At 41.5% G+C, this 419,835-nt stretch overlaps 26 protein-coding genes and 1 long non-coding RNA gene across 51 annotated transcripts; 16 read left to right on the top strand and 11 right to left on the bottom strand.

Annotated features, from left to right (window-relative positions):
* The first annotated feature begins 5,550 nt into the window (after positions 1–5,550).
* On the top strand, positions 5,551–118,127 carry LOC122972517. 2 transcript variants are annotated; one of them, XM_044339687.1, is made up of 15 exons: positions 5,551–5,744; positions 9,225–9,275; positions 12,869–12,932; positions 14,988–15,105; positions 34,839–34,965; positions 35,250–35,424; positions 44,188–44,249; positions 69,966–70,020; positions 82,286–82,340; positions 101,846–101,922; positions 103,935–104,039; positions 104,152–104,474; positions 116,961–117,358; positions 117,450–117,528; positions 117,636–118,127. In XM_044339687.1, the coding sequence occupies exons 5-12, from the start codon at positions 34,916–34,918 to the stop codon at positions 104,221–104,223; spliced, it is 651 nt and encodes a 216-aa protein (XP_044195622.1). In that variant the 5' UTR covers positions 5,551–5,744; positions 9,225–9,275; positions 12,869–12,932; positions 14,988–15,105; positions 34,839–34,915; the 3' UTR covers positions 104,224–104,474; positions 116,961–117,358; positions 117,450–117,528; positions 117,636–118,127. The 2 variants fall into 2 exon arrangements, with proteins under 2 accessions (XP_044195622.1, XP_044195623.1); XM_044339688.1 differs by lacking the exons at positions 82,286–82,340; positions 101,846–101,922; positions 103,935–104,039; ... (2 more) ...; positions 117,450–117,528; positions 117,636–118,127 and adding an exon at positions 72,362–72,559.
* Positions 52,905–56,009, bottom strand: bhlhe22 (basic helix-loop-helix family, member e22). Its single transcript, XM_044339683.1, has one exon. It carries the CDS (start codon positions 54,714–54,716, stop codon positions 53,910–53,912), a length of 807 nt encoding a protein of 268 aa, XP_044195618.1. The 5' UTR covers positions 54,717–56,009; the 3' UTR covers positions 52,905–53,909.
* On the bottom strand, positions 60,972–64,241 carry LOC122972535. Its single transcript, XR_006399773.1, has 2 exons — positions 63,938–64,241; positions 60,972–61,805 (listed from the first exon to the last, which is right to left on the bottom strand). It is a non-coding gene; the product is annotated as an uncharacterized LOC122972535 (long non-coding RNA).
* Positions 118,128–122,548: 4,421 nt separating the features above from the next.
* On the bottom strand, positions 122,549–130,636 carry ythdf3 (YTH N(6)-methyladenosine RNA binding protein 3). Of its 2 annotated transcripts, XM_044339654.1 has the most exons (6): positions 130,038–130,636; positions 129,703–129,935; positions 129,221–129,245; positions 128,834–128,913; positions 126,886–128,550; positions 122,549–123,590 (listed from the first exon to the last, which is right to left on the bottom strand). In XM_044339654.1, the coding sequence occupies exons 2-6, from the start codon at positions 129,724–129,726 to the stop codon at positions 123,567–123,569; spliced, it is 1,818 nt and encodes a 605-aa protein (XP_044195589.1). In that variant the 5' UTR covers positions 129,727–129,935; positions 130,038–130,636; the 3' UTR covers positions 122,549–123,566. The 2 variants fall into 2 exon arrangements, with proteins under 2 accessions (XP_044195589.1, XP_044195588.1); XM_044339653.1 differs by having other exon boundaries at positions 129,703–130,636.
* A 2,475-nt stretch (positions 130,637–133,111) lies between these two features.
* abhd10b (abhydrolase domain containing 10, depalmitoylase b) lies at positions 133,112–137,702 on the top strand. 2 transcript variants are annotated; one of them, XM_044339679.1, is made up of 5 exons: positions 133,112–133,242; positions 133,724–133,910; positions 135,057–135,168; positions 136,671–136,808; positions 136,932–137,702. In XM_044339679.1, the coding sequence occupies exons 1-5, from the start codon at positions 133,149–133,151 to the stop codon at positions 137,271–137,273; spliced, it is 873 nt and encodes a 290-aa protein (XP_044195614.1). In that variant the 5' UTR covers positions 133,112–133,148; the 3' UTR covers positions 137,274–137,702. The 2 variants fall into 2 exon arrangements, with proteins under 2 accessions (XP_044195614.1, XP_044195615.1); XM_044339680.1 differs by having other exon boundaries at positions 133,117–133,242; positions 133,727–133,910.
* Positions 137,703–139,362: 1,660 nt separating this feature from the next.
* On the top strand, positions 139,363–143,210 carry tagln3b (transgelin 3b). 2 transcript variants are annotated; one of them, XM_044339689.1, is made up of 5 exons: positions 139,363–139,524; positions 140,442–140,659; positions 141,581–141,755; positions 141,922–142,024; positions 142,136–143,210. In XM_044339689.1, exons 2-5 carry the CDS (start codon positions 140,480–140,482, stop codon positions 142,275–142,277), a joined length of 600 nt encoding a protein of 199 aa, XP_044195624.1. In that variant the 5' UTR covers positions 139,363–139,524; positions 140,442–140,479; the 3' UTR covers positions 142,278–143,210. The 2 variants fall into 2 exon arrangements, with proteins under 2 accessions (XP_044195624.1, XP_044195625.1); XM_044339690.1 differs by lacking the exon at positions 139,363–139,524 and adding an exon at positions 140,078–140,151.
* Positions 143,211–144,178: 968 nt separating this feature from the next.
* On the top strand, positions 144,179–145,984 carry c1qtnf9 (C1q and TNF related 9). Its single transcript, XM_044339675.1, has 3 exons — positions 144,179–144,590; positions 144,693–144,755; positions 144,929–145,984. Exons 1-3 carry the CDS (start codon positions 144,404–144,406, stop codon positions 145,696–145,698), a joined length of 1,020 nt encoding a protein of 339 aa, XP_044195610.1. The 5' UTR covers positions 144,179–144,403; the 3' UTR covers positions 145,699–145,984.
* A 372-nt stretch (positions 145,985–146,356) lies between these two features.
* spata13 (spermatogenesis associated 13) lies at positions 146,357–161,284 on the top strand. 5 transcript variants are annotated; one of them, XM_044339609.1, is made up of 13 exons: positions 146,357–146,878; positions 152,284–153,870; positions 155,915–156,409; positions 156,552–156,696; positions 156,912–157,039; positions 157,339–157,518; positions 158,095–158,274; positions 158,474–158,653; positions 158,745–158,977; positions 159,607–159,736; positions 159,874–160,249; positions 160,393–160,467; positions 160,583–161,284. In XM_044339609.1, exons 1-13 carry the CDS (start codon positions 146,870–146,872, stop codon positions 160,759–160,761), a joined length of 3,897 nt encoding a protein of 1,298 aa, XP_044195544.1. In that variant the 5' UTR covers positions 146,357–146,869; the 3' UTR covers positions 160,762–161,284. The 5 variants fall into 5 exon arrangements, with proteins under 5 accessions (XP_044195544.1, XP_044195545.1, XP_044195547.1 ...); XM_044339610.1 differs by lacking the exons at positions 146,357–146,878; positions 152,284–153,870 and adding an exon at positions 155,054–155,412; XM_044339612.1 differs by lacking the exons at positions 146,357–146,878; positions 152,284–153,870; positions 155,915–156,409; positions 156,552–156,696; positions 156,912–157,039 and adding an exon at positions 157,042–157,103.
* Positions 161,285–163,143: 1,859 nt separating this feature from the next.
* Positions 163,144–170,548, top strand: tmprss7 (transmembrane serine protease 7). The gene is made up of 16 exons (XM_044339704.1): positions 163,144–163,274; positions 163,370–163,437; positions 163,524–163,717; positions 163,807–163,842; positions 163,931–164,159; positions 164,362–164,486; positions 164,859–164,971; positions 165,104–165,210; positions 165,430–165,566; positions 165,968–166,075; positions 166,181–166,288; positions 166,377–166,493; positions 167,642–167,837; positions 168,664–168,932; positions 170,044–170,180; positions 170,306–170,548. The coding sequence occupies exons 1-16, from the start codon at positions 163,182–163,184 to the stop codon at positions 170,465–170,467; spliced, it is 2,199 nt and encodes a 732-aa protein (XP_044195639.1). The 5' UTR covers positions 163,144–163,181; the 3' UTR covers positions 170,468–170,548.
* A 232-nt stretch (positions 170,549–170,780) lies between these two features.
* On the top strand, positions 170,781–182,411 carry LOC122972487 (suppressor of tumorigenicity 14 protein homolog). 2 transcript variants are annotated; one of them, XM_044339637.1, is made up of 19 exons: positions 170,781–171,244; positions 171,834–172,020; positions 172,153–172,277; positions 173,327–173,394; positions 174,155–174,348; positions 174,472–174,561; positions 175,115–175,334; positions 175,499–175,641; positions 175,806–175,903; positions 176,056–176,165; positions 176,377–176,510; positions 176,669–176,773; positions 177,274–177,384; positions 177,472–177,585; positions 177,688–177,807; positions 177,917–178,100; positions 178,180–178,451; positions 178,637–178,773; positions 179,260–182,265. In XM_044339637.1, exons 1-19 carry the CDS (start codon positions 171,164–171,166, stop codon positions 179,425–179,427), a joined length of 2,661 nt encoding a protein of 886 aa, XP_044195572.1. In that variant the 5' UTR covers positions 170,781–171,163; the 3' UTR covers positions 179,428–182,265. The 2 variants fall into 2 exon arrangements, with proteins under 2 accessions (XP_044195572.1, XP_044195573.1); XM_044339638.1 differs by lacking the exons at positions 170,781–171,244; positions 171,834–172,020 and having other exon boundaries at positions 172,192–173,085; positions 179,260–182,411.
* On the top strand, positions 182,329–217,102 carry flt1 (fms related receptor tyrosine kinase 1). Of its 2 annotated transcripts, XM_044339614.1 has the most exons (30): positions 182,329–182,411; positions 185,030–185,126; positions 185,747–185,952; positions 188,876–189,000; positions 192,763–192,928; positions 193,047–193,183; positions 194,181–194,352; positions 194,573–194,690; positions 194,955–195,124; positions 195,277–195,424; positions 201,132–201,255; positions 201,676–201,784; positions 203,825–204,130; positions 207,292–207,438; positions 207,517–207,648; positions 208,801–208,907; positions 209,841–209,976; positions 210,439–210,543; positions 210,648–210,761; positions 210,858–210,946; positions 211,293–211,380; positions 211,475–211,572; positions 211,662–211,784; positions 212,483–212,594; positions 212,780–212,879; positions 213,081–213,186; positions 213,311–213,408; positions 213,710–213,779; positions 213,933–214,024; positions 214,367–217,102. In XM_044339614.1, the coding sequence occupies exons 1-30, from the start codon at positions 182,357–182,359 to the stop codon at positions 214,533–214,535; spliced, it is 3,819 nt and encodes a 1,272-aa protein (XP_044195549.1). In that variant the 5' UTR covers positions 182,329–182,356; the 3' UTR covers positions 214,536–217,102. The 2 variants fall into 2 exon arrangements, with proteins under 2 accessions (XP_044195549.1, XP_044195550.1); XM_044339615.1 differs by lacking the exons at positions 201,132–201,255; positions 201,676–201,784; positions 203,825–204,130; ... (15 more) ...; positions 213,933–214,024; positions 214,367–217,102 and adding an exon at positions 197,554–199,274.
* On the bottom strand, positions 217,060–235,161 carry pan3 (poly(A) specific ribonuclease subunit PAN3). 3 transcript variants are annotated; one of them, XM_044339639.1, is made up of 19 exons: positions 235,020–235,159; positions 234,515–234,879; positions 233,491–233,612; positions 233,138–233,210; positions 232,966–233,036; positions 232,607–232,751; positions 232,105–232,322; positions 231,191–231,295; positions 231,039–231,096; positions 230,387–230,548; positions 229,760–229,876; positions 229,181–229,282; positions 228,030–228,195; positions 227,645–227,732; positions 227,379–227,518; positions 224,061–224,190; positions 220,871–220,935; positions 220,643–220,781; positions 217,060–219,649 (listed from the first exon to the last, which is right to left on the bottom strand). In XM_044339639.1, the coding sequence occupies exons 1-19, from the start codon at positions 235,037–235,039 to the stop codon at positions 219,509–219,511; spliced, it is 2,427 nt and encodes an 808-aa protein (XP_044195574.1). In that variant the 5' UTR covers positions 235,040–235,159; the 3' UTR covers positions 217,060–219,508. The 3 variants fall into 3 exon arrangements, 2 of the variants coding, with proteins under 2 accessions (XP_044195574.1, XP_044195575.1); XM_044339640.1 differs by having other exon boundaries at positions 234,515–234,876; XR_006399759.1 differs by lacking the exon at positions 217,060–219,649 and adding an exon at positions 221,692–221,778 and having other exon boundaries at positions 220,760–220,781; positions 235,020–235,161.
* Positions 235,162–235,725: 564 nt separating this feature from the next.
* On the top strand, positions 235,726–244,996 carry flt3 (fms related receptor tyrosine kinase 3). The gene is made up of 24 exons (XM_044339627.1): positions 235,726–235,919; positions 237,025–237,107; positions 238,446–238,597; positions 238,691–238,815; positions 238,965–239,076; positions 239,230–239,369; positions 239,573–239,745; positions 239,887–240,025; positions 240,145–240,322; positions 240,445–240,545; positions 240,648–240,753; positions 240,859–241,037; positions 241,140–241,252; positions 241,337–241,469; positions 241,595–241,699; positions 241,788–241,898; positions 242,104–242,260; positions 242,348–242,460; positions 242,587–242,708; positions 242,953–243,075; positions 243,177–243,288; positions 243,386–243,485; positions 243,798–243,903; positions 244,088–244,996. Exons 1-24 carry the CDS (start codon positions 235,910–235,912, stop codon positions 244,301–244,303), a joined length of 3,009 nt encoding a protein of 1,002 aa, XP_044195562.1. The 5' UTR covers positions 235,726–235,909; the 3' UTR covers positions 244,304–244,996.
* An 81-nt stretch (positions 244,997–245,077) lies between these two features.
* On the top strand, positions 245,078–246,877 carry urad (ureidoimidazoline (2-oxo-4-hydroxy-4-carboxy-5-) decarboxylase). Its single transcript, XM_044339691.1, has 2 exons — positions 245,078–245,725; positions 245,850–246,877. Exons 1-2 carry the CDS (start codon positions 245,545–245,547, stop codon positions 246,197–246,199), a joined length of 531 nt encoding a protein of 176 aa, XP_044195626.1. The 5' UTR covers positions 245,078–245,544; the 3' UTR covers positions 246,200–246,877.
* Positions 246,878–246,880: 3 nt separating this feature from the next.
* Positions 246,881–251,702, bottom strand: pdx1 (pancreatic and duodenal homeobox 1). The gene is made up of 2 exons (XM_044339684.1): positions 249,580–251,702; positions 246,881–247,248 (listed from the first exon to the last, which is right to left on the bottom strand). The coding sequence occupies exons 1-2, from the start codon at positions 249,956–249,958 to the stop codon at positions 246,881–246,883; spliced, it is 747 nt and encodes a 248-aa protein (XP_044195619.1). The 5' UTR covers positions 249,959–251,702.
* Positions 251,703–251,929: 227 nt separating this feature from the next.
* On the bottom strand, positions 251,930–255,642 carry si:ch211-140b10.6 (protein POLR1D-like). The gene is made up of 3 exons (XM_044339696.1): positions 255,478–255,642; positions 254,514–254,588; positions 251,930–252,646 (listed from the first exon to the last, which is right to left on the bottom strand). The coding sequence occupies exons 1-3, from the start codon at positions 255,501–255,503 to the stop codon at positions 252,304–252,306; spliced, it is 444 nt and encodes a 147-aa protein (XP_044195631.1). The 5' UTR covers positions 255,504–255,642; the 3' UTR covers positions 251,930–252,303.
* A 1,126-nt stretch (positions 255,643–256,768) lies between these two features.
* On the top strand, positions 256,769–272,400 carry lnx2a (ligand of numb-protein X 2a). The gene is made up of 11 exons (XM_044339644.1): positions 256,769–256,967; positions 260,053–260,611; positions 265,219–265,454; positions 265,599–265,736; positions 265,951–266,150; positions 266,993–267,406; positions 267,535–267,708; positions 268,853–269,030; positions 269,124–269,349; positions 270,142–270,300; positions 271,600–272,400. The coding sequence occupies exons 2-11, from the start codon at positions 260,208–260,210 to the stop codon at positions 271,733–271,735; spliced, it is 2,265 nt and encodes a 754-aa protein (XP_044195579.1). The 5' UTR covers positions 256,769–256,967; positions 260,053–260,207; the 3' UTR covers positions 271,736–272,400.
* Positions 272,401–272,517: 117 nt separating this feature from the next.
* Positions 272,518–274,892, bottom strand: gtf3ab (general transcription factor IIIA, b). The gene is made up of 9 exons (XM_044339678.1): positions 274,670–274,892; positions 274,448–274,542; positions 274,265–274,361; positions 274,101–274,189; positions 273,936–274,009; positions 273,763–273,843; positions 273,448–273,680; positions 272,870–272,923; positions 272,518–272,771 (listed from the first exon to the last, which is right to left on the bottom strand). The coding sequence occupies exons 1-9, from the start codon at positions 274,781–274,783 to the stop codon at positions 272,637–272,639; spliced, it is 972 nt and encodes a 323-aa protein (XP_044195613.1). The 5' UTR covers positions 274,784–274,892; the 3' UTR covers positions 272,518–272,636.
* Positions 274,893–282,221: 7,329 nt separating this feature from the next.
* Positions 282,222–285,349, bottom strand: rpl21 (ribosomal protein L21). Its single transcript, XM_044339694.1, has 6 exons — positions 285,262–285,349; positions 284,299–284,377; positions 284,133–284,194; positions 283,530–283,642; positions 282,798–282,948; positions 282,222–282,344 (listed from the first exon to the last, which is right to left on the bottom strand). Exons 2-6 carry the CDS (start codon positions 284,363–284,365, stop codon positions 282,255–282,257), a joined length of 483 nt encoding a protein of 160 aa, XP_044195629.1. The 5' UTR covers positions 284,366–284,377; positions 285,262–285,349; the 3' UTR covers positions 282,222–282,254.
* Positions 285,350–285,451: 102 nt separating this feature from the next.
* usp12a (ubiquitin specific peptidase 12a) lies at positions 285,452–292,237 on the top strand. Its single transcript, XM_044339671.1, has 9 exons — positions 285,452–286,074; positions 287,164–287,244; positions 287,339–287,552; positions 287,697–287,932; positions 288,308–288,384; positions 289,157–289,240; positions 289,348–289,545; positions 291,211–291,289; positions 291,395–292,237. Exons 1-9 carry the CDS (start codon positions 286,027–286,029, stop codon positions 291,494–291,496), a joined length of 1,119 nt encoding a protein of 372 aa, XP_044195606.1. The 5' UTR covers positions 285,452–286,026; the 3' UTR covers positions 291,497–292,237.
* Positions 292,238–293,042: 805 nt separating this feature from the next.
* gpr12 (G protein-coupled receptor 12) lies at positions 293,043–296,033 on the top strand. Its single transcript, XM_044339686.1, has 2 exons — positions 293,043–293,338; positions 294,256–296,033. Exon 2 carries the CDS (start codon positions 294,268–294,270, stop codon positions 295,294–295,296), a length of 1,029 nt encoding a protein of 342 aa, XP_044195621.1. The 5' UTR covers positions 293,043–293,338; positions 294,256–294,267; the 3' UTR covers positions 295,297–296,033.
* A 5,418-nt stretch (positions 296,034–301,451) lies between these two features.
* Positions 301,452–314,028, bottom strand: wasf3b (WASP family member 3b). Its single transcript, XM_044339663.1, has 9 exons — positions 313,906–314,028; positions 308,686–308,842; positions 306,344–306,478; positions 305,933–306,086; positions 304,566–304,683; positions 304,238–304,419; positions 303,762–304,034; positions 302,833–303,146; positions 301,452–302,146 (listed from the first exon to the last, which is right to left on the bottom strand). The coding sequence occupies exons 2-9, from the start codon at positions 308,816–308,818 to the stop codon at positions 301,989–301,991; spliced, it is 1,467 nt and encodes a 488-aa protein (XP_044195598.1). The 5' UTR covers positions 308,819–308,842; positions 313,906–314,028; the 3' UTR covers positions 301,452–301,988.
* Positions 314,029–316,142: 2,114 nt separating this feature from the next.
* On the bottom strand, positions 316,143–325,085 carry cdk8 (cyclin-dependent kinase 8). The gene is made up of 13 exons (XM_044339664.1): positions 324,600–325,085; positions 322,835–322,910; positions 321,961–322,071; positions 321,119–321,259; positions 320,345–320,402; positions 320,134–320,265; positions 319,890–320,033; positions 319,012–319,081; positions 318,747–318,819; positions 318,464–318,561; positions 318,249–318,327; positions 317,922–318,080; positions 316,143–317,241 (listed from the first exon to the last, which is right to left on the bottom strand). The coding sequence occupies exons 1-13, from the start codon at positions 324,725–324,727 to the stop codon at positions 317,116–317,118; spliced, it is 1,395 nt and encodes a 464-aa protein (XP_044195599.1). The 5' UTR covers positions 324,728–325,085; the 3' UTR covers positions 316,143–317,115.
* A 1,621-nt stretch (positions 325,086–326,706) lies between these two features.
* On the top strand, positions 326,707–332,640 carry rnf6 (ring finger protein (C3H2C3 type) 6). 2 transcript variants are annotated; one of them, XM_044339645.1, is made up of 4 exons: positions 326,707–326,804; positions 327,871–328,026; positions 328,197–328,361; positions 328,888–332,640. In XM_044339645.1, the coding sequence occupies exons 2-4, from the start codon at positions 327,885–327,887 to the stop codon at positions 330,729–330,731; spliced, it is 2,151 nt and encodes a 716-aa protein (XP_044195580.1). In that variant the 5' UTR covers positions 326,707–326,804; positions 327,871–327,884; the 3' UTR covers positions 330,732–332,640. The 2 variants fall into 2 exon arrangements, with proteins under 2 accessions (XP_044195580.1, XP_044195581.1); XM_044339646.1 differs by lacking the exon at positions 326,707–326,804 and adding an exon at positions 327,179–327,481.
* Positions 332,641–333,942: 1,302 nt separating this feature from the next.
* Positions 333,943–384,989, top strand: atp8a2 (ATPase phospholipid transporting 8A2). 11 transcript variants are annotated; one of them, XM_044339622.1, is made up of 37 exons: positions 333,943–334,095; positions 335,512–335,789; positions 343,104–343,281; positions 346,471–346,570; positions 348,439–348,537; positions 348,642–348,687; positions 348,940–348,980; positions 350,912–350,985; positions 351,293–351,362; positions 351,782–351,909; positions 352,392–352,503; positions 352,955–353,123; positions 353,287–353,414; positions 353,519–353,596; positions 353,731–353,819; positions 354,123–354,167; positions 354,419–354,494; positions 354,604–354,792; positions 354,874–354,923; positions 355,011–355,080; positions 355,198–355,282; positions 355,845–355,984; positions 357,271–357,409; positions 358,169–358,233; positions 366,265–366,437; positions 371,477–371,660; positions 372,787–372,897; positions 374,493–374,567; positions 375,046–375,168; positions 375,627–375,705; positions 375,804–375,865; positions 376,387–376,443; positions 378,111–378,218; positions 380,062–380,150; positions 380,348–380,452; positions 383,312–383,403; positions 383,977–384,989. In XM_044339622.1, the coding sequence occupies exons 2-37, from the start codon at positions 335,747–335,749 to the stop codon at positions 384,069–384,071; spliced, it is 3,567 nt and encodes a 1,188-aa protein (XP_044195557.1). In that variant the 5' UTR covers positions 333,943–334,095; positions 335,512–335,746; the 3' UTR covers positions 384,072–384,989. The 11 variants fall into 11 exon arrangements, 10 of the variants coding, with proteins under 10 accessions (XP_044195557.1, XP_044195556.1, XP_044195558.1 ...); XM_044339621.1 differs by having other exon boundaries at positions 335,459–335,789; XR_006399757.1 differs by lacking the exons at positions 333,943–334,095; positions 335,512–335,789; positions 383,977–384,989 and adding exons at positions 337,223–338,400; positions 380,790–380,844; positions 381,062–381,092 and having other exon boundaries at positions 343,137–343,281; positions 383,312–383,386.
* Positions 384,990–387,132: 2,143 nt separating this feature from the next.
* Positions 387,133–393,868, bottom strand: LOC122972512 (protein shisa-2). The gene is made up of 2 exons (XM_044339681.1): positions 392,953–393,868; positions 387,133–388,542 (listed from the first exon to the last, which is right to left on the bottom strand). The coding sequence occupies exons 1-2, from the start codon at positions 393,254–393,256 to the stop codon at positions 387,974–387,976; spliced, it is 873 nt and encodes a 290-aa protein (XP_044195616.1). The 5' UTR covers positions 393,257–393,868; the 3' UTR covers positions 387,133–387,973.
* A 2,128-nt stretch (positions 393,869–395,996) lies between these two features.
* On the top strand, positions 395,997–403,285 carry spice1 (spindle and centriole associated protein 1). 2 transcript variants are annotated; one of them, XM_044339641.1, is made up of 18 exons: positions 395,997–396,195; positions 396,425–396,520; positions 397,816–397,863; positions 398,112–398,252; positions 398,388–398,490; positions 398,739–398,857; positions 399,033–399,121; positions 399,295–399,437; positions 399,567–399,692; positions 399,804–400,078; positions 400,356–400,487; positions 400,610–400,736; positions 400,883–400,984; positions 401,092–401,534; positions 402,335–402,539; positions 402,623–402,701; positions 402,917–402,983; positions 403,093–403,285. In XM_044339641.1, the coding sequence occupies exons 2-18, from the start codon at positions 396,425–396,427 to the stop codon at positions 403,147–403,149; spliced, it is 2,352 nt and encodes a 783-aa protein (XP_044195576.1). In that variant the 5' UTR covers positions 395,997–396,195; the 3' UTR covers positions 403,150–403,285. The 2 variants fall into 2 exon arrangements, with proteins under 2 accessions (XP_044195576.1, XP_044195577.1); XM_044339642.1 differs by lacking the exons at positions 395,997–396,195; positions 396,425–396,520; positions 397,816–397,863 and having other exon boundaries at positions 398,172–398,254; positions 398,389–398,490.
* Positions 403,286–419,835: the final 16,550 nt, after the last annotated feature.

Genomic DNA, 419,835 nt, shown 5'->3' with positions numbered 1-419,835 from the left:
AGCATAGCCTCTTCAATTATATGGAAGTTTGGCCACCAAATCCCCTTTAAAACAGATGCGTTGTGAGGAATGTGAATTTTATTATTTTCACATAGAATGGATCTTATTCATCTTAAAATTAGTTGTTTCATGTCAGATTTTTCACCTCAGCACGGCCTGGAAGCTAGAAATGCTGCACCATAACTGCAAGCTGACTTCTGTGTCCACAGCACTACAGCTCAAGTATGTGACTGTGCTTAATACTGCAATTTAGAAGTCATTAGAATACTTATCAGTCCATACTCAATCTGCTTTAAATACATAAGGCTGCAGGACGCTGCTATGTGGCTCTCCAAAGCAAAGCAATGTAATCAGTTCTGTGTAACACTCACCAAATGTTTATCCATCCTTCACCACTGTGTTCTAATATCATCCCAGCGTTGTTTCACCAGGACTTCAGTGGGCCAGGCAGAAATTGAAAGGGGCTCGGTTGGACTGTGCTGGCATGCTGCAGGCTGTATTTGGTTGGAGCCCACCGAGGTTAATTTAACTGCTGTTTTCTGGGTGACACCTTCAGTCTGTGACAGGCCTGCGAGGAGCTAGGCGCTTATGGCACTTTCCATGATACCCCACCGATCTGCAGTTGGGTCCAGTTCAGGTGCTGCTCAGTATAGTACACCCCCTAAAGGCTCCACTGACCTTCTTTCATGAGTGATTATTTTCATGTTTAGTATGGTGACATCACAGTGCTGTGTGGTCAAATAGCAAGTCAGATACTGTCTCTGTGATGGACTTTACTCATTTTTTACATGAAACTGCAGCAGATCACTGAGATAGATTAAAGCATAATACTTATTCTACAGACAAAAGCTCTAGGATGACAAACACATTTTACTGTAGGTTAAACACTGTTTTTTTTTTTTTTTTTTTAAAAGATAAGATATTAAGATGTATTTACAGTATCTTCTCAGGTTGCCGTGGCTGAGTTTGACCAAAGTGATGCCGCAGTCTGTGGCCATGCAGTGTTTCCGCTTTGCCCTGAGCTGAAATGTGACCACAGGCTGGCGTACAGTATGTCAGTTTGTGCACTGTGCTGGAGACTGACGAGGGGGCTCACCCTCGCAGATAGCCGGCTGTTGTCCTAAAAGTGCAGCACATTGCTGTATTGCCCCAGGACAGAGAATCAGGGACAGCAAAGGACAATAGAGTACGTACTGTGTGTTGTATTGACATCAACACATTCCTTTGACAAACAGGCAGTGATTTACTTGGTTTCTAGCCCTCATACAAAGGAATTATGTTGTTTTTTTTCAGCTGATATGCTACAGTGAAGAGAGATTATTTATGCAAGGGAGTGTTTCTTCACTCATTAGGTCAGCTATGCGCATGAATAGTGCATCTTTGCTGAGGGAATCCAAACATTAGATTAGATGTAATTGAGAGAAATGAAGCCATGCTTCGAGCAGTTAAGCCTTTTGCATTAAAGCATGCTCTGAAATGCTCTTTGTTAATCTCTGATCAAGTGGGATATTACCTCTCATGAAGAGCTTAGTAAATGCTCATTAAGGCATTACACCGTAAATGCCTGAATAATTATGAATTCCATTTCAGCTCCCTATAAAATCGCACAGGCATTAAAGTGAATGAACTTTAGGATTCTAAAGGAGCATGACAAATGTGTGGTGACGTTACACATGTCAGTTTTTAATCCTGAACATACTCTTCACCCTCCTGGTCATGCAGTACATATGTCAAGGATAGGGACAACAGCCTCCTGCCAATGTCTCATACCAAGCTGAATCTGTTTGAATCAGCCTTATGCATGATTGGACATTTGTGCACACAGACTCTGTTGCACAGCATTGTGCTTTGATGATTTTATTATGACAATCTCCAGGCACACACACACACACACACACTGATGTCTCTTTAAAAGCATTTATAAGTGTTGATCAATTGGCCGATGTGGACACATAGCCTTTGCCATGATCCTGCAGGATACTGTCAACAAATTATATAAAGGTGTGACATTGACAATGTACTGTGTGTCAGTAATCCTAGATGTCACATATCAAATCACAATGTCTATTACATGACAGCGTGTTACCAAGACCACAAATGTCACCGACACCCATCCCCACCTAACATTTTGCCACATGCCATATTTTCCCATTATTCAGGATTAGAAACAGGTGTTAGTGTGTGTATATCTGTGTGTGTATGCAGATGTATTAACACAACCATCACATGCCCTGAGTAGATCTGTGTTTGTTTTTTTGACAAGTGGTCCTGTGTGCTATGCGTGTGTGTCCGTGTGTGTGTGTGTGTGTGTGTGTGTGTGTGTGCTGTCGTAGGCCAGTGACAGCTGAAGAAGAGGACTGTATTTGTGGAGGAACAGCATGGCTGCAGAGAGGAGTGGAGATCCTGAGGGAGGCCTAATGGTTCCACTCCTTCCTGCACAGAGATAAAGACTCATAATAAGCGTGTATGCTCACCATCTGGCCCTGTGCATGTGGCCCTTATGGAGGCGAAAGCAGCGCAATCTGTAAACGATCAGGAGCCATGGCGCTCCCCCTAGAGAGGCCGCCATGCAATCAAGGTGACAGATGGCAGCACCACTGCTGTGGCCTCATGGAGGAGATCAAAATCACCTTCAATAAACTCTGACTGGAATGGGCACAAGCCCCTCAAAAAGTCAGTTTGTCAGTCAAACTGTGGCAGCTTGCTGAAACAGGGGGAACACACAGCGGTCCGTCCGTCCACCGCCTGATTTCCATATTTTCCGTCTGACTGAGCCTGAACTGTGATCTTTCTCCAGTTGTCCTCTCGACTCGTGCCGGTGTGGGCGAGCTGGCTGCCAGGACTAGCAATGCTACTGGGGGAAAATTGAGAACATGATGCTGCTAATGTGGGGCAATAGGAGCGGATGGTGGTACAGACATTAAATATGTGACTGGTACTCTATTTTTGACATGACAGGACCCCCATGATTTGCCTCTTTTTTATTTAATTACACATTTACACACACACACACACACACACACACACACCAACCGAGATTATTATACAGTATATAATACAACCCATCACTATAAAATAGCAGTACATTCAATGGAGAGCTCGTACTGAATTCCTGGTCCTTGCTAATTTTTTGTTTTAACATCTGATGGAGCAGCATGGTCCGGCCTCCGCACCGTGTCTGTATCTGAGTGTTTGTGTCCTGAGCATGGAGACAGAAATGCTTGGGAATGCTATTTCACACATCCCCTTCATCTGATGCACAGCTTCTGTCAGTGATGTGAGAAAAACAGCCTGACTCTCCAAGCTTTTTTTTCTTTTTTTTTGCACCAGTGCAAAAGTTCAAAATTGAAACGCCATCTGTTCAATAAAACTAATCTAAGCAGGGAGAGCTGCTTCCAAGGCTGTCCTGATTGGATGTGTTTCTTGTTTTTTGAACACCCTGCCACAAGGTTCAGCATCAACCCAGGATAATGTCATTTGCAGGAGAAGCCACATTTATGTCTAGGTTGGACTAAAACAAACCCAATCAGTCTTTTCACAAGAGTTGTCAATAATTATATTTGTATATTGCCTATGCTTTATAAAGTGTGCTTTAGTTCATATTGAACATTCCTCTGTGTCCATACTTCCTTTATGTTATTAATTCAGCTGTAGGCACTTTTATTGTACATTTTATATCTGGATTCCTGCTCACTCTTTAGTTCTAATGAAATGAGAGGCCGTAAGTACTTTCAGAGAAAATCAATTGTCCTCTCTTCCGCTGCACCCCTTCAGCACTCACTTAGTTAATTGCCACACTTATTTGATTAATTGGACGAGTTCCATTGTAGTCTCTCTTTACCTCCCATGTTTTATAGAGGTGTCTCAGAGTGTCCTTAATCATCCACTTTTAAACATTTTTACAAATGTTAAATATGTGCACTTTAACTAATAATTAGATCAATTACACTAATTAGTATCATAAGTAGAACTGAAAACAGTAAAGTGGCTTTTAGGTTTCATAACTGTGCTGTCTGTTTGACTCCAGTCTTAAATCTGTGACCAGTGGCTGCTGAGATGTACTGCAAGGACATCAAGGCTGTGGTCATTCCACTTAAGGTTAAAATAATAGTACTTAAAAAAATCCCCCAAATTGAATTGGTTATATTTGGGCAATATATTAGCTGTGAGAGCAGAGATCACTGCACTGGAGCTGATTTTTTTTAACCATTTGTTAAGCTTTTAACGCACTACTTCATATTCAGACCGTTACACATTGTACTTTGGGTCTACCCAGTTCAACCACAATGTGATTTCTGCTGGTTTCAGAGAAAACAGAAGAAGAAGAAGAAGAAGAAGAAGAACTGAGAGGGTTGCACTTTGGACAAAGGCATCTGCAAACACATGTAATGTAAATGAAGGAAAAAAGATTATTTCTTTACCATTTTGAGAGTTTTGTGAACAAAGAAAATAAGGTTGTTTTTATCATAATTCTTATTATTAATCAAATATTGTTACTGATAATGTGCATTTGTCTTTGCCGATTTAACCTTCTAACTGCTGGGCCACAACTAAAACTTTTGTTTGTTTACAGTAAATTTTGATCTTTTGGATGGATTATAGCTACCTTTCCATCTTTGAATACATATTGTAGACAAAATTATCACAAAGTCATGTAAATATTTAAATATTTAAGCAATACATAACATTCTACAGTTAAACTGCAGTCTTACACATTTATTGGATCTAACATATGAACTGCAGTCCTATTTGGTTGCCTTCTGAGTGAGGTCTTGCAAAGAACAAACATCTAGTTTTCCCAAATATTATCTTCAGTATTATGAGATTGAGTGGTAGACATGTAGCCTAACTTGCTATGACTTCCCTTTTCTATTTTGACTGACTGACACTTATTCTCAGGATACAGTAGGATACAGGACTCAATCTTCACTTCATAAAATAGGTTAAATTGTGGATCATGCATCCTCTGTAATCACCCTGAATCTGTTCAACATGTGTCACTGGAATGTCGGCCTGGTGTCTATGAGGAGGAAAGAAGGAAACTGGTATTGTCATTAGTCACTCAACAAATGTGCTTCTTTTGCCTATTTTTTGATCAACAAAACAAATGCGCACACAGAAAACCTCAATAAAATATTCTCAAAAGCCAGGATCACAACCGGATCATATACAAAAAAATAACTAATTATCTTTAGGAAATTGCATTTCAGTCCCCCAAATCTGTGCAACAGCAAGCAGTAACTGGGACTCTTTGAAGGATGCAGCCCCTTAAATAAGTTGTAGACTCAAGAGGTCCATATTGGTATTGGAATTAGGGAATTAATCATCTAATTAAATACTTAAAAGGAACAGGTTTAGTGGAGAATTTAATAGTTTTTTTTTTTTTTAACGTTTTGTTTTTTTTTTGTCTGCCAATCTACTGCTCTACACTCCAGACCAGTAGATGGTGGTAATGCTTTAAGCTGGTTTGCCAACCGCCAATAAATTCAAAAGAAGAAGAAGACTGACTGCCAGTGGGCGGGGTTTATCAATTAACTCAGGTGAGCGACATACTGATGCGTCGTAGTTTCGGCGGACATTTTGAACTGTTGTTTGGATTGAAATTCGGAGCCTGTATCCTAAATGTATGTATGTTGAAATATTAGTCTTCCTGTGCAGTGAAGCTGTGTTGGTGGCATCTGAAACACAGACTTGCGGTGGATGCACACTGGACATCAGAGTAGGAGCAGTGTTGAAGGGAATAGGTAAGCATTTTTAGGTCTAACTGAGCAGTGTTGGAGGGAGTTTGGTGTTAAACAAACCCAAACTCACTTAGCCTTAGAGAGTTTGTGACCCTTTCTAAATACCGTAGAACTATATTGTTGTGGCAGTATAGCTGAAATTCCTGTTTGGGTCACAGAATTTGGTGTAACACTGACCCTCCAACCTGGCAATGGTACATTTATCCGGTAAGAAGAATGCTAATGCTAACAGACACACTACAGAAAAAGGCCCTGTCTGGTGTGTCACATGCTATATGTTGTTCTGGGGAATGCAGCTTTTTCAGTTTGCCTATCACTCCTGTAACAGTAAATTATTGCAGTAAATTCAGCTAGTTCATGCAGTCACCAGTGGGATTAAGTCAATGATATGACAAACAATAACAATAGAGTGACATGCACATCTTTTACAAGTCAAACATGATACCGATACAAACAAGGTTCTTGGGAAGGATGACGAGATTGTGGTTTCTTTGGCCTTGCTGAAATTCTGGTGGGTCACACAAACATGACAGCAGGCTTGAACCCGGTTGAACCTCAGAACCAAATGTTCCCTTTAAGACTTAATGAAGGAAATGTGAAGAAGGGCAAATGGGTTGATCCTGCGTAGAAAGTTTGGCTTTGGGGTCTTATATGATTGGATTAAATCACACTGATTCATGAGTGAGCTCACACAGTTCCCATTGCTTTGTCAGATGAGGATTTTAATTTGAGCCTCACCTGATGGATGCCAGTAATTTATGCTGATTAGAAATAAAGCATCATATTTTCCTTTATCTCCCCCACCCATCTGAACAGAAGAAGATTTTTTTTTTTTCCAAGAAGGGTATAAGGAGAGCGGTTGATTAGTTGTAATGTGACTGCAGTACCCCACGGGCTGAAATTTATGTCCTCCATTTGAACTGTGGCTGTGTGTGCTGTATACATCAGGTTTGTTAATGAAATTTGTCGCCAGGAGGGAGCTGGTGGCTGCGGTCTTTCAGCGCCTTGACACATAATTGTGTGAAATCTAACCTTTCAAACTTCAACTCAGCACTACTTTAATTGTAATATTATTATTCCCCCAAATCAGAACATAATCCATCGATTTGCTTTAAGGACTATTGCTTTAATACTGTTGATCAACCATTAGAAATAATGAAATTGCCAGAGTTTTATGTAATAATTGTTGATGTTGTCTCCTCTGTTGCTGTAAATGTTCGGTCATATCAGCAGTGTCACCGTGTAACAGCACGACTGTACCTGCTGCGTATGTATGAGAAAGAGAAAGAGTTTCAAAGGGAGTTCGGTGCTGTGCTGCACTAACATGTGGAGATGTGTATGCTGCTGTCCTCTCCATCCTGTCAGTGTGTGTATGACTGACAGCAGGCTTGTCATGGCTTCCCAGGGCTTGATGTGGGTGAGATGTGGGGTGGAGGGTGGGGGGCAGTGAGAGGTGGAGGCTGTAGAGGAGAGGGACGACGAGAGGGAGTCTGTCATTTCATTCAGGCTGTTCTCTTTCTGACACGCATCCTCACCCCCGTATTGTCTATCAGCATCAGCAGATGACTGACAAAGGAACTGCTCTGCTACAGACAGGTCCACATCGGGACTGTGTGTGTATGTATGTGTGTGTGTGTGTGTGTGTGTGCGTGTGTGTGTGTGTGTCGTTGTACACTATGTACTTGAGTGGCTCATGCAAGTGTAAATACAGTGCGAGCCATTAAACTAATGCTATGCCGCTGCCTTGCGAGATCAGCATATCCTCACAGTGATGATCAGACTTTCATTCCAGACCTTGCAGCGTTAGCGCACAATACAACACAGTATGATGGAGCCTGCTGCCTCTTGACCGCCCTCTCCCCTTTACACTCACTGACTGACTTGACTCTGGCCATCAAAATGCTGACTGCTTTCCAAAAACTTGATTTCACAAATGGAAAAACAGCATCTGCTTTCCTACAGCTTCACATATGGTGGCCATAGCCGCTCATATGAACTGAAGCAGGTAAGCAGGGTAGGGGGTTTGCCCCCGGGGACCCCGAACAGAGGGCCTGGCTCTGGGGACTCTGTTGGGCCTCTCTGCAGTGAGGGCCACGCTGTCCCAAGCCAGATGAACCTGCATATGAAATGAGGACACAGAGCCTAAAGAGCAGGCGATCACAAGCATGAAGGAAAGCAGACGATGTGTCTGTTTTGTGATGGTTAGAAAAGGAAAACATTTGTTGGACGTTGGTGGATTTTTGTGCCACTGCGAAGAGTTATACTCGAGATTATGCATTTTATCATAAATTATAAGCAGTGCATATTGGTTCACATTGCCAGACCTATATTTATCTCATTGTGATTGTGCTGTAGTGCAGGAGATGGATCTGATTAGAATAACTATTATTCTGGTATAAAAAGTGATGGTTACTTGAATTTCTTAAGCTCTACGATCTGCAAGCAGGAAGAGATGGATATTAATTCGTATTACCTGTATATTGTTTCGGTCCTGATTGTTTGTCTGCTAGCAGAATATCTGAAAATGTTGTTGAATCTTCTTTGATGTCGTGTTACATTTGGCTGAGGGACAGTCAGCTTTTTTTTTTTTTTTTTTTTTTAAGAGATGTGCACTGTAATTTAATTAGGTAATAATTAGGCTGACAGTTTAAAGAATTTACCGAAGAATACTTACTGAACCTGCAGCTTCACCCACTTAGTCAGTTGATGATCTCTAATGTCGCAATTGGTTCAAGCTCTAACCACAAGTATGGTATAAGCTAGCTGCTTGTTTTGGTAGTTGCTTTGGATCTCACTCCCTGAGGTGAAACTCCTGCTGTTTTAGGTGTAGTTATGTTACCTTTTTTCTTTTTTCCTTTTTTGTGGGACCCCCCCCATCCTCCTTCCCTCCCTCTGGTCTCGCTCTCCTGGCGGTGTTATCAGTGATCACAGCGTGACAGACTGTCCTTGGGGAGCCAGGAGCACCGTTTACAGCTCTTTTGGTGTCAATGCCTCCTGTCTGCTCCAATTTCCACCTCATGGCTGTACCTCCCACACTTGCCCCGCACTTGTCCCTACTCAGGACGTGCACATCTATTATACACCACTATCATACTATCATACAGTGGAGGAGATGGGTCAGAGTTAATGTTTGCAGAAAAATACACTGGTGGTCCTGGATTTTAACTTCTGTGTGTATTTCTCTCTTTTTAAAAACATACAGATGCACACATGCACATCTGAGAAATTAGATATCAGTTGGTTAAAATCATTACCAATACCCGCCTGTAGGCAACCCAGAGTAGAAATGTGTAATGATTGCTAATTGCCTTGTTAGTATGAAAACAAAGCAGGGTTTTTTTTTTCATGTGCTGAAGGGCTAAATTACCAGGAAACAAACAAGTGGAGGGGAACATGTGAATAAGGATGTTTTTACATGAGCATCTGTGGATACAGCTGCCGCTCGCTCTGACCATCCTGCCTTCTCCTCTCTGTTTCTCTCAGGCTCAAACAAACAAAGCCAAACAAGACAGCAGCCTCATGTGCCTGTTTTGGGTAAGTGTTCAAATCTAAAGGTCCAATTGTTTATGATACCAGTTCATGTCTTTTTTTTTTTTTAAGTCCACGTGAGCAGAAGAGAGTCACATCCATCCATCTCTTATGAAGTCTCTGCTGTTTAAAAGTTTATTTTTATGTGTTAAGCACTGAAATAGTGAAGCAGAATCACCTACATATGTACATCAGTGTGGTAGATTAACATTAGCTCTAGCATTTCTACTGGTAATTATGGTGACAAATGGGCGTTTGTTCCTTCCACAGTTGAGCACAAGTTTTTGAGCAGCTTTCACACTGCTTCCATTGTCTGTCTGGTACTCCATCTCTGCTCCCCCCGCCCTCCAGAGAAATGTGTTTACCTCAACAGTCACCTGCCACCGCGGGAGCCAGAATGAGATTCAGGGGCCTTTTGTCCCAATCAGCTTTTCCTATCAGGCTAAATGCTCTCTGGAGACGGGGCTTATTACATGACACGATCCTCAGAGTGGATAAATGGCCATCCATGTCATGAGATGGACCCCGCTCGTTGGTGGGGGGGGGGGGTAGGTGGGGGCGAGGAGACAGACAGCTTGGGGCCCAAGAGATGAAAGGAGCCCATAGCCTTATTGACGTTTTAATCAAAAACAGTTAGCGCTGAATCGGTCTGTTTGCAGGCAGGAATGCTGGGAGGCTTTTCATTGTTGCCTATTGAAAATATGCAAGGATTGAAATGCAGACCGCACTGACATATAATTTACCTGCTGTCAGTCTGTATAGGCCTGTTTTATCATGAGTGCTTGTTGTGATGCCCCCACTCACTCCCGACACACACACACACACACACACAATATCTGCACCCTTCCCCTCACATCTTCTGCCACCTGTTTCAGCCTCAACTACATATTGGAAAGCGATGTGAATTTGTGACCACGAATTATATTTACAAACTGTCTTTGGTTAGTTTGAGGTCAGTTCTTCTGCTTTGTTTGTGAGGACAGGGGATGAACGAGCAAGCACTTGGAGAGCATCGCATCGCTCTCGTGTTGTGAACATGAGTATTATTTTTAATGCCCTGCACACTTACACAGGTGTTTTCAGAGCTATTTTTCATGATAGACATTTTGACATCACAGCAGGAAAAGCACAGATGTAAATAATACAATTAATAGTTGCTTAACTATTTAGCTGCTACTCTTATTGTGCATGCTGGCTGATTATCATTGCTTACTGGGACAGTTGAATGGGATGGAGCCATTGTTTATGTTGTTTGTGATACCTGAGCCTTTTCTGCTATGACCAGTCAGAATGTCTGCTGTGAAAAAGGCCTAATGTAGTTGGTTACTATACAAGAAATTAGCATACTTTAAAAGGAATCAACATTTTTCACCTGATGTTGATTCAAACACGCTAAAATGAACACTCAGCAGTTAATAGTTTTGGTTTAATTTAAATTCCAATTAGTGGAGTACCAGCACAACAACAAATGTGTCACTGTCCACATGTTTTCGGACTGCTCTCTACTTCATAACAACATGTAGCAACATTACATGTTTGGATTTTAATAAGGGACATGACCGACATAGAGCGACTGAGTGCAACAAGTGAAGACATCCTTTCATAGAGTCATTTAATCACATTCTGGGAAATGGAGAAATTATTCGCTGCAGTAGACGAGGCGGGTTGAGAGGAAATTAGCGCACCAAAGATTTAAATTTCTACACTCTATGTGATATTCCTGAAATGAACAATCACTGATTACTGATGTATAACTGTCAGTGTGTCTCATATCTTCCTTTTTTTTTCTCTTTTCCAATGTCCTCATAAGATGAAATATTTACCGACTATAGGATGTTTAAAGTGAAGTAATTTAGTATGCAGGATTAAAGCAATTCAAGACATTGTTTGCAATGTTTCTTTTTAGGATGATGGGAATGTGTGTATAATTCATATCCTGTATGTATATTTTTACCTTCCATGCGACATCATAGTATGAAATATGTATCATAACATCTTAATGTTGACTGAGCAAAGTCCTCCTCTGTGGCAGCTTGTGAAGGTTATCTCAGTTTACCTCTGTCGCATCCTATTTCTCCCTCAGGATTAGAATGTTTAGAGAATGTTATACACTGGCAATCTCAAACATTAGCATTTCTGTTAAATAATTCATTTTGCATGCTTTAATCTGAGTCAGAGAATGCGGCGAACAAATTTTCCACACTCAGACCTACACAACTAATTGTTAAACACACTCCACTGGGTTTTAAAGATGTTGTCACAGACTTTTCATCACACATTAACGCGTGGTACCAGTGATTTCATGCAGTCGCTCTTAACATTTCGCTTTTAATGGCGCTCTGAGAGGAGAAAAAAAAAAAAAAAGGATTAAAACTAATCATAAATTACAAAATGATAATGGGAGAGTGAGAAAGGCTCTGCTCCCCGACCGGTCATAAGTTGATCATCTTAAGCTCCGAGCTGCAGGTAGGCGGTGACAGCTGCTTAATTTGGTTTTGTCACCGGGGTGACTTAATCCTGTAACGGGCCCCAGTGACAGCGGCCTCACAGACGGCTGAGAGACAGAACGGCACTCTGGTTGCCCGTTTACAGATGCAGCAATAGAAACCAAGGTCACTTTAATTAACTGCCAAATTACAATTTAAACGATAATACTAATCACTCACTTTTGCGGTAGCAAGAAGCTACTGGCTGTCATGTTAATTTAAGGCTGTGGGAGGAAATGGACATTTCCACCTCTGCCTCACAGTGGGATCTGTGTCTGTGCTGCTGTGTATTTATTTGCTCTGTGAGCTGTTACTTTCCCCGATCAAGAACAGGATGAGCTGAGTTTTCCTCTCTTTAGTCTCCATCCCATCATCACCTTCTCTGTCCGTCTGTGTCAGGTTATTCTCTCTCCTCCTCTCCCTCTTCACTCTCTGAAGGATTTCAATTAGATGACACTGATGCCTTCGCCTGTGTGTATTCCCTAGTTGGGCTGGAGAGACAAAAGGGCCTCATTGCTGCCGCCTTTCTCCGTTAAGTGTCTGGAATTTGAGTCAATGGCACATTCAAATCCATGAGGACTTTGCAACTTAATATCCAAAATCCTTTGTTTATGGTTTTGAAACATTTTTCACACATGAAACTACAGGAAATTGGTAGGAATAATCACTCGTGCCTATGAGGTGTCGCTTAAGTTTGTGATTATGAAGGCAGACATGGTTTAGATTTTAGAGCAAAAGTGATGTTTCACTGTAACATGCAGTACCTTTTATAATACACAGACTTGGTACAGCACAGATTGCAAGAATCTCTGCAGTCTCTGCAAATAACAATTATTTTCATCATTTATAATTTTGCTGACCATTTTCAAATTTGAATTGCTTGTTTTTGTCCAAACAACAGTCCAAAATCTTGAAATCAGAAAACCAGCAAATAATCACATTTGAGAAGCTGGAACCAATTAACTTTTAAATTTTTCCTTAAAAGTATACTTGCTTAAAAATTACAAATGGCTACAACTAGCGATTAATCAATATTCAGACTTGTTGCAGATGAGTTTTCTATTAATTGACTAATTGATTAATTGGCTCTGCTCTCCATGACTTTGATTCCAGGAGTCTTAACCTTTCTTTGTGGTGGACTCGGTCATGGAGCCTAGTTGGATGCTGTAGAGACGAGGTAAGTTCCAGACCATGGGATATTTATTCAAGCCAACCTCCACCCCATTACAGTTACTGCCCATCTGCCACTGCTGCCACTTGGAGCCCTCCTAAAGGTTACTCATTTACATATTTGGGGTGGGGGGGTTCGGGGGGTCCACTGATAACAGAGCTTCAATCAATCAATGCTTCATGATTAGTCCCATGTAAAAACCTCTGTATTTGCCTAAAACTCTGCCTGATTGCCTGATTCAAATGAGGTCCTGGAATGCCACAACTGCTAACTAGAAACAACTGAATGGGAAAATTCATAATTTCTCAGATAAATTATGACTGGGTGCCTGAAATTGATTTATTGTTGTGATCGTTAGCCATATGGCACAGAGTGCTTCCCTCCTCCTAACATTCAAAAATCTGCGATTACAGGGCTAGGTCAGTGCAACCTTTACCATTGCACAAATGAATCTCAGCCTAATCAGGAGGGGAGAACAACAAAGGAATTAACTTGTAATTTTTAAAGCTGGATTTACAACACAACAATGGAAGACATGAGTGTGACTCTCTCTGCAAAGTCCTGATGAATATTTAGACGGAGAGGACATACTTTTGTTTTTTTTTCTGATTATTAAATGAAACTTAAATAAAAATAGTTGAAAGAAAGAAGCCTTTAACAAACTGCTCATAGCCTGATAGACCCACAACGAAAACATCTGCCAATTAGTTGACACAGCAAACTCATGAGGTCCATTTGTGAAATCGGAGGTGGGACATTTTGATCATATCACCTGATGTTCCTCATAAGATGACATTTGCGCAATTGTAACAGAATTGCAAATGTTCAATCTTCAAGGACTTCTCGTCCCCGTTGGCTTAAAACTAGAGGTTCAAAGATCATTCTTGACCTCGGAAACAGCAGTTGACAAAATAATCTAACCTTGAAGTTCATTTTAGTAGCTGTTCTGGAGGTTTTGATCATACGACATGATCTTCCTCACCACATGAAGAATGCTTTCTTGTCATGGCATTGATGATGTTCAAATCCCCATTTTGTCTGAGCATTTTGAGAACTTCTCAATTAGATTTTATTTATCAAGACAGTTTGTTGTTGTCCCTAAGAAGCCTTAGTTTAACAAACTGTTCATGACCTGACAGACCCCATAACCAAAACACAAGAAAATAATGAAGTGACATATTTATTTAATACTTGTGTCATGTGATACCAAACTAAACAAAGTCCATGACAACTGAGCAGCTTCGTCTGCTGAGCAAGGCGACAAGATATAGCTGAAGGAAACACAAATAAATGGATCTTGTGTTTAGATTTTTTTGCCAAAATGGGAAAATTAGACTGTTATATTCATGTTCCCTTTCTCACTAAAGGGAGCGATGGACAACTTTACATGATACTTTACTAATTGAATCCTATTTTAGCCTTGTTCTAGACTCTTGAGACCTCACCCCTCCTTCATTTTGCACAAGCAATTACACCAAAAGTTAAAGCTTTAGGAAGAAATATCCCATTTGTAATTATTTGCATGTGGCCTGCCAACATTTACATTATCATCTCTGTCTCATAATAATTGCCTGGTCCTCCCAGTGGCTCAGGGCAATGTTGTATTAGATTGTAATCTCCAACACTGTTTCCTGACACAAACTTGATGTGTCACTGTGATTGGTGTGGAGGAGATGACATGACAGAGCTGGTTTTGGGGGGACTGACAGATAGTTGGCAGGTTAAGGCTCCCCTGTTGGGTTCCGCGCTGCCTCAGGACAGTCACCTGTCAACTCAGGTGAAGGCTCGTCATAGCTGATGACTGGGAGCAGCAGAGTGGATATAATGGGATGAGCAGACTGACACAGACGTAGTGCAGGACTCCCTTTGTCTGTGGGCGAAGGAGTAGACCTTGCTTCAGTCAAGTGTGCCACCATGCTGAATAAAGAGTATAAAGAGTTTTAGCACTGAGGGTGATGTGTTGGCATTTATGTCTCATGCACACAATTGATCCAAGTTATGGTCTTATGGTGTCAAACTGTATGAATAACCAGTATATCGTCATTCTGCTTTCTTTGTCAGATATCATCCAAACGATCCAGTTTCATCACAAGTTTTAAAGGCGAAGACACTCCGTAGTGCACCCGTCTTTCCAGAGCTCATCACGACAACATGAATAACATCAATCGGCGAAATAAAGGTTTGTGCTTGTGTGTTTGAGCATATAAGTGCATGTCTGTGTGTTTTTCGCAAGTCGAGGTCTGGGGGGCATCGGGTTGTGTCGACCCAATCCCTGTTGCCGTTTTTGTCGAGTTTCCTCAAAAGAACGTCCTGCCAAGCACAGAGGGAGCATGTGTCCATCAAAGTCAGGCTGATATGAGGCGTGAGGGCTGAGGCCTGCTCCAGAGATGGAAGGGTGGGACTGACTCACAGAAAAGCTCGGGAATCAGCATGTCACTCTCAGCACAGCGCACTGCCACAGCGCATCAACACATACCGGCTTCATGGAAGAAACTTCAAGCAACTTGATCACATTTAGATACAACATGGGGCAGTATTGATTGATGAGCAGGAAAATGCAAATCTAGAGCAAAAAACAAGACGTAGTGTTGCTGTTTAGTTTGCATATCAAGGGAAACCTTACCTGTACATTTTTGATAAGCCTATTGAGATGCAAAGTCACAGTAAAGTAGCATTTTAAGAGCATGTTAATTCTGTAATTTGTTGTATTTAATGGGATATTGGTGTGAGAAGTAAAGACAAGATCATTCAAAAGGGTAAAAAATGAGGTATCTTTTATTTAATGCCATACAATATACTGTACTTGTCTAATTACTCAACTCAGCACAGCATCCAAACATTTAAGTCAAACTACATAAAAATGATACTACAGAGACATTAGAATACACCTAAATAATCACACAAAAGTCAAAAGTAGCCTCTTTGATTCAGTTAAAAGGAAAGTAAAAGGAATCTCTCCTTTGGTCTGCTGGAAAGAAGGAAAGTATTTCTTGTTTGCAAAACAGGATGGCTTCATGGATTTAAATCTTCAGGAATACACCAAGATTATCATTTTTTCTGGAGGAAAAGACTTTAAAATTTGTTCAATTTTGACAGGCTGAAACTGTGGAGAGAACTTTTTTTCATTCCAGTGTAACTGAAACAGATGTTCAATGTATGGATTTTCAGTTAATTCTTGATGATAATCATCGTAGGAACTTTGCCTCGCTGATATTTTTTCCATACATACACATCTTCTGGACACACACACACACTCAACAGCTGGTGCTCACCTGTCCACTGTCCAGCTATTCTGTAGTAGCAGGTCTCTAGATCTCCCTGTCAAATCATCCACTCAGTCTCCGGGGCCCCCCGAGCGTCCATCAGTAAGGCCTGTCAGTTATGAGGTCCGATCTGTATTCATAACTTCTGTCAAAGCAGCGCCATCCAATCTGTCCTCCCAGCCTCTGTGAAGAGCAGCAGCAGCAGCAGAGCTCAGTAACCTGGATATAATCTTTATAACCTGTTCAGATTATGCACCTTCCTGGCCAAATAGAGTGATATAGCGATTAAATGTTGCTGCTTGACCTAACTACTGTCAAAGCAAACGTTGTGAGTCACGCTACCCCTGAAGCTTTAGACTTAACCTCGCACCCTTCCTCATCTGATTCATTCAATTTATGAATTATGGATTGTTTTACTCTTGAGTGGTGGAGCTCGCGAGGGTGTAATGCTGGTAGCGGAAACAGTGGATGACAACATGATGAGTGTTGTGCCACTTTTTTGAATTGCGAATACAGGTGCTGCCATCAAGCAATGATTAACGTCAACTAAAACAATTTTTGAATTCATTTTTTACCAGTTCTGCCACTCAGAAAGTGCTCAAGGAGTTTGGCCCAAGAGCTCAAAACAATAATATATGCAGCAGTATCTACATACAGCAGTAATCAAAGGTAATTGTGTGATAATTACTGCACTGTCCCTGGATGAATTTGCGAGAAGCTTGTTTTCATCTCGTCTCTATCATCCCACACTGCTGCAGGTGATTTTCCGGTTTCACTCTCCTCAGGGGCGAACTTCAAATGGAACATCTGCATTGTAAATATTGAGATATGCATCGTCTTTATCAGGAGATTAGTGTTTTTCTAACATTAGCAGCACGCCCTCGGTGCATTCGGTTAAACCTCGCCACCGGAAGGTTGGTTCCCACTGGCAAAGTGCACATGAAGGTGCTGCCCACATTTTACCTTTCCCTCTGAGGGGAGGATTTAATCAGTGTGCAGTCAAGAAAACCTTGTTAATTAATGAGACCTCCATGAGAGATCAGCATTAAACAGAACTTCCGAACAAAGTAGTTTGTAGGAGACAGGCCGGCAGTGGTCGCCTCAAGGCTGTGTTGAGTATTCATTTGCTGTTTTATTTGGCATGTTGTTTTTTTTTCTTTTTTTTTTCCTACTGATCGCAGACCCAACTGGGGACATCTTAATTCTCTAAATGACTTTTTAAGTAGTGCCTCTGCTCCACATGACCCCGCTGAGTGACAGGCTATTCTAATCCTTTTTCACGAGGGGAAACAGCCTTTATTGCAGCCTCTGGTCAGTTTGTTTTGCCCCAGCTCACAACATACGGCATTTAACACTCTCATAATTAAGTAGCTGAAGCCAAAGTGCTCTGCCCAATCTCTGGCCATGAGCTGGCGCTGATTGACAGATGAGCAGACAGACAGTTGGAGTCCTGTTAACATTATAAATTGGCTTTTTAATATACACATAAAATTTATGATCACAGCTGTGAGCAGACTTGAAACGGCGGAGAATTTGGGATAAATAGAAATGACTCTGAATAAGCAGGTATTTCAGGGTATATCTGAGTATTATAGTATTTGTTGTGCTTTCATCAAACAGTAAAATTCATGTATTTGAGGAAGATAAGCACTCTGACACAAAATTACATGCAATATTAGGGAGTCTTGACAGTGTCCCTGCTTGCCGTTTATTCTGGTCTTTTCTAGCCAACTGGGTGAAGGATACTCTGCCTGTTTCCCCACCCAAACTCTAGGTCCCATCTGCTCACAGAAAGGCACAACATTTGTCAAAGTAGACTGGATAATGGCTTTGGCATCCTTATTATAATCTCAGCATAATCTTCATTTGTCCACTTTTGGCATCGGGACACTTCTGGGTTTGGGAAATCGGTCAGGACTCTTAAGTGTCCTTGTTTCATTTTCATTAGCTCAAATCTAGGCATGAAAGCTCATTTAATTCCAATTTAAAACATGATGGTTCTGTGTTTTTTAGAGGCACACACAGAGAGCTGAGGTTGTTTTTCCATCCTACTGTGATTAGCCTAACAAAATTTCCCCAAATTAAAACGGTCACAGGAACAAAGCCTTATTAATCTGTGAGTCTGATTATATTTAATATTTGGGGGTTATGTGTTCACACCAAGGCTCCCTCGGACACATTTTAGGCATAGAACAACATCATGAGTGAGCGATTTAGACTCAAATCTTCCACCCTACATCACTACAGAAAAATATTACAACAATCGCTACTCATAGCGAGCGCAGCATCAGAGATTGATCTGTCTAATATCTGTGCAATCACATTTTATGCATGTATAGACAATAGAGAGACAAACTTCATATCATGTCTCTCCATTCTCCATTAAGGTTGTGGCTCTCAGTTGACTACTGCTCCCCCTGTATGTGGGTCACACACACCGTTCCCAGCTGTGCAGCCCAGTCAGCTGTGCCTTTTGCCATGCCCGCCAACATCTGCTCCACAAAAACAATATCCAGCTTTTAGCACTCAAATGGAGGTTACACCATATGCCAGCAAGCCACTTAGTTTCTGCCAGGGGAGCTGGGACCTGGCCGCATTCAGTGAGGTAACAATGAAGGAGAGCGGCGCTGGGATGTGAAGGAGAGCTCATCTTTCTCTCTCTTCTTTTTTTTTTTCTCTTTCAGTCTTTTGGTAGCTCTCATGTTCCTTCCTCACCTCAATCTTTGATTTTATCTTCTTTCTCTCCATTATTTATTTTTTTGTGTCAACCTCTCTCTTGTACTGTTTCCTCTCCACTGCTGCTGCTGCTGCTGCTGCGGCTCCTCGCTTAGGCCATCAATGTGTGCCAGTGTGCATCTGCTCAAGGTGCTTTGGCAGCATCACCTTTTGAATATTAATGCTCCACCTAAACAACAGTTTGTCTGCAAGGTCTGCCACAAGGTCTGGTAAAGTGCATGTGCATACACTCGTATGTCTGAGAATTATATGTTTTAACACTGATTTTAGTTTACACCTTTCCAGATGTGGGAGACTACTTTTTTAACAAGAATCTAAACTACTTGCAGCACTTTCTTAACTTCTCCTTTTTAGAGAGCTGTAAGACTGATTACACGAAGAGCGTTTAAGCCATTTAAAACTAATTAAGAGTGCAGATCCGGATAGTATGGGCTGAAGTGCTGCTCACTATGCTGAGAGGTGATAATGGATTTTTAATTAAATATGGGAACCAAAGGTCCCAAAATGGAGCTTACAGCTAACCAAGCAGTAGCCATTTGGTGACTGTACAGACAAGGTCCATTATTGTCTCCCTGGCCTTGAGTCTCTTCACTTTCTGCTTCTCTCTGCGGTCCTGCCGCTGACCGATCGCTCCTGGCGACCACAACAGCTTCTTGTAAATGTAAAAGGATAAATGATGTAAATGGGGAAATAAGTATCATCATACCATGATGTACAGTATATAAGTTAAGCGGAACAACATATGTTTTTAAACACAAACCTACACTTGAAGGTATAATGCCAGTGATGATCTTTATCGCCTGATGCAGTATTTTTAAGGCTGATATTGATATTTGAGAGTTTAAAAATACAATAATATGTTCTTTTTACACAACCCTTGACATACATTTTTTGATGAAGTTCCCCTAATTTATTTTTTAACAATTGCAACCAAAAACATGTACTGGGCAGGAAGGTTTACTGGTTAAAAAATAAACTTGTCACTACTCTCTGTTTGGCAAACTATAGAACAGTCACACTGTTTCAAAACACATCTTTGACATTTCTGTACTTCAATTTCTTGTCATTTATCGGCAGACATATACACCAATTAGCCAATATACATTTCGGCCAGGACGCTTCATCGGTTGGGTTCAAGTTATTTTATTTATCTTGCGCTGCTCTTGTCCTTGTTCAGTCTTGAGCAGGGAGAGCGGGGGGCAGACAGACAGCGCCACACGCTCGGAGGGGTGGATCCACTGAGAAGCTCTGGGACGGCAGGTCGGGGCTGCCTTCTGCAGGTCATGGTTTCACTTGTGGGTATTAATTTGGGAGGGACCAGCACACAACAGCTGTGTGTTTGTGTGTGTGTGTGTGTGTGTGTTGGCCATGGTGAGAGCTGTTGGAGGAGCTGGTGAGCAGTGAGAAATCACCTTGACAGGGCCTGTACTGTAGATCATACCAGGAGCTGATGCCACTCATGAATGCTGATTAGAGTCTACCGGGAGTTTAATTACTTTTTGCGAAGATGCTGCCGCTGTTTGTGGTTTGAATCTCACAGGAGCAGTTTGTTTTTCCAGAGTTAGCTGTACAGTTTTTAAAAAAGATAGAAAAATGGTCTTCTTTTGGCTAAAGAACAACTTTTAGTATCATCTAGTTACCAGCTGGTTGAGCTTAAAATTACAACACCACCACTAAAAATCTAACCAAAAGGGTCTGCTGGCAACACCAATATAAGATAATTTTGTTTTTTTTCGCAGCAACATACTGTGACTTATTTTCCAAGTTGTTTATACCCACCTCTAGCTTGTATTTATTCAATCCGATTGCTATTTTTTGTCCAAATTCACACCTTTGTCACATTTATTTGATCAAATCACATCCGTTTCAGAGTCACTGCTTGTGTCGTACAAATGCCAGCACTTTTGGCAACGGCAGCAGATTTCTGTCAGCGTCTATCTTTGAACAACTCCCACATCATGTTCTGAGGAAGTGATTCCTTCCGCCTGCCAAAGGGGTGCAGTCCAACAACAAATGGCACTGGATAGGGGGCTGGAGCCTGGATGGGGAGGGGTCTCTCATCCACTGAATGTGCACTCTAGATAAAAAAAATAAAACTAATCTTGAAGTTATTGTCGCCTTTGGAGAGTATAGGGATTTGGAGCAGTCATGAGAAGTAGTTGTTGCCTTATGTGTGAGTGTATGCACTTCCTTGGACAGTCAGAGGAGGGCAGTGCTTAAGTGGAAACAAAGCAGAAGCTGTCAGAGTACAATCAGCTTCATATTATATGTGTGTGTAAAGCTCTGTGTTTGTGTGTATGTGTGTCTGCGTGTGCTAAGGTGTCGTGTGTGTCCTTGTTTATATTCTGTGAGCCGTGTGGGTCTCTCACAGGTCAATAAGAATGTGTGGTTTGCTATTATCCGCTGTGTGTAACATGCTGTTGGGTGTCTCTATTGTGCTATACATTACAGTAAGTAACACGGACAAACTAGCACAGAAATTATGCTAATGATGACAATGATTATGTTAATTTGACTTTACCAGTCCAGTGCAATGACGCTGAGCAACATGATTATTAATAGGATCACAACATGTTAGATCACATAATGGTTAAGATATGCTTACGGTCTTTAAGGGGAATCATCTGTGACAATACCCCTTTCATTCACATGCATTTAAAATAACTCTTTAAACACTACGCACCAAAATCAAATACTACTTTTAACATTTTATAAGGTTAATTTTTCAGTCTGACTTTGTTTCACACATTTCTGTTTAAAATCACAAATATATTGAAATGAACAACAATCTCCCTTCAGTTTTTGTACAAATATTGCTGCTAGCTTATACTTAAAATCTTTCTTTAGATATTATTAGATTTGATCTTTTCTTCTGATAAAATTAGAGAGGTTAGTTCAACATAAGCTTGACACGATGTCTCCGTCAGATATTAAGACATAAAAGGCTCTTATCTCTGCTCCAGCTGTGACTTCTCTCAGAGACAACTTTTAAGGCCGTTGCATGACTGCTCCGAACGAGAGTGAGACCTCAACAAATGCGTTCAGTCAGCGACCACATCTGGGTGTGATGCATCATGAAGACCTGTCAAAAAACTTTGATCCTGATCACTGTGAAAAGTGTAGACAAGGATGTAATATTGAATGTCCAGATGGTTTCCAAGCAGAGACAGACGTGCGGTGGCTTGGCGTTATCTTTAATTCATATCTGCTCAGCCGTTCTCACTGCATTGTTCGGGCCTTGTCTCTGGGCACTTGGAGATGTGCAACTAATTTAATACCGGGGAACAAACAAACTTAGTTTAGTCAGTGTCACTTTGGCTGGCACTCCAGCTAATTTGTGTGAACAGTATTGTGTATGATATAGTGCAACATGGTGAATGCTTTCTGTTACAATTGGAAATGACTTTTTGGGGTGTGTTGCCAAGAGCTTGATGATGATGCTCAGAAGCCCAGTATGGTTCACGCCTCACTGCTTCAAAGCAACCGCTAAGCTCCTTTTAATGATGTGACATAAACCATTATTGTGGTTGACTTAGTCTCATATACCTGTATATGTCTTATTTAATTGCTTTTTTTTTTTTGCGTATTCATACATTAACAAAGAATAAAGTTGTTAAAACACCAAATATTAAACATTTTAATATGTGATATTTTGATTTATCTTGTCTGAATTTTATAGACTGTCTGTGTGGCCTGATTGTGTGTCAACTGCTGTTGTCACTTTGTGCATTTTATAACTTAAACAGAGGTTCATGAACCCAGGAAAGACAAGTGCCTCTTTTCCCTGGGCCATGCAGAGGTGATGAATGATTCAGAGGGTTAGACACGCTCCTCTGCTATTGATTATGCTGCACATGTGCCTGTATGTGATTGGCAGGAGGTGAGAAAGTCCTGACAATAGTAGAGCGGCGTTTGACAGCGTCAGACGTATGAACAAATGCTTCCGCAGAGTTTCAGTCACTGGCAGCATGTATGTGGTTTGTCTTTAATCTGTGTCTTTATTTAATTAATTTTCAGTTAGGTATACAATTTCAATGCCAATATTGATCAGCTGTTGAGATGATGAACTTTTTTTTTTTTTCCCAAGGAGAATAGTTGGCTTCCAAAGTTCAATGCATCTGCTTTTCAGAAACAACTGACAAATGTATGTTAATGTGTTGGCAGGATTTAAAAAGTGAAATGAGGCAGACCATCTTTTCAGATCAGTCATGTGTCACAAAGCCAGAGCCTCAGCTCTTTCCTCTCTTCTCCATGGGGCCGGGATGACCTCAATAATTAAGGGACAATTTTAAAATGCATTTCTAATTTTCTACTAGACTGAAAAGCTTTATTATGGAATAGCTGACAAAAACCCTCCCCTTGAATGGGGGTGACTCCTGGGCTTCCACTAAACTGGTCATGAATGCACAAACCATCTGTTTTTCTGGCCGTTTGTCAGTGTGAGCGTGGCGGAGGCAGCTGTCGGAGTGGCCCCGGTTTGAATGATGGAGCACACAACCTTTGTTTCGCTCGGCAGTGGCTTTGTGAGCTCTGGCTCGTCCCACTCATGCTGCCCTGCGCCGGAATAAGGCAGGAGACGGTTTCTGTTGTCGGCCCACCAGTCACCACCAAGTTGCCAGGAAATACAGAGTCAGAGAAGCAGAAGATAGACTTGGAGAGAGCTTGAGGAAATTAAATGGGGGGACGAGAATGAATGAGAGGGAAAGAAAAATGAGGAAATGGACAGAAGGGATGTGGTAGGAGAGAGTTAAAGAGAAGGCAAGGTGTACGGCCGGTGAGTGCATTGTGTTGGTGAATGAGGATCTGGGGCATTGTGTGCCGGCCAATCTGTAGCTCAGTGGGTGAGGTTGTCAGGAGCCAGAGCCAGGGATGAGGGCCAGAGGGCCAGGAGAGAGAGGTGAGAGCAGCCAGCAGGGCTGAGGTACTGCAGGAGAGTGGAAGCATGGAAAAAAAAAAAAGACTGTTAGGAGAGGGAGGATAGAGGGGTATAGAGAGGAAACATTGGCTGGTAGAGTTAAATCTATGTTTTTCTATTTCTTATTTTGGTTTTATGGTGATGACGCATGTTCTGGAGAAACTCTAGAGCCAGATGACGTTTCGACAGTAAGAAAATAAACTGTGAAAAATAAAGCAATGTAGGTTTTTAAGGAGGTATGTGCCTTCATTTAGGGTTGTATGGGTGTGTGTGTGTGTGTGAAGGGGGGCCTCCAGAATATTACACACTTGAAACATAATTTCCTGGCCACATTATGCCTTTATATTTCTAAATTAAAGGTTGGCAGCACACTGGAGGATAATTCAATTCTTAGCATGCACAGTGCGTGCTCCTGCTCTCAGTTTATTTATCTGTTGTCTTGTTTATTAAGGTGATTCCCTCAGACAATTTTCCCTACCTCTTCCCTAATAAGGATTTACTTTTTATTTAATATTGACAATGACTGTTATCACCCGTTTGGGTCACACTGGCCAGCATGACCTAATTGCATATATTTGCCTGGCTGATGCACTTGACCGGAACAGAGAGGCTGTGATTTTTAGGATACGGGGTCAACCCGTGTGTGTGGGGGGGGGGTAGACAGTGTGCAGTGTGTGTGTCTTATACTACCCGACACTAGACCAACATATGTCAGCAATAAAATACCATTATCATAAAGATTCTGTGTAGAGATACAGGTTGGTATCACAATCATTTAGCTCAGTTGTTGTGTTGGGTATATTTTTTTTGTCCGACACAACTTCTTTTTTTATGATATTCTGCAAAACTTGTGAAACTTCTGTCACTGACTTTGTCAGCAACTGTGGCCAAAAGCTGCATAAAGGCTCCAAAGAACATTTTGGCCAGCTCCTCTCATGTGTGTTTGTAATTCACCACAGCTGAATGGACGAGGAGCTGATAAGGTCTGTTCTTTGTGTCACAACGCAAAGCTTTTCTCACATGATTTGCTGTTTAGTCACAGTCTTATTGTGACTGTCTGCTAAGAAAGTGTCTTTTTTGCTGTGAATGGTTTAATGAAGTGGCATGCATTATCCTCTGCAGTTTATTATTGTTGTTTGAAGAATGTGATGAGAGCTGTGAAAGCAGATGTTTTTTGTTGTATGGCAAAGAATTCAAGTTTGTGTTTTTTTTTTTTTTCATTTCACAGCCTTCATATGTCACACATTTGGCAAATGATATGCTGGTAGGAAAGAAATCCCAAAATATTGAAATAATTTCTCACTGTTTAGCCGTATGTTACATTTCAGTTGGTTGTCTAATACCAAATATAATTAAAAAACACTTGCTTTATTGCTCTCATTGTATCCCACTCCCCTGTAATGGCACAGCGATGTGGGCTGTGGGCTGGTAGAGCTTATGGTGGTAAAGCAGAGCTTAGCAGAAAGCAGTTGTGTTCTCTCACACGGCAGTCTGAGCATGGCGTTTTTCTGTAGCCCCGGGGCAGGCAGGCACCCAGCGCTAGCACTGCCCGTGCCCAGCCCCTCCCCATCTGTGTGTCACGAGTCAGATCTCGTTAGGGATGACTGCTCTCTGATGTGGACAAATTGTCACTAAGGGGGGACCTGGAGAGTGAGAGACACAGCTTTGGCTACTTCGAGGGGAGAAAGTGCAGGGGAAATGCGTGTTCAGAGGAGGGCCCCTGGAGATGGTAGAGGGGTAATGCTGTAGCCTGCTCCTTGCTGTGAGGTATGAGTATCCCTGGGGTTTCATCCAGCTCCTCTGTGGTCTCATGTGTATCTGACTGCCTGTCTGGGTACTAAGAGTGGCCAGGAAGTCTGGTTAGGTAGTTAGCTGCACTTTGTGTAGGAAAGACACCATATGAAAATCCCATATGCGCAACATGATGTCTCTTTTCTTTGCTGAGATGTTGAAGATCAGTGTGCCAATAGCTTGAAAGTGAACAATACCCCTTTTTATTTAATGAGGCCACTCCAACAAACAAAGTCACCCCCTTTTCTCTTTGAAAATAGATGCTTGAATTGCATCAGGTGCACATTCTCATTTCAATTGTGTTGATGGAAACCTCCAATAGACTGCCAAGCACTCATTCATGATCTCACACTTTTGTCTCTTAACCTCGGAGGCCCACAATAGGCCGTGCGGTGACAGAATGGCCCCTCTTTTAATGGTTAACGGGCCAAGAGAGGCCAAGCATCAACACCAGGCTTTGAGAGTAGGCTGGAGAAGCATATGGAGCTCTAAATAAAATTCAGATCAAGCACAATGATAGCTGAAGTCTGCTTTTGTGTGAGGACAGCCTGGTGAAAAAAAGGGGGTGGAGTGGAAAGTTAGATCCCCATAATAAGATCGTGAAGCATGAGCAAATGAATGTATGGCTCTGTAATGCGGCATGCTTTTGAGACTAGAGGAAAATTGCTGCAGCAGTGGCATTGTCGGCGACAAACTCTTCAAACTCTTTTAGCCCTTTATTACTTCAACGGCCCGGCTTCAATGAAGCCTCATCATCCGCCCAGAGTCCTGCTTCTAATCAATGACTCTGACAGTTGACAGATTTTCCAGTCTTGCGGTCTTTGTTAGAGGCTGATGACCTGAAAGGGCTTGGGTGGTAGGGCAATGAATAAGATGTTTAAAACTAATAAATAAAACCTCCAAAAGCTGCTGTGTGAATTGTGTGTGTGTGTGTGACTATTGCAGTAGTAGGGGTGTGGGGGGTGCGGGTGAGTGGGGGTGGGGGTGGGGGGGGGATTTTTCTCTTTTCCTTTTTTCCTCCCTCTTTTTTCACACTTGCAGAATCTGCGGCCTTTGAAGGACTTGTGAAGCCGAAGGCGTCCCGTTGCTCAATCAAACAGATTAAGTCAGTCAGACAAGCAGCGATCTGTCCCATTCAATAAAGTTACTTTTGTCATGCTGGATCTCAGAGGGCCTCATATATGCATAACACCAGGCTTGGACATGTCACTGTTTTATCACACTGTGAGCAGGCTTTGGCTAGATTTTAGTTTGCTGTTTTTTATATGGCTTTTGGATTGCAAAACTTTCTGTGCTTATGTCATTATTTAAAAAAAAAAAAATCATGTTTCTCAGATGAACAATATAGATTTTTCCCACTGATATACCTACTTAGACAGTTTACTCGAAAATGGAAAAAAGATCGCTCATTAAAGTTTCTGAGAAAGGTGAGCACATTGTATTTTTAAAGCACGGGCGACCCAGTAATGAGGACATCTGTTTTCATATGGTCCTTGACACATAGCACCAGAAATTTGATGTCATCCTGTCCAAACTGGTACATGGCTGGCAGACAGCATGGCATCCTGTGATTGGTTCTGACAAGCCAGTGACAGCTCTGGAGGTGAGGAGGGTGCATGACAAAGGGCAAGCAGAGGATGAGGGGAACGGCGTCAGGCTATAGGTCTGCCAGTCTTTACTGCCTCTTCTACCCATAACCCCCCTCATAACCTCCATCACCCCCCCCCCATAGCATTCTGCCATCAACACCCACCCTCAGACCAATCAGAGCCTTAGTAGATGACTTCCATAGTCTTAACATTTTACAGCAATACGGCGCATGTTTATGCTCATATTATATATCTTTGCTACTTATGCTAGGTTTAGTTATTATTTTGACTGTAAGGGAGCGCCATATTTTTAGAGAAAAAATCCTGTTTTGCATTATCATCTGCACCAGGCATCTTACTACATGTGCAACCCTGTCACCTAGAAATGTAATTTATATACTACTAGTTTGTTTTCCGTAATGTGTTTAATGGGACACAGAAGGTCTACCAACCCTAATGTGTTTCTAATCATGGTTTTGTTTAAATCACAGAAAATGTCCATCACAAGCTCCCGGAGCCCATTGTGATGTCTTAAAATGTTGAAAACCCAAAGATGGATTTCTAACTATATTATATTGAAACTATATACTTCCTATCTCAAGCTTCAAGACAGTGTTTTTTATTATTTAACCAAGATCATGATCTTTATCTAACCTTAACCAAGTGCTTGAGTGCCTAAACATAACTATAAGAATATGAATTATGCAGATATTGTAGGGAAAACAAATGGAATACATTGAGTCAACTTTTTGCAGATGGGTTCGATATGAACATTTTGATATTTTGCGGATACTTTCCTTAAAAGCGTTTCCTCATTATGTTGAAAAACAATATTTGAGCAGCTTTATGTTTCTCTCAGTGTGTATTTGCTGTTGCAGACTAGAAGTCTATAAATGTAATTAGGAGGTTGAAATGTAGCAGCCACTGTGGTTTATGGCTAGTATTGTATGTAGATCTGATTTAAAGATGGCCACCTGCCATTATGAAAATCAGAGGCTGCCATGCTTTTACACACAGCTGAGCACTGTGGGAGCCAACGGAGCCTCCTTGACATTGAGCGTACAACAGATTTTTGGCAGTGATATCCCCTCATCATTTTCTCCTCTCCCGGACATAAAAGGGAATCCTCTATTTTATCGAAGCGCCATTTATTAGAGCCGCTAATGAAAAGAGGGGGCTCTGTTTAACACACTGACATTTTATTGTAGGGCATTCTGACTACATCAGTAGATTGTGTCTGTGTTGGACTCACAAGGCAAATTGGCTGGCTGTTTTCTCCTCATGTGGCCAGTCTCCAGTGTGACCTTGCATTAGTGCATATGCTCACAGCAGGGTCACTGGTTGAGGGCATGATCTGCCAGCCTTTGTTTATGAAAGGCAGACAGCACAAGCCTGTAAGATAACATATTTCATGCAATTAGTGGTCTGCCGTACTGCATTACAATGTCTATACAGCCACAGTAAACAACATACAGTAGATTAAAGTCTAATTGTAGGTTTTTTTCAGCTGTATGCATTCATAAACAATACTTTTTTAATGTAATGGTACAAGAAAGTGTATTCTTTAAAGAATTTACACAACTACAGTCTAAACACAAAATGCTCACACATTTTATATATTTTCTCTATTAATTGATTAATTACTTGACCTATAGAATGTCAGTAAATCATAGAAAATACCACAAGCTCCTAGAGCCCATTGTGATGTCTTAAAATGTCTTGTTTTGTCTGCCCAACAATCCAAAACTCAAAGATATTCAGTTTACTATTATAAGAGATGTTGAAAGCTCGCAGATATTCACATTTGAGAAACTGGATCTTGCCATTTTTGCTTTAAAAATTACTTCCAATGAGTCAATTTTAAAATCTATCTCTTCTGATGAAGATGTGAGCAGGATAGCTCTGTATACATCTCGGGCGATCTTGCTGTTCACATGATTGAGATGGTTTCGATATGATAGAGATAGGTTGACAGAGTCTGTCAGTGTGAAGTCGGCAGCAGCTCTGACGGCAGGCGCCCTCTGACAGTTGCTCTATAAGGCTTGGTAACCAGCCTTTTTCCTGGGAGGTGTTTACTGTCACTGTGTGTTGTGGGTGCCTGGCAGCAGTATTTCTCCAGGCTGTCAATCTCCACAGACACTAACCTGCCATGTTAGATTTGACCTCCACAGGGGAGATTACTGTCTTCAAGCTTTGGAGGCATCCTTCATTTTTCCTCTGCTCTGTAGGGATACCTGCGAGAGGGAAGACGGGCATGCACGCAATATTCACAACATTCAGATTAGGCCTGAATATTCATATGTCATGAAAATGATCTCATCTCTAAACATCTGCTACTACAGTTTTATTACAGTGAGCAAGGATGCTTTTTAAATACAGTAAAATCTCATTTCCATGAATTGCAGTACTACTATTTCTATATTCCTAATGGATTTTATTTCAATATCCAAAACTACATTTCTACAATATGCAGTATGTGTTAATATTAGGAGGTTGGTTTGTATAGTTGCACTGCATATCCTTGTTTCTGTAGAGAGATGAGTTTTGGAGAAGGACACTGGCTGTGAGTTTTAATGCAGTATGTGTGTGGGAGGTCTCTGAAATGCCTGTTAATTAATGGTGTTACATGATTACTCTCAACACAACCAGTATAGGTTCCAGACTGAACTGTAGTATTTTGGGATGTGATTTTTTTTTTTCTGTGTGTGTGTAAAGCCCTTTTTATGTATTGTGTGTATGTTTGTGGGTTGTAGGGGAAGTTTTCAGTTATGGTGGGTGGATTTTAAAATTCAGCTACAAAAAACCCACCCAAAAAAACAAAATAAGACTGGTGATATAATTTCCTGAACTCAATCTGCTCTGTTATAAGAACTGTAACTGAGTATTATCATCCAACATTGTGATTTGACTCCTGACCAACAGGTTTGCGCTTCTTAACTTTGGCTACAGATTGGGGATGCTCCAATCTGTTGGATTGTTATCGGGACCATTATTGACTTTATTCATTGAGGTTTTTTTGTAAATGTCATTATAAAATCCCGCTATCGGTTACATTTGTTAAGTCACAGTTGGCCACCAACTCAGTTTTTAGCACCACATTAATCTCTTACCCAATGTTATCTGATATAAAAATAATCCCATTTAGTGTTGGTATACAGATTTTGAACATGAGGAAAAAGAGAGCTCTAATTCCTGGTAGATACTTGGAGTAATAGTTAGACACTTTGGAAAATTATTTGCTTTGCCTATTTGCTTTCTTGCCAAGAGTTAGATCAATACCACTGATATATGTCTGGTAAACATGAAGCTACAGCCAGTATAAAGCCTGGAAATACCCTGCAGCCATCCGAAGGTAACAGAATCTGAGTACCAACACCTCTAAAGCTCACTAATTATCATGTTGAGTTTGTTGTAATCCATGCAAAAATCGAAGTTCAAAAACAACAAGTTGTGGTTTTACAGGGATTATGCACAGGACTAGTTCTTGGCAGGTTCCTGAAGTCTTATCATCACCGTGAGGTTACCCGGCAACCAGAAGTATTTTTGGACAGAAAAAATTTTATTTCTCAAAATGTCAAACTATTGCTTCAAGGTACTGAAAGTGGTATCAGAAGAGAAAATGTTGGATCAGAGCATCACGACTAAAGATCCAGTGGAGATCTTACCTGTTTAAGGTCGATACTGTTAAAGTCTAGTCCAGACACGCAGAACAAACTGCTGGCTGTTTATCTCAGACACAAAAGTGAGTCAAATACTGTGGCATAGAGACTGTCTGTCCCTGTTGTAACACCCCCCCCCCTCTTCTGTAAATGACTAAATGACATTCAAGCACATTGAGATACTAGCCAGTGATTCATACAGTATGTATTACAGCATGTTCATATAAGTTCTGTGTTCAGTTATTACTGTTAATTTGAATAATTTAGTTCTTGTTTGGCCATTTTTTTTTTACATGGATGCCTTTTTTTTCATACACTCTGCAGTAAAATTTCATTCTTTTTATATTTTAATCTTTTTTACAAATAATTATTGCGTAGAATTTTGTGATTGTCCTGTTGAATATGGATACACTGCTGCCCTATCGGAGGCTGGTTCGACCCGTAATGATGTTGTTTGAGATGGGCCATCGCACATAAATTTACAGCTCTTTCCATTCTTATCATAAATTGACTGGTGCGCTAAGAACGGGCGGTTATACAGTCGCATAAAACCTCCAGTTATGGCCTGTGTTCTGTTTAGCCCTTGATAGAAACGTGGTGTTGCTTCCTGGTGTATTTTTGACCATGAAAATTATAATGGAACAAAGATTAGAATGAAATTATCGTGGCCGGGAGGCATTTACCCGCCGTGCTGAGGCGCACTACACAGGGTTAGGGGAGGGGGAGAAAAAACCCTGGTCCTCAAGAATAATGATAATACATTAGGCTGTGAGCGTGCTGGTATTATTGCTGTACATTATGTATGTTCCATTTATACTACCTCACACAGCCCAACCACTGCTGACGGATAGGTCATTACTCCCCGCACCGATGAACACTTATCAGGCCCCACTGCTGTTTATGGCCAGAATGAAGAGCACTTGTCAGTCAAGGTCACTGCTTTGTGTGTCCTCTTTAATAGTTCCTTCTTCACAGTTGTTGAACTTTGTATGCTAGCTCGGGCCCCCCTCTAAGCGGCGAGGGAGATAGGCCGGCTGCTTTAACAGGAAGATTCAGTCTTTTATGTTGTGTAGAGGGACGTCCTTGCTGCCAGTGTTAACAGCCACTGTGTGTTTGACTGGTGGAGATTCTGGAGAGCTTTCACTGGTCTGAACAGTGTTGAATTATGTTTCCTGTGTGTGTGACCAACAGAGTGCATCTGTGTTTGTTTCTTTCCCTGTCTGAAGCACGGACACAGTGAAGGAGCTTTATGTATCGCATAAAGGTCTGCGCATACTCGCTGCAGCAAACAAGCTGCTTTTTCCATGTTTGTGTGTGTGTGTATGTGTGTGTGTGTGTGTGTGTGTGCTGTGAGAGTATATGATAAGTTCGGGTGACAGGATCCTAAGAGCCTGCTCTAACTGGAGGGCCAATGCTAATGCATGGCTGGTTGCGTTACACCAGCTAGTGCTGAAATCAGAAGTGGCCCACAGTGCAGTGCAGGGTTTGGCCCTGGGACAAAAACAGATTTTGGTTGCCTTGGATTCTTTTAGCCTCAAGCCCCTTATATTTGTCATCGCTGCACAAGTCGTATCTCTGTATCTTGTAGCACTGTAGGCCTGTACGAGCAAAGACACACACACTTGTTTATCCAGACTGCTTAGGTAAAAAGGCTTGCCCCATGGTGACTGTCGGTGTTGCTTTATGTTACGTTCTGATCATATTTTTGCTTGTTATATTTGTTTTATTCACTAGTAAAATAGTCATCAGTAGATTTTAGTTTTAATTTCAGTCATTCATAAACTGTTGCGTATTTTTAATTAATGCACGTTTGCAGTACTTTCTGCTCATGTGGGATTTTTATTGACGGATACATCCAAAGTAAAGACTCAGATTAGCATTTTTACCAGTGTTGTCTGCACTTAGTAGAAAAAAAAAAAAACAACAACAAAAAAAAACAAAAAGCAAATGATGTATCAGGTTTCCTCACAAGGCGTAAGATGAAATCACAGGTGTTACCGTGTGTTGCACCATGCAGACAACACACTAACAGCACACTCACAGTGTCACACAGACGTTTTTGCCTCCGACACCAGGAAGCTCCATCTCTGAAAATCACTCTTATCTTTGTCTCAAGTCTCCCTTCAACTTAACCCTCCGTCACAGCCTTATTTTGACTCTGCTGTCATAAATCCAAATGGGCAATGGTTGACAAGGTGCTTTTCATTGTCATCATTTTTCCTTTAAGTCACCTAAAATGATTTACGGTGCTCACCTTCCCGGCCTGTTTCCCCCCCTAGAAAACCCCCTCCACAGTCCAACTCTGAGCTGTAAAAATGAACAGTTCCTGTTTCTCCGCTTTGATGCAATGCTGACAGGAGTCACTTTGATATACTTGGGAGGATGAAATTTCGATCCGTCCAGTTTTTTTTTTTTTTTTTTTTCCTCCTCGTCCCGAGGCTTCATCTTTGCAGACATGGGGAGCTGTCATTTCGCAACACCCTGTGACGTGGGTGACACTCAGCCGTTATGACAGGTGCTGGACAGCAGACGCACTCTTAGGCGAACTGGCAATATTTCTTCAGGTAAAGCTGAAATGTGTAAACAAATTATCTATAAATTCATCACAGCAGATTTTTCCTATACTTTAAAAAAAAAAAAAAAAATCAAGCATTCACTCCACTACTGGATGTGCAGGAATTCTCTGAGATAAAAAAAAAAACAAAACAAGTAACTTGTCACGTCATTTCATCTCAGGTTCTGAATTTTGCAGTTTAATCTTTGCAGTTCGGTTACTGTTTGGTAATACTGGCATATTAATTAATAAATAAAACTTGTGCATGGCTTTAGGTTTAGCTAAATGCTCCGAAATCCCACCCTTACCACACATACTTGTGCAGAGATACACAAATCATTCGGTCTCTGATACAGCCTTAAAGAAGTCTTGAAAGAAATTGCTTTGTATCAGAAGATTTTAAATGATTTTTATAATTAAGATTCATTAGGATTCACTGAATAACAGCAAACCTGGCTTGTTAAGATGAAAGATTTGTTGCAGTGTGTTCTGGGTTTGTAGGCTATGCAGTTTACTGTGGGAGCCCACAGGGTGTGTGTTCACAGTGTTTCCTGGATTAGACACCTTGGTGTGGCCTGTGGAGAGATGTTCATAGTCCGTTGTTCACACAATCTGCCTGCTACAGCTGAGCTGCCCTTTGCCAACAGGCCTGGAGACAGGATGGACAGATTTAGATCCACATGTCGCAGTTCTGTTTTGGTGGAGCTCATCATTTATTGTTTTCTTGTTTTGTGCTATACAGTTGAGGATAATTCTTCTGAGGAAAAAATAAGGATATTCTAGCATGTTTATTTGCCCATTAATGTGTCTTGATGGGTGTTTTAGCTCATGTGTGTGTACCAAAGTCTTTGACAAAAAGCTTGAGCCGAGAGGTGTATGTGTGTTACCATGTCTAATCATTATGTCGGCGGATCGGTTACTAGATAACCTGGCAGTTTGGTTCATAATTGCACAATTCACACAGCTTACAAGGCCTATTGTTTTACCACACACACGTACACACACAAACATGTTGACATGCTCATCTGTCACTAGGAAAACTGCCACAGGCTGTGGCCTTGGCACAAAGACATTCTCTGAGCTGAGTGAAGATGCTTGGAGCCAAGATGCACCCAGTCAAAATGTTGAGAATTTCAGATGCCAGAATAGACAGGCACAGGCGTTGATTTGAGGAGAAATGATGTTGAAGCAAGTGCAACACAGTAGATATGTATTACAAAGATGTTTTCTCTGCTGGTTGGTTTTTACAGCTTTGAAAGGGGGACGGAAAAATACTCAGGCTATAAAACATATTAGAGCAGTGATTGTTGCATATAAAGCTCTAACTGTACATAACACTGTTGCAGTACAAAGTTTTTAAAACATTTTTTTTTTCAAACTATTGTGTTTTTTTTCCATCCGACAGTCCGTGCCAAAAACCCTTCTTGCCTCTAAAATTAACTCTTCAAAAGAGCTACAGCAACGCAGAGCTAATGAGACACCATGTGTGCAGGGTGTGGTCAAGATGGATTGTTTACTTCTAAGCAGGAGCTGTAAGTAGGCATTATTATCATTATTTTGCATCTGCATTCGTTCAAGAAACAGCTGTTGAATTTTGAGCGAGATTTAAAGTGGCAGGGCCTGGAGTTGTTCTTGTTCATTCAGCTAACTTAGCTTTGACATGATGGCTTCTGGCAGAGTTTTGTGCTGAACTCAACATCTGTGACACAACCGTCAGCACCACTGACCAGTCCTCCCTCCCCTCCCTCCCTTTCTCTTTCTCTTCTGTGTTTACATATTTCTCTTCGGCCGTCCTCCATCTTTCCCTGCCTTCCAGGATTGCCCAGTTTTGGGGGCTAAAGACCAACACAGAAAAAGTGGGGAAAACGGGAACCTCTGATGCCACGAGATCACTTTCTTCTGCCAGTAACCATCTCCATCACTGCCACATCAGCTGGTCCCAAGGTTGTGAGGTCAACCAAACATCTGGCCCCTCCACCATGTTCTCTAAGGTCAGTGGGTAGCATCTGTTTATAGACCCCGCCACCTTCAATGTCTCTGACAACGAGGATCATGCTGAGAAAACCAGACAAAATGCTTTGATTAGTCATAAGTGTTGACAGGCAGTAGATCTGATGTAAGTAAACCTGCCACAGTCGGTGCCAAACCTCTACACATTGTATGGAAGTCTTTTTTTCCAAATGATACACATATAGTGAGTAATCACAGATTTGATGCAAACTTCAAAACAAATTTCCCTCGACCAGGTAAATAGGGTATAGAAAAACAGGCAGGCGATATTCTATATTTTAATTGTCAACAAAGGTAAAGGCCAAAACTAACCATGAACTGATCCTACTAACAAGTACTGTCTGTGTAGCCAAAGTTTGATATACAGCAGCTTATTCCTTGGTACCATATACCTCCATTGTTTTCTGAAAATGATTAAAACGCATCAATGCTAAACACATCATGTCAGTACTGGCTGACAGTTTCCTTCATAACCATAACCACGGCCACTTTACTGTAGTTTATTTTGAGTCAATCCTATGAACACAGTTCTATATACTCACTAGAGCATCAAATGTGTATAAATCTGTCCCTAACAAATATAATGTTTATTCCTGTTTGAGTAACATTTCATGGTATTTGTTAGCAATAATGAAAATATAGAATAACCATCTAACCTTATTCTTTAACATTTAAAAAGACATAGTGATTATGCATACATGTGTGATGTCATTATTTCCTCATCAACATATAAAATGACTTTAAAAAAACCCACAAAATAAATACAACTGCATTTGAAGGTCATGTTGCCTCTCTTGAGCTCGTGCTGTTTTATTAAAAACTTGGATGTCAAAGAGCTAATTGCCAAAGCTCTTATAGCTGTTAAATTCAGCTAATTAGCAGACAACATGTTGACATAACTGTAACTAACCTCAGAGATTAGCTTCCTTTTAAGAGTATTACTTTGTCCACCCTCTGTACCTACACAAAGACAAGTTGCTGTAAATATGCTGTAAATATAACATGCTGCTGTTGACTACTCTTGATCTCTATAATGTATTTTTGGAACAAAACAGAGGAGCCGGTCATCCTACAGCTGAAGATATGACAATCAACAAAACCGCACAGTTTTCACTTAAAAGCGATGATACAATGTCCCTTTAATTCTTGTATTACAAGGAAGTCTCTATCTACATTTCTACATCTACATATCAGCTGTTTGGATGAAGACAGAATGTAGAAATGTGAGTTCACTTGACTTATCTGAACACTACAAAACCACTGATGTAGGTGATGCAGGGTTGTGAGCCAGATGATTTGGTAGCAGGCACCTGTCCCTTTGTGTCTGGTCCCGGTGAAGTTTGAGCAGCAGCCGGTGCTGTGATGTCAGGGGCTCTTAGGGGTCAGGACAGGAATTATTGAACAGAGGGTGGCTGACAGAGGGAGCTGGCACTGGGAGCAAACAGATGTTGCAATCATAAAGAAATACACAACCTCTGAATTAAATATGAAGAGCGGGGGCAGAAAGAATGGAGGATGGTTTGACTATGTCTCCGCTTCTTGGGCCAATCGCGACGGTTTGTTGCGAGTTTGAGCGCCGCTGGTTGGTCGGTCGTTGTTGTGACGGGAACCAGGTGAATTATCTCGAATTATGCTGGTTTCTTAAAAAGGACTTGAGAGATGTGACCAAAGGCCTTGAAAATAACTTCTTTCAAGAAGACAGCTGTTTGGAACATACTGTAGATTCATTATTCAGAAGCGCAGGGTCTCAGGACACAGCATGTTATGTCAAAGTGTTTTAAAGCATTTACGCCACAGCAGCTCAGTGATGAAATCTGTAAAAAACAGAGGAATCTGACAGAATGTCCTCAGAACATTGTTTTACCACAAGTGTTTTGTTTCCTAGTCATTTTTACAGGGCATCTCCCTCACAAGGAATTACAAGTCTGTCTGAATATTTGATGGCAGGAGAGGCCTGTGAGACACTTCAAGGTCTCCTCCTTTTAGATAAATCATGTTATTTGTACCTTGTTGACAACTCTTGATTAAAGTGAGATTGTGAAGTGGATCTGCATTTTAAGTAAACTAAGTAAACTTTTAAACCGTAAAATATTATAAAATTTTGTTTAGCATGAAATCATTTCAATAATCATTGCAATAATAATAATAGAAACGTAATTCGGTTTCCACTTTGTCGTCTGTGCTGCAAATTGAATTAGGAGTGTGCAATATGAATAAAATCCTCTATCACAATATATTTCATATATATTTTATATCATGATATTAGTATATTGTGATATCTGGAAAATCAATTAAGAAACAGTTCATTAATGATAATAACCAGACAGGGAATGTGTGTGTTGCTGACAAATCCTTCAAAAACGTTACCACACTGATACAAAAAAATAAAATATTAAAATCCAACATTGCCCACAATGACCAAGTATGCCCAGAAATTTTAAATGATAGCTGCCATGTTAAAAACTGTCCAAAATGGCAGAACATCTAGTGTTACATTTATGAAGGTGTCTCTTTGTTGTAGTTTGTAAGCTGTTATAGCAGCGGCTTTCTCAACTGGACCCGACACCCAACGATTTCTCCCTGGAAGAGTATCCCAACTAGATAAATGCAATTTTTAAACCAATTCATTAACTAAAACATTTTGAGCTTTAAATAAAGGGACGCATATCTCTGTGCATGTATCTCCATAAAGCAAATGGCCTTCTGCCAGTTAGGCCTGGCTCCGAGCGCCGCAGTGTCAACACTGAAGAGCGAGGGCCAGAGGGGTGATGTAAGTATTGATACACTCCTTGAAATCACTCTGTCACCACCAGAGATACCGAGCTGCTGGAGGAACACAATAGGAGGAAGATGATTGTGAATTCTTGGCAGAGGGTCGAGGGATGCCATTAAAAAGGCAAATGCGATTAATTTTTAGTGAGAACGCCCTCGTCTTGGCGATTGTCAGCGGGGTCGGGCTAAAGGGATGTGACACAGAAATTACTCTTCCTCCTGGCGTCTAATGTGACTCGTCACTCTGAGGAAATATCTGGGGGACGGGGAGACTGACAAAAACGCTCTCATCTAATAGACTATTTGTCCAGGGCTAATGCGGCAGAGATCTGGCTTACTAGTGCTAAGTGATCTATCGCTTAAACACCACAGATCGCTTGTGATTCAACACAAACAAGAGCGTTTTATCTCAAATAGTCGCTGAGGGTTTCGTGTGGATGAGGGACAAAAGCAATTTAAGACAAGGGAAGCATAAAGTAAAGATTACAATACATTCTCGCTGTTATGGTCCTCATATTTTGTCCGTGAATTACTTCCTGTTATGTTTCAGTGTTGTCAGGGCTTTCTTTAAACTGGTTTGAACAGAGACAACCTCCCCTGTGGAGTGACATTTTCCAGGCGACACAATAGTGCAGGACACACTTTATCCCGACCTCTTCATAAACACGGCAGGGCTGCAGCACTTCCACCGCTGCCTCTCTCTCTTCCTGTGGAAGCGCTAACGACAAAAGACAGCACACAGGTCAGCACTAAAGGTTATGTCTTTATCCATTTCATACAGTTTTAGACGAATTATTGGTATATGTTGGCTACAACTAATTGGAACAGCAGCAATCTCACCAGTCAGGCATTACCAAAGGGATCCTTTTTACCTTATGCAACCAAAGAGGGATAAACTCATGCATTTGTATGGGTCTAGATGTAGATCTGCTCAAAAGTACAGAAATATACAATAGGTTTTAACTTCTCCAAGAACAGATGAATGGTATGATAAATGCTAACAGTGCTAACATTTAAATTAACATATTTATACAGCTACAACTCAGAGACTATATGAAGTCCACTTCTAAAATCCATGAACTGCACACAGACATAAAAATTACTCTTTGTTTGATATTTGGGAAGAAGAAATAATTGTAAAATACTTTTAAAATACTAAAACTGAGCTCTCCATTAAAGTTGCTCCATGAAAACTAACAATCTTCTAAGTGCTCAATTGACTATAAAAGTCATATTCAGTGATTACAATTGCTTACTCCCTCCATGCTTGTAATCTTGGGTTAGTCCTTGGTTTATATCTCCTCCTCAGGAAGTAAGTATCCCACTGCTACAGGCTGTCAGGACAGCACAAGGATACTGCACACAAAGCTGTAGTTAACTTAGTGAGAAAACCGCTCACGTTCTTGTATCCCATTACCATGACCACCTTGAGATAAATGGCTCTTTCTTCCCTCTGCCATAAGGTTTTATATCAAACGACATGTGTTGAGTATCTGACTGCAGGTTATATTGTTTCTGCGGAAATAAAACAATCACTTCAGGAGCTATTGCAGGTCGCCTGTCTGCGGTGCATAACTGCCGGCCAACCTATACGCTGTGTTTATAGATGTAAGGAAGAGGACAGTGGCAGGTGACAGGTTAACTCTGCTGTGTAAATTCCTGGGCCGTGTATGATGTAGCCCGTGATCCTGCGGTCCTTGATTAGATCTGAGCTAGTAAATATCCTGTGATTAATCAAAAGGGCTTGTTCTGCATGTAGCGTCCCTGTGTCACCTTCACAGCTGGGGAGCAGGGCTACCTTGTTTACCGCACTCCCCCCACCGTCTCCTCAGACCCCGTCCTTATTTCAGCTCAGCTCACAGAGGGCCAGTATATATAAGGTTCCTGCAAAACCCAATACTATAGACATGATTGACATTGTAAACCAGCGGTAAACCGGAGAGATTTTTGTCATATATTGTGCAAAATAATTGGCTATTATCTCAGTTTTGGTAGTGTGTCAACACTTAATTTGCATCTGGGACATGCAATATTTGGTAAAGTGCTTTTGTGATTGTAGTGCTCCTCTGTGCCATACAGTAGACCTCCCATATTGTCATAAAAACACATCACTGAGTCACACTGTTGCACTGGCTGACATGTTCCTTCATGGTGATGAACACGGGCAGTGTATCTTATTTTGAGTAGAACACATATGCACCGTTCTGCTACAGTAAAGTATCACGTGTATTAATCCACACATAAAAATAGTGTATCTTTGCTGTAGAGCTGCAATGATTAGTCAGTTAATCGATTAGTCGATTTACAGAAAATTAATCTGCAACTATTTTGATAATTGAATAACTGTTTTAGTCATTTTTTTAAAGCAAAAATGCCAAATGTTTGGTGGTTGCTGCAGGATTTTAAGCTTTTCTGTGTCTTACATGATGGTAAACTGAATTTCTTTGGATTTTGGACTGTTGATCAGACTGAACAAGGCATTTAAAGACATCACTGTGGGCTCTAAGAAATAAAATCAGGCATTTTTCGCAATTTTCTGACATTATATAGACAAAACAATTCATCGAGAAAAAGTTGCTGCCCTAGTTCGCTAAAGACTACAGTATCCAGCTGTGTTTAAAAACAAAAAAAACATGATACTATATGTGACCTGTTTTCAAGATTTATATTGTCATTATGAACAAATGCTCGGTGCTGAGCGACACAGAAGGGGTAGAGAAGTCAGAAAGTATTGAGAGAGTGTCTAATGCCCTGTTGGTTTTGGTTTTCTTATGGGATTTGTTGACAGTAAGAAACATAGAATAATTCCAGCCTCGTCCTTTTTAATTACAAAATTATTAGCACTCAAACAGAGAATATCCCTGGAAACAGATTTGTTACATGCTCGTTACATCCATGAAACATGTTAAGATGAAGGCCAACATGATAATGGGTGATTATAGTAATTAATAGACTGAACTAATTACTTTCGCCAGTAGAGATTCATTTAAAGCAGAACGTGGTGCGTCTTTTGAGCAGAGCTTGTCCAACTGAAACTTGTTTCTAATTAACCATCCCGGTCTGCTGCCTTTACAGTAGCCATCACTGATAACTGATGTCATTTCAGTTACTTCCTTCCTGTTCAAAAAAAAACATCCTGTGTGGTCTTTACGCTTGTTTTTCATCCCCAGAACAGTTCACTTGGAAAATGCTTTCCGATGTCCTGACTTGTCAACACAGTCTTGTGCGAAGAGCGTGATTTCACTGATTGCTGTCCCCCTTTTCCATGATGACCCTTTGATTGTCATGCGAAGACGGTGTATGGGACACGCATGTCATGTTAATAAAGACATTAAACCGCATGTATCTCTCCACCGTAGAACAAAGTCCGGACCTGTCTGGGAATATAGATCTCTAATTGCTTTTGCGTGGTGGTGCAGCAGAATTGTGCTTCCCAGATGTCACCTCTGCCAAACCCCAGTGCACGTCACTGTCAATAGGCCTGGGAAATCTTCCTAACAAGCTTGCGATTACATAAATCTATAGCCGGACTAGCGCGAAAGAGACTGAGCAACTTTCAAGGCGACTTCATGTTTGATGCTCTGGGGGTTGATTGCATTTTGAAAAAAAAGGGAAACCCACTATATTGGAAATGTGTCCAAACAGTCTAGGTTTGCTAATTTTGTCATAGTCAATTTCATAGCTCGGCCGTGAGAACAGGCGGCGATGGAATGAAGTTCCTGAGTGCTTTGCAGAGGGGCGTGAGTGGGTTTGACAGGCCCAGTGAAATATGCTCCACTCTACCTTTTTTCATTACAGGAGCAGGGACCAAAAATGCAAATCTGGGGTCCTCTCTCAAGAGGTCATTAGAAATGTGACATATCAAACAACCGGCTCCAAGTGGCAGACAAAATCTTACATCATTGCAACATAAATGTTTTCATATTTTAATTTTGCTATGATATTATGTCTTTTCAAACTCACATTTTCGATAAAGCGCTGTTTTGTTTCGAGCAGCTCTCTAAGGTAACTCTTTTGACGGCCTCAGCGTTCACTTTCAGTGTTTTAATCTGGCAGAAATCCTTGATCATAAGAATAGTAACTACATCCTAAAGAGGGCGACTGATAGACTGGATCTGTCTCATGGCCTTCTCTGAAGAGGTGATGAATTGGCTTAATGGTGAGTAGACCAGAGAGCCACGCTGAGGGGGAGGAGGGGAGGGGAAGGGGGGGGGGGAAGCGGGGACATTAAATGACATGGTTTTATAGCCTATCAGCATTGTCATACCCACGCTGTAATTTTAGCCTCTTTTTTTCTGCACCATAAGGCGGGTTGTATGTGAGGCCTTAAGCTCGGTTAAACACACAACTCTCTCATACCTGCTACCTCATGATGCTATGTGTCATCGCGAGTAAAGCAAGTTGACGTACTGATCGAAGCTCTTAACCATGTGCGCTATTTGTCAAAATTTAGACCTCAAGAATACTTTTATATATGCCGTACTGATTAAGATAAGAAAGCCAAATAGGAAATAAAGTCTTGGGATTTGTCCAGAGCGGTTTTGAAGATGCATATAATAAGATCACGCTTATTTGAACCCAGTCCAACATGCACACTAGGAGCCATAAACGGCGAGATCCATTAGGGTGATATTCTCCTTGAGTATTTACCAGCCTGTTTTCAACACAACTCATTATTTGTGATAAATTAGCAGGCTGATTATAGTGATATGCTCTAATTTGTAAATGAGTGGGGTGCACCTGTCAGTAAGACTCATTTGCTAATAACGACCATCCACTGAATAAGTAACGACCTTTCTAATTTCAGTTGACTCCTTAACCGTCTGGTTTGTATTATTCTGCCATTTCATTTTGCTGCAGACAGATTCCTTCTTTCAGTCCTTGCTTATTGGCATTTCTCCCTCTGTATTTAGTTTAATAGTTAGGCGATTAGAACTGAAACGATTAATCAATCGATTAGTTTGATGGACAGTTTAATCAGCAGCTATTTTGATAATCCCTTAATTGTTTCATTGTGTCGTTTTTCAAGCAAGAAATGCCAAACATTTGCAAGTTAGTCTCTCAAATGTCAGATTTGATGCTTTTCTTTGTCATATGTGATACTAAACTGAATGTCTGTTGAATCCGTGATCACCACAAGCTCCTGGAACTTTTCCTGACATTTTATAGACAAAAAGATGAATCACTAATGAAAATAATCATTAGTTGCAGCACTACAGTCGACATCGATGAAAGTACTTTTTTCATGCTGAGATTATTTTCCACAATACCTTAATGCAACTCAAATATTTGCCATCTAAAATCTGATAAGAATGGTGAAAACATACTGTATGCCTAAGAATTATTTGACCAAAATTTTACTGTCTTTTAATACTGAACATGGAAAGCGTAGAAATCATAAAACCTGAGGGAACATCGAGAGAGAAGGAGCAGCAGGGAGGGATAACTGGTTTCCCATTAAAAGATACAACCCCGTTACTTTACGAAGGCCTCACTGTAATACAAGACATGGGGGGTATGTGACCTTCAGCCATTAAAAATCCTGTTAATTGTCTAATAATAAAATGTTTTTATTGTGCAAAAACCCTTTAGTATAATTGAATTCCACTCTGCTTTCGCTCATCTTTTTTTTTTTTTTTTCCTTTTTTTATTTCTCTACTTTCTGCTGAGGCTGTGAATCCTCACCATTACTGGTCATAATGATGATACGGGAATGGTTTTTCCAGGATTGTTGCTCCATCCTCACATCCTTGCAGCCACCACCCCACTCTTCTCCCGGCAAACTTTACATTTAAACCACTCTCATTACAGCGCAGATTACAGAGGCCTATTGGTCCTCATTAGCGCCCACTGATCCTTGGCTGGGCCCATGTCCTAACATCTTTTAATTAGCATTCTGGAAATCTAATCAATGTAATAACTCAGATTAATCTCCCCTTTTGCACTTATTTTCTCCCACTCTTTTATTTCAGGATGTTCTTGGCTCGAAGGCTCAAAGGCTGATTGAACGTGGGCTGTTTTTTGAGCCTGCCAGGTACGTGACATGAGGGGTGTGGAGACCTTGATGTGCTCGCAGTTGAAGGGCAAACTGGATCACTGAATGGATTTGATTGCAGTCATTTAACTCTTAATAAAACAAATTATACTCCAAAGCACAAAAAAAGATACTTCCTAACATCTAATTTATACTGTAAGGGTGCAGTCTGTGAAAATGTTAGTATGTTAGTGACAGATGTAGACAGAGGGTAGAGAGTTTTTCTCTAAATGCCCTGTAAAGCCTTCAGTCCCCAGCCAGGCCCTGTGGTGTGATATGAAGTGAAAGCCAAGGCGGGGTTTGGCACTGGACGGCCATTTTGTGTCTGGTCTGATGCATGGGTTCACTGGGTGTCACTTTGGCTACATATCAGAGTCAGTGGTGGCGGCAAGCGAAGCTGCAGGTCTCATTAAAGCATGTTTACTGCAACAGTTGCAGGGTGAGCAGAGAAACCGGGAGCCAATGTGACTTTTAAAGACACATTTACAGAAGGGGGGATGGCTTCAAAATTCAAATTCCAGATTATTAAATCATATTGTTCCCATGATGGGTGTAATATCTTGAAAACACAGATACCAACGTTCATTTCATCTGCTCGTAATAAAGTAGGGAAGGACACGTGCTATTAGACAAATGTGACTTGCATCCATGTGAGAGGAGGCCAGTCTCTGCCAGCCCTAGTATTCGTACACCTTTGTGTACAGTAAAGTGCTGTTTCTATGCCAGGTATCCAGGGCAGACATTTTGGCGCAGCTTTGGCAGTACAGACAAAGACGCTAGGGTGTGATGGGACACCAGACCTGCCATTTCCCAGCAGCACTGGCATGCCTCTCACTGTAGTATGATGAATGGTTACACATGCACGCCACACATATGACGCATACGTACACACTCGCTCGCTTAAACGCACACATGCAAAAAAAAAAAACACATACAAGCAACCCCACCTCGTCAGGTCAACCAGGCTTTGGCATTGCATGGCATCACACACACAAACACACAATAACACAAAGACAGGCAGGTGTCCTTACTGTAGCGCTGCAATATTCAGAGCCAGGTGTTGGAGGAAGGGGGGAATAAGGTTGTGTTTATTAGCTGCTCCCTTGGTGTTCTCTAAATTGCCTTGTTTGCTCGGCACAAGCACACAAACAGATGCTGTCCTCTCTGCTCTGGGTAATTCTCGGGGTCTCTGGGTATTTAGTGAAAGGCCTACCACACCACACACGCAGACTCATTTGTGCTCGTGAATACGGTCTAGGCATACAAACGCACACATCAAAACCAGGCAACTTGGAAAAACACATTGGCGCGCTTAATTTTGCGCTGACATTCTGCAGCGACAGACAACCTCGCAGAAGTACAGTCTGATTTATGCAAAGAATAAGACATTGTCTCTTCACATGAGTAACTGGAGTACCCCATATAGCAAACCTCACAGTCCCTAACCTTCTCAGCGACACAATTTCACTCTTATTAAGAAAATCTGCATTTAGGAGGTACCAATGCTATCAGTCGAAATTAATCTGCTTTGACTGATCCCTAATGTGACCACAGTCATCGAGTAATTATTGTCTGGATGGCTGTGCACCAGCCTCATAACCACTGTCCTCCGCCTCCCACCCCCCCCCTTCCCCTCCCCTCCCCTCCCCTTGTCTTGGTGTGTGAATCCCTCTGCAACTGGCTGGTTACAGTGGGTACGGCAGGCATGTCATTTAGCGCTTGATCAGTGAGTCGTGATTAGCCTGCCCTGTATTATTGTGATTAACGTCCACTCAGCGGACGACTGTCCTGTTGTCACCAGTGATGCCATGTGAGATCTTGAGACTCCGGGACGAAGGCCAGCGGAGGAACCTGGTAGTATGGCGACAGAAAACTGCTCACTCCGATGATGGCTGCTTCTCTAAAAAATGCATGCACACACACAAACACAGACACACACACACGCGCACTTCCACTGCCTCATGCTTCTTTCTTAACTGTCAGTCAGAAAATCTAATGCATGTAACGAGTGCAGCGCTCTTTGCCCGTGCAGCTATGTTTTGTCTGTGTGTCCGCTCGGATTAGTTAACCCGCTGCAGCTTGCGTGTTGTATAGTATTTCCATCAGGCTGTGTACTGAAAGCCAAAATCTCTTCTTTCCACAATGGTCCGTTTCCCTCTTTCAGCTCACACCTCCTCGACCAACAAAGTCGATTTGACCGCGGCTGATTATAGTAACGAAGGCAGTCCAAGAGAATATGCACGTTCTCACTGTACGTCACATTAGATCACAGCAAAGGGGGGGGGGGGGGGGGGATGCGGCGAGCTGACCCCCGTCTCTTCTCCTCAGACAATTGGTCGCTTACACACAGGGAAGCTTCTGAAAACAGGCCTGTGGACCAAACTGTGGCTGAGTAGTGCAGCTCAGAGAGAGAGGACAAAGAAAGATGACCAGGGGAATTTAGGGGCTCAGTTTAAACACTTAAAAACTATGTAAAAATATGTAAATGTGGAAAAATAAACTTGTTTTTTACTTTAAAATATTTGCAATGCTGAATTTATGTATTCCTCAGGACTGCAGATCAAAGTATCTTGATTTATGTTTTTCCAAAAATGCTGATTATTTTTATTAAGGCATCTTTTTGTGCATGAGCCTCTGTATGTGTGTTTCATTGCATTGTAATTACTCGCCTAAACTCCGATCCCCTTCTCATGGCTCTTGTGCATCCGCCGGTGGAAAAGAGTCAGTTTTGATTACAAAGTAAACGCTGCAGCATCAGACAAGGTGGTGGGGGGGGGGGGGGGGGGTTACATGCTGATATGCATTCTATCAGGATGATTTATGCAAATTATGCACATTATTCCCGCAGGAATCTCTCTTCTGAAAGTGCCAGGATAAATTGCCGGAAATTAGCCATAAAATTCACTGTGCAGGGAGTGTGAGGTGAAGGCCGCCGAGGAGCCAAGGACATTGGGCCGCCGTGGTTACGCTTGGCCTGGCCTGCCTCCCCCATGCTTGGCATTCATGGCTGTTAAAGACCTCTGCTCAGACAGATACACTGAAGCCTCGAGTAGCACTCAGCACATCAGGAAGATCAGCCAAGCAAGTGTTACACTAACGGCCGGGGCTTCATGCTCTAGTAACATGACAGATTTTCAACAGAGGGAAGCAGATAGTTATTTTTTTTTCTTTTACATATCTACATATTGGATTGAAATACATTTTAGAAATCCTTCAAATTTCTTTGAAAGGATGCCGTTGATGTCATTCAGTGAATAACCTCAAATCCAGTTAGTGTTTAGATTGTTTTTATGTATTTTTATGCCTTTGTTTACAATGTAGTTGACCTTGTTCATAGTACATCTTAATCTTCAGATTACATTGTAATCAGAAACCTGTCCAGCAATCAGGTAATGAATAGTTGTTTGAACAACACGTAAACAAGTAGCTGTCAGTATCACAACACACAATTCAAGCTGTATTAGACGCTGTCTGCTTTATAGCTTTACCCACAACTGTGTCCTCTCTGTTGGTCAGACCTTTCATTTGTCTCATGAGCTCTCTGTGTGTGTGTGTGTGTGTGTGTGTGTGGGAGGGAAACAAAGGGAAAGAGAGAGAGAGAGAGAGAGAGTGTGTGTGTGTGTGTGTGTGTGTGTGAAATGAGCAGTGAGTGATTCACACTGTTATTGTGTCATCTTCATGTCTTTATTTCAATGTGGAAGCCAGAGTTAATGAATATCAGAGACTGGAGATGAAATCCACCTCGCTTTGGTATTAATGAACCCTGAGAGGGTCAGGATCTGCATATTGATCAGGCTAAGTGATCCCCATGTCTCTCTCACTCACATACACACACACACACACACACACACACTACATGCTCATGTAAACATACACAGAGCACATTTACAGAGCAAATCCAGGTTAGAGATTTATATTTTAAATTTGGCCAAAATCATTTTTTCTTTTCTTTTAGTTGCAGTGTTGTAAATGTATGTGAGTACAGCAGAGTGTTGTGCTGGTTTTTTTTGCCTGTTCACATGATGCAGGGAGGCTGCTGGGTCACTGTGAGCTCTACATCCACTCTAATCAAACAGTAGCACATTATCTGAATGTTAAGGTCATAGAAATGGAAAGTTCACAGCTGTCCGGGTAGCCTTGAATAGCCCGTGTACAGACTAAAATAGTTATTTTGGTGGTGCTGTTACATTAAAATCATCACAAGGCCTGTTTAATTTAATTATCTGATGTGAAAATTAGATAATTTTGTAATAACACTTATGAATTGTATAGATATTTTCATCAATTTGTGGACAATTTAAGCAATTTCTGAACATGCAAACTTCTAAGTTGAGCTAGCGGATGAAAAACAAATCAAATTTTATCACTACAGCGTTCATAATTTGATTTATTTGGTACAAATATTTGTTCAAGGAAAGCACTCTACTCCATTGCAGCGGTTTTTGTTTGCTCAATCCAGAGTGAATTGTTGTTGCCAAGTAAACAACCTGTACAGCGACAGTGCCCACTCTGTCCACAACAACACCACAAATTACTACGCTCTGGCATGAAACGTTTTAATCCCCCGAGGAATAAAAGAACATCAGATTACGGCACAAAGACAGAGCCATCGGTAAACAGGGATTAGGGGATTGGGACTTTAATCTGATTAATATGGAGGCAGTTGGAATATTAGAGATGTTACTCAACAATTGTATTTGGGATGAGAGGATAATCACACATTGCTACGTCATTTATTCTACCCTGTTAGAGCTTTCAGAGCTAAACACGCCACCATATGTTTACCTGACCTCAAGGCTGCCTCACAGAAAAAAAAACATTCCCACTATAATGAATTAGGAGCTCATTAGGCAAACTGAAGTACATACAGTTAGAAATGTACAGGTAATTTCACTGAGCGTTGTTATTGCTCCAAGACAATTGGCCTGAATGGAGGATTAAACGTTTATGTACTGTAGATATGTTGTTAAACTTGAATAAAATGAAGTTAAAGTCAGATTTTTCTAAGTTAAACACTGAGAACTGTTAACTGGTTTTTGAACTTACCAAACAAAAACATAACCGTACACAGACAGACAAAGAAGAAACAGATATGACTGTACAAAAACAAATAAAGAAGGAGGGCTTTAAAGATCAACATAGGTATTACAATGAGATGTGTTTACAGATAATGATAAAGATGATCGTAACATTGTCATCTTCAATGGACGAGTCAGAGCTTAGTGTTTGCATAACTCAGAAAGTCAACCATATTTTCTTGAATTTTTCAAGGGATCCTCTAATTTAAGGTGCTGCATTACTTCCCTCGACCACAGAATGACAAGTAGGTTGTGTCCAGTTCATTAAAACCTAATAATGTTACAAAGGTTGTAACTATATATTTGGCTCCAGCTAAGTGGCTTCTCTTGCTCTAGATCCCAAATATTCCAATCAGAGGATCCAGCAGTCCAAAAGTATCTGACAGAGTTTGAAAATAGAGCAGCAAAAATAGATAATGTAAGACTAATTACAAGAAACCTTTTAGACAGTTAAACTTTGGACAAATACAATTAACAATGCACCTTGAAACTGCATCAGGCCATGTCTAACACAAGTTGAAGCTCTTCCTGTCTAATTCCCATACAGGTTTGAAAATATCTAATGAGGGATTCTGAAAGTTGGACTGTTGATCATAAATAGAAGATATTGCTGTGCTGGCTGAAGGGTCTGGTAAAAACAAATAAATTCCATTTTAAAAAAATTAGGTGATGATAATTTATATTTAACAAAACCACCGACCTGAAGAAAGAATCAAGTACGCTCAAATATGGGGAAAGGGTGACTCAAAACTTGTTATGGTAAACTGGTAATGAAGATTAGTAAATGGGTTTATACTTAACATAACCAGAATTGACCTCTGTTGTTTTACAGTTTTATTAGCCAGCACTGTGTGTGTGTGTGTTCACAACACAAAGACAACATTATGCATTGCTATCAGTGGCCTGACAAAAGTGAATTACCACCCAGCAGTTGATTTGGTGCCTCATCCAGTGCAGCACATATATCTTTATACACTGTGTATGACACAGCATGGATGAATCCATTGCCAGAGTTTCCCCTGTTACTGATATGAAGAGGACATTTCAATTCAATGCGCTTATGTATATTTTGACTTTCGTGTTTATCATCCTTAGCATACATCACATCCGTGTTATGAATAGACACCCTGCTGGCCCTTGATATGGTAAATTGGACATTTTATGGTTTTTGAAAAGGGGTGTTTTTTATCTTCCACTTTTATTCATGAGCCCTGAATCTCGCTGTAAATGCCTTTAAGACAGATTCAGCTTTATTAGACTCATGAATAAAAACGATGTTGCCTAGTATGACTACTGACTGTAGTCGGTGGCCACTGATGAAAGCTTGAGCCTCTTGGTTTTTCTTTTCCATGACACTTCTGAGCGTTGTATCATCTCCCAGTCCAACCCACCGACATTACGTTTCTCTTGTGTGTACATGACATTTCACCAGCTTGGAACGATGGCAGAAATACCATCAGTTCCCTCATCAAGAGGAATATGATGGCTTTCGATATTCGACGTCCCACTTAAATCATGTGATACTTCACCTAAATGTTGTCATCCCCGTGGTCCTCTTTAAAATCCCCTCTGCTCTCTCTTGTTTAAACAGATATTTGTGCGATGGTCTGTTTTCCTTTGGATGCTGTGTTCTGTTTTCCACACACATATGGCTCTGTCTCACCCCTGGGGAATTTCCTCTTCTGGGCTAATGTGAATATTAGTATGGGTTAAATGCTCCAGTCATTTGTGCATTAATGCATATTTCATAATTAATGTTTTTTGTGAAGTGTCAATTTCCAGCAGCAGTGGAAGGGGAAAAAATGACATTTGTGTGTGAAAACTAAAAATATCTGAGCGAAGTCCTGAAAAAGCGATGATACCCAACAGGAGTTGCTGACAGGATTTTTATGCCAGAGCCATTTTGATGTCTCCTGATTATTTTCCATTCTTGATTAAGGGCTGTTCTGTGAAGATTCAAAGCATTCAGGAGTGTGATGGGATTAAATGGGACACTGTAATGGCCCTGTTGTCGGAATGGCTCATCATACAGACACAAAGCTGAGATCGGAGACTGGAGAATACCAAACCACTGTTGTAAACTGGAAACACAATGTCATTACTGTTCACTTTTGAGGCAAGAAAGACAGGAATTTGCTTTGTTAAAATTATTTGGAGGAAACATTCAGCAATCAATTCATTTTAAAAAATGGTATTTTTCATGTACAGTTGTGTCAGTTTAAAGTCTGTTTTGAAGAAGTGAAAATTATTGTCATTACTAAACTCCATCAAATTTATCGAGTGTTATATCTGACTAAAACTTTTCACATTTTCACTGTTGAGGAAAGGAAGAGGTTGTTAAAGAAATATATCTGTGATGTTAGCTGTTAATCCTTTAAAAAATGACCAGTGTATTGAATTGAGTTCAATTGTTTTCAAAGAGATGTGAATCTGCATGTCAGTCTTACAGTATCATCAAAGCTGTTAGTCTCACAGGAAATACTTAATGATTCAAAATTCTCAAAAATACATAAATAAAGAAAGACTCAATACATTAATTCATTTTTGAAAATATTAAATTCCCATATATATGCCTTTAAATTCTGTTGCCTCTGTCCAAGGTGCTGAAATCCTCAGAACTTACACTGACTTTACTTTTTATGTGCAAAAGTATCAATAATTGATATATTATATTGCAAAGATAATTTGGTAATACAATTATTACTTAAATATGTGACTTTAATCCGTTTTAGACCAAGCCTTCCTGCGTAACTGAAAATACAGCATCTCCAGTCTTTTTAAAGTCTCTACATCTGATGCAAAATGTCCAATTTCACTTCCCCTCTAAATTTTGCAGAGTGAGCTCCATGTGGTTGGAGGTTGTTTAGGATTGAAATTATGCAACAAAAAAAAAAAATATTTGAGGGATAATTTTCTGACTTTTACTGTTTTGGATCTCGTCAGTTGTTTTTGTGGTGTGGACAGCAGACTGAGGGGGACAAAGGGCGAGTCGATGGGAGTGCAGCTGATGGCTGCGTTGTGATTAAAGACACCAAATTACGGCAATGAGCAGTGTCGTAATTACTTTCCTTAATCACATTCTGGAGGTCTAATTGCCTTAACGATGTGTTTCATTATGTGAAGCCAGGTATTACAGTCGACAGTTTCTGTTGTTTTCGTATTCAAATATTATTTCACACCGTCATGGAAATTGTTTTAATAATCACAATAAAGTCGCCAGTGTATTTTTTTTTAATTTTATCGAGGAGCACAAACATTATCTTACTGTCTTGGGGCAATATTCGCCCACCACGTCTGGCCTTCGCTCCCAGGACTTGGCCCAAGAAAAGAAAAGTTACCAGTTTTGATGGAGCGGAAAATTATTGACCAATTCTGTCTGTATAGTCGACACCTGGCGAGATTCCGAGACTGACAAGTAAGAGTTCCCTATGTTTGTTTTTTTTACGATTTAACCATGATGAAAATGTCAAGTTCAATTCTAAATTTTCAGTGAGTGTTTTCATCAAATACAAAAGGCTCTGTGGCACTCTGGTTCCACTTTCCACTACACTTCACATCAGATGAATAGACAGAAGTATTTCTGTTGTTCAAAATATTTTAATAAAGCTTTTCAACACTGAAATACATACAAATGGCCCCTCTGCTCATATAATAACTAAGGTATCTACAGTAATCCACAGCTCGACCTGACAACGCGATTGATCTGATCATCTTGTGTGAGGAGAGAAACGAAAAAATAGAGCAACTAAGAAAAAAAAAAGACCACAATGTGCAATGCAAGCAAAATATCCATTATAAATATCCCAATTAATTAATTACAAAAGACACATCGAAACACCTCATAAACCTTGGTTCAGGTTTTCTAAATTTTTCTGAATTTTTATTATATCACAGTGCCCCCCCCAAAAAAGAATTGTAATAGGCGTGCGCAACGATTAACAAGTGTCTGGATTAGCACGTAAATATCTGACTGATTAAACCACTTAACTCGTCTATTTCATTTAACTTTTTCCTTGTCCATGACATTCCACGTGCTCAACAGAAAAAGTTCATGAAAACAGGCCTTGAACCAGTAAGTAAACAAGCAAAATGTCTCTGAGGTGAATCAAATATAACAAACCGCAAATAAAACGGGTGGGGGGGTGGAAGCAGCAGAAAGTGAGGTTGGACTAACGCTCCAGGAAGGTGTCCATCTATTCAAGTGAAAAAAAAAAGTCGCACGTTGTCAGGTCAACCACATCACCAAAAGGGTCCATACTGTAACCGAGCAAGTGATCAACAACTCACTCAAACACTTGCAGCCACTCTTACAGGCCTAACTGTAGCTCTGTTTGGTCTTCACTGCCATTCATACCAGCACTTTAAGGATGATTTATGTACACAATCAAGTATTGTTTGAACAAAAAAGCGCGTTTTGAATGCATTTAGTAAATATTATAAAAGTATTCATCGGCATTACTTCTTTGTCTCTAAGCCTACTGACTTCAACAACAGTCTCACAGGTTTTTTCCTCCCCCAAAAGTGTTCTCAAAAGTGGTGTCTGTTCTCGCATGTGCTTCTCTTGAGTCCGTGTCAGGCGCAGTTAAGGCTTGTCAGTGCACTGTTTGCAGAGGCTGGAGGTGGCGTTGTTGAATAGGGCACATTTATCGGGGCAGGAGGACGCAGCCACCCCGGTGGGGAAGGGATATCCAGGCGGCTGCTCGTACGCGCCCAAGCCGGGAGCTGCGAGGGCAGTGGTGGCCGGTATCGAAGCAGCAGAGATGGCTTGGCCCTGGTTGAGATACGCCACTAGCCTCCTCATCTCCTCCAGTGCCTGTGCCTGCATGAGGATGTAGTTTTTGGCGAGCAGCAAAGTGGCAATTTTGGAGAGTTTCCGCACTGAGGGGCTGTGTGCGTAGGGGATGACCCCCCTGAGCTCATCCAGCGCGTCGTTCAGATCGTGCATCCGTCGTCTTTCTCTGGCATTGATGTTTAGCCTCAGTATTTTCTGCTCTTTGGTTTTCTTACCTCCTTCGGCTTTGCCCGCGCTCACCGTCCGCCCATCGGTCAGAAGGACCATCTCACACCTGCCGTCACTGTCATCGTCGGGGCTCTGCTCTCCGCCGCTGCTCTCCGCAGCCGAGGTCCTGTTGGCGCTCTCCCCGAAATTGACGCACAAAGATCCGGTCGGCAGACCCAGTGGTCCTCCTCTACCTCCCGCCAGTCCTCCCGGCTGAATCGGGTCTGGGTCGGTTTGGTCAAAGCAGCTGATCGGTGACTGGCGGTCTCTGGCTGGTAGTTCAATGCCGGCAGACGGTCTGAAAGCATCCATTTTTTTAGTGGACACGGCGCTGAGAGTTTTGTGAAAAATGTCCGCAGAGCCGCCGTTCAAGTTCATCCTCCTGTCCATAGCCTAGTGGGATTGGCGTTGTGGCGAGCTGCGGTCGCTTCTGCAAACTCTTGACACGTCTTTGTGAGTTTCTTCCTCTGTTTGTCCTTTACGAGTTTTGCTCTGTGTCAGTGGTGAAGTTGCAGGCTTGCTTGACTTGTCAGCTGAGGTGTGGAGACGAGGAGGAGATTCGTGTAATAAGTGCTGCTCTCTCTCTCTCTCTCTTTCTCTCTCTCTCTCTCTCTCTCTGTCTCTCTCTCTCTCCCTCTCTCTCTCTCCCTCTCTCTCTCTGTTTGATTCACCTTCACCGGATGATCCTCGTTACGCACAAGACGCCTGAGTCTTTTTACATCATTATCTCGAGGCGGGTTATTAAAAGGGATTCGCCTATTGGGACAGAGACACCCTCTCCCCCTCTCACTCTCCACCCAATCAGGTTAACGTTTTAATTAATGGCATTTAAACGATGACAAACAATACCGCGTGCGCTGTAGCTCTCTCTATGTGTGTGTGTGATCGAGGCTCTTTATATATCGAGGCTCATTTTTAGAAAAGCCTTGCGATCATAAAATAAGCTGCTTCAGTGATTTAGTCGTGTGACTTTCACTGGTGTCTGTATAGAGAAAAGTTGCACATCAAAGTAGCTTTTAGTCATCCTCGTTTGATGTAGAGCGACAGAAATGAATGTTTCTGTCAACCCATTTCAAAACTCACAGTTTACAGTTGTGTGCTTGTGAATTTTCGTTCTTTTGCCACTAGTTTGTCAGCTCCTCTTGTGCACCAAAGCTTCGGGTGAATTCAGAGAATCGACCTTATTGTTATCACAGCTTGACAAGAGGTTCTGCTACAGAGTTGTATTGGTTATACGTTATCTTTGAAATTCACAGTCAACATACAACTTTTCTTTTATTCGGACTTATGGTTGTTAAAAACATACATATATATATATTGAACCCATAAATTAACACAAAATTCCCATCTCCACTGTTGAACTTTCCCCATGACAGAGCTTGCGCTCTTACCAAGATTTACTCGTGCTCATACTGCCATCTACTGGGTTATATAGTGGAGTACAACCACAATGAAGAGACAAATGCCATCGGATGAATTAATAATCTCACTTTGCAGGCCGACAATTCAATTCTACCAAGCTTTCTTCATTTCACGTCATCTTTGGCATGTGCATCAGTACCAAACGCACGAATGATGAAAAAAATTACATCATTTCCTAATTTTAAAATTCTAATTAACATCTTTAAAGTCCCCCCTCCACTCAAAAATGTATTTTTCTTCTTGTTCCTGAGCTTCATTGTGCAGAATTATGTATATGCAGAGTTTGACACTTGAAGGCTGTTTTCACATTCATCTGCTGAAAGTGGAAAGTTTCTTTGTGCTCATTGAAAATCTTGAGTTTAAGGGGCGTGATTTGTAATATCACAACTAGTTTTGAAGCCAGTATGCAACTTACATAAGTGTGACGTGGAAACCTGAAGCCTCTAAGAGACACCTTTCATCCAACAGTTAAACTGATGAACATGATGAACAATATTTGCATATTCATAGATTCTTGGACTTTTAATGACGGAGAAGGAGTAGATGCCATTTTAGGGATTTTAATGAGGGGAAGTACACATTTTTTGTGGGGAAAAAACATATCAGACACACATTGTTGTTCCAAGCAGAGTATTTTTATATGTATTAATACATATATGGAGGGGATCTTTAAGTTTACAGTATTGAATATGTGAAGCGCAATCATAGGGGAAAATGTATAGAATTAAGCACAAGACCTAAATCTCCCAGTTCAAGCAATGAAACCATAAATAATTGTGGATTTGAACATTTTGTTTAATATATAAGCATGAAAAAGCTACTGCACATGCAGAATGTATGTGATGTTGAACAGTGTGGGGAAAAAAATGTATTCTCTAACTTTGCAGCTTCATAAAGGCACAGTCCACTGACTTTTACTTACCACAAGGAGTACTTCTCAGCCTGTGAAACTGTTGCATAATGTCTTTATACCTGATGATGTCATCATGGATTGGGCTTTAGACATCACATTTATAACAGAAGGCCTGTGTTACAGACTTGGGGGCAGTGAAGTTTAGAAGACATGGGCATTTACGAGGCAGTATCATGGAAATGTTAGCGTTTTTGAGCTTGATCCATACAATTGATTAAAAGTAATTTCATCCTCTGCTGCTTTGATTTTAACCTTTCTTTCTTTCTGTCTGTCTTTCTTTCTTTTTTAAATGGGTTCTCCCAAGTCCTCCAACATTCAGAAAGTGCACCTTAAAATCTGAAATACTCCTTTAAAAGGATCATAAATATTTTGAGGATTAATTGGCTCATGAGAGAAAAACAGCCACTGCAGAGCAGATGTGGGCAGCAGAGCTGTCCGTGGTGCTGAACAGGCCATTGGCTCCACAGGTTTACACCTGAGCTACTTTCTTTTCCAAAGGGCTCATACCTAAACTCTACAGGTATCTCTCAAGTACACCGTTGCCCGGGGAACCCCACAGTGCACAAAGATTCAGTAAGAGCAGCCCTGTAACTGCTTGCACAGGGAACACATTCTTCTTCACCTCGGAAATTTCAGGCTTACACAAAAAGCCATTTTAGTAATTACACTCCCCTAGAAGCCATTTGTAGACACTGGCTGCAGTGCATTAAGGAACAAAATCTCCCTCCACTTCCTCTGATGTTACCATGGCAAGTTACCATGGTATGTGTGCTGCCCACATTAAAGGAACCTTTAGCAGTGATTACAATTGACCCCTGCCAATTGAAACCACAGTGAGTTTGGCGTGGATTTTTGCAGCCTCTGAGGTGGTACCTTGGCAGCTTCGTATTGTGCAGTTGGAATGAAGCTTTGTAGAAAAGTCTGCGCCGACTCCTCCAATGTATCACCCACTGAACAAGACAAAGTCTGCCAAAGAGTTGTTTTGTTCAGAATCCATGTATGTCCTTTAATCACATGCAGGGACATGGAGTCTGAGAAAAAATTGAGAGGTATCTTTAACAACTCACTTAATCAATGTAGACATGTTGGTCAATTTTAGCTTACATGTGCTTGTACTCACGACTTCAAATTAAGTGAAGATAATTGTAAGAACAGCATTTACTTGACTGATCGTGTGATGACAGTCTGTTCAGTTATACAGTGTTTTTTGACTAATTAGCTTTAATTTGACTCAAGTCTTTAGAGACAGATGAGCTAAATTCTGCTAAAAATGTAAATATCAGTAACCATAACAAAAAGTAGTATGTTAATTAAACTCCTACTCCCACTGATAGTGATTTCTATAAACGATACTGGTATAGTTTTCATTCTCTGTCACACAGCAGGTAATGTCTGTCACTTTTTTTTACATTAATGCTAGCCACCTGCCTCTCTGCATCAGCATAATAATAGTGTGAAAGTGAAAGAACTGATACTAAAAACTCCTTTCTAGTGGAAGAAATAACTCACTGAAATAATTTTACATAGTTTATCAAATAACTGTGACCACATGGGCTGTTTTTACTACATTTAAAATGAAAGTATGACAGAAACCTGTGTATTTTTTGCTTCTTTTCTTTGCAGCTGCAACACAAACACCACTGGCCAACACTTGTTCAACACATTCAAGGTCAATGTTTTATCCCTTTTTCCAGCATATTTCAATTAGCGTATGTTCAGTCTCTGTGCTCAGGCTCCGTGAGAGGCCATCAGGGGCAAAATACTTGAGGAGGTTATGATCTAACGAGTGGCAGAGACAGCCGCTTTATCCTGAGACAGCAAGAGAACACCTTCATGGCCAATCAGGTCCGCCTAATGAGACAAGATGGGCCAGGACGGTGCCACAGCCATTACAGCCACAGTCCGTCAGCACTCTGGTAATGAAAAGGACCGTCGAAGGCAGGATTGTGTAGGAAAAGTATAAAGCATCGCTTTAGATTGGGTTAAAAGAGAGATATAGACATATATGTTTTAACCTTAAATGAAACACCCAAACACACAGTGGATTTAAAGTATGCACACTTAAAGGTTGTCAGACTGAACTATATGCACATAGCCCAGCAAAAACTTAAATAAACAGTCATTTCAGATCCACTTTGGCTGAACTGGATTTAGTTGCATGTTGATTCATCTTTCCAGCCATGAAAAAAGGACACACAACTTCCAAAATTAATTGGGTTCTACTGATGATGAAGCATTTCTAATTGAAAGTATTAAAAATGTGAAATTTAGCTGACTTCAACTGTCCATTTCGCTTTTTTGATTATAATTAGTCCGTTTTTTTAATGTGCCAATTTAAGACGAGTCTCTTGTGTGTCCAAATAGTTTTGGCAGTATTTTCTGTCATTACCACAAGAGGGCAGACGAGGCCTGCTAATGGGAGGGAAACCAGTTGAAGCTGGAGGAGCTGAGGGGCAAAGCAGGAGCGTGATGAACGTGCTTTATTGCAGCCTTGTGGATTTCATTCAACTTTGAAGGTTTTGGTTATCAGTGGAAGCCAGACTCTCGGGCTGTAGAGGCCTGATATGAAATTTCAATTTTGTCATGTGGTGCCCTACATCGAGCAGGGCGAGTCGTATTCATGATATGGCATGTAGGCTGCACTGTTTCTCTTCTGTAGGCGACCAAGTTGCAGCTTCATTAGTAAAAAAAAAAAGAAAAAAAAAAAAGGTCAGCTCCGGCATTTACCTGGATGGGAGGGTGAATTCTCAAATAGTTGTGACTGTAAATCTGTGTTCATTCGTGTCATCTTTAAGGCGGCAGTACATGAACATACCTCTCCGTGAAGATCCATGGCTGTAGTTTTTGCAGCCTTTGTATTCAGGACTCTTAATTAGCACCGAGTCTCACTTCATTTAATTATTTTCGAATCTAGCTGAGCTCTGGCATTTTTCTCTCATCGTGTTTGCCGTATCGTTCATTGTTTTCACTACTCATTGCTTATTTGTAGCATTTAAGGAAATAAACATTAATGAGTTGGAGAAATGATTGGATAAAACTCCCCCCATCCCCCATAAGCACCTTCTCCCATCCATCATCACTGCTCCCGCCATCCTCGGCGATGATTTGCGGAGACCCATGTCGTTAATCAAGATCGGATTATTGTCTGCTGTCAAAGTGTGCAAAATGGAACCACTGTGTTTCTCCAAGTGGCGCATAAAAAGGTGCAATCTGAAGCAATAATCTGTAAAATATAACAAAGCTTACGTAGAGTTATAGCTCCGGAAATCTTATCACAATGTCTGCTGTACGTCAAATTCTCAACTCTGAAAGAAACATTTAGCCTCCATCATGTCTTAATATGACTGCGGCGCCCCTGAACGCCACTAGGCGACAGACTAAGATAGGAGGATGTTTTTTCATCCGGCGCAAATGCCATAAGACTCTTTGAGCTGCTGCTCTGTATTCAGTTTTTGTTTGGTCGAAATGTTTGTTAGGCAATATTTTCAAACCTTTTAATATCCAATCAGACATGTGGATGTGTTTCTGCATAGAGGTCCTCAGCCCACCTCCTCATTTACATTCCATACTGGGTGCGTGTTCATGGAAATTAATATGCAGATCAAATAAATCATAGTTTAATATCGTTGTCATGCAAGGCCTCTTTAAGGTTATTGCAGGGAGGCGAAAATTAGACCGTCTTTACTGCAAACATGTCAATTTCCCTCTGAGCAAGTGGAGAAAAATGTTTCCGCTGGAACAAGATGTTCAGTGCTGATCAGCTCAACAATTATCTCGAATCAAACAAGAATAATTTTCTTTCTATCGTTATTAATCCTCTTATTCAAAGGTATTATTACTTCATTGTAGAGAAAAAACCCCAGCTAAAACAAGCCCAGAGCAGTCGTATTACTTCGCTTCGTTTGTAAAATTTCCTCACTTGATTTAAGAAAAATAAGGTTTTAGGACGATGTTTTCTCATATCTTCTGATCCCCTGGCTTGTGTCTGTGTGTGTGTGTGTGTGTGTATATGTGTGTGTGTGTGTGTGTGTACAGTTTATATGCTGCGGAGTTCTGCATTCCTGTACTACAGTGAAACAGCCATTTCCGCTTCTGCACCGGCAGGCGAGTGAAACAAAAGGCTGATCGGTGGTGCGCAGATTTCAGCACCACAGAAGGTGGACAGCTCTCTCGGGCAGCCTGTGTGTGCGTGTGTGTGTGGATGGACAGCTCCCACCGACACACACACACACACACACACACACACACACACACACACTCACAGGAGCCATCACATGTATGTTCACAGGAAAAACCAGAGCTTTAAAAAGTCGTTGTGTGGACTTATTTTATTATTGAAGGAAAGGGGGGAGGGGAGATACAACAGTACATGAATAATGCGTTACAGTTTGATAAAACAAGCGAACCTCCAACTGAGAGCGACACCAATGCTTTTAAAACGGTAAATAGTGAAAAGACATGATGTATATTTCTCTGGTCTGCAGACATCTGAAGACTGGAGGATCATCTCTTGGCATTCACCGCGTGCCTTAATTGTAAGACATTAAATCAAGGTCCGCTGTGAACACGGAGAGACACAACCCGCTCGTCTGTGTGTGTGTATGTGTGTGTGTGTATGTGTGTGTGTGTGTGTGTGTGTGTGTGTGTGTGTGTGTGTGTGTGTGTGTGTGTGTCCGTCCACCAGCTGCATTCACTCTACTGTGGGAAACGGGCAAACACCTCGACCCGTTCCGATGAGAGCTGTTATTATAAATGTGATCAAATTATTTTGCAGCCTTGGAGGCCTGTGCTCTGTGACTAAAAACGGTTTGGGATGTTGGCCAAAAAATACAAATAAAAAAAAAATCCAAAGCATCCCGCACGTATCCAAAGAGATCAAATCCTCTCAGGTTGATGTGCAGGCCTACCTTATATTGTAAAAAAAAAAAAAAAAAAAAAACATTCAATAGGGGAAAAGGAGGTTATGTTACAGGACTGACTTAAACGCAAAATAGACAGCAGGTAGACTAGCTCTGCGGGCAAAATGATTATACGTCCCAGGCCGCTTTTGGAGGCGAAAAAGGACTCCGTTTGATCTTTCTCCGTCGACTGCTTGGTCCAAAATTGCAGAAAGCATAAAAGTCCTCCATTATCCCATAATGCACCTACAAAAGAAGGGAAAACACAAAATGCGTCATGAACTTCATATAGAATTGAAGATGACAAAATCTCATATTCCCCTTTGACCTGTTTTTTAATACAGTTGACGTCCATAAAACAGAAAAAAAAGTCACTGTCCACGTCCAAAATATTGATTTTCCTTGTCACATACGCATTTTCCTCCAACACACACATACATATACACACACACACAAGCCTGCAGCCTCTACTTGCGGGTCACACGTTAAAAACTGCCGCAAATTGCAAACGGGGCAGTTGAAGAGCCTCGGTAAGTGCGGATGTCCTGAACACAGCGTATATGCGTCCATGCACGCGTTTCTCCCCAACAGCAGACTGACCGGGACACCGAGTCCAGCACCGACACCGCTTGAATGGGACTGATCTCTCTCCGTCCGGTCTTCTCCTCTGACTTTAGGATTAATGGTGCTACAGCCAAACAAATGAGGCATCTGCCTTCAGCACAAGAGGATTGGGATGAGGGGGGGTTGGGAGGGGGGAAGGGGGGGGGGGGTGTTTACGTCACCGGGCAAACAGATGTTCCTCTATATTACCCAGCGTCCTCCTCATCATTACCCTGTGTCCTTGAAACTAGGAGGGAAATTGACGACTTCCCATTCGGAGTATTAACGTTTATCGTCGAAATGTATTAATAGTTCTGCAGTTGGTTGGTGAAGTGTGTGCGTGCGTGTGTGTGTGTGCGTGTGCGCGCGCGGGCCGGCAGAGGAAATGCCAACAATGGCCCCGCAAATTGTGAAGCCCTAAATCTGGTATTGGCTGTGAACGGTTATGCAACATTGCACTATTCAACAAAAAAAAGAGAGAGAGAGGAACACACGTGTACACACTCACACAAATACAGACTAACACTCATGCACGAGCATGCACACACGCACTCTCTCTCTCTCCCCTCACACACACACAGGGTTGAGGGAGGGATGCTCGTGTCATCCTGAGCCTGCTGTTTGATGTGAGCATATACTGTATTTTACTCGGTGTGACGACCTGCAACTCGTTTTTAATCTGAGGTATTGAAATAAACTTTAAAAGCAATGACTGTGTATCTGTCATGTATGGGTTATATAACGTACAAACTACGTCTGATGGAGAAGTGAAGTACATTCAACGCTTGGAGATGCGTGTTTTAGGAAAAATTACTCTCATACTAATCATGTTATTGTATGAGGAGGCTGACACAGACCCGACATCTATGCAATTATGAACCTGTATAATCTGCAGTGATGCAGACTTCTAGCTGCGACCCTATTGATTTACATACCTTCTAATGCAGGCTAAAAACTGCTTAAATTCAAATAAAGTCAGGTCTGTCTAATCATAATTAGGAGCCGCATACCTGACCACCAACCTGAGCTTGACGGAGCCACTCAGCTCATCATTGTGGAGGACCTATTCTGCATTTGACAGCCCATGTTTTGCCATTAAAGAGCAAAAAAAAAAAAAAAAAAAACGGCGTGAAAAGCAGTGTAGGCAAAATGAGGAGGCGCAAGCTCGTAGATATGGTAATTGCAATGCATTACCCACTCGCTGGAATGGAGAGGAGAGGGATGCAGAAACAAAGGGAATCGCCATTTTAGACGGAAACGTCCCCATCCCCTGAAAAACCGGGCGACTCTCTCATTTGGAGCTTCATCACTTGCCTGTCAGCACATCCCCATATTTCGGGTCCCTGTGTCTATCCGACCATCGACACGAACACGACCCCTATTGTCCTTAAGCACCGCGCAGTGAACAAACGATAGTGGCTCCGAAATCCACCGTCCTCTTTATCCTTCTTATTGATTATGCAACCGTCGACATAAAGCGATGCGCGCGCGGGTTTGGTGATGATTTCCTATCGCCCCCTTTTTTTTTTTTTTTTTTTTTTTGTTCGCTCTCCTCTCTGAGTGGTTTATTCCCTAAAGCCCGCAATAACAATGGCAAGTGCAACGTGCATGGAGACGCGCACAGGACCATTATCTTTGTATAGGTTATTTAAAAAGAGATCTTTATTCTTCCATAAACTACTAAAATACATATTTTACAACCAGTCGAAGCAAAAATACACGATAACGTTACCAATAAATGATCAAAGGGATCGAGCATAAAGCAAGATACTCACCATGATATGGTCCACGCCATATGGTGGATCCCAGCGCACTGTGGTCTGCTAATAATTTATCCGTGCTCTGCTGCTTTTCACTTCATTTTAGCATTATTACTTGACTGCAGATCTCTACACCGTGGAGGGAGGCTTGTATTCCCGGTTTCCCTTTTGGCGTATAGGCGGCGGACAAGCAAAGACTCCGTTTGGCGAGAAGCTGATACTACCAATGAGAGCGATGCTGTAGCCTCTGCAAAGCATGGCTGCGCTTTCTCGCTTTTTTTTCAAAAGAGGGCAGGTCGTTCTGTGCATTACAATGAGTAAAAATCTCTCTCTCTCTCTCTCTCTCTCTCTCTCTCTCTCTCTCTCTCTCTCTCTCTCTCTCTCTCTCTCTCTCTCTCTCTCTCTCTCTCTCTCTCTCTCTCTCTCTCCCTCCTCTCTCTCCTCACATGCACACGCGCGCGCACACACACACACACACACGCTTTTATACTTACTAATGCGCGCTCGCTCACCCTGACACGCAAATATATCCTATGCGCGCTCTGGATAAATCCCTATATATGTCTAGTGTTTTTTTATATATATTATTATGATTATTTTATTGTTTTCGTGCACGTTGCGGCACTTTCACTGTGCATTTTTTTTAGCACACAGGCCTGTTATATTTTATATGTTCAGTTTGCAGCAATAACTATTCTATAATCTAGCAATGCTCTATATTAGGAGTGCCGGATCTTCGCCTTGCCGGCCACAATTAATCATGTTTAATGCCGTTTGTCTTGAGAGGTCCATTAGTGCGTTGCAGTTTCACGCATCAGGCCGCCGGATTGCAACTCAATTTCTATAGGCTGGTCCTGTTAGTCCAACTATAAGCCAACCCAAATAAACTCAACGGTATTTTACAGCAAGATTTAGGGGATGAAATGCGGTGTTATAGGACTAATAACACCAAAGCTTAACCATTCTTCTATTCATTGGTCAATAAAGGAATAGATTAAACATTGTTTATTTTATTTTTGTGCACATTAATGTCTCTGTGTGCCACTACAGACCTGCTTACAAAGCTCTTTCTGCACCACACATTTCAACGTACAAAAGGAACAGAGACTGTGCAGTTTAGGGAGTCTTGTGTTGGGCATTCAGCACTGAAGCAGTAATTGATTGAAGCAAGTGGCAGTCCTGCACTGCTCGTTTGTATCCCCTTCACTTCCTGTCGTGATTGACTCCCAGGCAAAGATCCAATCGAAACCAGGGCCCCATGGATGATGTCATTTGAGTAACCTCACTAACCCTATAGCCAAGGCGGAACACACAGGCCTGCTAATGCCTACTTACACCTATTAATATAGATCTGATTCCAGCGTTAGAAATAGCCTGTAGGTGTTATTCACGGTCTATTTCTTCGAGTTCTCCCCCTTCTGTCATCTCATCCTTGCCGTTTCTCCCTTTCACAGTTTCACTCTGTTACTGTTTTATTGTTTCACTCGGTTACAGTGTTGGCCTTTGACGGCTGCAAGAATCCAGTCGGTGCAATGATGCAACGTTGGCGTGTGATGCAACGCCGGGCGAACATACCACTAAACAGTGGTAGGATAAGATATATAACAGCGTTGACAACATTTTTATTCCTTCCATTTAAAGTGTTAGAGGGAAAAGTCTGCCGGGGCTTGCATCAGGCTACATATAGAGGGAAGTTTGAAAGCTGCTTTTTCTCCGGCAGAGAGGGGGGTAAAGCTATTGTTCCCGCTGAAACAATGGGAGCTGCGGGGCGACATGCAGCGGTGCGCACATGAATGGCAGGGCTCTGGGATGTGTGTGGGTCAGTGGCCCGGGGTCTCCGTCCCAAAGCCCCTTTCCCAGCGCCTCACAATGAACCTGCACAAGGTCGGGGCTCCTAGGGGTCACAGGCCACCCCCCTTTTGTCCCGCACTTCAAAACACATAAACATTTATTAATCAAGAGCCAGTCACTGGGCCCCCTTGTCTAAAAAAAAAAAAAAAAAAAAAAAAAAGGGGGGGGGTGAGAGGGGTGGCGTGAGGTGGGGGAGAAGAACTGGGGGTGAAAGAAAGAAATAACTACTGCCTGCAGATGCAAATTCCATCATTTGACCAGAGGTGGAAGTTTGTAAAAGTTGGAAAAGCAGCCTAATAGTGGAAGTTGGGGGCTCTGTGCAGGAGGCAGCCGGCGGATGGAAACACACGGCCGAGTAAGACTGGATTTGGACTTATTAAAGTGTACCCGTCCATCTGTTTCTCTCTTCTGTTGGATATGCTTTCAACATGTCTGGAATGGGATTTCTGTCGCACAGTGACACGCTGTTCTCCACACCTGAGGACTCAAAGGACAAAAAATAAGGAGGGTATAACCGCCTGCACAGCACTGAACCGTTCTGACATAAAATAATACAGTCAGTGGCAGCGCATTATCATAGTGAATACAGTTCGTTTACATCCAAACACACGGAGGCTGCAGCATCGAAACGCCCTTCATAATGCACACGGAGTCTATGTAAACAAGTGCAAAAACTCCCAACTAAGGCGACATCGAAATACTGCTTCTGTGTGCATTTTCGATCGAGGCTGTTGTGTTATTTGTTGACAAGGCCTCTCCGAGCAGCTTAGCCACATGAAACGTACCTGTTTGAGATTTTTTTTTTTTTTTTTTTGAGAAAAAAAAAGAGGGGATCAAGTTAATTCTAGTCAAGATCAAATAACACTTAGCACCGGGCAAAATAAGCTGCATTCATGTCAAATAAAAATGTATTTATGGGTGTTAAAGCTCGCCAATAAGCATCGTTGTTTTTGGGAAAGCTGTGTAACGAATGGGGAAGCAAATCGAAACGAAAATGTGTCTGTCTGTAGGAAAATGTGTCCAGGCTGCTGCAGGCTTTGTGCTCTGCAGCAAGTAAACGTTAGTTGCATCAGTTTCAGCAACGACATGCCTTAATAACCGCAGTCTTTTCTATCAGCCCCCCCCCTTTTTTTTTTGCATCATGCATTAGGCCTCCCCCACCTCCCCCCCAAAACACATCCTAAACGATGTTGCTCTTTGTACTATAATATCCTCCATAAAATGTACAAAGCTGGTTTCATTGGTTGATGTATTTTGTCTTTTTTAACATGTGAGTAAATGGTAAAAAAAAATGTTATTGTAATACAGTAGTATGAAGTAGTCATATATGTGTGTTTTTGATTTAGATTTTATTTTTTATAAATTGTGATTAGTCATAAATTGATTATAATGACGAATAACAAGTTATTGTGAGCTGAATTAAGCTTTTGATGAGCTTTCATATGTATGAAAACGTGTTGCAGATAGCTGCAAGGCAACCACTTAAAAATAATCTTAGTATTATTGTTTTAATAAATTCTCATGCATTTTTAAATTGTTTTTGAATTTTCCCAAACTCATACTCTGTTTGGTAAAAAAAACAAAACAAAAAAACAAAAAACAGTCACTACAGTCCTGAATATTCATGTTAAGAATGTGGAAAAAGTGATTTAGTTTTAGGTTTCCTGACTGAAATCAAAATAATCTCTTTCTAATGTCACACTTGCAACACAGACAGGTAGACATACCTGCAGTACCATGTGAGAAACAGGGGGCATAGTGTGTATTTCCACAGTTTGAATGGAAATATTTGGAATATTAAGTCATGGAATATTTGGTGAACATGCTGTTTAAATAATGATAATTTCTCTCACTGTTATGTTTAAATTTAAGAACCTTGTGCATGTATTAACTACCGCCTACTCACTATTTGTATTGATATTCATTCTTAAAAATGATTAAATTCATTTAGAAATGCATTTTATAGATTCTACTATTTTGTCACTGAGTGAAAATAGCTTTTGGAGTGAAAATTCTATTTCAAATGTACATCAGTTTGTAAATATTATTATAAAAACACAATATTGTAAAATGTAATAATATGTTTCACTCCAAGGAGTAGACACAATTTTTCAATATGACAAAACACATGGGTTGTTCTTATGGGAACCTTGCCCAGATACTACAGTATCAATAACACTGTCATCAATAGCTTATTAGTTTTTGTATATGAAAGTAGTTGTAAATTCCTTGTTTTACTAGCCCATAGATACACACACACATATTTTCTGACATCTCTACATGATCGAGCATCTTCAATTTTACCAGTTTTCAGGCGCTCAGTATCAAAGTGACATCTTGTGTAATCCTAGTTTATTTTAAAGAAATGTTATGATGTTATATGTGCCAGCAGTCCTGACCTGCAATGAATAGACTTCAGAATTAGAGAATAACCCAGTAGATTCTGCTTTGTTTCAGGACATGACCTCATTGCAAATCTTTTTTTTTTTTTTTTTCAAACATATCCTGATGGTAACGTGTGCCTTGCTTAGCCCGAGAAGGGACAGTACGCTCCCCGAGCTAACATCAAACACCAAACAGCAGTTGTTATTTCATGGTTGCGTGCAAGCAGAACCAGGTCATCTGCACTGGGTTACAGGCCTGCTGGCTGTGTTTGTAGTGTCCTCCAATGTGTGCATCTTCCCCTCATGCTACACACATTGTGCTTTTCCGCTCGGTATGTAAAAGCCATTCATAGCTTTGCCTTGATTGCTGTTAAATTCACACATTCAACAATATCTGTAATTTGAGAGGAGAACAAATCAGAGAGGAGGTGCACTTTTTAGAAATGGTGCATAAAAAGGAATCTAGCCGCTTAAGATGAAATTCTGCGTAGGCTGTTTGTAATTTGACTTTGCTTAGGAAAATTTAAAAGAAATTAGGGGAGTTTCCTTACAGAGGGGAACACAAAGCCTTATTTGCACAATAGTGATCCTTTAATTTACTGTAGTTGCCTTAACTTGAACTCCAGTCCATTACAGAAGATGTGTGTTAACTAGAGTTATGATATCTTGAATGAAATGCACCTCCCGCCATATAAACATCTGTATCAGGAAGCTGAATCCTGTCTGTAATTACTGGGAAGGGATACTTTGTACTGTGCGCCCTTGCTGTGTTTTGTGTGAGTGAAGCGAGGATGAGTGTGTGGGACCTTCCCCCTCTGACATTAGCAGGGGGTCAAATGTGCATGTATAGGGCACCTGGCTCTCCACCTCCCATCTCTCTGTGATGTTAAATGTCAACCAGCAGCATCCAGAGAAAGCTTCCATTCTAATGCTTATGCCAGGAGATCATCACGTCTGACTCTCCAAGCCATGTTTCTCTTGTGTAGGGCAATTAAAGCAGAGTGGGAGAGAGGAAATTTACAGAATCATTAACCTAAGGTTTTGGTTTTAGTCGAGTAGATGGTCTATGGGTTGAAAGAAAATCCCCCTGCCTTTCGTGTCAATTTAAGATGAGCTGCTTAATCTTGATTGGTTTCAGAAAGATGTGTGTTGTGTGAAATAAACAAATGAATGAATTTATTCTGGACACAGGTGCTCACGCTCGTGAAAATCATTTTGCTCCAATAACTTGTATTCAGGTGCTGCCGCCTCGCATTGCTCAGTGACAGTTGTTTTTTTTTTTTTGTTTTTTTTTTAAATAGATGCAGCAGGAGTGATATGATCAGATCAGAGATTTTACAAGGCACCGTGTGGATTAATGTATAGCGCAATAACTGCATTGCACGCTTATCCAATTGTTTCTTTGATTTGAGATACAGTTTAGCGTTGGCATCTCACCCGAGGTGCAGGAGGGGTTAGATGTAAATCTGCGCTATCAGTTGTAGAAACGTCCTCGCTCAGAAATGGCAGCAGTCAGGACCTTCCGCTGCACTTGCACTGTTCCCTAATAGAAAGCCCATTGAGGCCCAATCAGCAGGTCTGTTCCAGGCTTGTAAGTGGATTTCTCCCATACCCCCAAGGTTTGTGAAATGGGGGTCAATGGGTCTCTTATTGTTTTTCTCTGCCTCTTTATCCCCACATAGCTGTGTGATGTCAACAGTGAAGTGACTGAGAAAGCTGGGCCCTGTGAAAAAAAAAAAAAAAAAAAAAAAAAATCCAGAGAGGAAATAACTGCTATTATGATCTCTGTGCGTGTCTACTCTCAACAGGGTTGCAATTGTTCCAGTGGGCATGGATGTGTACCCATATGAAGAATGGAAAGAGGTAAATATCACTTATCCCCCCCAACAGGTCGAAATAAAACGGCAACAGCAGCTTACAGAGAGCTACTGAAAATATTGAGTTTAGTCTGATATTTACCACTAAATATTTCCCTTACTGTCTCTCAAACGGTTTACAGTTCATTGTGCAATAAGGTTCCTCATAAAAAGATTTAATATGTAAACAACATTGTCAAATGAGCTGTTTTTATATGCTACTTATACATTTCACAGCAGGGACACTTTTGTCTTACCTATCAGAAAAACACTCAGTAATGCAGGATGTACACAGCTTTTCACATAATTTCCTTTTCAGCTTGAAACAAATGTCTATCCTCTAAAGTGACTCTAAATAGAGACGTTTTTATAACTGATATGTTTTTGTCAGAGGCACAATGGCATTGTTTCCATTGTGTTATAGCCCGGTGCCATTTATTAAATGAAAGTGGGGATCTGTTATGAGGTGGAATTTTATGCCTCTGCCTGCAATGTGATCATTGCACCAAAGCACAGCCATAAATTTCTTTTGATATAATTGTATTAATGCAGCGAGTAATGGATGAGCATATGTTTCACACTGATTACTATCCCTCTCTGACTGTGTGTCCTAGTTGCCTTCCCATCGCCTGACTATCGGAATGAGAATATGTGCCTTGAGTTAATGCTGATTGCAGCAGCTGCCAACACATGAATCTCCATGGCAACAATAATGGTTGCCAGGCAACCATGCTCTTTTAGGGACACTGAAAGAAGCCCAAAGGCTTACTAAAAATATATATGGGTATAGTACTTCTTCAACGCCTCAGCCGTATGCACGTTATGCACGGAACAACAAACAGTTAAATGCTTTTAGACCTCACGTGTGATTTCTGCTTTTCAGCTGCAGTGTGTTACCCTGATGCTACCCTACTTTGACATGAGCGCTCACTCCTAAATGGCAGCCGCAAACACTGATACCGTTCATGACATTAGTGCACAGAGCCATGACAGAGGAATGAATGCTTCTTCTTTGCACTGTATTTGGTGTTGCTGGACAGCCTGGTTCAAGGAGATAGTGATGGGTTTTTTTTTTCACTCTTGAAAAATGGGGCAACTGTCAGCCATCTTGGCTCCTGCATTGAGCTTCCCCTTCGCAGCTCGCACAGACCCAGGTGGCATGCGCACACGCTTTGGAACAAAGCATTCCATCAGCGCAAGTGACATCACTGCAGTCAGCTCAGCTGTTTCTGCCTGCGCTATAAATAGTGTGGCGGAAAGAGCGGATTGCCTATGCAGAAAATATTTAACTCCTGACCCCAAGCCTTGAGAGAAATAGATTTTTTTTTTTCTTGCGTGGAAGTGGGGAACTGGATCTTTGCCAGTGCATCAATCATGAAATATGGGTGTTTGTTCATGCTCGCCTTATGGTTCTATGTCTAAGTCCCTGCACAGTATTTTGTGAAAGTGTGATGCATTGTTTTGAGCTCTGTGTTAAATTTATGATCAGTGACTAAGCTTTGAAACAGGGAGACAGTAATACTTAGACAAACAAAAAAAAAAAAAGTGACGTGATGAAAATTGGAGTGATCTTTAATATTTGAGATTCAGAACCTGAAGTATATTTTATGCATGATGGTGTTGATTTTATAGTTTTTTTAATTTATTGTGCACAAGACATAATTTTATACAGTTTTATTATTGTGTATAAGAGTTTTTCCACAATATGCAATATGTACTGTATATTGTAAGGAACTTACTGTATACAATGTACGGTATATTCCTTACAATTTACAAATTATTCAGTGCATTTATTTCTGGTCACAATCGTGTTTTCTCGTCAAAACAGACATTGCAGCCTCTAGTTGTGAAGCATGAAATTGCACAGAGCAGTGACATTTGAATACCTTACAATGGCTCTTATTAAATAGGTCAGACCTGCACCTTGGCTCATAAAGCAGCATGTAAGCGCAGACAGGAATCATCCTCGTGTTGTGGCCACCCACAGTAACTGCACTTCATTCATTGTGTCATACTAATTGGATACTTGTGGTCTGGGCAGCGATTGTGCTTTTAATATGATTGGTGAATGTATTCTAGATGTAGCCTTGTTAGCTGCGAGTTGTTTGAACAAGGAGGTTCTCTCGGAAAGTGAAGAATGTTGAGCCGAAGCCGTGGCGAGTGATGGTGGCAAATGTAAAGATAAAGCGAGGAGGAAGGCGGAGGGAAGAGCTTAGTCACACACATCTCTAAGAGGGAAACCAATTGCAGTCATTGATAATGTAGCATGTCTTCTGGCTTCCTGCAGTGTTTTTTTTTTTTTGCACATGCCCTGTTCTGAAGTCTTCCTTCTCTCCAACACTTACTAGCGCTGCAGCAGTCTGCTAGTCCAGCCAGCCAGGCTGAGGGTCGTGGTGTGGCTGGCCAGGCGCCAGGACGTGTGCAGGGGGCTATGCCATGGCGTTGGCCCTCGCAGGCTGGCAGCATTGAGGAGCGTAAAGGCATTCAGTAGCGTGAATGTCCCTTTGTCTCAGAGCAGCGTGCCAGGCTAGCTCTAATGAGGCAGCTCTTTGTGGCAGGCCTCTCAACATCAAGTGGGCTGGTGGACTCATTAACCTGACTACTGCAAATAAAGCAGGCAGGCACAAGAGACGCCTATGATAGCACACTTAAGGCCCCGCTGAATCCCTCCCCCCCCACCACCACCACCGCTATCATCCCTCCACCTCCTCCCTTTCCTCTTTTCCCTTCAGTCTCCCAGGCTTCCCAGGGCTCCTCTCATAGGAGGAAATCAGCCTCTGGCCTATTTCAGGTGTCCCAAATAAGGGATGGGGGGTGATTTCCAACTTCCTTATTCTGTCTCCTTCATACCTTGAGCTTTAATCAGTTTTTGGCTCTGTACTGTAACCTGTTTTTTTTTTTTTTTTCCGCTGAAAAATGAATGAACTGGGTTTGCTTGCTCCTGTGTAATAAATGGAGTCAGTTGGTGCAAGTGGCTGCGTATAAAGTGTGTCAGCAAATGTGATGCCAGTTCATACAGTGTGTTTATTCACTGCAATATTTATTTCTGTAAATATATGTCAATGAACTGGTTGCGGATTTCTTTGTTGTAGTAAAGAAGAGATACTTTCAATCGGCTCATAAATATAATGTGCAATCTGTAAATAGGTTTTTATAATGGGTACAGTTGGTGTGCAGATCTTGTTGTGCTGATGTTGTGCTAAAAAGCATTAAATCAAGTGCTTTGGGCATTTAAACATAGGTCAATATGCATTTGTATTTTAGTGGCATTGTGCTCCCAACAATCTATTATTCATTGTTGTTCTGGGTCAGCATTTAATTGCAGTTCAGTTGGTTTTATCTGTAAGAACTCAACAGAACCACAGCCAGACTCACTATCATTTTTTTTCTTTTAGTTCATTCAAAAGTGGCAAAGAAAAAGGGAGATGCTAGAATAGTGTGATGAGATATATGGTGGGAAATATGTCAGTCATCTTTTCCACCATGTCCAATTTAATATTTGCATTTCATCTCTTTGATTTGATGTGTTCTTGAGCTGAAATCTCACTTACAAACACATTAAGACTGTCAAGGTACTCCCTTGTTATATTACTTTGTATATTAGTTGAACTGCTGTCAGTCTGATTTTAGTTTCATGGTTAATGAGTCAAATCCTTTTATACCATCTTGAATCTTTTAAACTTATCAACTTGAGCAAAGTGTTGATCAACTTGACTTAATTAGGTCGGCGAAGCCTTTATGAGTCATTCTACCAACTAATGAAGCAGTTGTAATGTCGGAACGAGGGATTGTAAGCGAGTCCGCAGAAATAGACTCGCTAACTTGTTTTGATGAATACTTTTATAGTGGTGTGGAAGTCGTATAGCTCGCCCCTGAATTATGTATCCATGTGAAATTGGGTCGTGAGCAGCTGTTCCCTGCGCACTGACAAGGACAGGTCAGATGCTCATCTCACATTATGATGGTGTGTTGTTTTATATTTCTCCTTATTATTTATCTCTCATATCACTGCTGGTTATTAACGTTCAGCGTTATTGCTTATGGGTGTGGACCTCCCAGATATTGATTCGATGTTAATGTCATGTACTGTTTGATATATGGCCTTTGAAATTGCTCAAGCATTTGATCAGGTTGCTTGTATGTAGATTAGATTCATTAGATATTCCCCCCGCTATTTTTCATGATGTTTCCCCACATTCATTTTGCGGCCTCTCATTGTCCTCCCTGCACAGTAAATGCTTTTAATCTGGTGATTGTGTGTACTCTTGATAAGCCCTGCGCAAATTCACGCTGCAGCGCAGAAGGTAGGGAAAGGCTAACCCCACAATGAGCACTAATCGTGCGAGTGCCTCATTTTCTAAAAAGGAATATTCATACAAACATCAAAGGGGTTCACACTCCTGACACTGACAAATTGCAGATGAGGTTTCATTAATTAAGTAGGCCACTAATGTTTATTTAAATGAAATTTACGGTTGCATTATTGATTTGCCACCACAAAATTATCTGACACGATGCACATGGATTATGAGCAGTGGCTCTCTGCAGGCTCAGACAGACAGCGGGGGTGTGGAGGATATTTGGAGGGGGTCTTGCCATGTTTCATGCCTAGAGGTTGGAGTGGAAACACAGACAGGGGAAGAGGGTTAAGAATCAGTATGGCTGCCAGCGTGAAGATGCCCTTGCTTGTGTATCCTGAGGATAAAGTCAGAGCTTGTGGAGGGGAAAAGGGGGTATTTTTGTTTGCATTTAAACTGCAGACAATTTGAATGGTAGGTATAAGGATGGAGAGATATATCTGCCATAATCATTTCTGCTTTTATAGGACATGTGGCAAATGAAAGTAGCAATAATTGACTGAAAGTACATGTCCATTTCACTTGACTTCATTCAGGGTAGATAATACTCAGAGCAGAGGCACATATCTCCTCCCAGCATTTACCACACATCAGCATTACCTTTTGCCTTCTAGTTTCCTGCCTCTCTTATAACTGGTGACTGTCAATTTCAGGTTTCCTATCACTGCTTTTGTCATTATCATTTTATATTCTTTAAGCAGTATATTTAAAAAAAAAAATGACAATACACATTTTAAATACGTTACATTTGTGTTTGAATTTATGGTTCAAATTCTCCTTTGAATGTCACCGTGAACCTAAAATGATTTCATACGTTTTTCTCTCTCTATTGTTCCCAAGGGCAGGATGAAGGAGACAAGTCTAACCACACACACGCACATATTTGTGAGCTGCACATACACGCTCGGCGCTTTTTGCTTTTTTTTTTTGTAGACGAATTGCTATTGACAAGTATACACAATACACCAAGGGCTACTGAGAAGACTCAATAAAATTGAAGGATAGGCTTGTTGAGATCCAAGGCCTTTCTAATTCCCTGTAATAGACTCCTCTATGCTTTGAAATGTGATTTAGGCCAGAGTAGTGGGTTTTGGTAGTCTGTTAGCCACTCCATCCATCGCTCCTCCCTGTAATGGAGAGCATCAGAGTCAGAGGCAGGTTTTACCAGGCAGAGACGTACACCGCAGCATTCGTGCAACAACCACAGCCTCTTGTCTGTCCCACAGTAAAACATTTGACTGAACAAAAATCAATCGTAATTAGATCGGATGAAATGAATCCAGGTGTCAGAGTTCAAGTTGATACCAATAAACCAAACTGTCTGCTCCCTGGATTTGTACCATGATTAATCTGCGACAGTAAATAAAACAATACTCCGGCTCCTCCTGCGTGTAAACAATGCTGCCTTGGTGTTAGTAGTCAAATGTAGGAGTTTCTCGTTCTTCATCTCTATCAGAACTGGTTTATTTTACAGACTGTAAAAGCTGGTGCTGTGCAGCCAGTGTTCAGATTCTTTGATGTATTTATACAAATGCATCTTCTGTAGTGGTTTCCATTCTATTTATGCAGTGACTTAACACAGACAAGAATGCACACACATGCTGGTGTCAGGGTCCATACGGCGTGCCTTTATTATAAAAACTAATTGTAGGTCTCTCTCTCTCTCTCTCTTTCTTTCTGTGTGTGTGTGTGTGTGTGTGTGTGTGTGTGTGCGTGTGTGTAGAGCAGATGAAACTGTTTCTGTTCTTCTCTTCCTCTCGGGCAGCGCTCTGATGGCAGGTCCAACGGGATGACTGCCTGCCATCTGTCCAGGTATCCTGCTCCGCACGCCTTCGCCCTACAGCTCTGTGGAAGTGTCTGAATCTGAGCACGTGCTTCTGTGTGTGTGTGTGTTTGTCTATAAATTGCCCTCTGTTCTGAGAAACATAAGACACTAACACTCTCTTAGAAGGTCTTCTCTTGATTATTATTGTGTATCTTTACATACACACACAGTGACACTTGTTGAGCACGTATAAATCTGTCACACAGCCACTCTGTAGTGTGCACAAGCCCTCCCGCTACCAAGGGATATACCCATATGTGTGTATGTATGTGTGTGTTTGTGGAGAGACAGAGATGTGTAGAGGTGGAGCTGAAGGCAGAGAGAGCACTGTGCTCTATACTGTGTGTGTTTGTGCGTGTGTGTGTGTGGCAGGTGGTAAATGACATTGCGCGTGAGGCCGAGGTCAACCTCACTGGGCATAAGCCCAAGCTATATTATCAACTGGTTAGCTGGCAGCTTGCTCTGCTGTACTGACGCACAGCCCACACCCACTGCTATCCACACCTAGACAATCACATGCACACACACACACACACACACACACACACACACACACACACACACACACACACACACACACAGACAACTTGCTAAAATATTGATTTCTAAACAGCATGGAATTGTAAAGAAACGTAGCTGTTTTATTGCTGGTAGCAGCAGCATTGTATTCCAGTTGAAGCGCCAATTTAAACACTAAAATTTGCTTTGAAAAATGTCCTCACCATTTGAGTTATATATTCAGAAATAAAAGCTAGGAGATGCAGTATTTATTTTAATAGTGCCATTTTAAATTATCTGTAGCATTTTTATTATGCAAAAGCAACAGCCATCTTTATGTCCTCCCTGCATGTTTCCTTTGGAGTTTATGCTAAATAAGATACATTGTTTATTTATGTTTTTGCATCAATATCTGATCAAAAATGACTGTCACACAATGCAGTGTAAGATTGAACCGGGGACATTTTCAGTGTTAAAAATAGATCAAGTGCCTTCGCTTGATAGCGCAGCGAGTCTCTGGCATCGCGTTGCCCTATCTACATCATCCTTTCAAAGTGAAAGAAAAATCTTCTGACGTGCTCCCATTTTTTTTTTTTTTTTTTGTTGCGGCAAGTCATGCTTCATCAGAGCTGCGTGCTGTTTGACCCACTTTACTTCAACATTTCATCCGCCGTTGTCTCAAAGAAAACCAAATACCACGGTGCATTTACAGTAGTTGAGAAAGGACGGTGTGTTTTTCTCTGTAACATGCTCCAAATGCTTGTACAGTAAATACCACAGTTACTTCACATATGTATAATGACATATATACAGATTGTTATCTTTTTTTTTAATAATATGTGCTTCTTACTCAGATCAGACAGTGAACATGAACTTCTATATGTGCTTGCATGTGATAAAAATATTTCCAGCAGGTGTTGTTTATCTGCCTCCATATCAGAAGTGTGTATAAAGAAGGAGGGAGGTCACAAAATGTGACAGCAACATTTTGTGATTTTCTTTTTTTTCCCCCCGCTGAGCTCTCCTCTGTATGTGCCAGTGGCTCGTTGGCCGTAGGAAAGAACCCAAATTTACGTCTGAGGTTAGGAGGCAGGGATGGATAGAGAGATGCTGAGGAGAGAGGGGGGATGGGATGGAAAGAGAAAGAGAGAAGTGGAGGGGAGGGAGGAGAGGAGGAGGAGGAGGGGGGGGCCACAGCAGCTGGCTTATTTTTTCCTGTCATTATCCCTGGCCGCTGTTTCAGTCAGCCCCATTTGATGAAAGTCAAATAGTACACTAGCCCTGATTATGTGACAACTGGAATTCACCTACTTAGTTAATCCTGCATCGGGGTTTAGATTTCAATTAATTTCTCTCTGGTTGCTCCATCCTCCCAGGGGGTGGTGAGAGCGAGGGTGGGGGAGGGGAGCCTGCTGTGTGGGTGAGGAGGATACAGTATGATGATGGAGAGGGTGGGGGGAGGGGAAGCCATACATAGAGAGCAGAGATGGCGAAAATGCCTGCACAGCACATTCACATATACCATGCAGGTCAGGGAGATTGTACCTGTCTGGTTTTCTTATTTTTAACGGCGCAGTCAGGGAGCAATAAGCTGAATATTTTTTTTATAGCTGTTCTTGGCTTTTGCAAAGAGATTCATGGCGTGTGTATGACTGCGGCATGTGCATTTATGTCTTTGTGCCACCCTGCACGGTGTTGAGCGAGCTGCCTGATATCATATCTACATGCTTTACCGTGTGTGTGTGTGTGTGCTCTGAATGCTTTTTTGTTCATGTGTAAATCTGAGCGCACGCCACACACATTTCAGAGCATGTATTTATGTCTGTGTTTCACATAAAAAAGCTGCATATTAATCAAGTCTCAGAGGCCCTTTAGAGGATCAAACCCCTCAGGTTGTGATTTTCCGCCATTAGTCTTACGAGGCTGAGGGGACTGGGACTGTTTAGGCCAGCTGAGCCTGCTGCGCTGAGGGAACAATGCTACTGTATCTCCCGTCTCCCTCCCTCTCCTCCTCGCGTCTCCGTCTCCCCTCTCTCTATCTGACATTCCTTGACATTCTGATGAAGGTTTGAGTTAGAGCCTCCTGGCCGTGTCGCCATGGTAAATCTTTTGCCATATGGCGTCCGGTCACACTGGGCATCTGTGACGGGGGGGGGGGGGAGGGAAGGCGGAGTGCCTGGTGTGATGCTGCTGCACATCCATTTTAGAAATGAGCAGGTATATTTCTGTATGAGTTGAATCTCACACCTTAAATTTCTGCACATATTTGGATTTTTTTGCGGTTTAATGCAAAAGAAAAGAAAAACTCCAGATCTTCTATAACATTAATCTTATTTTTATTTACTCCATGAATTGATTTAATATAATCTATATTCTTTTCTTATGAATTACTGTCTTATTATCTGTGACTGTAAGAGCCAATTTTAAATCATTTCACATGTACAAGTAATTCAAGAGTGAAAAGCCTGCGTCATGATAATGAGCAAATCTTCCTCACTATCATGACATTTTGCATTGAGCATGTGGAATGTTGTTAGTTTGCCCTTTTAGTTTTGACATTATTCACAATGCTCTTTAGGAAAAGGCTATATGTGAATAATTTAAATCAAGTCAGCTTAAAGAACAAGGTCTTTATTTTTCATGCATTTATGTTTTGACAATAATTACACACAACAAAAGGCAGCGCACGTAGTAAAGTTTTATTCCAGACTAGACTCCTAGAATGCTATTAAAGTGCACTGTTTACAGTGGTTGTGGAAAAGAAAGCCCGACCCTTTTAAATGTTGAAATACGTTCAATATTCAGTGTCATCATCCTGCTAATGCATACTACAGCAGCTTTTAGCCATGAATTATAATCTTTTAAGGCAATTATGTCTTTCACAACTTTGAAACATTTGCTTTGTGTATCATCGACTGCTGTGCTTCACAAACATAGTTCTTTTCATACGACTACATTGATTCCATCAAACGATTAATCTCATCTGTAGCGTAAAAAAGGAACTTTCTTGCGTTTAACTCCTTTCATGCAGCCTCATACAGAGAGCGTCCAAGCACTTATCGTGGACCCTCTACTAATGTGGAAGCTAATGAGAAAGCTAATGCGAGGAGGTGATGGTAGCAACAGATAATGCCATGTAGGGCTCCTGCAGGGAGTCCTTGCTCTCCATCAGGTCTCATTAATAGAGATGGTGCTGTGGTGTGAAACGAGGCTGACCCTTAATACACTGCCAAACCACGCTTTTACCAGTACAGCCTGACAGCATAGCTGCCTCTTCTTACCTTACCCCAGCCGGGGGTAAGGTAAGGAAAGTGCTCTGCTGTCCCCTCACTTGCCAAGGTGAAGCCCTCAGAGCACAGGATGCTGGGACACTAATGGAGCTTGGCATCCCAGCTCACTACAGCGTCTCCAGACAAGGGAGGATACAAATGTGAAGAGTAGAAATACTAGTGACACACAATACTGATGCAGAATGAGGCAGTGAACAAAATACTTTTTAACTTTTTTGTAAAACTTTTGACAGGACACCTAAAACTGAAAACAACATAAATAACGACCCTTTACATTATGACATTTTAACCCATGAAGGTTTTTATATTCCTAAATCTTTCCCAAAAAAGCTCCTTTGTGTTTTGTTTTGTGTTTTTAAATACAACATGGAAGCAAACCAAGAAGCAACTCTCATGGCATACGTGCCTTGCGTGCAAGTTTTTATTTGAGTGTGTGCCATCTTGAAGTTGGACATCCAGGTCTGATAATATACTCATCCAGGCCTGATAATATACTCATCCAGGCCTGATAATATACTCATCCAGCACTTTAATAGGAACACCTGTGCAATCTAATACAATACAACAGCTCCACCACATTAACATACATGTTAATTTTTACACTTTTTAATATAATGTACTCCAGTACACCACCACCCACCCACTATAACCTCAATAATAAACTTAAAGTCCAGATGAAACGGCATTTCGAGAGTATCTAACTTCCGTATTGTGACATATTTCCAAGTGAAACAGGATAGACAGGCGGGACATAACACTTGGAGGAATTTGATTTGATTATTGAAAAGTGGGCGTGTCATAATGAATCTCAGCTCTGTGCTGCTAATTCTATCTATCTATCTATCTATCTATCTATCTATCTATCTATCTATCTATCTATCTATCTATCTATCTATCTATCTATCTATCTATCTATCTATCTATCTATCTATCTATCTATCTATCTATCTATCTATCTATCTATCTATCTATCTATCTATCTATCTATCTTTAAATAGGTGCATAATATGACCAGGGATGTGATCTAAAAGGGCATTTTTCATTAAATCTCTACTTTAAAGTAGAATTATCACCCTTCTGACAATGTCAACAAAAACTGAAAATATTAAAGCTTCGTAAAAAGTAAAATTTTTGGCAGAGCTGTTGTATTAGATTTCACAGGTGGTCCTAATAAAGTGCTCAGTGAGTCCAGCACATAAACCATAAATTTTTACACTTTTATATGCATGGATTATACAATTGAGATATAACATGTTTATTAGGGAGATTTAGAGGTGCTGGTAGGTGGATTTGTATACCTTCGGACAGAGCCAGGCTAGCTGTTTCCCTCAGCTTCCAGTCTTAATGCTAAGCTGACCATCACCTAGCTGAAGCGTCATATTTAACAGACAAACAGTAGAGTGGTATCAATATTCTCCTCTAACCCTTAGCAAGAAAGCAAATGAGTGCATTCCCTAAAATGTCAAACTCTTCCTTTAATGTGTTTGGATGTATGTGATAGAAAGGAAGAAGCTAAGAGACGGACCAACAAACACTGTATGAGAGAATAACGGTGCTAACCTGAGTCAGAGAGGAGGAGTATGTGTGTGTGTGTGTGTGTGTGTGTGTGCGCGTGATGGAGAGAGACTTGTACAGAGAGTTTTCCTCACTCTGTAATGGCTGCCATCCTCCTCTCTTCCACACCCTCCTCCTCTCACGGCTGCGGCTCTGTGGATCCACTGCGCCCAGGCATGCTGTACTGAACATGCATGGCAGCGTGTCTCCTCCTGTAGCAAGCTACCTCCTGCACCACTCCTCCCGCTATTTCAAGGAAAGTGCAACCTTTGCCTTGGGCCTTAATTATGTTCAATTTGCCAAGCTGGGCCTGAAACCATTGGGGGGTGGAAAAGCTCTCTGACCTATTTATCAATGCAGCTTTTTCCTTCCACTGACTGAGACCGAACCAAAAAGATAGAGAGAGAGTGAGAGAGAGAGATAGACTTTACTCTGTTTTAACAGAGGATGAGTGTTGCTACAGGATAAGATGAGTGGGAGAAAAAAGGGTGTAACGATGGTATATATATATATAACGTATTCGCATTGGTGTGTGCTGATCGTTACCACTATGGGTGTGTCCCTTGTTCTCCGTCCTTCATTAACAGTCCGGTTAGTTTTTTTGCGAGCTTTTGTTTTTCTATCAAACCAAATCTTTTATTATGTTGCAGCTATGGGATCTCAAAACTCTGACAGCTCAGAGAAAATGAAATGGCATTAGTTTTTGTTTCACCTGTGGCTAACAATGCCGTGTTATCTCCCACACAGACCTCGGCTGCTTCAATAGAGACTGAAGAAGCTTCTTCAGACCACATGATTGGAGGTAAACACTGAGGAGGCCATTGACCTTTCATTATAGCTTCTGATAAGGCCAACTATCTCCCCTCTCTACACTGTGCCCTAAATGTCAAGTTACTGTATGTGTTATAATTACCCTGAGTTGGTATTTTCCTCCTCTTTACGTTTCAATGCATGGAGCAAATCCCACTAGATGAGGTTGGTTGAGGACATGTCATACTACATTAGACGTGTGTGGTTAATTTAGCTGTTCACAGGATAATAAATTTCCCTTTTTTTTTTAACGTAGCATTTTCCAAAGATGGAAGGCATTCTCAACGCTGAGAATTTACCTCCCCAGAGTAATAACTCCTAATAATAAAATAAACTCCTAATTATTTTCTCACAGCAAATTCAGGGATTTTGAATATTCATGTTTGACCAAAAAGTAGTGCAATTATTTTTTTTTCCTTGGCCTGGGTGTTGCCGAGCACACTATTTTTGAGAAAGCCTCTTTTTATAACTACTTGACAGTCAGAAATTTATTTCAAGAACAAAGACGGAACTCTTGAAGTCAAGAGTCGGGTGTATGTTTTACAAAGAAGATTAAATTTGAGTGATTGTTGGAAGAATATTTTGATTACACTACTAAAGAAAGAATGGTTCTAAAATTATCATACTTTGCTTTTCTGCAAATTTATGTCTAATGGTGGTTGATTAATCTTTTTTTTTTTCTCCCTACAAGCAATTTGCAGTTTTTTTGCCTGCAGCTGAAGCTCATACATAGTTGTCGATTTTATTTTGTTGTGAAAGATAATGTCAAAGTCCTGCAGTATTTCCCTATAAAAGAGGAACGCCCTCCAAACATTGACTCAATACAATGCGCCATATTCCAGCTCTATTGTGTCTTTTTTTTTTTTTTGCCTATGAAAACATTGTGCATCACTAATGCAATTTGACTTGTCGGTGCAATTGTGTGGAAGAAGGTAGGCCCATTTCCCTGAGTGTCAAGGAAGGCTTTTAAACTGTCACCTCACTCTCTCTCTCCTTCATACAGAAACCTTTTAGGGGGCCTTTTCGCTGGGTTGGACAATGGAGTGTGAACCCTGTTTCCCTATTCTGATTTTTGCTGTTGAGTTATTCGGTAGCCTAATGACTGATCAGGTCTGTTTTCAAGTATATACTGTTTGTGTGCATGTGTGTGAGCAGAGTGAGTCTTGACATGGTAAACATAAAGGCTTTGGCTCATTCAGACATACCACATCAGGAGTCCAAGTCTAGTTTGCATGTCGACAAACTGCCATAATTCAAGATGGCACCTGTCTCACTGATGTCTTTACCGCTGCTGCTCCGAGTCTTCTGCAGCTTAGTGACAACCGGAGTCCTCGCTGACATGAAAACCCGGTGAGAACCGGAGGCAGAATCTGAGATTAGGAGTGTTGTTGTAAGCATTAAGAAGCATGAATCTCTCCGTTAAGGACAGGGCTCTATATTAGTCGTTAGATTAAAAACTGTGGGGTGCTAAAGACGTTAGTCAGACTCGTTCCATGCAGTGATTTGCTGTGTGCCTTTAACAAGTGCAGCCATCACTTGCACATGGCAGAAAATGAAGTGAGGAGAAAATGAAATTATGATTTGCGATGACAAAACTGAGATGTGTGCGTGCTACCACAAAAACAGCAACAACTCATGAATAATGCATGGCTGCCGTGGGCTATAGATTAAGTGTGAATATTCATTAATTTGCTTGCCCTTTGGGAGGTGATGCAAATTCATACAAAGGCATGCTGGCAACTGGGTTATCCACCGCTCATATGAGTAAATAAGGGTAACTATGGATGGCACTGGTTACTTCTTCATAAATGCCCCAGCTGTCTGCGAAACTGAAGGACAGCATCACAGCTCTGCTTGTGGGTAAGAAGTTTTAACAGGGTTTTCCTGAAGCGGTGACCCCCCTAGCTCTTAAGTGCTAAGTCACTAGAGCAGGGAAAGCACATTAGCGCAAAGAAGGTGGGGGAAGGCAAGAGTTTGAGTGATTAGGCTGATTGGATATAGCAGCACTAGGTTGCTCAGGTCAGGACTAATCAGCTTCAGAAAAAGAAGGAAGGTCCCTAACAAGTAAAAGAGAGAAAGATGAGATGCCGTCCAGTGTAAACGGGCATCATGTCACACACACTCACAAACAATAACACACTCATATAGCCCCAGGCAAGCACAGTGCAGTTACTGAGTCAGCATGGAGACGGATGATCCACCACTGAGAATAAAAAAACAACAGCAAACATTTGATTGTTCTCTTTAGTCTCACCGGTTTGTGCTTTCGGACAAGGCCAGTGCTTTAGGCCCAAATCTTCTGAAAATCAGAGAGGAGGAAATTGGGGAACCATGCGCTGTGATCGGCTGTGAGTTTTCATCCCCACTGAAGTCTACACCAGGCAATTTCACTGATAACACGACTTCAAACGGAGCAGAGGAACTGCTCGTTGAAATCGCCTCGTGTAGTTTTTGCTCGGAATGACAACCTGCAGACTCTTGTACTTTAATGGCACATGGTTGCACATCGCTGACTTATTTTGACAGTATTTTGGCTCCGTTACAACGCACTTTACCTGCACCAGCACTTGGCTGTGGCTCCCCTTTCCACACTCACTGTCTCCATTTCCTCGACCGTGCAAAAATCGACCGTGCAGGATAAATTGATTTAGTTTAGGGGATCATTTGCACATTTATCCACACTATATGGAAGACCCCGCCATGTGTATGCCCCGGCAGCACAGCACTGGCAGGGGAAGAGCCGGGATTGGACGGAGATAAACGACTCATTAACCCCAAATTGATCATGAGCTGCACACTTGTGAGGACATTTCATCATTAATATTTCAACTTAATTATTTGTCCGCGTGTTGACTCCAAGGTCCTAATTTACACGCCACCGTGTGATGTATGAATTATTGTAATGAACAATATTTGAGCAGTTATTTCTTCCCCCTGCCACCATTTTTCTTTTCCCTCCCTCTTTTTTTTTGTCTCCCACCTCTCTCTCCTGATATTTCTCTGTGCGCAGAAATAATTTGGCCTCATGATAAACTCGTGGTGGGGGTTTAAAAATCCCGAAGACTGTCACTTATAAATCAAACTGTGCTGCTTCTTTTTCGGCAGAGGGAATCGTGCGACATACAGATGTATCCTACTGAACTGAAGTTTAATATTTTTACTTTGTTCCAGTAGCTCAGGAGCATTTTCCGATATCGAAACACACTTTTGAGAAATGCTGTCAGCAAAGATTGAATTTCTTATGAGTGGCAAAGAGATCTGCAAAACATTTTCATGAAATTTCGTGTTCGTCTCGCCTGAGCTGTTTCCTGTGTTGTCCCTGCTTTTATTCTGTGTGACATGTAGTAGGTATCAGCATGGTGATTTGCCATCCCGTAGAGGTGGAGTGTCTGCTTTGCTTTGTTTACCTCCCTCCCTGATTCCCCCGTCAATTGTGCTCAGTCAGATAGCAGCGACAGAGAGAAACTTTCATTTCCGCTAACCCATTGCCTTCAGTGCGCGGACAATTCAGAGCATCCACAAGCCACAAATCATTCTATACACTTGTGCTATAACATCAAACAGCTAGAAAACATCTAAAACCAGACAGCAGGTGTGCTCCGAATTGTTCAGACCAATATGCCAAGACCTTTAACAAGACATCTCATTTCAGGCACCGACACTGTTGCCACTGCTCCGACTTTAATGGAGTCCTCTGGGTGAGGTTTGAGGTTCAGAGCAGAGAACCAGATTGAGAGGTTCGACGGGGGGGTTGGAGGTGAGTGCAAACCTGTGCATCAGCATGTCTTAATCCCAAAGAGCCATAATCTGGGATTAGTGATCCTCTCCTCACTGGATCCAGATTAGAGCATCCGCTCATGCAGCAGGCTCTGCACCAACGGCGGGCACCTCCTCCCCAACCCCATGGGAGGAGTTTAGAGAGGCTGTGGTGCTCCCTGATTGGAGGACGCTCCGGATAAACTATGTGGTGACAGGGGTTGCCAAGGCGATCACACTGGCTTTGCGATGATTGGTTGTGTCAGAGCTCAGGATGGCTGCCTGTCCTCAGACCCACATTAGATCACCCACTAGAGAGGTACTTGTGTTAACGCATCTACACACACAAACACACACACACACACACACACACTGTTGAACATGCATGTAAACTGATTGATTGAAAGCTTTTCAATCAGCACTTCATACCAACAAATTTAACAACATACTCATTAGAAAAGAGAGACATTGATTTATGGATCTGAAAGTGAGCAGTGTGAGCAGTATTTCATCTGTGTGTGTTGGTAGGTGGAGCTTTTGCTGTCAGATATCTGTAATATACACACACACACACAGCAGCAGCAGCCCACATAGGTCAATCTCATCACCCTGCTCACTGGCACATGGTGGAACCGTAATCCTAAGGGTCAGAGGTCAGCTTCATGCTGCTTGCCTGGCTGAAAGGGCAGATGGGACACACACACACATGCGCACACACACACACACACACACACACAGGTCAGCCTCATGCTGCTGGGTTGGTTTGAAGGGCAGATGGGTACATTGTGTCATTATGGCGGCCAGGCTACGGCTTGTGGGGGTGGCCATATTGTCATTGAGAGGACACTCACTGGGTCAGGTGTAGAGAGGCGGACTCTGTGTATAATGTAGAGGCCTTCATTTCGAGTGTGTGTTCAATTCTGCTAGTTATATCCACGACTTCTCTCTGGTTGTCTCATCACCAAAATCATTTGCAAGTCATGTAAACACCAGTTAAATTATTTTCAGTTTTCCGTCTCTTACACGGCTGGTTTAGTGGGTCATTGTGAATGAGGAGGGGTTTTTTTTCCCTCAAAATCCATTAATGCAAAAAGTGATTTAGACTACATGCAAGAAGGCTGTAAGGCAGAAACTCAGCCGAATTGTTCTTTCTACCCACTTCCATGTTCCCATTTGGTGGTAATTCACTTGAGGGTTTTTCATGAGATGGAGAAAACTGTAAGCAAGAAACGACTGTGGAAATGGCAAAGTGATATTCTATTGATTTAGTAAAGTAACATAAGTAAAGTTGGAAAACCTTTTTGTTGTTTCGTGCTACTATTTGGGTCACAGTGCACAATCACAGTGTACAATCAATTGCGCGCACATAGCACATGTCAGCACTCCTCGCAATTACTAACTTTTTTTTTTGCGTGGGTGTATTTTCTTCTTCTTACTTTCTTACAAACATAGATCATCATCAGTGCAACAATATCTTTTTGAGAACATCATTTTCATTTACATGGTTCATTTTGCTCGCATGTCAAGCGCTACAGAGACACAGTTTGGGGAGGTTTATATTTTCTAATCTGCTTCCATTGCATTTGCACTGCAAATGTGGTATTAAAAATACTGCAATTTTAAGGAATTTAATACATGTATAATCTGCTTTTGCTGGATTAGGCTCCCACATTAGAACAAATCAGGAAGACACAAAGGGCAGGGACTGGGGGTCTAAATATACTCCCTTTATCCGTCACTGGATCAGCCCCATTTTTTGGGAGATGCACTTCTGGTGATGAGCGCCGGTACTTTGTTTTTACTAGAGAAGCATTAGAGTGTCTCTAAAATAGGCAGTGCTGTCATTTCAGTCTATTTCCACAAAACCTTCTAGTGCCCTGATATAGTACAGGACCTTGTTGAGATAATAGATATTTAAAATAGATGTATCAAGGCTTTTTCAGCTGCAGATAAAATTAAAGTCAGTATAACACACAGGGCATCATGAGCATGCCTTTCATCTTGTCAGGTGCATCTTTGATTATATATCCAACACATATATTGCGTATTTGTCAGCGTAGTGTAAATTTTGATCCGCAGGAAAACCTGCAGACAGAAGCCGATCTAATGCTTGTGTTTAGTACAGTATATGTGTGCATGTGAGTAAGAACACAAGCTAGAAATGGGTGTTGTATGCTATGAGATATGTGTGCTGAGGGTGACAGCCCTCAGTTAGGTCTGTCAGACCTGGGACTCTGCAGGCTGTCAGTCCCAGGATAGCAGACAGAAAATGGAATGTACTTTATCCCTGCTCTCCTGCAGGTCAACTGTGACAGGGTTGCCCCTCAATTACTGAGTATCAGCACCTCTTCTCTCCTCCCCTCTCCCCCTTTTCTTCTCCTCTCTTCCTCTCACTCGCTGCAGTGTGTCTGTGTGTGCTCTGCAAGAAGCGTGCAGAGAAGAAAAATAGAGAGGAGAGTGGGGGCAGGGTGGCAAGTACCTACAATAGGCTGCCTGGAGATTCCATAGAGCACAACGAATTTCCAGAGGCGTTTATACCACGGTTTATTGTTTGAATATATCTCCTCACCTACATCAAGGATTTGTTTGCTATCACCCCGTATAACGACAGACTGTATGTTTTATTGATTGCGCTATGAATACTGAGCATCTCTTTAGATATCGCAGCTATATTCACCGTTGACTATCATCCCTTTAAGTGAATCGCATATATCTAATGATCCTAAACTTCATGTTTTATGTATCCACCTTAACTAATAAGGTCAACTAGCAGTGAAATGGCTGACAGGAATCTATGCATTTTAATGCTGCTGCAGAACAATGGACACGCGCCAAACACAATAGGGTGGATGTGGAATCAGTCAATGAGGAGGTAGTGTGACCAGCTGGAGCCCTCTACCCCCTGACCCCGAGGTCACCAACCGCTACCCTTCTCTTTTATCCACCTCTCCTGGCCGGCTCATGAAAATGTATAAAATAGGAAAGTTGCTTTGTCATACAGATAACCCCGACGCGTGGAGGTCTGATAGGGCACCATTATGAAATCACTTCCCTTTATTTGGAGGGGGAGTGATTGCTTAGACGCCCCTTGACGTGTCATTTTCTCCGTGTTTGTGATGGAAAGCGAGGTCAGACCTGAAGCAGATGGACTGGGTTGTGTCTGGAAGTTGAGCAGTATAACTGGACACCCTAGCTTAACCTTGACCCTGTATAAACCCAGACAGCGCTGCCTTAAGGTCACTTGGGTTTTAATTTCTTTAGAGTAAGCATTAGAAACTCGGGGCTGACTCCCATTAGGCAGTCCAGTATTACAGCAGCTACACTCCTTTCTTTATTCCAGGCTTATGAAAAGCTTCAGGCCAAACAGAATAGAACTCTAACTGGCTTCTGTGTCCCCAGTTCCTTTCAGTGCAGTGACTCATGCTTTGTGTTTGGAGACTAAAGAGCCCCGTCCTGCTCCTCTGTCCTCTTCAGAGGCATGGCGAACAGTCCGCGCCGCCTCCAGCTCTCAGCTTGCACACCGCTGAGGCTTACAGTCCCATCTTGAAACCAAACAGTGAAACAATCCAACCTGCAGTGCAACTGATCTGTAGCCCTTTTCCCTCTGTGCTTTAATGGTCATGTGACCCATTAGCAGGAGATGGGCCTGTCACAGAGACTGGGCCTTGAAGCTTTTGAGCGCCGTGGCACACTGTCAGGCTGGAAATGGAGAGAGTTTGTGCACAGCAGAGCCAAAGGCCTGCATCTCCTTTTACATTCCACTTAAAGGCCGATCCTGACAGGTATATGAGGCCTCTCCACTCTTGAATTTGTTTATTTATGTTTCAAGGGTTTGATATGAAAGCATTTTAAATGGTAAGTTAAACCATCAGTTGCAAAAGCTAAGTTAGTGTAGATTTTGTTTGCTTTGTGTTTGATTGTACTGGAATCAGTGGATACAATAGAAATATTGATTTTTTTTTTCCCAGTGCTGGATTCAAGGTCTGTCTTTTCAATCTAGTATCATGTCTGTAAAGCTCAGCCTCTGTGTTAGCCGAGTATTGTTAGACAATTGAGAGAGCATTGGTTTGCTCACGCTCCCAGGAAGGAGGCAGAGACAAGGGAGAGGAGCAGATAACCAGCCCAAACATCCATGGATATCTCTGTGCCCGACTTCCCTGGTCTTATATTTCCAGGGATAAAAATCAATAGGGCTACTGCTGATGAAATTTGCCGCATGAGTGCGCGTCGAAGTCTGCAAAGTAGACCTGGACCAGGGCATTTCTCTTCACCCACCCTTATTCATTTTTGTTCCATTCTGTTTTTAAATGCAAAGGGGATTTCATTTCATTCTGCTTTTACCATTTTACTTCTGTTTTTTTTTTTTTTTTTTTGCTCTAAATCCAGCTTTTGGAAGGCCCAGGGGCTGAGTAAATGTGATCGATTTCTAGAGAGTGTGTCATCTAGGCCGCCCTTTTAGGAATGGTTTTGTAACAGAGGCACAAAGGCGCGTGGAGCCATCATTCAGCCGGCTCTTCCATTGTTCACTTAATTCATGCTGAAGGATCCAGGTCAGGCCAGCGAGCACCCTTCACAGGTTAGAAGTCAGGACTCTTCTCCCATAAACCACCGGCAAGAACAAAACCACTTAAGTCCAGAGGCGTGATGTATTATTATCCACTAGAAATATATTTCCACAGCTGTTTCTTTTCTATTTGTAATATGACTGTGAAACTAATGAGAACAGAATGTCTCTGAAATTATATTTGCTCAACAGGGTTTGCAGAACAGGGAGATGATATAAGATGGGATGAGAACATCAAGCGTGGTTATTAGTTGGAATGTGTTCACTGGAGGAGCAGGTTGGAGATGATTTTGAATCTACACTGGGCTATTTTGTCTAACACGGTCGTCTTTTGTGGGATGAGGATAATACCAGCTTGAGTCGGTTTGAATTAACCATAGCAACATGCTATTATTGTATAGTAGATATGGATATAGCTAGTTTATTTAGCTTTTATCTCGTTCACAAAGTAGCCTATCCTCCAGTCCGGCTAAGTCTTTAACAATGAGCTCCTCTCCTCTTTGAATTTCCCCAAAGAAGCTATCTTCTCCCCGTCACTGAGGGAAGAATGCACACGGCAGCCATGCAGCCGGGCTCTCCTGTGAAGGAGAATTAATCTGCTCCAAACAACCTTTTATTTTCTCTACACAACTACTTGTCAGCCTCCACTAAAAGCAATTTGTTTTTGGCCCGCTTCTTCAGGCTCATGTAGCAGGACTGAGAGAGCAGTGTGGCATGTTGTTTCAAAAAGGAGAAGAGGGGGGAAAAACAGTGCTTTAATCTGATTAGACCTGGCTAAAATCCCAAACCGGGGCTGAAGTGCAGTGCTTGTGGTTTCTGAACGGCTTACGCTAAGTCTGTACCATGGAAATAATCTACTCTTAAAACCCAGGAAACAAATCAACTATGGTAAGGACATAAGTCGCTGTCATTACGGAGTCATTAGGAGAAACATTTCCATACAGCATGCAGGCCGGCCCTGCTGGCAGAAGGGGGCAGTGTGTATGTATGTGTGTGTGTGTCTATGTGTGTCTGTGCTGGTGTGTGTGTGTGTGTGTGTGTGTGTGTGTGTGTGTGTGTGTGTGTGTGTGTGTATATGCTTTTATCATGTATTTATATTCAACTATGTTGTTCATGTTTTAAACGTACAGTAGAAGCATGGACATCTTTTTATTCATATTTGTGTGGATTTCTGCATTTTACACGTTTACAAGATCTGTGTTTGTACTTTCTGTGTATGTGTGCGTCTGTTCGGTCTATAAGCGTATGCGTGTTTCTCTGTGCTGCTGTGGGATTGCAGGACGACTTCGCGGGTGCTGAATAATGAATCAAAGCATGGGAGAGGAGCAAAGTCACACTGCAGCAGCTCGTCTCTCTCTGCACTGCTTTTACTTTAGCTGAGCTAGATGACTGGAGCCTCAAAGAAGCTCTCTCTAATAGGGCCAAGACCCTGCTATCACCTCCACAACCACACAGCAGTAAACCACAAAATTCCCTTTGATATGTGGTTAAATAAGCCAGACCACTGAGTAAAACTACAGATCAGCGAGGAATATTTATAATAGGAATATTAGCATTTATTGTATAAGTAGCCTACTGTTTGTCGATCGGAAATAGCTACATTCAGTAAGACAAGAGGAAGAGGCCATTTAAGAAGATCAATAGGAAACCCTCATAAACATGCACTCCAACAGATGAGTTTCGTCATCAATAAAACGTAGAAAAGAAAACAAGTTGATGATCAATATTCAATCAATATTGGAAAATGTCTAAAAGGAGCAGAGGAAGCACAGAGGAGGGAGGGAAATATAAGCTTTCACTGCCACCTTGTTGGCTTGGAGCAATAACACGATGCAAGATCTTCCTAATGACACTATTAAGCTGTTTTACCACAGTATACCATGTTGTCAGCCACAGTGTTTCATTGTCTCATTAATAGCCTCCCAACACAGTGCAGATTTCAATATCAGTTTGCTCTCATTATCTCTCTTCTCTGATACCGTTTCATTTTGCGCGGGCTAAATTAAATGTAAAAACCATAATACAATTTTGCTGGAGGAGAACATGGCGGCTAATTGCATTAGGCTGAACTGTCGGTGGCGTCTGCAGAGGCTAGGCCCCCATCACTCTCCCGCAATTAGCGCTGGCTACTCCCCTCAGCAGCAGGTGTTGTTCTGCCCATGCCAGCACTCCAGCTGATTACCTAAGCCGAGCGCTGCGAGCTGCTCTCCATCCATCTAGGTTACCGCACCACCACCACTACTGCACACATACTCTGAAAGCCGCAATTACATTACTGTACAGCCCACAGATACAGATGGCGGGGCCATATACACCACTGTCACACTGAAAGCAGGGAAGGCTGACGAGTTGCGGAAAGGACTGGTATGGTGCTTGTCATGTTGCAGGCAGAGGGGGGACTGGCTAGCTTGCAACCTTGGGCTTGAAGGTTGTGGTGTATTGATGTGAGAAGCCAGGAGGATGAGGAAGAGTGAGCGTTAGAGGCTCAGAGCGGTAGTAACAGCAATGAACTCACATACACACACGCGCACACACACACAGCATGAGGTTGGCAGCATTCCAACAGACTCTGAGAGCATTTGGGCTAACCAAATTATAAATTTACAAGGACTAAATTACATAGCTAGTGTACACACATACTGTCACATCAGAGACACAGCCACAGGCACACACACTCCCACCTTCTCTGGCTGTCTCTCCACTCACTCTTATACATAGACACACGCACACACACACACACACTAGGGACACCGAGACAGCTAACATCAAACAACTGAACTTGAACTTTGGACAGGTAGAGGAGGCTCTGTGCATGATATGAATAAAAAAAAGCTCAGGCCCAAAGAAAGCTCAAAGTCCACAGCTTTTTGATGCCACTTATTCAATGGTGATGCTTCCCTCCTTCCTCCCATGTCAGGATTTCCATGTACCTGAAAGGCAACACAATGAAAAACAAACTGAAATTTGAATTTGAGATCTGGCTATATGAGAGAAGAGCCTTGACCAGATAAGGCTAAATGTTGCTGAACTTGATTTCAGCTTGTTAGGGGGGGTTTCTCTGAGTCTTGCTGGTGATTGACACCAAACCACCAAAGCTGGATTTATACTTTACACAAGGGTCCGCCATAGATACCTACAGTGTAGACTTTGATAAATAGTTCAGCAGTATTCTGTGCGGTCGCTGAATTATATATGCTCTTTTGTTCACTGTGATAGAAAACAGTGATCACGGCGTTTGCAAGTGGAGATGCTTTTGTTCGATGTGTGTTACTGGAGGAAAAAAAAAAGAAGATTGCTGTAGCTTTTTTAAACTAGCTTCATGTTGTCTTCGCTTCACAACAAATCACCAAAAGCACAAGCTGACCAAGCACAGTTCTTGTGGTCGCCACGTGGTATAGCCGTAGGCGCCGTAGCGCCGACACATAGCTACACTTTTGAAGAGGCTCATGTTGACCTTAAGGCTTCTGAGGTGGCAGATAGTTGTATCGTCGGCTAAAATGAAGAACGACGACTGAGCCTTTTTTTTTTTTAACGTTCTTCATGTTATCTTCACTCTCAACACTCTCTACATGCATCAGAAACTGTGTAGTTTTTGAGAAGGCGCATGTCAGCTGTGGCTTAACCCCCTAACACACAATAATAAATCAATGCTTCAGTTTATACTGTATGAATATTTAATGTATATGCTTTTGTTTTTGTGTTGATTTAATCTTTTGCTATTTAGTCTAATTAAAACCCACAATGAAAAACAAATGGCATGCACAAGTGTATTTTTTGGGTGTAACCCTCATCACTCGCCATCCAGAAAGGTGTTAGTGTTTTATTGACTGGTGCGGTGGTCCTGCTGTGCCATTGCTCTCAGCCTCCAGGATTAAAAAGACACTGCTCTCTAGACATGACTCACTCATTGAATTCCCCCACTCACATGGCCTCACTGCAGGTCCAATCCACCAGAGACGTTACGTAAGTTCAAGGCAACTTAACTTAGTCAATCTATTAGAGGAAAAAATAAAATGAACAGCATTTTTTAATCACTGTCAATTTTCCTTTGCTCCCAATAAAGACCAGAGCTTTTATACATATGCTGGGGTTTTTTTGTTTTGTTTTTTTTTGAGGATGAAATGGTTCCCTAGATGTCTGCCTGTATCCCTCCAAAGCGATAATAGGGAACAACATTTAGGGACAGTTCAAGACCGGTCCTGCCAGGCCTGCCGCCAATTACCCCAAGAACAAGAACAGGAAAGTAAACACTGTGTACACATCCCGCATTTGTGTGCACACTCGCACTAATGTGCACACACCTTCTTTATTTCCCACTCTTTCTTTCTCTCTTTTTCTATGTGGTCTTAGCAGTTAGCACAAAGACTCAATTGACTCCCTCAAGTCCCATTAAGTCCGCAGCCTATTTGTAAACATCACAGGCTTTGAGTTGGATGAGCCACAAATAATTTGAAGCCCCGAACATGTCAATGCTGAATGGGATACTCACAAACATTACAATAGCATATGCTTGTGCCTCTTGTAATTTGGCGGACATACAGTAATTTTAGCAGTCTGCAGAACTGTTGTTTTAACAGTTATTGCTAAAGCACGCAAAATATTACATGTTTTTAAATGAGAGTCACTTGTAAAGTCACATGTAAACATGCTGGAGATGCAAACTATTTGGCTATTTTAATTTTAATTCAAAAAGGTAGCTTTATATGCTTTTTTTTAAAAAAAAAAAAAAAACACCAAAAAAACCAACTTAAAGTCCACAGTAGTCAGTCTGGACTTGCCCTGGTCAAGGTTTTTGGTGTTTTGTTGATAATGTTGTGGTCGGCAGAGCAGATTGAGCCTACATCCATGGAGACAATGCACACTTGGCTGTCCCATGATTAATTGCTGTTCATGTTACTCCAAGTGAGCGCCCCCCCTCCCTCCCCTACATCAACCCTCAGCCAATTTACATCTTATTATGTCTATCTGTGCTGAGACCTAGTATCTCAAATAGAGAGAAAATTACTCTCCATTTCTGGGGAAAATAGTGACTCGTTCTAGTCACCCCAACATTGATGCATTCTGTCACTGTGTCAGAGGTGCTCGTGAGGATATTGTATAAATTCTGGCCATGCAGTATGGGGCATTGTTCCATATTCTCACTCCATTATTAAAACCCTAATGTCATTATTAACTGCACAAATAAATGGCTAGTTTGCAAAAAATAGCTGAAGGATGCAGGCTGAGCACTTCCTGTATTTTGCAGGGGGATGTTTGTCCAGTGCAAACATAACAGTAAACTCATCTGTTAAAAACCTACTGGATTCATACAGTTGTTGAACCTATTTTTTCATTCTCTTTTATTATAAAGCAAGCAAATTAAAATGTACTCACATGCATAATGTCAAATAATTATCTCTTTTCTTATGTACACATCTTGCTGTGTTTGCATTTTAAGTCATGTTTAAAAAAAAAAAACGGCTTTAAATTAAAACTGCTAGGAAGCAGTCGCAGATATTTCATCCTTTTATAGCGAGTGTTTGTTTAAAGTACAATAATTCCTATACAACATATGAACATCCGCCTCATTGATAGTTACACGATCATTCTTAAGTTAGGCAGGGATCTTGTCAAACATTTAAGGATTTCATGTTACAAAGCCAGAATCCTAAGTGATTGCTACTTGTCTGTTAGGTATCTGTTCATTAGTTAGATCTAGCAAGGCTTGATCTTTAAGAAACACTATTGTGATGAGGAGCTATATTAATAAACTTGACTCGGAGGGGAAAAGCCCTCTGATAGGACAATTATTTTTGTTTTATAAGCAGCGTGCATGTGGGAGGACAGCCTCGCTCTCTAGGTTTCCTCTTACCAGCAGTGAGTGACAAAGCCTATCTATTAAGGCAGCTAGAACTTTTACCAGTGTTCACAATCGATCCTCAAGCCCTGCGCGGCCTATAAAATGATGCATCGTAATGAGGGGGGGGGGCTTTGATGAATGACAGAAAACACTATCTAAGTGACACCCCAAAGTTGTTGGCTGCTTCCATTTTATTCTCAATTTCAGTCGAACGACGAGCCGTTCTGTTTTAATTCAATTTCCATCACACTCCAGAGTACTGTCAGTGACATCCCAATCAGTGTTTTAATGCTGATGTTATTCCAGATGAACATCATAAAAACAAGCTAGGGTGTTGAAGACGCTGTAATTGTTTCTGACACCTCGATCAAATCATAAACATTAAAGCACATAATGGGCGGATGCATGATAGTAAAATATAAACGCAGATGAAGAATTTTGACATTTTGAAGGTTGTAATGGCATGAAAAGATGTCATCAGGCCAGTAATTTTGATCTGTTAATCATATTTACTGATTAATATACAAATATCTACACTAAACCCATAAACTTTTATGTACTAGTGTCTTTGTTTTTCATTAATATGCTCTTATCTCAGCTGCGAACTGCCTATTTTTGTTTTTGTGAAAATATATGTGAAAAAATGCTGTCACTTTATTGACTTTATTGGCACCCCGTTAGATTCCATGTATACACTCTGTGTCTCTCTCATCTACATGTTCACACACACAGTGGTGGTGAGATGGGATCCTCTGATTCAGCAAATCAAAGGCCTCTCCTCCTGTCCATATTATCGATGCTGCTGGAGGGCCGTAGAGGATGCCGGGGCACAAGGCAGGGTGGGGGTGGGAAGAGCTGGCGGATCTGTGGGGGGCAGGGCAGGCAGGGCTGGAGCTGCAGATTATTCTGGAAATTGCCAGCTGCAGTGTCTGCAATCAGGATCAAACCGGTTCCGGGTGGGGGGAGGAGGAAGTCACTGTCGATTTTTGTCAAGCCAGCCTGTGCCTGTGTGTCTCCCGGCTGAGTGGGATGACATTCGCGAGGGCGACGGTGGAAATGTCCCACCACCTCATCCTCTCCTTAATAATTCATCCGCCTGCCTGGGCTCTCTGCAGGTCTGTGGCTGTGGCCGTGCTTGCCCGCCTTTTAATGGAGCCTGTGATTACCAACACTGACATCTTAACATTTAAATAATACACAGACACCGGGCCGGAGCAAAATCAATAGCTCATAGTGAGAGCGTAATGAAGAGCACAGCACATCCAGCAGCCATCTTGCCTACTACAGGATATACAGAGCATGTAGATGCAGAAACACATCCAGCACTCCTCGCTCTGCACGCTACCTCCCCCACCCTTTTCCCAATGATACTATGGGGTCTTCGTTTTCTTTTCTCTCTCTCTCTCTCTCTCTCTTCCTCATCCTCTCCTCCTCCCTGTATCGCCTGTCATTCCTCTTTTCTTGTTTCTTCCTCTCCCTCTATCTCTGCCTCTCCTGCTCTCTGAGGATTGCAGGGTTCCTGAGGCGAGCAGCAGAGCCCTGGGACAGACCCTGATTAAAACTGCCTGTTAATGACAAAGGCCCCAACGCTGCAGCTCACGCTCTAATCCTAATCTGTATGCATCCGCAGCAGCACATATTTCCTCCCTGCTCAGTCCTCTGACACCAGACAAACGGAAACACAGAAGCAGCCATTTTGGAACAGCTGCATGGAGCTTCGTGTAATGGAGGAGCTCTGCCCAGGACACCAACGGGGACAAAACTGCTGCAACAAATCCACTTGTACTCGTCTGTGACCACGTTATGCTTTCCTCATCCCTCCAAGTCTATATGTGTCAAATTTGTTGCCACACAAAGAAGAAGAAAGGGAACACACTACAACTGCAAGGTGCATGATGTGACCCTATAGCTTTTAACTTAAAAAAAATCATCTCTCCGTTGTTTTAGCACGATGCTCAACTTAAGCATGAACCACCATTTTCATTTGCACTGATTTTAAATAACCCACAAAGGAAGCTTGAGAGCGCAGGAGAAACAGCCCCGTTCACCTGAAAGCGAGACTGATGGGCTAACAATACAGAGGGAAGGTGAGGAGTTTATTTTAGCAGCGAGGGGGGGGGTGCTGCATGTCTCCAGTGATGCGGGGGTGATTTCTTTCGGCAGGCCTGCGAGTGCCCCGAGGCGAGAGGGATAAGGGCCGTGGAGGAGAGAGGGGAAGAGAAAGAATCTGGCCTGGAGAGACTTTGCAACATGAGTGCACTGGAGCCATTAAAAATATAACAAGAGATGAGTGTAACAGTGTATATTTAGCAGCGGAGAAAGAGGCTGCTACACTGTGTTGTGTGTGTGTGTGTGTGTGTGTGTGTGTGTGTGTTACGCCGGTCGTTCGTAGGGTTTGGTCACTGCATGAGCTCGATTCAAAGCCCAAAAAACGGTGAGCGATGGGGGAAAAAAACAGCAACAAAACGAACTGAGGTGTTTGTTGCAAACACTTTCAGCGCGATAAGAAACAATGGAGTTTTAAAATGAACAGGGGGATTGGTTCGGTGCTTAGAATTATGGATGCTGGGAAAGGATCTTGGGTGTGGGAAAGAAGAGAGAGGATTATGAATTTCAGCAAATCAGGGAAAAGCATGTGGAGAAATCTCAGAATCGCTTTATGTTTTTCTCTCTCCATCCCACCCTCCTTTTTCAGTCTTTAATTTTCTCCCCCCTCTTCCAACCTCTCTTTTGTCTCTATCTTCAGCTCCTTCTCTCTCTCTTTGATAAAGTGGGTTTTTACACGAGTTTCTCAATTGACATCTGCCTACATTTCAGCTGTCCACTGCACCCATAATTGTGGAGCTGATATATTTATTCAAACCTCTTAATTCTCATTAAAAAGAGAGACTGCTTTCATTCTCTCTTGTATCATCGGCCTTAATTGAGTGACTTTTCATAACAAATAGCTAAACCTCAATTCAATTTTTTTTAAATGTCCTTCAAACACTCATGTTGGAAAATCCATGAAACTTGTCTGATTTTGTTATGATTATGCCAAGAGTAATTGCATAAAAGAATAGAATAAAATAGAATATCTTTCCAAGAGTTACATGAGTAGACAAATACCTGTCTCATATCAATCCCTTAAAGCGTAGCATGAAAACAGGAAACAGGAGGTAACAGCTTACTTAGCTCTGTAGAAAGGTAAAAGAAAATCTGTACAACAATCTAAGTGTAAAAATGATCATTTGTGCTGTTTTCCTGACAACCTCGTAGTGACGACAATACTCCAAGAGGTCACTACACGTGGCCAAGAAAGATGAGTAGAGCAGAATAATCCCCCGTAAAACCACAACTAGTCATATTTACACTTCAGTGTTTGTATGAATTGAACAACAAGATATAATTTGTTTATTAGGGAGTTTTTGAGGTGCTGATCGGTGGATTTATTTATCTTTGGACAGACCCAGACTAGTTTTTTACTTCTTTTTCCAGCCTTTCTTCTAAATAAGTTAACTGTCAGCTAATCTGACAGACAGAAATATCAGAGTTATATCAATCTTCTCCTCTTGGCACAAAATCGAATATGCTTATTTCCCCAAAATGTCAAACAAGTGAATTGAAATGGAAATTAAATATTTTTTTTATTTACTTCAGGACAACAACTACGTTTTCCTCCGCTGTTCTTTTTTATTGGCATTTAATTGGGAGAGAAATCAGCACACGACTTACAATTATGCCATCTACCAGCACATAGAAGTCCATCATATTCACAGGCATTTTCTGTCCACTGATGAATAGAAGATGGTGCTTGTAATTACAGGGTGCTTTGCGGAGTGTGATTGCAGCGCACTGAGGGTCACCTAGAGCAAGCTTCTTGATATTTCCCAGAGAAATAAATATAACCAAGAGGTGTGCCCGGGCTCCTGCAGATCACTAAGCTGAGGTCCCCTCTGTGTAGCCACCTTTGACTCTAGAGAGTGAAGGAAATGATTTAGTGATCTGAGAAGGCTCTGGGGTGCTTGTAAGGAAGTGACAATCATAGAGAAATTAAAGGGTAGAGCTTCTTTAATCCAGGCCGTCGGCTACCTCTGTATGACAAAGTGTTTGGAGAATTGAGCAGATTGGTTTGGTGCTAAAAAGCGTGTTGCTGTCTCAGCCCGATAAATGCTTTCTCTCATCGCTGATGAAGAGGCTCAGTAGGTGAGAAAAGGTTTTCCTCTGAACCAGATAGCTGGATATCATATGTGTGGAGCACGACATGTACTACGCTAAAAGGAAGACTTCTTGCTCAGAGAGCTACATTAGTCTCTCAACTTAAATGAAGCTAATGGCTGTTCTTGTAAAATTCTCCCTTCTCATCATTGAAATGACTTGCCTGTTAGCACCGAGTCTCCACAGATAATACAGGCGAGTTTGGTGCATACTGGAATCTCCATTTTATAACAAAGCACAAGTGGATCTCATATCCTCCTCTTAACAGCAATAGTGGAAACATCAAATATTGAACTTGATAATTTGATGTTTAAATTGCATGAACTTCTAGATGGAGACAGAAGACAAGCCCTCATCCTACCTCTTCACATGTGTAATTTAAATCAGTGGTCACCATTCTCTAACTCTCAATCTGCAATCAAGGCTGAGGGTTGTGAAATATTTTCGGCTCAAACCTGTCCATTTGAATATGAATACACAAGGTAGAGTGCATTATGATAATAGCCTTCAATTACACAAGATATCTGCATATCTATCTCCTTTACTTCTTCAATGCTGTGAAGAGCGGTATTAGACTTCTGAGGACACTCTGTGCATTAGAGCAGCTTGAATGTTGGATCGTTGTTTCTCTCCTGCCTCTTCATAGTCCGCTTGCTTAGTATCAGCATTCACCGCCTGCTTCAATCAATATCAATTAATTATCATGGGCACTCCAAAATGATAAATGCTTTTTATCTATCACTTGACAAATCAATGGCTTTACTGTTACCGTGCTAACATTTCCCTCATCAACTGGCTCAATCAATTGAAAACTCGCAGCGGACAATTTACATTGACAACGTATCATGAAGGAGAATCAATATTATTAGCAGTGAGAGTGAAGGGGAGTGTGATATCTGTGATGAAGAATTTTTTTTTTGTATTACAGTAGATCAAAAACAGAATGACCTGCATTGATGATGACAGACAGAGTCCTTGTATGTCTTCTGCACAGTTATATATAACCGCTACTGTAACTCTTAGACTTTGCTCAGGTGCAACATTTGACAGGATGTGAAGCCGGAGGTTAATCTTTACACAGCGGCCGTGTTTTCCTGTCATGCGGCGATTGTAGCTCATGTCTCGTATGGCGTCCCCTCAGACCCGCGCGACCATGTGACCAAGAACCCAGTGACCTGCTGTGGATGGTGTCTGACCCCAGAGGTCAGGGTTTACAGGGTGAGTGTGACAGGCGACGCCTCTGCTTGACACTATACCGCTGACCTTTGACTGTTTTTTTGAAAGCGTGGCTTTTAGAGTAGCTGCATAAATCTTTAGAAGAGATGCAAACGTTCACGCTTTCATACAGCACAAGGCTTTTGTATTGATTTGATATAAAGGCGTAATCTCAGCTATTTGAATCATTCAAACTGAACTGACCTGATTGACCGCTGTAAATTTGTCTTGAAATGTCACCCACATTAGCTGTGTGGTGCACTTTAGTGTGTTTCTATTCAATTTTACAGGTAATAAATAAATAATTGTCAACAGCTAACTTCACATTGTTCAATGTCACACTGATCACTTTGCTGATCTGTGCTTTTTTCAGCTGTACAATTTGCAATTTACAATTCACAAGTCAACTAGAGTTTCCTGCTGACAAAAATTAATAGAGGAACAAAGAATGAGACACCGATATATATCAAACATTGCCGTGTGAGCATGCAAATGTAAGAAATGTTTATTATAATTACCCCTTCTACTGTATTTTTCTCTCCTACTTTAGGATCCTTAGAGATGGAGAGAGCTCCATCCTTATGTTCTAATAAATGTCATTATGCCTGAAGGGGTCAAAAGTTTTTCTTTTAGCTTTTAATGTCAAGAATACCCGTTTCTACATGTTCTCGATAGAGTGCGTTTAGGTCCCTATGCATATTTACTTAATTTGGACAGAATAGATTGTTCACAATGGTCTAATTACCATAATTATACATGTTTCTATGGAAACCCACGAGTCCAGGTTTGATTCATTATGTTTTACCTCCCAGACAATTTTAATTGTTGTGATGCGAGATAAGAAATGGCTGTTGGCATTTTCAAAACTACACCACAATTGGCTTTTAACAGCTGCCTTGGAATTTCACATTGTTTCGGCCACAGCCTTGTTCACTATACGCTTTAACACCCACACACCTGGCGAGGAAGCAGTCGCTTATTATTCCAGCAGCAGGGAGAAATATAAACTTTACTAGATGTAATGTAATTTTGTAATGTAATTCAAAGCAGCCTCATGCAGACAGTACATCACACATACTGTTGCTTATCTAATAATAGGTAAACGTATATGTTCGCCATTGCACAAATTAAATTAAAAAATGAAGTGAGCGTTTATGCATTATAAATTGTATATACATTATTTGATAGAGCCTTTGATGTCCATAGTTAAGTATCCCTTTTTTAGTTATGCCAGTTTAGCCTTGACAATAAAGTCACCAAACCTTAATGTCCTCTGAAATAATTAAACTTCAGTAGAATGAACTATGTTTCCAATTACAGCAGTTTTTATTGAAATAGCAAAAAGTCATTTAAATGGTCAAATTGAAAATATATCTCACATTCTACATTATAATTGCTTGTGTTCCTCAACTTTCTGCAAAAGTAATCACACCATGCGTTTCCCAGGCGAGCGGTTTTCCTTTACAGAGCTTTGTGTCCACTGATTCTGCCCCCTCGGTCCACAGAGGACCGGACTCCGATCCACACATCTAAGACAACAGATCTCAATCAGTCATGGTGGCTGGAGTTCGGGTCTGGACACATCCCTCGCTATTACAGAGCTATTGATTGTTTAATTACACAATGTGGGTCAAATTTCCCATGACAGATGACACTGTGGGAAAAGAAATATTGGGAACAACAAAGGAGTGAGACAAAAAAAAAAAAAGAAAAGGAGATGACAGGAGAAAGTTTGTGTGGAAGTGGAGTGTAGAGACAAGTAACTTGTCAATCTTAAAGGGATTACAGCATGTGTTTTATATGATACACAAGCCGATCATATTTACTAAGACATGTAAAAAGCATCGATATACAGGGACATAGAGACACACACTATGTTAGGACATTCAAAGTAATAATTGCCTCAAGTGAACATTGATATGACAAATAATTTTACGTAACCGAGTGTAATATTGCTCTGTTACTCATGAAAATCTTACATAAGCTACATACATAAACTCCTCTCTGCTTTTTAGGCCGAGCTAAAACGTGCTTCAAATCTCTCATCCGACGAACCACTGGTTGAAAAGCTTTCAGGCAACACAAATCTGTGGCTACTTGTCAAAATATTTGAAGCAAAGGTGAGTGAGTATGAGGAGAATAGTGAAATCTTAGCCCTGTTATTTATGTGCTCTGTCTCTCCCTGTCTCTCTGTCTCCCTCAGCTGTGCTATTTTCTGCTCTCCCTCTGCAGCGCGGCCCTCGCTCAGGCAGGCTCGGGCTCCCAGCTCTAATTCTGCAGCACTCGCCGACGTCCTTCATTTGACCTTGGCGCACCACGGTGCCCTCTGTCGCCATGCTGCTAGTCGCACTGTGCCCCCTGTGGCTCACCAACGCATCATTACAGATACACACTCAAACACACACACACACACATATTGCCATCCAGATAATCAATAGTGCATCGGGCTCCAGGTCAACAGAGGGAATTAACTGAGCGTGCCCAATCACATGGAGGGGGCCTCTGGGAAAAATCATTGGCTTTGCACCGCTATGACTGAACACACATGTACAGAGGTGTGTATGTACTGTATGACTGAATGTGGTTATATTTGCATGCTTGTGTCAGTAATTTTCAGGGTGCAAAGGCTAAAAGCCATATTTAAATGACCTGTTGTTTGCTGCACAGGTTTGTTTGTGAGTGTGTATGATTTACTGTGTGTGTGTGTGTTAGCATCATGTAGGCTTCTAAACCTCCCCTGTAGAGGTTGCACTTGTTTCATCCAGTCCTCCCCCTCCACCTCGCTGTGCCCTGCTGTTGAAAAGGGGCACTTAACTCCCATGTGTATGTTTCTACCTACCTTTACAGCAGAAACAAAAAAAAACAGCTTTTTCTTACTGTGACTCAAAGTGTTGGGCAGCTGCTTGCAACAGTGCAAGAATTAGATGCAGCATGTGCTTCTGCTCTGGCATTTTTGGGGCTGAAATAAGCAGAATTATTATTTTATAGGCCACCAGTGCACTTCACTCGCTTGTTTGATTGCAGAAAGTAGCCATACTTCATATGTGCATGGGTGCACCATGTTTGCAGATCTTTAAAAATGCCAGATATTAATAAAGGAGCACATGAGTCTACATTTTAACAGCACTCATTCTAGACCTGCATCTGTATAAAAGGCTGACCAGTGAGATAGAAAAGAGTGCGTGGCATTCTACTCTATCTCTACCGCTCCATTCCACTCATCTGTCCCCAGGGCCAGAGTCAAAGCGGCGGGATCAAAAGTAAAATCAGAGCGGAGAGCTGTATCCAATCGTGTCAGTCGGAGAGGTCTCTCCCTCTACTGTAGTCTGGCAACGTCCAGGGCTGAGGGCACTGATCTCTATCAACGAGGATAAATTCAGTCAAGCCTCTAAAATGTGTGGCGGTGGACCTCAAGTGATTTAAATCATTAAAATGAGGCCAGCTGCATCATGCAGTCAGAGCACGCGGTGGGGGCATCCAGCAGCCTGGTACAGAGAGAAGAGTGCCATCATCTGGCCCCCACTGATACATCCATCCCACTGCAGAGTGCAAGTGTGTGGAGAGATGCAACAGCAGATCTGTGTAGGCTCGAGTGTAGGTATTTGAATGTGTATGGGCATAAAATAATAACTCCAGTAAGACATTAGTGGCAAACCCATATTAAAGGTACAGCAGATCTGTGCCTTTAAGTAGAAGTATTTCTACATATGTAACGGATATGTGTGCCGTTTGACAAAGAATATACCTCCAGCGTCGAAGCGTTTGCTCTTGCATGTCGGCCCATTCCAGGTAATCTGTATAATAACACGATTATCAGCGCAGATTAAATGTGCAACTTGTGTGTTCAGGAGAAAAGGCACACTAGCCTGACAGCATCTTAAGGAGGAACCAGCAGCTTTTACCAGAGACTGACAACAATCACACATCAAGCGTTCCATTTCGCAAATAATAGAGCAGTGCCTCCTGCAATCATTATATAGGCCTGCGAGAGGGAGAGTGCGTATGCCTTGTATAATTGTAGGGTTACAGGCATATGTTTGTATTCATTCTGCTCATTGTAAAAGGTTGCGAGGTGTTGATTTACCTTTCAGCATGTAATTGAAAAAGAAAATCACCATAAGTCACTTGCACTTGCTGTCTTCGAGAAAAAAGTGCTTTTGGGGAGTGAAATGAACAGACTTCCGTCAGTGCTTGACTCAGCTTTCGGGGGCTTTTCTGCTGGCAGTCAACAAAATGTCTACATCACACAACTCAACGATTCAAACTTTTATAAAGTGAATAATGATTGTGTATCTTTTTATACATAATTGCCTCTTTTTTTGTCTCCCTCTCACAAATGCGCATTAAAAAGATATTCTTCAGTAGATAGATAGCACACTTCAAAAAAGCCATCTTTGGGCTCCGTGAAATCTCTGCTAAACTTGATTGTCCTGCTAACAACAAGAACAAAACAAACAGGTGGAATTATCGGTGACACAAAAACACACAGGAGAACCTAAGTCAATCAGCAATCATGCCTTTCCCGAGCATAAACACACCTATTATACATGCCAAGCGGTGTCAGTGTAAACAATGCAGAACAATACACTCTGCATTTCTAGCTGCAGCAGCTCCTCTGATTGGCTGGATCGATCGTCGGAGGCATTTGATGTTATAGGAGGAGAGGCAAGGCATATTGATTGGAGGATAATCTCTGGTCCTCTTCAATAATTCAAAGGAAGGATTTGGGGTGAGATTCCCTTAGATCGGAGGTGTGATGTACATTTCATAGCCTGAGAGCTGGGGAGCTGCACAGAAACGGGGAGGGGAGTGTGTGTGTGTGTGTGTATGTGTGTGTGTGTGTGTGTGAGAGTGTGTGAGTGAGAGAGAGAGAAAGAGAGAGAGTGGGTTGGGGGGAAGGAGGGGTGGTGGATGGAGGTCACATGGGCTCAAACATGAGACACCTTTTAAACCAATCGGACCATAAGTAACAGTGACCTAATGTTGTTCCCCATCTGTTACAAATATGAAAACTATAGTGAGGAAAAATACTACTAATAATTTGTATGTTATGTCATGTACATGCATACATTCATGTGTGTGTGTGTTTTCATGGATTTAATGCACATGTTTCCCTCTTTGGAGGCTTTTTGCAACATTCCTGAGGCAGAATGTATAGCAAACTGTGTTTACCTCACCCAGAGGACCTTACACTGCAATCCAACCATTGATTTTCCTCTAACACCTTCAGCTCTGTATGTGTGACTAAGCCAGTTTTACCGGCCATGACATTGCTGTGAAAAACACAACAAGCATAAACATTTGACCGTCTGCGTTAAACTCAGTATCAACACACTGCCTTTTGAACTTGAATTACATTCTTGTCGAACTTGTTGCTACATGAGTTTGCATCAGATCAATGAGCACGTTAAGTAAAATGAACTTTTGTCACTTGGATGTGGAGTTGGTGGGTTAGATTAGTATGATGTTTTGAGATTATACTGTACAGTATATTAACTCTGCTCTGAGTGTGTATTTTTTTGTTGATCAGTTAAAACCCTGTTTTCTTGCCTTAAATGATGTATTTCTGCGTACCAGATAACATAAAAACCAGTTTCTAAACAAGTGCAGATTTTAGAAAAAAATGTATTCTCATGTGCATGAAATGTCATCAGTGCATTTTCATACAACACAAAAAAATGTTTCAAAGCTTTTCTCTGGACAGTAACATACCTTGTGTGTGATATACTGTACAAGCATAGTTAATGAATGACTGAGTGAAGTTTTTATAATGGTGTCATACAAACAAATGTGCCCAGCTCACATGGGTTTAGAGACACCAAAAATGAATACAAGATCCAAAATGCTGCCCTGTTGCATCCAAAAGTAATCAATAACAATTAAAATAATTCTTACAGTCCGACCTTCATGTCTCCAGCAAAATTCATAAATCACTAGCAAAATCTGTATTGTACATTCATAATAATGGAGAATAAATTTTTAAAAAAGCTGCAATGATGAGTCATTGAATCAATTGGTCAATCGACAGAAAACTAACCACCAACTATATTTATAATCCACTGATCGTTTTGAGTCATTTTTTAAGATAAAAATGCTAAAATTCTCGGGTTCCAGCTTCTTAAATGTCAATATTTTGTGGTTTCTTTAGTCCTCTATGATAGTAAACTGAATATCTTTGGGTTGATTGGGACAAAACAAGATATTTTAGGTTACATCATGGGCTTTGGGAAACATCGATCGACATTTCACCATTTTAGTGAACAAAGGACTAATCGATAATGAAAATAATTGTTAGTTGCAGCCCTAAATACTAATTAAATAGTCCACCTTTCGCATATAACGTTAGCAAGCTTAAACACATCTGAATGAAATAACTACTCACTGTTTAATTAAATGTCAAATGTACTACAACTAAGTCTTAGCACACCTGACTTAATTATCATCACATTATAAACATGGGGCATGACAACAGTGTGCCTCAATATAAAACACTATCACATAATTTAAAAAAGCATTAAGATATATTGTACATACCTTTTATTTATTTACATAACTAGAAAAGTCTGTGTAAAATAAAGCAGACATTGTGTGAATTAATTTGTACAAACTGAGGATTGTGGGAGTTGTGTGAAAAATCCCAGCCAAGAGGCTCTATAAAGATCACACATGATTTATGTAAAATAATTTTACTGAAGGTTTAGAAGTTGTGAACCACACTCTACTGTGATTCTTGAAAATATTTGGCGCGTGACTATTGTACTGTGGTGAAAATATCACAGTTTTAGACTGTTGCTTGGCTTTCAAAACACCCTTTGAAAGCCAAGCTCAAGGTGCTTTTTGTGGTGTTGGCTTGCAGGGGGGATTATGTGCCTCCATATTTTATACCACCGTGACCTGCACTGTGGATCTATGTGGCGCTAGTCATACGTGTCTGGAATCCCACTGCAGCGCCGGCTCTGCAGCCTGGCAAAAGGTCACACGGGGGGCTTCCTCCATAACGCGGGGTTTTCTCCCGGCGCTTATCTCCTAATCACTGCAATTACTGCGGCAACACTTGTCTGTTTGTTTGCTGGAATGGTGCATTAGTGTGTTTGCATCCCGCTGACCGGTGCAGACGTGTCAGGCAGGCGTCTGGGGAGGGACACTGCGGTTAGAGGGTATGCTGACTGCAGATGTGGGATCTAGATAGCTAGAGGAGCCGCCACCATCATCATCTTAAACATCATCATCTTGATTATGTCTCTCTCTCTCTCTCTCTCTCTCTGTGTTTCTCTGACTGTCTCTGCCTTTCTTGCTCTCTCAAAGTAAAACACACACCGCTGGGGAATTGCTGCATCAGGTCATCTGTCAGTGTCTCTATACTGCACCACACCCTATACACCAAAGATGCTCCCTTAAGTGTATTGAGCTCTTGAGGTTATGCCCTCATATTTACATCTGTGCTGGCATATCCAGTCTTTAAATTTAGTCCATGAATTTCTTTTTTTTTTTTTGTTCACATCTATTTTTTTGATCTGCTCTGGAGTCTTTGTATGTCTTGTTCTTCCCCCGCCACCCTTGTCTTGTTCAGTCTCCGACACCAGCCCTAGTCCCCTCTCTATTTGAGCGTGTAGACAAACGTCCTCGCCCGTGCTCTCTGTCACCTCTTACCTGGAATCACATCTCCATACACACTCTAATTGTCCCCATTTGATGAGAAACGGGGCTCCTACACACCGCCTGAGCTGTCTCCAAGCCCTAGCAGGTAGATGCAGGGCTTCTCTCCCACTCATCATTACTGCAGGAGATACCTGGCTAATTATAGCCCTGTGCCGCTGTAATAGAGACAGACCTGGATGTCAGGGTGACTGGGAGGCGCAGACATTGCTGGATAAGAAGGATATGGACTTATCAGATCTGCACCGTCTGGAGGGAAAAAAATATCTTTTTATTGTCATTTTTAAGACATACACACATTTTGGTTTTATTTCAATTTTGAGATTTTTTTATTTAACATTTTGCACTGAAATATTTCAGTTTTCACAATAGTTTTTTTTGTTATTGTTTTAACCAATATTTTTTTTAAAAAATTAATGTAAAATATAAAATATGGTCAGTCCCTGCATTCTCATTACACAATGTGTGAAGAAAAATGTTTGAAGTAGCATCCAGAGCTCATTATGTTTTTTTGGATAGAAGAGGTGGTGCCAATGTTAGCTTTAGCATTTCTCTGTTCCAGCCTACACAGAGCAAAGCATCTCTGTTTAATACAGCTTGACCTTGACAGGAAAACTGTAGGTGAGCTACATGGCAGGTTCAACACACACACACACACACACACACACACACACAGAGAGAAAGAGAGTGCACCGCGTGTGCCTACGCGATTGTGTGCGTGTGTACATCCTCTCTGACCCAGCATGTCCTCTTTCCATCATCTCCACTCTTTTTTTTTTTTTTTTTTTTTTTTTTTTTGCTCCCATCATCGTAATGGTTCTCTGTGCTGCCTCTCTGGGTTTATGCAGCATCATTCACAAACATCATCCAATCCTCCTCGCCCTTCCTCTCACTCACTCTCTTGTCCTCTCATTCTTTTGAAGTCCTTGATTCACGTATATTCTCCTGAAGAGCTCCTATATGTCAGCCGACCAGCCAGAGAGACAAAGGCAGGCCTGAGTTAATTACCTATCATTTAGAGCAGATGGCTGCAGATGATATGTAAATGGGTGTGTGTGTGTGTGTGTGTGTGTGTGTTCCTGTGTATGTGATTGTGATTGTAGTGTGCATATGTACACTACATCCCTACATCTTTTCTCATATTTTTTCTTGTGCATATCCAAAATATTCACAGAAACACACACACACACACAGATAAAAGCATTAAGACGCTTTTTATTTCTCGCAAAGGGGTTTGCAATTTAAATTGTGATATGGATTGTTTTATTCCACCCAGATAGAGTGTTAATGACTGAGAACATAATTATGGGTTGCAATTTTTGTGCAATTACTCACAGCCTCCTTTAGGCTGCCTGCATATTCATTCAAATGTATGTCCCCCTTTCTTCATCTTGAAATTAAAACACTGTGTTGTACATTTGCTTTTAATTATTGGAGGTCCGTATTATGCGCGCTGATCTTTTTAAACATAACAGATAAAAGATAATGCACAAGTATTTTTATGAGAGCATTTTCTCTCACTTTTCGCTCAGAGGCAGCAGAGCACAGAGTTGAATCTAGGCCACAGTAAGTCAATTGAGACATTTGTTTTTTAGGTTGTTTTTGTTTGACGGCTTCTCAAGAGTATCCTCTCAAAGTCTATGGTTGTTGTTTTTTTGTTGGTTTTTTTTTTTTTTTTTTTTTTGGGGGGGAAAAGCAAACTCGCTTGACACCAAACATAAGCTGCTGTGTTCTGTTTCTTAGCATGAAGCAAGAGGCATGGTAAATCAATGACGAATGTACAATGAATCTGAGATATATGTTACAGTGCACTCCATGACACAGGAAGAAATGTAACCACAGAGGGAGGGCGAGAGAGCGAGAGCGAGGGGGTGGGGGGGGGGGGGTGGAGCAGTCAGATCAATAGTACTGCTAGAAAGACCTGTCCGTTTTTTGACTTCGCACTGTAAATTAAGCCTTCTCTGTGCCAACATTTTCTCAGCAGTGTGTGCACAAATTACTGTGTACATGCAAGCTACAGTATAATGCAGCTTTTGTGCATTGTGCTGTAAAGTGTGCGAAATAATGTCTTGTCTGTATGTTTATTCTCCACCAACACACCCAGCAGGAGTCTGTGAATATAGCCAGCATGTGCGACTGTAAGTTTGCAATGCCACAGATGGAGACCCACTAATTTACTCATTATGGAGATTTAATATGAGAGAATGCTGCTGCAGTGATCAGATGTAACTAATACGGAGCATTCAGTGTGTGTTCAGTTTGTCATTCAATTTGAGTTTGATTCATATTCAGATCCATCTGCTCTCTGCTACATTTCACTTATTTTATCCAGTCCTAAATGCCAAAAAGAAATGAAAAAAATCTTTTTTTTATTTGTACAGATTTATTTTTTTTGTGCTCAGGCATGACACGATCAGTGTAGTAGCAGCAAATGGAGCCCATTCATATGATGGTTAGTCCCATATTGGCTCCCTGGTGAGCAAACCTCTTTCACAGCTCTGAGAAGTTAACGCTGCTTCAGGCCTTTTATGGCATGATGGCAAAAAGAGCAGTTTGGCTTCATACAAATAAAGAGTCATGTACTAATTCAGCTAGTCTTCAGTCAGTGTACTCTACTGTTCCATCATGTTATTATATTAAATCGAATTATATTTTAAATAATACAAAAAAATATTACAGTAAGAACAGCACAAATATGTTAATTGTCACTCATTCAATCAGAGGAAAACATAATTCTTACAGTTGCTAGTTGGTCCTACAGGAATTATCTAGTGATATTTATGTTCTGTGTGTTCAAATATATGATTTTAACAACCAAGCAGAATTATTAGACAAATATGTATAATGTGAATATCCTGTATCACCTTTATTTAAACAAATTCAGAGGTATTGAATCAGCATTGTCTCTGCTCAGGAATCGAATCAGTGTATGGCTGCAAGAAAATGGAAGCGACCATCTCTGAGCTTTATGTTATAACAACGAGGCCCTCTAATGGCAACAAGGTTCTCTGCAGCAACATGCTAAAACAAGACAAGGAAAAGATAACCAATGTCCCTTGTAATTCTTTTTAGTGTTATTCCTTAAGGGTTTAATAGCTGGGGTTCGTTATCCGTTTCTGTTTCAGCCTCAGATATGGTAACACAGACTGCGGTGGAAAAGCTTTGGTGTGACAGGAAACATTTTTGTTGTGGTGACCCCCCACTGCTGAATGAATGCAGAGGAAACACTGGGATACACCCAGGACACTCCTGCAATTAGCGGCATCATGTGTGGTTCAGTCTAAATATATCTGCTCGGAAATAAAATGTCCTATTGTGTTAAAATTATAGTGACCTCATTAAGACAATAATAGCGCCACAAAATGAGACAAAAGAGGATTCTGATTAACCTTTGGCTCTAACTTTGAGTGTTAACCACCAGGCTATTAGTTAAATGGTTCTGTGTGGTTGTCTGCTATTCCATTTTAGACTGACTGCACGTGCTAAGTCATTTTCGCACACGTTTTCTCTTTCTGTGAAATGCACAACCCACTTGTTCGCCTGCACAAACACACAGTATCTCTCTCATCCCCCTGCAGTGAAAGTGTGCGCACCTTTGATCTGGTTTCGCTCGTGGTCTATATCTCTCCTGAAGCAGAAAACCATTACATACACTTTGTGTCCAGATACACTTGTCATGCAATGGTGAGCTCAGATCCTAGGGAATCAAAGGTATGGGTGATGCCTCCAGAACCTGTATTAATATGCATGAGAGCAGGAGCTGCCCTATGATGTAATTGCGGTAGCGGCGAAGGTCAGTGCCTTTGCCCAGTCTGTGCACAATATCAAAGCCCAGATGTACACACACCACTTAGGTTTCTTTATGGTAATCTCGCATGCTTTTTTTTTTTAAGAGGGAGGATGACTCTGCTGATAGGGATGTGTAAATAGATGAAAATCTGCTTTTAATTGTGTTATCGCCAGACTTTTATGCTCTCAGGGGTCTGACTCTCACATTACAATGTTGCACTCTCATGTTCTCTCCTTGGACACACATCACAGTGAGCCTTTCATCCAGGGAGCAAAGCTGTTTACAAGCCCCACACCCACCCATGTGGTCCTATTCTCAAGGCTCTGCTGGTTCTGAATATAATGGACCTTCCTTTTTATTCATGTTCCAGCTCTGGCCCTGATCTGGCCCTGAGGATTTTACTGTATATCAAAGCATCCAAATGTTTAATAAGAATCACTGAAGAAAAAAAAAACATTTTCTTGAATATAGATCCCTTGCTACATTATGAAATGTATAATTCCTTATAAGTGAAATGCAGCATGTTTGCCTTTGTAGTGATTCATCCTGTGGCAGCTTGATGTGGCTTCAGTTATTCTCTCTGTTTTTGTTTCCTGGTTGTTTTGAGTCCTGTGAATCCCTCACTGGTAAAGCTGATTGATAGAACCAGGACACAGAACAACTCCTATCACACAGCTATGAGCTATCAGACCCAGTTCTGTCACCGCACATGACTATACTTTTAAAAAATGACAATATTTGTTACAGTATTTAACATGGAATCAACCTTGTCCATGAAGTACAGTACCAGTCAAAAGTTTAGATACGCTTTGTCATTCAAGTGAATAGGAAGGTGTGTCCAAACTTTTGACTGGTGTTGTATTCAGAGAGTTTTCAGTCTTTAGTCAGGAACGCAGTTGAATTGTCAGTCAAATAATCCCCATCATGTATGACCATCATGTAAAACTCAACTAGTAAAGCTGCAGTTCTGGACTGAAAGTTTTGTACAACTTAACCCTGTATATGATTTCAAATTGGTGCCAGATGGCTTTAAGATAATACGTTTTTGAGAGGCAATAGGTTGCCGTTCTGTGGGAATCCTTGAATTAGCAGCATAGTGGGGTACTTCCTGTACAGTAGAAGCTAAGAAGATTTCCGTGAGCTTCTGTCAATGCTAATAACCACAGTGGTCTCACAGAGAGCTCCCCCAGGGCTGTTTGACCGTGCAAGCAATGGGAGGGGGTGATGTTCACAGGGGGTGGGGGTCGGCAGGGTTTGAGCTGATGCCTCTCAGACTGTCTCAACTCATTTAGCTCTTTGGGGCACGGCCAATCCATCTCTCTCATGGAGAAATAAGGTTCATCATAACCCTGCTGTGTGTGCAGATGACTGGAGATGGTGAGAGCACAGGAGCGAGGAATGGGTAGTTGCGCGAGCGGACAGCAAGGCCGAAAGACAAAAATACAGACAGACACGCAAGCAGATATTCAGAGGCTTGCCAAGGGGGGCTCGGGCCTTCTGGGCATGCCTCTGTGCTGACATCAGCAGAGGCAGTCGCAACCCCCACAGAGCACCATGAACCACGAAGGGTGGGCGAGAGGAAGAAGAGAAGGGAGGGGCGAGGAAGAGAGAAGATGGAGGGGGAGGGGATAAGGATGGGGGTACAACACTTGTAATCGGATCATTGGCTACAGTGGGTTAAGTCAATGTGATCAATAGAAACTGCACATGCAGCAGAGAGCCTTTAATGGCCCTTAATCTCCATCAGGCCTGAACAGGAGGGTGGAAGAGGAAGTCACAGGAGCAAAGGCAGCCTGCATCACATTACACACTCAACCTGTGCTCACACAATGCCATGCACTTAGATTCTCTCTCTCTCTCTCACACACACACACACACACACACACATATAGAGCTGAGTATAGAGTCCCGACCGGTGACTCCAGGCCTCTGCAGTCAGCATGTCATATTTCATTTCGAGGCACCTTTTCATTTCATTTCAAATGCATTACATTTCAGACCTTTCCATTCTGTGCTACCCCCTGCGATGCAAAACCTCGGCTTGAACACACTGTCCCAGCGCAGGACACATTCCAAGCTTTGAATTCAATAAGCAGCCTGACCACGGCTAGTGTGTCTCCAGTCATCATCTCCACAGTGCAAGAGGGGCTGCAGTCCAGTTATGAAGTATAGATGCGGTACCAAACCTTTAGGTGCAGCAATTTCTCTAACTCTTTCAGTTCATATATTTTACTCATCTGCTCCATAGTTAAAGATTCATATTTATGAGGCCGTGCGCTGGGTGTAGCCATGTGTTCCAAAAGGACAGCACCACATAATAAACATACAGATAGAAATTAGTCAGTAAAAAAACACAGCTTCGCTCTGCTGTGTGATGTTCTTTCTTTCATTCTTTCACTTTTTTCCTTCATGCCTTTCACACTTATTCATGAATTAAAGAGTGGATTGACAATGACCCTAAACCTCAGGGCAGAAACAGGACTGTGTATGACCTACTGTCAGATGAATAACGATGGCCCAGATATGCTCAGATGATCTTAGATAAGAGACCTCTGGAATCTGCACCAAGTATGGTTCTTATGTTGCCCGCTCTTGTGCCTTTTATCTCCGTCAGCCACATGATGCACTCACTCTCCCGTGAAATATAAATCACCATAAAGCGGCATCGAGGAAGCTGTCTCTTTCATGTATGCGTCTTGTGTATAAGTTTCAGATCTCTGAAGAACAACGGGAAACAAAAGTATCTTCGCTGAAGCCAAATACACAGACACTTTGCTCAAAACAGACCCAGACAGACACAACTCCACCGATATTAATGATACGCAGGGAAAATATTTTTCTTACCCAAGGAGTTGCACCAACATTGATTTGATAGGTACCTCTTGTTGCCAGGAAACATTTGAACAGATTAATGACCCTGGGCCTTGAATTATTCCCTTTTGCTTTGAACACTGTCTGTATGTATTACATAGACGTTTTATTTATCCAACAAATATGGAGTTGTGAAGAGTGCTCTTAGAGATTGCAAACCCACTGCATTAGTTACTCCTACTGTTAGAATAGCTTCATAAATCAATTAACACAAAGTACTTAAAAAGTGAACAGTTGCCTTGTACTCACAGCATCTGTTGAAATTGTGATAATTGTTGTCCTTAACCACATTCACAGCAAGTTCTGTCAAACTGTTTACCCATGCTCGCTGTTTTCCACAGATTCACATTATGTTGCAGGCTGTGTAGCAGACGAGGTCATACATTCATACTCCAGAGAAGCTATATTATTAGCGAGACACAGACTTGTTCAAAAGAAAGAAAATCAATTAGGATGTTGCTACATGAGCTCAGTTTGAACTTTTCTTTAAAGGGCATGAAGTTCAGTTTACTTGTCTCAGGGAGTACTGCTTCTGTGGGAAAAAAAACAAACAAATTGAAAACAGTAAAATGTCTTGGAGGGGATTGAACGCAATGATGGGAAGGAAACACAAAGCAGCCCCTCAATGTGATGACCCCTGTTAGCCTTTAAAATGATCTGAGCATGTTCTATTCTAAATTTGATAAACATGACTTCAGTGATGAATGTGACTCTGTCTGTGCAGGAATGACACCTGCCCCTGTGTTATTAAAGGAAAAGGAAGTCATTTCGATTCTCCGGCGAGTCAACCCTAGCAAAGCTCCTGGGGCCACATGGGCTCAAGGGAACTGTCTTGAAAGAATGTGCCATCCAACTGGGACCCATCTTCACCCAGCTGTTCCTCAACACTGGTTTTGTCCCCCGGGCCTGGAAAATGGCAACCATTATCCAGTGCCTAAAACAGCACACACAAAATCACTCACTGATTTTTAGACCCATTGCCTTCACACCTCTATTAGGCAAATGCATTGAGCATCTATTGAGCAAGGAACTCATATCACAAACAGCTAAGCTCATGGACCCCATGCAGTTTGCCTACCGAGCCAGCCGAGGTGTGGAGGACGCCATTCTCTCCTGGACAAAGTACATGGTCATTTAGGCAAGGCCAACACATATGTCCATTTGATTGGGTTTTTTTTTTACAGATTTCTCCTCTGCTTTTAATATTGTCCAGCCTCATCTTCTCCTGAGATGCCTGTGTGACCTGAGCGTCAGCTGCAGCCTTGTCCTGTGTCCACCGGTGTTCCACAGGGGTGCGTTTTATCTCCCTTCCTGTTCTCCATATATACAAATGAGGTAAAATACAACAGCAAAGACCTCTCACTCATAAATGATACTGCCCACGGTTGTCTGCCTGCAGTATGTCAACAGCCCTTCCTACTCTTAGCACATCAACCACCTTGCCATCTGGTTTGACGGCAGCTTCCTTGACCTTGATTTCAATAAGACCAAGGAGCTGTGTCTGGGAGGTAGGATGGCTGCAGGCAGCACAGGGCCCACCTTCAAGCCTGCTATCATGAGGTGGTAGGAAGTGGAGCAGGTCACTCATTTTAAGTAGCTGAGAACAATCATTGACAATAAACTCACTTTTCAGACCAATGCAGACTACATTTACAAAAAAGCAAGGCAGTGGCTCTGTCTCCTCAGGAAATTGAGGAGCTTCAATGCCAGCAAACTCACCCTGACCATGGTCTACAGGCCCCCACAGTCCATGAGCACTGCTGCTGCTGCTGAAAATGTTTTTTTGTATTTTAGCTGTTCTCTACTGTCTGTTTTACACTGTGTTGCCAGAATGCCAAAAGCAAATTTCCATTTCATGTAATGTAATGGACAATAAAGTTTCCTTATCTTATCTTATGTGTCCTGTGGGTGTCAGCTTTCCAAAATTTGAAAAAACGACCCTGATCATCAGGGTTATCTTGGGCTTGAGACTTAAAATTTAGCCTGAGTTACAAACTCAGTGTGGGGTTTGAAAGAAGTGGACAAAGCAGTGTGGATCTAATTAAAGATCCTTTTTAGTTTCATCATGTAGGATCCAGACATTTGGAAGTTGACCAATACTTGGGACTAAAAGTCAGAATATCTCTGCTGCTGCTACAATTTTGAGCGGTCTTGTTTTTTGTTTTTTTTAAATCTGTCTCTTGTGAGTCCCCCAACTTTATGGAAGTTCAATACTAAATTGCTGGCGTGCCCCTTTCATTTAAAATGTGTTTGCCATATGGTGTGAGATAAATGTCAAAGGGAAAATTCAATAGTTTTGGATAGCTTACTACTCAAAGCCTAAAGATAAGATAGATCGGTTTGACAATATCTGAATGTTAGGAGGAAAACATAAAATATTAACAACTTTGTAGAACAATTCATATACTATTAAGTATCCCATTAAGATTAAGTCTGTTCCCTTTTTATGGATGGTGCCTCCCTGTGGGCATTAAAGACAACAGCATCTCTGCCACCAAAATGAGCTTCATAACTACTCTTTGAACCATTATTCTTTTCTGTAAATACAGACACAATTCTAACAAAAACGTATAAAATCTGACATAAATACAACCATACAGATCCATTCGAATCCAAATGTAATCTTGATAATTATTTGCCCTGTTCAACACCTGCATTAACAGAATTACAAAAAATATTGAGAAAATATTAGATTACAAGTCTCACATTCTCTTTCATTGTATGCACAACAATGAAGTCTTTCTAGCTCAGATCTACATCCTATCATTGTGTTCGGCAAAATGCTCAGCCTCTACTTTCAGTTCACAGATAATGATATAACCATGGCAACAGAGACACCTTGCAAAAGGGCAGGAAGAAAACTTAGACATTACTGTCAGTCAAAACCCAATTTTTTCAAATAAAAAAAAAAAGTATGCTGATTATTTCACCTGACTTGCTGAGTAACATCTTGAGACTTCAATATAGCTTTGAATGTAGGATTCAGAGCGTAGACCTATTATTTATAACCGTTGATACACTCACATTTCTGTTATTTTTTCCTCACTCACCCAACCTTTCACTGGCACCATCAAACGCTGCTAATCAGAAAAACAGACACATAACAATTCAGAGTAATGTCATGTTCCCCTGATCAACTGAGTGTCAGTTAACATAGTCATCAATAGGACTAATGTTCTGAGAGGACACTTACTGAGTGACATGCCATGGCCCAGAGTGCGAAAACCTTCAAAACATTGAGGAAGTGCCAACCCTGAGACTTGCCCTAACCTTGCCTTGAGCCATGTGATGATGAGTCTTCAGTGTGACTGAAACTTCAAAGGCATTTCAGCTCACTAAGCAGAGGATGCTCCTTCTGTCTCATCTTCTCTCGACTGAATCCCTTTTCCAAAAGGACATTTTGATGGATTTGAAAAAAAAGTTTGCTTGGCACTTTATTGGAATGGCTTTGACCACTGCGGGGTAGGGAGGAAATTAACTGCTGGTAACATTAAAGTCATTAACCAGTTAGTTTGATCCTTAAAGGTAAAAACAGCATGATAAGCCATTGAAATGAAATGAGAGAAGGGAGTCGGTTTATATTTCCTGTTTCATTTCAATGTGTAAAAGCTAAAGCAGTGTGCACTATTCATGACATGGTAAGAGACTTCAGAGTAAATGTTATCACGCTTTTCATCAATTCAATGAAACTGCATCACATCAGGGGTCTCTAATGATATCAGTTTTTTTTTTTGCATATTTGAGGATTTTGTACATCTCAGGACCATTACACACAACTAGTAATTGTAAGGACATTGTTAGGCGAATAAATAGCAAGTTCCCTGCTTAGTTTGTCTGCTGTGTTCACAGACAAATGGAGGCAGGAAGAGTGTGGTCTTTTCAAAGGCTGCCTGCGAAAAACCTGATGGATGCACAAATTAACACACAGAGGAGAGAAGTCGCAATCCAAAGCCTCCAATGTTATAATTACAGCTCTTTCTTCCTCCTTGACAAACATAAAGGGGGATTTTTCTCTCTCCCGCTCACATCCTCTTTCTCCCTCTCTTCTCCACCTCTCACTGCACAGCTTGGCGAGCTGGCGTTAATTGCTCCAAAAAAGCTGTGGAAGCACAACAAGTGCTTCTCATCCTGGTATAATTGTGTCTGTAGGAGTTGGAGGGCTTGAGAAGAAAGAGGGCTTTTGCTGCTTACAGGAAAGGCTTTGTTGTAAGTCTTGGGAACTGAGAACATCTGAGAGAACATGATATGATGGCGCTCTCTGGTGGACAGACAGTGAAAGAGAATTTCTTCATTACAGGATGAAATAAATGTGTAAATAGATTATGAATAGCAAGCAAATTCATGCATATAATAGTGTCCTCTACATTTTCTATGACAACTCCCATTATCCTAAGTGCATAATAGTGCATAATCAGTGTATGGCATTCTTTGTAGAGCAGCATGTGGATGTACTAATGTCACCTAATTTATCTTGTGAATAATCCTGTGAATTAAGAAAACATAATATAATACAAACCATTTACAATACATTGCCACATATCAGATCTTATGAATGCAACCCTAATGTGTATAATGTCATGAGGGGATTATCAGAAAATTACCAGTTATGAGTTCCTTTCCTGACCATGAAGTCAGTCTGTAAAACCAGCAATTTAAGTGAATTTTAGACATTTTCGTTCATTTAATTGTGAATTAATGTGTTTTGTCATTATTTTTTCTTCTATAGATGCAATATATCTCAGAGTTTTTCTTCCCACTACATACTGTAACATATCCATCTGCCATAAGAAGCAGCAAAACTTACTAAACAACCTCTGTAGTTTGGAGTGTTAGTATCACACAGTCTAATTGTAGCTTCAGTGGCCTTTCCACCCAAACCAAAGCCTAATTCTGAGCAAAAACCCCTTCTAATCTTTTGACATTAATGGTTGATACTTAAAATTCCTTCTATTTGGTCTCTGCCTGGTTAGAGAGGAGAGAGTATGTGATTAAAAGCAGCAAACAGGAAATACCACACATGCTGTCACCACATCATATTTCAAGATAATGACAGACAGATTCCTTGTGTGGAAAAAAAAAAAACCAAAACAAAACAAAAACTTTTAGTTGTATGTTTTGGAACATTTTTAAATATAAGTCATAATATGGGTAATGAATGAACACATTTATAAAAATATAAATCCCGGTTAAGTGGCATGCAGCATTGCCTTTAAAAACAGCTGCTGCTCGTTAAGGCACTTAATGAGGGACCTGTAAATTCCTGGTGTTAAAAGGTCCAACCTGTATTTACAAATATATTCACATTCTGTATGTAATTGAATAGGTTGACTTAAATGGTTACAATGTAAACTATATATATAAATACAGTATGTTTTATAGTGAATTAACAATTACTGATGTAAACAAACCAATTGCAACAAAAAACGGCGTGTTTATGAGTGTGGATGTAAAGGAAAGTGAATTTTGGTGTTCTGGCTACTCTTCTGTTTAGATTTAGATCATGTTTTGTGTATTAAAAGCTGACCATACAAACATCAACCGCACGGGTTTAATGGCTGGATGCTCTTCACACAGGACGCTGTCTGAGTCATTCCAGAGATGCAAAAAAGAAGTGATATCAGGGTTGTAGCAGCCAGGTCAATGACATCATTTCATCTGAGTATTTCTCCAAATTTTGAACTCTGACTGGATGCGTTATCTTGCTGAAAGTCCTGATCTGCTCTGGTATCAAGGTGCCACACTGAGGCTATCATTGTGATGCTGTAGTTGAACCTGAGCTTAATCCTGTCATCGATGGTCCAGTGCTCATGTGTCCTTACTCACAGCAAAGGTTTACCGTGGACAGAAGAGATAACCTAAATATTCCAGTTTTTACCCTCATGCAGGTAAGAATGTACGCTCCAATATTTGTTGTCATGCCATACAGTTATATTGTGATGTTAAATAACTCTCTTACAACTGCAAAGAATGGCTTCCACAAGCAAATTTTGACACGGTGTCTTCTTACTGTACACCTTTCAGATTTTAAGGCAACTCTATCGTCTCGGGACAGTTCAAACCTCCCTCCTAGCATCAATGATCAGGCCCTCTTTTCACACACACTTTAACGCCCATTCTCATAATAAATGTCCACATACAAAGCAAGTGGGGAGATGGAGTTTCAGCTATATACGCTAGTTTATTTAGAGACACATATGCAAATTGCAGAAGGAGTGTTTAATTGCTGATCACTGAGTGCATGTGGTATGGTGCCTAGAAATAACATAAAAAGGGTGAACACATTCTGTGTTAAAAAAAAACACAAAAACAAGGTTTGCGCTAAACATGGGTAATTTTTATTTAGCTAGTGAGTTACCTAGAGGAGAAAACTGTCACATCCTTGCAGTTGATGTCTTGCCGTTTTGGGGGAATCCCAAGTCAAGCCAAGCAAGCAGGACGATGTGGGGATTCTCCCAAAAGTGCTAAGAGTTGTTGAGGACAGACAGTCTGATTGAGCCTGAGGTACGGTAGAGTACATCAACATCAGAGCAAAGACAGTCACCCACAGGGCCCAAGGAGGCCACCGCTAGTTCTACCAGAGCAGCAGGTTTCTCCTCAGACAAATGCACTTCAGAATGACAGAATCACAAGAGAGAGAAAAGAAAAAAAAAAACAAAGATGTGCACTGGCCGGCACTCGCCAGCCTGCTGCATAATTGTAATCTTTTGGTACACGGAAACAGATGCAGAAAGGAAGGGAACAGGTAGAGGGAGGATACATCCTGTGATTGGCATGATTGTGGCTGTTTCCCAATTAATTCGTCCCACCTGTCAATCATCCAACAGCCTCTGTCTGAGAAGGATCAGATGGCTGAATACAGATTCAAGTAAAAGATTAATTTATACATATCATCTTTAATTCTCTTCAAGCGCCATGGAGCTCACCAATATCCCAAACATTTGAGGCTTTAAAAAAAAAAAAAAAAAATTACAAATAAGCCCGGTGAAATCTTCTGACTACTCTGGTTAGTCAGTTAGTTGCTCACAAACAAAATTAAAGAAGAAGAAACACAGAGTTAGAGAGTTAAGGGTATTGGTAGACTGAAAGTGCTTTCAAGACAGAGTTTTCAAAGTGGGTTATGTTCGTTTTCTCGTGAGACAGGAACACAGGATTTTGATGCACCAGTCAACGGATACAGATGAGTCCATCTATTGTCATGTTCAAGTGTTCAGATACATTGTTGTCTTCAGCGGAAAGATTGTGAGAGCCTTTCCTCCTTGTGGTTAGGCAAATTTTATTTAAGGTCCTATGTCATTAGTGTTGCAGTTCTAGCAGAGAGCTTGCTTGAAGGTTACTGTTTATTTCTATTGCGCTCCTGGCAAGAGAGAGGAGACAAAAAAAGAGAAAATCAGTGGATGTTGTCAGAACAAAAGCAACAAGGGACAGAGACAAAACATAAAAAAAACAGCTTAAAAAGCTGAATGTCAGAGCTGCACCTCTGGTCTTCACTAAAGCTACACACTGAGTGCTTGACAGCTTATAGAGAGGACATCCAAGTTGAAGATTTGTACCTTTTTTAGGCTTTTGCTGATAGTTCATATAGTGTCAACAGATCACGATGCATTTAATGTCTAAGGTGATTTTGGGAGACCTGAAGGTACCGATCTACTACAAGATCAAGTGATGATCAAGACCCATTTATGAAGGCAATCAATATTGACATATCAAATGAATCCATGTATTGTGCTGATCTCCGTCCATACTTTGTCATCCTTACTCTGAATTTACTGAATGTATCCATTTTCAGAGCATTTACATGTGTTCTTTGAATTATACATAATAAAAAATATTCTTTTTAAGAACCAAGACTAGTAATCAACTGACAACATCAGTCAATTTGGGATTGATGTTGCAGTTAAAGGGGATAAAGCAGTTTCAGTTGATTTAGAGATTCAGTTGGTTTCAACCATTTTATCAGTCTGTACTATTTGTGCAAGGAATCTAATGGGTGTCTCAGAGGAGGCTGAGGCAATTTAACATCATAATGTGCTGTTGAAAGTAAACTCAATATGTAAGTTTGTCTGTCAATTTTGGCTATTTGAGATCCCAAAGCAAGCAGCTGTTCAGAGGACTAAAAACCAAATGCATTCTTCAGGTCATGTGTTGTTCCATTTTTAATACGCCACTGTAAAAAAAACCGATACTGCACAGTTTGACTTCCTATTTCCTATTCCCTGTGGAAAATATTGGTTTCCATACACAGTTTCAGTGACAAACACTTGAAACTCTGATCACAGTGAAACCAAATTCGTTTATGTCACAAAATCAACCAGTATATCGTCTGAAACACTGTATTCCACTAATAGTACATTTTAGTTTGCTTTGCTTAAAGACCTCATTAAACCTTTCCTCTCAATCTGGGCCCTTCAGATTAAAAAACATCTAAGATGAGAACCAAATATCTTATTCCAGTAATACTGATTTACTACACTGCCATGAAAACGAATCAATAGCTAAAGTCAGGATACTCTGTTTAGAGTTAAATGATAAGTGAGAGATGGAGCAAGAGAGTATGCACTGTAAGAAAAACAGGGATGAGTTTAGTAGACCTAAGGTATGCACTTGCCAAACTATTCGGCTGTGTTTACACTTGAGGCATCGAGTCTGCAGCCACTACATTCAGCTTGTATTAATAAGACTCACTTTCCCGCAGATAAACACAAAACCAGCACCATGCATGCTCAACAAAACAAGAGTAATCACAACACACCACAAAAATATCAAATATTCACAGGTGTGTCGTGGATCAGAAAAAAGAAACAATGCTGTTCAACAGTCTGTTTTATCGTTAACGATATGACACGTAGAGTAAAATCCTAAAAAACAAAACAAAACATGGAAGTCAAAATAACCCAAGGATCTTCATAATTTGATCTGATGTCACTGACTAGACTTTCAGGCTAACTATTTTCCATTATTCAAGTGGGACAGTGTCCTCTTTGAGGACTGAGTGTCTGTGTCAGTGGAAAAGCCCTGTGAGACCCTGGCCCCCAGTGTAACTCTATCCTCAGCTGTGGGGACAGAATCTCTCCACAACATTCAGTATACAAGAAGACCCTTTGACTCAGCACAGTTGGTGGTCATAGGACTTTAAATCATTAGATTAAAATATAAACTGACAGCGCAATTCACTTTAATGATGACAGAAATATATCAATTATTTTATTCATGAAATTCTGCCTGAATTGATATCTACTCTGATTTTCAACTACATCTTTACTGGTGGGATACAGCTGTAACCATTACAGCAGATTCTCCCTAATACGCCACGAGTTTCCTAGTTACAGTATATCCAGAGGGGAGGGGCCGAGGGGGCTTGTTTCTATTTATTAATTGCCAAATTAGTGATGCTAATAAAATCCTGCAACAACATTAAGATCCAAAGTTATCTTAGGGATGCTGTTAGAGCGCAGGTAACTGTGCTGGTTTGACACCTCTCAAAGTTCGGGAAGGACAGGCCAAACAATAGAGAACAATTAACCTTGTCAGGCGAAGGAGGGTGAGGCCTCAGCTGGGCCGATCCTGTCATGTAGGAGGTCAGGGCTACAAAAGCAGCACAGCGCAACGCCTGCACGACGCAGGATGAAACAGGCTTTCTACTGACAGGTTGTTTTCAGAAGCCTGAAAACATTGACTTGAAATATTTATGAGAAAGTAACCCAGCGCATATTAACAAGGTCAGCAGCGAGGAGTCAATACAACATCAATGGAGCACCACCAGTGGGGGAGTGGGAGAAAAGGAGGGAGCGGGTCATGGGAGTTTTCTAAACGCAATTAGATTAGCATACTGGTGAATCTAAGAATGGATGCAGCAGAATGCTAGCAATGATAACATGTTATTCACTCCCTGGCTGCTGTTTTTCCACAGCAGCAGCATCCCACAGAGCTTTTACTACTTAGACTAAACATTTGTGGTACACCACTGTTATTATCACTGCAACATATTTTAGTTTCCCCTCTGAGGATGCAGGCTTACACTGTGTGTGCACAGACAAAAGTAATCGTGCATTTTTATTATGTTTTGCTCGGAAACATTTTAGAAATCAACCCTTTAGAACATCTAAGGCAAACTGTACCAACTCTGAAGCACATTGCAGCCAGTCTGCAGGCCGAGGGCTTATGTTGTTAAAGACTAATAAAGCATGAGGAGCCTGTGGAGAGCAGAGAGGCTTGGCGTTCAAAGGGAGATCAGAGCCTACATCTGCCTTTGTCTGAAAGAAGGTATGCCAGGAATGTGGGCTATTTCAGGAAACCTCTATGCATCTAACTCCACTTGGGCAGATCATCGCAATCTCGACAGCACAACATGGCTGATGAGGAATCAGTTTCACCAACCTGCTTATGAGCAATGATGACATGTCAATCTGTTGACATGCCTGTGGGAACTTCCATTTACACCAGACTGTTCATTCAGCTACAGGATGTCATAACCTCTGTCCAAGAGCAGGTGGAACAAGATCAGCTGATTACAGTCTGACTACAGCCTGTAGCAGTGACTCAGTGAAAGTTAACCTCCCTTTGAATTAAAGGGTAGCTAAACTGAACCGTCTCATGCATACAAACAAGCTAGTTACAGAGGACATATCTCTTTGTATGTGTGTTTATCTCACCTTCCTCAGAGCCTCCTCCTCTTCCTGACGTTTCTCATAATGTGCAAAGTCATCAAAGATTGAGGTGGTATGCTTGTAAGTGGCGATAATTTTAAGCACTTGTTTGGCCTTCTCCAGAGGCACTTCCTGAGTGTCCCTGGAGTTGGTCACTGGCTTGTTGTCATTGTTCTCCAGCCGGATGTGTCGCAGCTGGTTGTTGGGCACATCTTTGATGAAAACCCACTTCACCTCAAACTTGCCCTTCCACTTGTCCTGAGACCAGACGCCTGCATAGGCATTGTAGTCCACCGGTGAGCGCATCTCGGCCACGCCACAGAAGTGCCCACTGCCGTTGACGCTGAACAACAGGTACAAGGGCCCCTTGCTGCCCAGTGAGCGGTAGGCACCATCCAGGCGCTTGTTGCCGTGTTCTGTGCTGCACCAGATAGAGTACTTGATTGAGCGGTGGATGTCATCTTCCGAATAGCTCTTGATAATGAAAACACGTCCGTTTTTCAAGTTCCAGTCAAAGTCTTTGGGGTTGTAGTTGTTGAGGGCACGGAGTTTCTCCAGCACAGGATGCACTTCTCCAGAGCAAGGGGAGGCACTCAGTGGGACTCCCCCACCCAGACCGAAGCCCTCACCCCGGTTCCTGGGAGCCACCCAACGGTTGGGAGGTGGGCCAGGCTGCTGGGGTTGCTGCTGATGAAGGGGCTGCGGGGGGCCAGGTTGAGAGGTGAGGTGAAGGTGTGGAGGGCCAGGAGGGAGGGGCTGAGGATGTTGGGGGGACTGGAGAGACTGGAGCTGGAAGGGCTGGTGTTGGTGTTGGTGCTGGTGTTGGTGTTGAGGCTGAGGGGGCAATGGGTTCTGCAGTAAGGCCTGGGGCTGAGCTAGGAGAGGCTGCTGCACCAGAGGCTGCGGGGGCATCATAGTCTGAGCTAATGGGGGCTTGTTCAGAGAGCCCTTATCGTCCCAAGTACCAATGTTCATATTGTGCTTTATGGGGGGTGGGGGAATGGTGACACCTCCCCCCATCCCCATGTTGGCTTTGGGTTTGACCTTGGGCTGTGGCTTGGCCGGCTTCTTGGCAATGGCTGCCCAGGAGGCAGGTTTAGGTGCGGATGAGCTGACAGACGGAGGAAGGTTATTGGCTGCCATGCTGCTCATACCTGCTGTGCCTCCTAAGGGCGAGCCCACGGTTTTGGTGACAGCTGCCACCATGTCCGTACCCAGTTTTAACCCCGCCATACCCTGCTCGATGCTGTTCAGCACTGGGACCTTACTGAGCTGGGTGTCACTTCCAAAACCCGCCTGTCCGTCCGTAATGGCCCGACCCAGCGAGCTGGGAGCGTACCCATAGCTGTTACTGTAGACTGAGCTCTGCGTGGACTGACCCTGAGAGACACTGGTACCCCAAGTGGAAAAGTCTGCATTGCCAGGAAAGAAATTGAAGCCATGCTGGCCGAGGAAGGGGGGAGTGTTCCCCAGGGCGCCTGGCTGGCTGAACACACCATCAGGGATGAAGTGAGGCTCACCATTGCTCATCTGTCCATAGGTAGTTAGGTAGGGCATAGGAGGGTCTCCTGCTGTGGACCAAGCAGCCTCTCCCAGAGAGTAAGGGAAGCCAATGGATGGAGCATAGTAGCTGGGCATGTAGGGATCAGACATTGGTGGATAGTTGTTACTCTGTATGGAATAAAGAGGCAACCGGTTAATGTACATGACAATTTTACATTATGAACAGTGAAAATAAATTGTGTACAGAGACATCTGAGCTCAATAGGAACAAACCAGAAAAGCTAAAGCAAAAAGGAATGAAGATAATCATATTTTATATGGCTGACATCTCAAATACGCAACTGATTCGCCCATAGTATGAGGTTATAAGATGAGTACTTGCCACAACATAGTAGTCAGTACTATGTTGTGGTCTGGACAATATGGACATACCATTGTTTAGTATACATACCTGATTTGTCTGGCTGCTTAGGTAAGGCTCAAAATCATCATCATTCACACCATCCTTTTGATGCATTGATCCGTTTTGCACTATGAGTGGAAAGAGAAAACATTAGAGCATCATATGTACTGTATGTGATCCCCAAATATGTCAACCTCAGATATCAGCTGGTAATATTTTTTGTTTTTGTCAAATGTATGTAGAAGTGAAAGCCAAAACATGACAAGATCTCAGTGTAGGGTAACATTAACAAAACAAAGGCAAATGAATTAGGTGACAATAATGCTAACATATTGTAAATAAGCTGCAGTTTATCACTAAGTATCCTGATAACAGCCTGCACTGCTACACTGAAATTACCATTTTACATTTACATATCACTCTTAAAAACCTTACCTTTATTTCCTTGTCCTTTAGGTCTCTGAAATAATGTGCAGGAAAAAAAGAGATGATACTAGTCAGATCACGACAGAAAAACAAGAAACACACACACACACATACACATACACACACACACGCACATATACAAACACAGAGCAGGCTGTAACCTATACATGGATAAATATAACAGTCGCCTAACCTCAGGCTGCAGCCATCAGCCCGGATGTTAACATTTACAGGTTGCTTGGTGTTATTGACCGGATGTCAAACGCTTTGGCATCCAGTAAACGGTGCCGCATTGGCAACCGGCTACAACCAGAGTTGGTTGGCAATACAGCCGGCCTACATTACAGCTAATAGCTATCACATATCAAAGACTTTTTTAGCCTGTTTGATCATCTGGCATGCCAACCGGGATCAAACTGTTGTCGGCAAAGTTTCATTTCGCCGCACGGCCGGCTAATTTATAGCACCGTTCAAATTGTCAATACACGAACCTGATCGACTGTGGTCGCAGACATCCTCCAGGAGCCGAAACTGATCGCTGTTTAGTGAGACTGTCCACGGCTTCCCCCTGCCTCTCTCTCTCTGTGCACTTCGGTGCTTTCCTGGCTCGTCTCTCGGGTTGTCCAATCACTCGGTGAACGCTACGAGGCGGCGCTTTGCTCCCCGGGCTCAGACCTGACGACGATCGGCTGCTTCTGGCTGTTACAAACGGCGACTTTGTGTTCTGTGGAGAAGGCGTCAATTTAATGTGTCCGATCCGCTCCCACAGATGGTGTTTTATCAGTCAATCTGTAACGGACTAGTGTCTTACTGGAATATGCCTTACCATACTCCACAATGGCGGATAGGCTTTTTTACTCCCGCTTCCGTTCCGTCCTGCTGCTCCGTGACCTTCCGCCTGTGACGCTCTGAGTCATGTTACAAACTGACACTTCACATGACAGTCAGACGCACAGCAAGCTCCCCGCTGCTCTCACTTCACTGTGGAAATAGATATGTTTGATGTAATGTTATATTTTAGTCATGATAAGATCGAAAATAGCATGCTGTATATCATTCCACTATTTCTTAATTTTGGAAAATTCCATGTTCATATGAAAAAAATGGTCGGTCAACTTTCCTGCACTTTATTAATGAATTTAAACAATATAGCACAATTTTATCTAATGTTAAAAACCCAAAAAAAGCTATTAAGGCCTTTAAGTTATTAAGCGAATATAATATGCTGCATATAACACAAAATCTGACATTGTAAAATGTCAAAAATGTATTCCTTTTTTGTTTGTTTTCGTCTTCTTTTTTGTTTCTTGTTTTCTATGTATCAGTTTGTACCACTGTATATGAAAGTGAGACATAATATTTACTTCTTCCACACCAATGATTTTTCTACCTTTTGTGCAATAACCACAGTCTAGCTATAATAACTTTCTAAAGGCTTTATTCACTGATTCTGTCTTTTATGCTTTTTACATTTTGTTATTATATTTTATATGTATTATTTTATATATTTATTTACTCTTTTTATTGTAATGAATGGAGCCTCCCAGTCACAGTATTTCACATGCTTGTATTTGTATAACCGGAGTGACAATAAACATTTTGAATCTTGTATTTGGGTGCCTCTGTTAACAGCCACTATACTTTTCAGACCCAGCAGACTAATAGACCCCACTGTTTTCATGTGGGTAAAATAATATAAAACAATACAAAATAAAATGTATACAAAGAGGAAAAGAATAACTATAAGCAGTAATGGACAATAACAAAGTGCATTTACTCAAATACTCAAAGACCCCCTCCAGTCATGTTTTAAGACATATAGAAATACTTTGCTTTGAATAATAATTTGTGTCTGATATGGTTTTTCCACAAAAAAGATCAATTATGTTGTTAAAATCTCATTAAAAATGCGGACTCTAATAATATGTAAATATATTTCATTTTAAAAAGTTTAACTGCTGGACACATATCGTATACCTCACTGTAATGTCCATTCTCAGTTTATATGCACTGGAGGCTTCAAGTTTCCACAATTGAATTTTTCCTAAATTGAATATTGGACCAGGATTGGCTTCCAAACTACTAAGAATCCTGCTCATAGGCCTGCCCCTTAAAATCTGATTTGCAATGAGCAAAGAGAAGCTTTCCACTTTCAGCAGATAAATGTGAAAACAGTCTTTTAGTGTCCAACTGCACATACATCATTCTGCACAGAGATGCTCAAACATCCAACTGTAGGAACATTAGGAAAAACACATTTTTGGGTAAAGGGGGACTTTAAAGATCCCCTTCAGGCATGTTTTAAGACATATAAACATACCTTCCTTTGAATAATAATTTGTGTCTGAAATGTTTTTCCACAAAAAAGTTCAATTACCTAGTTAGAAATTCTTAAAAACATCTCCTCCTTCTCCCTCATTAAAAATCCAGAAGCTATGAATATGTAAATATTTTAATTTTCAAAAGTGCTGAACACAAGATGTCTCCCACTTCACTGTAAAGTCCATTCTCAGTGTTTGTGCACTGGAGGTTTCATGTTTCCACATTACATTTGTGTAAGATGCATCCTGGACCAGGATGTGTTTCCAAAAATAGTTGTAATGTCACAAATCATGCTTGTAGGTCCATGTCTTTAACTCAGACTCTCAATGAGCACAGAGAAACTTCTCACTTTCAGCAGATGAATGTGAAAACAAACTCTGCACATACGTCATTCTGCACACTGAAGCTCAAACATCTAACTGTAGGAACAAGAGGAAAAACATTTTTGAGTGGAGAAGGACTTTAAGCACAATTTTTATGTACTTGTGCTTTATTTGAGTATTTACATTTTCTGCTACTTTCTACTTTATATTTCGCTACATTTCAGGAAATACTGTTCCACAGATTAACATTTTCTAATCCAAAAAACATATGATGAATTGAAATAATATGATGCATTCTTACATACACTAGCCTTCCTAGATCAAATTAACTCCATCTCAAACATCTACAACATTAAAATGCTATTTATACATTAATGCATCAATATTAGCAATCCAATATGTGTCATATGACACTAACAGGAGCTGTTTTTCTGCACAATGAGTATTTTTATTTTTGATACTTTGAGTACACTTTGCTCCTCATACATATGTACTTTAATTTAAGTAAAATTTTGACTACATGCTTTCACTTAATGTTCACAGTTGGCTGCTGCATAAGACTGAAGTGCAGAAATTCAGTACAATTTATTGATATCGAAATTAGTAAGAATAACATAGAGCAAATTATGTTTTACAAAGTCATGACAATTGTATTATATGATTGCCGAGAGCAAGAAGAAGCAACTTCACAGCAGTGGTGGAAATGAAATAAGTAGCCACATTTACTCAAGTAGCCTACTGCACTTTGGTACAGTTTTGAGGTATTTGTTCTTTAGTTATTTCCATTTTATGGCACTTCCCACTTTTACTTCACTACATTTATTTGACAGCTGTAGTAACTAGTTTCCTTGATAAATTAAGATTTTAAACACAAAACATGATCAGTTTTTAAAATATTTTTGTTAATCAGCTCCACTTGGCCAGCTACAACATCAAAATTCTGCATGTTAATTTATCCATCAACAATAGTAACCCATTAATGAAATATGTAATAGGCTAATATAACAGTCAGGGGTCATTCTGCTCTATACTGGTCAGCTACATACTCTGTTTTTTTTTCTTTAAGTAACATTTTGCATGCAGGAGTTTCACTTGTAAAGCAATATGTTTACACTGTGGTTTTGCTACTTCTCCATATGGCTTAAAGTAGCAAAACCACAGTGTAAATATACCCTGAAAAACAGTAAACAACTTCAGGAGAATGAACCTCCGCTAGTTTTGCACAGCACTGTGCTGTAGTGAACCGAAGAAATCACTTCTCGCGAGACTTCGTCGGTGGTTCGCGGAACAGTATGGCAGCCGTCGCGCTGAGGTCCTGCCGCAGAGGACTTTCGCAGATTTTAAGTAATGGAGGTCTTGCTGCTTTGTCTACTAAGCCCCTGGCAGGTTTGTTCAAGTCTCAGTTGTTGGCGCACTTCATTTTTAAAACCGTTTGATTCCTTAAGATGGCATTTAAACGCACAGGAGGGGGTGTGGCTCACAGACTGAATCGTCTTAAACATTTAGGGCATCTAAACGGTGCGGCGTTTGCGCTTGACTTGGCTGTTTTTGCGCAGTCCACAGTGAACCTCGTACTATTTTAAAATGTTTAGCCATTATTTAACTTGACTTAGGTCTGTAAATGTGCCTAAATTGTTCATATGTTTGGTCAAACATGTCCATGCCGTTTAACCAGTATGTTAGCCATGTGCTATGCTCTCTAAATCGCGTCAAGATAGATCTATTATCCTATTAAGTGGGGTGTGACATTGTAGTTTTTTCTTGTTTTTTTCCCCCACCATTTCGTTTGAGCTAATGTAATTTACATTTATGAGTCATTTACATAACATGTTTTGCCATATCAGTAATTCTTTGTTCTTTCAACCAGGAGACAGGAGACACAAGTCCACAGTTCAGTATGCTTCACGGCCGGACCTTCCTAAACTGGCCTACAGAAGAGTGAAGGGGAAGTCCCCAGGTGTGGTCTTCCTGCCAGGGTATGGCTCCAACATGAATGGGCAGAAGGCTGAGGCACTGGAGGAGTTTTGCCGGTCACTAGGGCACTCATACCTCAGGTAAACCATCCAAACCCAGAGGATTACATAATGAGACGATGGATGCCATTCTCACATTCTCATACTATATATAATAGATCAGAGCAAACAGACACCTCATGCATACTGGCCCTGGAAGTCTATACTGTTGGTTATGATCATCCTAAAGGATAGTCTGTCTTAAAACAACAGTCCGGTGCCCATATAAACACTGAGAGGTTTTCCTCGCTGTAATCATTCCTCCTGTTCATACTGGCTGTTAAAAGATCCCCTTCAAATGTGCTTTCATTGTAAGTGATGAGGGCCAAAATCCACACAAAATGACTGTGGACATACTGCAGGTTATGTGAAGCTTATATGAGGCTTCAGCAGTCTGAGTTAGTCAAATCAAGTGGATATCTGACACATTTACATTCTTTTTAGCATCAAATTCCCTCTTTGTGTTTCCTTGGACAGTGTGTCCTTTTTGAGCTGCGGTGGAAATATAGTAACAAAAAGAGGGATTTTGGCACTAAAAAGACTAACTTTGAAAGATATTGACTTGATTTGATTAATTTGGATAGCTGAAGCTTCATATTAGCTTCAGATAAACTAGCAAAAATGACCACTGCACTCTGACAGCCTTGACCATAGAACGAGAAGTCAAGCACAAGTAGTCAATAAGTAAAATTATTTTAGTTTTGAAGTTATTTCTTAAAGTTGTTGACTGAGATAATCAATAGACCGAAGGAATTATATTTCTGTGGGCAAATTACTGAGAAGACCTTGTCAGCATTAGAGTAAGTTAAGATTAGTGGCAAATGTGCCGTAAATAAAGAGGAGGAAATGGTGATTATCAAAATATAATCAGTTTAGTTTCTGTTGATCAGGTTTACAATACAACAATGAATCATTGTTTTGAATGCCTCCAAGCATTTCAAACCTTCTTTTGTCCTGTAAAGCATTTGCTCTTGGGGGTGTTGGATATTAAAAGACATGCCTCTGAAATTCTGAATACTTAAAATCTCATGCCTAATCCCATGTTCAGTTGGGTATTTAGCTGGTGCCCTTGTATACATGATATCTAGAAAAAAATTTAATTGACTTTGTCTTCGGTCTTGCATAGCTTACCATTGTTTTACCCTCTGATAGTTATGGCCATGGGCTGTTCTATTTATGTTTTCACAGGTTTGACTACACAGGACATGGGGCCTCAGAGGGGGTGCTGGCAGAAGGAACTATTGGTACCTGGAAAAAAGATGTCCTTTTTGTGCTGGATGAGTTAGCAGAAGGGCCACAGGTAAATATTCCTTATGCCCATTAACAAGTTACTGATGGTTAGTAATCAATGAAGTTATGAACATTTTGCCTAATAGGAATGGTTATTAAGAGTCAGTAAAACAGGTTTTGAATGATCAGATACCTGAGCATTGTTCAGCTGTGACACTATCAGTTCCTGTTATTGATTTCTGTGCATTGCAAACAATGACTTAAAGGTACCCTGTGGAATTTTTGACAACTAGTAGCCCTATGGAGCAATGTTTTTACATGTGGATTCCTATTTTGTTTGAATCATTCATGCATGAACATGTGGGCACACATGCTAATGTGTGAGCACGCTGGCAATGTGATACACACTCTGATCCAGGTTTCAAGCTATTCAACTGATCATCAGTTGGCAGAAGTAACACACAAAGAAACCCAGCAACACGTCAGCAAAGGAAATGAAGAGGACTTACAGCTAGCAAATATGGATATAAACATTTCTTTGCAAATGTTATCTGAGGAAAGAAATGCTTTAAAATTTTTAATCAGGCCTCAAGGATACACACAATGCATTTTGGTGAGAAAAGGTGAATGTTTTTTTTGTTTACAAGAAAAGTATTCAGGCCGCCTTTAACGTCAGAATTCACACTTTTAGGAATTCACATTGTCTGAACCTTTCAAGTGATTCTTGAGCCATGAAAAGAGAACCTCTTCAAAGATCAAAAGGCTAGACTTTGCAAAATGTTGATTTCAGGTAAGGTTTGCACTATGACCAAAATACTTTGTTCTTAATGTTTGCAGTAAATGAGAGCAACGCATTGTTTTTAATTATCCTCGGACAAGTGGTGCATCCACTCACACAGTGCATCAGTGTTACCTGTGGTTAAATCGAAAGCCGCAAACATTGAAATGTAATGACAGTGGACCCACAAAGGCTTCCTCAGGAACCTGTTTTTTTTTCTTGAAAAAGGGAACAAACATACATGTACATGATTAACAAACATAATGCAAATATTCTAATTTGTGACTCTAATGTTGGACTCAGGTACCTCCAGGCCACTAGTTATTGACAACTTTGACTTTTAGGACATTTTTGGCAATATTATTATTTGTAAAAAAAAATATTTATGTACTGTATATTATTTTGATGCAGTTCAGCTTTTTCTGAACAGAAATTAAGCAATAAACATATAATCAATGCAAAAATCCATATTAAACCCTCTATTTGCTCTCAACAAATTATTAAAAAGAGAATAATAAAGTAATCAATAAAAAATATGATCAAAGAGCAGAATCAATAATGAAATTCGAATCAATAAAATCTTTTTACTTTTCAACCCTTGTGTAATGCGTTTGTTGCACAATTTCTCCAGAAGATGGCACTGTGTGACCACACTAGCGGTGGTTTTACCCTTCCGCTGCTGTTATATTGTATGAGACTATTGTTGTTGATGAAATGTTTCTCATTAGGTTTTTGTCTGTTTCCATCAATTAGTTGGTCATTTGAACAGTCTGCTTATGATGTTCTACCTGTAGATAATGGTGGGTTCTAGTATAGGAGGTTGGCTCATGCTGCTGGCAGCCATTGCACGACCAGAGAAGACTGCTGCACTGGTGGGCATCTCTACTGCTGCTGACCACATCGTCACATCGTTCAACTCTCTTCCTCTGGAGGTGGGAACATTAAACATCAGCATATATACACCACATGATTCAGTTACTAAATTTGAAATACTGTAGCCATTTCCCCTTAAAGACCATGTCTTGACTCTGATTTCTCTGTGTTTGAATGTGCAGACACGAAAGGAGTTTGAGGAGAAGGGGGAGTGGACAGTGCCCACCAAACACTCAGAGGAGGGTCTTTACAAGTTTAGCATTGACTTTCTGCGCGAGGCAGAAAATCACTGTGTCCTCCACAGTCCCATCCCCATCACCTGTCCCGTTCGGCTCATTCACGGGCTCAAGGATGAAGACGTCCCCTGGCACATTTCCATGCAGGTCGCAGAACGCGTCCTCAGTCCTGATGTGGATGTCATTCTCCGGCGACATGGCCAGCACCGCATGTCTGAAAAGGACGACATCAAGCTCATGGTCTACACTATTGATGATCTTATAGACAAGCTGACCACTATGGTCTAAGTAAGGGATGGGGGAGGGAGCTTGGGAGGTTGCTGAGTTGAGGAGAGGACTGTGTTTACTGGGAATGCAACCCTCGAGGAAATTACCAAACAATGGCATGTTTCTCTGCCAAATATGACCTTTTATCCATCTGTTATTTTCCCCGTATTTCATCTGTCATTTCTACATGCCGTTACTGTGCAAACTATTAATGAAGGGAGCTCTCATGCTAGTTGGTCCCTTATATCTTCAGGTTGCATTTGTATGTGTTCCAGGTTATTATATTGAGTGTTATGTTGGTCAGCCTTAGGTCTGCCAGTGCTGCTGTCTATGCCGCTGTTCTTACTGTTTGACTTTTTTTCCTCCCTCTTTAATTAGATGCATAGTTTTCCTGTGCCTTTTTTAATCACTTTTCACCCGTTTTGGCCAATAAAACCTCTGCACACTAGAGGGCAGGTCTCAGTTTTTGAAATGAATGCACACACAGGTACCACAACAACCAATCAGCTGAAAATCAACTGTCTTTATTAGAGTTGCAACGATTAATCAATTACTTGCTAACTATGAAATGAATCCTCAACTATTATGATAATCGATTTATCATTTTGATTCATTCTTTAAGAAAAAAATCTAAATTCTGTGATTCCAGCTTCTTAAATGTGAACATTTTCTGGTTTCTTTAGTCTTCTGTGACAGTAAACTGAATATATTTGGGTTGTGGACTGTTGGTCAGGACAAAACAACACACTTGAGTACATCACCTTGGGCTTTGAGAAATACTGATCAACATCTTTCACCATTTTCTGACATTTTACAGATCAAACAACTAATTGGTCAATTGAGAAAATAATCATTAGTTGCAGCCCTAGTCTTGATGAACAAAGGCTTAGTGCAGTTGATATTAAAATGCATTCTATATATGATATTCAATTCGTCTTAAATTCTTATAAGTTTCAAAATCAGGCCCAAAATTATATCACTGATTATTGATCAGATAAATGAGGATTTCAAAATTAGGATGTTTTTTGTAACACAACACCAGATTTTAAACAGCAAAATACTGAAAATAACTCAATTGTCAATGTCAACATAATAAATAATGGCTGTATATAGCATGTCAACACCATCAAAGGTTGTAGGCTCCAGTCATAGTTTATTTTTGTTAGCAGAACATTCTGTTACATGACTCTCCTTACCTGTTGGCCTTTAGCCATAGAGAGGCCTGCTGACTGGAGCTGTTGATTATTAACATGTAATTGGCCACTAGCTGGACTATGCTCAATGGGGCGAAACAAACCACTTAGTCTCTCTCAGGTCCACTTAGACTGCAGTTCTGACCTTTTAACTCATGGCTGTAGACACGCAAGCAGTCATCTTTGTGTCATAACTAAAATAAAAGAGCATTGATTTATGGGAGCATATGATTGTAATGCAAGCTGAAAAGATGGTGTAAAAAGGCATCACATACTGTATGGTGGTGTTTTACTATGTGTTCTTCTGCTATAAATGAGTTTTAGCTTAAAGCAGGTTAAAGAAACACATTTGCTAAATACAAGTCTTTGTTTACCAGCAAGTAATCCCACATTGTAGCTGTTTTGTTGGTTAGCTACATAAAATGAGTCAACATATTGCCCATCTTGAGCCGCAGCACTCTGCAGGCAGCATTTATGTACCGCAAGAACTCTAATTCAATAAAAGAAGAGAAATGTCTTTCATTATTGAAACTAAGAGTCAGATGCTGTAGCAGAAGAATGATGGAAAATGATAAGTCAGGAGGTTGGCCTATTGGTTAAAGCAACCATCCCAAACAGACAAGATAGGCAAAAATAAGCTCTGCTCAGGTGCCATTGAGCAAGTCACTGAATCTACATGATGTGGTAAAAAAGGTGGATTTTAATGTTGTATACCAGGTTTATGTCCAGTATATGGTCAAGCCTTTATTTAAAGCTTTAAATGAATTTGGCATCATCGTGTTGCTTGGCTTGCAGAGGGGTCACATCATGCTGCTTAAAGCTGGTCTTGCACTACAGTGACCACTGTCGGTATCACATCGCATTTTGTATTGGGGGGTCTCTAGGGACCCCTCCTGGACGAGCTGGCATATAAAACGAGTGGCTCGCCCCTACCGGACAAAGTGAGATCCAGCCCGGCCCGACGCGCCTGTCAGTGTGCGCTTCATGGATGCTTCAGCACTTCAGCATCCTCAGCCCTGCCCAACTCAGCGGAATTAACACAGTGACACGGCACGAATCTGACCGCTCTCTCCTCTTCAGTAAGTAGAAACAGCCCTTTTTTTTCTTGGATTTAACTGCTCAAATGCCAGAACACGTTTTTATATTAAGTTAACGCAACCGATGTGTCGCAGCTAGTGCGATGTTTGCGCAGTTGACTTTGTGATTGTGAGATGTTCATGTGTTTACAAGCTGCAGAATGCGCAGCAATGTGGTGTCGTAACATTAGATGGCGGGACTTCATTTGAATTTACTCAATTTAACTTGCAGAATTGCGCCCAAAAAGAGATGCAATGAATCAACATAAGGATTAACATAAGCTTTTTATATGCGGCAAAGAGGAATGACGTAATTAATTTATACAGTATTGCAGACTAAATATAGAACAGTTGTGCACTGTATGAATGAATGTTTTTTTATGGGGGTAACTTTCTGAAAATGCATTTGATTATTTAATTTGTGCCATTACGACTGGTACAGGAGGTTATACTTGCACCATCATTTTACACAGCGCATCACAGCACTCAGCGTGCCGGAAACAGGTTTGATTGTTACCATAGCAATAAGAGGGCTTGTCCCTGCTTGGGACAGCTGCCAGGGACCACACCCTTCCCTGCTACAGCCTCCAGAGATGCGCCTGGTGGACTGTTGAGCTGTAAGGGAGACAGGTGCTGCTAAAGAAACTAAAACCTGGATTCTTGTTTCTCTTCAGATATTGAGATGGTTTAGATAGTGCTCTGATGCTGCTGATGGATGTTGATTTTTTTTGTTAGCAGAGAAGAATTAACTCTTAAAATAACTTTAATTATCCTGTAGTCATTTAAACAGGCTACAATATAGTCAGAATAAACATAGTAATATACTAAAGCAGGTATTTATGATGATATTTTTGTCTGAGCGTTTTTGCTGGATAAGGTCATGCTATTTCAGCTTTATGTTTACCATTTGTTCTCTTCAGGGCTACTATACTCTGTGTAGAGTGTTGGAAGAGCTGCCATGGCGAACAGGGGGCCCAGCTATGGACTGAGCCGGGAGGTGCAGGAGAAGATTGATCAGAAGTACGACCCAGACCTGGAACAGCGGCTGGTGGACTGGATAGTAGCACAGTGTGGAGGAAACATGGAGAAGCCGCAGCCCGGCAAGCAGAACTTCCAGACATGGCTGATGGATGGAACGGTGAGTTTCTGCCGTGCCTTAAAATAGAAGTTACCATTGAATTATTTAAGCTACAACATAGGCTGTCAGATTTACCAGCTCTGTCAAAGGGCCCATGTAGTTAAAATGGTTAAAATATGCAATCAATTTTATGTGCCCATTTACTTTGAAACTTTGATTAAATATTGCACTAAAGGTACGGTAATCAGTCATTTGTTGGCCTTTATTATAATTGTCTGTTTGAATTAATAAACCATTATCATCACTCCCAGACATATGGGGTCCAGCCGATGTAGATGTACATATAATAGAAAAGAGAATTGTGTTTTTCAGACTGAAAAATATCTTTTAATAAACAGTGGATTTTGAATTGCTAACCGTCGTTCCCTGCTTTGCAAATGTAGGATTTTTTCATCCGTGAACCCTTTGAATGAACTCCTATGTCTCTCCACCGAAAGTGCTTATCACAATAAAACCTAATTAACAACCAATTATAAAATACACCCTGCAGAGAGCTGCAAGGTCTTTTTACTTGACATTCTGGCTGACTATAATGTTAAAAAATCATTCAGAGAAATGCATCACAGAAGCTGATGAGACACCATTTTCTGCACCAGCAGTTAACTCAGCAGACAAGAGTTAAATGCTGCCATGAGACATGTTGCATTTTCATTGAGGAAATGACTTGCACTTTTTATCAATTGGAAAAACACTCAGCTCTCACAACTCAATACAAATGCATTTTTGTATCCCTTCTCTAGAGAAATGCTTTAAATTACTGAAAGACGTAGACAGGGAAAATAAAAAAAGCCAATTAATGTAAAATGTTAATTACATTTAATCAAGATGAATTAGAGTGTATTAAGGTGAATTACTCATTTAAAAACCCTCAACTGTCAGTGTGATATAGTCAAGGCAGTTAATTCTCCTCCTTTGTTGCAGATTCTCTGTAGGCTCATCAACAGCCTTTATCCGAGGGGGAAGGAGCCCATCAAGAAGATCCCAGAGACTCAGATGGCTTTCAAACAAATGGAGAAGATCTCTCAGTTCCTGCAAGCTGCAGAAGCTTATGGAGTCACAACAACTGACATATTTCAAACTGTAGACCTCTGGGAAGGTAAAGAGATCTCTCAAACCAAGTTGTCTTTTGCAGTTTTGCTTTTGATCTTCACATTATATGTTCCATCTACTGCGGGGCTGGTATATTTATTCATGCCAGTTTTGCAATGCTTTCAGTTGTCACTAAATGTCAAATCAACATTATCATGATATTTTTGCAACAGGAAAGGACATGGCAGCAGTGCAAAGAACCCTAATGGCTCTGGGGAGTGTTGCTGTCACTAAGGACGATGGTCATTACAAAGGTGACCGAGACTGGTTCCACAGGTAAAAAAAAAAAATCTCAGTGTAACCTCAAAGCTTCATGTTCTTCACAACTGCATGCCCATGTTCCTACATCGTCCTCTTCCTCACCTTTTAACTGTTGTATGTGCGTAGGAAAGCCCAGGGATATCGACGAGATTTCACTGAAGAGCAGCTGCGCCAAGGCCAGAGTTTGATCGGCCTGCAGATGGGCAGCAACCGCGGAGCTTCCCAATCTGGTATGACGGGCTATGGTATGCACCGTCAGATCATGTAGACCACTTACTAGCTAACTTGCTGCCCTGCTTCCAGACCTTATTTTCTACTAATACCACAGATGTTGTAGCCCCAAAACCTTCCTATCCTCTGTAGCACTTGCTATGTTAACCTCAATTTCCCTGGAATTGCTGCTTTCCCACATTCACGGTCTGAAAGAAATGATGTCAAATGCTGTAGATCTCCTTCTTCAAGCTGTCTTCCTCTCTTCCCTTTGGCCACGTGCTGTTCCCATTCTAGCTTTGTAACTTTGTTAAGCTTACCTTCCATGTCCAGATGATTACATAACATGGAGCTCCAAGTCATTCAACATCAATTTAGTCTTCTAGAGAAGTCAAGATTGAAATCTCTATACAACACAAGCCATCAGTATTGTACACATTGTTAAGAATCAGAAATACTGTAAGTCACTGTTACAGCATGTTTTATTCTATGTTTCTTAATATTTTTCTTATTCATGCATACATTTATTACATGTATCATTGTTTTAGGATGATCTGTTACTGTGTGATTGTTTAGCCTTAAACCTAACAGAGTTCAATGACCGGCGATGTCTCTGCTATCTTGTCTGAAGACTTGTTGCAGTATCCTCTGTAACCAAATCAACCTCACGTTGTGCCTGGTTATGGGACTACAGAGACTGGGTCCTGATATATTGGCCTCAAATTATAAATGAATTTCATTCATTCTGAGCCATGCCCTTGTAATTTGTTTCATAGATTACATCTTTGTCCATGATGTGTCCATTTTGTGTCCAAGCAAGTAAATGTGCAGTAGCCAACACATATTACAGTGAAGTTACCTTTTCTGGTGCCAGGTAAAGACATTGCTTGAATGTGCACTTTTATGTATTGTCATGTTTATATTTTTAAATATATTTATATTATGGAGGCTTGTGAGAACAAATATTGAAAAAATAAAGTATGTGAACATATACTGGTGTCGGTCTGTGTTGTACACATGCGTGGTATCTCAATAGCCAAGTCAGGGGTGTGTGCTGTGTACTCGGAGTGTTGTGGGTATATTTTTTTTTCTTATCTTGGTTTAATGTTCCAGCTCCTCCCATGTGCCCATCCCCCCTGTCTCTCCTCACTGTACACAATCTAATAAAGGGGCAGCAGCACAGCATAGTAATTAGGACGACGGCTTCTCAGATAGTCCTGAATCAAGCCTTGGTGCTAGTGAGCTTTTGCCATGCTGAGTGACCTTCAATTCCTGCTCCAGTAATGCTGTTTTTACATTTGGACACTTTTATTCCTTGCAAAAAGAAATTTTGCAGTATCACAAACACTACCATATATATATTTTAAAACTATATTGTACTGTTCTTTAGGAGTAGTTGTATATCTTTTACCATCCTATGGAATGTCAGTGTCCAAATGCCTGCTTTAAACATGGTTAACACATCTAGATAACATCTGAGGGGCGCTATCGTTTAGAGAAGCAGAAATGTTTGTCTAAGGCATTCTGGTGAGGCAGGGTTGGGCTGTAGACCACAAAAAGGTCACATTTTATGTCAATGATCCAGTTTATGGGGTCAATTGTTTCTGACTGTTGGCATTTTAAAGAGCACATATGAGAAAAGCATGCATGAATTAACATTTGTGCTCGCTATTAGCGTGTAGTGACTAAGCACAGCCCATTAAACTGCTGTCCTTTAAATATAATACAAAACCTTAATAGCTAATATTATTCTAAGGCATTCATTGCACACATGGAACTGTTTAGCCTTTAGCATGTCTGTCCCTCACATACACTTTGAGCTTATTATTAGCCTCAACCAGAGAAGCATCCAGAGGGGCACAGGTGATGTGTAACTGACAGGGATAGTCTCAATAAGTAAGCCAAAAACTCAGTCAGCCAATAAAAAAGACAGAGGTCACTCTTGTTCAAAGTTCTCCAGTTAGTGTTTTCTTTGGTTGGAGTCCTGGTTGTCTTTTGTTCCACTGTGCTCCTTCAGATCTGAGTAACCCTGTTAGAAGACGACTTGAAGATTAATCGCTACATGTGTGCATTTGAGTAGACCATGTGGTTATGAGACGAACATGCGCTTGCTTAAACTTCTTTGACTCTGAAAGGTTGTGCATTGTGTGATATTAGTTTTGAGAGACGGACGCATCAGGGACAATGTTGCAGATGAGTTTTAGGGTTGCTCTCTTGCTCCTTCTATTGGCAGTCAGGTGTGTTTCACAGGAAGCATCCCAAAATAAAGGCTGTGTTTGTGGATACCCTGGAATACCTGGGGATCCTGGACACAATGGTGCACCTGGCAGAGATGGTCGAGATGGACTCAGAGGTGATAAAGGTGATCAAGGTAAATTGATAACTTCTCCTCTACAGCATGCTCTATGTACAAAGTTTTTCAACATTTTTTATGCTTCAACTTCACAATAACTTATCAATTATCCATGTAAAGGTATGATTGGTCCAATTGGACCAGCAGGCAAGGATGGCCATATGGGAGAGAAAGGGGAACCCGGTATGTATTTTCAGAATAACCTGCACAAACGTGTAAATCTGTAAAATAACCTACACTTTTTTACAACATTAATCTAAAATTATCAGGCATATCATCCATATTTATATGTACTTTTAACAACATTTCGTAGTATATTTATTGTACTAAATGGTATATATGCTTGTTATTTACAGGTGCAGTTGGCCTAGCAGGACTCAAAGGAAAAAGAGGGGAAAATGGAGAACGGGGGCCTCCAGGGAAAATGGGGCCCCAAGGAGTCCAAGGGCCCATTGGCCTGAAAGGATCTAAGGGAGAGCTTGGGCTACGTGGACTCCAAGGACCTAAAGGGGATTTGGGGCCTCCTGGACCAGAGGGTCAAAAGGGGGAAACTGGCCTTCGAGGAGACAGAGGCATTCAGGGACCACTTGGACCCCCTGGCAGACCAGGGCCTAAAGGGGAAATTGGTGTTCCAGGTCATAAAGGCAATATTGGATATCGTGGGGACAGAGGGACCCGAGGAGAGAGGGGTGATAAAGGTGAGAAGGGAGATGCGCCTGTTATCTCTAAAAGCGCCTTCTCTGTGGGCCTCACTGTACAGTCAAAGCTACCAACGGGTAACACACCAATCCGGTTTGACAAGATTATTTACAACAAGCAGAGTCACTACGATCCACAAACCGGTAGATTCACATGCTTGGCAGCAGGTGCTTACTATTTCACCTATCACATCACAGTCTTCTCCAGAAACGTGAAGGTGGCTCTCATAAAGAATGGAGAGAAGATTATTCATACCACAGATAACTACCAGGGCAGCGAGGACCAGGCAGCAGGGGGTGCTGTGCTGCACCTGGAGGTCGGGGACAAGGTGTGGTTGCAGGTGACTGGAGGAGAGCTGTTTAATGGGCTCTTTGCTGATGAAGATGATGACACTACCTTCTCTGGGTTCTTAATCTTTGGGGCTTAAATTAGGCTATCACTTGAAAATAATATTATATAGATAATAATATTTTATAGATAAGATATCAGCCAGGAGAGATAAGCCTGGCATTCTGAACTTTTGTTGGTTTTATATTACATTACGTATTACATTATCTAGATCTTTAATATGTAATTCTATTGGAGTGCATGGTTATGTCAATATCAGCCTGTAAATTTAGAAAAGGGTTATTAAACAGATTAAAATAAGGTGTCATTTTTGTCACCATCAAAAGTTGCCTCTGCTTTGTGTGGTTCTTCTAGCCTGTTTGTTGTGTTGTAATAAAGACATTCAGCATTCACTAAGTCATCTTCTTTCATGCTCTGGTATTTGGGGATCGGCATGCGTAAGAGAAATACCCGACACATTAATTAGCTTGGTGTGACGCGAGAGAGAAAGTGCAGCACGAACTGGAAGGTCCAGTCTTTTTTTGTCTTCAAGGAGCCGCAGGAAGTGAGGTACCCCATTGTCTTTCTTCTCTTTTCTTCTTTTTTTTTCTTCAATGAAGCGCTCTCCGCCGTGGGCGTGGCTTTGTAGTCATGGTCTCATGTACTGAATTATGATTGGCCATCAGCGAAATGGTCACGCCGCGGTCAACCAGTAACCTTTCTCGTAACCTCGCGAAGCCCCGCCCCTTGCAAACACTGCAACAAGTGCATTAAGATGCTCGCCAGCTCTCTCCTCCAAGAAAGACCTCTTCTAACTGGATTTATCTGCGAAATAAGACGCGTTTCTTGAGCAACTTCGGCAGACACCTTATGATTCAATATTTATTTTTTAATTTCCTTGACTACCAACTGGTTTTGCCGGTTCGAGAAACGAAAATTAAGAGTCGCAGAGCTTACGCAATTTAGAAGTTTATCAGTGAGTCAGTGAGTTAGCTCAAGTTGCTAGCCCGGTGTGTTTAAGAAGTCAGCCAGCCAGCCATTTGTCTCAAGATGTTTCGGTTTTACTAGTCAGCGGAGGTAACGCAGCTATCCTGCTGTTCTTTTTTTTTTTTTTTACACCCGACATGTTTTTGCGAGTGGACAACGAGTGCGAAGCAGCAAACCGTGGGACCCCAAAGAAACCCAAGCTGCTTCATTATGGCTGAACAACAGAAACAGCTGCTCTGTTGATGTGAGAGAAAAAAAAGGTCAGGAGGACAACATCAGCGACTATGAGCAGGGTGAGCTTTTTGGTGTTTTCTTTTAGCTTTATATTTAATTTATAGATACTATAAGTTTTAATTAAACAATCAATACTTTTTTAATTTGTGCTTAAACGGTTCACATTACAGTTGTAGTGATTTCCCCCTCTTGTGTTCTTGTTTGAAATGGGACCAGAGGGGGTTATTGTAGTGCATTACAGCCCTGGTTGTTATAGTGATGTGGGAGATGCCAGGCTGTACAGGGAGTTGGTGAAGGAGGGGCTGGGGGGGCAAGCAACTACAAAGAGCTTTATGGCCGAAGAAAGTTAATTAATGCAGAAATAAATAAGCAGTTTGGCCCCGAGTTCTTTATGAGCTTAGAAAACTTCTCAGTGTAATCCCCTTTTCATAGTTCCTTGTTTTCAGAGTCTGCTTCATTCTTAGCAGGTAGGTACTGACTTGGCTACACTTCTTGATTCTGCAGTGATCACTACAGTTGTATTCATGGCTCCCCAGATAGACTTTTACACTAGAGATAAACTCTATTGTCTATATTTTATCGTTTAATAGTCCTCAGATCAGAATCCTCTGCTTTTATATTGTGCTAAAGATGTGATTTTTTACAACAAGTCTAAACAACTACAATCTGATTTTACACCTGGCTACTTTCGCTTTCATACACAGCTGTATTTCAGTCACATGAGACATGAAATACAACACCTAGAGATTTGTTTCCGTTATTAAATTAAATCTACAGAGCAGCAAAAAGGAAATGTTTGAAAGTTTGACCTGCCATTTTCAGTGCTATCAAAAAAAGGGACATTTGCACTGTCTTCATTATTGAAAAACTACTTTTAAACCAGGAGCACAAACTATTTCCGAGCTCACAAACTGATGGGAAACTTTTTTTTTTTTTTTTAAGAGTCTCAGATTCCAATATCTAGAGAAGTTTTCTGTTTTGACTGTTGAATGTTGATGGAGCAGCCTTTTACTTATTGTTGTATTTCTGTCAGGTTACGCTCTTGACAACGAGGCTCAGTTGTGTTTTGTCCTCTCTAAGCCTCGCACACTGTGTGGTGTTAGATTTCTGGTTGTCTGTCTCTATGACAGTCCACAGCAGATCAGGTGAGTAAGTAGCTGCCTGTGTGAGAGTGGTGACACTCCCTGGTCTGGCCTGTACCTGTACTTCTCACGGTTTATGGAAAGGGGTGTGGTGTCTCCAATTCCTCTCTTTTTCTGCCAGATAAAAAATGAGGAACTAGGTCATGGCTAAATAGGAGACTTCATCCAGGAAACTGAAGCGGTAGAGTGTTTGTGCTCACCTGATTGAGCAGGACAAGTCAATTTCAAAACCATGTAAATCAATGGTGCCATAAAGAAGATTGCTGGTAATTTGTGGTTTTGAATTGACCACAAAAGAAGCAGCACGTTCATTACGCACACTGTCGAGGGAACTTAAGCCTTCATCTCTTAATTTTCACCCTTAAACATTTGAGTGCACACAGGACAAGTTCCCCCTCCTGCAGTCAAGTCCTGGTGGGCTGTTTACAGGCCTTTAGAGTGTCACTCTCAGTCAGTGCTGAATAGCCTGGTTGTCTCCCTGATTAGGCTATCATGTGTAGATGAAACCAGTCCTGCACACAGACTGGTAAAGCTCTGCTAATCTGATTATTACTGGGATGGAAGAGGAATATAGGCTATGCACACACAAACATACACACTCCCATTCCCACACACTGTTCCCTTTTTTTTCAGAGTCTACTAGCTGACACTTTACATCTTGGAAAGAGGCTGTACAGTCAGCTAACAAGCACCCAGGCCAAAAATATTTTAATATGAATTCAAGTGTTTAATTCTGAATATTGTCAAGTGTCGGTTAATCTTGCCAGACGCTTACACAACCTCAAACATGAACTCATCTTCGGGAAATACAGTGAACTTTTTCTAGTACTCAACAGACAGTGTGTTCAGCTTAAGTTTCTCAGAAGCCTTGTTACGCATGCTGACTACAACTACGCTAATCAGCCAATCTGTTCTTTTAAACACTGTGTGGTGTCATCTTAGGACATGATAGAAGTATTTCCTCTTGCAGCTTTCATTCGTCTAGACAAATAGACAACCAATAAAGTAAATTTACAAAAGAATGACAGTGTTGTTTCAGGAGTAGTTGTGTCTGTCTCAGAGTTAAGCCAGAGAATGGAAAATGACAGAAACGCTCATTTTCCCTTGATGCTCTCTGTCTGGTGGTCTTTTAATTTAATGCTCAGTTCATTCTGGCCTAATGAGTTTTATCCTAGCCTCAGGCAGGACATACCGCTGCAGAGGTGAACTATGGGCAGGAGGTCACTTATCACTATGTGTTTTTGACTTCTTACATAACCGCCTGGGTTTTCTAGCCAAACAGGAAGGGAGTCAGTGATTTAAATGCCTTCCTCCCTACTCTGTGCGAGCATGCACATGCACATGGACATGGGACGTGCACTGTGAGAAAGGATGCTCTAACTAATTGCGCATGTGTTTTTGGACTGCATGCTTTTTACCTTTGTATACATGTTTATGTATCAGGGTGCGTGTTCATCCTCCTCCATGGGAGAATAATCTGAGGCTGGCTCCAGCAGGCTCCAGCTGGCTGCCATGTGTGTGTGTGAGGGGGGGGGACTCCTCCCTGAGCTCTTAATTAACTCTGGACCAGGGCCTCAGAGTGCCGCTCCCATCCACCGCTTAGCAGGAGGAAGTCGGAGAGCAGCAGTGATCCTGCTACGCACTACGGCAGAGCAAAGATGATAGAGGAAACTTTAACGTAGTAAAACTGAGCTGCATTCACAGACAGTAGGGCGTATTAACATATACGTAAGTAATATTCTGTCTGGATTTTGCAATTAGTGTGGCTATAGAAATAGCTGTAATAGATTCTTTTTTTTATGTTACGTATTTTATTCGCATAGTTTATTTCTCATTTCAGAACATTTTGACTAAAGAAAACGATGGCAGAGCTTAAACGCTAATGTTTGGGTCTCAACTTTTGAGATACTTAAATAAAATGTAAGATTTTCTCCGCTGTATTCCTTTGAGTATAATGTATTCCTGTACTTTTGTTGTTTTATGTATTCCGGACATTACAGTAATGTAGTACTTTAAGAAAGAAGCAGTACAACATACAGTACATTTATCTATTTCTGAAGGAAAAGGAACAAGTGAGATGTACTATGTACATCAAAACTAGCACTGTTGAGTTTAATACATCTAAGGATGTTAGATTTATTTTATGGTCCACATAAAATTATGATTCTTAAAGGGCACCTAACTAATATACTGGAAAGTTATAAACCATCACATTGCTTGTATGATGTTTAAAGTCACTTTTGTCTGTTTGTGAAATGGTCACCACCTGTGTCAGCTTGGTTCCAACTAACAGCACTGCCAAGTATTAGTGAATGCCAACTGTCACAGGCCAGTTGGCGCCAAATGTGGGAGAAGGCATAAAGGTGTTGAAGGATAGCACAGTTGGTAGAACGCCTGATAGCATGACGTAGGTATTCAAAACAAAAACAAGCTCTCAGAGCTTTAGACATTCTTCTCTTCATCTCTTATCTTTCTGCTTGGAAGAGATGGAATAATTGATCCCATCTATTTTTCCAGTTTCTCCTCAACGGGATTCGTCAGTGGCTGAGGAGGAAAAAGTACAAGAAGACAATTCAGCATAGCTTTGAAAGCAACACATTGTTCACGAGGGGTGTTTACTGTCTGTCAGCAGCGGTGCTTGGCGGCGGTGGCTCTGTGTTTACATAAGTGTTCAGTGTGATGGAGGGAGCTGGTTGAAGTGACAGCAGATTCCACAGAGGGTTTGACTGAGAAAGCCCATCTGTTGCTGAACATGCATGGGGACGGGAGGCATGGGAGCCTTCCAGGATCCCTCTTAACTTCCAGCCTGTCCACACAGCAATCAGTGGAAGCAACACTGCTTTCAAACCTTAAAAAAAAACCTGCTTGTGGCTGAACAATATTTACAGAATTTGTAAGCATTACTAAAAGGATTACAGGATAGTTTTCCTGCAGGAAATGTTGTAAAATGATTACTAGTGATGTGAATATTACAATAAAAGATTGTTCCACTTTACTGTAATTTAGCTTTGAATAATATGACTTGTACATATGTAAGCTATCATATTACTGCAATAACCAAAATCGTAGACAATCTCTAGTCTCATATACATATTATCCAAATCTTGTCTTGACAAATATGACAATGTAAGACAAAGAAAGGGTCATATTCTGTGGACTGTTCTGCCTCTGGAAAAAGGTAAACTAGTTATTGAGATGCTCATTCCTCCTCCTCCCCATGCAGGAACATCTGATAGAGAAGGCATGTGAATGCACAAAATGTTTTTCAAGAGATATTATTCCTTGGAAGGTTAGGTAACGTGCAGAAAATGTTTTTTTTAGAAGGGACAAAGAACTTAAGCAATATCATCCAAGTGTTCATATACACCTATGTTTTATATACTCTATGATCATTTAGGCATGCAGTTCCAGCCTAGTCATTTATAGTTAAATGATTAATGGTGTTGGTTTGCTGGTTACTTATTTGAGTCAGTTTTCAGCTATACAGTGACCAGAATACCAGCAAAAACGGTTTAATCCAGTCATGACAGAGACTTTAAAATAGACAATGTGAAGGAGTCTTAAATAGACAGACAATGGCAAGTTGTGCATGAGTGGACCATTATGAGGGAGTTGAACAGTGCCGTTGATTCGAAGACCACACAGTCCTCCCCATTACAACCACCTCATCATCGACGTAATCTGGAGAAAACTGGGCAATTTATTGCATTAATCACAATGGATTAGCAAGTTTCATTGCTTAGTCACGCTCACAAAGCCTCACTTCAAAGGCTCAGCTGCATTAGCTACTGCCCTGAGTCATACACACACACACACACACACACACACACACACATAAAACTGAACTTAGCACAACATCACCCCAACCTGGGCCTCAGCTCCCCTTGGACGTTGAAATACAGCACCAAGGACAAATGCACGTAGTGTTCTCTGTGAAAGATGTCTTACTCCTCATGGCCCTGTGCACACTGAAGGATAGTCTGCTTTCTGTTTATCTGCGTACCTCCCTTTCTGCTCCCCATTCCTCCTGTTACATACGAGCACAGAGGGACGTGTACTGTAAACACTCAATAATTAATTCTCATGCTCCGAGCCCCTTAAGGGTATGTACAGTACTCTTTGTGCTAATGCTTTCTCAGAAATTTATATCCATAACAATGTGCTGCAGTACTGCTGTAACAATCTTTTGTTTTACTCAGTTAATTTGTTGAAACAAATGTGATGTGAATTTAGCTGATCTGCCGATATCTGATAGGCAAATTTATTAATTTTATATTGAAACATGCAAAGGTCACTGAATTTATCTCTGTTTTGTTTTGCAGGCAGAACAAAAGGACAGAGTCTTGTCCACAAGCGAAGACTCTCTCCCGTGCCTCCACAACTCCAAAGCTGACCCACTGATTCGGAGCCGACCCCTCAGTGATATATATCCATTCCAGAGTCATGCTGAGAGAAGTGCAGTCCCATATCTGCTATCTGGGTGTGGAGCCCAGGTACAACCAATGACTGCAGGTTCTCTCGCTGACGAGAACCGATTGAATGGCATCAACTCCTCTGCCTGGTCCAACCCTGTTATAGCTCAACCTGAAGGAAAACCCCACTCCTCAAGAATTATGAGGCTTTTTTCTAACTCGAGGAAGGGTGCCGTCCCTGCCCACAGTCCAAACACTGACAGTCCCACCTTAACCCACAGCAACGATGGCAGCAGCAACGGCCCCCAGTCCTGGTCTGGACTCCAAGGACTGGGTGTCGTGGACTCCTTCAAAAAGCTACGCTCCTCTGTGCTCCAGGGCATTCAGAGTAAAGGGGCAACCAACCATGACGGAGAGCATGTGCCTATGTCCAATCAGGAAATGGCTAATGGCGCAGTTGTCACCAACAATGACCCTAAGCAAGATGACGCAACAAATCATTTACAGATTGCAGAAGGTGTTGGTGTGTCTAATGGAAATTTTACCGTGCAAAAGTTGGCTATAATGAGTCAGCATGGCTCAGACATCGAGGACTACGATGATGAGGAAAATGATGATGGAGATGGCCTCCAGAGGAATTCACGCTTCTCCAGGAGTATCAGGAGGGCGTACGGGGCAGGACGCATCTCTTTATTTGACATGGGGAATGGGAGACTAGCAGGACGAAGCACAGATGAAGCTGCAGACACTCAGAAACCAGATCAAAGTTGTAAGGTCAATGCCCAAACAGAGAACATGAATGAGAACACAAATGTGAAGGTGCTGAGCAGACTGAGCAAAAGTGCAGAGAACCTTCATATATTTAAGGCACCTTTCAGACGCAAAGCTCCATCTCCAGGTCCTCCTTCACAACAGGAAGACTCCCAGAGGACGAACACATCAAATGGGACGCCAAACATCCAGAGGACAGCCAGCGCCTCCTCAGTGGACCTCCGAGGCCACGCTGGTAGCCGCAGAAAGAGTCCTGTGAAGACGAAGGGACAGATGCTGAAGCTAGTAGGCAGCATGACTGACCTGACTGTCCGGCGCAGACGAAGTCCCTCCCCCAGCCCTACTTCTCCATCTACCATGTCACCCTTGAGCCGTCTCCATGACGACTACTCCCGCCGTGTGCCTTGCCTAACAACCAGTGAGCGACAGCGCCGGCCCTCGCCCATCAGAGCTCGGGTCATGTCTCTTGAACACAACCCAGTGATTCACCCACAGCCTGAATATGATGTCAATTCACAGCAGCACCAGGTCCAGGTCCCAGTTTCTGTAGAGCCCCCAGAGAGAACAGAAGCGACTTCACCTGGTGTCTTTGCTCACTCAGAATCTTTCACTGTAGCTACAAGAAGTGGTTATAAACAGACGGCAGAATGCATTTCATCTACGCACAGCCAAAAGGAGCCATTACAAAGCCAAGAGCAGGCGGAGGTCAACTCACTATCAAATAAGGTAAGGGAGTAATTTGGCAAATCATGCGCATAAAAATGGCAGGTGTCTGTGGTGAAATAATCCAATTTTCTTGGTGTATAGTTGTACGAGGGGGGGCCCCAAAAATACCCAGAGTTGTTAAAAAACCATCATTGTAAATCTTGCAGTAGTACCTTTTCTAATCCCCTGCAAAGTACTCTCCTTAGGATGCAGCACACTTGTCTCAGTGCTTCTCCCATCTCTTGAAACATTTCCTGTAGTCATCTTTTGTCACCATTTCCAGAGCCTCCTGTGTTTGTTGTGGATTCCTTCCACGGGGGCGAATCTACTCCCTTTCAGGCCCAATAAATTTTCTCCTGTGCTATCAATGGCTTCTGGGAATTTGTGGGTCCTCCCTCATTTATGGTTATTTTTTTCTTTTAGCAGTCAATATTGCTCCACCTGATCCTCCCTGCTCATTGCCTCAGTAGATGCAGATAATCTGATATACTACAAGCCAGGACTTGTGTAATACAATAATGATATAAAGCTAGCATGTTATCTTTGTGCAGCTGGCCTGTTTGATGACAGAGCTTTTCACTGTGTGCAGATAGATACTTCAACTGAAAGACAACAAAGTACACTATCACATACTAGTAGAAACTTTTATCATTACATTTGGAAGCAAGGCACTGGGAAATTATTAAGTTACAGGTTAGCTTTCTGTAAAGTTTCAAAGAGGAGGGAAGCAGAGGAAAGATTAAATCTCTTCCTTATCATTTAGAACATCTTCCAATTGAATGGCATTGACCCTTGTCTTAGGAAATGAAAGATCACTCCTAAGCAGTGATCTTTGAATTTGATTCTAACCCTCTGAGATAAGTTCTCATGTCGACGTGATACTTGTCAGAACTCATACCCTGCAACCTGAGCCTATGTGGTCCAAAGTCCCCTTCAACGTTAAAGAAATAACAACATAGACATAACAGTGCTTCACCGTCGTTTTCCTGTGTGTCATATTTGCCCTCTATGTGATATACTGACTTTTGCTGTAGTAGTATCACATGCCGAAGCCAACTGTTCTCCGCTAACAGGCACACTGAAGGAGCAGACACAGTTAATGATTAGGCTTTGTTTATGATTAGTGGCCCTTGCGCAAAACAGCTCAATAGTCCTGTGTGTCCCAGAAGGGTAGGCAGCAGTGAGTGAGCACAAACCCCGCCTCGCTTCTCCCCCTTCCCTCTTGCTTCCCTCCCTCTAGCTGAAGCCCAATGGATCAAAGTCCAGCACCATGGACACTGGGCCCGGGACAGCTAGCAGCACCAGCAGATAGACGAGACCATAATCATACTATTAGAGTGAAATGTTTTTTGGCTTAAGTGTAGGATTTTGCCTTTGAAGATGAACAAAAAAAATCAGATTTGTTTACTTTAGAAGTCAAGCGGCTTTTACTGGCCTCAAAATAATCAGGGACTCGGTATTGGGGACGCAGGCCTGTGTGTGTGTTTCACAATGGTGCTAGTCCACTGTGTGCCTTTCCAGTGTATATGCCGGGGAATGGACCCAGATCGAGAAAACCAAGAGGTGAGGTTTGATATTGCTGGCTGACTAACAGGCTTATAACAACAATTTTCAATGAGTAACCATTAGCCAATATTTGACTGTTGAGCATACAATACATACAGTATGATAACATTTAATTGTGGAATATTTGTGCTATTTCAGCTGCTGGGCTTGTTTGAACGTGATAAGCGTGGGGGTTGATTGTGTTCAATATGTGGAGCCAATCACTGTGTGAACTTGAATACTTTCACGTGATAATCAAGTTTCTCACGAGGATCCTGATAAAGTTCACCAAAACAGTTTTGCCCTGATTCTTTTTCTGCCTCTAGTTCAAACCAAGACAGTTGTTTCTACTTGGAGCTTTTATGACTTGCAGTAACATTTTGCTTTCTTTCTGAATAGAATATGTCCTTTCCAGCAGACATTATGTTCTACATCTCTGTACATTGCAGGTCATTGAACAGAGAGAAGTCAATATAATTGCCCTTTTGGAGTTTTCAGTTTTTTTACCTTTGATCCTTAGGCGACATCAGATGACCAAGGACAAGAAGCACTTCTCCAAACAGAGGAAGTCTCTCCAACAAGCAGCAACAGCACCCCTCCCATCTCCCCAGCAAGCCTCTCAGACTCACCCACATCACCCACGACACCCACATCACCCGCATCACCCACATCACCCGCAGATGCAGCCACCGCTTCCACAGAAACATCCTCCGTCAAGCCCAGACGAAGAGGTGGGCGCCCAAGACCTCGGCCAATCTCGGACTACGGGCAGCTCGTTTCCAGGAAGCACTCCATTCCTGAGGAAGTGGCAGAACTTCATGCTGAGGGAAGGACAGAAAATGCATCACTGCATACAGACTCTAGTGGTAATGACGGGTTTGGGAATGGAGACAGCCCTGACAACTGCAACATGAACGGCGACATTCAGGGCAGAAGGCAGCGGCCCGTCTCAGCAATGGGAGTTGTGGATTTGTTTTCCGCTGATGGAGAGGAGAAGGAGGACTGCCTTCCATCTGTAAGTTTTCACAGGTTAAACCAGTAGAAGTATAAACTATTCAGAAATAATAATAGACTCGTTGACTGTTCCTGTCAGCTCTGTTTGGATTTGAGTGAGCTCTTCCTAAATCCCAGGATGTTTCTTTTTGTCCTTTCTACAGCCCCTGTCACGGCCGCCCATCCCCTCCCACCAGGTGCCCCCCTATAGAGGAGTGTCTGCCAGGTTTCGCCCCTCCACCTTCTCTCAGAGCACCCCCATCGGACTGGACCGCGTTGGACGGCGTAAGCTCCACAGAGTGCTCAGCGGTGAGAACCTGGGTTGTTGATATGTGACAAGCGATTGCAAATTGTAGTCTGTAGGAAAGTTGAGTCTTGGAATGTCAACGTGTTGTCAGTGTGTTGGAGGAAAATGTTGGTATAGCGTCAGGTGTGGGTGTTCCTGCATCTGTGGCTTGTTTTGTGGAATATTTAAATCTTGTCAGAATGTTAATCTTTTGTTAATCACCATGTGTGTGTTGCAGATGGTGTGTCTGAGTGCTCAGCAACACTTGATGACAGCGTGAGTGAGGAGGAGGAGGGCAGCTTTGATGAGCTGACTGATGTCACACCCTACCTCCAGCCAGGGGTGGAGCTCTCTGTGCTCAACGAGGTGAGGCTGAGGAGGGGAACTCACTTGTCACGTTGCAACACTCGCAAACGTCATCTCCAAGAATGTGAATTGAACTTATGATGCAACATTTGTCTTGTTTTATGTGTGCCTTGTGAAAAGCCATGTGAAAACGTTTTCATTTCGTGTGTTTTCAAGATGTTTTGCCCCAGTTCAGCGTAAGAGACAACTACTGCAGCGTCCTTAAGTCTAGATATAATCTTGCATGTTAGACATCGGCTTAGTCTGCATGTAATTGTATCTTTATCTTATCTGGTTGTGTGTGTATATGTGTTACTCAGTGGATAAGCTCTGGCAACACGGTGTATGCTGAGGCTCTCTGGGACCATGTGACCATGGAGGAGCAGGAGCTGGCCTTCAAGGCTGGAGATGTTATCCGTGTCCTGGAAGCCTCACATAAGGACTGGTGGTGGGGTAGGGGGCCTGACAAGGAGGCCTGGTTCCCCTCCAGTTTTGTGCGGGTAAGTGGACTTCCTGACCTGTGTGCCTGACACATGTTTGCTCTCCAGCAGCACAGAAAAGATTTGTAAACTGGCTTAGCTCCAAACAAACCTCACCAGCCCTCTTAACACAGTGTGTGAAAGGGTTCAAACCTCAGAGGTTCAGCTCGTTTCTGTGGTGACCGGTGCTGACTGACAGTTGAGTCTTAATTAGGCAGTCTGTGGTAACCATGGTGAGGTTATTTGATTGGCAGATGGGCGTCTGCTGTGTAATTGCTTGTAGCTGAATCAATGTTACCTAACAGGACCTGGTTAAATTTGCACATGTTGTTACTATAGCGATGTAGAGTAGAATCTTTTGTAGTTTAAGTAGTTATTGTACTTCCTTTTGTAATCGCTAGAAATTTCACTTAATTTCATTAAATCTTAAAAAGACTGATTTGAGTGTTAAGCAGCATATTTGTAATAAAGTTTGAGTATTTTTAACTGGAAGAAAGAAATAATCGGGCTAAATATGTTCCGGAAAAGTAATCCTGACTTCAAGTTAGCAAACTGCCTTGTTAATGTGTCACTGTGTTTGTGGTGGATGTGTTTCAGGTGCGTGTGAACCAGGAGGACTCGAGTGCGGAAAGTGTGGAAAGCGTAGCGGACCAGGAAGATCCAACTCCCAGGGACACACACAGCGCCCAGCACAAAGAGCAGATGAGAACCAATGTGGTTCAGGAAATCATGAATACTGAACGCATCTACATCAAGCACCTGAAGGACATCTGTGAGGTATGGACCAGTTGACATTTAAGTCCGTTCTAATAAATGTCAACACTCTACTATTTTAGAAATGACGTGAAAAAAATCAAAATGCATTCCATACTAAAATATTCAGCTCCACCATTAAGCACCTCCTGTTGGCCAGTATCTGAACTGTTTTCATGAATCATCACAATGTAAAAAATACTGGTTTTCTGTCTCTTCTCAGGGTTACATCCGTCAGTGCCGTAAACACCCGGACATGTTCAGTGAGCTGCAGTTGAAGACCATCTTCAGCAACATAGAGGACATCTACAAGTTTCAGAGGCAGTTCCTTCGAGACCTGGACAAGAAATACAACAAAGAACAACCACATCTCAGTGAAATAGGCTCTTGCTTTCTCTTGCAGGTAATGGCCACAGTCAGTCTAATGACAGACTAATTTATTTACCTGATTGAGAAGATTAAATTTTTCAGTGAATGTCTCTTTTTTTCCAAAGGGGGAGGGCTTTTCAATCTACTCAGAGTACTGCAACACTCATCCAGCAGCCTGTGCGGAGCTGCAGCGCCTCATGAAGTCGGGGCGATATAAGCATTTCTTTGAGGCCTGCCGGCTCCTTCAGCAGATGATTGACATTTCTATAGCTGGTTTCTTGCTCACACCCGTCCAGAAGATCTGTAAATACCCCCTGCAGCTGGGAGAACTGCTCAAGTACACCCCCAAAGACCACAGGTACTCCAAGGCAAATGTATCACTTTTACTTCACTATGTATCACTTGTGCTAGTTGTACATTTTGAGTATCTTACATACAAAAATAGCACTTTTTCTGCACTCCAGCATGCATCATTATCTTCTATCACCCAGCACTAACATATATGAAACTGTATACAGTATATGGGTCATAAGCCATCTAATTCAGTGTTGACACTGTTGCTCACTGCAGGACCAATGATGCTTGTTGCTATGGATACATTCAGCACTACAATAACTACATCTTATGCCAGTTAATCATATATTGTAGCTTGACTCAATGCAGCTGGTGTCCTACTTTTGCTGTACAACGAAAGCTGTAAGCAAGTAACTACAGTGATACTTATTTAAATAGCCTAGCATCAGGTACCATTATCCAGTTCATTAATATCAATGATCCATTCATTCATTCATTCATCACAGGGATCTGCATTATGTTTCAAACTATTTCATCCTAAATAAAGAGCTCATCCTGGTCCCAGTGGTTTTATTTCTTACTTTTTCATGTTTTAGATGGAAGCAGTGTGTCACTGTGAATGGGAGTGTCCTTGTTTTCATTTTATTTCTCCGGTGGCCCCATGCTCAGTGTTCCATGTCTTGTTAATTGCAGTGACTACAGTGGAGTGAGCAAAGCACACGAAGCCATGAAGAATGTGGCCAGTCTGATCAATGAGAGGAAGAGAAGGCTGGAGAGTGTTGACACCATCGCTCACTGGCAGGTTGCCATTCTGCACTGGGAGGTGATAGCTATTGAATAATCCTCTGATTTGAATGCTGGCAATCGATAATATACAGTTAGCCTTAAGTAAATTATATCGATTCGTTTGTATACATCTTTTGACTCTTTGTGAATGTATTTGTAAATGTCTTATTGCAGGGACCTGATGTGCTAGAGCGCAGCTCAGAGCTGATCCACTCTGGTGAGCTGACTCGAATTGTCCGGCAAGGCAAAATGCAACAGCGCAGCTTCTTCCTTTTTGACCACCAGCTGGTCTACTGCAAAAAAGATGTCCTGCGCAGAGACCTGCTCCACTACCGTGGACGGCTGGATATGGACCAGACCGAGGTGGTGGACATGCCTGACGGGCGGGACTCGGACTTGGGCCTGACCCTGAGGAACGCTCTGCGCCTGCGCCACGCCTCCACTCTGGAGTTAATGTGTGTGCTGTGCTGCAGGAAGGCCCAGGACAAGCAGAGGTGGTTACAGGCCTTTGCCAAGGAGAGACACAGAGTCAAGGAGGACCAAGAGATGGGTGAGTGTTGCCGAATTCCTTTCACTTGTGATACAAAACAGCCACTGTGCGTAGATGTCAAATAAAACAGTGTAAAGAGTGTTGAAAGAGGGGGTGGTAGGAAATATTTTGACCTGAAGGTTTATGTTTGTGTCTCTTCTCAGGAATGGAGATCAGTGAAGAACAACGAAAACAGGCCATTGTCAACGCCAGAAGAGGCAAACACGGGAAGATCAAATGTAAGGAAAACGTTTTTCTTCATGCCGTTGAGCCACTGTTTGTTTCATTTATTTTAATTTTTATTTACTCCTCATTCATAATTTTGATTTTCCTTTTGCCTTTTTACCTTTTTAGCTATTGGTTACTCCGGTTCTGTCCCACCACACCAAAACCTTCACCCACTTCACCAGCGTCACGTCACCATTCCAACCAGTGTGCCTCAACAGCAGGTCTTTACACTGGCCGAGCCCCCAAAACGAAAGCCTTATCACCTGTTGTACAGCATCACCCGCAACGCCTTTTTCAGGAAATGAGGCTTTGCCCCCCCTCATCCTTTTTTTTCCCTCTGTCTGTGCATGTTGAGAGCACACCCAAACCGTCCTGACGACTTTATTTTTTTCCTGTATTTTCCTGCCTGTGAATGTACTGTCGTTTTTTTGGTTTTGTGCCTCGTGTGTCTCTTAATCTGTCTGTTTTTGTTTCATGTTGAAGTTCAGTGCCTACAGTTTTAAAGGGGCATGACAAAAGTGTTAAAATACTGACTGTCTGTTTTTGTTATGTGTTGTGTTAAAGATGCTGCTCACTCAAGTTCAAGAGACCCCACCCCTTGTCTTATTAATTCCAGCTGAAAGATTTTTTTTTTTTCTGTTAATTTTGACAATGATGTATATTCTGCTTTTATGCTGACAAACATGGTTTTAGTTAATTTCACAAAGGCTGGACCCTTTTTCTTTTGAGTTATGCTGCAAGTCTGTCACCTCTGAGCACAAAACAATCAGAGGATAAACACTTTGACCTCCCTGTTAACAGTGTAAATAAAACTCTTGTACAAACATACCAAATGTTGTCTCTTTTAAAACAATTTCTTATTTGTTTATGCAACTAGCCATTTGTTTGTTTGTTTTTACTGCAGAGCAAATACTTTTTTGTGGCAGAAGCATGTGGAATGATGTGAATTAGATAAAAGCGAGCAATAGAAGTTAATGAATGAAACATTAACCATAGGACTGGAGGAGGGTCGTTACCATCAGCAAGCTCCCTGTTTCTCCACCGCTCGCCTGTGCTGAAGGATCTGGTTTCACACACCTGCTGGCAGTGCGTCTCAGGCACAGTCTGACTTTACAACGTGTGTGTCTGTGTGTGCTGCTGCCTTTAAACGCCTGTTTTTGTTCTGAAGGGAAAGAATGGATCTTAAAAATCTGAAATCAGGAATTAGATGATAGAGGCCTTGAAGGGATGCCTGTGTCATGGGCGCAGAGCGTGAGGAGAACGAGCAGACGCACGGAGATGATGCATCTCAGCAGGGAGCTGCCAGCGTAAGTAACATACAGTGTGTCCTTGACTTATTTTTCTTCTAGCAGTGACGCATAGTTACATTTTTAATCATTAATTTGCATTTTAATCAGGTATATTGCCGTTTCTGAAGTTTAAACCTCAGAGGAAGTCTGTTTACACATCAAAAGTTTAAAGTAACATCAGTTGTCATGCTGCTTGATAAAATATCTGTAAAATAGATAAAACCATTATTTTCTTTTGGGAGTCTTTACCCTGCTTACTTGTGATGGATTAAGTGCCACTTGCACAGTATGGGATGACACTGAATGAATAATATATGCGCACCGGGTAACTCAATGAGTGCTGAGCGCTGCATCTGATGGAGTTGCTCTTAGGTATTTCCCTTCACAGGATGAAGTCAGATGAAGCATTATTACCAGTAGACACTTTGTACATCATTGTTGGCAGATTAACAGCAAAATGTGACGCTTTTGTTTAACTTTATCACCATTTTTGCTCTTCCTGCGCATACCCTGACATATGAAGACCATTGAAACACTTGCCCACTCAAGTCTGTGTGTTTGGGATTTATTGGCATTTTGTTCCGTCTACTGTAATGTTAATTAGCTGACCTGGATAAGGAGCAGTGATAAGAGAAGAATGGCAACAGCAGGGTTATGCCCTTTTAATGTTTTTCCTGTAATTCAAACCTACTTATGGTCCTCAGAGAGCCATACGCATGCCGGCTGCTATTTTGTTCCAACACTGAATCCTGAGGCCTCTAATATTCTTGAGGCGGGAACTAAGAGTATCAAGAGACACTTGTTTGTTTTCTTCACATCATTTCAACATCATTAACCCCATCCCTATTAGAATCTGCACAGATTGAAGTGACTACTTGAAAGGGCACATGAAATTTACTGCTTCTGTGATGGCACCTTGCATCAGCGTAAGATTGCATGTCCCCCTACCCTCCCTCTACCCTGCCTGTAGATTACAGATGTGTCTGTGGAGGTGGCCACAGTGGACCACACTCTGCAGAAGCTCCGCAGGAAGTACAGGAGGCGCAGACGGAAGCCCGGGGCCCTCAAGGAACTGTGGGCCCGTGTGTTGAATGTGCAGCACCTCGCTCTCATCATCGCGGCGGTGGTGTTTGTGGTGGTGGTGGTGGTGTGGTCGCTGCTGTGGGTCTTCATTTGTAAGTAAACATGATGCAACTTCATGTAAGAATCTTTAGACTTAAAAATCAGTAAATTTATATTTCAATCACCTGCCAGAACTTTTAGATTTTTTTTTCATGCTCAGTTTCTCTGACTTATTTTTAATGTAGAGCTTTATGATCAAATTTATGGTCTCATATCATCATATTGTTATTAGGCTGATGTATGCATGATGTTATATGTACTATTATCACTTGACAGTTCGCCGAGAAAGCAACAGCGGAGCGTATTTTGCTGGGATGTTCCGTGTCGCCAACGTGGAGTTCATCCCAGAGTACCGCCAGGCTGAGTCCCATGAGTTTGTGTCCATGGCGAACAAAATACAACATGTGGTATGCGTTGGTGTCACCCTGTTATTCATATAATGGTTAGTGTTGAACATCAGATCTAAAGGGAGTGTTTACTGTTGATTGCTGGTGCGTTGCAGGTGAGCAGTGTGTTCAAGATGTCCTCTGTGGCCAAGCTGTACAAGCAGGCTGTCATTTCAGACCTCAGGTAGTTATCATGTGGCAAAATCACAACAAATCTTACTGAAGTGCTGTATTAATGGAGGTTTTAATTCAAGCTGTTCCTTTGCTCAGTAACAACAATAAGGGCGGTGTGGTGGTGCATTTCTGGATGGTGTTTGTGGTCCCTCGTCTAAAGAGCCCAGCGGTGTGTGAGGAGTGCATAGGAGTCATTCTCAGAGACTCAGTCCTCACCACCCTAAAGAACAGGTCCTCTGTAGGCTACCTGCTGGGCCTCCCAGTCGATATAGATTCCATCCTCATCAATGGTGGGTCTGTGTGTCTGTCTGTGGATTCCATAGAAGTGTGTTTATCAGCGTGTACTCTTGCACAGATTGACTTTTATGTCCTCTTGCAGCTGTCCAGCGCTCAGATTATACATCAAATGCAGCAGGTAGGCGAAAACACCTCAGTAAGGTGTGGCAAGAGTTACATGTCTCATTGTGTTTGAGATAGTCTGAGTGTTGTTTCTCTCCTCCCAGGCTCACAGTGTGTAGATAAGATGTATGCCAACATTCCTGGGGCAAGGGTTTCTTTAAATGTCTTCTCATCATGGGGTGGTGTGAGTTGCCATGTAAAGCTCACCGTTGTCCCTGGTTCTCTCATCCGTCTGACCGTCACCTCCTTCCTCATTGAGCCCAGCGACTGTGTGAGCGATGCCCTAACTGTGTACGATGCTCTGCTGCCCATGAGAGGGCGCATTCTGCACAGGTGAGTCTGCAGCTGCCACTGGACCGCAGATTTCTCTCTTTATGTGATTACAGAGGGCTCTTCCTTCCAAGAAAATATAAAGTTTTCCCATATATTACAGCTGCAAGCAATGCAACAGGCTGCTTTCCATATGTCAATATGTGTGTTTGAGGTCTCTATAACATGAACCTTGCTTATACTGAAGTGTATCTCTGTGCTGCAGGCTGTGTGAGCCAGTGTCCAGCTCCTTCTCCCTGGTGTCTACCTCCAACGTCATGCTGCTGTCCTTCAGAATGACTAACGGCAACAAGAACTTTAGAGGACACTTTGAAGCCATCGCTGAGAAAAGTATGACACATTAACCTGGCTGTCTTAAATTCGATACATTCCCAACCTTTTGTACATTTGTCTGTAATGGTTTGCATGGCCCCTTGTCAAGGATTTGAAATCTACATGTAGTTATCAATTGAAATAAAAGATCCTAAAGAGGTAAAACTACCCATTATTTCACAACAGAGAGATTACTTAGAGATTCAGAAAAATACAACTATTTTTGTGTAGAAAAAAAGATGTTTTTCCTTCTTTCATATATCTTTTTAATCATCTCACCAAGTCTCAACTCCCAGTTCAGGACCCACTGTAAGCAGCAGTGCTGGTTATCATATGCAGTGCTAACTATTGGCTCTGGTTCTGTCTCTCCGGTCTATCTCTTTCTCCCAGAGTGCGTGTCTGACATTGAAACTGAGTTAGACCCTGACATCACCGGCCAGATCTTCAGCCCCTTCCACCCAAGTCTGCTGCCTCCTCAGTGCTCCTGCACCTGGAGGTTTCAGGTGCACACACACACACACACACACACACACATACATAACTTGTACTACTGTGGGTAAGTTTTTCTGAACTCACTGGTGACTTAAAATAGTTTTTTTTATTATTATGTGTCTTCTGTGTTTTTTTTATTGTAGACACCCAACTCTGCTTTAGGAGTTGCTCTGCAGTTCAAGAACTATGTACTGAAACCAAAGGACATGAAAGGTTGTGACCACGGCTGGTGGAAGGTCAATGAGATCGTGTATGTGGGTACAGCTATATGTGTATAGGCTTGAGGGGACTCCAATATAAAATTTACAGCGTGCTTTACCTATAAAAATATCTACAACCACTGACAATGCCTCGCTAAGATAGAAGAAATCATCTTATTAAATGGTGGCTATATGATTTAAGAATTTAGGAAAAGTTTCTTAAAACCTGCTTGCAAGATGCTCTGATGATGGTTACTTTCGCTTCACAGTTTCTGTGGCAGCTACGTGGGACACCGCACAGTGTTTCGGATCGCTGACACCAGCCCAGAGGTGGAGTTTCGCTGCAGCTCACGTAACTCTGATCACCCTTTTCAGGCATCTTACAGCAGCTACAATATCAGCCAACGTAAGCACTGCAGGGCCAGAGCATGGGTGTCATTATTACAGCCAGGGTGCAGTGTGGGAAATGACAGATTATAGGTGCCTATTTTAATGTGGACTTGAGGTTATCAGTTAAATATACTTTATAGAGATGAAGTGTGGGAAAAACTGCCTTAATATATAAATGGACATTTTTCAACTTAGTATAAAAGACAACAGTAAACAGATAGACTAGGTTGAGATGTAATTTTCATATAGTTTTAAACAGCATCACATTAGAAGCTACTTGCTTTGCCTTTCAGTCACTAAAGTAGATTTAAAGTAGATTAATCATATATTGTTATGCACCTCATTTTTTCCTTCCTCTTACTTTTTCCCGTATCATATGTCAGTCCTAACCGCTAACCCCACCCTTGTGTCCACCAGCCTGTCCAGAGAGCCACTTCCTGTGCTCCACAGGACTGTGTGTGGAGAAAAGTCGACGCTGCGACGGCCTGGACGACTGCCACGATGAGAGCGACGAGGTCTTCTGCTGTAAGTTGTGCTACGAGTTACTGCTTGGTTATTATTATCAGGAAAGCTTACATTTTTATTTTAATCGTTTAATTTGCATTGGAAAAATGTTGCACATCTTCACAGCGAGGCCCACAAAGAACTGTGGTGGCAACAGTCCTCTGCATCCTCTGTTTGTCTGCAACGGAGAGACAGATTGCACCAATGGAATAGATGAGATCAACTGCACTCAAGGTATGAATTTTAGTATTTTCTTTAAAACAAAAATGTGTCGATACCCTCTCATCTGAGAACCACTAATAAATGTGTTTTTTTTTGCCAGAAACTACCTGCTCAGCAATCAGCTATCAGTGCAGCAGTGGCTCCTGCATCCTGAAAAAGAACGCAAAGTGTGATGGTGTTCCTGACTGTCAGGACCACAGTGATGAGGAGGGCTGTGGTGAGCACTCGCATTACCGACCCTGTGAACACATCTTCAAGACACGGTGGCAAGAAAGCAATTATTTCCCAAAAAATATATCACCACAGATTTTTGAACAGTCCCAATTCCACCCTTCTCTTCATATAAATCTAGCAACCTCACATCTTTAAAGTGACTCCAGTGCCAACGTGTTTAGGTGCAACAGTGCAAAAACACTTCCTTTTTGTAAGGTACTATAATTCTAAAAAGATGATATTTATTCATTTTCAAGAATTAAGATTCATCTCAAAATTATACACAAAACATCTTTGACATTTTTAACAATTTTGAAACTTATGCTCAGTATTATCCCACATGTTAAGATCTGGTTTCAGACTGAAAAAAAGTTTAAATTATGGATTTAAGATGTTGTAGAAATGTTGTTACCTTTTGACTTCAACTTAATTATAATCACATTTATTGTCTGTCTCATTAACATCATGTCCCGGCTGAGTTATCTGCTATTAATGAAGCTACTGTTGCACTGCCACCACACTGCTAATTCTCTGCCTTTGTGTGGTTTCATGAGAAAGTTGTTGTTATTTTATAATCCACCGGGCCGTGTGCTCCAAACCTGCTGACCTGCAGCACTGAGGTGATCCTGCTGTAATAGCGTTCTCTGTTTTCTGTTATTTTATCACAACGGGGTCTCAAGGTGATGGGAACAGGCCTGTCTTTGATCACTCACTTATACCGGGCACACATGCATGCGCGCGTGCGTGTGTGCCTGTGTGTATGTGCACGTACTCACACACATGTGCCAAAGCTCTTACTTTTTAATAAGGCGGCAGCAAACTTGTCTGTCATGATGATGACTCAGCATCAGTGTACACACTGTATACTCACACTGATACAGTCACACTGTGGACATTTAAATTCTTTATAAACAGCACATAATAAAAATGTTTCTCTCACTACCAAACACTCCTTCGTTAGAGGCAATAATGTCTTGAATTTTAATGACAATATGATGATATGTAATATACTTTACATGTGTTTATATTTACAGGGGGCTAAAGAAGCAGGGGCATTTTTGCACATCCACACACACAAACTATGTTCCTTTACATACAGCTAATCCATCAAAAATAATCCCAGTACAGAATCCGTTCCTCTGTTCTCTGCAGCCTGTGGTCGTCCCTCCTCAGTGAAGAGAGTGGGTTCATCTACAGGACCCGAGCGCATTGTGGGTGGGGTCAACTCTGTGGACGGGGAGTGGCCTTGGCAGGTCAGCCTCCACTTTGCTGGTAACCTGTACTGTGGCGCCTCTGTCCTTACCGCTAATTGGCTCATCTCAGCTGCCCACTGCTTCAGCAAGGAAAGGTCAGTCACCCTGATGATTAACTGAGTGTTGCTTCATGCTGTATATTCTATGTGTGACAGCCACAGAGTTAATACACTGAACAGGCATACAGTAAATTATCAGGCAATGTTTCCCAACCTTTTTGGCTTATAACCACCTGAAACAAATCAGTGTGTACTTGCGACCAATCACCAAGGTTATCTCTCGTTGGGAGCAGTTTCACTAAAGGGACTGTTTCACTTGAGGGATTTGTAGAGGTCAGAAGATGTAGAAGTATGCAACTTTTCACAAGAAAAAGCAAAAATTAGAAAAACTGCACATATTCTGTATAACAGAAATCAGTTTTATTTGCTTTCTTATCTCTTTAATCATATTCCCCTCAGATTTATCTTTGGCAGTTCGAATTTAACAAATTAAGTACTTGATGATTTCATTACATGTAAAAAATAATAAATGTGATTGCCAGAAGATCATATCATTACATTGTTTCATCATTATTACTACATGAGGTATGTAGCAGTTCAAGTACAAATAAAAGTAGTGAGTAGTTTTATAAGGAAAAATAAGGAAAATACAATAATTACTGGTAAATAATTACTTTTTTAATAGTTAATTATGTAATAATCCGGAAATGTATTTCATTAACAGTTTTCATCACATTTCAACCCATTTATTGCAAATAGCATTGTATTGTGCCAAGTTATTACTTTATCTGGCAATTATTACGTTGCATGACATTATTAAGACTTATGACACTGATTTTATGAACAAATATATCATAAATCAACTCTACAAAAATCGACTCTACAGAATGTCCCTCTGTTTCTTTGACCTCTGACCCTGCAGGCTGTCTGACCCCCGCTACTGGAGCGCCCACCTCGGCATGCTGACACAAGGCAGTGCCAAATATGTGGCGGAGATCCAGCGGATTGTGGTGCACGAGTATTATAACGCGCACATGTTTGACTACGACATCGCCCTGCTGCAGCTGAAGAAGCCCTGGCCTCCCTCCCTCAGTCCGCTGATACAGCCTGTGTGTCTGCCAGCAACCTCCCACACTGTCACCGACACCCACCGCTGCTGGGTCACCGGGTGGGGATACCGTTCTGAGGAGGGTGAGCAATTCTTCAGATAAACTCAGTGTCTTTTACACTTTAAGATAATTATAATATCCTTCAGGGGAATTATCTTGCAGGGCAAGTTATATGCAGTGACCTAAATACATCACAATAATAATACAGTAAAAAAACTTACATATTCAGACAGGGTGATGAGGGTATGGCAGAGGATGCAACCAAACCAATAATACACAATTACACCCACTAACATCTCACTAAAAGTACAAAAAGGTCAAGACTAAGGTCATAAATGATAATAGAAGCAAAAATCAGTATATGAAATATATGCCTCATTTTGGGGAGACAGTGGGTGGATGGTATGTCATCATATTTCATCATTGTAATTTGTTTTTGTCCCACATCTCTTTCCAGCCAAGTGTTCTCTTAATCTCTTCCTATTACCAAATTATCACCCCTGTTTTTCCTGACCATCACCCTTGGCTCACTCTGCTGCTGCAGTTGCTGCACTTTTGTTTCCAGAACAAGTTTGAGATGCATCTGCCTTTGCACCTGGTCTCTAAATGTCTGACTGCGCCTCCTGAAATGTTTTAAATTCCATTTTGCCATTCAAAACCACAAATTAGACACTGCTCAACTGGTTTTCTGACACACGAGCATCTGATTTCTCCACCTGTGTTATATGCATCTCATAAACTCTCAGGAACCACCAAAGCGATTAAAAAAAAAAGACACAAAAATTTCACTTGCCTGTTGGTCATGATGCTTCTGTATGTGTTTGCTGTATGTCTATAACTCTCTTGTGAATCTGCTGCCCTTATTTAAAGTAGTATCACACCAGTGTTGAGCTTTTGCTCAAGTACTCCTCAAGTTGCACCTCATCTGTGAAGCATCTTTTGTGTGATAGTCTCCCTTAAAGAGTGGAGTTGCTCTTTGACTCTGATTATCGTTCATTTTGGAAACAGATCAGTACCATGCTTCTGATCTGTGTCTGCTTAGGCTGTATGCTTGATCTGGGATCAAAGAGAGCATCTTTATCAACTCCTGCACTCTTTATTAACTCATGTTTAATCTGCCATAACCCCCAAAATGTTTAAATGTCTTCCTCCATCAGTTGCAAGATGTATGTCCACATATTTCCCCCCTGCAGATAAGGTGCTGCCCTCAGTGCTGCAGAAAGCAGAGGTGTCCATACTGAGCCAGACTGAGTGTAAGAAGAGCTACGGACCTGTCTCACCGCGCATGCTGTGTGCTGGGGTCACCTCTGGAGAGCGGGACGCCTGTAGGGTGAGCTCCCACCTGACTGAATCTCACATAATGACCTGCATTTTGTGTTTAAAGTTGATGTATACTTTTGAACATTCAGCAGTAACTGTACTCTTTTTCTTTTATGTGTATGAATTGCATCTCAGGGGGACTCAGGGGGTCCTCTGTCCTGTCAGGCGCCAGGCGGGGGTCGCTGGTTCCTGATTGGTATTGTCAGCTGGGGGGCGGGCTGCGGCAGACCAAACCTACCTGGGGTCTACACCAGGGTCAACAAGTTCACCTCCTGGATCTACAGCCATATCAGCTGACATGACGAAACTCTTATTCATCCACTGCCAGCTGATGTTTACATATTCTGTTGCTCACACCAAATAATAAAAGCATTATCAGATATTGGTGTAATGTGTAAATCCTTTTTTATGTTAAGAACAGTATATGCCTTTCACTGATTTTACAAGGTGCTATTAATCTTTGACTCCAAGAGATAGCCTCAATAAAGTTAAAGATTGCAATCCTCTTCAGGCATCTCTGATTCCAATGCTCAGACTGCTTGTTACAGTTTGCCAGATTTGTAATTGCAGGTTCTGTCTTGCTTGGCGCCCCTGTGGAGCATCCAGGGGCACAGCAGCCAAGCTCCGTTTGTAATACCTCGCACACGTTTCCCTCAAACACTCTTTTGTCCCTCCGAGCTTAACTCCCGCATACACAGCGAGGAAGTTTGCCCACAATATCTGTCGCACGGATGGTTGTGCGGATTGTACGCTTTCATAGTGGTCTCATTGTCCCCCGCACTGCATTGTGGGGCTCCGTGTGACACCTGCAGCCCAGGTAAACTGGAGGCGGTGAATGCCCCGCCGCATCCGAGCCGCTCAGGTCGGATTTCTGTGCTTTTTTTTTTTTTTTTTTTTTCAAAGTAAGCGGCAGCGGGGGTTTCCTCTCTCCATCGTTTCTATGCCTGAGGTATTGTTGCATATCGACTCTCCGGAGCTAAACGGGACAGTGCTATGAGGACTCTCCCCAAAAGTAAAACTTGCGAAGTGTACTGCGTCTCCGGGCATGGACACCCAGGCTGCTCCGCTGCACAGGTAAGCCATCACTGCCGGTGTTTTTCATCACGCGTAAAAGTCTGTGCCAATCGGGACATCGCTTATCCAAGAAACTGTTTTCTCACTATATTCTTGCTTTACTCCGAAATCATTGTGTTTATTTAACTTTTGCAAACTTTTTTTTTTTATAATACCAGAAGCATGCATATTAATCAGCACTTATCAAATCCAGTCATCCATGGTTCATCCTTATTATAAAATCCGTCTCTAGGGTTAAGTGGGTCCCTTTCTCATGAATGTCAGGGTGAGACACTTGATTGAGTGCTGACACCGCAGTGCCAGGCCGTGGGAAAGCAGACCCCCCCTCCCCCCCATCACCACGCTTTGTCTGCTCCCCTGGGGAATCCTGCCAACCCCTTAAACGTTTTAGAAGATCCTTTCAGCTCAAAGATGTTCTCAGTAAATCAGCGTCTGCTCAGGCATAAAATCTATGTCTCATTGATTCTTGGCATATAGGCTGCCTTTTCTTTACTGCTCCTCTCCTGTGGTCATAATAACAATTAGAAGCAACTTGAGCACAGACATAAGAAGCTGTATGATATTTGAGTCATGTTCTTCTCTCTGGAAGGGAGAGGGGGAGTTGAAGGAGCCCACCCAGTGTCTGAGCTCCCCCACAAAGCCTGAGGATCCTGCAGAGCAGAGGGCGGAAGGGGGACGAGCTCCGGCCTGTGGCTCCTGGAGGAGATGGATGTTAGTTCTCCTGCCTTTCTTTCCCTTCACTGCAGCCATTGCACTGACCCTCCACTACTTAACATGTGAGTGCAGATCTACTTTGCTCTTCTAGACTTCTCTTAGTCTTCTCCTGTTCCTTGAAATGTGTTTATTTTTTACTTACACCTTCAGTCACACAGTGCACTTGTCTCAGATCTCCTCCTCCTCCTCCTCAGCTCTGCCCTCCTCAGTGTTCTTCCTCGGCGGCAGCGTGGAGTTCTCAAACCTGAACTTCTCTTCAGAGCTGACTGACTCCACCTCCCTGCAGTTCCGCCTGCAGGCTCAGGCTTTGAACCATTATGTAAGTGGGACGGTGGACTTGACCACTGCCTCGCTGACACTTGAGTGCCGCTTCACCTTCTCCGCTTCTGGCTGAAGCTGATTCTCGCTGCTCTAAGCAGGCCACTAGTCTTTTATGTTGCATTTTCAAAACACTGCGGCCCTTTTTCTCCTTTAAATTCTCCTTCCCTGTTGTCCGTCATTGCATTCTTATTCGTTTACTCTCTTTCCATATCGGCTTTGTCCTTCCTTTCTCTCTCTGTTTTTTTTCTGCACACCACTTTTCTCTCTTCTGTCTCTCTTTCTGTCTTTCTCTGGTGGTGTTAAATGTAAAGCTGAAACAGGAGCCGGGCACAGTGTGTGTGTGAGTTCCCGAGACCCCCAGGGACAGGGCCCTTTCTGGGGCTGAGGACAAACCCGGCATTTGTGAGCCCAGCAAGGCCCAGGCAGCAAGAGTGAGAGGAAGAGCAGGCCTTCAATAAAAACATTGTCTGTGTAGCTTTCACACAATCAGCCGCTCTGTGCGCCATAGAGGAGGAGAACCTCAGTTTGACTCTGGAGTTGAGAGGGAGAGACGGGGCAGTAGGGCAAGCTGGGATGACAGAAGGACTTGGGGCTGGACGGGGATATGAGAGGGGGGATTTAGATTTGGAAATTCCCAAAAAGCTGCAGTGACACACTGTAATGTCCCTGTAATCAGCTGTGAGGGTGAGTTAGCAGGCTTGTTAAGTGGTCATACTATCTGTGCCGCCATCTGTTTATTAAAGAACAGGTGAACCAGAGGCTGGGAGCCCATACCACCCAGGGTCCCACCTCTACAAGGCCGGCAGGTAAAGACACAATGGAGCTTTGTGCTGTTCAAAGTCAACATACACACATGCAGAGTCTGATACACACACACACACACACAGGAACAACACTTTTGTTGAACTTGAGCAGGTGTGTTCACATGTGTCGCTTGCACAGGAAAAGTGACCTCATTTGAAACGCTGTGATGTCACACCTACTGTACAATATCTGGTCAACCCTCTTTTTTTTGTGTTTTTCCTTCTTTTTATTTTTTAAAAACAGTTCTCTGAACTCTACGAGTCCTCCCCGTGGAGCTCTTACTACCTGCGCTCAGGAGTTACTGCCTTCAGGTATGCTGCAGTGACATTAACATTAACATCTCTTTATTTTATTCTATTATCAGTAGATTTTCTTTTATTATCGATAGAATAATGGATATCTTGTATTATCCCCACTAACATCTCTTTATTTTATCCTCAGTAGATTAACACTTGAAATTGTACCAATACTAACTAGATTATTTATATTACTTATACATAGATATTATTTTATTTCATTTATTTATTTCATTATGTATTTTATTCTATTAACTAATATTGTCATTCACATTATTTTTGTTAATTTCATTCCTTTACATTGTCTTTAATTGTGTCAAATGTCATGCTAATAAAACCTATTGAACTGAATTGAAAACAAAGCCCACTGATGAACTCTACAGTTTATACATATAAAGAAAATGCATGACAACTATATGCATGGGTGGATTATCAGACAATGGGCCACTGGGAATGGGCCCATAAAAGCCCCACTCCCCCCCCCCCCCCCCCCCCCCCCCGCCCCCAAAGTGAATGTTTAAGCTATTCCTTCAGTTTTTCAGTAGGACTTTTGGGGCTCTGTTACTGACATGAATGACTAAGCGACTATGCAACAAGAAATGCAAAGTTAATAACAGCGACTTCACCCACAGGCTCTGGCTTAGGGGCCCCTGGAGCCATTGGGCCCCCCTGGGCCTGGGACCGGTAGGCCCGTTCGGTAATCCACCCATGACTATATGCTCAGCTGTAAACACACTCCGATGAAAAGCCACATTGTAAACCCTTTGTGTGACAGTGAAGGAGCAGAAGGGCTCAATGTTTTCTACTGGAGTAAATTCTCCGCCCCGGACAATGTCGCCATGGCGATCCGGAGCTCCAGCCCGGATAGGCTTCAGCGAAGGCTTCCTGGCAGCAACAAGGTGCTGCGGGACAGCCGCAACGAGCAGCGCTACTACATGGAGCAAGATGACGACATGCTCCACCTGCTGGGTAGTGACTCTCACTGTTGCACACATACAAGTGCAGAAACACACATTCACGCTTAAGTATTCTGTGTGTGTGTGTGTGTGTGTGTGTGTGTGTGTGTGTGTGTGTGTGTGTGTGTGTGTGTAGGTTTGGACCCTGATGACTCAGAAGAAAAATCAGACAAGATTAAGAATCCAAACAGCATCCAGAGTGGGAAGTGGCAGCTCGGCTTCCAAGGTGAGGAGAGCACTTTTCTGACTCTGCACTACAACGTCTTGAGTTTCTCTTGGATTAAATATAAATGATGACTGAAGAAAGTCCCTGATCCTTTTACTTGATGTCTGGATTGGTGCTTTTGGAGGAACCTTGTAGTGAATTTAGACTGCATTTGTTACGTGCCCTCAATTAAATCAGAGGGCATTTTTAAGTTCTTTGCTTACAGTTTGTATGGTTAATATTAGAGCTGCAACGATTAGTCGATCGAGAGAATGTTTCAGTCATAGTTTAAGATAAAATGCTGGTTTCAGCTTCTAAAATGTGATGATTTAAGGTGTTTCTTCGTCATACATGTAAACTCAAAATATTTGGATTTTGTACTGTAGTTGCATAAAACAAGACATTTGAAGACATCACTTTTGACTCTTGGAAATTATAACAGGCATTTTCAAAAAACGATTAATAGAAAAAAATGATCTGCAAAATTTCCCTGTCACCCATCTGTATGTGCTTTCTGATGCGATTAACAGCCAGTATAACACCAGTAAATATTTCTCTCTCCTCCTCTGTCTAGCGATGTCCTTTGACCTCTATGCCAAATATGGAAACAACCGCACCCTGAGCCTTGTGAGTCCCAAAAAGCCTTACTACCAGTGGCGGCTACGCGTGCCGTCAGGCCATGTGGTTCGCCTGGTGATTCTCACCCTTCACGGCGCCACACCAGGAAGCTGCACCGCTCACAAACTCTCAGCCTACGACTTCCTGCTTCCTTTACAGAATAAGATCATTGCCAGGTAAAAACATTTTATGGTCCAAAGTAATTTTGCAGGGAATTTTTATGGCGTTATTGTTCATGTTATTGTTCATGTGCGTGTCAAAATAGTAGGAACTGTCTAAAACGTGCGCTAAATTTTCTATATTTTCATGTACTAATCCTGGATATTTGTACCTGTCTCAGGTGGTGTGGACTTCCCATTTCGGGCTCATCCCCTGTCATGAAGCTGACATCCTCTGGGAATGTCATGCTGGTCACCTTCTCTTTCAGCAGACAGAGGGATGGAGCAATCTTCAAAGCGTACTTCCAAGCTATTCCAAAAGCAGGTTTGAGTGCTCTCACAAAAACACCAAACCACCCACTGGCTGTCCAATTTCTACAAATCTTATGTCATATGCTCGTAGTCATGTCTTAGATACCCTGATTAGCGAATGTGAAACTGTGTATTTTAGGCACTTAACATTATCTGTGTCACCATCTCCCCCTACAGGATGTGGAGGATCAATTTCTTCCTGGAACGGCTCTCTTTCCTCACCCTACTACCCTTCTTACTACCCTCCAAACATAGACTGCACTTGGACACTACGGGTGAGTCATGTGTGTGTCTGTGAGAAACAGAGAAATAAGAAAGAGAGGGTGGAGGTCAAAAGATGAAAGAGTGAATCATCTTTTTTTGTCATCTGGCCTGTTCACATTCCAGCGTGTGAACCCTTGAGTCATCTTCTTTATCACTTAATCAGGCGCCGTTGCCTGGATACCTAATCTCCATGACAATCGTGACGATGGACATTCAAGAGTCGTCGTCATCGGACGGCTGCGAGAAAGACTGGCTGGACATCGGAGGGGTCAAGTGAGACATGAAGCTGAACTGTGAACAGACAGCTGGTGGTTTGAATTTAGTGAATGTTTAACAGTTGCAACCAAGGAGCCTGTGAGAAAAGCACTTTATCCACAGACTTTAAAATTTTAAGAAAATAATGAATTTCTTATGACATACATGTTTGTTGTGCCTTCATGTGTGAATTCAAGATAAAAATCCTTTTGTGCTCCTCTCTATGCAGACTGTGTAACCCGGTGTCAGACAGCAGCAAAAAGCGAGTCTACACCTCTCCTCTCTCCCTCCACTTCCACTCCGATGAATCCATCACTCACAAGGGTTTCTATTTGCTTTATCGAGCCTTCTCCCCTGAGGGCAGTAAGTCAAAATTTCATGCTTTTTCTCCACTGTACCGATTTTCAAAAAGCACTCAGCTCACACTGTAATCGGCCTTGACAGAGAGGCTCTTTTTGTTTCTTTAAAACAAATATTCAAAGTCAAAGTATAAAATTCATTTACTTCCTGGTTATCTCCAGCCTGTCCTCGTCAGTTTCGCTGTGGAGATGGACGCTGTATCCCTCTGAGGAAAGTGTGTGATGGGGTTAAAGACTGCTCAGATGGACGGGATGAGGCTAAATGCTGTAAGTCTGTTACCTGAAGACACTGTAAGGCACTGTGCATTTGATTTTGGCTAGCTTGACGTGGTTTTTATATGTTTATATGATCAATTTTGAGAGCTGATTAATCATTTAAGTGATTTATTAAGCTGAAAATTTAAGCATTGACTAGTTTCAGCTTCTAAAATGTGAGAATGTGCTGGTTTTCTTTTTATATATTTATAAATTAAATATATTTGAATTTTTGACTGCTGATTGACACAACAAGCAATTTTATCTCTGAAAATGTAGGAGTTTATAGCCTCAGTGATTAATAAAGAGTAATGGAAAAATAATACTGAACAGATAATTTGAAACTGAAATGAAACTCAACTATAGTTTCCTCCCTTTTGTGGTTTTTAGATTTTTCCACTTCTCTTAGTTGGCTGTAAAATGGATGAGACATAGACCTTGTGCTAGACTCAGATTTGTGTATGTTTGTGTGTTTGTGTGTGCATGTTTGCATGTATGTGTAAAACATGTAGCATCCTGCAGGCCGGGGGAGGTGCTGTGTGGGAATGGACAGTGTAAGCCTCAAAGCAGCCAGTGTATGAGCCAGAGCGCCTGTGCAGACAGCAGTGAAGAGGGCACCTGTAGTGAGTAGAGTGTCACCATGGTAACACCTGCGTGTACGTGTGTGTGTGTGTGTTTTAATAATTAAAGCTTACGTGTTTGTTTTTCAGGAGGTAAATGCTATCACGTCTGCCCCAACAAGGTGTGTTTGCCAAAGTCTTCAGTGTGTGATGGTGTCATTGACTGCAAAGACCGCAGTGATGAACTAAACTGTACCAGAGCGTGTGAGTGTTCAAGACATTACTGGCTTCACGAACTGAATATGTTGTATTTTTATCTTTATGTTGAAGTGTGTCTCACTCTGTCTAAGCATTCATTCTCTTTAGACCACAAAGGTTGCTCCTCATCCTCCTACAAATGTGCTAATGGAAAATGTGTGAGCAAGGTCAACCCAGAGTGTGACGGGGTCAAAGACTGCTTTGATGGCTCTGATGAACTGCGCTGTGGTAAGTAAACACATTCATCAAGCTCAACCTCACACCCCTGTACTCTCCTGAACAAAGAAGATTCTTATCTTGTAGTTTTTTTCTTTCTTTATCTCTTCCTCCCTCTCAGGGTGTGGCACCAGGCCCAGGAAGCGTACTAAGATAGTGGGCGGCTCTGATGCTGGAGCAGGATCATGGCCGTGGCAGGTCAGCCTCCAGATGGATCGCTACGGCCACGTCTGTGGTGCCACACTGGTCTCCAACCGCTGGCTCATCTCTGCGGCTCACTGCTTCCAGGACTCAGATGCCATTAAGTGAGAAAGATGCTTGAAAACCTTTTGATAATAGTCTGCCCATGTGTTTCTACTGTGTTCATGCATGTCGTGTCTGCAGATATTCTGACACTCGTGCATGGCGGGCCCACATGGGGATGCGTGTGATGACCACGGGGAACAATGGAGCAGCCACCAGACCGATCCGCCGGATCCTCCTCCACCCGCAGTATGACCAGTTCACCTCGGACTATGACATCGCCCTCCTTGAACTCAGTGCTCCCGTCTTTTTCAACGACTTGGTGCAGCCTGTGTGTGTCCCTGCCTCTTCACACACCTTCACCACTGGGACCAGCTGCTATGTGACAGGCTGGGGGGTCCTCATGGAGGACGGTAAGAGCTGGTCAAGAGTATCTAATGAAACTGAAGAGCTAGCAAAAAGTATGTTTTTAATTTAGCTTTATTGCAAAACAGGATCTTTCTGACATTTGGAAAGTAACGGGGATGCTGGTGAAATAAAGACATACATCAAACCAATACCCCAAAATGTTTCAGCTTTGTTTGTGTTTTAATTATAGGTGAGCTGGCCTCTCGCTTACAGGAGGCCTCAGTGAAAATAATCAACAGGAACACCTGCAACAAGCTGTATGATGACGCTGTCACTCCCAGAATGCTGTGCGCTGGAAACCTGCAGGGAGGGGTGGATGCCTGCCAGGTGTGTGTGTGTGTGTGTGTGTGTGTGTGAATTTAATGGAAAAATACTGGACTCTGTCAACATGTATTTCCCAGAGTTGCTGCGTGATGAATGGCTGTAATTCAGCTTTTACTCATAACCACAGACGATGCTGTAGACGCTGTGTAGATTCTTTAATAAACCTCAACAGATCATGTCTGCATTAATAAATTGAGTGACGCACTTAGTTGTCTCCCACTCATCATGCTTCTACCTAAATTTGAGTTACTCATATTCTCTGTTTCAATAAATTTCTGTAATTTCTGCAATTAAACTTGACTTTAGCTGCTCTGGATATATTTAGACATGACATCATATTGTCTGCATTTGGACAGTTATTCACAGGAATACAATTTAGGGTGTATTCTTTTAGCAAGTATGTGTCCTCTGTATCTATTTCTTCATTTAGGTGTAAGCACGTCCCTTCTCCTTCTTAATGTGTATCACTGTGCATGTCTGTGCCCTCAGGGCGACTCAGGAGGTCCGCTGGTGTGTCTGGAGCGCGGCAGACGGTGGTTCCTGGCGGGAATCGTGAGCTGGGGCGAAGGCTGCGCGAGGCAGAACCGTCCTGGAGTGTACACACAGGTGGTCAAGTTCACTGACTGGATTCATCAGCAGACTAAAGGACAGGTGTGACTGAACACCAGACAGACATGAACAAAAGTGCATACAGACCTAACAAGCAGGATGAAGGTTTCAGACCTGGAGTCCTTGTTCAGAGTAAAGGATGATAACATGGCAACATATTCAGTTTTTTGGGAGTGGACCCATTCGAACAGAACAGCAGGAGCATCATCCCATCTCCGTACCAACCAGCATCCCATCAGTCGCAAAACACTGACACTGGCTTTGTTCACATGTGCAGAAAATTTCGAACTTAAACTGATTATTAAATTTACTTTTTGGTCACTGCCCATAAATTGTGTAATTTGGTTGGAAACCTTAAACAGATTACAATAAATCCAATTATGATGCAAGATTTGTTTGGACATAAAAACACATAAAAACATTCACTTTTGGTTTTTACTGTCTCCACACATCTGGACTGATTTGGCAGTAGGCCTGTATAAGAAGTCAGCAAATACTGCATGTAGGCTAGGTGTTTCCCACTGTTTCCAGACTTTATGCTAAGCTAAGTTAGCCAGCTGCTGGCAGTAGCTTCATATTTTTACTGCACAGGCATGAGAGTATCTTCTCATCTAACTCTTGGCAAGAGAACAAATAAGCGTGTTTCCCCCAAAATATCTAATTATTGCTTTGTCAACATAGTAGAGAACAGTAGATGTTGACATCAAGCGACGCTTAAGATCAAAAGACGGTTGGACGGGTCGGTAACTTAACCACTTAAACCAGTAAATGCCAGGATTTAGAGCGGATTTGGGGTTTGTCACCAGCCAAGTTAGTCTGTGCATGTAAATGTGAACGATTACTTCCTATTCTCTCTGCATCTCCTCACCCTCTTTCACTCAACTGTTTTTTCTATAGCCCGACCAATACTGATTTTTTTGAAGCGGATGCTGATGTTGATATTTGAGAGTTTGAATATATATACATAAATACAATTTGACAAGGATCCCTAAAATTTGGTTATTAAAGAATTGAGTACAATATTTCCAAATTACATCAATCATATCTTTGGCATTTATGTACTGCAATTTCTTGTTACTTATCAGCCGACATGCATTTTCCTACCCCAGCTACATTGTTCACCACAGATATCAGGTGTTGCACTCAAGAAAAGATCAGTTAAATCAACATTTATTGAATGTGGAAACAGTTCTCTCCCCACAAGGATGTGTTTTAGCCCTCGTCTACATTCGTCCATGTACTGTACATGCGTGCTCGTGACTTCTTGATCCATGTGTTTAAGAGTTGTCATTGTACTGTATGTGTGTGTATTTGTATATCATGAGTTTATCTGAGTCGTAGCCCTATGTTAAATATATTCTTTAAATGTAGTGGAGTGAATAATCACTCAATGGGAGGTGGGTAATATATTTTGCATTTCAGATTTACTGTGATGGTTTAATTTATCTTAATGGTGCCTCCTTTGCTCTTTGTATTTGCTGCTCCATGAAGAGTTATCACAGCCCTCTCTAAAACTATGCAAAGGTTGATACCGGAACAGATATGATCATCAACAGACAATCTTTAGTAAGATCTTTTAGTCTCTATATTACTGTTGGAGGTGGTGGTGATGAGACATAAAAGACAGAGCTACTTCTGAGCTCAGAGGGATGACATTTATCTCTTGCATTCCCCTGCTCTCACTCAGCTCACATCACCATCCAGTGGCCAATCTGCACCATTGCCTCATTTATTTCCAGAGGGAATGATGCACCTTACACCCAAAGAATTAAAAAACACTCCCGTTTGCCTCACTGTTAAATAATATAAAATTATTTGCCTTTATATTAAAGACACAATTACCGATGCAGCAAATCCTAGCTTTGTTTTATACACAACAAAATTGTACTCATTGCTATATGTTTATTATCACATTTATATTATTTCTTATTATTATGTCTAACAGTGGCATTTGTCTTTTTCTTTTTTCTTTTTTTTCTTTTTTTAACCTTTTTCTTAACTTAAAGTTTTGGCTGTGAGGTTGCAAATGTTTTTGCGCTTTTGTCCTAAGGAGTATGACACATCTGTACAGAACAGTAATTTGCAGTCTGGGTATCAACCCGTTTATTTCATCTGATTATATAAAGCAGGATTTATTAAGCAAAGGTTTACATATGACCGCAGATATCGTCACATTATGGTGAGATCAGTATAATTCTAGTTGTGGAATTTGTGACATACTCTACCAATCAGCCCAGCTTGTTTATTTGTTCTATGGTGAAACATCAGCAAAATGACACGAGATACCCGACGTTGCGTACGTGAAAACACCACCCGACCGTGCACCGGCTAACCCTAACCCGATGCCTACGTGCTGCTAATCCCGTGTACCAACCCGGAGTACATAAAATTTATGCACAGAGCGGACATGTGCGCATCCTCTCAGATAGTCGGTGATGCAATTCCTGCTACTTCTGAAAATTTGATAGCCTAAGTTGATTGTTATTGGTTGGTTAAAGGCATTTTCATTCATAACATAATATATTATTAAAAGTTATTCAAGAAAAAGAACTCGATCATTTTTAATCAACGCCTCACTGGTCGATAGCTTGACCACTGGGGACAGCTTAAAGGGGACAGCTAAAAGGGGACTGCTGTTACGCGCCTTGGGTGTGTCAATGGACGTCACGGAAGCCCTCTATCCGGTGGCTGCACTGTGGGAACTGTATAAATCCGCGCCACTATCCAAAACGATGGGAAAAAGTTGCACTGGAGTTCAAGCGTGGTGTTCTGTTGCGTGATCTCCCGCAGCTATCCTCAGGAAACCAACCATCTGCGTTCACTGGCCATCAGCGCTGAGCGCCACAGCCAAGAGCGCTGCGCTTTGTGTGTGTGTGTGTAGTCTAACCCTGGAGGGGAGAAAACAACAGCAGGAATAAAACTTTGTGTCACACTTTATCTTTGAAACGCGCTCATTGCACCGGAGTCCGCAAACATCATGAAAACTATTCTCATCTGCCTGCTTTGTGGATTGTATGGTGTTCTTGCGAAAGGTGAGTAACAGGTTCACTTTTGTTGATGCCGTACCGCTGCGGGGTGCTCGGAGCACCTGCTGTAAAGAGTTGGGCTCCTGCTCGTATATTTAATATCTTATTTGGTTATTCAAAGTTCTTATTGAGTTATTTAGGCTACTACACAGCGCAACATTTGCGATGTGAACTAAAGAAGAGACGAGACTAGAAGTTGCAACCTAGAAAAATCCATTTTACGCACGAGTTTTATTGTGGATATTATTTCCCATAAACTAGATGGTTCTGCAGGGTCATAAGGCGTCCTAGTGCTTTTCTAAAAGAGAGTATTCTCCACCACTAAGGCAGGTCATTCACTCTTTTCTCTGCAAGAAAACAAAAGATACATAAATCTGCCTCTCGCCTTTGTGACACGCTGTGGTTCCGCTGCTCTTTTAACGGCCAATTAAGTCACCGGTGCGAACGTGTGTGTGTGAGACTGTTCAGCTTGTAAACCTCTATTAACACCGACTGCAGTGAGGGAGATAAGCGCTATCCTGCGGGACACTTGTTTGGATTATGCGGACCTCTGTGGCCCGGCTCCTTGTGCGCTTGGCCCCGGTTGAATGGACACACGCAGGGCGTTGTTTCCTGAGACTGATGAGTTTGTCAAATGGAAGTTCTGATATAAATGAACGAAAGGTCATGACCAGCTGAGGGAAAATACCCAGTGAGCAGGAACCGAGGTTAATTTGTGCTTATTGCTAAAACAGTCGGCAGGTTGTTTTTATGCGCTTCGCTGATCTCACTCTATTGAAGTTCAGATCTTCACATACCGTACATACAGTGTCTTAATACAGATGAGCTATAAAAATGCTATCATTATATCACTTGACACAGTCTATCTCTTAATAAACGTTTACTCAACTCTAATATTTCTAACATGCATTTTGTACCTATGTTTAATATTTCTAACGTGCATTTTGTACCTATGTTTAATATTTCTAACATGCATTTTGTACCTATGTTTTGGACTTTTTTGTATGAAACTCGAAGCATTTGGTATTTAATACTTGTTTTAAATATTTTAAATCAATAGTTTTTATGTTATGTTATGTTATTTATGTCTGTTTTTTAAGTAAACTACACAAATTATCACAAACCATCTTCTGTTTAGCGAAATCGGCAACTAAGACACAACTAGAAACTTGCTTATTAGTCAAGATTTTAGGGAATTTTGAATTTCTATGTACATTTTATATATGTCATCGTACATTCATATACATTTCACAAACATTCATTTTCCATGAGTATAATTAGAATGAAATTTTAGGTTAAATAACGATGATAGTAACAGAAAACCTTGGATTTTTTTTTTCAGAAAACACATTTAATTGAAAATCATCAAAAAATGACATAAAACATAAATGACATCATTCAGTGACATGTTATTGATAATTACCACTTTTTGTGGCTCATGTGTTGACTGATCACAACAGAATGCAGAAAGTTGAGAATCGTGGATTCTCTGGAAATGATTTTAGAGGCTTTGGGGACAAGATGGAGGGATATGAATCAGTGCAAAAAGACCTTGAGGTGCATGATTATCTTGTATTGAGTATCACTTTTGTATGTGAGTAATAAATCAGTTTCTTCCAACATTCCTAATTATTAGGAAAGTGAGACTTTTAGACACTTTGCAGCTTGTTGAAGAACTTCCAAAATGCCTCCGAGGAGATTTCTAACTTCCCCTCTTTCTTCTTTTACTCTTCCGTGTGTGTGTGTGTGTGTGTGTGTGTGTGTGTGTGTGTGTGTGTGCGCGTGCGCTTGTTTCTTGCCTACTCACACACTGTGAAATCCAAGGAAACTGTATAGGAAGTGCTAGCAGTGTGAGTAATGCTAGATCTGCTCAATGGGGCATCCACTGGGAACAATGATGCTGACAATGAGTGGTAATAATGGACTTTAGTGATAAACTCACTCGCTGCCGTACAAGTGATTTAACTTCTCACACGGCAGTAACGTAACTGTGTTGTGGAGAGTATTTGGAGCCGTGTGTTATACACTCTATAAGGAGCAGTCACATTGAAGGACGGACTTCCCTGAATGATGTTTCCGCTGTTGTTTGGAGGAAGGAAGGGCGGACAGACAGCAGTCTTTATCTCTCATTAATAAACCTCAGCGATGGAGTGGAGAAATGTCTTTATTTGATAAACAAGAGGGACACTGCTTACGCATTTCCACACGAGTTGTCAAGTGGCCTGAGCAAGGAGATGTGAGAAGGGTCACAGATACTTTGTCCTGGATGGGGGACGTGCTGTGGAACTGGGAACTGGGACCAGCAGGGACCAGCAGTCAGTTAAGAGTTTAGTCTGGTGTGACGGAGCTTACAGGAACTGTCCCAACTATTTATTGGTTGTAAAGTGTTTTGTCTTGCAGGATTTCCTTTAAAAATGGTCCCATTTCAGCAAGTGTACACCCTCCTCAAGACTCTTTACAGGCTGACCTTGACCTCTGACCTCACTGCAGAGCACCAATTAATAAAAGAGTTCATATGTGGATCAAGAAAAGCCATCAGACAACTAATCCCATCACTTGCAGTTAATCAGTGATGAGATGTTGCCTCTACACCTGTATTCTCATCCTTTGTCCTACCTCTGCAGATAAAGAGCCAAAGGGGAAGTACAGCGTGCCTATACTGGATGTGAAAACCCGGCAGCTGGTCCTGGATGCCAACCAGACACTACTGCTCAACTGCAGGTGAGTTTCAGGTAGATAGATCTGAGACAGAAAACCCTAATTTGGAACTGAGGTGGGATGAAGACGCACCATGGTTCACACCTTTAAATCACACTTTGGATGAAATTAAATCATTCATTGGGACACTGAGTTGTTGCAGAAACAAGTTGCAGACTTTTTTCTGTAGAGAATGTCATTGTTTTGAGGTTAAACTCAGTACAGTTGAAGGTCTCTGGGAGGAAGAATCTCATTTTAAGATGCTTCCACATCAGAGAAGACGTCTTCAAAAGGCCAATTTTTTTTAATGACAGAACAATGCAGTAAAGTTTCATCAAAACCAGACCAGCAGTGTCTGCAAATCTGAGTTTTCTTTCTCATTTTCCAAAAGGAGAAACCAAAACATAAAGAATGTGACTTTAAAAGATCTTTGTAATGTCAAAAAAAAAGTCGAAAAACCTCTTTATACCATCCTTTTGTCAGGCCAGACAGAGAAATTTAAATCTCTGGAAACATATTTTAATGAGGCTTTATTCCATCGTTCCCTCACCTGCACATATTAAAACAATCATTAGCTGAAAGGTGTTTTGACATTCAAGTGTATTCGAAGTGCAAACTTTCACAACTCTGCACCTGTTGACCAGGGGTCGCTGGGAGCTGACGTGGGCGTTCCCAGCAGGCTTGGACAGAGATCAGGTGCAAATGCAGGAATCTCGCTGTGGGAGGACAAACCAGCATTACTGCAGCCATGTGACAATCAGACGTGCACAGACCCTGCACACTGGCCAGTTCCGCTGCCGTTACCGACACCGAATCCGAAAACAGGCCTCTGTTTATGTATATATCACAGGTAAGACACTGGTCGAAGAGCATCACCCAGATCATTTCTTTATTCCGACTGTGTTTCTTTCTCTCTAGCTGTCCTGCACACTCTCTCACATTCATAGAGAAACCCCTCACTCCTTCAACCCCTGCATGCTTATTGTTTATATCCCCAGGTTAAACAGGATGTGGTGGGTGCTAAATACAGACCAATGCCAGAGAGCCAATTATATCTAAACACAGTTTGTCCCAACAACACATCCTTCTTGATGACTCTGGCACAGTTTCACCCCCCGCCTCTCCTGCCTCTCTTTTCTCAGCCCGTGTCTACCTCCCTGTCGTCTATATATAAATCCTTTTTTACTTTCGTTTACGTGCTACCTCGAGGCCAGGAATAGCCCAGCTGCTGAAAGGCTCAGGCCTGGGCAGAGTTTCCCAGGGCATCAGCCTTATCTGCTTTGCTCAGCCTTGCTTGAAGCATCCTGTGCTCGGGGAAGGAGGGGAAGGGCTTGAAGGGGGTGTGCTGGGAGGGGATGTCGCTGTGTCTCTACAAGGTAGCGGCGGGGAGGTGTGTGTGTGTGTGTGTGTGTGTGTGTGTGTGTGTGTGTGTAGGTGTAGCTGTGAAGGATAAGATGAAGGCCAGTGGCTCAGTAGTATCCAGGGGCAAAGGAGGCACGATGTCTGCCCGGGGCAGCTCCTCCCTGTCCTGGTTGAGGGGGGGGGGGTGTCGCTATCTAAGCACAGAGCTGGGCTGGAGGCCAGGGTCACAGGGCATGCTACTGTTTGGCCAACAGGACCCTCGGGGGCCATCAATCGTTCAGGTCGCCATGTCCATTAAGCATCAGACTTGGCCTGCAGCTCTGCTCAGACGATGCCTCCTCCCCGAGCCCTCTATATGAAATCAAAGCAAGAGAAGGAAACCCTCAGTCCGCTAGTCCTTGGGGTACTTTTGTTCGAATGTTCAGAGATTTGCTTTCCTTGAATAACACCCTACAGTAACAAACAATACACTGAGCAACACCCACACCTTTCAATGGCACAGAAATATTACAGTAGTCAAGCAGGGAGGAGAAAGCTCAGAGAGGCCGTTTGATTGCCTCTAAACAATCTGAGTGTTTATTGTTGACTTGAAGTCATTTGCTCAATGGGTATTCAATGAATGGGTGTGTGTATGTTTAGGAGTGTGTGTATGTTTGTTTTTGTTTGTTGTTGCGATTGATACTTGCAATTGTGTTTGTTTGTGTGTTTGTGGAGCAGCAGGTGATTGTTTTCTTGGTTTCCTATGTGCACATGAATTGAAAGGCTCAGTTTGCTCAAAATTACAAAAAAGGATTATTTTCTCTCTTAAAGAACGGGTTCACAATTTTTCTGTCATAAAGCAACAATCAGGTGCCCAAATTAACATTGACATATGTTTTTCTTGCTGTAATCATTCCTCCTGTTCATACTGGCCATTAAGAGATTATAATGCACTTTCAGTGTAAGTGATGGGGGATAAAATCCACAGTCCTTCTTCTATGCAAAAATGTATTTAAGTTTATTTGAAGCTAATATGAAGCTTCAGTCATCCAAATTAGTCAAATCAAGTCAATATATTTTAAAGTCTTTTTAGTGCCAAAGTCCCTCTTTTGTTCTTCCACCATCACCACCATTGTCAGTTGAGACAAAGAAGGTTGGGGTTTTTTGTTTTTTTTTTACTAAAAAGACTTTAAAAACACCTTTAAATACATTTTTTGTCCCCCATCGCTTACATTTTAAGCATATTTGGAGGGGATCTTCTAATGGTCAGTATGAAGAGGAGAGAATGATTACAGCGAGCAAAACCTGTTTCAATGTTTCAATGCTCATTCGGGCACCTGACTTTTGCTACTTGAATAATTCTGAACCTATCCTTTAACTCTTGTATCTTGCCATGCAAATAGTTTTGGGGCTTATTTGACCATAGATTTGGAGATTACCCCACTACATGAAGTCAAGTCAATTAATTAATTTATTTTGTCCAAAATCATGCATCACAAATTACCCTTAAAGGGCTTTACAATCTGTCCTCAGACTGGTCCCGATATCTCCCAAAAAAACCTTTAACACACAAAACAAAAAGAAGAAACCTGAAGAAGAGCAACAGAGGAGGATGCAGTAGATGTCTTATGTACTGCACAAAGTAGCCAAAATCCACTATGGAGAAACTGCATGACAATATTAGGGGTCCATATTAAAACATATTGAATATAAATCTGGGAAGATGTCAAGTAACTTCCAGGTGCTGCCAAATTGGTAGGACCTGGAAAGAAGACAGATTAAAAACAAGAGGCAAATTGAATTTCATTTGCTGTGCTCACAGCATTAAAAAGTTGAACTATTTAACAGATGCTCCTCTTTGCAAAAATTGTCCCTGTGAAAAGCTTCATCAGAACTACTTTCTACCAAAGAATCAGTTTAAATGTCAATTTTCAATGCTTTGAACATCACAAACATAATTCCACTAACCTCCAGTGTACTGGGGTGGAGGCAGAAATCTCAGAAATATTAGTCGATCGACAGATTTTGATAATCGGTTAATAATTTCAGTCATTTTTCAAGCTTCTTAAATGTGAGGATTTGCTGATAGTCTCTTTTTATACGACTCTAAAATGAATATCTAGTTTTTAAGCTGTTGTTTGGACAAAACAGAGTGATCTGCAGTTCTACTAGTAGCCTTAGAGACAAATATCTTAAAATCCAGACAAGTATCACTGAAACTATCCATGTGGCTCGATACAACTAGAGGTGAGAAACTATATTTTTTGTCATTTGAGTGAACCGACCCTTTAAACTTGACACATGCTTGTATATTCTCATTGTTTTCATATGATATTGGTGTGTAAGAAACAAAAACTCTTTGCTTCTGCATTTATTTCACATGCTTGTTATCTGTACCATATGCGTCCCTGACCGCAGTGTTTGGGTTTCAGACAGCCAGCAGCCATTTGTGGAACATCCGGCTATGAGCCCAGATGTGTTGTACATGAAGGAGAAGCAGCCACTGGTCATCCCCTGCAGGGTCACCCACCCTAACATCACCACCACGCTGGTCAAGGTCAGTGCAGAAAAAAAAGAAATGATCTGTCAAGCATGCTGACACCTTGGATGTGTTTTCTACATGTAGCGAGTGTATCTACACACTTAACGTTACACTCACATTCTCTGCACATCATCACTTGTCCCAGTCAGTTTTTTCCATCAGGGCTCACATATGCGCACAATGCACCATCCCGTTGTTTCTCCTTCTCCGGATCATTCGCAACATTGTTCTTATCTTGGCAGCCATTACTCTGTGGCGAGTGTGTCCGTTTGTTTGTGTCCGTCTGCGGATATGTGTGAAAGTGTGTGCGGATGTGTTTGTGAGTGTTGGTGCTTGAGTGCTGAGTGAGGGGGAGAGCAGACAGTCTTACTAAGTGCAAAGACGAGCGTTTGGAGTGCTCGCTGTCTGCATGTGTTCATGTTGATGTATCAGTTTGCTGGTCTGCAGATGAAACAAAACTGTCTGTCTGCTCGCATCTTCAAGAAAACCAAAGATGCCTCTCTTTTTTACGGGCTTTTTCCAATCTAGCGGCGCCCACGTCATCCTGTTGGCTTTTTTTTTTTTTCTTTCTTACCCCTGGAGACAGGACATGGGGTCTGGAGTGCCCCGTTGGCTCCCGGCCAGCACCACTTCCCACATCTCACCCTCCACCTCTTGTAGTAGCAACCCTGGCTGCCAACTTCCCCCCTGATGCTTTAAACAGCTGGCTTGCCTGGAGGAGGAAGCAGAAGCAGCTACTGTTGGCCTCAGCAGATCAAAGTGCAGTCCAATCTCTTTAATCAGGAGTGCTGATCATTAATATAGTGGTTTGTGCGTCATTGTAGGAAGCTTTTTGTGAATAACTACAGTACAGTATTTGTCATACAGTAGGCTCTGGTGAATAATGCCCACGTTTGTTTTTTGTATGCATGAAAACAATTAAGAAAAAAATGAATTAAAGCAATTTAATACTACACTTTCATAATGTTGGGGTACTTGTGAGAGACAGGTTTTAAAAAGAATAGTCAAAATCAGAAGCAGAGGCTGAGATATCTTTACTTTTAGTTTCTATATGGGTCAAGCTCTAGAAAATCTTAGATCCTACACTTCCCATAATGCAACTCAAGAGCATCTTTTGCCAGACCCTCTCTGTCTGGTAAATGCTCAAGTCTTGCCCCTACTTTATAATGCATGTTTCCTTTTTTTTAAAATGTAGTCCCCAAGCCTAGATGACTCTATTTAACTCACATGAGTAATTTTCTTCAACTTAAACTTCAAAGCTCCTTGACTTAATTTAATTGACTTAAAAAAATCAAGAGGAAAGCTGTAACAAAAGAAAATGTCTAGGATCCAGGAAGTGCAAAAACATTTGGACAAGCCAGACCTTGTTTGTCACATCCTAGTATTTCTCCAAACTTTGAATCAGATCCTAAAACAGACATGGCTACACACACACACACATGTTTTTGTCCTGCTTCCATCTCCTCAAAAAATGCCTGGAACTACTAAGGTAATTATTCTTAAAATAGCTTTCCTCCTCTTCCTTCATCTCCCGCTCGCTCCTCTCACCCCTCTCGACCTCCGCTGGCCAGCTTGAACCAGGAATCTTCTCAATGTCACTGGCCTCTGGAGTGTTTTTTTCCTGGAAGGATTTTGCACTTTGCCTGGATCTTTAATGCGACCATTCTCAGCGGGAACAATACCAAGGAGGCCTGACTCTCTCGCTTCTAGCCGTGAAAGTGACCGAGAGGTCCCGGAGGTCCGGGACGTCGGGGTTGACCTGGGGTTCCAGTCCAAATGTCTATATCCTGTAGTAACAGGATGCAAGGAGATGGACTGGAGTCACGTTTCTCATATCCTGACTCCTCTGGCTCTTTTCACTCCTCCTCTTGTCTCCACCTCTACCACCGCCTCCCCACCTTCGCCTTGCCTCCATGTTTGGTTGGTGGATGAGGGTAAGAGGGGCAGAAAGGGCACTAAGGGCACTTAGATGGGGCGCCAGTGAGTTTTGTAGGTGGGGAGAGTGAGAGGCTACTTTACAGGACCGAGAGGGACAGAGGAGGAGCTTAGCGGCGTCTGAAAGGGTCACCTCACTCTGAGAGGGGGGATATCAGCCAGTTCACACTGGGGGTGCAGGAGGGGGGATGTGTGTATGTGTGTGTGGTGGTGGTGGTGGTGGCGGTGGGGGGGGGTGGTCCACCTGTTCCCTTGAGAGAGGGTGGGAGGCTTCCACTGTGTCACAGAAACTCTAGTAAACATTTCCTTGAGTCTGCCTCGAAGAAAACAACAAGGTTACACAGTTACACAAGAGTCCATGTCAAGGTAGCCAAGAAACCAGATTACAAAACGAACCCTGTGAGAATACAGACAGCTTCATGTGAAGATTTTTTTTTTGACTCATCTGACTCTCTATTGTTGGCATCAGCTGGAGATTTTTGTGTGACCAAAAATAATCCACTGATCCCAAAAAGGACTTGTGACCAAGATAGATCTGTTTCTTAAAAGCAAACAAAGGAGCTGCCAAAAAAGTTTGATTTTAGTTCAAACCCAATTCTACAAATTAGTCACTTAAGTGGATACAGTTTTGTTCAGGTGTTGAAAAAAAAGTGTCTAACGCTGAACCGTTAGCTGATGCTCTGCCTCCAAGTTGAGTCAAGACATTGTAGATTGTGCATCTGATGCCTTCTCAATATCTGGCTCCAATGCTCAGCTGGGACAACTTCTGATCAAAAATTACATTAATCAGCGAAAGAACATTCTCAAGTCCACTTCTGCATTACAGTAAACGTGAACAAGGACATAATCCATCAGAACTGCAGACTTGGACTTGAGTCAGTAACAACAATGAGATCTTGAGACTTGAAGTCTCCAGTTTCAGCCTGGATAAATCTCACAAAAAATTAAACAAGGCAGTGACAGATGCAGCTTTGAATATAATTAGACCTATAGCCAACATTAGAAGGACTTAGCCTCAGGTTTAAAAAAAAAAATGCTATTTTCAAATACAACTTATTATTCATATACTATTGGATAAACTGCCAGGAAATTTTGTACAGTCATGAAGATCAGGATCCCCAAAAGATGAATCCTCCTGATGTGAGTGATTGTCTGACTTTTTTAGCACCACCATGAGGTTTATATTTTCATTTTTTTAGTGAGATTTCTCAACTGTGTCTGGATTGTTATGAAATCAAGTACAAACATTATTGGTCTCCATGAACCTTTGGTGACCCTATAATATTTCAATCTGGCACCATCATCAGCTCAAAATCAAATTGTCCAATAATTTGTTAATCTATCTAATAGCCTTTTCCCCCTTTTTTGCAATGAGTGTTACAGTTTTATAGAGCCTCTGGCATGTTTGTAGACTCTTAGTCTTGTTAATAAATACTTTTCTCTTGGCTTGGAGTTGCCCCTCAGGACTCAAAATTCATCATGGATTTGGCACAAAACACTTTCTCACTCTGGACTCGATACATGTTTCTATTGACGCTGAGAAGCTGAGCCATTTTCCCGTTAAAATCATGTCATTTATTTTCTTTTCTGGCAGTGATGCAAATGACAAATGCTAATGTTTCCTCGGGTGTATTGTTGTTGTTTTTGCAAAGTTCTCACAAGTGAGCCTTTCCACCCTTATTTCCATTTTTTGTGGTTATAGTATCAAAATTCCTCATTGTGATAGTCTTCTGGGGCCTTAATTTCCCCACTTGTACGTGAGGTTTTAGTTGTGCTTGATGTGTGTTCTCATGGTTTTGGTACAGTCAAACATTTGAAGTGTTTTGCCTACTCCTCCCACAGTTCCCCAACCACAGCCTGAGTCCAGATCAGAGGAACATTATTTGGAGCAGCAAGCAAGGCTTCACCATCCGAACTCCCACCTTCTATTACATTGGCCTCTTCTACTGCCAGACCACCACTGACGGCGTAACACACAAGTCACGTATATACTTTGTCCACAGACCAGGTCAGCACGCACTCCGCAGCAGTACATAAATCACACGTAAAAATGCATGTGTCTCCCCTCTAGTCCACTCTGGCCTCTCTATGTATCATTTCCTATATTTTTCTCTCTCTTGTGCCAGTGAGTAACATCATGGAGGTGTATCTGAACAGCAGTCGTCCTGTGCAGGCCCTGAAGGGAGAGAGACTGGTCTTGAACTGCACTGCTAAAGGGGAGTTGAACACCAGAGTCAACATCACCTGGGACTACCCTGGAAAGGTCAGACGTGCATTCATGTCTGCAGAGAGTTTGTATGAACCAGGGAAGAACAGGATTAGACGACAAATGACCTTTGACAGAGACTGACTAGAGGTTTAATAGTCTGTTGCCTTCAAATATTCTTCAGGGAACAGTAAGTCACTTCACTGTGTCTGATCTGAAATAAGATGACAAGCTGACAGACTGTTAAAGTAAAAAACCTGACATGCCGTTCCAGCTCAAGTACACATACTAGTCGCTTTATTGATATTTTAGCTGAGTGGAGTTTTTGATCCTACGTACCTGTCACTAAGATATTATGGTGTACAAGAATTTTTTATAATCTAATTAAAACCTGAGTATAGATAAAAGTTCTTCTTTAAAAGTTTATTTGAGCAAAAGTAGAAGGTTACTATGTATTTATTGTATTCAAAGTATAAGCTGCCATTTTTTAAAAAGTTTTTGAATTTTTTTTTGAAGTTTTACAATTTCAAATAGCAGAATGGACAACATCTTTACTTATAACAAATGTGGATGTAATTGATCTCAACTGCAGTAAAGTACCAGTACACTTTTTAAAAAGGCTTATTTCATTACGGGTGTATAACTAGTTGTATAAATTGTGTTAGTTAATAGATCATTTATTAATGTTTTATAGATTAGTTGGCAGCCATTTGTAACAGCAACTTTTGTGTCGCCAGGTTGTAAGAAATCTCTCTGGACTGTGGGATTTATCAGGAATAGTCACTTTTTAGAAAAGTGCTGCAGAGAATCTAACATTTACAACTAATATTAATTACTTTGTAATGTAATTACAGTATATATTATAAGCATGCATTCTCTCTACCATGCAGATAAAGTATATAAATACATCACTCCAGTTATTTTAACTTCCATGTAAGAAATTCTCCAGCTTTGGGATTCACAACTTGACAAATTTAATTTGAACAACGTGCAGGGACTCTTAGCTGAGCCATCAGCGTTAATTCTCCGGCTTTGTCTCCCTGTCCACCTCCAGAATAACAACACCGGCTCCACCACCAAAAGGCTCCTGAAACACAGAACGCACATGTTATTCTACAGTATTCTGACCATCCCGAAGCTCCAGCGTGCAGACCGAGGCCTCTACACATGCCGAGTCACCAGCGGTGAAAAAACCAAACAACAGAAAGTTAATGTTACTGTGTATGGTGAGTTTTTTCCTTCAGAAACGCCCTTAGATCATTCAACCACGTAAGGATTAATCATACACTATTGCTGCAGCTGCTGCATGAGTATCATTCTGATGTTTTCTTCTGTTTCATTATACTATCACTTCCTTTTTTACAGACTGAATCACTGTTGAGGGTGAGGGATAAATGTCACAATAGTTATGTTCATTCACTTAATCCTGTGTTTCCTAAATTTTAGACCGCCCATTTATCCGTTTGAAGCCAAGACATGGATCTGTGATGGAAGTTCAAGCAGGACAGAAATCTTATCGAATCACTCCCAAACTCAGAGCATTCCCCGTTCCTGAAGTCATCTGGTAAGAGACCACTTGCACTCTTAGATCAGAAACCACACCCTACTGCTTCACTAGAATTCTGAGAAAGTTTCCTCTTTAGTGTATAATTCCCTTTTTTGTGTAATTTCTAAATAAAGTCTACTTTAATTTCCGCCATATTTCCTGAGGAAGATGATGTTGGTTAAGCAACCAGCGATTGACAAAGATTGTGGCTCATATTGTTTTAATAATTGTAAAAGTGCTGTCCTTGAAACTCTTCTTGAAACGTTGCTTTTTTTCTGACAGGTTGAAAGACGGCCAAGTGGCAGCAGAGCAATGCTCGAGATACCACATGGACGAGAATTCGCTGGTGATCCGGGATGTGGCAGAGGAGGATGCTGGGAAGTACACCGTCCTGGTACGAATCCAGGAACATGGACTCTACCAGAATCTCACGCTCACACTCGTGGTCAACGGTGAGAAACACTGATTGAATTCCTCACCCACCAATCAGCCTTAGCTCTGTCTGTCTCTCTTCTCAGAGATTAAACTTTGCTCTTGTATCTGTGTGTGTGTGTGCGTGTGTGTGTGTGTGTGTGTGTGTGTGTGTGGGCTTCTTGGCTGACAGTGAGTCCTCAGATAGGGGAGAAAGCTGTGTCGTTGCAGGACCCGGGCTCTGTGCCACAGGGGAGCAGACAAGCTCTGCACTGCACATCCCATGGTGTCCCTCCTCCGCACATCCAGTGGCTCTGGCACGCCTGCCCATCCAAAGGCCTGTAAGTAGCTCATAAGCACATAAAAAAAAGTCTATAAAATGAAATTTAAAACAGACACCTGAATAGTGTCAGTCTGCATGAACGTTAATTTTTGAAAATTATAAGAATCCTTAGGTCTCTTTACAAAGTTGCAGATTTTTTTTTACAAACAGAACAATGAAAAGCTGTTTGAAATACACATTGAGACCAACCAAAAAAACAAAATATAAGACAGAATATATGAGTTTACAGCAATACTGAGCTCTCTGTGTCTTTTGTTGCTTTCTAATTAATCAATTCAGTAAATTTTAACAAATTAAACTGCACTATGCAAAAAAAGGATGATATATGCTATTTTTATGCTTTAATTTTAATAATAATTTCTCATTGGTTGATATTCAATTAATCTTTACACATCTGTGTGTATTTTGGCTATAAATAATATTAGTGCCGTAATTTTTCAAACATGATAAAGATGTTTTATTTGTTGTCTGTTAATTCGGTGGTGTGTAGTGTGTGTGTGCACGCGTGCACGTGTGCGTGTGTATGTGATTTTTGAAAACGAGACATGTTTTGTCTATTTCAGCATATGTTCAGACAGAGTTTCCTCCTTGTAACCAGAACAGATGCCTTTGGGGGCCTTTCATGTGCAGGAATGTGTGAAAATGTGTGTGCGTGAACTCACATGTGTGTGTGTGTGTCATCATGTCTGTGTTTATATGTTTGTTTGCTTGAGCAACTCTTTTCCCATATGTTTGTTCTCTTACTGTCCATGTGTCCTTTTCCATATGTTTGTTTAAGTGCGTACAAATGTGTTGCGTGTGTGCGCGTATGTGTGTGTCAGTGTGTGTGTGTGTGTGTGCCTGGTACATTCACAGACACAGTACACAGTGTATCTCAGACTTGAAAGGACAGAGAAAAAAAAACACACTTCAATAGAGGCCAGTTCCGTGCTCTCAGTCACGATTTGTTGGTTTCCAAATCAAACGCTATGATTTAATGAATTTCCTGTCCAGGACACAGGGTGAGAGGCCTGTTTATTATTGTGATTGCACACCGCATCCTGTGATGCTTTTTCTTATATCTGACACAGACACTATATATAAAGTTCTCATGAGAAATGGCCCAACCCAAAGATGCAGAGGGACAGTCATTTAGCCAACTTGCACAGTGACAGTACTAACACATACACACACACACACACACACGCACATGCACGTGTACTCAAGCAGGCACTTGCCAAAAACATTGATTGAGTTGTTCTTGGAGGTCAGACACTTATTGTGTTGCTCATGAACAAGTCAGAAAGGTTAAGTATTACCTGAGAGCACCACAGCAGCCGCCCATACTCTATTCCCCATCCGAGACACACTGACATCATCGGCATACTTGACCCTTAACCCCGGCACTCTCACATGGCGCCATGCCGAAGTGCCGCCTGTGTGGTTTCATCTGTCCATCTATGCCAAATGTAATCTACATAATGTACATGAAGATCTTTTAGACCAGATGGCAAAGCTAGAATATCTGATATTCACTGGGTAGAGAGATGTAAGCGCTTCATCCTGAAGAAATGTCGTCATTATTTAGAAGATCTGTTTCATTCTTACATTTAGATCTCAAGGTTATAACTATTTTTGAAATTTTGCTGCAGTTGCACTTCAGAATTGTATTATTGTGCAGACAAACAGCATATTTGAGAGCATGTTTTATCTTTTATCATGATAAAAGTGGTAAGAAAATTATTTTATGATGAATTAGTTTAGTCATCGCTTGATATTTAGATTTAAATTAATTCAGATTGGGTTAATATGCAAGTAAATTCAAAATTTACTTTGGTCTATAAGTAATTACACTAAATATCTGGTATAAAAGAAAAAGAAGCAAAACAAAAACATCCAACAAAAAAGGCAAATACTCCCAACAAACCAGAAAATTAGAAAACAATCCAACATAGCATAAAGATGTCTACAGACTGAGAAGGTCCAGCTGCACAGTAACGTCCCAGCAGATTACATTTGGCCTCTTCATAGGCTGATTACTGGCCCTGTGTAAAGCTCTGTTCTGGTTCTGCTTCAGTGACTGTGTTGAGTGTGTTTCTTTAGACTAGTTTTTGGCTGGATCCTCACTAGGCCCCTTGTTCTTTGCAGCCTGGCTGCACCACGAGCCTGACGCCGCGCTGGAGGAGGCCCAGGGACAGTGGACCAGGCTGGGCCAGGCTGAGGGGGCCTCGCGCCTGGGTCCTGGGTCCACTCCTGGGTCTGGCCCTGGGAACCGCAGTGCTCTTATCTGGCCTGGGCAGGAGGCGCACTGGGCTTCCTGTGCGAAAATCAGAGCGCTTTTCCTCTTGTTGTTTGGCTTCCTCTCCGACGCGAGACGCTTCCCAGCAGCGTGATTGTCCCTTCGTCTTCAAACGTGGCACAGTCCGCTTCCTCAAGAGCTTGATCTATTCTTGAGAGCCCCCCCCCCACCAACACCACCACCACCCCAACTCTGCTGCCCCCCACACATACCTCTGCAACCCCTTCCCTCACCAGCTCTGCCCTCCACCCCAACCCAGCATCCTCCACTTCAACAGAAGAACAACTCCCCACCCTGGAGCTCCCTCCTCCCCCTCCTCCTCCACCACCACCACCACCACCACCACCACCACCTCCACACACTCATCAACGCTTCTCCATCGCAGCCAGAACCTTCAGTGACATTACCAGTGATCCCATGTGATGATCCTGTGCTTGCTAAACTGGTGTGGAAAGTGAGGAAAGTGACTTGGAACACTGCTGAGCAGTGAAGACCAGGAGACACAGGAAACAAGGAGGAAAATAAGCCACATCACTAAGGATTTAAGGACACCTGCTTTACTGATTATTTATTTATTTCCTCCATTGCCCAAGTTTCAGTCCTCCCCTCGCACCCAGCCATCCTGTAGTTGTTTTATGCTTTTTACATTTCACAGACATTTTGAGCCAGAAGAAGTGCAATTCCATCCATCCACCAGCCACATTTCTGGAGCTGCTTTGCTTTTTTATTGTGTCCTAGAGTGGTACTATAATGGGCGCATGAACCGTGCCTGTCCCAAGCCCTGATCTGATTCTGACATCCACAAAAGCTGTGAGTTTCTGTTCCGATTTTTAGCCACCGGTAGAGGGTCAAATGTGCTCACCTGGCGATGGATGGGTGAAACAGGAGAGAGGACAAGCTTTGTGTTGTTCACTATGGGATGCCTACAGTTCTCCATTAAAAGACTAACGGTCAGCAGCAGACGCCTACCATGTAGGAAGTCTCCACAGACCAAGAGACTATGACTGCCCTCTGTCATATTGTGTCATCCTGTGTCGTCCAGTGTCCTCCCATGTCAAAATGTCTAATGTTTGTTTGTCAAATGATGTCAGTATAACAGCCCTCTTGTCTTTGTATTGAAATTAAAAAAAAAACAGCCAAGTGTATGTGTGATACTACAAGCCATTTTAAGAGAGTGAGTGCCGTAAGTGTTTTAGTGCAGTCCATCTGTGTGTGTGTGTGTGTGTGTGTTTGTTTGTTTGTGCGAGTGTGTAAAGCAAGTGTGCGCAGGAACGTCTTTGTGTGCATGTGTGTGTGTGTGTGTGTGTGTGTGTGTGTGTGTGTGTGTGTGTGTGTGTGTGTGTGTGTGTGTGTGTCCCATTCTACGGGTGTCTCCCAATGTGATCCATTCATTGTATACAGATGTTCTATGAGTAATATATGAATCTAATATTTAATAATTTTATACAACTAACTTACATATGATGAAATGACAATATTTGCCAACTTTGTATGAAACTGTTAAGGTGTATTGTTTTTTTGAAGTGTTATATCAGTTGTGTTTTTGCATTAAACTTTGCTTATACTTGTGTATGGTGTATGGTACGGCTCTGTGGTTATTTCGGGGTTGAAACAGGAACATGCAGGACAGGGACAGTGGTCAAAGTGTATTTTAGGCAGTGAAACAGGACAGGAAGAAAAAAAAGCAGGAGATGACACCCACTGATACACAACTTGGAACAGCTCATTCATATTTCCAGACAGCTGCTCACCCTGTTGGCAGGCACACACTGTGTGAATGTGGCTGTGGAGTGATTGTAATTTTGTGTTTCTAACATCCACACATTCATCTAACTAATCATATTTGTGTGTGAGTGAGAGAGCCTTTCCTGGGAAGCGTGGGAGTGTTAGCTGGTGTAATCTGTGCCCGTGTGAGTGTGCGTGTGTGGGAGCGTGTAGCAGGTGTGGGTATGTGCATGCGTGTGTATATGTGTGTGTGTGTCAGACTCGCGGTGTCATGCACAGGGTGGGTCCCATCTAAATGCCAAGAGGAAGAGCAATCAGGGAGAAGAGAGGAACCAACCTCAGGGAGGAGCTCAGGACAGACAGACAAGGATGACGACAAGGATACAGACAGAGACAGGGAGCAAAGAGGGGCAGGGATACATCCATAAACAGGCACAGGATCAATGAACACTGTGGAAATTATAGTTTACACTGAGGGTGGTGAAGCTGGTGAAATAATGAAGCTGCATTCTTTGGTGTATGAGATTGGTCTACATACATAGATAGATAGATAGATAGAATTCACATAATTATCATCATCTTCAAGCCAACTTTTACAATTTGTGTTGCACAAAAACACGTCCATCCCAATCTTTGCAACTTTTAAATGAGTGTTAAGATAAAGACTCAAACACAAACTAAATGTTAAGAAATGTAGAAATATTTTTTGGTGTTTTGCCATTTTGTTCATAAGAATCAATCAGTGCAGCTTTATTTCATTAATATATTTTATTTTTTTTAACAATATTTCTTATGTTGCTGTTTCCTGCTGCACTCATCGCCTTTATTAAATTATTAAAATTAAGTTTTATTCATAACAACATTTACTTATTCTTTGTTGTAGAGAGTATTAGCATATCTACATTACACTACTTGATATTTACAGTTACATTTGATCATAGATATATGAAATAATTATTTGCCAGTGTAGCGGAATAAAGAGAGTATTATTTAAACCCGAATTAGACCAAATATGCATGATTCAGATTTTTTTTTTGATCTAAGTTGAATGTTTCACCACTGCAGCTGTTATGACACATGAAGAAGTAGATGAAGAATACTGTAATTCATCACACATTTCACTATTTTATCGCCTCCTCCTCCTTCCTCATTTCCAAAATTATCATCAGCGTGTTGTAAGGCCTGACATCAACTCCTGTATGATTTCAGTTTTCTTCATCATCAGTCGATGAGCAGAAATAACCACAAAGCTGTTTGCATAAGCTCCAGTTCCCATAGCTTTACTGGTGTGTAATCTATGGATTTAGACTAGAGTCATTGAGAGGGACAGGAACTCTTGTCCTGGAAATGTGGGATGATTTGTTAAGAATGGAAGGAAGCTGATCCACAGGATGACAATACCACCTCTGCATCCTCCATGGATGAACATTCCAGCATTACATAGCACTCCAAAGATTCACTATTGTCAGCCTGCAGGACAGGGTGAGAGGACGTGATGCTATTGATAAAAATGGTAATGATGATGATGGTGATTATGTGAATAATAACATCAAGCAGCGACGATCAAGGCATTTTCATGCTGAGCGCAGCTGAGAAAAACATACACACACACACCTGGAAGCAGCTTAATATGACTTGTGTCAACACAGCTGAGTCCTTCTCCTCCTCCTCCTCCTCCTCCTCCTCCTCCTCCTTCTACAAGGTGTGTGTGTCCGACGTCCTCCTCCCTATGGAGCCCTGTGACAGAGAGAATCCCCGCCACGTCCACACACAACCACATCCTGAGTGTTACGCACAGACAGGAAGTGCTTCAGGGGAAGAAAAAGGTGGGTAACAGGATTTTGGCTGACATTGGCAAGACTGCAATTGAAAAAAAAACACAGAAAGCGTCTTGATATTGCAGATTCTGTGGTGAAAATTGATCTAAAATACGCTAAACTGAAAAGAAGTTGCATCAGGGGATCATCACATGTATTTCACATGCTCTTACTCACACAGAAACACACCTACACCACATTAACTACCAATACTTATCGACAGCTTGCATGTTGAGCTGCCCACTGGGTTGGAAGTGGGCAGGAGGTCTGGCTCAGGGACCCCTATTGTCTGCTTAGCGAGCCCATGGAAAATATGATCCCTGCCATCAGTGGCAGAGGTAACGAGAAATGAACCTTATGAATGTGTGTGTGTGTTTCACAGTGTGCTAAGTGCCGGTTTGCTCATGCGGATGTTTGTGCTTTTCACAGACGGTGGGGGTCCTGACTGTGGCAGAGGCCTTTGTGTCTGGAGTGTATCGTTGTGTTGCCTCCAACTCTGCAGGCACAGACCAGCTAGACATCCACTTCTACATCACAGGTGATACCAGATGAGATGAATCACCTCTTATAGCACATGGGCGTTGTTCTTCTTGTGCAAATCAGGGGATTTTTGTTTTCAAGGCTTAGAGAACTAATTACAGTAGGAAAGATCTAGTTCAAATTCCCTCTCAGCCCTTAAATAACCAGTTTCTGTTTTCTTTTTGTCACCTGATTACTTTTCTCTCTTGACGTCCTCCTCCTACATCGAGAGTAGGCATACTGTACATCAGCTGATCCACTTAATGCCTTGTCATTCTTGGCTTGCAAAATTACTTTCACATCTATATTTTGGGTATTCATCCAGAGTAAGGAATAAAGGTTAAATGTCATGCCAAAGTCTTTTGATCTGTTTGGGTTAGAGTGACCTTAAAAAGGACACCCCAAAATATTATTTCTTCTAATTTGAGGTCTGATATGACGTCAGTTATTGTCAGTTATTCATCAATCATCTGGTGACTTTCTTTAATCATGAACAGACAGTATCTAATAGATTGAACACATTGCCTTCTTTCCTATCTTGTACTCAATATTGCCAAAAGAAAATATAATAGTAGTTCAAATAAACTTTATTTATACAATATGTTTTACACAGTTGAACCAGGATTAAAACAATCCAGGACTCCAATGAGGCAAATAAAATCAGATTTTACAATATAAAATGGAATCAAATGTCCAACAATATTATAAGATAAAAGTAATAATAATAGTAAAACGGATAAGACATTTTGTAGATAAAATAGTGTGTTAACATTGATGAAAGGCTTCTTTCTTTTTTTAAAAAGATTAGTTTTAAGAAGTGATTTAAAAGATGTCAATGATTCTGCAAAATATGTTTGTATAGTGTATTAAATGTGTAGATTTTCATTTCTATGAGAAGTAAAAGAAACACTGTACTCATGCAGTAGAAGACAAAATGTCTTTGATTGACCATTAGTGAAAGGTACAGATAAATAAAATGTAAAGAAATTAAAGCTACAGACAAGAAGAGAGCAGAGAAGATGGGGAAGGGATGGAGAAATTACTTTTTTGAGTTTTCAGAAGAATATATAAAGATTTTACTGCTGTGTTACGTTCATTTCACAGTCAGGGAGACAGGAGGCGCAGTGTGAGAGACATGCAGAGAGATCCTGCAGCTGGGTCAGAGTGCCGCTGACACAGGATATGATGCGGAGTTTAAAACTGCACCACTGTCTGCAACAGCATCCACCAATATGTCACAATGCAACGGTGCTCAGTTATTTTTAAATTGAAGAAATGAAACTTTTCCCTATCAAATAATCTGCCATTTGCTCATTCTTCAAAATAAAAAATGACCCTTCAGTGGGTACAAATTTTAGAACCACATCAGAAAAGGTCAAACCGCCTTATGATGCACAGTGTGTATGTGTCACAGATGAAGTAACACACATTAATGTAGGTTGAAATACTTGGCAGAACAAAGTAGCGTACGTGCATTGTGCTCATACTGTAGTTTTGTGTGTGACATGAGGTTTGATTTGTTACTCGGGATACATGGTAAGGTTTTTGTGCCATGTGTTTTTTAGTGTGTGTATGCGTTGGTGTACAAGACTCTGCCGAGCTGTTAGTGTGTGAGCAAGAGCGAAACAGGAACCTGTGGCTCTTATCGTTCCACTTCCCCGTGCAGCGCACTTCCTTGGACTGGCAGGTCCGCTTTATTTCGGGAGGCCTTGGGGTGTTCGGGAAAGATAAACACTATCTGCCATCAGGAAACTCTCGAGCCGTTTCCACGGGAAGTTTCAAATGGCTAAAGTAAATAAAAAGCCTTTTCACTGTATTCCACTAGCTGCTTTTACCCACAACAGCATTCAACATTGTCTTCAAAGGTTAGCCTACAAAAATGGAGGATAAGTGGAATCAGCTATCAAAAGTATACGTTTCAGGATCCAGACACACATGTCGAGAAACTGAGAGGGCTCATTTATCAAACAGGAGATCAGCGGTTTATATTTTGTTCATGTCCCTCCTCACCTCTCCCTTTTTATCAATCCATCTTTTTGTCTCCCTGTGCTTCCCGTAGACGTCCCAGGAGGCTTCAGTGTAAGCAAGAGGGAGGAACCTAGAGAGGGCGGAGACCTCCATCTCACCTGTATAGCCAATAAGTACCTGTTCACAGCGTTGTCATGGCAACGAGTGAACGACACAGAGGGTGCCCGATCCCGGAGTCCTGCCCTGAGTAGTGAGGTCACATCAGGGGAGTTCTCCCACTCCCTGCTCCTGTTGCTAAGCAACATCACAGCCAGAGACTCTGGGACCTACAGATGCTCCGCCCACCACCTCGTCACAGGACAGGTGACACACCTGGACGCACAGGTGGTGGTCACAAGTAAGTCGTCTCTCCTCTCTGTCCTCAGCATCTATAATCTTATAATCAATAATGTACCGGAAAGGAAAACTTACTTTAAAGAGAAATTAACTGTTTTACTTTGTTGTATGAATTTTTTATAAAAAGCAGTTGATCAAGCAAAGGCCTCATTTATATCAGTATTATAAGATCATGTTTAAGCATGTTTTTTTAGATTATGCAACAAAAAAACACATTAAATCCATGGAAGCAAAGAAAGGCCATAATCATTTCAATTTTGTAAGCAATAGAATACTGAAATACATTTAATGTTGAAATTTGACTACCACTAAATTTATAGCAATAAAATATTTGACACTGGAAACCAATTATCTGAATGCATATATTTGTAATCTGATTTCCCCTCTTTGAATTTTTAAAAGGTGACTTTTTTTTTTTCTTTAAATTTTTTTTTTTTAGGATGCAAATTTTTTTTTTTGCAGGTTCACAATTTCAGATAGAAAATTCAAGTGTCCAGAGGTTTCCAGTCACTGATCTGAACTTCTCTTTCTCACATATGACTGACAAAACGTAACCTGATAGAATAAAAGTCTAATGGAGTTGGACGCAACTCAGACATAGTTCTTTTAAAATATTGGACGCTTGAATTTTCAATCTGAATTTATGAAATCTAAAAAATACGTGAAAACAAAGTTGAAATTATATTTTGCTAATTTATAAGAGGGAAATTCAAAGCACATAAATTCAGAAGGATGGTTTTTAAAGTGCAATATTCCAATGCTATAAATTATCTCAATGATATCAAAAGTTTTTATTTGTATTCATTATTCAATAGTGATTCAGTTTCACAATTACATATTTTATAGCTCATAAGTCTCAAATCTTTTTGGCCCTGTTTTTGTTTCCACGCAACTCATTGTGCAGAGGAACTGAAACAGTTCTCATGAGTTGAATGATTCAGGGGCTGAGCAGGGGCCCGAGAACATACCAGAAATTAGAAATTATTTATTGTCTCAGGGCCTTGAGTGAGTCATGGGCCAAATCTGTTTTCTGAATTTTGATTCTTAATAACTAAATTTCAAAGACAGTTTTAAGTTGAGCTCTGGAAAATTCTCGACTTAAACTCACAACCTCCCCATGTTTTCTGCGTATATATGTACATATGTTGCACATACATGCAAACAAACAAACACCCACTCTCACAGAGATCTAGCTGCTTGGGAATTGGGTCCCCTTGGCTTCCTGGGGCCCCACCCTGCCTTTGCTCTTGCGCTCCAGCTCAGCACCTCTTTCACGTGGGAATGAGCTCTTGTCTGGAGGAAGAGCACACAATGGCACTTCCCACAATGCCACATTTACAGGCCCCTACACAGGGCCGGAGGAACAATCAGCCAATCAGACACTGTCAGGCCCCAGCCCCCGTGGACAATCATCAATTGTTGTCCAGGAGGAAGATAGGGGAAACAACAATCAGTCGCCTTGGTTAAGTGACTTTTCTTCATGTCTTTTACTGCTGTTCTTCATACAATCAGGGCTCAACACGTCAACTTCCTCCCCTGGGACCCCCACAAGGGAATTATTAGAGAGACAGGGTGACCAGAAAGAAAGAGGGGGAGCTAGAAAGGGAGAAAAAGGGGGAGAATAGAGGGACAAAAAACAAAAAAATGGGGCTAAAAAGATCCCAGGAGCAATGAGTCATTTGGTCTAATTTTAGTGTATGTGTATTACAGTGTAATTATAGTGCATGAGAAGGAAACTGAACAACTGTATTCAACTCATTGTGTGTACTAACAGGTCAATAACTGTCCAGATGATGAAATACTACATTGTTGTCGCTTTTTAGAATTGGGTTTGTATTGCAGGGTATTTCAGGGTGAATAAGGGGCCCAGGAGAGCACGAACGTCAGCTGACTCACAGGTTGAAGCCAAGGCCACTCTTTTGCAGAAATGTGTCACTGCGAGTGCCCGATTATTGTCCGAGAGTGGCACTGGTCCAGAAAAAATAGCGCTGGTTTCACTTCATCACAAACGTGTTTTGGTCTAAAAATAACTACAAATGTACTGAGACAAATGTCAACACAGATCTTTTTTTTTTGGCGGCTTTTGTGGCAGAAGAAGTAAAACTAGAGATACCACATTGTAAAATATACTCTCTGCACAAGTAAAAGTCATCTATTCAAAGTTTTACAAAAGTAAAAGTACAAACATTAACAGCAAAATGTCCCTAAAGTGCCTATGATTGATATTTTTATGATAACAATGGATCAAATAACTTTGTGTAATGTGAAAAGGGCTGCTGGTAGTAACAAACCCAGAGAGAATTATCATCTGACTCTGCAGCTTCCTTCAGGTCTATTGAGCTTTTTACAGTCTTTCAGCTCATTGTTTTGGTTTTCTGTCCTTCAACTTTACTGTTTTTGTTCAGCCACACCACTAGCGCAGCACAGTTTTCAGACACAACAGGAAAAAGCTATAAAAATCCACTGAACATTACCTGCCCAGTGCCAAATGGAAGACAAACAACGTTAGCAAGTAGCTGGTGAACACAGTGGAGTTTAATTTAGCAGCTGAAGAGCCAGATATTTCCAAAAGAGACCAAAACAAAGCAAAAAGGAGAGTGAATATTCATCAGGTTCACCAGAAACAAGACTCCACAGTTGTTCTGTGTCTGCTCGATGTATAAATAGCCAACTGTTAGCTACTTAAAGGTAATATTATGTTAGTGCTTTTGTATTTTTTTCTTTTATTTAATTTTCAATTATTTTACATGGGACAAAAAAACACAACAAAACTCCTGTAGCCTAAAATCTTCTCCAGAAGAATAACCCTCTCCCAAAATGTTTTTTACATGACCAGAAAATATGTGAGTGATTGGCATTCATCTGCCTCACTGTATCCAGCATTGCTGCTGGTGTAAACAACATTTTAATGTGGCAATTGGTCAAAGAGGAGATACTTCTAGCTACTTTATATACTGTTGAGTAGTTAATCAATAAAAATGCACTGTATTTTTAAGCAGTTTATATATGTTCATGTAAAACCTTAATATAAGTTAATGTAGCAGGGTAAAAAGTACAATTCCCCTCAGAAATGTTGAAGTTTAAAGTAGCATAAAGCATAAAACTTTCAGACTCTCAGACTTTTGCACTCATACTACACATGGTGTGTGCTTCTCCTTTCAGTTCTGGAGCCTCCAGTGCTGCTTGATAATTTAACAGATTGTACTGTCAACGTGAGCAGTTCGGTGACCCTCAGCTGTCCCTCTGAGGGCATCCCACCCCCGACCATCATATGGTACAAGAATGAACGTGCTCTTTCACAGGGATCAGGTAAAAACAACAATTTACCTTAAATATGCAAACAGAAGCTGTTATCTAGTGTCTAAAAGTTTGCACCACCATCTTCAGGCATCGTCATATCACCAGAAGAGGGAACCCTCCATATTGACCGGATCACAGTGGAGGACCAGGGTTTGTACACATGCCAGGCCACCAATGACAGGGGGTCTGCAGAAAGCTCTGCCTATATATGGGTCAACAGTAAGTATCTGTAGTATCTTTCAAGCATCTCTGCCTTTGATTGGCTTTTTTCATGAGGCTCTTCCATATATGGTTACGTCTAAAGTCCATTGTTCCCAGTTCTCTAAATAGATGTATAGTCTGGATGTACAGACATGCATCACATCACATAGTCTGTCAATTGTACAGGAGGAAGATGGTCAAGATATAAACAGAAGTCTTAATGTATATTTAACAGTTTCTGAGTAAACATTGATCAAAGTGTGTCTTAAGATAATCCCAATGTAGGACACAGTCTTTTGTTCCGTTTTCCTCATTCACACACCCACACACACAGTAGCTTATACGTCCGGTGGCAGACAGTGACAAGACAGACAAGACCCATGTGGCTCTGTTACCCCTCAGTTTGAGCATCGGTCTCCTGGCAGCAGTGGCGGACACGCTTCCCAGCTCGGGTCTGAGAGGAGTGGCTGTGGGTGTGAGGTGTTGTTGTGTTCTGATCAGTCAGGAAGGAAACTGTCTCCCGTTTTTATTTCCTCCGGAAGGGCCCGGCCTGCATCTCAGAGGGGCTCCACGCTGTAGTGAACTGGGCATTTCTACATCTTCCAAAGAAAAAACAAAAAAAATAAATAAACTTGGGATTTAATGAAGAGGTAGTGTAGTGTTTATGGAAGATGGTGGGACAGTGAAAACGCAGTGCCCCCATTTGGAAAGGAGGAGAAAAATGAAAACATCAAGCACCTATGTAAATGTTTTTTATGAAAAGTATCTTTGGTTTCTCTGCAATTTCTCCTTTTTTGATTATCTCTGAGTTTCATTTCAGTACATTTCAAAACTGTATTTTAATCTCAGAGACGCACCAAGGAATAAACTTTCATGGTAAAAAAAAGCCATTCATCAATAGTCAAAACCAAGTTAAAAACTATAAATATCAACAAAAACATCAGGAAATAAATGAATGAAGCTATTTTAAATCAACTGAAGCAACTACAATACACAGAATGAATAATAGAAGTTTCTATTGACTCCAGGCCCACTTGTGTGAAAAATTAAAGCTTATTAAGCACTAATATGTGTTTCTGTGTGTGTGTGTGTGTGTGTGTGTGTGTGTGTGTGTGTGTGTGTGTGTGTGTGTGTGTGTGTGTGTGTGTGTGTGTGTGTGTGTTTATGCAGGTGCCTCAGAAGCCTCATTTCTGGAAATTCCCACTCTCACCTGTACCTGTGTGGTGGCCACTTTCCTCTGGCTTTTGCTCACACTCTTCATACGCAAACTGAGACAGGTGAGAGGAAACAAGAGAAAGTTGTGGCATGATGATGATGATGTAACAAAAACATATAGTCAGGTTTTGTTTATTTTTAAGAATGTTTTTCCGTCTTTCAATTGAATTGAGAATTTAAGTGTGTCTAAATATAATACACAGCAGTTGTTTGACACTTTCTTTAACATAAAATCACTTCTTTTCTTTCCTCCATCTTCCCTCTTGAAACATCAGTACTTTACCAAATTGTTGTTGGATGAATGCATGTAGTTTCCAGGGTTTTTTTCTTAGTAGATGCAAAACATGTGTATACTAAAAGTTTAAATAACCAGTGCTTTTGAATGTTTTAGTCAGTTAAGTACTAAATGTACTACTTTGTACAGGCCTTGTCCTCATTCCATGTTACGCTAATGTCTGTGCCAACTCGCAAGTTGGAGACTTGAAATTTTGTTGAATGCTGAAAAGGGTATATATTAGACTCTATAGTCATATTACTCTGGCCTTTTCTCATAAGTATAAACTGTTTCACATAAATAAGAATACATAAATAGCACACATTCATAATAGGACAATAAATACTTATAATAAATAGACTAATTCAGGCATAACAACAATACATAACTGACATAGATAGTTGCAGTGCATTTAAATTCAGTCATACACAGACACTTATCCACCTGCATCCTACTCATTCTTTAATGCAAGAAGCTGCAAAATTCAGTTGAACCATTTTACTAATTGATTGTCTTCCAGGTTTTATTTTTAAATGAACATAAGTCAAAATAAAACACCAGGAACTACAAATCTACATGTTGATGTTACTATGTGTAGCAATGGTATGCACTGATACATTTATAGAAAAACATCCAGGAACCGTTTTAAATTTTTGTTTCTAAAATTTACTCATTTTGTTTATTCATTTGTCTTACCAAATGCTCTCTTCCCTCTCTAAAGCCCAACAGCTCAAACACCAAACCAGAGTACTTGTCAATCATACTGGACACAGGAGAGGGGCCAATAGAGGAGCAGTGTGAGAGACTGCAATATGACCCCAACCAATGGGAGTTCCCCAGAGAGCGGCTCAAATTAGGTACACTTCTTGACAAAAAAAGTGCAGAAATCAATGTTTTTTGCCTGCTTTTCTTAGCTGTGACAGGAGACTAGATGGCTTTTGGGAATGTAATGCCAACGATGGGAGCGTGGGGATGTATTTAAGATCACATAACAGATACAAGGACTTTCTCATAGGTCTTATCAGATTATTATTGGGAGTGACTCTCATTCCATTAATCAGACTTTGTGTCTGTGTTGTCTGTGGTGAGCTAATTAACTCCAACAAGGGATGTGTAAACTGTGTTTACTGGAACTAATCAGCTCTAATTATCATTGGGGTGGGATTCAGTTAGATGGATTGTTGGTGGGGTATAAAGTCCTTTCTTATCAGCATCTCAAGTCTGGGATAGATGATAATAGTAATTAATAAAGTTGCTCAAATACACACAAAGACACACCTTACTTTTTTTCACTCAAACACTTTGTCTCTCTCTCTTAGGGAAACCTCTGGGCCGTGGAGCCTTTGGTAAGGTGATGCAGGCGTCAGCGTTTGGTATAGAAAACGCCACAAGCTGCAGGACTGTGGCTGTTAAGATGCTCAAAGGTACAAGATCGGCTCCCTGGTGTTATGATAGAAAATAAAATTACAATTCTCTGGGAGAACATATGTGCCACTTTTTTTTTTCTTTTCTGCCTTTTGTCCACTAGAGGGAGCAACAGTCAGCGAGCACAAAGCTCTGATGACTGAGCTGAAGATTCTCAATCACATAGGCCACCATCTGAATGTAGTCAACCTCCTGGGAGCCTGCACCAAGCCAGGAGGTGTGTGTGTGTGTGTCTCCTACAGAATGTGTCATGATTATCATGTGTCATCATAATATAATATGTGTGTGTCTGTGTTTTTTTCTATGTGTGCAGGACCACTCATGGTTATTGTTGAGTACTGTCGCTATGGGAATCTCTCTGCCTTCCTGAAGAGCAAGAGGGAGGTGTTTGTGCACAACAGGGTGAGCTCAGCAGCTTCAACAGTACTGTTGTCCATATACACAATTAAAGATGGTGTCATTATAGCCACATTTCACATAAAACAAGTACATACACTTTGTAGTGCACACACACTAGTAAACCTACTTCTGCAATCTGTTTGAGGCTCAAAGATATTATCTGTTCTTGAGCAGCAGCCAGGTTTACTTCCTTAATTTCTACTCAGAAGTGTTTAAAAACCAAGCAAATATCTCAGAAAGTATGTCAGCCTTTCAGTCCGGCCTTACAAGTGACTGTATGCTATTCTTTCAACATCTGTCACTATCTGCTGTACAGTATTTAATGTTCATTGATTTCATTCCATCTCAGTTGGATGAAAGAAAGGATGGAGAGCCAGGGTGTGTTGGCAGCGTTGGATCTGAGTTTGATGAGAGCGACAACAAAGAGAATGATCTAGGTAAGGACAGGAGATTAGTTAAAAATTCTCCTTTCTTTGTGCACATGCAAACTGCTTGATAACATCGCCATGTCCCTTGTCTTTCTTTCTGCAGATCACAAATCTGCCTCCAATTCTCCTTTATATCTGAAAGATCTCATCTCCTTCAGCTTCCAAGTGGCAAGAGGAATGGAGTTTCTGGCCTCTCGCAAGGTCTCACACTTCTCTGTTCTGTTTGTGCAATGCATGTGAACATGTTTGTTTCCTGTATTTTATATCTGTACTCTGTGTTTCCAAATCAGTGTATTCACAGAGATCTGGCAGCCAGAAATATATTGCTGTCTGATAATAAAGTTGTGAAGATCTGTGACTTCGGCCTGGCCAGAGACATCTACAAAGACCCCGACTATGTCCGCAAGGGAGATGTGAGTTTGCATGAGCAATATGGTTCCACAATGAGAAGTGTTACACTTGCTTTTTGCAAAATCACAGGCATTACAATAAAGCACACCACTGAATGCAAATGAATGCAACTAAAAGCATTTGGAGGGATGTGTTTTTTGCACCGTGTTCTAACATTTACAAAAATTTTAGTCCTAATGGTAACACTTTTAGCAAATTAACAAGGAAAAAAGGTAATTTGAGCTTGATAGGTACATTTTGGAATATTTCATATTTAATTTTTAATTATGATTTAGTATTTTAGAATAAATGTTTTTTCAGATTTTAAAACCGGATGCAAGCATTTACTGCAGAGAAAAAAAAAGCTTTTTCAACAAATCTTTTTGTGAATCTTGAGGGAAAAAAAGTTATGTGGTTAAAACAGAAAATCTGTGCATATTATGCGAATACAATCAACATAACAAGCATGAAAATGTCATAACTGCTTCAGTAAATCCCAATACAAGTCCAGCATTCATGAAACTTTGAGGTATAATACATCCTATATTTGTTCTTATCACATTAGCTTGCTGTCTGTCTTTTGGAAATATTGAGCAATGAACATCATGCAACATTTTTCCTCAAAAAGCATCTGTGACCCAACAACTTCAGCCAAACTTTAGGTTTCCTTACACAAGTGGTCTTTTGTAACTCTGGCCCTGTGCTTTGATTGGCTGAGCAGGCCCGCCTCCCTCTGAAGTGGATGTCTCCAGAGTCCATCTTTGACAAAGTGTTTACTACCCAGAGTGACGTGTGGTCCTTTGGCATTCTGCTGTGGGAGATCTTTTCTTTGGGTAAGAACACATCTGTTCAAGTATACAGAGGCTGGACAAAATAACAGAAATAACACCCAATCCTAAAGCCCTGCAACCTTCCCTCCTAATCCTAAATATTTAAGATGGTATCAGAGAGTTGTTGATTCAACTCTGGTTAAGTCTTCACATAATCATGTATTACCGTGTGTGTATTTGTCCATCAGGAGCTTCCCCATATCCTGGTCTTCACATAGATGAGGAGTTCTGCCACAGGCTGAAGGGGGGAACAAGGATGCGAGCGCCAGAGTACAGCACACCTGAGATGTGGGTTTATGTTTTTTAAAACACTGTAACCTACGGGGAGGAAGAGGTGTAGTGATTACAATGAATCTCTACTTTTATCATTATCCGGAAAGAGATTTACTTTGCAGCCAGATTGCAGAAAAAAAACATACATTAGTGTCTGAAATCTCCCAGAGCAGGACACAGATAATGATATTGATGTGTGTGTTTGTGTGTGTACAGTTACAGCACAATGCTGGCCTGCTGGGAGGCCAGTCCCTCAGACCGACCCACCTTCACTAACCTAGTGGAGACACTGGGAGACCTGCTACAAGCGAGGGTGCAGCAGGTCATGTTTTGCTCAGATTTGTGATTTATATCTTGTATATGATCTACATTAAAAGACGAAGACACAAATATGTCACAAAACGCGGTCTTATAAATCTCACACTTTGGGTCCTTCTCTTCTACAGGACGGGAAGGATTATATTCCTCTGGGATCTTTCATGACTGGAGACACAAATCACAGCAAGACCTTTAAAGAAAACCCCCTTGCTGTCACAAACCTGAGGTAAGAAAGTTTCACTGTTACTGAAAAGAAACACGAGAGACGAAAATGAAAACAGCATGTAGGTTTGATCCAAAGCCTCAAGATATTACAGCTTGTTTTTATGTGTGGTAGAGAAGTTCTGCAATAGGATACAAAAATTTGAAAAAAAAAGAAAGGAAGAAAAGTGACAGGTGTAGATGTGAAAGTGATAGGAAAGGCCAGTGTGATGTAACTGAAACCGCCTTTAGACACAACAGGAAAGAGATTGAGAAAGTTGAAAAATTCACAGTTTATGTTTTGAATCTTAATCCAATCTGTCCAGCTACATGAGGGGTATGGCCACACTTCAGACTTTTGAGGAGTTGCCCTCCAAGGAGCCGGACACCCCTGAGGCAAGAAAACACTTTCACTTCTACTTGCGTGCAAAGACACGCAGAAACAATGAATGCACCACAACTTTGTCAGAATTGCTTTATTACATAGAAGAAAAATAAACCCAATAACCCCCCTGATAAGCTGCTTGTCTGCATCCTTTTTTGCTTCAGGATGAGCAGAGCGACAGTGGCATGGTCCTACCATCGGAGGAGCTGAAGCAGCTTACATGGAATAACGGCACCATGAACAGAAAACTCGGCAGGTTGTGTTCCTTAATCTTTAATCTCTGACCTCTTAACCTTCCTTCTAACTCAGACTCTGTGTGCGTAGCAGGATGCATGGAAACTTTTATCAATTGAATGCAGAGATTACAATCATTGCCTGGTTGCGTTAGAAGAAAAACGGTGCAATGGCAAAATACTACTTTTTTTAATCAACTCTCTGTTGTAGAGGAAAACATTTGTCATACAAACATATTAGAAAAAAGATTAGTTCATGTTTTAAGGGAAATAACACTGAGTCATTCAGAAATAAATTAATGTGCATGCAGTGTGCTCGCTTCAGGCATTATAAATAACATGTTGTTATGTTTTTTTGTATTCAGGCTCTTCACCTTCAGTAAATGCCGGGACAACCAGGTGCCTTTCCTGCGCAATGATATCACAGGTCTCCATGACGATGAGCCGTCCATCCTGCCGTGTGACTGGGAGTCCGATGAAGGGAACTCACCTCCTCCTGACTACAACTCTGCCTTTCTCTACCCGTCCCTCTAGCATCTGCTCTTGTCTACTTCTCTGACAACTTTATACAAGATTTAAGATTTGTATTATCGTGTTCCGTATTTTAATTCACTCGTACATTATTCTGCTTTTCCACTTTGCTGTTTGCATCCTCTACCTCATTATAGTATGCCCCCCCTCCCTCCCTTAAGTCTAAACCTCCCAAATACTTTTCCCATTTTCCTCCTTTAACCAACACTTATAATTGTCTTGATTGGACACAAAACATCTCTTCCCCTTTCTTCTGTTTCCAGAAACCATATGCTGTCGTACAACAAAGCCTCCTCATTATTATCAAGTATTATCTTCCCAAACACAACCCTTTCCAAGAGCAGCTAAGTATTACCTGACAGTACTTATCCTGTGCAGTTATGTGGAATGTATTTACTGACCTACAACTATTATTAGAGCTTATTGTATTGGTACCTCATGCGCTGAGCTTTGTGAAGAGGAACACTGCTGTATGAAATTATTGTTCCTGTTACACAGCCGCTATATATGCTGGAAGACGTTATTATTCATTGACTTATATCATGTGTTAGACAGGATGTACCTGTCGATATTTATTTCAATGCTGTAATCATTTCACAAAAAATTTACTTATTAATCATCTCTGAAATTTGATGTCTGGGTCTGACTTTTTCTGAAAGTAAATTATATTTGATTTTATGTCAAGCATCCTTTGACATAGAGGCCTGTCATTCGGACTCAACAAAAATGAACTCTCATGCTGTTTTTAAGTATGTTTCTAATTTACAGACAATATTGAAGGCATGATGGTTAGTTCAGTTAAGTGTTTTTCCCCTTTGATGTATTTCTTTTCCCCAAAACATTAGTCAATTCACAGAAAATTGGCAAAGATTTTGATGCTCAATTAATCATTTTTTCCAAAATACTAAACAATCTCTGGTTCCAGCTTGCTGCCTTTCATATGACAGTAATTGAAGATTTCTTGATTTTGGACTCTTAGTCAGACAAAACAAGCTATTTGAAGTATCAACTTAGTCTACCAGGCATTTTTCAAAACTTTTTTGACATTTTATAGATCAAACAACTACTCAAAATACTCTACGCAAAAAATATATTTAACACAGATGCATTAGCTAAAAATATGAGCACTCAGCCAATCTTTTAATACCTGCACCCTGAGGCAGACCCCATTTTAACCTGTGACAAAAGCTTCCTAGTAAAAAGCAAGTTCGTTGGTACAGTGTTGACCCTGGTGAAGAAATTCTAAGAAAATTAATGGAATCATGTTTTCTAAGAACTTCCTCTTCCAGTTAAGACGAGATCTGATAAAGATAAAAGTTATTCACGAAGCATCTTAGCCCTTAAGAGAGCTCCTAAGGTGAAAAGCTGTTAGGAGTAGGGAGGAGGACTTTTAAGAGGCTTAAGAGTTTCTTAAGCAGAGGAGAAAATGGCGGAAAGACAAAGAGGCAGGAGAAATATTCTCCAAACGCTGAATGACAGTGAGTTAATGAAACACTACAGATTAGATTGTGCAGGGATAATATTTGTGGTCGATCACACAATAACTCAATAACGCTATAATGCTAGTAATGAAAGTGATGACAACGCCTTAGATATTTGTCAGCTAGAAACAAAAACATTTACATCCTAAGCAACGCTGCTACTTATAGACTTGCCTGCCACCACAGAAGCTGACTCATTTTTCCACAGTAAATATCAAATAAATTATGTACTAAAATTACCACTGTGGTAAATGAACTTAAAATAAATATAACACCTATCAGCATGTAAACAGATTACTGCACAAGTAGGCATGTGTTTGCAGACATTTGTAGGCTACTTTTAAAATGCAGCTAACAATTTATTCAGCACAGATGTTCATTACATAAAAATAGTATTTATAATTTCACCATCTTAATAGAGACTAAATTCTGATTAGGCCAGTTTCACTGCCCACTATATGCCCATTAAAGTGCATTTTTATTTTATTTTATTGATAAACCAATCACACCTTTTAAAAGAATGAGTCATACCTTGCAACAGGGTCAACCAAACCTCCTCAATAAGGGTAAAGTTTCTTTCCTAAATCAATCCTAAACTGGGACTCCTTGCTAGAAGTGTTTTAGGCTAAGTTAGGAGCTCTCTGAGACTATTCTCAAAATGTAAACATGCAATCTGTATCTGGATGACATCTGATCATGGGCCTCTGTGTTTTGCTTTTTCCAGATTTCTAGTTACCAATCAAACGACCAGGCTTAAATGGGGTCCGAGTGTCATTAGTAGACACGAATAGACGAATGATAGACTAATGATACTGTCATTTTAGTTTATAAGTGAGCAAGAACTACAATGCCAATAAAACTTCCACATTTTATATTGTGAGCGCAAACTTCAGGGATTGTGCATAGAGTGCTATTTGCTTGTATTTTTTGTTTTGAAGATTAATCACTGAAGAATGTAACATGTTTTAAAATATTTCAATTATGGAAAAAAAGCTGTAACATTCACAACTGCAAAAAAAAAAAAAGAAGAAGAACCTCATCATGTATCAGTTTTGGTATTCTTTATTAAAATACTGCTGTACACACAAATATTGCAAAATTTGAGACAATGAACACAAGAGGGGCATAAAACATACTAAGATGGTGATTGTAGGTGTGTTGATGTGGGGGAAGGAGAGGAGGTTCATCACTAATATTACTGGAGTGTGTGTGTTATGATGTGGAAGATAGTGACATGAGCACTGACATTGTGTGTAGGCTGAGTCGGGGGGGGCACGTGTGTGTGCATTTGAAGGTGTGTGTGTGTGTGTGTGTGTGTGTGTGTATGTGTGTATGTGTGCGTATCTCCGTGTGTGTCTCGAGGGTTTTCTAAAGCACCACATTCACCAAAATACGTTTTTTGTCTGTTTGTTTTACTAAAACAGAGAAAGTAGTACATGATCTAACAAAACCGGCTCCCTGCAGGTTTGTTGCCCTCAAATACAGACCACTGACATCCACGACTTCAGCCAGGACACGGCCCATGATTACATCTTTTACCTCGACTTGTCTCTTATTTGACAGTGTGGTCAAATACATGTGATGTTGTTTTTCTGCTCACACATTTTTTTGAGAACAAGAAGGAATCAACAATGGTAGTTTGGCACAGTTAGGATTGTTTTTTTTTTTATCTGGGTGAAGCAGATTTGCACCAAATTCATTTGATTTACAAACAGGACAATTGGAGGATCAATTGTGACATGAGATTCAAATGATCATCTGAGTATGGATCTGTGCTTAAGGGCAACATGAAAATCCCTCATGACATGATCTCCACAATGACGTTAACTTCCTAAAACCTCCATCTGAAGACGTCCCGCCCACTCCACTGTAGCTCATCTATCTGACTGGACAGGGGGCGGCCAATGACAGCCAAACACATTCAATCATTGGGCCCCTCCAGCTGTTCGTCATCCTGAGAGAAATCCAAGCCATTCGAGTGAGTGCAACAGCAAGCCCCGCTGCTTTGTCTCCAGCACGTTTGTTTATCATGATCTTAAAAAAGTCAAATAAAACAAAAAAACTGTTGGTGCCCTGGTTCCTATTCTCCTTCGCCCTCCATCCCTTCCCCCTTTCCCTAAACCCCCTCACCCCTGCTGGAATTGGTCCACAGAATAAAGAGTTAAATTGAGGCAAAAATGAATTGCGCTCCCGTATCCCATCATGCATTCCTGCACAACAACTGAGCAAAGAGGAAAACCAGCTAGAAAAATCACAAAAAGCATCACTTTTACTCAAATGTAGAGGGGCCCAGACCCCCTGAGGGTACGTGAGGTTTGGGGTAAAAGGAGGAGGGAGAGCAAGAGAGAGACAGAGGAAGGGGACATTGGGGACGGGCGGGGGACAAAATAAGGACATTCCACAAAGAGGCAGCTGTGGCTCCACCTCAACAGAAGCCCCACCCACGGGCTACACCCAAGTGCTGGACAGCAAAACCAAAAAGACCCATCCTTGAGCAGTTCATGTCACAAAAGTGTCCATTAACCAAAGGTGGTTGCTGCATATGTAACAAACACTTGGTAGACAGCATCGGGAGAAGACACCCCTTCCTCAGTGCCAACAGAAACCACGTTTCATCCCCCAATCCCAAATCCCGGTCCATGCTATCCCAACCCTCCCACACATATGAGCCTGATGTTCCACAACCTCCTGAACCAAAATGTCAGAAATCCATTGATTTTTTTTTTTTTTTTTCCAGTTTTAAGAACTCTTCCCACCCGCCCAAGTGGTTTGTCCTTTCTGAGGGGGAACCAACAACCAAGGCAAAAAGGTGAGCTGGCCCATTTCATAAAACAGGTGCCATCCCGCCCCAATAAAAAGCCTCGAGTGGTGTGTCCCGTCTCCTAGTGCGTCAGAATGAAGGGGTGCATTCTCCAGCCCGAGAGAGATGCAGTCAATACAAAGCTGGATTTTTTTTGTTGTTGTTGTTGTTGTTGCTTTGTTTTAATTCTGAGTCAGCTCTGGTATTTTATGTCCTTGTGTGTGTGACTTTAGCTCTCTCTGTACACCCTGTAGGCCACTCACACATATTCATAAAAATAACAAAAATTAACAAAAAAATTAAAATCTTAGTGCATCCTCCTCAGAAAAATAAACCCCAACTGTAGAAATAAACAATAAAAGCAGGAAAAAAGTTCAAAAACTCATGGTTTGTTTGTCATTTTGTTCCCCAAATCTAAAAAAATGTCATCATACTCATCATCACAGCTTCCGTATCCGTCCTTTTTTTTCCTTTTGTTTTTCGATTTTCAGCTGCGGGGTTTAGGAAAACTAAAAAAAATACACTTTAGAAAAAGCCTTCCTGGTGGACAGGGTCAGTGTATGTGACTGAGGTTCACGAAGCCCTGCCCCGCTGCCTTCGCCATGCTGATGTCATCTCCATGAGCCTGGTTCTCCGCTGTAGTGCAATTGTGTGCTCCAGGTCCGGGCAGTCCCATCCCGGGCCCGAAGAGGGCGCTACAGAGAGCCGGAGGCAGCAGCCTGCAGCTCTTGGAAGGTACTGTCGAAGCAGCGCTTCAGGTCCGAGTAGGTCACAACCAGGACGCTCTTCTCATCCCGAGACACCAGGCTTATCTTCTCAGGAACGCCCGCGTCCAGCTGTGTGTGTGTGTGTGTGTGCGCACAGGTAGATACAGTAAATGTATATTCCATGAACATGAGGTACAGGGGTTTAATATTTTTAAGAAAACAAAAACAGCAAATTGAAAATATGGTTGATTTTGGGAAAAACCTAGAATTAAATATTTGTAAAGATTTTTTTATTATTTATTTATTTAAATAAGAAGTAGGTAGAGAGGAAGGGACTCATTTTCTTACCACTGACTGATCCGTAATCTGCAACTATTTTGATAATGAATCGTTTAAGTAACCTCTTAAGCAAAAATGCCAAACATGTTTAGTAACAGCTTCACAAATAGGATGATTTTATGATTATATTAATTATTTCATGCATCTTAAATTGAGTTTTGGACAATGTCATGTTGAGCTTTAGGAAATTGTAAAAAATTTTAGTTTTTTCTGACATTTTTAGACAATTTATTGAGAAACATGATTGACAGATTAATGGATGATAAAAAATTCCATTAGTTGCCGCCCTAATTCTAAGCAAGTTGGTAAGGGGCGGATATGAGCAAGTAAGGCTTCATGTCTCTAAACTACCGTTTACCCAGATAACGTAATGAATCTGAGATAAGCCTATATATTAACAAAAACATATCCATCACGGACTTATGAAGTGTGAAAGTCAGTTTTAATTAGCTACAGGCTTGATAAGTGAGAGGAGGAACAACAGAGGTGAGAAAAAACAAGTCTACCAGAAATTCAAGTTGGTTGTCAGGTTATTTTTCAATTTTGCTTTTTGACGGAAACAAACTAGTTCAAAAGTGCTGAGAGATCTCATTTTCCCTGCAGCTCCTGCATACGATCAGATACTAACCAAATTCAAAACATGACTAATGGAGATAAGCCAATTATCAGTCTTACTCTTACTCTCTAATGGCAAACGCACGCATGATTGTTTTCGCCAGTGACGCGCAGTATGATGCTTGAAATGAAAAAATGAACATGGAAGGAAATATCAATAGTACTGACTTTGTTGAGGCAGGAGACAATGTGGCTGAGGTCGATCCAGGGCGTCCCAGCTTCTGTCACCTGGTGAAACAGGTGATCCCGGAAAAGCTTCAACAGGTAACGGTCGCCCGTTTCTGACCACGTGGGGTCCTTCTGAAACCTGATTCACAAAAAAACAAAGTTACAAGAGTAATACAAGAACCACACATTACAAGCACAGCAAGGCGTCTTCATACAAGTGCTACTTACTCTGGCCTCTCGTTGATGGTGCCCAGTTTGGCCAATAGGCGGAAGAGACGGCCATTTTGCACCTCCTGCAAATAAACAATGGCTTTAGTCCTCAACCCCACAAATTTTCAGTTTTGGGGGGAAATGGGGTGCAAGTATCCATTAAGCAGAATTGGTATTTTTTGGTGGGAGGAAGTGATGGAACTTAGACCAGTTGAGGTTGAATTGTAGGACTTAAAAAAAGAGAAACAAATCATTTTCTAAACAGATTTAAAATGTCACATACTTGAGGTGACAAACTTTGAAATTGGCACATGTGAGAACATAAATCTTCCATTAGGAGCTGCCAGATGCAGTAAACTTCAGCTTATGCAAATTTAAAAGTATGAAACACATTCACTCCGAGCGGTTAACACTGCCTTCGCAGTAGAGAGAGAGCAATGCTATAGCTTGATACAGCAGGTTGAGTGCTAAATATGAATAAAAGAAAAGAACTGAATAATGAACAAACAATTCTCATAAACGTGCAATGACTTAATTCCCCTTCAAAAATAACAAGACTACGCAAGCCTGCAAGGAACATTGTCAGAAACTGAAACCCACTTGACTTTCAGTCCATACATGGTGCTGGACCGTGGTTTCTAACAGGTTCCAGAGGACACTTCCTCCATACAGAAAGTCAGTCAGAAGAAGTTGAATTTCATCAGAAAACTGAGGACAACTCTCAACACTGCTAAAGCTCCTAAACAGTAAAACCAACTGCAGACTCATCTGTGAGGAAAACACTCACAGGTTATGATGAAAACGTGATATTTTTCACTCCATGTCAGATTATAGCTCACCTTTCATCTCTGCAGATATAATTTACTCCTGCCTCTCCTTTCTCTTCCTGCTGTCTGCCTGTCTCACCCTGTCAATCCTTTTCTGCACTGTTGGACAAAGTGAAAATTATTGAACACCAATCAACCAATCATGTTGGCTTCCTCCAGGAACAGATCCTTCAAACTTTCCTGCCACATTGGTCCCAAACCTCCGATTTGCTCTCCAAAAAGAACAAACTGCTGACAATTATTCGTTCTATCAGTTATGATAAGATTTTCCTCAAAAACCTGATTGCTGAGATATGGAGACATGGCATCACTAGACAAAGCCTGTTAAATTCCAGGCAGATTGAGATAAATCATGTTTTCACACAATATATAAACCACACCTGTTGTTCAGTCTGGTGAGTTTCCCCTCATGGATGGAGAAGGTGACAGCTCATTCAGCTTTGGTATCATCCTCATAAAATAATTTTCATAATTGTCACAAATATACAAATTATAAGAAGTAAAATTAGCTGCTCCAGACTAACTTCTTGTGGAGAAAAGGTTTACCAACACTGGACGTCTAAAGACAATTTATGATTATTTTACTTTTTGGTTTAGATGGTGTCTTTTTGTAACTCTTAAAAGTGCATCTCAAGTCACCTCCACACTGGCTCCGACGCTTGAAGTTTGTTGCATGATAAAATATTTTAAGATTGTTCAAGAGTTAGAGGAGACTAAAGCACGAGTTATTTTTATGTATCAATAAACCTCTTGAATTGCAATTATTTGCATCTGCATGTACTTAATCTTTTTTTTACATTTCAGATAATAGGATGTCCCAAACTGTTCAAATTCATCCATTCTGAAAAATAATAAAAAGTTGTCACGATAATGAGGAATCTTTCTACAAAGGAAGGACTCTGTATGTATATATGTATATATGTATGTATGTATGTCCTCCATGTATCTCTGAAATTGTTCATCCAATCAACTCCACGCTTGGCAGGTATATGGCTGGAGACCCAAAGGAGTGCAGTGTCGAATTTGGTGCAATTTGGACATGAGATGCGTTTAATATTAATAAGCTTTGAATAAATCAGTGAGCCACTCTGCTCTGTGCAGGGGCAGGGCGCAGCTTCAGGGCTCTGCCAACAGACAGAGTCGCGGCGTGACACGAGTCAGAGAAAAGTGCTCTAAAAAGAGAAAAGTAGACAGCGAAAACAGAGCTTTTAATCAATAATGGACACTCTTACCCCGTGTCTAGACAGAGAGCATAGTGTTAGCAGCAGTGAGTGACTACACAGGAGGCGTTCAGGTACATTGTTGAGCGTAGGTCACCTGCGTTTTGGATGCACTCAGAGCCCAGTACACAATGACTGTAGTTACGCACTGATATGTGAAAACGAACTAAATGGGTTTTATGTCTATAAAAAAAGCAAAGCGACAGTGGGCAAGTAATGTAATCTGTGTATCTGCGTAATGCCTTTACAAATTCATCACCAACCACCAAAACCTTAAAAGCAGCACCAAAGCGAGCAGCTTGACACAACAGTGGTGTTGCAATGACGCAGCCACTATGGCACACCATTGCCATTTCATTGCATGTGTAATCCTACCCATGCTACAGCCCTTCAGGTTCAGCTTGGTTTTTGGTTCCTCTAGGTTGCACAAGACATTTTCTGCTTCAGAAACAATGTGTCAGAAACAAGTCAAAACATTTGTCAACAAAAGGCCTGCCAGGTAAACCCACAGCACTGCAACTATTCCCTGCATGCACATTCACATACACATGTAACACATAATGCAGAGACAGGCTGATAAACAGGAAATGCTACCACTCTCCCCACCAGCAGAGACAACAGCTAAGCTACCTATTTTTTAAAAACCCATTTATTATTACAGAGTGGTATTTCCTTGCTGTAATCAGCACTTCTCTCAACTTTCGTCTTCCATTTAAACTGCATTTAAAAAGATAAAGCCACCACTAGGCAAAAAATGAAATCCCCATTTGCAGTTAGAGGTGACAACATCAACCATCTTACTACTCTGTTCTGCGCATGTAAATGGAGTAAAAGGAGTAAAGGGGAAGTTGAGGCATGAACGAGAAGAAAGATGAGGTTACGGTCGCTTGTTTCACACATTCACACTCTTAAAGGTGGGGAAACAAAATTTGAGACGAGACTGAGAAGCGTACAATATACCATACAACATCCTGTGTGTACACAACTTCTGTTAGGAAACGCAACCAATGCCCCATATCTGACCACCACCCAAGAATATCAGCCTGAAAAGACCACAACCAAATAATGCTTTATCACGTGTGCTTTCGGTTTGTCATCCTGTGAAACGTGAACTCCCTTGGTGTGTTTGCGTATATATTTGAACATATATTATTTGAATACCTTGGCCAGGTCCTCCTCAATGACATCATTCCTCATCTGCGATGCATCCAGTTGTGTGTAAAATCGGGCTCCGATCATCGGCATAATGTCATTGACACTGCGCAGGCGAGACTGTTCAGTCAGCAGATACCTGTACATTCACAAAAAAAAAAATCAAGTTTGCCTTCAGATGGGTCAGAAAGATTAGATACACCCACACTCTTCCATTGTCCTAGTCAATGTGACATTTATTTTGATGCTGATACTGAAGGACTCCTTTCATAGGTATTTAAATTCTACTCATGTACAAAAGGCAATAATTAAAACATTGCTAAAATTTGACAGTTTCAGCTGTTATTTTGATAAATCAATTATAGACTAAGGTTGATAGCCAAAATCCTTTCAAAAATAAAGGTTTGCAGCATTTTAAGTGCAAAGCCTTAAACTACATCAATCAAAGTGTGTTTACAGGTCTTGGGGAATACTACTGCAAATGTGGGAAAAAATGTATATGAAGTGTTTTGTGGGTCCAAAGGGAGCTGCATGAAGTCGGATCACTTGAGTCAACATTGGTTGGGGCAGCAGACTACGAGTTTGAAAATGAAAAAAGTCCTGGGGTGCAGCATTACAAAGACGTGAGGTTACCAGACCTCTGCAGCCTCATCTCTGCCTGAGGCTACATCAGCTGCTACTAGAATAAAAACACTCAAACCTCTGACCGAGCTGCCGGTGGTCAAAGTCCATTGTGGGTAATTTAGGTCAGAACAACGATAAAAACATTTGATTTCTGATGTGGTCACAACATGACAGAACCAGTTCTGAGAGAGAAAAATGTAGTTAAAAAGTATTAAAGTTAAGGTAGTGGTTTGATCCCTCTGATTGATATATTATTATATATGACATCATGAGATTATTCATACTGAAGTATCAGTGTGTAAGCAGTATGTTACTGTTGTAGCAGCTGGAGTCGGAGCTAGTTTGAACTACTTTATATACAGTTAGACCATAAATCAGCTGTCAACAGGTGTCCTGACTACTTGCAGGAAACAGAAGGGTTGTTTTCCTTTTCCACTGCAAACTGTTTCAGTAATTGTAATGTGTTATGTTACAGCCAATGAGCCATTGTTGGATGACCAAAATGTTATTTTCTACCTTTTTTTTCTTTTCTGCTGTACGGAAATCATACCAAATTGTGACCCTAAAACCAAGGTACATACTGAACCATTAATTTTGTGTATCGTTACATCCTTTGTATTTAGATGTTTAAGTGTAAGAGCATTCGTCTTGTTCTGACACAAAAGGCCAATTCTCAGCTTTATCTATAGGTGAGAAGTCGAAGCCTACTGGACTGACTGCAAGTACCGCAAGTTTCCGTTGTCATAGCATTTAGCTAACCTATGACTAAGAATGTTATCAGACATATTCTCTGCTCCTCCCAAAACTTCATCAGATCATACAGATATTATATACATTGCACCCACAACATTTCCTTCCACAAACTTTTATTAGCAGCAGATATAAAATCACTGTATAAAAATCAACTGCTGACGCAACTACCATCGTCAGCAGCACCAACTATAACCTACATAAATGGAATGTATGGCCAAATTAGGAAATCAATTCTTGATTTACAAAAACTTGTACATGCTTTTATCTGTACTTAGCTTGATTATTGCAGGTATCAGCCAGGGCTCCTCCACCATCTCCAGTTAGTAAAAAATGCTGCTGCTCGAATTATTACAGGGACAAAGAGGCCTGATCACATCACTGTTAGATTTTGTATTGATTTTAAAAATCATATTGCTCACTTTTAAGACCTTAAATGGCCTTGCACCTACGTGCATCTCTGATTTTTTAACCTGTTATATGCCCTCTTGGCCATTAAGATCCAGGGATGGAGCCCTGCTGGTTACTCCCAGGTCACGGTTGGTGACTAAGGGTGATTGGGCTTTTGCTATTAGAGCCCCCACACTATGGGACTCTACCTACTGAACTCAGACACACAAAGCTGAAACTATACCCTCCACGTCCGTGAGTACGAGAGGGTCCGCTAGGGTCCGCATGACGTAAATTTTGTCATCAGAGGGTATACATGTAGGCTCTGTATGGACGTCCGCATACCTCCAATTTATTGGAAGACAGTGTTGTGACCGCGTGGACAACGATCTACTGCGCATGTGTGGAACGCGTCCTCCAAGCGTACCCCAGAAAGCAGTATAAACAGAGCTACTACGTGTCTGTGGTGTCTGCAGCTGTCCGTGTACGCGTCTGCTCGGGAGTATAAACGAGGCTTCAGTCTCTAGCTTCTTTTAAATCTCTTCTTAAAATTTTTCTCTTTGTGAAAGCTTTTGGAAATGTTTGATATGTGTTTTTATTTATTGGATCTTATTCATTTTATTATCGAAACTTTATCTCTGCTCATGTCCTTTGGCCTTATTCTCATTTTAACTGCCTTGTCTGGTTTTATTTCCTTTTTGTAAAGCACTTTGTAACATTGTTGAGGAAAGTGCTACATAAAGTTCATTATTATATGTCAATTTAAATTCTGGGAAATAGACATTAATCAGATGTGCAGTACTGACTGTTGTAGACATGAAAACTAAAAATATACTAAATATCATGTGTACCCTAAAAATAGGGTACACGATACATATATATAAAATTTTTTAATGAGAGTCCTACTTGAGGACTCACGCTGTTGATTTATATTAAAATTAGTTGTAAAACTGGGGATTTATGGAGCACCTTGGTAGCCGAATTGTTACTGCGATGCCACATAACCACAACTTCCCTGGTTTGATTCTAGCCAGGGACCTTGGTTGCACATCATACCCATTTCTCTCTTCCCATGTTTCCTGTCTACTTCTTCACCGCCCACTATCAAATTAAGGCAAAAATGTGCCTTCATTTCTCACAGATGTCAACTTGTGCCGACATCTGAGAGGCACAGGATAAGTTGTGGCAAAGTTACAGCCTTTGGCACAGTATGACTGTCATGCAAGCATCGGACTGATGTGGTTAGAGGATAAAATAAAATAAAGTTTCTGGTTGCCAGCAGGCGAAGAGAAGATAACAATATGAGAAGATGAGAGACTGACGCAGTTGATCAGCAAAAAGAGGACATGGGGAAGTTAACAGATCATTTCAATAAGCTACAGATATGAGGTGTTTGCCAGAGTTGGCCCCAGCCAGGTCTTAGGTGCTTTTTAGACAAACTGCGTTTCAGGCTGTGTCCAACTTTAAGAGAAGCCTCAATATGAAAAATTTTGATTAAATACAACAGGTCCCAAAGATAGTGTCTGAACACATGCTGTTTGCCGCGCCCCCTCCCTTTCTTACAGAATGAGGTTCTTGAGGTCTGAAGAGTAGTTGATGGACACCAGCTCCATTGCCTTCTGCAGATTCTCCCTTTGAATGCCAGCCAGGGAGTTACATGCCAGCGCCAGTACCACCTTGCCCAGCGACACTAGGTCTGCTTGCTACAAAACAAAAGAAACATATCACCCAAACACTCATATCAAAACTGGCAAGTAGATAAGACATGACATTCTTCCATAACACATTCTGTTATGTACATTAACCACAGTCTACATCATAGAAAATACCTGGTACTGTGGCATGAGGGCAAGATGATTGGTCTGACTGTTGTCAAATGTTAAGACATCGAACACTCCAACACAGTTCACCCGTAACCTACAGAGATAGGAGACCATTATCGTCAATTCTTTGTGCTCATTTCTGTATTGAGTATGCACAACCACATGGTTGTGAAAAAAAGGAAGCCTTGACTGAAAATACTCTTCCGCTTTTAATGCATTTACAGTTAACAGTCATATCTACACTCTCAGAGGTGGAAATTGAAATCCATACTGTTCCTTAACACTACATTGCATATGACAGGCTCTAAAAACAAAATTGATCTACCCAGTGTAGAATAATTAAATGTCTGCTGAGCTATTTGTGTATGTGTGTGTGTGAGTGTGTGTGCACCTGGTCTTGCAAGTAATGAGAATCTTGCTGGGGTCCATGACACGGCAGGCCAGGCCGGCCGTGTGGATGGTGCGCAGGGCGGAGCTGAGCTGGACAATGTAGGCCCAGATCAGAGACTCTGGGAGCAGACCTGCATGCTGCCGTGGCGGGGGAGGTTCATGTTGTCCTGCACACAGAGAGACACAGGCTTTATCACACCAACGCAGCCTGAAGGGCTAGAACTGAACTGAACCTCAAACTGTCATCCACTTCCTTGCCAATCTTATCTTGTCAGTAAGAAACATCATTTCAGTCAATCTAACCTTACTCAGCATGATGAGAGAAACATTTCTGAAATTGCAACAGGCAGCAAAAAGTCATTAGTAAGAATCATAAATATGAAAACTGGAATAAATTGTCTCACTGTGCACCATTAACATATTAACTATTTGTGTAAGGCAACTTTGTCTTACTCGTTATTATCTGCAACTCTGACTACTAACAGTAGTTAGGGTGTGTCAAGCACAAAGCCACACTTTCACACCAAGACTCTAGAGTTGGTGAACGTTTGTTTCCTTACATGCGATCCAGTAGGAAATACAGTTGCACTTGATGATCTGATGATTTGGGTAAAGTATGTTTCCCTGTGCAAAGGCATCACAGAAATTCTTATTTCTTTACAACTCATACAATTGTGTAGACATCAGTGCTTGATTTAACAGACTAGACGAAGCTCAGGATCTGAATGGTTTTGCTTCCTCTGTCTGCATTCCACTACATAGACCCTAGAGCACCTGCCTTAGGATCAGTTTCAGCCACAGTTTCCCCATGTATCTGGCGCACAAACATGTATATCAACTGTCAAACCAGGATACCTTACAGATCCAAACCTGAGCCCTCTTTGAACCCTAACAACATCCACCAGGGTAGTTTCAGTCCTTTTTTTGAGATGCTTGTCAACCGAGTGGTTTTGTATATGTATATACAACCAAGGCGAACTTGAGCACAACCACACCCAATGCAAAATGTGAAAAGGCACACCCATGTACACCTAGGCAGATGACCTCATTAGCAAACATCTAAACAAACTCAAAAACGTGTGAACCAGAGCGGCGTATCTGAGGTGATGCTGGGTCTATTTGTGTGAGGGCATGGACGGAAGACCAACTCACCCCACTTCCTCTTGGTAAAGTACGAATCTGCTGCTGGGTCATTGAAGTGTCTGCTGAACATAGTCTCTGCACCCGCATGGAAGTCATAGGAGAACACCAATGCTGGGGCAAAAAGAGAGGAGAGGACAAGAGTCAAAGACAGCAAACTACACAACCAACAACAGTTTAGTTACACACATTTCTTTTCATTCTTTTATTGTCACTCTGTCCTGCATTGTGAACATTTTTTATTTTCTATCATGAGACAAGCAACTGGAAGTTTGTTGTACTAAAACCTGGTTTCTATTAGGCAAAGGGACATTTTGAAAGCAAAACTTGACTGGAAAAATAGCCACTTTAAATGGAGCTTGAATGCAACAAGTACAGGACAACACCTACAACATTTAATCTTTTAGTACTTTAATATCAAGAATGTTAACTAATTGTAAATACTCTAAAAATATAAAATGAAATTAAGCAACAAAAAAGGGTCTTGCATCTACAGCCACTACTAAAAAGACACATGGACCATATCCAAAGGACACAAACAAGAAATTCACACACGGGTTGTGTACAAAACAACTGCTTATACACACTCACAGTGGTCTCCAAAGGCCTTTGTGGTGAAGACCTCCCTCAGCGTGACAGAGTTTGAGTGCTGAATCTTCTTCCACATGTCCACCAGCATCATGCACTTGGTGTTAACAAGGCGGAAACCTGGACATGTTTTGAAGAAACACAATACAAATATAGGCGATAGGAAATGAATACAGGTGTCTTACAATATTGCTACATCCTGCTCACTGCGTTTGAATATAACCACAGCGAGAGGTCATACTGCTGAACCAATAAGACTTGTTATGAGGCTTGTTTATGGTTGCTGCACAACAGTAACAGATTATTTTCCTTTTAAAAAAAGGTCCAATGTTGATTTCCTGACAGTAGGAAAGGTGAAGACTTGTCTGATTTATGTTAAATGAACAATTCATCCAAAAGGTTCACACAAATGTACTTATCTCCAATGCAGTTACACTTGCTCTGGCTATGTATTTTGGAAATACAGTATGTATCAGTCTGCTGGCAATTCAATACAAATCACTCCACTAGGATCACTAAAATGACATTAGACAAAACTATTAAGTCTGCTTTGGACACATGTAATCATCTCAGCCAACTGGATGTCTTATCACTTATATGATGAGTTCTTCTCATCAATACATCACTTACCGTGTATCCTCCTCAGGCAGTAAGGCAGGTCATCTTTGCTGTTGACCGCCTTGTAGCAGGAGGTGATGTAGCTGAAGTTGCTGGTCTTCTGCATGCGGTTTGGTGGGGGGAGTGGTTCGAGGGGGAACAGGCTGTGGTAGCTGTCCACCTCAGACGGTACATCTGCCAAAGACAGAAGCGGTTTCAGAAGCAAAAAATAAATATGAATACACGCGCTACTGCACAGACAAACTAAAGATCCACCAACTTTAAGTTGGCTTTATGTATGAACAATAAAGTCTGACAAAATAGCACTAAAATCTGGATTTACATTTTCATATAGGATTTGTTTTTACACTTACACAATAATATAAACTGACGTGTTGCATGACAAAAAACCACGTCAGTTACTGGAAGCGAGACCCACAGAGACCACAAAGACAATATATATTTCAACATCCCTCCACACTAACATGAGGAAATAAACTCCTTCCACATTTGTTTAAGCAAGAAATATAGGTTTGTTTACTTGTGAACACAAACAATAGAATAGAAACCCTTCTGTTCGACACAAAGCATGTTTTCTCATTCTGCTGCACACACAGGTGAATAATCAAATCAATAACTTTTTTGATGCGACATGGGTTCAATTACAACAGAGCAGACCCTTTACCTGGGTTCTCTGAGTGGTCGATCTGGGCCATGGTTATCAGATGTCTGTTTATCAACTCCTGGGGGAGAAACAAGAGGACATCAAATCTGACATTACCACCACAGAACAAGACTCTGATGAAGGGACACTGAGTGAAGGAGGAGGGAAAATACCTGTCGGAGTTCGTCGGCCATGAAGAAGGACGGGGCATTGGCTTTCGGCTGCATGTAAGCCACATGGGGCGCAGTGGGGGGATAGATATGGTAGGTAGGAAACACCTGTGATGAAACCAGAAAAACACAGCTTCCTATTTATTAAGAAATGAAAACCAGTGTGATGAAGTACATGTATTATTATTCAACTAAAAATCTCGAAAAACGAAACTCTTAGATCATCACATTGCCATATGAAGCCAAATTATTACCCCCAGTTGGCCACAAAGGCAAATATTTCAGATTGTGTACAGATGCACTGCTCTGCGAAAATGAGAGAAGCTCGCAGGCTGTAGCATAGTGTAGTGTGCAGGCATTATGGACCTAACTCTCTTGCCTCCCAAACAAAAAAGGGGTTCATATAAAGTTTCATGATAATATCAGCATGTAATGCCATAGTATGAGCTACAAAAAGACAGACTTAAATGCAGTATTCTTGTGCACATCATTTTCTGTCAACTATCAAATTAATCGCCAACTCTTTGGATAGTTGGTGTAATCGTTTTGAGTCATTTTTAAGAAGAAAATTTCAAAATTCTCTGATTCCGGCTTTTAAAATGTGAAATTTTCTAACTTCTTTAGACTTTTATGACGACAAACTGAATATCTTCGGGTTGTGGACTATTGGTTGGGACAAAACTAGACATTTGAGGACGTTACCTGGGGCTTTGGGAAACAGTGATCAACATTTTTCACCATTTTCTGACATTTTATCGACCAAACAACTAATCGACTATTCAAGAAAATAATTGTTAGATGCAGCCCTACTGCAAAAGTCAAAGTCAAGTGCGGTGGTGCATCTTTGTGTAGCTGGTTAGGATTTAAATTTTCGAGTGTGTTCCCAAATGAAGTCTGCAGATATTTTCTGAACATACCATCCCAGCCATTGGTGCCGGGGTGTTGTCCGTGTAGAAGTAGGTGGTCCCCCCTACGGTTTCTTTCTGGATAATGTGAGTGCCCGGGTCAGAAGCGGTGGTGGGCACCATGTAGTTGGCAGGGTTTGGGGTGTGGCTGCGCCGACGAGGAGCAGGTGAGGTGTGGGGTGTAATTTTTGGGGAGTGGAGAGGAGAAGATCCAGCAGACAAAGACATGCCTAAAATTGGAGACGAGGGGACATTTTGCTTCAAAATGGGCATGACGCAATCACTAGCTGCTAACAAATAAAATGCATGAAAGCAGCACAGCAGCAAAAGAGTTCTTGCTTTTGTTTCAACAGTAGCACATGTGGTGCTTCACACAAAAGGGAATTCCCAAACTTGCTGAACTATACAATTTCAGGAGCTAAAGATGGAAAACAAAACTGAGCCATGTAGAAAGTAGAACAAAGCAAATATAACGAGGTGATTTCTCCATTCGTAGTGCTCTGGAAACACTCACCTGGGGCCAGCGCAGCAGCTGTGGAGCTGCTGAGGGCTGGATGTGGGAAAATAGGCGAGGGGAAGGCCTGGACAGTGGACTGAGCCATGGTGGCCATTCGTGGAGCTCCCTTAGGGATGAACTCACTTGCTGCCGGATTAGGAGCCTGGTGACACAGAGAGAAACATGCAAGAGTTACATGAAATCTACCACTCCTGTTAGAGACAACAGAGATGAAGATGGCAAATGATAGTTGATGGAAATTATTAAATGAATCCTCGTTGGACTGCAAGTACAGGCTCATACAAAAGCACAGAACTAAACTTTAAAAGCACTTTAACATAATTCAGATGTCTTGAACGTGATGCTTGTGTGCTCACCTTTCTCCTTTGGGAAATGCTAAGAGCACCAAAATCACTGAACAGTGAAGATGTCGGGGAGTTCACTGGATCTGTGAAGGACCACAAAGTGTAAGGAGTCGAGAAGCGATATGTTCAATATTCATTGGACGAGTGCTGACCACTTCTCCACGGAGCAGTGTAGGGGTCTTACCATGAGTGCTGTGGCTGAAGTTCTTGGCACCATCGTTGAGGAGACTGGGAGAGCTGCTGCTGGTAGTCATTCGCTAAAGAGGGGAGCATCAAGAACAGATGTATTGCAAGAAGCTCTTTGATATGCATTTATATGCATCAATAAATTGTCATCCAATATTACATATTATCATTAAACACAAGTATACACAAAAATGCAAATTATAGGTTTTAAACTAACTAAACTTTTAAGTGATTAATGTAGCACTTCAGTTTGCGTGGGAACCAACAACTATAACGAGAACAACATGTGTGAATAACCTCAATTTACAGAGCTGTCGTTGTCACACCACATTTTTAGACAGACTCTTGTACCTGCATCATTGAGTATTTAGACTCTGCTGGGCTTCCAAACCCGTTGACCCCAATAAAGCTGCTGCTGAAGTAAGAGTTGGTGAGATTGGCATCGCTCAGGGTTGCACCCTCCATCCCTGGAACTGTGGATGACAGAGACCAAAGTTTAGCATTTACTAACTGCGGAAATATAATTGAAAAGATCATGTTGTACTTGAGCAGACATCAAAAAGTAAAGTATGCATGCCTGCACAACAGAGTGTTTGCTTAGCCAACCACAGAGCTAATTAGACAGGATGTAAACAGTTCCACATCTGCAGAGAGAGACGATGCAAAAACATGCTGCAGGGCAATATCCACTATCAACACCATTTAATAATTAACTACTTTTTTAAGCGACAATCACTGGTTTGTGAGATTTCCAATTTGCAGCTTAAGTAGGTTGCAATTAACACATGTGATGTAAGTGGATGTTAGCTACTTGCTATTTGTTTACGTTGTGAAAACAAGACAACACGAAGTAAAAACAATGCCCCGTGTAGCCATTAGCTCAGTTAGCACACGTTGTACTAACGTGTAACAACAACGCTACAGTTCACATAAACAACATTTAACTAGAGAGACGCCAAAAGCAACACGATAGCCACTTTCTGAAAGCCACTTTCTGAAAGCAAAACCAGATGCATTAAAGTTAGTTGGCTAGTTTAGCTAGCTCAGTTAGCTTAGCTACACTCTCAGCTGTCATGCAAGCAGCAGGCCTCCACCAACAGCATGGCTGAACTTATGTGTTGATTTCAAACATAACTAACGCTAACCTGAAGAAAAAGCTACCCACATGACAGTGATGGAGGACAATACGTGCTATAGTACCAAGTAGACGGACTTAAATCATGTATGGTTGGTAAATGTGACCCACGTTGTTTTTGGTAGAGAAGAGGCCTCGCTGGATCCTCGGGCTAAATTTTAACAAAGCCCAGCAAGGCCCTAAAAAGTAGAGTGAAGAGTGGTTCACCCCGTGTGAGGCCTTGGTGTAAGTGTAACTCACTGGTTAAAAGCTGCCCCTCCAGAGATGTCCCTGCAGGCCCCAAGGTTTCACTCTTCTTGGACACACCGGTGCCCGCACCGCCCGGGCAGGCCGCCGCGGGGCCGCTGAGAGAGTAGCCCGCAGGCGTCCCGCCACCTCCGGCCATGGACAGCGGGACGGGGCTGCCGCCGCCGCCGTGCAGCGGCATGCTCGCCATGGACGGATCCTCGTGCAGGAACTGACACTCGTCTCCATAAAAGCAGGTTTTGTCTTTCGCATAGTATCGGCAAAACTTCACCTTGACATTGGGTATCCCGGCACCCCCGAGCGGAGCGGCTGAAGCTGGGAGTCCACTGTTCATGGCACCGCTGCTGCCGCCGCCGCTGCTGCCGGAAGACACTCAAACATAGAGAGACGCAGATAGCTGGCGAGCTAGCCAGCTAGCCTGCAAACAGTTTCCCCCTTCAAGGAGCGGATTAATACAACTTCTGCTGGTGAAGAACACTTAAGACGCTACAGTACTCACATTATAAGGCTAAGATACATTTTGGCTTGAGAAAATATCAATTTGCATGCGATGGATCCTGGTCGTCGTTGTCGCTCTCCATGCAGCTGCCAACAGTAGCCTGTTGTTGTTTTTGCTCGCAGCCAGGCTGCCGTGCTGTGCTAGGGACCAGCTAGCATAGCTGTGCATTGTGGGTATAGAGGTTACCTGCTGAAAATGTTCAAGCTGCAAGTTGAAGAAATTTCAGCACAGATCGTATAAACGAATAATGAAGCTGGAGCGGAGGTCTGTTGAGCCAAGTGTGCAGGATCAGTGCTCCTCAGTCTGAGCCAACCCAGCCGCCTGCTGGGTTAAAATAAAGTTTAATTTTATTGCCAAATTAATCTATGTTTGTAGCACCCAAAGCACCTTATTTATGTACAGGGCAAAACATAAACATCCGAGTAAGCAGCTGCGGCAATTAGAAATTAACCAAATTCTCAATTGAAATAATTGGGAGGCCAAATTAAATAAGATTTGATTTGCAAAATTCACGATCATAAGCCTGTATTTTAAGACAAACTTGTTAAAAATCGCACATTTGTTCACACAATCATAAACATTGCCATATATTTCTGCTCTGGAGACTTGAAATGTAACTTTACAACCCCTTAATGTAAAATATTATATATTTTGTTTCTCATAATGTTTCAAAATATTCCTGCACACTTAAATGCATTTTTTCGTAATTGAAAAAGCAAAATCGTATGATGATAAATATTGCTGCCAGTCATTACTGGAAACGTCACGACGAAGTGATACTTCCCCTCTATTAAAAGGTAGTCGTACATATCTTCTGCTTCAAAGTTTCGTGTGATCCGGTAGTGAGTATGTGACACTGGCAGTAAGCATTAATACAGAGGCAGAGAAATATGATCACTGGTGAGTCAAACCCTTTTGCTCTGTGGATGAATGATTGGCACTGCCAGATTCAAAGTGAATTTAAAGACTTTTGTGCCTTTTTAAAAGATGAATTTTAAGGATATTTTGTTTTTGGTGTTGTTTTGTAGCCTAATATATTTTTTTTAAATGATGGTGCGATAATATCAGATTTTGTATATTTTGAGATTATACTGTATAATTGATGTTTCAATCAAATGTTTCACATGTTCCCTGCATGCCAACATTCAGCATGCTGTGCAACAGTGCAATATGAGGAATAGATCAAACGTTCAGTGGGAAACTTGAGAGGCTGAAACGTATGCGTGTCTGAAAAATGATGCCCTGCTGGAGTGAAGAAATATTCAAAAATCACAACAATATTTGTGTGTGTCTTTTAATAACCAACAAAAAAAGAGAACCGATTCGTAAGGACATACGAGTGGTGGTAGAAGTATTCAAATCCTTTACTAAAGCAAAAGTACCAATACAGCAATGTAAAAAATACTCCATCACAAATGAATAACGTGCATAAAAAATCCTACTTAAGTAAAAGTACATAAGTATTAGCAGCAAAATGTAGTAAGAGTATTAAAGTAAAAGTACTCATTTTGTCCCTCTAATATATTACTATATATGACATTAGTAGATTATTAATAGCGATTTAGGCTACTGTTATAATAATACTGAAAGGTTGTAAACCACTGGTTTAATCTTTAACAATGTGTTGTATTTTAAAAGCTTGTTATATTATCCATTGTGTCAAATCTTGTATCAAAGTAACTAAAGAAGAACTAAGAACAGCACTTGAGTAAATGTACTTAGTCACTTTCCACCACTGGGATATACACACAATATAATCAAACACCAAAATATTTAAAACAATGTAAATACATAAACTAAGCTATTACTTTATATTTATAACAATATTGTTATTAAGTATTACTTGTTTTGCATCACACAGGTTCTCATATTTTAATTTCTCACATATTTTTAAAAAATTCTTTAAACTTCAACTTCATTTTTTTAATGACCTAATAAAACACACACAAAAAATTGTAAATAAAGTTAGAATTTGTAATAAATTTATAATTTTCTGTCTTTCAAGCTGTTCTCCTGCTGTGTGCGGTCGGGGTTTACTGCTCTGATGGCAGAGCGGTGCAGAGCCAAGCATGCGTGCCCTCTCCTGAGGTGAGAGCTGGCAAGATGCTTATTGTTATGTCTTCTTAACAATGTCTAGCAAGCTCAAATACATCAGCTACTGTTGTCTATTTCAAAATTGACACAAAGTTAATTAGTTCAGTAATCCAGATGTGTGAATCCGACATGAAAGGAACACAACCAAGCCGTAGTCTAGAGGAGACATGGCTGGACATACTGTACATTTACAGGTCTTGAAAAATCTTAAAAGTGTTGAATTCAATTTCCTAAAAAGTTTTTTTAAAAAGACAAAGGTCTTACCTTTTTTGGTATGTGTTAAATATCTATGATGTACAAGTGAGACTGGTGTGGCCGTGAAGCTTTTTTTGTGGAGTTACTCATCTCTGTCAGACCTACAGTCAATATACAGTAACTAGGAGGCTCATTGACTCATAATAGGCAAGTGTAAACTTTAGCAAGAACTTGAATTGATTAATTATTTTAAATTGGTTAATTCATCAGTTTTCTGCCACTTATTTGGTCCAGTCCTGTTAATGAATTAATTATACAACTAGGAAGTAATTGTTGGCAAGTACAGACAGAAATGTGATATAAATGTCAATTAATCCATGTACTTAATAACTCATTTTAGGCCTCCGTGTCATTACTATAGGGTTTTTTTGGTCATTTTTTATGAATGTCAGTGGCATAGTCCCTCAGGACCATTTCTAGATTCAGCAAAGATACTTTAATTGTCTTTTAGAGTACATAATATGGATTCACTTAGAAACATAAAAACAAAAATGCAGAGCAGTAAGAGGCTGTAAAACACCTGACATCATTTATTGGTCATTCTAGTTTTTAACATTCAGCCACTAAAAAAGCGGATGTAATTCAGTCACAGACAGTGATAACATAACTCTGCTAAGGGTAAAAGCAGACACATTGTTCATTTTGATAGACAACTTGCTTTGTGGAAGGGAGAAAAAATAGAAATAGGCCTTTTTCACGGAAGACATTTTGACACGTCACAGTGAAAAGAAAAGCACAAGTGTAAAATGAACGTTGGCTGAATTCCATTTAGCTGCTTCAGGCTCCTCGTGTTATGCATGCTGGCTGTCATTAATGTTATTAGTAACAATTGTGCAAAAAATGCAAATTTAACAAATATTAAAGTAATTGTGGTGAATAATGGTTAACATCAATGTAAAGAATGTGTGCTAATGAACTAAAACAATCATGGTCAAGTGGAATCAGGATTTACCCATTTTTGATGAAACCATACAGACATCAAATAGTCTTATCAATGTTTTATGTCTTTAATTACTGATAGCAATCTTTCTACCACGTTGAATGCAAAGTACTTAATTATTGAGTCTCATCTTTCAGGTGGAATGTTTTCTGCCAGCTGACCATCTGAATGCATCTGGTCCTGTCAGCGTGGAGGTGAGTTATGGCAAGAAACTCATTATCTCTCTGGAGGGCCTCTATGGATACTCCGACTGCCACTGGATCCAAGGAACAGACACAGTACCAACAGCGTGAGTGAATGTCTGTATGTGTGTTTAAGTCTGTTCCCTCCTTTTTGTAATGTTTAAATGCTTAAACTGAGGCTTTTCCTTAAACCTCACCAGGAATGGGAGTCACTCCATTATCCTACCACCGCTTTATGAGACAGATTCTGGGGAATACACACTGAGCTGTGAAGCTGACAGTGGGACCAGGTTCTCACTGCCTGTGGCTCTGCATGTAGTAATGAGTGAGTAACAGCTCTCTCAGCACACAATACACAGACACCACTCAACACAGCCAACAAACACTTGACTGTTTGCTGCTGACTAATGTTTTAGGAATGCAAAACTAGCCTTAATACTATGATAATAACAATTTACACTATATTTTTTCTAGCACGTCCCACAAAACCACGATTGACGCTGATCAAGACAGAGAGCTCTAGGAGTTCCCCACATTTTAAGTGTGTCTCTGGAGGCTCGCCAACGCCCACACTTAGTTGGACTGGGTAAGATTTTATCCATTACATCTGGATGTACATTGAAGAGTATGTGTAATTCATAACAATGTAGTCTACTGAAACTAACTTTATCAAAAAAAAAACAACATCTTGTCGTAGTATAATTTTCTGAATAATGATGAGTCTCCTCCTTTTGAGCAGAGAGCCTTATGAGAGAAATGTTCCTGGAAAAAGTGGAACTGCAGAGAGCACAAGAAAGACTATAGACTATATTCATAAAGGAGTGATGTGTTGTGCTACTAACCTTGAAGGACAAGAGTGCTCCCAACTGTATGACTACGGTAATTAAATAATAACAAGTTAATTACATCAAACCTGCAAATTATTTATCCAAACCCAGGAAATGATTGCAGAAAGTTATTGATTTTCATCTATGAGACACAAATACACAACATGTGTATGTTGTGTACATTAAATTGATTTTTTTTTTTAAATGACCTGATCAGCTTGTTTGTGTGACCTGAGGCTCTGCTGTATGTTTCAGACATAGACATTGGGTCCATGGAAAATGAGGTTTCTAACGTGACCCTGAGCCCTGGTCAGTCTTTACTACTTCGCTGCCGACAAAAACGTGACATACGAAAACCGTCTGCGTTATGGTGGGAGAAAGGCAGCACAATAAATGCAGTTGCATGCCCTTCTAAAAACAAGGAGGAGGTGCAGTAATCCTACTGATTCACTATTCCTACTGAAAATTTCATGTAAACAAATGTGAATTATTTCTCTTTATGCTTGTCTTAACTTAGCCTAAGACACAAATCCCCATTGAAATTATAACAAATTCTTCTTTTTTCTCAGATCTGCATTAGAGATGATGCACATTTATACAGTCAGATGTCCTACATGTTAATCGAATCAGTCAGTGTGGATCATACTGGCACATATACCTGCAGGAGTAGTAAAAACAAAATGAAGTCTGTTAACATTCATGTCCAGGGTTGGTAGAATTCATCAAATTCACAACAATTATTTCTTTCTTTAATTTCAACTGTCACTAATCAATGGTTCTTGTTCTTTCTAATATTTAGTTCTAATTTCATTCTTGTGTCGCCTCAGCCGAAGGTTTCCTCTCTGTCCAACTGGATGACAGCAAAATCATATCAGCTCAGGAGGAACCCACCCCCTGTTTGCAAGCCAATGTTTTCTACCACCCCATGCTGCAGCGCTGTACCTGGGAGGATCCTGATAAAAAAAGGACTAAATGCATCAGGGATGACCGGGTAACAATGCACAGGTAGCTGCATGCGAGTAATGTTCCTCTGAGCTCAACTGTAGCAGTGAACTCCTAAAGTCCTAAAAATGTTGCAAAAGGCTGATTTCATATCAAAAATATGACACATGACACTGTCTTCTCAGGACTGTGAAGCTATGTGAGAAGCTCAAATCTGGAGAATATAAGTTACACTTGGAGGCTGGAGGACAAAAAGAAACAAAGAATATATCTGTGTGTGTTGTAGGTGAGAGAGATTCATTGCACAGTTTGTATCATTATTACAGCATCTTTTTCAATAATATTTTTATATGGTACAAAGCTTGATTGTCCACTGACTTTGTTTCAGACAAACCTAAGTTCAATTTTGACACGGCTGATAATACCTTTACCATTGAGACCAGGAGTCTTGTGCCAGCAAATTATTCTTGGATGTCTTGTTCTACCAATGACAGGTATGCTTACTGTTAGAGCTGCACAGGTTAGAGGACACTGTAGCCCTCATGTATACACACTCAGATTCAGGTTTCCTAAAGTTCCTGCGCTTTGTTTCATTGCAGCTGTGAAGCAGCCACCAATCAAACAGACACAAGAGTCTCCTGTGACAAGACAATCGAGAGTTCACTTAGCAGACATCTAGTGGATGGACACCAGTTAAAGTTTTGCCTTACTAACTCAGCTGGATCCTGGTGCGAAACATACCCAGTATACGAGTGGCCTTCACCTCAGCTCTCCAGAGGTAGTGAAATTTATTTCATTTAACAAAATTATTAAGTTAAATGGCCTAGTTTTTTTTATGACTGTCTTTACAGACTGTTGCTCACACATTGCTATTTTTCAGTTGTCTCAAATCCTGAGAACGGCAGCTTGATGGTGCTGAAAGTAGGCAGTTGGGTCCTGCTTCTGGCTTTGTGCGTAGTCAGCATTGTGCTCGCGTACTTTGTCAAAAAGAAGGTATATACATACATCTGCACATGTGCACACATACAACACAGACACACATGAAGACATGACACCAACATTTTTTGTTTCCAACAGAAACCCCAGTATCAGCCCCAGCTTCAGGTCATCCAGATGGTTGGGCCCAATGATAATGATTACATCTACATCAACTTCAAGGACTTTCAGTATGACCAGAAATGGGAGTTTCCCAGGGAAAACCTGGAATTAGGTATAAATGCCATTAATACTAGGCATACACCAGAATTTTTATTATTCTTAACAATGTGCAAATGGAGTTACATGTAGTGCCTGCAAGGTCCATTTGAGCAAAGACAGTACCTGTGTCCTCCTCAGGTAACGAACTGGGCTCTGGGGCTTTTGGCATGGTGGTCCAGGCTACAGCTTATGGTATTAACAAGCCCGGAGTCTCACAGCAGGTGGCCGTTAAGATGCTTAAAGGTCAGTATTTCACATATGTAATCTGTGAGTCAAACGTAAAATGTTACGGAGGTCATTTCAATACCTGATCTGGTATTTTACCTTGCAGAGAAACACCAGACTGTGGAGAAAGAGGCTCTGATGTCCGAGCTCAAGATGCTGACCCACATTGGTCACCATGCCAACATTGTTAACCTGCTTGGGGCATGCACAGACACAGGTGCATTTACCACTGCTAATCATGCCTGTATACAACTAACCACCAACTAATCACAGATGAGACATTCAGAGCTAACAATTAAATTATGTGACGCACAGTCTTAAATCAAAATCACTCATTGGATTTTATTTTATCCTAAGTAGGTGGGTCAGTTTTGCTAGATGAGATTTTTTTAATGATAATTTTTACTGTGTTCCCCATATAGGACCCATATATCTGATTTTCCAGTACTGCTGTCACGGAGACCTGCTGAACTACCTAAAGAACAACAGTGAGCGCTACCACAAGTCTGTGACTGACGCTTTCAACAAAGACCGTTTCAGGAGCCTTTACCACAACCTGCAGCCAAGAAAAACTTCTAGGTGGGAACAGAAACAACTATTGTGAAAAGAGGAACAATATTGTTTTGCAGTTACATTACAGTCAAAATCACATCTGTGTTTTTTCAGTGAGCAAGAAACAGCAGTGGACAACTACGTGCCCATGTACAATTCTACCACTAGGGGGCAGGAGGATATCGCTCTCCTCACCATGAACTCCTGTGACATGGACAGCTTTGAAGGTCAGAGAACATGCACATTGCTAAACAGACAAACTACAATATCAACATGTAGAGCTCATTGGAGTGCAAATGGAACCAGTTTGAGCAGAGATGTGTCAATCCTAACTGATCCCAGTTTATCTGCAGATCTGGAGAGCTACGAAAACCCAGATGATCAGACAGACGACCTGCAGGCCCTGACCTTTGATGACCTGCTGAGCTTTGCCTACCAAGTGGCCAAGGGCATGGAGTTCCTCTCCAGCAAAAATGTACGTGACAAAGGGCCACACTGTGGAAATTCTCGCCATTACAACTGTCAACTAATGAATATACATATGTGAATAAACTTGGACTTAGGAAAACGTTTAAAAAGAGCTGGTTTGGTTTAGCAGCATTTTTGAATGAAAAATGTTCAAGCAGAAGTTTCACAGTGCGATCATGGCTTTGCGTTTGAGGATTATGTGTGATGTGATTCAAGTAAATACGTGGTTTATTGGTCCTGTCTGTCTGCAGTGTATCCATCGGGACCTGGCAGCTCGAAACGTGTTAGTAACAAAGGGCAGGCTAGTGAAAATTGGTGACTTCGGACTGGCCCGGGACATCGACAATGACTCCAACTACGTTGTGAGAGGAAACGTATGTCAAATGATCCTGCCACACTTGTTTTACATCATTCTTTTGTTACCATGTCTGTGTTTTTTCATCAATATGACTGACATGACTTTTCTGTCCTTCAGGTGCGTTTGCCAGTGAAGTGGATGGCACCGGAGAGCATCTTCCAGGGGATGTACACCATGAAAAGTGACGTCTGGGCTTACGGCATCCTCCTCTGGGAAATCTTCTCACTAGGTATCCCTCTCTTCATGAGCATTCATTTAAAATTAAAGCACAAAATCAATCCGGCACAACAATTAATACAAACCCTGTTTCTGTAACTGTTGTTTAGGTGTCACTCCGTACCCAGGCATGAAGGTGGATCATCAGTTCTATTCAATGATTGAGAGAGGATTTAAGATGGAGTGTCCATATTACGCCAACGATTCTGTGTAAGTGTCTTCAGTCTGTATGCTACTCATATGTTTCTCTTGTAAATGGTTTTGTGACACTTACCACATTCAGTCATGACAAAGTTGACATTTTAATCACTTGCACAATAATGACAGTGGATGATAACAGCAAAAACACACAGTATGAGACTGCATGAATGATGTGAATCATGGCGGACAGAGCCACCATATAGTTTCCTTTGATTTACAACCTAAAGATATTCTGGATAACTAAAAATCCTTAAAGACATCAAGTCTTTCTAGATACATGAACTTTGCTTCATCATGTTTGTGTATGTCTTTCCTCTCCAGGTACGAGATGATGTGTATGTGTTGGGCCCCGGATCCCTGCGATCGCCCTTCTTTCTCCAAACTGGTGTCTTTTATGTCTGTACAGCTGATAGACAGAGAGGAGAAGGTAGGCCTGTAGAGCACAGTTGACATATTCTGGGTAGAATTTAACCAATTACCTAGAAATAGTCTATTTGAAGAACTTTTCACTTTCATTACTGGACACAGAATTTAAATCTGACTCAGACTAAACATTAGCAGCTTAATTACTCTCATCTCCTCGCCTAATAAGAAGCACCTTTGTCTTTCAGCTCTACCATAACATGCTCAATGAGTCATCCTGCGACTACCAGAATGCACCGGCCATTTTGGACATTTCCTTCTTGACGAAACAGAACGAGAGCAAGATGCAATCAGCCAATGACTACTGTCAAACTCATGCGACTGAGGAAAGCAAAGCAGAAGTGTGTGACTCAGATACTGTGGAAACTGATGAAAAACTTCTGAAGAATTCTGCTACCGAGTGATCACCAATCGCTCATTGCCTGTTGACATTCAAACTATTTTATCAATAAGGCCTATATTATATTTCTCATTAAAATATTCTCAAGAATTACAATAGAATGCACTTGCTTCATATACTATTAAGATATTGTAAGCATTTTCAGAATGACTAAACATATGTAGCATATATTTGACATAATCTGTGAAAGTAAATGACGATAGCTTTTACTTATGTTCATGCAATTCATTCAATTGTGTTCTTACTGTGAAAATGGGTAAATACAGTATTTTTTTCTGAAGTATTTGTACTCAAGGAGGTTATATTGTGCAGCTAAAATTTAAATCAGGTTTCATAAAAAGGATCCTATATATTCTCAGGTCTATACTGTAGACATGTAAGCTATGGCGTAGTAACTTTTTCAACAGTAGAACTTTAGCAACTGATTAACTACTGGTTAAAGATTATATCACTGTTACTATACATATGGAAACAGCCTTTAGCTTTAAGGTATTGTTAGGCAGTAAAATGTAATGACAGTTATTTTGTTGTGGTATCTTATATTATGGCAGCAGCTATAATCTGCAGTCTTTGTGTGTGCACAAAGGCTGTTCACACATATATTAAACCAAGCTTTGCAGATTTGATACAATGTATTTGTATACTGTATTGTCATGTTTAAGCATTATACCTGCAATAAAATGTACTTTATGTTAAACGACGGACTGGTGATCACAAGTTGTTCCCAATGGTCTGGGCTATAAAATGCACCAATCTTCAAAGGTTGTCTATGTCTGAGCTGTTGAACCAAAGAGTGACTTTAGCTTCACATATTGTTTTATTTGGTTAGTTTCTAGTAGCCTGAAGAGGAGTAAAAATTCAATGTTTTACAAAAAAAAAGAAGACGATTGTAGAAATGTCAAGTCTAAAGCTCTAGAGACATGTTTTTTTTGTCTTTCCTTCAGTCGACAGCTGCCAGTTTCTTCATCTAGGCAAGGCCAGAGAGCCCAGTTTGGATGATGGAGGAGCCGGTCTGCATCTAAAATCTGCATCACTGTGTCCTTTAAACTCTTCAGCAAATAACTCTTTTTTTTCAACGTCAGATTATTGGCTGTCGATCTGACAAATAAAATATTAACCATAGCCAGGCGCAGGGGGCTTGTTCTGTGTGTCCACCAGTGCGTTAACCTTGTATCGAGGGGTTTACATTGTCATGTCCGAAGGTCACTACACGCTGCCTGCGCGTCTACTAAACAGCGTCCACGCATGAACATGGAAATCGCAACAGTAAATGCTCTTCCTTACGAGGATTTTGTGAATATTTTCGGCAATGTGGTGGAGAAATGTCCCATCATAACAGCCGCTGTGTGGTCGAGGCGTCCATTTGTGAGTTTGGGTGCTTTTGAGGCTGCCATCAGTGAGTTCATTGATGCTCTGCCAGAATCAGGTGAGCTACAGTGATACGTTTTTATCAACTTATCCTGTTATGTTTTGCGTTTTAGCTGTTTTAGAATGTGCCATTAGGTTCACTCTGCGCGTAATGGCACTAATCAGTCACCATGTGTATGCAGGTAAAGAGGGGATCCTCAGGTGTCACCCGGACCTCGCGGGCAGGGACCTCCAGAGCGGCACTCTGACCCAGGAGTCGCGTGAAGAGCAGACAGGAGCCGGAATGGACGCGCTGGACTCCTCGGAAGCTTCGCGCATGGCTCGGCTAAACGACGAGTACAAAGAGCGCTTTGGATTCCCGTTTGTCATCTGCGCCAGGATGAACGACAAGGCGACCATCTTACGGCAGCTGTCCGAGCGCCTCGGGAACGAGCGCCCGGTGGAGAGGGCGCGCGGCATCGAGGAGGTGAAGAAGATATGCCGCCTGCGTCTCCAAGGTCTGGTGCTCATTGACGCACTGAACAAATTATGATACTGGATGTTGTGCCAGTTTTACCACCTGGATGTAAAGACTGATGCTGTTTGTATGAGTTTATAGGCTGTAATATTTGGTTTATTCCAAATGTATTATGTGAGTTATTCATCCATCATTCTGTACAATGAATCATTCAAACAACACGTGTGGATCAGTTATTCTAATTTAACAATTGAAATGATATATAACATATAGGCTTATATACAAATGAGCATTGATAGCCTAATATTGCAAACATATATTCTCGCATATGTACATTCATCATAAATCTGATTGTACACTACTGACATGTCTGAGAAACAAGGCACTTTGAAACTCATGCAACCACAGTTTGTGCGAGTCCATCTTTACGCCGCCTCTAAAAGGTTGTCTCAGCATGCCATCTGGCGCCTAAAGAATCTCAAAGCATGTAAGGGAGATGAAGAAGTGTCCCTTCAGTCCAGCAAATGACAAGCAATGGTATCCAATAAAAGGTGGCTGCGGTGGTCCTTGAGGGAGTTTAAGGGGGTCCCTGGAAAATGAGAACTATAGTCATCTCACATCCCAATTCTAGGATACCAGTGGTTTCACCCTAAAGCTTCCACTCAGATGGGGTCTATCAGGTCTTGTGGTCGATTTCTGTTGGGTTTCCGTCGTGCAGTATGAGTTTAGTCTTTAGAATAAGCGCCTCCTGTGGGTCTAGGCGGGCTCTCTGGGCCCAGAGGCGGAGAGAGTGTGGCCGTGTAGCGGGGAAACAGGAGGCGTAGTGACATGAGGGACCCCGCTCGCAGCCTCTGCCTGGTCTCCAGAGGTGATGGAGGAGTCCTGGTCCGGGTCGGCGCCCCTCGCCCTCCTCCGGTCCTCCTCCTTCTTCCACTTCATGCGCCGGTTCTGAAACCAGATCTTGATGTGGCGCTCGGTGAGGCTCAGGGTCAAAGCCAGCTCCACGCGGCGCGGCCTAGAGATGTAGCGGTTGAACAGGAACTCCTTCTCGAGCTCCAGCAGCTGGGCGCGCGTGTATGCTGTCCTTGTGCGTTTGTTTTCCTCAGTCTCCATCACATACGGTCCTACAGAGACAGACAGTCAGAGGCTTCAGAAATTTCCTGGATAATGGGATGAAGCTCATATTTTAAAAGCAGTTTAACTATTAATTTATTCATTATCATAAAGTTAGTAATTTATTTTTACTGAAAATTACCAACAGGCGTCAATGGAATGAAAGATAATTATGACCTTTAGTCGTCTGTGTCGGAAACCACAGTTTCATGACATCCAGAAAAAATAAACAATAGCCTACAATTCCCTCTTGTTGCTCAAGGAAGTACTTGAGACTTAAGCAACGATACAAAATTAGCCTACAGGTGTACAAAAACGTTCCAGCGCAGAAAAGCTTCCTCGCAGTTAAAATTTGGAAACAAGAAGTGACACAGACAGCTGCGACATTATCACACGGAAATATGATGTAAGCTAAACCACGAAATCCAGTTTTTGTACCGACAGATTTCTGGAGTAAAGGTTACAGAGTAAAAATAATAATTATTATTATATTAATGCCATTTATGCTCGTACAAATAGTTATGTTCCTACTGTGTGCATATGGTGACCCACATCTAAAATTAATCTCACTGACCAAATATTACAAATAAAAGAAAAAAGTCCTAAAGGCGGAGTTTATAGCATAATTGATAAAATATAGTGGTTTAAGATATCTAAGAGCACAAACAGAAAGTCTTCGTGATGTGGTTTTGTTACGCAAAGGTTTTTTCAGATTTGCACATAAAGTCTTTTATTTTGTTTTTTTGTTTTTTTTTTTACCCCTGAATTGCTGAAGCATGTTTTTAGAGGAGTGAAACAATTGACTTTTTTATACTCTTAACACCAAACTCTTCATCATTTTGTCAGGACCTCCTGTTAGAAACCAAGGGAATCCGCGACCCGATTGGGACCGCTGTAAAACTCCAAAGATCACCATAAACACTGTCAAAATATTTAAAAAGTATAAAGAATAAATGTATTAATATTACGGACAATTGTAGCAATTTTCTTACATAGTAATACCTATATCAGTTACTATAAATATCAATCTAAATTTGGTCTACATTCGTAACATGTACAAACCTAAAATAAACAAGTAAATAAATCACTCAGTTATTTTATTTAATTCAAGTTCAGTTAAGATGCCACATTTGGGAGTTAATATGTAACATAAACACATATTTTCCCATGTCTTTGTGAGGATACAAATTGAAACACGGTCTATGCCCAAATAGGCATAGACAATACATTTTCACTATTTTATAGTGTAAAAGGAGACATTTAATTGACATAATAATAACGTAATAACAAATGATTGATTTGGCTTGTGGCGTCTTTTCTATTTTGAGAGTTTTCCTTATATCGTCTCTTCGGAATGATTAAAACCCATTTTAATGTTGTCTTGAATGTTTCAGAACTTCACGCGACTTGTCTCTAAATCTACCGGAATTTATGCTTGTAAAATAAACCGATTGAAAAATGTCCACAGTGTGCTATTATTATCTTTACAATAATTTACAACAAAAGCTGTACGCAAATATAGGCTATAGATTACAATGTCACGGAAGAGGACTGTAAGCCTATACCGAGTTTTGGGAGTATGGCTCAATAATCAAATGCAATATGTCCAACATCAAATAAGTTGAGTGGAATGAAATGTCTTAAATTTGCTCTGATTTGGGAAAAAAATAGTCAGAGAACTTCATAGATAGGCCTATTTTAGGTGAAGAAAGTGTTTGGTCTGGTGCGTCCTTGAGCAAAGTTAGAAAACTAACTTCTATTTGGTGGGCCTTTTATTGAAGCTTAATCTATTCAAAATGTCCACCCACTGACAGAAAAAATATAAGTTAATTGATTTAATAATTAAATTTAATATGAAGGCTTTGGTTACACGCAAAGACTAACAATCGCTTGATACAAAACATCTACTTTCGTTTCTATGTGGCCAAACCCGGTTTAATAGATTTGGGTGTTTTAAAGGCATAATATGCTATACAGTGTACAGATTATTGATGGATCAAGATATGGGGATTTTTGAAATTGTTAATAGATGAAACCCGCATTTTTGTAACGATAAGACCTGATAAAAGCAAGTCCTGACCTTCCGGGCCTTTTACAAATTGACTGACAGGGTAAACTGAAACACCCTGGATAATATTGTTTTGAGCATGATGTCATTTGGGCCTCAGAAGAAAGAGTCAGCTGAAACTCAGTTGTTACTGCCATGACTACGGAGAAATGTTGTAAACAAAACCCTCCGTATATTTAATTTGACGTTTGGTGAGGACCGTTCAGGTTCAGCTGGCCTCCATTCAGTTATAAGGAAATTATATTTATTGATATGCAGGGGTGTGAAGAATTACCTGCCCACTGTCCCTTCCAGGTGTGTGAGTGGGATTTTGTGGTTTTCATCCAGGGGAAAGGGAGGTGATATCTGTTCTGATCCCCCGTGTCTCCATAACCTGCGGCAGGCGGGAGAGGCTGCTGCTGGAGCCCCTGCGGGTGGTGCAGCTGAGGAACACCTGGATCCTCCCGCATAGGTAGACTGTAAGCGGGGGTAATGTCAGGAAGGCTGGCCGGCTCCAAAGCTCCCATGGACGGCGGCGTGTAGACGGAGTGGACCTGCCTGCTCATGTAGAGGCAGGACGGCGGGCTGTGGCTGTAGTCCTCACCCTGTGATCTCTGGTAGGCACAGGGGTCTTTAAAAACCTGCGAAGGGTAGTAATGATCTTCCCGATTCATGGCTGCCGAGGACCCGAGGCTGTGGGGGCCGTTTGCGCGCACATGTACCGTACCTGCGCCCTGCCTCGGCGTCGCACCTTCTGCTCCACCTGCTTCTGGCGCAACTGCAAGGCCCTTACTGCTCCACGCAGGTGTGTCACTCTGCCACCATGTGACTCTGCAGCGACCAAACCATTGGTTTCACTGTTTGCTCAAAAGGCCAGACCTAGCTATAGCCCTCAGTTTCCAGGATATTCTGCAGCTTGTGGGATTTTTAAGCAAATTTGAACCAGAGCGTCTGTCAGCGTGTAAATCAATGCCACTCTGTAAATACCACAGCGTTTACCTGCATCCACCTGTGTTTACCCAGGTGAATCTGTGGAACCCTACCTCCACACAGATCCGTATTAATCTGATTCAGCCTAAAGCCATCGACAATTTATATGGATATATCTCTTGTCTGCACACCGCGGCTGATAAATCGATAGGTATGGGCGCAGACATTGGTTGACCTGCAAGATAAGAGCCTTTGATGGGGGACACAGTTGTCTTGGAAACTTGGATAAAAAGCTCTAACACCATAGCCTATTTCCTCAGCCCTTTTTTTTCATTTGTCTTGCACCTGGCTCTGACTTGGTGTCTTTTAAAATGTACCCATTACACTTCTGTAAATGCATCATTTAACACCATTTAGTTGGCCCCGTGGGCTTACAGTCCCTGCACGATGGGGCCCTCGGCGATAACAAACACGGAGCCGCTGCTGGTCGCTTCACTCGCTGCACTCTCGGCGTTGTTTGCTGGCCATTAGCTTTCAGCGGGTGTGAGTGTGTGTATTCGCCCCATTAAACAACCGTTCTCGTGGTAAACCAATTAGGTTGGAGTGAGCAACAGAACTCAATTAAACCGGCGTGCGCGTGGTGCGTGTCCCTTACAAGTCGCGAGCTCACCTGCCACGTTTGTGCCACATTTTGAGCCACAATGGGACTGATTTTCTATTTTTCAGGTAAACCTCAGTGTTTTTTTTTAAACCATGATAGTGTGTTTCAACAGGCTATTTGCATTGAGTTCTTCAAACGCGATTACGGCACTTTCCACGGTATCTTAATGGGGCACTCAGCGATGCAATAAAGTTCAAGTAAACCAATTCTATACAAATCACCCCCTGCACTATGGCTTAATGGTGTTTATATTTGATCATTGTTTCAAACAGGAAGGAAACAGTTAAGCGACGTTATTCTCCACTACAGTGGAGACGGACAACGTGATTTATGAAGCATGAGGAGCGTAAAAACGCAATTTCGCCGACTTTCCAACCACGTCATTTTGCATAATGGCTTAAGCGAGGGGTAATGTAGCTCCACTTTGCTGTATGGGTAATCACTTATCACGTGGAGTTACTAACCAAAGAGACTGCCACGTTTATAAACCTCTCTGCAGGTGGAACAATAAAAAAAGAGCGTAAAGCTTAAACACATGGAGACAGACCAAATGGACAAGACGGATATAAACAGCATTACAACACTTTCAAGCTTCAGTAAATGTCCATCTGGTGACCTGAAACTCCTCTGACCCCACTAAAACACTGTATTTAGGTACGGGTTGTATCATATTGTTATTATTATTATTATTGTACTTATAGTTAATAAATTACTGCATGCTGGAGACCACTAATACAAGAGGGTTAGGGCACCTGTAGGAGTGTCAGGAAAACAAGATTTTTTTTTTCTCCTTTGACAAACAAAACCGTTTCTGATAGCCGGTAAACACATGTTTAAAAAAAGTTGGACACGATAAAATGTGCTTACCCAGTGGCGACAGCAGCATGGCTTATGTAAACATTATGAGCAGTGAATAATCACAGAAGAATGGTAATGATATTATAATTGAAATCCAACCTGCTGGACTGTAGGTGAAACAGAATAACACCAAACCACAAGTCTGTGTGAGAAAGGAGGACATAGAGATTCAATAAATAAAAATAGAAAAGAAACCTCAAATTAAAATGGCATTTATCAAAAGTTATCTGGACTATAACGGCCATTTCTTATTTTTTTCACTAACATTTTCTGTGGAAATGTAAGAAAAAAGGCTTGGACTTAACCTCAACACTACAATGTGGTTGTACCCTCAAAAGTGAACTGTTAATAATAATAATAATAAAACATTAGTCCTCCTTCATCTGCAGGGAATAAAATGAGTCTTTTCTGTCTTTTCCCTCCATTTGCAACATGTCAGCCATGTCCTATCAGCCCACTGGCAGGTCTGTGGAGCATGTTGGCTGGTCAGAGGAGTGTCCACCTCTGTGTTTCCTGGACAGGGGAGTGGCCTCTGGAAAAGCAGTGTTCCTGACCTGCACAGAAGTCCTTTCATTTATGAAGTCGGTGTCTGTCTTTGTCTGTGCTCCGACCATCCTTCCCGTGTCTCTGCTCTCTGTTGTCTTTGTGCCTGTGGCTCCTTCCCTTGTCTCTATCCTGCTTCTTATCTTTGTTGCCGCGGCTGCTCCTATGATGTTTATGGTCTGTGTGGCCTCCATTATTCCTGTGATCTCTGGGAGGCGTTCTGCTGCGCACACGGCTTCTGTCCGGGGACTCGCTCCTCAGGCGTCCTCTTTTGGCAGAGCTGGGCTCACCGGTGTGCCGCTGCAGGCCGGTGGAGCGCAGGGTGTTGAGGAGGAAGCGCTTGTTGGTACTCCGCAGTGGACATTTCAACCTGACAGAAGAGTGAAGAACAAAGTTTTCAAAAGAGAGATAAGAAGATTAAATAAGGTGGATTCAAAGGAACACAACAAACAGATGACAATGAAACTAAAATTTAGTGTGTTGATTGAAAATGTGGAATAAATGACTTGTTGTTCAACTATTATTCAACCAAAAACAATTTATATAGATCAAATTATTGGACAATATGATGAAAAAAGCTTCTATGTAACTTCTATATTCTATTAGTACTGTTCTGCTTTCCTTTCCTATTTGGTGGTATATCAATTCATGTATGAAGTAACTGTAACTTGATTGTTAATGGTGAGCAACAGGAATTCATGACGCATCCTGCATTAAATCAACATGACTAATCATGAAGCCTGACTTAAATATAAAATGTTACAGACTGTTCTTCTGTCTGCTCCTTGTCAATTATGGAAATTGTATTATTTTGTTGTATTTTGAGTAAATTTTTGTGTTTCACTTAAATGATTGAAAAACTACACAAAAATAAGTGAATAGAAGCTAGAAATAAAAATAAGGTTTGACATATTTGCTTGAAAACTTACTTAAAGGATAGTTTACAATATTTCATTAAAACAATAGTCAGGTCCTCATACTGACCATCAAATGTGCTTTCAATGTAAGTGATGGGGGACAAAATCCACAGTTCTCCTTCTGTGTAAAAATGTATTTAAAAGTTTATCTGAAGCTACTATGAAGCTTCAGCCACTCAAATGAGTCAAATCCAGTAAATATCTTTCAATGTTACAGTCTTTGTAGTGCCAAAGTCCTTCTTTCTGTTATTATACTTCCACCACAGCTCAACAGGGAAACACTGTCTGAGGAAACATAACGAGGGAATTTGATGCTAAAAAGACTGTAAATATGGCAGATATCCACTTGAAGTGACTAACTCAGACTACTGAAGCCTCACATTAACTTCAGATAAACTTTTAAATATTTGCACAAAACACAGACTGTGGATTTTGTCCTCCATCACTTACATTGTAAGTGCACTATGAAGGGATCTTCTAATGGTCAGTACAAACAGGAGGAGAGATTAAGGCAAGATAAACCTGTATCAATGTTCATTCAGGCACCTGAATATTGTTTTAAGACAGACTTCAAAAATTGTGAATGTATCCTTAAAATGATTAACATTTTTAGATGTACAGTACTGGGCAAATGTTTTAGGTATTTTAGATGTTTAGCTTCTTATCCATCACGTAATCCTCTCAGGGAGGCGTCTGATATGTCCCAAATTTATTCTGCAGCATGACAACAACCACAAACATCCAGCCACAGTCATAAAGAACTATCTTCAGTGACAAGAAGAACAAGGAGTCCTGCAGCCAATGATGTGCCCCCCACAGAGCCCTGATTACATGAAGAGACAGAACCAAGTACCTTGAAAACCTGTGTGCAGGTGTACGAGGAGAACTGGTGCTGTTTTAAAGGAAAACCAAATACTGATTTCACTTGAATTTCTTCTGCACTTTGCATGAAGTTAATTGATAAAGAAAAACTATTCATGCCATTTTTGAAAGCATCCTCACTTTACTTTTAGTGCCTAAAACATTTGCACAGCACTGTAGATGATCAATCAATCAATTAGTTGTTTCAGTTCTTTTCACTCATCTGGAACAATTTAGTAAAAATGAGCCCATTAAACATTCACAGAATGCTGCACAAGAGCTCACATAGTACTGACATTTAATCAGTTGAGAATATGGCATAGAGACATGAGCCTAAACATACCGCGACTACACACTCAAAGAACAAAAATGTGCCTCAGTGCAAACAAGCTGATAAGTAACATCAGAATGAGCATAAATGTCAAATGTGTGCAAGATGATACAGATGACAGTGCTCACCATCCTGCAGGGCCCATGGTCTCCGCTCTCACCCGAGCCCTGTCAGTCTCCTTGAGGAGCTCCTCCACTGCACGCCTGGATGGACAAATAAAGAAATAATATGGCCTTAAAAAATGAGTCAAGTGAAGGGTAGAAAATGGGTAGAAGTTGAGGACAAAGATGGTACAAAACTTCAAGGGGGAGCCAAGCCAAGAGGAGAATAACACTGTGTAACAAATCTTTACTTGTTGTTTGTTCCTGGGTAGTAGATATCATTTCCTAATAGTTTGAGCCTAAAAAGTATGGAAATTTGCCATTATCCCCTTCAAACTTTGCTTTTGTGACCAGGACAGTGATCACTTTTGTACAACTTTAGGATAAATACATGTTAATTTTGATTCATATGCTTTTTTGTCTGACTTTATGTGAATGAAAATGTGCAGATTCGTCTGTTTTCCCATTGAAAATAGGTAAAATTTCAAAATATCATTGTCCAGGTCACAAGAGCAAAGTTTGAATCCATTTTCTATACTTTGTAGGCATAAGATAAATAATACTTACTAACCAGGACAAAAACTGAATTTGTCTTAATTAACTGAGAGAAAACAGAGTAATGCATGTTGTGGAGGAGAAAGTGAATGATTAGTGAGTGAATGAGTGGAAGAGGAATTAGTACTATGTATTATTAACGTTAGTGTCCTGGTTTGAACCCCAGCTGCTGAATCAGCAGAGTGGAGGAAACTCGCTGATCTATCCGACCTTTAACCGCACAGCACAGCAACTACTGATATCTTTAGCTGGAGCTACAGTGGCTGGGTTTTCTCACAAGCACTTAAGTGTCACAACACAACAAGTACAACAGCTGTTAGACCACAAATATCCTGCCTTACATGGAGAGAGGTGTTACGGTTAAAGAGGGAAACGAGCTACAAGTGTGCGCACAGACAGCCGTTAAGAGCCGTTAAACAGCAAAGCGGTTACATACTTCTCCAGTTCACTGTCCTCTGCCATCGCGTTGTGATCAATAACAACTTATAACAAAGTTGATTCGGCTAAAATCGATGACTGTTGGTTAATTAACGAAGCGTCGCTTTTGTTTACTACTCTGCGAGGTCCTTCAACTGAGGACCTCGAGTTTTTTTCTGTCCATGATGATGCCTGATCACAAAAGCTTCTTTCTTTCACTTCCATTTCTGACACAAAACCCCCCTCACAAGTTCCCTGCAAATGTTTTTTTAAGGATCACAAATAAGTTAAATGCTTTAATACTACTTGATATCTTGAATTTTGTTCATTTGCATAGTTTAAAACAAAACAAATGACAAGCAGTGGAATAATACGGAATCCGAAAGTGTTTAATGTTGAGTAAATAAAAAGACGTTTCAAAAGTTTTCATTTCATCGTAATGGTATTCCCCCAGTGATACTTTTGTTTTCTGTCTCTTGTTTCCTAATGAGCACTTTGGAGCTCCGTTGTGTAAGTATTCAAAGTCTTTGTTTACGTCAAGTATCAATACCACACTTCATCACAAGGTAAGTCCTGCATGCAAAATCTTACTTTAGTTTAAAAAAAAAAGACTATTTTCAGAAAAATGTGCTAAAAGTATCAGTATTCAAAGTACTTGTACTTATCATTATCATTATGCATTAATGACGAAGCAGTAATGTTGCAGTTGGTGAAACTGGAGTTAAATGTAATGTACAATATTATTTGGGCAGTTAAATCTTAATCTGTAACATAACTAGTAACTATAACAAAACATTATCAGACAGTTGTGATTAACATTGGGAAGTGCAAGACAGCAGTTTATTATCGTTTTCTTATTAATAATTTATGAATAAAGGGAACAGTTATATCACGTATGGGCTTTTATTAATGACTTGACAATGAACTCACCAACAGGAGAGATTTTTCTGTTTATTAATGACTTACAACTAATCTAAAGGCCATCAATAAAGACATTAGTTACAACTTGAAAAAGTGTCAGTTTCCTGAAACGAAGGAGCGGATGCAATAATTTGAATGGGTTGCAAGTCTAACAAAATATTTGGAAGATGAAAATATTATGAAGGTTTGTAGAAAAAGTAGTTATAACTGTAGTATGAGAGGAAAATGTGAAATCATTTTTTGTCCACAAAAGAGCTACTTTCCAATAGATTTTGTTACTTTTTGCTTTTACTTTGTACTCAAATAATCAAATTACAAACGATAACCTCATAATAAATTTAAAACAGATTATTTTTTGCATTTTTCTGTTCAGGCAGAGGTTCTGCTCTGGATTGACAGCCACTGGCCCCGCCCACACCGGTGACGAACAGCGGTGGGCGTGGCCAGCGCCGCCAGAGGCACGGGGGCGTTTTCGTGCGGGTTTGCGGAACGGTCCTTTGCGGTGAATGCGTGATTGAGGTCCCGCAGCTAATAATCGTCCCCCTTTTTGGGGCCGGAGTGCGCGGCGCGGAGGAGCAGCCGGATCAGGTAATATGACATCTGCATATATATTCTGCCTGCACGTCCGCGGTGTCACTGTGCGGCTGGCTGTGCATTGATATTGCCATTGTCGCTTCATCTTCATCTAGCTTTTTTTTTTCACCGCTTGTGGAGGGTGGGATGGAGTCAGACAGATGGGGGCAATGATTTAAAAAAAATGCTCTTGTCTGGTGTTCAAATGTGTTCAACGGGTAGCAGATCATGACACTGCAGTTAGTGCGTTGCCATGGTAAATTAGGACTATGACAGTGAGGAAAAAATGAATTTCCAATTAAATCAGTGTTTTTGTTGTTATCATTGTGTGACTGACTGTTGTGATAAAAGCAGCCTTTTTGCTACAGACATTACAAAACAGCAGCAGGCCTGTTCTTGCAAGTGGCCAACAGCCTTTCTGGATTTTTTCTTTTTTTGTTAAGATAAGAGACTATTTTTATTTGAATTGTATTTGACAGGGACGATGCAATTTAAAATAGTTCCAATACAGAGCATAAAACACTGATGTGCTGCACAGAGAGTTTATAGCTATTGCTAATTTTTAACTCTTCTCCCTAATTGGGCTACTTACAGCTTTCATTATCATAAAACCACAACACACTACAGATATGAGAGTACAATAAAATACACATAAACATTAAAATAAACAAACAAAAAAAACTTTAGAGTACAATTAGCTAAAATGAGTACAGCTCTGGTTTGCTTTCAGCCAGCCAGCACTTAACCTTTGTTGTAATTGATTTTATATCTGGAATTAATTTGATTTCAGTTGTGCTCCAAAGTTGACAGCCCTTTATGGAGAAAGCTGATTGTCCAAATTTAGTTACTGTCTTGTCTTTGGATACATCTGGAAAGAGGCTCTGGGGCTAGACTGTTGATACATTTGAAAACTAATTTAAGAAAACATAAAATGAATAAAGCTCTCAAAGCAAAGTATCTTTTCAGTATGTGACAGTGATGCCACCAGACAGGCTTTTTGTCCATTATTTTTAGTGGTAAAGATGTGAAGTGTCTGATTGTAGATGGTGATGCTTGAGTCCATACTGTCATACAATATGAAAAAAAATGACGAGAGGGGTTTATAAAAATGTAGGCTAAGCCGACAAGACGTGAGATTTTAAATCTGTGGCCAAAACATCATCTCATCTTATTTGCAAATGTCATTCCTGCATGTGAGGTGTAGTTCATGGTTTGTCCCGGATTGTAAGATTAGATTGTCATCTTTGAAAAAAATGAAAAATGAGCATGAAGACAGGTGCAGGGCCGAGACTGTTATTTATTAATATAGAAAGCAGTGCAATGACAATAACAGCATGGCCTTGGACTCTAGCATACACACACACACACACACATACACATACACACACTGGGATTAAAAGAGAGATATTTCACAAGCATTCACCAATCTTCATATGACTTGTGTTTAGGAATCTGTTGCTACAGAGTCCAGCGATGTTTTAAAATAGATTTAAGTGCTTTTCATGGCAAAGGCTCTAAACTGCTGCCACAGTGAAAAGCTGAAGACTTTACTTATTGATAAAGACTATTTGCAGGATCTGGTACCCAAAAAGCTCTTGCGCATGCTGTGCGTCCTGTGTGTGTGTTTGCCTGTGCTTGTGTAGACTTATACTTGCATGTCTACAAGTCTGTGCGTGTGTATGAATGTGTGTGTGTGTGTGTGTGTGTGTGATGTGGTGATGTCACAGCTTTGTTATAGGAACAGAGAAGCCTTGTGTCCTCATGATTAATTCATGTCCAGCTGCGGGATAGAGACAGAAGCAGCCAGTCACACACAGACAGGAGCACGTACTTAAAGGAGGCTGAAATAAGTAACTACCGGACCGGTAGCCAAGGAGACAGGAGAGACAGGTTGTCACAGAAATGGGTAGCCATGGAGACAAGACGAAAAAAGCAGCAAAAAACGAACCAAGGGGGCTCTCATCATCATCTGCACTGTCTGACAAGCTTTCAGGCTGTACCAGGGAGGAGCAGAGCATCCTGCTGAGAGAAGTGCATCTGTTGTGTGGCTCCTCTGCATCCTTCTCCGGCTACACTCTGAATGTCAAGCCCCACTGAACAGAACAGGCTCCAGGTCGTCATGGAGACAGGAGCAGACCCTCAGTGGAACAGAGGCAGGTAGTCACTGTGGCTTGGCTAGCCTGCTGCGTACTGAGGCACGCCCTCTGCTGTCCGCCGGTAGCATCATGGCCCAGAGGGGCTCAGGCTAATAGAGCGGCTGCAGGTCTAAGTGGCTGTGGATGTGAACCGCTGTGGAAGTGATCAGCTTGTACAGTGCATCAGCTCTGGGGACACTCTCTGCTCGGTGGAGTGCTGTATTTCAAGACTTTGCTTTAGGCATGTTCTCTTTCTGTTGCAGAGGAGACTGAGTGCATCTACTGTACACGGCCTGAACCAAAAGAGAGAATATCAATTCCGCTTTAGGGAATGTTTAAAGAATTCCTGCTATTTTTGTCTTTTATGTTCTTATCTCTTTTGTGAGCTCGGTGCCCTTTCAGAGCTTCACCTATCTCTGCTTCCTCCCATCCCCTCTCTCTTCTTTCTCATTTTCTTCACTTTTTTATCTCTTTTAGATTTTTACATCCCATTAATCTCTTTCACGCCCTTTGCTCCTCTCTCTGTCTAATTCTCCGCACTCTTTCTCTCTCTCTATGCTCCTTTCTACCTCTCGCGGACACTATTTTCCCTTTCTGTTGCTTTCCCAATCCCACTTCCTCTGATCTGTGTCCTCTCTCTCCCTCAATCCCAGATAATTCCCTCTCTGTGGAATTGGAAGATTGCAGCAGGCGAGAGCAAAAGAGAGATTATACTGCCAGATTAGTGGACAGGAGCAGCAATACATAATCTCAGCACACTCACTGACACACACGCACACACACACACACACACACACACACAGTGCCTCTCTCGATCCAATGCAGACTCACACATCCATGCGGACACGTGCGCCCACGTGCACAAAGTATTTGCCACATGAATAAATGCACGAGCACATAATCAGACACTTGTTGTTTTTCTGAAACAGCTGTTTAACCCTCTTGCTTTGCCCTCTGACCTGCAGGGTGATGTGCCATCAGCCACTGGGGGGCATCTGTCCTCTCTGCAACCTGTTCATCCTGTGAAGCTTATGGGATAGGAGTGTGTGTGCCCCTTCCCAACACTGCAGCCCCACTGGAGTCATTTGTGCCAAAGCTGAGTTGTGTTGAAGGAACAGAGATGGGCAGCCCAGGCTGCGAGGTGGGTCTCGCCGGGCCAGTGGAGCCAACCCTGGAGGCTCTGTGTTCTGAGTGTGGCCAGATCCACCGCAGCTGGGAGAACCACCTTTACAACTACCGCCTGGAAGTGGACGACGACCTTGTGTGCCACATCTGCCTGCAGCCGTTGGTGCAGCCACTCGACACACCGTGCGGCCACACCTTCTGCGCCCGCTGCCTGCGTAGCTTCCTCCAGGAGAGGGACTTCTGCCCGTTGGACAGGACGCGGCTGCAGCTGCAGGCGTGCCGCAGATCCAGCATACTGGTTCACAAGCTGCTGGACAAGCTGTCAGTGTCCTGCCCTTTGACCCCAGTCTGCTCCCTTAGCATGCCACGATGTGACTTGGAGGCACACCTCAAACACAGGTAACCACGCTTGCATACAGACGTACTAGATGAGTGTGCAAGCTGTGAACAAACATAATGACATATTAAAGACTATGCATGCATGACAGGCAGGTTTTCAGATTTGATTAATGCACTCTTCACACACTTTTCTGACTCATTCGCCTCACAATGCATCCTATTTGCAGTTGTGTTGGAGTCAATCAGATCATAAGCAAAGACAACAGTCACTTAGTTACAAGTGTAGTAGAAATAACCTTGGAGACAAAACACAATGATCAGAGACAAGTTTTTCAGAGGAATATTTAAGGTCTTTATTGAATTGACAATTGGCAAAGACCTTGAGTTATTCTGCGCAGAGCAACTGAAATGAACAAACAATTCAGTTATACATATACAGTTGACAGGACACATCACCACTCTCGTTCGTTCATCTCATTGGCCCTCTATAATGCTTATAACACCTCCCTAAATATAATTGGCTGGTAATCAGAAAAACAACAGTGTCTGATATTTGTTTACCCTACGTCTGTCTTAAGAAACTATCGATCATGCATAACCTTTAAGAGCGTGATGCCCCTGAAGAGAAAAGAAAGTCCCTAACTTCCCTACCCGAGAACTGTGACAGAGATCACAGAACATCCTGTAGAATATGAGAAGACACTTTATACATGAACATATTTCTGATTTAATAGCAATGCATAAGTATACAGACAAATAAAGGACTATAAGTATGCTTAAAAAGTATATATTGATTACATCATGAATTTTAAAACATAACCTCAAAGTAATTGCATTATACTTATGAATTCTCCACCACACAAGTATGTTACCTTTGTATAATATTTTTCTCAGACATTATTTTAAAAACTAAATTTAAGTGACGTGCATTCAAAACTTCTCCATACTCACGACCGGAAGGAACATTTGGACATATAGGTTGTAGTCTGCAATGGTCAGACTTACCCATCACCTTCAACCTTAAAGGTCTCCGTCCATCCACACGCTTTGGCTTTTGGCCCATTTGGACCAGGTGCTGTGAGACCCTGAGGGGATTATTGGGCTGTAGGTCATGTGACGGGGGATTAGTGGTTCCCTAACAGAGTCATGGGTTGGCTGACCAGAAGCTCCATGTTCTCATTCTGCAATCATGCTGAGCAACTTCAACACCAGAGACCTTTTCAACCATTTCTTCTGCGAGACAGCCAAGGGCAACCCTGGCCTGTGGTGAGTCGAACACAGCGTGATTTGAGGTCAGCGCGACTCGGGATGGCGAAATGGCATCTTTATCTTACCCATTCCTTGTTTCTATTCCGCTACCTGCCTCTGAATTTACTTTCTATCTTGCTGTTTCTTTCCTTTCACCTACCTCTTCTTGCTGTCACTGTTGCCCTGTCTGGCACGCAAATGCAAGTAGTATGTGTGTCTATGCATCGTGTGTTGCCATTGGAGGAACTGGAGGAAGTTGTTGCTGCTGGTTGTTATGGATGAAAGTAGTGTTAATTCAGCATGTGACAGTATATTACAATATAGCACCATTTGGAACATTTACACTGCATAATATAGAGATTTTACTTTGCTTGATACAAATATTTTGGTTATAAATGTGTAAAAACCCACTTACAGCTGAGGGGAACAAGATTATAAACTTCTTTATTGATTAAGGAGTACACTTCTAAAGACTGTCTGTTTTTGCTGCTGTTCTATTGGTGTTTTGACTCTTGCTTATGGACTGGTTATCCGTTGACCACCAAACACCTCTGTTAAGTTGAGGAGATTTTCCTTAACAAGCTCACACTAACAAGCTATGGCTAACAAGCTGTTAAAAGCTTTTCTGAGTCAGCTGTTTTTACAGGAAACTCCTGCCATAGTGTCTCGATTTTATATCTTTACAGCGACACTGTGTGGATTTTGCTGCTGAATTACTGTGTAGCAGTGATCAGGATGGTAAAACGTTACGTAATAGAAGCACGAGTAGAGAGGAGTCATAAAGTTGGCAAGCTGACTCAACAATGCCAGGTACACAGTCATATCTAGATAAGATACTGATCATACCAGACCAAGTACAGACGTAGGAACCAAACCGTAAGGGTGTGTTTTAATACTTATAAAATCAACTTTTCATTTGTGAGAGGACAAATATGTTATTTCATCTTTTAAAAATCACACAGTCTGGCTTTAAGTGTATCCAAGATTGAAAATAGCAGAAAAACAAGCAAAGATGGAAGATATCTGAATTCTTTGGTTTGCTCTTATCCGTAAGATTCAGTATTTTATAGCCTATAAACTATAAACTTTATTGTCAATAATCTCCTTAATCAGTCACATCAACAGACGAGAACAACTCAGTAAAGTTGTGACAAGAAGACAAGGAAAAATCGTTTAAGACAGATCACACAAGTTCACTGTGAGGACTAACGTGACATTCTTTAGTAAAGATTAAACCTCTGGACCACGTGGGCTCGCCGCTCCCCTGCCCTGCAGACTTAGGTCTAAGATAGTAACAGGAGGCCAAGAGTCTGCTGTGGCTGTGTGACTTTGTCAGTCAACATTGTTTATGTTGAAGATTAAGGATCAGACCCTGGACATTAGATTAAAAGATGAGAGTGCCAGGCCACAGTGTTCTTTGGTGGTCAAGGTGGGGTTGCTGATCTTGTTACTGATTGTGTGTATCTGTTAGCAGGTTAAATGTTGGTGGTTCTCTCTGTCTGAGCAGAAAAGCTAAATGACAGGGAGACTGATGTATTCACTGTTTTTGTCTTTGATCAAGACATTTACTGGATCCAAACAGCTTTAATATGTGAATATTTTTCCCCTTTAAACCATTTTTCCTTGGGGTTGATGGATGAGTCAAAGACAGAAACCCATTACATAAGGCAACCGGTTATTCAGTGTTTTATATTTTAAATATTACAAGAGCAAAAAGGTCGTTGGAGAGCAACATCCGTTTTCCTGTTGTAAGAGATGGTCCTGGTTTTCTTAGGGAGTAGGACAGGAAGAACAGAAGCACTTAAATAATTCAACCAGTTTATAGCTGCCACTTATAGTAAATACCTCAGTCCATTAATAGTGAGACTGCATTGATCCCTTGAGTCTGTCTGTCTATTTTTAATTGTTTTCCAGTGAGGAGTATCAATATGTGGGGCAAGATTGATGCGTTCTTTTCTGATTTTGATGGAAATAGAATCAAGGTGGTATTTCTGGCATCTAAACTGTGCCAACACGATTAGTTGAGTAATCCGTGAGAAATTCTTAAACACATTTGATAATTGATTAATCGTCATTTATCAGTCAACAAGATTAAGAGTCTACAGCCATTCGAGCAGCTCTGTGAGGCTGTTCTTAGACACAGCAGTGCTTTGAGCTAAATCTGATGTGCTCACAATGACAATGCTAACATGCTGATGTTAAAGGCCCTGCACAGCTATGACTAACCCACACAGGTGATTCACTTGTTCTGGTAGAAGTCTAATCAGCCAGAATAACTGAAAACACCTGTGGACATGTGCAGAGCCTTTAAGCAGGTATATCTACCACGTTCATCATCTTAGTTTGGCTCGGTTAGCATGCTAATATTTGCTAATTAGCATCAAACACAAAGCACAGCTGAGGCAGACGTGAATGTTATTAGTTTTGCAGTTATTAGGTCATAAATCAAAGTGAAATTTTAATCTGATGATGATGCTGGATGAAAAGTGGTGATAACACTGAATGAATGTGGCATGAATATGTGTATCATGGCAATCCAACAAACAGTTTAGTCCACGAATGTGAATTTCATGATGGAACTAGAGGAAACATCAGGGGATCACCAAAGTTATTAGGATTCATTACTCTGGAGACCATGAATGTCCGTACAAAATTTCATTGTAATCCATCCAATAGTTGTTGAGATATTTCATTCTGGACCAAAATGGAGGATCAACTGACTGACAGGCCGACGTTTCCATCCCCACAGATTTTGCTGGTTCTGGAACCTCTGATGTGATGATTTCTGCTTTTCTATGTTGTATATCATCATAAATGAAATATATTTTTGAGGTTTTTTTTCACTGTTGGTCAGATAAAATTGTCACTATCGGCTCTGCAAAATTGTGATGGGCATTTTTCACTATTTTGCGATATGTTATAGACTGAACAATTAATGGATAAATGGAGAAATAAACGACAGTTGACAGAAAATAAGTCCTTTTCAATCTAAATGTGATCTAAAATATGAGATTTAAAATATGTGAACTTTAAGAGCTGTAATCTTAGATGATGGGATAATCATAGTCGGGCAACATTATGTTAAAAAGTGGAACTATCTGGACAGGAATCTGTAGAAAAATATGCAGCCAGTTATTTGCAATCTACAAAAAAATGTGAGGTCAGTGACAGCTTGATGTGGCTGTATCTTAATTCAGCTGGGACCTTTCCTACAAAAATAACTCTCTGTATCCACTGAATCCCTCTCAGCTACACGTGACCCTGCACTCTGAACTCCCTTGTGGAGGGGGGGGGGCAGCAAAAGAGAGAAACTCCCTGATGTGATCAGTTGAGCGTCACATCAAGTTAACTGATGCGGAACTTGATTTTCTTTACACGTCAGATGGACTAACAAACTGACGCCTGTTGCTTGGTGAAAGGTGCCCCGGGACGCAGTCTCAGCAGACCAGTGTGGACGGCCCGCGATGCGAGAGTGGGGACGAGCGGGCGATGGTGACCAGCCCTCCCAGATCACCCCGCTCCCCGCAGACAGACCTGAGGGACGCCACCCCGTCGCCGCCCTCCGGACCTAACAACGCCTGCAGCAACGGATCCACGTGGACAGACGATGCCGGCCTTGACAACCCCGCCTTTGAGGAAAGCACCGAGGAAGACAGTGAGTCGATCCACTGCAGATTTAGATTGCCAATAAAATCAATAAAGTTTAGATTGACACATTATATAATAACACATTATAAAAGACATTCATCTTCTTGTCCTCGCAGACTTTATTTGTCTCCCTCTTCCTTCTCTGTCGTAGGTGTGGTCGGGTTGGAGTGTGTTGTCCCCAGGGTGAAGCGGCCCCTCAGTAATCCCTGCATCCACCTCCTCCGGTCTGTCAGCTCCACCTCCTCAGGCTGGGACTGCCCTGAGTCCCCGCCTCTCTCCGCTGAAGAGGGTACGACAGCTCTTCCTCCATCCTCCATCCAGTCTTTTTCACTGAATACAAGAGATATGAAATATAAAATATGTGAACTTATCCTCCTTGTGATTGTAGGAGCTGTAATCTTAGACGACTGGATGATCTCATTCAGGCAACATTATGTTAAAAGGTAGAAAGATCTGGACATTAAAATTGTGAAATGCAGCTGTGTAATTTGTGTGTCCATTAGGCTGCGTAAAGTTGCCCTCCCTCCCTGAAGGAGAGATTACCGCCATAGAGGTCCACCGGGCCAACCCGTACGTTGAGCTGGGTATCAGCATCGTCGGTGGAAACGAGACGCCTCTCATTAACATTGTGATTCAGGAAGTCTACCGAGACGGGGTCATTGCACGAGACGGGAGGCTGCTGGCTGGGGATCAGATACTACAGGTGAGAGATTTCAGTTACAATTCTGTTGAACAAGTGCGTTAGTTTATCTCACATTCTGCCCCATTTTCATACAAAAAGGGAGTTTGCAAACGATCACTTTGACCACATTACTTCACTTTTTCAGTCAGTGATTGTTTTGCTCAAGATTAATGTTGATGTACTGTAGATGCTAAGGGCAACAGTATCAGTATATGTTGTACCAGAGTATTAGTTCTCCTTTTTCTAGAGATCTTTTGTGCAGGTTTTGAGTATTATCATCTTACCTCATGTGAATCCTTTCTTGATATTTTAAATTATTCTTTCCAAAGCCTTGCAAAACGTCTTGTCATTGTTCTACCTATTTAAAGCTGCTTTAATCAATATTTTTATATTAACAATGGATCATATTACTACTTGTTATGTAAAAAGGGTTGTTCATTGTGACAAATCCACAGAGAATTATCACCCAACTCGGCTCTTTGGAGCATTTAAGCAACTTTCAGCTCATAGTTTTGATTTTTAGCATTCTTCTCAACCTCATTTCCACCACTTGCCTGGCACAAAACAGCAGACAAAGTTAGCGACTGGCTGGTGAACATAGTGGAACACTAGAGTTTTCTCAGGAATTCATGGAGACCAAAACAGAGCTAAAACAAGTGTAAATTTTAAGGTTATATTCATCAAGTGGCCAGAAACATGACTCCAAATGAATGCTAATATTGCTGGATGTGTAAAAAGGCATTTTAATGAGGTGATAATATGTTAGTGTTGTGTTTACAGCTTGTTGTGCTGCCCCTGAGTAGCCCAAAAATGTACGAATGCAGGTTTTAAACATTAATTTCCTTTGACTTCTCTCTCCCAAGGTGAACAATGTGGACATCAGTAATGTGCCCCACAGTTTTGCCCGCTCTACCCTTGCACGCCCCTGTACCACTCTGCAGCTGACTGTGCTCAGGGAGCGTCGCTGTGCCTCCCGGGCGCCTCCCTCTTCCTCCTCCTCCACCCCGGCCGTGCCACACGCGCCCTGCTCCACCCCTGAGGGCACCCCGTCCAGCCCAGCCACACTGAGAATCACCCTGCATAAGCGGGACTCAACAGAGCAGCTTGGCATCAAGCTGGTGCGGCGAACGGATGAGTCAGGAGTGTTTGTGTTGGACCTGTTGGAGGGAGGCCTGGCAGCGAAGGACGGCAGGCTGCGCAGTAATGACCGCGTTTTGGCTGTCAACGAACAGGACCTTCGCCACGGCACCCCGGAGCAGGCTGCACAGATTATACAGGTGGAGATGCATTCAGGCACACACAAGCCATTCATGCTTTCTTTTGTAAATATCTTAATTTGAGTGAGGAAATAAGCAAAAGAAATCATTCATAGTTGTTCCTAAAAGCAATGACTCTGATTTTCTAGGCCAGCGGAGAGCGAGTCCACCTGATGATTGGCCGACCCAGTAAACCAACTCCGCCGCCACCGCCAAAATCAAGCTCCACCAGAGACCTTTACTGCCTTGATCACTTCCTGCCTAACCACAGCTCTACCCCAAGTCCTGTGCCCATACACCTCTCCCGCACCAGCACCCACAGAGTGAGAAGATGACTGTGTGTGTGTGTTTGTGTGTGGAGATGGGTTAAAATATATGTTTACATGTCCAACATCCAAGTGTTTGTATTTTAAGATTTACCTGTGGACTGGAGGAATGTACTTTTATTTTTCAAAACAATCACTGATTAGCTATCTAACCCCAACTCAACAAGGTGAAATATGTACAGTATAATCATTACAGTAGAATAAGTTGCTGTAGAGACAATTTCCAAATATTAAAAGTAAGACTAAGGCTTTAAATAAATGTGGGAAGTATTACTACAGTATGTCTTGAGTATAGAGTGAGTTTTTTTTCTTCAAAGCAAGAGTCAAAAAGTAGTTAATGCCTGATGAGGTTTATCATTCATCATGGCAGTTAATTAACAGTGTGGATTATTTTTCTAGTGGGTTTAGTTTCCATTATCATTTCCAATTATCATCACAAAGTCGCCTCAGGTTATTCTGAGCTGCAGTGATGAAATGAGAGTTTAAAAGGGTCTAACTACACTGTAAGAAAATCCAGGAGTGAAAGAAACTGTGCACAGTTAAAATGCAGCTATAATCATCAGTATGTATGTAGTTTAGTCAAATATAATATCCCCCCATTTGTTAGAAACTCTGTTTTAATAGAAATGGAACTGTTAAATCATTTAACTATAAAAGAGAGAGAGTCTCATCTGATTGGTCAGTAGTCGGGCTGTTGGCAGGTTTTGATCCTCTGAAGTGTTTTTAAAGTATTTTAAAGAGACATTCACCCTTTGCCATGAGTTGGGATTTTGCCCAGCTATAATGTAACAAAAGAGCAATTAACTTCTATTCCAATTAGTTCATTATCTAATTAGAAATCTCTTGCCAATATGAGAAAATTAAAGCCAAGCAAACATGATTTTTCTTCTCTCCAGCATTCATTTTGTCCCTGAGACTCTTTCAGAGTCACAAAATATCGTATGTTCTTTTAACAGAAATCTTACCAGGACCTTGAGTTGGTTGTCTTTCTTTTTGACATAGACAGTCAAAAAATCTGTGTATGTTTTTGGTGAAAATCAGAAAAAACTGAAAATGATGTGCAATGAGAGAGTAGAGTAGACTCAAGAACGTTGAGCTGTTGTTGAGACTGAACCTGTGTTTCCTTTGTGTGATTATTCAGGATCTGTCCCAGTGTGTGACCTGTAAGGAGAAACATATCACGGTGAAGAAGGAACCCCTGGAGTCACTTGGCATGACTGTCGCAGGAGGCCGGGGCAGCAAGAGCGGGGAGCTGCCGATCTTTGTGACCAGCGTCCAACCTCACGGCTGCTTGTCGAGGGACGGGCGAATCAAACGAGGTGAGCGCTTCCTCAGGAACGACAGTAACGGGACAGATTCAGCCACATCAAAAACATTACAGCATCTTCTTGCTTCCTCCCTTCCTCCCTCAGGTGATGTCCTGCTGAGTATCAACGGTCAAGACTTGACGTATCTGAGCCACAGTGAGGCCGTGGGCACCCTTAAGGCCAGCGCTGCCTCACCCTCAGTGCAGCTGCGGGTGCTGGAGGTCAGCATGGTGGAGGAGCACGACCACGACCAGCTGCTGCCTCACACTCATGACAGCGACTTTGATGCCAACTGGTCCCCCTCGTGGGTCATGTGGCTGGGTCTGCCCAGGTGAGCACACAGAGGAGAGGAAGGGTGACAGAGGAAGGGTGTACTATATTAAATATTCGTGTTTTTATGATGTGTGAGTATCACTATGATATATTTCTTTGATGCAGTGCGATGACCTGAAGTCTGCTTCAAACTGATACTGAGAGTACTCTCTTCTATTTTTCACCTCTTTTTCCTCAGGCTGGACAGCATGAACTAAAATATACTGTATATCACAATAAATTATGACACTTACCTTGATAACGATGACATATTTTTCTGACAAATCAGTGCATGATGGTCCTGTCTTCATATTGCATTATTTCTGATTTATTTATTCTAGTTAATTACAGACTGAGCAGGTAAAGATTCTGGGTTTTTGGACTGGACTTTGGGGTGATTGATTGGTGGTGGAACATCTTATTAGATGTTTTTGGTTGTTGCAGCTATTATTAGTTCAATTATACAGGATTCTACCAATTTATTGAAAATTGTAATATGTTTAATTAAGGTCAATAGGATATTCAAAATGTCAGTAATTCAAAAATTTTGATAAATTGTCTAGTCCTACTTTTTCTCCTTCATTCCCTCCCTCTCTTATCTGTTTGTGCTACTGCTCTTTGCTTCTCAAAGGTTCCCAGAAAAGTAGAGAAATAATGCAAAAATTGCTAAATTGACTGCAATTATTTGCAATTGCAAGAGGTAAATGTATTTAGAGGAACAGTATACAAAAACCAATGTTCAATTGGCAAAAAAAGATGTGTGGAAATCTATCCATCCATCCCTCCTTCAATCTACACTCTTTTCTTGCAGCTACCTGCACAGTAGTCATGAGATTGTACTGCGGAGGAACCACCCTGGCAGTTGGGGCTTCAGCATCGTTGGCGGCTATGAAGAAACCCACGGCAACCAGGCGTTCTTCATCAAGACCATTGTCCTCGGCACACCTGCGTACTACGACGGACGCCTCAAGTGAGTTGCTCTTCACACGACTATCTGTGGCTTATGTTAGCGGTGCCGTTGTGGTGAGTTAGTAGGTGGATAAACTGTGACCTGCAGGGGACGAGAGGTAAGAGTGGCGTGATGTTAGTCCACACTACAGAGTGCAATCAAAGAGCAAAATAACATTTTCAGTTGATTTGCGAATTATATCACCTTTCATCAGAAACAACTGTGTGATTAGTAAAATTCAAGATTCCTAATACAAGACCTGCTATCATTTGCAAATTTCAAGAACAAATAATTAGTGCTTAAAAATACAATTAGGCAAAATAAAGTTTACTTTTCTTTCCCTCTTAGTGAATAAAATTTTTGTACTGAGCTTCATAGGCGTGACCTTTTTTGCTGTGTCATCACTGTCTTATTTATCATTGTACCACAAACAACTACCAATAAACCAAAAGAAACACAAAACAAAAGAGCCCTATAGGAGACTAACAGTAGTCAGAAAGATGGACATCAGATTAAAAAACGAAAGGTAAACCCTGACCTGAAGTTTTATAAAATGTTTTAAATATTGTGTGTCAAATTTAATGTCTTTCAACTGAACTCTGGCTGAATTCCTTCGTGGTTTCTCTTCTGGGTTTTATTTTCTCTGTACCTTTTGTTTCTGCAACAGAAAAATTGAGTAGAAGCTGTTTTTTTATTGTCAACAAATCCCATGAAAAGACCCAAACCAAGAACAAGTAACAAGTATTCCCTGTGTAGCTTAAGTCTGATAAAGTTTATTCCTCTGGCTTATTTCACTGGCTGACATGTTTGCTCATGACAATGGACATGGCCACTTTATTTTAAATGCAATCCCACATAAACTGTCCTGCTGCTGTCTACGGTGGCTTGGATTGAACCTCATTTGTACGCTGCTTTGCACAAAAGTATCTGCTAAATGAGCAAATATAAATGCCATAAATACTCACCAGAACATCAAGTCTGCAGCTGAAAATAGTCCCCAACAGATGCACTATTTACTCAGCTGTTTTAGGAAATATTTTATCCTTTTTTTTTTTTCTTTTTTTTTTTTAAATGAAAGTATATTTTTGCAACCCATTTTTAAAGTTTGGGTAGGGAGTTCGGAAAGTACTGAGAAATTATTGACAATTACGATAATATAGAATATCGCTGGCTCAATTCTTTAGCTGTATTTTGTCTCTTGCTATGTAAGCCACTCCCATAGCACATGTCAAATATAAAGACTTGTCTCCATAATGCTATTTGTACGGCACATCATACCACGCTGTCAGGTCCTGTTTATAATCCATACTGTCGTCCTAGGTGTGGTGACATGATTGTGGCGGTCAACGGCCTGTCAACAGCAGGAATGAGCCACTCAGCGCTGGTGCCCATGCTGAAGGAGCAGCGCAGCCGGGTGGCGCTTACTGTGGTCTCCTGGCCTGGCAGCCTGGTATAGCTGGGCCGGATCATAAGCAGGCTGCGCAACCACACTGAGTCCGCCCAGAATGTCCTATATTGGGAACGACCTTGGCCAAAGTGAACTGGTACACGCTACTGTACATCGCTCCATACCGGGCTTAATCCAGGACCAAAAGCATTCAGAGCTGTAGTAGACCCAGCAGGACCAAGCCTGTCCTGACCAGGTGGGAACTGATCCAGATCGTGCCATGTCACTCGACAGACTGCACTCACAAACACACTGCTGTGTTCATATGGTCATGTTGTCTTCACTCCCGCGGGGAGAATGATACTGCAACTGTTAACAGGCAATTTGTGCTGTATTCACCTCACTAGGCAGTTGTAGAATCCAGGGCTGTATTCAGGTGGATGCATCGTTGCAGGTAGAGATAGAATATTTAAAAAAAAAAAAAAAAAAAGTAGCCTGTGATCCTCTGTCATCTAGGATAATGACCTGTAATCACTTTAATCAAGATTTTCTGCAACACCAGCGCTGTATCCAGCTGAATAAGCCTGAGGCCTTATTAGAAACCTGCCGCACCCTGGGGGCTCAACTGCCCTTAGGCCTCATCACCATGACAACCAGCTGTCCCATCAGCTGGAGTTTTATACATGTGTGTGAATGTGTGTTCTGTTTGTTTAATAAACATTTCCTTCAAAGGATTCATGGCTCCACAGCGTGCTTTTCCACTTTGCAAGTGGGGGATTTACTGTTGGAAGCGGTTCATTAGCGACTATACGCAGAGTCACTTAGAAAACAAGCCTTGAAAACACCGCTAGTATAGTGCTGTAGTAATGAGGCTTTATTTCATAAACAAAGTAAATCAACAGAAACATTAAGTGATTTGTTTCACCACTAACAAACATGTTCCAGCAAAGATATTCATTATAATGCAGCCTCAAGATTTGGTATCCTCTAAACGTGTATTTCGCAGCTTTGCAGCAAGCTTGTTGGTCTCCGCTTGATTGGCTGCAGCTGCCAGTTTGACCTGCAGTGCAATACGCCAGGGCTGATTCTTTTTAGGATGCAGTTTCTGGAGGAGAAACAAAACAGCACATTACAAGGACAAGATGGAAGGGGATAAACGCCTTATTTCCTTAATAAAAAGCAAAAAAAACCCAAACATGTTACCTTCAGCTTTTTCTTTCCTGGGTCATGCACCACTCCATGTCGCCAAAGACTCTCCTATTGAACAATACAGTAAGACCAGTTACCAACTGACATACCAACCACACTGTTTCAGCAAGTTAAGGGTGAATTTACCCAAATCAAAAAAAAAAACAAAAAACAAAAAAAACAAAACACTTCTTGTGGGGTGAAGCCATATAGATATTTTCAATTTGACATGCTTTGTGAGATACCTACTTCTGTGGTTTTCCATACAAGTATTTGTGTTGTTTGTGCTGCTCAAGACACTGAGAAGTTACCTAGATTTTATCAATCAGGATATTACAGACCCCATTGTAGACTGTTTTAAATCATAACTAGAGACAAAAGATGTAGTATCCTCAGTAACCAGAACATTATTTCTGTAAAGAAACAGTGAATGTAATATTTCAATGCTGCTAGGATGTAAACAAAAGTCAATTAGCCTCCGTTGTGGTGGTGTACCAGTATAAGTGTAAAGGTGGATCTCTTAAATCCCAAACAAAGTTGAGAAAATGTTTTGATTTGGATGAACTGAAGCTCATACTGAGGTGCAGGTTTACCTTCATGGCAAAGCTCTTCCCACAGCCAGCGAACGCACAGCTGAAGGGTTTCTTGCCCTCATGGTCTCCCAGTACGTGATTCTCCAAGTTGAAGCGACGAGTAAACTTCTTGCCACATCCTTTTCTGGGGCACATCAACATCCTCCTCTCCCCAGAGTGGACACGCAGCTCATGCTGGTGCAAGAACCAGGCGTTGTTAAACTGCTTTTTGCACCCTCCGCACGGCAGCTTGACTGAGAAAATGGAAGTCATGTTTCCATTCAGTGGCGTGTTACAGTACAGGTTTATGAGGAACAACAAGACGGGCGTTCCTACCTTTATGCTCCTTTCTGTGCTTCTGATATTCTGTCCACGTCTTCCCCAGGAAAGGGCACGCTTCATCCTCACAAGTGTAACCTGCAGAAAAGAGACAGGAGTAGTTCTGGTTAAACAAGGTCAAATTTGGGGGTAAGAGAAGAAAAAAAAAAAAGTTCCATTTATCAACAAACCTGCATGTACTTTCTCATGGTGCTTCAGTTTTCCACGAGAGGGAAATTCTCTTGTGCAGCCTTTGAAAGTACAACTACATTAAAGTAGATTAAAAAGTTCAGATTTTAGATGGTCAAGGACACAAAAATTCCAGTTATTCTTGCACAAATCAAGTAGCAACTTACTGAAATGGCAGAATCTGTTGGTGCTCAGCCTTATGGGCAGTCAGTTGGTACCTCTTGTTGAAGTCCTTTTTGCAGCCCCGATGATCACACTGCAAAAAACAGGAGCTAAAAGCAAGCAATTTAATTCAAAAGGAAAATAAAAGAAACTTTAAGGATTACTGTACTCGATATTGCTTCTCCTGGTGCTGGTGAACTCGAGCCATGTGGTTCTTCATGCTGGCGATCGTGACAAAGGCCTCGGAGCATCCTTCAGTCAGACACCTGGAGATCAAATGTAGCTTGAGTAACACCAAATTGATTTTAAATTTCCCAGTTTAAAAAGAAAAAAAAGGGACACAGTGGCTTACTTGTGAGGTTTTTCCCCGCTGTGACTGAGCTCATGTCTGGTGAGCTGATAGCGAGTGCAAAAACTCTTGTCACATTTTTCACAGGAGAACGGTTTCTAAGGTGGAGAAACGTTTGACACATAAACCCCAACAACATTAAATAGTTAATAGTCACTTTATGTTAGTCATGTCAACTATTTTCGTGTTTTCAGTTTTGGCCTCTACCGTTTTAGGGCCACTTACCAATCCTGTGTGTTTGCAAAGATGAGCCTCTAGCTTCCATGACTTATTAAACTTAGCTTTACAATCAAAAAAAGAGCAAACGTAGCTTTTTTGGCTTTGCAACCTCTCCCCCATCTTTAATAAGAGATGTCAGATGTGGTGTTGTGGTCACAGACAAAACCAGTTGTAAAAAAGGGGCAGGACACTTACTGACCTACAACCAGCAGCTCACCTGTGCTTGATTTATCTTATTGGATCGTACCAACTGGAGGAAGAAAGGGGGGTATCCTATCTCATATGGAAAATGAAAAATATGGAGCAGATTTGACTTTTAAACATTTTTACTACAACAAAAAGGGACTTTTTCTTAAAACATAGCATCCTATATTGCTATTTATATATTCAGCAGTCACCTACATTCTGCTGTACAGGATTGTAGTACAAGTGATTCAGCATTTAAGATGTAAGAAAGTGATTTAGGTCCCTGAGTTTGATAGTGATCCCATTGATACTCAAACATTATAAACGTCTTTGACTCCTTCCTCCACATTGATTGATTCTGGTTTTAAAAATGTCAGACAGGCTCCTTGCAGTATGCATCCCTATCGGCTGATCTGCTGTGTGTGTATATGTGTGTGTGTGTGTGTGTGTGTGTGTCTGTGTGTGTTGTGTGTGAGCGCCAGCGGGAGAGGCGACTGTCTGTCTCCATTAATCACACACACACACAGAGAATTTACTGCTCTAATCCTAATCTTATCAACTCTCCAATATTGTTTTGTGATACGTGTGATTTATTGTTGTCAGAAATTACTCTTCAGTGAAATTCTTTGTAACCCACAAACCTGAAACTGAACCAACCAAGAGGCTACAAGTGACACTTATAAGATAATAGCAAATGCTAAAGGTGACACAAACAGAGAAGAGTCATAAAGGCAGCACACTGACTCAATAACACAGCAATATCTATCTGAAGTGTGTTGTCATTGGCTGCCGTAAGCTACTGGTCATTCTAGACCAAGTAAGTCTGTAGCAGCAAAAGTCCTGAGTGTATTGATTTGAGCAAAGGTGCATTTTATTGCTTATGAAATGAAAAGCAAAAAGATTTTGTCTAAAAGTTGCATATTCTCACTTTAAATCAATGTAAATGCTAAAATGACTTTTTATTTTAAGCAGGACTTCAAATATTAAAGATATTACCATACAAGAATGTATTTTAAGGCTTTAAAAACAAAGTCAGAGACAATTCAATAACACTATCTGCTTGTCTAAACATTTGAGATCACCCTCTGTGCCCATGCCATGCTCTCATGTGAAACCTTTGACTGACTCCTGTGAATGAGGCCTATTGAGAGCCTGTTGGGCGTTACCTCAGTGGCCTCCCACGCTTCAGGTGAGCATGCCTGGGTCAGTTGACACGGTTATCAGCCTCATCCGGTCCCCCCCTCCCTCACCCTCCGCTGCTGTCAGGGTCAGGATCAATACAGCTGGCCCAATATTCACATATATGACCATACAAACTCTATCACCCCACCTATCACACACAGAGATACAGCCTGCACTCTGTTTGGCCTGGAGTGGGATTTCCTTGTGCTTTTGTCAAACCTTTCAGGCCGATCCCAAACACACACAGGTCATGTGGACACACACTGTCACACCCATGGTTGCCTCACAGTCGAGAAGCAAAGGTGTGTGAGGGATCGTGAGGCGTTGGTTCACCCAAATTACAAAAAAAAATATTTTCTCACTTATCTCTGGTGGTTTTTAGCTATTTGAGGGTAAATCTAGTTTTGTTTGTCTGTTTTTTCCGCCCAAATACAATTCAGATGAATGGGATTATATTCCATTCACTACATTTAATACTTTACAACTGTACTGTACTTAAGTAGAAGTTTGACGTATTTGTAATTCATGCTACTTCACACTACATTTCAAATATTGTACTTTTACTACACCACATTTATCTGACAGTATAGTTAGTTTAAGATTTCACATAGAAATCATATGATCAACGTTTAAAATATAGGTAATGATTGTTATAAAGTGCCCAAAAGTATATTAATTTAAAATACATAATAACATATGAATGCATCAATAGCAATAATCCAATAATATGACATGTAAAATGTCTGTCCTGCATAACGTGTACCTTTACTTCAAGTACATTTTGCTGATAATACTTTTGCACTTTTACTTAAGTATGATTTTGAATGCAGGATTTTACGTCCAGTGGAGTATTTTTACACTGTGGTATTTCTACTTTTACTAAAGTGAGGGATAATTCGGCAAAAACAACTGTCACATCGTTAAAGATATCAAAATTCTCCTCACAGTTTTCACTGGGACCATTTCTTCAGTAGACAGCAGCTCCAAAGAAAGTTGACAGTGAAGTCTTTGAATTATCTAGAACAACTGGAAGACTTTAGTTTGTTTGTTGTTGGAGACAGTTTTAATCTTATTCATGTCCACTGTCCTCAAATAGAGGCAGAGATCTCAGAGACACATATAACACACACACAAATACATGCATAGGATATACTGTATACATAGATATGCTATATATAATTAATACATGTCAATCGTAATGTTATTTTAATGCTATTTTGTTTAATTGAGTCTTAATGCTTTGGCAATATTGTTGTTGTGGCATTCATGCCAGTAAAGCAAATCTTAATTTATCTCACAACCTGCATAATTAAAACTAAAAATCTCACTGTATCAGAGGTGTTGTAAGTGAGAACATACAGTATGTTTCTCTGTAATTTGGATGTAATGGCCTGCAATTAAATCAAATGTGATCAGCTAAGATATGAGGGCAGGTAATTGTGAAATTTCATATCTCTGTATCATGCTGAGCAACATTTCCTCACACACCACTTCTCTTGCGTCAGTGGTGCAAGCCTGTCTGAGTCCATATCCAATTATCTACTGTTTGTGTGTGTGTGTGTGTGTGTGTGTGTCTGACATAGCCTACTTTGTACTTTAGGGACAAAGACCAGTTAATTGGGGACTGCTTGTCCAATTGGGGACAAAAGCTGTGTCCCCAATTGGGATCTGGGAGCTGATTTCTGGGTCAGTGGTTAAGGTTAGGGTTCGGGTAAGTCTCCAGGAAATGAATGTAAGTCTATGCAACGTCCCCAAAAGTGACCTAACATATGTGTGTATGTGTGTGGTTAATATGTAACACCCCGGGTCGATACAGCTGCTCTGAGCTGCTGGCCAAGCTGACAGACTCAATCTGTGTGTGTCAAACGTGTGTGATTAAGGAGTTCATAGTGCTCCACAGCTTTTATCCACAAGCCTCACAACCCCCCCCCCCCCCCCTTTTTTTTTGCCCTTCTCCCTCTCACTTGCTTTCTCTCTCTCTCTCCTCTGTTTACCTTTTGTTCCTTCAATCAGTAACTTCCATGAGCCAGTGTCACACATGACGCTCAGGTGTATTTGTGAGAACACACACACACACACAAAGGACCTACTGTAGATGTATAGGCAGGATGAATATCATATTATGATATTTGGAGTGTTTTGGATGAGATATAATGGGAGTATTTGATCTTTGGTTAATTAGAAAATAGCAGCAATGTAGATGCAGTCTGTGTTCAGTTATGTTTAATGTGTTGCTTAAGGCTGTGAGAATATATAAAATAAAATATATTGAATACACATATTGAAAAATAAAATATATAAATATTTATAGGCAACGTTTTACTTAAACACTACAAGCAAATCCAGACCTTGCTGATCAATACCAAAGGCTTTGGCTGCCAGCTCACTCATTGATTGATTGCATTTTATTTTTCCATGTGTTTTTCCTGGTTTTATCTCTTCGGGTTGTTGGATACTTATTACTCTGTCCTGATAAGACCTGGGTCTGAATTCCCTGACCTCAGGCCTGGAGGGTTAGGAGGGTGAAGACAACCTGAGCAGGTTTATCTCACCAGTGTCCACTCTGGGATTACAACGTTCATTTTGTGCTTTTTTTCCCCATCTTTTTAATTAATATATAAAGACTTTATTCGCTATGGAAACATCCATCTTCTACATATATGAGTCTTCTTTTCAGATCTCTTCTCATTTAAGAAAATTCAAGTGTTCACTGTTGGCCTGCTCTCTCTCTCCCTCACACACACACACAGGCACACACACACACTTCATCCTGTCAGCTGCTGGCCCTATCTCTGTAAACTGGTCCTAATTCGTGTAAATATTGGATAAAGTACTGAGGTGGGATGAGATAACCTATTTGTCACATAACCAGCCAGCCATTCAGCCTCCACTGATTAAACAGCACACATCAAGTGGTCCACACACACACACACACAAACACACACAGTGTAGGACAAGCGGTTCACACACACACACATACACACACAAAGGTATGACTAATACATGCATTTTATTATTTTATCTAGAGAAAAATACAAAACGGATATTTCCTTTAAAAATAAAGGAATTCCTGCTGGATGGTGAACAGAAATGAGAAACTGTTGTGACGATGTTTACAGGCTGCTTTAAATGTTTAATGGCAGTTAATGATACCGGTGGTATATATAGATACAGATATATAAAATATATTTCATGTCTCAGTTGTATTTTAACTTCTCAAAGGCGGATTATGTATTTGCATTGTGACTATTTACTAGTGAAGACAATTATTGAAAAATACAATTTCCATTTTGCCCAATCAAATCTAAATTGTGGATATTAAGAAATGTGTTGACTGATCAAAGCTGCAGATTCACCTTAAAATGTGATTTATGTGGGGTTTTTTTTTTTAATACTGTTGTTCTTACAGTATTCAATATCCTGTTTTCATTTCATTTTATCCTGCACTGAAAAGCACTTTATGCTTCTTGCTTAAAATATGTTGTACAAATATTTATATTTAATTATTATGTATTAAAAACCCATACTTAAACAGCTACTCAATCGCTGATACATGTTTTATATTGAAACCTAAGGAAGGTTCAATCCTGCTTGACAAAGTATTTTAAAACTGTACATAGTTAGACAGTAAAATAAATATTTGGTTTACCACCAACCTCTACATTACGTCTGTAGAGGTGTGCAGGAAAATCATGATGGATAAGTTTGGGAGAGTTTAAGGAAACTGCTGAATAATGATGAGTGTTGATGCTGCAACACCCAAAAATACACGCACCAGCCACTTTATTAGGAACACTTGTGCAATCTAATGCAACAGCTCTGCCATAAATTCTACATTTACGAAGCTTATACATTTTCAGTTTTTGTTGACATTGTCAGAAAGGTGATATTTCTACTTTATTATTGAGCTCACAGTGGTTGGTGATGGTGTACTGGAGTGCATTGTGTTGAAAAGTGTTCCTAATATTTTGCCCCCCTCATGTATGTTAATAATATAATGCACTCCAGTACACCACCACCACCCACTACAAACTCAATAATAAAAAGGAGAATTATCACCTTTCTGACAATATCACCAAAAACTGAAAATGTATAAGCTTCGTTAAAGTAGAATTTATGGCAGAGCTGTTGTATTAGATTACACAGGTGTTCCTAATAAAGTGGCCGGGGAGTGTATATCAACTGTAAATTTGAGTGGTCAAAGATGAACTATATCTGTGGTTATAATGGAGCCAAGTCAAAGTAGAATTTTGAATGAATTAGTATTATAATACAGATCAACATTACTTATTACTGGACTCAGTAAATTTGATGTTCTGTAACCCAGGCCGAATGCTTGTTTTGAGCTCAGCACAATAACCTGGTGCACACTGCCACCTACTGCACCGGTAGAGAGGAAACTACCACCAGGCCTCCTACTGTAGAACGAGACTGAGATTGTCTCATTTACATCTGCTTTCATTGACATGCCTGCATGGGCTTGTGGAGCTCACACACCCACTAACCCAAGATATCACTGACAGCATCCCGTCAAACTGAAACTACTACTAAACCCCAAACATCCAGTTTCCTTTCATTTCCCCCTTTTTAAATTGGAAAAATAATCTTACTCTACCTGGAAAGTACCACATATACATTTTCTTTGTCTGCTTGTTCGTTGATGCCAGGTTGACAGTGAGTCCTTGTGTTTTTATGGCTGCACCGTACTATAAGATAAAAATATTTTAGACGTCTTGTGTGTCATTATACACATAATTCTCAAATCTTCTGTCTGACATATTTAGTACTTTTAATTTCTGTGGGTTTGAACAATAAATCTTGGCAGGACTGCATGAGTTTGTCATGACTGTTGAACTGGTGCAGAAAGTTAAACCAGTGAGTTGACCTCCTAAACTACAAAGACCATCCCTGCTGTCTTAAGTAGACTAACTGGGCAACTTTAAGTTTATTACAAGCTCATACTGGTGTTTTCAGTTTTTCAGTTATTCTGAATAGATGTCTGCTCACACTGAAGTCAGGCAGAGCTCTCAGGGAATTACATGAGGTGATTAATCTCAATGTACCACTGGGAATAAAAATGATCATGATGTCATAACATGTCCGTATACTGAGGTCAAATCAGAAACATTAAATGGAAACACCTGTGTGGGTACATCATGGGCATGAAGGGCCATTACTGTTGCTAGATAGCAACTTATTGACCTGAAAAGTTTGACTTGTCATAGCAACAATCAGTGGTGGAAAGTAACTAAGTTAATTTACTCAAGTACTGCACTTAAGTACAAATTCAGGGTACTTGTACTTTTCATGACCATTTCCATTTTATACTTCCACTATACTACATTTCAGAGGGAAATATACTTTTTACTCCACTGATTTTACATAAGCTATTTTCATGGTTTAAATTGTCTTTTTCTTTTTAAATGTTATGAAATTTATGAGAAAGTTCTGTATAAATTACTTATTTTAAAAAACATGATACACTTAAATGATGCAATATTACTATTAATCTACCCCAAAGTATCTAAAATTGGCTCCACATTTATAAACTATAACATTAAAATGCTCTTACACGTATTAATAACAATATACTGTTATAATAAAACACTCTAAAAGTAGCCAGTATGCATAATGAGTACTTTTATTTTAAGTAAATTGCTGATAACACATTTGTACTTTTATTTATGTAGAATTTTGAATTCAGGACTTTTACTAGTAATGGAGTATTTTCTGACTACAGTATTTCTACTTTTATGTAAAGGATGTGAATACTTCTTCCACCGCTGGTAACAATATGTAGCAAGTCATGACAAAGATTATAGATGTCTGACTTAATATGTGCAGCAGGATTAGAATCCCAACATGAAGTCTTATCAAGAAATTAAATGTAAACACGTGAGGGCCTTTTAATAGCTTATAGTCACCAAGCCCGTTGACCGAGGTCACTACTTAGATCTTACTTAGATTACTGATGGTGAAAACAGGATGAGCCTTGAATACCCGACAGGTGCAGGTGAACAGATGTGAAATGCTTGTGACGTGTGTGACAGTCGCTCTCAGATCGCCGGTGAAATAAAAAGTGTGTTTGATTTCACTGAACCATCAAAGGAGGACAATCATCACAGAGCGACAGCACATCACAGCACTTTACCATTCAGATCATTAAAAAACAAACAACATGACAAGGAGCGTGTGTACAAATATTTTTATTTCAGTGAGCACTTTATGCCATGAACTCATAGGGGATGGGCTCCAGCAGCTGTGGCTGGTTTTTCTTGGTGCTGACGAAGTGAGCGTCTCTGGGGGGAGCAGGCTGTGGAGACAACAAAGAGGGAAACTTCAGTCAGTTTAGAAGAAAAGAAATCCAGAATGAAAACACCAAATCTAACTATGGGTAAAAATAAAGTAACCTGGATCTGAACAGACAATAAAAATATAGTTACAACTTTGTTGTTTTAACTTAAAATTTACAGACTATGAAGACCAGTTCATTCACAATGTACTCTAAATTATGCTATCAGGATCTCTATGCTTTCCCCATCTTAAAAACTGCAAATATTCAAGTTTTTGATTAAGATTTTGGTCGGTTTTGATTTGATTTATGGTAAAATGGCAGCGAGGTAATATCACCAGGTTTTATCAGTGCAAGTGATTGATTTACTTCAAAAATAATAGTTCTTATCAAGGATATCTTGACTTATCTTCTCAGCAAAAATCACTAGAAGTTGGCCACAATAAATGAAAGTCATTTTGGTTGTGTTCATACCTGACGCTTGAGTTCCACCCAGCTGCCCTTCTGCTTGGCCTCCATCTTCTTGCCCTCGTTCTCTTTGACACGCTGCAGGAAACTGTCCCTGCTCTTTGAGTGCTTCACATGCTCAATGCGCACGTTGATCCTCTTGGCCAGGATCTTGCCCCTGGGAGAATTAAAAAAATATATATATCATAAATGTATTTACATCAAACACATGAATTAAAACATTTGAGGAATGTTTTAGCTCAAAGTTCAAAGCAAGGCTGCGGAAATATCTGCAGTTCTTTGCTGTCTCCTCAATACAACCCAGGTCAAACAGGAGTTTGGCTGGGATGCTTAAGGATGAAATACTTTCCCCCACGTGAATGACCACTGAGGACATAAACGATCCTTGTGGCAAAGTGAAGATGGGGTTACCATCGCTCATCCTAGATTAAGGGTACAAGCAAGCACACACCAAAGATTAAACACCTGGAGGATTGCTAACGTGCACTCGAAACAAACATCACTCAAGCAAACATAGCGGCTCTGTTTTCTTTAGTCTTAGGTCCCAGTATGCAACACCTGTCAGTTTCATTGTGATGGCACACCACACATATCTGGCTTTAATGGGTCTAACAACTGCGAACTGGTTAAAACATAAATGGTCTGTTTCATTCGGGAATTTTAAGTCCTTTGGTGTGTGCCTGCTCAAGATCACATAACACACACAATCACATAAAATAAATACCACTTCCTACTTACTTGACCTGCTTGTTGACAATGATGCCGACAGCATGTTGGGTTACATTGTAGACACGTCCTGTCTTGCCATGGTAGCATTTATGAGGCATACCCTTCTGAATGGTACCTGTGCCCTGGAGAGAAATCACATACAATAATGTAAAAATGATAAGTAGCAACAACAAAATCATCATCATACACTTTTTCGCTTGTCATCACAGCATAAATATGATGTTTAATTCCCTCTGCAGTTTAACTTGATGATCAACTAAACAAATGTTTGTCAATACATCTGATACATCTGTATCACATGTGTAAAAGACTCAAAACTAAGCTCTTCTCCCTTTTTAGTATTTTGTTGTTGATTGCTGCACTTCTATCTTGTTGCTTCTGTTTTTTCTTATGCACTTGTCTATTTCCAGTTGTTTCTTACTTTCTATGTTAAATTTAAAAAACCCTTCTGTCTAGGGCTTTCTCATTGCACTTCTACCTGGTTTGCTACTTGAGAGTTTTCTATCATGGTACTATCGGAGTCACTCTCCTCTAACACTTGATTGTCTTGCCTCGCTTGTAAGTGGTTTTAAATAAGAACATCTGCCAAGTGACAAAATGTAAATGTCTTACCTTGATGTCAACGATGTCTCCTTTCTTGTAGATGCGCATGTATGTGGACAGGGGAATTGGGCCTGTGAAGTAAATACAGCCAATTAGTTCAACGTGCAGATTTGACAATTCTTCTGGACTTAAACTGTGGACTGATACTAAAAGAAACACTTAAAAATGCACTCACCATGCTTGCGGAAGGGCCTGCTGAACATGTACCTCGTCCCCCTCCTCTTGCCTCTGGTGTTCGTCATGATGCCTGATTACTGAGGGAAAAAGACATAATATTAGCCATGATAGAGCTTTAGGAATTTCTTCTAATGCAAACTTAAAACATGTTTTAAGGATATGAAAGTAGTCTATTGCTTTCATCTAAGTGGTCAAATGGTGCTGGTAAATCAAAGGAGGAACTCATTTTCAGGTTATTAGTACAAATCACTGATAAGCTTTAGAATGATTTGTAATATTACAACAGGAATGATGTACATCCAGGTTCGACATTTTACTGATTTTATTAATATTTTCAAACGTTTGACTGATGCTTTATCAATATCTTTTGAACAAAAATACGATATGATTGCAGAGAAACCCCTACTTGCCAATATGCTGTCTGCTACTGAGGATACAGAATAGCTCATTATGTTTTAAGAGCTGATCAAGTGTATGAAGACAAAAAAACTGTCAAGTATGACTTTCTCCTATCGGCGTAAGATCAAACCTAAGAGTCGTGTCTGAGAAATTTGATGCTACACAACACATTGAACCTCCTGATAACACCGGTAACGTTACGGAAACATGGCAAGTTAACGAGAAATACCAACTAAACTGACGTAGAGGCAGCTATTTTATGCAGGCTTGTTAAGAAAATGAACTAATATCAAATACAAACGTCGTGTTAGCCTGTATTACGGCGTGTCAGGAAAACACAGTTTGTACAGACTTTTGCTGCCTGCCAGGCCCGCATGGAGAGCCACGCTGCTGCTCCTGCTCACATTAAACCGTCAATATAACCGTCTGGGACGTGTTTTAATGCGATAATAACCCACTGAGATGTGTAAGGGAAGAGTTGCGGTGCATATATAGACATTATTGTCAATGAATGACTGCAGAATTAAGTAGAAAATATGATTTAAGACGGAGAACATCTTACCCCCGGTCTCTACAAGATGGCGGGTACGGCGGAAAGAGAGAGCAGCAGTTCCTAGACTCCGCCTTGTAAAATTCAACCGAGGTCGGCTACGATACTGCCTGAACAAAAAATCACAGCGAGGATAAAGGCAGATCCAGAGTCAGCTCTTTTACTGGTTGGCATGGAAACCGAACTGCACGCTCTGTGCATTAACAATAGACTGTATAAAAATAGGCAGCAACTGACTCTAGATCAGATCTGACCGACGATGTTTTTGTGATTTTTGTTGACTGTTTATCTGAGTCTACGGAACAAAAAAAGAGAAAAATATATGAAAGAAATGGCTCAAGTACAAATTCTTGTAACGTTTTTTCACGCTTTCAACGCCGGACGAGTTTAATACTTGTATGTTGGTGCAAACACGTAACTCACAGCCTTAGTGATGATACGCATGCGCGAAACTTGAGCAAAGTGCTAACCTTTAATTTATTTGACGACACGGATAGCAGCTGTAAAACAAACAAACCACATATTGATGTGATCTCGGCAAATTAGCCTTTCTCATGAGGATAAGATAAATATGAATGTGTGACTCTCTCTAAATCAAAAACGAAGCGATCCACTTTATTGATCTCGTTTAAGCGAAGGCGGAAACAGCATGCAGTGAACGCTCTCGTTATCTTTAGCGGTTGGACTGCCGTCGCGAGCTCAGCAGAGTCCTCACGCGGGGAGAGAAGCCCAGTCCTGTCAGCGCGCGGCTGTGTGGTGGAAGATGGCGCTAGCCGAATGGAAATCCTAATGACAGTCTCCAAATTTGCCTCCTTTTGTACCATGGTGAGTGGCAAGGCAGTCTCATACTGCCACTATTCGGGCTACAGGGTGATACGGAAACGGCGGCTGCGCTGTTATCGGCTTTTAAAACCGTTAAATTATAAATAAAAGCACTAGAAATCACGTCTCTGCTAGCCAAGCAGTTTTCCGATCAGCCACCCAACGTCTACTCGGCTCTGCTCTCTTCACTAACGGCACCAAACAGACACTGACTGTGCTGACTGTTTTTTTAAACTCACACATTGACGATTTATTTGGTTAATATTATGTATAATATATATAACACAGCTTCTTTGAGCGCAGTGTCAGTGCACCTGCTGCAGCCGGGATTCACGGCTAACAGGCTAACGTCAAGATAACTGAAGCTAAACCAGCGTTAGAGGTTTGATAACAACTGGCACACAGCTGGGTAATGGATGACTTCACACTGATAGATGATTCATCTGCAGCATGTGTGGAGAAATGGTGCACATAAATGACGTGTTGGCCTTTGACAATCTACCAGTTAGTGTGAACGCAGGCGATGACGACATGGTTTAACATTAGCTTCGCAGCTGGGGACTCTCTCCTGCTCCGTGTCTACAGTTTGTTGCTGTCTGCATAATCGCGCAGTTTCACATTAACTCGTCTCACAGAAACATACTAACAGGATGTGCATGCCTCAAACGAACCCAGAGTGCTGGGCCGACTTAAAAAAAAACCCTCTGCGCTTGAATACTTTCTGTCCTGACACATTTTGTCATCTCAGCCGAGTTGTTATACAAGTGAAAGCTGCTTTAGAGAAGTGTGAGTACCAGCCAGGGACACCACAACTTTGTTGTCAGTTAAAAAAATGGTGCATGCTTTTAGCACTAGTGACATAAAAGGGTTGGGAGGAGATGGTAGGGGGGAAAATGCCCATTAGTTTTCTGTTTTATCCCAGCAACAAATGACCTTGAAAATACCAAGCTACTATCATACAATTTGGCATTTTCTTGCTAATTTAGGCGTAGGTGTGATTGTTTTTTGTTTTTTTTGTCATTGTTCTTTCCTCGATAATGCCTGAATTTATATGTTGCATTATGATATTACTAAGTTGTTTGCCATTCACAGGGCGCCAATGCCTCTGCTCTGGAGAAAGAGATTGGATCTGAGCAGTTTCCGGTCAATGAGCACTACTTTGGCCTGGTCAATGTAAGTGAATGTTACTCTGTGTTTACTTTTACATCTCCCCTTGACTCCCATGTGCTCCGATCCTACTGTAAGCCATATGTGGTGCTCATTTCAGTTTGGGAACACCTGTTACTGCAACTCGGTGCTGCAGGCTCTCTACTTCTGCCGGCCGTTCCGGGAGAAGATCTTGGCGTATCGCAGTCAGCCTCGGCGGAAGGAGAACTTGCTCACCTGCCTGGCTGACCTGTTCCACAGTATTGCCAACCAGAAGAGGAAAGTGGGCGTCATACCGCCCAAGAAGTTCATCACACGGCTACGCAAGGAGAATGGTGAGACGAGGAAGGCAAACTGATATACTTTAGGGAGATATAATAATCAGTAGAACGCTCAGAAGATCCTGAAGTACCTGCAGAACATGAAGAATAGCTGAATTGTGACCCTAAACTCTCTCTTTCTTTGCTTTTTCCCCTCAGAGCTGTTTGATAACTACATGCAGCAGGATGCCCATGAGTTCCTGAACTACCTGCTCAACACCATCGCAGATCTGCTTCAGGAGGAGAGGAAGCAGGACAAGACCAATGGCCGCCTTGCCAACGGCACGTTGGACTCCCAGAACAACAACAGCAATGCCACGCCCGCTCCCACCTGGGTCCACGAGATCTTCCAAGGCACTCTGACCAATGAGACACGCTGCCTCACCTGTGAAACAGTAAGACGCCTCACTGCTGTCTGCGTACATGGAGACGTTTAAGTGGCTTACAGCAAACAAATTTTCATTCAAGCCAGACAGTCTTGCTGCTGACTTCAGGGATTACTGCATTTACAAAGATGAAGCTTCTTAATACATGTTTAGAGAACAGCTTAGGCTGTTTGTGGTAATTTCTGTTGGTGTGTGTGCAAACAATGTTTTCAGTAAACAGAATAAAATCGCATACAGTAGGATTTTTATCACCATATGGCAACAACTCCCATTGTGGAGTATTGACACATCAAACCTCTTGTCAGTATTAGGTTGACAAACAGAGTTGTCAGGATTAGGGACTGCTTATTTTGATGTCTGTTTATTTTTGTTTTTATTTTTCAGATAAGCAGCAAAGACGAGGACTTTCTTGACCTTTCTGTGGATGTAGAACAGAATACCTCCATCACACACTGCCTCAGGTAAAGCTACAGTGCTGCATGTTGAAGCAGAGCTGCATCAGGCATTGAGGAAGCAGGAGTAGTAGTTATTTGGCAGGAAATTAATTGGCAGTTATTTTGATAAGTGGTTAAATCTTTAATCATCACCTTTAAAGCAAAAATACCAAACATTTGATGGTTTCAGCATCTCAAATATGAGGATTTCCTCCCTTTTCTCTGTCTTACATCATAGTAAAATGAATATCTTTTGTGTTTTGGACTGTTGCTCAGACATCACCCATTTTTTTTACTATTCTCTGATGTTTTAAAGACTAAATGATTAATGTAGAAAATAATCTACAGTTAATCAACAATGAAAAAACACATAGCCCTATTTAAGAATTTAGCTCTAAAATGTTAAAGCCTACTTTTTAACATAATACAAAATGGACAAAATGTTTGCTGGCGTTGCAGTACTAGTCACCGTTCAATATAACTGAGTGTTTTACTTATTTTTAGCATGTAACATGCAGAGTAGTAACATTTTAAGAGGTTGCAATCAACCATATCATAAAGTGTATTTTGTTTTAAATAAAATTGCATAAAGTGTTCTTACCAGGTGCTGTTTGTTTGAGGCAGCTGGCTTTGTTTTTCTAGGATCAGTTTGAGCCAAAAGTCTGGAAAAAAACAAAAAAAAACACCAACCCTTGTGCTGTGTCCTTCACCAACCTACACAAGGAGAATGCAGCTTGAAATCAAAGATGTGGACTTCAGATTGTGTATTGACTAATTTTCTCTTTTTGGCTCTCCTCAGAGGTTTCAGTAACACAGAGACACTGTGCAGTGAGTACAAATACTACTGTGAAGAATGTAGAAGCAAGCAGGAGGCACACAAGAGGTCAGTATACAGGTTATGTCTTAATGTATGAATTTAAGCTTTTTTTAAAGGCTTTTCTGTGCTGTATTTATATTTGGGTGTCTGACGCTGTGATATTTGTGATCTAGGATGCGTGTAAAGAAGCTGCCAATGATTCTGGCTCTGCACCTGAAGCGCTTTAAGTACATGGAGCAGCTGCAGCGCTACACCAAGCTGTCCTATCGCGTTGTCTTCCCTCTGGAGCTCCGTCTCTTCAACACCTCCGGGGACGCCACCAATCCTGAGAGGCTCTATGACCTGGTCGCCGTGGTGGTGCATTGTGGGAGGTGTGTAGGTGAACGCACAGCCAGAATACAAACACCTTTTTAACAGTCTCCACAGTAACCAGAGACACGCAGACAAATCACGGTTCTAATAATAAAATGCATTTGAACATATTGGCACAAGAATTAAGACGTTAGAATATAAATCATGTCTCACAGGAGGAAAAACAGACCCTCATCTGTCATTCAGCTGGGCCATTCTTTTTCTGAGTGGGAGTTTGTCTGTCGATGTTTATTCAGGGTGTTCCCCTGCTTTTAACACAGCGCATGCTGGAACAGATTTCAGCTCTTCATGACTGAGAATACAAATGATCTAGTAAAAGAAAATAGATTAAAAGATCAAACTTATCTGGAGCTGAGGGAGTCCTACTGATGTAAATGATGTCTGAGTCTCCTCTTCTCCCTACTGAGCTCAACTCCCACTTAACCTCCCTACTGCCAGGGTTATTTTAAGGGCAGGGAGATCTTTCATAAAATATATGTCATGATACAAGGTTATAAATGATGTGGGATCAGTTCTTATAATGTCATGATATTGCTTAAATCATACAGTATGTTGTATTTAGAGGCTTAAACTTGCTAAAATGAACATATGATGACTCATTTTGGCATTAGACGGTATAATCAGATACAGGAACAATACAATATTCATGTAAAATGTGATACTTATTAGTCAGCTTTTTAAAAAGATGTGTTTGTTAATATTAAAAATAAAACCACAGTATTATTAGTCCATTTAAAAATCAGGTTTTCAGTGTGTAGCTCAGGATGATGGTGTTTAATCAGACGTTAGACAATTTTTTTTGTGTGTTGGCTGATCGGTTTCACGCATGTGACAGAGTTAGGTGAAGATTTGTAGCTGGTTATTGAAGTGGGTGGACCTTGTAGTGAAGGTAAGCAGCGCCTGTTCACCTTATTCGTTTTTGTTCTGACACGTCGAACCAGCAAAAAAATGTTTGAAAATAAATCCTCGTACACCCACACAGATGTTTGTACTTGTTGGATTAGACCTCTGCTCAGGACGATGTTGGGTGGAGTTACGCTGGAATTACATGAAGTCACCAAACTTCACAAAACACAAAATAATAAAGGTGCAACAAAACTAACAGGAGGATCAGAGAGATGTCAAAATTAAGCAAGACTGTGTTTACATGCACACGAGTATCCTGATTATGATCAGTTGTTATGTATTGTGCATGTAAACACCTGATCCAGTGATCATTGTCTGCTATGCTCGCAGGTGTGTCACCAACTCTATTTACACAGTAATTAGTTAGTTCGTTCGTTAGTTAAACAAAAAACAGTGAGGTAAATTAAGTAGTGATGATCATGCTGAAATACAGGGAAAGTCTGACCTCAGTCAAGCAGATCATAAATTGCACTGTCGTACTTGTTTTCCATTACCAGTGATTAGATGTGTCTGAATCTGGCAGCAGAGTTTAAAGAGCCAGAGATCAATCTCAAACTGTAAATAATGAAATAAGAGGCTGAGACATTCACACCATCAGAAACCTGGATACTGACATGAATGACTGGCACGGTTCTGGCAACGAGTCTAATCAGGCAAAATAAGTGAAAACACGTGTGAGGATCGACTCTGGTTGTGTACAGTAATAAGATATATAGATTTACTCTGTAGAGCTAATGCAGTGTTTTATTTCTTTCCAGTGGTCCAAACAGAGGTCACTACATTGCCATTGTGAAAAGTCATGACTTCTGGTTGCTGTTCGATGATGATATTGTAGAGGTGAGTGAGTTTTATGTGTTCACATTAGCATTTCTGTATCTTTTTACACAGTTCCTGTTTTTTTCTAACCCTGCTCTATGTTGTTTTTTTTCCCTGTTCTTGTAGAAAATAGACGCGCAGGCCATAGAGGAATTCTACGGTCTGACTTCTGAAATCTCCAAGAACTCTGAGTCGGGCTACATCCTCTTTTACCAGTCCAGAGACTAAACGTAGAGCGAGAGTTTCACCACAGAAACCAGTTCCCTCTCTGTGTGTGTGGAGCAGTGGACCATACGCCCACAGCAGCCCGCATGGTGTTACACCTGCCTGCACAGCTGTTAATTCATACCTGTGCTTTTACGCACTCAGCGCTGCAGCTCAGCCATGGAAGTCCCCCCCCCCCCCCCCCCCCCCGCCCACTCTTCCCATGTACCAGCTGGCCTCCATGTCCCTCCTGCCCCCCTACAACCCTTCCTTCATCCCCTTCACTCTGGCTGGACACTGCTGCTGCTGCTGCAGGGACAATGAGACGATAATGAATGAAAACTGTGTCAAGATTGTTTTTAAAAGACGCTGAATGAGGGTTGTACAGATGCCGGTTGGTCGTACGAGTGGCGTTCTAGTTTTTGCCTTGGGTGTGGGGTGAATGGGTATTTAATAATTCATATGATGTGATATTGGCCCGGTGTTGTCGCTCCCCCACACTGTTTATTCTGCACTGGGATTTTTGTAGAGCGGATCATGTTTTTGATCACGGCTGTAGATGCCGATGGGTGGGGGGTGAGAGTCCCACTTATGGGGGGGGGGCGCACTGGGTCGTGTATTTCTACAGTGTACAGAATGGTATTTGTATAAATATTACAAGAAGATAATATTATCATTGGAACATGTTAGACCTTGAGAAGATGTATTAACACTATGGTGCACTTTTGATACCGTTTTGTAGGTGTTGGCAAGTTTAATGTGAGGGTTTGCTTGAAAAAAAAAGGCCTGTTGTGAAGCGATCATTTTCTGTTTTAAAGAAAAAGAAATAAAAGCCAGTAAGATTGAAGCAGGGTGTGCTCTCTTTTCTGTGTCCCACAGGTGCGCACTGATGACTCATAGGCGCTCAACATCGCCCCTTAGCGGTGCTACCTGGTAGCTCTTCTTTTTCCACTGCAACAGGAGCTATTTTTAATTCATTCAGATCCAAAAGGCAGGTGCTTTGGAGAAAAAAAAAATCCAAATTGCCGACATGATGCTCGGTCAGCTCACTGTGGTCAGATACACGCACATTAACCCAGCTCCTCACCTATGCAAGGAGGTGTCCTGGAGGCTGCTGTGCCGCAAGGATGGAGTGATGAGGCACAAGAAGATGGAGGACAGGAGGGGAGGGATAGGAGGGAGGGAGGGGAGGAGGTTGGTGACACACATCAGGCTTGCTGTTAATAGCACAGACAGGACGAGAATAGCAGGGCGTCGCAGGAGGAGAGCGAGTCTCTGCATCCAGCATCTTCATATCTGAAACTCCAGTCAGACACCCAGAAGCACTGAAACTAACACTAAAGTGTCTCTAAAGTATGTGAGTTTATTGATTGAGGAGCATAAATGTTAAAAAAAATAATATTCATACCTGCGTGAAAATAGAGCTGCCTGACCACTTCACACACTTGCACCTGTCTGTGTCCTTGAGACAGCGCGGACTAGACACTGTGCTCTTTACTGAGTCTGGTCCATTTGGGACTCCTTCTTCATCATTGACTCCCCCCCTCCCCACACACACACACACCTCCTCCTCTTCCTCTCTTCCGCCGCTGCTCCGCTCGCTGCCTCCTGCACAGCCGCAGTCCACGGCGATGCGCCGTTAACGGCAGAGCCGCTCCGCGCTCTTTTCTTTTCTTCCATCATCCCCGCAGCTTTCAGGCAAAGAGAGGAGCATCCCCCTCCCCTTCACCCCCACCCCCACACCTCCTTCCACGGGCTGCGTGTCTGTCCGCCGCCGCTGCTGCACCACCATCCTTATCACTAACATGGACATACGAGGCTGCGCTTCTTCCATCTAGACGGGAAGCCTCACCTCACAGAGTCAAGGTAGGCTGCATGGGAGGCGGCGGAACGGGATTAATTGAGCATCCTCGGCATGCATGGGGGGAAAAAAATTCAGCTTGCATCCTTTTGCTGACGTGGAGCAAGCCAGTGTGTTTCTCTGATGCGAGGTGCAGAAGGTAAAGCTGCAACATATGGCCACTAGTGTGAGGTGGATGTATGGTGTTGGAGAAAGGATATATTTCCATGACGGGAGCGGCGCTTGGTCTCTGGCAGCAGCCTTGAATTATTGCCGGCACCGGTGGTGGAGGGTTATCGATAGGAAATGTGGCCTGAAATTTGCTGCAAAGCCTGCTGCTTTTTTGTTGTTGTTGTTTATTTTTTTTATGATCCTCTTGTGTTTCTCCTGGCCATGCATTAGTAAATAGAGCTCTTCACATGTGTGGTCAAAGCCGCAGGCCTCTGTTGTAACAGCTTTAACAGTCACTGCTGGGTTTAATGCCCAGGAGATTATACATAACCTGTGAACTGTCACTTTTTTTTAATTTCCAGATTCAGGTTGTCAGACTGTAGTTATCTGGTGCAGTGGAAGGTTTCTGTTCCTAGTTGTACAATAGCACCATTAGTGTGTGGTCCTGCATAATGTGCATTCATTTCTAGTAGACAGTACCACGCTGAGAATATAACCTTGACTGCTCATGTTTATGTTGTGGAATGTGTAACACAGGTGTCTTTAAAGCAGTGGTGTGCAAAGAGGTGGGGTGGGGGCAGGAGGGAAACAGCCCCCTATGTTTTCAGATTGTGAAGCTAAAAAGACGAAGCAAAAACACACAATAGAGACACTTGTAACAGATTTCAATCTACATAGTCCTCCAGAGGATGAGGGCTTTTGTTTTCTGTACATAAAAGGGTGAATTCAACTATCATTATAGTGTTTGTTTGTGTTTTCATTTGTGTTTCAGACGGGGGGCACAATGAGTGAAGAGCCAGCGGTCACCCCCAGCTGGCTGACCCCTGACCCCACAGCATGGGCCAGCGGAGGCGGGGGTCCAATGGACAACAGCACCGGCCTGGGGACGTTTCCGCCGGAGGACTCCCTCCCGCCCAGCCAGCTGCCGCTGCTGGTCAACCCTTGGGACATTGTGTTGTGCTCATCTGGGACTCTTATAGCCTGTGAGAACGCCCTGGTGGTCCTGGTGATCTGGCAGAACCCGGCGCTCAGAGCCCCAATGTTCCTGCTAATTGGCAGCCTGGCGCTGGCTGACCTGCTGGCCGGCCTGGGCCTGGTGCTTCACTTCACCTGTGCCTACTTGCTTCGCTCCGACTCGGCCCAGTTGCTGACTGTCGGCCTGGTGGTGGCCTCCTTCTCCGCCTCCGTCTTCAGCCTGCTGGCCATCACCATCGACCGCTACCTGTCGCTGTACTACGCCCTCACCTACAACTCTGAGCGGACAGCGGCCTTCACCTACACAATGCTCGTGCTACTGTGGGGTCTTTCCTTGTGTCTGGGCCTGCTGCCGGTCACAGGGGTCAACTGCCTGGCGGAGGAGGCCACGTGCAGCGTGGTGCGTCCGCTGACAAAGAACAACATCGCTGTGCTGTCCGTCTCCTTCCTGCTGCTCTTCGGCCTCATGCTGCAACTCTACGTCCAGATCTGCAAGATCGTGATGCGCCATGCTCACCAGATCGCCCTCCAGCACCACTTCCTGGCCGCCTCACCCCACTACGTCACAACACGGAAGGGCGTGTCGACGCTGGCCATCATCCTGGGCACCTTTGCTGCCTGCTGGATGCCATTCACTGTCTACTCTCTCATCGCTGACTACACCTACCCTCCACTCTACACTTACGCCACGCTGGTGCCTGCCACCTACAACTCCGTCATCAACCCAGTCATATACGCCTTCAGGAACCAGGAGATCCAGAAGGCGCTGTGGCTGGTGTGCTGCGGCTGTGTGCCTGCCAGCGTGGCCCAGCGGGCGAGGACCCCTAGTGACGTCTGACCAAGCAGACCCAGGCGGGAAGAGAGAGGCGCCCTGGGTCAGCTCTGCTCCTCACTGGATGTGTCCGGTGTCACGGAGAGCAGCAGCAGCAGGGGAGATCAGCGGCAGAGGGCTGTGGCTTCAGTTCTCACTGAAGGTGTTGCTGGCAGAGGCAGTTTGATTACTTATCCACAGCCCGCATGGATGGATGGATTTTTTTTTTCTTTCTTACACTCACCATAGGGCAAGGTGTCTCACTGTCTTCCCCAGTAAAGGCCCCCTCTGTTCAATCCGTGCCACGCCCTTCCTCTGTTCTGCAGAGAGCGCTGAATGCATCACATGTTACAGGCAGCAGCTGTATATAGAATGTGCATATAGTTAACAGCACGAGAGCTTTGGTCGACACGTGCTTGTTTTTCTTCACATAGGGGAGGGATTATTAGTGTGCGCTCTCGCTCGAGCGTGCGTAAAATGCGCGCGGCAGATTTGACAAAGCAGTGTGTGCGGTGCGGTGCGGTGAGATGAGATGAGGGGAAGGGAGAGAGCGGCCGCGGCTGAGCACGCAGGCATTTATTTTTCCACAGTGAAAGCCCGTCTGGAGCAGCATCCCGTCGCTCTGCTGCTGCACTCTGAACGTGCGTCGAAAGCTAAACAGCCGCGGAGAGCTAAAAATAGACCCGGCGCTCTCTGATCCGCGCCCTGCGTCCTCCACAGACGCCAAGAGAGAGAAATCAAGCCGCTTCTTCTCTCATCGCCTCTCCCATCCCCCCCCCACCCCCCACCCTCCCGCCCGTCTTTCTTTTCTCTCTGGACTGTGCGTGAATGCGTTTTAGTTCAGCTCAAGACAAAGCCCCAGGAGACCCCCACCATTAACCTCCTCCTCCATTTTTATTAAGATCGGAGGCATCAAACCGAATATAGGTCCATCGGATTATGTAACCACCTTATATCCCTCTTCTTGTCACTTTTCAAACAAATTGCTTTTGAATTCTTGAATGCTAAGTAATTTTATTGCTGTTTATTTGAGAAAACCTCACGAATTAGATTTTATTTTAACACAAATATCAAGTGTATCCCTAAAAACTATCATCAAATCCCCACAAACCCACAGAAAAAGCAGAATTGTATGAGTGCTTTCTGTGTTGGAATCCACAAAATATGAATGAATCTTAATGTATTTCCATTTATTTGATCTCTAGTGGCTCTTCAGCTTCCTAAAGCAGTGGTTCTCAAACTTTTACACACCCCTAGACACAAATTAGATCATGGACCCCCAAGATTTTGTCCCAGGGTCTCCCATCTGATATAATGTTTGCTTTTTGATGTTTTATTACAGAAAGTGTATGAAACCCATGACTAAAATAATCATACATTCTGTCATTGTGTTACTTATGGATGGAATTAGTGAAAATAAATTATTATACTTTTTGCTGGGGACGCCCTGGAACCCTCTCAAGGATCCCTGGTGGTCCCCGGACCCGACTTTTGAGAACCACCATCCAAAAGAGCCCCACAACCACGTGATCTCTGATCTGCATGCTAGACTTCAGTGTAATTTGCATGCAACAAGCACAAATTCCTCTTTTCTCCCCTGAGTTCAGTGAGTTAGGTCACACAGGCCACTGCAGGCGATGTGTCACCATGACCCCAATAATTTAGTGAAGATATCCTCACATATATTGCTATGAAAGAGCTATAATCATCACTGGATGGTCACAAGATTTGCACCGAATTTTTGCAAAATGTGGATTTTGAAAATGTTTTTCTGTATAGTGCAGAAGAGTTCAGAGGCATTCTTACAGCTGTATTTTGATTATGATTTAAGTTTAACCCTTACATACTGTTAATATTCTGAGATTTCCCATAATTAGTCTCTGACAAATTTCTAAAAATCACAAATCTATAATTTTCTATTCATAAATATCTCATCAGTCAGTTTTAAAGGGGCCCTTTCAGAGAGCAGAGAGTGTATTATTTAGGTTTTATGGAGAAAAAAACACTCACAATCACACTATATGATGGTCCTATTTACCTGAATCACAAGAACATACCAGCCATTGTGATTTAAGTGAATTTAATTGGATTTGAAGACATTTTTGAATGGTGATTTATGATTTTTTTTAATAAATATGGACCAAATTTAACCTGAAACACCTCTATGGACAGAATTTCTTCTTCATTTTTGTATATTTTGGCTCAATTTAGAGAAAGTCACAAAAAATCAGGCTAAAAGTAAGATATTTAGGGTGTTTTTACAGCTCTCAAATGTAAAAATGGGTCAAATTTGACCTGAACAATGTGTAAGGGTTAACAAATTGTAATTCAATGGAAGCCCAAATCACAACACCTACCAGCTGCTCTGAGTTAGTTCTCCGTTAGGCTATTTTTTTTTTTTTGGTCTCAGAACTAGTATCGAAGCCAACAACATGCGCACGCTAATTCCTCATCCATACAGATCATGTCAGCAATAACTAGCCTATGAATGGTAGTTATGTTTGTTTTTTAGAGGTGAAGCAATACTCAGACAGCAATAACATCCACGTTCCCGCCATGACTTCTTCCTGCAGGGTGAGGTACCAGAATGGCCGCTCGGGGGATTTGGGATGTGATGTAAGTGAACAGGCTCAGTGATGCTTCAGTGACATGAGTGGTGGGTTGATCACTTCTGGGCTGGAAAAAATGGACAAGATCATTTGTCACCGGTGACACCACTGCCTCATTCCTCCGCAAAAAGGGTGTTTTTTGATCATTTGCCACACCTTGATGAAATTGTGAACTTTTTTTGATGGGGGTGGGGGGAGGGGGGGGTGTTGTTGTTGTTGTTGCCTCTGCCTTTTTGTGAGCATATGAACTGTCCTGAGTGTCGTAACCTCAAGTGTCCGTGCGTGATTCGTGCATATGATATGAGTTGCATGGCCTCTGGGTGTGTGCATGTGTGTGTGTGTGTGTGTGTGTGTGTGTGTGTGTGTGTGTGTGTGTGTGCGTGTGTGTGTGTGCGTGTGTGTGTGTGTGTTTGTGATCCAGCAGCTCAGCAGATCATAATCTGTCTCCTTGTGTTGTCCGGGGGGTGGGGGGGAGGGGAGGTAAAAACAGGTCTGAGGAATATAAAATCCTGTTGACCCTCTGACCTTAGAGGATAATGCTGCCAGTCTTCCTGTCAAATTCTGCGAGAAGTGGCCTCGTTACGTGTTTGTCCGAGAGCTTTTTGAAGAGAGACGGGACTAGGATGTGGACGCTCCAGCACTTCAAGCCAAAGTGAAAGAGACTCTGAATGAACTGGGATCCTAGTCCCGCTGTGTGTTTTTCTGTCTGCTCTATATCGCTAATATTCTACTACTACGTAAAATCAATCTAGTCTGGTGAAGGCAGGTGTCCGTTAAGTGACCTCTGAATGATTCTTTGAGCTAAAAAACGGCCACTTTCCAAACACAAAAGTAATGCTTCTTCTTTCTTTTCTCACTTCCTCACCTCTCTGAGAGCCGATAGAGCTCGAAAGAGCAGTCATTCCATGGAAACTGTTAAGTTTGGGTCCCCAACACTTAAAGGGAAAAACGAGGCAATATAAAACTCAATATTGTTTTCAATGGCTGAAGACACTAATTCAAGTGTACTAATTACTATAAAATTACAATTCTTATATTTTTAATTGTTTTCTGTTAAAAAATAGTCATTTTCTCACCACCGTTCTGACCATTTCTGACATTTATGTGAGGTGACACTAAATATTGCATAAATCTCAGCCTTTTTTGTTTTTAGGAGCATAATGTTTCCATCTTTATGGGAAATGTGTTAATCAAATTTTTAAAAAAAAACACATTTTGGTGAAAATAGCATGATGTGTGTGTCCATTAGTTTCATATTCCACCCCGTCACATTAATGTATCTCTGCACCAAAATACTGTACTGGTCCTTTAAGTGACATCACTAAGAGGAAATGACATCATTTAAGAGTTTGAAGAAGACAAATTCAAAAGCTGGCGAGTTTTGATTTTCTTTTAGAACATTTTTGGTACATTTTCCTTTCAAAACCTTCTCTGTCAAGCATAACATATCCACCCTGTCATTCAAAAAAAACATAGTCAAAACTTTTTTTTAATGAAATTTTCAAAATATATTTGTAAAAAACATGTTTTTTTCGTTTAGCTGCATGCTAGGTGTGGTGCCACAGGCTTTAGTTTAAAATTAAATTTAAAAAAAAAAAGAGTGCCTGAGCTTGCAAGATATGTTTTATTGCAGGTCTAACATATTCTTCATGCTATGAAATACAAAAATCTTCGGTCCAATCTGAACAGTTTCCGTCGAATGACCCAGAAGCATCCGTGAGGTGCCCAGTCTCCGTCTTTCTGGCCTCAGATTATGAGTGTTGAGGAAAGCAGAGAGTAGCATTTCTAAGCTTTTGGAACGTCGCCTGTGTATGTGAGCTTGTGCACAGTGTCAGACCGAACCCTGTAGTTATTCGTCGAGCACCAACAGGTCAGGCTGGCACATCACAAACCATCACAAACTCTTATTCCTTTACCTTTGGAGAAAAGTCTATTTTGTTATATTCATTGAAAAGGTCTATTTTTTTCCACTTTAGTCTGGCCTGAATTCTTTCAGATTCTGATGTTGTATGATATACAGTATAACGGCGCTGTAAAGCCTTTTTCTGAATGTAGTAATAATCAAATTGTTTAACTGATATCCCCCTCCTCTTGACTAATTAGTTTCTGTAAATAAGGCATGCGTAAGAGAGGGGGGGACTTAATACCACCATGCATGGTGCTACCAAAGCCAGTCAAACTAGCAGATGAGTTGGGTTGCACCATTTTTTTCAGATGACATTTCTCCACATCAGCTGTTAATGTAGAATTTGTTCTGTTGAGTTTCCTCGCTTAAATATGCACCAGTTTGTAAAGGCTGGTTAATGGGTGATTGAGTGAGTTTGGCTACAAAGATGGGGGATGTTTGAGAAGAAAAAAAAAAAAAAGGTACACAACTTATTCTGATTGGTGAATGTTTTCCGCTCATGCAACCAACAGTATTATCAACCTGGAAGCTGTAAAGATCTGAGATGTTCATGGTTGCGAAGGTGTGAACAAGGGCTTTGTATCCAAGAATAGTAAAAAAAAAAAAGACTGTGATGTTGGATGTAATACACACCTGAATGGTTTCACCGTGCAACAGTACACTGAATTATGGTTGTGTGCGAGGTTTTAAAGATGCGTAGCCAAGGATGGGCTGTTCAAGATGGGAGGAGGTGTCTTTCTGATGGTTACTAATCTAGAGCTAAATATCAAAACACTCAAGGGCCTGTGAATGTGTGCGTGTGTGTGTGTGTTTTTTGGGGAGAAGGTTGGAGATGAGGGGTGGTGATGGTGGTGGTGGTGGTGGGGGCACAGTAACAGCATCTTGTGTAGACGTATGCGTAGTTTTCAATGTGAAATGCACTTTATTTTTTGGATTGAAAAATGGCACAACAAATTAAGTATCTGCAAAACGAAACGTATAAACGATAATCAACATGCACTAACTTAACTGAGATATTGTAAAAACATCGTGTGAACGTGGTGTCTATTTTTCCAAGGTGTTAGTTGTGACTTTTTAATTGCTTTGGTTAGTTCACTCAATTGAGAGATCTTGTTAATTTTGTATTAAAAACAAACATGTGCTGTGCATAAAAAAACTCCTGCCTCGACTAATTTGTTCATCCTCGCCCTGCTGTCCCCCTTTTTTTTCCCTCTGTTTCCCTGGCAACTCCCTTCTTAGCTGTACCGTTACCATGGAAACTGAAATCTTAGAGCCAGGTATGTGTCGTCTCTATGACAACAGCGGAACAATAAAGAGACATGGCAGCCCGGCCGCGATCCTTCATTCATCATTTTATTTTTCTCCGGGTCAAAGGTTACAGAGCTCACACTAGCATATACATGACCTCCCCCCCCTCCTCCCCTCCCTTCCCCTCCCCTCCCTTTTCCCTCCTCCCTCCCTCCCTCCCATTCCCACACAGCAGTGAGCGATTGCAGACGCAGATGGCTCAATCAATTATCATATTTATGATCAATAAGACTTATTACACATCCATCTTCGCCACAGCGTTTCATTTCAGTGGCTTGAACCCGTTACATGCCGCTAAGCTCCTCCGTTACTTCCAGTTATTGTCATCTACACGTTAAAAACTTGCCTCATGATCTATGGCATACGCAAGTGTTTCAGTAAAAACATTAAAAAAAAAAAAAAAAAAAAAAGACAAGTACATCGGTTAGCTCAAGAGGAAAGTTTCTAGCTTTTTTCTAACGCTCTTAAGCTTGGACTATACATGAAATAAGCACCTTCACAGGGTGTCTATAGTGTTATAACAGGTAGAGAAGCATCCACTGGGGTGTATTCACAGTGCTTTGAAATATAATCGTCAAACTGAAGATTTCAGAGTGGTCGGCATTACAGTATATTACTAGTCTCTTTACAGTGTTTATGCATCTTTGAATACACCCTCAGGGTTTCCAGTTTTGGACCATTCAGCTTATATCAACCTACAGCATGTGATTGTGTGTAGGTGTTAGTGTGTGTGTGTGTGTGTGTGTGTTAAAGTGTGTGACGACCCGTGAATGTGGTACAGTGGGCATTCTTTCAAGTGAGTGCGAGATTGACTGTGTGTTTATCTTCTTCAGTGGTTATCCCATTTTGTTCTGTGTGAGTATGTGTGTGTGTGTCTGTAAATCCAGAGTTGTGTGTTAATCGGACCAATCATTGTCTTCCAACTCGGAGTCGTCCTCGGAGTCAGAGTATTCCACAGCGATGCGGCGCGACAGGATGGTGGCCACGTCGTTTCCGACCGGCTCCCTCTTGGCCTGCTGCTCCTGCTGCTCCTGCACCTTCTTCAGCTGGATGCCTACAGGAGAACGTGGAGTATAAAGCAGCGTTTTAAACTCACACTGGCTTAAATAATACAGTGTGTAAGTAACTCAATTATCTGAACCGCCATTTAGGAAGTCAAAATGTTTTTTTTATTTATTAAGCAAACTTTCCATATAAACTCTGATCCCTAGGTCTATTTTAACCTACCACAGTTATGCTTACATGAGTGCACTTGTAGATTATGGTTGACAGTTATTTTCACTTTATTATTTACTTCCATATAAATCGCTTAAATAATGCAGTTAAACTGGAATAGTTTAAAACCCGTCTGATCCGTTTGTGTTTAGTTACATTAGGCGACTGCAGTGGTGATGCTGCATCACAGTGACTGTAAGTAACAAAATATATATATAATATATAAGTAAAATATTTCTATCCCATATCTCATATAAAAATTCTGTTTTTTGGTGAATAATAAAAGAGTTTCACTAATTATAATCTGTATTCTCTGAGTAGAGTACTGTCTATGATAAAGTCATAAAAAACCCAAACATACTTAAAAGTATATAAAGTATATTATTATATAAAGTTAAGTACATTTTTAAGTTTAACACAATATATGCAGATGTATTTTCATTTCTATATGTTGTTTCAGTGGTATATTGTTCTAAAGAAGATACACATACACATCTTTAGGGGTACACTAACTACAGCTCTTACCCATACGTATGGCAGCGAGCAGATCGCTGCGGGCATCGTTGACCACTGTGGTCTCAGCAGGTGCAGAGGAGGACATCTTGTGGGTTGTAAAGTGGGAGGCACCAACTGGAATGGGAGGAGGTGGAGGGCCAGGAGGAGGTGGGGCGGCCTGGGCTCCAGATACAGGTGGTGGAGGTGGAGCATAGCCCCCAGCGCCAACCATTGGCCCAAGAGGCACTGGACCTCCAGGAGGTGAGGCAAAGGCAGTTTGGGCAGAAGGGATGAGAGGGGCTGGGGGAGGAGGAGGAGGACCGGTGTTGGCGTAGCCATCCATGCTGCGAGAAAGACAAAATGAGAGAGAATTAGTAGAGTTTTAATCAAAATCATAGCCTGAACTCAGGTTTGCTATCAGAAGTACAGTGACCAGGGTTTGTGAGTGGAGCATGAAGATGCTGAACCATTAGGTGGCAGCATTACCTCAAAGTTCAGATGGATGGAGTCAAACATGAACCTGTGCTGACTTAAAATTGTATTATAGTAAAGCAGGCAGATAATTTAATCCAAATAGTAAACACTATTATCAACCTAGTGTCAACCCTCTGTATACTTCATCAATCTGCTCAGCTTCTGTTGCCTGGATTAGCAAAATAACTTTCTTCTAACTTTTATAAGATAACATTATTACACCTGCATTTTAAACATTTAAATGGGCATTCTTACTGAACTGGAAAATACAGAAAAAAGAATGTTACAGTGTGGATGCAGTAATTTGTTTAAATATGTCTTACATTATGTTTTATGTCATGTTTTTGTTGGTTTTTGTTGCTGAAAGTCACAACAATATTAAAAAACACCTACATTTGTCAGTAAATTATTATATTTTATATTATATTATATTATAATATTATATATTATTACAGTATGGGAAAAGCTTTGGCTTGTATGATTACCTGTAGTCCACTGGTGGGAGGGACATAGAGCCACCGTTCATAGCCTCAGTGGGTGGAGGAGGCAGCGGGACTTGGTGGTGGTGAGCGCGGCCGAGCGTCCCGCCCTGATAGGCCATGGCCCTGCCCCTGTTATCTTGGTCGCTTCCTCCACGAGGGGCGTGCCCTGCAGCCATCTGGGCAGCCAGGACGCTGGGTGGTGGGCCAGAGTAGGTGTGGGCGTGGCCAGGGTGGTTCATGGCGTTGGGGTAATGGTGCAGATCAGTACCGTGGCCCCTGACGGAGGCAGCAGGAAGGAAGAAGAGGAGGTGGTGGAAGGTGAGGTACAAAAAAATAAAAATGTAGGAATAATACTGCACATTTCTTCAACTTGAGAGTTTAAGTTTAGCTACCAGACTGAGATTATTCAAACATACAGTATGTGTTTCTTATAAAAATGATGAAAATGCACAAACATACTAGTGTGTGTGTTCACCTACCTGTTCTCTGGCGACATTGAGCCCTCAGAGGAAGCACCTCTGTCTCTGTGTATGGTGTGTCGATGGTCCGGCCTCAGCTCTTTATCCAGAGCCATCATATTCCACTCCTGCCGACGGTTCCTGGCCTTGCGGACCTTCTTCACCTCCCTCTGTAACGTCCCATCCACACAACGCCTCTGCTCCTACGAGAAAGATAGAAAAAGAAAGCATTCAGACTATTGGACTGGGTAGAAATAACACCAGTAACTGGCTGGCAGGCAAATAAAATCTCAAAATCTGACACAATAAACTGTGGTGTATTAAACCGTAGCATGATCTTGAACTGTACCTTCTGCTTCCTCTTCTCTTTCCTCTTGTCCTCGGTGTCCTGCAGCATCTTTTCCTTCCACAGGTCAAAGAAGTAGGATGGATCGGTGTAGAACTTGAGTGCTTCCTTGTGGTCATCCCTACAGAGATGGACACCAAAAAGGTTATACAGGTAAACAAATGTCTTTGTACATAAATGTCTCTGGTCTGAATGACAAGATAAGAGAAAAGGAAAGCATTTTTTGACAAAGTGTATGTCTGTGGGAAGTTGGGGATGAAACATGTGAAGCTATGAATATTGCAGAAGTTGAGGAGGCTGATGGAAGAACAAGGGTGAAATTATGAGTGCTGGATTCTGCATTTTCATCACAGAGACAGCATAACTGGAAATGACAGGATGAAAAAGTGGAAAGACTAGAGACAGAGAGAGGAAAGTGTGTTGCTGTGTAGTCAGCGTTAGGAGTTAGAATCCCACTGGAGACCGCCATGCTAAATATGTAATGCACTGAAGGTACTGGATAAAAGCAGCAGCCTAATAGTAAAAGGAAACAGCTCCAAATATGCTGCCCTACTGTGGATGTAGGTCAGAGATGCAACAAAATCAGATGAAGAACTTTTGAAAGGTTTTAAACATTATTGGCAACATTAACCTGATTTAATAGTTATAATAAAGGTCTGTGTAATAGACCTGATCAAATTAGAGTGTTTTTGTGTCTTTCGCATCTTAAAACTGCATTTTCTACTTTCAATGCAGTTAAAAGTGAGAAGTGAGAAGAAGTGAGAGTAAGTTTCACATTTGAAAGCTCAAAAATGACATAATAGATCCATTTTTATGATAGATAAACTAAATTACATGGTCAATTTTAGCTGTAGTCGTCTTTTTTTTTTTTTTTACAAATTTTTTAAATTTCTAATCTGTCTAATCCAAAAGACAATTTTTAAATTGGCACCAGTCCAGAACCCTGCATTTTCACAAACAGATACTTTATTTATTTCATGCTGTTAAAAGTGGGAAAAATAAATAAGTTTCACACTTAAAACCTCAAATGTTGGTAAGAAAATTATAAGCAAAATTGTATGATAGCTCAATTTATGACATGATATGATAAATTTAAACTGCAGTAATCATTTATACTATTATTACTACTAATATTTACACACATTAAACATTTTTTTGAATCTAAAAAGGAGCTTTTAAATTGGCACCAGTGCAGAGTACTGGTGTTTTCATTGAAAATTAATTTTGTACATGTAGGGGAAAAAATGCAAAAGAAACTCTTGATTGAAAAGCAACTCACAAATTGTACATACAGAAATGTTTGCGGCATTGCTTTTGCTGCCGAGACCACATGTGAGGTCTGAGCACTTAGTGAGAGCGACATCACCAACCTGTACGATGAGAGGATGCTGAGGGGCGGAGGCTTGTCGCTCTCATTGTACATCTCTTTGACAGGATTGGGCACGCTGCTCTTGGACACCACCTGCTGGTCCTGAGTGGTTGAGCTCTTGAAGGCTTTCCTCATGTTGATGTCTTGCAGGGAAACTGAGAGCACAAAAAGAGGAAGAGGGGACAAATGACTGGTTAAATGAATGGTCTACTGGAAAGACGGAAAAGGAAGAAATAAAATATTAACAACAAAGAAAAAGGCACTGAATAGGTGTTAAAAACAACAACAACAACACTGTCCAGGTTTGTGTCCTCTACTTTCAAAGATTAACGCTGAAAAACTTGAGACTGACAGGTCTCCCACAATGACTGATGACTTGTCCTTCCCCTCAGACCTCTAACCTCTGACCCACCTTCCTCCACCGTGGAGTCCAGCTGTGTGACCTTGACGGCCAGCCGGTCAATGCGGTCCTGGAGAGAATTGGCGCGCAGATAGAAGGTATTTGCCTCGTTGAACAGCTCGCCAAATATGTCCTCTGCATGTTTACCTGATAAGAAAGTGGAGGAGGACAGCAGAAAGAGAGAGACAAAGGGAGGAAATTTTTGAGAGAAACAGAAGGGCTTATGAGAAGGAGACTTGTAATCATTATCTGGAGCCAAGTAAATCCCCACAGAGACTCAAGTGCAATCAATACAATGGTAATGTGACACAATTTGAAACTGGAGTCTCTGCAGGAAATGGCGCCTCATACATATAGCAACAATCGTTGTTAATTAATAAATGTCTGCTGGCTGCAGGTTAACTTATTGCTACTACATGTATATTTATATGAAGCCCTTGACTGAAAACAACTGAATTAGTCTCTATTACAAGTGAAATTGTCATTTCGTTGAAGTTGTTAAAGGGATTTCTGGTATTGCTGGAGACTCTTAACCTCAGGATTGCTGGTTCAAAGCACTAAAATTCTGTAAAAATGTTTGTAAAGGAAAGTAAACAACATTCTCCCCCCTTCTTCAACAGCTGCTGTTCATGTGACACTGAGCAAGGCTCATATTCCCATTATTCTAGTGTAGCTGTTTAGTGGCTAATGTTGAATATAATATGTTGAATATAGTGGCTAATATTGGTGAATCTTACACTGCTTAACCCTAGTTGGTTGACGTCCAATCCCAGCATCGTTCAGTCACAATGAGCTCTATATAATAATAAATCTTATTATCTAAGTTATAATAAATCCATGATGTATGGTTTAAGATTCACACTTGAAAAGCAGAGCCAGAGGTTAACAGCTTCAGCGTGGCCCACAACCCTTTATGACATGTGACTGAATAACATTTTAATAAATGTTAAAAACAATAACATTTTATTGCTCTGCTTCACAGTTGTTTTTTTAACCTGTTATTTTGGACATATAATCCTGAAAAATAAGGATAACACTGCTCTGAAATGAGGCTTTATAAAGGGGGGTCTGGGCCACTACAGGGAAGTAACCCGTAGTAAAAGTTGTTAGTGTGAAATGATTGATAGCCTGAGGTTAATGTTAACGCTGGACTCAAGGTAAATGAGTACAAAAAGCCTTTTACTACGAGGTTGCAAAAGATTTTCTCTGGATGTCAAACAGGTTAAAACTTTGCCAGAGTAGTTTTAATACTGTCTTAATGACATTGTTTAAGTTCAAAACGCTGTGTGTAAAAAGGTGGTTTGGCAAACACACACAAACACACACTAAAGGCTATTTCTGTCCCTCCTGCTGACAGGATGAGCTGCAGGAAAAATATTTAGAGGAAGGAAGCATCACAGATCCGGCATGCAGAGCCCTGTCAACTCTGACCTCTCCTGAGGATTCTTATGGTCCACGCATACACACACACACACATACACACATGTGCACGCAGACATGTGCAATCCATGCATGTAGTCTGTAGGGTTGCTCCTCCAGGCCTGTGTGAGCATTTATATATAACCCACACAGCTGCTGCTGAAAGGCCCACTCCCAACGCAGGAACTCGACACAATAAGAAACAGACTGCAAATGGATGTGACAGGGCCAAAAAGGAGAGGGTTAACAGCTAAAATGGGACTGCTGATATTTTAACACAGTTAGTGTGAGATGGAGAAAACGGGTACAACTGAGGATAAACGAGCAAATGACGACACGGAGCGCACTGTTGACGGGTTCTAATGAAGGACATGGAAGATGGATGGAAAGACAGATGCCCTTGCTGCTGTAATCATTTTTGTCTGCTACATTTACAGTTAGGATAACAATCGATATGAAACAGTTCAGTACACAAACACAGTTAGCACAGTGTCATCCACACTCATCCACACACACACACACACACACACACTCACTGAGTGTATCTGCACTGTCACATGCACACAGCTGTCCAGATAAATTCATTTTTACAGAGCTATCTAAAAGGATTACATTTCAACCCTCCGTGCTCCAGCGCGATGCCGCTGTAAGCCCGCTGCTAGGCCAGTGACCCTGAGGCCCTGTAACCATGACAACGCCCAAATCAATCACGGCTTCGGGACTGATGATGAAAGCATGTGGTCTTGTCCTGCTACAAAGAGGCTACACACAGTCTAGACAGTCGTCATACTTAAGTTAGATATTGTAAGTTTCTGTTTTTGATTTTACACAAAAACCTTTATTTGTGTTTTATTTTCCAATATTTGCAGCTGTTTTTTTTTTTCTTGCAAAGGCTACCATTGTGTGAAATGAGTTTGTGTATATTTGTGTCTTACTTAAGCTGCTGAGCTGGCGGATGATGGCAGAGAGCGTGTTGTTCATCACACACTCCAGCTCGCTGCCGATGCCCTCGGGGAGCTCCCCTCGGCAGAGGTGACGGGGCTCGATGTTCCTCTTCACCAGCGGCATGGCGAGGCCTCACACCGACACAAACTGCAGGGAGACATAGGGAACAAGCACACGCACTGTTTGAGACATGCTGGTACTCTGGTTAAGAGAGGCTGTCTGTTATGGAGAAACCAGGTGTTGGCGAGCATCAGTTCTGCCGAAGACACTGAATCCACACCAGCTGTAGAAACACACAGTTGTACACATCTACCAAGGAGCTGACAGATACATTTATCAATATATAACAGAAATCATAATATGAGGCTGGATACTGTGTGTGATTTTGGTGATATAGTAATATCACATAGATGTAGTTTTTAACTGAAATTACAATTTGTTTTATTCTAAGTTAATCTGCCGACTATTTTCTTTATAAATTTGGTTTATAGAATACAGAAAACTGAAAAATCTGCATAATTTTGCCCAATGTGACATTAAAATTCCTTGTTTTGTCCAACCAACACTCCAAAACTTGGATATATTTTATTTACTATCACAGAAGACCAAGAAAACCAGCTAATATTCACAATAAAAAAGTTAGAACCAGTTTTTTTAAAAATAATGATTTAAAACAATTATATAATGATTAAAATTGTCACCAATTGATTTTTGTCCATCAATTAATCAACTAATTGCTTCAGCTCTAGTTTTAATGTATTTTCTTGGCCTTAAAAGGCTTAAGCACAATGAAATGTTCACCTTTCCTAAAATTATTTGGCTGTTCTTGCTGACTAAAATGAACAATGAATGTTGGCTGCTTGGTCATTCTAATCTAAAGTAGGATTTTACTTGAGAAAATGTGTCACTCACTCCTAGTAGATGTAATATTGCATAAAACCCTCAATAATCCTATTGAAAATATATTTACACGATTGATTCCAAGGTGCTGAGTCAAAATTTAAACATTTGATTTTGTCAGAATCACCAAACTCTAGTTTACACTGAAGTGAATGAAAATGAAGTGAAATGCAATAATCTTGCAATAAATATTACTTCCCTGTTTCAGGGCATACATTTATTTCTAACAACAGAAATTTTGAGGGTGTAGTATGCGGTGGTGTTATCGTTTTGCACTGTATTTCATTGTATGGTGTTCCTGTTATTCTGTCCAACCCCTGTATATAGGCTACAGTATACTGTACTGTAATAACATGATAGCTTGGGTGAGTCAGTGGTCAGAAAGCCAACAGTGATGACGAACACTGTCCCAAAGCAAGAAGACTTGTAGCAACCAGCAGAGAGATTAAAGCATTAGGGATAGGAAGATACAGCGTGCCAGCTAATCCCAGGCCGGCTTGTCACTGGCCCAGCTGGAATCCTGACACAAACACAGATTCATGGATGTTGTCGGACAAACACCAAAAAGGCAGAAAATCATCGGTCAAGCCAAAATCGAATGGGCATTTTCACATATGAATGCACTGTTGCTGAGAATGAGGATATCCAGACTGACACATGAAGCTATACCGCTCTCTCCGGAGAATATGCAGGATTTTACACTTGCTTACTTGCCCACAACTTTGAACTTGCCTGCCTAAAATAAACCTCTACTGGCTCTGATCAGACACTCTCTGTTGTTCAAAGGACAAATGCTGAAAGCAGGAGAAATCCCAGGGTGCATCAGAGCAGCCATCTTATCGCCGCTTCTTCCTGCTTCCTGTTTTCGCCGTCTCGTTCCTGGCTCCCCTTTCCTGGTCCTCCCTGTGTCACAGCTCTCCTTCCCGTCCAAACACTTGGTCAGAACAATACAGCTACCGCTCAAGAAGCGGCGGGGAGGACAAACAGAAAGACAGATGGAAACATGCACGCACACTTTTCCAATAAAAGCGCCCGCACACAATTTTTAGCCTTGCCAATCAAACGATGCTCTCTTAATACTGGTTCCTGTGTTTATAATGAGCAGCCATGCCAAAAGAATAAATCACTTCAGAGAAAAGCAGATTGGAGAGACTACAGGAGCCTTGGCTGTGTAACAGATAGCTAATAATAGCCAGGTATAAATACACCTCAAACTACCCAAACTTGCAGATATTTAATTGTGATCACAGTGAAAATAAGTTTTTAAATCCTTGTTTACCCATCACAACTATATGGGCCTTCTAAGTGGCTTCCAATATTTATCCTTTATACTTTGTGAATCCTTATCTTATAAAAGACTGAATAGAAAGATAGATTAAGTCTTCAATGCAATAAATCACAAACAAAGCAAGTAGCAGTGTTGTGCTATCAGTGTCTCAACAGGAAACTGCTGTAATTACAGATCGTGTCATTACAGCTGTCCAAGACAGAGAAGAGACACTTCTGTTCACGAGGCCAATTCCCACCAGCTGAATCCTTATCTGGTCACATTTTCTCAGCAAGAGACCCCCTGCAAACCCCAACAGCCTCACACCAATAAGAGAAAATAAAGGGTAAAATTACACCATCATGTGGTGCCACAAAGCACGCCGAATACAGTCAATAATGAGGCTCGGTTTGGAGTGAAAGCTCTGCTTGGATTTAGCAAATTTTAGAAAGACTGTGCTTGTGATGTTTGAAAAGGAGGTGATGCAAATGAGAAGATTGCATGTTTTTGCTGTCTGGCTGGCATGACAATCACATCAATGAGGCGAAATAATGAGCTACTGGGGGCGAGCTGGAGGAGGGAGGGAGGAAGGGAGGGAGGAGGGACGGGCCATGTCTGCTTGTGAGAAATGAGGGGAAAGTAGAGGCTGAATGAGAGAGACACCAAGTAGGATAAGAGTGTGTGTGTGTGTGTGTGACAGAAAAGAGACAGTGAATGAGACAGTGTGTGAAAGAGAGGGAGAGAAAAGGTTGTGTGTGACATTAAGAGGGTGGACAAAGTGTGTGTGTGTGTGTGTTTATGTGTGTGTGTGTGTGTGGGTGGGGGGGGTGAGAGTGTATCGGGGTGGGGGGAAGGGTAGGAACAGGGACCTCGGGGAAGCCACTGAAAGGTTCCCGGGACAATAGGGCTCCGTTCACACGGCAACAGCGCTAGCTCTCCCATGCATCCTCCCCCTCCTCCTCCTCCTCCTCCTCCTCCTCTTCGACCTTCTTTAAGGCCCCCTGTACTCTTGCAATGAAAGCGTAGTGAGAGTGCTCCTCCTTCATCCTTCACTCACTCAGGGAGAGAGACTAGGGCAAGAAAAAGGAGAGCAAAGCCTGAACATAAGCTCAGCTCAACCACAACTCCAGAGAAGAATACATCAGCTTATGCTTTTACTCCCATACTTCGTGTTTCTGGCTCTTCCTTTTTGTAACGTGTTTGGATGCTTACATTTTTACAACCAAACATGGACACAGAAGCATTCAAGCATGCACACATGGACAAACACACACAAACACACCAGGTAGCCTCTCAAATGTCCCATTAGCGCATCTAAACAGCCCCTTCAGCAGCAAAAAAATGTCTTTGAACCTCGGAGGGGTGACACTCAGGGTGAAACACTTCCCCTGTGACTCCTACAAGATGCCCACATCGCTACGCTGACACGCAGCGAAAGAGGAGGCCAGATGTGAGAACTCCATTAAGCTCTGAAAGGGGAGTCATTACCAATTTATGAGTCGAGTACAGCTTCTTGTGTTGCAGGCTGTTTTGCTTGTTCTGATGTTATGAATAATACAGCTTGGATTACGTCAGGTCACACTGCCCTAAATATGGTGTTAAAAAAAAAATTCTGCCCTGACACTGTGCCTCCAGGAACATCTCCTTATCCCAATATTAGTCCGAGTAACCCGTGGTCAAACATTCATGGGACTGTGCCTACTGAATAGTGAATCCCTCGGGGTAGAGAGAAGACCAGGGAGCTAAGTGATAACTTTTCCCTTCTTTTCTGCTGCCAAAAACACTGAATATCTGTTAGGAGAGGAGATCAATACTATTATTATCATACTAAATTTTTTGCTGTCAACATAATGATTCAAGCTGTAATTGAGAACGGACCAAACTTGTTGCTGAAGTGTAAGTTGCTATATTTCGATATCACTATGGGGAAATATTCATATTTTGATCATGTCAACAACATTACCGAGGCCTAATATCTGTTGAGTAAATCTGCAGGATTATTCTTATTCAAACACCTGACATTTTGATGCACACCCTTTCCCATGCTGTCATAATCCTAATGCTGGCACAGATGCAGCTAAAACAGTTGATTCATCAATTAGCTGACCAGTCTATTGATTCAAAAGGTGGTAATCAATGAAGTCATAAAAACAGCAATTGTGGGTGTCAGCTTTACATCTCGCTTTTCTACTGTCTTTTTGACAGAAACTGGATAAGATTTCAGGGGGGGTTTGGCTGTTGGTCAGATTAAGTGAGCACCTTTTCACTAGCTGCACCACAGGATATTGGTAATATCTTCCCAATGAATAAAGATTAAGCTGCCATTATCAATATCTATAACTAAGATGTCTTCATTTATATCTCAGTAACACTTTATTTGGATTAAGGTTGGACAAATTGTGGTGTAATCACATGGATGTCATATTTAAGTTATATCTGAATACTATTATGCTTGTTTCGTGCCTAAAAATGCCCACTTTATCCACTCCTTTCACTCTTTTAGCTACCCACAGACTGACACACACATACACATACATACACACACACACACACATACACACACACATACATACACACACACACACACACACACACAGGCGTGAACTAATGGCAACCGCGATCAATCACTGTTCCGCACCGTCGCTTCTCGTCATTGATGGACTGACCCACATCTGTTCATCCACCTCGGTTCCCATGAATTTTCTGCCAATTTTAAATCTAAAATTTAACCAACCGTTTTCTGTCTAGGTGCCTAACAAACTGATTAACACGCCGGCGTGAAAACAACATCAAATATGCAGCCAAAAAAGAGAGATTTAAAGTTACCCAAGCAAAGGGAATAAATTCAATATTATGGTTAACGGTTATTATCCTCAACTGGGGGTCCGCTCCAACTGACCACTTGGTTAGCTAGCTTATGTCCAGTGGTCGACTTGTTAGTTTAGATAAATGAGACTACAGTCAACAGAAATAACCACACAAATGTCACCATTATTATAAAGGGTGTTATCAGTCGTTGTAAAAAGTACCATAAGGCCCTCACCAGTACTTGAAATATTAGAAGAAAGCAGCCCGTCCGCATGTCCCGTTAGATACTCCCATTAGCTCTGCCATCCTGTGTCCCCCCAAGCCCGTCTGGCCACTCCGGGGAAACAATCCTTTGAGGACAGGGTCACGCCCACCGGCCACATCAACCAATCAGATCTCCAAGCAGGGGATTTAACACATGATGGGCGTTCAAATCAACCAATGGTATCTCTAGAATGGAATGATTGACAGGGAGACTCCCCAGCGCTGTTGCGAACGGAGGGGGCGGGGCTACGGTTGGGCGTTGCTGAAGAGCTTAAAGGGGGGTTTTTTACGCAACTGGCTCCCACTTGTCAAAATTATAAGGGCTTTAAAGATACAGATGGTGATGTGGTACAGACCTTTTGGCAAGAACTTGCTACTCATATTTTCAGCTTCATTGATGAGCCTTACACTTCTACTTTATGTGATGTTTTTTATATTTTTCCAACACAAAAGCTATTCCTTTCAATACACTGTCAATTTCTATATTTTTGATGGCTAAATTTTGTATCCACAAGCGTAAATTTTCTAAATCCTCTCCTAGTTTACTGCCTTTCCTTGCAAATTCAGTCTCCTGTAATCCTTAAGCCATATGAAGAACCACAAAAGTGCCTTACTACTGTCTCCACACTCAAAATTTACTTATGTAAATGTGTCATTTTTATTTATTTACTTGTTTACTATCTTCAGTTCTCTTGTTTCCTTTGGGGTTTTTTCGTTGTTTATTTTGTTTTTTATATACATGGTTTTATTCTTGTTTTTTATTTTCAATGTCCTTTATGGATTTGTTTGACTGTTTGTTTTGTGTGATGTTTTTTCCTGTATTGTTTGGGTGTGTTGCTTATTTCAAATTTTGACCAATAAAGTTGAGAGAGGAGAAAAAAAAGACATTTTGAGGCCTGTGTGGATTTTGTCGACATGAAGACCTATTTCGATGATGAGCAATAGCAGAAAACTGTGCTGGAGAGAGTTTTAGGGGTTTAAATAACATGCTACAAGCAGTGATGCTGAGGATAAGCTGAGGTAGTATTGTATAACAGACTGAAATAGCTGGGCCAGCATCCTGCAGGAAGAGGTTGAGTGAAAGGACTCGCTATACTTAGATCTGTGCTTTACTCTCCCAGGTGTGTTTGTAGACAGCGGGAGAGGACTGTCATCAAAGCAGGGAAAGAGAGCAGAGAATAGTCTCTGGACTGTAGTCAGGGTTCAGTCCATTAGAAAGGGAAAGGGAGGTTCATTATTGAAAATACAGTTCTATTCCTGGACAAGGGGGGAAGCCACAGTCTGCTTTTGCTTTACAGTTGTCAGTTTATCATTTATAATTGATTTGGCCATGAATACCAAAGCACAAATACATGATTGTGACTATGTCATTAAGTGGGGCAGTTACGACTTAAGAGCATGTTGGCACAGTTGGACTTTTCAGCAAATGTATACCTTGTTCCTAGCTTGAGATCCTGGGCAATTGAGAAAAACATTGTAGATTTCATGTTAGTTCTGGAACGATTACACCACCTATTGATTAGTCGATCAACATAAATTGAACCTGCTACCATTTTGATTACTGCCAACAGTTGCTTTTGTTTCCAAGAAAAATGCCAAATAATCTCTGGTTCCAGTTTCTCAAATCTGACAATTTGCTAATTTGTTTTATATGAACTGCAAAATCAGTTTCATTAGATTTAGGGAAATTTTAACAGGATTTTCCCACAATATCTGACATAGACTTAATTAATCGAGAGCATAATCAGCAGATTAATCAATAATGAAAATAATTAATTGCAGCTTTTTTTTCCTCCATACATTTTGTTGTGAATATATATCAAACATTTAGCTGAAAGTATGTTATCCTAAAAACTTAAAGTAACCTTTTCAGATTAGTCTATCAAACAGTCATATATAGGTAATTAAATTAAAGACAATAAAGTGTTAAAATCTTTAAACTTGTCATGTAATAACCCTTCTGTGACACTGAGTATTGTTGTTAAGTATATGTTGAGTACAAGCGCAAAACTTGACGCACATGATGTTCCCATTAAAAACTGATTTTCCAGCAATTTCATACATATTTCCTGCCAGCTAATGTGATTTGTCTGAATCCTTGAGAAATAAACAGCTTAGTGTAGCAGTAATGGTAAACAACAACATCAATTTGTATCAAACATTAGCAGCTTGCACACACACACACGCGCCCAAAATATCAACAATATGAATGTTTCCACTTTTATTGTCAGGATACTTGCTTCATGTAAAATATTTCAATACAATACAGTACAATGCATGTTCCATCTGCCATCCTCCATGCGATTGGTTGGTTTTGTCATCATGTTGTAAGGCTTGCCACGGCGTACAGCAGCTGAGCTCTCAGTCAGCGCAAACTGTTTCGCCACACTTACCATGAAAACAAAACCATGAAAACAGATTAAATTATAAACTACTAAAATCTTTTTTTTTTTTGTCATCTTTTTTTTTTGTCCAAAAACCCTCAACGCCACAGCTGTGAGGGTTCTACATCCTCCCAGCATGCTTCACAGCAGCTCAGTTCAGTCCTCAGCTGAAGCCCTCACAGGGCCACACACACACACACACACACATACAAACAAAAAACGGACAGACAGAGACAGACAGGAGGACAGACGGACAGGGAATCTGTCAACGCCGGCAGTCACATAGCAGCTTTCAGTCTCATCCGAGCTTCGACAGGAAGAGGGTAACTGGCTGGGGAAGGGCGTAGGTGTAGACAGGTGGAGAAGAAGAGGGGAGGGGATGACACAAGAGATTAACATGTGCCCCCCCGCCCTGCCGTCCCCCCCCAAACCGAGCCATCTTCTTTTGGCTGGTTTGATTACGTCTGAGTAAATGAAACAGGTTGGATTGGACCATGATATCCATTCTTCTCATCCTCCCGCATTGTGTTTCACCCATCGGGTTTTGCTCTATAGCGTTGTTTCTAATACTTGGGTTATGGTGTGTTATCTTGAAGAAGTGCAGGTTGTTGTCATTCTGGCCTAATAGACTGCTGCAGAGAAGGTGCCCTCTGTGGGGTGGGGTGGGGTGGGGGGGTTTGTTGCAATGGACATCCCCACATCCCTCAGTACATTCTTTCAGGTGGGCGTGATGAGGGCTGTGTATGCATATGTGTGTGTGTGTGTGTGTTTGTATGTATGTGTGTTGGAGGGGTGTCTCAGTAGCGGTGGGTCTGGTGGGAGTACTGGGGTGGCTGTTGGGAGGTAGAGGAGTATCCCATGCTGCTTTGGGGCAGTGATGTGCTTGGTCCAGGGTTCTGGTAGGCAGCATGTGGATTGGAGCGCTGCAGGGAGAAGAAATTCATTAAATCCTTTTAATGTTATTCATTTTATCCTGAAGTGTTGGGTGAATATTTACTACACTGTTTGGTTCTGCTTCAAAACTTTGCTTCACTTCTGTTAATGACCTTGTTTTGGAGGTTGTGATGTTGACAAGCTGACACAAAGAGAAAGACAGGAGCTTTATCGTCATCCAAATGTCAAGCTAATTTTAATCAAACTTTTACAAAAAGGTGCAAAGAAATTAAACTTGTAATGTAGAAAGGCAAACATGTAGGTGGCAGTAATGCACCACAGCACTGGATGTCAGCTGAAGTATTCCTACTCTGTCACTTACAGAAAAATATTGCATCAAGGCAAAGTGACAAATGCATTAGCCAACTGTCATCTCTCTATGTATGTTAAATTTTTCATGTTTCATGTTGTCTCAAGTCAGTGACATGAGAATAAAACCGCAGAAACAACTGATCAGTCACCTAAGCTGACTTTTTCTTCATGACAGTATTTGTAGTACAGTAAAATCCATTTCCATGACATTTATACTGCATAAATTGTTTATCAACAAAACCAAACTCCACCATGAGTGAGTATAAAAATTCAAGATGTTTTATTTATTTCCATCCAGCTTGTAAGTAGACTACTTTGTGAGTGTGTGTGTGTGTGTGTGTGTGTGAGAGAGACCTACCTGGTAGTCTGAGGTCATTATGAGGCCACCTGAGGTAGTGGTGGGCGGGACAACTCGCACTTTCTTCAGAGGCGGGCCCTGGACGTGGCTGTTGTCAGGGTTGCCAGTGTGCCCCGCCCCATTTGTGTGGTTGTTTCCCTGTTGCTGCTGCTGGTTTTTCTAATACACCCCCCCCCAAAAAAAACATGTACATTGTCAGTGCTGAAACCATATATTGTTCAGTTCCATTGTGTATTTACTACCTCGTTTCTCCTTCACCCTTCTGTATCTAATATTGAAATAAACACCCTGAACAACTGTATATAAACAGGCACATTCATTGCTTACTTTGTCTGCCTTGTCCTCTGGCTCCTCCTCTGTCAGGAACTCCCTCTTGGGGTAGGGGATCTGGCAGCCTGCAAAAACACTGGGGAAAAAGGCAAAGAGGCTTGTCAACTTCAAACATTTATTCCCATGACTTGGGGTTAATTAGCTAAGGGACCCGTTTGACGTGTTAGACGTCCCTGGGGCATGTGATCCGAGCCTAAGGAGTAGTGACTCACTCAGAGGTGGGCAGCGGTTCCTCCAAAAAGTAGGGGTCCTGCATGGCCTGCTCGGATGTGATTCTACGGATGGGGTCCATGGTCAACAGCTTCTGCAGCTTTAATGAATTGAACACAATGTTAGCCTCAAGCATGAAGGGGAGCAGTATGATGACAAGGCGTGTTTCATGTGCCACCGAGAGCCAAACTATAGCTGCACTGCTGTTATGGATTTGCCATCATAATAGACTGAAGTTAAGCAGAATACATGTCATTGCTCTATTATTGATGTATTTAAACTCACCAAGTGGAATGCTTTGCTGTCTGGTTTGACTTTGTGTTTTTCCATGTACTTTATAAGGCTGCAGTTTGTGTATCTGTGATAGAGGAGAAGCATGTTGTATTAACTTCAATGCAATTACATCGTAATAAGAGGTATTACATGGTAATAATAAGAATTGTGTGGAACACGTCTTTTTTTTGCCAGCAGACACAAGACTTTGCTTTGCTCAGAGTTTGTTTTTAGATCTTTTTAAGAAAACTGGGACAGTGTTGCTCTGCAGACTCACGTGTTCCTTCTAAAGTCTTTCATCAGTGTGGAGTGTTCTGGCATCTTTTTGATGTCCTCCCAGTCTTTATCTGTCAAATGAGGGAAAAACAGGATTACAGCATGTCACACCCTCCCTCCCTTCAAGACCAGATTATTTAGGTTGTAGGGTCTGGATTACAATCTTTTAAGTACAAACATCACGTTGTTACAGCTAGAGCAACCGTAGTGTGCTTTGGTTTGGACTTAAAAATACCAGTTAAAATCAGGTTGTTTTGCATTTGCACAACACTCATGTGAATGAAGTTTTTAAACATTCTCCCCAATTATCTCTCGGCTTAAATTAAGAACCACAACCTCAGCTGAGACAATTGCAAAGGGATTGTTGAATGAGCCCTGGTGTAAAATTTGCAAGGCTTGATTTCCTACAGAGGCAAAACAAAATCCATCAAATAGGCTGGTGAGTTACACAACAAGAGCAGCAGAGATGGAAGAGAAAAAAGATCAGAAGTGGCTTATGTGAACTGGAAAATATAGCCCCAAATGTAGCCCTGCAAGTAAAAGTTTCTATGTTTGTGACTTGGCTTCATCTATAGTGTCAGCAGATTGATGTTCAGAGCCAACAGACCACATTATTGCCTTAAGAAAAGGAACAAGGAAATAATCTGCCTCTTCTAGGAAAGGAAAATGTTTATCCTTCCACACCATTTTCCGCTGAAAAGGCAACACAGTAACAGTAACATTTTGGTATAATAGCAGCTGAGCAAAATTAACATCCCTTTTTGAAACAATTCACGTAAATGATTAATAAATTAGTGTGTAATGATTTCAAACAGAACAGATCCAAACACATCTTTTCTGGATATTTTCTCCCAAAGTCTGGCAGCGGTGGGGTCTCACCAGCAGGGAATCCCATGACGTTAAAGATGCGGTCCAGTTGGTCGTGGTGGTAAGGGTTACTGGTCTTGATGTCCTCCTGGCGACAGTGGAATATGGGCTCAGATGTCAGCAGCTCCGCAAAGATGCAGCCAATCGCCCAGATGTCTGAAAGGAACAGAACACACGCCAAATGCTATCATTAAGCTGGCAGCACATTTTCACAAATGGGACGTTGCGTTGACAGATGGTGTCGCGCGGTTCTCACCGATGGCTTTGGTGTAGTGCCGAGCCCCAAGCAGTAGTTCAGGTGCTCTGTACCAGAAGGTGACCACCACAGGGTCGAGATCGGCTAAAGGCTTCAGTGGTGAATTGAAGAGACGGGCAAACCCCATGTCCGCTGCAGAGTAGATATGTTGGTCAGTAGAGCAATAACAATCTTAAACAATAAATGAAATATTAAGAGGAGACATACATACCAATTTTTACTCTACCCCTTTCTGGCCCTTCCCCCATCACTAAAATGTTAGCTGGTTTCTGAGGGGAAAATGAGACATACATACAACTGTAAATTGCTCCAACAATCCACATATTTAAAAAATATATATTAATAAATAAAAGATATTTCAGATTAGTTTGGCCCAGTTGTTGAGCTACAATCCTGTATATGGTGTGCAAACAAAACTCTATGTTGCTGCCCTCTAGTGGACATAATACACCTACTGCATCCCACAAGAGAGAAGATATACCATTTCACTTTGTCAATCAGTGCATGTGAATGGCAGATAATTCAGCATCCCTGTCTAACTGGTAATATCTGTCAACATATTAGAATACTCTTTATTTTTAAATTCTTACCTTACAGAAACTACTGCAATACAAACAAACCATGTAAAGTTTCCCGTATAGCTAAATAACTAAAGTTATATCTAAAAAATACACATACATACTTTGTAATAACCTTGCACCAAAACAACTAGAACATAATACGGAAAAAAGTGTAATCAAATTGTTAGTAATCTTGGTCAACTCAAACATGTTTACAAATCAAAAACATGCAAAAACAGATGGTTTCAAGCCATAACTAAACACATGCAGTCTGACGCAGCTTCACATGCCTTTCACTGATTCTTTGCCCAATAACAATTTTCCAATCTTTCATCAACTGGTGCCCTGTTTTCCCTTCTACCTAAATATTTTCTCTCTCTCTCTCTCTCCCACCCCTCCTCCCTTGTCCTCCCCAATCCTCTTACAAGGTCTCTGTGGAGGACCCAGTTGGCGTGGAGGTAATGGATGCCATCCAGGATCTGGTAGAGCAGAGACTTGACCATTCCTCTAGGAAGCTGAAGTGGCTTCTTGTTGGCCTTGGACGCTCTGTGGAACTTAATAATGTGCTACGGGAAGACAAGATAATAGTCAGGGTGGCGTGCATGCACATTACATGTTGACTGCAAAGTATTTATGTCCTTTTACTACATTTGGTTGGTCACAAATGTTATGCTACAGGCAAGACCAGTAACGCTGATGTTTGTGGCATGTGTTTCCACTTCCTCGGGATGGGAATGTGACTGTTGCAGCTCTGTGGCAGAAAATGGCATTTTAACTCATTTCTGATATCTTGCCAGTTGAAACTGCCAACTGTAATGCAGCAGAGGTTTGACAAATGTTGAATACTGGTGTATGTGTGTGCTTAAATGAGACTTAGCAATGCATAATTAGCACCATTTTCTACTTCCTTACAACTGGCTGATGGTGTGTATAGGCGTCAGTACTATAAGTAATTCTGCATTTGTGAATTGTCCCTCATTTTATAAAAAACGGAAGTGTTCACATATAGGCAAAAGACAGCAGATGGCATAAAAAATGTGTAACCTACTTCTGTTCTGTTTACAAGTACGCCTATGTGCTCATACTGTATATAAGTGGGAATGCACAGTATGTGCATGCATGCGTCTTAACTATAAACTTTGAGCAAAAATTAATTATACAGATAAATATCCACATGCACTCATATTTGCATATTCTGTAGATTAGATCGCAATATATTTGATAAGTCATGTCATGCAGCTCCAGTGTTTGTGTGTGTGCATTTTACCCAAAGGTCATGTTCGGCGTAGTCAAAGAGCAGCCATACTTTACGGTCTGCGTGTGACAGGAAAACCTTCTGCAGTGAGATGACATTGGGATGCTTCAGCTCCCGCAGCAGCTGCAATATATGAGGACTGCATTCAGAGGACTGGACATACGCTCTCATAGCAGGAATCATGAATGACAAACAGCCAAATAACTGAACTGTGAGAAGTAATAAATGAATGTGCTGAATGCCATCAATAAAACATACAGGGTGTGTAAAGCAGTGGTTCTCAAAGTGGGGTCTGGGGACCCTCAGGGGTCTTTGAGGGGGATCCAGGGGGTCCCCAGCAAAAAGGGGAATAATTTACTTTCACTATAATTTCATCCATAAATAACACAGTGACAGAATGTATGACTGTTTTGGTCATGGGTTTCATACACTTATACAATAAAACATCTAAAAAAAAATCACATCAAATGGGGGACCCTGGTCTAATTTGTGTCAGTTTTGGGGTCCTTGCAATGGAAAGGTTTGAGAACCACTGTTGTAAACAATATCAAGAACAAATTAATCTAATAAAATACTGAAACTAATTAAATTCAAAGAAGTTTGTTTGATTTTGTTGAGGCCCTGTTAGTTTGGTGTTTATCATGTTCATGATGTTTTGTTAACTTCTGTATGCATTATATTCATGTTTATTCTCCAAACCAAAACCTACTTTTTCCTTCTTCTCTGACTCTTTCTAGTTTTTTGTGTCTTATGTCTGCTACTTATTTAACACAAGTTTCTTTGTAAAAAGACGGTGATTCTGATGTTACATAAACCACCTAGGAATGACATGAAGGTGTTTAACAGAGACCAAACGAAGAGACACAGAAAACTAAGCAGCTCTTACTGCAATCTCTCTGCAGGCTGACATGGAGATGCCAGTGCCTTCAATCTGCTTGAGGGCGTAGTCCTTATCATCCTTCCTACAAACACAGAGAGAGGCAGAGCAATATCAACACCAGACCAGACTGCCAGCCCCCTGAGAGCCGTCTGCAGACAAACATAAAGGGGGGCACTTGGCAGCTGGCACAGGGACTCTGAGAAGAGGCCGAGTTGCATTACCTCCAGATTTGTGTAATCAAGCTCACCTCTGAGGCTCAAAACAATAGAGGGGGAGAGGAAACAGGCCCTGTCTGGCAGCTGGCGAGGGACAAACAGAGCACTGGGACTGGCTCTCACTTGAATGAATCGGTTGCAACCCCTCCCTCCCTCTGGCCTAAATCATCTCATAAACCCATGCTTTGTGCCTCCTCAGGCCTCATCCAACTGCTGCAGCACAAATTAGCTCACAGAGTCTCATAAACAGCAGCCTCCTAAAGTGAACTCAAACATCTTTAAACACTTTAGGGCTCTTTTTGTGTGGTTCGGGCTGCCAGAATGTCCGGGGCTGTGATAATCCGCCTAGTATGGGCCTGGTAGCTCAAGAAGCCATCAGCTCTTCTCAGCTTTGGTCCAGACACACTGTTAAAAGGGTTTGTATTAGATACAGTGGAAAAAAAGGAAATAAAAGGTTTAGAAATGGAGGTGGGTGACGCCCTGGTGGCCTTGGGGTCTTAAGGTCACAGTGTCCCTGGTTCTGGCCTGGCTGGATATCAAACCCTCATCTGTCTCTCCCAAAATTTATCTCTCCACTGTAAACTCTGACTCTAGAAAAAACACTTGAAGGTGGGCTGCAGTTAAAAGGAAAAGAGGAGGAAAAAAAGAGCATGAAAGCAACACGACCACATATCAAATTATAGTGTGCAAGTAACATTTTTACAATTTATATACAAAAGTAGTCAGGATTTGTGTCCACAATACGTGAACATCATTTGTCATGATTCACTAAAAGCACAACAAATTCATAAAAGCATGTTTTTAGGCATGTAAAGTAAGATGTGTTTGTTTGTAATTTATTTACTAAGGTGTGTATGCTTGAGATGTTTTTGCCTTAGACTGCAGTTTTTTTTAATAGAGTGAATGGTTTTCATACTAATTTGATGAAATATATATCATCAAATTAGTAAATTAGGCCAGTGTGTGCACGCATGTTCTTTACTAATGTGTGGTTTTTTGTTAGTTTTTTTTTTTTTTAAGTTCTTATTGTGATGTTGTTGTAGCAATTCCCTTTGTCCCAGATGAATTTCTCCTGAGGGAGACAACAAAAGTGACCTTGATAAAAGCTGCTGTGAAGATCTTTTCCTTGATCTTTGCCCCTGAGACCCTCAACATCAACAAGTGCTGCTACACATGCGCCTGCTTCACCCTACATCCATTACATCACCATTCATTTTACTTAATAAAACTTGACTTTACCACTGCTTTTACAACATAAGCCTCACATCTACAAGAAAGGCAAGCCACAATCACAACAGTAAAGCAAATGTCAGTGCTTGTATACATGACAGAAAGCGTCATCAGCAGCCTGACATATGAAAATCCCTGAAATTCAAACACACTGCCTTTACATTGTTCCTGTATTTCTCTGCATAAACCTCTGGCAGTATGCCTCCTCTGCAAGTAGCACACGATTCTAGCCTTGAAGGAGAAGAAAGAATAAATGAGATAAGTAAATAAAACGTATTAAGGAGAGGAGAAGTGCTGGCTAGAGGCCTTGCTGGTCATTAACTCACCCATCTTTTCTCTTCGCCTTGTACACATGACCGTAGGTGCCTCTTCCCACTTTGCATCCTTCGTACTCAAACAGGTCCTCGACACGCTCTCTTTCGCCGGTCAGCTTTACTTTAAAATCATAGTCCATTTTCACCAGTGTTCAGGCTGAATGTATCCGCTCCTTTCCTTTTTTTTTTGAAGCGTCGCTTGGGAGGCAACTATAAAGCGACTCCAACGAGCTCGGTTTGGTAATTCAGCTAGTTGCCTTCCCCCCCCAAGCGTGGCCCTTTCTTCCTTCAGCCCAGCTTCCACATCGAGTTTTCGGGTCAAATTTAACGCTCTGGAGGGGGATGTGTGGTGCTCGGAGATAGTCCAGGTGGGAAAACGAGCCCGAAATGTCTTCCTTTCTCTTGTTGCTACGTTTCTCTCAGCCGGTATCTGCTGCTCCAAAGAGACGCACTTCACTTCGGTAACGACGGCGTATTCCCGCACGGCACTGTCGTAAAACGTCGTAAAGAAGAAGAAGACAGCCCCTGGTGCAGAGGAAGAGCTTCAGAAAAAAGGACTAGACTATGGACTGTATGTAATATATAATATTGTATATATGTATATATAGAGAGACTGTATATATATAATATTTATATACAGTCATTGGACTAGATCAATGGTTCCCAACCTTTTTGGCCTGTGACCCCCTTAAAATAAAGCAGTCTACCCCTTTTCACATGTTGCATTGTCTGCCAGTTAACTTATCGATTATTGTCTTGATTCATCAGTTCATCGTTTTGTCCTTAAATGTCAGAAAATAGTGAAAAATATCAGTTTAAGTTCCCCACAGTCCAAGGTTTTGTCTGCCTGACAGTCCAAAACCCAAAGATATTCAGTTTATCATCATGTTCGATACAGAAAAGCAATAATCATAACCATATTGTTACATATTCCAATGGTACATTACACAAAGAAATACCCGCGTTTAATATAGTTTGTGTCTTTCGGTCAATTAAGTATTGACAGAGACTATTGATCCATTTGCTTTGAATTAAGACAAGAAGAGATTTTTTCTCTACATAAAATAACATTTCCCCCCAAGTTATGATACAAATCAAAAATACTTATTGAAAACTATTTATTTAAACCTTTTAAAAACATTAGGCATAAAATCCTTTACAAAAGGCAAATAAATGCACCTCAACAACATTTAAAAACACTATAAGTGAAATATGAATCTGTTAAAATAGAATGAAATGAAATAGACAAGAAATTTTTTTTTCAAGTGCAGTCATAAGTCATAAGAATTTAATAATGGAAATAAAAATGCAGTATATAAACATCAGAGTTTGATTTAGATTTGGAGGTGGTGAAAGTTTGATGCACATTTAAGAGCAAATAGCCTAGTTTGAGACAAAATATGATCCATTTAAGACATATCATTGTAACATGGTGGTTGATAACCAATTACACACTAATTAATAGAAGAATAACAGGATGTGCAGAAAAAAAAACCCTTGTGATTTGGTTTCAGACATGAGCTCGTCAGTATTGGTAGTAAAGAACAAATCAAATCTTTTGAAGTAGCAATATCAGAATGTAAAAAGATTTCATTAAAAGTAAGTTTCCTGTATTCACATTGTTAGACGGTGTAAAATGCAAGTATTAACATAAAAAAACGACTACTTGTTCACAGAGCTCTTTTAAGAGTGTTTAAATTAGCAGAATGAAGACTTTATATGTGAATCGTGTATATTAAAGGGTGTTTTTTTTATTATTCTTTTTACTTATCTGTTCTTGTAGTTACATTTACAATGTACCCTGTTCTTATAGAGCACCTTTCAGGACGGCGCACCTTCAATCTCGTTGTACTGCTGCGCATTGGAAATAAAGGCATTTTATTCTATTCTATTTATATAAAGACAAATGAATATGTTGCAGGTACTCCGTACTGCAGCAATATCATAGTTTAAAACTGCAGTAAATACTTTACTTTCTCTTTGAAATGTATCAGATTCAAAGTATAGTTTCACCACTATGAATGAATTACACTTGTGGTACAATGTTTGGACAAAAACGAACCCGGAGCTGTGTTGTTGCAGATGTTGTGTTACCTAGGAACTAATGTATCCCGGGCTGCTGTTTAGTCACGGACGGTGTAGTGTAGCACCATTGGTCCCATCTTGCGAGAGAAAGGAGAGCAGAGCGAACCGTCCATATTACAGCTGCTTTGTCAGGTACTAAATTCCTCTTAATGTCATTGTCATCTCATTTAAAACTATGCTGTGATTAAGTATTAACATCTGTGTACATTAACTCACTGATAAAGTATTTATTTGATTTGTATCGGAGGAGTTATTCAGCCTCACAGCTCGCTGCTAACACTGCTGTCGACGGACTGCTAAGGTGCTAGCACTCTGTTAGCAACTAAAGCGTTGCGCATTCAAAATGACACTTCGTATTCTTGGAAGATCCACATAAAAGATTGTTATTTTGTGGCGGCAGAGCTGTTAATCATCCCTATGTGTTATCATCTCGATAATGTTATTATTTAATACTGCCGACATGATTCTTTGTCTTTCCTTCGTTGCCCTGCGTATACATGGAGGATACCTCCGTTTCGTTTATCGCGTCCCGCCTCCGCATCGCACTGATTGGACGCTTTCCGTGTCAGTCATGAGCAGCAGGCCGCTGATTGGCGGCTAACCAGGATGACAACGCCAGTTTTGTTGCTTTATTCCCCTGCCTTCAACATGGCCTTCCGTAGCCACGGTTGTAACTTGGCTAATGTCAGCTCACATGAAGAATGCGTTGTTATTCGGATGTCTTTTGGTTATCCTCTACATTTCATGAATCGAACAGTCGTCCACTTGTTAATTTACGTGAATCTGCGGCGCCAGTCTTCGGGCTAAATGTTAGTAGGATTACTGTAGCTTTCCTCCTGCTGGTGATGTCTTTCGATAGAAAATGGATGGCGTTAAAACTGTCGTCTTCAGCTAGAGATTAGTCACTAAACGAATAATTTTTATTTGCATTGCATGCTTACTCTGACACCTAAAACAACCGTGATGGTGATATAGTTTTAGTTATATAGCTGACCAAGACGTTTGTTCTTTATCTGCCTCAAAGAGAAACCAATAATCATAAGCTTATTTTGTTCCACTTGAGCATTGGAGCTGCTTTGTGTGTGCATATAGCTGTGCTGCTACATGTGACTTCATGTGTTGCCAAATGTAAAGTTATAGTGGGCACTAAAGCCTCTACTCCACCCCTGACTGACACCCTCACTCATCTGTCTGCCAGCACTTTTCACGGTGATGGACCCTCCTGGTGGGGGAGACGAACGGCGGAGGCAGGCAGAGCGTCTTCGAAGGGAGGAGGCATACTATCACTTCATTAATGAACTGAGTGAAGAGGAATACCGCCTAATGAGAGACAGCAACCTGCTGGGCACCCCTGGTGAGGAAGGACACATCTTACATGTATACTTATATTCTCTGTATACAGTGCACTTTACATCACAGTGTATGTTATCCATGATCTGCTACCAGTCTAGGAGCAGGGGTAGCTCCTCTTGACGCACTGCTGCTGACATCATGTAACAACCTGCGCGCCCATTTGTTTAACAGGGGAGGTGACTGCTGAGGAGCTTCGGCAGCGTCTTGACGGAGCAAAGGAGCGTGTGTCATCTCAGCCCCGTACTGAGCAACGCTTGCAGACTGCTGATTCAGTTGAGCAGCAGGGCAGCAGCGGTGAAGGAGAGGAGAGAGGGGCTGGAGGGAGACGAGGAGCAGGTAGGGATATCTCTGTACGGCCTTTCCAAATCTGGCTTGTACTACTTATGATGTCGGATGGTTTGGATTTTAGTTGCTGTTGATTAACCAACAAGCCAAAGAATAATATCAGAATCTCATAATCTGTCTAACAGACCTAAAATCAACATAATGTCTTATCAGTGGACTTTAGAACAGCCAAACAAATTGCAGACAAATGGCTTCATCATGAATTCTGTTAAACAGCTCTTTATACAAGCAACTTACTATTAAAAAGAAAGAACTGCCAGATTATTTTTAATGCATTGTTTAGGACAAATAACCATAAATGTTTTATTTGACTGTTGCATTTGCTTTGGCACGATTTAAACAAGGCTGTAAAATGACTTGATTGGGTCTGGCCTTGAGTAAGATATGACAAAGAGATGATATTGTTGTAAGTAGACACCAAGCAATAGCAATTGTTTTTTTTAAGGGTTTTCCTGTACAAGAGAACAGATATTAGGTAGAATATGTTCACAGTCTTACCCATATGCGTTCTTTACAGGGGGCACAGAGCCCGGAGCAGAAACTTCTAATGGTGACTCATTACTGGAGTGGCTGAACACTTTCAGACGCACAGGTAATGCTACTCGCAGTGGGCAGAGTGGCAACCAGACATGGCGTGCTGTCAGCCGGACCAACCCTAACAGTGGGGAATTCCGATTTAGCCTGGAGATCAACATAAACCATGATCAGCCAGAGCCGGGCGAGCATAATGACACCTCGGAAACTGCAGAGCTGCCAGTAACTGCCCCAAATACAACTTCACCCTCTATACGCACTGCTTCCTCCTTCTCCAACCCTCGACCGTCAACCACACCCAGGCCAGCTCCTTACCCCTCCCCTCGCCCAGCCCTCAGTAGGAGGATTCAAACACGTCGCACACGCAGCAGCACTACCACTCTTTCTATGAGCCCCCCTGCACTTCCTGCTCCGGTGCCCCCCCCTGCTCAGAGGAGAGGTGCCACTTTGCACTCTTTAGTACCGCCTTCCACTGTTACCCCTCCTCTCGATCAGACTACACCTTCGCAACATCAACCTCTGAATGCAGAAGTAGAGCAGGGGCGTGATGATATGACTGTATCTCTAGACTGTCCCCGTGTGTCACCCCAGTCTGGGTCTCAGGCCCCAGCAGCGGGAAACGAATCACGTGGCAGTAGGACTCGATCGCGTGGACGTTCACGCAGGGTTGCAGCAGGAGGTGGGGTTTCATCCCGCTTGTCAAGGCGAAGTCGTTCCCCCTTACACAGAACCCCTGTCCCCAGTACCACTCCACCATCCAGCAGTGGTGTTAGTGGTGTTAGCATCCATACTGTTGAGCCAGGCAGTGGCACAAGCTCTGTTTCCATGGAGACAGGGGAGGCTGTGGCAGAACCTGCAGCTCTAACGGAGCCAGCTATAGAGACAGGAGAACGTGAAAATGAGTCACATATAACAGGAGCAGGAAGTTCAGCAGTGCGCCGGCATCCTACCATCATGTTGGACCTGCAGGTGAGAAGGATTCGACCTGGGGAAAACCGGGACCGGGACAGCATTGCCAGCAGAACACGTTCACGTGCCCGGGTTGCAGAGAATACTGTCACATTTGAAAGTGACAGTGGTGGATTTAGACGCACCATCTCCCGCTCTGAGCGAGCTGGCATCCGCACCTATGTGAGCACTATACGGATTCCCCTGCGGCGCATCAGTGAGACAGGCCTGGGGGAGCCCAACTCCACTGCACTGCGTTCCATCTTGCGTCAGATCATGACCGGATTTGGGGAGCTGAGCTCTCTAATGGAGACAGAGGCTGATTCTGAAACTGTTGCACCTAGCCACATAGATGTTGGTGGTACAAACAGTAGCACCAGCCCAGCCAGTCGTCTACACACAAATGAGAGTGCAGCCAGCCAGGTTGGTTCAGGTGGGGCAGATCAGGAGCGGGTGGGGCTGGTGGGGAGTGAAGAGGACCAGGGTGGCCAGGCCAGGCTAGGAGGAGCAGTTGTGAGCACCACAGAAGGACGGGCCACCAGCAGAGACACTAACAACCTAGTAGAAAACGGTACTCTACCCATCCTGCGGTTGGCGCACTTCTTCTTACTGAATGATGAAGAGGATGACGAACACCCTCGCGGTCTGACCAAAGAACAGATTGACAATCTGGCCACACGTACCTACGGTCAGGCCAGCCTGGAGGGGGAGATGGGCCGCGCATGCAGCGTCTGCATCAACGAGTACGCCCAGGGCAACAAGCTGCGTCGCCTGCCTTGCTCCCACGAATTCCACATCCACTGCATCGATCGCTGGCTCTCCGAAAACAACACCTGCCCCATCTGTAGGCAGCCCATTCTCACAGTGCATCATGACTGACCTATTTGCTCACAAACACAACTATCATGTTCCTGGCTGGCTGAACTGAGCAGACCCAAGTAGGCTTTGCATGTACATAGCGCTTTCATGGTTTTATTTTTTTTTTTGAGAATATCCATTGTGTTGAAGGTTAAGATGGTTGAACCAAAAGTGCAGGAAAAAAAAGAAAGTATAAATGCAGAGAATTAACAAAACTTTATTTTTTTAGACTTTGTTTTCAGCAATTTGTTAATGTTTTATTTTCCTCTTCCTGTGACCTGTTTAGCTGGTCTGTGTCACAAAGCTTCAGAGACTCACATCAATGGATGGCATTAATGCTTAAGGAGCTCCTGTAGCCGCTGCTGACTAGTCTCACTTTAACTCTTTAGTGTCTGATACTATGTGACGTCTCTTTGTCACAACTGGACTTCACAAATCACTTCTAGACTCGATTTGTTCAGTATAAGCTGTAAATACCTCACCACTGCTTGTATTTAAAGGTTTTGAAGTAAGATGTTCCTCAAATGCCATCTATTCAGAATGGAAGCAGGAAACCTTCAGTTTTTTTAAAAAACATTCTCCATTTTAAAGCTTTGGCATCCATTTTAAAGTGTCCCTTTACCATTGGTTATTCTATAGGTCTGTTGGTGGGTTTGTTTGTTTGTTAAGCCCTCTCCATACTTCTGTCCCATATAATTGCAATACAGAATTCATCCATCAAAGTCACCCACTAAAATCAGTCACTTTGAAATCATCAACATTACCCATATGAGCAGCACAATTCAAATGAAATGCAGAAGGCAGGTGATAATCAGGAAGTCAGAGTTGTAATTTAATGAGTTGTGCAATACAGAGAGAAAATACAGTATTGTTTGTTTTTGCTGTTCATTGTTGTTTACATTGTAATGCCTGATTATCATCTCCACTTAAAAACAAAGTCTCCTTAACCCTGAAATCCATGTTTCCTCTTGTTTCTTGTTATGTTTCTGATGTGTATCTGACTGACAGACACCTTCGGACATGTCTCTTGAAGCAGCAGAATGTGGTTAGCTTGATAAATCTGCTGAACAAAAATCTGGTACCCCTTCCAATCTAAAACATGGGAAGTAAGTAATAAAATTTTACTCAATGTTTATTTATCGCAGCTGTCCAGCTAACTCAGAAAACCTGCTTCATGAGACAGGTGTTGGAAAATTGTTGATGTTTTGAGCACCTGCTCCAAAATTACATTGTGTGCTCATGGAAATCTGTTAACAACAAAGCTCTTCATAATTGGATATGTCAAAATGCAACGATTACAGTCCATTTTGGTTCCAGTGCTACACCTGAATAAGCCAGTGTTAGTAATAAGGTGTCCCTGTGTGTCCATCTGATTTGTTTTTTACATGATCTGCACAGATATTGGCATTTCTTGTGTAGCACAGGTGGATTATTAAGGTGAACCACTTAGTCAGTGTGTTGTTATCAGGGTCACTGTGTGCATCAACAGTAACAGTACACAGGAGCTACTACATCTCTGCAGTCAACGTGTCACTTACAAAACTGCAGGAATGATCCAGTATGTAAGAATGTGTGAGAGTGGGGTAAAGTGTGTATGGTTTAACCGTGTGTGCATGTGAGTGTGTGGGTGCTGAAGGAAAGGTCCAGTGTCCGAATGAACCTGGTTCTCAGAAAGCTTCTGTTCAGTGAAGGTCCACCACAGACTTGGAGAGGCGGTTGTGGCCACTCATTTCAGAAGTGAATATTTATTCTGTTCCTATTTAATAAGATGGAAATCAACTTTTGAAACATGAATATGTATTATGTTACAATGTGATGAGAGTAAATAAACCAGTTATGATAAATATGTTACTATGTAATAAAATGAAGACATGGGTTTTCTTCTCTGCTCCTTAACAGTGGAATAAAATGCAGCTTTGTTATGCCTGGAGATGTGGTGTATATGGACATATATGGATACATGTGAGTGTGAGTCACTCTGGGCTGTGGGTAATAACAGAGTACAGTTTGTCTTTGAAAAATCAACACCAACACAGAAAGACTACACCCAGCGTCTCTCTCACAGGGTTCACAGTTGACTACTCCTTTTACTGTTGCACATGTTACTCTGATACTGTTACACACACAACTGTCCTCAGTAAAACAGTGACAGGTAGGAACTGAAATTACTTGTAGGCAATGGGACATGAATAACCAAGTTAAATGTTACACATATACATTAAATAATAGTTCAAATGCTGTAAATGATCAAACAACTGTACATTAGCCTTAATTCTGAAGAAGTCCAAAGTAATTATGTTGAATAGGTAAAGATATAATTTATCACAGTATATTGTACAGCTCAACAAGCAACATAAACTAGTATGGTAAACAGTGGTGGAAATAATCAGATCCTCACCAATAGGCTACAGCAATGAAAAAATACTCTATTACAAGCAGAAGTCCTGTGTGAAAAATCCTACTTAAGTAAAAGTACATAAGTATTGGCAGCAAAAGTAAAAGTAGTGGTTTGGTCCCTCTGACTGATATATTATTATATATGACATAATTAGATTATTAATACTGAAGCATCAGTGTTAGAGCAGCATGTTACTGTTGTAGCTGCTGGAGGTGGAGCTAGTTTGAACTACTTTATATACAGTTAGCTAGTTTAGTCCTGTGGTTCCCAACCGAGGGGTCGGGCCCCTCTAAAGGGTCACCAGATAAATCTGAGGGGTTTTGAGATGATTAATGGGAGAGGAAAGAAGAAAAAACAAAGTTCTGATACACAGTTTTCAGTTGTTGGACTTTTTCACCAATCTTTGATATTTGGTGAAATATTGGATCATTTGAATATTTATTGAAATTAAACCATATGAGAAGTTTAGAGGGAAAAATCAGTATTTGGTGGAGCTGTTAACAACTCATAGACATCTGAAATATGACCCCGACTACACACTGCTTTTTCATCTTTAAGAATTGCATTTTAAAAGCTTGTGATATTATCCATTATGCCAAAGCTTCATCTGAAAAGTAACTGTCAAATAAATGTAGTGGAGTAGAATGCACAATATTTCCCTCTGAAATGTAGTGGAGTGGAAGTATAAAGTAGCATAAAATGAAAATAGTCAAGTAAAGTACAGTTACCTCAAGTACAGTACTTGAGTAAATGTACTTAGCTACTTTCCACCACTGATGGTAAATACATAAAATATATAAATAAATAACCAGAAATGTTTCTATGGTTACAGAGAAGGTTGCGCGCGCGTGTTTACTAACGGCAGATGTCAACGGTTAAGAGCGCCAACGGCGAACAAGCTGTTCTTTATTACACTAAATATTTATCCATATTGTGCCACAATTACGTGTTTGAAACACATCGAGCAAACGAATGGACAGTAGAGAGGTGGGTTATGCTGCAGGAGTGATTTGAAAAGTTTGTATGAACCTTTTGGTAGCTTTGTTTTGCCGTAAAACTGGTTCACTGATAGGGTGAGTGCTAAAAACTATGTGTTATGTTATTAAGTTTTGAAAGAAGAAATTACATATTTTCCCCCTATGGAGAGTTGAATTCAGAAGAAATTTAACGCACTCTTGCTAAATTCAATACACACCGTGTTTCTGCCACTATAGCCTCACTTGTTCTGGTATATACTGGTTATAATGTTGTCTAGCTTTATGTTAGCAAAGTTATAACTGACATTAACTTACTCAGTTTGACTGTTAATGCTCATGCCAGTGTTACACCACGTTTGAGCAGTTATGATTAAATAGGAAAGAATAGTTGTCATTTGTGGCCAGTATTTAACAATTAACGTAACCGGTTACATAGTCTCTCTTTAAATGATTAGCAAAAAATAAACATTTTATTTTCAGTTAGCATGAGTTCAGACTCCCCCAAAACAAATTACTTAATAAAAACGTAAACACTAAAATCTATTTTTCACTAGGATTAGTGATAGTGCTCTTAAATATTGACAAACTGATAGAAGATCAATTCTGAAAACTATTCAGTTTTGGTAACATATCTTTGTATTCTGCGTCCAAAGGCCGGGAGCGCACACGTATCCCATCATCCGATGCGCGTCCCCGTGGCTCAACTAAACGGACCCCAGTCTGTAAAGCCAGAAGGGACGAGATCGGAAGTCTGGCGATTGCCCTTCAAAATCAAGCTTTACCAATATGTATAAATGCTTTTAATTGATGGGCTGTAGCTAACAACTATTTACACCATCTATTAATTTGCCACTTAAGTCAGTGATTAATTATTCGGGTCTATAAATGTTGGAAAACAGTGAAAAAATTACCAAAACGATCTCCTTAAGCCCTAAGTGATGCCTTTAATGTTCAATTTGTAATATCAAAAAAGAGAAGAAGGCAGCAAATCCTCAAAACATTGTTGTTAAACGACTATTTAATTATCAAAATAGTTGCTGATTAATTGTAATGCAATTTTCAGGACAAGTCTCTAGTTTAATGTTACTAAAAATAAACCAACTAGCGTACACATGGTAGTGATGGATGTGAGGCCCTCAGTATAGGCAAATATGTACTTATATAAAGATGTAAATCTAATTATATAACATGTTATCTAAACAAGTAATGTCTGCTATTGATGACATTTATGAAAAAGTATAGGAATACTTTAAATTAAAAGAAACATAGGCAATTTAATTACTTAAATAAGACACATATCTGATTAAATTATCACGCAATTATTTTCATTAGCCTGTAACTGTAATCTAATGTAAACCTGACTCTGTCCACAGCTGCACCACCACACCACGATGAGTATATTTTAACCTACTATATATTGAAGCAGTAACCGGAAGTTGCGTCTAACTTGACGCTGGTTGAAGCGGCTATCTCCCTACAAACATTACCTCCGCTGTGCTGCCGAGACATCATGATCCCCGATCAGCAGCAGCAGCAGCAGCAGTGGCGTCCGCAGCCTGGGCCCGCAGCAGCGTCCCCCTGTGTGTCTGTCGGTGAGCCATGAGCATGCCACCTCTCCGACCTCCTCGTCCCAGCCTGACCGACTCTTGTTTACCAGCGAGATGTATTTCAACCGGAGAGCCAAGAAGATACACAGCGAGGGAGGTAAGCTAAAAAAACAAAAAACAAAACCAAACACCCTATGTAATCTTTCTCACGATCTTGATTCCCTCCCGCCGCTTAATTCGTGACCTGTCAGTTTCTATCAGTGTCATGAATAGGCCTATAATGATCGAGCATATAGCGGCCTGTAGGACATAATCGTGCGGTTATGTGCTTGGCATAATAACGGGGATCAGTATTGTCCGGGACTGCAGCATGCATGTGGAGAGATCTGCTGTACCGGTATTTATCCTTCCTCCTCGCTCAGTTTTTTTTTTTTTTTTTTTTTGGCACCGGTTGGAGACTGCAGGTGCAGCTGCTTCAGGTAGCACCGTCTGCCCTCTATATAGGCTGGTATTTCTATATAGCAATGACCATGATAAGTATATGGATCCTTGCTGTGCTGTAACGAAACGATAACAGCATATTTGCTCTTCATAGGAAGAATGTGAGTCCGTTGTGCGATCGTGTCACTATACTGAATGTACTGTATTTCCTATGGCATCATTATGGTATTATATAATTTTGTTGCAACAGACATTGTGGTATATTGACCTCCTCAATCGCATCATATGGGGATTTTTTTTCGCATGGGTCGATTCGCAAAAACATGTCGATTTCTTGATATGCTTGTAAGATAGCTCATATCTAAATATTTAAATTAATTTTGCGATTCAAATGTCCAAACTCAGCTTCTATAGATCAGTCCAAGAACAGCCTATTACCTCGCCGACTTAAACACCACGTGACCGCATAAAGAGCGCTTTTTATTCCGAGCGCGTCCGGAATTGAATCTCTAAAGCCACGCACATGTGTGTTTTCACATCACTGTATTTATGGCACTCAAGCGTTGGAAAGGGGCTGGTTTAAACAGCTGCACACATGACATGTGTCTTCCGGACCATGTATGGACCAGGGCTGTTTATATTAAATAAACCCTCCATGACAAACTTAATAGTATAGGTTATAGTCACTCTTTCTGGCAGAAAATGGTTCATCCTCTCCATACAGTAGGAATTGGAGGGAGGATGGAGATGTTTAAAGTCAACGTGGGATGTTATGATTTCACACATAGCAAACTGAGTTTGGATTGTCCTGGAAGAGAGGAGCATGTGTTTGGCTCAACCAGTGGGTTTTAATAGTGACTGGCACATATTGTCCGGCTGCTTTGCTGTTGTCTGTGTGTGTGTGTGTGTGTGTGTGTGTGTGTGTGTGTAGCTGCATGCCTCTTGCAGCTTCCAGAAATAGAAAGCAGGGCAAATTGTGAGCAGAGATGAGCGCCAACTGGGCCACACTGTCTTCAGGCCAGAGGTTCCCACATATATTAGTTGTTAAAATATTGGATGTTTTGACACTGGGGCAGCACATTTTTGCCCAATGAAAGGTTAGAGTTAATAAGGGTTCAGGACCAGTTTCATAAATATTTGTATTTTGTGTTTAAATGGGGTATCAGGTGGCCTCAAAAATGAAACATACTTCTGTTTTATTTGGCCAGTATGTGACTTTGACCCTCATGTGGAAGAGGTTTGATTGTGAGATTCGCTACTTAATTCTTGTTTATATCTGACCAGATAATGTGGGACATTTCTTTAATATTAGTGGAGATTATTTTTGTCTCATTGAGTCTAACAGTTGTTTAAGAGTGTCAGTCATTATGTACATGTGCACCCTCCTGGATTCTCCATGGTGTCTGTTCTCTAATCTCTTGGAGCCTGAGCTCTTGATTCTTTGCTCCAATTAGCGAGCTGCTTCATCCCTGGTGATGACGTCTGCAGCCTCCAATCTGTCACATTTACTTACACATACACACATTCACACACAGAATCATATCATATCTTTTGTTTGTATTTATGAAGTGGGTGACATAAACTCTGACCATGTTTCTAATACCACCTTTTATGCATAACTACTCACAGGCACATAAAGCACTTCTGACATTGGTTGAGAAAACACATTATACTGTAGAAAAAAAGTATTTTTGTGTTATGATAAGCTAAACGAGCTGTAATCAAGATGTCTTATGGTTTTTGAAGATTGTCTAAGGCAGTTCACATTTTACCGTATGGATTTGTATTCAAATGTAAGGACACATGTTGTGTTGGCGGGTCTTTTTAATGTGAGTCATGCAGCTCAGCAAACTGTCAACAATATGTCTGTTTTCAAACGATAAAGACTGGTAGCCGTGGCTGCCCAACTGCTGAAGATGCCATTTGGGAGATAAGGGAGGCCTAATAAATTGCAGCAGTGAGGTATTTACATGAGCTGAACACAAGGGGGCACTCATGGGCAAGCTACAAAAGTTTTAGCCAAGTCCATTTCTGTGTAAACCCTTCAGACCCACATTTTCTTATGCAGGCATGAATCTCATCTCACTACAGAATGCTTCCCATGACAGGCACATACAAACACATTTACAGTGCAGTTACTGACACATAGATGTGTTGTGTGCGGTATGTGTATATTGACTTGTTGTCTTGTGTGTGTTGTTTTCTCCCGCCGCGGCCTCTGTCGCCCACAGAGCAGTTAGTGTTGACCACCATTAGGCAGGAGGCTTCTGAACTGCAGGACCCAGGCGCTACCATGCGCGCCCGCCTCACAGACAGGTTTGACAAAAGTGAGTTTGCTCGAATTAGACTGGATGACGCCCCGTTTGTTTCTGGAGTCCCAAGGTGCATGTGGCCATGTGCAACAGCTAGGAGCAGCTGTCTGCCAACCTCCGGCCCTCAAGAGCTACAATGTGTAGTTACCAAGTGTCTCTGGATCTTGTCTGAAAAGGTTAAGACATGATATTACTGCTGCTGACCCTGAATATTCTGTAGCTCCTTGGGGCCTGGAGTGATGAATGCTAAACAGGAATTAACCCTTTCACTGCATGTGCTTGTAGGTAGTGGGGTGACCACTCATGTCAGACCGTGCTGACGAAGACAGATCGCTATGCACTGGGGCAAATCGTTCAATATGAAAATATATGCATGCTGTAGAACACACAACACATGCATCTATGGACATGGCATGCCTGGAAAGCACATGCACATGAACACTGCTGCATGCATGTACAATATATGACTGCTGGGTGTAGAGTTTGGGCAGGGGAGTACCTGCATGTAGGGGCTTTGCATGTATTCCGGCATTAAAAGTTGTATGTTCACCTGCGCGTGTGAGAGAGTGTGTGTATAATACACTATCAATGTGTGTGTGCATGTGTATATGTGCATATGCATACACTAGCGAAATGTGTGTTCATGTGCGTGTAGCAGACTCACCTGTAGGATTATCAGAGTATGGATTAGCAGTAGGTGAAGTTGCAGAGCAGACACAGATGGGATTATCATGCTTGCTCACTTGGCCTGTAAGAGGCTTTCTTGCCTTACCTCCTACTCCGTTACGGTGGCAAATGGACCCACTGGGAACACTAGCAGCCTGGTCAACCAGGACCTGCACATAGGACCTCCAGGTCACCTAGGAGACCCGGACAGCCATGGGACGTAGGGGTCAACCAGGCAGACGACGTTCTGTTGGTAATACTTTCCTGATCACACAGTGGGATTGTGGACTGGACAGAGACAAATGGGGCAAGATAATTTGTGTTTTAGTGATCTAACTAAGTCTAAGTTTTTGAAATCAGCGAGGTGATTGTGGTTTAGTGTGTAGCTCAAGAACACTTTGACAGGGCCTGTGGCTGCTGGAGGATTAAAACCTGAGACCTTGCTGTTACAGGCAATGACTTGAACAACTTTAACGCCATGTTGCCAAAGACAGGAAGACAAAATATGCCGGTATAACATATTAATCTGATTTGTGCATGCACATTCAGCAGACCATGTGTAATTGCATCTAAATGGTTTTGACAGTTTTTCAGATAATAAAACAGGGAATAGTGGAATATCTGTTCTGCCTTGTGGGGGCGGGAGTACTTTGACTGCTGGAGATAATTGTAGCTATTCTACTATAAATGCTATTATGATTCATAGCTGTTTCCTTTCTGGCTCATTACATTTCTGAATTGGTTGTTTGGAAGATAGTGCATCTCTATTAGGCACGATTCAGAAGTTACGTTTGTGCCATTTCAAACACAATTCTGGAAGTCGTGCTAATTGACAGAGCCGCCAAGGGAGACGCCGCGATAGTGGCTGACATGTGAATTGTCCCTTGAGTGAAGGCTTGGGCTCAGCACCAAGGCAGAGTGTCTGGTGAAATATGCTCTAGCATACTAGAAAATGTAGATGAATTATGCAGCCTGTCTCGTTGCATTATTCAGTAGCCTAGCCTGCTTTCTAACAGTGAAAGTTTGGCATCAAGCCAGGGCACCTTGGGTTCAACCCAAAACACAACTGGTGTACACTATTAAGATATGATGAAGCATGACGTGTGACATCCTCTTCAAATTACATCTATGATGGATTTAATTGTATGCATTTTGAGACTACATTACCCATGCCCTGCTCATAGGAATGGGTTGTTTCATCTGCTTGCTATGTAAAATGTTTGTTTTAATACTGTAGACTACTAATGATATTAAACTATTAGACTATTAATCTTCTCTACATAATGGAAACAAGATTGCTCGTTGATTAATGCATAGGATTGTTTTTAAGCCTCAGCAACTAAATGGGTGGCCAGCAGTATCTGCTAGCAGGGTGTTTGTTGAAGGGGGATCAGTCTAGTCTTACCTGTTCTGGCTGCAGGTTATCAGACCTATGGTACCTGTCCGGCTAGTCTGGGTGCTTCATGTGTAATTTACCTGGCTGTGCTCTGCCCGGGTTTGCTGCTGACTCATCACTGGCGCATCAGTAATGAGTTACGGAGGTGACTGCAGCTCTACTCCATCAGAGATGAGTAACCGAGGCATTGATCTGCTCAGAGATGAATCAGAGCCGAAGTGGGCTGCTGAGAAAGCCATTATTGATCTGTTTGGAAAGGTAAAGAGTAAAGGGGTTAAAAAGTAGAGATGTGGGGGGAATGAGGGGCACAATAAATAGTTCAACAAAAACAAATGAACACAAGGTATAGAAAATATATAGAAAATAGGGTTGCTTGGTGACAGGAAAAAAGATGTAGTTAATGTGCTTTGCCCCTCTCTACCTTTGACCTAGTGTCATCCTTTATCATTTCTTTACAATCACCCACTATCTTGACTGACCCCAGTGACATTTGCAATGTGGAGTCAGTGCTGAGTTGTGACACATATAGCTCTAATGGGTGCAGAGGTAACAGCCTGGTAACAGATAGAGAGATGAGGGATAGGCTGCTTTATTATCATTTTGCTTGGACAGACTTTGACCCTTGCTCTCTGCCTTGTGCAGACACGTGCCTGTGTGGTGTGGAATAGCACTATGCTAAGGTTGGAGTTTTTAACAGTTTCCTTGAAGAAGCAGGCTTCTTTTGTAAGGAGAGAATGGGAATTAAATATATTACCACAGAAAAAAATAAATATTGTCCTCTAATTTATGGAAAATACCTCCCGCTTTGCTCTCATTTTGCCTGGGAGTGCAATGTTTGTAGCTGTTTCTTGTAAACACACAGGCCTTAATGACTCTTTCAATGGAAAAGTTGACAGCACATCCAGTATTATGGTTGACTGGCTGACATCTTGGTCATTTTACAATTCATTGCCTTCTTAAGAACAAGAAGCAGTGGAGTGGAGTGGAATATAATGATATTGAATTAATTTTGGTTATTGATGAGGGGAGAGAGTGATCCTGTTATTTATTCTATTGTTGTAGTGCTGCGGAATTAGAGTTTCGGGACTGTGGAAACTCAATCTGCGAAACCCTGCCACTACTTTTTCATGTCTAAATTATAAATGCAATTAGCCTGTTGTTGTTTTTCACTTACAGACATAGCCTCAGACAGACATGCATAATGCACAGATCCAAAAATTAGAATTACAATAATACATTTTAGGAGAAATAAGTGCTTGTGGAATTATTATAAAGCTAATATCGGAATATTTAGTGATATTAGCTCACTGTAAATGAACAATTGAGCTCTAAATTTACACTACAAGGTCTTTTGGGAATAATATAAGAATATTATCAAAAATATTGTCAGGATTTTTTGAGTGGCTGACCAGATAAATGTATTCTAGATAATATTCTTATTTGCTGGAGATACAGCATGGCGCATCTACACTAAACAAACTAACCAGAAAGATGAGCAGAAACCTGTGTGGAGTGGTCACTGTTGCACAGGCATCGCAGCGGAGGGGAAGCGACATAAAGTGATCTCCTGACGGATGGCTCTTGTCTCGGGGATGTCATTTGACCCATCTGTGCTTGACCGTAAGACCCCAAGGCGATATCAGGCTTCTGGCCCTTTAAAAGCGGAGCCCCGGCTTTCCCCCTCCGCTGCACTGAAGGAGCTCCATATGGCTTCCTCTCGTTGTCTCGGCTGGTAGTAGTGAGCAGCTCAGCATCAAATTGGAGGGAGGAGATAGTCCAAATCGCGCCGGAAAAAGGCTTCCCGAGGCGGCAGGTGGCCAGATGACACGGCGGCGGAGCTTGGGGGTCCAGTATCTTTCACAAGGGCCGGGAGCTTCCTCTTCAGCAACGCCGAAGGAGGAGAGAGTAGGCACGGGCGTGCTGCTGCATCAGTCCTCGCCTAGGTCTGCCGTTGTTGTACCAGCTGAGTAAACTGTGGCGTCCAGACCCGTTTGCGCGTCTCTCACTTCCCACAATGGCCATGTCGCGCCAGACATACTCACTCGTTATTAGGCGCAGTGGAGGATGAAAATTGTCCTGCTCCTGGAGCTCATGCGTGGGTGAATGAGAGGAGATCACGACGCTTTAAAATGGTTGGAGATGACAAAGCCGGTCGGGCGGGGAAGCAGAAAGTCTGCAGGAGGAGAAGCGTGTTGCATCCTCTTCTGTCACTTTTTTGGGGGTGGGGGGTGGGGGTCATTTGTGCATGTAGTCTAATAACAAGCGTGATGTGCGCCGGCTCTTCTCTGTTGCATATGGAGTTGACGTGCTGATAAAACAGGCAAACCCTGCGTGTTTGTTCGCCATTGTGCATCCCTCAGCACATCCATTATACGCGGGGGGGTCCCGTGGGCGTCGCGAAACGCGCGTGTGTGCATTGACGGTACCTGCATAATAATACTGAAAGACAAGGGGAGGAGGGGGGTGTTTATAACGGAAAACGTCATTGAATCGACCCCATCGGCTCCAGCATACATCAGCATACAGTAACCTCTAGTACTAATTGGTCGCCTTCGCTTTTGAACTGTAAACCTCGTCTCCAGTCTATGTCTGTCTCTCTCTCTCCCTCTCTCTTGCTTTCTCTCTCTATCTCTGTCTCTCACTCGCACTCACTCAGCCTCGCCTCTCTCCCATCAATCCAACGGTGCAGGACCTGCTTGCTCGTCCGCCGGTTACCGCAAGGCAGATGATGAGATGTCCGGGACCACTTCCCAGGCGGATCCCATAGACGCCACGGCGCGGATTGTGCTGCTCAACCGGCCACAGAATACCAAGTTCTGCGACAACCATGTCAGGTAGGTGCCACTTCTTATGATGTATGTTGTGTTGCTTATGCACTGACTTTTTCCACACACTGGAAGTCAGAGCTGAGCAGAGAGGTTATGTAGATCAAAGATAATTAAATGCTTTAGTTAAATGTTGTTCTGAAGTTTTAAACAATGTTAAACAAACTGCAGCCAAGAAAATTACGCCGCACCAGACTTATGAAATCCACGGTCAGCTTATTTGATACTTTTTTGTGTTTAATCAAAGGTTGATAAACCCGACCTGACCATGTTTAATTATAAGACAAATGTATTTTTTGGGCTGCAGCCTTTTCCAGGGAGGTCAGAATTCAGGGTCAGCTTGTCAGGATTCTAAAGGACACTTGTGCACCAAAAAGCAGAGTCGATATTTGCTCACAGGGGCTTTACACCCATGTTGTCAGGACAGCCTGTTACAGCCTGTTTGTATGTTTTTCTACCTGGCATGCCATGTCTGCTGAGTAGACTCTGGACTATTCAGGTTTTGTTTTGTTTTGTTTCCCTCGTAAATATTTCCCGTCTTTTAGTTTTGCCTTAAATAATATTATAATAGTAAATAATAATAGTAAACTAAAAGAACCTCAAAGGAAAACCTTTTTAGTTCTTTAGGGTCTACAATTCACAGGTGATAAGCCGTTAATAACTCACTTATTAAGTGATCATTTGCAGCTCTGCCAAGGCTGACTTATGTCACTGCCTCAAGTCCACGAGGGAATCTCAGTTGAAAATTACTTAGCTTAACAACTTAACATGCTTGTGTTACTTAATCAATATATACTCATGAATGTTTAAGACTGTCCATGAAAGTAAAGTAACTACATTCCCATGTGTTTACATAAAATACAGAGAGCGCCTTAGCTGTGTCTATCCGATCATAGGTGTATTCTGTGTTTGTGTTGTTAGAGAAACTGTGAGGGATATTTGTAAAATGAGTGGATGGTGTTTTCATCTGCTTGACAGCCTAGGATTTCACTGAGGATAAAAGCTGTCTGATCTAATTTCTCAGACCCAGGTCAAAGGCTGTAGGTGTGATTCTCTTAGTCATGACATTATGCGGTCTGAGCAGCTCAGGCACGAAGACTACAAATCTAGGACCACAGTCTAATTTGCACACTTTACAAGAGTATCATTATTTCATATGTTGTGCTGCTGTGTTGTAGTGGCCCCTGACCCCTTGATCCAGCAGCAAACATATAAGTGAATATTCTGCTCGTATGTACTTTTCTGTCATAGGCAGGGTCATGGGCAGGGCGATATGGCATGTGCAGTGGAGAACCTCTTTTATCACCATCATCCCATATGTCATCGCATATTTTATGGCCTCAGCAGTGGTTGTAAATACTGCGAGTCAGGCAAACAGTATTTAAGTTTGATTCAGACAGACGCCGATGTAATTTGTCCCTTGTCTTTACTTTTTTATTATTCCTATTTGTATATACTAACTGTGGCTGGCGCCAAAGGAGCACAGGGCTCATGTTCTGTGAGTGGAGAGCTTGTCGTTAGTCAATTGACATTCAATGGCCTCCCATTATTGTCAGCAGATTCAATTTCACTTTTAAAAGAGCCTATTTCTGCTCTACTAATAAGATTAAGGCGGGTACTCCTTGGGTCATCTGATTGGATCATGTGTGGTGTCCTTCCCTCGCTGTATGCTGATTGGAGACACAGGAGCGATCTGGTTCAAGAGGCGTGCCCTTTGATGTCCCAGTGTTCCTGTAACTCTTTAGTTTGTTTTAAAGGTTCAATAGCCTTATTGATTTTTCAGAGATTAAAGCCTTGTAGCTTTTATCTATATACCCAGCTCACCTCCTCTCCATTCCCTGTGTCCTCCACCTCCATATTTCACCCTCCGCAGTTGCTTTTATACAAGCTGAGCATTAGTGCTGCTCTCCTGCACAAACGTAAAAAGTAACCAGCTCTCCTATTAAACTCACACATAAAAGGAGAACTTTCATTACAAACACTTTCACTTTTCAACCAATTACCTGCCAGTGTTCTGATTTTTTTTTTTACCACTCAGATGAATGACTCCTCTTTGACTTCAGTTCAGTGTTTACTTTCAGCCTTTAATGTATGAAGAACACCTGCCTTGTTTTATAAAAACACGACAAAGCCACACATCAGCAGGAGAGCATAACCCCTGCAGCTAACAGCTGTTAACACCACCACAAAGTTGGACATCTATAGTATGAAAAATAACAGCCAGATGTTTTTTCTTTTTTTTTTCACCCCGGTCTGGTGGAAACGTGTTTGTGTGTGAGCATGTGTGTGTGTGTGAGGATTCTGGTATCACTTGTCTTTGATTAGATTAAGGCAGATTTATCCACTGGATCACAGGTGTAGTGTCACTAAATCCTAGGTATCTAGAGCATCAGGGTCAGGATACTGTGTAGGTGTTCGGCGTCTGTGTGTGTGACAGACCAACAGCTGTTGCCTCTCGGTTTTGTGTGTTGTATGTCTTGCTCTTTTTACTTGTCTATGTGTGTGAGAGAGGTGGTTCTAGCTTAGGAGATCTTAGGAGATCCTGAACTATGATGCAGGGTTGTTGTTTGCCATTCAGTATGCACTGATGCACACACACACACACACACACACAGGTACACACACACACACACACACACACACACATAGACACACACAAACACGCACTATCCATTAAACAAAAGTCATTTCAGAACCTCTTACTGTTCGCCAACAGGCCTTGACTTGAAGGTTGACTCTATTATTTTTAGACTCTACTGTAAAAGCTCTTACGGTAGCTCCTGGCTATAACAAGGCTAATCAATATAGTTGTCTGATCAATACAGTTGATTGACAGACAGGTTGAGGTTGCCAAGGTTTCTTGTACCTATTTCCTGGGGTGTCCGGTCTAAATTTAGGTTGTTGGATTAAAAGTCTTGGTCTATTTATAGGTGTAATGTGTGTGCAGCCCATAATGGCTCTGTTTGTTCTCCCTGGGCACAATTGAGTGTTAAGATTTTTTTAAGTGCTGCAGTTATTAAAACCCAAATGGAGTCTGTTGTTATGTAGCCTTTAAGATAATGCTGTTGTAGTGTGTTTGGCTAAAAATCATTAGCACACCATTTATGCATTTTGCTAATGCACTATTTGGCTCTTCTTCATCTTTTGAATGTAAACAAAGTGTTAAGTATTTTCTTTCTTTGTGTTCTTCTTCTGTAGTACCACAAAGTATGGTGTCCTCACCTTTCTGCCCCGATTCCTGTATGAGCAGATCAGGCGGGCTGCCAACGCCTTCTTCCTGTTCATCGCACTCATGCAGGTAAACCTCACACACAAAACTCTTAACAACAGCGGTGTGCTGTTTGTTTGGTTTCAGTTTAAGTCTGTGGCCCGCACTGGCTTTTAGATGTGAACAGCATCAATAAGAGTCTACTTTGAAATATTCTAGGATTCCCAGAGCCCCAGCTATTTCTGAAATACTGTATTATGAATTTTTGAAAATTGATTTCTAAATGGCAAATGTTAGGGTAAATAATTATGATGAATATTAACAAATGGGTTACAGGCATAAGCCACTATTATTATATCATACTATTAGATATACCTATTAGATATTGCTTATTTTTTACTTTTTTTTTTCTTATGACAGATTTTGGAACTTTTCTGAGATGAAAAAATTGTAAAAATAGGAAGAAGTTTCATAGAGGATAGTCACTAGATTGCACGCTGTTGTCCCTACCTGACTGAATGACAACATTTTCTTTTCCATGGATGGTAGGGAAAGAGGAGCACTTGTTTTTTTCCCCTCTATTTGAGCCTCATGGAAAGTCACACTAAGGCAGTATTCAGACCAAATCAAGCGTTGCAGTGCACCTCTGCAGCGGAGGTGTGGGGTGTGGGTGTGGGCAGGTTTATTTGTAACCTCTGTGAAACAATCAGAAAATAACGTTTTATTCCTCTCATTCACTCTCGCTACCGTTGCTCGCTCTCTTCATTCACTCTCTAGCTTGCTCTACTACTGCTGCTCTCTCTCTCTCTCTCTCTCTCTCTCTCTCTCTATTTCTCTCTCTCTCTTTGGTGCTTTCAGCTCGCTTGCACTCTCTCTCTCTTTTTTTTCTCGTGTATTTTAAAATGAGTCAGGAAGCTGTCAGCAAAGTCTAACTTTACTTTTAAAGTTATCAAACAAAGAGAAATGTGTAGTTATGTCCTCCCTCATGGCAGGGTTGTACAACTGTGATCAGTCTGATCGCTGGATGTGATTGGCCACTGCAGTGTGATGTCGGGTTGAGTTTCTCTAAAAGATTATTCGGGTTCAACTTTCTCACTGCAGGCCGCTGTGGCACCCCTGTGGCCCCCAGCCCTGTAGCGTTTACCCACCACCCCCATTCAAATGAATGGGAGGACTGGTGTTTTCACCACAGCGCTTGATTTGGTGTGAATTCAGCCTAACATCTGTCTTGCTAACATGGCTCCACCTGCCCTCCAAGGATTCATCATTATACTTCACTGCCTTGTGTGATTTGAAATAAAGGGATGTTGAGATGATGAAAACAATATCTGTCTCAACTGGTCTACCGTCAGTAAGAGAATGCAACCTGGATCAGTTCTTGTGAATAGCTTGTGTAAAGCCTAATGCAGTAACAACTGATGTTTGTCTGTGCCATGATGATCCATAATGAATACTCTAAGTTTCTCAACACTCACTATTAGCAATGATTTCTGAGTGCTGCCTCTCTTGACTCTACATACAACTCTACAATACATTTCTGATCTGCTTGTACGTTATGAAGCACCCAGACCCTTCAGGCCATCTGGGACAGGCTTACTCACTGTTCCCAGGATCAGAACTAAGCCATGTGAAGGAGCCTTTAGTTTCTATGCTCCCTACCTGTGGAACAAGCTTCCTTGAACGAGCTCATTTAAATCACGGCTCAAAACATTATTGTTCACTGCAGCTTTCCAGTAAATTAGATAGGCACCATCTTATTAATCTTTAACTACCTATCTGCTTGTTTTTGTTTTGTTGTTTTCATTGTTGTTTAAATGCAATCTTAATGTCTTATTGTCTTATTTTCAGTGTATTTCTATGCCCTTGTAAAGCACTCTGAATTACATTGTGTCTGAATGGTGCAATATAACTAAAATTACCTCACCTTACCTACCTAACCCTACCTTACCACTCATCAGCAAATCCCTGATGTATCACCGACCGGTCGCTACACAACACTTGTCCCGCTCATCTTCATCCTCACCGTGGCCGGGATCAAAGAGATCATAGAGGACTATGTGAGTACCACAGCAGGAGTTAGGGTTTGTAAATGTTTTAAGTGTGGGAAGGACACCCAGTAATTATCTTGAAAACTAATACATCTTCTTTGATTTCTTTACAGAAAAGACATAAAGCAGATAACACAGTCAACAAAAAGAAGACAACAGGTATCGGCTGCATGTGTGTCTGTGTGTGTGTGTGCTTATTAATGTGCATCAACTGTCTGTGCACTTTTCCATGAGTGTGCTTATGTCTATTTGCGTGGTTTTGTTTTCCTTTCATGACGGACTGAATGGCTGTTGTCTGTCACTCACTATAGTGCAGGCCACGCAGCCTCAGACAAAAGTTTAGTGGCTCTGAATACTGTATGAGAGCTGCTCTATTGGTTGACTGATGGCCGTGTTGTCCTTGTCTCTCAGTGCTGCGTAACGGAGCCTGGCAGACGATCATCTGGAAACAGGTAACACTACTATCACAGACTTAATTTCTGTTGCTTTCTCACTCATCACTGCTGTGTTGTCTCTTGCTCTCTCAGTTTTACAATCCAGTTTAACATACTCAATTTAGCAATTGAAACTACAGTACTGTTTGGATACAGCAAGGTGTGTCCACACTTTTAAAAAAACATCCAGGTAATAAACCAAAAGATGCCACAATTAGGGAAGAATTTCTGCAAAAACAGAACAGTAATAAAATTATATAATATAATAGATATCTACTGCAATTGATCTGCAACTGCAACATGATGCTTTTGACTCCTTTAGTTTTGTGAAATTGGGGATTAGCAAATCATATTTCTTAAATGATTACATTACAGTTTCAGAGAAGGTGCATTTCTGTCTCTGTCTCACCTGTTGTGCATTGATCACACATTCTCTCCCCTTCTAGGATTTCTTGTGTGCTTCGTTTATGTGGCCAGACTGTGGTCACTCAGTCTTTGTTGGGTCAGGATCTTTCTGTGCTTTGGATGCGAGACAGTAAAAAGATATCTTGCGAATAAGTATCGATGTTTTAGGGCCAGATAGTAAGTGAGCTAGCTGGTTTGTTGTTTCTGGCCTTGATCTTGTTTGTTGAATATTTTGGTTTTCTGCAGTTTCTGCATAATCTTAAACCAAATTAAAGTTACCTGAAACAAATGGAAGTTGTTATAGTGCAATCCATGATCTAAGTACAGTATGTTCTCGTAAATCAAATGAGTAACTATTTCTTTGAGATCTGGTCTTACGTACTCTATAACTGCACCCAGCTGTGTACAGCCCTGGTCCAGCAGGTCAAATCAAATCAAATTAGAGTCTTTGTTATGCGAGTGACAACAGTGTAGAGCAGGAATTTACCCCCTTGTTTTTCAGGGTCAGAACAGGTGAAGGAATTTGCTCCAGCTGCTTTCGAGAGCCTTTCTCTCTGTGAATGGACAGATCTGTACTTCTCTTGTAAATTTCTGTTATTCACTGATTACACATTTTGCCTTTATTGTAAATCCTAAACTTCATTTTTGAGGATTTTGTAATTCCTCCTACTAATTGGAGTAACATGCAAAAATTCCCCTTGTGCTTTGTATGTGATGATTAATTACACATTGTGAGATCACTAGAGTAGTGCTTTGGTAGAAAGCCAATTTGCCCTTACTGTGGTCAATAATGCAGCAGTCAACATTCCTCAGATCACATCTCATGGTATGTGTTGTAGTCTTGATTACCTCCACTCCTCTATAACCTGAACACAATCTGATTTCTTCAGTTCCTAGGAAAACAAGCAGCCGGAAGAACATGATAAAATAGTTTAGACCTAGACTGATATAGCACAGTCTGACATTGTTTTAACTTGCCTGTCCAACTTGGCGATGACATCCCCAAATACTTTCCCAGACTGCTGATGTTATCATATAGTTATTTCATTGGAATTGAGTAATCCAATGTGCCCTCACAAGTATTTTTCTGTTTTTCTTCATGGTTTAAACTGTCATGTAGTTTCTCAGAATGAATTTTCAAAACCCTCCAGTTTTGCAAGGCTGAATTTTCTCACTGGTTGTGACTTATGCAGCATTGTACTGTGTGCCAGAACTGATTTGATCAGTGAACTCAACTTTTTCTCATTTTGTTCTCTTTCTCTCTCTTATCTACATGCTTGTAATTTCCTTTGTGTCCTACTCTGTCCACCCCTGTTGCAGCCTAATCAAAACAGTTGAAGCTATGCACCACTGTGCTCACTGTCACTTTATGTTTCGTCTCTCCGTCTTTGCTGCCTCTTGGCTGCTCACTAATTGACATGCCTTTTTTCCCCCCTCTCTGTCTTCCTCCCTTACCCCGTCCTATTGCCCCTTCCCCTCTGCCTTAACACCCCTCCCTCTCTTTTCCCCATTCCACTGTTGCACTGCTGAACCCTGGCCACAAGGTGGCAGTGGGAGACATAGTGAAGGTGACCAATGGCCAGCACCTTCCAGCTGACATGGTTATTGTGTCCTCCAGGTCAGACTTCACTGTGTGTATGAATGTGTGTTTCTGATTGTGGGCATGCATATGCATTTGTGAATGCATGTCCTTTAATATGCTCGGTTAATGTATTCCAATCATTTGTAGTGTGTATGTTTTTAAACTTACATATTTACTTCTTAATGTAAATATTATTAGAGGCTGTAAATAAAGAAGCCAGGAAATCAACGATTTTAACAATTAAAGGATGATCAAAAATGTCATGGATTGATTGTCTGCTGATTTATAGACTACTAATTTCAGCACTACTATGTTTTGATGAGACCCTGCCTCTTCTCCACAGTGAACCACAGGCCATGTGTTACACTGAGACCTCCAACCTGGATGGCGAAACCAACCTGAAGATTAGACAGGTAGGACACTGGAGCAAATCTCAAGAGCAGAATGACTCCCGTAGTTTCTCAGTATTCTCAATGCATGGATTCGGCATGTGGTCATTGTGGAACTTCCTCACTGACCTCAAATGCATGTTGTAAAAACAGTCTGCAAAACCAAAATTTTAAAAAGTTTTTGCTCTTAATTGTAGTAGGTTGCCCTTTGTAACACTTTTCAAATGAATAAATTAATTTAAGACCATTCATTTAGATAATCTAAGATCCACATGGTCACACACAAGTGATTGTGTTTCTTGTAGTTCTTGTTTTATTTCTATCTCCTGGTTTTATTGGTGTTTTTCCCGTTTAGTACCTAAGTTTTTATGAACCTTGTGTTTTAAAGAGGTTTGTGATCATTCTGTTTGGTAAAGTAAAACTTGACTTAATTTGTCATCCAGGGTCTCTCGCTCACAGCTGCTCTTCAGAACCTGGAGGATTTGATGGCACTGTCTGGCCGTTTGGAGTGTGAAGGCCCCAACAGACACCTGTATGACTTCACTGGTACACTGCGGCTGGAAAACCAGAAGTGAGACACACACTCACACACACATACATACATAATTTTTTTCACGATCAGTTATTAATGGACTATAACAGGTGCATTTTCATTGTTTGCTTAATTCTTAAATTTTTAACCAATAAGTCTCTTGGTAAATTATATCTTTGTAAAAACAGACCTGGCAGAGAAAACATAGAACTATTTGCATAATACAGATTTTATAGTTATCTGATACAGCACAAATGAGATGGAAAGAGGAAAGTGCAGCCATTCCCAGTAAAAGCATTGCATTGTTCATTAATTGAATTAATCAAAAGGTTTCATAAAATAAACATTTGAGGCAAAAAAGGTAAAGTTTGGTGTCTTGAAAGAAGAAAATACTCAGTATGATACTCAGGAGTATTAACACCATGCATCTATTTTACTCACAAAAAAAGAAAAATCCAGGTTGCCCTGAATCTACATTCATTTATCATGTTTAGTTGCTTATCACCTCTTTTTCTCCTCAGTGCTGCTCCCCTAGGTCCAGACCAGGTGTTGCTGCGTGGCGCCCAGCTCAGGAACACGCAGTGGGTTGTGGGAATTGTTGTCTACACTGGCCATGACTCCAAACTGATGCAGGTAAACTTAATGTCTTGTCTGGATTCAGTATACTGAGTCAAGGCTCCATAACATGTGAGTGGGTGGGCATTTTGGAGTTGATTTTCATTTTTGTACTAATTAAAATCTCCCTTCCTTGTGAACTTCATCTAAATAGTTTAGGACTTTTAATTAACTATGTGACTCATTTACAACTGGGAGAGTATCCAAGCTGGGAAGTAAGTTTATTCTTCAGTCACAGGGTTTGAATTGCTGACAAATTGCTTTGCCAAAAAATGTAAAAAAAAAACCCAAAAACAAACGTTTAATAATTTCACGTGTTTTTGTGTCATGACAAATTAAATTAGAAAATAAATGGGATTACAGAGTGATGCAAGTTGACTTATTCTCTGTAGAGAAACCTTTGTAACTGTATGAAACTGTCTGTCTTTGTGTGTTTCTTACTGAATTAATTGACCTCTCCTCCTCCCAGAACTCCACCAAGGCACCACTAAAGCGCTCTAATGTAGAGCGAGTCACCAATATGCAGATCCTGGTCCTGTTCGGCATCCTGCTGGTCATGGCCCTGATCAGCTCTGTGGGTGCTGCCATCTGGAACAGAGAACACACTGAAGAGTCCTGCTGGTACCTGTCCCGGGCTGGTGAGAACACACACACCAACACACACCACACTTCACAACCTGTAACTTGACTTTTCTTACAAGAATGAAATGTGTTGATTTTGGATCACAGGTTGAAATTTCTTCAGATTTTAAGGAAGTTGGACCAGCACACATTTTAAGAGTGTGGTGTGTTTGCATGCAGGTGACATCTCCACTAACTTTGCGTATAACCTGCTGACGTTCATCATCCTTTACAACAACCTGATCCCCATCAGCCTGCTGGTCACACTGGAGGTGGTCAAGTTCACACAGGCCCTCTTCATCAACTGGGTACAAACCATTTGTGTTTTGTAATGCATGTTTTCAAATATTAAAAACTATATTTGATCAAATATTCCTCATTAATTTGCTTGTTGTTGTTTTTTTAACCTCAGGATGTGGAGATGTACTACTCAGAGACAGACACACCAGCAATGGCTCGAACGTCCAATCTTAATGAGGAACTGGGCCAGGTCAGTCCCCCTCTCCCCCCATAAGTAGTGGCTATAGGATGGAAAGTAGGAATGCCCAAAATTGCCACTACATCTATACTCTCAATTAAAACAGAGTTTGTTTTAATTTCCTATCATCTGTCTGTGTTTTGCAGGTGAAGTATCTCTTTTCCGACAAGACAGGGACTCTGACCTGTAACGTCATGCACTTTAAGAAGTGTACCATTGCGGGAATTACTTATGGGTCAGTCATCTTTTCTGCTTTTTGCAAATTCAGTCATGCCTCTTACAGTAGTTTTACCTGTAGAAGAAGCCATCTACTTCAAGAAAAAGAGCTCAGAATGTCACTAAATACATCTTTGTTTCCTTTAATCCCTAATTGATTAATGAATTCATGACTCAGACTAACTTGTAGTAAAGACTGAGCTGTTTATTAGTTTACTTGATTCACTAGTTTATTAAACTCTTGCATGCTTGATCAGATGAACTAATCAACTCATCAACTGAATTGATTCCTTTTGCTATACAACCTCATTAATCACTGCAGCCACTTCCCTGATCTTGACTGTGATCGTTCAATGGAAGACTTCAGGTTAGTGACCTTCTCCTCACCGTCCCTCTCATCTGTCTTCCTTTTCTAATGCACTATTCTTTATTTAGTCTCAGCATGCTTTGAGAAACCAATGTACTGTGTTTGCTTTGCTTGGAATGATGGATAAAAAAAATACACCTATTTTATCCTGAAATACTGGATTTGTTGCTTGGATACCAGGAAATTCTCAAATTTTTGTCTATATAATAGTTAGATTAATTCCTCTTTGAATTACTGTTTTTGTCTCACAGCAATCTGCCTTCCAACAGCAATAATTCGACGGAGTTTGATGACCCAACTCTCATCCAGAACATCGAGAAAGAACATGTAGGTGTCTCATAAGATCTTCTCTGATTTCTTTCTTTACAACAAATTGATTCTGCACAAAATTGACCAGGTTGATAATCATGTCTGCTCTGGTTGTGTGTGTTTCCAGCCTACATCACCTCAGATCTGCGAGTTCCTGACTATGATGGCAGTGTGCCACACAGTGGTCCCAGAGATAGAGGGAAACCAGATCATTTACCAGGCCTCCTCACCAGATGAAGGAGCACTGGTCAAAGGAGCCAAAGGACTCGGCTTTGTCTTCACTGCAAGGACCCCGCACTCAGTCATCATTGAAGCTGTAAGTGTATATATGCACATTTTACTGTGGTAGATTATTTTTGTAATGCAAGGAGTTGACATTATGTGTTGTGTATTTCAGAGAGGAAAAGAGATGAGTTATGAGCTACTGAATGTGCTGGAGTTTTCCAGGTAGTACTTCCATACATTTTCTTCTCAGTCAATAAATAACTCTGTAACTGAAGTGTGTTTTGAAACTAAACCCACCTTCCTTTACAGTAACCGTAAACGCATGTCTGTGGTGGTCAGGACTCCCAATGGGAAGCTGCGGCTGTACTGCAAAGGAGCTGTATGTTTATCTCATTATCAGTGTAATTTATCTAATAGTCTTCAAGAGCTTCTTCAAGAACTTTTCACAAGGAATTGCATTTTAATGCTGAATCGTTTTTTTTTTTTTTTTTTGCAGGATAATGTCATTTTTGAACGTCTGACTGAGGCATCGCAGTACAAAGAATTAACCGTCGCTCATCTAGAACAATTTGCTACTGAAGGTAAGAGAGAGAAAGCGGGAGCAGAAGCTGTATTTGAGTTTGTTTGTTTGAAAATACTTTTTGTTTCACTTTATACTCAGTTTTCTTTGTGTTGATGTCTTTACTGATCCATTGTTTCTTTGTCAACTCTACTTTTGGATTCACCTGTACATTTCACGTACACATTTCCAAAATTCTTGTATTCAAAGGCTTTTTTTATCATGGTTTTGTTGAATTGTGGTTTTTGTTAAGAAGTAATCTATTGTTGCCTTTTAGAAGCACATATAAACCTGCCAGTCTGAAACAGAGGTACAAAGACTTCACAGAGAGTCACAAATTTGATGGTATCAAACCTGGCTGGGCAAAATCAAAAAAGATGTGCAATTTCTTACAGTAATGACTCATGACCTCAATTAGACTTTAGCCTTATGACTTAAAAAACTTGATTTCATCTTCAAGAACAAGCAAAGTACCCACATACTTAAAACATTTTTTGGACTAGTCACACCCTGTTTAAAAAGTAATCTAATCCTTTTCCATCACCACTCTGATTGATCGTCTTGTCTTCCTCTTATCCATCCAGGCCTGAGAACTTTGTGTTTCGCCTATGTTGACTTGGAGGAAGGTGCCTACCAGGAGTGGCTGAAGGAGTACAATCGGGTCAGCACTGTGCTCAAAGACCGTGCTCAGAAACTAGAGGAGTGTTATGAACTACTGGAAAAGGTCAGTTTTCACTTTGTAATCTCTTACTTCGTAGTAATGTATTTGTTTAGAAGTGCTGAAAGGGTCTTAAATATCTCTAAGAGTTCAACAGTTGTAAGATGTTTTTTTATTTTTATTTTTTCCTTATTATGATGATGGTTATAATTTCTTTTTGTAGCAGATATAATATTGAATAAAAGTATTGATGGACTGATATGAAGTGAAAGCAGTGGCATGAAAGTATGTGCAAGTCCTCTGAGTACACACTGACTCATAAACAAGACTAGGTCAAAACCTGGTATATGTCTGGACTGCGTGTGAAATGCTAGAGGGCTTTTAATTGAAACGGATACACGAAGTGGCGGCATTCAGACGACCAGTGGCGTAACTTCATCACTCAGTCAGTGACTCACTCACTCGGCTAGTGACAGACATTTGCGTTTATAGCGCTGGCCCCGCTGTTGTGGTTCAGCCAAAAGACACATATTTCATGTTTGCCAGCAGGTGGCAGAGGAGCTCCATTGTTTCCTGCACTTCAGTAATCATGGTCCCACTTCAGTACTCAAGTCTAACTTGTGCTCAAGTTTTGTGTCTTATCTTTAAGCAGAATATAAAGACACATTCTGTTCTCCGCTAAAAGGTCTACCATATTTTGGGGCTGACATGTTGGTTGGTCAGAAAGTTTGCACTGTACAGGAAAAAAGTGAACAACAGTGATATAGAGATTTTAGCTGAGAACACATGCATGAGAGAGTTAAACTGATAGGTGGCAAAACCAAGGATTTAGAGGCGAGAGCAGAGGTGAGAAAACTAAGTGAAGAGGGAAAAAAGAGGAAGAGGAAGCAGGAGGAGAAGGGGAGCTCAGACTGGGAGACCACAAGGGTAATTACCTGCACCAGCCTGCCAAAAGCCCAATAAAACTGGAGTCAACAACACAGTAGTGTTACCTTGTGTGTCTGTGCGAGTGTTTGTGTGTGCATCCGAGTGTGTCTAATGAGGGTACACGTGCATTTAAATGCTGAACAAATTAAAGCAAGGGGGGGAAAGGTAATGGGTTACTTCTTGGCACGAAGACACAGGGCTGGTACAGAAGTCCAAGAAAGCTGCTGTGCCAACTGAACTGAACTCGCTGGCATCCTCAAATTAGATATAGATGATATTATCTGGAGAGAAAGAGCCCTCACATACAGGCTAGTGACGTCTGGTTCTATCCTAAATACGATTTCTTTTAATTTACTTTAATCTTTTTTTATCAAAATTTTCTTGTCACTCTCGTTTTGAATCTTGCTCCTCTGTTCCACCAACAGAACTTAATGCTGCTGGGCGCCACAGCCATAGAGGACCGTCTCCAGGCTGGCGTGCCAGAGACCATCGCCACTCTGATGAGGGCTGACATCAAGATCTGGGTTCTTACTGGAGATAAGCAGGAAACTGCCATCAACATAGGTGAGAGAAAAGCATTTAAAGGAAACACTATGTCCAAAATATAAGTTGTGGCTCTCAACAAGCAAATGGAAAGTGAGAGCAGTTTATAGTGGAGTGATGTAGGCAAATCCATTGGTGGTGTGGAAGTCCCCTTGTCGTCTTAATTAAATTATGACCGAAATAATAGCGGGCATTATATGGGTCGTGAAATTCCAGACATGTCTCCAATCTCTCAGTCAAATGTGCCAGTGTACTCCGCGCAGAAGGGACTTAAAGTTGCTCAGCAATGATATTGGCGCATTTGGTTTCTTTTGGCAGTCGTAGAGGAAGTTAGTGGCAGATGTCCAAAAAAACAGAACTTGAAGAACAAAATCTTTGGAATAGAAACTTGTTGCTCCCAGTTTAACATTTGGGACATCACCAGAAACTTTACTGTACAAATCCTCTTTCATTTCTCATGCACCTTTTATACTATTACACTGACATATTGTATTGCCAGTACCTTTATTTTTTTGTATTCAGGATAATTATTACCTATTTTCCTATGTTTAAGTGGTGCAATGATATAGTTGAACTACGCACATCAGGCTACTATAGCACTATGAGGATGGTCACATACTGATGAAGGAGAATGGAGTGAGATAGCCGTGTGTGAAGCAGGATTTTGTAACTTCAATTATACAGGAGACCAGTCTTTCACCCGTGTTTTCACTTTGAGTAAATGTAATCTCTTTCCCATCCCCCATTCTCTACCTTCCACTATCTGTTTGTGCTCCTCAGGTTACTCCTGTCGTCTGGTGACACATGGCATGTCCCTCATCATTGTCAACGAGGACTCTCTGGATGTGAGTAAATCCTCCTCTTTCTCCTGCTGACTTCCATCCTGTCTGTGTACACTGTGGACAGTAGTGGGACTTTTTGGTGTGTGTTTGTGTATAGGAGGGTTGGGGGAATGGAGGTGGGGGTGGGGGGGGTCTTAAGAAGGTTACCGTGGGAACAAGGGTGTGGTCCACAGCCAGATTGGTGGGTGGGGCTCTTTGTGTGCTCACAGGTGCAGGTAATTAAAGTCTCTGGTGTCCTTTTGGAGAAAGGGATGAAAAGAGATGGGTACTGAACTATCACTTCTGTCTCTCTCTCTTTCATAAGCATTCACATACAGTACCTGGCTTTCAATGATCTCACAGTATTCTCACACTATTTGTGGCTTTTTATCTAACCTATTTCCGGCTAAATGCGAGCTGAAGGTACAGAATGTGTATATCTATTTTTGTCACTGCTCCTGTTTGCTGTTTAGAGTGAGATCTGAGACCCTCTTTATCTCTACATTAGATTTTTTACCCCAGTTATGTGTTCTTTGCATTCAGGCTTCATGTGTGACTGCTTTACCTAAGTGGCTTGATTGCTGTCATGTGTCTCTGTGTCTGTCTCTCTTTCACACACTCACACACACACGCACAAATACTCCCAGACTCCAACATGTGTGCCCACACGACATGTATACACACACAAAATCACAGTGTGTTCACTTTTACAGTTTGTTTATCTGCGAGACGGAGGAAATTATGGCTCATAAATTTTAAGCATTGGCACTGTGTGTGTGTGTGTGTGTTTGTATAAGCGCCCATTTGTAGGCCCTATGTGTGTATTAAATCTAGATGGAGAGACATCTATATTTGCATTCATAATTTTCCCACTTCATGTAAGCCATTGCACAGATGGCGGGTGTCTTGGATTGTGAGCTTTGTGATTTTATGAGTCTATAGCATGAACAACATGACATTAGAGGCCTCTATGTGGTCAACATTGCATCCAATTGGAATCCTATGTGAAAGGATTTTGATGTGGGTCATGATTTTAGATTTAATTGCACAACTTCACACCTATAATAATTTCGCTTTCCTGTATTATGCTTCTTGTAAAAGAAGTATTTATGAAATTTTACTCTTTCACACACGTATGAAAGTGGTGTCTGGAAGCTCCCAGGCTTTGGGAACTGCTGGTCTAAAGCCAGACAGCATGCAAGGTCACGCAGACGCTGAGTAAATTGAGTTGGAGTGAGTGAACATTTAATGTCAGGGTAATAAGGGTACTTTAGCCTGAAAATTGCCTATGCAATTTGTACAAGAGGGTGAAAGTCAATACAGTTATCACTGTAAGTGGATCACTCTTAATATGGTTTGAATGATTCTGTTAGCAACCTGTCTACCATGTTTTTTTTCGCATACTATTCAAGTAAACAGTCAAAAGTCTGGTCAATATAGTCTGGCCTGGAGGATCAAACATTTGGCTCAAACAGCTGTTATCATAAAAAAAATCTAGATTTTTTTTTTTGCTCTGCTGTTATTTCTTATACATAATTGAATTATTGTCTGTAAGCCTTATTTTCGGCCAAAGTGAACATCATGCCTTTCTTTCCCTTTGGAAATTCCTCTACAGACATTACACATTGAAGGTACAGATATAGGTCATTGATATAGGTCTATTAGCACATCTGACCAACATGTTTCGTTATTATTGAGTCTGACTATTTTTCCACCTTCATGTCAGAAAAGAAAACGTTCAAATCCACTTCCACTGGAACAATTTTCAAGCAGAAGAAAATATCTTCTACAGCTGAGTGACTTGAAATGAGGCAGGGTGTATCCATGGAGGATGTTGGCCATAACTGAGAGGTGCTGTCTTAAGATGAGGCTTCCAGTATAAACAAAAGACTGTGGCAAGAGAGTGGTGGGTTGAAGTGGGTGAGCTAATCAAGTGAGCATTTAGAGAGGGGGTCTCTTTTCAGAATCATTATTTTCAGACAATTCTTTATACTATGTAGTGTCAAATGACACTAAAAGACAACTACAAGGAGGGAAAAAAGACACATAAAAGCTTTGATGTGCTCCATAAAATGAGCTCAACACTGCACACCGTTGTTGCATGTAATATCCTTCTCTCTGCCCATGTTTCCTGTCTCCCTGCACCTTCAACTATCAAATAAAGGCAAGAAAAAATATTGTGTGTGATGTAGTTTTAGGCTTTCCTTATGCCAAATGCAGACAAAGACTTTCCGTTCAATACACACCATTTAGCAGCAACTTAAAACAACTTGGAGGAGTAGGGAATCCGCCTTTCAGCTGGAAACCTGGCCTCAATATACTGCAATGGCAACTGTCCACCCTGCTGATGTGTTCTCAAGCAAGTTTTTGAATGTTCACTAACTCCAGGGGGGCTGTTTAGATAAAATTAGACATGATTCAGTTTTATTGTTGTTAAACACAGTAAGTACTGTGCTCTGTAGATGACCCTAACACAAATGAAAACGTCTAATTTTGGAGTGAGTAAAAAGCTACTCTGTGATTATTGTTGAAGAGTTTTAAGATGAAACATTTGTCATTACTCAGAGGGTTCTTTTTGTAAAGAGTTTGTACTAACACATTTGTTCATAGCACACTGCAAAGCTGAGAGGGACAGCTGGTGGACATGAAACATACACGATGGGTCATGAGAGGAATTTTTCATGTGACAAGTGTATGATCTACAGTATGCTTTAGTGGTTGGGGTGTGTGTAGCACACTTTCATGTATGTGTACATGCAGCACAGCAAACATGACTCAATAAACATGATAAACTGCTTTAACAAAAACTTTATACTAAATATACAGTAATCACATCCCACAAACAATTAGAAATATGTCAGATCGGGTATTCAATATCCTCTCAATGCACAAATCTAGATTTGGACATGTGGCTGTAAGAGAGGAAACATTCTATGTGTGTATGTATGTAGCGAGCTCGTGTGTTCACGTGGTGTCACAGTCATGCCTGTCGATCAGGACAACTTGAGAGAGGTCTGGTTCTGACTGGTGATCGGCTTGGATGAAAGCGGTACATTCTTATCTCTCACTTAAAATAACTTGCGCCGGCTCAGCTTCTTTATGTGCGTATGCCTGTTTGAAAGTGTAACCTGCATATGAGCGAAAACAGAAGCAGCTTATCAAAATGTTACCTCGAGGTTGACCTCTTTCCCCTTTTTTTATAAAAATTTGTTCTACCTTTTCTTCTTCTCTATCGTGCCATCTTCCTTCTGTTGTCAGTGTGAAGGCTGATCTGTGCAGTTGCCAGTTTGGCGGCAGATGCTCCCCCTCCACCCCCCTCCTTCTCCCCAACCAAGCCCATTCTCCGCTCCATGTCTCCTTCACACCACTGCCTCCACATCTGTCAGCACCCTCTCTATGCACAGGAAGCGACTACACAGCCTCTGTGGTGTGTGACAGGAAAAATATGTGTGTTCGAGGGAGAGCAGGAACAAGCAACAAAATATGAGTGTTTATCTTTGTGAAAGTGCAGGAGTGTGTTTGTGAATAAAACAGGGGGAGTGTTTATTGTACTTTATTTATGAGATAGACAATCTGGATAGAGAGGGAAAGAGACAGAGGGGGAGACGAAGGGGGGGAGAGCTGGCTGAGCCATGTGAGGGCGATGAGTGAGTGGTAATGCGATCTCCTTTTGGTGCTCCTCCTCATCAAAACAAAACCCTGTGAGCAATGCCTCCTGGGTAAACGGTTTGCGACCGCTGAGGCTGTGACAAGCGCCATCTGTCACCTTCGGATCACATGCCACACACAGACTGACACAAATCTTTGCTCTGTCTGCTTCTGTTTAGTCAACACTGAAGGCCAGTCAAGCATGTACAGTTAAAGACGAATTTTCCTTCTTATTTCTGCCTCTGACACACACACACACACACACACACACACACACGCACACACACTGTTTACTCTAGATGCAGTGGCACATGGTCACCCTGATCAACCTGATAGTTTCTGAATATACATTTCATCTAACTTTCCCACAATGCCCCTCTCCTCGTCACGCGGCCCGCAGGACAACTCTTAAACAAACAACATCTCTCTTCTGCTCATTAATCATCTTCATACACACACATTTACACACATTTAGTGCCTCAACTAGCATGCACTATTGTTCTGGAATTTACAACTTATGATGTTATTTTGTACATCTGGCCTCCCACTGTTTAAATCCACATGTGTGTCTGTGATTTCTTTTTTTTTGTCCTTTTCTTGCTTAGTGGAGCTGTGTGTGTGTGTGTGTGTGAGTTCCTGGCTCAGGCAGCAGAGGATGTGGGTGTTTGCACAGATGCACAGTCTGATAATTAAACGGCATATTAAAACTCACTGGTGACAGAATCTGCGCTTCAGATATGAGCATGTCTTTCTCCACCTTCTTTTCACTCAGCAGCTCTACTCTCTGTCTTTTCCCCAGAGCAGTTCACACTCCTTGTCTCTTGTCTTTCTTCCTGTCTTTGTGCCTTTTCTCATTTATCTTCCATAGTGCTTTTTTGTTTTATACTCTTCATACAGTATGTGCATTTTTTATAATGGGTCTAATCAGTGTGTGTGTGTGAGTGTGTGTGTGTGTGTGTGTGTGTGTGTGTGTGTGTGTGTGTGTGTGTGTGTGTGTGTGTGTGTGTGTGTTTGTCCTTATGCGTTTTATGGTAAAGTATGCAATGACAGAAGGTGACCTGGGATATCTCAAACCGTCCCCATACCCTGCCCATTTTGTGATCCAAATATAAACCTGATAAAATTCCATGCAGAAGGGCCTGTGAACATGGTTTACAAAGTGTGTGTGTGTGTGTGTGTGTGTGTGTGTGTGTGTCTATAAAAGGTTTTCCGCCCTCCCCCAGCTCAGATGCATATGAAAAATAAACATTTAGTTTGGAACATAAAAATGCCTACAAATGAGATCTGTCATATTGCAACCGGTGCAATCAAAGAACTAAGCTTTTTTTCCCCCTCCGAGGTCTCCAAAAATAGCAGGTAATTTAGCGTGAGAAAGAGGAAAGTTACATAGTAACGCATTTTTCTTTGGTCTCGTGTTTGTTCTGTTTGAGAAAGTGTTAACAGATCATACTGGACCCTTTTGTGAGCTGTTTCTTTTCATGTTAAGACAGCATTCTTTTGTCAAAAGGATACAGTTAGGTCTGGACTTGCTGTTATTTAGTGAGTATCTGCCTGTTAGCTTTAAGCGCTAACTAGTGTTTGTACCTTAGTTACCTTTTTAATCTTCTATAACTCCCTGGAGACTTAGCCTGGTTATTATCCCGAGTTATCTTAGCCGGCGCTAAAGCTTTGACAGGACCTGCTGTGACAAGTCGCAGTGGTGTTGGCTAGTGAACTGTTTGCATTCATTTGGGGATTGACCCATGTGTGTGACCCTCGCTATATTTGCCTCAATGACCTTAAAGTTACACAGGTTCAAGCTATGGTAAATATCAGACACAACTAGAGATTGAGACATTATATACTTATATACTATATTATATATTAAAATGAATGAAAAAATCAATGTAGAATTTGAAACTGTCCTTATATCATGTTGGGAAATGCTTCACAGAATCAAAGCCCACGCCATGAAAGTTGTGCAAGACTTCAAGCATCAACACCCTCTACCCTAAATATATGTCATGTACAGTGTTTTTATACAATCATTTTTAACTTACATGCTGTTTACTTTGCATTATGCTGCTGAGGCTTTTTGTGTCCATTCCTCTGTGATGGGGTGAGGACAAACTCCTCACTTGGAGGTTTTGTCACATACTCATCTCTCACACATGCACTACATGTAAACACACACACAGCCCCTGTGCACTTACATGCTAACAGACACACTCAAACATGCATACATGTGTTTTTACCCCTTTATAAAAACACGCACTGCACACACATACACACATAGACGCTTTGAGTTTTAGAACCCTGACAACCTGTAATCTCCTTTAATCCTTTCATTATGTTTTTGTTTTCCTTTCGCCTGTTTGGGGAAAAAGGTGAGTGCAAACAGGAATTCCGGCATACAAAGAAAAACACACAGCCTCAGGCTGAGAAAACAAGAGCAGGGAATTTTTGGGGAATAGGAGGGACAGTTGTGTGCGGAGAGAACACGTGTACATCACTGTTTGGCAAGAAAATAAGAGACTGCACTGTTCATATGATTGTGTAGCTGATCATTTGACAGAGGGGTCACTGGACTCTCAGGTCTGATGGCCACCAGTAACCCACTGTGAAAGACTATCTAGATACAAATGGTGCCAAATTTTTACATGTTTGTGCACTTTTGTGTCTGGAATGTTTGGTCCCGTGTAGCTAATTGCTATGTGTTTTAGTTGCATTGCCTATGTTTCCACAAACAATTCTTGTTATGGATCATTTCAGTCTGCGTCAGTTCTTGTCGTTTATGTGCATGAGTCGAATTCCACCACAACTCAGAAAACTGTCCCTAGATAGCAAGTTAGGGAGCCGTACGCTACACTATTAGACCACACTTGATGGATAAAACATTCCTCTTCCATCTATTAGATGTTGGACAGACTTCTTTTTTTGGCAATTTTGCCATTTTTGGACAAGTTGCCAGCATATATACAGCCTAGAAAGATTGGGGGAGAGGATGACATGCAACTGCTGGAATCAAACTGGGAACATTGTGGTTATATGATATGTGTTTTAAGCACTAGGCCACCTGGTTGCCCTGTTGGAGTGATTTTAATAGGCATATAACCTGGATGATCTGGTGATCTCCTTAAGGGAAGGAGACTGTGGTTCAAATATTTTGAACTCTTATTGAAAAAGCTGAAACTATCAAGCAGAAGTACTGTAATTGCTCTTAACCGTATTTATCATTATTTTGACATGATGACATTTCTTCTTTGTTAACTAACAGAGCGGCCAAAAAACTGTCATGTAACTTAACTCTTGTTTAACATTCAAACAGTACAGATTCATGTTGTTTTGCTGATGCTCTGTAACATTGGGATACCATGGAAATCATGTAAATAAAGAATTCAGGTGTGCGTGTGTGTGTGTGTGTGTGTGTGTGTGTGGGCCTGACTAGCTAGTAGCGTGCCTGCTCCTCCACATGGAATTCATTACATCTCTGTGGGATGTTTATTTTCTCTATTAATCCCTGTTCCTCTATTATCAAGAGCTCCATCAAAACTGCCCCAAACTACTGCCCTGCAGGCAAGCTGGCATCCACACAAACACACACTCACAAACACACACACACACACACACACACACACACACACTCTTATACTTTGCTGTTACACACATTAGTCCACCTCATTTATCTTTTTTCCGTCTCTGTTCTGGGTGTATTTGTCATTCTTTCTCCTTTGCCTTTCTTCATCCGCTGTGGTGTGTCGCTGCTTTGTGTGAAGATATGTGATCTAAGATATGATCCCATGGTTCAATATACCATCTGGAGCTTGTAGCATCAGCGTGTTGTGATAATGTCTACAACAACTGTGAACTTTATATTGGCATTCTTAATTGTTTGGTGTACACAGAAGCTAATTAATTCTTCCCCCAGATGAAAGCATCTTGTGAAACCAGGAGCATATGTCTTCCATTTGCCGACGGTGGTTTTGACCTTTCAACAAATTTGTACGTGTGTTTTGATGTGCGATTTGTATTTTCACCACTTTGTGAGGCCGCAATATCCCCACAAAAACCTAAAACCTGAAAATGCGGTCACTAGAAAGGGCTGCTGCCAGATTGCCTAAATCTTCCAGGGTGAGATTTAGAGTTATGACTGGTTAGGTGCAGATTTGGATTTAAGATTGTTGGCAATTAGTGGTGAGGTTCAGGGTTAGAGGTTAGGTTTTCACTGTAAGCCAACAGGGATTCCTCATAAATTCTTATACCACTAATGTTTGTATATTGCTGACCTGAAGACGAAATGCTTGAGATTTCGGATTGTCAGTAAACGCCTGTCAAAGTGTTGAAGGGGGAAAAAAGTGCATGTTCAATTAAAACATCCTTAACAAAAAAAAAAAGGTTTAAAAACAGTCTGTGTCTTTCTACTTGCAGGCTACTCGTGCCACTCTGACTGCTCACTGTTCATCCCTGGGCGACTCTCTGAGGAAGGAAAATGAGCTGGCATTGATCATTGATGGCCAGACGCTGAAATATGCCCTGTCCTTCGAGCTCCGCCAGGCCTTCCTTGACTTGGCGTTGTCCTGCAAGGCTGTCATCTGCTGCCGGTAGGGAACACTAATTCATGAAACGTGCACACACAAAAATGTTTCAATAATATTTATGGGGAATTTTATTTATTAGAAAGCTCAAACCAGGGATGTTGCAGTTCATGATCAGCATCTTAACCCATAAATCTACGAGGGATGCCCCATGCACACGCAAACGTGCAAAATTATGGAAACTTATAGGGTGCTTTCACAAATGTGGATCACCTAGAAAATAATTAAATTCTGAATTCACAAAGCATAATAATATGAAAATGTTTTAATGTTTTAATGTTGCAAATTATTAATTATTATTAATTAAAAACTGTCCATGATGCAGTTATTATAATCGTATTATTTTGAAATTATAGTTTAACTTTTAAACTCTAAATCGTCCTCTCAGTACTCACAAAATCCTACCAAAACACACAGAAACAACATAGAAATTGACAGTGTGGACAGAGTTCACACGTGGCAACCAAAAAAATTGAAACAAATCAGCCTGTAAGAAAGTGTGGAATTTTAATCTGTGAAAAGGACAAGCTCCTTTATTAAAACATAAATACACAAGACCATTGTGCGAGTCTCGACAAAACACCATGACATACCTGCACACTGCTGTCTCATTACCACTTCTTTTATTCTACATGGACATGACAGCATTTCCTCAGGTAAAGATGAGAGTGTGAGCTGTGATGGCGCGTTACACATCATCTTTTAATTAGATCCCAATGACCTCCAAAACATCTATCTATAAATCCAGCTAGAGTGTTAGTGGAAAGTGGGTGAGAGTGGTTGTCATTTTTAATAAAGTCAGCAAATCAAACACTGCAGGCACCTATTAAAGATAAAATGCAAACAAAAAAGGTCCATTGAATCTCACTAATTACAGATTAATTCTCACTCTGCTATGCGCATGATAGAGAGAGAGAGTGTGTCAGTGTGCGTGTGTGTGTGTATGCGCAGGTCTGAATACCTGGCATGCGTGTGTGTTTGTAAAGGTTGTCGGTTGCCCATGGTCAGTAAATGAATCAGGATGATAAAAGCCTGTCGCACTGCACAGCAGGAGTAATGTAATACACTGCACTGCATGGAAATGTCAGAGTCATGACTCACTTACTGCTGGTACCCCTGGACTGGGCACCAACACACGCACGCACACACACACACACACACACACACACACACACAGAGGGAGCGTTGTCATTATACATATCCATTCATACAAAGTGCAGTCTGCTCATTGAATGTTTACTGCATGTTCCCTTTTTTGGTCATGTTCCACTCAGCACCAGCTGTGATGTTTAACAAAAGAGTTTCCACTCGTCCTTTGTCTGTGAGCGAGCGTGTGTGTGTGTGTGTGTGTGTTTCTGTGTGTGCGCGTGCAGGCAGGAGGGAAGTAATTGACTCTCCCTTGCATATCCAGGCCATATCCGGACTCAGGTCTCCGAGGCCTTGCAAACAGCCTCGAGCTTCCTTTACACTATCCGTCACTCCATCCCTCTCTCTGTACACCTCTCTCTCTCTCTCTCTCTCTATCCCTCTTTTCATCCCTCCTTCCTTTCGCCTCCCTACCTTGCACAGAACTGGGTATCTAACTTAAATTATTTTTTTTATGCAGACCAAAATGTATCCATAACAGTCAACAACTATCAACTAAGAGTTCCTGATATGAATCAAAATTTTATTAAAATTTAGATTTTTAGACTTTATTTAATTTAGCAAAAGTTTTTGTTTGGCTGCATGCATTTATGCAACATTTAACAATTGAGAACCTTGGCTTCTTTTGTCAAATGAAAACAAAAGGTTTCTAGTTGAAAACATTTTTATATTTATTTATTTAGCAAGGTATCAAATGAAGTGTTGCTCTGGTATTGGGTACTGAAACTCAGTCAGTGGTTCCTAACCTTTTAGGCTTGTGACCCCTTAACACAAATCAATGTCTCATCAAAGTTTATATTTATGTGAATGGAGCAGTTCGTTTCAGTTCAGCTGAGCTGCATGCACTATTTAATTTGAATAATTATAACGTCTGATGAGATGAAACTTAAGTCCAAATAAACATTGTTTTGTAGCATTTTTTTCCTATCCTGATGATTTATCTTGCAACCTCTTGGGGGGTCTCAAACCCCATGTTGAAAACCACTACTGTAGGTGATTCCTGTTGTGAGCGTAAGTGCACCCTCACCTCAATATCATTAATAAGGTGCCTGTGTATAACGAGCTATAGCTTTGGCTTTAAAGTATAGAGGTGTTGGTGAGATTATGTCTCACCTACATTATGTGTGTGAGGGTTCACAGTTTGGGAATGTGTGTGGTGTGTGTGTGTGTGTGTGTGTGTGTGTGTGTGTGTGTGTGTGTGTGTGTGTGTCTCAGGGGATGCAGAGTCGGTTGCACCCGTATGCATGGGTTCCTGACTTCACTGCGCGTTTGTTTATAGGAGGACTTAGCGGCTGCTTATTTTCTGCCGAGTTCCACCGTGAAGAGCACTGGGAGCCTTTCATCTCCCCAACGCCAGACACTGTTAGCAGTGTTTAGAGGAAAGGTAGAGCGAGACAGAGAGAGAGATAAAGAGAGATTTGTGGTCAGAAGCCGAGAGACATACACTTCAGACACAGAAACAGGAAAAACAAAGAGCAGAGGTTGATCCCATCCTTCAGCGACGACTACAGAGGCCAAGACTCTCTGAGGTTTTCCCCTGCAAATATCTCACAGTGTGCAGTGTGGGGCAGGAGATTGTGTGTGTGTGTGTGTGTGTGTGTGTGTGTGTGTTGTTGCATGTGTGTAAATTTGTGTGTTTTTGCACCCGCCTGTGTACGAATACTAAGCAGACCACCCAGCTGTGTGATTTCAGCTTGACCGGGACATGATCCTACTTATATATTCACAGAAGATAGACCATCTTTATGACCCGTGGGTTTCCAGCCGGATGTGTGTGTGTGTGTGTGTGTGTGTGTGTGTGTGTGTGTGTGTGTGTGTGTGTGTGTGTGTGTGTGTATGAAGGATCATACATCTGCTCATGATTTCCTTTTATCATATCGTCATCAAAATTATGATATTGCATTCCGCATACATGTGATGGCTCCTGCAGCGACACGTGATTTTATGTTATATTATTATCAAAGCTTTGACAAACATGCTAATACTGCATTTCAGAAGCGAGAGCTGTACTTGACACAGAAACAGCAACAATCATTGTGAATGTGACTCCGCCTTTTTCAAAGAACTGTTTGAAGTATTGGCCGCACTTAAAACGAATATTTCAGTGTTGATACTCAAATTGCTATCGGCTAATACATCGCTGCGGTTCAGGTAATTATTATAATCAGGGAAATGTAATATAAATATTTAATATTGGGATTGTGGTTAATCTCATAAGTAGCCAGTAGGCAAGTGGCACATTGTTGAATATCTACTTTCTGATACCTGATAGTTAACTGTTAAAGCTACAGTAGCTGACTTTGAAGAAAAATACCCCCACCCCTCCTCCTGGAGCCTCTACCATACCTCCAAATGATGTTCAAATGTATGAATTTAAAGTAAAACCCAAACTTCCAAACTTAATATACTGTAAATTGTAACGAAAACACTTGCCACTAGCAGTTTTTGTCACTCATAATACACATAAGCCAGTACAGTTGCAAGTCCTGTACTGTGGGAAATATAACACGCTTTGTTATACAAGTTTAATCCCAGCATCAGTATCAGCTTTCTCCCATGTCCCCTCTTTTGTAGACATATTTGTTTTCACTGTACAGGTTGCAGGCAGTAAGAACAAGACTCACTAAAGCTTGTGCGCATGTGAACGACAGGCAGTAGGAACGCCTCCTCATATAAAGCATGTTTTGAAAACAGAGATGAAGACAATTCAACCCCAGTAACACAGTGTCTCACAGTGTGTGGTGCTGGGATTTCTCTCACAGAACCACAGCTTGATTACATTCCTACCAATCAAGCTTGATTACTCCCCGATATCTCTCTAAAATGAGCTATTATCCAGAGCTGAAACTTTGGACTATACAAATAAAAATCTAGTAAACAAATTCACATGAAAAACAGATTGTTTGAACGCCAGTGGCTGAGGAAAAAAAGAAACGCTTGTTGAAAGCTCCAGAATAGCTACTACATGGACCTTGTGATGAGATTGACGTTGAAACTACTGAAGAAAATAGTCCCTAATAGTTTACTGTAAAAATGCCTTGATCTTTGAATTAGCATTTTAAAGACCAAGAACAAGATGAGTGGCACCTTCTTCTACCAGCCTCCCCACTGGATTTTTTCTTTTTTACTTTCAGCCCCCACTAATTTAACGCTTCTACAGTTTCTCTCCATTGCAGATGAGGGCAGAAGTGAAGGATTGATGGAAAAATTACAACCAAAACCCCAGTGTGTGAGGATAGTGGCTGCCGGTCATCTCATCCTTTGGTTTCACTTGTTCACAGATTCAACACATGGCCCCATAAAATGCACAAATATCCATAGTACTTCAGCAAATGCAGCGGGCCCCGAGGGAAGCATCTGTAATCGAGCCTCCCTGAGTCCTTCATTGTCAGTGAAGAGACAGAACCGGTTATAGAGAGGGGATCAGTGATACAGGTCAAGAGGGTGGGGTACCACTGGAAGCTCCCTGAACACACACACACACACACACACACTCAGATATATGCAGTCATGCACGAACCCACACGTATATAAACACATCAAGCATGAGCTACCCAGAGTCTTATTAGTAGAACAGTGAATCATTGTTTCCTAATACCCAGTGAAGAGCAGTAAACAGAGCCCTGCAGTGTGTGTGTGTGTGTGTGTGTGTGTGTGTGTGTGTGTGTGTGTGTGTGTTTCAGCCAGCTCTGCATCCATCTCTTTATTTTTCCCTTTCAACTGTTTCCCACTCTTATTTTTTCCCAGGCTTTATTCTGTCTCCAAATGTATTTCTTTCTCTGTCACGGCACTCTTTTATCTTCCCCTCTCTTCTCCACCTCTGATTTTCCTCAAGTACAGACAGCTGTATACACTTAATATCAACCAGCCATAACTATCTATCTCTTCTCTTTCTACAGAGTGTCTCCGCTGCAGAAGTCAGAGATCGTGGATATGGTGAAGAAACACGTGAAAGCCATCACGCTGGCGATAGGCGATGGTGCGAACGATGTGGGCATGATTCAGACGGCGCACGTCGGAGTGGGAATCAGCGGCAACGAGGGCATGCAAGCCACCAACTCCTCTGACTACTCCATAGCACAGGTGGGGTGCAGGCAGCATTGTGAGACAGAACGCATTCTTTCATATGCATGGCTACGGTCTTACAAATATGTTACAGGCTTTAGAGGCATATGTAGATAATGGATCCCAGTCTGGTTGTCTACCCTGTTTATGTGTCTTTAGGCAAGATACTGAATCCAAACCTGTTCACTGTTCAGTTGATTTTGATCTTTGACCTCCCTGCGGGGGGACAACTAAAGGGAGAATTTACTTACAGCGGTCTCTCAAGTATCAGTACAAACACACAGCTTTTAGCAAATGTTTGTATGCTTGGAGTGAAAGAAAGTCTCCAAGCAAAATTTGGAAAATCCCCTTTTTCTGTTTTTATTTTGTTCATTTTCAGTTTTAGACAAACTATTGAATAAATGGTCATTTTATACCAGGTCATTTTCAAAATTTAAATATTTGTCAATTCAATTTAAATTGACCTCCAGCAAGAACAGCTCATAGTTCCCCATTAATTGCTTTGTTGATAATATACAGAAAACAATCAAGTCATTAATCAATGAAAAATGCCAAACATTCTGTTTTCAGCTTCTTAAATATGAGAATTTGCAGCTTTTCTTTGTTTTATATAATAACAGTAAATTAAATGTGTTTAGATTCTGATCTGTTGCACAAACCAATTTCAAAATGTCACCATGGGCTCTATGAATTTTTTATGGGACATGTTTCACTATTTTATAACTTTTAATAGACAAAACAAATAATTGATTAATTGTTTAAAAAAAAAAAAAGACAGATTAATTAAAAATGGATTGAAAATGGATGAATTGTTAGCTGCAGTCCTTATTTCCATCATCTGTGTGGCTCAGAATTACAACTACAAGAAAATTACGTGAACAGGATAAAAATGAAATTCAAAGGAATTTCCTGATTACATAGTCTAGTCTTTTCTGTCTCTGTTTTACATACTGTGTCACTTTCTCTGTTTGAGTTGTTTATCTTTTAGCCCTCAGGCATCTTGCACAACTTCTCTATCAGTGAGCCTCCTCTTTCCTCAACTTTCCCTTTTTCCAGTCACATTCTTGATATCCTTGCTGTTCTTTGTCTTTTCTCTGATTATGTGAATATTTCTCTAACCCCTCTTTATGTCTCCTATTGGCAGTTCTCCTACCTAGAGAAGCTGCTACTGGTCCACGGGGCGTGGAGCTACAACCGTGTCACCAAGTGTATCCTCTACTGTTTCTATAAGAATGTGGTCCTCTACATAATAGAGGTAGGCGCCTCACCATCTCTGTTTAACACACACACACACACACACACACACACACACACACACACACACACACACACACACACACACACACACAGTTACATTAACAGAGACGTTTTGCAGCTGTTTGTCGACATGGCTGACAGTGATGGACGAGGTGCCCTTCTGGTGTCTGCTTTCTGTCTTTATTGCACACACACACGCACAGAAAAAAGTGTGTTTAGATCAGCAGTGATGAGACCTTGGCTCCAAGGGTCGACAGCTTTGTGAATGTGTGTGCGTGCGTGCGTGTGTGTGTGTGTGTGTGTGTGTGTGTGTGTGTGAGATGAGGGGGCACACTGCAGCCCTGGCCTGCCTGTTATGAGGAGTATTTGTCAGCTGTGCTCCACACCCCTCTTCACCCCCCCCCCCCCCCCCCCCCCCCCCCCCCCCCCCAACCATCACCCTCTGTCTGACATTAAGGATGCCAGCAGGTGCAGGTCCTCATGAGAGCCACTGCCTGTAGCCTACTGTCCTGCTCACACCACCACTCTGTCCCTGTGTGTGTGAGAGTTTCCATGATTATCTCACATGATTGGCTCCCTGCAGAGTGCTCTAGGCCAAAGGTTAGAGACTGTCTCTGTCCACTTAGTGGAGACAGAATAAGGGGGATGGGTTTGTGTGTTTTTGTGTATCTGACCTCACCCCTAGGCTGTTTGCTCCACTATATGCCCCAGGAATGCTACAACACCCATCAGCGGCCCCAAACATTTTCTCTATCTGCTCTCAGATCAGATTGTGTCTGCTCTGTGTGTGTGTGTGTCTGCGTGTGTATGTGTGTGTGTGTGTCTGTGTGTGTGTAATGGAGGTTTACCCTGGTCCAGAGTCACATTTAGACACTGTATTTTGGTAAATTAACTTCCATAAAGTCTGAGAGTGGTTTCAGCACCAGCCACAACCTGAGTTTGGAATGCTTCCTGAGTGCCAACAAGCACAGAGCTACAGGAAGTGTAACGACTCTGCTAGCACATTTTATATTTAAAAATCAATATATGCTGTGGAATAATTACTGTACTGATGAATGAGAACCACCATCTCTTTTCTGCCTCCATCTTTCACCAGTGTGTTGTTATTAGCTCTCGAACTTATGACCACATCATATTTGATTAGAGATTTTATTTGTTTCTTTTTATTCAAGGTGTCTTTACCGAAGGGTGAAAATGTTGAAAATGAGTTTCCCGTTAACCTTCATGCATCTGTGAGAATATCTGAAAGCTCAGTTGCTCTCTTCCTGTACTGTAAAATAATTAAAGTAGGATTTTTCACATCAAGAAGTCTTAAGTCTTGTAAACTGAAGTAGACCCTCATTCAGGTAGCTGAATCTTAACTTATGAACAAAATGTTTTCTCTAAAAGTGACAACAAGTGACCAACAGTTCTCTGGATTTTTTTTTTTTTTGGCTCAAGTTAATTTAAGTCATGTGTCCATATCACTTGTGAACACCAGTAAAAATTTGGCCATCTCTCCCTGCTGCTTCCACTATCAGTACCTCCCTAAGGCAGCTTTACCCTCCACTATTGTTCCTCTCATCCCCTCTCATCCCTCTCTTTGTGTTCCAGCTCTGGTTTGCCTTTGTGAACGGGTTCTCTGGCCAGATCCTTTTTGAGCGCTGGTGTATAGGCCTCTACAACGTGGTGAGTATCCGCCCTCTCTCCCTCTCGAACTGTCTCCCTCTTTTTCCATGTCTCCACTCTCTCCCTCAATCTTACCACCCCTCCCTGTTCTCCTGGATGTCAAGTGCCGTCTCTTGCTCTCTACCTATCTGTCAATCAATCTCACTCTACTTCGTCTTCTTATCACCGCTCTCTTTGCGTGCCAGAGACGTTTGTATGCGTGCATTTCTGTGTGAGAGTGTCTTCTGTGTTTTGGCGACTGCTGTGTATGCTTCTACATCTGGTTTCTAATGCCTTCAAGCTCCCCAGTTTTAAAAAGTTATGGATTTCCTTTTAGTGACGTCAGTCTGATGTGAACACTGCTTGTCCAGCTATGTCAGTAAAAAAAAAATATATATATATATATAATATATATATATATATATATATATGTTTATGTATGCACAGTGTTCTGTGGGTTTTTAATTGCTGTATGTGTGTGTTTACATGTGCAATCCAGATATTTACTGCACTGCCTCCATTCACTCTGGGGATATTCGACCGGCCGTGCAGCCAGCAGAATATGCTCCGTTTCCCACAGCTCTACCGAATCACCCAGAATGCCGAGGGCTTCAACACAAAGGTACATGCTCGCACACACACAAACCATGAGCTGCATCTAAAGTTAAAGTTAAATCTGTCATTTCTTCGCTCTGCATTTGACTTGTAATGCCTTGTCTGTGGGATTGACGAGTGATGCCTGCTGTTTGTTTGGTGCGCCAGCAAGTAAACACGAGTGGCATGGAGACTTGGATATTTCCATGGCAACCCTAATGAGATTCATAAGGCCAGAATAAGGAAGTCTTTCATTTTAGAGGGTACAGCAGCAACCCAACCTACTGTGTATGTGTACGAGTGTGCGTAAATGTGTGTGTACAGGAGGGCACTTTTGATGGCAGGAACACAGTAAAAGTTGTGTGTTACTGTGAGGAATAGCTGTTTTTGTATGTTTTTATGAGTGTGGGGGCATATATGTGTGCTTTGGCTTTAGTTTGCACTGACTTGTTTCCACTCTTTTCTCTCTACTTCTCTCCTTTTCAGGTGTTTTGGGGCCACTGTATCAACGCACTGATTCACTCAATTATTCTCTTTTGGTTTCCGCTCAAAATGTTAGAGCACGGTGAGTGACTTTCCTGAGCACCTCCTCTACATTCAGCTAGTTCTGGTGGTTAAGACTTTGTCATGAGGCATCTGTGTGTTTGTGTGTGCTCTCCACAGACTCTCCCTTCAGTAATGGTCAGGGAAATGACTACCTATTTGTTGGAAATATGGTCTACACAGTAAGCATCTTACTTTTATTTCCTATATGTGTGGGTGTGTTTTTTTTGTATCATGTTTTTATTTTTGTGTCTTTTGGCATGCAGTCATGTGCATTTTTCGAATATGCACAGTATTTGTGTACACACCAGCACTGTGTTGCTTACTCAGAGCTGTCAAGGGTCTCCAGTCAATCTAGTCTCGTCTAGCCGGACTGTCTCCTCCCCACACTCATCCATCTCTTCTCTTTATTCACTTCTCCATCTCACACTCTCGCTATCATTTTACTCCCCAAATTTCAAGTGAATATCACTGGTGTTTATTTGTTGTGGTATGTGTGTTTGTGTAGACTACAGGAGGCTGTGTGGGGGTCCGGGGTATTTTAGTAGACATTGCTGAGTTTACTATATAACATTAATGTTTATTATCTCCACAGTCGCCAGTGAACTAATCCGGTTTCTCTGTTTTGTTTTTTTATTTGCCCTCCCACTCCCCTGTGTGTGTGTGTGTGTGTGTGTGTGTGTGTGTGTGTGTGTGTGTGTAGTATGTGGTAGTTACAGTATGTCTGAAAGCTGGAATGGAGACCACCGCTTGGACCAGGGTAGGAACATTAACACACTCGAATACTTCACACCACATGTCCTGTATTTTACTCAACCGTTGATAAATAAAGAGGGGGGGGAGGAGTCTCACTCAGTGAGGTTTTCTCATAACCTAGTCTAAATGCTTCACAGTCAGGGAAGGCATGGGAAAAGATGTGGTTTACCTTGATCTCGCGGCGAAGGTTTGAGGTTTCTCAAACTGCAGTTGCTTGCACCTCTTTGTCCAACCAGTTCACTTGTGGCTGATTTTTTTTTTTTTTTCCATAGCTCCCAATATTTCAAACGTATCCACTGACAAAAGGACTCTGAAAAATGTCCAAATGTTGATTAAATTAATGAAATGAAAGAAGTTGAAATGAGTGAATGGACGTCATCACTGCTCAGACAAAGGAGGAAAATGGGGAGATTACCATCTGTTAGAAGAATAGTAAACACAGAAATAGAAGAGCGAAACAGATTTAATTTAAGATAGTTAACTTGGAGACCAGATGTCCTCATTCCTTTCAAAGAGTGTTAAATTCAAGTCATGAGAAATGTATTTTTCACTCATATACATGGCTAGTGTCAAAAGTTGAAATGTATACAGGCTATTGTTATGAATTTCAGGTTTCTCATTTACATACAGTCGAGGACACAGGCAGCACAATGTCATGGTAACTTATTCAGTATATTAACTTTGTTACTACTGAGAATTTAATAAAGAACAAACTGCTTACTTTTTAAAGGTAAATTTGTATGTGGAATTCGTCCTCATGTTTCCAACTCTAACTTTTATTACTACATGCCACAACATCTGTCAGCTCTGGCTGCTGCATGGAATTCCAGGGAGAAATGGCACCCGCTAGCAGTAATAATGCTCAAACCCAGACTACACAATGTTGGCTCTTGTGGTTATTGAGAAATGACCTGTGTCCCAGACTATCAACAGCCAGCACAAGAAAAAGCAATGAAGCCTCGTTCACACTGTTAATGTTAGCATTTATGAAAATCCTGCTGCTCACTGTCACAATCTGCCAGAGAATAGATACATACCAGATGTCTTCTTGATAAGAAAAAGAACTCATAATATTAGTTGAATGCAGTGTATGCAGGCAAACCTTGAACAATTGTTCATAAACTTTGCCTCAGTAAAATACAAAATGATGATTTAAACAAGTAAATATCTGAACAAAGGATAAATAAACAAAACTAAGAATCTGAGAGAGCATTAAGTTCCAACTTGCGTGCCGGGAGAACGTAAGCAAGAGTTGGATGTAGAGTTAAGATAACAGTAGCTCAGACATGATGATGACGTGATGGCGACATGATTTTGGCTACTGTTGGAAAGGGAGAGACAGAGATTGGCAGGATGGACAGAAGGGCGCTGACACCTTTGTCCATTCAGCTGTCCACACAACAGCCAGACAGTAATGAAGCAGGGTCCCACTGGAATTCACACAGTGTCCCCTTACAGCGGATCACAGAAAGAGGGACGAAGACAGGGGAAGGAGGGAGGGAAAGGTTGTCTATATTCGGATGAGCTGTATGTAAGCTATTTGACCTCACGCTGTCTCTCTTTTTTGTCTCTTAATCTCCATCCTCCACTGAACTCCCTCTCTTGGCTCTCTACTTTATCTCCACCCCCCTCCTCCTTGTTCCTCATTCCTTCTGTCCATCTCTGTTTTAGTTTTCCCACCTGGCAGTATGGGGAAGCATGGTTCTCTGGATGGTCTTCTTCGCTGTCTACTCCGCCATCTGGCCCACCATCCCCATCGCCCCCGACATGCTGGGCCAGGCAAGTCACCTCACCGTAAACATGTGTCAGTCATTTCAGTAACAGGGGGTAAAGGGGGTTAAAATAGCCCTTCCTTCTACATCTCTTTTCTGTAACCTCCATCACCTGCCCCTCCCTTCTTGGTTGCCAATACATGGCGCCTATGAGACTCACCTCTTGGGTGTTCCACGTCGGCACTGCTGGAGCCCTGGGGGGAGATTTATGCCCCGGCAGCCCCTCTCACCAGGCTTCCCGCACCTGCTGCGTGTCACCCGAGCCCCAGTCTTTTACTGCCCTCTGTGGAGGTGTTGACTCAAGAGGGTGGGCTGCTGCCGGTGGTGATTAGGGTCTGGTGGGGGTGAGGAGAGTGTACGTGGGGACTCCTTGATTGAGAGACTCATTTTAGAGTTTACGGATAAAGAGAGGGTGGAGCTGGGGTGCCCCACTGAGTGGGTAGAGAGTCTCGGGAGGGGAAAGGAATAGGGCCGTCTCAACTCCCCTCAGCCCATTAATTCAATTTGTGTCAGAAATCAGGAATGCGGTCAAATATCTCTGCAGCTGCTCAGTCTAACTGGGGAATGGTCAGAGACACTCAACCGGCACCCCCATCCCACCATCGTCCCCCCCTAACTACCCTATTACCTCTCTTATTTCCTCTGCTCCCGCTATCTATATTTCCATCTGTCCATGGGGGACAGGGGATGGAAAAGAGTTGTAGATTCTTGCTCAGAATAACTATGTGTAAGTTTGTGAAAATAATGTGCTATGTGTGTCCAGCTATGTATGATTTGTGTTGATAGTAGGGTGGTGGCGACCAACAGTCTGTTTTTATGATTATGACAAAGTGGAGAAAATCATTTAGCATGCCTTCATCCTCACAGTGTATAAAGACCATGTGATATACTGCATGTCCAGCCCTGTAAAAATGAACTGTGTGCCTCTGCATGTAGGTTTTTGTCACAGAGACAAACGTAGTGGATGTGTGGATCCAATTGGATTGTCTGTGCCTTGGTTGTGATTCCAGCTGCTGCAGAGGATATTTCCTAATGGTTTTCCAATTAATTTTCCTTTTTGCCTCTCCCTCTGGGAGCCAAATTGTCTCTATATCTCTGGATCCAAGCACGGGACACAGGAAACACATGATACAGGCAATAAAATTGAAGTTAGGGACGTCACGGTGCATGAAGTGTTTGTGCCTATTGACTTTAAAGTTCACGCCTAGAGACTAAGCCTCAGGCTTGTGAAACACTAAAGATAACCAAAGGGGACATGTTGGGTAATAAAGGCAAAATTGGAGGGATTTACAGTAACAGGCGAAGACAAGTAACAGAAGATACAGTCGCATAATGAAAGGAAGTTGTGAAAGAGTAAGATTGGAGGGAACCACAGGAGAAAGAGATGTGTGGGAGTAAGAGGTAAGACAGACAGACAGACAGGCGGTGGTTAGATGCATGATTAATCCCTGAAGACAGACTGAGGATGAGGGTCATAGGTCAGTGAGCCAGGCTGCAGGGACAGGTAGGGGGGATCTGTGGTTAGTCACCAGCATTTTCGTCTTTAAGCATCACAGGAGCATTGTATTTCAGTTATGGGAATACTGTGTTAAATCCAGTTTGTGGTTTAGATACGGGGTGTGAGAAAGCTGTTAAATATGTTTGGCTAACATTAGGGATTTTCAACTTCGGCCAACTCTGAATTTTTTTTTTTTTATGCTGTATATGGCTTTCAGTGTGCCTTGTCTCAAATTTCTCTCTGCCTTCGCCACATGTGTTTCTCTGTGCTCACTGCAGAGAAAAATGACTTAATACTCAATCTGAATTTATATACGAGCAAAATAAATGGAGCCTGTGTGTTGTCATTGCAGGCTGGCAGTGTGATGCAGTGCTGGCACTTCTGGCTGGGCCTGGTCCTGGTGCCTACTGCGTGTTTACTCAAAGACTTTGCTTGGACAGCGTAAGTAAAACACATTTAATATAAATACATGGGAAATCCATACAGAGACTATTTAACTTAACCGAAGCGTTTACATAACCCATATTGAGTCTGTGTCAACACTTAAGCACACTTTACATTATGAATCACATGTGTCTGCGAACTAAAACACTCAAACTTTCCTTTATGTGTCTGATGAGCTTATTTCTGCTTTGCAGCACACGTCGCACTGTGAGGAAGTCTCTCTTGGAGGAGGTGCAGGAGTTGGAGGCGCGAGCCGTCGACCCAGGGGCAGCTGTACTTAGGGATGCCAGCGGCCGCAGGTATGTACAGCACACAGCAAATCAACATAGGGTCTCATCTGCAACCAGTTTTTTTATTTGTGTCAACAATCGGATTATTCTGTTGGTTTTTATTAGTTTTTTTACTTCCATTGCATTTATTTTTCTTATACGGTTCCTACCTCATCAGTCAAATACTGTAGCCACATATGACACAAATATGTGTTCTGAAAGCTTTGTTACAGGATGATTTTATACAAGGTTCATTCTAGTAGCGCTACTCATACAGTTAGTTAAGAGACAATCATTATTTATATTATCATGTTTCTGTATGTGTGAAAAATGACATGTCTGACTCCCCCGGTGGCACTGTCCACAGGGCCGAAGCCAAGGCTGAGGTCCCATAGAGCCAGAGCTGTCACGTGCGCACAGAGGTAGTTACTGGGTTTGACCTCTCCCACTGTGTGAACTGACCTCAAATGACCTGCAAGCTGATTTGGAGTGGCCTTCACTTGTTTTCCTTTTAACTGAGTTGATATCTCTCTATCTCTCCCTTATTACACATTCTCCTTTGTTTTCAGTATAATTTTTTACATGCCATTTTTCTTTTTCTATGTCCATAAATGTCTCCATCTTTGGAATTCTTCATAGGTGGATCAATATGAACTGCTGCACAGACCTGGTGTGTTTACTGTAGTCTGTAGTTTCAATCGCTGTGATTTAGCCTTGTGTGTGTGGTGTCACTAAAGATGTGTTAGAACTGATCACGTTGTTTAGTTTTGGGAGAAATCTGTTTTATTTATAGATGCTGTATGTAATTAGGATTGTAGTGGTTTGAACACTTACCAGCAGTGGTGGAAAGCAGCCATGTACGTTTACTCAAATACTGTACTTAAGAATAATTTTGAGGTACTTGTACTTTAATTATATGTATGTATGGCCTACGTTTCAGAGGGTACTTTTGCACTTTTTACTCAGATCAGGTTCTCAGATACAAAACATTTGACCGACAAATAAAACATGATAGTTTTTATATATTTAACTACCCAACAGCAGATAAAGTAGTTCAAATTAACCCAACCCCAACCAGTTACTACATTAAAAAGCTGCTTATACATGAATACATCAGTTAAAATAATCTGATAATATAATTTATATAAGAATTAAACACACTGAAAGGGTCCATTCTGCATTTTGGTATTTTAATTTTGATGCTTTATGTATAATTTTGTCATTAAACTTCTTACTTTTAGTTAAGTACATTTTTTGAATGCAGGATTTACTTGTAACAAAGTATTTTTGCACTATGGTAGTGCTACTTTTAATTTGATAAAGGGTCTGAGTACTTACTCCATCACTGTTTGCTAGTTGTATGATGCTCTATAATGCCTAAAAAAATAGATTTCAGTCAGTTACCATGACAAGCTGCTTTCTTAGAGCAGTTTGGTTCTTGAAAGGAGAGAAGTCTGAGGTATGTTTTCAGGTTGGAAAGGGAAGGCTGAGTTACCACACCACTCCTCCCGAACCTTACGCAGGGCCCCGTCCTGGACTCACCCTGCATATAAAGCCAGGGAAGCAGGACTGGATCCTTGAGTCCTCTCCATTTGGAATAAGAGGAGTAGAGTAGGGGTGGGCAGAGAGGCAATGGAGCAAAATGGAAAAGAGCACATCTGTGTTTGTAGTTCCTGGGGAGGTCCTGGTGTAGGCATGGGAAAGGAGTGGAAAGGTAGAGTACAGGAGAGTCTCGGGGGAAGAGTTCAAACGGAGCACATCTTTGGGCCATTTTGAATCCAGAAGGAGGCCTGACAGAAACATCACAACAAGGGAAAGGACAAGTTGAGTCGTATTGATCCGTCAGACTTTCATTTATTTGTCCAACCACCATTTAGTCTTTTATCATTCACTCGGCACTGTCATCTATCTAACAGACATCATTTTCTTTGGCCAAAGACTCCTTAAGCAAAGTTCAGAGCCCTTGATTTTTTTCCCCTTTTTTGACAAACACTTCAGTGAAGTTTCCAAACAGTTACTTACAGTAATTTCAAAATTTCCTAACTACTTGCTCCAATTTTCTGTCCTTGAGGAGGGTGGCTCTAGTCCATAACTACTCTCTTGATCATCATATCAGAGCCACTGAGCAAGCGCCAGGGAAACCCCTCTTGTGTGAATTTAATGCTCCATTGGCAGATAAATGTCGAAAATATATCTTTTCAAATAAAATTGCTAGTGCAGTACATTTACACCCAACACCTATGGCTTTAATAGCTGCAATGATGGTGATGAGACTGGAGAGACGGATATGAACTGAAGAAGTATGTGTGCATGCGTGCATTTGTGTGCAATATCTGGAAAGGCCTTAGTTATTTTTGGTCACGGGAGGAGAGGAGCCGTGACGGCGTGTGGTCTCAGAACAGAGGATCCAGTCTTCTTCTTGGAAAGGGGGAGAAGAGAGGAGAGGAGTGAAGAGTGGGGGGGTGGTGAGGAATAGTTTACTGTGGATGTCCTCTTACCCTGCGGCAAGTTTATGACTTACTGTTGGGTTAAATTAAATGTCAGAAGCACTCAGATCTACCTCCTACCCACCTCTGGGTTTTAAAACCGCTCAGATTTTGTTAGTCTATTGATAAGTGTTGATCCCCAAAGAAGAAATTTAATTCTGGCTCGTATCCTTCATATAGGAGGAGTGTCTTAAAAGTTGTTAGACCTCCCGCTGGTTGGAGCTGAGAGCATAAAGAAATATAAAGGCACTGAGGATTCTGATTTAAGAAATATTTCACAGTAGCTAGTAATGGTGCTGTGTCGTAGTGCAAGTAGTGAAAATTCTCTTTAATTACCTACTTTATAACTGAGTGTTTATGTGACACTACTGGAGTAATTGTTCTGTCTTTCCTTTTCCTGCAGTCTAAACGAACGAGCCCATCTGCTGACAAGAGTCTTTAGGAAAACGCCTTCAAGTGTAGGACGCTCGAACTCGGTGCAGCAGACTGTGTCACGTGAGTATCTTTTTCTAAACGTACATACTTCAACGTTATCCAAGTTTGATAGCTGGTACCTGGCTGTAATTTAAGTTCAAATATTGTCGACCATTCTCAGTGGCTTCAGTAACCTCTAAGTGGAAAAGAGAATTGTGTTTGTCTCACTTCACTCTTATTACATTTCTTGTGTCTTAAAAACACACATACATACATGTTCATTATAAACTAAGTATGCAGAAGAGGAGAACAATAAGTTATGGTCTGTTTTACATATCTGTTAAACCAAACATGGAGCAATTTGAACCAGAAAGCAACTCTACTGATAGAGTACTGATAAAACTGATAAAAGAGGACCTGAGTCCTATTATTTGCATAATATTTGGCTAAGAACACACACACTGAGTGACCAGCAAAATAAACCCCTTATGATTCAGTAGTTGCAGTCTTTGTTGTTGTTTTCTGGCGGAGAGATTTAGATTGTAGTTTCTGGTGGAAGTAAAAGCACAGCCAACAAAATGTGAAGTAAAGTAAACTGCACTTTCTGTTTTTCTGTTTAACATTTGAAATCTGTCTTCTTCTCTCCCTCTGCAGATGGTTATGCCTTCTCTCAGGAGGAGCACGGCGTGGTGTCCCAATCCCAGGTGGTGCGCTCCTACGACACCACCCGCCAACGCCCCAGCCTCTAGCCCCGCCCCAGACCAAGGCTTCAGCTCACCGTAGCAATGGTTGTCAAGGTGACAGCGGAGACAGACTTATGTGACACCCTCACGCCGGGTGACCGACCCCTGCTGTGGCCTTACGGGAACACTGACCTGACCCCTGGACAGGGGTGGGGGTCACGGTTAGGCGTGGAGGCCGTCGCTGGCGCATGGAGGACTGACTTGAGAGAAGGGACCAGGCCGACTATACGGAATAAACATTCTCCAAACTCACACAAGCTGCACAGGCATGAGCAATCATATCCACGCACAAACATGACAAGTCAAACTCAGAGACTGCTTCTCATATCTGTATACCCCACAGACTGGGTTTGGTTCATGTTAATGTGCGTTAACGTGTGTGTGTGCGTGTGTGTGTGTGTGTGCATTCCAGTGCGTCTGTATCTGCCTGTGCATGTGTGTCTGCACGCATTTGGCGCTCCTGTGTTTGTGTGCATGTGTGTGTCAGTTTGCGCGTGTTTGTGTGTGTATGTTAGCTTCCACAGTTCTGTCTCATCTCCCTCTCGTGAGGTGGGTTTAGCTAGTCTGTCATCACATGCCGACATGGAGGAGGGGACGTCAAAATAAACACACACACACACACACACACACACACGCACACACAGACGCAGATGAATTCCTCAAAAAGGGAGGGAGAAAGGCATAGACCAAGGACCACCGGAGCCCTGCACCCCCTGCACCAAACCTCGTCCCATTGCAGCACCAAGCCTCACTGCCAAACATCACAGTGATGTCACTGAGGCAAGACGCTCACCCTAAACTGGACCACCACCCTGCAACGCCTCCTCACCCCGCCGTTACTTCCTCTCCCTCCTCTTGCTTATCTCTCTCTTTCCCGTCATTCCTTCCTTCCTATCTCTCCATCTGGCAGCCTCCTCGTCTCTCCTCCTCTGTGGCACAAAAATTCCACTTAGTTTTTTTTTTGTTTTTAATTCCGACCGCTCCTGTGATTCCTGATGCCACCTGTCTAGCATCGTCAGCTGACATAGAAGCAGCAGCAGCAGCAGCAGCAGCAGCCTGGCATTAGAGCTTCCTCCTTCAGTTCTGTTGGACTCCCACTCTCTACTGGACAGTGTTTCTTTCTTTTTATTTTTTATTAAAGTGGACATGTGTATGTGTTTATAATTTCTTTTTTCATTAATGCCTGTTTTTGTACTCATTTACGTCTTAGAAGGAATATTTTACTTGAACTAGTGCTAATAGGCGTCTGAACAGAAGGGATCTGATTGAGACACTTGCGTGGATCATGTGTTTTTCTGGCTCTGGGATTTGTCTGAATGTAGAGTCTATTGTCCTTGTGCTTCCTGTTGAGGACACTCTGGTTCAGGAATGCAAGACTGAAGGGTCGGGAGGGGAGGGGGGTTGTCCATCCGAGTCCTAAACATTAAATCTAATCAATCCATGGCCTGACCAAATGTCTCTGTCTCCTGACTGTAAGCTCACTACTCATGCACTCATGCATTTTCTGAATAACAGTGAAAGTACTTGGGGGAGTTTTGTGCTGAAAATAGAGAAGAAAAAAGATCAAAGGGGATGATTTGTGCATGAAATACTTATAGTTTCATATATTAACAGAATCAAACCTCTCCCACGCTCCCTTTCTGAGCTCAGGAGAGTTGGTGTAGACAGACCATTAGCAGATTAATACCCCCCCTTCCCGTCCCTGGATGCTGGAGTCCAACTGGAGATCCCTTTCCCACCCACCTTCCTGGATGCGTCCCAGCCCAAACCCGACTACAGCTGCTCCAGTATGGAGAATCCATCGGACTAGCTGGAGCCAGAGAGCCATTTAAGTTTCTCAGCTCATCCCCGGTGACTCCCTGATGGCCCGCTCCGCTTTCCACATTAGCCGAGTTTCTGGAGAAGCCTGCCAACACTGCACCTCCACAGGCTCAAAGACGTCGTCATAGTTTTTAACTGTCAACTGTTGTGGTTTATTGTTTCGGGTGATGTGACAGGTATTCGTTCTGTCCACCGTGGGTGGTAGAGCTGTCTGTAAGTGTGTGTGTGTATATAAGAAGTGTTTCTAATAGCTTAAGTATGTGTGTGTGTTTCAAGGGGATTAAGAATTTGAGACACTTCTGTGTGCAAACCCATTCACCACACAGCTTTGTGAACCAAGCCTTGTCTCTGAGCATGTATGTATGTAAATATAACTCACCTGGAGGGGCCATGGCAACAGAAAAATCTCCCTTCATGGCTTTAAAAGCACAAAACATGTATATTTATGACAGACGAAGGTAAAAGAAGCTCTCAAAACACTGCTTTCTGTTTTAAAAGTTGTTTATTTTCTCAAATTCATATGAAAAATGTCATTCCTGCATCATCAAATCACTGTATTTCACAGGGAGCAAACACATCGGATCTAAATGAATCCACCATTTTACAGATGTTCTTATTTTATCGCACACAAGCTGCCTACTGTATCTTACAGACACTGTGCTCGGAATACAGATGAGGTACACAGACGTACCAGTTTCAGCACTATGGGACATCTTTGGCTGCACGCTCAGTGGAGCAGCACATTCCTGAAGTTGCATGTTACTGAGTTACCAGTCATGTTACAGACCCAGCTGCACAACAGTACACAGAATGGCTGACAAAACTTTCACTCCGTTTTTTTTTTTTTCGTTTTTTTTTCTCACATGAACAACCAGTAACTGCCATTTCTGTTCCTTTCTAATGTGGAAAATAGTGACTCAAAGCTGCCCTGGAGCTACCCGTGCCCTCAGCTAATGCACTGAACTGTGGGAGTGTTAAATACACACACACACATACACACACACACCTCTCACAGGAGAGAAGTGAAGGGGGTATTTGGCAGAGTTTTCGTTGTATAATTAACTCTAATCTTCAGAGGACTGCCTCTCACTCCCTCTCTATGTCACACACTCACACTTCTTAGGTACATTAACTGCCAGCCTTGCATGAATATTTTCATTTTTGGGGTCTGAGTGTGTTTCCGCTCAGGGCAGTTGGGGCAGTATTTTTTTGTTTTTTGTGGGGGGGGGGGGGGGGGGGGGGGGGGTTCTTTTTGGGTGGCAGGAGGGGGGTTATATAGTAGGGTGGAGTGTTACAGTCTGTGTCCTGTGTTCACTTCATTAGAGTTTAAATGGTCTACAGGGAGATTGTGACTGCCTTTCACATCACACCACCTGCATTTCCCATTACATGCAGTTAACTCACAGTTACTCATACGACCACATCCCTCCACACTTCACACACGTACAGTACAAACATCTTTTCACATGCTTCATTTCCTCATACTTTAAACGCAAACAAACATATTCTGTATTGTATACCATTCACAATCATTCACAAGTGCAGATGTGCACATGGCATAAACACAGCATGTGGTCATAATTCTTTTTTTTGCTTGAATATCCACTTTACATACAGTTCACCGCTATAAATCACCCAGTCATCACTCATTCCTACACATATAAACCAACAAATCTTTTCTTTCTCTCTCTCACATACACATACATGCAAACACAAACACATGCACAGTCTTTATTTGAGCTGCAGGCTGCACTGAGCTGTGCATTATTACCCATCTGGGCTGTGTAACCCACCATTATGCAGTTGTTTATGCATCCATCTTACCCCATCGTAGGCTGAGCTTAGCTCATTCCAACTTGCCAAGAGATCATATGACACACTAAACAGACACACACCACTCACAATAGCAGAGCAGGCCCTGCTGCCAGTAACGGCTTTATGAGTCCTTCATGTGAGTCTGACTCTTGCCTTTCCTTTTCCACTCTGGCAGTGTCCACTGAAGGTCTCAGGCGCAGCCCGCACAGGTTAAACTTCACAAGTTAGTCTTCACAACAAAGTGGCAGAGTGGTCTGCAGGTTGGCCCCTCATCACACAGTCACTGGAGGGTATTTCTGGTCACTGGTGACACTGGACCCACCGGTGGGAGGAGGACAGGGGGACTGCAGGGGTCTGTATCCTCCCTGGGTGGGGTCCAGGAATGCTGCGGCAGGGGCCACAGGGTGGGCGTAGCCGATGTATTGCGGGTGTAGGAACTGTCCCTGATGAGGCATGATTTGGGTGGCCTGCTGGCAGTTGAGTACAGAGAAGTTGGTGGGCATGTTGACGAAGACGCTGGCGTCAGGGGGCAGGCAGCAGGAGGCCTGCGCCCGCATGAGAGGGGCAGCGGGGCGGGAGGCAGCGGGCGGGGCAGAGGAGCTGGACGAGGTGGCTGTGCTGGACTGGCGGGAGGATGAGCCTCTAGAGGTGCCCGCACTGGACATCATGGGAATGGTTTCCAGGAGGCGCCCACCGCTGGCACCGCCTCCTGATGCCCCTCCTGATGACAGCTCCTGTTTGGGTCTGAGGCAGCGGCAGCAGCACACAGCAACCACAGAACCCACCAGGATGAAAGCCACAAACACCGAGCCCACGATCAAGAACGGCACATAGATGGGAACTACAGAGAAAGAAAAAGAGAACACTTTAAATAGCAGCTCACAGAGATGCTTTTGTGGCAAAATATTGACTTCTAAGTGAAGGTTTAACTTCAAAGAAATACCGGCGCACATTCACATGTCTTGCTTCTCTGCACAGGCAAAGCTCCTACATGTGAGGGGAGATTGAGTAAGACAGTGAAACAAAAGACTGTGCAGAGAAGAGTGTTTGGACTAGAGTAGAAGAATGGAAGGTACACTGGGATTGGGTCCCCAGGGAGCCTCGGGCTCTCATTAGCAGTTATTAACTTTGTTTTGATCTGTTTTAATCCTCAGCGCCCTGCTGTGTCTACAACCTCCTCGACCCTGCACCCATGTGTGTGTGTGTGTATGTGTGTGTGCTTGTGCGTGTGTGTATGTGTGTATGTTTGCATGGGTGACATTCTTAAGCCAGGCTGCCAGCAGATATTTGTGACCCCTCTTTTTCTTCGGCTATTTATGACCAGCCCTTTGAAAATAAGTTACTCAAGTTGAACTACAGTACTTGGCTTCTGCTTAAAGAAGGGTATTAAAGTTGACTGATTTAATGTAGCTGAATGGGAGGTTATTCAGCTCTTTAAATCAAAGGAGCGAGCCCATTCCTTCTCACTGACCTTTTCTGCCTTTATATTTAAACCAGCAAATCATACTCCCAACAATGGGCTTGTATAAAACCTACAAATCTACCAATAAGAGCATCATTTTATGAAGTCATGAGGATCTCAGTTCCAGTTGGATGTCTTTAAACTTGATAAGTGAGCAGGATAAGCTCCAACAACAACCTTGAAACATGATCAACAGTAACTTTCCTTTAAAAAGAATCATATTTTTTTGCTCTAACTGTACTAATGGCGAAGGCGCAAACTAGCGGACATTGTTGGCACAAACGGGGCAACAGGCGAGATGAGGTCACTCCCGAGGTGTTTCCCTCAAATGTCCATTCCCATGCTCGCTCTCACAGACACCTTGCAAACACAATAACGGCCATGTTACACTATAAGTGATTAGTTGTGTTTTATTGTTCCCACAGGGTGTAGTTATTTTCCGCTTTGAATGTGCCCGTGTGTTCGGAGGTGTAACTGTATGCCAACGAGAGAGAGGCAGCAACTGGCTCCAGTTTCCTTTTGTCTCTGGGTTCTTTGAAATACATCCATACGGCCTTGAGAAACGTTTCAAAATGCTCATCAAAAGTAGCCAGGTATTAAAAGGATTACTGTTTGAGACCTGCTAAAAGCTGGAGGTCCAAGTGGCAAAACACACAGGCTGGTGGCAAAGGAGGCCAAGAGAGGGTGACATGAAACAAACTAGGACCTTGACCCATTTCCCTTTTGACAAGAAGAGGGTGTCAACTTCAGAGGTACCTCACAGCCACACACCTTCCAATAAACAGGTTTTAACAGGGACTCTTTCTATAAGTGTGTTATGGAAACACACATATATAAGTTACAAAAAAAAGAGCAGAAATGTCCCAGGGAGCCTTTTCACTGCCCTCTTTTCCTGCACTTATATGGCCTCCACCTCAACATCTCCGTTTCCACTGCAAGGCTGATGAGGATTAGTAATTGCAAAAAAACTTCTTCTTGTGTTACTTCATCCCCGCTTTCAATGCAGAGTCCAAAATGCTGCACTGTAAATCAGCGATGAAGGGAAAAAAAAAAAACACTTAAAGTTCAGTGTGCACAGGGGTGGAAGAGGGACTAGTACAAGTAATAGTCATGCATTCAAACTCCAGCTTAAGTAGAAGTACAGAAGTTTACTGAAAGTATCAAAAGTAAAACAGCTGAAACCTTTATCAGATATGACATTATTAGATTTTTACTGATACGTCGATGATTAAGTAGCATTTTACTGCTGTAGCTGGTTGAGGTGGAGGTAGTTTTAAGTAATTTATATAATGTGATGAAATTAGTCCAGTTTTTTTCCCAACATAGGGATTGACTCCTCTGCAAAGGGTCACAAGATAAATCTTAGAGGTCATGAATTGATTAATGAGGTAGCAAAGAAGAATCTTAATCTTTGTTTATGTTTTTCTGTGTCTGTTTGTGTCTGCGTGTTGGATAATTTTACTTCTTTGGGCCTTGAACGGTTAATGAAATGAAACCATCTGAAAAGTTTAGAGGGGAAATCAATCTTAGTGGAACTGCTAACAACTCAGATATCTAAAACGTGAGGAGCTCGAGCCAGAAACTGCTTTTTTTGTAAAAGGTCTCATGACAAAACTGGGAAACACTGATGTAATATTGTATTTTATAAGCTCATTATATGTTTTTAATGTAATATGTTTTTAATGTAATATCTAAATCAAGTAATGAGCGACAAGCTTCCAGATAAATGTAGCAGAGTAAAAAGTAGAGTATTTCTTTCTGAAATGTAGGGAAGTGGAAGTATAAAGTTGCATAAAATGGAAATACTTAAGTAAAGTACCTCAAAATTGTACTTATGCAGAGCACTTGAGTAAACATACATAGCTACTCTCCACTACTGTTCTCACTTTGACAAATTCAGGACTTGACTGCTTACAACATTTCAAGAAAACACTTTATGTCTTTACCTCCTGCTACTATGTGTGATTTTCTCAGCACAGAAATCACTTTTTGGTGCACATGGGGGTTGAAACACTCCTATTGTTCCTTGTCACTCTTCCACACCTGTTGCTGCAGTTGAGCTGTGGCAGCCATGCTGCAGTAACAGCAGCCCCCTCTACTAAGCTCTTGTTTTGGGCACAGTCTTTGTGGCTGGCTGGTTTGGCTGGCTGGACTCTCCCTTGTCTCTCCCTCAGCTATCCCACGGGCATTCTCCTATTCCTAAATACCATATGTTTCTTCATGTTGAGCACATTAATAATTTCCTGCCTGTTATTCATTGACATCACAGTGTGTATCTTTGCTGGATGATTAATAGGCTGCAAGCATATGAAAAATGAATAAAATGCAACAGAGCTGGGCTGTGCATTAAAAAAACACACTTTCTTTCTTCTTAGAGAGGAAAAAAAAGCTGCTTTTCTTTAAGTTATTTTGGCTGGAGGCCAATGAATGAAATGTATATACCTCTTCCTGCTGTGATAAGGCATGATAGTCTTAGCAAATGACAGATTATAGCTGGAGGTCCAAGAGAGGGCATAATATCCCCCAGGGAAATATGAAGTAAAGCCTGTGTTGCCTTTTTCTCTGATGTTCAATATTTGCTCCATTTTTTCGGGGTGCACTTATCTCCTTGTTCATCTTTTATTTACGTTATGATGCAGCTTCAAGAGGCTTTCTGGTAGATTAACTTATGGGAATGTAAGCAATGATGAAGGGGAAGAAAATGTGTGTTTTGTCACCTAATCCACCAGATAAGTTGGAAAGTATTGGTTTAATGTTTTGCTGTGGTTTTGGTAATGATGCCTCTGTTAAATGCAGGTTACATGTGTATATATGGGTGTCTTGATTAAAGCAGGTCTGAGTGTGAATCCCTAGAAAGCCCACAGACACCAGAGAGACTGCAGCAGGGGAATAGAGGAGGATCTTGACGATGGGAGAGGGAATCCACGAGTCTGGAAGGAAATGATACATAACGCGATTTGTGTTTTTTATGAACAGAGCTGTCAGCGCCTTTTGGTGAGCCACTGTCCAAGATCCGGTCAAGTCCAAACTTGATCCCCGTGGGGACAGCGTGATCTGAGCCCGGCCCCTCTGCACTGTTACAGGCCAGAACAAACACGGCTATTTATAAAGTGCAGCACGGCACAGTTTGCCATTTGTGAGCGCAGTTAACTGGTTTTTTGGAGGAGTCTGCTGTCTCCTGTGCAGCTGTCGTTGCCAACCGGGACAGGCAGTAGATGAACCTCTTAACAGGGAGATACTGTGGGTCTGTTGGGTTTACGAGAGGAAACTGAACCCTGTAATAGGCCTGCACTTCACAATATCAAATTTAAGACTTCTTGTGCATGCGCTTTGGGCATGGCGTCAACACTGTGTTGCTATTGTGGTTTCTAAGATACTTCCAATTAAATTAATTTGGAATCTGAAGTGAAGGGAGACACAACACTGAAGCAACAGCTCAATTAGTTTTAGTTGATTCATTGTCTTTGACATACTTCTCAGTCTTTCTTTCTCATAAATAACAATGAAGTCTATAAAAGGGATTATAGGCATTTACTGTGACAGTCACCACACTCTAAAACAACCTGTCAACACATTCAAGCCAGCAGAGTCACTGCATCACTTTTTAAATTTAGCTTTTAGATATTTTTCTTTTTTGTTTATGTCTTTTTTTCGTTGCATTTCGCATTTGCATTCAATATACATCCAGGATTTATTTGTTTTAAGCACGTAAGTACTATTATTTGTGGTAGAAGTGGTTGCAGCAGGAATGGGTTAACATGTAAACTCAAAGAAATTATAGGCTAATACCTGCACCGGAGTCCTTGTTCTCTTTGCTCTCTGTCCCGGGCTCCTGAGCCTGTCGGTCGTTGTCGCAGCTCCCCTGATCCAGCCGTGCGTCCGTGCTGGAGCAGCAGTAGCGCAGCTCGCACTTCCCGCAGCAGATGATCGCGTCCTCTGCATCGATCTTCTCCGGGCACTGGAACCCTTCTTTCCAGACTCCCTGAGAGTCGTGCCAGCCGTGGCAATACTCCCCGCTGGCTTTCACGTCGATAATGACCAGGAGTAGAGTCACAATCACGGTGACGGACATAGGGAAACCTCCTCCCCACATCCTCGGCCAGGTGGCCCGCGGCCGCACGCTGGCGCACTGGGAGAGAGAGACGGAGAGGCTTTCAATCCCCGCGTCTGACCCGGTGAGAGAGGTGATACGGTGGAAGAGTGCGATGAAGGAAGTTGAGGGGGTGAAGTGAGAGGGTAAGAAACCACTTAGAAGCTGTCATTTGTTAGAGCAATCCCGTGCGTAATTCAGATCCAAGTCTCCAAAAACGACTCCGCCGTGTAGGTGATTATCCTCTAGTTGTACAAAACACTCACTTATACTATTGAATGGTCACACAAATTATATAGTACTATATAGATTCCAGCTGTAAACCGTCAAAGCCACGGGTTAAATCCAGTATGGAAAGACTAAATGATCTCCTTTGGCACTGCAGGGAGGCTGCTCATGTCTCCTCTTCACTCTTCAAATGACTTTCCACAGGGATGCAGAGAAACCAACACTTGTAGTCTGATCCATGGGCGCACAGCTGCAGTCTATCCTGAGTCCTCTGACCGCCAGCCCCGTGCGCAAAGAAAACTTTTCAAACTTTTGTGGCGTGGTCCGCATTGTTGAGCGTCAAAAGTCAGTGAACCAGGTCTGGGCCAGTCTAGCCTGATTGAACTAAAGCGCGCAGAGTCTATCCTACTCTGCGTCACAGAGAGAGGGGCGTGTAAAAAAAAAGTCAGATGCAAATACTCACCACCTCCATATTACAGTAATTATCAGTGTCAAGATGTAAAGAATAACACACAACGTCCGGTTCAAGCCTTTAAATAAATCCCGAAACGCACAATAAAATGAGCACCTGCTTTTGCTTCCAAACCATCTTTTTTCATCTTTATCTCCAGTTTACATGAAACTTTAGAAATGTTTTCGATTGGTGACACTAATTGTCAATTATGGATGCATTTGCTGTCAATCACTGTCAATACAAGCCTTCATCGTGATCACCTACACATCTGTCAACCACTACTTACTTTTTTTTTTTTTTTTTTTTTTTGCGCTTTTGTGTATTTCCCGCAAACTATTGTTCATGTCTTGTCACGGCATCAACAAAGTTCTCTTCAATTCGAGCTTTGTTCCTGAATATCTTTCCGTTTTGTTCTGGTGAAGAGCAGCTGAGTCTTTAAGCCGTTTGGCTCTGCATCTGGAAGCATTCCTCTTCTCCACTCACCCACAGGGGATCTGCATGTTGACATTGCCATCTAGTGGTGTTTCCAGATGTTTGCAAAGGAGCAAACATCTGGCAATCATCTCCGGATGCAAGATTGAATGAATGGCTACATAATAGCACATAATACATAATAGTAACAGACCATGAAGCCCTAGTTAGGCCTGACATTCACATTTGTTTTCTAGACATTACTGTTATTATTACCAGTGGTGAAATGTGACTAAGAGGAGCCATATTTAATTAAGTAGGCCTGATATAAATTACAGTTGTGGGATATTTGAACTTAATTTAATGCTAAGCTATTTTATACTACAAATACTTCACTACATTTATATAACTGCTATGTTTACTTTGCATATTTTACATAGGCCTACAGTACATAATATGTGATTAGTTTACTGAAATAGGCCGATTATACATTGTTATGGATTAAACTAGCTCAACGTCGACTATAGCTACACATTAAATGCTGACTGCCTATTAATGCAACATTGATAATAATATAATTGTATGTTAATATAGTCGAGTACTTCAAATGTTATACTTAGGTACATTTTGCTGATACTTCTGCACTTTTACACAAATATACATTTGAATGTTGGACTTTAGCTGTACAAGAGTATTTTTACATTGTCTTATTGTTACTTTTACCTCAATTAAAGATGTGAATACTTCTCACCACACTGCAGTGGTGAAAAGTAACATACATTTGCTCAATTACTGTACTTAAGTACAATTTTGAGGTACTTTAATTGAGTATTACCATTTGATGCTACTTTATACTTCCACTGACAGCTTTAGTTACTTTTCAGATGAAGATTTGACACAATGGATAATATAACGAGCTTTTAAAATACAACACATTGTTAAAGATGAAATCAATGGTTTCCAACCTTTTCGGCTTTTGACGTTTTACAAAAAGCAGTGTGCACCAAATAGTGATTTCTCCCTCTAAACTTCTCACATGGTTTCATTTCAATAAATGTTCAAATGATCCAATATTTCACCAAATGTCAAAGATTAGAGAAAAAATCCAAAAACTGAAAACGGATTTGTGTATCAGAACTTTGTTTTTTTTTCTTCTTTCCTCTCCCATTAATCATCTCACGACCCCTCAGATTTATCTGGTGACCCTAACTGTATATCAAGTAGTTCAAAATAGCTCCACCTCCAGCAGCTACAACAGTAACATGCTGCTTACACACTGATGCTTCAGTATTAATAATCTAATTATGTCATATGTAATAATATATCAGTCAGAGAGACCAAACCACTACTTTTACAATACTTTAAGTAGCCTACGGTTTGCTGCACTTATGTACTTTTACTTGAGGGGGAATCTTCATGCAGGACTTTTACTTGCAATGGAGTATTTTTACATTGCTGCATTGGTACTTTTACTTCAGTAATGGGGGTGGGGGTGTTACTCGAAAAATAAGCAAAATGGGTAAAATAGGTAAGGGAGCCTGTCACTTGAAAAATTGGTAAAATGAGTAAAGGGTCTGACTACTTTTTCCACCACTGCAACACTGATTATTGCCATTTTACTCCATTTCCCGTCATGCTCCACTGTGGTGCAAGCGGTGTCCGTGGCAACAGCACAGGAAGTGGCGCGCAACTGTTGAAAAACTGTCACAGACACAACAAACTGAACGAGATATTTCTTGTTTAATTCAACTCTCTGTGAAGGTTCGTTAGCTTTATAGTGAAGGTGTCAGACTCATAAATAAACTGGGGCGCCTTTCTTACAACTAACTGGGCCTTCACAACGGAAAACGTAAGTGCTTTTTCAAATTTTGGCTAACGTTATATCACATTTCAGCTAACTTACCGTTAAGAAAAGCTGCACAAGCCTGGCCCAATGAACACAAATATACATTATATATATATTTATATATATATATATTTTATATGTATGTATTATACTTGCTAAGTATAAACGTACAACACGTTACAAAACAACACTGAAGCCACAGGACTAATCTTTTTATACTTTCTGTAAACAGATGTCATTTGTGAGAATTGGGCGTCCTCAACAACACACCAAAGGAAAAAGGCCTGTGCGCTCCAAGAAGGCAGCTGCTCCCAAAAGAGAGTGGGTGGTGAGTACAGACAGCTGTCCCCCCCCGCTGAAAAAAAGCTAACTATGTAGTTTACACTGGTGGAGCTGGTCATGTACTTGTACTTTTTTGGGATACACTTTAAGCCAGTATGAAGTAGCCTACAGTTATGCTGCACAATTTGGAGGGTATTCTTCCTTTGTTTGCTGTGAGTCTTTATCCTTCATAAAGTAATCTGGAAGACATCCTTTTTTGATAAAGAATATCACTACATTAAAAAAACAAACAAACAGATGGGGTTTGGGACAAGACAGCACAATCTGTAAAAGAAAAGAGCACAGGTACAGTTTATAATGCATTGAAAAGGGCTCAGATAGACAAAAAGATTACTAGCTAAAAATCCAGGATTATAGCAATCCCATTTTCTTCTCTTTTTGAAGTCAAAGGGTAAAAGTCATGTTTTCCATGGAGTGAATTGAGCAGATTATGTTGATAAGAAGGGCAGTGGTGGGAGGGTTCCTCTGGAGCATTTTGTAATTGTTTTTTTACACACGGCCATAATAATCTTCAAAATCTATGTGTCACTTTTACTGAGACCTTTGGGAATATTTCCAAGGCACAACAAGGTGAAAGAGAAATCAGATTTCACGTCCAGAATCTCTGAAACTAAATGGCCCACTTCATTCCTTTCTTCTCAAGGCTTTAGGCTACATACATGAACAGGACCAAAAAATATGTGCATGGTCCACTGAAACTGATCCATACGCCCTGCAGCAGGGGTGCTGAGTTAATTTGGATTTTTGCTTGGGAGTAATGAAGAAACAGATCAGGTTTTTGGGGCAGAAATTGCTCCAAAACAAGGAGTAAGTGGAAGTAGACTGGGTTTCCCATGCTTGAAGCCACACTTCCTCTGATATTGATATATTAGCTTCCTTTTCCGAGCGCCGCTGCTGCCTTATTGGTTGAATTTTTATTAATTGAGGTGAAGCCCTTGTTTGTATAATTTGCATATGCTGCCTTTTAATATTTTTTTAAATTATAAGCATCAATAAATATCTGGGTTATTAGTGATGGCTCAACAGAATCAGGGTTTCTTATCGATTAGCTATATCTACATTTTGAGAGCATCATTTTAGTGGAGAGTAGTTAGGCAGTAATTCCTATTCAGCCTTAAGAAGAGCTGCCTTTTATCTACAGGTGAAGTTTTCAATGCGAGTTAGTAGGAGCTGCTACTACTCTTCTTCCACCCGTGTACAAACTATATATTGATTTTTAAAACAATGAAACACTGAACAGTTACAGTAGTAGTAATGACAGCTGTGTGTTGTTGGTTTCAGAGCACCGTCAATGACCTGTCTGTGCACAAGCTGACGGCTGCAGAGCTGGTAAGATGTTTGACCATCTGCTTGTAGTGTGAATGGTGCTTTTTTGATGTTATATGTGTACATGTTTCATCTCATACTATTCATTATGAATGAGCACTCATTAAAATATTATTTGGGATTTTTTTACCTTGTAGCAGGCATCTGTCATTATACAGACTATATTCTTTTAAATAAACTATCTCAACGTGTAGTTAGATTAATGGATAAATGTTTATAGATGAAAGTCTAATTTTTTCCTTTCACTTCAGAGTCATCGGCATGAGATTCACAAGTCCCACAACAAGGCAGCGGCTCAGTGGGAGCTGAGAGAGAGAGCCCTGAAATCCCGTCTCAGACACGCTGGGAGTCCAGCACCTCTGGACCAGGCCAGCCTCAGCATCATCAGGGAGGTGTGTGTTTGTGTGATGATGATGATTTCACTGTTACTTTAACAGTTTTTTGTGCTCACTAGATGTTGCAGCCCTATACTGAGTTGATCACAGTGTCTTTGCTGCTGGTGATGGTACTGTTTTGTATCGCTGCAGGTTTTCTCTGACCAGCTGCTCCTGCAAGATGTGCTGGCCCGCTCTGATAGAGCCATGGCTGTGGTCAAAGACTTGTTTGGAGACGCTCCACGCAGGCAGACTGGTAGCAATCTTATTTGCTTTGTTCTGTAGATACACAGATGCATTGTGAAGAGGATCAAAGATGTAAAAACTAACATGGAGTCCATTCTAGTCCTCTGCTTATAGTTTATTTCTATTAAAAACTGTCCCCATTTTGAACAATATAGTTTGACCTTCCAACAAAATGTTAATGCCGATATTTCTCTTTATTCTTTCTGAGCTTTTATGTTCTCCTGCAGTTGTATACAGTATGTTTGTTTGTTTCCACAGGGCATCCCAGTGTGACCATGGCTCCAAACTGTGACTTTGACTCTGCACTGCCTGTTCTCCAGAGGCCAGATCCTCCAACTCAGCTGTCACTCCTCAGCCAGTCTATGATGGACCAACAGGCAAGTGTGTTAAGATGATGTTATGTATACATTTGTACTGCATGTCTCTACCAACTTTGATCAATGTATTTGTTATTTTCCTTAATAGTAATGTGATGTATGTCTGAGTGTATTACTTCCATTTTTTTCTAGGACGTTGCTTACATGTTTGTGTGTGTCATATGGCTCATTTCAGGCTCTCAATGAACTAGAAGCTTCAGAGGAAGACTACAGTGATGAAGATACTTGTCATGCTGGCAGTTCAGACTATAATGTCGTCCAAAGGTACTAATGCCTACAAGATAAACCGTGTCACCCTCCAGCACAATCAAAGATAAGATATGATAAGATAAGAGACTTGACTGGTGGCTCCTTGTAAGGAGGGAAATATCTTAATAATTGATTATTACTGAAGTGTCAAACCCTGCTGACGTTGTTCATGTTGCTTTTCTTTGCAGGACGAATTTACGGAAAATGAAGGCAAAGACTCAAAGTAGAACGGTGCAGCGGCAGAAAGTCCATCGGCCAATCTCTGACCAGAGACACAGAGATGATGTTCCTGTAACTCCCTGCACATCAGGCAGAGCACCAGACCAAACAGGTAGAACTGATGAGCTTATCAAAGTGTATAGAATTGATCAGAAAACTTTCAAGATTATTTGTTTCATGCAGCTATTAAAACAATCCACCAGTAATAATATACTTTTTATCATGTGTGACCTTGTTGCAGCTCTAAACGCCACAGTGGCTGTTCAGCGTGTTCGGTCCAGACAGAGTCAGTCAGAGGAAGCCAAGGAGGAACCATCAGTCATGGTTTCTCAAGTTCTGAACCCTGAGCTGCCTCTCAACAACTCAGGTAATATCAGGAAGGTCCCTTTAAAATACTCATGAAAGTCATATGAGACTAAATGAGTCATCATCGTGAAATGTTTAGCATATGTTTTATTTTTTTGAATGTGTTTTTCAGGCAGGATCAGTAGTCGCACCACCAGGACTAGGAGGTGTGTTTCTAAGAGTTCAGAGCTAGATGCCTCCTCTGTTGCTTCCCTCAGCGGGGACCAGTCCAGTCTGGGCCTGCTGCAGACCATGTTGGGTCAGGTGGAGGCCGACTTGGATTCTTTGAGTCCTGAAACAGTAGCAGAGTCAGCACAGAGTCCAAAACAGCACAGAAAGCAAGGCCTCACTGGATTCTCTGTCGCTTTGGTCTCCACTTTAGGGCGTGTAGTGCACCTCATCAAACAGGTACTGAAACAGATCCAATGCAGTCTTTTTATTAAACACTCTTAAAGACATACTGTACACAAGGACAGACAAGGCTGGACAAAACCGGCTTTGCTCATGGAGGCCTTGTGCTACTGTTTGCCTCTTGAAACTTAATCATGGGAGATTTTAAAGATTATAGTATGAAATCATTTGAGAGTAAAGCTGTTACTGCTTATCGCCTTGATGTCTGACATTATGCTCGTACATTCTTGATTTCATTACATATATTTAACTCATCTCATTCTCTCGTTGTTAGAGAGAAGAAGAAGTTCAGAATGAGACTCTGGAGAGAAGAAGACTGGAGGAGAAGCTGAGAGAGCAGCGGGGGCTGATTGATGCTCTTACTGCTGAGACCATGACTCTGAGGGAAGAGGCTGCCACTATGCAGGTGAGGCGGAGGGTAACTTACAGTCTGACGCTAGTATATTGTCCAGATTCCTACTGTGTTGATGGATCATGTATCAAGGAAGAAGTTGTCAATGTTTATTTTTTATCTCGTTTTCTCTTTAGGCAGAGTTGCAGCAGCGGACAGCAGAGCTGGAGCAGAAGTTGGACACAGTGGTGTTAGCAATGGGGGGACTTGGACAAATGGGGGGACACATTTATCCACCCCAAGAATCTGACATCAAAGCTGCAGGTTCATACAGTGTGTGTGTGTGTGTGTGTGTGTGTGTGTGTGTGTGTGTGTGTGTGTGTGTGTGTGTGTGTGTGTGTGTGTGTAAGTCTGTGCATGGATACTAGTGCGGTAAATGGTGAATAATTGGTTTTCACTTGTCTGTACAGTTTGTCAGTCTGCACCTGTTCCTGAGCAAACACAAGCTTCTGTTCCTCCTGCTGTTCTGCTCTCCCCACCTCAACAGAGAGACAACTGGCAACAAATTCCTGGTAACCTGATTCTTTTTAGTTATTATCTAATTTCAGCCATATGCTCATGTCATCCTCACTTAGTTCACTGAAAGAAGCATATTTTTGCCCTTCTTCCTCTTCCACAGTGCCTCATCCTGTGCCACTGCATCAGGAGCTTCCTGCTGTAGACATCCTGCATTCTTGCAAGGACCTAAAGATCCACAGCTCGGCCTCCAGCCTCACCAGCCTGCCTCTCACCAGTCTGCCTTCCACTTCCTCACTATCACTGACCTCCGACCCTTTCAGCTCACAGCTCTCTCCAGAGGTCATGCTGGCTGAGATCGCTCAGCTGAGCAGACAGAACGAACTGATCAGAGCACAGCTCAGCCAGGCTAAGAGCGTCGGGTCAGGCACCGGAGGATCGCCTAACAGTAGTGGTGGGGAGCAGAGACAACGGTCGAGCTCCTGCAGCAGCTCAGGCAGAGTCACACCTCAAAGTGTTGGTGAGAGAAGGATTTTAGCGTCCAGGAGCACAGAGAGACGGAGCCTGCACATCCAGGCTGCTGAAGGAGAGCAACAGACTAATCAGGTGAGACTGAGCCTCTCCAGGTGGCAGCTCACATCAGAATCAGAGTCAGACTTAATTCACCAAGTTCATGTGTACAGGAAATTTGTTTTGGGGCAGGTTTCAGAACAGCAAGTGAAGAAACAAGATAGCAATAAAATAGGAAAATAAGATTTGATACTTTGAGGAGAAAGATAACAAAAGTGTAGTGAATACTTATAATCATTATACAATAATATACAAATACCCAAAAATATATATACAACTAACTACAGGGGAAGTAATCTATGTGATTGGCCATATGTTCAAAGAAAGCTTTGTAAATAAATTTTACCACAAAATATTCTTCTCTTTAATGTTGTGGCTTATGAAGATTACATGCTTCTCTTTCAAAGTCCATGTTAAGTGTTTTGAAAATGTCTAATTAAAGAAATCAAAAGAAAATGCTAGTTATTGTACACATGTAAGTAATCATCTCAATTTATCATCTAAAGGATAATAGAGAACAGAATTAATCTTAGTCTCCATTAATCTTTCCTCCATTGAAACTTTTTTTCTCAAAACTAAATAAGAGGAGATTTTTTTTTTGTTGCCCCACCAGATCTACAGAAATTGTGCTCATAGATAGACCTGTAGTCATTTTTGCTTTTAGCCTTTCTGTATAAGATGCTTTGAAACGCAACAAACACACAGAGAGGATTGAGAGAGAGAGGTCAGATCCAAACCTGGATGATCGTAATACTGTACTAAGGCTCCAGGAAGCCCCAGTAATCAGTTTTAAGTGATGATAATCCACATTCACACAGTATTTGTGTCTGTGTTAGGTGACGGCTTATGACACCCTCAGTGTGAGCAGCGTGACCAGTGTGAGCAGCGTGCAACAGCGCCTCCTCGAGCTGAACAGGCAAAGTACAGCAGCCAGGGGTCGACTGCTGGAGCTTATTGAGCAGCAGAAGCAAAGTGTTTCAGCCAAAGTTTCCCCCTCTGTCTCCCCCGTCCCTCCCTCCTCCTTCAGCCCGCACACAGCAGGTACTTAGGATCAACCCGGCATGTTGCTGTCTGGCTGTTTGAGTACCGATGACTTATAAATCCTTGTATCATATCATTCTCAGCTGGAGGAGGAAGTCCAGAGGTGTCCGTGCTGATGCCTTCACAGCAGCCCCTGTTCAAGGCTGGTGGTGCCGAGAGACGGTGAGTAGCTCAGCTGGGTGAGAGAGACGTTTATAGTGAGGTGTTGGCGTGCGTTTTTCACGTTGGATTTACACATTCTTTTACATTTTTCATGTAGTTCCTCATGTTAACATCACTCATAAACTGGATGTTTACAGTCAGGACATGGCTGACTGGTACATGTATTTGTGAATGTCACACACTGTCCGTTATACATTATTATTTCTGTGCTGCAGATCAGCTGGTTCTGAAGCGTCTTCTTCTCCAAGTTTTAGAGGAGAAGCCAGTGACGGCAACACACAGGTACAGATGCACAAAAAGAGTATAGAATTACATGGATGTTCTTACTTTTCATCAAAATAGTATTATTTGGATCTAAAAAAAAAAAACATCCTTTCCTTTTCTACAACAGGTGGAGAAGCGGAGAGAGCGAGAAGGCTGGTTTGCCTTGTCCGCTCATGTACGATGACAAGAAGAAGAGTAACAGTTCAACCTGAAGCTGAGGAAATTTTATTAAAATCGGGTTTTTAGTATTTTATCCACATGTTTTTAAATGACTGAATTAAACGCGATGAATTTTAAAATTAAACCCTTTTTTTTTGTCCAACACACACAGTTTTTGTTTTTATAAAGGAATCTAGAAATCTTTGACATTAGGAATGACACTAGATACTAGACACTAGATAGAGATAGAGAGAGAGAGAGAGAGAGAGAGAGAGAGAGAGAGAGAGAGAGAGAGAGAGAGAGAGAGAGAGAGAGAGAGAGAGAGAGAGAGAGAGAGAGAGAGAGAGAGAGAGAGAGAGAGAGAGAGAGAGAGAGAGAGAGAGAGAGAGAGAGAGAGAGAGAGAGAGAGAGAGAGAGCACTAGAGTAACTTTATTATTAAATCATGGTTGGAATGTGCAAAATGTGTAAACATGCAGCTTCAGAGGGATTAAGGTGCCCATGTTGGTGAAGATTTTACAAATCAAAATCTGTTTGTAGTTCTTCAGGAGAACAGAAGTGCATATTGAAGAAACAAAAGAAAAATCAGAGGCCTTATTTTGCAATTATCATTTCCATATCTCATAGTTATGACTGACTATCTCATAATTAGGAGAAAACTATCACGTATTAATGGACCATTTTCCACTACTCATACTGTTATCACATTTAGTTGCATTGTGGGTAATTTAGGCACCAAGTTTTGACAAGGAAGAAGAATTTGTAGAATAAAAAATATAAAATCTGGTTCTGCTTCATTGATGATCCTGTTATAGGAATGTAATGTTAAATTGATGGATAACTCTGAAAGTGTACAAATCTCAATTATTACAAACTCATTTGTTTACCATGTACATTAACTAATACTAGTATTTATTCATTAGATTAATTTTCACCACAATCACTCCCTCAATAGTGTTTCTTCTTTGTGAGCACTTTATTTCTGGACTATATTTAACATGTTGCAACTAAACAGTGGTAAAAAAACAACAACATATGTACCTGATTGATATGTGCAGATATAATATTCATAGTGCCTGTTTTTATTCAACCTAATAGAGATTTAATGATTCTTAATTCCCTGCTCAACAGCCTTTGTGTGTATAATGTACATGTGTGAAGTTGCCACTTCACGCAGCTCATTTGTGTGTGTGTGTGTGTGTGGATGTACATGCTGGAGGTGCAGTCTCCCGCCTCCAGAAACCAGCGAGCTGCCTGCAGTGGCCCCTCAATCTTTCAACTTCAGATGCATCAAATCAATCAAATCCCGCATCAAGGTCCAAAACAGAGCGTGGTCAGACTGTCTGTCCGTCTGGCGTTTTGTTTGTGAGGCTGTGGTTTGGTTTAGTTACGGTCTGTTTCCGTGTCTTGGAAGCATGTTTGATATCATTTAGTTTCAGTGTGTTTGTGTTTAATTTGTGTTTCTCAAAGGAAGAAATAAGTTGCGTGCCTGCAAGCCATGAAGAAAAAGAGCCAATGAGAGATGAGGAGGCGTAAAAAGAGTCGCTCCAAGCCAGCAAGTCTGCTCCAATGTGGCTTCAACTAAAGTATGGCCTCCACTGGCTATTTATGGCACAAACAATTCAATAGAATACACACAAACATTTGTTTTCCTTCTTTTCTCTGACTCATGTCTGAAGTCTTTCCCTATTTATTTTACTTTGATGCTCTTTTTTATTTGTTTTATAAAAACGTCATGCGGTTTAGTTTATTCACTGGCCTAAGCAGATATGATTTGACAATATAACAACTGTAACAATCAGTAATAGGAGCTTGAATTATTTGTCTTTTTATCAGTGTGTTAGTTATAATCTGACTCATCTTTCTTGTCTTGCTTCGTACACACAGATCCTTACTTATGCTTTGCCTCCAAGTACATTTACCCATTCATAAAATTGCGGGCAATGATTTTAATCAAACTTGCTGCCACAGCTGCCTCTAAATTGTTAACCTGATGGGAATTCTTACTGGTCAACTGGAGTTCTGTATGAACATGATGAATGTGCTTATTTGATTTAGTTTATTATTATTAAGTTTATTCTTTAGTCAAGTCAAGTCAAGGATAAAGAAAAAAAAAACTAAACTTAATGGGGAAAAAATGAAAAAAAAAACTCAAGGAGGACATGCACTAGATGTTCTGTGTACTGAATTTCTAAGGTGATTGACTGCTGTCACACAGTTCACAATCGGCTACCAGTGAAAGTTATCGCGTCTAATTTTCACTTTGCTGGAGCCTCACGACAGGCCTGCAGGACTTTTAATGTCAAACAGCAACCAGTGTGGACCGTGGGCACCTGGGGGAGGATGCTCTGTAACCATGACGACTAATTTATGGTGATGGCAGGAGATAATAGGACATCACATTTAGTATAATTTATATTTAGTATTCACTTGTGTTGTCTTCTCATCTGTGGCTCTGATGTATTTATCTTTCTTATCTTTTCATGATGTACACACTGGATTGTGTTTGTTTGTGTGTGAGTGAAGCTGAAGTGAGAAAATGGAGCATTGCAGTGTGAAGTCAGCAGATGGCAACCTGGAGACATTATTTAAATTGAAGGAATGAGCTGGATGTCTCTGGTGCCTCTCAGACTGCATCGGGTAAACGTCCACTACAGAAAACTGCTTTCAAAACTACTTTGAATATTTTCGAACAAGTGGTGTCCTAATTTTTCTTTTTTAATACAGTTGAAAAAAGTGATTTAAAAAAAGCATTTCTGGCACACTAATGTCGTCTTTCTACCCAGACTGAACTTGTGACCAACAGCTTCGTGATGTCTGTCATGGATGCAGCTGTGATACCAAACACTGTGGTGAAAGAAGTGTGACTACAGGTGATGATCCAGCAGAGAGCGACCAGCAACATGTCCAGCTTCCGTTTGAACGCAGGTACAGTACATGATGGCTAAAATTCAGGATTTTAAGGATATGACTGGTGATTTTCTATATTTTTTTCTTATTGTCAACAAATCTCATGTGCAGAGTTAAACCAACGATCAATTCATCTACTTACAAGTATCGTGTGTGTATCCAGTCCTGATATATCTTATTCCTCTGTGCCGTAGACCTCCATTGTTGTCCAAAAACTGTTAAAAACATGTTAATGAGTCACACCGTTGCACTGGATGACAAGTTCCTTCACCACAAATATTACGGTCACATTAGTTTGTTTAGAAGCAGCTTCAAAGAGTAATAACAGCGATCACGTTTTCAGTCTCCGGAGAGTAGTTCTGTGTAAGGCAGACAACTCTGAGCATGTGTGGGAACGCTGATCTGTTTACTGAGCTTCACTTGCTTGTTGTGCTACATATCACAACTTCTTGATTCTGAACTGAAGTTTTTTAACATATTTACAATGTCAAAAAGTTAGTATTATTGATTTAGAAACCCACTTTGTAATGTCATAGTAAATACAGTATCAGTCCTTCATCTAAGTTTGGTTGTATGTAGTAATATGAATACAGCTATTAAACAGTTGATACAGTATTTGTTCTAAAATAAAATTACTTTTTTTGTGTACAATATTCTTACAAAAGTGATATGTAACTGAAATTGAGACAGATGGGGATCATCATGCTATCAAAGAAGTTCTTACACCTGAAACCCTTTTCACAGCGGACATTTTGACATGTCACAATAAGAAAAACACAGGTGTGAGTAATAAAATGAATGATGACTAAATACCATTTAGCTGCTTTAGTTTCAGGGACCTGGTATCGGACATGCTGGCTCACTGTCACACTGTCATGGCCGTTACTGTTATTAGTAACACCTGTGCATTTTCCTACCATGACAAGTCAAAATAGGCCCCATCTGCTGTCATAAACGCCCGCTGTACGTACTGGTTCACTGGAATGGCGGGAACGAGGCTGAGCCATGATTAATGTTATTAGCTGCACCTGAGCTTTTCCTGACAAGACAAGTAAAGATGCTGTCTGCTGTTTGAAGTTGATTTGATATGAACATCTTTCCAGCAGGAAAGTAGATTGTCAGACAGACATAAATCTGTTTAAACAGTCACATTTTAGGAACTCGCCTCATTTTTAGAGACAAAATGCAAGTCTCTATAACGTAAATCATTAAATTCTAGGGTGAAGTGTTGGTTAAAGGTATAGTTAGGGATAGACAAGTAGAGGTTATGTTTAGAGTGAAGCTAAGTCTCCAGGAAATGAATGTAAGTCAATGTTATGTCCTTATTTTCTTGATATTAAATAACATTATTATTTTATTATTAGCAGTAGCAGAGTAACTATTCTGATTTATTTAACAATGATCTATTAAAATTATATTTTAATGTGTTTTATTTTGTATGTATACTGCATATACTTTAAAATATCATATTTCAATCAATATTGTATTTTTGATACTACTGAGAGCCTTTCTGTTATCATCTTTGCAGTTTTTTTTACTATATATATTTTTATTCCCTAATCTAATTTAACGTAATGTAATTTAATTTGATCTAATCTGGATTTGTTTGTTTTGCATCAACTGTACTAACATACTAGGCCTTCTCTGACTTCACTGACTGCTCTTCTGTGCGGCTCCTTGTCGCCTCAATCAAAAAGTCATAAATAAGTGGTCGTAAGCTGACTTATTCCCACTTCAGGTAGTGTTTGCTGTGGGCTTTAAGGTTTCAGGGGTGACGCTGGAGTAGGAAGGAGAGCTCTTGAGTTTTCCAGTCAGCCAGGAGTGCTGTGTGGGCGACGTCAATGGCCAGCAGGGAAATCAAAAGGAGTAAATATTGCAGATAATAACAGGATGGAGGCATAAAGGGGCCAGGGGCTGCAGCCGTAAACGTGGGGTCAAGGGTCACCGTGGAGACGCAGGGGGGAGGCAGGCGGGGCTTATTGTGCCCGGCCCGGCTGAGTGAAGGACGGGGTGAATGGGGATTAACCCCACCCCAGTGCCTCTCAATGCACCCCCCTACCCTCCTCCCTCCACCACAGGACCCAGGGAAGGTTCCCATGTGACCGCCCCCCAACTCCACCACCTTTATCTGGGCCTCTCAGCAGCCGCAACACACACCTCCTTTACTCCTCTTACACACACGTATTCACACACGCATCGTGCAACATAAAGTGGAGGAAAAGAGCTCGACTGATATTAATCAGACGTTTTTCAGTGTTTGTGGGAGGAAAAAATAATGTGCAGGCATTGAGACTGGAGCACTAAGTCACACACACACATACAATGACGTGGGGGCATGGAGGAGGGGGGGTGTAGTTTTCTTTACTCATTTAAATCTGCCCCCACTTCACCTCTGTGAAGGAGGTTGAAGTCACTCAGAAAAACACACACTAAAGCTTGTGCACACACTCACATACTGGTTGATACTGTTGCCTGTGATGGTGTCCAAACCTGGAGGTTCACTGTCAGATGTTAGTAAAGCGATGTGAGCAAGAACTGAGGTATTTTAATGAAGTGATAATTGTATTTTTTGATGTTCACTTTTCTTTATTTTGGCTTTTAATCCATCTTTTCCCAAACTACAGTGGAGTTAATTTATTGGGTGTTTTTTTTTTGAAGGTGTCAGTAGAAATTCTTATGAAGTGTTTCTTGAGAAGGTCAATGTTTTTTTGCCAGAATTAAGATGTCATATCTAGATTTATAAAAGCAGTGGTGGAGGAAGTGTTCAGAATTCAGATCATTTACTCAACCAAAAGCAACAAAACCGAATTCTAAAACTTTAATACTCAATTACAAGTAAAAGTCCTGCATTCAAAGTTTTACTTAAGAAAAGTACAGTAGTATTATCATCAAAAGTTAAAGCACTCATTATGCAGAATGGCCCCTTTCATTCAGTGTTATGTTATCATATTATTGGATCATTAGTTGTTGATACATGTAACACTTAAACGGTTCTTTAATGTCATTCAGGTGAAGCTAATTTTAGCCATTTCATGTACCATTGAGTAGTTTAATCTTCAAAAATGCATGATATTTTGCGTATAAAAATATAATATTCCCTTTTGGAAATGTAGTGGAGTAGGAGTATGAGATGAGATCAAATTGAAATACTCACATAAAGAACCTCAAAATTGTAGTTAATCTACTAAACTAAGCTACCACTGTAGTATTTAAGTTCCTAGATGTCATGAAATCTTTCCCTTTAATGTTACAGTGTGGTACTTGCACCACTAGAGGGTGATGTTAATGTGCTGCAGCGGCCTAATTTGGGGTCTTGAGGAGTTTATGTAAAACTATTTTGCCAACTTTCAGATCAGGTATGACAAACAAAAGCAGCATTAAAATAAATACAAATGATTGCAGCTTTTGTGGCATCTTTAAAGTTTAGTTACGGCATGAGCCACTGACACATTATTAAACAAACTTTACAGCCTGTCGGCGAGTTTGTTTTGATGCATTACTAAGTATTTGTTGTCATGTGCAGAAGCCATTTTGTGAACTGATCCTGCCGCTTTCTCACCAAAAAAGCACCTTTTTTAAAATGACTCAACATTTAGAATCAGCATGGCGTGACATGTGCGTGAGGAGGAGACTTTGTGTGTGTGTGTTTGCGTGTGTGTGTGTGTGTGTGTATGCATGTGAGGGGGTGCCCATGTGTGTAGGAGTGTACTCCACAGCTGTGCGAGGTTCTGATCTGAAGCAGGCTATTGCTTGCTGTGAAAATATTATTGCAAGTGTTTATTATTGCTTCAGTGTGAAACAGTGGGAGTGTTGTGTGTGTGTGCCGCATGGGCTGGTGGAGTACAGAGTGTTTGTGTGTGCATGTGCGAGTGTGTGTGTGTATGTGTGTGTGTTTGTGGAGGGATAGTGGTAGTGGTGGTGCTGGTGGGAAGAGGGGAGGAAGGGGTCTCTCCCCTCTCCTTTTGCCCTTCTCCTCCTCTCTGTTTCCCACCGGCCAGCCCCCGGCCCGTGGCCCATTGCACCCTGGGTAATGGGGAGGCCTATTGGAGTTGATTAGTTCCGGCTGGATCCCAGATAGAGTTCTGACAGGCAGGAGAAACGAGCTCTCAGCGTGACCCCCCGCTTCCCCCACACACCCCTGTCTCAGGCACAATGGGCAAAGCAAGGGAAGGGCTTTTTAAACAACTGCAGCTTCGCTCTACTCTACTCCGCTTCTCCCCCCCCCCGGTCAAAAACTGGGCCATTATTACTGCAAAACCACATTACGCTGCCGCTGCACAGATTCAACCCAACTAGTGTCCATCCACACATAGTTATTAAAAACCCGAGAATGTCAGCATTTTGTCAGCTTTCTCCCAAACAAATAAGACCAATCTATCAACAAAACACTATTTCACATGTTTTATGAATGCTGTGGATGAATGTTATGGATGCAGCGTTGCACAGTGTGTTGCCTAAAGAAGCGGCTGCATACATCAGGATCAGCCACAGCTCTTTGTGTTTTCTCTGACACGCCATCACGTCCATCGTGTTGGACACCTGTGGCATAAACTGGCGTCCATTAGACACATTCCACAGCAGAGCAGCATCATTCACGCACTTTTCCCTCCGCGGCTCCATCCTCTTTATTTCCCACTCTACCCCCCCTAGATCCTCTCTTTCTTCTTCTCTCCTTTTCTCTCTCTCTCCCTCTTTCTCCACACATAATTGATTAAGGGCCGTTTTCATAAATCAATTTGGGACGCACATCAGTCAGCCCTGAATGGAGGAACCCCCCTCTGAGCGGCGGTATTAATCTACCTCAGCATGCCCTGCCACTCTCACTTACACACATACACACACACACACACACACACACATCCGTGCATACTCCCTCATACTCAGATCTGTATAGTTTGTTTTCTTTAGCTGTTGCAGGTCGCCTAAAATATGCAAATGTTTTCAGCAGTTTTGCAGACAGACACTTCGACCTGGAACAGGCAATCTGACAGACACTTTCCACTGAGTCTGAATGCTCGCTGTTATGAAGAAATTGGCAGAGAAATGTGGGTGTTTGGGGAGTTTGGAGGGGTTGATGGATTACAGAGGGAACGACAAAAGCAGAGGCAAGTAAAATAAAAAGTTCTTTTTTTGTTGTTGTTTTTTATGGAAGTGAAAGAAGTCCAATTCTTTCCATATGTCAGCGCTGTACATCCCTAAACAAACAAATATGTTGTTTGTACACTCAACAGTCTGTCTCCAAGACAAACGTGCTTATAGGGCTGTTTATAATTACACTGATTTAATTGTCATTATTAGAAAGTGACTTCATCGCTCTTTTCTTTTTCTCTCTCTCTCTTTGCGTCTCTTTCCCCAGTTTGAAAGCTGTTGTTTTGGATGTTTTGATATGAATGTAACCATGACACCACCCTTTCTTATTAGAAAAACTGTGCCAAGTTGCAATGGATTCTGGGAACATGAGCCTGCAACAGCTGCAATTGATATGCCTCTCTTTCCCCTCTTTCCTCAGTCTGGATTTTCTTACTCTCTGCCCCTTTTCGCTCTTAACTTTTTTTTTCCTTCACCTTGATCTTTTGTTCTTTTTTTAAAAAAATACTTCCTTTGTACCCCGTTGCTCCACTTATACTTGTTCCTCGTTCTTTTACCTTCCCTCCACCCCCCCCCCCCTCTCACCCTGCTGCCCTTCTCCGTGCTCCAGGGTGTTGGCTTTAGTGGTAGTGAAAGCTGCTTTGCCTTTAAAAACAGTTTGTCTTAATGAGAAGGGGGGGCAGGCAAGGGAGAGGGGGCGGAGGGTCACAGCTGAACCCAATTGTGTCCCTTTCCTGTCTGAGGTGCTGCTGGCCGGGGTCAAGCTCAGGGTCACTCTGGGCCGTCACTCCGGCTGGGTCCTGGTGCCGGTTCTGAATTGCCGCCAGCATGTGTGTACAAGACAGTATGTGTATGTGTGTTTTTTGTGAGAGTTAAGAAAAGAGGGGCAGGAGGCACATCTGTTTCTGATCCCCCAGAAAGACGAGAGGGCGAGTGAGCGGTCACACGCACACAGTATGTGTCGGGTACGATGTGGTACGATGTGGCGTGTTTTTACCGCCACCTCCTCCTCCACTTCCTTCTCCTCCTGCTTCCTTCACATTTACATTTTCAGGATGTATGCAAGTCCTGGAAAAGTTAAAATATATGACATAATGTTATCTAAATGGCCACAGATGGTCTTTAATGGCATGAAATAAAGCATTTAATGTCTTAAATACTGTTTCAAAAGTCTAGTTGAGGGAACAGTTAAGCATTTTGAGAAATACGCTCATTCGCTTTCTTGCCAAGTGTTTGATTAGAAGATCAGTGCCACTCTGTATGTTTGTCTGTACGATAAATATGAAGCTTCAGTCAGCAGCCGCTTGGCTTAGCTTAGCATAACGACTGGTCTGAAGGTAACAAAATTTGCCTACCAGCACCTCTAAAGCTCAATAATAAACACTTTATATCTTGTTTCTTTAATCTGTACAAAACCCAGAGTGTAAAGACGACAGGGTTGTGGTTTTACAGGGGTTTATGTTCTGGACTATTTCTTGGCTGGACACAGCCACTTCCAGGAGTTTCCGTTGGTTGTCTGGCAACCTCAGAGTGACAAGACTTTTTACACTTTGGTTTTTGTACTGATTAAACAAATGAGATATGTTTTTATATGTTGTTAACTAGTGAGCTTTGGAGGTGCTGGTAGGTGGATTTTGTTACCTTTGGACTGAGCCAGGCTAGCTCTTTACCCTTGTTTCCAGTCTTTGTGCTACACTAAGCTAACAGTCTCCTGGCTGAAGCTTCCTGTTTAACAGACAGATATGAGTGATATCAATCTTCTCGTCAAACTCTTTGCAATCAAGCAAATAAACATACCCCCCCCCCCCCCCCCCCCCCCCCCCCCTCAAACTATTGCTTTAAAATGTTTTTCTTTTCTTTTCTTTTTTTGTTGCTCTGGTGACAAAGCAACCCCTTAGCACACTAAGTGGTTGTAAGATTGTTAAAATTATCCTATTACACATAGTCTGACAGTATCTGTTTATTCTATATCATCCAGCTTTTACTCAAAGTTGAATAATGTTTACATTTTGGTAAATATTCAAATCCAAGGCTCCATGTTTTTCATCGCTGCACCATTCCATCAAATGAAAATATGCTAATGTATTGTGCATTACTTCATATAAATTCTCCAAAATGTGTCCAAAATATTCTCTCAAAATACATATTTGGTAGCCTTGGAAACTTTGGGAACTCAGCTACAACTTTTAATAAAGTTATGGGGGTTTGAACAATGTTTGTCTGCACAGAACAAGTTTATTCGGACCTGCTCATCTCTTTTCCTGACTATTTTCTGTCAACAGCTGCTTCCTAGTTTTTGTTTTTATGGGAGAAATCTGTGAGAGATGATTAATGATCTTTTATTTAAGTTGATGAAACTTGCAGGTGCCCTGAATTTTCCTCCTTGTTCAGTTTCTGTCTCCTTTTTCTCTCCCTCCTCCCATGACAGCCGCTCACCTCATGTTTCTTCTTGTTTCTACCTCACCTTTCAATAAATTAGTGTCTTTTGTTTTATTTTCTTTTGATTTTTGCCTGTAAAATCTTTATTTAATCCACAACCTCACGAAAATACTCTTCTCCTCTCCTCACTCTACTCAGCCTTCACTAAATCCCCTCACTTCTCCTCCTCCTCCTCCTCCTCTTCCTCCTCTCCTGTGTCTCAGTCTGCGTGGAGAAGGTAAGGTTGAGATGAAACACCACGTCAGTCTTTGAACAGAGCCTGTAAAGCAGGCGCATATTAACGAGCATGACTAACAAGCTGCAGGACCAGCAGAGCTGGATCACACTGTGCACTACACACACACACACACTCCAACATCAAGTCTCCTGCATGACATAGTTCTCTTTCTTTCCCTTTATGTCTGTCTTTTTGGTGTCTCAGTTGCAGCTTTCTCGATTTTCCATACACACACGTCTAATGCATGATGTTCACCAGAGTTGTTAATTCTTCTCAGGCGAGTCAAATTCTAAAGTTGGTCAAAACAAGTCTCAAGTCCTTTGGAGAAAGTCCACTTCAAGCAACTTGATTTGTGACTTAAAGGAATAGTTTTACATTTTGTGTAAAATGTTTGATACCACTCTGATGTCTGTACGGTAATTATGAAGCTACAGCCAGCAGCTGATTAGTTTAGTTTAGATTAGAATAAAGAGTGTAAACGGGGTTAACCAAGTGGCAATTACCACAGTTTGAATGATGGCTGCTACATGCTGGCTCCAAAAAAACCCTGGCTCTAATTGACTCCCATTCAAAAGGCATCAACTTCTCCTTAGAAATACTAAGTCAATCATTTTTTTCAACAAGTGATTATGGTCTCAATTGCTAAATTCAGGCCCTCTAGTAAGTGTGCTGGTGGGCATCTTGGAAATTATTGCTCCATTGAAGACTTATAGCAGCTTTGATGTCTGCCATGTGGGCATTGATTGACAGCTGTGATTGACAGTTGGCTCACTTGCTGCTCTCCCTGGCTCCGAGACTCACACTGAGTCAGACTATTGTTGAAACGTTTCAGTAGGCTAAGTTTAATGTTACTTTAGCTCAATACCTGCCATGTTAGCACAATTTAGCTAAAATAATTAACGTTAGCTCAAGCGTGCAGCGCTTGGTGTTCCAAGTAAGCTAGCATTAGCTCAGTCCAAGGTAGCAGGGCGTATTTCCAGAGCGTGAAAGGCAACACCCTGCACTCCTTTTTTTGAAGGGCTTGGCTCCAAACAGAAAAAATTGGCGCCGACTGTAAGCAGCGGCTCTAGGGCTTAAAACTGCCTCCAACGCAAAACAGTGGTTGACATCACACCTCGCTACATCCATCTTTATATTCAGTCTGTGGGAGAAACAGTTAGCTTGGCTCTGTCCAAAGGTAGCTACCAACACATTAAAGCTAATATATAATATGTAATATGTTTTGTTTAATCTGTACAAAAAACTAAGTGTAAAAGTGACAAGTTAGAGTTGCTGATAGGTTGATTTTGTTACCTTTAAACAGAGGCATGCTAGCTGTTTCCCCCTGTTTCCGGTCTTTATGCTAAGCTAAGCTAAATGGCTGCTGGCTGCAGCTTCATATTTAATGGAAAGATATGAGTCATATCAATCTTCTCATTTAACTATCAGCAAGATAAGAACATTTCATGAATGCACTTCCTTGAAGTATACAAACAAGCAAACACACACACATACACACACATACACACACACACACACGTTTACTTAGGTCACTTTTGGGGACATTACATAGACTTACATTCATTTCCTGGAGACTTACTCTAACCCTAACCATAACCACTACTTGCCTAATGCTAACCCGAACCTTAACCACTATCCCAAAAATTTAGCTTTTTCCCAATTGGTCACAGCTTTTGTCCCCATTTGGACAAGCCTTCCCAAATTAACTAGTCTTTAGTCTGAGGTTTGTCCTCAAAAGTAGGCTATGTTAGAGACACGGCTTGCAGCTATGACATGTACTAATATCCCCCAGTCACCATTTCACAGCTCCAGACTCTCTGCTCGACACACCTGAGCCAATAAAGTGGAACGTTTTTGCCAGGAAAAGCTATTTCATTCTGTCTCTTTCCTCCCCCCCTCAAACTCCTCTATTTCAGTCCCTGAGGCCCTTAAAACTGCCCCGCACTTTACTTCTCCCAAACCCCCAAACACTAGTATGTCCACCACCATCCCAATCCTCTCCAACTCCTCTCTGGCTTCGTCCCTGAGGGCCCTAAGCCGCCGAGCATTTGTAACTCCTCCCTCTCCTCCCCCTCTTCTCCCTCCTCCCCCCCTCCAGGCTACTCCAGAGAGGTTCTTTACAGCCCTGTCATCCCCGCCAGAGCAGTAAAAAACACATCTGGAATCACACTCTACGTTCTACGCTCTCACCCCGTGTTTAAGAAGCCCCCACACCCGCACCCTGCCTCCCTTACCTCCCTCCCTTTCCCTCTCTCCACACACACACACACACACACACTCACACTCATGGCGAGGGCCACGCCGCAGGAAAAACACTCCCATAACGAGCTACAAACACTGAAATAACACTGTTACCCTAAGTGAGATGTTTCTAATGAGGGCTGGAGAGGAGCGTGACAGAGACGCACATTTTGTTGGGGGGGGGGGAGGAAAGGACACCGTGAAACAAGACGCAGGCATGTAGGATTTGACTGTATTCGTCCGCCCACACAGGCTGAAGCCATTTTGGATCCTGGTCAAGCTTTCCTTCCCTTTCCCTCCCCGTCGTTGTATTCTTTCAAAAGAGAGGAGTTTGTTGTACGACCCGTGTTTTCGCTCTTTTTGGCTTTTGTGTGAGAAAGTGCGTTGAGTGTCTCCCGGTCTGAAGCGTGACTATATATACATTTAATAAGGGCCTGTGTGGTGCAGTAATAGGCGGTTGGGCTCGGCTATGGTACAGGGAGGAAATGTCAGCAACAGATAGAGAGCTAAGAGAGCGGAGAGAAAACAAATTGATTCCCTGAAATTGCCACCTCATCTGTCCTGATTGAGACTTGTGTGAAGAAACTTTGCCACTGTATTTACATGTACAGTGTGTATGTGTATGTGTGTGTGTTTGTGTGTGTGCGTGCGCGTGTGTGTGCACGTTCGAACCACTTTACTATCTGTGTGAGAAAGTCTGAGCTATTATTCCTCTCCCTTGGTCTCAGTTTTCCTGAACTGGTTCCAGTGATGGATAATAAAGGCTCAAAAAGCCCCCAGAAATCCTCCGGCTGTTTTATTCTCCCTCTTTTTTTTTTTTTTACTGTGCAACTTAATCAGGAGAAGAGAAAAAGGAGGGGGGTAAGGAATGATTGAGGGAGACGGAGGGAAAAAATGGGCTATCTAACTCCTCTTTCACGTTTTCTGAAATGAAGTTTTAGAAATCAGGGGAATAACTCCACGAGAGATTGGGTTTCATTTGGAGCCCAGAACCTTTTAACCAAGACCATGTGCCACTTCTGGGCTGGTTTGTGTGTTATGTATGTTCATGCGCATCTGTGTGAGTGTGTGTGTGTGTGTGTGTGTGTGTCAGAGAGAGACAGAGGGTCAGGTTTCGGCGCTGAGGGGAGGTGCTCGGTGTAGCAGTGCTGCGGTAGGTAAATAGGGCCCTGACCCAGGCCTGCCAGAGGAACGCTCTCTTCTCTCTCTGCCAGAATCTTTTTTGTTTTGTTTTTGTGTTGTTTTTTTTTTTCTTCTGTAAGACTTGGGGAGGGGGGGGGGGGGTGAGGAGAGGAGGGGAGGGTGAGGGTGGAGTTTAGGTGGAGGGAGAATATGCCTGTGTGTGTGGGGTGGCTGGCTATTAACGAGCACCATCGTTTTTCTAATTAGTGCTTTGGGGAATATTTTCTTAAGGACTGTCGACCCTCCCTGCGGAGCTTTTTTGAGGGGGGGGCGTGCGTGTGAGTGTGTGCATGAATGTGTGGTTTTCAGTCTGTGCATGTGTGTACAGTATGTGTGTGTGTGTATATGTGTGTGTGTTTTTTTGAGCATGTTTTCATTCTGTGGTTTTTTCCTTTTTATGCAGAAACTTTTTGCAGAAACTCTCTATTTTCTCTGCAGAGGTCAACTCAGATCTATTCATGACTTTTATACATGCACACACACACACCCACACACACACACACCCAGTGTCACATCCTGAAGGTATGGATGGACACACACACACCGTCACACACACTCTTAACTCTCAGTTCATTAAATCGAGGGTTTTCAGATCCTCTCTCCTTCCTGTATTCTCAGAACTCAAGAGCAAAGGAAATTTTCCTTTCTCTTTTCTTCCCTCTCAAAACTTTCTTTTCTCTTTTCTTCCCTCTTCTGCTGTTTCTTTTCAGCGAGTCTGCTGCTCTCGTCCTCGCTTTGATCCCCCCCCTCTCCCACCCCCCCAACCCGTCCACCCCTCCACCCCTCCCAGGGCCTCCAGCCAGCTCAGTGGAGCGGTTTCCTGAGTCTGCCCAGATTAATGAGTGTAAGTTAGTGTGTATGTATGTGTGTGTGTGAGAGAGACGGAGAGAGAGAAGGAGGGAGAAAGAATGCCTCAGTGTACCACAAATTGTGAGTGTGTGAGTTTGCATACTGTACAAGCCCATGTGTGTGTGTGTGTGTGTGGGTTTGATCTGTGGTTTCCAAACCAAACTTTATTTTGTGGACTTTTTTCAAAGATCATCAAAGTAAGTGATTCCACAGAAGGCTGGCTTTCGCATTGCATCTGGGCCGTTTTAAAGAATTCCCCAATCACGAGGCTGCCGGGATATGATTGCAATCAAGCGGCAGGCGTCTGCACAAAAAAAAAAAAGCCAAAATGACCCAAAAGCTTGTGACCTCGCCCCTGTGACACTGTTCGGGGTTTAGTTTGTATAGATGAGGCTGCACACTTCATTCACATAAAGCTCTAGTCTGGCTGAGAGTGTACAAACTGAAAACAATCACAATACTACAACTGATTAGAATTCCTCCTTGAGAGCCCAAAGTGCTAAAAATAATCCCCTGATTAGAGCCATGTGTTGAATTTGGGGCGGTGGGGGTAAGGTTGTGTGTGTGTGTACTGCGGTGGGTCGTAGAGAAAGGGAGGAGGCAGCAGAGGGGTGGTATGAATCAAACCGGAGAGAAAAAACAGTTTGTCTTTTCTCTGAGCTCTGATAATAACGCCACGTGAGTCCCCTCTGCACAGCGTTTATTTACTCTCACAACTCGCAGTGTACACACTTTCGCTCTCACACATACACATGTGCACACGCAGTTACGCACTCTGTCGTCAGCACGGCAGACACACACACACACACACAGACGCCTTCCAGCAGACTTACAAATATGGACATAAACATGTAATCACAACCATGCATGGTCCAGAACGGCTTGCAGTTTCTCATTCTTCTACAGATGGGAGGAGGAGTGATGGAGGAGAGGGGGGCTCATAATGGCCAGGTGGTTTTACTTAAGATGCATTCTACCTGAGAGCATATGAAAGGCACAAAAAAAAAAAAAAGACAGAATGAATTAGTTTTCTTGGCCAGGTAAGTTTCCAGGAAATTCTACTTGGGCGGTTCACATATGTTACAGTAAAGTGACACAGAATTGAAAAAAAAGTGGTGTAGAGCAATGACTAGAGAAGAAATTCGGGGGAAAAGTCTCTTCATGTGAAAGAGGAGAGAGTTTTTTTAAAAGCTTTTTAGGCCCTTAAAGAGTCACTACAACAATTGTGTATTGTACTTCCATGAATTTGGGAGACTCTTAAGAGAGAAATTGGAAAAAGAAAGGTCAAACTTTACGACTACTGATACTGGATCCTATATTTCCCCATCATGCAACTTGATAGTGTCTTTCATTTGACCCTCTATGTCTGGTAAATGCCCACTTCTTTCAACCTCCACACCCCCATTTTTTTAACACAGGCTTTCTGATTGAAGTTTGTGGGCTTGATGACATAAAAGTTATTTTTTCTACCTCCAGAGCCACTGAAGACGTTAATTGTTTTAGTAGTCCTCATGATGATTGAACTTATTCCACACTGTCTGACATTATCATGCAGTATATATTCTGTCATCTTGTACCAGTTCTTCATTTAAGCTACATGACTCAGTGAAATATTAAAACACAAGACTTCATGTTTTTTTTTTATAGCTGCACCTTTCCATCTAACAGCTGTATTTTAGATGTCTTGTGCATCATTTTATGTCCCCAAAATTCAGCCTGACATATTTGGTATCTTCGGAAACTTTGTGATCTCCACTTGAATTTAAAACCAAGTCAAAAATAAAGTG

The sequence above is a fragment of the Thunnus albacares genome, chromosome 21 (assembly GCF_914725855.1).
Source record: "Thunnus albacares chromosome 21, fThuAlb1.1, whole genome shotgun sequence".
NCBI lineage: Eukaryota > Metazoa > Chordata > Actinopteri > Scombriformes > Scombridae > Thunnus > Thunnus albacares.
The sequence above is the reverse complement of the archived record's forward strand: the minus strand, read 5'-3'. Positions and strand labels throughout refer to the sequence as shown.

Excerpts from the sequence above, each read along its gene's own strand:
- LOC122972517 (XM_044339687.1), top strand. The coding sequence starts at position 34,916 with ATGTGTGCAGGGTGTGGTCAAGATGGATTGTTTACTTCTAAGCAGGAG. Across the intron at positions 101,923-103,934 it reads CAGAGGTCAGGGTTTACAGG|GCCGAGCTAAAACGTGCTTC; the intron begins GTGAGTGTGACA and ends TCTGCTTTTTAG. Across the intron at positions 104,040-104,151 it reads TCAAAATATTTGAAGCAAAG|CGCGGCCCTCGCTCAGGCAG; the intron begins GTGAGTGAGTAT and ends CTCCCTCTGCAG.
- bhlhe22 (XM_044339683.1), bottom strand. The coding sequence starts at position 54,716 with ATGGACAGGAGGATGAACTTGAACGGCGGCTCTGCGGACATTTTTCAC.
- ythdf3 (XM_044339653.1), bottom strand. The coding sequence starts at position 129,726 with ATGTCTGCGACCACAGTCGATCAG. Across the intron at positions 129,246-129,702 it reads CTGCGACCACAGTCGATCAG|AGACCTAAAGGACAAGGAAA; the intron begins GTTCGTGTATTG and ends ACATTATTTCAG. Across the intron at positions 123,591-126,885 it reads AGGAGGAGGCTCTGAGGAAG|GAGCGCAATAGAAATAAACA; the intron begins GTGAGATAAACA and ends CTCTCTTGCCAG.
- abhd10b (XM_044339679.1), top strand. The coding sequence starts at position 133,149 with ATGGCAGCCGTCGCGCTGAGGTCCTGCCGCAGAGGACTTTCGCAGATT. Across the intron at positions 133,911-135,056 it reads CTAGGGCACTCATACCTCAG|GTTTGACTACACAGGACATG; the intron begins GTAAACCATCCA and ends ATGTTTTCACAG. Across the intron at positions 136,809-136,931 it reads TCAACTCTCTTCCTCTGGAG|ACACGAAAGGAGTTTGAGGA; the intron begins GTGGGAACATTA and ends TTGAATGTGCAG.
- tagln3b (XM_044339689.1), top strand. The coding sequence starts at position 140,480 with ATGGCGAACAGGGGGCCCAGCTATGGACTGAGCCGGGAGGTGCAGGAG. Across the intron at positions 141,756-141,921 it reads AACTGTAGACCTCTGGGAAG|GAAAGGACATGGCAGCAGTG; the intron begins GTAAAGAGATCT and ends TTTTTGCAACAG. Across the intron at positions 142,025-142,135 it reads GACCGAGACTGGTTCCACAG|GAAAGCCCAGGGATATCGAC; the intron begins GTAAAAAAAAAA and ends GTATGTGCGTAG.
- c1qtnf9 (XM_044339675.1), top strand. The coding sequence starts at position 144,404 with ATGTTGCAGATGAGTTTTAGGGTTGCTCTCTTGCTCCTTCTATTGGCA. Across the intron at positions 144,591-144,692 it reads AGGTGATAAAGGTGATCAAG|GTATGATTGGTCCAATTGGA; the intron begins GTAAATTGATAA and ends ATCCATGTAAAG. Across the intron at positions 144,756-144,928 it reads GGGAGAGAAAGGGGAACCCG|GTGCAGTTGGCCTAGCAGGA; the intron begins GTATGTATTTTC and ends TGTTATTTACAG.
- spata13 (XM_044339609.1), top strand. Across the intron at positions 157,040-157,338 it reads AGCTCTCTGTGCTCAACGAG|TGGATAAGCTCTGGCAACAC; the intron begins GTGAGGCTGAGG and ends TGTGTTACTCAG. Across the intron at positions 158,275-158,473 it reads ACCTGAAGGACATCTGTGAG|GGTTACATCCGTCAGTGCCG; the intron begins GTATGGACCAGT and ends GTCTCTTCTCAG.
- tmprss7 (XM_044339704.1), top strand. The coding sequence starts at position 163,182 with ATGTTCCGTGTCGCCAACGTGGAGTTCATCCCAGAGTACCGCCAGGCT. Across the intron at positions 163,438-163,523 it reads GCTGTCATTTCAGACCTCAG|TAACAACAATAAGGGCGGTG; the intron begins GTAGTTATCATG and ends TCCTTTGCTCAG. Across the intron at positions 164,487-164,858 it reads TGAAGCCATCGCTGAGAAAA|AGTGCGTGTCTGACATTGAA; the intron begins GTATGACACATT and ends TCTTTCTCCCAG.
- LOC122972487 (XM_044339637.1), top strand. The coding sequence starts at position 171,164 with ATGAGGACTCTCCCCAAAAGTAAAACTTGCGAAGTGTACTGCGTCTCC. Across the intron at positions 172,278-173,326 it reads CTCAGGCTTTGAACCATTAT|TTCTCTGAACTCTACGAGTC; the intron begins GTAAGTGGGACG and ends TTTTAAAAACAG. Across the intron at positions 175,904-176,055 it reads ACTGCACTTGGACACTACGG|GCGCCGTTGCCTGGATACCT; the intron begins GTGAGTCATGTG and ends TCACTTAATCAG.
- flt1 (XM_044339614.1), top strand. The coding sequence starts at position 182,357 with ATGAAAACTATTCTCATCTGCCTGCTTTGTGGATTGTATGGTGTTCTT. Across the intron at positions 194,353-194,572 it reads AGTTAATGTTACTGTGTATG|ACCGCCCATTTATCCGTTTG; the intron begins GTGAGTTTTTTC and ends CCTAAATTTTAG. Across the intron at positions 211,785-212,482 it reads ACTATGTCCGCAAGGGAGAT|GCCCGCCTCCCTCTGAAGTG; the intron begins GTGAGTTTGCAT and ends TTGGCTGAGCAG.
- pan3 (XM_044339639.1), bottom strand. The coding sequence starts at position 235,039 with ATGTATCTTAGCCTTATAAT. Across the intron at positions 233,613-234,514 it reads GGAGGGGCAGCTTTTAACCA|TTCCAGGGATGGAGGGTGCA; the intron begins GTGAGTTACACT and ends TGTCATCCACAG. Across the intron at positions 231,296-232,104 it reads CGGCACCAATGGCTGGGATG|GTGTTTCCTACCTACCATAT; the intron begins GTATGTTCAGAA and ends GTTTCATCACAG.
- flt3 (XM_044339627.1), top strand. Across the intron at positions 239,746-239,886 it reads CTTCTAAAAACAAGGAGGAG|ATCTGCATTAGAGATGATGC; the intron begins GTGCAGTAATCC and ends CTTTTTTCTCAG. Across the intron at positions 243,076-243,176 it reads ACTACGTTGTGAGAGGAAAC|GTGCGTTTGCCAGTGAAGTG; the intron begins GTATGTCAAATG and ends TCTGTCCTTCAG.
- urad (XM_044339691.1), top strand. The coding sequence starts at position 245,545 with ATGAACATGGAAATCGCAACAGTAAATGCTCTTCCTTACGAGGATTTT. Across the intron at positions 245,726-245,849 it reads TGATGCTCTGCCAGAATCAG|GTAAAGAGGGGATCCTCAGG; the intron begins GTGAGCTACAGT and ends ATGTGTATGCAG.
- pdx1 (XM_044339684.1), bottom strand. The coding sequence starts at position 249,958 with ATGAATCGGGAAGATCATTACTACCCTTCGCAGGTTTTTAAAGACCCC. Across the intron at positions 247,249-249,579 it reads CTGGAAGGGACAGTGGGCAG|GACCGTATGTGATGGAGACT; the intron begins GTAATTCTTCAC and ends CTGTCTCTGTAG.
- si:ch211-140b10.6 (XM_044339696.1), bottom strand. The coding sequence starts at position 255,503 with ATGGCAGAGGACAGTGAACTGGAGAA. Across the intron at positions 254,589-255,477 it reads GAGGACAGTGAACTGGAGAA|GCGTGCAGTGGAGGAGCTCC; the intron begins GTATGTAACCGC and ends TTGTCCATCCAG. Across the intron at positions 252,647-254,513 it reads ACCATGGGCCCTGCAGGATG|GTTGAAATGTCCACTGCGGA; the intron begins GTGAGCACTGTC and ends CTCTTCTGTCAG.
- lnx2a (XM_044339644.1), top strand. The coding sequence starts at position 260,208 with ATGGGCAGCCCAGGCTGCGAGGTGGGTCTCGCCGGGCCAGTGGAGCCA. Across the intron at positions 266,151-266,992 it reads CTGGGGATCAGATACTACAG|GTGAACAATGTGGACATCAG; the intron begins GTGAGAGATTTC and ends CTCTCTCCCAAG. Across the intron at positions 270,301-271,599 it reads TACTACGACGGACGCCTCAA|GTGTGGTGACATGATTGTGG; the intron begins GTGAGTTGCTCT and ends CTGTCGTCCTAG.
- gtf3ab (XM_044339678.1), bottom strand. The coding sequence starts at position 274,783 with ATGGGGGAGAGGTTGCAAAGCCAAAAAAGCTACGTTTGCTCTTTTTTT. Across the intron at positions 274,190-274,264 it reads ACCAGGAGAAGCAATATCGA|TGTGATCATCGGGGCTGCAA; the intron begins GTACAGTAATCC and ends TGTTTTTTGCAG. Across the intron at positions 274,010-274,100 it reads CAACAGATTCTGCCATTTCA|TTGTACTTTCAAAGGCTGCA; the intron begins GTAAGTTGCTAC and ends ACTTTAATGTAG.
- rpl21 (XM_044339694.1), bottom strand. The coding sequence starts at position 284,365 with ATGACGAACACCAGAGGCAAGAGGAGGGGGACGAGGTACATGTTCAGC. Across the intron at positions 284,195-284,298 it reads CAGGCCCTTCCGCAAGCATG|GCCCAATTCCCCTGTCCACA; the intron begins GTGAGTGCATTT and ends TTTACTTCACAG. Across the intron at positions 282,345-282,797 it reads GGGTGGAACTCAAGCGTCAG|CCTGCTCCCCCCAGAGACGC; the intron begins GTATGAACACAA and ends TTGTCTCCACAG.
- usp12a (XM_044339671.1), top strand. The coding sequence starts at position 286,027 with ATGGAAATCCTAATGACAGTCTCCAAATTTGCCTCCTTTTGTACCATG. Across the intron at positions 287,553-287,696 it reads ACGGCTACGCAAGGAGAATG|AGCTGTTTGATAACTACATG; the intron begins GTGAGACGAGGA and ends TTTTCCCCTCAG. Across the intron at positions 288,385-289,156 it reads TCCATCACACACTGCCTCAG|AGGTTTCAGTAACACAGAGA; the intron begins GTAAAGCTACAG and ends GGCTCTCCTCAG.
- gpr12 (XM_044339686.1), top strand. The coding sequence starts at position 294,268 with ATGAGTGAAGAGCCAGCGGTCACCCCCAGCTGGCTGACCCCTGACCCC.
- wasf3b (XM_044339663.1), bottom strand. The coding sequence starts at position 308,818 with ATGCCGCTGGTGAAGAGGAACATCGAGCCCCGTCACCTCTGCCGAGGG. Across the intron at positions 306,479-308,685 it reads CCGCCAGCTCAGCAGCTTAA|GTAAACATGCAGAGGACATA; the intron begins GTAAGACACAAA and ends CTTTCTTATCAG. Across the intron at positions 304,420-304,565 it reads AAGAGAAGAGGAAGCAGAAG|GAGCAGAGGCGTTGTGTGGA; the intron begins GTACAGTTCAAG and ends TCTTTCTCGTAG.
- cdk8 (XM_044339664.1), bottom strand. The coding sequence starts at position 324,727 with ATGGACTATGATTTTAAAGTAAAGCTGACCGGCGAAAGAGAGCGTGTC. Across the intron at positions 322,072-322,834 it reads CAGCCTGCAGAGAGATTGCA|CTGCTGCGGGAGCTGAAGCA; the intron begins GTAAGAGCTGCT and ends CATATATTGCAG. Across the intron at positions 320,266-320,344 it reads AAGGGGTAGAGTAAAAATTG|CGGACATGGGGTTTGCCCGT; the intron begins GTATGTATGTCT and ends TCTACTCTGCAG.
- rnf6 (XM_044339645.1), top strand. The coding sequence starts at position 327,885 with ATGGACCCTCCTGGTGGGGGAGACGAACGGCGGAGGCAGGCAGAGCGT. Across the intron at positions 328,027-328,196 it reads CAACCTGCTGGGCACCCCTG|GGGAGGTGACTGCTGAGGAG; the intron begins GTGAGGAAGGAC and ends TTTGTTTAACAG. Across the intron at positions 328,362-328,887 it reads TGGAGGGAGACGAGGAGCAG|GGGGCACAGAGCCCGGAGCA; the intron begins GTAGGGATATCT and ends CGTTCTTTACAG.
- atp8a2 (XM_044339616.1), top strand. The coding sequence starts at position 338,223 with ATGTGTTGTGTGCGGTATGTGTATATTGACTTGTTGTCTTGTGTGTGT. Across the intron at positions 348,981-350,911 it reads AGACGATCATCTGGAAACAG|GTGGCAGTGGGAGACATAGT; the intron begins GTAACACTACTA and ends CCTGGCCACAAG. Across the intron at positions 354,793-354,873 it reads ACTCAGTCATCATTGAAGCT|AGAGGAAAAGAGATGAGTTA; the intron begins GTAAGTGTATAT and ends TGTGTATTTCAG.
- LOC122972512 (XM_044339681.1), bottom strand. The coding sequence starts at position 393,256 with ATGTGGGGAGGAGGTTTCCCTATGTCCGTCACCGTGATTGTGACTCTA. Across the intron at positions 388,543-392,952 it reads GAACAAGGACTCCGGTGCAG|TTCCCATCTATGTGCCGTTC; the intron begins GTATTAGCCTAT and ends CTTTCTCTGTAG.
- spice1 (XM_044339641.1), top strand. The coding sequence starts at position 396,425 with ATGTCATTTGTGAGAATTGGGCGTCCTCAACAACACACCAAAGGAAAA. Across the intron at positions 399,693-399,803 it reads GCTGCCTCTCAACAACTCAG|GCAGGATCAGTAGTCGCACC; the intron begins GTAATATCAGGA and ends TGTGTTTTTCAG. Across the intron at positions 400,488-400,609 it reads AAGAGGCTGCCACTATGCAG|GCAGAGTTGCAGCAGCGGAC; the intron begins GTGAGGCGGAGG and ends TTTTCTCTTTAG.